The sequence below is a fragment of the Mobula hypostoma genome, chromosome 2 (genome assembly GCF_963921235.1).
Source record: "Mobula hypostoma chromosome 2, sMobHyp1.1, whole genome shotgun sequence".
Taxonomy (NCBI): Eukaryota; Metazoa; Chordata; class Chondrichthyes; order Myliobatiformes; family Myliobatidae; genus Mobula; species Mobula hypostoma.
The window spans coordinates 185,463,018-186,039,733 of NC_086098.1; the positions used below are offsets into that span (position 1 = coordinate 185,463,018).

Here is a 576,716-nt window from a genome sequence, read left to right on the forward strand (position 1 = left end):
CCTTCTTCACCACCGACTCAACCTGTAAGTTAACCTTCAGGGTGTTCTGCACAAGGACTCCCAAATCCCTCTGCATCTCAGATTCCTGGATTTTCTCCCCGTTTAGAAAATAGTCTGCACATTTACTTCTACTACCAAAGTGCATGACCATACATTTGCCAACATTGTATTTCATCTGCCACTTTCTTATACATTCTCCTAAGCTGTCTAAGTCCTTCTGCATCCTACCTATTTCCTCAACACTACCTCCCCCTCCACCATCACCGAAATCATTGACATACAGAATTAAAAAAATGGTCCCAACACCAACCCCTGTGGAACACCACTAGTCACTGGCAGCCAACCAGAAAAGGATCCTCTTATTCCCACTCACTGCTTCCTACCAATCAGCCAATGCTCTAACCATGTTCACAAGATCACAAGACAAAGGAGCAGAAGTAGGCCTTTCAGCCCATCGAGTCTGCTCCGCCACTCCACCACAAGCTAAACTAATCTCCCATCTAGTTCCAATTTCCCACTTTTTCCCCATATCCATTGATACCCTGACTAATTAGATACCTATCAATCTCCTCCTTAAACACCCTCAATGATCAGGCCTCAAAAGCTGTGGTGGCAACGTGGCAACGAATTCCATAAATCCACGACCCTCTGGCTAAAAAAATTTCTCCTCATCTCTGTTTTAAATGGGTACACTCTAATTCTAAGACTGTGGCCTCTTGTCCTGGACTCACCCAGCAAGGGAAACAGCCTTTCCACATCTACTCTGTCCAACCCTTTCAATATTCGAAATGTTTCTATGAGATCCCCTCTCATTCTTCTATACTCTAATGAATACAGTCCAAGATGTTAGTAACTTTCCTATAATTCTACAGGCTCTTAACTTGGTAAGCAGCCTCATGTGTGGCACCTTGTCAAAGGCCTTCTGGAAGTCCTAATATACAACATCCACTACATTCCCTTTATGTATCCTACTTGTAATCTCCTCAAAGAATTCCAACAGGTTCGTCAGGCAGGATTTTCCCTGAAGGAAACCATGCTGACATTGTACTATCTTGTCCAAGTATTCCATCACCTCATCCTTAACAATTAACTCTAACATCTTCCCAACCACTGAGATCAGGCTAACTGGTCTATAATGTCCTTTCTGTTGCTTTCCTCCTTTCTTAAAGCGTGGAGTAATATTCATTACTTATCAATTCAAAAGTTGCATTCCAGTGTCATTGGCTGTAGGTCATGTGTCTGACCTTTAACACCTTTTTATTGGCTCTGCTCCAGGTCAGCATCCACCAATGCCCTCTTTACAACAGTCAAAAACCTGCATGTTATATCCAACCAAAGAACATCTCACAAATAACTTTTTATTCAGAAATTATCTCTGGTCCAGCAGATCACCCGAAGCATCATTGTGTCTACTTTAAAACAGAGAAGACCAAGCAACTTCATCTCACAAAATGGAGGATGTAAAATGGTTGCAAACCAAACCAAGAAATGATCTCAATCCACATACATCAAAGTTGCTGGTGAACGCAGCAGGCCAAGCAGCATCTATAGGAAGAGGTGCAGTCGACGTTTCAGGCCGAGACCCTTCGTCAGGACCTCAATCCCCTCACTTCAGTGGGTAGAGATAGTTTTGCCACTACATCCACACGCTATTTATCAATCTCTCGTCTCCCAGGGGTTATGACCTCTCCCAAGTAACTAACCTGCTGCTTCATGACTTGAGCCTTTTTATAATTAACCTTCAAACTCATCTTCTGTTACAATTGCAGTAGTTCTTAAAGTAACTCATAATGCTCGTCCTGGGTTTCTGTCTGTAACAATAGATTATCTACATATTGAATTAAACACTGGGGAGCTGAAAAAGCTTTCAGCCCATTGATGGAAAATGGTGGATGAATTATGAAACCCGTGTGGCAAAACTGTCCATGTATACGGTTGTCCTTTCCAAGTGAAAGCAAATTTATATTGACACTCTCTTTTCAATACTACAGACCAAAATCCATTAGTTATACCCAATACTGTGAACCACTTTGCCACAATATTCTGCTTAATCATAGTCTCTAGACTTGTAGCAGTGGAGGCAATTAAAGGGGTAACTTTGTTTAATTCCCAGTAATCTATGGTGAGTGTCCAACTTCCATCAGATTTTCGAACTAGCCATATGGGTGGATTATTCGTTGATACTACTTCTCACAGAACTCTCTGTGTTAACAAAGTCTGAATAATTTTCTTAACATCTGCCTCTGCTTATTTTGGAAATCTGTATTGCTTCAGGTGTTTCCGATCAGGGCCTTGTATACACACCCCTCCTTTCATCCTTCCACAGTAGTGTTTATATTTGGCAAATACTGCCTGACAATGTGTCTGTCCCCTGAGTCACCTGTCATATCTTCTGCCTTCACTCACATCTCCCCAACAGTACATATTCCATCCTCATATCGTCTGACTGGAATGTTAATTGGGACCTTCTCCCTATCAACATAAAACTGACAAATCATACAATTAATCAGATAAAAACTCAGACCTGATTTCCTAATACAATCATTTCCCAGAATGTGTTCTTGAGCATTTGGTAAGTCAATGAGCACAACTGAGTGGAACACACTGAATTGTCCCAACTGTATTTTCAGGGGTGTAGTCAAATCCCAGACTTGTGAGCATCCAGTAAATCCAGTTGAAATATCTTGTACTTCCCAAATTGGTGCATTGAATGTGTTTAGAGTGGTTCTAGAGCCTTTTGTATCCCAAAGAAACTTTATAGGGTGGCCTCCTACCCTAGCCTCCACAAGGAGTCTAGCACACCATCCCACCTCACAGTGCACACCCACCAAGGCCTGACACTATCATTGTGCACTTGGACTTCCCGTAGGTAACCCTGGGTACAGTCGTGAATCTCCATCAGCACCTTGGACATTACATTGTGGGTAACGTGGTTGACCTTCCAGGGGCAATGGAGCCTTTGCTACATCCTGACCGTTCCCAATCCATCCAGATCATGGGTAACCTTTGGAAAAATTAACTTCGTGTCTGCAACTGAATCAGCTCCATGGGTATCTGGTATTCATCGTAGAGGGAATGCAAGCATTCTGACCGGGTCGACTGGCCCCCCTACTAGGTGGCAAACCCTGAAAGGCAACCCATCTCCCTTCACCCTAACAGTACATGTTTAGTTCTCTTACAGGGGCCAGTTTAGAACCCTGTTTTCCCTTATCCTCCTTAGTACCTTTCTCCCTTTCTCCCTTACCACCTCTTCCCATACTGGTGTCATCATTCTGCGATCCCATGTTTCAGTATGTGTGGGATCAGTAGGATCAAACATTTCACACACTCTTTTGCTCTCCTCAGTACTGTGTGATACCAAGGTCCTCAGTCACTGAGTCAAATCCCACCTATCCATTGTGGGGCCATGAACACTCGAGAAAAATGACCACAACCTGGTCACAGATGCAGAGGGGTGATCCCCTTTCCACTGTCTGCACTTATGCAAAGCCTCCACCGGGTCACCTCGATTAGTCCTTGCAGCTTAATCACTCAGCGAGGGGTTAATTTCCATTCTTCTCCTTCATCTAAATCACAAATTATCTTCTGCTGCTAAGTGCCCTGGAAAAGTTCCCGAGGATCATCTCCCTGTCCACACTTTGGTACATTCCCAGCTAAAGCACTCAACTGGGCCAAATCGAAAGGGGTAGAATACCGTGTCACATCCGGTGCCCCTGGCTGTAGTGTTTCCTGCACTCTCTCCATTACCATGGGCGCCACTGGGACAGTGGATGCTGAAGGTTCTGCCCCCTCTTGGAAGAATTCATAGGAAGGCTGGCCACTTCCCCAATCATCCTCATTATTGTAGTGTGTCACCTCATATGCAAAATTACTCCAATCTGTATCACCACTGTCATCAGCCCTCGCACCAAATGTACATATCACTCCTCTCTAAGCTGAGAGTTGACCTTACAGCTTTTTGAATTGTTTTGAACATTTGGTGTAGTTGACACTGCCTTTGTTCTCCACTGCCGATTTCTGCTCGATGCCTCCGCAATCTCCACAGCTACTTCCTTCAAAACACGCGGGTGCATTCCATCTGGTCCAGGAGATTTATCTACCTTTAGACTATTCAGCTTTCTGAGTACTTTCTCTGTTGTAATTGTGACTGCGCACACTTCTCTTCCCTGCCACCCTTGAGTGTCCCGTATCCTGCTGATGTCTTCCTCAGTGAAGACTGATGCAAAATACTCGTTCAGTTCCTCTGCCACCTCCTTATCTCCCATTACAATTTCTCCAGCATCGTTTACTATCGGTCCTATATCTACTCTCACCTGTCTTTTACTCTTTATATACTTGAAAAAGCTTTCAGTATCCTCTTTGATATTATTTGCTAGCTTCCTTTCATAGTTAATCTTTTCCCTTTTAATGACCTTCTTGGTTTCCTTTTGTAAGGTTTTAAAAACTTCCCAATCCTCTGTCTTCCCACTAATTTTTGCTTCCTTGTATGCCCTCTCTTTTGCTTTAACTTTGGCTTTGACTTCTCTTGTCAACCACTGTTGCATCCTTTTTTCACTCAAAAATTTCTTCTTTTTTGGAATATACCTGTCTTGCACCTTCCGCACTTCTCGCATAAACTCCAGCCACTGCTGCTCTGCTGTCTTTCCCGCAAGCGTCCCTTTCCAGTTAACTTTGGCCAGTTCCTCTCTCATGCCACTGTAATTTCCTTTACTCCACTAAAATACCAACACATCAGATTTTGGCTTCTCTTTTTCAAATTTCACAGTGAACTCAATCATGTTATGATCACTGTCTCCTACGGGTTCCTTCACCTCAATCTCTCCAATCATCTCCGGTTCATAACTTAATACCCAATCCAGTACAACCGATCCCCTAGTGGGCTCAACAACAAGCTGTTCTAAAAAGCCATCTCGCAGACATTCTACAAATTCTCTCTCTTGAGATCCAGTGCCAACCTGATTTTCCCAATCCACTCGCATGTTAAAATCCCCCACAATTATCATAACACTGCCCTTCTGACAAGCCTTTTCTATTTCCAGTTGTAATTTGTAGTCCACAACCCTGCAGCTGTTTGGAGGCCTATAAATAACTGCCATCAGGGTCCTTTTACCCCTGCTATTTCTTAGCTCAACCCATAAAGATTCTGCACCTTCCGATCCTATATCACCTCTTTCTAATGATTTAATATCATTTCTTACCAATAAAGCCACGCCTCCCCCTCTGTCTACCTTCCTATCCTTCCGATACACCATGTATCCTTGGACATTCAGCTCCCAGAGACATGCGTCCTTTAGCCAGGTCTCAGTGATGGCCACAATATCATACCTGCCAATCTGTAGCTGTACGACAAGATCATCCACCTTATTCCTTATGCTGCGTGCATTTAAGTATAACACCTTAAGACCAGTATTTCACTTTTCACTTTGATTTCACTGCAACTTTATTGCACTTCAACTCATCCCAATGGCTACAAATTTGCCACATCACCTGCCTGTCTTTCCTGACATCTTTACTGCTCACTATCTTAGATTTATTTCTGTTTTCCCCTTCCTCCGCTCTGTCATTCCAGTTCCCATCCCCCTGCCAAATTAGTTTAAACCCTCCCTAACAGCTCTATTAAACTTTCCCGCCAGGATATTTGTCCCCTTCGGGTTCAGGTGTAACCTGTCCTTTTTGAACAGGTCATACTTCCCCCAGAAGAGATCCCAATTATCCAAGAATCTGAAGCCCTGCCCCCTACACCAGTCTCTCAGCCACACATTCATCTGCCTGATCCAACTACTCTTGCCCTCACTAGCACGTGGCACAGGTAGCAATCCCGAGATTACTACCCTGGAGGTCCTGCTTCTTAGCTTCCTTCCTAACTCCTGGAAATCTCTCTTCAGGACCTCCTCTTTTGTCCTATCTATGTCATTGGTACCAACATGTACCAAGACAACTGGCTGCTCACCCTCCCCCTTTAGAATATTCAGGACCCGATCCAAGACATCCCATACCCTGGCACCTGAGAGGCAACACACCATGCGGCTATCTCTGTCAGGCTCACAGAATCTCCTATCTGTTCCCCTGACTATGGAATTCCCTACGACTACCGCATTTCTCTTCTCCCTCCTTCTCTCCTGCACAACAGTGCCAGGCTCAGTGCCAGAGACCCGGTCACCGTGGGCGTCCCCTGTCAGGTCATCCCCCTCAACAGCATCCAGAACAAGATATTTGTTGCTGAAGGGGACAGCCACAGGGGTGCTCTCCACTATCCGGGCATTTCCCTTCCCTCTCTTGACAGTGACCCAGTTTTCTGACTCCTGTAGCCTAGGGATGACTACTGACTCCTGTAGCCTAGGGATGACTACCTCCCTGTAGCTCCTGTCTATCACCTCTTCACTTTCCCTGATAAGCAGTAGGTCATCAAGCTGCAGCTCCAGATCCCTAATACGGTCTCTGAGGAGCTGCATCTCGGTGCACCTTGCACAGATGTGGCCAGCAGGGAGGCTGGAGGTCTTCCAGGATTCCCACATCTGACACCCTGAACAAAGCACTAACCCTGCAGGCATGCTATCTAATTCTACAGGAATGAAACAGGAATAAGTCTGCTCACCCACTTACCTCGCCAAACAGACGAACTTTTTAAACCGTTAGCTCGTACCGTTAGCTGTGAGAGCCCTGCTGTTCCTGTCTATCCGGGCCAATTCGCGAAAGGGGGGGGGAGAAAAAAAAAGAGTTGGCGCTTCGCTCTCGCCTCTTCCCAGTTACCGCCGAAGCCCGTTGAAGCCAAAGCCCTACACTATGCTCCCACTCACTCCACTGCCCGCTCCGACAGCTGCCCGCTGTATAGGGTGGTCTCCTTTTTAAATTCTCTGCGTGGTCCTGTTGACATCACACGCCTGCGCAGTCTCGCCCTTCTTGCACTCGAAGAAGTTTTTTTAAAAACTGCCTTCCTTCAGAATTCAGCTCCCACGACGCTCTGTAGTCCCGATCCAAAAAAAAACAGGCCAACAAGTTAAAACATGAATTCTACTGTTCACTCTGTATCAATGCTCACTCAGACAACTTTTCCAATTTATAACACCGAAATAGGGGATCTCCAAAGGCCGGATAATCAACCCTTTCTTCTCCCAGCCCCTGGCGTGGGGGTTCTTCCTTGCGATGAGTTATCACCAATAGTGCAATTGATAATGTCCACTTTTATATTCATTTCTTATCAGTTCAAAAGTTGAAATCCAGTGTCATTGGCTGGAGGTCATGCATCTGACCTTAAACACCTTTTTATTGACTCTGCTCCAGGCCAACATCCTTTAATGCCCTCTTCGCTGCTGCATGTGACCACTGGTAATTTATGTCTCTTTGTTCTCAATCACCAACATGCTTGATACACACAAATCAAATATTAACTCCAACAGTCAAAAACCTGCATGTTATAGCCAACCAAAGACCATCTCACAAGTAACTTCTTATTCAGAAATTATCTCTATTCCAACAGATTACCTGAAACATCATTGTTTTTACTTTAAAGCACAGAAAACAAAACAATTTCATCTCACAAAATGGAGGATGTAAAACAGCTCCACAAAATAGCAGCTCCCATCTCCAAGCATATGGCAGGAGTATAGACAATTGATATGTCTGCTTCCACTGTCCTTGACCCATTCGAGTTCGACATTTTCTTCCATATTTCAAATCCGCCATGGCCAACAAGGTGTTGTTTCTTCACCCTGAGTTTCATCTCATTGCAGCAGTAGAGGAGGCCATGGACAGACACATCTGTATGGAAATGGGAAGTCAGTGGCCACGGGGAGATCCTAGTTGTTTCAACAGAGTGGACTGGTAAGTAGAGTACAGGTTCACTGACTTTACTGGTAAGTTCAGTTAGAAGAACATAACATCACTTGAATTTTCAAACAAGCAGCAAGACCCTTCTTAGCTGCCGGTGTGAGTGGTCTTCCCTATCAGATACTTCACGCACCTGGATCTCAGTAGCACCACTCACTGGTTGTTGTGCCATCACTTGAAGGTTTGATATGTTGTGCATTCAGAGATGCTCTTCTGCACACAGCTGTTGTGCTTTGTAGTCATTTAAATTACTATCGTCTCCCTATCAGCTTGAACCAGTCGACCATTCTCCTCTGAACACTTTCATTAACAAGGCATCTTCACCCGCAGAACTGCCACTCACTGGATTTTTTTTTGTTCTTCGCGCCATTCTCTGTAAACTTTAAAGACAATTGTGCATGAAAATCTCTAGAGATCAGCAGTTTCTGAGATACTCAAACCACCTCGTCTGGCACCAACAAACATTCTGCTATCAAAGTCAGTTAGATCACATTTTTTCACCATTCTGATGTTTGGTCTAAACAACAACTGAAGTGGGTTGACCATGTCTTCGTGCTTTTATGCATTGAGTTGCTGATTAGATATTTGCTTTAAAGTTTTGGTGTTCCCAATAAAGTGGCTATTGAGTGTAGTTTTTGGGGAAAAACCTGGCTCTGAAATCCTGCCCTATAGTCAAACAACCTATAGCAGACTGTCATGGGAACTCAGGTTTTCTCTCTTCAGTATATGCCTTGTCCTGCTGCTTATTTCCAACAGCCATGCAATATGCAGCTTTTTCATGTTTCTTTGCTTGTTCTCTCTCTCTCTCTAATTGCTTTCATTACACTATCAACCACATAGCTGAGTCAACATTTTAGCACCATTGTAGCCCTGGCCTCGACCGATTGGACAAAGCTGCACCCCTTCTGTTGCGGAATCCTGCATTCAACCTTCACTTTGTGATCTCCTGTACCCTGCAGAAGCCAAACATGGAACGGGGAATCGCTTTGTGGAATACCGGCGTTCGGTCTGCAGAGGTGATCCTGAGTTTCCCATTGCCTTCTCTTTCAATTCTGTAACCCAAACCACTGCTGCCTCTTGTACTTTCAGAACACACGCAGGAAGAACAGCAGCTCATTTTCTATCTGGGCATGTCACAGACCTCTGGACTCAATATTATAGCTACAGCTTCAGATAACTTGATTTCTCAGCCTTATATTGAATTCTGCAACTTCGGGTAACTTGATTCTCTGGATCAGACATCCATCTCTAATATTAGCTCAGCTTTTTTTTTTGTTACCCATTTATGTTTCCCTCTGGGAGTGGAGGATATCTCTAACCTGACATGCTGGGCATGTCTTCCAGCTCAGCATTTTGCAATGTCCACTTTCTTTTTAACATTTATTTTCAGTAGTTTTCAGCATTTGATGTTTTTTTTAATGTTAGATTTCCAACAAATACATTATTATGTAGTCCCTTCGATGATCCATCTCTCCCTAATCTCTGCAATTTAAAACTGTTATTTTATTATTAATTCCTCTAATGAAGGATCTTCATCCTGATAAGTTGTGTTTTTCTCTCTACAGATGCTGCCTGACTTGCTGAGAACTTATATTTTTTTGTTTTTAGTTATAATTTCCAGTTTCTGCAGTCTTTTGATTTTTATTGCAATGTTGCAATAGCTATAAAGCCCACAGCACATGCTTACCATTCACCAGCATTCTCTTCCACTGATCAGTATTCTATTAATGTTCGATGATTTTCCCTCCTTCTAATTGATTTAACTTTCCAGAGTCCACTTTTCCCTCCACTTCCACAGTTCATCTGAATCCGATGTGAAAGGTTCTGCAGAAACACTCAAACTGTCAGTCCCTGACTGAAAACATTTCTGTAGTGTTGATTTAAACAAAAGATTTCAATGTGCAACACTTTCTCAACATGTTTCTGGCTGGAGAACCTTCTGTCACACTCACCATGAACATGCAATTAATGTTCTCATTTACTGTAGCAATTCCTTGTCCACTTTTCAAAAGTTCTAGCAAGTCAAAAGTCAATAGAAGCAGATTCTTTTAAATTATTTCTACCATTTTAAAAAATAGATTTTGTTTTAAAAAAGCAAGGAACAAAATGTTGAAAACATTTATAGCATCTTGAATCACAACAAATTGTATTTATATGCAATGAAAAAACATCACAAGATGCTTAATAGGAGAGTTAACAAAGAAAACAAATATGTTTAGAGTTATAAGTGTCTGTAGAACACATTTCAATGATTCTTAAAAGGGAGGCAGCAAATTTGAGGGTGGAATTTCCAGACTTCTGGGACTTTGGTAACTGAAAACACAGCTGGTAATGGTGAAGAAATTATTTTTGAGGTTTTAGAGTTAGCAAAGATTAGAGAAAGTGGAGACCATGGAGAGAACTGGGAAGTTTTATTTTAATTAACATTGGCTCTGGGCTTGTACTCACAGGAGTTTAGAAGACTGAGGGGAGATCTAACTAAAACCTTTCGAACATTGAAAAGGCAAGAGAGAGTAGGTGTGGAGAAGATGTTTCATGTAGTGGGGGAGGCTAGGACCAGAGGGCACAACTTCAGAATACAAGGGCGTCCCTTTAGAACAGAGATGAGGAGGAATTTCTTTGGACAGAAGGTGGTGAATTTGTGGAATTCATTGCCACAGTTGGCTGTAGAGGCCAAGGCATGGGATACATTTAAAATAGAGATTGATAGGTTCTTGTTTAATAATGGTGTCAAAGGTTATGGGGAAAAGACAAGAGATTGGAGTTGAAAGGGATAATATATTAGCCGGATACAAAGCAGACTCAATGGGATGAATGGCCAAATTCTGCTTCAATATCTTATGTCTTAATTAGACCAGATGCTCAAAAACTTATCTGTAGAGTGCATTTCAATGAATTTTAAAAAGGAGACAAAGAATTTAAAGGAGGAACTGGCAACTGAAAACACTGCTGATAAAGATCTTGCCCACTTGGTGTAGAGTCCCATTGGTTGATTGCCTTCCTATCTATCCAGACACTTCTTATGCCTTTACCTCTGGTGGTCCCCAGAATCCAATTCTAGCTCCCCCTTCTTCTTAGTTGTAACATCATTTAACGCACCATGTAATGGTTTACATTTACATCCTACATCCCCTGCCTGGATCTCCCCCAACTCCCTCCACCTCTGTCCTTACATTTGTCATTTGCCTGACATTTAATATTAGACAAGTGCCCTACCATTAAATCTCCTCAACAACTGTCTGAAGCTTAACCAGACCTTTTGCAATCTAGAACCATATCTGAGGCTGATAGATGGTTCTGGATCTCCCCACAGCTCTAAGACTGTCCAGTTCCAGTTCCACAATGTTATTTGATGCTGTCCGTGGCCGGCTGTTGTTCTGCTGAAACCTTCATGCATGCCATATACTCCAAACTTGATTCTGTATCATCACCTGGTCTCGTGACCTTTGCACTGTCTCTAAATCGGTAGATGACTTATCTGGTGCACTTTTGAACAGATACTTCCAGCTACTTACTAAGAAAATCAAAACCATTATCTGGGCCTTTACGAACAATTCCATCCCCAAATGATCAAATCCACTTTTCTTTCCCCCAGCAACATTCTGAAATCGAGCCTGAGTGTTTCGAGCATTTTCTGTTTCCCAGCCCTTGCAGTTTTAAACTTATTTTCATTTGCTACAGGATATAAGAATATCCTTCAGAAAGAAAGAAAGGTGTTTTTTTTTAACTTTTTCCAGTTTTGCTACACTATTTGTACAATATATTTCTTTTGGCAAATAACCTCTCAGGATTCTGCCTCAGAAGATAAGTCATTAACGAAAGAAAAACCGAGTGGAAGCTGTTTGATTGAAGAAGTTAGCTTCAAGAACCAATTCAATCAAGCATTCACTGTGCAATTGAAATGCAATTATCAGGGCACATACAGTATACTGGATTGATCGTTCTCCTATCTGAAATCTTTGGACTGGAGTTCTGCAGCTTCCTCACACCACTAAATGAAGAGCCTCAACCAACTACAGTCCCAGAGTCTTTAAAGTGCAAGAATTACTACCTGTTCTAAGCCCAGCTGATAATTCTGATTTGAAGTGCAAGAAACCATTTTCCATTTTATGAGTGGTTCCAGTATAAGTGTTGAGAGGCAAGCAAATTGAATATTTCTGTCCAACCTTTCAAATGAGCAATTTTCTAAAGCTTTCAGGCAGCTGAATTGACTTTGATTGCATTAACATAGCAACAGGAAAGATGTTGATTCTGCCAAGTTAAAATTGCAGTTTCGGGCTAGAAAGGGCAGAAGTTCTTCCGTCCGTTTGAAGTGCCACCATACCTGGTGCATATGCGTTTCCAGACAAACTCTTCTTTGATTATCAGCACTTTATTAGCTTCAGCTATATTTCTGCCCTAACCAGGCTTTTCTTGATTGCCTCAAGACCTCTTCTCTGTCTGGGCCCAAAAGAAGAATTATTTATACCCAATGTATATGTATACCTATGTATACCCAATGCTCTCATTATGACTGTTGATTTTATTGCAAATTCTTTGGTATGACTCATGGGCAATCTATTTCTTTGAAAATAAATCCAAAAGTTGTAGCTGAGAAATATTTCACATTTAAAATATTTCTCCTTTGCTCCAGGTTGTTTCAGGGTTAAATCAACGACACTACCCTAGATCCACAAACCTGCCTGCCCAGGTAGACCCTTTGTCTCAGCTTGCTCCTACCCCACCGAACTTATTTCTGCATACCTCGACACTGTTTTATCACCCCCCCCCTTGTTCAATCCCTTCCCACCTATTTTTGTGACACTTCTCACGCTTTGAATCTTTTCAATAATTTTAAGTTCCCTGGCCCCCACCACTTTATTTTCACCATGGATGTCCAGTCCCTATATACCTCCATCCCCCACCAGGAAGGACTCAAAGCTCTCCACTTCTTTTTGGATTCCAGACCTAACCAGTTCCCCTCTAACACCACTCTCCTCCGTCCAGCAGAATTAGTCCTTACTCTTAACAATTTCTCCTTTGGCTCTTCCCACTTCCTCCAAACTAAAGGTGTAGCTATGGGCACCCGTATGGGTCCCAGCTATGCCTGCCTTTTCATTGACTTTGTGGAACAATCTATGTTCCAAGCCTATTCTGATATCTGTCCCCCTCTTTTCCTTCGCTACATCGACAACTGCATTGGTGCTGCTTCCTGCACACATGCTGAGCTTGTTGACTTCTTAACTATGCCTCCAACTTTCACCCTGCCCTCAAGTTTACCTGGTCCATTTCCAACACCTCCCTCCCCTTTCTTGATCTTTCTGTCTCTGTCTCTGGAGACAGCGTATCTACTGATGTCTACTATAAGCCTATGGACTCTCACAGCTACCTGGACTATTCCTCTTCCCACCCTGTCTCTTGCAAAAATGCCATCCCCTTCTCGCAATTCCTCCTTCTCCACTGCATCTGCTCTCAGGATGAGGCTTTTCATTCCAGGACGAAGGAGATGTCTTCCTTTTTTAAAGAAAGAGGCTTCCCTTCCTCCACCATCAACTCTGCTCTCAAACGCATCTCTCCCATTTCACGCACATCTGCTCTCACCCCATCCTCCCGCCATCCCTCTAGGAATAGGGTTCCCCTTGTCCTTACCTACCACCCCACCAGCCTCTGGGCCCAGCATATAATTCTCCGTAACTTCTGCCACCTCCAACGGGATCACACCACGAAGCACATCTTTCCCTCCTCCCCCCCTTCTGCTTTCCGCAGGGATCGCTCCCTACGCGACTCCCTTGTCCATTCGTTCCCCCTCCATCCCTTCCCACCGACCTCCCTCCCAGCACTTATCCTTGTAAGCGGAACAAATGCTACACATGCCCTTACCCTTCCTCTCTCACCACCATTCAGGGCCCCAGACAGTCCTTCCAGGTGAGGCGATACTTCACCTGTGAGTCACCTAGTGTTACGTACACAAAAAAGGGCCTCTGCCCCTTCCCTCTTCAGTCCTGACGAAGGGTTCCGGCCCAAAACATTGACTGATCATTTCCACAGATGCTGCCCGACCTACTGTGTTCCTCCAGTATGTTGTGAGTATGGCTGGTGTCATATACTCTGCCGGTGCTCCCGGTGCGGCCTTCTATATATTGGTGAGACCTGACGCAGGCTGGGAGACTGTTTCGCTGAACACCTACACTCTGTCCGCCAGAGAAAGCAGGATCTCCCAGTGGCCACACATTTTAATTCCACGTGCCATTCCCATTCTGATATGTCTATCCACGGCCTCCTCTACTGTCAAGATGAAGCCACACTCAGGTTGGAGGAACAACACCTTATATTCTGTCTGGGTAGCCTCCAACCTGATGGCATGAATATTGGCTTCTCAAACTTCCATAATGCCCCTCCTCCCCTTCACACCCCATCCTTATTTATTTATTTAATATATATATTTTTCCCCCTTTTTTTCTCTCTCCCTCTCTTTTTTCTCCCTCTGTCCCTCACACTATAACTCCTTGCCTGTTCTCCACCCTCCGGGCTCCCCTCTCCCCTTCTCTCTCTCCCCAGACTTCCTGTCCCATGATCCATAGTCATAGTCATAGTCATACTTTATTGATCCCGGGGGAATTGGTTTTCATTACAGTTGCTCCATAAATAATAAATAGTAATAGAACCATAAATAGTTAAATAGTAATATGTAAATTATGCCAGTAAATTATGAAATAAGTCCAGGACCAGCCTATTGGCTCAGGGTGTCTGACCCTCCAAGGGAGGAGTTGTAAAGTTTGATGGCCACAGGCAGGAATGACTTCCTATGACACTCTGTGTTGCATCTCGGTGGAATGAGTCTCTGGCTGAATGTACTCCTGTGTCCACCCAGTACATTATGTAGTGGATGGGAGACATTGACCAAGATGGCATGCAACTTAGACAGCATCCTCTTTTCAGACACCACCGTGAGAGAGTCCAGTTCCATCCCCACAACATCACTGGCCTTACGAATGAGTTTGTTGATTCTGCTGGTGTCTGCTACCCTCAGCCTGCTGCCCCAGCACACAACAGCAAACATGATAGCACTGGCCACCACAGACTCGCAGATTCTCTCCCTTCTCCAGTCTGCCAATCAACTTTCCAGCTCTTAGATCCATCCCTCCCCCTCCTGTTTTGTCCTATCATTTCAGATCTCCACCTCCCACTCCTACTTTCAAATCTCTTACTGTCTCTTCTTTCAGTTAGTCCTGACGAAGGGTCCCGGCCCGAAATGTGGACTGTACCTCTTCATATAGATGCTGCCTGGCCTGCTGTGTTCCACCAGTATTTTTGTGTGTGTGTTGCTGTAAAACTTAAATATTGAAAATAATAGACTACTCTATTTAAGACCATAATACACAATTAGGCCATTCCACATATATGAGTTTGCTCTGCCATTCCATCATGGCTAAATTATTATCCTTTTTAACCCTGTTTTTCTGCCTTCACCCTGTAACCTTCGATGCCCTTACTAATCCAGAACCTTACAACCTTCGCTTTAAAACACCAATGACTTGGCCTCCATGGTGTTCAATGGCAATGAATTCCACAAATTCACTACCATCTGGCTAAAGAAATTCCTCCTCATCTCTATTCTAAATGGAATCCCTCTATTCTGAGGCCGTGCCCTCTGGTCCTAGATTCGCCCACTATAGGAAACACCCTCTCCACGTCCACTCTATCTAGGGTTTCAATACTTGATGGGTTTCAATGAGATCTCCCCTCATTCATCTAAACTCCCTCCAATGAGTACAGGCCAAGAGCCAACAAACATTCCACAACTCTATTTAAGTGATTTTATTCTGTTTCGGCATGTGCAGTTAAACAGTAATATATAAACAGATGTGGTAACTTTGTGATTAGCTACTTGCTTTCACAGAACTGGGATCATTTCAACCCAGCATTTTATGCACTGCAACATTTTTTAACTTGGGTTTACAGTTCTTTGGCAGGTATTGCAAATGAGAAAAATAAAATTAAATATGCACAAAAATAATGACTGTTAAGATGATGACTTAATATACTCTCAGATGATAAATATGAGCAATAAAATAGAGACAGAGAGACTACAAATGGCTGGGATCTGGAGCAAAAAGATATGGGTAGATGAACAGCAGTCTAAGGAGGCAAAGGGGTAGTCAAAGTTTCAGAATAAGACCCTGCAGCAGGACTGAGAGTGCCAGGGATAGTGAGCTGGTATAATCGAAGTAGAGGGGAAGGGTTGAGGCAGGAGCTGGCAAAAGGCAGATCCATAAAAACGTAGGACCTTAAGATGCAGGAGCAGAATTAGGTTAATTGGCCCACTGAGTCTTCTCCGCCATTTCATCATGGCTGATCCAATTTTCCTCTCAGTCCCAATCTCCTGCCTTCTCCCCTTATCCCTCCATGTTATGACCAATCAAGGATCTATCAACCTCTGCTTTCGGGTAGATGGAGCTCGTCAGCCTGGGAAGGCAGTCCATCTAAGAGAGGGAAAACTCTGATTTCAAACCTCCGCTGCCTTGTGGCCATACCCACTCATGGGAAAGGTTTCAGGAGTAAACCCTGAGGACAAATCCGGAGGTGGAGTCCCTAAGGCAGTCCAACGTTGCTTTCAACCTCGTTCTGGCAACTCCTGCGATGTCACTGGTCCCAAGTTGTATGGCCCTTGCCCTTCCCTTGGTCAACATCGGTGTCGTGGAGAGGGGAGACTTGCTGCATGGGCAACTGCTGGTCTTCCATACAACCTTGCCCAGGCCTGCGCCCTGGAAACCTTCCAGGTGTAGATCCATGGTCACGCGAGACTAACGGATGCCACCAACAACTGCCTTAAATATACATAAAGACTTGGTTTCCACAGCCACCTTTGGCAAAGAATTCCACAGGTTCACGACTCAGAGGCTGAAGAAATTCCTCCTCATCTCCGTTCTAAATGGATGCCCCTCTACTCTGAGTCTGTGTCCTCTGGTCTTAGACTCTCCCACCAAGAGAAACATCCTTTCCACATCCACCCTATCAAGGACTTTCCTTCTCCATGGATTGTCACCTTGTTGTGGTGGAGAAGCTTGTGTGGTCCTGTGATCCCGAGAGCAATGCCGTCTGGAGCTATGCTCCTGGTAGGGTCACCCATGGTGGTAAGGTCAAGGGTGAGGTTCCTGACAAAGAACAATCCAACCAAAACCTCAACGGTGGAACAGGCGGATGAAGTTACTTCGAACTCAACGGCTGTGAAGGCGGATGAAGGCTGCATCAAATCCATCAGTTCCAATCGTCGTCGTTTCCATGCCATTGGAATCAGTTGGTTGATTTGTGAAGTATCGTGTGCTTCTTGGAGTGCAACATCAAGTACACGTTAAACAAATACATGCACAGGCGTCTTCACTCTGTGGGCCACTTCTTCAGAACAAAGACCATCATCCTCGACCTCGAGGGATAGCCATGGCAACGACAATCAAGGACTTTCACCATTCAATAGGTTTCATTGAGGTCTCCACTCATTCTTCTGAATTGTAGTGAATATAGGCCCAGAGACACCAAATGCTCTTCATATGATGGATGGAGGTGAGTAGAGTTTGATAAGCAGATGGAGTCATGTGGAGGAGGGAGCAGTGGAGATTGTGGCCAAGGCTAGGAGATGACAACTGGAAGCAATTAAAGACTGCAGATGATAGAGTCTGATAAGAAACAAAGGTGGTGAGTGGAACCAGGGATAGAGGGTAAATGGGAACAGTACAAGGAAGACCATAAGAAATAGGAGCAGATTTAAGTCATTTCACCCATGGAGTGTGTTCCACCGTTCCATCATGGCTGATTTATTATCCCTCTCAAACCCATTCTCCTTTCTTCTCCCCGTAATCTTGGACTCCCTGTTTAATCAAGAACTTACCAAGCTCCGCTTTAAATATACTCAATATCTTGACCTCCACAGCCATCTATGGCAATGGATTCCACAGATTTACTATGCTCTGGGTAGAGAAATTCCTCCTTATCTCTGTTCTAAATGGACATCTCTCTGTTCTGTGGTTGTGCCCACTGGTCCTAGACTCCCCCACTATAGGAAACGTTCTCCCGACATCCACTCTATCTAGGCCTTTCAATTGTTGATAGATTTCAATGAGGCCCCCCTTCATTCTTCTAACCTTCAGCGAGTACAGGTCCAAAGCCATCAAACAGAAAGAGAAGGGATCGAGTGAATAGTGTGTGTCGGTGATGGGCAGATGAAACTAGGTGGTGGAGGGAAAAGGCACTGGGTTACAGGAGGTCAGAGTGCTGGGGGTTAGAAAGAAGGGGACCTGGATGTATCGGGAACAGAGGGAAAGGATCTGAGAGAGTGTGGGTTATGTGAAATTGGAGAACTCGCCGGACCTTCCGCTTTGCCTGTGAAATCCAATTACAACCACGTGACCAATTAACCTACATTTGCAGAGCAACAGCACTCTATCCATAATAGGCATTGTACTTGGCAAATGGGTCACCCAATCTTATGACACTGGCTCCTCTGATGCAGAGTTAAGAGCACTGACAGCAATAGACAAGGTTAGAGGAAATGCATGTGGACTTCTGCCCCAGCAGGAAGAGCCGTTCAATTCCCTGGATGGTTGTGAGAGAGGAGGTGTAGGGGCAGGTGCTGCACTTCTGACAGTTAAAATGGAAAGAGGCTGACTTTGGGTTGGAATGATCGTGCTAGGGAGCCACAGAGAGTGACCCCTGAGGAAAACAGATGGCTCTGGAGAGGGAAGCATGTGGCTGATGGTTGAATCATGTTGCAGCTAGCAGAAACAATGAATAAAATTATTAGCATAATTAGAAGGTTGTTGCACATCTTAGATCTATATAGAATTCTGCAAGTTCCTGTTGATCATTCCATCATGTTTGCCTTTGCTGCCATCTTGTGGCACTCACAGAATGCAGCAAGTACATTTTTTTAAAAATATGAGGCTTGCTGGCCAAAGCAAGTGGTGTGGTCTTGTACCAGACTTGCCTTGTACATATTGTAGGAACCAACATTGGTTGTGTCCATATCCCTTTCGGTAAGCCCTCCGTGATACTAAGGCCTTGTGCAAGGTAATTTGTTCACAAGTTAAGACACAAAACAACTGAGAACACAAAGTCACAGTGTAGGTTTTTGCAAATAAAAGCAGTGGAGGCATTTTATGTTTAAGAAAAACTGTAACAACTCATTTATTGTTCTCCAAACACTGAATACAAAGCACATTAAAGCTTTACGTAATTACGCCATCACGTTAGTCTAGCCTCTTGAAGTGAAACCCCCAATTTCAGTTGTTGTGAATTATGTACGCTTCGACTAATTACATTCCTTTACACAGGCACCCCCATCCCCACCCCCAGAGATGACTAAAACCAGCATTGTAAGCCTGTAAGGAGCTCAGACAAGCATGGGTTCTATGTTCTATGTGTAGAGGAACAGCAAGAGGTGTGTCTTGTCTTGTCCATACTGCAACAACCGCCGCCGGGCTATAAATGTGCAGGAGCAATGTGTGCTCAAGGACACAACACACTGCCTCAGCTGAGGTTCAAACTCGCGACCTTCAGCTCACTAGTCCAACGTCTTAACCACTTGGCCACATGCCAGCACTCATCGTCATGTCGTGACACCAAAGGCAAGATAGTGGAATTCTCCAAATTTCAGTGGGCTGTTTTAATGAAATGAACTGAAATACATTCAGGTTTACCCCTCTTATCTATGATAAAAGTCTTTTCACCCTTTTCCAAAACACGGAACAAGCCTTTGTAAGGGAGTCTAAGGGGATGTTGGTATGTATCATGGTGGATGTAAACAAACGAGGTGGATTGTACGTCAACAGGAACCCAAGAGTGCTGTTTGCCATGATGGGAGGTAGGAACAGGTGAAAACGTATTGAATTTACTGAGGGGGGTGGAATGCTGTTGAGAGACCGACAAGACGGCCGTGGCGTCAGGAATGAAACCACCTGGCACTCATAATGCTGCCTGTATACCAACTCAGCCATGATGACTGCAAGTCCTCTTTTGGAGCCATTCTGAGGCCCAGCAGGACCCACAGGAGATGATCATGCCAACACTCATCAGACAGGGAAGCCCTCAGAGCAGTCTTTAAGGAGTGGTGAAACCATTCACTCAGGCCATTAGACTGCGGTTAATACGTCATGGTGTGATGTAGCCTAATGCTGAGGTACTGGGCCATCTGATAGGAATTGGGGACTGCGGTCAGATGAAATTGGGGAGGGGAGAAGAAGATGGCGGCACAACACAGCGTGCGCGGCCGCTCCGGGATGATATCTGTATTTGTTAAGCAGGGGACTGTGCACAATCCTGATCTGATGGAGACAGACATGAGAAGCATGGAGGAACATCTGGAGAAATTTCTGAAATGCCTGCTTCGCTGCCACTTCTACCGTGCGATCGAGAATCTCCGGAAGGGAAGGCCCCAAATCCTCGGCTTTGCCTATTGCTTGGCGGCTGGGGCCAGGGTCTAAGCGCTCGGCAGAGATGGTGCTCAGTGCTCGGTGTCAGAGGGCTGGTTGGAGGCTCGAAGTTTTCGGACGGACTCAAGAGTCGGCTGTGGTCGGGTGCTTCCAGGGTGCTGCATCAGCAAGTTTGCGGCGCTGGAGGTTCATGGCAGGGAGAGTTTTCTTCCTTCTACCATCTGCATGAGATGATGGGACTTTCGAGAGACTTTGAGACTTTTTTTTTACCGTGCCCATTGTCTATTATTTATCAAATTATGGTACTGCTTTGCACTGTTGTAACTATATGTTATAATTATGTGGTTTTTGTCAGTTTTTCAGTCTTTGTCTGTCTTGTGTTTCTGTGATATCAGACTGGAGGAACATTGTATCACTTCTTAATGCATGCATTACTAAATGACAATAAAAGAGGACAGCATGTCCTTATAATCTAATCTAATCTGCTATCAGATGGGATGCCAAACTCTGCACTCCTGGGTGCTGATGAAAGCCCGGGCCACATCCGGAGCCATCGTCGATACTAGAGGGATGACTTCTGGCCATCTGGCGGTACAGTCCACCATAGTAAAGAAGTGTGTGAAACCACGTGAGAGGGGAAGAGGACCAACAAGGTCCACATTGACATAGTCAAACTGACACCCTGAGACCTCAAAAGGTGCCAATAGCACCTGAACATGACAGTTAATCTTTGCCTGCAGATACTTCAAACAAGCTGCAGTATAATCACACATGTCCTTTCTAAGGCAGTGCCGCACAAACTTTAGTGCAACCAGTTTCTGTGAGGCCTTCTGGTCCAGCTGCGAGAGGCCATGTATGGAGTTGAAAACTGTCCATCTCCAGTTTGTGGGCACTGTGGGGTGAGGGTGACTGGTTGAGTCATCACACAGGAGAGAAACCCAGCTTCCCTGAACTTAATGTCAGCCAACCGCAGGCCTGTGATTGCTATTTGGTAAGCCTGGACCTCTGGGTAAGTGGCTTGGTTGGCTGCCATGCCGGCATAGTCCACCCCTAGGTGTCTCAACAGCTGGCCGTGAGAGGCAATCAGCCACAGCATTATTTTTCCCATTGACATGTTATATATCAGTTGTGAACTGGGATATGCAGGCCAGGTGGCGTTGCCGCCGTGCAGACCAAGGGTCTGATATTTTGGCCATTGCGTGCATGAGGGGTTTGTGGTCAATGAGTGCTGTGGAATGGAGACCCTCTAGAAAAAATGAAAGTGGCGGACAGCCAGATAGAGACTGAGAAGTTCACAGTCAAACGTGCTGTACTTCCTTTCAGGGGATGGGGCTGCCGGTCAAGCAGCACTACCACATAAAAATATCTGGTATTGTCGGCGGTGATTTCTCACAGCATGAATTGGGCCTCGGCCTGTGCAAATCAAGCAATGGCACATTGCTCCCAAACCTCTGGCAGTTACAAAGCAACTGTGCTGGCTGACATGGTCAATAACTCAGGAATCGTCCTGGAGTATCGGAGTCACCATGCAGGTTTTCGCAAATAAAAATGGCAGAGGCATTTTATGTTCAAGAAAAGCCATAACAACTCATCTATTGTACTCTTAGATTAGAAAACATGTCTTATGAGGAAAGTTGAGCAAGCTGGGCCTTTCTTATGTTCTTATGTACAGGAGCGAGATAGATCAGCTGGTTGACGTGTCATAGCAACAACCTTGCACTCAACATCAGTAAAATAGATGAGATTAGATTATGACACACAGTCCTCTTTTATTGTCATTTAGTAATGCATGCATTAAGAAATGATACAATTTGTTCCTCCAGAATGATATCACAGAAACACAAGACAAACGAAGACTTAAAAAAACTGACAAAAACCACATAATTATATAGTTACAACAGTGCAAGCAATACCGTAATTTGATAGAAGAACAGACCATGGGCACGGTGAAAAAAAGTCTCAAAGTCTCTCAAAAGTCCCATCATCTCACGCAGACGGTAGAAGGAAGAAAACTCTTCCTGCCATGAGCTTCCAGCACCGCAAACTTGCCGATGCAGCATCTTGGAAGCATTCGACCACAATCCGACTCCGAGTCCGTCCAAAAATTTCGAGCCTCCGACCAGCTCTCTGACTCCAAGCACCGAGCACCATCTCTGCCGAGCGCTTTGACCCCAGCCCCGGCAACAGGCAATAGGCAAAGCCGAGGATTTGGGGCCTACCCCTCCGGAGATTCTTGATCGCACGGTAGCAGCAGCAGCGAAGCAGGCATTTCAGAAGTTTCTCCAGATGTTCCTCTCTGCTTCTCATGGCTGTCTCCATCAAATCAGGATTGTGCACGGCATCCTACTTCACAAATACGATATCAATTCGGAGCAGCCGCGCGTGTTGCGTCGCACTGCCATCTTCGCCTCCCCCAGATAAAGAAACTGATTGTGGACTTCAGGAAGGGAAAGTTCAGGGAACACACACCAATACGTATCAAGGGATCAGAAGTGGAAAGGATGAACAGTTTCAAGTTCCTGGGTGTCAACCTCTTCAACAATCTATCCAACATATTGACGTAATTAGAAAGAAGGTGATACAGCAGCTATACTTCATTAGGGTTTGAGGAGAATTGGTATATAACCAAAGGCACTCGCAAATTCCTATAGGTGTACCATGGAGAGCACCACTGTCTGCTATGGAGGGGCCACTGCACAGCATGGAAAAAGCTGCAGAAATTTGTAAACTCAGCCAGCTCCATCATGGGCACTAGCCTTCCCAGCATCCAAGACATTTTCAAAAGGTGATGCCACAAAAAGGCAGCACCCATCAGCCAGGGCACGACCTCCTCCACTGTCAAGATGAAGCCACACTCAGGTTGGAGGAACAACACCTTATATTCTGTCTGGGTAGCCTCCAACCTGATGGCACGAACAATACTTCTCTAACTTCCGTTAATGCTCCACCTCCCCTTCGTACCCCACCCCTTATTTATTTATTTATTTGTTTGTTTGTTTGTTGTTTGTTCTCTCTCTCTTTTTTCTCCCTCTATCCCTCTCACTATAACTCCTTGCAAATCCTCAGGGCTCCCCTCCCTCTTTCTTTCTCCCCAGGCCTCCCATCCCATGATCCTCTCCTTTCTCCAGCCTCGTATCCCTTTTGCCAATCAACTGTTCAGCTCTTAGCCCCATCTGTCCCCCTCCTGTCTTCTCCTATCATTTCAGATATCCCCCTCCCCCTCCCACTTTCAAATCTCCTACTGTCTCTTCTTTCAGTTAGTCCTGACGAAGGGTCTCGGCCCGAAACGTCGACTGTACCTCTTCCTATAGATGCTGCCTGGCCTGCTGCGTTCACCAGCAATTTTTATGTGTGTTGCTTGAATTTCCAACATCTGCAGATTTCCTCGTGTCTAGCCTTGTTCTTATTGCTACCATCAGGAAGGAGGTACAGAAGCCTGAAAACACACTCATTGATTCAGGAATAGCTTCATCCCCTCTGCCATCAAATTTCTGACTGGGCAATGAAGCATGAACAGTACCTCGGTATTTTTCCTCTCTTTTTGCACTACTTATTTAATTTTCTTTTTGTATATATACTTACTGTAACTTATGGGCTTTGTTCTTAAGTTTTGCAATGTACTCCTGCCATAAAACCATCACAACGTACTGTATACCAGTGATATTAAACCCGATTCTGACTCTGACAACACCAACAAGAGGGAACAGTCCTGTACTCAGCACAGGCTCCAGCTCTCTCCCACACCACCTCCGGCGTCTCCTGCGCTGGAAAGCTGTGCCAGGCCACCCTGTGGCATGTGGGCAAGTTCCGCACAACAATCGAGGCCGCACAGCTCCTCCCACTCTCGGTCTCGCCAACAAACCAGAGAACCGGACTCGCAGCATTCTGTGTTCAGTGTTCATTATCAATGTCCAACAGGGTCCTGCATTCACAAGGAACACATCTAGGACAATAATTCTACCATGTGTTGGACCACAACCTCATCTGACACCTTCCTCCTGTAGTAGACTGCAACACGGTGCGCAATAAGTCCGGCTTCACCGCCATCGAGTGACTTGCCCCTGGGACAGACCTGCAGCACTTGATATTCTCAATACCCAGCAGTGTCTTGTGTTGGCACATAAGATACAAACCTTTGTTGGTATCTGGAGAAGCTGCTACAAACAAGTACACTGTCATTTTGCTGGAAGAAGGATGAATCAGCTGAATGAGTGGACCAAATAATGGCAAATTAAGTTTAATTTTCAGATTAATGTGAGGTGTTGCATTTTGAAAAGTCAAATCAAGTTAGGTGAACAGGAGTGTGTTGCAGAACAGAGAGACTTTGGAGTTCAGGTACATGGTTTCCTGAAGGTAGAGTTGGAAATAGACTGGGTGGTGAAGAAGGCTTTTAGCACACCGGTCTTCATTAGTCGCAACATTGACTATAGAAGTTGGACAGTCATGTTGAGCTTGTGCAAGATACTGGTGAGGCTGCACTTGAAGTATATATTCAGTTACCTACATGTCCAGTTCTGGTCATCTCACTGTAGGAAAGATGATACTAAATTGGAAAGAGTGTAGAAAAGATTTACAATGCTGTTGCTAGGACTCAAGGGAGTTATAGGAAGAGGCTAGGACTTTTTTTCCCTGGAAGTCTGAAAGGTGATCTTATAGGTATGTATAAAATTATGAAGGACATGACTTTCTAGTTTCTACTTTAAACTACATCTAGTTTTACTCAGTCCAGTTGTAGTTTAAATTCCATCATTATTACTGAATTATCCACTGCATACATTTCTGATTTTCTCATTTTTACCACCCTAGATCATCCTCTGCAACTTCTGCAATCTCCAAAGGGATCCTACCACCAAGCATATCTTTACCTCCCCCCACCGCCCACCTGCTTTCTGCAGGGATTGCTCCCTCTATAATTTCTTTGCCAATCATCCCTCACAGCACTTACCCCTGCAAGTGGCCATGGTGCTACACCTGCCCATTCACCTCCTCCCTCACCTCCAATTAGGACTCCAAACAGTCTTTCTGAGTGTGGCAACACTTCACCTGTGAATCTCCTAGGGTTGTTTATTGTGTCCAGTGCTCCCAATATGGCATCCTCTACACTGGTGAGACACGTCGTAAACTGGGGGACCGCCTCATCAAGCACCTCAGCTCCATCCACCAAAAGCGGAGTTTCCTGGTGGCCAAACATGTTAATTCTGATTCCCATTCCCATTCTGACATGTGGGTCCATGGCCCCCTCTTGTGGCAAAATGAGGCCACCCTCAAGGTAGAGGAGCAACACCATATATTCCATCTGGATAATCTCCAACCTGACCACATGAAAATCAATTTCTCCTTCCAGTAAAAAATTTACTCTCTGTCTGCCAGAGAAAGCAGGATCTCCCAGTAGCCACACATTTTAATTCCACGTCCCATTCCCATTCTGATATGTCTATCCACGGCCTCCTCTACCGTCAAGATGAAGCCACACTCAGGTTGGAGGAACACCACCTTATATTCTGTCTGGGTAGCCTCTAACCTGATGGCACAAACATTGACTTCTCAAACTTCCGCTAATGCCCACCTCCCCCTCGTACCCTATCCGTTATTTATTTATATACACACATTCTATTTCTCTCTCTCCTTTTTCTCCCTCTGTCCCTCTCACTATACCCCTTGCCCATCCTCTGGGATCCCCCCCCCCCTTTTCTTTCTCCCTAGGCCTTCTGTCCTATATCCCTTTTGCCAATCAACTATCCAACTCTTGGCTCCATCCCTCTCCCTCCTGTCTTCTCCTATCATTTCAGATCTCCCCCTCCCCCTACCCCTCCCACTTTTAAATCTCTTACTAGCTCTTCTTTCAGTTAGCCCTGACAAAGAGTCTCGGCCCGAAACGTCGACTGTACCTCTTCCTAGAGATGCTGCCTGGCCTGCTGCGTTCACCAGCAACTTTTAAGTGTGTTGCTTGAAATTCCAGCATCTGCAGATTTCCTCGCGTTTGCGTTTTTAAAAAATTTCACCCTCCCACTCCTCTCTTCTTCTATTCCTACTCTGGCCTCTTCTTCTCACCTGCTATCACCTCCCCCTGGGTCCCCTCCTCCTTCCCTTTCTCATATGGTTCACTCTCCTCTCCTAACAGATTGCTACCTCTCCAGCCCTTTATCTTTCTTATCCAAGTGGCTTCACCTATCACCTGCTAGCTATCATCCTTCCCCCTCCCCCCACCCCACCTTTTTATTCTGGAATCTTTCCCCTTCCTTCTCAGTCCTGAAGAAGGGTCTCAGCCTGAAACATCAACTGTTTGTTCATTTCCATGGATGCTGCCTGACCTGCTGAGTTCCTCCAGCATTTTGTGTGCGTTGCTCTGGATTTCCAGCAAATGCAAACTTTCTCGAGTTCATGATCTCCTGCCAATATTTTCCACCCCCTGCTGCACCTTAACTCCACCCAAACTGATTCTAGTTCTAGTCAATTTGCTGAGCTGAGATCTTTTCTAATTACTTTCCTCAATTCCTCTTATTAACAGCACTACCTATCTCCTTTGTCTTTTTGTCTGTCCTTCCTGAATGTCAAATATCCTGGAATATTTAGCTCCCAGCTTTGGTCACCCAATGGCCATGTTTCCATTATAATTAGATATCACTATTTGCTATTATATGTGCGGTTATTTCAATTGCTTCAATGTACCTTTAAATTTGACTTTTAAATGATTTTCTTTTAATAATAATAACAATAATCATAAATACTTTATTGATCCCAAGTGGGAAATTCTTTCATTACAGCAGCAACATTTAACAACACACTTAACAACATAACTAATAAAAAAAGCACAGAATAATAACATACACAGTAATAATTTACCAATGTGCAATAATTTGCAATAATATGGAATAATAATGTACAAATTACTAAAGCAGATACTATTGTACTATGATGTGTGTGCTCCTGTCTCACAGAGATGAACTGTTGCATGTGCTTATTACATTTGTTAGGAAAGATTATCTGTAACGATCCTTGTGACAGGTTCTGATGCAGTTGATGGAAGATCCAACTGACTTGTACACAAATGTCACAGATCTAAAGCCTAACCTCCTGCGCCATCTCTCCAGCTACACAATCTTTTGCTCCATCTTTTTTATTTCTCTGTAATATGAAATTTTATTTCAATCATTAGTAAATTTTATCATTTATATTTGTACAGCATCCAAAACCTGGAAAGTCATCTTAAGGTGCCTCACAAAAGAGTATTTCATTAAAAATTGAACCTGAATTCAGATATTTCAGAAACACTCCGCATTCCTGCAAGACAAACAGCCCTTGGCTTACTCATTTGATTGCTCTGTTTCAAGGTCAACAGGATATTGGTTACTTAACTCCCAGTAATGTGATCTGTTTAACTCATATGTAATCCAGCAAAAAGCTTTTGATAAATTACAAAGCAAGAAACTTCCTCAAAGTGTGAAGCCTCAAGAATAATTTCCATTTATAAAGTGTCTTTAACATACTAAAGCTTTCTATTTCATCTGATATTACAGCAAATGACCAAAGTTTTGTCTAAGGTGAAGGTATTAATTGATGTTTTAAAGAGGACTGAAATTTATATGCAGAAATTCAGAACTTTGGAAACCAATTAAATTTTGTGAAAAACAAGGGGCAAAAGTCCGGGGAATCCTGTAGAATTAAAGGCTGGAAAGATGGAGGGGAAGACCATTCTGGCATCTGAAAACAAAGACGAGAGCTTAAAATTGAACCAATGCTTAACCAGAAGTTGATTGCATTTTCATATGCAGAATTACAAACACATATGTAGTATTAGAAGTGAAACATTCAGGAGGAAAATATATTAAACATAAATTAAACAAGAAAGCACACAAATGGAACAAAAATTTTAAAAACTTCATTACGGTGCTGTCATGAGCCCTATGGCCTCTGTGGCTTGCCATAGAGCTTTGAGCTTCTCAGGTTCTTCTTCTTCTTTCGCTAACGGCAGCTCGCACCTATCAGAAAGACAGGTGGGCCGAAGGGCCTGTATTGTGCTGTAGGTATTCTATGAAAGGTGCATTACCATCACCTAGTGGAATGGAATATGACAGGAGCCACGACGGGGATCAGATTCTTCCTCCCAAACCTGTTTAATTAAAATGTTCATCAGGGCCCTACATGACCTAACCATCCCTGCTTCAGGTGCCAGAAATTCTGCTCATAGGCACCGCAGATCTACCCAATAAATGCCCAAACAGCTTCCTAAGATCTAACAAATATCTGTGGCACACCACGATTACATGTTCCACTGTCTCTGTGTTTACCAGTAAGTATCAAAGTGGAGTGCAAACCCATATGTCCAAACGTCAATCTCACCAACTACACATCTTCCCTCCTAACCCTTTCCAAAAGGCACCTCACCTGAACTGATGGAACCAAATTGTAATATCACTTCCCTGCTCCACTCCTATCCCACAAATTCTGCCATTTTCTAATCCCAGCCAACCTAATACCTTCCTATATTACCTATAATATTTACCTCTGACTTAGTAAATGATGCCTGTTTTGCTATAACATATTGATCTTGGTCCCAACATATTGATGCAGCTATAAAGAAAGCAAGACAGCGACTATACTTCATTAAGAGTTTGAAGACATTTGGTACGTCAACAAAAACACGCAAAATCTTCTATAGATGTACAGTGGAGAGCATTCTGATGGGCTGCATCACTGTCTGGTATGGGGATGGCTACTGCACAAGACCGAAAGAAGCTGCAGAGAGTCGTAAATTTAGTCGGCTCCATCTTGTGTACTGGCCTTCAAAGTACCCAAGACATCTTCAAGGAGTGCGGTGTCTCAGAAAGGCGGCGTCCACTATTAAGGACCCCAGCACCCAGGGCATGCCCTTTCCTCATTATTACCATCAGGTAGGAGGTACAGAAGCCTGAAGGCACACACTCTTTGATTCAGGAACAGCTTCTTCTCCTCTGCCATCTGATTCCTGAATGGACATTGAACTCATGAACACCACCTCACTTTTTTAATATTTCCATTTTTGCACGATTTTTAATCTATTCAATACACATACACTGTACTGTAATTGATTGATTGATTTTTCTTCTATATTATGCATTGTATTGAACAGCTGCTGCTAAGTTAACAAATTTCACGACACATGCCGGTGATAATAAACCTGATTCTGATTCTGACATCTTTCATGACCCAGTACATCCACATGTACAGGTACCCAACAAAACTGTACTACTGTTCTCGCACTCTGCAGAACATATAAATTGTAGTGCACTTGCTTCAACAGATCAGGTCTCCTTGAATGCCTTGATTCCAAACTCTGCAATTCCCAGGCAGAACCTGAGCAGATCATGACTCTATATGCCTTTTCTTGTTCAACCCATTGCAAACTAATAATAATGGCTATAAGTTCTGCTGTGCAGACAGCCGACCCATCTGTCAGCCTTCTGAGCTTCTGGGTTCTTGAGCACCTGTATTTACTAATCGTTATCTTAACTAGAGCCGTTAAGCCCTTGTGTTTTTGGTTTAATCTTGTCAAGTTAATTGTGACTGGCACATGTTTCCTGCCCTATATGATTATTTAAAGAGGAGTCTCGCTTAGTGCCTAAGTGCAAGAGAATCAACATCTGATTGAAGAGTCTATCATGAGATAGACTTATACTTGAGACTAGGTTGTATTCGAAAATTTGAGTTCCTTGAAGTTCCGTAATTAATTATACATCCTGCGGAGGGCTGTAATATGCCTAGATGTGTCTAATCAGCCGGAAATAGAAGAAGTGCCTTAGTGGAGTTGTTGTGTTGGAGAGAATGAATTGTTTTGTGTTGTCATTCCCCTGAGGTGCTGGTGGAATGTCTAACCTCTTGTTTCTGTGCCTTCACAGGGAATCTGCCATCCTCTGCTCCTGGGTCAAGCTGTAAGCCTGCCATCTTCTGCTCCTGGGTTGAGTTCGGTGCTGGGGACCCCCATGCCTGCCTTTCCTCTGCACTTGAGTCCAGCCCTGTGAGTGCACACCATGACAAGGGCAATATGATAAGAGTGATCATAGTGTTACTATATTGAGGTAGAGATTGGGGGGGTGAACATGTTGGTTCAATAAATAAAAGAAAGCTGAAAGGAAGTAGCTAATCTTAAACCAGGTGGTATAAGACTTCAGACTTTTGTGTCTCCTGCCCAGCGGTAGCCAAGAGAAGATGGCCTGGCCCAGATGATGGTGGCCTTTGCTTTACACTGTTTTTTTGATGCTGTGTCTCATGTAGATACTTTTGATGGTGAGGAGGGATATGACTCCACAGCTTCTATTCTTCTGCATTCAAATAGACATACCAGACCTTCAACGGTTATCTGTGGAAGCTTGTGAGGGTGCATAGTGATATGCTGAGCCTCCTTAACATTTGAGGAAAATAGAGACACTGGCATGTTGTCATTGTGATTGAATCTATGTAGGCCCAGGATAGGTCATCTGATATTTTTACACCCAGGAAGTTCATGGTGTTGACCCTCTCAACAGCCAATCCAGCAATGTAGATGGGTGTGTTCACCATCCTTTCTCTTCCTGAGTTACTGATAAGTTTTGCCAGCATTAAGTGAGAAGTTATTGTTGCAGGACCACTCTATCAGGTGTCCTATTGTGTCCTGTACACTGACTCATCGCCACCTGTGAAGGCAATGTAGTTCAGTAAGCCTCGAGGGAGGAATAAATAGGGTGAAGACAAAATGGATAGGTGTGAGCTAGAACAGGTCTGAAATGAACAGGTGTGCATGACCACAAGTTTATGCAGAATTAAGTTTAAGACTGGCTTTATATGTCACATGGCCATTGAAACATACAGTGAAGTGCATTGTTCGCAGCAACAACAAACACAGTCCAAGGATGTGCTGGGGGCAGCCACAAGTGTCTGCCTGCTTTTGGCACCAACATAGCATGCCCATAACCCATACATCTTCTGAATGTGGGTGGAAACCAAAGCACCCAGAGGATACTCAATCGGTCATGAGGAGAACGTACAAACTCAATTCAACCCAGGTTGCTGGCACTGCAAAGCATTATGCTAACTACTGTGTTGCCCCACAGGCTGGCCAGCTGAATTGGAAAAGTTCATTCAGAGGTCCTCGAAACCACAATATTATCAGCAGCAGGTAAGCTGAGGCAGAAGGGTCAGGCAATGGCAATTGAAAACTAGTTTATTGCTGTCATGCTGTATGTATGGAGATTCAGTGAATATCTTTGCTTTGCATGCCGTACATGTAGATCATTTCACATTATCAGTACATCAAGGTATTACAAAGGAAAAGTGGAATGTAGTGTTAACATTACAGAGAAAGTACAGTGCAGGCAGACAATAAGGTGCAAGATCATGACAAGGTAAATTGTGGTGCCAGAGTCCACCTTACTATAGTTTTATAACAGGAACCGCCCCTGAGCCTGGTGGTACATACTTCCAGGTTTTTATATCTCCTGCCTGATGGGAAGGGAGAGAAGAGAATGTTCAGGGTGGGAGGGTTCTTTGTTTATGCTGGCTGCTTTTCTGAGGCAGTAAGAAGTGTGAACAGAGTCTTTGGAGGGGAGGTTAGGATCCATGATGTGCTCAACAGTGTTCGTAACTCTGCAATTCTTGCAATCGCAGGCAAGGCAGTTGCCAGACCAAGCTGTGGGGCTTCCAAGTATGATGCTTTCTATGGTGCGTCTATAAAAGTTGGTGAGGATCAACGGGGCCCTGCTAAATTTCCTTAACCTTCTGAGGAAGTAGAGGTGCTGGTGTGTTTTATTTGGCATGGTGTCAACATGGAGGGAACATATGCCATTTTAATCATGGCACATGTGTGGTGCATATTTAAATGTGGAATTACACAAGAGAAGTTTGCAAAGTTTTTAGGGAGAAGGATGGAGTCAGTTGTACCAGAATGGAGTTTGTGACTGGCACTGAAGACAGTGACGTCAGTTTTCTCAATATTAAGCCATACTGTTTGTTGTTTGATGCCTTTATTATTCATGTTACTCAGTTGTATTTCATTAATAATTGATTGATTGCCTGGAGGCAATAAGGAAGTTGTTGATGCAGTTGAATCTATTTAGAGATGCTGTCGCATAGGGATGATTACTGTATACAATTTCTATTAATAATCAAGTTGTAAATACTTACGAATGCTGTTTTTCAGGTGATAGCTGCAAAAGAGTATAAACAATGGTCAACCACAATGACACCAAGACAAGTTTAAATTCAATTGTCATATGAATACAACCAAATGAAACTGCATTCCTCCCAGCCCAAGGTGCAAATCATAGTAACAACAGTCGTACACATCACATATAGCAAGACGAAGGAATTGGTTATTGACTTCAGAAGGAGAAGTGGACCACACAACCCCATTTACATCAGTGGTGCGCAAGTGGAACAGGTCAAAAGCTTTAAGTTCCTTGGGGTCAATATCACAAATGACCTGACTTGGTCCATCCAAGCAGAGTCCACTGCCAAGAAGGCCCACCAGTGCCTTTACTTCCTGAGAAAGCTAAAGAAATTTGGCCTGTCCCCTAAAACCCTCACTAATTTTTATAGATGCACCGTAGAAGGCATTCTTCTAGGGTGCATCACAACCTGGTATGGAAGTTGTCCTGTTCAAGACCGGAAGAAGTTGCAGAAGATCATGAACACGGCGCAGCACATCACACAAACCAATCTTCCGTCCTTGGACTCACATTACACTGCACGCTGTCGAAGCAGTGCTGCCAGGATAATCAAGGACACGACCCACCTAGCCAACACACTCTTCGTCCCTCTTCCCTCTGGAAGAAGGCTCAGGAGCTTGAAGACTCGTACGGCCAGATTTGGGAACAGCTTCTTTCCAACTGTGATAAGACAGCTAAACGGATCCTGACCCAGATCTGGGCTGTACCCTCCAAATATCCAGATCTTCCTCTCGGTTTTTTTGCACTACCTTACTTTCCCTTTTCTATTTATGATTTATAATTTAAATTTTTAATATTTACTATCGATTCATACTCCAGGGAGCGCGAAGCGCAGAATCAAATATCGCTGTGAAGATTTCACGTTCTTGTATCAATTGTTTGGTGACAATAAAGTATAAAGTATAAAAATATATAGTTATGGTAGCAGAAAAATATCATCATCGTTATTATGTGTCCTATTACATGACTAGGTGAACAGGGTCTATTTATGATCATGAGTGTTCTTAGCAGAAGTAGATTGTCATGGCCGCCTTCTGGGTAGTGTCTTTACAAGATGGGTAACCCCAGCCATCATCAATACTCTTCAGAGATTGTCTACTTGATGTCAGTAGATGCATAACCAGGAACTATGATGTACTCCAGCTGCTCATACGACCATCCACCAGCCCCACCCATGGCATCATGTGACCCTGACTGGGGGGGCTAAGCAGGTGCTATGTCTTGCCAAGGGTGAGCTGCAGGCTAGCGGACGGAAGGATTGCCTTACACCTCCTTTGGTAGAAAAGTATCTCCCTCCTCCACCCAAGAAAAACATAGAGTCACAAAAATAGATATAGCCCGAGTCCCTGAGTGTCAGGTCCTGTAGATTGGTGGTGTAGCAGTCCTCACCAGCAGTCCACACTGTTAACTTAGCGGCAGCTGTACAATGCAATGCATAATGTAGAAAACATTTAAATCAATTACAGCAAGTATGTTTATGTCCATTTAAGGTTCAGATAGCAGAGGGGAAGCAGCTGTTCCTGAATTGCTGAGTGTGTGCCTTCAGGCTTCTGTACCACCTCCATCATGGTTAAAAATGAGAATGTCCTGGGTGATGGGGTCCTTCATAATGAACACCACCTTTCTGAGGTACTGCTCCTTGAGGATGCCTTGGATACTATGGAGGCTAGTACCCAGGATGGGGCTGATTCATTTTACAACTTTCAGCAGCTTCTTTTGATCATGTGAAGTAGCCCCCCGCCCCCCATACCACACAGTGATGCAGCCTGTCAAAATGATCTCCACAGTACGTCTGTAGAAATTTTCAAGTATTTTAGCTGAAGAACCAAAAAAGTTTCCGAATATTTTGGTTACAGTTGGTTTTGATTTTCTCACACAGAATTATTTTATGGCATTGGAAAGGCTGGAAAATTATTTTACAACTTATAGCCTCTTTGTTCCCACAAGATGTTGAAGAGCCTTCAGTACTCATTATACTGTAGAGAAAATGAGATATGGATTAATTTGAACCTGTTTCACTGTCTCAACTAGCTGCCTGTAACCTTGGTCTATCAGCATTACCTTTTTTTTAGGTGCAGTAAGCTTAGTAAAAAGTGAGCTATGAGTAGACCTCAGGCACTGTAGCCTGAAACCTTAACTACTCAAGGTTCTGGCAGCATTTCAGCTTTCCAGTGATTTAAGAGTTTTTAGAATAGTTATTCAGAAATACAGCACCTTTTGGGCCATCAAACTACACTGCCCAGCAACCCACTATTTAACCCCAGCAATTTACAATGATCAATTAACAATAAAGGGACAATTTACAATGACCAATTAACCTACTAACCAGTACGTCTTTGAACTGTGGGAGGAATCTGGAGCACTCGGAGGAAACCCATGCGCACACGGGAAGAATGTACAGATTTTCTTACGGAAGCCTCCAGAATTGAACTCCAAGACCCAAACTGTAACTGCACAACTACTTTGCTACTCGGGCACCCTGTCAAAAGATATTTTAAAGCATAGAAAATCCAATGTTCACCATCTGCAACTCAAAACTGAAGTAGAAATATAGAAACTGTGAGTCTGGCTTCTACACAAGCTGATGCCCTGAGCAAATTCTGACTACCCCAGGCATTCCTCTCACCCATCCCCTACCCCAAACACACTCTTCCTATCTTGACGTACACTTGCTCTCGTACACTTCTCCAAATCGCCTGGATTCCTCTCCCCCCATATCTGGGGTCTAATTTTCCCCTTTTTTGGGTGCTGATGCCTTTGTAGTCTTGGCCCTTCTTCAACCCCTGAAGCCCTGGGACTTAATTCTCCCTCTCTGCCTTCCCTGTTATTCTTATCTTTTATGCTCAATCCAGTCTGCTTTACCCAAATCTTTCCAGTTCTTCGTACCCCCACTGTCACTTTAATTTTGTTTCTCACTGCAACAGGCTCTGATCCCCACACCCTCCTCTACCTTAATTCCACCCCTTCCACTGGTGCCCTGATTTCGCCCTCATTCCCATTGCACCTTTGGCTAAATATAAATTTGATATGGCTCTGTTGACCCTGATTGTAAGAATCCTATCTGGCTGTATCGCGGCTTGGTAAGGGAGCTGTTGTGCGCATGACCGCAAGAACTGCAGAGAGGCGAACACAGTTCAGCACACCATGGAAACCAACCAACAGGAATTCTGCAGATGCTGGAAATTCAAGCAACATACATCAAAGTTGCTGGTGAACGCAGCAGGCCAGGCAGCATCTATAGGAAGAGGCGCAGTCGACGTTTCAGGCCGAGACCCTTCGTCAGGACTAACTGAAGGAAGAGTGAGTAAGGGATTTGAAAGCTGGAGGGGGAGGGGGAGATGCAAAATGATAGGAGAAGACAGGAGGGGGAGGGATGGAGCCGAGAGCTGGACAGGTGATAGGCAGAAGGGGATACGAGAGGATCATGGGATAGGAGGTCCGGGAAGAAAGACGGGGGGGGGGGTGACCCAGAGGATGGGCAAGAGGTATATTCAGAGGGACAGAGGGAGAAAAAGGAGAGTGAGAGAAAGAATGTGTGCATTAAAAAGAGTAACAGATGGGGTACGAGGGGGAGGTGGGGCCTAGCGGAAGTTAGAGAAGTCAATGTTCATGCCATCAGGTTGGAGGCTACCCAGACGGAATATAAGGTGTTGTTCCTCCAACCTGAGTGTGGCTTCATCTTTACAGTAGAGGAGGCCGTGGATAGACATGTCAGAATGGGAATGGGATGTGGAATTAAAATGTGTGGCCACTGGGAGATCCTGCTTTCTCTGGCGGACAGAGCGTAGATGTTCAGCAAAGCGGTCTCCCAGTCTGCGTCGGGTCTCACCAATATATAAAAGGCCACATCGGGAGCACCGGACGCAGTATATCACCCCAGTCGACTCACAGGTGAAGTGATGCCTCACCTGGAAGGACTGTTTGGGGCCCTGAATGGTGGTAAGGGAGGAAGTGTAACCATGGAAACCAGTTTACCCTCCATGGACTCTGCCCACACTTCTTGCTGCCTCTGTAAAGCAACCAGCCTTGCCAAAGATCTCAGCCACCCCAAGATATTCCCTCTTCACCACTCTCCCGTTGGGCAGAAGATACAGAGCCTGAAAGCACCATCAGTTGTCATCTTGACTTCACAATGTGACCCTGCACCTTAACTGTTTACCTGCACTACATTTTCTCTGCAACTGCAACACTGTACTCTGTATTCTTTTGCTGTTTTACTTTGTTCCAGTTCAATGTACTGATATCGTGTAATGATCGATATAGATGACATGCATAGTTTTCCACTTTTCCTTGGAGAGTGTGACATAATCAACCATTTCCAATTCCCCCATCCACCCTTCAGGCCCCAAGCAACCCTCTCCGAGCGCCTAATCATCCGCCTGTCACGGAGCGACCCTGCTGCGCATGCGTCTATGTCAACATCGAACACGACGAGGATGGATTACAATCTCTTCCATCCGAACTCGAACACTAAACATGACTGCTGATTCCTGGACTTCGCACAACAAGCGGCCGGGCTTGGCGCTTGGCCGAAAGTGAGACTGGTGACAGGCGCTACGCTGGGCGGCAATGGTTGGTTGGGGGGGAGGGAGGGAGGAGGACAAAGGGTCCTGACGGTATATATGCGGCTGCGCAGTGAGCGGCTCTGTGGCGGCGCTGGAGGAGGGAGCGCCGAGGTCGGCGGGTGAGTGAGAGAGACAGAGCGTGTCCGCTGAAGGAGCAGCTCCGAACGAGTACGGCGGCGAAGAGGGGACGGGCGTCTTGGAGCCCGCTGCACCGCCCCCTCAAACCCGTTCTGGTAGAGGTTGAACTCAGCGAGTGTCAGAGAGGATCGCTGTGCCCGGGTCCACATCTGTCCAGTCAACCATGTACTGCCTACAGTGGCTGTTGCCCGTGCTGCTCATCCCCAAGCCGCTGAACCCGGCGCTCTGGTTCAGCCACTCCATGTTCATGGGCTTCTACCTGCTGAGCTTCCTACTGGAGAGGAAACCGTGCACCATCTGCGCCCTGGTCTTCCTCGCCGCCCTCTTTCTCATCTGCTACAGCTGCTGGGGCAACTGCTTCCTCTTTCAGTGCGGCGGGGCCCCGCTGCCCGACTCGGCTCACGACCCCAGCATTGTCGGCACCTAGTTGTAGCAAGTCCCTCCCCAGCCCGGCATACAAGTCGCCTGTAAATTATTCTCACCTTCCTGCTGGCCGTTTCTTCCTTCTCCATCTCCGTGCAGTTCCTGAGGCGAGTAGACGCGGTGATCTCCGACTCTTCGCCAGAGGAGAAATCTCAAAACTTCCTTTCACCGCATTCTTGCGTCCAAAAAAACAAAAATCGCTGGCCAAGCAGAAGGTTTTTCGTCTGCAGCTTCCTCTGCAAAGGATAACTTGTCGACCTGAAGCAAGACTCTTGCATGGATTTGTATTTAGACCCTGCGCTGTGAATGATTACTGAAACTCAGTATTTTTACTGTTCTCCCAAGCCCCTCCCCGAAGAAGTGGCCTTCTTACAAACTATTTAGTGGAAGCGTTCGGTGGTGGTTTTCAAATTCTGAAATGATGAACCTCAAGTAAAGGCCTAATGTCTACTATCAATCTTCAAGTTCTTGATGATGACTTGGAAGATGCTTTTTTTGGCTATTAACGTGCAGGATTTCATTCAGTGGGAGGTCTTGGTGTTCATGGTTAATTTAGGATATCATACACAAGTTTCTTTGGGTGTTTGTGTGTTTCCTGACCTTTCTATGACAATGGTGCTATTTCTGCACAATTTTGTTAGCTGAAATAGTATCGCTTCTGTATTTCAAGATGCAGGGATTTTAGTGTAGGCTGCAATTAAATGAATTGCTTCACAGTTTACATATCCAGTTTATTTTTGCACAGTGGGTTGAGATCTTTGTGAAAGGTACAAGCCAGATAGTGTTGGCAATATTGATATTTAACTTCCAGTTCATTATCTTTGTGCCACCAGGGAGCTCATTTTATTTATTCTTGCTCTTGTTGTAAATGAAATGAGCTACTTGTTCAGTTATGATATTTCTACTTGATCTTTGATTGTGTTTAAACCCACTAGTGCACTGCCATCTGCGTCTGTGATGTGCGAGCGTGTTGCATGATGCAGTCTACAGCACCAAATGTTTTTAAATGAGCTTCAAAAAAATAAAACGGGTTTACAGCATTATTTGCTTTGTTTTGTGAAATCATGAATTGGTCATTTAAAGTTTGGTGTGCTGGCATCGAATTGTCTATCCCTCCATGCTTGATTAATGATACTGTATTAGTTTTTTATCTGACTAGGTAAGAGGGAACCATATTTTTCAACTAAATTTTATAAATTTCTTTTGGGTGTATTAAATGTTTTTAAAGTACAAATTGAAAACTGTTTGATCTGAGATTTTATCTGCTTTTCCCCCTTCTGTGGACCGAATAAAAATTGGCAGACTCCATGTCTACTCTATTTATGCCTCTCAATCTATAAGATTGAGAGGCATAGATAGGGTATGCAACAGAGTATCTTTTTGCGAGGGTAGAAATGTCTAATACTAGAGCATGCATTGGAGATGAAAAGAGGTAGATTTGAAAGATATGAAGGGCAAGTTTTTTTTTACTCTGGATGCCTGGTGTGATGGTAGAGGAATTACATTAAAGGATTTTAAGAGACATGTAGATAGGCACATGAATGTTGGGAAGATGGAGGCATATACACACTGTAGGTAGGGATTCATTTTGGAGGGGAAGGGGTTAATTTACTTTTCAGCTGGTTCAGCACAACATTGTGCACAGAAGGGCTTGTTCCTATGCTGTATTGTTCTATATTTTTAATAATTAAAAGAAATCCCAGGATAGAGAACCATTAATACCAAGCTGCTTCTCATACAATGTTCTTGTAAATGTACTTTCCTATCAGATATACTAGTAATGGTTACTCCAAGCAGCAAGTATGACAGGATTTCCTTTGTCCACTTGCTGTATCTCACCTTGCCTCAACTTTCCCAGTTGGGAGAAAATAACGCAGAAGAGTAGAGCCAATGTAACTTTACCATCAGTGGTGGAACCTGTGTAAATTTTATATTTAGAGAGAGATATGTCTATAATCTTTGTTTTTTGAGGTTCTTTCAACAAATAGCATGCAACTTGGATTGGTTTTTGGACTTAAAACCATCATTTTTGAATATGTGACACAGCCCAGGTATTCACAGTAAAAAATATGTGATTAACTACATCAAGAATTGACATTTTGTATTTCAGTCAATGTCTTTAATTATGTGGTTGTTCAATTGATAATGCAGAAAAGGCATTTCTCTGCCTTGTATACAGTCCTTGAGTGGAGTGTTAACTGTAAGTAGAACTTGTACAAGTAGGTGGTTTTCCACTGGCACCATGGCCAAGGAGTGATCTGATAAGAGGATAGATTGCCAGATCCTCTTGCCCTGAAGATTAAAATGTCAAAGGCAAGAGGGCAAATGTCTGAGAGGAAATCGTGAAGGTGTTTTGAGGCAAGCTTTTCTGTTTGTACACGGTGGTAGTGCCAGAACCTGCTGCCAGGAAGGTGATGGAATTGGATAGTAGTGTTTCTGGCCTCTAGAGAAGCACATGGAACAGGGGAACAATGACAGACAGACCTTGCACAGTTGGGTGGAATTTGTTGGTTTGGCAATTTCAGCATAACATTAGTGTGCTGACAGGTCTGTTCTGCGCTGTACCAGTTTTGTAACTACTAGAAATTCAGTTTACTTTCTTCCTTGGTAATAAATTCAATTAACAGCGTTGTTTCAAATATCTGATAATAATGGCTGTCACATCAGCAGGGAAGCACAGTAGCTAAGGCTGCTGTAGTGCCATTGTAATATCCTGGGTTCAGACCTGCCCTTGGGTATCGTCTGTGTAGTTTGTATGTTCTCCCTGTCACTTCATCCCCCACCAGTCACCACCCCCAATGTGCTTTAGTTTCATTCATATCCCAAAGATATGCTGGTTGTCCATTGTAATTTTCTCTTGGTATAGTAGGGTAGCTGGGAATTAGGCATGTGAAAAGGAGAGGGTTCCAGTGAAAATATTGAAGGAATAGGACTGATGAATGCTCGAACTGGTATAGATTTAAGTTAAATGCCCTTGAGCCATAAGAAAATGTGAGAAACCTGGTCTGGTCTCAAAACTTGTTTTTAATAGTTAGCATTGATGGGACTTTCAAAAAGCAGCTACCTAAATTTTCAAGCACTAAAAAATACGACTTAATTGCTTACTGGGGGTGAGACAGAAACAAGTGTTATGGGGGTGAAGCTCCTAAGCTCAGGTTGTACATTGATCACAAAAATCCAAACCTTAAATTCTAATGCGAATGAGCAATAACATGTTCTGTCAGTTGTGTTTTTTGTGGCTTAATTAGTGGTTTTGGTGGAGACAGGAATCCAAATTGGATTGTAAATTGTACTTGGATTTTCAGAGGGCCTTTGACAAGGTGCCACACGTGCAGCTACTTAGCAAGCTGTGAGCCCATGGTATTACAGGAAAGATTTGGGCGTGGATAAAGCAGTGACTGATTGGGAGGAGGCAAAGTCTGAGAATAAAGGGAGCCTTTTCTGGCTGCCTGCCTGTGACTAGTGGTGTTCATGGGTCTTTGTTGGGACAGATTTTTTTTTAATGTATGTCAATGATTTAGATGATAGAATTGAAGGCTTTGTTGTAATGTTTGCAGGTGATGTAAAGATAGGTGGAGGGGCAGGTAGTTTTGAGGAAGTAGGCTACAGAAGAACTTTGGCAGATTAGTAGACTGGGCAAAGAAATGGCAGATGGAATGCAGTGTCAGGAGTGTATGGTCATGCACTTTAGTAGAAGAACTGAAAGGGTTGACTTATGGAGTGAAAATGCAAAAAAAAAAACCTGGGATGCAAAGGCACTGGGGAGTCCTTGTGCAGGATTCCCTAAAGGTTAACTTGCAAATTGAATGTGTGGTGAAGGAGGCAAATGTGATGTTGCCGTTCATTTCAAGAGGACCAGAGTATAAAAGCAAGGTTGTAATATTGAGACTATAAAGCACTGGTGAGGCCTCACTTGGAATATTGTGAGTGGGTTTGGGGCCCCTTGTCTTAGAAAAGGTGTGCTTATACAAGTGAGGGTTCAAAGGAGGTTCATGAAAATGATTCCAGGATTGAATGGATTGTCATATGAAGAACATTTGATGGCTCTTGGCCTGTGTTTGCTGGAATTCTGAAGAATGAAGGGTGACCTCATTGAAACCTATCAAATGGTGGAAGGCCTTGATAGTGTATGCGGAGAAGATGTTTCCTGTGGTGGGAGAGACTTAAGACCGGAGGAGAGGTCACAGCCTCAGTAGAGGTGTATCCTTTTAGAATGGAGATGAGGAATTTCTTTAGCGAGAGTGATGAATACTTTGCTTCAGTATTCACTACGGAAAACACCTTGGCAATTGTATGAATGACTTGCAGCGGACTGAAAAGCTTGAGCATATAGACGTTAAGAAAGGATGTGCTGGAGCTTTTGGAAAGCATCAAGATGGCTAACTCTCTGGGACCAGATGAGATGTACCCCAGGCTACTGTGGGAGGCGAGGGAGCAGATTGCTGAGCCTCTGGCAATGATTTTTGCATCATCAGTGGGGGTGGAAGAGGTTCCAGAGGATTGGAAGGCTAGAGATCTTGTTCCATTATTCAAGAAATGGAGAAGAGAAAGCCCAGGAAATTATAGACCAGTGAGTCTTACTTCAGTAGTTGGTAAGTTGATGGAGAAGATCCTGAGAGGTAGGATTTATGAACATTTGGAGAGGCATAATATTAGGAATAGTCAGCATGGCTTTGTCAAAGGCAGGTCATGCCTTACGAACCTGATTGAATTTTTTGAGAATGTGTCTAAACATTGAAGGTAGAGCAGAAGATGTAGTGTATATGGATTTCAGCAAAGCATTTGCTAGGGTACCCCATCAAGATTCATTGAGAAAGTAAGGAGGTATGGGATCCAAGAGGTCCTTGCTTTATGGATCTAGAATTGGCTTGCTCACAGAAGGCAGTGAGTGGTTGTAGACGGGTCATATTCTGCATGGAGGTCGATGACAAATGGTGTGCCTTGGGGATGTGTTCTGGAACCCCTTCTCCATGATTTTTATAAATGATCTGGATGAGGAAGTGGGGGGGTGGGGAGAATGGGTTAGTAAATTTGCTGATGAGGCAAAGGTTGGAGGTGTGGATAGTGTGGAGGGCTGTCAGAGGTTACAGGAAGACACTGATAGGATGCAAAACTGGGCTGAGAAGTGGCAAGTGGAGTGATAACCCAGGTAAGTGTGAGCTGGTTCATTTTGGTAAGTCAAGTATGATTGCTGAATATAGTATTAATAGTAAGACTGTTAGCAGTGTGGAGGATCAGAGGGATCTTGGGGTCTGAGTCCATAGGACGCTCAAAGCTGCTGCGCAGGTTGATACTATGGTTAAGAAGGCATACGGTGCATTGACCTTCATCAATCGTGGGATTGAGTTTAAGCGCCGAGAGGTATATAGGACCCTGGTGAGGCACCACTTGGAGTACTGTGTTCAGTTCTGGTCACCTCACTACAGGAAGGATGTGGAAACTATAGAAAAGGTGCAGAGGAGATATACAAGTCTTTATGAATATTTAAGGCAGAGGTTGGTAGATTTTTGGTTGGGACATTAAGGGGAGAAGGCAAGAGATTGGGACTGAGGAAAATTGGATCAGCCATGATCAAATGGCCTGATTCTGCTCCTATATCTTGTGGTCAAATGTTGAGGACTGAATTTACAGTTTGTTGGTATCTCAACATTGCAAAAGGCAGCAATACCTTTAAGCATCAAACACTTGTAATGCATTTCCTTCTTGGACTTTGTCTAATCTTGATGCCCAAGGCAGATTCTCTTTATAGCAAGCTAATGATTATTCTGTCAACACCATTGTTCAACAAGGTTTTCACAAAGTTTGTTGGACCTTTTTTTATTATGACAGGTTTGTAACGGTGACTGAACTTGAAAGTTATTGGAAAGTGAAGAGTTGTGTAGGATCAGAAATATTCCTGAACCCATTAACAATGTGCACACTAAATGATTTTAGGGTGCTGTCTGTGCCCTCATTGCTCTAAACCTGTCATGCCAGCAAACTTTTAAAAACCTAAGCCCGTCACCTCAACTGGAACATGGGCCACTGACAGCAACTTGCCAGAGTTCTGTCCTGGGCCTGTCTTTCGAGTTGTTCCCAGGTGTAGCCCATCTTCCAAAGATTTTTCTCATTCCAGGATGAGGTCCTAAGAGCTTCTGTTGGTGTTTCTGTAACTCTGGGTTTTCAACTGGATGGAGTTTCTAGTCCCATGCACAACTCTTCTCCTTTCACAACTGGGCTTGGTACTGTCCATGGCACAGTTTTGCAGTAGAAACTAGTTAACTTACTGAACTTCCCAACTAATGAGCTAGAGTATTACTGAACTGAGGTGCAAAGCTGCATACAGTGTGAGCAATCACTTCTGATGTGTGCCTTTTTTTAAGATGGGTCAGATATATTAGTAATACAATCTTATTGGAACACCCAGCTGCGGTTGTCAGTTTTTATTGACAAATACAGATTTGCTTTGATCGTGATTGGACCACAATTCACTTCATTGTGAAGGACTAGTAATTGTGATACAGACATGGAGAGCAATTATGAAAGACGGATGTTTAAGACTCTGGTAATACAGCTAATGGAAATTGCAGTAATATTTTTCAGCTAAGCAGACTTCAGATTTATAAATTTTATTTATGGAATGTTACAAGATTACTGTTGCAGTCAACCATTGTAGGAAAATGTTTCATCTCTAAAATTAAGTTTTTTAATAAATTGATTTTTACTTCTGCAACATCTGCCTTCTACCACAGAGGACCACATCATTTGGCTAGCAACTTCTCTCATAATCCTGACCTCATTTGCAGCTGTTTTTGCGATATTCTCTTCCCTAGCCCAATCCCAGGTGTCAGATTTGTCTGTTTCTCAAGGAACTCCATCACTCAAACCAATTACATCTTTGAACTGAACACCTAGGGGATGAATATTAAGTCATACATCTGAAGTAAGTTTAAGGAAATTCTTTTACAATGTTCTGTATATTATTAAAGTGTTTTTTCAGCAGCCCATCAGGCATATCTCTGATGACTTGCAAATTAAAGGTACTTGTGGAATTGTCTTGTCTTCAGTCCGGTCACAATTTTTTTTTCTTGAATTTTATCTCACAAATTAAGTAAGTTTTTGGTTGGATGTGGTTGCAACAGCAGGAAGACTAGTTGTCACTTGTATGACCTCAAAGCAGGCAGAATGTAGCCACTGGTTGCCATTAACATCTTTCCAAGAGTGTGAACTTACATTGGCAAATTATAATTAATAACATAAATACTAGAAGCACTCAGCAGGTCAGGCAGCATGTGTTGAAAGAGAAATGGAGTTAACATTTATGGGTGAAAGGTGCTTGACCAGAATTGTATTTGACCTGAAACAGTTTTTCTTTCCACAGATGTTGCTGTTACTATCAATTTGGGTTGTTATCTAGGGCAGAGGTTCCCAACCTCAGATTCAAAGAGCCCTTGGTTAATGATAGGGGTCCATGGCATAAATTTCTGATATTTTCCCTTTTTTTTGATAACTTACTCACTTAGCTCATGTGAGTTTAATCTTTTTGAAGTAAACTCACTGCTGATACTATGCTTTAACTGCCATAACCTTTCTTATCTCCATGCAGTGTTTTTCATGGGTGTAATAGAACATTGCATCAGCTCTGTGCACTTTGATCTTTTTCCTGTTGTCTGGATTGCACAAAGTAGTATTGGAAGTACAAACGGATATGTAGTGGCACTTGGCCACTTTGTAAACTCTGTCAAGTGGGTTCAAAGGCAGACTGGAACAATGTGCACTCGAGTGAGCAAGAGCATAACATGAAAAAAATGAATGTGGAAAATATTAAAAGGTGAGAGGGTAAACATTAATGTTACGAAGTGGCATTGGTGTCTAGATTTTTTTTGGTATCTGTTTGACAACAAAACAGACATTCCACAGCACTACCTCTCAAATGTCCTCCTTCCTCAAATGTGGCTTCCCCTCTGCCCTAGTGGATGGAGCTTCCTATTCTGTTCCACTGTTTCTACTCCATTGTCCCTTGGTGTTCCCCTTCCACCTCACCAGCCATTGCATTCATAGCAATATCCTTGGTAATTTTGCATTGGCTCTAACATGATTCTATCATCAGTCACTTCTTTCCTTGTCCCCTTTCTGAAATTTGCAGGGACTGCTCGCTTTGTAACTCCCTGGTCCATTTTTCTGCCCCCCAGCAGCTTCCTGTGCAACCAGAGGAGTTGTACCTTTCATCAAGCAGGCCTTCCAAGGCCAGGAAAAAGAAACTACTTGCACTTGCCTACTGGATTCAGTTTACATAATCTGGTCTTCTCTACAGTGGGGAAACCAAGCACAGTGTGGAGCAACGAACCTCAAACTACAGGGGTAATCCTGAGCTTCCTGTTGTTAATTTCACTCCCATTCCAACCTGCCATTGTGAAGCTCAATGTAATCTAGATTAACAGTATTTTATCTTCTGTCTAGGCAATTTTCAATCCTCTGGAATGAGCAATGAGTTCTTTAACTCCAGCTTTTCTCATAGTTTCACTTAATCACATTTCTGTCCCTTTTCTTTCCCTTTTTTTAATGTAATGTCTTTGTCAATACTTGTGTTATTTATCACGATTTGTTCAAACCTATTACAGTTGATTTGAATTTCTGCCTAACTGGCTGAGTCCGTTGAGCATTTCTTGAAGCTGGTTGATGAAGCTGTCCACAAACAAATGGTATATACTGATAGGTGGCAAGTAATATTTGTAACACAAGTGCCATGCAATGATAGCTAATAAGAGAAAATCCAGCTCTCACCCTGGCTTTTAATGACATCGCCATCACTGAGTTCCCCCATTATCAATATTCTGGCAGGAGAGGGTTGATGGTTACTCTTGGTCAGAAACTGAATTGAATTGGCTCTGTTCACATTAGTTACTAAAGTAGGATGGAGGCCTGGAATCATATGGCACGTAATTCACCAGATAATTCCTCAAGACATCTGCAAGGCTGAAGTCAGAATTACGTGGATTGTGTGTGGAGGTGGGAGGTGTTCAAGGAGGCCTACGGTCCAAGTGCTGGTCGATATGATCAGATGCAATAATAGTTTGGCATGGTCTTGATTGGCCAAAGAGACTGTTTCTGTGCTGTAGTGCTCTGACTCCAATATTAAGATCCTAGAAGTGGAATACTCTCCACTTGCCTGGAAAGGTGCAGTTTCAACAACATTAAGAAAATTGACACCATTCAGGACATGGCAGCCCACTTGAAAGGCACCCCATCCACAGCCATTCAGTCATTCCACCAATGCAGCAGTAGCTGTTTGTACCATCTACAGGATACTAGATGCAGGTGCATGAAGCAGTATGTACAGCTTTGTTCTCATCAGGTAATAGTTATGCTTGTGATAGCTAAGAATGCACTGAAAATTCACTAGCCAGATTCTAGGAATGGTAGGTTTGCAGTGAGGGTGAGTAGTTGAAAGATATTACTTTTGAAGTTTAGAAGATATGTTAATGCTGTCAAACTAGTAGAATTCAACAGTCTGAATGCTTCCAGTGCGGAGAGTCTGGAGCTTGGGGTTCACAGTCTGAGAATAAGTGCCAGGGCATTTGGGACTGAGATGAGAAGACATATCTTCATGCAAACAGTGAAGAATCTTTGGAGTTCTCTCCCCTGATGGGCTGTGGAGACTTTGGCACTGAATTTATTCAATGCTAAAATGGATAGATTTCTGCATATAACCACCCTCCTTACCCACCCACCCCCACCTCAATAGATTGCCTCAGTGCTTGAAAGGTAGAGATATGTCTTGATGATTTGCAGAACAGGCTCCAACGGCCATATAGTCTCTTCCTGTTTCGAGTGTTTTTAAAACTGCCTTAAAACTTGGTACTTTTGTCCTTGCTGAGTTTCCCGTGGAGATACTTGATTTGGAGCTGAGTGCTTTCATGAGGTAGGGGGTAACTTTACCTGGGATGAAGTCTTGAATTTGTCAAGTGGTTCATTGGTTTGGAAGTTCCGGCTTTGATTTTGTTTTTGGCATGAGGCTGGCTCAAGGAAAAATCAATCTTCCTCTTTCAGTTTGTACTTTCAAGCTTTACCACAGGGTATTTGCTGACTTAAATGTACTACTTCCACCCTTTGCAGACTTGTTTTCTTCCTGCACAAAATGATTTTTTACCCTTGATTCTATTTTGATGTAGTTCAAGGATGGTGATTTAAAGGCTTCAATGCAGATGGTGAGGATTTTTTAAGAGATCCAGTATAGTAATGGGCTCTTCTACCTCAATGAGCCCATGCTGCCAATTACATGCATGTGATCATTTAACCTACTAACCTGTACATCTTTAGAACGTGGGAGGAAACTAGAGCACCCAGGGGAAAGCTATGTGGTCACAGGTTGGACAAATTCCATGCAGAAATTATACTGGGTAGCTGCTGCTGTAATAGGCCTCACTTGGAGTATTGTGAGCAGTTTTGGGCCCCTTGTCTAATAAAGGATGTGCTGACATTGGAGAGAGTTCAAAGGAGAGTCCTGAAAATGATTCTGGGATTGAAAGGCTTGTTGTATGAGGAGCATTAGATGGCTCTGGGCCTATACCCACTGGAATTCAGAAGAATGGGGTTTTGATGAGGTCACCCCTATTGAATGTTGAAAGACCTCAATATGGATGTAGAGAGCATGTTTCCTATGATGAGGTGGTATAGACCAGAGGGCATCACCTCAAAATAGAGGGGTGTCCTTTTTAGAATGGAGAGGAGGAATTTCTTTAGCCAGAGAGTGGTGAATCTGGGGAATTCTTTTGGCCATGGGCAGCTGTAGAGGCCAAATCATTGGATATATTTAAGGCAAATGAAGGGATATGGGGAGAAGACAGATTGTGGCTGAGAGGGAAAATAGATAAGCCATGATGAAATGGTGGAGTAGACTTGATGAGCCAAATGGCCTAATTCTGCTCCTATATTTTGTGTTCTGGCAGTTGTGCTAACTGGTACACTCCTATGCCACCTCGTAACAAGGTAGAAACTTACTCAATTGCATACATCACATGCTGCCTGACTTCAATGAAACTAAATTTCAGAAGAATCCAGCACCCACATTTAATGCTTTTTGTGTCACAGTCATACTTTATTAATCCCAGGGGAAATTGGTTTTTGTTACAGTTGCTCCATAAATAATAAATAGTAATAGAACCATAAATAGTTAACTAGTAATATGTAAATTATGCCAGTAAATTATGAAATAGGTCCCGGACCAACCTGGACCTATTTCACCCTCGGTGTCTGACCCTCCAAAGGAGGAGTTGTAAAGTTTGATGGCCACAGGCAGGAATGACTTCCTATGACGCTCCGTGTTGCATCTCGGTGGAATGAGTCTCTGGCTGAATGTACTCCTGTGCCCACCCAGTACATTATGTAGTGGATGGGAGACATTGACCAAGATGGCGTGCAACTTAGACAGCATCCTCTTTTCAGACACCACCGTAAGAGAGTCCAGTTCCATCCCCACAACATCACTGGCCTTACGAATGAGTTTGTTGATTCTGTTGGTGTCTGCCACCCTCAGCCTGCTGCCCCAGCACACAACAGCAAACATGATAGCACTGGCCACCACAGGCTCATAGAACATCCTCAGCATCATCCGGCAGATGTTAAAGGACCTCAGTCTCCTCAGGAAATAGAGACAGCTCTGACCCTTCTTGTAGACAGCCTCAGTGTTCTTCAACCAGTCCAGTTTATTGTCAATTCATATCCCCAGGTATTTGTAATCCTCCACCATGTCCACACTGACCCCCTGGATGGAAACAGGGGTCACTGGTACCTTAGCTCTCAGGTCTACCACCAACTCCTTGGTCTTATGTGACCCAGCTTATGTGATAATGTTCATGTTTAGCTGTGAGATAAGCAGCCAGCTTAAATGAGAAGTTGGAGCATATGTACATGGTGTTCTTAAAGATGGAAATCTTCAAAATGAACATAAACTGAGCTAAAAATAAATTGTTGCCAGAATAGTCAGTATTTTAGACCAGTTGGCTAACAGACATCCTTAGTTTTTGAGCTAGGATGATGCCTTGTGTGTAACATGGCTGTCGTGTTTTGTACACTTAAGTTTCATTTTCCTTTTTTACTTTTAGTTCTGTTGACTTTTTTACAAGTCTGATCAAAATTGATTATTGCATTTTATCTCTAGAAGTTGCAATTAAATTGCAAATCTTAAATGTTAAGATTTGTTTGGGATTTAAACACTTTCATGAATCAGTCACTACATTTGACTGATTTCTATACTTGTATTCTTTACAGTTTTGAAATCTGTTATCCGTCAAACCACTAACCATCAATCTATGAACATTTTAAAATGTGTGTATCATTCTTTTAGGCAAAATGTATAATCTAAATAGTTAACATTTTAATTGCTGAGATGTCCTAACACACGGATATTTTTCTTTTCGGTAGGTCTCAAAGAATTTCCTTTTAAGATTTTAATTGTACTGTTTATATATTTTTTTTTTAAAAATGACATTGGCACTGATTCTACTACAACTCTTCTGTTGCCAGTTGTTTAGACAATCTGATGACATGAAAAAGCAAATGTAGGTATTGTTCTTTCAGTCGGGGTGGATGGTGTTTCTCCAGCTAATATTCCAACTCCACACAAGTAGTTCTCTAACTTTAAAATTGGATCAGTTATAAAGCAGAGAATATTGTCTAAGATAACTGCTGCAGTATCCATCACCCATCCCTTGCCCACTCTTCAGGTGCTAGCTGCTGACTCTCTCCAGAAGTAAGAATACTATTGACTGGTACTTCAGGGCTACTCCCTGATTTTTCTGATTGTCTGCTGTCTTCACCTCCCAGTGCCCCCATGCTCCCTGATCCAAGCAGCCATGTCATCTAAATCCTTCAGCTTTGCCAAGAACCACCACATCCTGGAGAATCTTCAACTATCTTCATTCTCACCACATGTGCACCGGCTGCTGCCTAATGTTAGCAGATATTCCGCTCAATGCAGGTGGATTTGAGTCTTTGCATGTCATTTCTCAAGCAATAGGAGCTGCTTTTTCCTGAGTGATAGTAACACAACATTGTTTGCCTTCATGAAACTGTATAATTTAGATTTTTTTGTTTCATTCAGTTCATATGCCAACTTTATCATCTAAGATGGTATCAATGTAATCAGTGCAACCATCTGAACATTATAGAACAGTACAGGCCCTTTAGCCCAGCACATTAATGCAATGGCAAAAACTGCAGTGGATCTATTTCATTGGGAGTACATCAACACACACTTGCAGATTTCTATAGATATTCTGACAAGTGGCATCATAATCTGGCATGGAGCCTCCAGTGCCCAGGATCACAAGAGGCTGTAGACTCAGCCAGTTCCATCAATGACACAACCCTCCCCAGGACTGAACAACTTCAGAAGGCAGCATCTATTGTTAAGGTTGTCACTATCTGTAGCATGTCCACTTCACATAACCACCCTCAGGGTAGTGGACAGCAGCCTGAACACTACACGCAATACTTAAGAACAGCTTCTTCCCATCTGCCATCTGATTTCTGAACAGCCCATAAACACTACATCATTCCTCTTTCGAACTGTGTGTTTATGTTGTAACTATTCATAGTTTTGTCTTGCACTGTGCTGCTTCCACGAAACAAGTTCCATGGCCATTCTGCTGTCTTTACCATTCATGGCAATCTAACTAATCCCATCTGCCTGCACATGATCCATGTCTCACTTCCCTGCCTGTTCATGTGCCTATACAAATACATCACTGTCATATCTGCCAGTGTCTCCCCTAGCAGTACATTCCAGGCACCTACCATTCGTTGTGTAAAAACAAAAAAAAACCACTTTCTTCCTAGATCTAATTTAATAATTCCCCCTCACTGTAATGCTATGCCCAATAGTATTTGACATTTCTACCCTGGGGGAGAAAGACTAGTTGTTTCCATTGTCAGGGAGCACTTGACTTGTACTCCATAATTCCATTGCGTATCAATGCACTTATGGATCCTGTCATTCACTGTATTTTCCTCTTGCATTTGATTTTCCAAAATGAAACAGTTTGTCCAGTTTAAACTCCACCTGGCACTTTGTCCACATTAACGATTTGTCTCTATCCTACTTCATTCTCTGTGGAGTTCATTGCCACAGATGGATGTGGAGGCTACATCAATGGGTATTTTTAAAGCGGAGATTGATAAATTCTTGATTAATTATGTCAAAAGTTACAGGAAGAAGGCAGGAGAGGGATTGAGGGATAATAAGTTATCCAAAGTCCAAAATATATTTATTATCATAGTATCTATGCGAAGCGCAGAATCAAATATCACTGTGATGATTGTACGCTCTAGTATCAATTGTTTGGCGACAAGAAAGTAAAGTAATAAAGTATGCTGTAAATAACCCTGAGATTCTTTTTCCCCAAAGATGGCCACAAATGACAGAGGATATTTGATGTGGGGCTAAATGGTTTAGTTTTGCTCTTGCATCATATGGTTTTGTCATTTACCAGCTTTCCACACTATCTTCAATTTTGCAGTCATCTGCAGATTTACTAACCCAGCCCACCTACATTTTCATCCAATCTATTTCCCTTTATCATAAGCAAGAGGTTGCAGCACTGGTTGATCCTTGTGAAGCAACTCTTATCGCTGATCTCCAGTCAGAATAACAGCAGTCCACCACTATCCTGTTTTCTATAGTCAAGCCAATTTTGGATTTACTCTATCAAGTCTCTGTGGGTCCCCTGCACATTAAAGAATCCTGAGATTCTTCCAGTCTCCCAGATGGCCACATCTACGCCAGGTGCACCAAGATGTAGGTTCTGGAACGATGCAGCTTGATGACCTGCAGCTTGATAACCTACAACTTATTAGGGAAGGTGAGCAGGAGATAGGAGCTACAAGGAGTTGGTCACCCTGAGGCTGCAGGAGTTAGATAAGTGGGTGACAATCAGGAAAGGGAAGAGCTCAGATAGTAGAGAGCACCCTTGTGGCCATTCCCCTCAGTAATTTTCATCTTGTTTTGGATGCTGTTGAGGGGGTGACCTGACAGAGGACGACCACAGCAATTGGGTCTTTGGTATTGAGCCTGGTTCCGTGGTGCAGAAGGGAGAGGAGAAGATGAGGAATACAGTAGTCATAGGGGGGTTCCATAGTGAGGGGAATAGACAGGAGGTCCTGTCAGCCTGATAGAGATACCCACATGTTGTGTTGCCTCCTAGGTGTCAGGGTACAGGATGTCTTGGATCGGGTGCAGAATATTCTGGAGGGAGAGGGTGGTCAGCCAGAAGTATTGGTATCAATGATATAAGTAGGAAAAAGGGAGGAAGTCCTGAAAAGAGAATTCAGGGAGTTAGGTAGGAAGCTGAAAGGCAAGACCTCTAGGGTGGTAATCTCAGGATTGCTGCCTGTGCCACATGCTAGCGAGTGCAAAAATAGCATGATCAGGCATATTAATGTGTGGCTGAGAGACTGGTGTAGGGGACAGAGCTTCGGGTTCCTGGATCATTAGGGCCTCTTCTGGGGTAGGTATGACCTGTACAAAAAAGACGAGTTACATCTGAACACAAAGGGGTCCAGTATCCTAGCAGGCAGGTTTAATAGAGCTGTTAGGGAGGGTTTAAACTAATTTGGCAGGGGCATTGGAACTGGAGCGATAGGACTGAGGAAGAGGAAAACAGAAATAAATCAAAGATAGCATGCAACAGAGATGATAGAAAGGACAAGTAGGAGATGAGTCATAAACACAGCCAGTAGCATGACTTGTAGGGCAATAGAGGCATGGTGCAGTTAAAACGAAAAGCAACAAATACTGGACTGAAAATGTTATATTTGAATGCACGCAGCACAAGAAATAAAATGGACAATCTTGAAATTCAGCTACATGTAGATTGGCACGTATGATGTTGTGGCCATCTCTGAAACTTGGTTAAAGGATGGCTGCCATTGGGAGCTGAACATCCAAGGATAAACGGTGTATCAGAAAGATAGGTTAGTAGGCAGAAGGGGTGGTGTGACCCTGTGTATAAGAAATAATATTAAATCAGTAGAAAGAGATGACATAGGATCGGAAGGTGTAGAGTCTCTATGGCTTGAGTTAAGAAATTGCAAGGGTAAAAGGCCCTCATGGCAGTTGTATACAGGCCTCCAAACAGCAGCCAGGATGTGGATTACAAATTACAGCAGGAGATAGAAAAGGCATGTCAGAAGGGCAATGTCATGATAACCGTTGGGGATTTTAACATGAAAGTGGATTGGGAAAACCAAGCACATTTTGGACCTTGAGAGAATTTGTAGAATGTCTAAGGGATGGCTTTTTAGAGCAGCTTATTGTTGAGCCCACTAGGGGATCGGCTGTGCTGTACTGGGTGTTGTGGAAGGAAAAGGTGGACTATGAAAAGAAGCTGGCGACTAATATCAAAGAAGATACTGAAAACTCTTTTAAGTATATAAGGGGTAAAAGAGTGGAGGATAGATTACAGGACCAATAGAAAATGACGCTGGAGATATTGTAATGAGAGGTGCAGAGGTGGCAGAGGAATTGAATGTGTGTTTTGCATCAGTCTTCACAGTGGAAGACATCAGCATTATTCCGGACATTCAGGAGTGTCAGGGAAGTGAAGTATGTGCAGTGAAGATTACGACTGAGAAGGTACTCAGGAAGCTTAATGGTCTGAGGGTGGATAGAGCTCCTGGACTTGATGGAATGCACCCATGGGTTAAGAAGGAAGTAGCTGGAGAGATTGCAGAGGAATTAACAATGATCTTTCAAGAATTGATAGATTCTGGCATTGTACTGGTTGACTGGAAAATTGCAAATGTTACTCTGCTATTTAAAAAGAGTGGGAGACAGCAGAAAGGAAACTATAGACCTGTTAGCTTGACATCAGTGGTTGGAAAGTTGTTGGAACCAATAGTTGGGGATGAAGTTACAGAGTACCTGGAGGCACATGACAAGATAGGCCAAAGCTAGTATGGTTTCCTGCAAGGAAAATCCTGCCTGACTAACCTACTGCAATTTTTTTTTTTTTTTTTTTTTTGAGGAAATTATGAGCAGGGTAGACAAAGGAGATTTTGGCTATAGGATTAATGGATTCATGCCTAAATTTGCCAATGATACAAAGATAGGTGGGGTGGGGGGGGGGGTAGTGTTGAGGAAACAGAGCCTGCAGAGAGACTTAGATGGTTTAGGGGAATGGGCAGAGATGTAGCAACTGAAATACAATGTTGGAAAGTATATGGTCATACACTTTGGTGGAAGAAATAAACGGACAGACTATTACTTAAACGAGAGAATTCAAAATGCAGAGATGCAAAGGGACTTGGGAGTCCTTGTGCAGGATACACTAAAGGTTAACCCCCAGGGTGAATTGGTGGTGAAGAAGGCAAATGCAATGTTGGCATTCGTTTCTAGAGGTATAGAATATAAACACAGGGATGTGATGTTGGGGCTGTATAAGGCACTCATGAGACCACACTTAGAGTATTGTGTGGAGTTTTGAGCTCCTTGGTTTAGAAAGGATATACTGACATTGGAGAGGTTTCAGAAGGTTCATGAGAATGATTCCAGGAATGAAAGGGTTACTGTATGAGGATCGGCTGGCAGCTCTTAGGCTGTATTCCCTGGAGTTCAGGAGAATTCGGGGGGGAGGGGGTAGAAATCTCATAAAAACATTCCGAATGATCCGATTAGATATGCAGAGTTATTTCCCATGGCAGGGGAGTCTAGGACAAGAGGGCTAGACTTCAGGATTGAAGGAGGTCCATTTTGAACAGATGTGGAGAAATTACTTTAGTCAGAGGGTGGTAAATCTGTGGAATTTGTTGCCATGAGTGGCTCTGGAGGCCAAGTCACAGGGTGTATTTAAAGCAGAGATGGCTAGGTTCTTGAGCATCAAAGGGTATGGGGAGAAGGAAGGGGAGTTGGGATGACTGGAAGAATTGGATCAGCCATGATTGAATGATGGAGCAGACTTAATGGGTCAAATTACCTACTTCTGCTCCTACACTTGTGGATACAGCCACATGATTATTCTGAACTATTTTAAGATGCGTATAGCTTTTTATTTTGTAGACACAATACCTTGATGTTGCGTAAGCTAAAATAGCACGTGGACAAGTGATCTAATCTACCTCCCGGTTGCTACCTCAAAAGCACATTCATTGGAACAGTACCTGGGTGATTCCATTAGTCTCATGTAGCTTGGATTTACTTTCAGCTTAGTGAAATTAAATTATTTTTTTTTAAAATCACTGGCCTTTCTTGAACAGACCACAAAATACTCAGGTCAGGCTGTAAAGATAGAAAGAGAAACACAATCAAGAGAATCTGCAGATCCAGGAAATCCAGGGCAACATGCAATGCTTGAGAAACTCAACAGGCTAGGCAGCATCTATGGAAAAGAGTAAACCGTATTGCCCCGAAACATCGACTGTTTACTCTTCTCCATAGATGCTGCCTGGCCTGCTGAGTTCCTCCAGCATTTTGTGTGCTGCATGGTAGAAAGAGACTGTTTTCCCCTTTCCCAGATCAGAAATATGAACAATGTTTTAAATTGCAGAAAGCGGTGGGTAGATTGGATAGTGCAAAGAGAACATCTCTAGTAGGTGAGCCAGTGTTGCTTTGGGGTAAATTTTAGAGGACACCTAGCTGACAGGCTCATATGCATATATCGTATGCTCATATGCAAGTTAGGGAGTGAAAACAGAAAGGAATGTAAAGATTGTGAAATACAGGGCTGTGAGGCATGAGCAGCAGGTCAGAATACTGAGGGAGGAAAAAGCAGACAATATCACAGATGAATAGGTTACAGCAGAATTGGCCCTTTCTGATACAAAGAGGAACTGAGTTATTGGACTTTGTAAAATGCAGCTTAAAATCTGGAAGGCTATGAAATGGCCATATGGAAGAGCATGCACTGTTCCTTGTACCAAAGTTGGATCTCATAACACTGTAGCAGAGTGCAAGTCATCATGTTCATCTGGTGGATGATGAAAATGAGGGAGTTCAGTATTGTCCCTGTGCACTGCAGTTCATTGCTTCACAAGGTGTTCACTAAATCTAGATTCAGTTTCTCCAGTGCTCATACTATGAGCACTGAACGTGGTGCATAGTGTTGATGTGTAGGTTGTAGCTGTAGCATGCGGCATTTGGTATTAAAGTGATATTTGATATTAAACTTCTGATAACTTGATTTCTATGTTTGGGATGAATCAGGAGTAATGAAATTATGGATAGAAGATATTAATTAAAAATGAGAACCAGTCTTCAGGGAATAAAATCTGTTCAGCTTTCAACTAGTATTTTAATGCTATTGAAATTGATCATTGGGCATGGGGCATTCTGTTTCTGTACCATTGGAAGAATGCAGGAGAAAATAATTAAAAAAAAAAAAAAAAAAAGTTCACGTTGATTGGAAAGCTTCAGCATGAAGTCTGGGAGGTGTTAACTGGCCATCTCCTGTGTTAACATTGTCAAAGGTTTATTGCTGCCACTTAATGTGCAGTTCAGAACAGTCTGTTCTGTCATTTAATATTCTAGCTAATTGCATATTCAGAAATCTATCCCTCAACACTGCAATAAATGAGTATAGTTTGGGTGTCTCGAGTTTGTGCTGAGGAAGTTTTGGACTAACCACTGAATATTCAAATAGTTTCTGCTTGTTGGGATGTACTACCATTACAAATGTGTAATTCTGAAAAATCTATGCATTCAAACATTAAGGTTTATTAAGTAATTTTAGCCATTGAAGTGGTAATTAATAGTTTGTTATTGTCTTTGTGTTCAAAAAGTGTGCAACATTGTAAGGAGAAGAGAACTTGATCCTCTCCTGAAGATCCGTGTTGAATAAGACTTTAATATCATCAACTTCCGTGCCTCAGTAGTCACAGCACCCAGTCAATAATAGAACAAAATTAGGCATTTTCTGCTGAATGTCTGTGATGTTGGCTCAGTCTTTTCATCTCTAAGTACAGTCCTACCTGCTGGCCATATCCCACAAGCCTGCATTTCACTGCATCTTCTTTAACTACCCTCATTATGTATCTTTCTCCATGTTCCCTTGCTGCCCCCTATAACCTTCAATGACCTGTACACTCTATTCTCAAGGTGAACCATACATTCACCCTATCAGAGGAATTCCCTTTTAATTCAGCAATCATTTTCACAATTCTCAAATGAATTTGTTTTCTCTCTCATTCTGATCAAGGGCCTTTTGAATGTAAAAATTGACTGTTCCTCTTGGTGCACATACTGCCTGAACTAATTCTGCTTTAGTAATGGCATTTTCTGATGTTTCTGATTTCCAGCATCTGCAATTTAATTTTAAAAAGTTATTGATATTTCTCACAAATGAGAAAATCTGCAGATACTGGAAATCCAAGCAACACACACAAAATGCTGGAGGAAAGCAGCAGGCCAGGTAGGATGTAGGAAAAGGTACAGTCGATGTTGCAGGCCAAAATCCTTTAGCAGGACTGGGTTCCTCACCTTTTCTGGGAGATGTTACTTGAATTAAAATCATGATACTGCTGTCTGTAGTTCAGTATATTTTGCAAAGGATTTGACTTGTTAGCAGAGTGCAGCTTAAAGCAAGCATAAAGGGTGGAGCAGGGTGAATCATCTGTTAACTGGTGAGCTGTGTGAAATCGTCACTTGTATGTTGCTACTTTACCTGCCAAATGAGGGCTGTGCAGAATTCTTTCCTTGTAGTTTAGGGACTTGGATTCTCCCTTTGTTTTTACATAGCCTTCAAAATTAATCAAACTATAAATTAAATGCAACTTGGTGGAGAAATATTTGAAACGGGGTATGGAAAACTAGCACAGAAGAGATGAGCCCTGCATAGATAAGCCATGAATGACATGGCATGTTTGAGGGCAGTTGTACTCCAGCTCCAATAACTTTATGTTTACACTGTAGTTATTTTTTTTCATGAAGTTTACAACAGATAATCTTAAATGTCCATTTCTATTGTTTTCCTAATAAAAATAATTATGATAGAAGCAACCAAAAGAGAGTGCTGCAGGCTGGAAGGATTAGAGAGGAATCAACCTCTTGCACTTGAGACATAGACATACCTTCTGCCGTTTGCTGAAGAATAGTGACTGGGGGAGATTGCTTCATTCAAATATGGCTTCTTGGACTACAATCAGAGAGATGGGTGCAATAAAATCATGTTCACCAATCAATTTTTTCCCTTAAAGATTTATTGCAGTTAAATGTTTATCAAACTGAATCAATTCATGATTTCTTTACCTCTACTTTCTTCAAATGGAAAGCATTTGGTCGTGAGTCCTCAGATCTCAGTTTGATTTGTTCATAATTTCATTCATTCCTGCTCTTGGAAAATACCTTATTCTATTGAATGTTAAGAAAATGATAAGGTTTCCAAAAGGACTTTCCAGACCAAGCATTTTAGCTCTTTTGTCACCTAAATTTTAGTCTTTTAGCAAAGGGTTGATAATTAACTAATCATGTGGGCATCATTAGCAAAGCTGGCATTTAAGTCCATCCCTTGTCACCTCTGAATTGAAGGAGTTATTAAGGATCAACTACATTGGTGGATTGATTTTTGCACTGGGCACCGATATCCTTACACATCAGACAGACATCTTTATAGTCGTTTCATGGATGCTTTTTATGAGAAGATTTTTTTTACTAATTTCTAAACCATTCCTGAAGCTTTTTCAAGGTGTTTATTGCATAATATACCTGTTTCAGAATTGATTGTGCATTTTAATTTTGCCCAAGGATACAATGACAAATAAGTTACATTTCTGATTATAGCTATATTCTTGTCTGACTTTCTATTGCGTTGTGTATTATACGTAAATCAAGGTTTTCCTTGGCATGCAGCCACAGACTGTACTGTCAGGGCAAGATTCAATGAGCTATTGAAATTTATCACTGCTCTGGATTTAGTTGTGGTTTTTGCAGTTGGGGAATAGAAAATGAAAAATCTTTACATAATAGTCTAAAAGTCCATGTTAAATTATTATATTCATTAAGATAGTGAAAATATGGACCACATGTCAAGCATTGGCATATAATGTCTTTCCATAATTTGTGTTCTTCGTTAGTCTAATGATTCTCTTGGTTGCTATATTTTTATGTAAATAAAGGCTGATGGAAAGGCCATAAACCAAAGGAACAGAATTAGGCCATTTGGCCTATCGAGTCTGTTCTGCCATTCCAACATGGGTGATTTATTATCCCTCTCAAACCTATTCTCCTGCCTTCTTCCCATAACCTTTGACATCCTGACTAATCAAGAGTCTATCAATTTTTGTTTTAAATATACCTTAGGATTCCACGTCCAACTATGAGAAGTGGAAGGAACATGCATTTTCTGATTCATCTGAGGAAGCAGGCAGTGGCGTCATCAACTGCTCTGAACCCCTCAAGCCAGAGCTGAAGTCAGTCACCCTTGATCCCAAGGGGCTACCAGAAAAGAATATTTAGCTCTCAGATTTCCATTGTCTTGTTAAAAGAACTCGCTTAACAAGGTTATCATTAAGCATTTCTAGAAGGTGAGTCATCATAAACATATGCAGGCCTATTCATCAGCATCAGATGGCGATCTATCCCTACTTTGTGCAAGACTCTTTGAAACTACATTATAACTGTGGGCTTTAATCTTATTCTTTCAGACAAGATTTTATATTTATTGTGTTAAAGCAAGATGTTGTGGACTACAGGTACCGGGTGAATAGAAATGAAAAATAGTTTTCTATTCAAAGGGTAGAAAGATTAGAATATAAAATTTGTAGTTATATTCTTCACTCATTAACGTGTTTCACAAACAATTGGAATGCTTGAGAATTATAAACAGATGCTTCTTAAATCCGAGTGAAGACTTGACATGCTAATCTATTTAAATAACGCTTACAAACATTGCAAAATGCCAATTAAATGAGACTACAAATAAGATTTTTAAAGAATAAACAAAGGAACGTCCTTGACCATGTCAAGCATGCTGATGAACCTGTACCCCAGAGAGCAGCTCCAGCTGAGGGCTTTGTATTTGGCATGTCTGCCAAGTGCAGCAATTGAGCCTGAATTATCATGTATAATTTTAAAACCAGATGATTTATTGCTCATTTTGACACTTTACTACAGCTGCTTTGTCTTTATACAGTGCTAATTTGTGTTTGTTAAAATCCACAACCACAGTATTAAAATGGTGATAGACGAGGTTTACAACTGGAGAATAAAATTGTGTCCGTGCAGTTTTGCTCTGCACCAAAGAATCTTACAAAGGTTTCATTAGATTCAAGATTATTTAATGTCATTTCCAGTACACAAGTATAAGGGAGAATGAAACAATTGTTACTCTGGACCTGATGCAGCACAAAAGGAAACACAATAAGATAAAGAACACAAATAATGTATAGGCTGATTGTATACAAGCTATCTTATGCATGTCCATAGTGATGCTAGGCAGAGGAGTGTCTGTACATAGTGACACTGACAGGAAATGAAGTAGTGGTGGTGGGGAATGTGGAAGAGTGGGTTAGTGGGTGGAGCATTGATCAGCCTGACTGCTCGGGGAAAATAAATGTTTTTGAGTCTAGTCGTCCTCGTGTGCATGCTACATATCCTCCTCCCTGAGCAGGCCCTTTTGTGATCTTTCATGATATTACTGGCCCCTTTCTGTAAATGTTGATGGTGCATAAGCTGGTGCCGGTGATACATTGGGTGGTTTTGACTACCCGTTGTAGAGCCTTCCTGTTCACCGCAGTGCACTGTTCGTACCGTGCAGTGATGCAGCTTGTTAGGATGCTCTCTACTGCACATCTATAGAATTACATCTGTTTAGATGTGCATGGTCCAGCTCTCTTCAGCCTCCTGAGAAAGTAGAAGCATTGGTGAGCTTTTCTGATCGTGTATAATGCGTTCTGGGACCACGAGAGTGTGCAAGATGTGCATTCCCAGGAGTTTGAATCTGCTCGCAGTTTCCACTGCTTGCTTCCGATGTAAAGAAGGTTGTGAGTGGTGCGAGTTCTCCTGAAGTTGATGACCATCACCTTTGTCTTGCTGATATTGAGGAAGAGGTTATTTGCCTGGTACCGGGCCTGGAGCTCTTCCGCCTCTGTAAGCTGTCCCATCATCGTTGGTGATGAGCCCCACCGCTGTTATGTCATCAGCGAACTTGACAATCTGGTTATTTCTGTGTCTGACTGTGCAGTCATGTGTGAGCAAGGTATACAGCAATGGGCTCGGCAGACAGCCCTGGAGGACACCCACAGAAATGGAGGAGCAGTTGTGCATTCTGACTACCTGAGAGCTGTTGATTAGGAAGTCTAACGGGTATTTAGACTGAGCAGAAGAAGCAATAGTATTAAATTCTGAACTGAAATCCCGAAACAGCGTTCTGATATAAGCATCATTGTTTTCTTGGTGTGTTTTGGCCAGGTGTTTGATGGACACTATGGCATCTGTCATAGAGCGGCTCTGTCAGTGTGCATATTGGTGAGTGACCAATGTAGCAGTAAAGAATTTGTGTGTAATTACTAGCTGTTCAAAGAACTTCATAATGATTGGTGTCACTGCCATTCAGGGGTTAGTCATTTAGTTTTGAAGGTATAGAATTCTTTGATGCAGGGATGATGGTGGCCAATTTGAAACATCTAGGGACAGCAGTCTGGTTGAAGATATCTGTGGGGAAAAAGTCAGTGAGCAGGTGTGCACTACCTGGGATATTGCCCAGTAGCCTTACAGCAGCTGACCCTTTGCAGAGTTCTTCTTAGTCTGCTACCACTTCTACTGTTTTGGAATAGTTATATTACAAACAGACAAAATATTGCATTGATACGTTAGAGTAATAGGGGGAAAATCATTAAATAAACACAGTAAAATGAGAGGATATTTAAAGAAGCTAAATGGAAGATGGATGGGGGAGGAATAAAAAGAAAATCCAACAATCATGGTGGAAATACAGCCTCTATAAATGCTGAATTTGGTTTCCTTGAAGCTTGGCTACTCTCTATTTCTCTCAGCAAGAGGCAAAAAGAATCATTCCTCTAACACCAGTCTCCTAGTGTAGGGGTGAACAAGATTGCTCAGTGCTGCCATCTACAGAGCTGTCAATGAAAGCCATGTGGGACTTCCAAGCTGCAGAGGCTGGGGATGCATTTCATAGCAACACTTGAATGAGTAAGTAAGCAAAATAAAGAGGCTCCCAGGATTTCACAGTGGTGATTCAATTACTCTTATTGGATCTTAATGCTCAGCATTGAGCTGTTGATTTTTCTCTTTTGTACTGGACTTGCTAATACTGTTAACTCCCTGTATAACCATATAACAATTACAGCACGGAAACAGGCCATCTTGGCCCTTCTATTCTGTGCCGAACTCTTATTCTCACCTAGTTCCATTGACCCTCACTCAGCCCATAACCCTCCATTCCTTTCCTGTCCATATCATATCGCTGTCCAATTTAACTTTAAATGACAACATCGAACCTGCCTCAACCACTTCTGCTGGAAGCTCATTCCACACAGCTACCACTCTCTGAGTAAAGAAGTTCCCCCTCATGTTACCCCTAAACTTTTGCCCTTTAACTCTCGACTCATGTCCTCTTGTTTGAATCTCCCCCACTCTCAATGGAAAAAGCCTATCCACGTCAACTCTATCTATCCCCCTCATAATTTTAAATACCTTTTTCAATTCCCCCCTCAACCTTCTACATTCCAAAGAATAAAAACCCAACTTGTTCAACCTTTCTCTGTAACTTAGGTGCTGAAACCCAGGTAACATTCTAGTAAATCTTCTCTGTACTCTATTTTGTTGACATCTTTCCTGTAATTCAGTGACCAGAACTGTACACAATAGTCCAAATTTGGCCTTACCAATGCCTTGTAAAATTTCAACATTACATCCCAACTCCTATACTTATTGCTCTGATTTATAAAGGCCAGCATACCAAAAGCTTTCTTTACCACCCTATCCACATGAGATTCCACCTCCAGGGAACTATGCACCATTATTCCTAGATCACTCTGTTCTACTGCATTCTTCAATGCCCTACCATTTACCATGTATGTCCTATTTTGATTAGTCCTACCAAAATGTAGCACCTCAAAGAGAGCAAGTCCCTCTCTTATTCCAGTTTACTCTGGGCATAAAGAAAGGTAGATTTAAAAATTCATGGAGAGAATCTTCGGCCTTGGGGCATTGTATTTGTGGGTCAATTGGTAGATGGAGTCAAATGCCTTCAACTCTGGAGAGCTGGGCACAGCATAGGGCAAAGAATCCTTTTAAAATGGACTAAAATGAGGAACAGCATTAATGTTATTTAAGGAACTGTTTTAAAATTGAGGAATTGTTTCTTCTTAAGCTAATCACCCACACCCTAGGGCTGCAGCCTATGGTGGCATTTCTGTAGCACTGGGATTTTACGGAATGAGGTTGCTAGCTCCATGGCCACCCAACACTCCATCTTTTGTAGTCCCAAGCCCAGTTGTCCATGACAGAGTTGGGGAATTGATGTCGTATTAGAAACATATTCTTATTAGAAACATGTCCTATGAGGTCTTTATTCTTTGGAGCGTAGAAGGTTGAGGGGGGACTTGATAGAGGTATTTAAAATTATGAGGGGGATAGATAGAGTTGATGTGGATAGGCTTTTTCCATTGAGAGTGGGGGAGATTCAAACAAGAGGACACGAGTTGAGAGTTAAAGGGCAAAAGTTTAGGGGTAACATGAGGGGGAACTTCTTTACTCAGAGAGTGGTAGCTGTGTGGAACGAGCCTCCAGCAAAAGTGGTTGAGGCAGGTTCGATGTTGCCATTTAAAGTTAAATTGGATAGCTATATGGACAGGAAAGGAATGGAGGGTTGTGGGCTGAGTGCAGGTCGGTGGGACTAGGTGAGAGTTTAAGAGTTCGGCACGGACTAGAAAGGCCGGGATGGCCTGTTTCTGTGCTGTAATTGTTATATGGTTAAATGGGGACATGTTCTTAAGAAGTGATCTTGCATAAGTGACATCTGCTAATTAGGGTTACTGGGATGTGTGTGGGGGTGGGGGGGAAGATGCTCCTTCTCCTCTTGCTGTACCTGCAGTTCAGATTGATTGTAGGCAGTTTGCAATAAATGTATTGTCCCGAATGGCTCAAGCAGGAGAAACTTCTGGCTGACCGCATTACTCTTGATGCTGAGCTCTTCATGGTCTCTGCCGAAAATCTTGAGCCATGGACATGCATTAGGCCATGAGACCAGTAACAAAAGTGAACTCTGTTTGAAATCAAAACAAGAAAGATGGCTGGTGCTGCATAAATGAACCATGACCATGTCAGGGATCTAGACAGTCTACACGTTATGAGTTGAGACACTGAAATCTTTTTCAATTTACAGATTGCTATCTGATGACAGGAGCTCTGTGGATGCAAGCTATAGTAGTGTGGCCTCTCAAAAAGTCCACAGTGCTGGTGAATGCTCGTGTTTCATTCTGGTTCACACTTCCTTTGTGAAAATAATGAAATTGTTCCTTTTGTTATGATATTTGGCCAACCTCGCTGATTTCGGTAGTAAATGACAAACCAGGAAGTTAAAGTGATATCATCTATTGCAGCCATATGCAAAAGTCAAGCTCTTACAGGGGATGGGGGGCGGCGGCGGGGGGGGGGGGGATAGGAGAAGATTAAATGGAGCAACAGTATTTTTGGTTTGTCATTATTTCTTTAATTTTAAATTTTCTTTAAAGAGGTTTTTCTTCCTTAATGCAAAAACAAGCTGGCAATGTTCTCTCTAATTTGTAATGATCAGTGTGCGCAAAAATCTGGTACTCTGCAATTTTTTTTGCTCAGTGATGACAACATGTACATACTGAATTTTATATATAGAGGTATTCATTTTAACTGCTAGCAAAACAGTTAATTAGAACTTTGATCTCTTCTGGGTTTCATCGCTTTTGCTCTGTTCAGAAGATTAGTAGCAGGCCTTTGCAGGTAATGAAGGATTTTCTTGCCAGAGCTTTTGCACACTGTCTATTTGTGATTTGTTTGCCAAATGATGCTTTAAAAAGTCAAGTTTCCAAATATCACTCCACTTCTTCCCACTTGCAAGTTCTCCAGCAATTTTTGCATCGCAACAATACACACAAGTAACACCAGTTTCTGTATTGTACATAAATATTTCTCGTAGTTGCACATTCCTGACCTCATGAGCTTCCAGTGTAGCAGTTTCTACTGTTTCCATTAAGCCATTCCAGTTTAAATGAATGAGCAGTTCTTTCGTGCTTCATGCCCTTTGCTTCTTTAGCATTTGACATAGTGAATCAATAATTTCTTCAATAAAAACAGTATAAATAAGCCAGTTCTAAAATCTGCAGACAAGTTATTGCAAGCTCCACTTTGTCAACACTGTTTGCATCAGAAACCAGAGGGAAAAAAATATTCTGTAGATTTGTGAAATATACTTAACATGCCAACAAGGTAGAGGGTGACAACCTTTTGTACACAATTTAAATTCCTTTGTGTGCTAGTAGCAAAAGATGAGGGTGTGCGCACACATGCACACCTTGGAGGGAACATTACAGGCTAGTCTAAACATCAGACTGTACTAACTGGATTTTAGAAGAATGAGGGTGGGGAGGGGGGTGGAATGAATGAAACCCATTGAATATTGAAAGGCCTAGATAGAGTGGACCTAGTGAGAATGTTTCCTCACGTGGGGATGTGCAGCACCAAAGGGTACAGCCTCAGAATAGAGTGATGTCCCTGTAGGACAGGGATGAGGAGGAATTTCTTCAGCCTGAGGGTCATAAATGTGTGGAAATCATTGTTGCAAACAGCTGTGGAGGACAAGTCTTTGGGTATATTTAAAGTGGAGGTTAATAGGTTCTTGATTAGTTTGGAAGTCAAGTCAAGTCACTTTTTATTGTCATTTCAGCCATAACTGCTGGTACAGAACATAGTAAAAATGAGACAATGTTTTCCAGGACCATGGTGCTACATGAAACAATACAAAAACTACACTGAACTACGTAAGGAAAAAAAAAACACAAAAACTACACTAGACTACAGACCTATCCAGGACTGCATAAAGTGCACAAAACAGTGCAGGCATTACAATAAATAATAAAGACAGTAATAGATGTCAAGACAGGAAAATGGAGTTGGTTGAGAGGGATAATAAATCAGCCATAATGGAATGGCAGAGCAGCCTCTAGCCTGAATGGATTAATTCTGCTTGTGTGTCTTGTGGCCTTGTGTTCAATGTTCAGACCCTGATTTAATCATTGTACATTGCCCACAGGGGAAGTTAACAGGATGTGTGTAAGGTATTCATTTTAAATTTTTGACTGACTTATTTTGCTGCTGTCACATGAAAGAAGACAAACAGCAGCCATCCTCCAGAAGTCAAATCAGCTACAGCTTTGCTAAAATGGATGACGATCCTGCACGTGGCGTAGCTAGTGGAATACCTATGCCACAGCTTCAGCAACCTGAATTCAATCAACTTCTGATGTTGTCTGTGTGGAGCAGGCACATTCTCCCTGTGATCACATGTTTCCTTCCAGAGCTCCAGGTTCCTTCCACATCCCAAAACACGAGGGTTGCTAGGTTAATTGGCCCCTGGTAAATTGCCCCTTGTGTGCAGGTGATATGTAGAATTTGGGATGGGGAGGGAGGGTGTTGATGGGGAAACTGGGGAAAATAAAATGGGTTAGGGTAGGATTAGTGTAAAAATTGGTGTTTGATGGTCGGTGAAGACTTGGTGAAATAGACCATTTGCCACACCATGTCTCAGTGACTTAATACGGAATGATCCCTTTGCTTATTAGGTCAGTTAACTGAACCCAGTATTTTTGCTTTTGATAACTTACAAGAATGCCAATCTGGTGGAAACTTAAAAGTTCAAAGTAAATTTATTATCAAAGTACATATACAGGATGTCACAATATAAAATCCTAAGATCCATTTTCTTGCAAATGATAGAACTAATGGAAGACTGCACAGACCAGGGTAGGCAAACAACCAATGTGCAAATACAAAAGATAATAAAAATAAATAAGCAATAACTATTAAGAACATGAGATGAAGAGTACTTGAAAATAAGTCCATAGGGTATGGGAACAGTTCAGTGATGGGGCAAGTGAAGTTATCCTCACTGGTTCAAGAGTCTGATGTTTGAGGGATAATAACTGTTCCTGCACCTGGTGATGTGAGATCCAAAGCTCCTGTACCACCCTTCTGATGATAGCGAGAAAAGAACATGATTTGGTGGTGGGAGACCCTGAAGATAGATGCTGCTTTCCTTTGGCAATGCTCCATGTAGATTTTGTACCTTAGCACAGCTTGAGTTAGACATTAAACTTGCTGCCAATTGCACAAATAGCTTTAATAAAGATCTTTAACTGATTTCTGAAGATGGCTTGTAGTAATTGTCAAATATCCCATACCAAAAGAGTGAAAGGGCTGTGAAGAAGATGAGAGATCATGATGAGTGGGAAGATCAGCAGCATCCATCATCAGAGATCCCTACCACCTAGGTCATGCTTTCTTCTTGGGCTGCTGCCATCAGGAAGGTGGTGCAGGAGCCTCAGGACTCTCACCACCTGGTTCAGGAACAGTTATTACCCCCTTAACCATCAGGGTCTTGATCCAGTGGGAATAACTTCACTCAACTTCACTTGGCCCATCATTGAAATGTTCCCACAACCAATGGACTCACTTTCAAGGATTCTTCATTTCATGTTTTCAGTATTCATTGCTTTAATAATTTATTAATTATAACTTAATCTATCTTGTATTTGCACAGTTTGTTGTCTTTGCACACTTGTTGAACAAAAGTCAAATGGGCTTTCATTTTGTACTATTATGGATTTATTGAGTATGCCTGCAAGAAAATGAAACTCGGAGTTGTATACTGTGACATATATGTACTCTGATAATAAATTTGCTTTGAACTTTGAGATCGCTAGGACTAGGAAAAGTAACTATGTAAGTAGAGGCCTCCTTTAACAATCATTCATCTCCAAGTGTTCTGTGCTTTGAAATAGTTACTGGGCCAGAATTGCATTTAGAATGGCGGCTGATCATAGCCTCTCTATGATATAGTTTACTATCTGCCTTGCGAGCAGACTAGTCATCCCATCTTCAGGGTGTAGGGATTATTGTTTTTTTGACTTTAACATACAATTCATGCAAAATGCTGTTTATTTGGCAGGTTGATGTTGGATTAAAAGATTGCCTAATGACATGAATAAGCAACTTCTCCCTATTCTGAGAACAGAATAATGGAATGAAGTTGCTTGTTCCTCTAAACACCGGGTGCTGACTGAAATGGTCATTTTCATTTATCAACATTTTATATTGGTAATAGAGTGTGTAATTTGCAGTACAACCATAGTGGCCATCTTTAGATGAGATTCTTTTTTGCAGGAGCTGGACTTTGCGATTAATAGCAGATTACACAGATTTCAATCAAAGTTGAATGTTCTCTGATTTGGAATCGGGGGTAATGAACGTTTTAGTTGTGTATCTGTCTGTGGGCACAGTCCACTTCCACGTTGCTTTTACAAATATTGGACTCATTCTATATATGTGCTAGTGACCTTCTTTCCTTGCCTATTTTTTCCCTCTACCCAGGACATTGACTCCCTGCTCAAATACACTGCCAGATTCTTCTAGTACTTGGTCATATCGATATGAACAGCAGCCAAAAGATGACTCTCTTTTGATCACTGTGTTAGTACATCAAATTTGTCCTCTTTAAATGTGTATGCACACAGGATTACATCATAGTTTATTTTCAGTCTTCTAGCCCAATATCAACAAAACTAACCATCACATCTATCACAAAACTCTGCTAGAACTTAGCTATTTTACTGAGACTGAGCACCAAGCAGGGGAGCCTCTTGTTTTGTGTGCCTCAGCCAAATAACATCCATACAAAAATTTGTTCATTTGTTGTGAATTGTGCCGTATGATGTGGGTGCTCATGGTCTTCCCATGACTATGATTGTTCTTGGCGAATTTTTCTACAGAACTGGTTTACCATTGCTGCCTTCTGAGCAGTGTCTTTACAGGATGGGTGACCTCCAAACTTTATCAATGCTCTTCAGAGATTGTCTGCCTAGCATCTGTGGTCACATAACCAGGACTTGTGATATAATAACATACGACCAGAAGGAAAAGGAGCAGAATTGGGCCATTTGATCCATTGAGTCCGCTCCGCTATTTCATCATGGCTGATCCATTTTCCCCCTCAGCCCCGATCCCCTGCCATATCCCTTTATGCCCTGATTAATCAAGACTCTATCTTTCTCTGCCTCAAATATACCCAGGCTTGGCCTCCACAGCCACCTATAGCAACAAAATCCACAGATTCACCACTCTCTTGCTAAAGAAATTCCTCCTCATCTCCATTTTAAAAGGATGCCCCCTTATTCTGAGGCTGTGGTCTCTGGTCTTAGACTCTCCCACCATAGGAAACATACTCTCCACATCCACTCTATGGAGACCTTTCAACATTTGATAGGTTTCAATGAAGTCACCCCTCATTCTTTTGAATTCCAGTGAGTACAGGCCTAGAGCCATCAAATGCTCTTCCTGTGACAAGCCTCTCAATACTGGAATCATTTTCGTGAACCTCCTTTGGACCTTCTTCAATGTCACCATCTTGCCTCTAAGATGAGGGGCCCAAAACTGCTCACAATCCTCCAAGTGAGGCCTCACCAGTGCTTTATAAAGCCTCAATATTACATCCTTCCTTTTATGTCCTAGTCCTATCGAGATGAATGCTGACATCACACTTGCCTTCCTCGCCACCAATTCAACCTGCAAATTCACCTTTAGGGAATCCTGCATGAGGACTCCCAAGTCCCTTTGCACCTCAGTTTTTTTTTCTCCATTTAGGAAAATGTGCCCTTTTATTTCTTCTGCCTAGTTGTATAAAAGCATACACTTCCTGATATGGTATTCAATCTGCCACATCTTTGTTCATTCTCCTAATATGTATAAATCCTTCTACAGCCTCTGTACTTCTGAAAATCTACCTGCACCTCCACCTATCTTCATATCATCCAAAAACTTTGCCACAAAGCCATCAATTATGTCATCCAAGTTATTGACACATGATGTAAAAAGAAGCAGTCCAAACATGAACCCGTGTGTGTGGAACACCACTAGTCACTGGCAGCAAACCAGAAAAGTCTCCTTTTATTCTCCTTCTTTGCCTTCTGCCAATCAACCAATGCTTTTTCCATGCTAGTTTTTTTTCTTGTAATACCAATGGGCTTTTAACTTGTTCAGTGGTCTCATATTTCACACCTTGTCAAAGGCCTTCTGAAAATTCAAATACACAACATTCACCAATTCTCCTTTGTCTATGCTTCTTGTTATTTCATCAAAAAAATTCCAACAGATTTGCCAGATAAGATTATCCTTTAAGGAAACCATGTTGACTACGGCGATGCTCCTCCTAGTACCCTGAAACCACATGCTAAACAATCAACTCTACCATGTTCCCAACCACTGAGGTCAGTCTAACTGGCCTACAGTTTCCTTTCTTCTGCCTCTCTCTCTTCTTGAAGAGTGAAGTGACATTTGCAATTTTCTGGTCTTCCAGAGCTGTTCCTAAATCTAGTGACTCTTTTAAATATCATTTCTAATGCCTCAACAATCTCTTCAGCCACCTCTTTCAAAACCCTGAGGTGTATACCATCTGATCCAGGTGACTTATCTACCTTCAAACCTTTCACTTTCCCACGAACCTTCTCCCCGATAATCGTAACTTCACACACTTCTGCCTACCGACACTTGTGAACTTCTGGCATACTGCTAGTGTTTTCCACAGTGAAATGCTGCAAAATACTTATTCAGTTTGTCCACCATTCCCTTGTCCCCCATTACTACCTCTCCAGCATTCCTTTCCAGCAGTCCGATATCCACTCTCCCTTCTTTTACACCTTGTGTATCTGAATAAATTTTTGGTATCCTCTTTAATATCATTGGCTAGCTTACCTTCATATTCGATCTTTTCCTTAATTTTTTCATTGCCTTCTATTGATTTGTAAAAGCTTCCCATTAATTTTTGCTCTATTATATGCCCTCTCTGTCTTTTATGTTGCCTTTGACTTCTCTTGCCAGCCATGGTTGTGTCATCCTGCCCTTTAGAATACTTCTTCCTCTTTAGATATGCCTTCAGAATTGCCCCCAGAAATTCCAGCCATTGCTGCTCTGCTGTCATCCCTGCCAGTGTTCTTTTCCAATCAATCCTGGCCAACTCCTCTCTCATCCCTCTAATTCCCTTTACTCCACTGTAATACTGATACATCTGACTTCAGCTTCTCCTTCTCAAATTGCAAGGTGAATTCAATCATATTGTGATCACTTGCTCCTAATGGCTCCTTTATCTTAAGCTTCCTAATTAATTCCAGTTCGTTGCACAACACTCAATCCAGAATAACTGATCCCCTAGTGGGATCAACCACAGCTGCTCTAGGCATTCAAGAAACTGCTCCACTTGGGATCCAGTACCAACCTGACTTTCCCAATCGACCTGTGTATTGAAATCCCCTGTGACTATTGTAACATTGCCCTTTCGGCATACATTTTCTATCTCCTGTTGTAATTTGTAGACCACATCTTTACTACTGTATGTGGATCTGTATATAACTCCCATCAGGGTCTTTTTACCCTTGCAGCACCTTAGCTGTATGATTCAATACCTTCCATCCCTATGCTACTTCTTTCCAATGACCTGATTTCATTTTTTTTTTACCAACAAAGCCACACCACCCCTTCTACCTACCTGCCTGTCCTTTTGATACAATGTGGATCCTTGGATATAAAGCTCCCAGCTATAATCTTTCAGACGCTATTCAGTAATGCCCACAACATCATACATGCCAATCTGTAACTGTGCTACAAGTTCCTTATTCCTTATGCTGTGCACATTAATATGTAACGCCTTCAGTCCTGTATTCACCCCTTTTGATTTTTCTCCACCTTTTACATAGAACATAGAATAGTACAGCACAGTACAGGCCCTTCAGCCCACAATGTTGTGCCGACCCTCAAACCCTGCCTCCCATATAACCCCCCACTTTAAATTCCTTCATATACCTGTCTAGTAGTCCCTTAAATTTCACTAGTGTATCTGCCTCCACCACTGACTCAGGCACCAACCACTCTCTGAGTAAAAAAAAAAACAACCTTCCTTTAATATCCCCCTTGAACTTCCCACCCCTTACCTTAAAGCCATGTCCTCTTGTATTGAGCAGTAGTGCCCTGGGGAAGAGGCGCTGGCTATCCACTCGATCTATTCCTCTTAATATCCTGTACACCTCTATCATGTCTGCTCTCATCCTCCTTCTCTCCAAAGAGTAAAGCACTAGCTCCCTTAATCTTTGATCATAATGCATACTCTCTAAACCAGGCAGCATCCTGGTAAATCTCCTCTGTACCCTTTCCAATGCTTCCACATCCTTCCTATAGTGAGGCGACCAGAACTGGACATAGTACTCCAAGTGTGGCCTAACCAGAGTTTTATAGAGCTGCATCATTACATCATGACTCTTAAACTCTATCCCTTGACTTATGAAAGCTAACACCCCATAACCTTTCTTAACTACCCTATCCACCTGTGAGGCTACTTTCAGGGGTCTGTGGACATGTACCCCCAGATCCCTCTGCTCCTCCACACTACATTGCAATTCATCCTGCTGACTGTAATTTTGCCCTAATATCAGCCTCTCCTTGCTAGCAGTCCCACCACACATTGCCTCTGTTTGTAAACCAACTACCTCAGCCTCAGCACTATCACTCTGATTCCCATACTGCTACCAAATTAGTTTAAACCCTCCCGAACAACTCTAGTAAACCTGCCCACTAGGATATTGGTCCCCGTGGGTTCAGGTGTAGCCTATCCTATTTGTACAGGACAGAAGTGATCCCAATGATCCATAAATCTGAACCCCTGTCTCCTCCACTAGTTCCTCAGCTATCATTCCCCTGTCATATCTTCCTATTCTTTCCCTCACTGGTGCATGGCACAGGCACCAATACAGAGATTACTACCCTGGAGGTCCTATTTTTCAGCTTACTACCTAGCTCCTAAAAATCTCTTCAGGTCCTCCCCACGTTTCTTACCTATGCACCAATATGTACCAAGGCTCCTGGCTGCTCACCCTCCACCTTTAGACCTGATCTGAGACATCCCTGACCCTGGCAACTGGGAGGAAACATACCATTTGGGTGTCTCTATCGTGCCCACAGAATCTCATCTCTGTTCCTCTGACTACGGAATCTCTTATCACCACTGCAGTCCTCTTCACCTTTCGCCGCTTCTGAGCTACAGCACCAGACTCAGAGCCAGAAACCTGGACACTGCAGCTCCCCCAGTAGGTTGCCCCCCTCAGCAGTATCTAAATTGGTATACAGGTACTTATTATTGAGGGAAACAACCACATGGGTACTCTGCACTGGCTTTGCATTTCCCTTCCTTCTCCCAAAAGTTACCTACCTCCTGCAACCTAGGGGTGACTACCTCCCTGTAGCTCCTATCTATCAGTTTGAAATAAATAATGGAGTACAGTGATGGAATGAAACAAGCTAATTATTGTTCTCTATAAAATATATAAAAGTGGTCTACTTGAGCTGTAAGATTGTAGCTATTATCCATAGGATAAGGTGTGGAGTAGCTTCCCTTGCAAGTGAATGAAATGTGCCTATAGTTTGATCCACTCTGAATTTGTTGTAGTCTATTACTGCATATTAACAGATCTAGCTGAATGGTACATGACAAAACTCCAGTCTTGATATATTTGCCAAACATTTGATGATCTTTTATTTAATTCTCTTACGCTATTGAGCCGATATTTCTTTTTAGAAAAGCTACTCTCTGCCATGCCAATGTTTTGTTTTAATCTTTTAGAAATTAATTCCTCAGTTAAAGGGGAAAAGGAGAGGGTCATAAAAAGCTGAAAACTGCATTAAGGGGGGTAAACACAAAAAATTTTGCTGCTGCTGTAAACCCAGAGCAACACACACCAAATTTTGGAGCTATTCAGGTTAGGCAGTATCTATGAAAAGGAATAAAGAGTCGATGTTTTCTCTTCGTAGATATTGCCTGACCTGCTGAGTTCCTCCAGCATATTGTATTTCTCAAGAACTGGAGGGCATAGGTAAGAGGGAATTAAGTTAATAGGAACTTGAGGGGCCACTTCTTTACATGAAGGGAGGTACCTATGTGGAATAAACTGCTGGAGGAAGTGGTTGAAGCAGTTAAGTGACAGTTGGAAAGGTGCATGGATTGAAAAGATTTTAAAAGTTATGGGCCAAACAGAAAATGCGACTTGCTTAGATGGGGTATCTTTGTTGGCATTGACCATTTGGGCTGAAGGGCCTAGTTCTATGCTGTATAATTCTATAACTATGATAGTTTTAATCCAACAATAATACCAATTATGGGTATCCCTTGTTTAAACAGAATAAGAAACATGGAGTAACACAATGCTGGAGGAACTCAGCAGGCCAGGTATCATGGAAAAGAGTACAGACGATGTTTTGGGCCGAAACCTTTTGGCAGTACTCAGAAACTTGGAGTCCTTGTTTAGTCAATCAAAGGAACTAGGTAGGAATATTGGAAAGTGGAGCTGAAAATTCCCTGTTTGGCATCAGGGGTTAATGAACGTTTCATTTGTGTATATGTCTGTGGGCACAGTCCACTTCCACGTTGTCTTTACAAATATTGGACTATGTTTGTGCTAGCGAACTTGTTTCTAAGCCAATATGTTTTCTCTATTTGGAACATTGACTCCTTGCTTGGATATGCTGCCTGAATATCAGGTGCTTCTAATACTTCGTCATACTGACATGGACAGCAGTCAATAGATAATGCTGCTTTGATAATGCTGGTATTACATCAAAGCTGTGTCCTTTTCAAATTTTCATGCACACATACTTACCTCATCATTAATTCTCTCTTCTCCAGTTCTCCAGTTCAAGATCATTGAAGTTAAATGTCACAGCAACAGAAGACCCCTCAGTAAAAATTAGCAAACTTGCCCAGACTGAGCAACAAGCTCAGGTGCTGCTAGTTTTGTGTGACTGAGCCAAATCATGTCTTTATAGAGTCATATAAAAGTACAACACAGAGTTGGAGCTTTCTTCCCATCTAGGCTATGCTGAGTTGTTTATACTGCTTACTCCATCGACCTGCACTGTGATCATAGCTCCCCAAAATCCTACCACCCCTGTACCCATACAAATTTCTCTTAAATGCTGAAATTGAGATTGCATGCACCGCTTGCACTGGCAGCTCGTTTCACACTACCATGACTTGCTGAGTGAAGATGTTTCCCCTCATGCTCCCCTTAAATAAAAAATCTCTACAAAAGAATCTTGCTGAGAGGATGATCGGGGTCTCTCTCTACCCACCTATCCCACTCATTACATATATCAGAAGCACTGCATTCTCAGAGACCTCAGCGTTGTCAAAGGCCCTCCTATTTGTCCCACAATCTCTTTGAGCGGGGTAAAAGAGAAGCAAGACTGCACAGGTACGTGACGTCAGCCAGTAGAGCACGGAAAGTTTAGAAAGAAGACCACCATATCCAGTGGGTAGCGGAGTGAGAGGCAGCAGAGTCATCGGGCTTTAGCTTAATGGGCTTAGGCGGTAACAGGACGAGGCGGGGTAGGTTTACAGTGTTATTTGCAGAAAGGAGGAGGAGTATGTGTGTGAGACCAGTTTTCTGTGCTCGGTGTCAGATGTAGGAGGTCCTGGAGTCTCCCAGCCTCCCAGACGGCCATGTCAGCACCAGGTGTGTCGAGCTGCAGCTCCTGAGAGACCAAGTTAGGGAACTGAAGATGCAGCACGATGACCTTCGCCTGGTCAGGGAGGGCGAGGAGGTGATAGAAAGGAGTTATAGGCAGGTGGTCACACTGGAGCCACAGGAGACAGACAACTGGGTCACAATCAGGAGAGGGAAGGGGAAGAGTCAGGTACTAGAGAGTACCCCTGTGGCTGTTCACCTTGACAATAAGTACTCCTGTTTGAGTACTGTTGGCGGGGGGGTGGGGGGTGTGGGTGGGTGGAGAGACAGCCTACCTGGGAGAAGCAACAGAGTCTGGCCCTGTGGCTCAGAAGAGTAGGGAAAGGAAGAGGATGGCCACAGTGATAGGGGACTCTATAGTTAGGGGGTCAGACAGGCGATTCTGTAGACGCAGGAAAGAAACTCAGATGGTAGTTTGCCTCCCAGGTGCCAGGGTCCGGAATGTTTCAGATCGCGTCCAAGATATCCTGCGGTGGGAGGGAGTACAACCAGAGGTTGTGGTACATATTGGTACCAATGACGTAGGTAGGAAAAGGGAGGAGGTCCTGAAAAAAGACTACAGGGAGTTGGGAAGGAAGTTGAGAAGTAGGACCGCAAAGGTGGTAATCTCGGGATTACTGCCTGTGCCACGCGACAGTGAGAATAGGAATAGAAATGAGGTGGAGGATAAGTGTGTGGCTGAGGGATTGGAGCAGGGGGCAAGGATTCAGATTTCTGGATCATTGGGACCTCTTTTGGGGCAGGTGGGACCTGTACAAAAAGGATGGGTTGCACTTGAATCCCAGAGGGATGAATATCCTGGCAGTGAGGTTTGCTAAGGCTACTGGGGAGAGTTTAAACTAGAATTGTTGGGGGGTGGGAACCGAACTGAAGAGACTGGGAAAGAGGAGGTTGGTTCACAAATATAGGAAGCTTGTATACCGTGCCAGAAGGAGGATAGGCAGGTGATAGAGAAGGGACGCACTCAGACCGAAAGTTTGAGATGTGTCTCTTTTATCGCAAGGAGTGTTGTGAACAAAGTGGATGAGCTTAGAGCGTGGATCAGTACTTAGAGATATGATGTGATGGCCATTATAGAGACTTGAATAGCTCAGGGACAGGAATGATTACTTCAAGTGCTGGGTTTTAGACGTTTCAGAAAGGACAGGGAGGGAGGCAAAAGAGGTGGGGGTCTGGCACTGTTGATCAGAGATAATGTCACAGCTGCAGAAAAGGTGGATGCCATGGAGGGATTGTCTACTGAGTCTCTGTGGATGGAGGTTAGGAACAGGAAGGGGTCAATAACTACTGGGTGTTTTTTATAGGCCGCCCAATAGTAACAGGGATATCGAGGAGCAGATAGGGAAACAGATCCTGGAAAGGTGTAATAATAACAACAGAGTTGGCGTGATGGGAGATTTTAATTTCCTAAATATCGATTGGCATCTCCCTAGAGAAAGGGGTTTAGATGTGGTGGAGTTTGTTAGGTGTGGTCAGGAAGGTTTCTTGACACAATATGTAGGTAAGCCTACAAGAGGAGAGGCTGTACTTGATTTGATATTGGGAAATGTACCTGGTCAGGTATCAGATCTCTCAGAGAGCATTTTGGAGACGGTGATCATAATTCTATCTCCTTTTCAATAACAGACAAGTTAGAAAAGTGTTTAATTGGAGTAAGGGGAATTATGAGGCTCTCAGGCAGGAAATTGGAGGCTTAAATTGGAAACAGATGTTCGCAGGGAAAAATACGGAAGAAATGTGGCAAATGTTCAGGGGATATTTGTGTGGAGTTCTGTATAGGTACGTTCCAATGAGACGGGGAATTTATGGTAGGGTACAGGAACAGTAGTGTACAAAGGCTGTAATAAATTTAGTCAAGAAGAAAAGAAAAGCTTACAAAAGGTTCAGAGAGCTAGGTAATGTTAGAGATCTGGAAGACTATAAGGCTAATAGGAAGGAGCTTAAGAAGGAAATTAGGAGAGCCAGAATGGGCCTTGGCGGGCAGGATTGAGGAAAACCCCAAGGCTTTCTACAAGTATGTGAAGAGCAAGAGGATAAGATGTGAAGGAATAGGACCTATCAAGTGTAACAGTGGGAAGGTGTGTATGGAACTGGAAGAAATAGCAGGGGTACTTAATGAATACTTCAGTATTCACTATGGAGAAGGATCTTGGTGATTGTAGTGATGCAGACTGAAAAGCTTGAGCATGAAGATATTAAGAAAGAGGATGTGCTGGAGGTTTTGGAAAGCATCAAGTTGGATAAGTCGCCAGGACCGGATGAGATGTACCCCAGGCTGTTGTGGGAGGCAAAGGAGGAGATTGCTGATCCTCTGGCGATGATCCTTGCATCATCAATGGGGACGGGAGAGGTTCCAGAGGATTGGAGGGTTGTGGATGTTGTTCCTTTATTCAAGAAAGGGAGTAGAGATAGTCCAGGAAATTATAGATCTGTGAGTCTTACCTCAGTGGTTGGTAAGTTGATGGAGAAGATCCTGAGAGGCAGGATTTATGAGCATTTGGAGAGGTATAATATGATTAGGAGTAGTCAGCATTGCTTTGTCAAGGGCAGGTCATGCCTTACGAGCCTGATTTAATTTTTTTGAGGATGTGACTAAACATATTGATGAAGGAAGAGCAGTAGATGTAGTGTATATGGATTTCAGCAAGGTATTTAATAAGGTACCCCATGCAAGGCTTATTGAGAAAGTAAGGAGGCATGGGATCCAAAGGGACATTGTTTTGTGGATCGAGAACTGGCCTGCCCACAGAAGGCAAAGAGTGGTTGTAGACAGGTCATATTCTGCATGAAGGCCGGTGACCAGTGGTGTGCCTCGGGGATCTGTTCTGGGACCCCTTCTCTTTGTGATTTTTATAAATGACCTGAATGAGGAAGTGGAGGGATGGGTTAGTCAGTTTGCTGATGACACAAATGTTGGGGGTGTTGTGGATGGTGTGAAGGGCTGACAGAGGTTACACCAGGACATTGATAGGATGCAAAACTGGGCTGAGAAGTGGCAGATGGATTTTAAACCCAGATAAGTGTGAAGTGGTTCATTTTGGTAGGTCAAATATGATGGCAGAATATAGTATTAATGGTAAAACCCTTGGCAGTGTGGAGGATCAGAGGGATCTTGGGGTCCAAGTCTATAGGACACTCAAAGCAGTTGCACAGGTTGATTCTGTGGTTAAGAAGGCATACGGTGTATTGGCCTTCAATTGTGGAATTGAATTTCGGAGCCGAGAGGTAATGTTTCAGCTATATACAACCCTGGTCAGACCACACTTGGAGTACTGTGCTCAGTTCTGGTCGCTTCACTACAGGAAGGATGTGGAAGCCAGAGAAAGGATGCAGAGGAGACTTACAAGGATGTTGCCTGGATTGGGGAGTACACCTTATGAGAACTGGTTGAGTGAACTCGGCCTTTTCTCTTTGGAGGAGGAGAGGTGACCTGATAGAGGTGTATAAGATGATGAGAGGCATTGATCATGTGGATAGTCAGAGGCTTTTTCCCAGGGCTGAAATGGTTACCACAAGAGGACACAGGTTTAAGGTGCTTGGGAGTAGGTACAGGGGAGATGACAGGGGTAAGTTTTTTTTTACTCAGAGTAGTGAATGTGCCAGCAACGGTGGTGGAGGCAGATATGATAGGGTCTTTTAAGAGAGTCCTAGATAGGTACATGGAGCTTAGAAAAATAGAGGGCTATAGGTAAGCCTAGTAGGTGCTTGTTGGTTTTCCTCTCGATGCCCTCTACGACAGTCATGGGGAACTCAAAGTGTGAAGAGCCAGAGAAGCCTGGGCAGAAGGCTGTATTGGTACAGCCAGGTCTTGAACTTAGCAGGAAGTCTGGATTTGTCGATTTTCTTCAGCCATTTGTCTTGTCTGCTTCACAGCATTGGTGACATTAGCCCCATCAGTCAGTGACAAATTAAACCACTTCCCCAAGCATTTTATCTGGTTATCTTCGATGGAAGGGATGACCTCACCCTGAACGTGGAGGCTAAACTTGCTAGTAACTTTGCCCTTTCTGATTACCATACACCTGGACTTCTTGGCCTTGAAGGACATCCTCGCCCAAGTGGCTACATTGTCCAGGGTTTCCAATACCCATCTTGCTTGGACATATGACACAGTTGTTATAGTGATGTCGTCCATGAACCCTCATACAGCTGGCTGAACAATGCCCGACTCCAGCGTTGGGCCGTGGGTTACATCTGCTGATATTAGGAGGTTCATTCCCATAATAAATAGGGTGGGGGAGATGGTGCACCCTGTTGGAATCCCCTTCTGGAGGTCCTGCCAACTAGTTGTGAAATGGGCTGAGTTTAATCCTCCTAGGTAGCTGGTGATTATGTCTCAAATAGCCACTGGGATGTAGTAGTGGTCAAGTCCTTCTAGGATGTGGTCATGTGGAATAGACCCATAGGTGTTCGCGAGGTCTAACCAGACAACTGTTAGGTCGTCTTTTTTCTGCTTGGCCTCACGGATCAAATGGCTAATCATTGAGGTGTGTTCCAGACACCCTGAAAAGCCTGGAATACTGCCATTCTGGATGGATGTGCTGATATAGCGGTTCTGCGTCATGTAAGAAGTCAGCCTTCTTGAGAGCACAGAAAAGAAAATCTTACATTCCACATCCAGGATGGAAATTGTCCTAAACTGGGCAATTGTGGAAGAATCCTCTTCCTTTGGAATAAAGCATCCCTCTGCCAATTTCCAATTTGATGGAATAGTACCTTTGGCCCAGATCTTTTTCATGACCTTCCACAGCCTCCAAAGTAGTTTTGGGCATTTCTTATACACCTTATAAGGTATGCTGCTTGGGCCTGGAGCAGCTGATGCTTTAGCTTTCTGGATGATGTCCTGGATTTCCTGCTGTGTAGGCTCCTTCACATTCAGTTCAATTGATGGATTTTCCAGTCTACGCACAGCCCGATTGGTTCCTCGTCCCTGACCCCTCCGTGGGTCGCTGTGTGCCTCCCGCAGGAACTCCTCTACCTCTGGCTTCAAGCTGGATAGTATACCAGATCTTTGTTGGCCGAGAAGAGTCCTGGTGAAGCTGAATGGATCTCTCACAAACTGCGCTCGCCTTTTCTCTTTCTCCCCTGTTTGCTGTCATAGATGTTCAGCCCTCCGGAGTTTGCACAGCTTTTCCCGCAGTATACTGGTTAAGTCCTTGATTCCTTCTTTTTCAGCCAGTGAGCGGTTTTAAACCTCTTGTTGAATGTCTTTAATTTGCCTCTCATGCGATGAACCTCCCTTTCCCTCCTATTTGGTTGCCACGGTAACTCGGGCTGGCTTCTCTGCTCCATTGGGCCAAATCATTCCTTAGCTAGATTGTGTGCTATGGCTGTGAGTGAGTCGATTTTTCTGTGTACTGGACCTGCTGAGGCAACTTCCAGTATGCTGTCTAGATCATCATCGAACTGCATCCAGGTGCTGTTGTCCAACAATCTAGGCCATTCGATCCTGTCTTTCCTTGACAAATGGACTGGGGTAGCCGATGAACTCACTTGGTCTGTTGTTTGGTGCTGTGGTGACTCAAGTGCGGAGAGATCTTCAGCTCTGTGGGGTGCTTCCTGGCTGGAATTCTCCTTCATCTCACCGGACACCAAGTCCGTGCGCTGCACTTGGGTCACCATCGATCCACATCTGGACCTGCTGTGGTGTATCTTGAGCCCTCTGATGTTTTTGCGGACTTTCCTACAATGATACCTTACCGTGAATTCCTCTCCTGTCAGTGTTGTTTGCTTTAGCTTCCTCGTAGTCGTGTTTCCTGTCCTGGCCGTTGCTGGTATGACCATCCCATTGAGTCTCTCATCCTCTCTTCCCCCCCCCCCCGTGCCCCCACCCCGGGGGAGACTCTGGGGGTATTGCTCTTCGTGTTCAGGCGTAGCTTGAGTGATGCCCTCTTGTAAGTGCTGCCCACAAGGTTGCTAGCCTTGTGAGCCGTGCCAGTCTTTCCTAGTGGTCAGCTGTCTCTCCAGCGTCACCGACCTTCCTCGGTTGCCATCCAGTCTTTCCTAGAAGCCACTGGTACAAACCAGAGATTACTTGTTACATACACCTGTTAGGGTGCATTCTCCAGATACCTTAAAGGTAACCGTAGCCTTCAGCCAGGAGCAGATGTCATCAGGTGGTTCCCAACCTTCACGGAGTGTTTCAACCCTTAACCACAACACTCTGCAGTGGTGGCCAAATCACTGCCTATCTGCTCCTGACTTCCAGCTTCCAGCTTGTGTCAATGCAAGGAGCATTCGTAATAAGGTGGATGAATTGAAAGTGCAGATTGTTATTAATGATTATGATATAGTTGGGATCACAGAGACATGGCTCCAGGGTGACCAGGGATGGGAGCTCAACGTTCAGGGATATTCAATATTCAGGAGGGATAGACACGAAGGAAGGGGAGGTGGGGTGGCGTTGCTGGTTAAAAAAGAGATTAACGCAATAGAAAGGAAGGACATAAGCCGGGAAGATGTGGAATCGATATGGGTAGAGCTGCGTAACACTAAGGGGCAGAAGACGCTGGTGGGAGTTGTGTACAGGCCACCTAACAGTAGTAGTGAGGTCGGAGATGGTATTAAACAGGAAATTAGAAATGTGTGCAATAAAGGAACAGCAGTTATAATGGGTGACTTCAATCTACATGTAGACTGGGTGAACCAAATTGGTAAAGGTGCTGAGGAAGAGGATTTCTTGGAATGTATGCGGGATGGTTTTTTGAACCAACATGTCGAGGAACCGACTAGAGAGCAGGCTATTCTGGACTGGGTTTTGAGCAATGAGGAAGGGTTAATTAGCGATCTTGTCGTGAGAGGCCCCTTGGGTAAGAGTGACCATAATATGGTGGAATTCTTCATTAACATGGAGAGTGACGTAGTTAATTCAGAAACAAAGGTTCTGAACTTAAAGAGGGGTAACTTTGAAGGTATGAGACATGAATTAGCTAAGATAGACTGGCAAATGACACTTCAAGGATTGACGGTGGATATGCAATGGCAGGCATTTAAAGGTTGCATGGATGAACTACAACAATTGTTCATCCCAGTTTGGCAAAAGAATAAATCAAGGAAGGTAGTGCACCCATGGCTGACAAGAGAAATTAGGGATAGTATCAATTCCAAAGAAGTAGCATACAAATTAGCCAGAGAAAGTGGCTCACCTGAGGACTGGGAGAAATTCAGAGTTCAGCAGAGGAGGACAAAGGGCTTAATTAGGAAGGGGAAAAAAGATTATGAGAGAAAACTGGCAGAGAACATAAAAACGGACTGTAAAAGCTTTTATAGATATGTAAAAAGGAAAAGACTGATAAAGACAAATGTAGGTCCCCTGCAAACAGAAACAGGTGAATTGATTATGGGGAGCAAGGACATGGCAGACCAATTGAATAATTACTTTGGTTCTGTCTTCACTAAGGAGGACATAAATAATCTTCCAGAAATAGTAAGGGACAGAGGGTCCAGTGAGATGGAGGAACTGAGCGAAATACATGTTAGTAGGGAAGTGGTGTTAGGTAAATTGAAGGGATTGAAGGCAGATAAATCCCCAGGGCCAGATGGTCTGCATCCCAGAGTGCTTAAGGAAGTGGCCCAAGAAATAGTGGATGCATTAGTGATAATTTTTCAAAACTCGTTAGATTCTGGACTAGTTCCTGAGGATTGGAGGGTGGCTAATGTAACCCCACTTTTTAAAAAAGGAGGGAGAGAGAAACCGGGGAATTATAGGCCGGTTAGCCTAACGTCGGTGGTGGGGAAACTGCTGGAGTCAGTTATCAAGGATGTGATAACAGCACATTTGGAAAGCGGTGAAATGATCGGACAAAGTCAGCATGGATTTGTGAAAGGAAAATCATGTCTGACGAATCTCATAGAATTTTTTGAGGATGTAACTAGTAGAGTGGATAGGGGAGAACCAGTGGATGTGGTATATTTGGATTTTCAAAAGGCTTTTGACAAGGTCCCACATAGGAGATTAGTGTGCAAACTTAAAGCACACGGTATTGGGGGTAAGGTATTGGTGTGGGTGGAGAATTGGTTAGCAGACAGGAAGCAAAGAGTGGGAATAAACGGGACCTTTTCAGAATGGCAGGCGGTGACTAGTGGGGTACCGCAAGGCTCAGTGCTGGGACCCCAGTTGTTTACAATATATATTAATGACTTGGATGAGGGAATTAAATGCAGCATCTCCAAGTTTGCGGATGACACGAAGCTGGGTGGCAGTGTTAGCAGTGAGGAGGATGCTAAGAGGATGCAGGGTGACTTGGATAGGTTGGGTGAGTGGGCAAACTCATGGCAGATGCAATTTAATGTGGATAAATGTGAAGTTATCCACTTTGGTGGCAAAAATAGGAAAACAGATTATTATCTGAATGGTGGCCGATTAGGAAAAGGGGAGGTGCAACGAGACCTGGGTGTCATTATACACCAGTCATTGAAAGTGGGCATGCAGGTACAGCAGGCGGTGAAAAAGGCGAACGGTATGCTGGCATTTATAGTGAGAGGATTCGAGTACAGGAGCAGGGAGGTACTACTGCAGTTGTACAAGGCCTTGGTGAGACCACACCTGGAGTATTGTGTGCAGTTTTGGTCCCCTAATCTGAGGAAAGACATCTTTGCCATAGAGGGAGTACAAAGAAGGTTCACCAGATTGATTCCTGGGATGGCAGGTCTTTCATATGAAGAAAGACTGGATGAACTGGGCTTGTACTCGTTGGAATTTACAAGATTGAGGGGGGATCTGATTGAAACGTATAAGATCCTAAAGGGATTGGACAGGCTAGATGCGGGAAGATTGTTCCCGATGTTGGGGAGGTCTAGAACGAGGGGTCACAGTTTGAGGATAGAGGGGAAGCCTTTTAGGACCGAGGTTAGGAAAAACTTCTTCACACAGAGAGTGGTGAATCTGTGGAATTCTCTGCCACAGCAAACTGTTGAGGCCAGTTCATTAGCTATGTTTAAAAGGAAGTTAGATATGGCCCTTGTGGCTACAGGGGTCAGGGGGTATGGAGGGAAGGCTGGGTTCTGAGTTGGATGATCAGCCATGATCATAATAAATGGCGGTGCAGGCTCGAAGGGCCGAATGGCCTACTCCTGCACCTATTTTCTATGTTTCTATGTTTCCCTTCTCTCGCCTTCTCCAAATCCAACAAGAGGCTCATTCCGCCTCTTCCCCAAACCTACAACCCTAATCTAAGTCATGCCCCTCCACTAATCTTCATATCATCTGCAAACTTGGCCATCATCTAAATAATTGATTTACAGCATAAAAAGCTGTCCCAACACCGACCCCATACATGTGAACATTTGAATGACAATAAACGTGAACTTGAACCTGAAAAACTGTACATGTAGAGTTCAAAATGTGCCTGGAAGATAACTTCTTCCTTATTCTGGAGAGTTATAGAGGCTAAAACATTGGAGAGTTTTAAAGAAGAAGTAGATAGCTCAGGGAATTGAGGGCTGTGAGAACTGGAAAAGAAGATACAAGGCCTGAGGCTGAACAAGCATGTTGAATGAAAATTCTGCTCTTACTATCTTTTGCTCATTAATACTTCCATTATCAGACACAGTAAACATTGTGATATTTCTTCTACAGGCAAAAAGTAGTGGTAACATCAGTGTAGTTTAATTTTTTTTCTTTAATTGCACAAAAATGGAACATGAATTTGCAAAAAAGAACTTACTCCCCACCCTTCCCCAAAATTACAAAAGAGCTTACACCCGAACATAATTATACACAGCAGAAATATGTGGAAATACATATATAAAGGTGAATATTAAGGTTTCAAAATGCAAAGATTGCATTTTTTGTAAAAAAAAATTGATTCATAATTGAAAATCAATATATTCTCTGCACAGGCCATGGGAATGTGTACATCATAAGTCTGAAGTACCATAACAAAATATTGCATACACAATTCATTGTTTTCATAAAGAAACAACATGAAATTTCATAGATAATTAAAAAACAGAGCTTCAAAGAGAATTTATGAAAATCACTTTAGTAGCTGTTTTGCCAATTTTTATTTTTGTTCAGATACAGAGCGGAATAGGCCCTTCGAGTTATTCCGCACAGCACCACCTAATTCAACTTGAGCCTAATCACGGGACAATTTACAAAGACCAATTAACCTATCCACCAGTACATCTTTGGACTGTGGGGGAAACCCACGCGGTCACGGGGAGAACGTACAAACTCCTCACAGACAGCGACGGGAATTGAGCCTGGGTCGCTGGTAGAGTGGTGTACTAACCACTACGATGTCGTGCCGCCCTGCAATAGCTGCAGCTGGAAAGTGAAAACTTGAACAGCATACATTTTGCTCTGAAATTTTGTAATACTTTATATTATATACAAAGGACTGACTGAACCTATTCCACCATTTGACTCCAGTGTCTTTGTTTCTCAATTCACCAAACTAGCTAAAGCATTTCCTCAATTCAGTACAAACTTCCTTTTTCTTTTCCCCTCACACATTGTGTCATTCCAAATGCATCCTTAAGATTCTGTGCAGTCTTTGATCACAGTGAGACAATGACAAGAGATAGGCCTGTGATTTAAGAGGCATTACCAACTACAGTTATTAGCTAATGAATAACAAATTATTCACACTCATTAGGAATTCAGAGAGGATTATTAGCAAGATTTTTCAATTGTACCATTTCTTGCCTATATTTTCCAAAATTTGAACTCTCATGCACTGATTACTGTTAGCTTGATAGTCAGCCTGAAAAGGAAACAGAGCACTTAATGTGCTGTTCAAGCTGAACTCACGTTAGCATGTTAGCTAAAATTCACTTTGCATGAATTAAGAGCCAAGATTATTCAGCTGATGATGAGGAAGTTGGGAGAATTTTCACATGATCATTCACTTGTCGTCTATTCATTTCACCATCTCAATCTCCATCTTTGTGCTCATCTGAAGAACTGAAGGCAGAGCCTGTTCTTCCCAACACACATGAAACCAGTTTGCTTTTTTGAGAAGGCAGCTATGAAGGGAGACAAAATGTGGCCACTAATTCACTAGTTTGACCATATTAACAATTACCAGTGAAGATACGGCTAAAACTCTATTCTGATCAGAAATTATTGCAGTGGAATTCAGGAATTAAGGTAACACAGGTTAAAAAAGAACTAATTAACAGGAGGAACATCGTTTTTTTTGTGGGGAAATGAGGCAGCCTTCTTGGATCATAGATCATTACAGCATTTTATGGTAACAAAACTCTTTGGATCCAACTTTATAAATGTCTTGATACAGCACATAAGTTATAAGTGATTCAATAAAGAGCCATCAATAAAGTTATGATTTCCCCCTATCTTTGCATTACAGCAGATCCTTGCTATTCTAATGCAGTCCAATATATATAGTTTGTACCCATAGCAATAGTGTCCATTGACGCTCAATTCCCATGCCTGACTCCCTCAGCTGACCTTTACTTGGCTATCAACAATAAGTTGATGATCATAGAAGTAACTTGTCATTGCCCATCAGAGAAACAACCTTCAACACCCAGTGAAACATGTTTTCAGACATTCTGCAGGGAGTGAGAAAATCTCTACAATGCAATCCTGCTGAAGTGTGCAAAACAGAATATATATTACAGCCTGTGCAAAAATACTTATATCACCTTAAAATCCAGGGTCTTGAAATCCCACTGTGCAAATATTAGCGCTGAATAGTTTATGGATTTGTATGCAATTCCTTTTTAACAATGTTAACAGGTTTAAAATGAATGGGTTAACATCGCTAGGACAAAGGATTTTCACACAAATGCATATTTTAATATTCACATAACAATGGCCAAATATGTACATGTTTGGCTTCAAACTAAGCGAATATTTATTGAGGCTGATTTATTTGCAATAAAAAGATTTTTATCATAGTATTCTGCAAAATTTCATATATCCAGTGGCATTAAATGTGCATCTGTAATAAGCATTCATGTTTGGCACCTCATTATTTCTGTCTGGAAAACAGAACTGCTTGTCTCATATATTCACGTTGACCACTAGATGGCAGTCCTGAGGACACCTACTACAATGGGCTTGGGTTTGCACACACATATTCAACTGAAACCACAATGCGATTATCATGGTTGCCTAATATGCCTGCTATAACCAATTAGTACTATCTCTGAAAGCCAACCAACTCACTTATTATTCTTAAGAAACAGCAAAATGTTTCATTGTCTTGATCACATTATTGCTATATCAAGTCATAAAAGATGGCAGCTTATGCAATGTTTTTGTTCCTCTCATCAGCAAAAAAAAACATTATATACATAAAGTACTGCAGGGGAGACAAAACACTGAAATACTTAGGCTTTACCATCATATTAATCAGAATTAGTTTTCTACAATTCATACGGATTAAAATATAAATAATAATAAAGGCATGTTATACCAAAAATACTAAAAAGGAAATGTGCAAAATGTCCTAATGTTGTTGCAATTTCCAGTTAAGTAAATTGTATACAAGAACATTTTTCTCTAGATTAACTAGTCTGTCACCAAAAGCATGATAGACCTCTAGTGTGTTTTAATCCTTAGTTGGATTACTATACTTTCCCAATCTTAGAAGGAAATGCTGCTGTAAAGATATCATTCTAGGTTTATTTTTGTAGGTAAACTATAGAAGGGACAGTCAATAGGTTTGAGAGGTTAAAAATTAATTAAGGAGACAGAATTCTTTATTTGGTATTTTGCCTTTGTTTGCACAAGGAAATTCTTCATTACCTCTTTAGTCAGAACCTTACCCATCAATAGGTGTTGAAATTCAAATTAAATATCTATAGTGCCTCATAAACAAAATTAGCTATACACTGTGGAAGAATATGCAAAAATGAATTAGTGCACAGTGCACGGGAATTCCAGTTACTAAGCCGATTTAAGGGCGACGTGCAGCTAGGCTGATTGAATTTTTGCATTTTTCTAGCTGCACACGGTCTCCAATGCTGCCTCCAGTGACTGGGCCTACAAGTTTTCTCCTGGCTGGTACTGAGGTTCTGTAGAAGTAAAGTAATCTTCTAGGAAGGCCTGCAAATACTCAAAGGTCGGTCTCTCTTCTGGCTCCTTCTTCCAACACTGGATCATGAGATCATGGAGGGACTCGGGACATTCGGGCGGGCACGGCATTCGATAACCACGTTCCACCTGATCCAGGACCTCCCGGTTTACCATTCCTGTCAATCAAAACAAGTTGACATGAGTAAGAGGTGAAGTGTTAGCACCTTTCAGCCACTCTGCTGTAGAGTAGATTTTCATTCTCTGTAAAATTATAACAAAACCAACAAAAAATGCTGCAATTTGAAACCTGCAGAATTGAAGAATTCTGTTCCTCTCTGTAATCTAGTAAAGTCACCAGAGAGACGCAACTGGTAAATATGAAGTAGTCTTTCTATTCAACAAAATGAGATACAGCAGACATCATATTGAGACCCTTTTTGGGCAAAGAGGCCAGCTCAACCCAATATTATATGACATTTTTTATACTAAAGATCAAAGGACAATATACTTACAATGTATGTACAATGCTTCCTTTGAAATACAAACAACTTTCACACCATTTCTTCGCACCCACACTAGACACCCAAATGAATATTAAATCAGCATTGTCTGGTTTTCCAATTAACCATAAGATATAGGAGTAGAATTGGGCCTTTTGGCCCAACAACTCTGCTCCACCATTTCATCATGGCTGCTCCAATTTTCCTCTCAGCCCTAATCTCCTACCTTCTCTTCATATCCCTTCATGCCCTTACCAATCAAGAATTTATCAACCTCTGCTTTAAATATATATAAAGACTTGGCCTCCACAGCTGCCAATGGCAAAGAATTCAAGATTCACCACTCACTGGCTAAAGAAATTCCCCCTCATCTCCAATCTAAAAAGACGCCCCTCTATTCTGAGACTGTGGCCTCTTGCCTTATACTCTCTCACCATAGGAAATATCCTCTCGGCTTCCACTCTATCAAACATTTTCACCATTTGATAGGTTTCAATGAGGTCACCTCTTAATCTTCTAAGTTCTAGTTAAAACAGGCTCAGAGTCATCAAACACACTTCATATGATAAGCCATCCTGGAATCATTTTCATGAACCTCCTTTGAACCCTCTCCATTTTCAGAACATCCTTTCTAAGATAAGAGGCACAAAACTGCTCACAACACTGCAAGTGAGGTATCACTAGTGCTTTATAAAGTCTCAACATTACATCCTCTTGAAATTAATGCTAGCATCATAAGTGCCTTCCTCACTACAGACTCAACTTGCAAAGTAACCTTTAGGGAATCCTGTACAAGGACTCCCAGTCCCTTTGCACCTCAGTTTTTTTTGTATTGCTCTCCATTTGGAAAATAGTTGACCTTTTCATTTCTTCTACCAAAGTCCATGACCATTCACTTCCCAAAACTGTATTCCACCTGCCATTTCTATGTCTATTTTCCTAATTCGTCTAAGTCCTCTCTACTTCCTCAAAACTACCTGTCCCTCCACCTGTCTTCATATCATCTGCAAACTTTGCAATAAATCCATCAACTCTATCATCAACGGTCCAAACTCAGCCCCCTGTGGAACACCACTAGCCCTTTATTCCCACACTTTGCCTCCTGCCAATCAGCCAATGCTTCATCCATGCTAGAATCCTTCATGTGATACCATGGGCTCATAGCTTGTAAAGCAGCCTTACGTGTGGTCATTTGGTTGCTAATTTAATTGGTTTGGCACAACATTGTGGGCCATTCCTGTGCAGTACTGTTTGATCTACGTTCTAAGACAAACTGAAAATACAAAAGAAAAACAAATAGTGATATTAATAAATAATACTGAGAACATGAGTTGTAGAGTACTTGAAAATGAACCCATAGATTACATTCAGTGATCAGTTCAGTGTTTTGGTGAGTGAAGTTATCCATCCCGATTCAGGATGGTGTTGGTACCGGATGGAGTGAGGATTAAGTTTGCTGAGAGGACAGGAAAGACTGGCGATAACTGCCTTGAAATGGTCCAGTCTGGAGATGACAAAGACATGGAAGAGAGTTTCAGCAGTGAATGAGCTGGAGAAGAACTGGGGATAGTCAATAAAGCCAGTCTGAGTGGTCTATCACAGGCTATAAAATGAGGGTTAGGTCGTGAACAGCCTAGTTTGGTTTCAAACACTATGGAACGGAACTGAATCAGTGTGGCTGGCAAAGGGAGTTTGTGATGAGGATTCAGTAACTGATGAGAACTTCTGTTTTTAGTCATCTGGATTTTGAAGAAGCAATCTTAGAGACAGAGGAGAGGTAGAGTGGAAATGGTGATCTTGACCCAATGGACATCAGTGTATGGAGCTGCAGAGGGTTGTAAGCCTAGCTCATGTAAACTCATTGGCACTAGCTTCCCCACCATCAAGGGCATCTTCTAAAGGTAATGCCTCAAAAAAAAAGGAGGCATTCATCATGAAGAACCCTCCCCACACAGGACATGCCCTCTTTGCCTTAATACCATCAGGGAGAGGTGCAGGAGCCTAAAGATACACACTCAACATTTTAGGAACAGTTTATTCCACCAGATTTCTGAATGGTCCATGAACCCATGAACAGTACTCCACTACTTTGCTTTCTCTTTGCAGTACCTTTTCTTAATATATATTTCTTATTGTCACTTACAGCTATTATATATTGCACTGTACTGCTGCCACAGAACAAACTTCATGACACATGTCAGTGCTAATAAACCTGCTTTTGATTCTGATGTAGAAATGAATGCTAACTGCAGATATATTCTTAAATTCCAGTTCTCCAAGTGGCTTATTACATCGGATTACATCAGCAAGTCATCTGACCACTGATAGTGCACTTTCATAGATCCAAGATGGCACCAGTGAACCTTGGAGACGTTCTGTGGGCTGCGGACAATAGTTATTGAGTATGAATCTCAGGGTTGTACATGGTACCTCGATAATAAATTTAGTTTGAACAAGCTGGTGTCTATGAACACCTTATTTTTTTGTGTGAGCTAAATCACTGATAATTTACTGGTATCACCTACCTAAATGACATTTAGCAATTCCTCGTTCAATTCCTGTGTGCTGGGTGAAGTGGAAGTGCGCTGGTTGTATTCAAAATTAAAATTAAACATCACGGCCGACTAAAGACTGCAGCAGCAGACTAGAGAGTGAGAGAGAAGCAGCAATGTGTTTGATCTTGGAAGCCAGCCGGTGGATTAAGGTTTTCTACTGGAACATCAGAATCAGATTTATTATCACCGGTATGTGACGTGAAACTTGTTAACTTAGCAGCAGCAGCATAACAGAAGTACCCATGTAAAGAGCAGGGGTATTAAAAAGAGGAATAAAACTGGCCAAGTATAGAAAGGGTTAAATACTTGGATGAGGAACAAGATGCACGCACATGTGGGAGGAGCAGGGATTATCGCAGCAACTCCATTAAAGTAAATGGCCCGGCAGAGAAGGGCAGAAAGGGTCACTCTGTGAAATTGCTTTGATGACTAATAACCAACCAAACCACATCCAGAAAATACTTCTCTGTGGTGGGAAGAACAATAGTTATAAACTTGCAATTAACAATTAATCCTAAAAATATATTAAACGGAGCACTGACAAACACTATGATATCTCCTCAGCCTTACGGCAAATAGCAATCAGCATGAATCAGGACGACTTATAGTCTGTGAATTGATTGCGCTCTCCTAGGGTTTAAAAGTAATGACTGGTCAGATGCAGTTCAGTGCAGACTATTAAGTAGCCAGCCGTCAAAGTGCTTAGTTTGTATTTCACATACTGTATATAATAAACAGACAATGTCCATCCAAAGACTATCCCCTGTTGACGCACATTATTTGCCCCACTGCTCAGGCTGCCTTCAAGGGTAAAAAGTGAAGCTTTTATAGTGAGGTACTGTTCATGGGTTCACGGACCATTCAGAAATCTTGTGGAATGATTGGGGAACTGTACTGGGGCCACTTACAGACACTTAATTATTTAACCAGGTATATGAATTTCGGAAGCAGATTAATTGCCTGCTGTGCTAATTCCAATAATATTCATGCTGTTTCATAAAAGGCTATTAATCGAATGGAACACGATTTGTATGAAAAGGCATTATATAAATGTAAAATCCTTTCTCTCCACAAGGTACAAAACTGCAATAAATTATAAAAAATCCATCAAGTAGTTAACTCTCTGGACCATCACTTAAACTGTTATAATTCTATTAAGTGTATTTGAACAAAAAGGAACAGTGAATCAGGCTGTAATGTTGTACTCTGGTCTTGTAGATGTTGAGCAAAAGTCCATGCATCTCATTAGCCTCCAGGAATGCAAGACTGATGCCTTGGAGCTCAGTCTCTGAGCTTGCGGAAGCACAAACGTTGAGGTGGTCAAAGCTTCTTAGAGGAATTGCAGCATCCACACAAGTTCCAAGAATTAATAACCGATGAGTCTCATGTGGCATCACACAAGACATGCTCTCTTCTCATTGCTACCAACAGGAAGGAGGTACAGAAGCCTGAAGGCACACACTCAATGATTCAGGAACAGCTTCTTCCCCTCTGTCAACTGATTTCTGAATGGACATTGAACCCATGAACACTACCTCACTACTTTGTTATTTCTCTTTTTGCACTATTTTACACACACACACACAAACACACTTACAGTAATTCAGTTTTTTTCTCTCTATTATCTTGTATTGCATTGAACTGCTGCTGCCAAGTTAGCAAAGTTCACGACATATGCCAGTGATATTAAACCTGATTCTGATGATACAGACAAAACTTGACTGGGTAGCTGTAGGTGCTGTCTGAATTGTTTGTGCGTACCATAGCACTGATGAATGGGTAACACACTACAGTCACTATCTGTTGGGACACTCATTCTCAAACCAAAAATGCCACTTTTTCTGATGTAGAACCATGTGGATGTTACAAAACTTGTTGTGAAGCTACCAGTTTAAGAAAAATGAAATAAATTAAACTGAAAACCAACAAACTACAAGATGTCAAAACAAATGTTTTTCAGAATAAGCATGTGTTTCGACTTTGTTGCTCAAGCATCTGCAGAATCTTGTGCCTCCATTTTTCAGAAATAAATTTAAGAAAAATTGCACCTAATTAATGTGTGGTGAACATGCCATGTATATAAGGAGAGTAAAGATCTGTGGCCATACCTATAAATGTCTGAAGTTAAAAAATTACATCTGTTCAGTTTACTCAGCGAGTCAGAGTCTAGGTATGATACGGTCACTGGGTGGCGGCTGTGTTGTGAATCACGCTGTTTAAATCATCATAGTTGTGCAATGCCAGCAGGTTGATGGATTAGTCGTTCTATCCCTGCCCAACCTGTCAACATTAGCTCTATTTTAGGAGATAAACCTACAAAAGCATTTATCAAGTGAACTTTTAATTCCACCCCCAAAGGCATTGCCATATTGCTTGGGTCACAGACTGCCATTGTTCCTCCAGTCTTGGTAAAGAAGCAGGGACAAGGGAGTGGAGTTTGCTCCATTCTAAATCCAAAATTTACACAGCAAGGATCAGGTAACAAGCATGGCTAGAAGCTTGAGCAAATCCTTGCCTTTCTTGAGCTCACCAACTCAAGATCTTTGTTAAAATATAGTAATTTATCAATATAGTGGGTATTGATGAGTCTCTAATTGAAACTATTTGTGCATCATTTGTAGTTCAGATGAGTTTACACGTGTCAAAAATGTTCCTGCAATTGGCCACAGCCAGTCCCATGGCAAGAAAGGTACAGGAACCTGTCTTGGGTACAATTCGTCAAATTTTGATAAATAATTCCAGTTGCTGACACTTTTATGCCATTTAGTTTTGTATGATTTAGTAGACAGAACATTCCACAAAGATAGTATCTACACTCCTTACTTCTTCTGCGTTTTGCTCTAATTCCTTTAAGTGTGGTGACTGCTTTGGCACCTCAATTATTTCTTACCCCGTATTTACAGATTTAAAAGACTTCTATGCAAATTTTGTTTCCAATATCCATGAGCAACTTATTTTTAAAAATTACATAATGGATTCTGGTTATAACTGATTACAATTAGCATGGAATGAAGTAGGAATGATGGGTGACCTAATTGAAACCTATCGAATGGTGAAGCCTTGATAGAGTGGATGTGGAGAGGATGTATCCTATGGTGGGAGGGTCTAGGACCAGAGGCCACACCCTCAGAATACAGAGGTGTCCTTTTAGAACAGAGATGAGGAGGAATTTCTTTAGCTAGAGAATGGCGAATCTGTGGAATTCTTTGCCACAGGCAGCTGTGGAGGCTAAGTCTTTACATATATTTAAGACAGAGGTTGATAGATTTTTGACTGGTCAGGGCATGATGGGATACGGGGAGAAGACAGGAGATTGGGGCTGAGAGGAAAAATGGACCAGTCATGATGAAATGACAGAGCAGACTCAATGGGCCAAATGGCCTAATTCTGCTTCTATATCTTATGGTCTTATTTTCTCGAACATGGAACACAGCAGGCGTCAAGACCATTTGGTCTACCTAGTGCATAAATGCCTTTGTAAGAGCAATGCAACTAACACCACACCCTCATTCTCTCCCTACAATACTGCAAATTATTTACTTTGTTTCATATAATTATCCAGCCTCATGGTCAATATTACACTTGAAACTGTCTCCATTATTACACCTGGCTGTGCATTCTAAACCAAATCACACTTTACTTCAATATATTTTTTTCCTCATGTCACTTTTAAACTGAACCTTCCTAGACTGTTTCAAGGACTCTGCTGTTTGATGTTTAATATTCTGTGCGCTATTCGCTCAATTTTTGCTGTTTGCACAATTTGTCTTTTTTTTTTGCGCATTGGATGTTTTCTTTCATGGTGTTTCTTTGTTTCGTGGCTATCTGCAGGAAGATTAATCTCAGGGTTGATAATAAATGTACTTTGAATCTTTGGTTTTCACTTTCATTCTTCGTTCTCTAGTTCTTGGTCCATCCACCTACAGTAGATCTATAACCTCCTGTATCAGACTCCCTGCAAACTCTTCCAAGGAAAATGATCAGAGTTTCTCCTGTCTACCCACATAGCCAAGGTTCCACTTCCCAAGGCTCATTTATGTAAAATCTCTTCTGCTCTTTTTAAAACCTTCATATCTTTCTGAAAATGGAGTGCCCAGAAGAGACACACTCAGCATTTTAGGAACACCTTCTTCCCCTCTGCCATCAGATTTCTGAATGGACTATGAACCAACCCATCAACGCTATCTCACTATTTTTGCCTACTTATTTAATTTAATAATTTTATATATATAGTTTATTTATGTATTGCAATGTACTGCCACCACATAACACCAAATTTCATGGCATTCTGTATGTCAGTGATATTAAACATGATTCTAATTCTGATTCTAAAAGAGTTTGCTGACTGTGCACATTCCACAAGAATTGTTTAATACTCAGTAACCAGGAGATTTATTCTGTACTTCAGGATTTACCTGGATATGGTACTCTGCCCTTTGTAGCTAATTCAGTCATCAGAATTCCAAACGACCACACGTCAGATTTGATAGTAAACCGTCCATAGAGTGCAGCTTCCGGTGCCGTCCACTTGATAGGGAATTTCGCACCTGTAACACATGAATGCAAGTGAAGAAAAGAAATGAACAGGTAATCTCCTACCACAAACAACAGAAAATCTGCAGATGCTGGAAATCTGAGCAACACACACAAAATAGTGGAGAAACCCAGCAGGCCAGGCAGCATCTATGGAAAAGAGTAAACAGTCGAAGTTTCGGGCCAAGACCCTTTGGCAGGACTCTGCACAACTGTATAATATTATGCCACATAGGATTTACATATTTACTGGGAGCAATTACACCACTTTGTATTGTAAACTATTTAACTCAACAATGCTGCAGCAAATGATATAATTCTCTTCAATTATATTTGCATAAGGGCAAACGATTCCGTAGGGATATGGAAACAGATTTATGAACAGTAGAAGTCAAGTTAACTAAGGGATTGAGATAATATGGAAGACTTATGTATTCTACTTGAGAATATTTCACAGATTAATTTCCATGAGGTTATTACAGAGGCTACTCAATTATATATCTATAAATTCTGCACTACACTCACTGAAAAGCAGGCACAGTATTTCTTCCATTATTAAGGTTACTTAGAATTAAAAATATTACAGCATACAACTTTCATCTGATGTGTGGTCATCATCATGAAGAATTAACATAATTTTCCTCTCTCTATCTGCCTGACCCAATTATTTTCAATATCGTCAATTTTGGGTTCAGATTCAGATTTATTTAATCACATGTACAGTGAAATGAGTCGTTTGCCTTCACAACCAACACACCCAAGATGTGCTGGGGACAGCCGGCAAGTTTCGCCACATATTCCGGGGACAACCACAGCGTCCCCACAATGTTCAGCAGAACAACACAAACAGCCACAAGATCAAAATAAGCTCCTTTGCCACCCTTCCTCTCACTCCCCCCACACACAGAGGCCTCCAAACCCAGAGCAAGCCACCTCTGGGCCTCCAGTCCTTGGCTCTGGGCTCTCAAACTCACAAACACATGGCCTTCAACCTCCAGACCCTGGTCTGGACTTGCAGACTTAACATTCAAGCAGATAGACCTCAGACTAATTTAGGTTTTTAGCAACTACATAATTTTGCCTTTGTACATGCATACATTTTTATTTTCAACAGTGACAGATCATTGGATAAAGACCTGATGGACACTGTTGTAAACTCCAGTCAACAGCCACTCTGCCAGTATTACCCACTCACATTAAGTGTTTTTAAGATTCCTTGCTGGACATGATGGAATTGTTGAGTACATTAACCTGTGAATAGGTGGCATAAAGTAATGCTTGACAAAAATGATAGACATTTATTATCAAACATTCATATATGTTACAACCAGATCTGGGCGCAAGTGGGCAGCCAACGCAGCTGTGGAGCAGGCAGTGTGTTCTCTGAAGCTGCGAGATATCATCGGCAACCCCTGCGTCGGGCGGCAAGGCCTCAGCTCAGTTCACTTCCAGCAGTGGGGAAACGCAAGCATAAGGAACAGGCGAGACATGGTACAGGCAGAAGTACGGATCCGTGAGGAAGAGAAGCGAATGTCAAAGGCAGTGGGACGAGGGTCCCAGGGTGCCTGGACAAAATGGGATCTGCCTAAGCACAAGATCTCATGGGCAGAGTTATGGAGACTGGAGTCCTTCCGTATTTCCTTCCTCTTGCGATCTGTGTATGACACCCTTCCTTTGCCATTACATCTGTACACATGGGGGATGAGAGAGGACCCGAACTGTAAGCTCTATAGTCAAAAGGGGACACTGGCTCATATACTGTCCGGGTGCAAAACAGCTCTAACTCAAGGACGGTATAGGTGGTGCTATGATAAGGCTCTTGCTGACACACTAGAATGGCGAGAGAGATGCAAGAAGAGGATGGCTGGCACATATTTGAGGAAGGCCATCACCTTCGCAAAGGGGGAGCCAGGCCTTTCGTAACCAAGCAACCAAAGCCCAATCTGCTGCTAACAGTCAGGTCTTGGGAGATGAGGGTCGATGTGGGAAGGAGGCTGCAGTTCCTGGATGTGGTGCACACAACCCTACGCTCGGACGTTTTCTGTGGTAAATAATTCTGGTTGAGCTGACTGTGCTGTGGGAGGAGGGATGGGAAGATGCCCACGAGAGAAAGGCCTTGAAGTACCAGCCCTTAGTACAGGAGTGTAAAGACAAGGGATGGCAGGCATGGTTGTTCCCTGTGGAGATCAGCTGCAGAGGTTTCCCAGCCAAATCAGCATGGTGGTTGTTGTCAGCTCTGGGCCTGATTGAAAGCAGCAAAAAAAACAAGCAACTTGTAAGATGGGGGAAGAGGCAGAACGAGCCTCTTGTTGGATTTGGAGTAGGCGCGAGGAGGGAAGCTAGAAGCCAGGAGCAGATGGGCAGTGATTTAGCCACCACTGCCAGGCCACCAACTGGAGAGTGTCATGGTTAAGGGTCAAAACACTCTGTGAAGGTTGGGAAGCACCTGATGATATCTGCTCCTGGTTGAAAGCTACGGCTACCTCATAAGGTATCCGGAGAATGCATCCTAACAAGTGTATGTAACAAGTAATAAATCAGCACTATACTTTTAAAAGCTCACTTAAAGTTGAACGCTTGTGAAATTATTTATCTATGCATACTAGCATTCAGAAAGCACCCCCCACCTCAGCAGTGTGCCGTGATGAATGTTTCCAAGTCCTGGATCACAACTCAACCCTCAGCCTTTTAGCTCAGGATCCCCAAACTGGTATCTGGTAACTGATGCACATCCCAATTTGGACCATATTTATTACTCACTAATTTATGAGCTCTCTCAGAATTTACTGCTGACATGTATGAAAAAACAAGAAAAGCAGCTACTTTTGGAGTCTGTCAGTTTAATTTCATGGTTGAATATGCTGATTTTGTATTAGCTACTGTCAGATGTCAGGGGTAAGGTTTTTTTTAATGCAGAGAGTGGTCAGTGCGTGGAATGGGCTGCCAGCAACGGTGGTGGAGGCAGATACCAAAGAGTCTTTAAAAGACTCCTGGATAGGTGCATGGAGTTCAGAAAAATAGAGGGCTATGGGTAACCCTAAGTAATTTCTATAGTAAGGACATGTTCGGCATAGCTTTGTGGGCCAAAGGGCCTGTATTGTGCTTTAGGCTTTCTATGTTTCTCTAGGTAAGCGGTCAGGTTAAAGGTCAGCATGGCCAAAGGGAAGTACAGTGCCCTAATTGTCAATGTGAATATAGTATCCCTTATGGAACCCAGCAGTTCATTATTTTACACATTACTATTTATCCATAAATAAGTACCATCTGTTATATTTTTTACAGCTCAGTTGACCTAACATCAAACGTAGTTGTAGAATCCACAGGACTTTAATAATCCAGTCCATAACACCCTCCAAGAAGACCACAACCTTGTTGTAGGGTTTGGAGGCTTGTGTGCCTCAATGAGCTCTATGCTGGCTGGAGTCAGGGCTTGGTAGGGTCACCCATGCCAAACAGGTCAAAGGATAGAGGCCAGATGAAGAGTTGTTTGGGGGTTCAGCTCAGGACTAACAACAAAATTGTTACAGAAACAGCAGTGAAGAATCCACCTGCATCTGAGTGTGACGGTATTCCTGGGACTTGCATGACTGCTAATAGTGGAAACTGAGCTACTGACACGATGAAGGAAGCCCTGAACACCACCAGAGATGGAGGACCTTCATTGCTGCCCTAAATGCCAGCAGCGTAACAGGTAGTGGAGAAGAGAGAGAGAGACGGGGGGAGGGGGAGAGAGAGAGGGGTGAGAGAGAGGGGTGAGAGAGGGGGAGAGAGAGGGGGAGAGAGAGGGGGAGAGAGAGGGGGAGAGAGAGGGGGGAGAGAGAGGGGGGAGAGAGAGGGGGGAGAGAGAGAGGGGGAGAGAGAGAGGGGGAGAGAGAGAGGGGGAGAGAGAGAGGGGGAGAGAGAGAGGGGGAGAGAGAGAGGGGGAGAGAGAGAGGGGGAGAGAGAGAGGGGGAGAGAGAGAGGGGGGGAGAGAGAGAGGGGGAGAGAGAGAGGGGGAGAGAGAGAGGGGGAGAGAGAGAGGGGGAGAGAGAGAGGGGGAGAGAGAGAGGGGGAGAGAGAGAGGGGGAGAGAGAGAGGGGGAGAGAGAGAAGGGGAGAGAGAGAAGGGGCGAGAGAGAAGGGGCGAGAGAGACAATAACACACAGTGGAATCTTTATATGATCAACTCATCGCTGCAAAATGAAATTGTGGCTTAAGGCAATGTGCAATGTTATCAGTTTAGGCTTGTCATTGCCTTGGGGTGAATAAAAATTCAGCTTTCTCATTGATGATATGAACCAACGTAACGTAACTGGTGGACCACTCTTAGTCTGTCCTTTACCCTTTGAGCTGTTTGGCAGGAGTGACCCTACCACGAGCCAGAGCATAAAGCCCTGACTCCAGCCACACAGATCTCCGAGTCATTGAGGCACTCAAGCCTCCAAACCCTACGACAAGTTTGTGGTCCTCTTGGAGGCTACTATGGACTGGATTATTAAAACCTTGTGGGTTCTGCAACTCTATTTGATATTAGGTCAAAATAGCAGTATGGGGTCCTAGGAAAGAGGAAAGTAAAATGAATATGGGATAGGTCTGGTTTTATGAGATTTTATTTCATAGTGAATAGGTAGCTCCAGTCCAGAGTGGTGGGAAAAACTAAAATTTCCTGACTCAGACAACCAGGAGAATTAGCCTGAATTTTGTGGTAACAGTCATAGCTAATCTGAAAAAAAAATTGGTAAAGATCTGATGAGCTCTGTGGTGCTGACTTCCTCTTTTCTTATGCTGGTTGCTGCTGAATGTCAATTCAAAAGGGATCTCTGACATCCGGAAACAATACAGTCATGGGGCCAGCTGAACAGTTAATATAATCGAAGAATTCCCAAAGACAGCAAACCAAGAACAACACAGCACAAGTTTTAATTTACTAATACTTTAAACCTTCCACAAAGGGGAAAAATAAAGACTGAAATATTGTAAATCAAGCATTAAAGCATTATTATGATTGCGGCAACTGGAAAGTTGATGAAGTTTTAGCCTTTTCCATCATTACACTATAGTCTCCCTTGCATCATCACTGATCTTAGTGGGAGAATCGAAGGCCAGAGGGCACAGCCTTAGAATAGAAGTTCCCTTCAGAACAGAGAAGAGGAGGTATTTTCTTTGGCCAGAGGATGGGGAATCTGTGAAACTCATTGCCACAGATTTAGTATATTTATAGCAGGGGTTGATAGTTTCATGATTAGTAAGGACATCAAAAGTTACAGGGAAAAGACAGGGGTTGAGAGGGAAAATAGATCAGCCATGATGGAATGCCAAAGCAAACTTGATGGGCTGAATGGCCTAATTTGGTCTTATGCATTGACATACAACCAATGTATATTAACTTACATATATATTTATTGGTGCATTTTTATTATTATTGTGTTCTTTATATTATTTGTTTTTGTACTGTAGCGGGGTACCTTTACACTTATGTACTGGACATGACAGTGAACAATCTTGAATCTTGAAATCTGAAAGTTGGTGTCAGCTTCTAGGATAATAACCATACACTTTTTAAGTTATGCTCCCCATCACTACAACTGCAAAATCAAGTCTTGGATCTACTTCAACAACCACAGTGAAGAAGATGCGTACTACTGGAAAAAATACAGGGATCTGAATCTGAGAGGCAGGTCCGAGCAATGAAAATTTTACATTCTTTTAAATAGGGATGAACTCCAGGGATACAGAGGCAAGAACAATGAAACACAATGCAATCTTAAAAATCAATTCCTGGACCACATTGTGACAAAAATGTACCCAAGATGATTAACAGTGATCTCTCCCTCTAAACTTGGACTTTTAAAAACTCTGCATGGGGAATATGATTGTCCCAAACACATGAATCTCAAGCCATTGCGCAATTCTATTACACGCACCCAAATTCTGCTGAAGCTAGAAAAATAAACGAATTTTAATTAATTCATTCTGACAGGATGCTTCTGAAATGGCATTGATTGGAATCAGTTTAGTCATTATTAATTGCTCAGTGCTAACCTTGCCGAGCTGTGTATTCATTGTCTTCAATCAGTCGAGCCAGGCCAAAATCAGCAACCTTACACACAAGGCTTTCACCCACAAGAATGTTCGCTGCTCGTAAGTCACGGTGAACATAATTCATCCTTTCGACGTACGCCATGCCAGCTGAGATCTGAAAAATGTATATTTAATATACCATTGAATTTGAGATAAGTAGGGAGGTATCATATATTAGTAGCTTCCTGGGATCAGAATTCCCTGTGTTCTAGGACTGCACTGTCAGTTATAAGGTTCTAGACAATGAAATACAAAGAATTCCTCCTACGAAGTCCATAACCCAATGGTATGAACATTGATTTTTTTCAATTTCAAGTAACATCATAAAGGACCCCAGCCACCCTGCTCATGGACTGTTTGTTCTAATCCCATCAGGGAGAAGGTTACATTGCATCCATGCCAGGACCACCACCCTCAAAAACAGTTACTTTTCCCAGAGCAGTAAGGCTGATAACACCACTCACTAACACACCCCTCCATACCCGCCCCACTCATCTCCTATCACTGACCTTCTGTACAGACACTCCTGTGCCTAGTGTCAATTTAGGACATTCGGAATCAGAATCAGGTTTATTGTCACCAGCATGTGATGTGAAATCAATTTATATATATAAGCTGTCTAATTTATTTACATTTATTGTGTCTTCTTTATTCTGTTCTGTAACTTATTGTGTTTTTTTTTGGCTGCATCAGATGCAGAGTACCAATTATTTAATTCTGTTTTACACTTGTGTAATGGAAATGACATTAAACAGTCTTGAATCTTGAATCCATTTTTATCCAACACACAAAATGCTGGAGTTCCTCCTGAATGTTGTGTGTCTTGCTGGAGATTTCCAGCACCTACAGAATCTCTCATGTCTCCCATTGTTATCCCCTTCCCCATATCCCTTCCTCCAGCCCCCCAACAGCTGTTTTTATCCCCTCCCCCTCCTTATTCTATCAATCTGTTACCCTCATATTTTACCCTCCGGATCCCCCCCTCACCCCTAATGCACCCGACCTTTAATCTTGTTTTACCTGCCTACCTCTCCCCTGATGGTTCTGCATTACCATCTTCCTTATTTTAAAGTCAAAGTGTATATATATAAAACCATATACTACCCTGAGATTCATTTTCTTGCAGGCATTTATAGTAGAACAAAGGAATACAATAGAATCAATGAAGAAACAAACATAATAAAGGATTGACAAACAACCAATGTACAAAACAAGCCAAATTGCACAAATGATAAAAAAAAAGTAGATAAGTAATATGGGGAACATGAGTTACAAAGCCCTGGAAAGTGAGTCTATAGGTTGTGGAGTCAGTTCAGCTTTGAGGCGAGAGAAGCTACCCACTCTGGCTCAGAAGTCTGATGGTTATTCTGAAACTGGTGGTGTGGGATTTAAGGGTCCTGTACCTCCTGCCCGATGGCAGTAGTGAGAAGAGAGTATGCCCTGTATCATGGAGGCCCTAATGATAGATATTGCTTTCTGGTGGCAGGGCTCCTTGTCGATGTCCTCAATGATGGGGAGAGCTTTGACTGTGATGGACCCAAATCCCACTTTGCACTTATATCAATTACCACAGACCAGTCTCAGTAGCTTTTGTATTTTCACTTATTACTCTCCAGCAGCTCCACCTTTATTTGCACCTCCCCAAACCCGATTCCATTTGCCTTTTCTTTTTATATAAAGCTCGCTCCATCTCTTATCCACCCACCTGCCTCTGTCTCCTCGCCATACCCCTCGCATTAACCTGCCTAGTTCCATCTGCCCATCCTCCTTTACCAACCCCCGGTCCAACCATCACTTGCTGGGCCTTGTCTCACCACTCCCCTTTCCTCCCTATACTGGCCACCTTCCTTCTCCAGTCTCAGCGCTGATGCATGGTGCCAATGAGAAATGTTGACAATTTCTACCCTCCAACAGGTGCCGGTCGACACACTGACTTCCTCTAAAGTATTTCCCCTTTGAAGCCTAATTTGGGGTATTACATGTAGTTCTGGTCACCTATCTAAGGGAAAGCTATCAATAAGATAGAAAGAGTACAAAGAAAATTTACAACGATATTGTTGGGACAAGGACCTGAGTTAAAGGGAAAGATTGAATAAGTTAAGACTCTGTTAAACCATGAGCACATCTACATGAAACATTGCCGGAGAAAAGTAGCATCCATCAAAGATCCTCACCACCCAGGCCATGCTCTTCTCGCTGCTGCCATCAGGTAGAAGGCACAAGAGCCTCAGGAGTCAGATCACCAGGTTCAAGAACAGTTACTACCCTTCAACCATCAGGCTTTTGAACAAAAGGGGATAACTACACTCTGGGAGTGTAGTTCCCACAACTGATGGTTTCATGTTGAGGACTCCTTATCTTATTATTTCATGGTGTTATTTATTGCAATTTACTTATATTTGCATTTGCACAGTTTGTTGCTCATTGATCTTGTCCAGTTACTGTTGTCACGTACCCCATGATGGGAATAAAGAAACCAGCAGAAATAGAAACCACTTTGGAGTCTAGTATTGCTAATAACTAATAATATTTATTAATAACCACGCAATACAGTAAACTAAGTGAAGATAAATCACACAGGTTAGCACGAATTATATACATAAGTAAATCAGTAAGTGTGGAAAAATATGTATGAAAACCAAGCTTCTTTAAGTCTAGGGGTAAAAAGATACAGTCTTACTATGTTGAGTAAAGTTCAGTTCAGTTCGTGGTATTTAGTCGAATAGTGATGGAGAGAGAGAGAGTGAGAGTGAGTTGAGTGTTCAGGTGAGCTGATGCCGTAGATCTTCTCGTCGTCCTCCGAAATCCTTTACAAGTCACCGACCGTGACTTTAACAACAAAGGGGACCGTACTTCGGTGTGGTTGAGTTGTCTACCCAGGCCAGGGTCGGACACATGGACAACTCCTCACCGGTCTTGCCTTTGAATTTTCACTGGCAGAGCACTTGGATCAATCCACCTGATTGATCCTCCAAAACCCACTTTCTTTGCGGGCACAACAATGCTCACTCAGTGTCCAGATCATGTGTCTGAGGTCTGTATCATCTGACCTCCTATTTATCTCACCAGGCTGAGCTTCACCTGTCATTCAAAGAGTCCCTCCTTCCTTTGTCTGTAAAGGAATGCGAGCAGGCAACAAGTCCTTGGAAGTAACATCAATAATGTCCTGTTGGTCACCATAGCAACCTTGGAGCTGCTCAATTTTTATCTCCAAAGTAAAACTCTAAAGTTAACTCCTGTGTCAGTCCAACTGTCAATCTTGGTCTCTCTCTCTTTTCCAAACAAACCATCAATGATAAACGTCTCTCTCTGTCTCTCTTCAAACAGTTAATAGGGGCACTTCTGGATCCCCTCACACTGTTCTATAGATTTGCTAAGTATGCCCACAGGAAAAAGAACCTCAGGGTTGTATGTCATGACATGTATGTACTCTGATACGAGGAAATCTGCAGATGCTGGAATTTCAAGCAACACACATAAAAATTGCTGGTGAGCGCAGTAGGCCAGGCAGCACCTCTAGGAAGAGGTACAGTCAACGTTTCGGGCCGAGACCCTTCGTCAGGACTAACTGAAAGAAGAGATAGTAAGAGATTTGAAAGTGGGAGGGGGAGGGGGAGATCTGAAATGATAGGAGAAGACAGGAGGGGGGAGGGATGGAGCCAAGAGCTGGACAGTTGATTGGCAAAAGGGATATGAGAGGATCATGGCGCGGGAGGCCTAGGGAGAAAGAATGGGGGAGGGGGGAAGCCCAGAGTACCTGTAGAGGTTGGGTGAGACCAGAACTAGAGGTCATAAATTAACAGTGAAAGATAAATATTTACTGGGAACCTGAGGTGGGAACTTCTTCACTCGGAGGGTGGAGTGAGTGTGGAATGAGCTGCCAGTGGAAGTGGTGGGATATGAATTGAATTGAATTGACTTTATTTCTTACATGAGGTGTAAAAATCGTTACATTACGTCACCATCTAAATGTGCAATGTGGAATCATAATAATTTATAATAAATAGAACAGTCAATGTAACATAGAAGTACACTCAAATCAGCGTGAGTTCATCAGTCTGATGGCCTGGTGGAAGAAGCTGTCCTAGAGCCTGTTGGTCCTGGTTTTTATGTTGCGGTACCATTTCCCGGATGATAGCAGTTGGAACAGTTTGTGGTTGCGGTGACTCCAGTCCCCAATGACCCTACGGGCCCTTTTTCACACCTGTCTCTGTAAATGTCCTGAATCACGGGAAGTTCACAACTACAGATGTGCTGGGCTGTCCGCACCACTCTCTACAGAGACCTGCGATTAAGGGAGGTACAGTTCCCATACCAGGCAGTGATGCAGCCAGTCAGGATGCTCTCAATTGTGCCCCTGTAGAAAGTCTCTCTTATGAATTGGGGGCCCATACCAAACTTCCTCAATCATCTGAGGTGAAAGAGGCGCTGTTGTACCTTTTTGCCAACAATACTACATTGATTGTCCTTATCTCAAACATTAACAAGGTGGCCTACAGGGAAGAAGTCACCTCTCTGACACAGTGGTGTCAAGAAAACAACTTCTCCCTCAATGTCGCAAAAACAAAGGAGCTGGTTGTGGATTACAGGAGGACCATGTGAGGTCCTTGGTGATGTGGATGCCGAGGAACTTAAAGCTGTTTACCCTCTCAACCCCAGATCTACAGATGGCAATAGGGGTTAGTCCGTCTCCATTACTCCTGTAATCCACAACCAGCTCCTTTGTTTTTGCGACATTGAGGTTGTTTTCTTGACACCACTATATCAGAGAGGTGACTTCTTCCCTGTAGGCCACCTTGTTATTGCTTGAGATTAGGCCAATCAATGTAGTATCGTCAGCAAATTTAATTGGCAGATTGAAGCTGTGGGTGGCGACACAGTCATGGGTATAGAGAGAGTAAATGAGGGAACTTAGTACATAGCCCTGAGGGGCTCCTGTGTTGAGAGCCAGAGGGGTAGAGGTGAATTCAATTGATAGTGTTCTAATTTGTTCTGTATTTCATGTAAATACATTATTTCTCACTCAGTTTGTCTTTTTTAACTATTTCTATGAAAACTCCCAGCCACTAAATTGGGCCAAAATGTACTGGTCATGATGTGTCCCAATTAACCGGAATCCACAGTATTTAGTTCCAAAGTCCATTTGCTTCAGAGGTCCGAAGCTTAAATGCTTTGCTCAGCTAAGTATCATTTAAATTCTACAAGTCAACAAAGTCACATTGCTTGCCTCCTGGGAACTTGAACTGTATCTCCTTATCACTCGTTTCAAGCTGGAAACCATAAAATAATTGTAGAAGATTGCACATAAAAATCTTGTGACATACATTCTTCCAATTACTGCAGGGAAACAACTTAGTGTCAGAGGACAAACTCAGTACTTATTTGGAATGTGTTAACCACCTCTCAACATGTATCCTAGATCTCTTGGGAAATACTCTTTCTCCTTAATATTGAATTCAACAATTTTTGTTAACAAGCCTTTTCGGTTTGTGGACTGGCCAGTTCTGATGTAAGGTCATCCACCTTAACTCAGTTATTGCCTCCCCACAAGTGCTATGTGGTCTCCTGGGCATTTCCAATATTATCTTTTGTTTGAGATTTCCAGCAATTCCTGTCTTTAGAGTACGTATCTTACTGTCTAACAGCCTTCATCATTTATTAACCAGCTGGCTCCGAAAGTGCTGTGTCATCCCGGACTACCTGCATTGCATCATGGACAGCTTCTTTGGCTTGTCCACCACTTTCCCTTTCCTCCACGTAAAACTCACTTGTTCTCTCTCCACCCCAGCTCGCCATGAAAGATTATTGCCACGAAGCGCTGTTTTTCTCTCCACAGAGTGCCACCCGACCTACTGAATGTTTCCACCACCTTGATTTTATTTCAGATTTCTAACATCTGCCTGTTTTTGATTTTCAGTATTTTATCCTTCTCTCAATTTGAGATGTCACTCTTCCCCAAGAAAGCTCTTCAATGCTCTGTGCTTCTAGATAACCAGTCACAGTTCTAGGTACATGTCCAACTGATTTTTATGATACACCTGGATTCTGTCCCATTATTAAATATTTTTAATGTTAGAAATAATATAGTTAATTTTGAGCCAATTTATATTTTTTCTCACAAATGGTTCCCACCAACCAGGAGCATGTATGAAGTGAAACAAATGGACATTAATCATTAAGAAAGTAATATTGTTCCTACAAATGGCTCGTAATAAAATACAGAGCATAGAATATGAATATGGTATATAATGGAACCACGATGCTACTCTCAATTCTTTTGAAACAAACTGACTTTTAAAAAGGAAAGTCATTTGCTACTGGAATAATTAGAATCAAATGTTAATTGCAGAAATGAGAATCAGTCTGACTTCAATCTCCTACTTTCTGAAACAATTTATCTTTATACAATATCTTGACATTTGCACCCACTATGTTTAACAACAGAACGTGCACTATGAGCTATTTGCAAATTTTAGATTTAAAAAAATCAAATTCCCAATTGGGAATTGCAATGCAGTTTATTGCAAAGCTATCTCAGCATGGCTGTGAAAAATTCAGGGGAAGATTTAGCTGTATTAATAGTTTTGTTTTAACCTTAGCCCCAGTAACCGAAGCTTCCTGTTACGTTTTATAACTTCAAAACATTAAAATAATTCAATGAATACCACAGGAGTCTAAGAATGTGGGTGTAGCTTCATTACTTTTAAGTGAGGCAGGCACATATCATCTGTTAGTGGGATGACGTTTGCAATTAACATAATTTTACATATAATGCTTAATTAATTTAAATGAACAAGCTTAATTAAACTATATATACATATACATACATAAATACACACACACACAAGATTACTCAAGTATTATTGAAATATCAAATGCACACTTCCTAAGCCAGATAACTTCTAAATTCAGATGAAGAGTCTGTGACCAGAGGTGACAACTCTGCTTCTCTCTGCATAAATGCTGCCTGACTTGCTGAGTATTTCCAGCATCAAGTTCAACTTCAAAGTATCTTCATTATATCTTCCTTTATTGTACAGGGTGTATGTTATTACTGGTAAACACAAAATACTCTGCAGATGCTGGCCCACGGATGCTGCCCGACCTGCTGAGTTCCTCCAGGATGTTATTACTGGTAACCTGTCCCAGTATACTGAGCTCTCCCAAGGAAGATGCTTATGATATGAATCATGCTAACTATGTACAGATTAGTAAAGAATCCATGAAATAAACACTAGGCTTTTTAAAAACCATACTTTTCCTTTGACAATTAATAACATTAGCACTAACCTGAGCAGCCATATCAACCAGCTGTGGAAGTCTCAAGTATTTGCCCATCTCTCCTTTGAGGAAATCCAGCAAACTTCCTGTAATATTAAGATAAAAATATAACAGTATTTCAGGTTCAATGTTAATTCCTTTTCACAACTCTTTCTACTCTCCTTTATCTTCCTGCTTCTCGAAAGAGTGTTACAGACCACAATAAAGTCTTGGTTTTCAATGTTGTTGACATGAGGAGTGCACTCCCGAGTCAGGTGCAGCATATCTACACACAGCAAAAAGTTTCATTCTACTTTACTACCAGAAACAGTGCAGCCTTCATCCGCAGAGGAGACGAGCATTAGAACTGTTTTTTCAATTCTCCACATCACAATTTCCATTCAGAATAACCCTTGAGAAGTTTACTTACCTTGGAATTGTAATAACCAAAAAGAATAGTTCTCCATTTGAAGCAAATTTTATCCCTCCAATTGAAAAGATTAACAAGAAAATAGAATTTTGGAAGACACTCCCAATTTCTTTAGTGGTAGAGTAAATGCAGTCAAGATGATCTTTCTTCCCCAACTGCTCTATCTATTTCAGAACCTGCCCCTCTATCTTACCAAAACCTTTTTTAAAGGATTAGATTCGATAATTCAACCTTTTATATGGTATTAGGAAAGAACATCTCTGCAAGAATAAGACAATTGGGGGGCTGGCACTATCCAACTTTATTTTTTATTCCTGGGCTGCTAACGTTAGCCATATAGCATACTGGATAGATGATACAGTTGTACTTCCCGGATGGTTGGAGATGGAGCGTGAGGATTGCCTACCATATTCCATAGGGGCAATCATTATGTCCCCTATTCGGTTAAATAAAGCCTGTTATAGAGGCAATCCCATTATCCACAGCACCATACAGATGTGGAGACAAATGGGGAAGCATTTGAAACTCAGAACATTATCTTTTCTTTCACTTATATCAGCGAACCCCTCTTTTATCCCCTCGTGTATAGATAGGGCCTTTGATGCATGGCAAGAATTAGGGATATGCAGCATTGAAGACTTATACATACAAGGCATTTTTGTGTCATTTCGGCAGCTCCAGGGCAAATTCAGATTGTAAAAAGTCATATTTTCAGGTATCTCCAGCTAAGACACTATATAAGATGACATCTTTCTGGTTTTGAGACGGCAGAAACTGATAAATTAGATAGTCATTTAAGATCATGTTTAGGGACAGAACACATCATCGCCTATCTGTACGATGCCATACAAAACTAGTGCCATACAACAAAGGGTAATATTAAAAAAGAGTGGGAAGAGGAGTTGGGTACAGAGATAGAGGAGGTTATATGGAATGAGGCTTTGGAGTATGTTAACTCCTGTTCCATCATTGTTCAATACAATTTAAAATCCTACATAGACTACATTACTCAAAGGTAAGGATTCATAAAATATTCCCAGAGGTGTCCCCAATGTGTGAGAAATGCAAGTCCTCAGAGGCAAATTTGTTACATAGTTATGGTTTATGTCCCAGGATACAAGAGTATTGGAAGCAAATATGTGAGGTCCTATCGAAGGTAATAAAGGTTCAGATAATACCAGACCCCATTTTAATAATTTTTGGAACGTCTGCGAGGTCAAGTAAATTCCAGGCTACCCAGCAACAACTCCTGACCTATGGCATACTTAATGGAAAGAAACTCAGACAATGGCTGGCTGCATTAATAGATACTCTGCATTTAGACAGGATAAGATACATTATCAAGGACAGACTCAAGGAATTTGAAAAAATCTGGCAACCATTACTGTTGTATTTAGAAGAGACCCACAGCTGAACTAAGTGTGGGGGGCGGTAGGACCTAAACAGCACATACGGGAGGGGTGAGGGGAGGGTAGGGCTGGGAAGGGGAAAGGAGACGGGGTGGCAGGGTTTCCTTTGCTTTTTGCTTGTTCACTATACATACATTCGTTTGACTTTCATTATGGTGTTATAAGAAAGAAAAAAAGAAGCATTGTACTTTAGGACATTGTCAGTTGTGGTTAAGCTGATGCTGCTTCACAATAAAAACATTTGAAAACAATTCTCCACATTAAGTATCCTTTAGTCCCTCGGACTCTAGCAGTTAGCAGGCACTGATTTTCACATTAGGCTTTTAGTCACCTGTAAGGAGTTTGTACTTCCTCCCTGTAACTGTGTGGATTTCCTCCGGGTGCTCTAGTTTCCTCCCACAGTCCAAAGACACACTGGTTCATAGGTTAATTGGTCATTGTAAATTGCCCTGTGATTAGGCTAGGGTTAAATTGGGGGAATCGCTGGGCAATGCAGCTCGAAGGGCCAGAATGAATAAATTAATTAAATATACTGATCGTTCATTTCAAGTATCTCATCTAGATTTGAGATCAGATACTAAAGGCGATTCCAAAATCACGACGACACCTAGTTTCTGAAAGAACCACACATGTACAACATTATCTCACAGGACATTAAACAAATCTCAGCAATAAACTGAATTTAATAGCTGTGCTTTGTTACGTGGATGCATTGCTGTCATCAAAACTAAAAATAAGATCATTTCCCAAATCTGTCACCATTTTATCTAATTTCATTTTGAAGGGGAACATTTTACCATAAATTAGCTAGAACACAAACCCTGGTGACCACTGTTCCCCCTAAGCTGCGCAGATACGAGGCCACGCAGTAACTGAAATGCTCCTGTGCACATAGCCTTTATTTCAGCACAGAATTTTATTAACATTTAAACACTTAAGGTGCCACACACACTTCAGGCTGCGTAAAAATTTCCTGTTCAGAGCAATAGCTGGTCTGCACAGCTATATAAAAAAAGTACAGCATTGGTGGTTATTGGCAGACCAAAGCACCCTAAAAAAAATGTCTGTCATCAAAAGGAATTAAAGACAACTTTTTGATAATTCTAAGAAAAATGAAGATTGATTTTTGCTTTCTTTCTTATTTAGTAATCTTAGTTTGGTAATCACCACCCACAGAATGGAATCATAATAAATTCATCATAACATGTGATTCTGGCATCAGTGGTGCAAAAGGTTCAGTGTTTTATAATCACTAAGCAGACCAGTCCTTCATCTGATACTCTGTCAGCATCGAAACATACAGTGAAGTGTACCATTTGCACCACGGCCAACACATTCCACAGTTGTACTGGGGGCAGCCTGCAAATTTCGTCCTGCTTCCGGTGCCAACATAGCAAGCACACAACTTACTAACGTGGACCCATACATCATTGGAATGTGGGAGGAAACTGGAGCACCTGGAGAACACCAATGAGTCAATACTTCCATATTAAGGTATACTTGTGCAAAGTTATGACATGCAGTAGTTCTCAGGACTGCTTCAGTACTGGGCGTCATCAAACATTACATCCACCCAACACTAATTTCCAAACCACTTCAGACCACTTCCCAAAGCTTCAACAAAACAGCCATGTCTGTTTTAATTCAAATTACAAGAGGAGATTGCAAAACCTAACACTTGACTAGTTCTAATGCAGAAAAGCGCTCCCAAACCTACATGCTCCTTCCCACCATTTAAAATACTCATCAGTAGTTACACAAACATTTTTCAGATAATATGCAAAGAGAAAGATATGCAAATCTGAACAAATTTATAGGTCTTCCAGTGCTGAAAACATGTTCCCCTGCCCTTTCGTACCACAACAGTTATGTTCCTCACACAGTGGTTTCAGCCTTTGAAACCTGATGGTTGACAGAGAGTTCAGACTCCTGCATAATCATGTTTAATGCATGGGCCATTATTCTGTCAGCCAGCTGCTTCTCAGCAATTCTCCTCTATTTTTTATCTGATGTGCGCCTGTTTTACATATTCATGAGTGTTCAGGGATGAAGAATTTTCACTAGTTGCGCAGAGGCGCACAAGGCAGTAAAGAAGCTCAAATCAGATGAACTCCACAGGGCACTGATCGGAGAGCAAACCTTTAAAGTGAACAGGATCACTACATCTGCCAACTTTGCAGATTTCAAAGATTTTCTGTGGGAGCACATTTCCATTACATTTATTGGAATTATCTCTCATTTTTGTTACACACAAAAAATACTTTTTTCCAGGGATAATGCATACTAATAAAGGGGGATGAACCCAGAGGGATGCTCAACAACCCTTCATATAGTTCCTGCATCATCAATGCTTGGGCTGCTTCAACATAATCAGAAACACACTGAAATTTAAATTGCTTGATTCTATTTATTTATTTATTTATTTAGATACCGTGTGGAATAGGCCTTTCGAGCCACACTGCCCTGCAGTCCCCCAATTTAACCCTAGCCTAATCACAGGACAATTCACAATGAACAAATAACCTAGCAACCAGTATGAATTTAGACTGTGTGAGGAAACCTGACGGGACAGAACGTACAAACTCCTTACAGGCGGTGAGCAGGAATTGAGCCCAGATTGCTGGCACTGTATTATCCACTACAACATCAAGGAAAAATGAAATAAATTATTGTAAAGCCTCTCATCAATGGAAAGCTGACAAACTTAATTGGACAAGTGGCACAAACGTCATCATGAGCAAGGCCAGCGCTTATCACTGAACAAGGTGGTATAAATGCTGCTGCTGGAACTATGCTGAAAGTCAAAGCTCAATCTTTGTCACAGCAGCTTGGTAGATGACTGGGTGGCTTGCCAGGCTATTTCAGAGGGAAGTTCAGAGCCAACCACACTACAGTAAGTCTGGAAAGACATGCAAGCTGAACCAGGTACAGATAGCAAATTTCCTTCCTTAAGGGGTTATCTGAATGGTACAAAGGAGCATAACTTAAACACTGCTAACTCTAAGATGTGTCAGTATTACAACTTATTTGAAATTCATCAAGGAAATCAGCTCTTACACTCAACCGCTAATGAATTTCTATACAAGGAAAACAAAACTTCACACAATATAAAAAGTATAACCTATTGTAAAGTGATTTCATTTCTGAGAGAGAAAAATAATCCTATTTTATGGTCCCAGAATCTATTCATACTTGTATCAATTTCATAACTGATTTTACAGAATGCTAACCTTTATTTTAGTGGGAATAAATGTAAAGTGTTAGTTTGTAACAAAGGCCTTGAATTTATATGTAAATACCTTTGCTCATGTACTCAGTAACAATGTAGATTGGTTCTTCAGAGACAACAGCGTACAACTGGACCAGTTTATCATGACGAAGTTTCTTCATGATCTGTGCTTCCTGCAGGAAAGCTTCTGGAGACATTGTACCAGGTTTTAAAGTTTTAATTGCTACCTTTGTTGTTCCATTCCAAGTTCCTTTAACAGGACAAAAAAAATGTCAAAGGTGAATACACATTAAAAAAACTCAGGTACTGTCTGGTCTTCATTAACCCCTGTCCCCTGCTTCCTCTCTCCGCACACAAATAACAACATTTTGTGCCTTCCCCCCACTTGCAAGGATCTCCCATTCCATTAATACAGCATTCATCCAAACCATTCTTGCCTTAGCAATAAAAAAGCCCTTCACTTTCCAGGGACAGGTCACTATTTGTGATCCCCGAATCATTGGTATACATCATTGAATTTGATATTTCATTTCTAAAAGCACCCTGACCTTTAATCACCTCATTTAAATTCCCCATCCCACATCCACAATTACTCAAATCTCTGCCCTCTGCCTTCTGCAGGTTTTCTCAAAGTTCAACTTCAGCTGCAGAAAGTGTGCCTCATCCTTCAATCCAATACATTCAACCCTTTTGAACTCAAGTTAAGTCAATATTTCCAGACCTTTTATTCCAGTCCTCCAGGATTTTCCATTAAGATTCAAAATTGTTCATTCAACCATAAGTCATGGGAGCAGAATTAGGACATTCGGCCCATCAAGTCTGTTCCACCATTTCATCATGGCTGATTTATAATCTCTCTCGACCACATTCTCCTGCCTTCTCCTCATAACCATTGATGGCCTGACTAATCAAGAACCCACCAACCTCTGCTTTAAATATACCTAAGGACTTGGTTTCCACAGTTATTTGTGGCAATGAATTCCACAGATTCACCATCTTCTGTCTAAAGAAATTCCTCCTCATCTGTTCTAAAGGGGCACCCTTCTATTCTGAGGCTCTGCCCTCTGGTCATAGATTCCTCCACGAAAGGAAACATCCTCGCCACATCCGCTCTATCAAGGTCTTACAACATTCGATAGGTTTCAGTGAGATCCCCCGCATTCTTCTCAACCTCAGCAAGTCAGGCCCAGATCCATTAAACATTCCTCATTCAGTAACCCTTTCATTCCCAGAATCATTGTCATTCTTCAGAACATAATTGCAAATGAGACTGAAATAATTGTTACTCCAGATCCAATGTACCATAAAAAACACAAAAAGCGTTAAGGACAAAATTTAAAAACACAACAAATATAAATACATAAGATGAGCTTATATACATAGACTGACTGTATGTACATAAAGTGACACTTGGTAAAAGAGCATCTGTACATAAGCTGACTGACAGCATATGATAAAGCAGTGGTGGTGGGGTAGGTTAATGATCAGCCTGACAGCTTGGGGGAAGTAACTGTTTTTGAGTCTGGTGGTCCTGGTGTGGATGCTGCGTAGCCTCTTCCCAGATGGGAGTGGGACACAATCCATGCACAGGGTGGGTGGGGTCCTTTGTGATATCGCTGGTTTAGGAAGCCAACTGCTTACAATCTTCCAGGCTGATCTATCATTTCTGTGAAGCAACACCATTTTCTTTCACATTCTAACATATTCCCTTTAGCCCCTTCCCCACATTCACCTTCCTCTGGATCATAAGACCTTTTATCAGATATTCTTCGATTTAGCTATATTCCATATACAAACTTTCATTTTAATGCCAATGATTCATAGGGTACGTCTTCTTTTCATGAATCACTAATACTATGTCACTCTTCAGCCAAGAGACAACTTTCTTCTTAACTATCCACAGAGCACATCAACCTACCCTTCTCTATTAGCAAATTTTAATGAACAGCCTGCTTTCCAGGCACATATTCCTTCTGTAAATGGCCGTATCTCTAAATTTTCCTAGCTCTAATAAAAGTCAAGGGCATGAAACATTAACTCTACTTAATCATGTCTGACCTGTTCAGTATTTCAAACTTTTGCTGTTTTAATTTCAATTCCCCTATCCTCAGTGAAGACTGACAGCAAACTACTTTGATAAGCTCCAGTTAAGACTGCAGTGAAGGCTTTACTAGTCACAAAGAGCTAAACTTTAGGGCAGCATTGGGACTATCAGAAGAAAGTTTGTAACTCTGCTAGTTAATAGTCCATCAGCTCTTTTAAAGCTCCTTTATATGAAGTACAATGCAAAAGTCTCAGGCACATATACAGTTGCAAGTAAAAGTTTCTGAACCTTTTGCAATTACCTGGTCTTCTGCATTAATTATTCATAAAAATGTGATCTGATTTTTATCGAAGTCACAAAATAACAGACAAACACAATCTGCCTAAACTAATAACATACAAACAATTGCACTTTTCATGACTTTATTGAACACATTGTTTAATCATTCACAGTCCAGGCTGCAAAAAGTATGTGAGCCCTTGTATTTAATAGCAGGTAGAATCTCCTTTAGCAGCAATAACCTCCACCAAATGTGTCCAATAGCTGCTGATCAGACTTGCACAACAGCAAGGAGGAATTTTAGACTATTGCTCCATTACAAAACTGTTTCAATTCATCAATATTCCCAGGATACCTTGCAATGACAGCCTTCTTCAGGTCATGCCACAGTATCTCAATTGGGTTAGGTCTGGACTCTGACTTGGCCATTCCAAAACATGAATTTTCTTCTTTTTAAACCATTCTGTTGTTGATTTACTCCTGTGTTTCAGATCATTGTCTTGCTGCATCATTCAACTTCGGTTAAGCCCCAGGTGACAACTGCTATCCTATCATTCTCCTGTAAAATGTCTTAATACAATTTTGAATTTATTGTTCCCTCAATGACTGTAAGCTATCCAGGCCCCAAGGCAGACAAACAGCCCCGAAACCATGATGCCCCTTCCACCATGCTTCACAGTTGGGATGAGGTTTTAGTGTTGGTGTACAGTGCCCATTTTCTTCCAAACATAGAGGTCTGCACAAAAAGTTCAACTTCTGTCTCATCTGTCCTCAGAACATTGTCCCAGAAGCATTGTGGAACATCCAGGTTGTCTTTTGCAAGTAAGCCCCTCAGCAATGTTTTTTTTTGGAGAGCAGTGGTTTCCTCCATGATGTCCCTCCATGAACATAATTCTTTCTGTGTTTTACTTATAGTGGACACAAGGACAGAGACTTAAAGTGGAAAAAGAAAAGTCAAAATCTGTCCCAAGCCTTTGTGGCCTATCAGGCCAGTGCTTATGCCGGTTTCTGTGGCGTGAAACAACTGAGACTTTTGCTGTACCCCTTGGGTTCTTTTTCACCTCCTTCAGCATTCATTGATTGGAACACCTGACTCCAAACAGCTTTTGAAGAAGGCATTACCCAAAGGCTCACATACTTTTTAGAACCTAGACTGCGATTGTTCAAATGGATTACTCAGTTTTGACGAGAAGTACAATTGTTAGTTTGGTTTAGGCAAATTGTCTATTATTGTGACTTTGATGAAGATCAGATCACATTTTAAGAGTAATGCAGAAAATCAGGTAATTGCAAAGGGTTCACAAACTTTTTCCTGCAACTGTATATAGCTAGGGTGCCTAAGACTTCTTCACAGGACTGTATTTGTCAATGTGGAGCGGAGAGAGAGTTTGTAAATCTGGCGGGAGCAGAGAATGCTGGAAAAAATTAGGGTGGAGTGCCACAGGGGGATGTGCGACAGGCGACAGGTGGCAGAGGAGTGCTGGGGCGGTTGCGGGGGGGGGGTGGCATGGGTGCAGACACACCCAGCCCTCATACTCCAGGCAAGGTCATTTGATTCCAAACAATTGGTTTATTGATCATTACAGAATGTCTCTCTGGTGCTTCTCATTCCCTCCCCTCTCCCTCTCTCTTTTCCCAACCATGATTTCCCTTTCCCTGTCCCCTTCCCAGTCTCAGTTCACAATAGAGATCCACATCAAGTTTATCATTCCTCACCTCATAAAATGTGTTTTTTTTTGTGGCAGCAGTACAATGCAGTACATAAAATTACTGTAGTACTATGCATTTAAGGCACATAGTCGCACCGCTGGTAGAGCTGCTTCCTCATAGCTCAAGTAACAAGGAATCTTCCTTATCTTTGCTGTTGTCAGTGTGGAGGTCACATTCTCCCTGTAACATGAGCTTCTTCTGGGCTCTCCATTCCGGAGCTTAGAGTCTATTCTACCATCCGATCGTGGCTGATTTATTTTCCCTCCCAACCCCACTCTCCTGCCGCCTTCTCTCTCATCCCAATAAATTTCAAAAATTCAAAGTACATTTATTATGGAAGTATGTATGCAGTATCGAACCCTGAAATTTGTCTTCCCCACAGACAGTCACAAAACAAAGAAGAACCATGGAACCAACCAGTACAAGGAAAAACATCAAACATACATACATATGCATATTATAATGTATATGTGTTTCTCTAGGCGAATAGCCACTGTAAATTGCTGATAACATGCAGGTAATTGGCAGAATCTGGGAGGGGACAAGTTGACAGGAACACAAGGAAAATAATATGGATTGGAGCTGGATTAATGTGTGAAATGGGATTTGCCCAGCACAAGATTGCTGGGCTGAAGGACTTGTCACCATGTTGTGCCTCTTTATGACACTGTCAAAACCTGCCTTGAACCAACCAGTTGATTAAATCAACTACTAAATGATTTGGGGATCTCAAACAATGACATCCGAGCACCATGTGGTGAAATTTACCTTTAATCTCCATCAGTGGACATGTAGACAAAATTCCATCGAACTTGATATTTAATCTGTAACTGTAACTTTGACCTTTAAGGGGTCAGAGTGAATAACGAAGCAAAACTCCTGCCATTCTCTTCCGTGTCTCCACTTTTCTGGGAATGGAACAATATGTGCAATAACCTGAGGCCTATTTTGCCTCTGGGACATGTACAACAAAGGGACAATCAGGGCCTAAACCATACCACCTCCAACAATTCACTACCTCAAAAAATAAGAAGCTGAGCCCAAGTATACTTTGAAGATAGATCATTGCAGCACAGTACAGGCCCACAGTGTTATGCTAACCTTTTAACCTACTCTAAGATCTAACCGTTCCCTCCTTCATAACCCTCCACTCTACTAACATCCAGGTGCATACCTAAGAGTTTCTTAAATGTCCCTAATGTACCTGAACATGTCTATATTTGAACCATTCCATTTTCTTCCCACAGAGTTGGTGAATCTCTGGAATTCTACATCCCAGACAATGGTGCAGCCTAGATCACAGAGGAATTGAAAGTGAAGATAGGTGACTTATTGAATGATTGGACAACTGAGGACTGTGAAGAGCTGCATGAAAGGAGAACCAAGGCCGAAGGTAGATGAACCATGATTATACTAAATGGTGGAGCAGATGGCCTATTCCTAATCTTGCTCCTATTTAACACATTCAGTGGTGTCATGGATGAAGCAGCAAAGAAACATGCAGTCATTAAAATAAGCTAATTAGACTGAAAATGGCCTTAATCTATTTTAAAAGGCAATATTTAAAGTTGCCAATAGACACTTAACTGCAGTTGTTAAAAGTTATTTTTATTTCTATCATCAAGAGAAATTTTCACATTGCAAGATTAATAGAAAGAACATCAAGTCTCTCACCCATCCACACTTCTCCGAAGCAACCCTGCCCGAGCTTCACTTCCAACCTCAATGATTCCCGTGGGATTTCCCAAGCATCTTTGGCTAATCCCTGGGTTTGCGGTTTCACTGTTGGGCAGACTGTTGTCAGCCGATGACACAAGCCATCAGAGTGTTCTGCAAAAGAAGGCCACAATACAGCATAAGTACACCATTAACCTTCAAAGCTCCAGGCCCAGTGTAAACCTCCTCCAGCTCCCATCACCCAGAATGAACACTTTCTAATCTTTGTAGGCTGCATCAGAAAATACTGTGGTATTCCACAGGCTGTACTTGAGGATTATTAATTAATGCTGCTTTAAATTCCATGTCTGTCAAGCTACTGGCTAGTCTTGCTATTGTTATCCCAGATTTATTCCAGGAGGGAGCAGTCACTTAAACTATAATGACATGAAGTTAAAACAAGCCTATAAATCAGAGATATAGATAATATTTTACAAATTCATCTCTCCTGACAGCCATGTGGAAAGGAGGCACCAATTGCACCGACAGGTCACTGTGTCAGGTTTGAAGATGAGTTGACTTCCATGTTTTATTCTCGTAAACCAGCTCGATAATCTGTTGCAAAGTATCAGGGGCACATTGGCATGGGTTAGGATACTGTACGATGAATTCACTTTAACAGCCTTCTGATTTTGAAGAAGCTCCTGATGGAGGGTCTTAACGTCAACCATCCCTTTGCCTTAATATATGTAGCTTGGCTCGCTGAATTGCTCGAGCAGATTTTTTTTTGCTCCAGATTTCAGCATCTGAACTCTCTTGCGTGTCCTCTTATACTCCACCGCAAACTCCCTTCAAAGCATACTCACCTCGAAGAAGTTCCTAATGGGGACTTTCAACACAAAACATTGACCATTCCCTCACCTCTTTGGATGCCAAATGACCTACCGAGTTCCTTCAGCAGTTTGTATTAGGCCATTATCTGTTTTGTCAATCTCAGCACATGAAATGTCTAGAAGAACCCCAGTCAAATAAGACTCAATGTAAAAAGGAGATTTTTGTATTTGGAAAGAACCTGTTCAGAACTTTCAGAATGATTTATGTCATTTTGTGGGATCTGGCCATCACAAACAAGGCTGGTATTTATTCATCCTTAACTGCCCTTAGAAGGTGGAGGTGAATCACTTTCATGAACAACTGACTCCTTCTGGTGAAGATGCTCCCTCAGTGCTGCTGGGTAAGGAATTTTAAGATATAGACCAAATAGCAATAAAGGACAAACAACATACTTCAAAGTCAGGGTGGTGTGCAACTTGGAGGGAAACCTGAAGGTGGTGGTGTTCCCATTCATCTGCAAGCCTTGTTTTTTTTGAGCATTGAGAGGAATTTTGGGCCTCATATCTAAGAAAGAGTATGCTGGCATTGGAGAAGGTCCAGAGGGGGAATTACAAGAATGAGCCGGGGAATGAACGAGTTAGTGTAGGAGGAGCATTTAATAGCACTGGGCCTGTACTCAATGGAGTTTAGAAGAATGAGGGAGAGTTCTCATTGAAACCTATCAAATATTGGAAGATCTAGATAGAGTGGTCATGAAGAGGATGTTTCCAATAGTGGGAGAGTTTAAGGCCAGAGGGCACAGTCCAAGAATAGAAGGGTGTCCATTTAGAATAGAGATGAGGAGGAATTTCTTTACTCAGAGTATGGTGAATCTGTGGAATTCGTTGCCACAGAAGGCTGTGGAAACCAAGTCATTGGGTATATATAATGCAGATGTTGAGAGGTCCTCATCAGTAACGGTTATGGGGAGAAAGCAGGTGAATGGTGTTGAAAGGGAGAATAAATAAGCTAGGATGGAATGGCGAAGCAGACTTGATGAGCTTAATGGCTTAATTCTGCTCCTATGTCTTATGATCCTTCTTGCTGCTTAAGGTCATAGACTTAGGAGATGCTGTTGAAGTATTCTCCAGATTATTCTGTGGATGGTACAGAGACAACAATTGTGCATTGGCCGGTGAGAGAATGAATGTTAAGATTAGTGGATGATAAATTAATAAAGTGAACTGCTTTGACTCGGAGAATTGTTGGATTTGTACCCATTCAAGTGTGGAGTATTCTAGCGTGCTCTTGACTTGTGTGTAGTAGATGGGGAAAGACTTTGAGGTTGAGACACTTGCTCATCTGCCTCCCTGCTCTTGTCGTTATGTGGCTAGTATAACTGAGTTTCTGGTCAATCGTAATTACCCGTGAAGAGGGCCATTGTGATGACGTAGGAAATAAATGCAGAGTTAACTTACATATTGTACTATAAAACATATTGTTATACAAAAGAACTATTTCTACTCCACAACTGTCAGACCTGGTTTCTATAACTGAGTTAGCAAGTTCAGCAATACAAACTGTTCAATAAAACGTTCCTTTGAAGATAAATTCATCGCCAGAGGAAGCCACAGAATTATAGCAGTCTTTGCTATAGGACGACTCCTTCTGACAAAGCATATGGCATTGACTTCCCCAGCACTGGCAGATTCACCTAGCTGGGAAGCATCATTTGGTATGATAGTAGGACCTAGGACCACATCCAGTGCAGACTCAGCTAAGCTAAAAACAGCTTCAGATCAATGAGCAACATACCGGGATCAACCAAGTACAGCGTAGTGAAGCTGTACCAGAGCTGTGTTCTGTCCACACTCTTGTATGGATCAGAACGTTGGCACATGACAGACAGCAACCTTGCCAAGCTTCTGTCATTCTGCATCATGAGCTTCTGGAAGATCCTCCATATTTTCTGCCCAAGAAGCACCACACCCTACTCCTTCAGTATCATCAAGAGGACATGGCCACAATAATCATGGGGAAACGTTGGAGATGGATTGGGCATGTGATAAGAAGAGGCAAAATCCATCATCAAGGCAGCACTTCATTGGACCCTTGAGGGGCAGAGGAAACGTGGGAGACCAAAGACAATTTGGCATCATACCGTAGAGGCAGAAGTGATGACCCTGAGCCTCAAGTGGGGCACAAAAGAGAAAATGGCCAAGGACAGACAGAGATGGAGGAATTTCTTTGCTGCCCCAAGGGCAGTGACTAACTGACTGACTTGCTATTAAGGTTCCATGTCATGAGACATCTAGATCACAGCATACAAGAAGGATCAGAACCAGCTTTACTATTACTGACATATGACATGATATTTTGTAATTTTGTGGCAGCAGCATAGTGTAAAGACATAAAAAAACTATGAATTACAAAAATAGATAGTGCAAAAAAATGGAATAACAAGGTAGTATTCATCATTCCCTGGGTGGTCTGGAGTGCTGTGACTGCCAGGACTTAAGGTAATAAACAAATATTCTTGGTTGGGGCAACTGTAACGAAAATCAATTTCCCTCGGGATCAATAAAGTATGATTATGACTATGACTACGAAACACACGATCCTGCAGATGCTAGAAATTCAGAGCTACACACATAAAATACTGGAGGAACTCATCAGGTCTGGCAGCATCTATGGAGGGGAATAAGCAGTGGAGATTTTGGGGTGAGACTCTTCATCAGGACCTGATAAAGGGTCTCAGCCTAAAACGTAGACTGTTTATCCCTCTCCATAGACGCTGCCTGACCTGCTGAGTTCCTCCAACACCTTGTGTTGTAGTTCTTAAGATGGCCAGTTCACATAAATGGGAATTTATTTACTGCAGTCTCTGTGGCTGCAGATTTCCTGAAGAAGGGTTCTGGCCCAAAACGTTGACTGATCGTTTCCACGGATGCTGCCCAACCTGCTGAGTTCCTTCAGCGTGTTGTGAGTGTTGATTTCCACTGTAATGGTTGTAAATGGGAATATTTATTGATTCCCTTGGGAGCTGTACGCAAAATTTCACCCTTCTCAGGCAGCTTTTTCCTTCACTGATATACAGGATTGTGCGAAAGTCTTAGGCACATATATATAGCTAGGTTGCCCAAGACCTTTGCACAGTACTGTAGTAATTTTATGTATTGCACTGTACTGCTGTTGCTGTAAAAACAAAATTAATTCATGTCAGTTGTGAGTGATGATAAACCTAATTCTGATATGGGTTGCTATTGTGGACTGGAAGGGGCAGGGAGAAGGGAATCATGGTTCGATAAAGGGGAAGGAGCGGGAAGCAGCAGAGAGACATTTTGTAATGATCAGTAAACCAATTGTTTGCAATCAAGTGACCTTGCCTGGTATCTCAGGGCTGGGTGTGTCTGCACCCATGCCACCACCTACTCCCCCGCCCCCGGAATTCCTTTTCTGCTTCCTGTCCCACACCCCTCCCACGGCACTCCATCCTCACCATTCCTAACATCCATTGTTCCCACCAAATATACAAATTCGCTCTCCACTCCATATTGACAAATACCGCACTGTTGAAAAGTATTAGGCACCCTAGTTATATATATGTGCCCAAGTTTATTTTTTGCGCAGTACTGTATAGTAAAATAATATATTGACATATTCAGAGTAAAATGTGTATGCCATGTTTTCTGAGGGCACATATCAATGGGACAGCAGAGATGGAAGATATGGTCATACAGAAACTCTACAAACAGAAACAACCAGCCTCTCCTGAGCCAGTTAGTCCCTGTGAGAAGATAAAGGGATTCATAGATTTTTTCTGCAATGAACCGAATCCGTGCGGAAATGTGCAAAAAAGGTGACAGGCCTGTTGCCACCAGAGGAAATATGGCTTGGAAAAAAAACAGGCCCAAACAGTCCATGGAGAGATGACTAATAAAAAAAATTGGACCACTCGTCACAGAGCAATGGCAAGAGTCTCCAAAGCACTTGATAATCAAGCAGAGAAAGTGATCAGAAGTGGACAATCAAACCATTTCTGGCTCTGGGTTTTATATGAGGATAAGAAATGAACCTTTATATATTGGTAGAGTTCTTAAACTTCATCTCCAAAGTGTGTATAAAATGCCATGCTGTATACAATCAAGGAAAGTGTGTGTACTGCGTCCTCTCTGCCCTGCGGTGGGTAAAACAGATCCTTCCTTGTTTAACCAAAGTATGGACACATTTGAATGTTTATCTAGACATTAAGACCAGAATGCTCTACATCATTTGGTGCATTGGGCAGGATCTTCCATGAGTGAACATATGGTGAACATGGAGTATCACTTGGGTGAGTATACATAATATAAACTGACCAGTTGTTGCAAACCTAGTGAGAGATCTGTGCTAAATGAAGACTGCAAGGCAAATTAATTCTATATTGACCTGGATAACATTCAAACAACAGAAGAGGGTCATGACCACAAAAGATGGACTCAATGGTGAACAGTTAATACTGGAGCATTCAGTGAAATGCACCAAAAGAGAACAGACCAAATGGTGAAAATAGGGTAGGGTCTGAGTATGATCCTGAAGATCAGCGAAATGGTAGCAAAAACAGCACAGGAATAAAGGGGAGAATGCATGATTCCTGGTATGATAGCATGTGACAGAGCAGAGGGACAGTGATTGAGTGATCAAAGTATTTCATGGCAATTTCACTGGTTAGTGAAGATGAGTCTGAATGTTTTCCTAGTCAACTCCTTGTGTGGAACCATGTCCATTATAAAAAGTGCAATTTGTCTTCAGTGTCAGTCACTTACACTGAGAGATGAAAACTGTTAACCCTGTGCTGTCTCTCTTGCTTTAAGTGTTCATTTCAGTATATGTACAGGGATTTGTTTGGAACTTTTACATCATATTTGTTTTAGAAAGAAATTTAAAATATCTATTGCAAACACTGTTGTCTTATTTTTAATTTTTGATAGCTGTAGAGAATAAAAGGTGTAGCCTTGAAGTTGAAATTCGGTTATGGGAATGTTTCTAAGTCAATGGAACTTTAAAAAACTGATGCTGGTAATTTGGTTACCAGATGAAATTGCTTTTGTTTTATCCAGTTTTAAATTGAAATGAGTGACATAGCTTAGTTTAAATACAAACATACATTTAAATGCAGTTTTACTAAGTCACTGAAAGTGTAAGAACTGGCTTCTCTTAGATTATCCCTTCCCACACAAAGGTTATGTTGGCCAAGAAAGAATTATAAGTTTCATCAGTTAAAGATGTTCGCTATAGTTTTAAATATTCTATTTGATTTTGGATGCTTAAATGAGCTTTATGCCACTTTTTAAGATCCAAAAGCAGCATAAAAGAATTAACTTACCCCATGTAAGAAAGGATGTGTGGGCATTGGAGAAGGTCCAGAGGAGATTCACAAGAATGATCCCAGGAATGAAGGTGTTAACATATGAGAAGGATTTGATGGCTCTGGGCCTGTACTCGTTTGAGATCAGAAGAACGAGGAGGGATCTCATTGAAACCTATCAAATACTGAAAGGCCTAGGTACAGTGCATGTGGCGACAGTATTTCCAAAAGAGGGAGAGCATAGGACCAGAGTAGAATAGAAGGATGTTCCTTTAGAACAGAGATAACATGGAATTTCTTTAGCCAGTCAGTGGTAAATCTGTGGTATTCATTGCTGCAGGCAGATATGTGGATAAGACATTGGGTAGATATAAAATGGAGGGTGACACTTTCTTTATTAGTAAAGTCATCAAACATTATGAGGAGAAGGCAGGAGAATGGGGTTGAGAGGGATAATAAATCAGCCCTGATGGAATGGCAGAGCAGACTCAATGGAGCAAATGGCCTTATTCTTCTCCTATGTCTCATGGTCTTAACTTCAGGCACTCACTGCCAATGTGGATAAGGGCAGTGAAGTTAGCCCATTCCAATGACATCTCTTCAGCCTGATTTTAAATTTAAATTATGAAAGTTTTGGCTAATTAGATAATTATTTATCTTTTCTCAGAGGTTTATGTTTTTCTCTCTATTGAAATCAAAGCATAGATGATATTGCATGGCACATTATAAAGCACTGGGGCATTATAGTTGATGTGCAGTTGTGATTAATTGTAAAGGAGTCAACAAGCTACCGAAGTGTGTGGTGAAATTGTACTGATCAACGAAGATCAGTCATGCAGTTATCTAAATCAACAGCAACACACACAAAATCCTGGAGGAACTCAGCAGCTCAGGCAGCATCTACAGAAATGAATAAAGTCATGTTTTGGGCCGAGATCGTCAGAACAAAAAGGTTGGTGGGGGGGGAGGGGGGAGAGATGACAAGCTAGAAGATGACAGGTGAAGCCAGGTGGGTGAGAAAGGTAAAGGGCCAGAGAAGGAAGGAAGGGAAGAAGGAGGGGAAGCAATGAGATGATAGGCAGCTGTGCAGAAGAGGTTGATATATTTCAGAAAACAAAAAATGCTCAAGTGGGAGTGAGAAAGATCTCTGATAAAATTATCAGCATACTGATGCGCAGACCATGGAGAGGCCAATTTTGAAACAATCAGGTTAAAATACCTAAAAGCACAACCTGACTTGCAACCTGCAAATTGATAACAGGGCAAGCGGAGACTGACAGAAAAAATGACCAGATGGAATTGATGGCTTTGTTGCAAAGTTTGCAGATGATACGAATATAGGTGATGGGGCAGATAGTTTAGAGGAAGTAGGGAGGCTATAGAAGGACCTAGACAGATTAGGAGAATGGGCAAAAAAATGGCAGATGGAATATAGTTTCAGGAAGTGTAAGATCATGCATTTTGGTAGAAGAAATGAAAGGGTTGACCATTTTCTAAATGGAGAGAAAATACAAAAAACAGAGGTGTAAAGGGAATTGGGAGTCCTTGTGCAGGATTCCCTAAAGGTTAATTTGCAGGCTGAGTCTGTGCTGACAAAGGCAAATGCAATGTTAGCATTCATTTCAAGAGGACTAGAATATAAAATCAAGGATATAATGTTGAGACTTTATAAAGCACAGGTGAGGTCTCACTTGGAGTATTATGAGCAGTTTTGGGCCCCTTCTCTTAGTAAAGATGTGCTGAAACTCGAGAGGCTCAAAGGAGGTTTACGAAAATGATTCTGCATTTGAATGGCTTGTCATGTGAAGAGCGTTTGATGGCTCCGGGCATGTATTCACTGGAATTCAGAAGAATAAGGGGTGACCTCATTGAAACCTATTTACTGGTGAAAGGCCTCGATAGAGTGGATGTGGAGAGGATGTTGTGAGAGTGTAAGACCAGAGGATATGACCTCAGAATAGAGATGAGGAAGAATTTGTTTAGCAAGAGAGGGTGTATCTGTGGAATTCCTTGCTACAGCCAGCTGTGGTAGCCAAGTCTTATTTAAGGCAGAGGGTGTTAGATTCTTGATTGGTCAAGGCATGAATGGATACGGGGGGAAGGTAGGAGATTGGGGCTGAGAGGAAAAATGGATCAGCCATGTGAAATGGTGGAGCAAACTCGGTGGGCCAAAAGGTCTACTTCTGCTCCTATATCTTATGGTTCTCCAAATAGTCATGGCGGGGTGGGACTGAGGCATAGGACTCTTGAAAGGCAGGATACTGAAAGAGATTCTGCCCAAAGTAGGAGAGAGGCAATGGCAGCTGGATTTGGTGGGACCTAAGTATCATGTACAGTTTTAATCTCCTCATCTGAGGAGGATGTTCTTGCGAAGGAGGAAGTGCAGTAAAGATTCACTAGGTGATTCCTGAGCGGTATCGCTGACGTAAAGGACAGAATTTAGATAACAGGTTGGGATTGGATCGAAAGGAAAGCTTTGACACCTGCGACGATGAATAATCATCTGGGAAGTGTAGTCTAATATCAGGTGGGGGGGTGGGTTGATGATGTGAATATCTTCACTTGGCGAAGTGTGATTGAAATATAGCCATGTGTGGTTCAACAAGGGGCCCAACTAAACCCAATGGGAATGGATGGATATAGTTCTTAAAATTGGAACTGTGAGGTACTACCTTGAATTATTAGTGCAGAATGGTTTGGAAGATGCAGGTGAATGTGTGAGATTCTACCAGTTATCCCAAAGGTATGTGTTTTGCTGTCCCACTTTCATAGGTAGGAGACACTAACTGATCTCGGGAATACCCCTCACTTCCAGTACAATACCTGCCCAAAGATGGTATAGAGTTATGGGAAGTGGTGATACAACCATATGAGAGACAAAATTATATTTGCACTTCTCTATTTGTGCTGATAAGCTTGATGCAATGGGCCAAAGCCTTTGTACATGTAGTTCTCCATACTTTGTAGTCTCTGAAGAGGTAAATAATTACCAATACTACCGCTAACATATGCACAGTTTGAGAAATGTGGTGACTGGTGCAAGTATTGAGACATCCCTCGTAAAGGTGATAGATTTCCAAAGGGTGAAGATAGGGGTGGATTCCTTATAACAAGAGATTATAGAATGAATGAAAAGAGGAACACACTTAACACAAGAAGGATTGGTGCTCGGAGAACCGGGGCTCCAAACAGTTTGTCACTTGAGTAGGATTAAAAAGGAACCACTTGAGTATCGTGTCCTAACTAACCTGGACCAACTTACTGCCTGTTACACCGCTGGCATTTAGAGCAGCAATGGAGGCCCTCCATCTCTGCCTGTCCATACAGTCCACCACAGATATAAAAGGATTCTTTATTGCTGTTTGTGTGACAATTTTTTTTGGACAAGTCACGGTTGTTGGTCCTGAGCTGTACCCATGAACCTGAAAGACCAAAGGACCACTCTTCATCTGGCCTCTACCCTTTGACCTGTTTGGCATGGGTGACCCTACCAAGAGTCAAAGCACAAGGCCCTGGCTCCAGCCAACATAGCTCATTGAGGCATGCAAGCCTTCAATCCTTACGACAAGATTGCGGTTCTCTTGGAGGAACTGATCTGGAACACAAGGATATATCTTTCAAGACTTGGCCAGCTGAGTCAATGACACTACTACCAAGTCACTACAGAATAAAAACCAAACAGACTACCAGGTATCAGTCAGTTCACTTGCACATACTAGGCATTCCCCAGCTAACAATCTTATTGTCATCTAATCACATGTTTCATTTCTGAAATGCTGTTTACAAGTTAAATGCTGACCAAGTTATCAGGATAACCCTACAGATCTTCTTTGAAGTAGCATCATTGGATCATATGTCCAGCTGAGAGAGCAGTACTTCAGTGGACAATCAGTGTGTGCTTTAGTCTCTGAAGTTGGGGACAGGGTAGAGATCCGTCTCTACCAAAGGAGGCGTGAGGTGCTCCTTCCATCCACTAGCCTGCAGGTCACCCTTGGACAAGGTGAAGCATCTGCGTAGCCCCGCACCCCCCCCACCCTGATCAGGGTCACGTGAAACCATGGGAGCAGGTGATGGATGGTCGTATGAGAAGCTGCTGCACATCACAAGTCCTGATTATGCCACCGCTGATGCTAGACAGTCTCTGAAGAGTATTGATAATGGCTGGGATCACCCATTTTGTAAAGGCACTGCCCATAAGGCGGCAATGGCAAACCACTTATGTAGAAAAAATAGCCAAGAACAATCGTAATCAAGAGACCATGATCACCCATGTCACATGACACAGCACATGATGATGATCAAGCAACACACACAAAAAATGCTGGTGAACGTAGCAGGCCAGGCAGCATCTCTAGGAAGAGGTACAATCAACGTTTCGGGCCGAGACCCTTCGTCAGAACTAACTGAAAGAAGAGATAGTAAGAGATTTGAAAGTGGGAGGGGGAGGGGGAGATCCAAAATGATAGGAGAAGACAGGAGGGGGAGGGATGGAGCTAAGAGCTGGAAAGTTGATTGGTAAAAGGGATACGAGGCTGGAGAAGGGAGAAGATCATGGTACGGAAGGCCTAGGGAGAAAGAAAGGGGGAAGGGGGGAGAAAAACCCAGAAGATGGGCAAGGAGTTATAGTGAGAGGGACAGATGGAGAAAAAGAGAGGGAAAAAAGGGGGAATGAATGAATGAACAAACAAACAAACAAATAAATAAATAAATAAATAAATAAGCGATGGGGTACAAAGGGGAGGTGGGGCATTAACGGAAGTTAGAGAAGTCAATGTTCATGCCATCAGGTTGGAGGCTACTCAGACGGAATATAAGCTGTTGTTCCTCCAACCTGAGTGTGGCTTCATCTTGACAGTAGAGGAGGCCGTGGATAGACATGTCAGAATGGGAATGGGACATGGATTATGCAGATTTCCTCGTGTTTACATAATGATGATGATGAGTGTCTGAAGAGGAACTTGAATCTGGAACCCTTCATCTAACCAACCAAAAGTTGTACATACCCTGAAGTACAGCATCATTTAAGAGTAGAATAGACTTCCTTCATCTATGCCCAAATGTAACTCAAGTGTTCAATTCTCAATGGAAAGTATAAAAGGTATATTAACTAAATACCTACTTCATGAGTAACTTGTGCAACCTGGCTGTATCGGGATTATACACAACATCAATTGCCATTTAGTGCATTAAATGCAGCAAAACCAAGACACATTTCACAGAATCAATATCAAGTAAGAATTGATGCCAGTCTAAATAGCAAAACAAAAGCCAAATCAGAAAAATATGTTTGTAAAGTGTCTTAAAGGCAGAAAGAGTGATAGAGATGTAGAGTGTCTTCCAAAAGGAATTCTATAGCCTGGAGTCTTAGCAGTTGATAGCACAGTCACTAAAGGTGAAGTGATTAAATTTGAGCATGATCAAAAAATCGTTAACAGAAAGTAGAAAATCAGAGATTGCTAGGCTGGAGTTGATTGCTGACAAAGAGGGCAAGATCTTGAAGTGGTTTGAAAATAAGGCTAAATTATTTTAAAACTGAGGAATTATTTCAGAAGGGGAAACATAGGTCAAGCAAACACACTGAACAACATGAATTGCGACACAAAGAAAATTCCAAGTGAAGCATTTTAGAATATCCCAGGGGAGCCCAAGCTCCATCTTTCTTATGTTAACATAAATTATTTTATTTATTTGTGCATACAAAGAACTTCAGCTGAGAATGGCTTTCTATGTTGTTTTGGGTCTGGAGTATTTTTTCCAGAAGGGTTCATTATTTTTCAGCAAGGTTTCACTAATATCCCCATCACAGACTCTCAGAGGATGGTTAGGCAGCCAGGATAATGGCAGCTCATTCTATTTAGATGAATGTGCTTTGTTCTACAGCTCTCAAAGGCATGTGCTCTCCATAAATGTGCAGGTTCATTCAAGGTTATAATGAGACTCTGGGGGAAGGGGTTCATGTGAGTTTCTCTCTGGTATTACCAAATATTCTTATTTCCCACCTTTTAAAACAATAAGAAAACTGAGATATTTACTTTTGAATAATTAAGGCACTGCATGGGTTAGTCTATGCGCCTTGATTCAGACTGAAATTTATTGTGCAGTTTTTTTTAAACTTCAATTGATGTCAAGAGGCATTGATAGAGTGGACAGCCAAAGACTTTACCCAGGGTGGAAATGGCTGATACAAGGTGCTTAATTTTAAGGTGACTGGAGGACAACAGTAGCGTAGTGGTTAGCACAAGACTTTATAGCACCAGAGACCCAGGTTCAATTCCCACCGCTGTCTGTAAGGAGTTTGTGTGTTCTCCCCATGACTGCGTAGGTTTCCTCCCATAGTCCAAAGATGTACAGGTTGGAAGGTTAATTGGTCATTGGAAATTGTTTCATAATTAGGCCAGGATTAAATCCGGGGATTGCTGGGCGGCATGGCGCAAAGGGCCAGCACTGTACCTCATTAAGTAAAATTAAAAATATATAGATGGAAGGTCAGAGCTAGTTTTGTTTTTACACAGAGAGTGGTAGTCACATGGGATGTGCTGCTAGGGGTGGTGGTAGAAGCAGATACATTAGGGACATTCAATAGACTCCTAGATAGGCACATGGATGAAAGAAAAATGGAGGGTTATGTGGGACGGAAGAGGCAGATTGATCCTTGAGTAGGTTAAAGGTTGGCATGACATTGTGGGCTAAAGGGCCTGTACTGTACTGTACTGCTTTCGGTTCTATCTTCTGTGTAACTGAAGGGCAATATTGATGTAGTCTGGTGCATGACACCTTAGGATCTGTTTTCCTGTGGAATCAGCATTATGATGTGTATAAACAGAGCACCAGGAACATGTACAACAGTGGAATGTGTTATTTCTGCCACTCTAGCTGGTTAAGGGATTGTGCTGACAGATGAACAACACTTACGTTAATCCACTTATTCAAAGGCACCATTGTAACAATGAAAGATATCTCCATTACAGGCTGCACAACCTTTGCTTTCTTTATAACTTACTTGAGTAGTGGACGACCAGTTGCTGCAGGTTATCAAACTGTGTTCGTGATGTAATGTAGAAGCCACCCTTGTCCAGCTTACGAATCTTGTAGTGCTTTACATTCAGTCCTTTTGCATTGTCATAGTCGGACACGGATAAGCAATAAGCACCTGAATAAAAGGAAGAAGGTATTTTCATTTACAATCAGCGTATTTTGTACAACTCTGTACAGTGGATTCCAGTTACAATCAGCATATTTTGTACAACTCTGTACAGTGGATTCCGGTTAAATGGGCCACTGGTTAATCAGGCACCTACTTATTTGGGAAAACTCTTAAAGAACAAAAACTAATTGAGAAAGTTGATGAGATTCACTTCATTTATTTGGGACACTGTGCCACCTAACTGAGGCAGGAGACTGTTGACAAACAGTTATTATCGGCACCCAATTGCCCACCGTTGAGAACATCTACCATTAGCGCTGCCTGGGCAGGGCAAAAAGCATTATCAAGGATGCATTTCACCCTAACCATGGACTTTTTACTCTCCTCCCATCCGGTAGGCGCTACAGGAGCCTCTGCTCCCGCACCAGCAGGCATAGGAAGAGCTTCTTCCTTGAGGCTGTGACCCTGCTGAACCTCACATCACAGCGCTAAGCAGTATTGTACCCATATTGTACTGTCTCAGTACTTACATTTGTGTGCTGTAGCACTTTTTATTCGCAGTTATTTTGAAAATAACACTATGCTAACTGCATTTCATTGGCTTTGTATTTGTACTCGGCACAATGACAATAAAGTTGAATCTAATCTAATCTAACCAGCATCAAACACAGGCACTTGTGTGGCCATTAGACACCACACTGTGCTTAGAGCAAACAGATTTTAAACAGTGTCAGTTGTCTGTGTCTGTGTTCAAAAAGCAGTGATTTTTGACAAGAATAAGCAGTAAAACAATTCAGTACTGTTTGCTCACAGCGGTTTCAAGCATTCCAGCTTGGAGATGCCAGAAACAGCCAGGAGTGAAAATGAAATGTCCTTATTACTTCAACAAGTTAGGAACTATGAACAATTTGAAGTTATCAACAATCGTCTTGAATATTACAATGAAAATGAAGATAGGGAAGATGCTATCTGCACTTGGTGCCTGGCTGATTTTGCACATTTACAGTCAATCAAAAGAATATAGCAGCATACACTGTCCGTCGAAAACTTTTAGGAATACAGTTTTAAGTTACTGTAGTACTATAAATACAGAATAACAATGGCGAAAGAAGCTTTCCAAAAAATGAAGACCATATTAACAGACAGAAAGATGAGCACGGACACTAAAAACAGAATACTGCAGTGCTACATTTACTCTATCCTGACTTATGGAAGTGAATGCTGGACCATTTCTCCAGCAATGGAAAAGAGACTAGAAGCAGCTGAATTATGGTTCTATAGGAGAATGTTAAAAATATCATGGATCATACACACACATCAAATGAAGAAGTTCTCAGAAGAGCCCGAGCAGTTCGATCACTCATACCAACAATAAGAGAAAGACAACTCAGATTCCTAGGACACATCATGCAGAAAGATGAACTAGAAAAACTCATACTCTCTGGAAAGATTGAGGGGAGTAAACCTAGAGGAAGACCTCGGCTTATGTACAGCACAGCCAGGTGGCTACACATCGAGGAAATGGAAGTCATCCAAAAAACGAAGGATAGATCTATATGGAAAACCATGGTCACAAAGTCCGCATCGGATATGATACTTAGACAGACAGTAGTACTATAGGTAGTGTTCTAATTTGTTCTGTATTTCATTTAAATACATAATTTGTTTCTCAGTCAAACAGTAGTTTGCCTTTTTTATACCTTTCTGAACTATTTCCATGAACCTTCGCAATTTGGAGCAGCTGCTTAATTGGGCCAAAACGTACTGGTCCTGATGTGTCCCAATAAAACCACAATCCACTGTACTACTACTTTGGTTCTCCTGCTACACAGATATTAATTTACTGAAGTGACTTAGCTGAAGCAAACAAAACAGATTTTTGATTTGTCCAGAAGTTACAACTGTCATTTATTTAAATTTGTTTAGCCTCACTTACACCCCTCCACATTGGTGGCACAGCAGTTTCAAAATCCTGGGAGTCCACATTATACACCACCTGTCATGGTCGCAGAACACATTCTCCACAGTCAAGAATGTTCACCAACACCTCTATTTTCTGACAAGACTGAAGAGAGCTGGATGATGCACATCAATACTCAAGACCTTATACAGAGGTGGAGTAGAGAGCATCCCAACATGCTGCATCACTGCATAGTACAGGAACTGCACCACACTAGACAGGAAGGCTCTACAACGGGTAGTCAAAACTGTTCAAAGCATCACCAGCACAGTCCTACCCATATCAAGGTACTGTATATATAGAAAGGTGGGGTGTATGGGGCCTCAGGGAGGGGTAGCACCTCTGGTGGGGGAACATGTGGCATCCTTTTCAAGGTGGTTTGTCCACCTCTGGTCCCCACCTGGAACTCAGCTCCCAACTGTGGCTCCCCGTAGCTGTTTGCATGCGACAGCGGCCACACCCCAGACAATGGCTTCAACAAGCCGGTTAAATCAGGTGAGGGCAGCCAACGGGTCTCAAACCCTCAGTGAGATAGGGAGTTGTCTATCTCAGCATGTGAAGACAGACTCCAGCTGATTGAGTGGACGAGACCAATGGAAGGTCCAACGGTCAAGAAGGCGGTCTCTGCAAGCATCGTGGAACGCGTAGAGCAGAACAAGACACAGAAGATGTCCTGGTCATCCACTGCGCCTAGTCCCATCTCCAGCCGTCTTGACTCTGTCTTGCCACTGGATCCAGATGGGAACTGGGAAGAGAGAGTGAGGCTGACACTGCGCAACTCTCTCTCACTTAAATCCAAATCAAGCGCTAGTCTTGACACCATCATAAGCCGGCTGGTGGCACAGTGACATCAGCGCCAGACTCCAGAGCGAAGGTTCCCGAGTTCAAATCCAGTCCGGCCACTCCCAGACACGCTTTCCATCCGTGCCAGGTTGAGTGTCGAGCTAGCAACTCGACCTCGTAAAAAGTACTAATGGTGTCGAGGTTTTCATCGGTGACGATGGACGAACCTTACCTTATATAGAAAGGTGCCAGAAAAGGTCCAGTAACATCGTGAAGGATCTCACTCACCCTGCCCATGGATCGTTTGTCCCACTCCCATCACGGAGGAACCTGCACAGCATCCACGCCAGGACCACCAAACTCAAAAACAGTTACTTTTCCCCAAGCTGTCAGGCTGATCAACACCCCCACCCAGGCCACCCCACCACCACTACTTTATCACTTCCTGTCAGTCGCCTTATGTACAAACACTCCTGTACCTAGAATCACTTCATGTACATACAAGAAGTGTATCTATATCAGCTAATCTTTTGTATTTGTATTTATTGTGATTTTTTTGTAGTGCGTTCTTTATGCTTATTGTGCTTTTTAAATGCTGCACTGGATCTGCAGTAGCAATCCTTTGATTCTCAATTACACTGCTGAATTACAGTAAACAATCTTGAATCTTGAGATGAATCTTAAATCTCATTATATTGCAGTTCATGTCCTTAGGTAGTCTGTTAATGACAATATTCTCCTGCATCTAGTTGTGAACAGGATGCCCAGGTGTCACATAAACCTCTAGAGGGGTGTCCACAATCTTCATCAGCCTGGCCCAAGTCAATGGTGGTAACAGGAAAACTGCAGCGTGCACATTAGATGTTTCAAGAACCCTCGAAGCTGTCATCTCACAGACAACCTGATGACTTTCAGCCAACGGGAGCTGCAAAGCAGGGCACCACGGTAGTACAGCGGTTAGCACAAAGCTATTTGCGGCTCGGGGCGTCCCGGATTTCAGAAAGTAGAATCTGTACATCCTCCCCATGGAATGAGTGGGATTCTGCGGGTCCTCTGGTTTCCTCCCACAGTCCAAAGACGTTCCAGATAGGTTAACTGGTGATTGTCGGTTGTCCCGTGATTAGGTCAGGGTTAATCAGGTCTGTTGGAGGTTGTTGGGCCGGAAGGCCCTACTCTGTGCTGTATTACTAAAATAAAGTGACCACAGTGTCTGGACTATCCTAAAGTCCAATGTGCGTAGATCATAGAACACGTACAGCATAAGAACAGGTCCTTTGACCCACAGAATTGCCCTGAACTAATTTAATTAATAACAAATCCCATCAGCCTAGACAGATCCCTCATTTCCTGCATAGTCATATACTTATCCACGAATCTCTTACATGCCTTTGTCAAACTTGTCTCCACTACCATTCCTGGCAGCACATTCTAAGTACTCACCACTGTATCAAACAAAACTAAGAAAAATAAGACACTGCCATACACATTTCATTTGAACTTACACTCTTTCATCTTAAATGCATTCCTGCTAGTGATAGACATTTGATACTAGCTGTTTACCTATGCCTCTCATAATCTTATAAGATTCTATCCGGTCTCCCCTCAGAGAAAACAACCCAGCTTTGTCCGACCCTTCCTATAACACATGCTCTCTAATCCAGATCCCCTGCTTAGTCAGCAGCAGAAATGCGCCAGTTTCCAAATTTCTTTCCTATCCCGACTTCCGAAAGCCAGCTGTCCCACTTGGTTAAGTCTGCAAATTCCACACTGGCCACCTTAGAACCTACAGAACTGCACTGAAGATAAGTCATCGCATAGCCCTTCCTCTGCTCATGATGCGAAAAAGAAACACGGTATCACAAGTGAATGCAGATGCTGGAATTTGGAGCAACATACAGAACACGGGTGAGCAATCCAGATGAAAGGCCTCGACCTGAAACAATGTCCCTCCATAGATGGTGTCTGACCCATGGCGCTCCTCTGGCATTTTGTGTGTTACTGAAGGAACCTGATATATTTGGGTGAGGTGAAACTGATTATTCTGCAAAAAAAAATGCAGGCTCGTTTGTGCATAGCTAAAATACTATCAGCAGGACATCACCACAGAAAGAAACGTCTTCTCTGTAGGTCAAAATATCACAATACTTTAATGAGCTGCCTGGCCCCAAGAAGATGGGTAGCCCTCAAGTAGATCACACTGAAACAAATACTTGCTTTCAAATATATCCCAGCTAATAAGACATGTTATCATCACCAGTTGTACACTACCAGCATGAGTGTCTGGGATTGTTACAATGGCAGCCATGAGCAAATTAGGTTCCCGCTTGGACATGCTAACAATTAGATATTCCTTTGAAAATTCCTTAGAAATGCCTAATGTTTCTATTTCTCCCCCTGTAATTCACTTTTGTTATGTAGAGAACACACTGCATTTCAAATTTTCAAAATCCTTACAATCGTTTCACCTGTTTAAGCAGAAGCCTTTGTTTTTCGTACTGTTTGTTTTTTTTTCCATTGTATTTGCTCCTTTACTCCATCCTAATGATAAATTCCTCAATGCAAAATAGATCTTTGGACCCTCAGGTTCACACATTGTTGTTCAGGAATGGAATATTTACTTACACTAGAAAGCCTATGAACAACACACCACATATCCTTAATCTTAAAGCTAGCTTTGTTTAGATGGTCAAATATACCACCTGTTCAACTTCAGTGAAGTTCCTTTTATTGCAACTTGTAATGAAATTTTAGTACTTCATACTTAGTCACAGGGGCATAGAAACGGACTATTCGGCCCATCTAGTCCATGACAAACTGTTTAAACTGTCTATACCCATCGACCTGCACCAGGACCTCCATACCCTTACCAACATTGTACCTCATCAAACTTCTCTCAAATGCTGAAATCAAGCTCACATGCACCGCTTGCACTGGTAGCTCGTTCCACACTCTCATGACCCTCAGAGTGAAAAGGTTTCCCCTCATATTCCCCTCAAACTTTTCACCCTTAACGCATGACCTCTGGTTGTCATCCCATCCAACCTTAGTAAAAAATGCCTGCTTGTGTTTACCCTGTAAATACTCCTCATAATTTTGTTTACCTCTGTCAAATCTCCTCTCAGTCTTCTACGTTCCAAGGAATAAGGTCCTAACCTATTCAATCTTTCCTTATAACTCAGGTCCTCTAGTCCTGGCAACATCCTTGTAAATTTTGCTGAGAGCAACTGTTAGGGATTGTAACTGCTCCTTTAGAACATTTCCAGTAAGTCCAGATCAACAGCTTACATGAAGACTCATGCAAGTGCAAAGCTGTTCAGTTTCTTTCAGCTTTTCCCAAAGAGTAACAAGAAAGTATATTCCAAGTAGTGCTCCCTCTCTTCTAACTACACAGGCAAAATTTGTCTGACACAGAACTGATCAATGAAGTGTTTGCAATATCTTACTGGGAGAGACAGCAGACAGGGAATAATAACAAAGATGGAGGCTCATTGTTATGTTGAGCAACACAGCTTGAAGATCATTTTGAATGCATTGTGCATTTACAGGGAAACAGCTCCCAACACCGTTAAATTAGATTTAGCACAAAATCCACTGGAGGTTGAACCTGCCCGCTGACACCTTTTATATTATCCTACTGGGTGCTTTCCTGGTATCGCTGCAGAAACCAGTTCTCAAGCCAAAATTCTCAGCAGCATAGGCTGTTAGCATGTTATGTTTGTGATTCCAAACAATCTTTTGCAGCTGTTGTCTTTTACTGTATTTCTGCTTACTAGCAAATCCTTAATGTGCTGTATATTTTTTTCCTGGAGAACTGTCAAAAAAGAAAAGAGCACACCCTAGCAATGATTTTTTAACACATTCCCCATCAATGAGTGGTTTGGCAGATTAAATGTTGGGCAATAACCTTTGAACCCTCAAAGCTAACAGCAGTTGGAACGACCTAAAATAAATGTTATCAAAATATAGTGGCCACTTTATCATGGACACCTGTAATCCTGTTCATTAATGCAAATACCTAAATCAGTCAATCATGTGGCAGCAACTCAATGCATAAAAGCATGTCAACATAGTCAAGAGGTTTGGTTGTGGCTCAAACAAAACATCAGAATGGGGAGAAAGTGTGATCTAAGTGACTTTGACTGTGAAATGATTGTTGGTGCCAAACAGGGTGGTTTGCATATCTCAAAAACTGCTGCTCTCCTGGGATTTTCACATACAACAATCTCTAGAGTTAGTAGACTGGTGCAAAACAACAAATAAAAATCTAGTGAGCAACAGTTCTATGGGCGAGAATGCCTTGTTAATGAGAGAGGTCAGAGGAGAATGGCCAGACTGGTTCAAGCTGACAGTGTAACCACTGGTTACACCAATGGTGTGCAGAAGAGCATCTCTGAATGCACCGCACATCAAACCTTGAAGTGGATGGGCTGGCAGCAGCAGGCCACGAACATACAATAAAGTGGACACCGAGTGTATTTTTTTTGTAGCTGATATCTCAAGAAAAGGGTTCCATTTGTTATTGTTCAATTTAGAGCAGAAGTCCTGCACACTACTACCTCAAAAAAGATCCATGTACATATCAACCTTTTAGTCATGTCAAATCTTTCATGCCACCACACTTGAAAACCTCTGTTGCTTCTCCCAATATGAAAAGGATAATTGCAATTTAAAGATATCTCACCAATAAACTTAAATAACATAGTTTTACCAGTTTTAAATAAAATGTGTCTATTGTGAAAAACTGTAGTATTCATGGTGTTAAACTACATACTGTATTTCCCATTATTATAACTGAATATCCAGAGTTCGCTCACAAGGCACTGAAGAACATAATATAAGCAGAGCAAAGCCAATGCCAACTGGACCAGCTGTTTACTATCCATATACTGATGTGTATACCAGGCCTGCGAGAATTTCAAAATGTAATATCCAATGTCACATGTTCCCGCACTGTCTAGCTGGCACCAAGACAGTTTGAGACATTTCCTGTGAAAACATCTCACTGCTCTCCGGCTGTAAAAAATCATCTGCTTTTTCATTTGACAGGAAAGATAATTATTATGTATCTTTTTAATTAAAGAACTGAGCGGCAGCACTGCATTCTGTGTACCAACAAAACTTTTGTGCATGCAGTCTCAGGCACATGTGCCATAGGTTCACCACCCCTGCCCTAAGTGGTACTTTGCCCCCTTGTACAATACCATTTACTGTAGTTATAGTATCTCTAAGTGTAGCATCCTTGCTATTAACTGGCTCAGATCAGATAACTAAGCACAGATCAGGAGTTAAGATTTGTAGTTACCTCTTCTGTACAGCTAAACATCGCTGTCAATGACTCTTTAAACAACTGCACCAACTATACATTTTGAATTAGGATTTCAAGTCAAAACTCTGAAAATAAACCTCAAGATCATTTCTTAGCATCTCAGTTTTGTCTCTGCAATTAACTCCTTTGGCATAGATTACTATTTAGGGAGAACAATCAGAATGCATAGCCTGAACTTCATTTTAATTTAACAAGGAAAGTCATTAAAATGTATTGACCACAATCATTGATCCAATTTTCACCCATGTGACCAGACAGATGTGAGGCCAGACAATACATGTTAAAGAGTTATTCATTTTCCCATGGAAGGCATTATAAGTACATATTCATCAAAGGCCAATGCACTGTGGTCACCTTCTCCCTAGCCAGAGTGCAGATCAGTTGTCTCTGTATAGTCCAGAGATCAAATCAGGGCACTTTCTGGAACTTGTGGGTTGATGTCATAAGGGCAATACAACTGAATTATTGAGCTTAAGGTGACAGGCATAGACTGATAAAAGAGAAGATGAACACACTAATTGGATATAACAAATACAAAATGCTGCAGGAACTCAGCAATCAGGCAACAGCAATGTAGAGGAATAAACAGCTTACATTTCAGGCCATGATCCTTCATCAGGACTGGAAAGGAAGGGGAAGAAACTAGAATAAGGAGGGCGGAGGGGAAGCAGTACAGAATAGAAGGTGATAGATGAGGAGAATGGTAGGTGGGCGGGGGAGGAGGGGATGAAGTGAGAAACTAGGAGGTGACAGCTGGAAAAGATAAATGAGTGAGGAAGGAGGAATCCGAGAAGAGAGGAGAGTGGACCATGAGAGAAAGGGAAGGAAGAGGAGAACCAGAGGGAGGTGATGGGCAGGTGAGGAGAAGGGAAGGGGTAAGAGTGGAGCCAGAATGGGGAATGGAAAAAGAATAAAAAGGGGGTGAGGTAAGAAGTTAGAGAAATCAATGTTCATGCCATTAGGTAGGAGGCTAGCCAAGCGAAATATGAGGAGTTGCTCCTCCAACCGGGGAGTGGCCTTAGCATGGCAGAAAAGGAAGCTATGGACTGACATGTTGGAATAGGAATAGAGAACAGAATTAAAATGGTTGAACAACAGGAAATCCACCCTTTTGTAGACAGAGTGAAGATGCTTGACATCAGGTCTCACCAAAGTAGAGGAGACCACACCCCAGAACACTGGGTATGGCCGTTGCCCTCGGCATGCTTGCAGGTGAAGTGTTGCCTCACCTGGAAGCACTGAAGTTGATGACTGAAAAGCAACTGCACAAAATATTAATCATAAAAATCTTATGTTAATATTTGTATTAAACAATTTGTAATTCATAACAGGCAACTGCAACCTGGATACTTGAGAGAGTTTTTTTAGATTAGATTAGATTATGAGGACACGCAGTCTGCATTTATTGTCATTTAGAAATGAATGCATGCATTAAGAAATGATACAATGTTCCTCCAGAGTTATACTACACAAAAAGGGTAATGCACTTACATAATAAACATAAATGGTCCTGGCCTCTAAAGAAAAACTGGATATAGTGCAAAGACCAGAAAATCTCAAAGATCTGAGGAGAGATTGGGATCACATGTGGACTGCTCTCACAAATAATTAACGTTAACACAATGGACTTATGTCGAGTAATAGAGGATTTTTGAGAAAGACTGTGATGGGGGTGGGGGGGGGGGAGACAGGAAACTTGCTAGATATTTCCTTTCCTCATAGCCCTGAGAATGCTAAGCACAAGCATCTAACAAATTTTCACCATACAGCACTAACTTTAAGAAATCAAATATAGAAGGACAGAGACAATAGTGAGACAATTTTGAAATTATGACCATGAAAGCAAGAGTGTAACTCAAGAATGTTCAGAGAAGCACACAGTCCAGGTGCAGAAATGTTAGAGCATGTCAGCATTGCCTCAGCCAGACAAGCAAATTTATGAACTGACATGACTTGAATGAAAGAGGAATTTCCATGTAGCACCGTTAAGTGAATGGGGATAAACTTTTCCTTCATACTAGGACAGGACTTGCATACAAATCAACTTTGCAGATGCTTCAAAACCCGAGCATTCTTCAAGACACCAAGACATGAAATGCTAATTTTCAGGTTATTTTGCCTGGTAAGTTGAACTAATTTAGTTGTAAAATCAATATGCTGCATCAATGAGAACATCTTTCAGAAATCCAAGATGTATACAGACTTGCAAATACTTTCTTCAAAAGAAATGTGTTCGAGAGCATAGACCAACTGAAATAACAGCAATTATTGAATTATAATGAAATGCATGCTCACAAGCATTGCAATATTCTGTATAACATACACACAAATATATCAAATAAACTTGGTACCATGATTTTTCTCCATCAGCAAAGCCGAGCCTGATTGAAAAGTGTGCATGTAAACATTTTTAAAAAGGAAAATATAGAAGTAAATTTTGCAATTTGCTATAAAATACATGTCGATATTCATTCACCTAATACTGTTCTGTGAATCAGCTTTTTGACCGTTTTCCAATGTTTTTAGTAATTTTTGTGGCCTCATACCTACCCAGCCTGCTGGCTCTAGGTCTGAATTCGAGTCACATTCAACCTGTTTCATTGTTATTCGTGCATTGGTCTGAGCCAATATCAACCAACAAGACTGTTAATATATGACATTGCCTCACCTTTATAAGAGTTTAGTTTACACCACCTCATTACCTTTTTGTTTTCTCCCCATTCTGGTGGCCCTCTCACATCTTCTCTTCTCCTTTCTCACCATCATAGTCATAGCACAAAAACAGGTCCTTCAGCCCATCTAGTCCATGCCAAACCATTAATCTGCCTAGGTCCATCAATCAACACCTGGACCATAGCCCCCCAGACATCTCCCATCCATGTACCTATCCAGATCTCTGAAATGTCGAAATTGACCCCACATCCAACACTTGCCCTGTCAACTCATTCCACACTCTAACCAGCAGCTGAGTGAAGAGCTCCCCTCATGTTCCCCTTACACATTTCATCTTTCACTCTTAACCCGTGACCTCCAGTTGTAGTCTCACCCAACCTCAGTGGAAAAACCCTGCTACTAGTTTCCTTATCTATACCTCTCATAACTATGTATAGCTCTTATCAAATATTTCCTCCATCTTCTAGATTCCAGGGGATAAATTCCTAACCTATTCAACCTTTCCCTATAACTCAGATCCTCAAGTCCCAGCAACATCCTTGTAATTTTTTTTCTGCACTCTTACAATCTTTCCTGTAGGTATGTGAACAAAACTGGGCACAATACTCCAAATTAAGCTGCACCAATGTCATATACAACTTCAACATAACATCCCATCGCCAGTATTCAATACATTGATTTATGATCCAATATGCCAAAAGCCTTCTTTACGAAACTATCTACCTGTGACACCACTTTCAAGAAATTATTGATCTGTATTCCAAGATCCCTCCGTTCCTCAGTGCCTACTGCTCAACGTACAAGACCTACCTGATTGAACCTCCCAAAGTGCAACACAATGTCTGCACTAAATTCCATCTGCCACTTTTCAGCCCATTTTTCCAGCTGGTCCAGATCCCACTTCAAACTTTGATGGTATTCCTTGCAGCCACAATATCCCCAGTCTTGATGTCATCTTCAAATTTGCTGATCCAGTTTACCACATTATCATCCAAATCACTGATATAGATGACAAACAACAATGGACCCAGCACCTATCTCTTTGACTCGCTACTAGTCACAAGCCTCCAGTCTCAGAGAGACAACTATCTACTATCACTCTCTGGCTTCTCCCACAAAGCCAATGTCTAACCTAATTTACTACCTCGTATTGAATGCCAAGTGACTGAACCTTCTTCAGCAAGCTCTCATGCGGGACCTTCTGAAGTGCCTCGCCAAAGTCTATGTAGACAACATCCACTGCCTTGTTATCATTAACTTTCCTGGCAACTTCCTAAGAACCTTCCAATAACTTTCCCACTACTGATGTCAGGTACACCAGCCTACACTTTCCTGGATTATTCTTAGAGACTTTTTAAAAAACATTAGCTGTCCTCCAGCACCTCACTCATGGATAAGTATGTTTTAAATATCTCTGCTATGGCTTCTGCAATTTCTGCACTAGACTCCCACAGGATCCAACGGAACAGCTTGGTGATTTATCCACTCTAATTTGCCTCAGGACAGCAAACACCTCCTCCTCTGTAATCTGTATAGAGTCCATGACCCTGCTATTGCATTGCTTCGCATTCATAGACTCTGTGTCTGACTTCCTAGTAAATACAGATGCAAAAAAAAAATCCTTTTAACATCTCCCCCATCTCTTTCACCTCCACACATATCTTCTGGAGGGCCAATTTTTCCCTTGCTATACTTTTGCTCTTAATATATCCGTAGAGGCCTTTAGGATTCTTCTTCACTTTCTCTGCTAGAGCAGCCTCATGCCTCCTTTTAGCCCTCCTGATTTCCTTCTTAAGTGTTCTCTTGCATTTTGTATACTCGACAAGTACCTCACTTGTTCCTACCTGCTTATATCTGTTACACACCTCCTTGTTTTTCTTAACCAGGGCCTTTATTATCTCTTGAAAACTGAGCATTTTAACCCGAGGACTAGATCCATCCCTTTCCATAACTACCTTGAAATTAATAGCATTATGATCACTAGAGGCAAGGTGTTCTCCTACACAAACTCTTGTCACCTGCCCCATCTCATTTCCTAATAAGGGATCCAGTATCATGCGCTCTCTTGTTGTGGACATCTGTGCATTGAGGAAGGAAACTTTCCTGAACACATTGGACAAACTCTTTCCTGTCCAGCCCTTTTAGTCACACTTTGTATCTGACCCTTGGATTTTCTGTCCCCTTGACACATTAAACCTTGAAATGGATGGGTTACAGCAGCAGAAAACAAGGAGCATTACAAACAGTATGTTTGTAAGACTTTCAGAAAGAAATGAAGGCACAAGACCAAGACCAATAAAGAATTTGTAAACGAATGTCTGTCAGTGGTACTGGGGTTCCAACAGGTGAGCTGCATCAGTTTTATTTTAATTCACAATACCGTGCAAAAGTCTTAGGTACATATATACAGCTAGGGTGCCTAAGACTCTTGCACACTTTAATCATTTTACGTATTGCACTGTACTGCTGCTGAAAAAAAAATGACATATGTGAGTGATGATAAAATTGATTCTGATATGGGTCTCTATTCTGGACTGAGAGTGGTAAGGGGGCAAGGAGAGGGGAATCATGGTTCAATAAACGGGGAGAGGGAGGGAGTGGGAAGCACCAGAGAGACATTCTGTGATGCTCAATAAACCAACTGTTTGGAATCAAATGACTTTACTTAGTGTCTCGGGGCTGTGTGTGCCTGCACCCACACCACTCCTGGCATGCCTTCTCTGCCGCCTGTCCATACCTCTCCTGCAGCACTCCACCCTCGCTATTTCCAACATCCTTTGCTCCCGCCAGATTTACAAATGTGCTCTCTGTTCCACACTGATAAATGCAGTACTGTGCAAAAGTCATAAACACCCTAGCTATATAGCATAGTGGTTAGCATGACGCTTTACAGTACCTGTGACCCAGTCCAATTCCCACCACTGCCTGTAAGGAGTTCATACGTTCTCCCTCTGACTGTGCGGATTTCCTCCGGATGCTCTGGTTTCCTCCCACAATCTAAGGAAGCACCAGTTGGTAGGTTAATTGATCATTTAAATTGCCCCATGATTAGGTTAAGATTAAATCTGGGAGATTGCTAGGCAGTGTGTTTCGAAGGGTCAGAAGAGCTACTCTGTGCTGTATCTCAAATAAATTAATAAATAAGTGTGTGGCAAAGGCCTTTGCAGAATACTGTTATTTATTTATTTATATTCAGTGTGGTGTAGGCCTTTCCGGTCCTTCAAGCCATGCCACCCAGCAATCCCCAATTTAACCCTAGCCTAATCATGATCAATTAACCCCTAATCATGATCAATTAACTGGTAGATCTTTGGACTGTGGGAGGAAACTGGAGCACCAGGAGAAAACACATGTGGACACGGGGGAGAACAGACAAACTCCTTTACAGGCTGTGGCGGGTATTAAACCCGGGTCGCCGGTACTATAAAGCGTTTTGCTAACCACTATGCCAGCATGCCGCCCTTCTGGCATTAGTGTTCAGTCAGTGCCACTATGGAATAGTAGGACCTGGGCACTTGCAAGAATTTTGGAACCACTGCACTAATGGACAAAAATTGCAGGTGAACGATTCATTTTTCACAGAATTTATGAAGTATTGATGCTTGTCCTTTGACTGTGAATTGCTTTACCTATTGGAAATTCATTCCTCTATAAATGGATCTGTCCTACTGATACAACACATTAATCACAGAGCCATTGCTGATTATAAGTGGCTCCAGACTGGGACTGAAATTTCAGAAAGAAGGGTTGATTTTTTAAAAATGAGACAAAAAAGGAAAATGCTTTTATTTTCTACATATATTACCTTTAACAAAGCATCCCCTGGAGTATTTGGAGTTTAATAAATTAGATATTTAAAATCAATGACTCTAAAATCACTAAGCTAAAGGTAGAAGTGTTAGAAGGTATAGTCTAAAACAACGTGTATTGAATGCTTGGGAAAAGAAGCACCAGGTTTGAGGAAATCCCGATAGTAGGAGCCATTTTAATGAAGGAATTGAGGAGAGAAGGAAGGACAGCAAACATTAGAAGCCCGGTGTTGGACAAATCGTCACAGCACAAGAGAAGGTGGCTTATGGGACCAATCCCCTCGTGATTCCCTTGTCCATTCGTCCCTCCTGGCACTTTTCCCTGCAGGCAGAACTGCTACACCTGCTCTTCCACCTCCATTCAGGGCCCCCAACAGTCCTCCCAGGTGAGGCAACACTTCACCTGCACATCTGTTGCAGCCGTCTACTGTATCTGGTGCTCCCGATGCATTCTCCTCTACAATGTACAGTGGGGGACCACTTTGTCAAACACCTTTGATCTATCCACAGCAAGCAGGATTTCCCAGTGGTCAACCATTTAAAATCCAATGCCCATTCTCTTTCTCACAAGGAGCTGCCATGCTCAAGTTGGAGGAGCAACATCTTATCTTCCGTCCGAGTAGCCTCCAACCTATTGTCATGCACATCAATTTGTCTAACTTCCAGTCCCCTCCCCCACCACTTCATCTCCACTCTGACTCCCTCTTCTCTCCTCCTCCTCACCTACCTATTACTTCCCCCCACCCCCCGGGACCCCTCCTCCTTTCCTTTCTCCCATGGTCTACTCTCCTCTCCCATCAAATTCCTTCTTCTTCAGCCCTTTACCCTTTCTGTCTATCACTTCCCAGCTTATCACTTCATCCACCCTCCCCCCACAACCTGACTTCTCCTATCACCTTCTAGCATGCCACTCCTTTCCCTACCCCACCTTCTTATTCTAGCTTCTTCTCTTTTCCTTTTCAGTCCTGATGAGGGGCCTTGGCCCGAAACATCGACTGTTTATTCATTTCCATAGACGTCTCCTGACCTGCTGAGTTCCTCCAGCATTTTGTATGTGCCACTCTGGGTATCCAACTTCTGCAGAACCTGTTGTGTTTATCGCTTAAAGATGTTGTACACTTAAATAGGGCTGAGGGTATGAGGGGCTTTAAATCAAACCATTTAAACTGGTAGCCAATGCAGGGCAACAGGGAAAGAAGAGTGTGGGACAAGGTACAGGTAACCAATGTTAACACACGCTAAGAGTTTAAAGATTAAAGATCTCAAGGATAAAGACAAACTTTACCTTTATTTGTTACATGTACATCAAAACAATGAAATGCATCATTTGCATCAAATCAAGTCCGTGAAGATTGTGCTAGGGGCAACCCACAAGTGTCGCCACACTTCTAATGCTGATACAGCATGCCCACAACTTACAAACCCTACCCCAACCATATGTCTTTGGAATATGGGAGGAAACCGGAGCAGTCACAGGGAGAATAGACAAACTCCATACACAGAGCAGCAGGAATCAAAACCTAATCAGAAATCGCTGGCGCTGTATACTACCATGTCGTGCCGATTTTACCAAGAACTAGACATTAGAGATGTTCGCAAAGAGCACATGAACCAAATCAAGAACTAGTCAGTCAGGGGAAAGAACTGACTGGAACTGAAATATGACAGAGGAACGCAACCTTCTGGAAATGAAAATGTGGTATGGCGATGAAGCAAGGTATTGAAGTTTGTTAGTAATTTGGCTCAGCTTGAGTGACTGTTGCAGTGTATCAAATCACTGGCAAGACAATAAAATCCTGAATTTAGACTTCCCAGTGGCCAAGTAGAGGAAATTTTAAATGATCAATGGCTTGCCGTTGAGCAGATCGTTATGCATCAAATGATTCACGACTATCAGCAGCATCCTGGAGATGTAAAGGTGGGAATGGAGCCTCCATGAAGTAATGATCCTTTTAAGTAACAAAAACAGAGAAGGGTGGGGGGAAGGCGCTTTGTGACTGTGGATTTTACCATGGGATTGGGCAAGGCCCAAGTAGGCACGACTGTTGCTGAATTACCCATGCAATAGGGTTGACTCTGCATTTTTCCAGAGTATAGAGCGAGGCCTGAGCTACAGTACACAACTTTTTGCTTGATATCACAAGTCAGGCTGTCAATCTGCACACGTCGTTCCTACTGCAATTTGAAGACAGTTTGCTACATGGGAGCACTGACCCAAATGCCCCAGTTCTCAGTCATTATTCTGTGAGTCAGTCAACAGTGTACCAGATTGGATGGAGGGCTCTTGTTGCTTGATTCTGTCTGATGCAAGGATGGTTGCAAAAGTGCCTTTGACAACTAACTGGCTTTCTCCAGATACAAACATAGGAAAACTCCGAAAACTCAACTTACATGAGGAAATCTGTACTTATTCCTAGGATTCTTTGTTTACTCAACAGGCTATCAATTTTTCTCAGGAAGAAAACATATCTCTATGTTTATTTCTGAAATGTAGCATTCAGCACAGGAATAAAAATTTATAATTTATTTAGCAGCAAATAACACTTCAGTATTATATTCAAATAACAATTTTCTGGTATTGTTGATGCCTGACACAATGACGGTAATGATATTGCTGTTTGTGGTATTTAATAGACTTTCAGAATTGAACTTTGTCTGTTTTATTTGGCCTTGAGAGCAAGGCAACAAACCCATTTTTATCCATTCAGTGACCTACTTTTTACACTATTCTGCCTCTAGCCAATAGGGGGTTTCTTTTTTTTATTATAGACTCAGTCTATAGTAAAAATGTCTAAGCTAAGTTGAAAGTTCAAAGTAAATTTATTATCAAAGCACATAAATGTCACCATATACAACACTGAGATTCATTTTCTTGCAGGCATACTCAATAAATCCATAATGGAATACGAGATTAATAGAAACTAAGCTAGTAACAAGAGTATTTTCTTTTTTGAACTTTCAGATTACAGACGTACAGAGGTTCCCAACCTTTATTATGCCATGGACCAATGCTATTAAACAAGGGGTCTGAGGGCACCAGGTGGGGAACCCCTAAATATATAAGACTTTTTAATGAAATGAATCCTTCCAACCATTTCCAAGATTGCAGATTTTTATTTGGTGATGGGTATTTAAAAAGCTATAGTACTGCTGCAAACTAAGTGCCTAGTTCAGTTCTAAATTGCTAAATTTATTTGACTAATCAATCATTGTCCAACCAATAATGTTAACTCAAAACACTATTCAGATTTAACTTAAAATACTTACAGTGCCATAGTGAAATCAATGCAATGAGGTTCCCAGAATGCTTTCACCAACTTGGCAGTGAACTAGACCTTGAATCTATTATATTATCTTGCAGTTATATCACCAACCCAAATATTGTCTAGGACTTGATAACATCAGAAGCCATTCCAATTGGTTACTTGCAAGAAAAAATCTTCAGATGCTGGAAATCCATGCAGCCCACACAAAATGCTGGAGGAACTCAGCAGGCCAGGCAGCATCTATGGAAAAGAGTACAGTTGAGGTTTTGGGCCGAGACCCTTCGGCAGGACTGGAGCTAAAAATAAAAGCTGAGCAGTAGATTTAAACGGTGGGGAGAGAGGAGAGAGAAGCACAAGGTGATAGGTGAAACCTGAAGGGGAGGGATGAAGTAAAGAGCTGGGTCGTTGATTGGTGAAAGAGATACAGGGCCGGAGAATGGAGAAGGGGGAGTCTGACAGAAGAGGAGAGAAGGCCATGGAAGAAAGAAAAGGGGGGAGGTGCAACAGAGGGAAGCACTGGGTGGACAAGGAGATAAGGTGAGGGAGGGAAAAGGGGATGGAGATTGGTTGGGGGGGGGGGGGCGCAGAATTACCGGAAGTTCAAGAAATCAATGCTTATGCCATCAGGTTGGAGGCTACCCCGACAGAATATAAAGTGTGTTTCCTCCAACCGAAGTGTGGCCTCGTCACTACAGTAGAGGAGGCCATGGATGGACATATTGGAATAGGAATAGGAAGTGGAAATAAAATGGGTGGCCACTGGGAGATCCTGCTTTTTCTATAGATGCTGCCTGGCCTTCTGAGTTCCTTGAGCACTTTGTGTTTGCCATTTGGTTACTATGTACTTCCTAGTATGAGAGGTGCGCGAAAACAAGGCGATATAAGGGAAGCTATGAGAGGTGCGTGAAAACATGGTGATGTAGGGGAAGCTATGGGAGGTGCACGAAACCACAGCGATATAGGGGAAGCTATGGGAGGTGCATGAAAGCACGGCAAGATAGGGGAAGGTATGACAGGTGCGCGAAAACACAGCAATATAGATAGATAGATAGATATATTTTATTAATCCCGAGGAAAATTGGGTTTCGTTACAGCCGCACCAACCAAGAATAGAGCTTAAATATAGCAATACAAAAACCACAAACAATCAAGCAACAAAATGCAAACTATGCCAGATGGAAAATAAGTCCAGAACCAGTCTATTGGCTCAGGGTGTCTGACCCTCCACGGGAGGAGCTGCACGTTCGATGGCCACAGGCAGGAACGACCTCCCGTGCCACCCAGTGTTGTATCTCGGTGGAATGTGGCTGAAGTCCAACAGTAAAAAGTTCAATATCCGGTCTACAAACACGTTCCTCGATCGTAATATGACCCGAATTGCACCATCTGTTGTTAACCAGAACAGTAAGCACCCAACTCCTTTACGCTTACCGCTCTCAGTGCACTTCCGGTCAGCTGGAACGGTCTGGAAGCCGTCCATGGAGAAGTTTTGATCAGGAATGTTGTGTGCTGGGGCAGCAGGCTGAGGGTAGCAGACACCAACAGAATCAATAAGCTCATTCGTAAGGCCAGTGATGTTGTGGGGATGGAACTGGACTCTCTCACGGTGGTGTCTGAAAAGAGGATGCTGTCTAAGTGGCATGCCATCTTGGTCAATGTCTCCCATCCACTACATAATGTACTGGGTGGGCACAGGAGTACATTCAGCCAGAGACTGATTCCACCAAGATGCATCACAGAGCGTCATAGGAAGTCATTCCTGCCTGTGGCCATCAAACTTTACAACTCTTCCCTTGGAGGGTCAGACACCCTGAGCCAATAGGCTGGTCCTGGACATTTCATAATTTACTGGCGTAATTTACATATTACTATTTAACTATTTATGGTTCTATTACTATTTATTATTTATGGTGCAACTGTAACGAAAACCAATTTCCCCCAGGATCAATAAAGTATGACTATAACTATGACTATGACTAGTGACAGTATTTTTGCTGAGGGACAACTCCACATTTTGTATGGCCTGTAATTAAGTCTCTACTTCACCGCATGAATTTTATGCTCATCCAGTCACCCAGTGAACTCTTAGTCATTTCGAAAAGCTGTAGCCAAAAGAACGTTTCAAGTTCTGTTGTCTCGCACTTACCTTCTTTTAGTCTGCTGTTTTGTAAATTGTCACGAAAGCTTACAAAATGGGGAGCACTATACATGTCAAAATGGAGAAGATTTGCTTGCTACTGTCGACAGACCTTGTGAAATATTGTTCTTTTCATCACTGTACTAAATGACAGGAACTCACATCTGCCCTCTGCACAGAAACAATGAAGCAGAAGTAATGCAGGAGTGAGAAGCTGTCAAGCCATAGCCCAAGGGCACCACTTTCCACATCCTACATTCTTACACACTAGTAAGAGCTCAAGAATAAAAATCTTTGGTGAAGGCAAGATGCATTTCAGCTTGCTTTAACTGAGAATGCTTACTCAAGTGCTCAAAAGCGATCTGAATCAGGCTCGTCAGACTTTGCGTAAGTGACAGAGAATCACCTCCTCCATCACCAGCAACCTCCCCCCAACCCCACACACAATAAAAGACTAACAAATGAATTTGCTTTCTGACCCTAACTTTCATAGTCCATCATTTCGTTCTGAGTGTTTTTCAGGTTCCAGTGCTTTTAGCCAAAACCATTCTTCTTTAGCAAGACCAAACGGGTTCTTGAGGATACAGTGTTAGAGAAAAAGCCTGTCATTCAGTAACATTTAAGGAAAGAGAACATAGCCATTTCATTCACTTCCTCAAGCTCTGAAATCAACACGTGTATCACCTCAGGGCCGTGCTTGGGCTTTGATTCTTTTGATTATCAGGGTCATCGTTGACTATTTGGCCAAGAGCACAGCAAGAATATTAAAATTATTGCTGGCTTTTAGCCTAGACTGCATAAGCAGCAGCTCAGTTTAACAGGTACATCAAAACATACATGAAATGCGTTCTTTGCGTCAAATCAGATCAGCAATAAGTGTGCTGATGGCAGCCCTCAAGTGTCAGTGCACTTCCAGCGCAAACAGAACATCATGGGACAGTGTACAATGACCAATTAACCTACCAACCGGTGCATCTTTGACCTGTGGGAGGAAACAGTGCACCTATAGGAAACCCACACGGTCACGGGGAGAACATACAACTCCTTACAGACAACAGTGGGAATTGAAACCGGGTTGCTGGTACTATAAAGTGTTGCGCTAACCACTACGCTACTGTGCTACCCCTGAAAAACCCTCCATGGCTGGGAAAATCGGTGCAAAATAATCACGATATTCATATTTCCGTCATGAGCTTCCCCTATCGAAAAGGATCTGTCCTTTCATTTCCTTAATAACTCAATTTCTTCTAAATGCAGAAGAATGCATCGATCTCAGCAGCAGGGTAGATTTCAATTGATTTTGGCTAAGTCCATTGAAGATATTCTTGGATTGTACAACCAGTATGTACAAGATTACAAGAGTAAGTCTGCTACTCCTCAGTACATTAATATGCCATTATGGTGCATAATTGATTGTGAATGTTGTGTATTTAATATTTCAGTAGTATTTGAGTAATATTGTGAATGTGGGAGGGAGGAGAAGATGGTGGCGCGACGGCAGTGCGCGCGGCCACTTCGGTGGTGATGTCTATTATCTGTCAAGTAGGGGCCCGTGCACAATCCTGATTTGATGGAGACATACGTGAGAGTACAGAGGAACATCTGGAAAACTTCTGAAATGCCCGCTTCGCTGCCGCTGCTACTGTGTGGTAAACGGAATCTCTGATGCAGAGGTCCCGAAATCCTCGGCTTTGCATGCTTCAGTGGCCGGGGCGAGGTCGAAGGCGCTCAGCAGAGGATGGGACTCGGGAGGCTGTATCGGAGAGGCTGGTCGGAAGCTTGAAGTTTTCGGACGGATGGACTCCGTGTCGGCTGTGATCGGCTGCTTCCAAGGCATCGGTAAGTTGACGGTGCCTGGAGATTTATGGCAGGAAGTTTCTCCCTTTTCCCACCTGCTATCGGGGACTCAGGAGTCGATCAACTCGGGGACTTTTGAGACTTTATTTACCGTGCCCATGGTTTGTTCTTCATCAAATTATGGTATTGCTTTGCACTGCTGTAACTATATGTTATAATTATGTGGTTCTGTCAGTGTTAGTCTTTGGTTTGTCCTGTTTTCTGTGATATCACTCTGGAGAAACATTGTATCATTTCTTAATGCATGTATGCATTTCTAAATGACAATAAAAAGAGGACTGAGTGTTCTCATAATCTAATATCACATTTGATTTAGAATTTGTTGTTTACATAACGCATTGCAGGTCATCTATAACAGTACGTGAACGGTATACGCCAACACACCACCACATGATATGTACATGCCTCACCTAAAGTACAAAACGAAGTCAGACTTGCATTCTGGACTCTACGCGTTTTTCTTTTAAATTAATTTCTTTGTTTTGGAGTTACAAAACACAACAGTGATGACGAAGTATTTTTAAAGTGAACCCAAGATGACTACCTTCCTGCTGAAGCGTAGCGAGACATTGCAGCTTTTAAAAAGAAGCGCAGTGAGAAACAGTCAAGTTTTAAAAAAGCACAGCTCATTTTCTTTTCTTTGGAGCAGCATGTTTTCCTTGTGAAAGAAAAGACGATCGAGTAAACAAAAATAGGGAGAAAACAGAAGAATTCTCGGTTTCATAAACAGTATCTGGTGATAATCATTTTAAAAAGGGGCAGAAGTGGCTGGCTGCATCCGAAATATTGATATATTTGATTACACAAAAGGTAACTGGAATATATATGGAATAGATTGAACATTATTTTAATGCAAATGAAATAGCAGATGAGAAACAAATACCAGTTTGACATTGGGTGGAGAACCATACAGCTTGCTTAGGAGTTTGACTGATCCAACCAAACCAGCCAAAATGAGCTTTGTGAAAATAAAGACGATCATGAAAGTAATGCAGAAATACTTAGAGCTGAAACCATTGTTGATTGCAGCACACTTTAGGTTTCATAAGTTGAACCAAAAGAAAGAGGAGTCAATTTCAGTGTATGTAGCTGAATTTAAGAGATTGTCTGAACATTGTCAGTTCAGTGATGGGCTTCCTTATGCACGGAGAAATTGTTTAGTTCGTGGAATCTTACAAGAAAGCATTCAAAAATAACTCCTAACTGAAGCCCAATTTACATTTCAAAGAGCAATTGAAGTTCCTATACCAATGGAAACAGCAGACAGAGACGCAATTGCCTTGCAGTCAGAAATTAAAGTGAGCGTGAACAAAATTGCAATGTCTAAACAGAAACTGCCTGGTCAAACAAACTGTTACCGTTATGGCAAGGACTCACATATACCAGACCAATGCAGATTTAAAGGTGAAACTTGGAGAAAATGCAACCAAGTAGGACACATACAAAGCTTATGTCAGGCAGATAAAAATAAATGGGTTGCACAGGGAAGAGAAAAAGATAAAATGTCAAGTGGCAGTTTCGAAAAGAGCATTAATCTGCATGTTATTGATGAAAAATCTGGTCATGGTGTGAGATGCTGAACTGAATAGCCTTGAGAGTTACAGTGTAAAAACTATCAAGAGCCAAGCAATATGGCTTATACCAGAAGTGAACACAAATTAATTAAAATTGAATTGGACACTGGCTCGGCGGTATCAGTCATTACACAAAATGAGTCTGAATGGATTTCAAAGATACTAAACTGAGGCTTGCAGATATCCAACTAAGAACTTATACTGGAGAAAAGCTAACTCCTGTGGGAGTGACATCTGTGATAGTGAACTATAACAAGACCCATTGGGCTTGTATGTGGTAAAAACAGGAGGACCAGCACTGTGGGGACATGACTGGCTGAGACAACTACATCTTGATTGAAGATCTATCCCACATCCCTTGTAACAGCCAACTGAAAGCAAATTAAGAAAAGTACTGGATGATGCCACAACTGTGTCCATGCTGTACACCATGAACCATTGCACATCAGAGGGCACAGGTATTGGTGCCAACCTCTGTACCTCTGGTTAGTGTACCAAGGAAGGACCATGCTGCTCAGAGGAATTATCAAAGTGATGAAAGCAGTGGTCTGACTACAATCGTTTTTGTGGGCGACAAAGCTTCTGATATGGTAATCATGCAGGTACCTGTGAAATGTGGCTCGGTTTTAAGCTGCAAGAGAGTTCAAGGAGCTTCAGGAAAGTTGCAAGCATTCAGCATTTGTGAGTATAATGAACCAGAATCTACTCTGCGTGCATTAAGATTATTGCATGAACTTCATGTAGGAGACAAAAAGCTGCTTGTAAAAGTAGATGCAAAGACCAAAGCCCAGCTGCATGAATGGAAGGCCAAAAATAAAGGAGTCAATGAAGATCCAATCACAGAAGATTTATCAGATGACGTTGTGAATGAGAAAACCAAGAGGAGAGATCAGATTGTAAAGGGAGCAATAGAAAGATTAATAACAGAACACTCCAGTGAACTAAATGCACCTTCCTAAGATGAAGATGTGCATCCTAGAAAAAAGAAAAAGGAAAAGAAAGAGGAGGATAAAGAGAAAGAGAAAGAAACTGGGTCCGGGAGAAAAGCAAGGATTGAAGTAGATCCAGAGAGAAAAGCCAAGAAAAGGAGAAGAAAGGTGTCTGGAGCTATTAGAAATGCTTCCTGCAGTCTCAAAGTCAACTCCTACAACCACCACGGAGGAGACTGTTTTCCCAGCCACAGGTTACCTGCCAAGCAGAGTGACTTTCCCTGACAGGAAAGACACTATGCCTTAAGAGCAAGAAATCCTCCACAGCAATTAAATCTTTAGGGCCTAAACAGGATAACTTAAAATGTACTATGCTGTGGATATCTATATAGTGGTTGTATTACATAGTATACTGTGTATATAGTTGAGATGCATTCTATATTGAATTTATAGCTAAGCAGGGAGAAGTGTTGCATATTTAATATTTCAGTAGCATTTGAATATTGTAAATGCACTGTTTCATTAGGCTTTCTTTGTTGTTTACATAATGCATTGTGGGTTATCTGTAAAAGTACGTAAATGGCATACGTCATCACGCCACCACATAATAAATGTGTGGCTCATTTCAAATAAACAAAGTTAGCTTTGCATTCTGGACTCTCTGCATTTTCCATTTAAATTAGTTTTATGTTTTGGAGTTACAAAACATCCTACATTTTGTCAAAAAAAATCAATTAGCAAAGGAACTCCACAGGGAAAGAAAACAACACAATATCTTTCTAAAAGGAATTTCGTTCATTCATTAGAATTAATAATTACCTTTTGTGGTCTCACTCTCTCTGACCAGAAAGGTACCTCTGGGATTTTCAGGGCTGAGTAACATTCGTTCTGATTCTCTTCGAGTAATCTTCCCAAAATACCACCTGAAAGAATAGGAGTCAAACAATTCCAGTTCAAGGTCACTGTGCACAGTTATGATAATTTTAACAAGCATGACTGAAAGATATTCAGTTATTGCCACTCCATCAAACCTGGCACTTTTTACTCCATTTTGCTGAAAATTCCAACAGAATTACACAGTTCAATAATCAAAAAGTCATTCTAAGGAAACGATGGAGCTTTCACTAATGAGACTGGAAACAATGGTCATTAAACGCCACCACCAACTTCATTGCAATTTTTAGCACTTTTACCCCACCACTGCATTCAATAATTCATTTCACAATTCTTCTTTTAAAGTGTCAAGTCTTTACGTTATGCTCGAAAGCCAACTGGATATCAAAATAAAAAGAGTACGGTGCATTGAATTGTTAGATCACCAATCCTTTAGCTCTCAAATTTAGTCCAGAAAGCCCCTTTTTGGTCAGAATAGCTCAATCAAGCAGCCTTATTAAACATTATAAAGTTAAATGCTACTCCTGTTTGGAATTTCAGCAAACATACATACCTTGTATATATAAATTAACCATCCCATTAGCTTTGGTAACAAGGGATTTTAACCACAACAATTGTTCTCCACAGAGACTTTTTAATAGGTAACCAATTCATTGAATGAATTAATGAAAATAATTAAAAGTGCCATTTGGGCTTCTTTTCTGGCTATTTTTCTTTTTGATTTTCAAAGATTAGATGCCTTTGTGATTTCACACAATGTATCCTTTCAGTTCTCCAGGAGGGGATCTTAAAAACAATTGTTTTTCCATCAATCTTCTTGACTCAACTCTCTATTCTAAGGTCCTTTTTGGATGTGACACATAATCTAAAATACCATTTGAGTTCAGTACAAAAAAAGAGCATGGTATTGTCTTTCAGATCAGACTATTACCCTGTTCGACATTATGAAATTAATCGCAGTATTTCATGAGTAAAAGTAGAATTCTCTTGGGGGCTTTGGCAAAACAAAGCTCTCAAGATTCTCTGGCAATTGGTCACATTGTAATTGTGGACATGGGTGCTAAGTACTTGGTTACCTTGTTTCTATGCAATAAGTGTCTACACTACATTAATAGCTTGTTGAATGTGAAGATTTTGAGGCATCCCTTAACAACTGATAAGAGATAAATCCACATTACTTATTTGAGTCAAAAGCAGCCATTTTAAAATGGTTTTCATAACTATTTTTAGTTTGTTAAACGGAATAGTCATTGCCTAATATCTGTCTCTCTCGCAACAAGCTGCAATGATACAGCCAGCACTGAACACTCTTGATGTTGTAACGCCACACTTTTGGGAATGGGGTGAGGGTATACCAGAGTGAATTCACTGGCAATTTGGAAATATTAGGAGGGAGACTGCAACCTTGGAAGCTACCACTGCTGTACAGTCCCTTGTGCCTTATAATCAGCAGCCTGTACATGTATGTCTAGACAAAATGCACTTTAATTAAACAGGATGACTGACAATAGTTGACAGTGGTTTCTGAGCTGTAACAGTTACTGTGTTGTTCTGGTGAGCATTGTCAACTATTGTCAGTCATCCTGTTTAATTAAAGTGCATTTTGCCTTGTCATACTGTGTTGGTTCCAGAACATGTGGCCATCAGGCTCTTGAAACGGGATAACTTCACTCGCGCCATCACTGAACTGTTCCCACAACTTTCAAGGACTCACTTTCAAGGACTCTTCATCTCCTGTTCTCAATATTTATTGCTTATTTATTTATTTATTCTTTTGTATTTGTGTAATTTGTTGTCTTTTGCACACTGATTGTCTGCCCCTTTGGGTGTGGTCTTTCATTAATACTATTATGGTTATTGGATTTAAAGAGTATGCCTACAAGGAAACAAATGTCAGTGTTATATATGGTGACATATATGTGCTTTGATATTAAATCTACCTTTAACACTAGTGGGCTGCCCTCAGCACATCCTTAGGCTGTGTTGGTTGTTAATGCAAATGATGCATTTCACTGTTTTGCTGCACATGATCAATAATTGAATCTGAATCCCAGAGGGCAAAGGTAGTTACTGCTACAAAAATCTGGCTAGGGTAATCAATATTACCAATGCATATTGTTCAGGTGGATTTAAAATTTGGCCATTAACATTGCAATCAGAGTGAATTATTCCTTACTCCAAGCTAACCCTTTCAAATTCAACCAAATACTAATCTTTCTCTCAAACATGTCTTCAAATAGTCAATCATACACTGTGTTGAGACCACACACTATAGTCCATTAATAATACATATGTCCCCTAGATAGCAGCTTCAATAATTCAGGTGGCTTGCCTCAAAGCGTAGATTTGGAGATATATCGGAGAATAAATTTTCCAGTAGGGTAGTTCTTGGATAATGACATTTTCTGTAGCATCTCAGTAATTTTTCTTTCTGTACCAGCACTTCCCAGCTAAGGACTGATTCCTTCACTGCAGCCCCCACTGTGCTCACAGCCAAGGCACCAATAACCTGCTGAGTTGAAAGAATCGAAGAAATCTTCCTTCCAGAGCTGGAGCCCTCCAAGCAGCATGTTTAACCTCTGAAGTACCAAAGCAATTTCTCAGGATTACCTTTCAGATGTTCTATTTTTTAATCTTGTCCCCATTTTTTTACAAAGGAACAATTCCCCTGCCTTCTCCTTATCTTGCCCCTTCTCGATGGTTCTCCAACATCCACAAATAACATGCTGCTCATTACAGCTTATTACAGCCATATTTAATTTAATTCAAAAATAAATGTTAAAAGTATATATATTTTAAGTTGGTTTAATTTAAGGATATCCAAGGTTTCTGGCTTCAGGAACAACACAAGTTACTTGTATAAAGTCCTTGATAGATCATGGAAAATGGAGTTGAGAGGGATAATCACTCACCAAGATCGAATGGGGGAGCAGCCTCAATAAGTTGAATGGCCTAATTCTGGTCCTATGTCTTGTTATCTTCTCATTGTAGTCTAAATCCACGGTCATCTTGATCTTCATAGCTCTAGGGTTGCCCGACTTAAATTGTCTAGCCTAAAATTTATTCACCAATTAAGTAATATTGCTATTAGGATGCATTTAACAGTTGGAATAATCCCTCCTCATCTCTGTCTTCAATCACTAGTGCTACATATATACAAGAGGGTGTTATTTGGAATGAATTCATCTGTGGGGGTGAGTACAGGCAGAGTGTGTTTAGTGCCACTGACTGCATGGAATCCTACCACCATCTGCACCCATCCCAAATATTACCCTTCCTGTCAATCTCAATTTTATCTTCACCAAATGTTCATAGATATAGAATAGTGATTTAGAGTTGGTGATCGGGAGTAAGAAACTTGCCCAATTTTCCCATAAATCCATGGTGTTGCTGCAATAGGTGACATTAGCTAACTCAAGTCCTGCTTTGTCATTACACACATTCACTGCCAAGTCTGCTACAAAGTCAACTGTGCACCACTTATCAAAAGAAAACATGGCTTCAACACAGTTTCAGTTTTGGAACTGCTTAGGTTTGATATTATACCCTTTCGCAATGGAGGAAATCATACCTTAGCTATAACATATATGAGCAGAATAAGGTCATTCGGCCCATCAAGTATATTCTCCATTCCATCATTGTTGATATATCATCCCTCTCAACCCCATCCTCCTGCCTTCTTCTCGTAACCTTTAATGCCCTTACTAATCAAGAACCTACCAACCTCCACTTTAAATGCACCCAATGACTTGGCCTCCACGGCCGTCTGTACCAATGAATTCCACAGATTCATTATAATCTAGCTACAGACATTTATTTATGATTTATTCATTGAGATACAGCGTGGAATAGGCCCTTCATGCCACCTAGCAATGCTCCAATTGAATCCTAGCCTGATCATGGACAATCTACAGTGACCAATTCACCTACCAACTGGCGTGTCTTTGGACTGTGGGTGGAAACCGAAACACCTGAAGCAATCCTATGTGATCACAGGGAGAACGTACAAACTCCTCACCTCTGTCAAAGGATTTCAGTGAAGTATAGTACATCTTCTATGAAGTCCACTTATATTGGTAGCGCAGTGAGATCAGCGCTGGACTCTGGAGCGAAGGTTCCCGAGTTCGAATCCAGGTCAGGCCACCCCCGAGCACGCTTTCCATCCGTGCCGGGTTGAGTGTCGAGCTAGCCACTCGGCCTCGTGAAAAATACAAGGGTCAAGTCAGGAACGTTCATAACGTGACCCGGTTAATCCTGACACCACGTGCCAGACAAGAATGGCTGAATGTCTGGTACGACACGCTTAAAAAAATTTAAATTGGTCAGTTAATTTGAATCAACTACACTTGGGATTGGCTGTTTTAAGTTTGATGACAAGTTGCATTGCTAATATCATAGGCCTGTTTGTTTTTATCTCAAGGCAGCAAATCTGGCCCTGGAACACAAGTAGTAGCTACAGTAACACAAGTGCTGGAGGGCAGCTGAAGTCAGGCTGTTACATTTTGACTGTAGTGTTATCAGGGAACAGGGTGAGCTGCATCTGCTGCCATGGTCTCTCTTTACCCCCATCCTTCCAATCAGACAGTCAATCGGACTCAAATAAAGAAAGACGACTTGAGCCAACGTCTGGAGAAGGACAAGAATGAAGATCAAAAAGAAGTGTGCTCCTTTTCCGCACTTCAGTAAGTATTGTGATAAAATAAAATCAGCATGAACATCTACAGATATAAAGAAAGATGTCTTGAACTGGAATCTGTGCAAAACTGGTTTAAGTTTTTAAGAGATTGTCATTGGTTTAAAACAGGGGTTCCCAACCTGGGATTCATGTACCCTGGGTTAATGGTAAGGCTCTGTGGCATGAAAAAGGTTGAGAACCCCTGGTGTAAAAGTTCAACATTTTGTGAAAAATACAGATTTCACACTGGAGTTGTCCTGGATATCGGTCTTGTTTCAACCTATAGATAGCCCAATATCTAGACAAGCATGGCACTCCAGTCTTTACCCTTTTCAAAACAGTACCTGGAGAAGTTTAGAGGACTGCTTACACAAGCAAATCATGCTCTATCCATAAAATATCAAAGGGAGATATCACGAGCATCCCTCCTTACAAAATAATGTTGCATCAAAACTTAAATAGATTATCATTTGCAAAACAAATTATTTACTCTTCAGCCTGAATGGAGTCAGAAGGTGCAACATAATTGCTGGGGATGTATCCAGTGTTTCCTGTAGCGAGGGACCGGCCTAACCACCAATCACCTTCCCTGCAAGATACAAGAGAGACAAAAGAAGTATTACATTGCAATTAACCAGTCCTGTTCAAATTTCAAATAAACATTAGTACAAAGATATCCAGTTGTACAGCCCAGATAGATTCAAAAGTCCACTCAAGAGATTGCAGATGCTGGAATCTTTCGCAGCAGACAGCCTGTTAAAGGGGCTCAGTGGGTCGAGCAGTTCCTGTGGGGGCGAAGAAATAGTTGACATCTCAGGTCAAAACCCTGCATCAGAACTGAGGGCGAAGAGGGATGATAACCAGTATAAAGAGGAGCGGAAGAGTGCAGCACGAGAACCTGAGGTGAATGATGGACTGAGGAGTGGAGAAAGATGATGGGCAGGTTGTGCCAGCAAGAGGGTGGGTGGGTGGAATCGGGAGTTCGTGGGCAGGTGGAGGCAAAGAAAAACAGAAATGAGAGGCAGATGTAATGCAGTAGAAAGAGAGGAGGGTAAAGTTTGGACACAGCTGCTGGAGGCTTTTAAACAGGGACAGAAAAGGGTATGTGCTGGAATCTGACATGTAAAGGAGATGATAATGGAAACCAAATAAGGGATGGAATAAACCTGCAAGTAAACTGTGTGTATAGTTGGCAGAGGAGGAGAAAGAAAAGGAAGAGGAGGATGAAGATAGGTGACGGGGGTCTAGGGGGTTGAGGGTTTGATTGGGTAATTGGCTATGGGGACAAAAATGGGAGGAGGATCTGAAGCAGTGGAATGGGGTAACTCTCTCTGGGGGTGTGTTACCTACAATTGGAAAGTTCATACCAAATGGTTGTGGACTATCCAGGTGGAATACAAGGTGTTGTTCCTCTACCTTGCGCTGGGCTTTGCCCCGGTAACGGAGCAGTCTGATGATGCACAGGTCAGTGTGGGAATGGGAAGATGAATTCAAATTGCATGCAAATGTTGCCCAGTCTCACTCTCGGTGGCCACATTGGGATCACTGATTGCAGAAGACAAAGCTGCACAAAGATCCTTGTCTCATCTGGAAGGATTGTTCACGTTCCTGGATGCTGGTGAGAGGAGGTGAGGAGGTGTAGAGGTGTAGGAACAACACTACACTTCCTGCAATTGTAGGGGGAAAGTGCCAGGGGTCAGGGAGGGTTGGGTGTGAAGGCATGAGAGCACCAGGGAGATGTGGAAAGGGGTAAGGAGAAGATGTGGGTGCTGGTGGGATCACATTACATCTGATGAAAATGACAAAGGATGATGTACTAGATGCGGAGGCTCATATGAAGAAGAGTGAGGACTAAGGGAACACAAACTGCAAATCCAGACATCACCCATATCCATCATTGGCCCTTCCTCCTTCTCCTCCAACACCCATTAGAATATAGTTCACTCACCGGCTCCCTTCCACAACCCCATCTATCTGGTTCAATCTCTCCTCCCCTAATGGTTCCTATTATCACCTCTTTTGTTTATCAGTTTCCAGCACTAGTAACACTAATACCCTCCAGCAGTACATCCAATTTTCACCATCCCTCCTCCCACCTCACTCCATCTGCCTCTCACTTCCCCTCTTCCTCCTACCCTTTCTTTTATTTGCCTCTATCTATCACTCACCTGTCACTTTCTTCCAACTTCACACCCCGTCCTTCATCTACCTGGTCCAACCTGCACATTTTTTTAACCCCTCCTCAGTCCACCTGTCTCAGGCTCCTGTCTCACTACTCCACCTCTCTTTGTTCTGGTCGTCTCCCCTCTCAACACTCAGTCTCGATTCAGGGTTTCAGCCCAAAATGTTGACAATTCCTTCCTCACTCCTGCCAACACCTGCCGACTTCATCCAGCAGATCACTGGCTGCTTCACAAGTGCACCATTGACTTCAAATACACCATTATGAAGAAAGTGTTGAAACGGAAAATACAAAGGGATAATTTTCAGTGAAAACATTTGCTTTCCAGTTAGTGTAAGCACTAAAAACATTTCAGAATATCACAACTTGCTGCACAGGCTTACTTAATGTTGCGTTGAATACAACATACACTCAGTGGTCTCTGTATTCGGTACAGTGGGGTCCATCACAGGCAAAGACCTCCCTGCCACTGAGCAATCTACAGAAGCATTGTCACAGGAAAACAGCATCCATCATCAGGGACCCCCACCACCCAGGACATGCTCTTTTCTTGCTGACATCAGAAAGTAGGGACAGGAGCCTCAGGACTCAGACCACCAAGTTCAGGATCAGTTATTACCCCTTGACCATCAAGCTCTTGAACCAAAGGGGATAACTTCACTGGTCCCAGCACTTAACTCTTCCAGCAACCTATGGACTCACTTTCACGACTCTTCATCTCATGTTTTCAATATTTATTGCTTATCTATTTATTATCATCATTCTTTCTTTGTTGGTTGCCAGCCCTGTTAGTGTGGTCTTTCATTGATTCTATTATGGTTATTGGATGCATTGAATATGCTCGCAAGAAAACAGATCTCAGGGTTGTGTATGGTGACATATATGCACTTTAAAAAATTTACTTTGAAATTTGAACCTGTACCTCTGCTCATTAATGCAAACATCTAATCAGCCAATCATGTGGCAGCAACTCAATGCATTAAAAGCATGCAGGCATGACATGTACAGACCAAACATTAGAATGGGGAAGAACGTATCTAATTGACTTTGATTGTGGAATGATGGTTGGTGCCAGAGCAGATAGTTTGAGCATTTGATCTCCCTGGATATTCACACACAACAGTCTCCAGAGTTTACAGAGAATGGGGCAAAAAGAAAGAAAAAATCCAGTGAGCAGCAGTTCTGTGGGCAAAGATGCCTTGTTAATGAGAGAGGTCAGAGGAGAATGGCCAGACTGGTTCAAGCTGACAGGAAAGCAACAGTAACTCTTATAGCCACGCATTACAACAGTGATTTGCCGAGGAGCACCTCTGAACACACAACACATTGAACCTTGAAGTGGAGGGGCTACAGCAGCAGAAGATTGTGAACGTACAGAGGCCACCTTACTAGATACAGAGGTACCTAATAAAGTGGCCAGTGAGTGCATATTGTAGTAGTCTCCGACTGGAGTGTGCGTTGATTAAATACAAGCAACTAACTTGTATATTAATACCCATCACTTGATTTCAGACAGTGGACACAGCAGAGACTCGGGTGGCATCGATTGTACTTTGCAACAAGCAACATGCTGCCTGGCTGCTGAAAACTCACGCTGTCAGTGCTTCATTCTCTTGAACTTTCATTTGGAGCTTTTAAAAGAGGAAAGTAAACGCCTTTACTGCAACATAATAACTGCCAGAACACAAACTGAAAACTGATGTTCAGAGCACTGCCTGTGATGATTGCAATTTTTGACCTGTTCTGTAATCCATGTGTTACTGGATTCTGGTCACTCTTCTTGTTTGCTGATTTTGAGTGGTTTGATTAGCACAATTGGTGGGGACTGGGGCGCTCCAGTAAAGATCGGCTCTGTAGCCTGCAGTCAGCTAGTGGTACGGAACTGAACTGAACTAAACTAAATATTCCTGAACTCCTGGTTGATGTTGATATTCTATCTGTTATTCACTCACTTTTTGCCATTTGTGCAACAATGCCCACAAGACAATGAATTTCAGGGTTGTATACGGTGCACTTTAATAATAAATTTACATTGAACTTTGTTCTTTACTTCGTGCATTGAGTTTGAGGTTTATGTGGAAACTAGATTCGTTCAAAATCTATTTAATAACAGCATGGCGACACTTGTAGGCTGTCCCCAGCTCATTTCTGACTGTGCTGGCTGTTGATGAAAACAACACATTTCAGTGTATATTTCGATGTATATAAAGCTAATCTCTTTAACATTGCTTGACTCCATTTTTGTGGCTTGGCAAAGGACATAAAGACAGTTTTACATAATATGACTAAGCACCAAGTGATTTGCCAAAAGTTATCGTTCCTTCAAGAAAAAAGTTGTCTACTCATTTATAGAAGTGCTTTGACACTCACCTTTTCTAACTTTAAATCCATCTGTACAATTGGTTAATGTTTTATCATCCTCCCCAGCAGAATCAAATCACTATTATATACTGAAGGACAATTCCCCCACTGAATGGAGTTTTCCAATATAGTTGTGCATATTGGATTCTTTTTTTTAAGACCGTCAAAAATTTTTCCTTTGTAATCTAAAGCCATACAATTCAATGTGGCCTTGAATGGATATCACTGTAGGAAGGATGCATCACTTATGCAGGATATTATGTTTTGATAACTTTTTCCTTTGTTTCAGTGAAAACACAGCAAGCTTGTTGAATAAAAGGTACATAACCTAACACCCATAGTAAATGCTATCAGTTTTATTACTAGTAACCTAGACATAACATCGCAATAATTTTTATTACTGAGCCTGAGTTTGCAGAGAGTTGTCAGAATAGTTGCAGAGAGATGTCAGGAATTCCTCACATACATGCATAAACATGTAAGCCCCATACTCGGTGACAATACCTTGCTGGTATTTTCCCAACTATGCAGCTGAACGTTTAACATTTCTTGCAGTAGGAGTTCAAAAGAGTGGAATGACTCCGAGGAATTAAAGTTAAGATTTGTTAATAGACCTCCTGTTTAAGCCTACTCAATTTATTTTGTAATGTTATTAAATGTTTAGGCTTTAAAGTAGTTAGCCATTTATGATTCTGTCAACAGCAAGTTAATTCTTTAGGAGGTTGGAAATTTAATTATATAGAAAGGTGCTTGAATCCATGCTACAGCAAGTCATCCATGCCCCTGGGTTCCTACACTACCTTACTTTCACCACACACTACTTCACCCCATCTCTGTACAATGAATAGAAAAAGGCACTGCACATAACTACACAAGGACACATAAAAGCAGGACATACTATTGTGTACTTAACCTTTCAGTAGTATTTGAGTAATGTCATAAATATATTGTTTGATTAAGAATTCTTGTTCATTTAAATAATTCATTATGGGTGATATGTAAAAATAAGTGAATTGCATTTATCATGACACTTGGTGATAGGTGCATGCCTTGCTTAAAGTAATCACGAAATTAGACTCTCATTTCCCTTTCTCATGTTTTTCTAATTTTTTTTTGTTTTGTAGTTACAAAATATTACACGAGACCAGTCAGTTGTTTATTCTACACCCCAACTCCCAGATTTCCTCTTATGACTTCAGCATAATCATCTCTTACCGTCACTTCTGTGCATGTCCGTCTTTGCAATAAATGGATTCAAACTACGTGCCTCAAATACTCACTGGTAGTGAATAACAATCTCACTATTCTAAATTGTCTTCCAACTTCAAAGTTCAAATTAAATTTATTATCAAAGTACATATATGTCACCATATACTAGCCTAAGATTCATTTTCTTTCAGGCATTCACAGTAGAAACACAACAGAATCAACAAAAAATTAAAACATAGACAAAGACTAACACACAATCAATGTGCAAAAGGCCAACTGTACAAATACAGAAAGATAATACATAAATGATACAGAATATAAATTGTAGAGTCCTTGAAAATGAGTCCATAGATTGTGGAATCAGTTCAGTGTTGAATGAAATTACCTCTGCTGCTTCAGGATGTTACCCTGATTGTTGAGGGGGTAACATCTGTTCTAGAATCTGGTGGTGTGAGACCAAACTCTCCAGTAACTCCTACCCCGATGGCAGCAGCGAGAAGAGAGCATGGCCTGGATGGTGGGGGTCCATGATGATGAATGCTGCTTTCTTGAGGCTTCTTGCTACGTCTTGATTTCTTAATGATCACTATACATTGGTGGCCTCGTCATCAACGATAATAAAATGAAATAACTAAAATAACCGAGCCCAGAGCACACGCACTCTTACGACTCAAGCTTTCTTCTTATTTTACTCGTGCACAAGGAGAACAACATGGCTTCTGTCCCCCACGCTGTACAGAAGGCTGAACAGAAAGCTACTATTTTTTATAAAGAATTGGCTTAACTGTTACAGATATTGGTAACTTTTATTTGCTGGAATTCCTTACTTGCAAGATCAATCACCGTTCACAATAGAGGTGTTAAGAGTCAACTGAAACTTCAAGCTGACAACTGATGATATTTTGAAGTTAGTGAAGCAATTATCCCTTAAGATGTTTGCTGTGTAGTGCACATACTTCCGTTATTTCTTTCTCATCTGTCTCTGACATCTCCTATTGTGCAAAGGGACACTATGTTTAAGGAAGACTTTCCTACAAAGTTCTCACTAGAGGCCTCACTCGTCTGGCTTAAATACACACTGCCACAGTCACCCCAGCCTACTTCATCTGCCATAAACAGAAGCGTCTCTGGCACTCTCACTTGACGACAAGTGACCCAGGTCATCTTTGGCGGGACATTGCCTTTAACCCTTACCTCACTGCAACTTCCCAGCCTTTTACTTCATTCCTTCCCCACTGTTGATTTGTTTTCTTTGTCTGCTTATATCAAATCATTACATAACCTGATGAACCTCTCATCTTTTTCTCTTCAAGAGCAAGGACACCTGTCCTGTTCCTCCTTTCTCTGTAGGTATAATGTCGCTGTTCTGGTATAACAGGTACATTACTTTGAATACAGTAGGGGGTGGGGGGTGTAATGATCTACAGAGGAAAGTCACAGTGGTCGGGTCTCTGGCACTGAGTCTGCCTCTGTAACCCAGAAGGGAAGGTGGCAGAAGAGAAAAGGCACGCTGTGGTGAGAGGCAATTCATTAGTTAGGGGAACGGACAGGAAATACTGTGGGTGAGAACTTGATTTCTGGATGGTATGTTGCCACCTGGGTGCCAAGGTACGGGATATCTTGGATCGAGTCCTCAGCATACTTAAGTGGGAGGGTGAACAGCCAGAAATCATGATCCATGTCGGTACCAATGTCAAGGGTAGGATGAGTGGCAAATTTCTGCATAGGGAATTCAGGGAGATAGGTGCTAAGTTAAAGGGCAGGAACTCCTGGGTTGTGATCTAAGGACTGATACCCATTCCATGTGCCAGTGTGGCCTGAACTAGAAAGATTATATGTTTAATACATGATTAAGAGGTTTATGTAGAAGGGAGGATATAAGATTTTTGAATCATTGGGCTCTCTTCCAGGGAAGTTGGGACCTGTACGGTTTGCACCTGAGCTGGAGGGGGGGGGGCTAATATCCTAGCGGGAAGGTTTGTTAATGCTGCATGGTGGACTTTAAACTAGAGTTATGGGATTGGGAACCAGACTGCCAGAATAGTTGGTGGAGAGGTTGTGGAAGCAGATGCTGGTAAGACCTCAGATAAAGTTAGGAATGAAAAGGTTGAGCATGGTGCGACTAGTGTCCTGAGCTGCCTGTATTGCAATGCAAGAAATATTGTAGGAAAGGCAGATAATACTTCTGAAGATGAGGTGGCTGGTTTACAGACAGAGGCAATGTGTAGTGAGGAGAATCTGTTGAAAGGGCAAAACTGCAGTCTACAGGATGACTTGCAATGTAAAAGGTGGACAAAATCGAAAAGGCGGCTGTTGTGTAAATACAGGACTGTTGTATCTGAATGTGCGCAGTGTACAGAATAAGGTAGATGAATTTGCAGCACAGCTGCAGATATGATGTTGTAGGCATCACCAAATCCTGGCTGAAAGGCTATAGCTGGGAACTTAATGTCTAAGAACAACTTGTGGTTGAGCCCACCAGAGGCTTAGCTATTCTGGATTGGGTGTTATGCATTGAACCAGGATTGTTTAGAGAGCTTAAGATAAAAGAACCCTTAGGGCCAAGTAATCAAAATATGCTCAACTTCACCCTGAAATTTGAGAAGGAGAAGCTAAATCAGGATTACAGTAGAGTAAAGGGAATTGCAGAATGGAGTTGGCCAGAATTGACTGGAAAAGAACACTGGCAGGGCCGATGGCAGAGCAGCAATGGCTAGAACTTCTGGAAGCAATTCGGAAGGGACAGGATATATACATCCCAAAGAAGAGGTATTCCAAAGGAAAGATGACATAACAGTGACTAACAAGAAAAGTCAAAGTAAGGGCATAAATTAGAGCAAAAATTAGTGGGAACAGAGAGGAGTGTGAAGCTTTCAAATACCAACAGAAGGCAACTAAAAAAGTCATTAAGGAAAAAAGATGGAATTCAAAAGTGAGCTAGTCAATAATATTAAAGAGGATACCAAAAGTTTCTTCAGATACATAAAGTGTAAAAGAGAGGCAGAGTGGATAATGGACCAGTGGAAAACGATGCTGGAGAGGTAGTAATGGGGAACAAGGAAATGGTGGACACACTGTATAAGTATGTTGCATCAGTCTTTACTGTGGAGGACACTAACAATATGGTGGAAGTTCCAGGTGTCAGGGTTCATGAAGTGTTGAAGATTCTCGGGAAACTGAAAGGTCTGAAGGTAAATAAGTCATCTAGACCAGTTGGTGTACCCCCCAGAGTTCTGAAAGGGGTGGCTGAAGAGATTGTAGAGGGATTCGTAATGACCTTTCAAGAATCATTAGATTCTAGAATGGCTCCAGGAGACTAGGATTTTGCACTCTTCAAGAAGGGACAGAGGCAAAAGAAGGAAAATTATAGGCCAGTTAGCCTGACCTCAGTGGTTGAGAAGATGTAGGAGTCAATTATAACGATGAGGTCTCAGGGTACATGGAGGCACATGATAAAATAAGTCATAGTCAGCATGGTTTCCTCAAGAGAAAATCTTGCCTGACAAATCTGTTGGAATTCTTTCTAGAAATAACAAGCAGAATAGTCAAAGGAGAATCGGTTGATATGTACTTTTTTTTAAGAAGGCCTTTGACAAGGTGTCACACTTGAGGCTGCTTAACAAGCTATGAGCCCATGGTATTACAGGAAAGATTCTAGCATGGATAAAGTAATGACTGATTAGCAGGAAAAAAAGAGTGAGAATAAAACATGCTTTTCCTGGCTGGCTGCCGGTAATTAGTGATGCTCCACAGGGGTCTCTGTTGGCACTGATTCTTTCTTTTTGTCTTGTATGTCAATGATTTGGATGATGGAATTGACGGCTTTGTTGTAAAGTTTGCAGATGATATGAAGATAGGTGGAGGGGCAGGTATTTTTCTGGAAGTAAAGAGGCTACAGAAAGACTTATACAAATTGGGAGAATGGGCAAAGAAATGGCAGGTGGAATTTGTGTCAGGAAGTGTATGGTCATGCACTTTGGTAGAAAAAATTAAAGGTTTGATTATTTTCTAAATGGTGAGAAAATACAAAAAAAAAATCTGAGGTGCAAAGGTAGTAGGGAGTCCTTGTGCAGGATTCCCTAAAGGTTAATTTGCATGTTGAGTCTTGTGCTCTCTGGTCTTAGACATTCCTACCAGCGGAAACATCCTCTCCATATCCACTCTATCAAGGCATTTCAGCATTCAATAGGTTTCAATTAGTTCACCTCTCATTCTTCTAATTTCCAGTGAATACAGGCCCAGGCCATCAAATACTCTTCTTACGACAAGCTGTTTAATCCTGGAATCATTTTCATGAAACTCCTTTGAACCCTCTCCAGTTTCAGCACATCCTTTCTAAGGTAAAGAGCCCTAAGCTGCTCACAATACTCCAAGTGAGGCCTCGCCAGTGCTTCATAAAGTCGCAACATTACATCCTTGTAATTCTAGCAATAGATTTGCTCGTAAAATACACTCAAGTTTAAATAGCATCAGTCTAGCAGTTATATGTCTCTTTTAAACAACAGCAAATTCTTTTTTTAATAATACCAAAATGGTACAGTTAAGAAATTGGTACTCTCTGACAAGTCAGAAGAAAAACTAAAATTCCACTCTGAAGCTGCTTTCCGATCCCAGACATCCCACCCTGCAAAAACTGATTTCAGGGAGGTAGCATCATCAATTTGTGGGAGACTTCCGGGAGAGGTGGGATGTCTGCAATAGAGTAGCTCCTGAGCAGCTGGCCAGCTAGTTTAAATAACGTTAGCTATGCTAATGAACGAATGACACCTGTTAAACTCACCTCAACATGTCTTTTACAGTCTTAACCCACCATGGGCAATAGAAAAGTCACTGTTGCAAACAGTGCAGTGAGCAACACTGTCATTATTTTGACCCCTATTAGGCAGGGGTACACTTTAGTGTAGTCTGAGGTGACGTACGTTTTATACTTTTTTTTTGGAACACTCTGCCATGGCGCGCTCTTGCTCTCTCTCTCTCGCTCGCGCGCTCTCTCTCGTGGTTGCTCACGTGCTCTCGCTTGCTTGCTCTCGCGCTCTCTCTCGCTTGCTTGCTCTCGCTTGCTTTTTCTCACGCTCTCTCTCTTTCTCACTCTCAAAAAAATTGATTTCCGTGATATTGTATATAATTTGCGGGTATCAGGGAGCTACTATTCACATACGGGAGACTCCCGGAACTTCCGGGAGAGGTGGGATGCCTGCGATCCCATTTGAGTTCAACAATTCTTCAGGAAATTTTGAAAACAAATGTTATATTTTGTGAAAAAGCAACTTACACCGAACACTGAATTTAAGCTTTCACAATCTTTTACGTAGAATATTCCAATTCGTAAGAACACACAAGGTTGAGGAAAGAGTGGGCCATTCAGCTGTTCAGATCTCTTCTGCTATTCAATAAGAACAGGTCTGATCTTTTACTTCAGTGTCACTTCCTTTAAGTAAACCAATGTAGATTGATGGGACTCAACAGAGAGTAGTTCAGCATGGACTAGATGGGCCAAATTGCCTGTTTCTATGCTATAGTGTTCTGTGACTCTAACCACCGCATCTTTTAAATCTCTTAATATTCAAAAATTTATAAATCTCTCTCGTGTCTGATCCTCCACCCCCCCCCCCCAAAAGAACTTCTTGGGAAGACACAACCAAAGATTCACTATCTTTTGGATGAAGTATGTTATTTTGACACCATTATCCTAAATTGGTTTATTAATGTCACATCAGAATCAGGTTATTACTAATATTTGCCATGAAATTTGTTGGTGTGCAGCAGCAATACTGAGGTACAGTGGAAAAACTGGCATACAGTTCATTCAGATCAATTCATCACATTGAGTGCAATGAGATAGTATCAGGTAAAGCAATAAAAGAATGCAGAATAAAGTGCAACAATTACAGAGAAAGTATAGTGTAGGTATACAGAAAGATGCAAGGTCTTTACAGGCTAGACTGAAGTCAAGAGTCCATTCTTATCATACTAGGGAACCATACAATTGGTTTAGAACAGGAAGCTAGGTAGTTAGAAGCTCACTGTCATAAAATAATTATAATAATAATCCTGGTTGTATGTGTTTTTGGCATTTATATCTTTGGCCCAATTGGAGAAGACAGAGGAGGGAGTATCCAGAGTGAGTGTGGTCTTTAATAATGCTGGCTGCCTTACCAAGACAATGAGAGGTGTAGACAGAGACCAGGCACTTGTTCAAAAAGATGTGATGCCTAATGCCACTTTCTAGGACCGTTCATGAAGCTCACAGCACCTCAGGTACATGGCCGACGTTTGAAATTAGAATATTATCATGTACTGAGATATAGTTAAAAACCTGTCTTGCCTATTGTTCATATGGATCAAATCTCTCACTGAATAAGGTAAAACAGCAACAGATGCAAAATACATGCCTCAGCTACAGAGCCAGTGCAGTGCAGGTAGACAATAAGGAGCATGACCATAATGAGGTAGATTATGAGGTCAAGAGTTCATCTTATCACACAGTCCTAAAACAGCAGAAGAGAAGCTGTCCTCGAGCTTGATGGTACATGCTTTCAAGCTTTTGTATCTTCTGCCTGGTGGGAGGTAGGCGGAAGAGAGAATGTCTAGGGTGGGCAGAGGGTCTGATAATGCTGGCTGCTTTACCGAGGCAACAGATCCTGCTGGGGAAACTCAATTCCTTCAGCAACCCAGTCATTTACCTTAAGAATTCTGCATATTTCAATGAGATCTCCACTCATTCTTTTAAACTTCAGACCTCATAGGTCCATTCTGCATCATTTCTTTGCAAAGGGCAATCCACTCAACCCAGAATCAAGCTGATAAGCCTTTACTGCACTCTATATTTTGCAAGTATATGCAGAGACTAGACCTGGGCACATCAAGGCCCTAACTGAAAGAGAATGATCCTACCATGGAAGTAGTGCATTTCCTGAGATGGCAGGAGGGATTGCATCAACTGGGCCAATATTCTGTGGTGTTCAGAAGGATGAGAACCTCACAAACCTACAAAATTTTAACAGGACTAAATAAACCAGATGCAGAAGGGAATGCTCTTGACCACCAGGGAATCCAGACCGGGGGCCATTTGGTACCGAGGTCAGGAGAAATATCTTCAAGTTAGTAGTGGAATTCTCTCCCACTGAAGGAAGTGGAAGCCATCATTTTATCTATTTAGGTGCATTGCTTTAAGCTGAAGGGAAATGTGGAGAGAGCAAGTTCCGGGTACTCCAGTGGCTGATCAGCCATACAGAATGGTGGAGGAGACCTGGAGGACTGAATGGAGTACCGCCACTTCTTTTTCACATTTCCAAATAATTTCAAGAGCATTTATTTTCTTGTATCAAATTCTCTTGTAATAATAGCCAATGTTTCATTTGCTCTCCCTATCCAAATTACTTCCATATTAATATTCAGTGACCCATGTAGAAGGTCCCTTTGAACACCAACATCCTTTGGCCTCTCACCGTTTAAAACAAGTACCTGTCTCAACCCAAGTGAATGACTTTTTCCGCAGTGTGTTCCATCCACCATGTCCTCACCACTGACTTACTGCCTTGGCACCCTTGCCCTTCACCCTGCCACCCAGCTTCTATCAAGACCATTCTTGCATATATTGGACTCAGTCCTCTTACCCAAATCACTATACAAATTGGGAGGAACTTTGACCACAGAACTGACACTTTCAGTCACAGCTTGCCACACAAAAGATGACCAATATAGTTCCATTCTATTTTCTGTCATGAAACCAATCCACAATCCACACTGTATTACCATCAATTCCACAGGCTTTCATATTATTTTAAATTTTGATTTTGTTTTTTGGTCTTGTTGAATATGGTCAAGTTGCTGAAGAAAGGAACCTCTTCCCTCATCAACTTATGGGACTCCTGACCAAAAGCATGAACAAAACAAAATTGCCATTCCCTCATCCTCAATAGTTTCAATCAGTAAGTAGCAATGTTCCTTCAAGCACCTAGAGGTTTTGTCTCAAAGATTACAATTCACTAGCAGTCACTTGTATCAAATGGTTGTGCACTGAATTCCACTTCTGAAATTCAGCTTCACTGAAGTCAACGAGGTAGATTTTTGATATGCAGTAGCCACCATATTCCAGTCAGTGTTTAGCACAGGGTGACTAAGGATGGAAGTCTACTACTTTCTGTCCAAGTCAGCTTTATTTTACACTGCAGAATACTTGTACCAGGGCAGCCAAAAGATTTTCCAACACCCTTTGTAAGAAAAACATTGTAAATTTCCCGTACATTCTTCAGGACCATCTCTGTACTGACAATATTTACTTCAATTATTTCAAGCATGCAGAAATATTTGTGAGCAGAAATGTTTCTCCTTCATCCGATCAAGGAGAAACCACACAACAGGCTCACTCGTCTCCAGCACTTGTAAATCACAGCCACACACTGACTAGAAACCAACTGCACTGACATCATGTGCCTTGGAAAATTATGTCAGATGCCAGCTCCAAATCAATCATCTATGACCTGGCTCAGTGAATCAACTGTGGAGAGGCTTTATGATTTCAAAAGTGCATCACATTGTGCTAGTCCATGTTTTAAAGTCTACATTTCTTTAATGATATTTAAATGCTTTAAGTCAAACTGTCTGCTGCAAAGAACACTAAACTGTTAAGGTTTGATTTTGCCCAGGCAGGTTGTTTGCTTCCAGATGACAGAAATGGTCATGGAAAGCCGGGACAATGAGTACATCTCTCCAGAGCCTGAGAATTCAAAGCAAATTCTAATAGTTCTACAACACAGGCTTTCAAACTGATGCCCTTGTATTCAAAGGACTAGGGTCACCAGATTCTTGCCTGTTATATGTTATCTTATTTATTAAATTACTTGAGCAGGTATTTCTGTTTCTAGGCAAGAACAGGTCCAACTTAACACATTGGTAATACCATTTTCCTTTATACAGCCAAAACCATCATTCCCAACAGTGTGTCAATCACAATCCCAGATAGGAAGGGATTCACTTGAAGGAATCTTTTGAATGCAGGAAGACAGGACAGACTGAATTGATCCGCAAGGAGCTGATTGAGTCAAGAGGTTGAATAGCCTTGTTCTATGGCACTGCATTTCTACAATTTATCATGGTCAAATGACTCTGCCAGTTAAACACACTGTGGATTAAATTGGATGCAACCAACACTCAATATAATATCACCAGATTTTATGGATCCCTTTGAAGTTGGAAATTGGTAGGACAGTGGAAGAGTTAGTTGCAGGAAGTGTTACAATATTTGCAAAGGGTCACTATACAGCAAAAAGCTTGGAAACATCTGAAAAAGGATCTAATGCTTTCCCGGCGTATGTGATGAATAAACTCTTCTCGGCCTTCCAGCAGGGCACCCGGCAGGAAGCCCGAGAAGAGTTTACTCATTGGAAACATCTTGTGCATTTATATAATTAGAAATTCCATTGACAAATAAAAAAAAGCTCTGTTCACATTCAGAATCATGCAAGCAGAAACATACTAAGGAGAAACATGGCTAAAGAATAGAGAGAAAATACAGACCTGCCATCCAATCTCCTAAATTGAATCAATGTTGCATGTGGAAAGAGAAAAGGGGATTAGACTACATCCATGTACTATGTCACTCCTTTAAAGATATATACAGTGGGTACAATTTTTCATCCATTAAAGCAATTCTCTGTTCATAGTACTTTGTTCCCTAACAATTCAATTTTTGCTTATCCAGATTTACCATCCACTAGACAGCCAATAGCAGCGAAGTCAAAATTTTGCTCCGTATTTATATGTGGGAAAAAAATCAGCCCAGGGTTTAATTTTAACTCAATTTACTGGCATGAAAAGGAAGCTGTGCACAACATATCTCTCTGGATTTTCATCTTGTCAGCTGGGCGGTGAAATGGCTGAGCTTGTATCAGTTGTTACACACACCATCCTACAAAGTTTCCTTGAAGATGCAATCTGGTTGCCATTTAAATCTTTCAGAAGTGTCAGGTAAACCCCAAGGAGCAGCAATTAGACTCACATCATGCAGTCATCTGGGAGAAGGTTATTTTTTAATAACAGGTTTAATTTATAGTGGTATATGGCTCATTAAGCATTTTCTGGATAACAACATGTAATCAAATATTTGCACCTTTGTGCAAAGTAACATCAAACGGTAAATTTGCCCTATGTCAGCAGAATTTCTATCGAATTGAGAAGTTAAAATATATTTACAGGCCTGCAAGTTCAACCATTTTTCCTCATTCAAACGCTTAACAGCAGAGCATTACAGGATAAAAACAGGACCTTCGGCCCATCTGGTCTGTGCTCATCTGTTATTTGGTCTAGTCCCATCACCTGCACCAGGAGCACAGTCGACTATATCCCTGCCGTCCATGCACTTATCCGAACCTCTCTTAAATGTTGCAATCAAACACACACCCACCACTTACACCGATTGCTCATTCCACATTCGCAATAACCTCTGAACAAAAAAACTCCCCCTCAGGTTCCCCCTTAAATATTTCACCTTTTGCCCTTAACCTATGACCTCTAGTTCTCATCTCACTCCACGTGAGTGGAGAAAGCCTGCTTGCATTTACCCCATATAATTTTGTATATACGAAATACAAAATGGGAGAAATGGGTGAAAAGTTCATCTCCCACCCCCCCATCCTCACCACATTCTACAGAGGTTGTATTGAGAGCATCCTGAGCAGCTGCATCACTGCCTGGTTCGGAAATTGCACCATCTCGGATAGCAAGACCCTGCAGCGGATAGTGAGGTCAGCTGAGAAGATCATCAGGGTCTCTCTTCCTGCCATTACAAACATTTACACCACACACTGCATCCATAAAGCAATCAGCGTTATGAAGGACCCCACGCACCCCTCATACAAACTCTTCTCCCTCCTGCTATCTGGCAAAAGGCACCGAAATATTCGGGGCCTCACGAGCAGACTATGTAACAGTTTCTTCCCCCAAGCCATCAGACTCCTCAATACCCAGAGCCTGGACTGACACCAACCTACTGCCCTCTACTGTGCCTATTCTCTTGTTTATTATTTATTGTAATGTCTGCACTGTTTTTGTGCACTTTATGCAGTCCTGGGTAGGCCTGTAGTCTAGTGTAGTTTTGTGTTGTTTTACATAGTTCAGTGTAGTTTTTGTATTGTTCATGTAGCACCATGGTCCTGAAAAACATTGTCTCGTTTTTACTGTGTACTGTACCAGCAGTTATGGTCGAAATGACAATAAAAATTGACTTGACTTGAATCTAAGGAGTGGAAAGAAAGAAGGCAGAAGCCAGAACACACGACTGAGCTCCATTGGGAAAGAGGATTTTGGACGGAATACATCCTGAAAGTTAGGCACAATATGCAAAATATTTTCCTCACTGACTGAACGCTACACAGGCTGCCTTAATAAATAAAACACGCTTCCCCCTCAATAAAGCGGGAAAATCTGGAAACACTCGGTAAGTCAAGCAGCATTTAGGCAAAGACTAACAGAGTCAACATTTCAGGTCAAAGTCCCTTCAAAAGTATACCTCAAATACTGCCCAAGCTCTCTCATCTTAAACCCAAGCCTTCCAGTTTTAAACTCACCAGCTGCAAAAGATCGACAATTCAGCTTATCCATGTCCTTGTGATTTCAAATACCTCTATAAGATTACCCCTAAACTTCAGGGGAGGAAAAGAAAGTCCCAGCTTGTTCAGATTCAACTTGAAACTGAAGCTCAATAATCCTGGTAACATTCTCATTGCACTTTTCTGCTCTCTTTTCAGCTTAATAACATCCTCCCTCTAGCTGAGCAGCTAGCCTGTTCAACACTGAGGCACCCTTACACGTAGAAAATATTTCAGCTACCATTAGCAAAACAGGATAAATGATGATTACTTAACTGTTTTTCATGGGATTTTGTTGTTACTGTTTCAAACATTTTTCAATGGAAATTGCAGCAAAAAGTGTAAAATTTGAATTGTATTCAGCTTATAACGTACAAAGCCAGTATAACAGCACAAGCCACTAATAATTTGTTTTTATTGTTAATTTAGCCAATATATCTCAAAAATAAAAAAGAAATACAGTACTGTATTTACACAGATATAGTCAGAGATGTGTGTGTAAATCTGGTGGGAGCAAAGGATGTTGGGAATGACAAGGGTGAAGCACCGTGGGAAGGGTGTAGGACAGGTGGCAGAGAAGAAGTGCCAAGGTCAGGGAGGGTGGGGGTGGCGTGGATGTAGACACACCCAGCCCTGAAACACCAGGCAAGGTCATTTGATTCCAAACAATTGGTTTATTGATAATTACAGAATGTCTCTCTGGTGCTTCCCTCCCCTCTCCCTTCCCCTTTTCCCAACCATGAATCCCCTCTCCCTGCCCCCTTCCCACACTCAGAACACAAAAGAGACCCATATCAGAATCACTCACCTATATCATGAAATTTGTTTTTTTTTGCAGTACAGTGTAATACATAAAATTACTGTAATACTGTGCAAAAGTCTTAGGCACTGTAGCTATATATATATCTAAGACTTTTGCACACTACTGTATAAAAGATGTTACACGTTTGAGAATTTGTCAGATAATTAAACATTAACAGATTGAGTGACACAACTGGAAAAGACACAAAAGGGTTAAAAAAATCAATAGGAGTGATCTCTTGGATTAATTGAATTATTCAAACTTTAATTGTCAAATCTCAAACAGTAATTAGCAGTCACTAGTTGTAATTCCCTAGGTGGTAAGTGAAAAGAATATTTGGAACAAAGTGTTCCACACGGAACGATCCAAGGGGCAAAGCTCCATCAAAGTTATTCAGCAATTTCATGTGTATTTGACAATATTCAATTTGCAAAAAGGACAGTGAATCCTAAGTAGTTAACAACTTCACATCAGATATGTGGAGACTGGGCAGGAGGTGATAAATATCTCACTATGCTGTGCAGATGAAAAGTCGTGAAACTGTTCAAATTTTTTTTCTCTAACTCAGCCATTGATTATTCAGTTTCATATCAGCCCTAAATAAATGTATTAATTTAATCTAATGAAGTGGGGGCCAGCTGGAAGTTGTGAACCAACATGAGCCAATTTAGCTGAATTCCCCCTCAATGAAGTTTAAAACTTATCTGGGACAGGAGAAAGAGGGAAATAATTATAGAGCCAGAAAGAAACTTTCTATGGACTTGTAATATACCGTATGCTGGAGTCTCAATGAACAGCAGTGAGGTACACTAATATCATGCTTACGTGTTGTTAACAATCTGCAGTCGCTCCCCCTTCTTAAAGGAAAGGTCACTCGCTGTCCTGGAATCGTAATCATACAATGCCACAAATGTGGTCACTCCACCTGAGAGAAATAAAACAGACAGAACAATACAATAAAATCACCAATTTGCAGAAATCTGTAATAGAGCAGAGTTCATTTCTGACATCATCTGTAGGGAGTCTGTACATCCTCCCAGTGGAATGTGTGGGTTTTCACTGGGTGCTCTAGTTTCCTCCCACAGTCTAAAAACATACTGGTCAGTAGATTAATTGGTCATTGTAAATTATCCCAAGTTTAGGCTAGGGTTAAGACCAATGTTCCCTCTAATCTGTAATGACCACTGTGTGCAAAAATGTTGTGCTGTGCAATTTTTTGCCCAGCAACAACGTGTGCTCACTGCATAATTTCTTCAATAATCACAGTATAAATAAGCTAGTTCTAAAATCTGCAAATAATCGCCCGATGTCATCAGAAACTGGAAAAGGAAATGTGATTGCATACGATAGTGAGATAATCTTAATATGCCAATGAGGTAGAGGGTGACAACCTTTTGTGCGCAGTCCTTGTGCGCTAGTAGCAAAAAATGTCTACGCGCATACACCTCAGAGGGAACACTGGTTAAGACCATGAGATATATGAACAGAATTAATCCATTCAATCTCAGAATTATTTTTGTGAACCTCCTTTGAACCCTCTCCAATGTCAGTACATCCTTTCTTAGATAAGAGGCCCAAAATTGCTCAAAATACTCCAAGTGAGGCCTCACCTGTCTATTACAAAGCCTCAATATTACATCCTTGCTTTTACATAAAAACGTTAAGAAATAGGAGCAGGAGTAGGCCATCTGGCCCATCAAGCCTGCCCCACCATTCAATAAGATCATGGCTGATCCGTCCATAATCTCAGCTCCATCTACTTGCCTTTTCCCCATAATGCTTAATTCCCCTACTATGTAAAAATCTATCTAACCGTATCTTAAATATATTTAGTGAAGAAGCCTCAACTGCTTCCCTGGGCAGAGAATTCCACAGGTTCACCACTCTCTGGGAAAAATTTTCTCTTCATCTCAGTCCTAAATCTTCTCCCCTGAATCTTGAGCCAATCTCCCTGAATCTGAATCCCCTAGTTCTAGTCTCACCTAACAATGGAAACAACTTTCCTACTTCTATCTTATCTATTCCTTTCAAAATTTTGTACATTTCTATAAGATCCCCTCTCATTCTTCTGAATTCCAGAAAGTATAGTCCCAGGCAACTCAATCTCTCCTCATAGGTTAACCCCTTCATCTCTGGAATCAACCTGGTGAACCTCCTCTGCACTGCCTCCAAAGCCAGTATATCCTTCAAGTATGGAGACCAGAACTGCACACAGTACTCCAGGTGCGGCCTCACCAGTACCCTGTATAGTTGCAGCATGACCTCCCTGCTCTTGAATTCAATCCCTCTAGCAATGAAGGCCAACATTCCGTTTCCCTTCTTAATAACCTGTTGTAACTGCAAGCAAACTTTTTACGATTCATAAATAAGCACTCCCAAGTCCCTCGGCACAACAGCATGCTTCAATCTTTCACCATTTAAATAACAATCTGATCTTCTATTATTCCTTCCAAAGTGGATGATCTCTCACTTACCAACATTGTATTCCATCTGCCAGACCTTGGCCCACTCACTTAACCTATCTATATCCCTCTGCAGACTCTCCACATCCTCTGTACAATTTGCTTTTCCACTAAGTTTAGTGTCATCAGCAAATTTTGCTAAGCTACACTCAGTCCCCTCTTCCAAATCATCAATGTAAATGGTAAACAGTTGCGGGCCCAGCACCGACCCCTACGGCACCCCACTCACCACTGACTGCCAACCGGAGAAACACCCATTTATACCAACTCTCTGCCTTCTATTGGTTAACCAATCCATTATCCATACCAATTCACTTCCTCCAACTCCATGCATCTGTATCTTGTTTATAATTCTCTTGTGCAGCACCTTATCGAATGCCTTCTGGAAATCCAAGTATACGTCATCCACCTGTTCCCCTCTATCCACTGCACTCATTATGTCCTCAAAGATCTCCAGTAAGTCTGTCAATCAGGACCTACCCTTTCTGAATCCATGCTGCGCCTGTCTAATGGAGCCACTCCTTTCTAAATGTCTCACTATTTCTTCCTTAATGACAGCTTCAAGCATTTTACGTCCTTTTTAAAAAAAGTGGCGTGACATTTGCTGTCTTCCAATCCACCAGGACCTGCTCAGAGTCTAGAGAGTTCTGGTAACTGATTACCAACGCGTCTACTATAACCTCCGCCAATTCCCTCAGCACCCTGGAATGCATCCCATCAGGACCAGGGGGCCTATCTACCTTCAGGCCCTCTAGTTTGCTCATCACCAGGTCCTCACCTCCCATTTCATCCATAACATCATTCTTTGGCATATTAGACGTGTCCTCCACCATGAAGACCGACACAAAATAGTCGTTCAATGCCTCAGCCATTTCCTTATCACCCAACATCAATTTCCCCTTCTCATCTTCCAAGGGACCTACGTTGACTTTAGCCACCCTCTTCCGCTTTATATATTTATAAAAACTTTTGCTATCTGTTTTTATACTTTGTGCTAACTTACTTTCATACTCATCTTCCCTATCCTATTTCTTGTTTAGTTTTTCTTTGTTGCTTTTTAACATTTTCCCAATCCTCCAGTCTCCCACTACTCTTTACAACTTTGTACATATGAGCTTTTAATTTGATACTACCTTTTATTTCCTTAGTTATCCAAGGCTGGCTCTCCCCACACTTATTGTCCTTACTTTTATCTTCCAGTCCTCTCGAAATGAATGCTGATATTCATTTCCATCTTTGCACCTCAGATTTTTGAATTTTCTCTCCATTTAGAAAATAGTCTACCTTTATTTCAACCAAAGTGCACAACCATACACTTCCTGACACTATTCTCTCTGCCACTTCTTTGCACATTCTCCATATCTGTCCAAGTCCTTCTGTAGCCTTTCTACCTCCTCAAAACTACCTGCCGTCCACCTATCTTTGTATTGTCTGAAAAACACGGCCACAAAACCATCGGGGTTGCTAAGTAGCATGGCTCGAATAGGCCAGAAGGACCTATTCCATGCTGTATCTCAATAATAAAATAAATAGATAAATTACTTGACTTGAGGACAGTTTTTAACTTTGGTTTAATGAAGCTTCTTGTATTCCACGAACTCCAGAAATTGTCAGAATTTCCTAGCTTAGAAACAGAAAATAATGAGACATGAAAATGATCATGTTTGGTAATGATGCAGAAATCAGCTTGCAATTGCAGAAAGGCAAAGTGGTTTTGAAGCATGCACTCAGTGATCACTTTATTAGGGACATGTAAACCTGCTCACTAATGCAAATATCTAATCAGCCAATTACTTGGCAGCAACTTAATACATGCAAACATGGTCAAGAGGTTCTGTTGTGGTTCAGACTAAACATCAGAATGGGGAAGAAATGTGATCCAACTGACTCTGACTGTGGAATGATTGTGGCAGACAGTGGTTTGAATATCTCAGAAACTGCTGATCTCCTGGAATTTTCATGGACAACAATCTCTAGAATTTACAGAGAATGGTGCGAAAAACAAAAAAAACATCCAGTGAGCAGCAGTTCTGTGGATGAAAATGCCTTCTTATAAAAGCGGTCAGAAGAAAATAGCCAGACTGGTTCAAGCTGACGGGAAGGTGACAGTAACTCAAATAACCACACGTTACAACAGCAGTGTGCAGAACAGCATCTCTGAACGTACAAAACATCAAATCTTGAAGTGGATGGGCTACAGCAGCAGCATACCATGAACATGCACACAGTGGCCCCTTTATTAGGTACAGTGGGTACTTCGTAAAGTGGCCACTGAATGTATTTTGCCTGGCAGTGGGGATAGGATGGGTGAGGAAAAGGCATGGAATGCAAGAGCATTCAAGAACTAAAGTGAGGATCCCTGCTGGAAGTGTACACCCTTGTAGAGATGTGCAGAGTTTCCATTTCCATCTGCCCAGATAAGAAATGCTCCTTGGAGTTGGTACAGAGTAAACTAATGAGACTGATTCATTGAAAATTGTCCTATTATGGAACCATCATCATATTTGTGTTGTATATCTTCTCAGAGTTTAGCTTGAGCTCATTCAGGCAAAGTTCAAGGTACATTTATTATCAAAGTGTGTATACTTTATACAACCTTGAGATTCCGCTCCAGTCATAACTTAGTTATGTAGACAAGCATCTGAATGTCCTATGGACCAAGGGCCATAATGTGAATGGGATTAGAATAGAATGCGTACTTGACAGTTATCACGGGCAGGTTGGATTGAAGGCGCTGTTTCCCCGCTGTACAACTCCATGGCATTTTTTTTTTTTAAAAGAGTTGCTGAGCAAATACTTTGGCGGGAGGAGAAAAAGCAGTGCGCCGCACGTGCGCAGCCCTCTGGTGAAAAATGATATCGTATCCATTAAATAGGGGCCGTGGACAACTCTGATTTGATGGAAACGGACGTAAAAGCACAAAGGAACATCTGGAAAATTTCTGAAACGCACGTTCACTGCTGTCGTTACTGCACGGTCAGGAATCTTTCGGAGGGAAGGCCTCAAAATCCCCAGTTTTGCCTGCTGTGGCGACCGAGATGGAGGTCGAATCGTTCAGATAGAGATGGCACTCAGTACTCGGTGTCGGACAGCTGCTCAGAGCTCGAAGTTTTCGGATGACTCAGAGTCGGACCGTGGTCGGGTATGGCAGGGAGAGTTTTTCTTCCTTCTCCCATCTGTGTGAGATGTGGGACATTTGAGAAACTTTGAACTTTACAGTGTTTATGGACTTCTTCATCAAGTTATGGTGTTGTTGCACTGTTGTAATTATATGTTATATTATGTGGTTTTGTTAATTTTTCAGTCTTGGTCTGACTGTGTTTTGTGATATCACACCGGAGGAAATACTGTATCATTTCTTAATGCATGTATTACTAAATGACAATAAAAGAGGACTGCGTGTCTTCATAATCGAAAATACTACAAATAAAATAACATAGATACGGATACCGACCATAAAACATAGAAATAGGATTAGGCCATCCATTCGACCATGGCCGATTCATTTTCTGCCTCAACCTCAGTCTCTTTCCTTCTCCTCGTAAGATTTGATGCCTTTACTTATCAAGAATACTGTCCAGTTCTGCTATGGACAGTAGTAGTGAGAAGAAAGCATGCCAAGATCATCAAGGACCTCAATTATCCAGGCCATGCTCTCTTCTCGCTACTACCATTGGGCAGTAGGAACAGAAGCCCAAGTTCTCACATAATCAGGTTGAGAAACAGTTATTACCCTACATGTATATCAGACTTCTAAAATAGTCTAGATAACTTCACTCACCTCAACTCTGAACTGACTCTACAACCTATAGACTCACTTTCAAGGGCTCTACAACTCTTGTTTTCAGTATATTTTTTCAATTTGCAAAATTTGTCTCCTTTTGCAAATTGGCTGTTTGTCAGTCTTTGTTTATGTATAGTTTTTCCATGTTGTATTTATTTATTTTCTTGTAAATGCCTACACAAAAATGAATATCAATATAATAGTGATATACACACACTTTGATAATAAATTTACTTTGACTTTGAAATATACACAATGACAGCTTCCACAACCATCTGTGACAATGTATTGCAGAGATTCACCACATTCTTGCAAAAGGAATTCTTCCTCTTTTCTAAAGGGACGTCCTTCTACTCTGTGGCTGTACGCTCTGTCCTAGAATACACGACCATGAGATATAGGAACAGAATTGGCCCAACGAGTCTGCTCTGCATTTTCATCATGGCTAATCCACTTCCATCTTAGCCCCAGTCGCCTGCTTTCTCCCCATAACTCTTCACGCCCTGGCAAATCAAGTATCTATCAACCTCTGCCTTAAATATATCCAATGACTTGGCCTCCACAGCCACCTGAGGCACCTCACTATCTGAAAACAACCTCTCAGCCATCTTTCAATCACAGCCGCCTGTAGACTCTCACTATTGGAAACATCTCCACTCTACCTAGGCCTTTCAAAGCAAATAATATAACATGAGTTACTTGTAACAACTAATGAAGATCCTATAAAATATTATGACCAATGTGAACTCTATTCTAACCATCTTACACAGCTTGAAACCTCAACTATAACTTCAACTGCTACTCATGTGCATTTCTCTTTAACTCTGAATCTGAATGCAATTCACTCCAGTGATCACCCAAAGGGATTTATCTCCATTTGCACCATTGATCACCACTTTCCGTAGTTTTCTTGCAAGCCACCTTTTGAACTTTAAATATTACTCAGTTTCTTATTCCAAATGATTTCCAAACATACTGTATCTCTCTGAGAAACACACACAAAATGTTGGAAGAGCTCAGCAGGCCAGGCAGCATCTATGGAAAATAGGAAACAGTCAGGCCCAAAATGTCAACTGTACTCTTTTCCATTGATGCTGCCTGGCCTGCTGAGTTCCTTTGGGATTTTGTGTGTGTTGCTTGGATTTCCGGCATCTGCAGGTTATCTTCTTTTTGTATAACTCTCAGTGGAAACAGGTTCCAATGACACAGTCCCTTCAGCACACATCCATGCTAACCATTAAGCCAATTGAAACTAATCCCATTTCCTTCAATTTTCTTCATGTTCTTGCGTCAGTTTAAAAGCCTCTTAAACAGCAATCCTGCACTTACTTTCACCACCACCCATGGAAGTGTGTTCAAGCCACCTGCCACTCTCTGTGCAAAGAACCTGGATTATGGTGCAGCAATAAATAGGGTCCAGGTAAGAACAAAAATAGCAATATGACAACATTTTGTCTTAAACACAAGAGATTCTGCCTATGCTTGATCTTGATCGATACATACAATATGCTGGAGGAACTCAGGATTATCTATGAGTGGTATTCTATTTAGAGATACAGTACAGAATAAGTCCTTCCAGCCCTTCGAGCCCCGCCGACAAACACCAATTTAACCTTAGTTTAATCACAGGACAATTTACAATGATCAATTAACCTGCCAGCTGTGGGAGGAAACTGGAATACCTGGAGAAAATCCACACATTCCATGTACAAACTCCTTATAGAGGAGTCCGGGATTGAACTCTGAACCCCAACACCCCAAGCTGTAATAGCATCGCACTAACTGCTACACTACTGAGGCGCCCACCAACTAATATGGAAAGCCTATTTAAGATGTCTGGAAAAGTTACAAATTTTTAAAATGTGTGATAGGAAAAGAAAGTGGACTCACTGAAACCATATAAAGACCTCATTACTGTCCTGCCCTGCTACAGGACAATTAAAGGAGAGATTTTTCTTTAGAATGGGGTATTTTAGTGTTTAGTTTAAAAGGTCCCTTATGTCCATCGCTGGAATGAAATGCAAGCTCTAGAATGGTGGGAGAGAACTTTTCAAGACCTGTCCTTTTTAACATAAATGATGGCAGTTAGACCAGGAAAGGACTATATCCATTTTGCTGCCTTACAAATATTGTGAATTGGGCTCCTGCCATCACTGCAAAAATCATCCTCACAAGTTAAGAGATAAAATTCTTCAGGATGCTACTGGCTTTTCACTCTTAATGCCTTGCCAACAAAATCACAGCCAATTTTTGAAAATATAATCTCACCAACAGATCGTTAATTGTCAATAAAAAAAAACTGGCACTTTCTTCTGTGGAAATTATAGCTGTTTTTTTTGCTAGTTCTACCACAGGCCATTAAGGTGCAAGTCTTACACAGCCTCTTTAGCTGAATGCTGAGTGCCATGAATTTATTTTGTTGAGAATTGCATCTGGAGGATGCATATTCATTTTAACTGTGTCCATCTCCCCTTTGTTCTTTAAGGATGTGTAAATGACTACGGGCACAGTTCCAATAATGGCCTCATAAAACAACTTTGTAAAGACATCACGTTTCCACAAGCTGTGAATTTTCGGTGGCTCTACAGGAGTGTGAAGATAACAGGGACCTCAATGAATGATGGTCGAGTATCTCCTTAATCCATGAGATTTAAGAGGAGAGAGAAATAGGAAGAACAGCGAAGAAAGTAAATAATAAGAACAGACTAAGAGGGAGAGAAAAGTTGTTAAAAAATAATCATTCTCTGTTTTTTATTTCAGACATTTCAGTGAATAAATTAGCACCCGCAGGAATGAGATACCACAGTTTCAACTGCTACAGTTGAGAAATTTTGCAGGGTACCTCATCCTAAATAGTGCTTTTAACCTTTTAAATATCAGTCTTTGATTTCTAGGTGGATTAAATTTACATTTAATTTGAATGCAGTAATAACTTGAAGCAAACTGGGTGAGTAACCGTGAGTTCCCACGTTTGTGAAGCCAAATTAGAGTAAAACACACAAAATTCTGTGTAGGTCAGGCAGCATCTATGGAAAGGAATAAAGAATCGATTTTTCAAACCAAGGTCATTCTCCAGGACATTCAGGGTGCCCTTCCTCCATCTGTTCCAGGGGCAGAGAAGAGTGTTGGGCGAGAGGATTGCACATGTAAAATAAATGACCATTGGAGTAAAGTGATTTCCATATAAACTAAAAGCAATGGAAATAGTGATTGAAACCATCTGACTGAATAGGAGCAGAAAATTCCCAATAACTACAAGCTTTTTCCACATAAAATGAGGAAAAATACAATCTGCAATGTCTGGCACTATTTCCTTACCACTGTGGTACCAATAAGCAAGGAGCAAGTTATGGGAAGATGCACAGATATTGCTAGGAGTGGTGTTTGTGGTAACTTCTGCATAGTAAGCTTCACATAATGGCTTTAGCTGGTGTTACTACCTGAATAATACTAACATTATTTCCTCCAAGAAGACTACCGTCAGTCCAAGTTTCATCTGAGCCAGCAATCACATGCCATTTTATAAAATCGGTGGTTTACCACTTAGCCAAAAGATGCTTGTTAATTTTTTACGGCACCTTTGCTCCAAAAGAAAATTAATATTTCTCATTCCTTTAATCTTTTTCTCAAGCTTTGATAACTTTACCATCTCAACATCAGTCGTCATGGACAACGTCCTACCTCTTCTTCTCTTGGCCAGACTTCCACTTTCAGTTGGTTTAGAATGAGCTGCATTAATAGGAACCCTTGCCGTTCCAAATCACACGGTGCCCATGTCCTTCCTGCTGACCTCGGCTGATTTTTGAGGCAAATTATCAGTTACAAATCTCACAAAGAAATGTAACCACCTGGATGCAGACTGTCCACGACATATCCTTTCACTATCAAGTGTGTCACACACTTGCATTGGGATCACGCATCACTCCCTTTGAAAGTGACACAAGTAAAGTGTGCAGTTTGCTTTCACCTTTGGTTCTGATACAGGACTAGGATCACCAGGTCTTTTTACAAAGGGTTGAATAACAAGTGAAATGACCATAGCACAATTGATGCCCCATTAACCAGCAGCAAGTCTCTCTCCTATTATCTTGAATCTCCCAGGCTGTCAACTCTCCCTTCTCATTTTTGATTAAGTATCCATCTCAAGCATTGGTACAGCTCATTTCACAACCTTACAGCATCCCAGAGTACTTCACAACCAATGAAGTACATTTAAAACATCACCTCTGTGGGAAACTCAGAGACAATACAATTCTCCTTGCTGTGGAGTCAATAAAAGTATTTTATTTGTCAATATCTCCTGCCTTCTTTGGAATTAGATCCATGCTGATAACATTTACTGGTTTCAACTGCTTTTAAATCGGAAAACAAATATGATAGGGAGTAATTATGTACATTTTTCCACTACAATCATTTTCCAGAAATAAAATGTGAGTAATTGGTCTGTACTGAAGAAACAGTCACTCTTATATGCAATCATAGATTAGTGAGGAAATATTAATATGCAATTACTGTACAATGATTACAGCCTGTTACCATGTGTTTAGCTTCTTCCTAAGAACATGGGTGTATGAAAATGGCCAAACTTTTTTGGGCAAACTAAATTCAGCAATGGATCCTTGAGCAATTAAGGCTGGAGTTATGAATCTTTGGGTGCAGCAGAGAATTGTAACAGTCACAGCAGCTCCATCCATTTATCTTTTCATTATGAGTTTAAATTGTTATGCTTTCTAACTTCAAAACATTAAACTAATTCAAAGAAACTCACGGGAGTCCGTAAATATGGATGTAGTTCAAGTTTACTTTAAGCGAGGCACTCACTTAGCATGTGGTAGTGTGATGATATATTCAATTAACATATTTTTGCATATTACACATAATTATTGAAGCAAACAAGAATGCTTATTCAATATATATAGTTCCTTAAGGTTGTTATAGCCGGGGGTGGTTATGGGGACAAGCTCCACTACCTATTAAACGCTTCCAGTGGTGTGCGTCTCAAATAGCCTCTGACAACCAAGCCCAGCTCCTGGCCTTCGCGTGTGGCTTAGCTACTAAACGAGGTGGAACCAATTCTACTGACAAGAGATGGGGCAAAAGTGGGTTACTGGCGAAAGCAGTTGTTTCGAGCAGATGGGGCTCATCAGCTGTGGTTGTCAGCTCATCTAGGAGAAGGAAAACTCTGATCTCAAACCTCCGCTGCCTTGCGGCTATATCCACTCACAGGGAAGGCTTCAGGAGTAAACCCCAAGGGAAAAGTCCAGAGCAGAAGTCTCTAAGACAGTCCTAGGTGTACCAAACTGAATCCGTCTGTGCTGTTCCTTTGGGTTCATCAGATGCATGGAGTGGGGGAGCTTGCTGCATGGACAATGACTTGCTCTCCATATCGTACATGAAAGGTATTCAGAGAGAAACATCAAACTCATCCTACCCATACAAAAAAGTACACCATCCCAATCATCAGCCTCCAAACACCCTCCTCTCGCACAACAAAATGGAAATTCGGATAATGGATAATAAACACAGAATATAAAAAGCATAAGTCTGAAAAAGACCACAGTCCATAAACGCAATACAGGTGTCCCCCACTTTTCGAACGTTCGCTTTACGAAACCTCACTGTTACGAAAGACCTACATTAGTTCCCTGTTTTCACTAACAGAAGGTGTTTCTACTTTATATAGGCTGTGTATTTACCATATCAATCCTGCTTTCATTATATGTTACTGTTATTTTAGGTTTTATGTGTTATTCGGCATGAATTGGTACGTTATTTTTGGGTCTGCGAATGCTCACAAATTTTTCCCATATAAATAAATGGTAATTGCTTCTTCACTTTACGACATTTCGGCTTACGAGCCATTTCATAGGAACGCTCTACCTTCGGATGGCGGGGGAAACCTGTAGTCCAATCCATAAACGCAGAACCACAATACCTTCCTACGATATCACCGACATTCATCGAAAGAGAGGGACACCACACGAGGCAAAGAGGCCTACCTGCCTGCCACAGTGATAGGCTGCTCACAGACTCCTCCAGCAGTGATCAAATGGCAGACATTTGGCACTGAACTCGCGCTCACTTTCCGCATTCGCCTCGACTTCTTAATCTTCCTCGCCTCTTTAATTGGCAATTAATGGACGCTTTAACCGGTGAAATGTAGTCAAACATTGGCTGGCACCTCGTCTTGAAGTTTTCTCACAATGAAGCCGTCCAAGAAGACACTCACTTCCCGGAATCTTCTTGGAGACAGCAAAGTGCTGGATCACTCAAACGATCTCCAAACTGTAAATTGCAGGCTCTTAACAGCCACAGCCACACACTTAAAGTGAAAAATAGATGTAAAAGAAGTAAAATAAAAAGGCATTTTCATGAGCTCTCTGCAAGATGCCAACCAAGGAAGTGGTGTATGTTGGCACCATCTTGACCAGAAGGTTCTACATTACGACCACAAGATTCAACGCCTTAAAGAGTTACGTTTGAGTCTGTCCCTATTATTACAGACAGTCGAGAAAAAATACTTAAAAGCTCAAAGCATTCTTGATATAAATACCTCATAACAATTCAGGTGCATTCCAACTGATTTCTGTCAGGAGTGTCTGTGGTGCACGTACAAATGAGCAGCCAGCTTGGCGAAATTAGAGCAAGAACTGAGGATTCAAAGCAATGCACAAAATGAGCCTCAGAAAACTAACAGCACTGTGAACTGTGAGGTGAAGGTAGCCAGGCCTCCTTTGTTGCCCCGAGGAACTATAGCGGACTGTTCCTGGGCTGAGGTCTCGAACTCCGTCAACCATAATCATCTTGTATTCGTTGTGGTATTGACTCCAGCCAGTGGTTCTCTACTCAACTTCAGTTAAACCTCGGTTTCTTGATGCCATACTCAATTAGACACACACTGACATTCAAGTTCAACCAAATGAAACAGTGTTCCTCTGGACCAAGGTGTACCCGCAATACATATATCACACGCAGTACGCAAAGCAAAATATTACCACAAATAAGTTAATACAATGCAATTCAAAATGCAAGTTTTCAGTGCAGGTAAGCAATAACCAATACAGTAAATAGTTCACTGACCTAGTGAAGGGACCTCAGCGGTAGCAAGATATATCTTTTTCTCACAGCCTAAACAGGCTATTACCCAGTCTGGCAGTCTTAGTCCTGATGCTCTTGTGCCTTTCTTCCTGATGGTAGTGGGTCAAAGAGATTGTGCAATGGGTGGTACGGATCCTCAACAATGCTTTGGGTCCTTTACTGCAACTCTCCTAGTAAATGTCACAAAGGGGGGGGAGCACCCCAATAATCCTCTCAGCGGTTCGCTCAATCACTCATGTCGAGGGTAGTCACTTTCACCTTATCATTTGGTGATCAGATTATTTTGTTGACTGTGTTGTAGTAAGATATGGGGCTAAGTGAAGCAGATAAGATCCTACCGTAGTTTTGGTGAACTGGTTGTTGGAGATTAGTGCTTGAAAGCAATCCGCCTTTACAACAAACACACAATCACAATGAGCACACACACCTACAGACCTTTCTCCACTGCCTTGCAACCTTTTCTTCACAATTATCTTCCCTCGTGAAGTGCACAGTATAATCTGCCTCTGTCAAACTGCTGAGATTTGAGGGTTATATGATAGACAGTAATTGCCTAGATTATTTGCCTCCTGAATTTTTCAGACAGGACAACAAACGTTTTTCCATATTAGTTGGATGACTATGTTTGGTTTACAGCTGCAACAGACAGTGTGAAGCTCAGGCACTCAGTGACAGAGCAAGAATACTGTTTCGTCCCACAGGTTTTCCATTAAGCAGTGCACTTAGCAATTCGCTGATATCGTGTACACTGATTTAGATTGGCTGAAGGCTGGCTTGTGTGATGACTAAGAGCTCAAAAGGTCAATCAGCCACAGGACTTCAGTCGCAAAATATTTGCCAACAATTCAGCTCAATCTTTTCATTGAATCACTGAAAGGTTGCTTAACAGGAAACTATTCTTCTCATTGTGTCTGTGTCAACAGAATAACTCACTAACTCAACACACACTGCCAGATCTTTATCCACGACCTTGCAAACTTTTCTTCCCCGTTCCTTTATCAATTCCCTCTTGGAAATCTACAATGGAACAACCACATCAGCAGGTTGTGCACTTCAGCTTTCAATTCTACATCACACAAGATAGTTTTTTCACGTCATTCTTAATTCTCTTCCCCCCCCCCCCTTTACTTTATACCTGTGACCTCCAGAGCTCAGCCCTTCCAATGGAAATGGTCTCCCACTATACACACCCTCCAGACCCTCGGCATTTTCGACACTTCCATCAAGCATCACCATACCAATATTAGCCTTCGCTTCTCCAGAGATGCTGGGATTATTTTCATTACTCTTTCCTGAACTGTGGTTGATTACTCAAGGAACTTATTTTTATGATTCTTTATCTTGGCCCTCTTGAATATACCCACATCCTTTCTACACTGAAATCACCAGAATTGAACAGAATATTACAGTTGAGGTCAGATAACATGACCAGCTTTTGTATTTTGTGCCATTGTTGATAAAAGCCTAAACGCTGTATGCTTTATTAACCATCTTCTCAACCAGCACACACGTTCAGGTTCCTCGATTCCTGCATCCTTTCTGGAAGAGCTTTACAGTGCGTCTTCATTATTCCTACTCACTTTTTTTCTACATTATGCATTGTCTGCTAGAACAACACTGCCCACTCAAACAGCCAGTCCATATCCTTTTACAGTCTATGAATGTACCCCTATTTGACTTTTATGATGGAGGATTGGATGTGGATATTGAAATTGGTTAACTCTTCTTCAATTTGTGCTAGCCATTCATTGATTCAATTTTAAATTGTACATCGTTATCATTTCACAAAGGCGAGACTTTCTAAAATCTTTCCTAATGTTGATAGTCATTGTGATAGATGTAAAAATGAGATAGCTACACCGACACATATGTTATGGTCTTGTTCTATATTGGAACAGTTCTGGAAGTTGGTTTTCTCAACAATTTCTAAAGCACTTAATATTAATTTACAACCTAATAAATTAACTGTGCTCTTTGGAATAGTTCCTCAAAATATTCATGGTATTTCTGTGTCTAACCAACATGTTATTGCATTTGTTACATTGATAGCTAGCAAGGCCATTTTGCTGAAGTGGAAGGATACATCAGCTCCCACTTTGTCACAATGGTTCTTTCAAGTGATGCTATGTCTTAGTTTGGAGAAAATTAGAAGTTGAACCTTTGAACCTTTATTTGATTTTGAGAAAAGATGGGGCTCATTTGCTCATTATTATCATTTGAGTTAATTGATATAATTTTTCCATGATCTAATTGTAAATTTTTTTTACTATATTTTCTTTTCTTGCTGGCAGTTTGATGTTTATTTTTAGAAGCTTTTCGTATGATGCATGATTCCAGGGTTGTACACCTAATGGGTTTTTTTTTCTCACTTTTCTGCTTAGTAGGTTTTTTTGTTATCACAAAAAAAAATTTTCAATCTTTAAGATGATGTTTTATTTGAGGCATTGTAAGTGTTGTTACTTCGATGTACTCATGTTATTTTTCCTGTATATAACAATAAAAAGGTTTGAAAAGAAAGAGTGTACCCCTGCAGTTTACAATGTCATACTCAGATTTTTTAAAAATTGTGTTCCAGCCACAGCAGCCTGATGCTGAATCTGAGAGATGCAATGCACTTCAGCAGTGCCAGGGGAGAAAGTAAAGTCAATACGGAAGCAAGTTGCCTGACTTGCTGATGATCTCCCAGTGACATAATTCTATTTCTACGGCTTCTGGCTGGCCTGGAATTCTCCAAGCCATTCTTCGTAGCCATTTTAAAACTCAGATTCTGTGATTTATTTCTGTGCACTAGAATCTTTAACCAGACTTCTCAGTGTAAAGAATGCTTCAGTGATATGGGGTCACAAATCTATGGTGTCTGATTTTGTCCCTGTGGAGAGGGTGGGGTGGTCTTTAAAATTGAAGATTTAATCATTATAGTACATTTCTATTAGCCTCTCAACCACTGCTGCCCCTTTGACAGAGACTTTCAATTCCTTCCACCCAGCTTCTCCTCACACTCTCTTCTCAATTTGCCAACCCACCTTGACCCTTGTCCCCCAGTCCCAACACGAAACAGCAACAGTTCTCTCAAACCTCCCTCCCTAAACTTTCTTATCCTACATGAATGCCTCTCACAGCCATGTATATGGAAGCAGCACTTAGAAACGCCTACCACAACTCTGCATGTCTGGACACCTCAGTGAAGAGATGACTTATGCACAGACTCTCAGATGTGAACTTATAAACTTTAGAGAACACAAAGAACAAAGCTACTCGTTGCCCAATTACATTCTAATGTTAAGCACACATCAGCAAAGGACTATTCAGAGTCTTTCACTTCACTGCAAAATGACACACTAACTTCTATCTGAAGAATTGTGCTGTTGTATGCATTGAGGTGAGCAATATTACAAAATAATGGTCAGAGACTTAGACGTAGTCTCACGCATCCTGGGCTCTCCCTCAATGACACGCTTTAACCAATGATCAAAACAAGATTCTTCACTATACCAAAGGACTAGATCCCTATTCTGTACTGAGAACCTTCTCAAAATTAGTAAGTGGTCTATTATTACCACATGTCCCAAGGTATAGTTAAAAAACTTCCTAGCATGTCACCCAACATTAGTATATAAATAAAGAGAAAACAATAATTGAATTCAGAACATAGCATTAGTTACAGAGGAAGTCTAATAAAGCACAAGGCAACGATAAGGTGATGTCAAAAGCCCAGCTGAGCTAAATTAGAACTAAATACTGAAGGGAACACACTCCTGCAACTTTGTAAACAATAGAAGGCCAGTTCTGTATTTAATGATGTTATTGCGATGGAGTGATATTTAATAAGCAGCCTGGTGCAGGGAGTGGCAAAGAAGCTGGGTGATGGGGGTTTGGCTGAAGAGGATTGGAGAAATTTGGAAAAAAAAGCTGAGCTGATGTTTTAGGCTCGAGTTCACAAGAGTCAATTGAGGAAGAGTTATGGGTCGGAACAAAGAACAACTCTCGGCCACACATGGGGCCTTTAACTTTCATTTGAACAAACAGGAACTCTCCTTAAAGTCACATTGTAAAGACAGCTTCTCTGATGTTGTAGAGCTCGCACAACATTCCAGCAAAGCTTGGATGATGTGCATAGCCTACTGGGGATGAAGGTGGAGAAGAAACTTCAATCACATGATTCAGTCAGTCTTAAAAAGATGGCCTAGCTAATTTGACACAAAATTAGGACAGTTTTCCTTCAAATATTATAAAAATATTAAATAACATGCTTTGGAATCCATGTGATAATAAGACCAAAAGAGATGGGAGGAGAATTAGGACATTTGGCCCATTAAGCCATTTTCCCTCTCAACCCCATTCTCCAGACTTCCACCGTAACCTTTCATGCCCTGACAAATCAAGAACCTATCAACCTTTGCCTGTGACCTGGCCTCCACAGCCACCTGTGGCAATTAATTTCACAAACTCATCACCCACTGGCTAAGGAAATTCTTCCTCATCTCCGAAGATGAAGGAATATTTTCATCTAATTACCCAGTCCCAGCCTGTAATATTTGACAATGAATAACTTCTAAAAAGCATACCAAAACCACACACTAGACAGCAACCCCTTTCTTAGAGACACTGAACAAGCATGCCTGTGAAAGAGGTTGTATATTGATCACTCTATATTCGTGCCATCCATCATTCAGGAGTACATTTTCAAAATATAAAATCATCTGATGGCTAGGGGATTCTACCAAGAATCTTCATTTTTAAGAGATAAGTGATACAGAGAGAAATTACTTCTCATCATTCAATGCTCATTAATTTTTGCACCGTGGATCACTTAAATGAAGATAAGGTGTAGTATCTGCTTAACTGGGCTTCATCCTGTGCATTTCAAATTGAATTGATGCCACAGGGGTTTTCAATTGAATTGCAATTGCTAACACACACAGTGATCAGTTAATCCATAGCCGTCGATAAAATTAGTTCACATAATGGGTATTCTGAGGAAGAATAATGAGCACAAATTACTTCATGGGATGGAGAAACACAACAGAAGACAGCATAAGGTAAACATGTATGTCGATGGGTTAATTAGTGTGTTGAATAACCTATGAGAGAGGTTTCTTCAATGTTTAAACAAGGAAAAGGGTTTTAAAAAATAAAAAGGTAAGAAATTACTTCCAATATTGGGAAGTTTACAAACAAGGGAAAGTAGTTATGGGGTGGGGGTCAATCGTTTAAGACCATAAGAGACAGGAGCAGAATTAGGCTATTGAGTCCATTCAGTCTGCTCCACTATTCTATCACGGCCGATTTTTTTCACTCTCAACCTCATTCTCCTGCCTTCTCACCATAACCTTTGATGCCACTGCTTTAAATATCCCCACTGACTTGACCTCCACAGCTGTCTTATGGCAATGAATTCCACAGATTCACCACTCTCTGGGTACGGAGATTCCTCCTCACCTCTGTTCTGAAGGAATGTCTTTCTATTTTGAGGCTGTGCCATCTGGCCCTAGACTCCCCAATTACAGAAAACAATCTCTCCATGCCTCACACATCAAGGTGGCTGGTGAACACAGCAGGCCAGGCAGCATCTCTAGGAAGATGTACACTCGACATTTTGGGCCGAGACCCTTCGTCAGGACTAACTGAAAGAAGAGTTAGTAAGAGTTTTGAAAGTGGGAGGGGGAGGGGGAGATCCAAAATGATTGGAGAAGACAGGAGGGGGAGGGATGGAGCCAAGAACTGGAGAGTTGATTGACAAAAGGGATATGAGAGGATCATGGGACAGGAGGCCCAGGGAGAAGGAAAAGGGGAAGGGGGGAAAAAACCCAGAGGATGGGCAAGGGGTATAGTCAGAGGGATAGAGGGAGAAAAAAAGAGAGACAGAGGAAACGAATGTGTATATATAAATAAATAAATAACAGATGGGGTACGAGGGGGAGGTGGGGCATTAGCGGAAGTTTGAGAAGTCGATGTTCATGCCATCAGGTTGGAGGCTATCCAGACGGAATATAAGGTGTTGTTCCTCCAACCTGAGTGTGGCTTCATCTTGACAGTAGAGGAGGCCATGGATAGACATACCAGAATGGGAATGGGACATGGAATTAAAACGTGTGGCCACTGGGAGATCCTGCTTTCTCTCCACACCTGATAACCTGTAGGAGCCAAGTTTCCTCAATGTTTAAATATGGAAGAAGATTTTAAAAAAATAAAAAGGGAAGAAATTACTTCTAGTGTTGGAAGGTTCACAAACAGGGGGTGTACTTACAAGGGGCTGATCATCTAAGTTGAAGTGTGTAGAAATTTCTTCTCTTCAAGAGTGGTGAGTCTCTGGAATTCTCTGCCCGAGAGTGACAGAGGACATTTGATGTACTGCATTTAAGGTGGAGATAGATAAATATTTGAAAGATTGAGAATTAAGGAAGAATTGAGGAATTGAGGACTGTGGGAAATTGGTACGGAAGAGGCTAGCATAGAACAGCCATAGAACATTCCTATTGAATGGTGGGGCAGGTTTTAAGGGACTGACGGCTTGCTTGTATTCCGGTTTTCTTGTAAATCAGTAAAAGCAAGATCATTTAGCAAAACATAGCTACAGTTATTCCTCAATTGCTTCTGGGTCTAAATCCTGGAACTCCCTACCTAGCCACACTACTTGCCACAAAAGAACAGCATTTTCTCAAGGGCACAGCTTATCATCGGGTTCCCAAGGGTAATGAGGACAGGGGGGCAGCAAGTGCTGACCTTGACAGAAATGAACACAGCGCGTACATTAATTAAAACAGAATTTCATGAGCTCATTACAGACAATGCAATGCAAGCTATTAGAGAATTTATTTTTATGCCGAGCAACACACACAAAATGCTGGAGGAAGTACAGTCGACATTTCAGGCCGAGGCCCTTCATCAGGACTGAAGAAAAAAAGATGAGAAGTCAGAGTTAGAAGGTGGGGGAGGGGAAGAAGAACCACAAGGTGATAGGTGGAATCGGGAGGGGGAGGGGTGAAGTAAAGAGCTGGGAAGTTGATTGGTGAAAGATACAGAGCTAGAAAAGGGGGAATCTGATCGGAGAGGACAGGCGGCCATGGAAGGGGAGGAGCACCAGAGGGAGGTGATGGGCAGGTAAGGAAATAAAGTGAGAGAGGAAAGGGCATGGGGAAAGGTGAAGGGAGGTTGTTACCGGAAGTTCGAGAAATCAATGTTCATGCCATGAGGCCACATTCAGGTTGGAGGAGCTACACCTTATATTCCATCTGAGTAGCCTCCAACTTGATGGCATGAACATCGATTTATCGAACTGCCGGTAGTGACTCCCCCAGCACCCCCCCTCACCTTTCCGCATTCCATTTCTGTCTCTCATCTTATCTCTTTACCTACCCATCCCCACCCTCTGGTGCTCCTCCCCTTCCATGGCCTTCTGTTCTCTCCTATCAGATTCCCCCTTCTCTAGCCCTGTATCTCTTTCAACTTCCTAGCTCTTTACTTCACCCCTCCCAGTTTCATTGATCACCTCGTATTTCTTCCTCCCCTCCCACCACTTTCTAACTCTGACACTTCATCTTTCTTACTCCAGTCATGATGAAGGGTCTCGGCCCAAAACATCAATAGTTTACTCTTTACTACAGATGCTGCCTGGCCTGCTGAGATCCTCCACATTTTGTGTGTGTTGCTTGGATATCCAGCATCTGCAGAGTTTATCTTGTTTGTGATTTTTATGCCGAGGTCTGCTTGGCAACAGATCTTCCTCAGAATAATATTTGTTGGAAAGGTAAACAGTTGAAAAGCAAAATGTAAAATAAAACAAGAAGCGAGAAAGACCATTACAAGAAGCAGCTTCCAGACATTGTTAGGGAAAATGGGCAGTTAGAGTCCCTGCTATGCCACGCTCTCTCTGTAGCCAGTGATCGAGTACATCATGAATTGTGAAACCTGTAGGAATAGTCTGACTTGGTTCAAAAGAGATTCAGGAATGACACAGGTTCAGTCTCCGGCCAGACCCAACTTTAACTCGAGACTTAGTGCAATATCTATGTTCTGCAGTGGGGGGGTTGCTGGGGGTTGATGTTCTTGTGCCTTGCAGCACATATTTTTTTGTGCAAGGGGAGGAGGTTTGACGTTTTTCTTGAATGACTTAATTAGTTTTCTTAGTTTTGTGGCTATCTGGAGAAGACAAATCTCAGAGTTGTATACCACAAACATAGTTTGATAATAAATGAACCTCTGAACCCTTTTTTTTTGGAAGATCTTAAAGTGGGTGTCTCCAAGAATACTCTGAGGAAAAAAAACTCTGCATTCCCGATCAAGCAGGCCCTGCTTGCTTGCTTTCTTTTGCATTACATTAGTGAATTCGTTTCAGCTTCTTTCTTTCAAATCAATGTGTTATGTTTTTTAAATCAAAATAAAAAGTGAGCTCATTTATAGTGCAGTTCTCATGCAGAAATGTTTCGTCAAATATTCTGTGCTTTGCATGGATTATTAATCAATTTTCTAATCAGTCACTTTAGGCATGAACCCACACAGGGACTGTCCTCCAAAGCTCCTCTTCACAGAAGTGGTGCTCATACTCTAGATAATCTAATAAGTATGGCTTGCGATCAGACAATTGTCGCAACACTCAAAACATTATTGACAGTTGAATGAGTCAACAATGTGTTATTTTTACTGGGAGGAGAGCAGCAGATAAAGGCAAACTATGGGAGTAAGAAACATTGATCAGGGAACAGGAAACACAAAGAGGGAAGCAGAGAAAGAGTCAAAAAACTAAACATGAATGATTAAGGGGGTGGGTGACAGATTTGATATATTTGAGGTGGAGATAGATACAGAACTACAGAGGATGGGGAGGAGGTCTGGCCCCTGTACACATAGCATACAGGCCCACCAGTGTGCAGACACGCCCTGGTGCTCATGAACCAGATTCCCAGCTATGGGTAAATAGCCCCACTGCCTTCAGAAGAGACAAAAGCTATGGGAATAACCCCAGACACAAATCTGGAGTAGAGCTCCTAAGGGGGCTGGACATCATTGAACATCCTTCCAGCAGCTCCTGCAGCCATTCTGGTACCAAACATATTGCTTCATAAGCTTTTCTTTGGACTACACTGATGAGGATGAGAGGGGGGAGCTTGACAACTGGATATCTCAGGATCTCCACACCTTCCGCCCAGGCTTGTGATGATGGTCACCATCATCCATTGTCCTTCAAGACAGAGGGATGCCAACCAGGTACAGGACTGTGCAAAAGTCTTAGGCACATATCTGTGCCTAAGACTTGCACAGTACTGCAGTAATTTTATGTACTGAACTGTACTGCTGCAAAAAAAAAATTCTTTACATATGCGAGTGATAATAAGCCTGATTCTGATATGGGTCTCCATCGTGGACTGAGAGTGGGAAGGTGGCAGGGAGAGGGGAATCATGGCAGGGGTAAGGGGGAAGGGAGAGGAGAGGGAGCAGGAAGCTCCAGACAGAAATTCTGTAATGATCAATAAAGAGTTGTTTGGAATCTAATGACCTTGCCTGGTGTCTCAGGGCTGGATATGGCTACAACCACACCCACCCCCCACCCTGGCACTCCTCCTCTGTCCCCTACCTCACAACTCTCCCACAGCGCTCCACCCTTAGAATTCCCAACATCCTTTGCTCCTGCCAGATTTAGAAACTCACTCCGCTATACATTGACAAATACAGTACTGTGCAAAAGTCTCTGGCTACATACATGTGCCTGAAACTTTAGCATGGTACTGTAAATATTTGAAAGAGTGAGGAATTGAGTGCTGTGGGAAGCTAGCCTAGAAGAGCCATGATCACAATGAAAGGTGCAGCAGGTTTCAGCAACTTAATGGCTTACTCTTCCTCCTGTTTTTTGTGGTCCTTTAAATCAGTAAAAGCAAGATCATTTAGCAAGATCCTCTAAAAGCTTGCATTGTTGTTTTGTTTGTGATGGCCTTTTTTAAATGAATGCAAGAGCTGTGAGCTTTACAGTCAAATGAGTAAGGTGGGGTAATGAGGTGAAAAGAGAGAAACTCAAATTGGGAAAGGAGGGAGTGAGAAAGGTTTACCAGAAGTGGTGGGGAAACATGGCTGATAGACAGAAATAGACACAAAGGAAACGCCTACTTGGAATGCAGAAAATGAAGAACAATAGTGACCAACCCATATGGCCACACAGCCTGGGGTGAAAAACTGCAAATCAGGCAGTGATGTGTAATATTAGGAGTTAGACGATCCACATCTGGGATGTGTAAAAAGAGCTACTTTGTAAAATCAGGGCAGTGATTGAAATTTTAAAGGCAGAGATTCTCTAAGTTGTGGAGTGACCATCAGTAAGAGGCAGCACATAAAAGGAGCTACCTTCCAGTCAGGTCCGTGTTCAAGATTTAAAAAGCAGAGCTCCAAGCCAGTTTTCTTTGAGTTGAAAATGTCACTCCATTCTTCATGAAGATGTTGGAGTCAATTGTTTAAGGCTGTGGTTTCAGTGTACTTGGAGGCACATGATAAAAAAAGGCCAGTTACCATGATTTCCTCAAGGGAAAATCTTGTCTGACAAATTTGTTAGAATTCATTGAAGAAACAAGAAGCAGGACAGACAAAGTAGAAGAGGTTGATTCTGTGTACTTGGATTTTCAGAAGGCCTTTGACAAGGTGCCGCACGAGGCTGCTTAACAAGCCCATGGTATTATAGGAAAGATTCTAGCATGGATAAAGCAGTGGCTGATAGGCAAGAAGCCAAAAGTGGAAATAAAGGAAGCCTTTTCTGGTTGGCTGCCAGTAACTAGTGGTGTTCCACAGGGGTCTGTGTTTTGACTGATTCGTTTTATGTTAAATGTCAATGATTTGGATGATGGAATTGATGGCTTTGTTGCAAAGTTTGCAGACAGTACAAAGGTAGGTAGAGGGACAGGTAGTTTTGAGGAAGTAGAGAGGTTACAGAAGGATTTAGATAGATTAGGAGAGTGGGCAAAGATGTGGCAGATGGAATACACTGTCAGGAAATGTATGGTCATGCACTTTGATGGAAGATATCAAAGGGTTGACTAAATGGCCCTGAAGGTTAATTTGCAGGGTGAGTCTGTGGTGAGGAAGGAAAATGCAATGTTAGCATTCATTTCAAGAAGAATAGAATATAAAAGCAAAAATGTAATATTGAGACTTTATAAAGCACTGGTGAGGGCTCACTTGGAGCACTGAGAGCAGTTTTGGGCCCCTTATCTTAGAAGGGATGTGCTGAAACTAGAGATGGCTCAATGGAGGTTCATGAAAATGATTCCAGGATTGAATGGCTTGCCATATGAAGAGCGTTTGATAGCTCTGGGCCTGTATTCACTGGAATTCAGAAGAATGTAAGGGTGACCTCATTGAAACCTTTCGAGTGGTTAAAGACTGATACAGTGGATGCAGAGAGGATGCTTCCTATGGTGGGAGAGTCTAAGACCATAAGATACAGCCTCAGAATAGAGGGGCGTCCTTCTAGAACAGAGATGAGGAGGAATTTCTTTAGCCAGAGAGTGGTTAATCTGTGGAATTCTTCGCCACATATGTTTTATGTATATTTAAGGCAGAGGATGATAAGATTATTGATTGGTCAGAGCAGGAAGGGATATGGTAGGAAGGCAGGAAATTGGGGCCAAGAGAAAAATTCGATGAACCACAATGAAATGGCAGAGCAGACTCGATGAGCCAAATGGGCTAATTCTGCTCCTATATCTTATGGTCTGATATTGTATAATATGTTTTGGTCTGGAAGCTAAGTAGATTGGTGCTTCTTTCCAAAAAATTTGCCTCCACTCACTAGAACTGTGTTTCTTTCCCCAATTACATTTTTGTTGTAATAGTGGCACACACGTGGCATTTCTCATTGTGGTTATTTCATTACGGAAGTCTTTTTGTTCAAACATTCCTCATCGTTTGAAGTCTTTTTTGCTTAATTTAGAAATAAGATTAGTCCAACACAAAATGATGTAAAAGTAAATATTTTCCTTGGAGCCTAATGACATTGAGCCACTCAGCTAAGCAAATCTAGTAACTTTTAATACTGGAAAGTGTTACATAACCCAGTGTTTTGTGATTTGACATCATATGGGTGTTTTCTGGAATTAAATGTCACATGATGAAATCATCTGGTTTATATTAGAGTTGTGATCGTGAGTGCTAATTAATGACCTATGTGGTGCAAGTGCTGCTTGTTTCAACTGCTGACTGAAAGCTGCTTAATATTTTGTTTAAAAGCTCTGACTCGAGATTATTCAGCAAGGGTAGGATGCAGAAGGCTGGGCTTCAGCAAATTGCTGTCTGGTGTCAATTATTTCCAAAATTGCTCACTGAATCTCGAAAGGTTCCACCACAATTCAAATGGGTTGTCCACTTTCAACAACAATGTGGAAGACCAGGCACAGGGCTAATGAGGCAACATTACCCTCCTGAGACTGAAGCTAATTAAGATACAAGAGTGCTGTGGCAAGGTCAGCTCAGCTCAGAAATGAAATTTGGGGTTCCGAGGTTACTTGACTCTAAAACAACAAATAAACATCTCCCAGTTGATGAATTTATGACATTGCACATTTGCTTTTGTCATGTAATCAAATCCAAAAACTGTTGTGAAGAAAGCAAGACGTGACCAAATGTTAAGCAAGTCAACTTATATGTCTAGTGTTGGCCAAGAATGAAGTGGACTTTCATCAGTGCTAAAGAACTAGCAGTATGCACGTGTCAATAAAATAGGGAAATTTAGACTCATTATAGTGTTTTGTCTGAAGGTCAAAAAAAATAGATTAACAATTGACTTTAGCCTGTTTCACTATTCTGTCATTTTCCAGCTCCTGAATACCTCAACTGTATCACTTACATTCGTTCCTGAACTTAAAGAACCTTCCTGACAAAAATACATCAATCTCAGATTCAGAATATTTTCCAATTAATTGAGTCTCTTTAAAGAAGAATTCTATATTTTGACTACATTTTTGAAGAATTCGAATACCACTCCAAAAAGACCCAGATCCAATTTAAAGATTATACCAGTAGAGTGAACAGCTTCACTCAATCTGCTTTATCAAATCCTTTCAGCATTTTAAAACTAAAATACAAACACATCTCCCTCTTCTTCATTCAAGGAAATACAAGCCTGGTGTATGTAATTTTTTCTCAGAATTTAAAACGTTTGGCCCTAGTGCCATGCTGGTTGATCAGCACAAAACCCCTTGCCAAGGATTATATATTGTATCTCTAAATTCAAAGTAAATTCATTTTCAAATTCTCAAATGGTGATATATCACCATATACAGCCCCTAAATTAATTTTCTTCTCTTGTATCTGTGCTACAATCAGTCAAAATCATATACTGGATCATGGTTAACCTAGGTTATTAAAGAATTAGCACCATAACTAGGTAAGCTCTTCAATTTTATAAAGGTAACATTTCAAAATTAATTTATGAATTAATTGTTCAAAAGTACTCCCCTCTCTGTGACCTCTGGCACAATTCCCATTCCCAAACTAACCTGCCAATTGGCCTGTTCGTTGCGACGGTGAAGATGCATTAGATGAGATAACTCCTCCGAATAGTGTTAATTCCGTGGTCCCTCCAAATGGTGTGATAGTGGAGCTGTTTTCATCCACACCTGACGTTTTAGCAGGGGTTGTGTGGGATTCTTGTGATGACTCAAGACCATAACGTAGATTCTGTGTACTGGAAGAAATGCTGTTGTCTCCAGCCTTTGGTTTCTGAGATGGGTCTTTCAGCTTGCTCTTACTACTCCCCATTGTTAAACCTACAGAATGAAAACGATAATTACTAACAGTGGTAACAGTTTTCTTAGAGTTATAGTTTGCAGGTAAATTTCATTTCCTCTGCTTGAATGGACAACTGCCAGTTTTAACATCAACTTTTATGAAAACAATAAGAATGTTATAATAGATGTAACCTTGTAAAATTTTCCACAGTAATGATAAATCTGCAGTTTTACATGCTAGCTGCACCAGTAAATGGAATTGCTCAGCTATTTTTTTTAGTCAATTGATACAAAGTAACAGTAGTTCATGCTGATAGTGCATTTAACATAGTAAAACAAACCAAAAAGCCACTTGGAAAATGGATTGAGAAGTTTGATGGCATGGTAGTCTCGTTACGGGAGTAGCAGTTGGAATTCACATACATTGATCCAGAGACACAAATTTAAAACCCTCCATGGATCTGGGAATTTCAATTCAAGGAATTACAGCCAGGTTGAAGAACACCAATTTTCCTACAATGGTCAAGTTCTCGAACATGTGTGCTCAATTCATGGTCTTCTGTCCTCTCCTGTCAGATTCCCCGTTCTCCAGCCCTTTATCTCTTTCACAAATCAACTTCCCAGATCTTTACTATACCTCCTCTCCTTCTTCCAATGTTCACCTATCACCTGCCACCTTGTACTTCTTCCTCTCCTCCTCCCACCTTCTTATTCTGACCTCTCCCCTTCCTTTCCAGTCCTGAACATGGGTCTCGGCATGAAACATCAACTGTTTACTGTTTTTTCATAGATGCTGCCTGGGGATGAGTTCTTCCAGCATTTTGGGCGTGTTGTTTTGGATTTCCAGCATCTGCTGGTTTTCTCATGTTTGCGCAACTCAATCCTAGCTCAGGTAGAAACAGCCATAAATTTGTCTCTGATTGTGCTCCTTTGCACTAATGCCTTATTTATATACATTTTTTTCACTATTTTGAGTAATTTATATTTAATTTATGTTCCATGTGCCTATGACACTGCTGCAAGCAAGTTTTTCATTCTACCGGTATGTTATTGTACCTGTGCAGATAAAAATAAAGTTGATTTGACTTGGCTTGAAATATACTCTGGTAATAAAACAAAACTTTGGTCTCAGTAATGGCTACCATTAAGCAATTTAATTGTCATTAAGATCTATATGGTTCACTGTTATCTGTTAGGGATCATTCTCACGTGATGTGGCCTACATTTGACGACAGACCTACCAATACAGTTAAATCGTAATTTCAACCTCAGTTCAAGAGGCATGACAGATAGGCTATAATTGTTAGTGTTGCTAGTGATATCCACATCTGTGCACTTGTAAATACAAATTTAACAATATTTCAGATCAGGCCACATTAAGGTTAATCAACTAAAGTTTGGTCAAAGTGCTAGATTTAAAAGTTTGAACATAATCTACTACTGAAAGTAAATTCCTGAGGCATGAAAAGCTAAAATTCCCTTGTAGTATGTCAGATCACTGCATCCTTCGTTCACATCGTGATGTTCTTCGTCAATAAGCCCAGTGACCTTTAGCTTTATAAAAGGTACATACTGTGGAACACAACCTTCACCAAAAAGCATCCGGCCCAGATGTGGTAGATGGCTGAGAACTAATGACCTGTGCTGATCAACTGGCTGGTATGTTCATCGATAGCTTTAACCTTTCACTTCAGAAGTCTGAGGTACCTACCTGCTTCAAAGGTGTTTCAGTTGTACCAGAGCCCAAGAACATGGTAACCTGCCTCAATGATTATCGTCCAGCAACACTCACATCCACTACGATAAAGTGCTTTGTGAGGTTGATGATGAAACTTTTGCCAGAGGTGTGACTTGGATTCATTCCAATGTATCTACCAGCACAACAGGTTCACATCAGATGCCATTTCTTTGGCTCTTCACTCAACCCCAGAACAACTGGACAGCAAAGATGCATACATCAGGATGCTCTTTATCAACTACAGCTTGGCAATCAATGTCATCTTTCCCTCAAAACATATCAACAAGCTCCAAGACCTTGGCCTCAATACCTTCTTGCACAATTGGATCCTCTATTTCCTCACTTGCAGACCCCCAGTCAGTTTGGACTGGCAACAACATCTCCTCCACAATCTCCATCAGCACAGCTGCACTACAAGGCTGTGTGCTCAGCCCCACACTCTACTCATTTTATATTTACGACTATGAGGCTAAGCACTGGTCCAATCCCATATTTAAGTTTGCTGACAACATCACTGTCATTGGCTGAATCAAAGGTGGTGGAGCAATCAACATTTTGGAGGAAGCAAGACCAAAGAGCTGGTTATTGACCTCGGGAAGAGGAAACCAGAGGTCCATGAGCCAGACCTCATTGGAGGATCAGAGATGGAGAGGATCAGCAACTTTATATTCCTTGGGGTTATCATTTCACCTCCTCTCCCTTAGAAGGTTGCAAAGACTTGGCATGACATCTAAAACTTTGATAAACTTTATCGATGTGTGTGGAGAGTATAGTAACTGGTTACGTCATGGCCTGGTATGGAAAATCCCACAAAAAGTAGTGGATATAGCCTATGGGTAACATCCTCCATGGAGCACACCTACATACAGCACTGTTGCAGAAAAGCAGCTTCCATCATCAAGGACCGTCACCACCAAAGTCATGCTCTCTTCTCATTGACACCAGCAGGAAGGTGGTACGGGATCCACACGACCAGGTTCAGGAAAAGTTATTAGCCCACCACTATTAGGCTCTTGAACTAGGTGGCGATAACTTCACTCGCCCTTTACTCTACTGTTCCCACAACCTGTGGACTCACGTTCAAGATGTCCTCATTTCATGTTCTCAATATTTATTGTTTTATTCCCATTTGTATTTGCAAAGTTTGTTGTCCTTTGCATATCGGTTGTTTGTCTAGCCTGTTGGGTGCAGTCTTTCATTGATTCTATTGTGGTTCTTGGATTTATTGAGTATGCCCGCAAGAAAACAAATCTCAGGTTTGTATGGTGACATACATGTACTTTGATGATGAATTTAGCTTGAACTATGAACACACCCATAAAAGTTCTCAGAGCATCACAAAATAAAACAGTAAATTATGTTAAGTCACCAAATGTGTACAATATAAAATGCTGAGAATTGTGGAATAGAGGCCAAATATAATTATGGAAAATGGGAACCAAAAAAAAAAAATTTCAAACCTATTGTAATTTAATTTGCGTTGTAGGAAAGCAGTGGTTTTCCTCCAGCATTTCTGTTCAAAATTAATTAACTTGATTACATCCAAATATTGTCAAAAGTTCAAATTTAAACACCCCCCCCCCATATGGTAGATGACTACTTCTACCACAAGTACTGTTATCAAATTTAAGATCCATTACCTAGGTGCATTGTGATGTTATGACATCACAGACCTCTCTCTATTCCAGGAGTTCCCAACCTTTATGCTATGGGGCCTTATCATTAACCATGGGATGCATAACCCCAGCTCTATTCAGTCTTTAGAATATGGGTGTTGAGTTTCATGGCCTGGTATGGAAATACCAATGCACAATAATGGAAAGGTCTATAAAAGGTAGCGGATACAGCTCAGTCCATCAGAAAAAAAAAGCCCTCTCCATCACTGAGCACATCTGCAAGGAGCAGTGTGGTAGTAGGGAGCCCCACCATCCCTGCCATGCTCTCATCTCAATGCTGTCACCAGGAAGGAGGTACAGGAGCCTTAGGTCCCACACTACCAAGTTCAGGAACAGTTATTACCCTTCAACCATCAGGGTTTTGAACCAGCATAGATATATCTACTGAACACTGAAACTATTCCACAACCTATGGTCTCTGACACAGTACTGAATTGAATGCACAGCCTATGGTCTCACATTCAAGGACTCTATAACTCAGGCTCTAAATATTATTTGTTTATTACTTATTTATTTTGTAATTTGCACAGTTTGGCTTCTATTGCACATTGGTTGTTTGTCAGTCTTTCTTTGTGTGTATTTTTTCTTTGTTTCTGTCATAATTCTTTGTTCTACTGTGACTCCCACAAGACAATGTATCTCAGGGAAGCATGTGGTGACATTTATGTACTTTGATAATAAACTTATTTTGAACATTGAAGCAGGCATCTATTGCCAATTTCTTTCTACCCCTAAAGCATTGCAGTCTTTCTGCTGAAGACAACTTTGGGTAGGGTACTCGGATGCTATTGGGTAAGGAGAACCAGAATTTAGACCCAGCATTGGTGAAGGAGTAATATATTTCCAAGCCAGAAAGGGTGTGAACTGGAATGAAAATGTTGGATGATAAAATATACACGTGGGACCAACGAAAGTGTTGCTGATTGTTTTGGGGACACCATTTTCACCACCCAAGTCTCTTAAAAGGAGAACTGGATGGGAGTTTAGACTTGTGAGTCATCCAGTATTGGCTCCTGGATATTTGACAGGTAGAATAATGTCAAATACTTCCTTTAGCAAAGGATACCCCTTCAATTAATTGAAGAAAAAAAGCCTGATGGTGCTGGAACAATCCTAAATCTAAAAGAACATGAATGCTGTAAGTATGCAGATCAGGCAGAATCGGGGAAAAGAGAAACTAAGTTCATGCTTTCGGCTGATGACCTTTGGCCAACTCTGGAGTCCACATGGTAGAGTAATGCTATTACAGCACAAGTGACCTGGCTTCAATTCCTGCTGCTCTCTTTAAGGAGTTTGTACGTTTTCCTTGTGACCGTGTGGGTTTCCTCTGGGTGCTCCAGTTTCCTCCCACATTCCAAAGACGTTTGGGGTTAGCAGGATAATTTGACACATGGGTGCTAATTAAGTGGCACAGGTCCACTGAGATGGAAGGGCCTGTTACTCTGCTGCATCTCTAAATAAAAAGCATTAAAGATAAAAATTAATTAATTAAAAAACAAGCATATATTAAGTTTCAGAAAAAGGAAAAGGTAGAGACAACAAAGGAATGCTTATGGTTGTAACAAGCAAAACTTAAAGCTACGTGGTAATGGTACTGGGTGAAAAAGAGTTGTGAAGGCTTACTTATTTCAGCTGACCAGTCTGTGAATCCACTGGGGAAGTCAGAGGCCCAATGTCTACAAGTCTGCAAGTCCACTAGAGGCTGGAGGCCTGCAGACAGCCTTTTCTGGGATTTGGAGACTGTTTGTGTGTACAAGTAGGTGGGTAGGAGGGAGTTTGCTTTCCAGTGGTGGTTGTGCTGTTGTTGTTGCATGCGTTGTTCTGCTGAACAATTCTGGTAATGGAACGTGTGGCAACACTTGTGGGCTGCCCCGGCAACAACCTTAGGTTGTGTTGGTTGTTAACACAAATAATGAATTATACTCTGTATTTTGATGTACATGTGATAAATAAATGAATCTGTATTTGGGTACTTCAGCTATTTCAATGTTTACTTGGTTTAATCAATACCTATTGTCTTCCTGAAGCTTCTGTCTGTGATCCTCTCCATCCTCCCCCATTAAAAATTGTGCACAAAAAACAAATGATAGAAATGAAAACACCATTGCCCATTTGATCACTCGGAAATAGTAGTATTGTCCTTTGTCCCTCCGTAGCCTGAGGTGAGCAACCAATTAATTTTGCATTCCTTTATGGACCATTCTGTACACTTAAAAAAACATTTAAGAAAGAACCTGAGGGGATTATAAAAGAGACAAACGTTTATTGTAGAAAAACGACATTTTACTCGAACAAGTGCAGTATCTAGACATTTGTTTGACGTCACAGAGAAATAGATTAGTGACCTCTCAAAGACCTTTCGTTCTTGCCAACATTACCTACGCAGGTTTGTCCAGTTATATTTTAAAAAACCCTCATTCAGTTCCCTGGCTCAGTAGCTTCGATAAGACACCCTAAGGACATAAAAGTATGAACACAGATTACGTCTTTTGATGGACTAACAGTCACCCGAGAGCCACTAACTAGGAGGGGGGAGCATTAACAGATATTCTTTTCCTTCATACAAACTCTCCTTCAACCATCAGGTTCCTGAACCACCATTGATAATTTCCTCACCTCAACTCTGAACTGATTCCACTACCTATGGACTCACTTGCAAGGCCTCTGCAATTCATGTTCTCTGTTTTATTTATTTACTTATGATTTTTTTTAAATTGCACAGCTTATCTTCTTTCTGCACATTCGTTGTTCGTCAGGCTCCCTTTTGTTTTTCATTGATTCTATAGTACACCTCTGCTCTACCCTGAAAGCCTGCAGGAAAATGAATCACAAGGTAGTATATGGTGACATTTACGTACTTTGATAATAAGTTTACTTTGAACTTTCTAGCCTCTAGACTACAATCGCTCCTCTATCATGGTGATGGTCTCTGCATATACTGATCTTCTAAATCACATACTGTCCAATATTTATTTATTGGGTTACAGTGTGGAGTAAGCCCTTCCACCACCGCCGCAGAACAAGCCACCAATTTAACACTAGCCTAATCATGAGACAATTTATAATAACCCATCAACCTCACAACCAGTACATCTTTGGACTGTGGGAGGAAACAAGAGCTGCCAGAGGAAATGGGGAGAACATCCAGGCAGTGTTAGGAATTGAACCTAGGTCACCTGTACTGTAAAGTGCTGTGCCAACTATTATGCTACCGTGCCACCCCAGTATCTTTAATTATACCCCTTATCCAAGTTTCTTCGTGCGGCCACCTGACCAAAACCCAGTAGCTCCTAGCTACACATCGGGTTTGGTCGAGGCAAGTCTCCATTCCGAGAAAACAGCTAGCTTCATGGTGGAGAGTGATCACCATCCTTCATCACCGTCCTGCGTGTCTTCAAACGGACGGCAGTTCAGTGCACAGTTAGAGCTACTGCCTCACTGCTCCCGCTTCCGAGTTCGATCCTGACCACCCATGGTGGTGGTCTCTGTGTAGAGCTGTCACCTTCTCCCCCGCCTGCATAGTTTCCTCTGGGTGCTCAGATTTCCTCCCACCTTGCAAAAGCAAGTGGGTGTATGGATTAATTGGCCATGGCAAGTTGTCCTGAGTATGCAGGGGAGTGGAAGAATCTTGGAGGAGCTGATGGGAATGTGCGGAAAGTGGATTACATCGGAGCAGCGAAATGCGGGTCTCTGCTCCCATTGTTGCGGGAGCGACCTCTCTCTCCTTCAATGCGAAGAGACAGCCTGTCTGAGATACCAAAGTCCTGGGTTATGGGTTGTTCTTTTGATGGACTCTGGATCAAGGTGTCTTTGGGGGGGGGGGGCTTCTGCTGTTGCTTGCATGGTGGGAGGTTGGGGTGGGAGTGGGTCGGTGCTCCTGCTGGCACAAGTAGGGAGGGAGGAGGAGGGTTGACACTTCTGATGCTGCTTGTGTGAAAGGAGGGGGAGAGAGAGCTTTAATGTTGCTATCATTCATTCTATGGGTGTTTGGTTTCTTGGGTATCTGTGAAGAGTAAGAATTCCAGGATGTATACTGTACACGTTCTCTGAAATTAAAATGAACCTTTGAAATTGACGGGGATGTAAGATTATCTTTTGAGCTGGAATAGAATGGATGAGCCAAAATGGTTGTTTTCTATGTTGCAAGGGAATGCCAAGCATAGAAATGGTATGTATTGTACAAAGTGGTGATATTCATGGCAATAACTAGGTCACACTAAGAAAACAGAATGCTAATGGACAGGTTGGGCACAGATTAGCTGTAGTCAGACCATGAATTATACACTGAAGTAGAACCTCAGAATACTCACTATCACTATTTATACTCACCATCTTAGTATATGCCCTATCTTGGGGTATTATGATCAGTTCTGTTTGTTTTATTATAGAAAGGACTTGGAAGTTTTAGAGGGTGCAGAGGAGATTAATTAGGATGCTGCCAAATTAAAGAATATGTCTATGAGAAAAATATGAGCAAGCTTTTCTGTTTAAGGTGAAGGTGGGTGACAGGCTACTTGATAGAAGTGTACAAGATTATAAGAAGCATAGACTGAGTGGACAGCCAGTGCCGTTCTCCCCAGGGCAGCAACGGCCAATATCAGAGGACATCCTTTTAAAGGTGATTGGAGGAAAGTTTAGGGGAGATGTCAGAGGTAGGTTTTTGTTTACACAGATACTGTTAAGTGTCTGGAACACACTGCTGGGGGTGGTCTTACAGGCTGATAAATTAGGGACATCTCAGAGACTATTCGATGGACACATATATGAAAGAGAAGTTGATATCTATTGACTACATAGGAGGGAAGGATTAGATTGACCATGGAGAAAGTTAAAAGTTTGGCACAAAGATCAATATTGTGTTGTACCGCTCTATGTTTACACACTTTATACAAAGGGATATTGATTGGAAAATATTTGGCAGAAAACTGGATTAAGTTCAAATTAATTATCAAACTATGTACATCAGATACAAATTTGAGATTCATCTTCCTGCAGGCATACACAAAAGAAAGAAACACAATAGAATTCACAAAACACACACAAGACCACCAGTGTGCAAAAGGGAACAAATCACGAAAATAGCTTTGAAAAAGTAAACAGATAGCACACGGAACATGAACAGCAGAGTCCCGAAAGGTTAATAAGCAGCTGCAGAGCCAGTTCAGGGCTGAGGCCAGTGAAGACCATCCAAGAGCCCAATGGCTGCAGGGCAACAACCGCTCCCAAATCTGGCAGCATGGGACCCAAGACCCCAGGACCTCTTGCTCGACGATAGAGCAAGAAGAGAAAGAGAGGCTGGTCAAACACAGGCAAATAGTGCTGAACACCTGTTTGTTTTCTGCTCCCAGCCTCTATGATTTTAATCAGTACAGAGTAATGGAGCCGAGCATGGGTTCGTATCATCAGATCCACCTGGAGTAATTTGGGCCATGCACGCCATCACCTGGATAGTTCTGAGCCTTGATGTTATGGCTGACGAAGTTAAATCAAGCTCTGTCAATAAACCTGTCCTCCCCCAGCTCATCCACTGCTGAAACTGTGATCCACACCTTTGTCGTTTCCAGGCTAGTTAATGTAATGTGCAGACCATTCTCCAATCGCCTACAGTACATAGACTTGAGCTCTTTCAATTCTGCCCATAATTTAACTCACAAAATCTTCCTGACCTTTTGATGTACTTTGGCCTCTATCCAACAATTTTTGACAAATGCTAAGTGCTCAACATTGCTTTCAGAGACACGGCTTCCCCAATACATCTCTGCAACCTCTCTACACTGACAAGACTAATACTTTCACACCTCCAATTCTGGCAATTTAAGCTCTCATAACACTTGTGTCTGTGTTTTCTCTTCATTCCGGAATTCCTTCCCCTAACTCACTATCTCCTGAACTGTCTCTTCACCCCGAACAACCTCCAACAAAAATAAACAAAATCCTTGAAGGATTCAGTGGTTTAAGCAGCAATTGTGAAGGCAAAAGCCAATGAATCCTTCCGGAAAGCACTATCTGACTGTTAAAGCAAAAACTTCACTCCTTCTTAAAAGTTTCAGCAGTTAATCTGATCAACCATTCAAATCAACCACCCCACCCCCTCTATTACCTCAGTAAACACTTCAAACCACTTGTTATAATTCTGTTTACATTGTAAATGCCTGCTGGTATTTATGTATTTCATGCATTTTTTCATTTCCATTACTTTGAACTTCATACAATTCTTTAATAATTGTTGAATGTTGTTGTATTTTGTTGCCTGTTGTGCCAACATACCACAGCAAATTCCTAATACATTGAATAAAGTTGATCCTTGATGCACGACCCTAAAACATCTTTTGCCTCCACAGATGCTGCTTGACCTGCTGAGTACTTCCCCAGTGTTCGTTTTCTTTTGTATTCCAGATTTCAGCATTTGCAGTATTTTTTTGCCTTCTTATAATCTCCAGCTCTGGCAAACCCAGTTATACCTACTGGAATACTTTGCAGCGTCAAGTGTTCTTTTTTGAAAAACAACTATTTGGAAGTATTTGTGCTAAATGCCTCGGAATATTTCATTATGTTGGATGCTTAATTTAAGCGCAAGTCTTTGTTGTTGTTGGCCAAGCATGATCTTAACGTAGGTTATCTAACTCAGTTTAAGTTAGGAATCTAGTCTATACTTCCCTGTAAAGCTCTGCTGATCACTGCCTTCACCAGAAGGATCACTGGTAAACCAGAAATAAAACCACAAACTTTATTTTTAACTGTTATTTTACTTAAATCATCAAATTTACCCATTAGACATGTTGCTAGTTAACATACCATTTTCCCCTAAAAGATATGAAACATTATCAAAACACTGAGCTTTTTTTTAACTATATATTTGAAAATAAAATATTACCAGAAGCAGAGTTAGTAACTCTTGTTATTTTATAAGTGTATGGTTAATAACCAGAAGAAATAGGGAGAGAGAGAAGCTGTGAAAAAATGGGACAGAGGGACTCTTCATCAAATTCTCTTCATCAGGCAATACAGCCAGTGGTTGAAAGGTCTTCTGCTGAGACACAACAGTCTATTTATTGTTTTGCAGAACCAAAATTAAAATATATTGTAATGGCTATATCTCTGCTACTTCAAACATTTTAATCTTTCCCCCTCTGCTCCATATGCACTTGAAACAATTTATTTTAAAGCTTGAGATTATTGCACATAACTCCTTGAACAAGGTGAGGAACAAGATTTAACATCACATGAAAAGTCGAGGTCTGATCAGGAATAGTCAGTATGGTATGATGCATGGGAAGTCATGTTCAACAAACCTTTGAGCTTTTCCAAAGAGTTAGCCAAGAGAATGGATAAAGGTAATGCAGTGGATGTTGCCTACGTGGACCTTTGACAAGCTCCTGCATAGCAGGCTGGTCCGGAAATTTAGATCCTATTGGATTCAGGGAAGCTAATGAGGTAGATTCAGAACGGGCTCAATGATAGGGAGTAGAGGGTGACGAATGAAGACTGATTCTCTGACTGGAGGCCTGTGGGAGTGGGGAGCCCCCAGAGTCAGTGTTGGGACTTCTTTCATTCATTATTTATGTAAATGACTTGGATATGAATGGACATGAATTATTAGCGAGTTTGATGATGATACTAAATTAGGGGTTCTTGGTGATAGTGAAGCAGGTTTGAAGGTATTGCAAAGAGATCTTGATCAGTGAAGCAGATGGGCTGAGGAATGGTATACGGATTTCAACTTGGATAAGAATGAGGTGATGCATTCTGGACAAACTAGGGTAGGACTCCTGCAGTCAATGTCAGTGTCAGTGCCAGTTCTGTAAACCCAAAGTAAAGCCGTTTGTGCCAGTTGTAATTTCTTGATAATGAGTGACTATTTCCACATTATTTTTGTTATTACGTTGGATCTGCAAGACAGTTTAGTTACTTGTTGCTTTGCAATGATGACACATTTCAGCACTTTTCCTGGGGAAACTCTTCACATGGACAGGCAAAACCATTAAGATTCAGCCAGACCACTGCAGATGCAAAATCCATTCCTCCAGCACATAATCATGGATTAATACAATGCAGAAACAGGTCATTCATTCCTTCCACTTGTTCTTAGTGAGAAAAGCTACCTGCTTAAGCACATTCCTCGGCCTTTTTCTATTTTACATAAACGCGGCTGACAGCGTAGTACTGAAGTAGTGTTTGTTAAGCTGAAACACAAATGAAACTTTGTCTCAAAATGCACGGAAAATCCCACAAAACAAACCAAGCGATGCCCTGGTCACTGTACTTTCTTCAAGTCGATACAACAAAACAGATATAATTGTGTTGTTCACTGGAATTCTGCTACTAACAAAGTGACCACCAAATTTACCAATGTAACAATTACAGTTTGGAAGCCAAACTGTAATGTACTTTGCAACACGTTGTGGATATGATAAAGTAAAACACACTATTTACTTAGAGATACAGCGAGGAACAGGTCTTTCTGACCCGAGGCCCGTCCCAGAATCCATCTTCTCAACACTACCCTAATCACTAGACAATTTACAATTGCCAATTAACCTACTAACCAGCAAGTCTTTGCACTGTGGGAGGAAACTAGAGCACCCGAAGAAACTCGTGCAGTCAGGTGGAGAATATACAATCTCCTTTCAGATGGCACTGGAAATGAACTCTGAACTCCGAATACCATTACGTTCCTTCTTTCTCAGTTTTCACCCTTTGCATATGAAGTGCCTTTGCCAGCTGCAGGAATCCCTAGATAGAACATAAACACAGAAATCTACATTACAGGCCCTTCGGCCCACAATATTGTGCTGACCATGTAACCTACTCTAGAAACTGCCTCGAATTTCCCACTGCATAGCCCTCTATTTTTCTAAACTCCATGTACTTGTCTAAGAGTCTCTTAAAAGACCCCATCGTGTCCACCGCTACCACCGTTGCTGGCAGTGCATTCCATGCACCACTACTCTCTGTGTGAAAAACTTACCCCTCACATCCCCTCTGTACTTACTTACAAGCAACTTAAAACTATGCCCCCTCACGTTAGTCATTTCAGCCCAGGGGAAAAAGCATTTGGCTATCCACGGGGGGGGAGAGGGGGGGGAGAGGGGAGAAATGGGCCAAGTAACTTTAAGGGCAGGGTGGAAGTTGTAGGCAAAGTTGATGAAATTGACGAACTCAGCATGGGTGCATGAAGCAACACCAATGCAGTCATCCATGTAGCACAGGAAGATTAGGGGAGCATTACCAGTGAAGGCTTGAACCATGGATTGTTCTACATTGCCAACGAAAAGGCAGGCATAGCTGGGGCCCATGGCTACCCCTCAAGTCTGGTGAAAGTGAGAGGAGCTAAAGGAGAAATTATTGAGGGTGAAGACCAGTTCTGCCTGATGGAGGAGACTGGTGGTGGAGGGCAACTGGTTGGGTCTCTTGTTGAGAAAGAAGCAGACAGCTTTAAGGCCTTCTTGATGGGGGATAGAAGTGATTAGGAGCTGGACATCATGGCCAAAATGATGTGGTTAGGGCCAGGTAATCGAAAGTTGTTGAGGAGATCAAGAACATGAGAAGTGTCATGTTTGTAGTTGGGAAGGGACTGAACCAAGGGGGATAGAATAGAGTGGAAGTATGCCGACAAGAGTTCAGTGGGGCAGGTGCAGTCAGAGACAATGGGCCTACCTGGACAGTCAGGTTTGTGGATCTTAGGGAGGAGGCAGAAACAAGCAGTGTGGGGCAAGGGAAATCAGAGTTCGGTGGCAGTGGATGGGAGTTCTTCAGTTGGGGTGATATTGTGTTGAATTGGACATTAGCTTCCAGTATGTGGAACACCTTCACATGAATCAAAAGCCCACAAGTTCAAGCTACATATGTGAAGCTTCAGTGAATGGTTTGAGCTCATGCTTCAGTGGTAAGCTGACAGAGTAATGTCAGTATTTGTCAGCTTTCAAATGAAATATTAAACAGTACCAACATCTGTCTATCAACAGACCATAAAAAATCTCAACCAAGCTAAAGGAAACAGTGCTACCATTAATTGAAAGTAGAAGCCTCATTCCATGCAATATTACTCTTCTTGGACACACAAAATGTCTGAATGATCAATGAACAGATTACTCAGTTTGACTAGTCTTGTAAAGGACATGCTGATAAACGATGACACAAGAAAGACTGCAAATGATGGAATGAAAACTCTTATATACACTCTGAAAATGAATTCTGAAGAAAACCAATGTATTTCCCCTATGAGCTGTAAAAGGACTTAAGGATTTGTACTGCAAACATTCTGATTTCTGAAGGAACCCATGTTCTTGCCCTTATGAGTTATTAGAGGACTTAAAGATTTATACCGCAAAGACCACGTCTCATCAACCATGGGAAACTGGTGTAGATGTAACTGCACAATAATTCCATGTTACTGGACAGTTTGAGTTCAGCCCTCTATCACTGTGGCAACCAGTACATTTGAGGAATATGATCTTGTGTTGAGTCCCTAAACAATCTCTCAGCATCAACAAAAAGAACCAGGTGATTAGGTGGAATTGAAACTTTTTTCTTTAATTTCCATGAACCTGGGTGATCTTAAGTTGTACAAGAGAAAGGATTCTTTGCAGACATTTTGAATTAATTGTGAGGTAAGCGTGAGGTGGTTCATTTTGGTAGGTCAAATATAATGGCAGAATACAGCATTAATGTTAAGACTCTTGGCAGTGTGGAGGATCAGAGGGATCTTGGGGTCCGAGTGCATAGGACACTCAAAGCTACTACGCAGGTTGACTCTGTGGTTAAGAATGCATACGGTGCATTGGCCTTCATCAATCGTGGGATTGAGTTTAAGAGCTGAGAGGTCATGTTGCAGCTATATAGGACCCTGGTCAGACCCCACTTGGAGTACTGTGCTCAGTTCTGGTCACCTCACTACAGGAAGGATGTGGAAACCATAGAAAGGGTGCAGAGGAGATTTACAAGGATGTTGCCTGGATTGGGGAGCATGCCTTATGAGAATAGGTTGAGTGAACTCAGCCTCTTCTCCTTGGAGCGGCGGAGGATGACAGGTGACCTGATAGGAGGTGTAAAAGATAATGAGAGGCATTGACCGTGTGGATAGTCAGAGGCTTTTCCCCAGGGCTGAAATGGCTAGCACGAGAGGGCACAGTTTTAAGGTGCTTGGAAGTAGGTACAAAGGAGATGTCAGGGGCAAATTTTTTTTTTAAAAAACGCAGCAAGTGGTAAGTGTGAGGAATGGGCTGCCAGCGGCGATAGGGTCTTTTAAGAGACTCCTGGATGGCTACATGGAGCTTAGAAAAATAGAGGGCTATGGGTAAAGCCTAGGTAGTTCTAAGGTAGGGACATGTTCGGCACAGCTTTGTGGGCTGAAGGGCCTGTATTGTGCTGTATGGTTTTCTCTGTTTCCATGTTTGTAATTAACACAATGAAAGATCCATTCAAGGTCAAGTCACTAAATGGGTGAAGATGTGCCTGGAAATTCATTCCCAGCCTATAGAGTTAAATGCACTATATATGACCATCTCTTTCAGCTATAAATGATCTCAATATTAAAGTGTTAAGATCATTGTTTTTCATTGAATAGCAAATTATGGTTGAGACCATCACCTAGTATTGTAAATACTATCTGAACCATTTAGCAAGGATTATTAGGTCTTGGTTCAAAGAGCAAACAGTTTGCTACTGGATAATCAATCTTGAAAATTATCTAGTCAATCACGGAGGAAAAGGAAGCTACTTCTTCCTACATTTGTATCAGGATTCATGAAGAATATCATAAAATTTCTGTACAGTACAAGCATGAAAGTAAATTGTCAAATACAAAGTTTTAAATATTGTGCTTCATAATATTAAATATATTAATTAGCAAAGCTTTAACAAATTGTCAAAATTATGCTTTGCAGTAAAAACATTGAAACATATTGCCGAGGGCTGTTCTAACGTTGTCAGAGTCTTACAGAATTTATCATGGGCACTTCCAGCAGTTCACTGCAAACAGACATGAAAACACTTGGAGTCCTGTCAAAGGAATCTGTCAACATCAGCACTAGGAGGATGCAACACCTGACATCTGGCTAGCTTTATGCTTTACTACCCTGTGAACTGACTGCTTCTCACTTCATTTCATACCAAAGCCACGGCTCTCTTCAGGAACCATTCAAAACAAAGACAAGTGTGCTGAGTTTTATTGAAAACTAAATGGCCATTAATGTTGATATTCTAAGTGGCTGCATGCTCTTCTTTCATAAGCTTATAATTATACATTACTACAAGGCCTCCCTATTCAAGCATCTGTACAAATAGTGCAAAATTTCCCTTCCAAACACTTCAGGGGGAAAAAAAATATCAGACAATCTTATTCTTATCTTTCATTTAGTAATAGTTTCATTTGCCCTTTCTTCAGATTTCACACTGATAAAATTAATTAATGTATATTAATTAGGCCATAAGGCATAGGAGCAGAATTAGGCCATTTGGCCCATCATCCTCTGCCATTCCATCACATTATTTATTATCCGTCTCAACCACATTCTCCTGCCTTCTTCCCATAACCTTTGATGCCCTTACTAATCATAAACGTATCAACTTCTGCTTTAAGTATACCCAATGACTTGGCCTCCACAGCCATCTGTGACAATGAATTCCACAGATTCACCACCATCTGGATAATGAAATTCCTTCTCATCTCTGCTTTAAAGGGATGTGCTAGTATCCTGAGGCTGTCCCGTCTGGTTCTAGACTCCCAACTATAGGAAGCATCCTCTCCATATCCACTCTATCTAGGCTTTTCAATATTTGGTAAGTTTCAATGAGATTCCCCCTCATTCTTCTAGACTCTGGTGAGTACAGGCTCAGAGCCATCAAACCTTTCATTCCCGGGTTCTTTCTGATGAATCCCCTCTCCAAAGCCAACACCTCCTTTCCCGAGATAAGGGATCCAAACACTACACCCTAATATCAATAGCCTCTTCAGCAAAATAGCCTTTCCTGTCCTCGTTCAAATTTTTGGAGCCAATTGGTGGCTGTGCTGCAAGCTTATCAGGATAAGGTCATCTTCATTCTGTGACCGCCTAAAAGTGAAGTTTGCAAAGACAGCGCACAACAAATTTTGTTGAACAGAATACATTTCCTGCAAAAATAAATGAAGATTAGAAAAGCAGAGCAATAGGAGAGGGAAAAAAATGACACAATTTTCCATCTGAAGAAGATTGAAAATCCAGTGCTAAATTTAAAGTACCTTAAGAACATTGAAATTCACAGAGTATGCCATGCATCCTCTCACACTCGCCTTGGTTCACTGACTGCAGCTTAGGAAGATTACGGATTCATTCCTTCAGCAGCATTGGAAGGGTGATGCAGTCTTACGGGCGAGCTCTCAAACTAAGACCCTATTTACATTTTCAAGTGCACATGTAGGATCTGATGGCCATAAAACTAAATGTAAAGCAGCTTTCTCGTGAGGTTGGGGACGGTTACACACCAGTCAACACCAGCGAAGAGAAATTAGCACTCTCACTGCTGTGTGTGCCATTTTGCATCGGTACTTTCCTGTATCACATCTACAAATCAAAAAGCAAATCCTGGGAGTTCTGTTGGTATGAAAATTATTTATTCAGTATAAATAAAGTTTTTTTTAAAAAGTGATCAGCTTTATTTTAAAAAGTACATCGAAACATACAGTGAAATGCATTGTTGGCGTCAACGACCAACACTGTTCGAGGATTGTGATGCAAGCCGCCCGCAAGTGCCACCATACTTGTACTTCTGGAACCGACATGGGATGCCCACAATTTACTAACCCGTACAGTTTTGGAATACGAGAGGAAACTGGAGCACCTGGAGAAAGCCCACAGGGGGAATTCCAGTGACAGGAATTGAACCTCGATCACAATTGCTGGTGCTGTGGAGCGTTAAGCTACCATTAATGATTTTCTTTAGGGATATGCTACTTAAATGAAAAATTATGACGTGCAATATCTTTTTCCCTAAAATAAAATCAAGAGCACGATAGCTACAGAAAATTGTGAAGCGCTCACAACATTTGTGAGGCAGTGGATTTCGTGACTCATGGAGTCTCACAAATGCAGAGTCTCCTAAAGTTCGGCTAAATGTCATCCCTCCATTTCTCAGGTTTTATTTTTGACTCTGTCAGTGAGTGTTTTCTCACTTACTGTCATTTTGTCTAGCAATATCTGATGCTTGCAGTTTAGAAAAAATTAGGCAAATAGAATCAGTTTTAGCTTGTGCAATATCGCAATTAACTTGAGAATGAAATGTTCCTCAATTCAAAGTCATCCACTGCTGCCTACATAGTATCAGGCCAGGAGGACCAAAGTTGTAAGGAAAGTTTGAATAGGTTAGGACTTTATTCCTTGGAATGTAGAAGATTGAGAAGAGATTTGATAGAGGTATACCAAACTATGAGGGTACAGACAGGGTAAATGCAAGCAGGCTTTTTCCACTGAGGTTGGGTGGGACTACAACTAGAGGTCATGGGTTAAGGGTGAAAGGTGAAAAGGGGAACATGAGGGAAACTTCCTCACTCAGAGGGTCACGATAGTGTGGAACGAGCTGCCAGTGCAAGTGGTACATACAAGCTCCATTTCAACATATAAGAGAAGTTTGCACAGGTACATAGATGGTAGGGGTATGGAGGGCTATTGTCTTGGTGCAGGTCAATGGGAGCTTCAGTGGATCAACATAGACACTGTTTGTGTGCTGTACTTTTCTATGGTTTTTTGACTCTATTAATCCAGGTTTTATGTTCCTAGGTTATTTTGACTTGTCAAGGGTTAACAATATGTTATAGGTCCACAAAGAATTGCAATTATTCATAAGTTTATGCACTACATCAATATTTCATGGGCTGCATATTTATTGCAAAATGAACGTTTGACATTCTGCAGAGTTTTATCAGCGTGTAAAAAGAAAATCAGTATTTTTTGAAGGGGGTCTTTTGGGAACTTTTTGCCTCTGCTGGGTTACAGCCAGTTAAAAGAAAAATAAATGCCAGCCATTAAAAAAGTAGCAGTTTCTCCAAGTTCGCGGTTTGTGGTAGTAGGTAACCACTGTTGGATTTTCCTCAGCTAATTAAGTGGACCCACAACATGTTGTAGGCTCCACAGTGATTACACTGTTCAAAAGGATTTTCTCAGCAATGCCAGTGTTACAACCAGCATTAGGTACCTCAGGCTTTGATGCCCATTGCCAATGGCTGACTGCATTTGCTGTTCTCACTTGAGCCGCTCTTTGAAAGGATAAGTTCTAATTGTTGTGTGCTGACTAGCCTCTTTGTTAGAGCTTACAGACACTCAGTATGGCTCAAACTGGATTTGTGAATGTAACTACACACCAACAATCTGACAGATTATTCCCTTATTGTTTTAAATTAGCTAACCACACACAACTATGATAAAGAAAATCTGAAGTAGTTACTTTAAGGAATTGTATGATGGTCCTTAAGTCCCACGTTACTAGGTTCAGAAACAGTTATCACCATGCAACATCAGGATCCTGAACCAGCATCAATAACATCAATCACCACTAGTCTGAAATTACATCAGAAACAAGAGAAAATCTGCAGATGCTAGAAATCCAACACATACACACGCGCGGACTCAGCAGGCCAGGCAGCATCTATTAAAAAGAGTATAGTCGACGTTACAGGCCGAGATCAGAGTAAGAAAGTGGGTGGGGGGGTGGGGGGGGAGGAAGAACCACAAGGTGATAGGTGAAACCGGGAGGGGGAAGCGGGAAGTAAAGAACTGGGAAGTTAATTGGTAAAAGAGATACAGGGCTGGAGAAGGGAAATTCTGATGGGAGAGGACAGAAAGCCATGAAAGAAAGAAAAGTGGGTAGAGCACCAGAAGCTGATGGGCGGGTAAGGAGATAAGGTGAGAGAGGGAAGTGGGAATGGGGAAGGGGGGGTCGGGGGGAAGATGTCAATACCAGAAGTTTGAGGAATTGATGTTCATGCCATCAGATTGAGGCTACCCAGATGAAATTTAAGGTGTTGCTCCTCCAACCTGAGTGTGACCTCATCACGACAGTGGAGGAGGTCATCGACCAACATGTCGGAATGGGAATGGGAAGTGGAATTAAAATGGGTGGCCTTTGGGAGATCCTGCTTTTTCTGGTGGATGGAGCATAGGTGCTCATCAAAGCGGTCTTTCAATCTGCATCGGGTCTCACCAGGTAACGTATCCGTACTTCGCTTAGTTTTGAGCTTTAGGCACGACAAAACCCGAATTACTCATGTAGAGTATGGTTATATTTTCAGTGCAAATTCTTGTGTGGTGAGATCACTTGCTTTAGGAAATGGTTAACTTTTCTTACTAGTAAAGGCCCATCAACAAGGGACCTCATTAATTACTGCAGTCTTGCATGCAATAATTGAGACAATAGGACCTTTTGTGTATGTATGTAATTAAAAGATGTCTTCTACCCATAAATTGCAAGCAACTACAACAGGTCAAGCAATTGTGTGACAATCTTCAATTCTATCACTGTAAAATATCTACTGTGAATGTCAAACCACCTCGGTTAACGCAGAACAGCAATTACCATTTATATTGTGCTTTTAATGTAATAAAGCATTTCAGCTTGTGTCACAGAACCAATATCAAACACAAAAGCAAACTTCCTGTGCAGCTGAAAGCAGCGGCCCACTTCTGAATAAAGTTGGAACCAAACTGAAGTGATTGAGTCAAACATAACTTGTGTACAGCCATGTAGATCTAGGGGTGAAATCTTGCATAATTGTCTCCCCCACTTCCTATCACTCTCTCTCCCCCTCTGCACAAATGAGAAGCAACTACAAAAGAAAAATTGAACAGCGAAACTAATTTATTTTCCCTATCTTAGCAAAACTGATGATGCAATAAAGCACGATAAAGCTTCATAAATCATTCAGTATCATTCAAAAACTACTAAAACTTTTTAAAACTTTACAAGTATTTAAGAATCTAAAGCGTTCAATTTAAAAACTCTAATACAGGTGATGTACCCCTTATACAAAATGCTTGGGGTCGGATGTGTTTCGGATTTTGGAATTTGGAATAATTTAATGAGGATAGCTTGGGATTGCCATCATTTCTGACTCTGAACTCAAGTGCTACTGGTAAGCTGTCTTTGGCTTGCATTTGTTTATCATACCTGTATAATAATGCAGCCATTCAGTGTGCTAGATTTTCATCAGCGACAATCTTGGCAAACTCAATGAATTTCCTCACACAAACAGGAGGAAATCTGCAGATGCTGGAAATTCGAGCAACACACACAGAATGCAGGTGGAACGCAGCAGGCCAGACAGCATCCATAGGAAGAAGCACAGTTGACGTTTCGGGCTGATGTTTTATCATCACAAATCTTTAAAAATTTAATGCTACACCTTCTCTTAAATTTCTGCAACCAGCCTCCTGAATATTCACAATTACCTTCAATTTTTAGTTTGTAGTGACAGATCTTTGCTGTTTCGTGATCACCATACCATTAAGCCACACATGTTCACTCCGACGCTGATGAATCCCACTCTTTCAAAACACGAAGGAGATCTTCATTTCTCGCTCTATACAGAGATTTTTTTTTTTATTAACTTCTTTTCTTTACATGTGTGATATCACTTCCCAGAACTGTCACAGAGACCTGCGCATCACCTGTTAAACTTGTGGAATTTTCCATTTGTGACTTCATGTCAACACTCAAAAAAATTCTGGATTTTGGAATTTTGGATAAGGGGTACTCAACCTGTATATACCAAAGTACCTCACAGTTGTTCCCCCTCATTGATATAATCAGCAAGCCCATTTGCGCACTGGGTCCATTCTTACAATGTATTTCATATAGATTTGCCGACATAACTGGGGGAGAACTTTGGGGTTTCTCATTGGACCTGCACATACATACATTCTGAAGCTGCTCAGAATTTCACATGGGAAATGCAACAATTCCTCACAAAATTATTAAAGTAGTCAAATCACGAGATGCTATGCAAAGCAAATTATCACCTAAACTCACGTCACAGCTGCTCATCACCTAAAAATACCCCAGACAATAGAAGATGCCAAAAGCTTAAAACCTCAGGAACAAAGAAATCAAGTAAACCTAACTCCAGTGAGCAGCAACTTGAATGGATTATATAGATCGGTTCAGATGGAGATTAATTTTGTATACAGTGAATTCCAGTTCATTGGGCCATCAGTTAATTTGAGACAACTCTTAAAGAGCGAAAGCTAATCAAGAAATTAGCCAGGATTCTCCTCATTTACTTGGGTCACGATGCCACTTAGTTGGAACGGGAAAATGTTGCCAACAGTTTCTAACTAGCTTCAGACGAGTGCACTTTGGTGGCCGTAGGACAGTATACCATACTTGGAGAGAATAGTTCATAAATCGTGCCAGTTGTATGTAATATATACATTAATTACAGAAACTGCACAACTGCAAACCAAGGTACGTGTTTTGCTGAAAACATTTTGCCTAATATTCAGCTTTTTATAATGAGAATGTGATTTAGTGTCTGGGTCTATGGCACCCCGTTACTGAAATAAAGATATAAAGAGTAATACGAGTGAATAACATTGGCTAATGTGGATGTAATGTGCAGCAAGGATTATTTCACTGCAGATCATTAGTGTAATGGGTGTAATAGTTCATTGGTTCCTCATCGTATAAACAGGTTGTAAGTCAGGGGTTCTTCTCAGCTTGCCTAGTCACTAAGCACTCCCAGTTCAGTTTTCTTTTACACAGCAGCAGTTAAATTGGAAAGGATGATCAATCCATTCTTCATGCAAATCAATCTTGATTAATGTAAACAGCCTTGGAAGGGTCTCATGAGTTATTCATCAAGTATTATGGAAAGCCTAGTGAAAGCCCTCCAGAGGAACACAAAAGGCTATCTATAGCTTAGCCATTTCTTCTTACAACAGAACAAAAGGCATTTAGCATACTGAACAGATCCCAGCAGAGATTTAATCATGAACTATTAGATGGAAGAAAATTTATCCCAAGTTTCCTACCAGACAATTTTAAAACAAATTTATGAGGCAGTGCTCTAACTGTCAGACATGGGCAGTTTGGATTGTCGGTCACCCAGCCTGCAAAATAGTGAATATAAATTGGGGAAATCCTTCAGGCCATTGATAATTGTTAGTTTGAGCTTCCTTTACATAATTCCAGAATATACGCAGACACAATATACACTTCCTTTCTGGTTTTTAACCCCTTAAGTACAATACATTATAAAACTGAGTTGAGAAGTGAAGAGATGTGGGGTGGTGGGGGAGGTCAAGAAAAGGCAAGAGCCCTTTCTTGAATATCTGAAAAGTATGGATGGGCTCAGAGGCAGATCGACACCTCTCCACCTCATCACATTAAAGACGTGTGTACTGCTCCAACACCAAAACATCTGAAGCTCTACATTTTTTCAAACGGCTGACATGCAAGAATTGACAGTTTCCATTAAATCATAATACTGTCCAATTCAAAAATAACTTCCCACAATACTACCGAATGAGATGTATACTGGATTAACAATGACGAACGACTATTAATCTACAGAGATTTGTAAAGGAACTTAATTCAAGATTCAAAAAGTACATTTATTATTAAAGTATTATTCAGTATTGAACCCTGAAATTTGTCTTCTCCACAGTCAGGCACAAAACAAAGAAGAACCATTGAACCAACCTGCTCAAAGAAAAACATCAAACCTCATTCCCCCTACAACTTGCAAAAAGAAATCGTGCAAATGGCAACAAAAAAAGAGCAAAAACACAGAATATAAAATGCAAAAAAAGCATATTTCAGCTCAGTTCAGTGTTCATTTTCTGCAGGCTGCCCTGCCGATACTGCAGAAATTAATAAACTTTAATTTACGCATATGTATACTTGTGCAGATGACAATAAATTTGACTTGGATCAATGCTAGTGGATGGAGTGGGTGCCTGATGGTTGGGTTCAAGGCCTGGAGCTCGGGTCCCCATTGATCACCAACAACATGTCCTGATTCCTCCAGAGGTCAAAGTGGAACATCGATTGCAAGTCCAGCTGAAGCCCTGAGATTGATCGGATGGTCAGAAGTCGAGGCCTAATGGCCAGAGCCCAGAGTCTGCAAATCTCTGTGTGAGTCTGGTGGAGAAGTCGAAGGCCCAATGTCTGCAAATCTCTGAGAGTCTGGTGGAGAAGTGGAAGGCCTGCAAGTCCACAAGTCCACTGGAGGCCTGAGACCAGGGATGGTCTGACCTGAGGTTAGAGGCCTGTGTCTGGCATGGGTGGGTAGGAGTGAGGAAAGAACAAGCCTTGTTTCGTTGTTTTTGTTTGGTTGCTTATTGTGTTCTGCTGAGCATTGCAGATGTGCTATGTTGGCACAGGAATGTGAGGCAACACTTGCCTCACATCCCTTGGGTGCATTGTTAACACGAACGGCGCATTTCACTGTATGTTTCAATATACATGTGATAAATAAATCTGAATCTGAATAATATGAATACTACGAGCTAAAGGGCACATTTCTGTGCTGTACCACTCCTGGACTGCCAGCTTGCTGATGAGTACCTGCTGTTCCAGTCTTTTGGCAGGGGGACGATTCATGGTGCTTTAAAAGGTACAGTTTGCAGATTTATTTTGTTGTGTTCGTTCATACTTGGTAAAACAGACAATGCAACCACTCTCCATAAAAACTCAGCATCAGTCCAGTAAAGAGTGCTCCTTTTAAATCACTGACAGTGCCCTGGGGATCTGACAGGACAGCATTCAACTCCACCACCAGGCCAGCTCATGTGCCAAGTGGACTTTTATGTACCTTTTTGCCTTTTGTAAGGCTTGTAAATGAATTAACCTCAATGTTATTAAAACGCCACAGACTCCCTCCTATAATCGATGTCCCGGGGGGGGGGGTGTCATGCTTCTCAGGCTGGCTTTAGGATACCCAGAGGCTGTGAAAGCTGATCTATGGAGTGCAAAGCTTTCATTTTAGGTTAAGTTCATGGATCACATGGAGCTGCTGAGTGGGAAGAACAGGCCCCAGCACAGCCCTACAGGTTTGTAGCACTACATCTGATCCACACACACTTTGATCACAACTCCCCGCTGGTATTGTTGAATTTGCTCGTCTGCATGCAGACAATTGCTGTGAATTGCATGGAACAGCTTTCTGCCCTTTTGAAGCAGCTGAACCGACTTCGACCGACAAAAATCTCCAAGGACAGGCTCGTCAACCCTACAAAGCCAACTTCATTTACGAGCAAACTTAAATCATCAGTCCCATCAGTGTGTTCCCAAATTAAATCAATATATTACCAAAACATTTAGGGATAGGACGTGCATCAATTATTCATTCAATTTCAAACAAAAATTTGCACATCAAATAGCACTCAGTAAATACGACAGTATGATGCTGAGTTGCAGAGATCAAGAAATCCTCATTTTTAATTATGACAGAGGACCCCACCTATATTACAATGGCAGAGGTAAAGTAAGACTTCAGCAAGCATACTTCCTGGTTTACAGGGAGCAAAAGGAAATGAGTAAAGAAGCAGACTCCTTGGCCTATTAAGTCCATGCCAATTGTTGGATCCTGGTGATTTTGCAACCAGAGGCTCTTCAGAAGTCCAAAATGGGACAACAAACTTACTGCTTATGGCCATTTTATTAAGTATTACACGACTGAAGACTGAACAAAGGAAAAGACAAAAGAAAAGTGATTGTTGTCTCATATTCAGACTAGAAATAACAAAATTCCAGAGATAATTAACCTGTAAAATAGCAAGATTCAAGTAGCAGTACACCTGCTACAGTAAACTCAGCTTCTAGAAATATCGGCAGCAACTGTACCATAATTACTTTTTTTTTAAAAATCACTAAGTAATTACATGTATATAAATGATTATATGAAGATACAAGCAAGCATAGAAAAGTTAAACTAAAGAAAAAGAAAAATTCTACACCCTAATTTTTAAGCTTTTGCATCTTCTGCCCCAAGGGAGAGGGGAGTAGAAAGAAAATCCAGGGTGGGAGGGGTCTTTGATTATGCTGGCTGCTTTCCTTTTCTTTTTCAATATTTTTATTAATTTCCTACATAGGAGAATACAGCGTTCAAGAAAAAAGAAATATATCAAATACATTATACTGAATCGCACAGACTCATTACTCTATATTCATACAAATTGATTAATTCATAATATTGAAATATAGTAGATTATATGGAAAAAATCTAACTCACTACCAAGACTGAAGCTGATTAGTAAAGAAGAAAAAAGAAAAAAAAGTATATTATTAGCCATCATCTGTGCTTTAACAGCAAATCAAAGGTTTTGAAAATAGTTCAAGAAAGGTCCCCACAATGTTTGAAAGTTTTGATTAGATTCAGAATTTGAACACCGAATCTTCTCTAAATTTAAACATGACATCGCATCACGCAGCCATTGAACATGAGTGGGTGGGATCGCATCTTTCCATTTAAGCAACAGCACCCTCCTAGCCATAAGAGAAATAAAAGCCAAAATGTGCAAATCAGATTTCTCCAAAATAATATCCTTTCCTCCAACAATACCAAATAAAGCAGTCAAAGGATTAGGCTTAAAATTTACTTTAAAAAGTATCGAAAATGTTTGAAATACTTCTTTCCAATATTTTTCATGACTCGGGCATGTCCAAAACATATGAGTGAAGCTTCTCCACTATTACATTTATCACAATAAGGAGATACATCCAAATAAAAGCGAGACAATTTATCCCTTGTCATGTGGGCCCTATGGACCACTTTAAATTGTAGGAGAGATTGGTGAGCGCATAACGATGAAGAGTTAACCAATTTTAAAATTTCATTCCAAGTTTCCTCAGAAATTGAAGTCTGTAAGTCTTGTTCCAAAAGTTTTTTAAATTTTATCCAGAGGAACACATCTCATTCCCAGCAACATATTACAAATATTAGATATAGATCCATTATAAATGGTTTCAAATTAAAAATTACATCTAGTAGATTCTTAACAGGACTTTTAGGAAATGTACATATTTGAGACCGCAAAAAAGTCTCTTATTTGTAGGTAGCAAAAAAAGTGAGTTTTGGGTAAGCTATATTTAGCTGATAGTTGCTCAAACGAAAGGAGACTTTCCTCCACAAACAAGTCCTGGAAACATTTAATACCTAACCTATCCCATTCTTCAAAAGCCACATTTATCATAGAAGATTTTAAAAAATAATTAGAAAAAATGGAACTTGAAAGAGAAAATCTCAATAAGCCAAAGTATTTTCTGAATTGTACCCAAATTCTCATAGCATGTTTAACTACCAAATTTTCAGTTAAATTACTCAGCGATAAAGGAAGTGAGGATCCAAGAAGAGAAATAATAGAAAATTTATTAACAGAGTTAGCTTCTAAAGAAACCCACATCGGACCATCCTCACGATTAATGTAATATAACCAAACTGTAAGATTACGTGGCTGCTTTCCAAGGCAATGATACCGTAAGTGTAGACAGAATCCAAGGAGGAGAGGCTGGTTTCCATGATGTACTGAGCTGTGTCTTCCACTCTCTGCAGATTCTTGTAGTCACAGGCAGAGCCGCGTCAGGATGCTCCCTGTCAATAATTGGTGATGGTCAAAAGAGACAAGCCAAAGGGAATTTCATCATTTTGGATCACGGCAACTGAACGCTACAAATCATACAGCATGGAAACAGACCCTTCAGCGATAATGGTCTTTGCAACCAAGACCCACCTAAGCTAGTCACCTTTGCCCACATTTGGCCCATAAATCTTTATACCTTTCTGATTCATGTACCTATCAGAATGTTTTCTGAATATTGTTAATATACCTGCCTCAGCCACTTCGTCTGGCAGACCATTCCATGTACACACCACCCTCTGAGTGAAAGGGTTGCCCCTTAGGTTCTTACTGAATCTTGTTCCACTCACCCTGAACCTATCCCTTCTAAGTCCTTGACTCCTCAATCCTGGGGGGGAAGAAAAGAGTCTGGGTGCATTCACCCCATCAAAACCCCTGATAATTTTGTACACCTTTATAATATCAACCCTAGTTCTCCTATATTCTAATTATCAAAGTCCCAGCCTGTTCAATTTCTCTGCATAACTCAGTGTCAGGTCCCGGCAACGCCATCATCTTTCCTATAGCAACCTAACTAGAACAAAACAAGATATTCCATGTGACCTCAGCAACATCTTTTACAACTGCAACACAGCATCCCAAAGCTTCCTTTCTTAGTGCCCTGAGTGACGAATGCCAGTGTGCCAGCAGTCTTCTTCACCACCTTGTCGATCTGTGATGCCACTTTCAGGGAACCATGTATTTGTCCTCCTCACTCCTCTGCTCAACATGATGTAGATGAGAGGTAGAGCTACTAAATTCCCTGATACACCATCATACCCCAGTACTATTCAAAATCTGGGCCTCTGTACTTCCCTCTGCAACCAGAACCTTGACTTCCTCATTGGGAGATTAGTCAGTATAAATGGAAAATAACATTGTCTCCTCACTAACGGTCAACACTGGTGCACCTCAAGAATGCACGCTAAGCCTACTACTCAACTCCCTCTACACCCATGATGGTGTAGCTAGCCACAGCTCAAATGTCATTGATAAATTTGCCAATGACACAGCTGTTGCTGGCAGAATCTCAGATGGTTATGAGGAGGCATACAGGAGTGGGACAGATCAGCTAGATGAGTGGTATCACAACAACAACCTTGCACTCAATGTCAGAAAGATAAGGAATTGATGGTGGACTTCAGGAAGGAGAAAAATAATCAAAGGAGCATACTGCAATCCTCATCAAGGGGTCAGCAGTGGAAAGAGGGAGCAGTTTCAAGTTCCTGGATGTCAACATCTCTGTGTAAGATACATCCTGGGCCCAATATTTTGATGAAATTACAAAGCAGCTATATTTCATTGGGAGTTTGAGGAGAATTGGTATATCACCAAAGATTTGAGCAAATTTCTATAGATGTACCATGGAGAGCATTCTAACTGGTCGCATCACCAACTGGGGTGGAGGAGCCATTGCACAGGATTGGAAAAAGCTGCCAAAAGTTGCAAACTCAGCCAGTTCCATATGGGAACTAGCCTCCCCACCATTGAGGACATCTTCAATCTACAATACCTCAAAAAGGCACATCCATCATTAAGGACTCCCATTACCCAGAACATGCCTTCTTCTCATTGTTGCCATCGGGGAGGAGGTACAGGAGCCTGAAGCCATACACTCAATGTTTCAGGAACTGCTTCTTCCCCATTGCCATCAGATTTCTGAATAGACAATGAACCCATGAGCGCAACATTATTTTTTTTTGCTCTCTTTTTTCACTATGTACATATATACAGTCTCTCTCTCTCTCTCTTTCTCACACACACACACACTATTCCAGTTAATTGGGTCACATTAGTTGGGACAACTAATAAAGATCAAAAATTCATCTAGAAAGTACCCAGGATTCCCATCATTTATTTGGGACAATATTCCACCTAATTGACGCAGGGGGCTGTTGCCAGTTTCTAACTAGCATCAGTTATGTACACAACAGTACCTTAAATACAACACTACTTCAAGCGAACAGAATTAAATCAGTTGTGTGCGTTTGTGATCAAGCAGCAGCATTTTTTGTAACTGATAGTTGGCGAGAAATGAACAGTAAGGCAATTCAGAACTGTTCTGCTCACTCCTGGCTGTTTCAAGCATTCAGGCTTGGAGATGCCAGAAACAGTCAGGAGAGAAAATAAAACAATTTAACTACTTCAAGTGAGGTACTGACAATCATCTTGAATGTTAGAATGAAAATGGAGATTTGGAGGATGCAATTGTCGATAGCATTGTATGAAGGCTGATACACACACATAAACAGGACCTATAAAAAGTATTCCCCCCCCCAACAAAAAAGAGGCTTTTGCGCTTTATTGTTTTACAACATTGAATCACAGGGGATTTAATTTGGCTTATTTTCACACTGATCAACAGAAAAAGACTTTCGTGTCAAAGTGAAAACAGGTCTCTACAAAGTGAACTAAATTATTTATAATTGATTGCATAAGTGTTCACCATCTTCAAGTCAGCATATAGTAGATGCACCTTTGGTAGCAATTACAGCCTTGAATCTGTATGGATAGGTCTCTATCAGCTTTGCACATCTGGACTCTGCAATTTTTCCCCATTCTTATTACAAAACTGCTCAAGCTCTGTCGGATTGCATGGGGACTGTGAGTGAAGCGTCCTTTTCAAGTCCAGCCACAAACTCTCAATTGGATTGAGGTTTGATTTGGCCACTCCAGGATATTAACTTTGTTGTTTTTAAGCCATTCCTGTTGAGCTTTGGCTTTATGCTGGCCTAGGTAGATGGCAAAGAAAAGCCTTGTGATCATTCTTCTAGGAATATGTCTAACCGGGGTCAGCAGCTTGAAATTTTTTTTGTGGAACAATCTATGTTCCGTGCCTATTCTGGTATCTGTCCCCCACTTTTCCTTTGCTACATCGATGACTGCATTGGCGCTGCTTCCTGCACGCATGCAGAACTCGTTAACTTTATTAACTTTGCCTCCAACTTTCACCCTGCTCTCAAGTTTACCTGGTCCATTTCCGACACCTCCCTCCCCTTTCTAGATCTTTCTGTCTCTGTCTCTGGAGACAGCTTATCCACTGATGTCTACTATAAGCCTACTGACTCTCACAGCTATCTGGACTATTCCTCTTCTCACCCTGTCTCTTGCAAAAACGCCATCCCTTTCTCACAATTCCTCTGTCTCCGCTGCATCTGCTCTCAGGATGAGGCTTTTCATTCTGGGACGAGGGAGATGTCTTCCTTTTTTTTAAAGAAAGGGGCTTCCCTTCCTCCACTATCAACTCTGCTCTTAAACGCATCTCCCCCATTTCACGTACATCTGCTCTCACTCCATCCTCCCGCCACCCAACTAGGAATAGGGTCCCCCTGGTCCTCACCTACCACCCCACCAGCATCCAGGTCCAACATGTTATTCTCCGTAACTTCCGCCACCTCCAACGGGATCCCACCACTAAGCACATCTTTCCCTCCCCCCCTCTCTCTGCATTCCGCAGGGATCGCTCCCTACGCAACTCCCTTGTCCCCATTCGTCCCCCCCATCCCTCCCCACTGATCTCCCTCCTGGCACTTATCCGTGTAGGTGGAACAAGTGCTACACATGCCCTTACACTTCCTCCCTTACCACCATTCAGGGCCCCAAACAGTCCTTCCAGGTGAGGCAACACTTCACCTGAGTCGACTGGGGTGATATACTGCGTACGGTGCTCCCGATGTGGCCTTTTATATATTGGCGAGACCTGACGCAGACTGGGAGACTGCTTTGCTGAACATCTACACTGTCCACCAGAGAAAGCAGGATCTCCCAGTGGCCACACATTTTAATTCCACATTCCATTCCCATTCTGACATGTCTATCCACGGCCTCCTCTACTGTAAAGATGAAGCCACACTCAGGTTGGAGGAACAACACCTTATATTCCATCTGGGTAGCCTCCAACCTGATGGCATGAACATCGACTTCTCTAACTTCCACTAAGGCCCCACCTCCCCCTCGTACCCCATCTGTTACTTACTTTTTTTTTATACACACATTCTCTCACTCTCCTTTTTCTCCCTCTGTCCCTCTGAATATACCTCTTGCCCATCCTCTGGGTGCCCCCCCCCGTCTTTCTCCCCGGACCTCCTGTCCCATGATCCTGTCGTATTCCTTTTGCCTATCACCCGTCCAGCTCTTGGCTCCATCCCTCCCCCTCCTGTCTTCTCCTATCATTTTGGATCTCCCCCTCCCCCTCCAACTTTCAAATCCCTTACTAGCTCTTCCTTCAGTTAGTCCTGATGAAGGGTCTCGGCCTGAAACGTCAACTGCACCTCTTCCTAGAGATGCTGCCTGGCCTGCTGCGTTCACCAGCAACTTTGATGTGTGTTGCTTGAATTTCCAGCATCTGCAGAATTCCTGTTGTTTTCGCTTAGAAATTATTAGGTTTCTTTTGTCTGATATATGTCACCCTGCTGTCAGCACTATCTGAATGCTGAATTTTTGTTATTTTTTTCCCCAAATTATTATCTTCAATGTGACCACATTATGAAGCATTCCCGGGGTACAGTATCATTACTGAAGTAGCATTCCAGAGTTTATATCCTAACGTGACATCAATGCATTTAGTCGTAAGGTCATAGACATAGAAACAGGCCATGCAGCCCACCAAATCCACACAGACCAGAGGTAACCCGTCCACATTAAGCCCATCGTCTGATACTCCACCCCAAGCCTTCTATGCCTAGGCAATTTAAGTCTTCATCTAGTCATTTTGTAAATGCCACCAGAAATACCTCCCTCCTCTCTCTTTGGCAGTGATTTCCAGTACGTCACTTTCTAGGCGAAAAAAGGGTCCCCTCACATCCCTTCCAAATCTCCTTCCCCTTACCATAAATCTACGTCCTCAAGCTTTATGTATTCCTGTTTCCTGAAAACTAACACTTTACAATTCCATTGACCCAGGATCAATTCCTTCTGCTGTCTGTATGGAGTTTGCACTTTCTCCCTGTGACTGTGTAGGTTTCCTCCAGATGCTCCGGTTTCTTCCCACAGTCCAAAAGATGTATGTGTTGGTAGGCTAATTGGTTATATCTGTGTAATTGGGCTTCACAGGTTCAAGGGCTGGAAGGTCCTGTTACCAAGCTGCATCTTTAAATAAATAAAATACTCTATCTGGTACATCTCAATCAAGGGTCCTCTTAACCTTCATCACTTTGGGTAAATCATTCCAACCTTGTTCACACTTCCATCAAGAGAAGCCATTATGAAAGCATCAATGCCTTGAAAAAGCCTAGCTGAATCACAAATGCCCTTTCTGGATCTGGCCTATACGTGACTCCAAACCTTGCTTGTTCACTTCAGGGGGGAAATTGAACGTGAATTGTTAACCAGACCACAACACCCAATAACTTGCATTTTCAAAACTGAGGAAACTGTTGAAGTGTTTAAATAAGGAGGACTGATAAAGAATTTCTCGAGTCCTGACGAAGGGTCTCGGCCTGAAACGTCGACTGTACCTCTTCCTAGAGATTCTGCCTGGCCTGCTGCGTTCACCAGCAATTTTGATGTGTGTTGCATGAATTTCTCTTATCCATTTTGGAACAACTTTACTGCAACTTCAAAAAAAAGCATATAACCTGGAGGCGAACATGGCAATTTGATTATATGCATCAAGCCTAAACAAGCAGCAATGCAATATTGTCAAGGTTGTCTACATTCAAAATGTTAATTGAGAGATAATTAGCACCAAGACACCAAGATTAGACTCCTGTTTTTCTTCAAAGTTGCACACAGGACCTTTTACATCCACTTGAGAGAAGGGGAGCTTTGCTTACATTTAAAATACAAAAGTCAGCAAGAGGGCCAGTGCAGTACTGCCTCACTACTACACCGGAACTTAGTCCTGGAGACGTTTGTGCTGGGTCTCTGCTTAGGGGCGTAAACACACAACCTTCCGACTGAGACAAGGGTGTCATCAAATGAACGGCAGCTAATCATGCAAACAAAAAAAACATATTGCTTCTATTAACAGAATCTGATAAGATCACCACAAAGTATTTCTCTGCCCAAAGCTTTCATATAAAATTTCTGATTACAGTTTCAGCTATCGACTTTTCTCTTCACCCCCATGTCATTATGACAAATACAATGCAGGCATCCCCAAACAGCCTCAAGCTCTCAGGAAAATATCAAAAGTTAAGCAGCTTGACAAAGACTCTGGCAGAATAAGGTAATGTAATAGGGTTTTCACTAATCTTGGTGATTATCCATTGAGCCTCTCTGACAGCTTTTTACACTGCTGAATCAGACACACAGGTCTAAAGTAATCCTCATCTATGTAGTCACACAGGGTGGGATGTCAGATTTTACAATGAAGGTCAGGATGCTCCCTCCTGCTTAATGGTGACTCAATATTCAAAGTAAATATATCATCGGAGTATATATACCACATGCTACCCTCAGATTCATTTTCCTGCAGGCATTCATAGTGGAACAAAGAATCAATGAAAAATTACGCACAAAGGCTGACAAGCAAAATATATACAAAAAGACAAACTTTGCAAGTATAAAAAATGATAACTCAGTAATTAAATAATACCGAGAACATGAGTTGTAGAGTCCTTGAAAGTGAGTCAATAGACAATAGGTGCAGGAGTAGGCCATTCAGCCCTTCGAGCCAGCACCACCATTCACTGTGATCATGGCTGATCATCCACAATCAGTATCCAGTTCCTGCCTTCTCGCCATATCCCTTGACTCCACTATCATTAAGAACTCTCTCTATAGGTTGTGTTCAGTCATCAGTTCAACATTAAGGTGAGTGAAGTTATCCACGCTGATTCAGGGTGGTTTGAAGATTAATAACTAATACTGAACTTGATGGTGTGGAATGCAAGGTTCCCGTACCTTCTTCCCAATGGCAGCAGCAAGAAGGGAGCATGACCTGGATGGAGGAGGTCCTTGAGGATGGATGTTGCTTTCTTGTGGCAGCGCTCCTTGTAGATGTGTTCAATGGTGGGGAGGGCTTGTCCTGTCATGTTAAAACTCATGTGGATGAGGGACAAGAGGAGAATCGACAATTTCTATCAGGACCGAGACGGGTTTGTTCTCCTTGAAGCAGAAGCTGAAGGGGAAGCAGGGCTGATTTTTATGTACAAACTGTTGATGGAATTAGGTAAGGCAAATACAAAGCAATGGCTCCCATTCATGGAGGAGACAGACTTTAACAGTCTCAATAAACATCCAGCGATACACAAGGAAATTAGCATTTTTATAAAATGTGAACAATTCAAGGGTACTTTTCAAAAATTATTTGAATAAATATTTGAAGTGTTGGATTGGGACATAGAATGGTTCTATTTCTTGGAGGCCAACTTTCCTATGCTGGCTTGTAACTATTTTCATGAGATTCTTCAGTGATTTTTTTTTCAATAATTACAGTATAGTTTTTTTCTGTATTTTTCTAGAAGCTTCTTACTTCACTGTAGCAGGTGTCCTAGCATTTAAGTTTGGATAATTTATAGGTTAAATGGAATTATTTTCTTATCTCTAGTCAGAGTACGAGATGACCATAGCTACTTTTTCCTTTTATCGGCTCCTCTTTCTTGTTCGTTTTCTGCTCTTGCAACACTTAACAAAACAATCATATGCAATAAATATTATGCCTGATTCTTGATTTCCGAAGGACTTTTGCATCACAGAAGTACCAGGATTCGACAAATGCTGCCAACGTCACTCTCCCTTGTGTGAATTCTTGGCATATTTCATCCACAGGCATATGAGCACACCCTTTCTCCTGAAGAGTGCTGAATGTTTTCTAAAAATAAAAGCCATGGGCTAAATTTAGAATTTTACAGTGGATGAGATACTTCTGCAGACTCAAAGTCCAAATTAATTCATGGGAACTTCATTGTTATACTAGCTCAAAGGAGCATTTGGTTCTTCATGGGTTAGGGTTCCATTAAGCAACAAGACAGGAATGGGCCCTTTTCTGCCTCCAACCATTTTATTCAGTTAAGCAAAGAAAAACAACACACTTATTGCACTTAACAAGTTCCAAATAGGTGTAAAGGAAATTGTGATTTAAACAATCTGACAAGGCGGCTTTTTTTGAAACATGACAGCTGGAATTACAAACATTTGGCACCAATTAAAAGGGACAAAAATTGCAACCAAGATTTTACTCACAGTTCAGCCTCCCAAATTGACAACACCTTGCCTCTCCACCTCTTCCCATTACTAATGATAAAAATGCAGATATTTCCTTTGTCTGTTCATCTTTTCAAAGTTCAAAGTAAATTTATTATCAAGGTACATATACGGTATGTCACCATACACTACCCTGAGGTTCATTTTTTGCAGGCATTCACAGTAGAATAAATAAATCCTATAGAATCAATGAAAAATTACAAAGACTGACAAGCAACAAATATGCAAAACAAACTGTACAAACACAAAAAATATATATAAATTATACTGAGAGCATGAATTGCAAAGACCTTGAAAGTGAGTCCATAGGTTGTATTCAGCGATTAGTTCAGTGTTGAGGTGAGTGAAGTGATCCAGAAGCCTGATGGCTGAAGGGTAATAACTGTTCCTGAAGCTGGTGGTGTGGGACCCAAGGACCAATGGTAGCAGAGAGGAGTGAGCATGTCCTTAACGGCAGCAGTCCTTGATGATGGATGCTGTCTTTTCATGGCAGCACTCTTTGAAGATGTGCTCAATAGCAAGCACAGTTTCTCCTGTGATGGGCTGGGTTGTATCCACCACTTCTTGTGGGCTTTTCAGTTCTTGGGCATTGCTGTTTCGATACCAGACCATGATGCAACCAGTCAGGATGCTCTCCACTGTGCGTCTATGGAAGTTTCTATATCCGCTCTGCAATTTAAATAATCTGTTTTCTCCCCTTCCCAGTACTGAAGAGGGCTTTTCAACCCAAAACGTGAATTATTTCCATTTCCACAGATGCTGTCTGACTTGCTAAGTTTCCAACACTTTCAGCCTTTCTCTCAAGTACACAGCTTAGATGCATCATCTATGAAACTGTGAGACCACGGTGCATCAGTGACCCAACCACATTTGCTTTTTATCCCTTTGTACCCGTACTGCAAATTAACAAAAGCATTTCCATCTCACATTTTGAAATTAACAACTGACCAGGCACGTGGCTACCACAGGCACCATGGCAGCATAGCAGGTAGGACACTTCCGGAGTTCAATTCTGGCGCCATTCTGCAAGTTTCTGTATGTCCTCCCCAAGGAATGCATGGGTTTTCCCCAGGTGCTCTGGTTTCCTCCCACAGTCCAAAGACATTGTAAACTGCACTGCAATTAGGTTGTGGGGTTGCTGGGGCAGCGTGGCTCAAAGGACTGAAAGGGCCTACTCTGCACTGTATCGCCAAATAAATAAATTACTGTGGGAGGAATGGAAAGTTTCAGATTAGATTATAAGCACACGCAGTCCTCTTTTATTGTCATTTAGAAATGCACTAAGAAATGATACAATGTTCCTCCAGTGTGATATCACAGAAACACAAGACAGACCAAGACTGAAAAACTGACAAAAACCACATAATTATAACATATAGTTACAACAGTGCAAAGCAATACCGTAATTTGATAAAGAACAGACCATGGGCACGCTAAAAAAAAGTCTCAATGTCTCTCAAAAGTCCCAACATCTCACGCAGACAGTAGAAGGAAGAAAACTCTCCTGCCATGAGCTTCCAGCGCCGCTAACTTGCCGATGCAGCATCCCGGAAGCACCCGAACCACAGTCCGACTGAGTCCGTCCGAAGACTTCGAGCCTCCAACCAGCCCTCCGACACCGAGCACCATCTCTGCCGAGCGCTTCGACCCCAGCCCCGGCCGCCAGCAACAGGCAAACACGAGGACTTGGGGCCTTCCCCTCCAGAGATTCTCGATCACACAGTAGCAGCGGCAGCGAACCGGGCATTTCAGAAGTTTCTCCAGGTGTTCCTCCGTGCTTCTCACGTCTGGCTCCATCAAATCAGAATTGTGCATGGCATCCTACTTACAAATACGATATCATTCACTGAAGAGGCTGCGCGCGCTGCGTCATGCCGCCATCTTCTCCTCCCTCCCTTCAGATAGCAGATAGATATATGCTATCCTGTGTTGGTTAACTTCATTCCCAAAGGCTCAACTCTAATTTTTTGGACTAGATCAGCTCATCCAAGATTCTCATTTTTTACTTCTAAATTTTAGAAGCCATGATTCAAAAGACCGAAAGCCAAGGCAATGATTCTGTACATCTTGGTTTTATCCTTCCATTAGGACCAGCATGTAGGCCCAAACCCTGAAGTCTTTGACTTTCTAATGCTCCACCCTCTTTTAATCTGCCCCTAAAATGCATCTCTTTGGTCACCTTCTTAATGTCTCTTTTTGCCTGATGTCCAAATTTGCTTGCTAAAGCGTTCGATGTTAAAAAAAGACACCATCAGAAATCCAAGATTATATAACCATACCTCTTGACTTATTATATCAACCCACGATAGCAAGATACAGAGAGACTGAAAGGAAAAGGGAAGAAGAATGAGAAAGAAGGATGAAAGGATAGGAAGGTAAGGAGACAAAAGGGAAGGGGGAGAAATAACAACAAGATGCAAGTTAATGCCTCATCAAAAAGCTGGCAATGCCAAGCTGACTTATTAAGTCACAGAAGGAGTGTTGGCTAGCTGCCAACTAGGCAATCCCTTCAGCACCACTCCCCCCGTTTATTTGTAGTTTATTCCCACTCTCACATGCCCATCATTTCACCACTAATTATTTTTAACCCCTTACAAGTAGGGTCACTTTCAGTGGCCAATTAACCCATCACATGGGAAGAAACTGCAGAGCCCAGCAGAAACCCGCGAGGTTACGAAATCAACATGCATTCTCTACTCTGACAGCACTTCAGATCTGCATTGTACTCTGCGTTCCTAGAGCTGTTATAACTACTGTGCCACCTTATTAATGTGTTAGCCTGGATTATACATTCTGGCTGCGTCTTGAACCCACATCCACCCAACTCTCTAGAGTTCTACAAAGCAACACAAGCACGAATTCATCTTGCATTAGACAAAAAGGATTGGCGAAATTAAAATGGATCTCCTGGGGTTTATACTCAAGGCAAATGATATTATCCAGAGAGAATGCCGAGAAATAAACTTGACATAATTAAATGGAAATGCATTTCAGTGTGCACTGTTATCCAGATTAATTTTAGGGAGCAAAGTGAAACCAAATCGCAAGATTGAAAGACATAGGCTGGACAGAGTAACACACTCAAAGAAAAGACAGGGAGGGAAGAAAGAAGGGAAAGATACAAATAAATTAGAGAAAAGCAAAACAATAAGTAACAATAGGGGCAGACCATTCAGCCTTCAATGTTCATTCCAACATGCAGTAGACTGTGTCTAGTATTTCACCTCAATACCATTCTTCTATAATAATGCCCAATTCTGTTAATACCCAACATTTCAAACTCAAATGATTCACTGTTCTCCAAATTAAGAAATGTATTCTCATCTCTGACTAAAGAGGCTGACCCTTTTGTTTTTGATTTGTCCTAGGTACCCAAGCAAGGGGAACAATCACTTCCACAGATACATCATCAAACCCCTTAAGGATTTGGTATTTTTTTCATGAAATCAGAATTCATTCTTCTGAACTGGAGTACAGGCCCTGAATGTACGAGGGGTGATTGATAAGTTTGTAGCCTAAGGTAGAAGGAGTCAATTTTAGAAAACCTAGCCCATTTATTTTTCAACATGGTCCCCTCCTACATTTACACACTTAGTCCAGCGGTCATGGAGCACACGGATCTTAGACCTCCAGAAAGTGTCCACAGCATGGGTGATTGATAAGTTTGTGGCGTAATGTAGAAAGAGATGAGTTATATAGCTCCCGTTACATGCACATGCAGTTCAACTCTTTGATTAACTCATCGGGGTGATTGATAAGTTCGTGGCCTAGGGTAGGAGGGGATGAGTTATTAACTTCAAACTTCGTGCATAATCACTCAAAGAGTTGACCTGCATGTGCATGTAACGAGAGCTGTATAACTCATGTCCTTCTGCCTTAGGCCACAAACTTATCAATCACCTATGCTGTGGACACTTTCTGGAGGTCCAAGATCCGTATGCTCCACGACCGCTGGACTAAGTGGGTAAATGTAGGAGGGGACCATGTTGAAAAGTAAATGTGCTAGGTTTTCTAAAATTGACTCCTTCTTCCTTAGGCCACGAACTTATTAATCACCCCTCGTACATTCTCTCCTCATAGGACAGAGCCACTATCCCACATGTCAATCTGGTAAACTGTCACTACATCCCGTGTCTTCCCATCATTTAAAAATATCCTCCTTTCTATTTCTTTTCTACTAAATTGAATTGAATTGACTTTAATTCTTACATCCTTCACATACATCAGTAAAAATCTTTACATTACATCTTTGTCTAAATGTGTAATGTGTAATCATAGTAATTTATAATAATTTATAATAAATAGAACAGTCAATGTAACATAGAAATACACTCAAATCGGCATAAGTTAATCAGAATGATGGCCTGGTGGCAGGACCTGTCCCAAAGAGCCTGTTGGTCCTGACTTTTATGCTGCAGTATCGTTTCCCGGATGATAGCAGCGGGAATAGATTGTGGTTGGGGTGACTCAGGTCTCCAATGATCCTTCAGGCCCTTTTTACACACCTGTCTTTGTAAATGTCCTGAATCATTGGAAGTTCACAACTACAGATGCGCTGGGCTGTCCGCACCATTCTCTGCAGAGTCCTGCGATTGAGGGAGGTACAGTTCCCATACCAGGCAGTGATGCAGCCAGTCAGGATGCTCTCAATTGTGCCCCTGTGGAAAGTTCTTAGGATTTGGGGGCCCATACCAAACTTCCTCAACTGTCTGAGGTGAAAGAAGCACTGTTGTGCCTTTTTCACCACACAGCTGGTGTGTACAGATCACCTGAGATCCCCAGTGATGTGGATGTCAAGGAACTTAAAGCTGTTTACCCTCTCAGCCCTAGATCCACTGATGTCAATAGGGATTAGCCTGTCTCCATTCTTCCTGTAATCCACAACCAGCTCCTTTGTTTTTGCGATTGAGGGCGAGGTCGTTTTCTTGACTTCACTGTGTCAGAGAGATGAACTAAGCAATTTTACATTTTCAGTCACATTATAGTCTCTCTGTCATGTTCTTACCCATTCCCTTACTACTTCTCCACTCCCTGTCCCCAAAAGCCTCTCTGTATTAGCATAGCATTGACTACCACCTAGTTTTGCAGCACTGGCCAACTTGGTAATATTACACTTGATCTCCTCATACAAATCAATGATACTGATAGTGTACAACTGGGCCACAAGACTTTTCCTTGCAGTACTGGACGAGGAGGACGAAGACGAGGAGGAAAGAAAGGAAACAGAAGTGCCTGCTGCTATGGAAAACATTGCACACAAAGTTCATCATACTCTATTACTGAAGGAAAGTACAACAAAATGCAGTTGGTGTTACTGAACAGAGTGACACTACAGGACCTGACACTGGAATTCATTCCTGTTCCAAATCTCTAGGCTCTGGTGACTGATAAAGAAATGCCTTAAAGATGAAGAGAAAGCTGAAGGAAGTACAGCTGTTAGATAAGAAATCCTAGAAGTAGATGACCAGAAATCCACCACCAGCTGATAACACAGAGTTTCATCAGTGTACTGTATTTAGCATCTAAAATTATTCCATTGTGTTAAACTCTACTGCTTAATCCCATATCTTTGTCATTTGTCCCAACCCCTCCTTAAGCAACAGTGCCATTTTTTTTAATCCTCTCTGATGATACTTTTTGAAATACCAGGGCCAGTTTCATTTCATTAAAAATTGCTTTGTAAGTTAAAATAGTTGACAGGAAAAGATTAAACAGGCACAGTGAGCAAAGGACATCACCCTTTTGTCATTTTGAATGAGATAAACAGCCTGCAAGCTAGAAAAGAAATTCATCTATAAATTCAAATGAAAATTGTTGCATTAAAATGAACCTTTGTATTTTTTTTGTAAAAGCCAAAAGAATTTAGTTTTCTCAAGGTCTTTGAATGACTACTCCATAAGTCTTTTTTTGCTTAGATCGATATTAAAAAGTAACTGCATTTATCCTCCTACAGAGTTAATCACTTCAAAGCTATAATGTACCATTAAGCCAATTGCAAGAATCTTCTCTGCAGTGAAGCCAGTCACAATTTACATGCAGCCTGAATTCAATGGCAAAGTGTACAAAAAGACGTTTACCGAGTCTACTTGGATCTGAGTCAAATTATGCATCACATAAATGTGCCTTATATTGGCACCAGTTCAAAGCACAACATATGGACTTACACTTCACAAAAAAATAGCTTTGGTACAATTCAATTACCTGTGACTGGTAAAAATCCATTCCAAACCAGTTCAAGCCATGTCCTGATCATGAACACCCAATTTTTGGAGATCCCTACATAGAAACGAGCTCCCATATTATTAAGTGAACAACTTGCGGACATACACTCCTTCATTCCCACAAATGGAAAAACTATATTTCCTTTTTCCTCTTCAAAGGTTCATTTACTATCAAAGCATGTAGCCATATATAATCCTGAAATCTGTCTTCCCCAGATAGCCATGAAACAAAGAAAAAACATGAAAATCATTCAGAGAGAAACATCAAACCCACTCCCAATGCTCAAAAAAAAAGAATGGCATCTCAATCATCAACCTCAAAATCCACCCTCCCCCACAAAAAACAGAACAGGAACATCAACCCCCAAAAATACAACCCCTCCCCCACACAAAAAAACAGAACATCAATTCTGGTCATCTGTTCCAAAATCTCCTTAAGCAACAGTGTCAATATTTTTCCCCTGATGATACTTCTTGAAATACCAGGGTCTGCTTCATTTCATTAAAAGATGTTATCTAAACTGGTTGATGAGAAAAGATTATTAAACAGGGACACAGTGAGAAGAAATTGTTCTTTATTATTCTTGTCTGTTTTTGATGCCTTCCATACTATGGATCTATTAGGTACCATATCACAATTTCTGATTCAGGTTTATATTTCACATGTACTTGGAAACATACAGTTAAGTGTGTAATTTGTGTTAACAACAAGCACACAAAAAGGTTGTGCTAGGAGCAACCTGTGACCAATGTCACCACGCATTCCAGAGCCAATATCGTATTCCCATAATGCTTGGCAGAACACATCTAGCAACAAAACAACAAGAGTAAAGGAAGCCACTTTCCTCCCTACCACCTACCCACCTAGACACAGACAGTCCTGCAACTCCAGTCATCAGGACTCAGAACTGTGTGCACTTTCTGACTCATAGACAGGATGTCTGTAAAAATAGGACCCTTTCATTACCTTCACTACAAAACTGCGCAAAATATGTTCATTCGTTATAAATATGGAAAACTGCTGCTGGAATGATATAATACCACAGAAAATTGAATTAAGCTTGGAACCCACAGGACTTTAAATGAGAGTTAGTTTTATATTGAAACTTAGAACTAATATGCTGCTGATGCTAAACACGTGAACCAAGGTCTCATGGAGTTTCAACAATACTTCATAGAGTATGGTTATGAAGGAAAGAACCTGTAATTCCCACACAGGCCTCGGGAGCCACCTCAGAAACCACAACATCTGTATGGAAGCAAGTTATCCTCCATTACAAAGGAATTTATTTTCTGTCAGAGGGGAAAAAAATCATGACTGGATTGACAGGAGTCAATATGAAATTCAGGAGTTTTTTTTAAATGACATATGCAAGGCATTTTTGGATTGGATATTCCTCTTTAAGAAACAGTAGTGATACTGCAAGTAGTGCATCTGTATCACAGCTTCAGCAACCTTGGCTTGCAAGTTCATTGTCAGCTGTAAATTACTCCCACACGACTGGTAGAAGAATCAAGCTGATGTCACTTGGCATGTATGAAAGGACAGACTACAGAAAATAAATGGGGAAATACAAACGTAGATTCCTCTGAGAAAAACACACAAAATGCTGGAGAAAGTCCTCCAAAAGCTGGAACAAATCAAGGGGCTGAATGCACTGCAATAAGGAGGGCAGGAGGTATCAATACAAGACAACCAGGATGAGAAATAGGAATCTAAGGGATATGTTAGATACCAGCTGACAGAAACAAAACAAATAGACCAGTAGGCGAGAGTGCTGGAAAGCAACATCCAGGGATGGCAGGAGCTTCTAAAAACAATGGAGTGAAGTGGATGTGTGTGTATGTAATGTAAGGTGCAGAAGTCCGTGCATAGCCCTTGTAATGTTGAGAAAATAGGGCCCAAAGCAGCTTTATGTTCAACAGGACCCAGATGGAAATGAATTGATTCATGCAAGCAGCTTAGTGTCTGGTGCACTCTTGTGCTAGTGGAACACGTCCCCTGCCAAGTCATAGCACAGATGGTGGAAAATAAAAGGAGAGGAATAAATTTCATGAAGACTTTGGAGGGTGGTCATTTACAAAGAGAATCTCTGGCTACAGAAGTGTTTGCATCTATTTCAAAGTTCAAAGCAAATTTTATTATCAAAGTACATCTATGTCACCATATACAACCCTGCAATTCATTTTCCTGCAGGCATACTCAGTAAATTTATAGAACAGTAACTTTAACAGGATCGATGAAAAATCAACCAGAGTGCAGAAGGCAACAAACTGTGCAAATGCAAATATGAATACTGTAAATAGCAATAAGTAACAAGAACATCAGAGAATGAGATAAAGAGTCCTTAAAGTGAGATCACTGATTGTGGGAGCATTTCAATGACGGGGCAAGTGAGTATACTCATCCCCTTTTATTCAAGAGCCTGATGGTTGAGGGGTTGTAACTATTCTCAAACTTGGTGGTGAGAGTCCTGAGGCTCATGAACCTTCAGGATTTCTTATGTTTATATCCCTTACTCTTAGCTTCATGTTCTGGGAATTAACAGACTCTGTCTGACCCACCCACCCCATGTCTGGTTTAGTCAAAATGCACAACTGTACATTGAACATTGTGGCAGTGTTTTAAGCCATGCAACTTAGAGCCATATACTGATCTTACATTTCAATATTCACAATTAGCCTACAAGTAGTACACATTTGATTCAACTCAGCAAGTTATTCCAAAGGACACATACCAAGATGAATACAAACTGCTGCTGGCAGATCATCAACTCGGCCAAAGGCTCACTTTGGTCAGCTGAAAACCCTTCAAGATGTCTGTAAGTGAATGCTCCGGACTGGCACGTTCCAGACTGCAGAAGATGCTAAGGGAGGCACTCAAACACTGTGCAGCTATCGCGAAAGCTTAGTGAGGAAGGAGCCACAGTGAGATCATGCTGCCGTTAGCCACCAAGGAGCTGGGCCCCTCAAACACTTCAAACTCGTATTACCCAAAAAGGAAAAAAAGAGTGACTTTAATGTACCCATCTGTAAAATTTATTGAATTAAACCACAAGACATAGGAGCAGAATTAGGCCATTTGGTTTATAAAGTTTGCTCTGCCATTCGATGATGGTTGATTTCTTCTCCATCTCAAAACCATTCTCCCGCCTGTTAACCTTTTAACCTCTCCCCATAACCTTTTAACTTCTTACTAATCAAGAACATATCAACCTCAACTTTAAAAATACCCGATGACTTGACCTCCACAGCTGTCTATGGCAATGAATTCCATAGATTCACCAGCTAAAGAAATTCTTCCTTATCCCTGTTGTAAAGGAATGCCCTAGTATTCTGAAATTGCACCTTCTTGGTCCTAGACTCTCCCACTACTTGAATCGTCCTGAAGGAAGATAGAGGAAATGACCAATGGAAGAATAAATATATGCATTTGATGATACTAAGAATGTAACCAGTAAAGTACAATGTATACTGATTGCACTGTATTTTCAAAGGTTTCAAAAGGTACATTTAATGCCAGAGAAATGTAATGTATATATGTATATACATTTTACATGTATATATGTATATACATTTTACAATATACATCCTGAAATGCTTTTTCTTCGCAACCATCCACGAAAACAGAAATACTTTAATGATCAAGAAGACTATATTTTGAAATAACTTATACAGATTTTATCACTGTATAAAAGTATACCAACTATCCTTTGTGAGTCACTTACCTACAACTACAAAATACTGGGCAAGTCAGTTGCCGTTTGTTCCAACAAACATGCTCTCCCTTTTAATACACTTTCCAGAAGATGTGTATTTTCAGCTTTCAAATAACTCCCTGAGCAAAATATTCCACCACACTATTTCAGAATCAAGAATAACAGGCTCACCCCTTATTATTTCATTGATGTTTATGGGAGTTTTGCAAATCTACTTTCCTCAACGTTCTCCACTTGGTCAAGAGGCCAGCAGCAGATGATGCATGTTTAGATGGAGGGGGAGGTGGCTGATTATGCAGTTGGATTCTCTGTGCATACACTTTGCACTTCAAATGGCAATCTGCCACTGATTAGCAAATTAGCATTCCTTGTGAAACAAGCACTTTTCCTGCACAAATAATTCCTCATTAAGGGCTGCAAGAATATTTCCAGAACGCCAGCTCTTCTCAAGGCTCCCTGCAATGCAAGAGGCAATTTAAAAATGTCTGGGTGGATCTTTTCTATACACTGCCAACATTCCCAGTAATCAGCCTGCATTCCTCGCAGTCCACAAGATCTATAAAACATGACCCTGGCTGATGGTACATTATCATTATTTCTCATAAATGCACCAAACTCCACCACCCCCCACACTCCTGCCCCACCATAATACTTCCCTCATTAGCAAAATCCAGACAGGCAACACATTTATCCTACTGGATTAAAGGCAGCGTAATCATCAGAGCGATGACACTTTCTGTAACCAATCACATAAATGCATAAAAATATTTTTTCTCTATTTAGAAGACAGCTGACAGCATTCCTATTCTGTATGCTTAAGAACAGTCCACATATGTTATGACATGTTACTCCCATCTAAGTGGAAGCCAAGACTTAACCCTTCACTCTTGGAAGTACGTGATACTGGAAAAGTATAATTTGCAAATACGGTTGGAGAATACATACAAATATTGTGCAAAGGAAAAAAAAGTTACCTTTAATTGTTTACGACATGCATTAAAGATAACTTCTGTCAGAGGTAACAAATCATGAGGAACACAGTCCATACATGCTACCACATTCTTCTGCAGCTCATAGTACTGAACCGTACACTATTAATTATAATTTCCAACTGTATTTCTTGGCTTACTTGCAGAATGTCCAGGTTCTGCTTTTGAATAATAAAAAGAAACCTTTTACCAACATCATTCCTCAAACATTAGGATTAGGATTCCCTTATTCTTTGTCAATGTTTCCAGTGGTTTGCCCACAAAAGAGTTCACAGTTCTCTATTATTGATTTGCTCGAAAGGTTTTAACCACCGAAAGAAAATTTCCATATTGCTTGCAGGAATCAAGAAGCTAGTAATCAGTAGTAAAGGGGCAGCATTTGCTTCAGCCTTGAAGTAAGCCTGTCTGCAAAGATATCCTAGAGCCCACAAAGATATTTCAACTATTCTGATATGACTGTTAATTTGATGGCATTTGGGGCTACCAGTTACTCTGTGCATTGATCAGCCAAATCAATCCAAAGAATTTGGTAGAGAAAGCAAAGAAGAGGTAAAAAGCAGGGATTATAAATATCAGGTAAAATAAAGATTACAAAGAATACTTTTTAGCCAGAGGGTGGTGAATCTGTGCAATTCGTTGCCATAGCCAGCTGCGGAGGCCATCTCAATGGGTATATTTAAAGTATATTTTGATAGGTTCTTGATTAGTAAGGGCATCAAAAGTTATGGGGAGAAGGCAGGAGAATGGGAGTGACAGGGGTAATAAAATCAATTATGGTTGAATGTCAGAGCAGACTCAATGGGCCAAATGATCCAGTTCTGCTTCTGTGTCTTATGGTCTTATTTGAGGCTACTAGTTGGATTGGGCACTGATCAACCAAATCATCCACAGAACTTGTTATTTATTTATTTATTTATTTATTGGGATACAGCATGGAACAGGCTCTCCAGCACTCCGAGTCACACCACCCAGCAATCCCCCAGTTTAATCCTAGCCTAATCACGGGACAATTTACAAAGACCTTTTAACCTATCAACAGTCACGTCTTTGGACTGCGGGAGGAAACCGGAACACCCAGAGGAAACCCACGCAGTCACATGGAGAACACACAAACTCCTTACAGGCAGCAGTGGGATTTGAACCCAGGTCGCTGGTACTGTAAACCGCTGTGCTACCATGCTGCCCGTTTTAGAGGAAGCAGGTAGAAGGTAACAGGCAGGTATTATAAATCTCATGGTCATCGCTGCAGGGAAAGTAAAATAAAGGTTGGAATATAGGCACAGTGTTAGGGGAGGCTCTGAAATATTAAGCAAACTTTAAAAACAAAAACTTATTTCAAAATATTCTCATGTTTTTAATTGCAATAGCCCCCCAAAGGGATAATTAATCATTCAAGGGCAAAGAAGTAGCAGTTAGTACTTGGAAACAAATGAAAGCTCAATCATGGGTGATGTAATATGCTTCAACATTTTGTAAGATTGTTTTGCTTAAACTAAAGAATTGTGCCTAAAAACTTGAATTCACATCAAAAGTCTGCATCAATATTACATCCATTTTCCATTCCTTTGTACCCCTTGTCCTTTTCCAAGGCACTGATTAATTAATTTACTTTCAAAGTACCCACTGCAATCAAATCAACATTTCATGGCCAAATTCATTATTCTTGCCAGTAGGATTTTGATAGATTACAGTTCAATTTTTTTAAAAACTAAACTGCTAAGTTGGACCAAATTTGTATTAAACCCTTGTTTGCCTGAGACAATAGTATTCCATGTGGTAAGAGTGTTTCCAAATTGGGGCTGGAAAATACCGATCAGGACCCATTCCAGAAGCTCTACCTGCTAAATGAATTGTGACCCTTGCATTAGAGTTAGAGTTAATTTCCCACTTCAATAACTGGGTATGCCCGAGAGGAGAATGGTCACCCATCCTCAACAATGTTTGCTACAGTGAAATTATCCTCTCTATTGTTGCATCAATCTGGCAGTGAATATCAAATGTTTCTACATGCCAAATTCAATACCTTTCTAAGTTGCAATGAAATGCGTTACTGAAAATTATTTGCTCAAAAGGGACACCTTCCTTATATCAATGGCTTCTCAACAGAATGAGCTAAGTATACAATGGGCATTCAATTGATGGGCTGAATGGCCAAATTCTGCTTCTAAGCCTTATGTCTTATGGTCTCTGGTCAATTTACTCTACCAGCCTTTTCTGAATGACTCATCAAACCATGTAGCCTTAGTGATATCCAAAGGCTTCCAATCTTCTACTTACAGGGCATTCTTCATTTTACAGTCTGAAGACAAAGGCCTTCAAAATTCCTCAAGACATAATAAGCTGTCAAAATAGTGCCCCAAACTCCAAAAGAGGCCCAGAGCTTGTAGACTCAATGAGAAGAGTAAATGGGCACGGCTGAACTAGAAACTCCACCACTTACTGAGAGGTGGAGGAAAGAAAGGCGGCGCCCTTGCCATCAAATTAAAGGACAATCACCTTGACACTTTGTAAATAAGTCTCAGAATCAGGTTTACGATCACTGACACATATTGTGAAGTTTGTTGTTTTGCACAGTACAAGACACTGTTCAAAAATATAAATAAATAGCCAATCCAATTTAAATAACTTGCTACTCTTTGGTGGCCCAGGCCATCTTCTGGACCACGTTGGATCGTAAACCTCCTGACATACATGAACTCCTGACTCACAAAAAAGGCTTGAGGGAATGATTCCGTGTTTAGGGATAACATCTGTGGTATCAACCAACTATTTACATAAATTCTTGAAAATAAACATCATCTCTGGGAAACGTGGGAGGAAAGAAACTGCTGATGTTTTGGGTCAAGAGGCTGCATCAGGGCCCATTTTGATCCGTTGACAATTTCTTTCATTCTACAGATGCTGCTCTGGTCGTTCGGCTCTTCTAACAGATTGATTATTGCTCCAGATTCCTGTAGTACCCTGTCAGTAGTGTCTTTATCCCTACGAACTACACTAGAGTACCAAAATCCAAGAAGAAATTCTCCCAATACCTTCACACGAGGAAATCCGCAGATACTGGAAATTCAAGCAAAACACACAAAATGCTGGTGGAACGCAGCAGGCCAGGCAGCATCTATAGGAAGAAGTACAGTCGATGTTTCGGGCCAAGACCCTTCATCAGGACGAACTGAAAGAAGAGATAGTAAGAGATTTGAAAGTGGGAGGAGGAGGGGAAGCTCCGAAATGATCGGAGAAGACAGGTGGAGGAGGGATGGAGCTAAGAGCTGGAAAGTTGATTGGGAAAGGGGATACAAGGCTGGAGAAGGGAGAGGATCATGGGACGGGAGGCCTAGGGAGAAAAAGGGGGAGGGGAGCAGCAGAGGAAGGTAGAGAACAGGCAAGGTGTATTTGTGAGAGGGACAGAGAGAGAAAAAAATAATAAATAAATAAGGGATGGGGTAAGAAGGGGAGGAGGGCTAGTAACGGAAGTTAGAGAAGTCAATGTTCATGCCATGAGGTTGGAGGCTACCCAGACGGAATACAAGGTGTTGTTCCTCCAGGATCTCCCAGTGGCCACCACAGAAAGCAGGATCTCCCAGTGGCCACACATTTTAATTCCATATTCCATACATTTTAAAATTTTTTTTATTAATTATTATTGAAAATCAACAAAGAAAGAGAAATACATTAAAGTAATCAATATGTCAATACGCACAATGAGAATTAAATTATCAAATAACTGATTAACAAAGCTAAACAATATATCAATAATATGAGGAAAAAATAAAATGTTAAAACTATTTTTTTTTGAAAAAAGGAGGAAAAAAGAACCCCTAACTAAAACAAAAAAAAAAGCCCCTATTAACAGAAAAAAAAATGGAAAAAAAAACCTTCGGGAGCACAACCCCGGAGCTATACACCATACAAGCTTCCATAAAAGAAAAACATCAATCCGTCAACTCAAATCCATTTAAACAAGAATCAGAAGGAAAACCACGTTCCATTCCCATTCTGATGTGTCTATCCACGGCCTCCTCTACTGTCAAGATTAAGCCACACTCAGGCTGGAGGAACAACAACTTATATTCCATCTGGGTAGCCTCCAACCTGAATGCTGAGCATTTCAACCTCCAAGCAATGGCCACAAAGTGTCTCACTGAGGAACACAATACAATGATTAGTACAGATTACTGATAATCGGTATCATGGCATATCAGGCCAAGGGCCCATATTAGCAGAGCAGACTCAAAACTTTTAAGTTCTTCTGTCAGAGTGATCAACACTTGGAAATGATTTTCAGGTACAACAGCAAAGAATATTTTATGCTTTTATTGTACTCTCTTTGTTTAAGTTTTGGATTCCATGAAACTGATCTCCATGTGCCAAATCTGGATGGCACAGTGATGCAGCTAATAAAGTTGTTGCCTCATGAGCCAGTGACCTAGGTTTCATGCTGACCTCCGGTGCAGACAGACTGCATAAACACCAGTTTTATTCTTTCCACGGTGGATGACAACATGAAAAGCATTAAAACAGAATTTATGCAGTCTTTGTATAAAAGAATTGCCATTGACTTGGTGGATTGGCGTTTATAAAATTATGAGAGGTTAGAATAATTACAAGCGACCTGCATTCAATCCCCACTGCAACTCGTAAGGAGCTTGTACGTTCTCAGTGACTGCATGGGCTTTCTCTGGGTGCTCCAGTTTCCTCTCACAGGCCAAAGATGTACTGATCGGTAGGGCAGTTAATCATTGTAAGTTGTCCAGTGTTCAGGCTCAGATTAACTCGGGGGATTGCTGGGAGGCATGGTTAGGAAGACCTACTCCGTGTTGTATTTCAATAATTAAATACATAAAGTAGGTAGCCAGCATCTTTGCCCTAAGAATATTCTGCCAAGGGTGGGGGTGCAGGCATGAATGTAGGCACATTTATTGAAATACAGCACAGAACAGGCCCTTCAAGCTACGCCGCCCAGCAATCCCCCAATTTAACTCTACCCTAATCACAGAAAATTTTACAATGAACAATTAACCTACCAACCAGTACATCTTCAGACTGGGAGGAAACCGGAGCACCCGGACGAAACCCACAAAGTCACAGGGAGAACGCACAAACTCCTTACAGGCAGCACTGGGAATTGGCACTCTAAAACCTTGCACTAACCACTACACCATTGTGCCGTCCCATTTAAGAGGCCCTCAGATGCATGACTATGCAAAAACAGGAGGGATATGGACTATGTACAGACAGAATTGATCCAGTACCATTAGCTTAACTGGTCTGGCGCTACATCATGGACCAAAAGGCCTGTTTCTATGCTGCACAATTCCACATTCTATGAAGAGCCTATTTTGTGCTGTACATTTCTATAGCTGATAATTAAGCCATTATTTTTCCTCACTCTGCAGGTTTGCACTCAGTCATGGAAGAAGACGTTTAACACATAAATTAGTCAGTGATTTTTTTCCCCCCTGGGATAAAAGACAACCTTGAATATAATAAATCAAAATGTGTTAACTGGTCCCTGTCATATGGATTTATCCATCTGTAGATAAAAGTCACTGGTTCTAACTTAATATTTTGTCGGTGATACTAATGTCAATGAAGGTCAAGGAAACATGAAAATGAAACTGTGTTACTGGTCTGTACACGACGCAAGGATGGAGGAGTGGAGTGGCAGAAGAACATTGTGAACTTAAACAACATCATCCTTTTTATCACCAGAAAACTGGGCTTACGAGTGGACTACCAAATAAAGATATAACACTGGCCAACCCATGCTGGCAAGAGACTGAAAATACAAAATTAATTAAGATTTAAAGTATATAATGAGTTAGCAATAATAATTGTAAAATCATTCTACACTTAATATCTTGTTTCCTCCTATGAAACCCACTACTGTCAGGAAGGACTGCCTGATACATGCATGTTGTGACTGCATTGTGGTTTGGAGGAACATGGTTTCATTTGGTTTTATATTATATACCCAGTGCTGTGCGAAAGTCTTTGGTACATATACATATATATGTACCAAAGACTTTTGCACAACACTGTAGTAATTTTATGTTTTACACTGCACTGCTGCCACAAAATAAAACCAAATTTCATGACAGATATGCGTGATGGTAAAACTGATTTGGATATGGGTCTCTCTTGTGGACTGACAGTGGGAAGAGGGCAGGAAGAGCGAAATCGTGGTTGGGAAAAGGGGAAGCAATGGAGCGGGGGGGGGAAATGGGAAGTGTCAGAGATTCCCTAATGATTAAACAACTCACATAAAAGTTGCTGGTGAATGCAGCAGGCCAGGCAGCAACTCTAGGAAGAGGTACAGTCGACGTTTCAGGCCAAGACCCTTCGTCCCGACATTCACCAGCAACTTTTGTGTGTGTTGCTTGAAATTCCAGCATCTGCAGATTTCCTTGTGTTTGCGTGATTAAACAACTAATTGTTTGGAATCAAATAACCTTACCTGGAGTCTCGCCCATGTCACCCTCTGCTCCTGGCACTCCTTCTCTGCCACCTGTCCCACACCCCTCCTGCAGCGCTCCACCCTTGGCATTCCCAACATCCTTTGCTCCCACCAGATTTGCAATCTTGCACACACACATATTCATTCCGATGACAATAAACTTGAAGTTGATAATAGTGGGGGGGGGGGAAATGTGGCAACTTATTCCAAAGTACTTCCAAAAAGCAATTTTCAAGTATGCCACCTTTCAGATGGCCCTAAACCATAGATCTAGTATGAACTCTCACGTGTATTGTAATACCTCTTCTGGCCTTACCAAAAGCAAGAGAGTTCACCATTGAACAATGATCAAAATAACAATGCTGACTAGTTGGTCATCATAAAATTGCTGCTTACAGAAATATGCAAATTGGCTGCTGATTGTCCTGATCGAAGCCCAAAAGTCGATCAGAAGTTCAGAAGCCCAAGCCTGATGGACAAAGCCTGAAGACTGGAGGCTGGGTCTACTCTGGGTTTAGAGGTGTGTGTGGGTCAGTGTGTGCGGAAAGCAGCTTCTTCTGCAGTCATTGCTTGTTAAGTTCTGTGTTGTTCTGACGATGTTTTTGTGGCCTGACATCTCGGCCCAGAATGTCGACCCTTCATTCCTTTCCTTAGATGCTGCCCAACCTGCTGAGTTTCTCCCACATTTTGTACGTGTTGCTTTAGATTTCCAGCAAAATCTCTTGTGTTAGGTTATGGCTGGTGCTGGAATGCGTGGTGACACCTTTGGACTGACCCAACACATCCTTAAGTGTGTTGGATGTTAACACAATTAGCATCTCAAGATTCTTTTATTATCAAAGAATGTATAAATTATACAACCTTGAGGTTTGCTTGCTCACAGAAAGCCACAAAGCAAGAAACCCAAAAGGACCCAATTTAAAGAAAAAAAGAGAACAGAAATAAAAAATATAAGATCAACACTCAATGCACAAGAGAAAGAAAAAGAAAATCATGTAAACAATTGAAGTGAACAACAACAGCAATCTGAACCAAGTCCTTGGATAGAACCCTGGAGCAGGCCCAAAGCCTCGTTTATCAGTTCATCATATTAGCAGCCATGGAGAACAGCAGCCAGGGCAGTCTTCATGGCCTCAGCACCATGGAGATGACCATCACAGACAGCGAGTGAAGCTGGCTCTCATCCCAACCCACACGTGATAAATAAATGAATCTGAATCTGATACACATCCCTGTGGCCATCGAACTTTGCAGCTCCTCCCGTGGAGGGTCAGACACCCTGAGCCAATAGGCTGGTCCTGGACTTATTTCCATCTGGCATAGTTTGCATATTATTGTTTGATTGTTTGTGGTTTTGTATTGCTATATTTATGCTCTATTCTTGGTTGGTGCAGCTGTAAGGAAACCCCATTTCCCTCGGGATCAATAAAGTATATCTATCTATCTATACATACATGGTGTCAATAGTCTGTGATGCACCTAGTGTGGTAGTGTAGTTGGTAGTGCTTATTGCTCTCAGTCTCAGCTTCCACCGCTGGCTAGCCGTCTCAGGAAAAGGTGAGATGAATGCACAAGTCTCTACATGCCAGTACGTAGCCTCTCCAACAGCAAGCCTCATGTAGTGCCTCCTCACTGGTGAAACACAGAAACTGAACTCGTATATGTTTTTTCCTTACACTGAATAGTCCAAATTCCCGGTTCACAGCTCAAATACCGCTGCCTTAGTTGACTTAGTTGAGTACTAGTCAAAAATATTATACTTGTATACACTGAAACTAGCTGGAAATCCAAGCTTAGGAAGCAATTCCAAGGCTACTACAATTCCGTCAAAAAAGGAAAATCATCTGACAGAGTTTCAAAGTTGGGTACTTCTTAAAAATACATGTAACCTTCTACTGTGTTGTCGAACAATTTGCTGTCAATTACACTCAGATAAGCTTCAAAAAGAAATACAGGATTAAATTGTTTTATTTGTAAACTTAAGTACACAGTGTAAAGTATGAGACCAACCACATAACTCAAGGCTTGAGTTTTAGATTGCTCAATGCTCTTTATCAGGACGTGCCCAGTTTCCTTTCTCTTCTTTGCACATTCTACAAGGGTGGGGAGGAGGAGGAAACATATTTGGAAAACTTGAGACCAGATTATTTATAGTAGCAAAGTGCAAAATGCCTATTGATATTAAAATTGAAGGCTATTTACACTTGGATAAATTAAATATTTATGGCATTTTCAAAACTATCCTTAGACTTATCTGCAATATATATAGCCAATATGCCAGTTTAAAGTAAATGGCAACCATATCCTATTTTAAATTATAATTCTTCCTTTTTCTTGCCCAACCTGTCGAGCTGGTGCAGCAACAGCTTTGTGACTACATATATTTTCCTTTAAACATCTAAATACAAACAAAAAAGGACGTAGTTAAAGATGCCACTTGCAGCATTTCTGGTTATCATTTGGTATTAAAAGGGCTTTGAAATAATTTTCCTCTACTGCCAGCAAACATTAAAATAACATGATAAGACTCCAGACTGTTGCGCAAAAAGCCACAGTGATATCTGTCTACCAAATTAATGCACAACTTCCTGCTTGTTGTGAGATAGATATGTATTACTGTGTTCCTCACATACCTTCCATATATCCACTCAGCCTTTTTCCCATCACCAAGATTCAATCTCTTGTATTCTTCTTTCAATACCATGTCTGGCACATATAATAATCCTTTTTGTATAACTAACTTCTCCAAGCAGTGTTTTCTCCAAATCGTATTTACAGTTCGTGTCTGCAGTCACCTGTAATCGTTGCAGCCAACATCTATCTTGTAAATGGATCAAATTTTTCCAGATCTCTAGCTTAATGTGCAGAGGTACAAAATGTGAAAGAACTGGGAATTGGAGGAGCAAAACCTCCATAGGCATGTAGTTCCTAAAAAAAATACATACTTTTAACTATTCAGCCAAAAGGTACCCAAAAAAGTCACTTTAATTCTCTCTCACACTCTCTCACTCTAATTCACTCTCCCTCACACACACTCCATCATGGCTAATTTATTATCCCTCTCAACCCCATTCTCCTGCCTTCACCCCATAACCTTTGATGTCTTTACTAATCAAGAACCCATCAATCTTCGCTTTAAATATATCCACTACCTTGGACTCCACAGCTGTCAAACACTCCTTATACATTAACCCCTTCATTGCCAGAATTATTGTCGTAAATCTCCTCTGAGCTTTCTCCAATACCAGCTCATCCTTTCTTAATTAAGGGGCCCAAAACTGTTCACAACACTCCTAGTGCAGTCTGACCAATGCCTTATAAAGCTTCAATATTACAACTTTGCTTTTACATTCTACTCCTCTCAAAATGAATGCTAACATTGCACTTGCCTTCATGACAGACTCAACCTGCAAGTTAACCTTTAGAGAATCCTACACAAGGACTCCCAAGCGATTTCTGAATTTGCTCCTTCTTTAGAAAATAGTCCATGCCATTATTCCTTCTACGAAAGTGTATGACCATACATTTCCCTACACTGTATTCCATTTGTCACTTCTTTACCCATTCTCCCAATATGTCCAAGTCGCTGCTTCCTCAACACTACTTCCCCCTCCAACTACTCATTTGCGGCCACAAACTTGGCCGCAAAGCCAAAAATTCTGTCAGTAAAAAATGGTTCCAAAGCTGACCCCCTGTGGAACATCACTAGTCACCAGCACCCAACCTGAAAAGCCCCCTTCATTCTCCCTGTAGCCCCCTGGTAAGTCTCAGGCTCGCTCAGCTTCCTTCCATCTAGGGGGAGCAGCCTTCGGCCCCACCAAACTGGGTAATCAAGTTTGTGTGGATGCTGTGTGATGTACTCCACCCCACCAAATAACAGACAATACACCATATGCAATTAAATGATTACACTTTATAGATCTTACTGGAACTATGTAATTAATAGTGATAAAATATAAAAGGAAAATAAAAGGCGGCAAACTTATCAAAGTTAAACCACTTTGTGCACACAGTTGGAGCCCAATTAATAGAGTCTTCTTTCCACCATTCGATCCCCTCTGACCTCCTTGACCCGCCGCCTGGGACCAACCACAGTGGTCGACCAGACGCTCCACGAGGCTGTCTTTGTCTCCTCTCCTCGCCAAAGACCCTGGGCCTCGGATTCCCGCTCGGGGTCCATTCCGCCGCCCAGCTTACAACATCGCGTCTCCTCTCTATGTCCCCATCGCGCCTTCTGCCCCAAAACCCGCAAAAAACAATAGCTTACGGACACACAAGAAAGAACAACATCTAACCCAATTGGTTCATTCCCTCTCTTATCAATAATAACCCAAACAAGCAGAGAGCAAGAACTCCTTACATCAGTTATTATTACAGAAAAGCCATTTTTATTCTAACATAACAAAGAACCCATTTTGTTAGCCTTCGCAGTAACATAAAAGAAGAAACCCCTCATTGTCTCCTGCCCATGCTTCTGTCTTTCCTGAAATAACATTGGCTCCCATCTTGTTTTGCAGCCACATGTGCAGCATCTTGTCAAAGGCCTGAAAATCCAAGTAAATAATATCCACTGACTCTGCTTTTTCTATCCGGCCTGTTATTTCCTCAAAGAATTCCAATAGATTTGTGAGGCAAGATTTCGCCTTAAGAAAACCACACTAACTTCATCTTATTTTCTCATGTGCCTCGAAGTACCCCAAAACTTCATCCTGAATAATGAACTCCAACATCTTTCCAACCACTGAAGTCAGGCTAACTGCCCTATAATTTCCTCTCTTTTGCCCCCTACCCTTCTTTCGGAGTGGAGTGACATTTGTAATTTTCCAGTCCTCTTGACCTATTCCAGAACACTATGGACACAACTTCACAATTCTTTATTTTCATACTTTTTAAAATATATTTCATGTTGTAGCTTATCATTTTTTTAATGTATTGCACTGCACTACTGCCACAAAACAAATTTCACGGCGTACATCAGTGACAATAAACCCAATTCTGATTCTGAAATATTTAACAGCACTTCTGTCAAAGTTGGATTTTGGATCCCGCAGTGTTCCCAATCAATAGAAAGTGCATTTGACACTATAACAATGGAGACAGAACTTCCTTCTTGTGCAGTGTATCATTTGATCAACATCTGCATTAATCTCCTTCTCCAGTGGATTTGCTACCTCTTGCCAACAGCAGAGGCACCTGCCTTTGCAAAAAAAAACTATTCCACAGAATTTTAGTAGAACTGCCACAAGTTTTGCCTTCTGAAGGTAGTGATTCATACAGGAGCAACGTGGATACAAGTAAACAAAGAAAAAAAAAATACTGAAAATTAATAAGACACACCACAAATTTGACTTCCTTGACATGCAAGTACCTGTATATACCATTCCATCTTAAATGTTCACTAATCACAATGCTGCATTGAAACTACTAACATAATGCTCAGCCCCAAAATATATTAAAAACATTTTACTCACTTACAGAGAGTAAAACTTATGAAAGCTAACTCCACTAGGTTTTGAGAGGCTGGGCTGCAAAACAGAAAGCATTCCCATGCAAGTTAAAATACTTATCTTTTACAGACTCTCTATCAAATTTGCCATATGGCAGAGCCCAAGGGACTGAGGCCATCCTAAAGGAAGCTCTGCGGCATTAACTTTCAAAACAAAATGCAAATAACTTTGACTTGACTTTTGATAGCATAACGTATGGTCAGGGTAAACTGCAGATACCCATAAATATTCCAAACATGCTTTCATCTGAGACTTGGGCTCACAATCAACAGGAGACACGACACACTTCCTATTTCAAAGGTTCAAAGGTTCATTTATTATCAGTGTATACAACTCTGAAATTCTTCTTCTCCAGATAGCCACAAAACCAAAATAGAAAAGAATGGCAGCACGACCATCAGCCCCAAATCCCTCCTCTCCGCACAAAGAACACGAACAAAAAATGGAACAAGCACATCAACCCCCTAATCCCCCTCCCCCGCACACAAAAAAAAACCCAGAGATCAGGCAAAAAACGCAGAATATAAAAAAAACTATTAAGACTGAAAAAAGTCTATAGTCCAAGTCCATAGTCAAAACGCAGAAAGACTGGGCAACATTCTCTTGGCACAGCAGCAGGCTCAGAGTGATCCCAGTGATCAAAAGGCAGGCAGCCAGCACTCACCTGCATTCACCTTGCTGTTTCAATCTCCCTCGTCATTTTAATTGGTGAAATGGAGTCCAACATCAGCTTTCAGCCTTCTCACCACGAGATTCGTGCATGCTGTCCCTACCTCTCAGAACCCTCTCGGAGACTACAGAGCGCTGAAACATCCAAACAATCTCCAAACTGCAAATCACAGGCTCCAACAGTGCCAGAGTCACAGTCAATTTGAAAAACAAATGTAGAAGACACAGGTTCTGTAATTTATTATGAAAATTTGCCTATAAATTAGAAGCCACAACTTCAATTGACCCAGCCTCAACAGCTTATTGGCAGAGAGAATTTCAGATTTCCACATACCTGTGAGAGGAGTTGTTTCCTGACATCAGCCCACCTAGCTTAGATTGAATTTTAAAGATCATTTTGATTCCCCTATAGGGAAATACATCTAACCTATTAAAATCTTGCATCATTTTGAAAACAAGAGTTGGACTTCCTAAACTTTTAAATGAAGGAAATGTAGACTTCATCTGCACAACCTGCTTTCATAATATAATCCTTGTAAACTTCAATATCATTTACTATCCAAGTCCAATAGATCCTTGATTGGAGATGCCCAGAATATTATTCAAAACCCTAACAGTGTTTAAATCCAGTTTTCAAAATCGCCATTACATAACATTGAAATTCTTTCCATTTAAGATGCAACCTATTATTCCATCAAGCATTTTAATTTTGTTTTTGGTTCAAGGTGAGTTTCCTTTAATATGGACCAATTTCCATATTTAAAGAACTACTTCTCAGTGAGCAGATACCGATGATGAAATTTACTACTGCCTTTAATGCATTAGCAAAACCTTGAAGATCAAGACTTAAACAGAACCTAAGATCTACTGAACATACTGCTTTCCTATATGCTTCTGAGACCTGGGCTACCCATGGTGGGCATCTTAAGGCAATGTAAAAATGCCAACATTGTCTCACAAGATCCTGGAAGGGCAGGTAGATCAATGTTAGGACCCTAGTAAGTTTAAGCATAAACATCACCTAAGTCAACAACAAAGTTTGGAGCAACACACACAAAAAATGGTGGTGAACACAGCAGGCCAGGCAGCATCTACAGGAAGAGGTACAGTCGACGTTTCGGGCTGAGACCCTTCGTCAGGACTAACTGAAAGAAGAGATAGTAAGAGATTTGAAAGTGGGAGGGGGAGGGGGAGATCCAAAATGACAGGAGAAGACAGGAGGGGGAGGGATGGAGCTAAGAGCTGGAAAGTTGATTGACAAAAGGGATACAAGGCTGGAGAAGGGAGAGGATCATGGGACGGGAAGCCGAGGGAGAAAGAAAGGGGGAGGGAAGCCCAGAGGACAGGCAAGGAGTATAGTGAGAGAGGTAGAGGGAGAAAAAAAAGGGAAAAAAATTAATAATAAATAAATTAACCGATGGGGTACTAAGGGGAGGTGGGGCATTAACGGAAGTTAGAGAAATCAACGTTCATGCCATCAGGTTGGAGGCTACCCAGATGGAATATAAGGTGTTATTCCTCCAACCTGAGTGTGGCTTCATCTTGACAGTATAGGAGGCCGCGGATAGACATATCAGAATGGGAATGGGACGTGGAATTAAAATGTGTGGCCACTGGGAGATCCTGCTTTCTCTGGCAGACAGAGTGTAGATGTTCAGCGAAATGATCTCCCAGTCTGCGTCAGGTCTCGCCAATATATAGAAGGCCGCATCGGGAGCACCGTTTGCAGTATATCACCCCAGCCAACTCACAGGTGAAGTGTCGCCTCACCTGGAAGGACTGTCTGGGGCCCTGAATGGTGGTGAGGGAGGAAGCGTAGGGCATGTGTAGCACTTGTTCCGCTTACAAGGATAAGTGCCAGGAGGGAGATGGGTGGGGAGGGATGGGGGAGAGGGACACGAATGTACAAGGGAGTCACGTAGGGAGCGATCCCTGCGGAAAGCAGAAAGAGGGGGGCAGGGAAAGATGTGCTTAGTGGTGGGATCCCGTTGGAGGCGGCAGAAGTTACAGAGAATTATATGTTGGACCTGGAGGCTGGTGGGGTGGTAGGTGAGGACAAGGGGAACCCTATTCTTAGTGGGGTGGCGGAAGGATGGGGTGAGAGCAGATGTGCATGAAATGGGAGCGATGCGTTTGAGGGCAGAGTTGATGGTGGAGGAAGGGAACCTCCTTTCTTTAAAAAAGACAGCTCCTTCATCCTGGAATGAAAGAGGAGATGCTGCCTGGCCTGCTGCGTTCACCAGCAGAGTGAGTGAGTGAGTGAGTGAGTGAGTGAGTGAGTGTGTGTGTGGCTTGAATTTCTAGCATCTGCAGATTTCCTCGTGTTTGCATTTTTAAACAAAGTTTTGAGACCTTTTTTGCACTGAGTCAGATACAATGGGCAGACCACATCATTCATAATGGAAGGTTTTTATATACACACGCCCACACAGTGTACGTTCGTGGCCTTCTGCTGTTGCAGCCCATCTACTTCAAGGTTCAAAGTGCCCCGTGTTCAGAGACACTCTTCTGCACACCACTGTTGTAATGTGCGGTTGTCTGAGTCACTGTCACCTTCCTCGCAGCTTAAGCCAGTCTGGCCATTCTCCTCTGATCTCCCTCTTTAACAAAATGTTTCTGTCCACAGAAACACAGCTCACTGGATGTTTTTTGGACCATACTCTGGAAACTCTAGAGACCGTTGTATGTGAAAATCCCAGGAAGCTTGCAGTTTCTGAGATATTCAAACCTCCAACAATCATTCCACAGTCAAAGTCACTTTAGTTTCTTCCCTATTCTGATGTTTGGTCTGAACAACAACTGAAGCATTTGACCATTTTATGAATGGCTGATTACATATCTGCATTAACAAGCCAGTATACAGGTGTATATAATAGAGGCCAGTGAGTGTACAGCACCCTACAAATTTCGGGGTGGAAATCTGGGGTACAACATATATACCCATTGCAGTGATGTTTTCACAGGTGACTGAAGATGATTTTTCATGCCAATTAATTTGATCTTCATGCAAATTATCTTTTACACATACATTACCAATCATTTCATTCTTTGAGTTGCTTTATGCATCTCTACTAGCTACAAGTTTGGCATCTTCTGTAAAATTGCACACGGTTTCTGACAACACACATCAAAGTTGCTGGTGACCGCAGCAGGCCAGGCAGCATCTCTAGGAAGAGGTACAGTCGATGTTTCGGGCCGAGACTCTTCCTTCAGTTAGTCTTGACGAAGGGTCTCGGCCCGAAACATCGACTGTACCTCTTCCTAGAGATGCTGCCTGGCCTGCTGCGGTCACCAGCAACTTTGATGTGTGTTGCTTGAATTTCCAGCATCTGCAGAATTCCTCATGTACACCGTTTCTGATCCCACTTTGGCTGAAGAAAATGGAATCTGACAGGAAATGAAGGTGGACAATGGAACTAAATTAAAGAGATAGGATGGCCAGATGGGAACAGAGGGTGATGGGTTCCCTGTGAGATGACTGTGTGGGTGATGGGCAGATGAGGGAGGGAGGAGCAGGGAATTAAGGAAGGGGGAGATTGAGGTCTGGAAGAGAACCCGAGTAGATCAGAAAATTACAGATCAGTTTAAACCATTTCCCCACTATTCTTTCAATCTAGATGAAGTGTCTTGACCTGAAGTGTCGACTAACCATTCTTCTCCACAGATGTTGCCTGACCCAGTAGGTTCCTCCAGCAACACGATTTCTGCAGATGCTGGAAATTCAAGCAACACACATAAAAGTTGCTGGTGAACGCAGCAGGCCAGGCAGCATCTCTAGGAAGAGGTGCAGTTGACGTTTCCTCCAGCAGCTTGCTTTTTGCTCCAGATTCCAGCATGTGCAGTCCTAGTGTCTCATTAAATAAAGGTGTTTCATCAATTAGGATCTCCCCTTCTCAATCCATATTTCCTATATAATTTCCCTAAACATATGAATTTCAACTTGATCATGTTTTTATATTTACAATGAATTGTGGAGTATCAAATAATCACTAACTGCTTGGTCATGTGTTTGGAATTATTGAACACTAGGTGTTTGAAGTATCAATTGGATAACAATGAAAGTGGTTGATCCTTTACAAGTCTCCTGTCTTCAATCCTTGAGTAATTTATTTGGATTAGTCTTTGCCTTGTTCAAGGTTTCCACTTCACTCATGCTCAAGTCATTAATTCTGCCTATGTCATTCTTGCTTGGGGAAGGTACATTTCTCAAATCCTTCATTACATATTAATAGGAAGTAATCTTGTACTCATTCCATGCTTCAAGCCTAATAGCATTTCCTATGGCTTTCACCTCTTTCCAATTCATTTCCTGTTCTAGAAACAGTAAAAATCTTACTGCTGTGTTCTGCCACTGCACATACAAGTTTATTCCCCCGTTCCCATGTCCCCTGAACACATGTTAATGCATATCTTCACTTACCGAAAATTGCTCCACAAAATTTCTTTTCCATTTTCCCTCGTGGTAATTACAAGATAATTTTTTTAATCTGTACATCAAACTACTTAGAGGCACATTTGTGTACTTGGCTTTTACATGGAGTGAATACTTAACTTTTTTTTAAATATTAATCCCTTAAAAGACATTCTGTTCTTTCATGAATTGCAGCTATTCAACATGTGTAAAATGTTCCTCAACTTGAATTTTGTACATTTAAAGTTACACGACTGACTCCGGATCCTTGACATTCGACCCCAGACTCACGTAGAACGTCATCATTTCTTGGCTATGCTATCCATTTTTTAGTGAATTAACTAAATAGTTTACAATTTAGTAGGAGCTTGAACAGTACAACAGTAAAATGATCTGTTGAATGCAGAGAATAATAGAGTGGAAAAAGAACTGGGGTAACTCTGCTCTGTCCCAGAGCAGAAGTGCAGGAAATGAATGAGACGCAGTGAAGAGCTTTGTTAACAATGACAGAGGGGCAGCCAACATTCAGGAAGAAGGAAGTAATATCAGAGGCACCAACAAGGGTTGGGGATGGTTGGTTTTGTTGCTGTAGCCCATCCACCTCAAAGGTTCAACATGTTGTACATTCAAAGATGCTTTTCTGCACACCATTGTTGTAACACAAGGTAGAGTGAGATACTGTCACCTTCCTATCAGTTTGAACTAGTCTGCCATTCTCCTCTAACTTCTTTAATTAACGAGGCATTTTCACCTATAGATCTGCTGTTCACTGGATTTTTTTTTATTTTTCGCACCGCTGTCTGTAAACACTAGACACTGCTATACATGAAAACCCCAGGAGATAAGCAATATCTGAGATGCTCAAACCACTTTGTCCGGCACCAACAATCAGTCCACGATCAAAGTCAGTTCGACCATATTTCTTCCAAATTCTGACGTTTGATCTAAACCACAACTGAACCTCAACCACACCTGACTGCTTTTGAACATTGAGTTGCTACCTCATGATTAGCTGATTAGATATTTGCATTAATGAGCAGGTGTACCTAATAAAGTGGCAGTGAGTGTATGGTGGAGACGGAGGAATTAGGAGAATGAAATAAATTCCTTACAAGAGGCAGACTGAGACGAAGAGCAACACACAGCTCAGCATCTATGGAAAGGAACCAGCAGTCAATGTTTTGGGCCAAGACTCTTCTCCTGGACTGAAAAGGATGAAGATGGCAGAGCAAAATGGTGAGGGTAAGGGAAGGAGATTAGCTGGAAGGTGACAGATGAAGCCAGGTGGGTGGAAAAGGTAAAAGGCTGGAAAAGAAGGAATTTGATCGGAGAAGGACGTGGACCATAGGAGAAAGGGAAAGAGGAGGGGACCCAGGGGAAAGTGATAGTCAGGTGAGATGAGGTAAAAGCCAGAATGGGGAATAGAAGAGGGAAGGGGGAGGGATAAATATCTTTATCAGAAGAAGAAGAGTAGTCAAGTCAGCAGGCTTGTGATGGGCATTAGTTGTTAACCCATCTCCAGAGAATGAGACAGAAAGATCCAGAAAATAGAGGGAAGAGCCAGAGATTAACCACATGAAGCCAAGTCTGTGGGTATTTTCAAAGCAGAAGTTGATAAAATTCTTGATTGGTCAGGGCATCAAGGGATATGGTGCAAGGGCAGGTGTATGAGGTTGAATCGGATCTGGGATCAGCCATGATGAAATGGTGGTGCAGACTTGATGGGCTGAATGGCCTAATTCTGCTCCTATGTCTTGTGGAAGCTGACAGCAAAGAGGAAATTGCCAATAAAAGTAATAAAACTGTCATGTTCTGAATGAGCAACAACGTAATCATCAATGTAACAGAAAATATTATGTACATCATCCATAGTTATGCTTCAGATATGTTAACAGCATTTAATCAGGAATCTTTGAATCATCCAATGTTCAGGCAACTTGCTGCAGTCCTCTAGGGTCTGGCTGTTTCCTCATGTGCTTATGCTTTTTTTTTTAAAATAACCATTTCTTAATGATACTTCCTATTTCATGTTATTATCTCAATACTACAGCTTCTTGCCTTTCAATTTCAACTTCCCATTCGCACAACTCTGCCTTCAACTTCAATTTATCAGGGGATCTCCCTTCAACTTGGTTTTCACCAACACTGCCCTTTCCACATCAGTGGAGTCACTGACCTCTTTTTTTCCTCCTCTTAAGAAAAAGTTGGTAAACTTCCTCTTTCTTTTAAGATTGCATAATCTCCTTGAAACTTTCATTGCTTTGTAACACGAAGATTTCCCACAGTGAAGTAGCTCACAGAGGTGCTTAACATTTCAGGTATCCGTATACTCCTGATGGAATTTGTCACCCACTTATTTTGTTGGCTAGTAGCCTAATAATATTTTTAGTTATAGATTATTGCCAACTCCTGACAATTGGTTACATTTTCATTCCCTTCTGGGAATGGAGAACTTGCCCAGCCTGTCCTGATGGGCATGTCTATTTTGCATCTTCCATAATTCTTTGTCCATTTTGTTACTCTGTTACCATTCATTGACCAAGTATCTCGTCCACACCATTTCACCAAGGTCAGCCCACTTTTACCCTCAGGGAACCCCTTTCGTCTCTACAACTTGTTTTTTTTGTCCCTTTCCCACTTCAACCTGAAAAATTAGCTCTTTTTCTTCCCAGAGATGCTGCCTGACCAGCTGAGCACTTCTCGAATTTCTGTTTTAATTGAAGAGTTACAGAATCTGCAGAATTTTTTTTTCTTATTTTCATTTGATTGCATGGAAGTCTGGAGTGGCAATGTGAGGGGTCCAGTAGAGTGAGAAGAAAGAAAAAGAGGTAGTGACATAAAGAGAAATCAAAATACAGAGCCTGATCCCCACCCAATGATCAACAACCTAGAGCAGGAGTTCCCAAACTGGTGTCCGTGGACGCCTTGCTTAATGGTATTACTCCATGGCATAAATAAAATGTGGGAATCCCCACCTTAGAGTAAAAATTGTTCTACTTCTTCCCCAGCCTAATATAGATCAAGGCTTGCTGTACCTTCCACCGTTATTCCTCTTAAATGCCTTTAATGTACAAACCAGCAACAAGTACTTCACAAAAATTAGGAATGAGTTACATGGAAAACAAGGTGGGATATTGGAAGGCTTTGTTGACAAGATGCACACTCAGTGTAAAATACCCAGAATAATGAGGTTGGAATTCAGTGGGAAAGTCTGAAAAGAATCAATACAAAGCAGCTCAACACTCTTATCACAACTTGTGGTGAGAAGGAAAGAGGCAATGCAATCAAAACCAGCGTCTGCATCTGGCCAGAATCACTCACGAAAGGGAAGGTGGATGCAAGAAGCTGAAATTTGGAATGACACAACGCATTGCTTTTTTTTTGTAGAATGTTCAGTGTTCAATTAATAGATTTCGGCAATATTTTTATTTTACACACCTTTCTGAGAACCTAGTGAAAATTGCAATTTTTTTATGCATATACAAAATTTGTAAATCTCTCAGAACTGAAAAATGTACATCATCCAACGTCGACTGCGCCTCTTCCTATAGATGCTGCTTGGCCTGCTGCGTTCACCAGCAACTTTGATGTATCATCCATTAAATATTGTTTGCAAGATACAACTATTGTCAAGTATCGAAAGAGTTATTAATAAATTGTATTGGACCATAAAACCAAATATATAGAAGGATTAGGCCATTTGGCCCATCGCATCTGCTCCACCATTTCATCATGGCTGTTACAGTTTTCCTCTGAGCCCCAATCCCCTAGCTTCCCCTTGTATCCCTTCGTGTCCTGACCAATCAAGTATCTATCCACCTCTGCTTAAATATACATGAAGACCTGGCCTCCACAGCTGCCTGTGACAACAAATTCCACAAACTCACCACTCACTGACTAACGAAATTCCTCCTCATCTCCATTCCAAAAGGACACCCTTCTATACTGAAGCTGTATCTTCTGGCACCAGACTCGCCCACCAAAGGAAACATCCTTTTTGCGCCTCAGTTTTCTGTATTTTCTCTCCATTTCATTTCTTCTACCAAAGTACATGACCATACACTTCCCAACACTGTATTTCATCTACCACTTCTTTGTCCATTCTCCTAATCTTTCCAAGTCCTTCTGTAGCCTCTCAATTTCCTCAAAACCATTTGCGCCTCCACCTATCTTTGAATCGTCTGCGAATTTAGCAACAACGCCATCAATTCCATCATCCAAATCACTGACATATTTCATTAAAAGGATTGGTCCCAACACAGTGTTCTTAAAAGATAATTGTTTATAAGGATGGATGATGGATTATAAACTAACAAATTTTCAGCATCCACTTCATTTTGTTTTTGAATGAAATTGTTTTATGCTTAGACATTTAATGTGGAGGCTATAAATGTCAGGAAATCCACGCCTCTGGAATCTATCATTTGATTTGTGCTTGACAATGTATTACGGAACTACAGTAGGTTAATATGCAGTAGGGTCCAGGGAAGATTATGCTATAATCCTCTTCCTAGGGCTTCTCAGAATTAAATGAATAAATATAATCACTGTTTGCTTTGGATTTCCCACAAAATGATTACAGCTACTACAAGCCATGAAACAAATTGCTGTAATATATGAAACAGCAAATGTCTGCTGAAAGCATCAATTGCACTAACACCACTGAGATGAGTGAGCAAAAAATGAATACATCACCAAAAATAGCCCAAATGTAAAGCACAGTGCTAAAGAGTTTGAAAAATTTGCTTCAATGCTGTATATGGACGCTCACTAATCTGAAAAAAAAGTGAACTTTTTTTGTTATTAAAAAACAGAATGGTGCTGGAAATATTCAGCAGGTCAAGCAGCACCTGCGAAGACAGAAACTGAATTAATATATCCGATGACTTTTGACCAGAATTAGGAAAAGGGAGAGAAAACAAACATTAAGATGAAGAGTACACATGGCTAGGTCTGTAAAACCACAGAAAGAGAAGACAATAAAATGATTGAATAAGCGATAATACTTGGCACAAGTACAACAGTCTCATCTTATGTTATCTATTTAGAAATAACACACAATTACAGTCCCTTCTGGCTAACGAGCCCACACCATCCAATTAATCTACTAACTGGTCCATCTTTGGAATGTGGGAGGAAACCAGAGCACCCAGAGGAAACCTGGGGAGAATGTACAAATTCCTTACAGACAGCCGTGGAATTGAACCTGGGTTACTGGAGCAGCAATAGAACTACACTAACCATTAAGCTACCATGCTGCCTTGCATTGAGTAGGGTAATTAAAATGCTACCAAAAAAGTCAAGTAAATCTCTTCATTTGATTTAGTTTAACATGTCCTGTTTTTTTAGGATGGTGTATATTTTTAGTCTTTTACCAGTCACTTATTTGAAATAATACTGACCTCTCACCATTATTTTTGTCAGTATTCTACACAATCCCAGAATGATTCAGAATGCTGGTGAATGTATGTTGAGAGGGGACCCTGCACAACACAGGGCTGCATCATTGTGTAGGACCGCTTTCAGAGCCACAATGGAAGGAAACGTTTTCCTAAAGGCACCGGTGAGTAGTAACCTTGGGACAGAGAACTACCTTGTCACCCCCTTTCTTAAGGAGATAGCAAAAACACTCTGATCATAGTATTACTAAAATCTAATTGCCAAATGGTGCTCCCAAAGGAAGTTTCTCTACACTGGCAGCATTAAATCATTACTTACTCTTTTTGAAGGAGAGCAAATTCAGTAAAACCCACTGGAAACACCTGGTTCAACAACTACTCAGCTTAAAATTCCTACTGTTTTATGGAAAATGACACTTGAAATACCACGAGGGGAAAAACTGTCACTTCAGAAATGTTATGGTCACATTTCGTTTGGATTGACTTTAACAGAGGGGTAATTCACACAGGTAAATCACTACTGTTTCTGCTTGAAAGGTAAAGCTTTCTTCGCAGATAGAAATAGATAGGATAAGTGAATGGGTACAAGAGTCAGAATACAAACCCAAAATATGACTGTAGGAGTCATGCATCTGTTCTCCATCTGCATTGTATTTTACATTGCACATCTATTATGTGTACTATGGTTGCTAGTCACATGAGTGGGGGTGTGGCAAAAGCAAACGTCGACTGCACCTCTTCCTACAGATGCTGCCTGGCCTGCTGTGTTCACCAGCAACTTTGATGTATGTTGCTTGAATTTCCAGCATCTGCAGTATTCCTGTTGTTTGAGGAATAAGTTACGTATTAATGCTTTGTTCTGGGCAGTTTGAAGCTGGGGACTGACAGATGTCATATCTTTTGTTGAGCACATAATTACATTGCTTCCAGATTGTATGTTTTGCTAGTTGCTAATAAAGGATCAAATACAGTCCTTCAACTTTTGGAACATCATTACTGGAGTGATTGGAGGGGATCAGAGGGCGCGCCATACGAGGATAACAATCCGTGGGAGTCACACGTAGCAGCAGTGGTTTGTTAGAATTGGCTGCTACAGTGACATTATGCACTTTGGTAGAGGAAATACAGAAGATGAGAGCATTTTTAATAGAGAGAGATTGAAATATGAAGTTTATTGTCATTTGACCGTACACATGTATACAGTCAAATGAAACAATGTTCCTCTGGGACAAAAGGTACAAAATACAGTACATACAGTGTATCACATATGATAATATTAACACAATATTAACAGATAAAACAAAAACTGTAGGTGTACAAGTTGACATGAAATGCACATTTGGCATATAGTTAAATACACAACAGTATAATGTGACTGGCACTGTCATAAATAGTGTACTGGGTGGTAGCAGGCTGTTCAGAAGTCTTACAGCTGGGATGAGGTACTGGTGCTCACATGAAATTAGAGTCCTTACACACAAATTACTGAATGCAGTGCATTGATTCAGTAAACTGTTAAGGGGCAAACCGTGTGATGGGCTTTATTATAAAAGAATTTGAATACAAGTTTTAAAATGGCATAATGAGGATTTTAGAGGATAGCTGTAGATGCTTCTAGAACCGAGGACCACCGTCTCAAACCAAGAAGTTAACCATTCAGAACTGAGATGAAAAGGAAATTTCATCATCCGATGGGCAGTAAATGGAATCAACAATGCCACGAGGCCCGAGTCACAATATTCAAGCACAGATCAGAAGATTTTTTGGATGTTAAAGTAACTGTGGGATATGGAATTAATGCAGGAAAGCACAAAGGTAATAGATCAGCCATATGCACAATGAATGGTGGAGCAAGACAAAGGACCGCAGGTCCTACTCTTCTCTTGGGTTCACCTTTACCCAAGCACCTGGTCAGGAGATGCCAAGTGATGAGTATCTTTGCATCAATCCTTCTTTTAATTTATTACATCTGACTTGGAGTACTGTGCTTCGTTCTGGTCGCCTCACCCACTTGGAGTACTGTGCTTAGTTCTGGTTGCCGCACTACAGGAAGGATGCGGAAACCAAAGAAAGGGTGCAGAGGAGATCTACAAGGATGTTGCCTGGATTGGGGAGCATGCCTTATGAAAACAGGTTGAGTGAACTCAGCCTTTTCTCCTTGGAGCAACGGAGAGGCTTAAGATGATGAGAGGCATTAATCGTGTGGATGGTCAGAGGCTTTTTCTCAGGGCTGAAATGGCTGCCACAAGAGGGCACAGGTTTAAGGTGCTTGGGAGGAGGTACAGAGGAGATGTCAGGGGTAAGTTTTTTTTATTCAGAGAGTGGTGAGTGCGTGGAATGGGCTGCGGGCAACAGTGGTGGAGGCGGATACGATAGGGTCTTTTAAGAGACTTTTGGATAGGTTCATGGAGCTTAGAAAAATAGAGGGCTATGGGTAGCCCTAGTAATTTCTAAGGTAGGGACATGTTCGGCACAACTTTGTAGGCCGAAAGGCCTGTATTGTGCTGTAGGTTTTCTATGTTTCTATGACTTTCTCATGACAATGACAGATCTGCTCATCCAATTTTCTAAGGGGCTTTGGGTGTACTGCTAAAGAGTGGGAAACATCCAGTCATGCAAATACAAAAAAAATAGAAAACAAACTCCAATTTAATCAAGAACTAGCTTGGAAGGAGCTTATTATCTTGGATGTCAGTGATTAGGAGTCTATCCTGGTAGAATTATGGTACAAATTCCACATAGTTGGCAACAACAAGCAATCCTCGCACTGCAACACAAAATGTACACAGCAAAAAACGGCTTCTGGGGGCTATGTCTCCAAACAGAAAAGTTTGGGCTTAAGACCAAACATATGGAACTTGTGGAACTAAAGCATTGGTTGGTCTGCACTTGGATTATTGGGCCTTATATTGAAGAAAGGACATGATGGCATTGGAGAGGGTCCAGAGGTCATACATGACAATGATGATAGAAATGAAAGGGTTAATGTTTGAGGACCATTTGATGGCTCTGGGCCTGTACTCACTTGAGCTTAGAAGAGTGAGGGAAGATCACATTGAAACCTATCGAACATTGAAAGTCCTAGACAGAGTGGACGTGGAGAGGATGTTGCCTGTAGTGGGGGGGTTTACAACCTGAGGGCACATCCTCAGAACAGAAGGACGTCCCTTTGGGACCACAAAATCGAGCAGGAATTTCTGTAAAACAGTGAAGAATCCATAAAACTTATTGCCACAGATGGCTGTGGAGGGCAAGACATTGGGTTTACTTAAAGTGGAGGTTGATAACTTCTTGATTCGTAAGGGCATCAGAGGTTACAGAGAGAAGGCAGGAAAATGAGGATGAGAAGGTTAATAAATCAGCTGCGATGGAATGACAGAGTTGATTCACTTGGGTCGAATAACCTAATTCTGCCCTTTTGTCTTCTAGTCTTATCTCATTAGCCTTTGCTTAATGCCGCACTGCGGCATAACTTAATGAAGGGTTGTCAACCTAAAAGCTTTGCAGAAGTTTTTGTGGCTTTAGAATAACTTATTATGAATACAAGAAGGGCTAATGGGGCAAACTGATTTGACTCCTGCCACCGTTGTGTGTCATGTGGATTGCTAGGAGGTAACAATCTAAGTCAAGCAAAGCAGCAAGTTGAGTTGCGTGTATTCCTTACTGTTGCCAGCTGCATTCTACATTAGAGCAATCACTTTATACCATTTATAGTTTATTCAACACAGAAGGAATAACAGTTATAAAACATATGCAGTATATAGACCCAAGAAATATGCAAGCCTGCAATCACCGCAACAAGCCATTTTCTAAGCAAAACCTTTGTACTAAATATACCACAGAAATCTGGAAATCCCCAAATGAATTTCGCAAGCTACACTTTCACTAAAGACTTAAACACTATGCTAGAAATCAGAAGATCATTGAAATAAAATATAGAATGAGAAATGTATTTGGCCAACTAGTCCCCATTCAAGCTGATGGATGACATAGCCTGCCTTCTTGATACTTGTCTCAAAATTTCAACAATGACTTCCAAACCTTTAAAGTGAGTGAAATGTTCAAGAAAATATACTTTATACTTTATTGTCGCCAAACACTTGATACTAGAACGTACAATCATCACAGCGATATTTGATTCTGCGCTTCCCGCTCCCTGGATTACAAATCGATAGTAAATATTAAAAATTTAAATTATAAATCATAAATAGACAATAGAAATATGGAAAGTAAGGTAGTGCAAAAAAACCAAGAGGCAGGTCCGGATATTTGGAGGGTACGGCCCAGATCCGGGTCAGGATACATTCAGCAGTCTTATCACATTTGGAAAGAAGCTGTTCCCAAATCTGGCCGTACGAGTCTTCAAGCTCCTGAGCCTTCTCCCGGAGGGAAGAGGGAAAAAAGTGTGTTGCCTGGGTGGGTCTTGTCCTTGATTATCCTGGCAGCACTGCTCTGACAGCGTGTGGTGTAAAGTGAGTCCAAAGATGGAAGACTGGTTTGTATAATGTGCTGTGCCATGTTCACGATCTTCTGCAGCTTCTTCCGGTCTTGGACAGGACAACTTCCATACCAGGTTGTGATGCATCCTAGAAGAATGCTTTCTACAGTGTATCTATAAAAATTAGTGAGGGTTTTAGGGGACAGGCCAAATTTCTTTAGTTCTCTCAGGAAGAAAAGGCGCTGGTGGGCCTTCTTGGCAGTGGACTCTGCTTGGTTGGACCAAGTCAGGTCATTTGTGATATTGACCCCAACGAACTTAAAGCTTTTGACCTGTTCCACTTGCACACCACCGATGTAAATTGGGTCGTGCGGTCCGCTGTTCCTTCATCTTGCTGACTTTGAGGTTATTGTCTTCGCACCATGCCACAAATAAAACTACTAATTTAAGAATAATACTTTTAGGACTACAGAAATAAGTTTATCAAAACTTCAAACCCATTATTACACAACTATTAAACCAATTTCAATTCGTCTAGCAGATCACACTGCACCAGATAATGTCATCATTCTCCAACATGCATGCAAGTACATCTTGGCTATTTTCTTTGAATTGAAACAAATCAATCACTTCTACTCTTTTCTTTTAGAACACAGGTGGTGCAAGGTAAACAGCCGAAAGGCTTCAGAATTCATGTGGCAATGCATGCTGCCATCAAAATTATAGAGATTTAAAGCACTTTAATATTGTTGCGTAGTGAACAGCAGTCAAGAACAGGCTTGTGACAACCAGTCCCACCATCTCTCTTAATCAGCAAACTGGATTTAACAGAGTTCATTAAAAAGGCCATTGAAAGGAGGCTTGCGTCATGCAATTCTTCATCTCTACATGGATAATTCGGCTGATACAGCAAGATAACATCTAAATAAGGCCACATCTTCAGGTGACTTAGCCTAAATGCACCATGTCAATTACTGTCACAATATGTGGTAACAAAATATAATGGGAAAAGATTTAACTGGGCATAAAAATTGTCATTTTTAATCGAAGCAAGTGCAGCAACAATGAAAAGGAATTAACCAACTGAATAATTGTTGACAATCTTTAACAGTATATCAGCGAAGGCTCTCGGAGAACTTAATGTTCAATTAATGCCTTGGGAGTTTTCTGCTGACCAGAATTTCCAGGAGTCCTTGGCTTATTCTCTGGAACAGAATGGCATCTTTCTAAATCACCCTGAACCACATGTTCTGAGCATGATATTATACGAAGTTGTTACATTGCAAAGATGACAACCATCCAGACTTATAGAAATAGCTCGAAAGAACCAAGTTTGCAGTTAAGCAGAAAAATGAAATCGATCTGTTAAGATTTCCTCAAATGACAGACACGGAAGAATATACTGCTCTGGAAATCTCATACGATTGGCTTTCCTTAAAGAGTCAGTAATTCAGTTGTAGTCCTGGAATTTGAAACAGAAATAAGATCCAACAGATACTGAGTTTCACAATCTTTCATGCTTGTTCAAGAAACATCATGCTGGAAGGTCATGCTCACTAAACCAGCCACAACCTCAAATCAAATGATTTACCACAACAAGTCCACTGGGTCCATTGTAAACTTCAGAAAGGTTCTAAAAATTACTCTAGCTCTTTAGATCTCAGTGACACCATCAGAAATATTTCAAAAGCTTTTGAATTACTGACTACATTATCCCATCATAGATAGGACATATATTAAGTTATTAAAATTCATTTTCATTTATTTAAAAATTCAGGTTACAGAAAGGTGATGGAATTGACATTGTGATTAAAAATCCTTATCTCACATAAACCTATTTCCAGCTACTGTGATTAAACACCATCTAGTAGCTATATTAAGAGCAAGGTCTATGCAGAAGTCCATTTTAAAAAGAAAATGTGTTTTATATATACAAGGCTAAACTGATTACTGACAGGTTTTATTTTCAGCGAGGCGCAAGCAAAAACTCATGGGGTACAAAAACAATTCTCAAACCTGTCTTCGTTTAAGTTGCAATCTGCATCAGTTTCACCAGTTCTGATAGAGCAGAAACATATTGTCGTTTACAGCATATGTAAAGCATGCCAAAAGAGTCAAAATGTTACACACAAAATGTTGCAAAATGTCAGGAGAATCTGCACGAGACATCTGTAAAAAGCCACTAAATGACTGCATATCTAACTTATTGTTTCTGAAATTAATTTGATGCATCTAGTTTGTAAATCTGCCACTGTTCAGTCAGAAACAGCTCGACTGCAATATTCTGAATTTAATTCAATTCTGAGTCTAACATTTAATAGTATAAAAATGTGGTCTATTAGTTCTGCCCCATCTAGACACAAATGCCCCCCACCCTTCCCTTTCTTCGATGGCCTTTTATCCTCTCCTGTTAGGTTCCTCCTTTTCCAGCCCTTTATCTTTTTCACCAATCGACTTCCCAGCTCTTTATTTCACCCCTCCCCCTCTCTCAGCTTCACCCATCACCTACTACCTTGTACTTCTTCCTCCACTACCCCCATGTTCTTACTCTGACTTCTCATCTTTTTCCAGTCCTGATGAAGGGTTTCAGCCCAAAACATCGACTGTTTGCTTGTTTCCATTGATGCTACCTGGACTGCTGAGTTCCTCCCACATTGTGTCTGTGTGTAATAAAATCCTCATTCTCAGTGAAGGCAGGACGCTCCATGCAAGTTCTAAAGAAAACGCAATCAAGCTGCATTTCCTAACTAAACTTCATGGTCTTACAACATTTGGATTATCACCAAAACTATTCAGCTTCAGACCTCATCATAGACTTGGACCAAAGCAAAAGCTGATTAGAAAGCCATCTTCCAGAGGAGAGTTGAGAGTGAATGCCCTTGACATCAAGGTAATATTTGATGGTGACTGACAGCAATGTACGCTGCTAAACTCGGGTCAAAAGGAAAACACGCCAATGGTTGCAGCCATAGTTTGTCCAAAGGAAAATGGATACAGCTGGTGAACGTTTGTCTTCACCTCAGGCATTCCCTGGATGCCTATCCAGCATCAACTAGTTTATTGCTGATCTTTCTCCCAACCAAAGACCAGCAGCGAATGTCACAGAATGCCAAACTCTATCTGCCACTACTCCAGAAAATAAAGAAAGCAATGCCCACCTGCAACTTAACAAGACAACACTCACGCACGGACTGGAAGGTTGTCAATGAATGACCAGCACCAACAATAAAGAGTCTAACTAACAACATTGATATACAATGGCATTACCATTGTTGATTCCCCCCCCCCACCTTCAACAATCTGGGTAACTACCAATGACCAGAACTTCCTGTGGACCATGGATAAAAGAGTGGGTCAGATGTTGCCCCTTTCCACCATCTACAAATCACAGGTCAGAATCATCTTTGCTCAACTGAATGAGTGAAGCTCCAATAAGACTAAGGAAGCTTAACATCAACCAATGTAAAGCAGTGTGATTGGCTGGTACTTTATCCACCATCAATACTGCAGGTGTACCATCTACAAAATACACCACAGTTGCTCATCTGAGCTACCCCAATACCATTTACTAGACCTATGACTTCTGCTACCTAGAAGGACAAGGGTCTCAGATGCATAGGAACAAAGGAACATCACCACCTGCACACATCATCCCATATTGTTGTTTCCTCATCATCACTGGGTCCAGGTCTTGGAACTTCCTCTCCAAAACACTGGTGGAATGCCTCTACCCGAAAGATGGAATGGTTTAAGGAAGTGTTTTGCATCACCTACATAAGAGTCAAGTATAAGCAATAAATATGGTCACTACTCAGACACCAGTAAATGAAAAATCACATCAAACCCAAACATTAAGACAATAGCAACACCTTATATTCTGCCTGGATAGCATCCAACCTGGTGGCTTGAATATCAATTTCCCCTCCCAGTAAACAAATTCCCCCTGCCACTCTAACCTTTAACTTCTTCTCACCTGCCTATTACTTCCTTTTGGGTCCCTTTCTCCTATTTGACACTCTCCTCTCCAGTTAGATTCTTTCTTCTCCAGCCCTTGTCCTTTCCCACCCACCTGGCTTCACATATCACCTTCCAGCTGGCCTTCTTCCCTGCCCCCCCCCACCACCTTTTATTCTGGCATCTCCCCCTACCTTCTCAGTCCTGAAGAAGGCTCTCAGCCCAAAACATCGATTGTTTACTCTTTACCAATAGATGCCACCTGACCTACTGAGTTCCTCCAGCATTTTTTGTGTGCGTTGAACAGGAAGACTAGATATTATTGACATTGATCAACAGAAATTAAAAGACCTGCTTTCAGCTGTACTGTAATCCTTTTGTGTCAATGACGAAGCCTATGTTAAATTTAATCCACCGTTAAAACTGACAAAATTCAAGTACAAACTTAGCTTATCACTACCAAAATTTCTTTTTTGCACTAACATACTGGTCACAAGCATTCTGGATATTACAAAAGATACAATCAGGAATGCAGAAGGCAGCAGCTGTCAAATGTGTGACTACATGTGAAACACTCACAACCAAGCTGAAATTCAATAAAGATTGCACAGAGCTGGGTAAAGATTGAAAACAAAAATTGGATCTGAACAGACATCAATCTAAACACAAGACCTCATCACTCCATTTATATCAAAACACCGACTGAAGCAGAACCAGAATCCAAATCCTACAATTTCTTGGCAAAAGGACTTTAAATTGGTCTCGATTCAAGTATCATTTGAAATTCTAGTAAATAACATTCCGTTTCTGTTTCACACTAGCTTTCTCTTGGGTCACAGGGTAACATGTCTGAAAATGCTAAATTTAGCAAAATTCATATAACAGATTGAAGATGGAGTTTGTGATGTTATTTACGTATACTAAATCTTGTATTGACACAGAAACCATCAATAAGATCAATTTTAGCAATAAGAAATAAATCAGTGTCTCTTTAAGAAAGCTTCCTTCAATGCCCGAGAAATGCCCAGTAAATCTAATTGGTTCCTTTAGTCACTTATCCCCTTTAAGAATGTAGGTTACATTCATAATACTTACATTATTAGATCATGAAGTGGAGAAGGGTTAAGTTCTGAGCTGATTATATATCCCAACAATACAATCCAGATCAGTATTAATGAGCATCTTCTCTCATCTCGGTACAGCCTGTGTAAAGCAGATTTTCTCTCCTCGAGCACTTCCGTTAATTATCACAGACCCTCGACACTCTGGCAGAAGTTCAAACAATTTCAGTCAATAACACTACTGTTTCTGAGGCCCTGCGTTGGCCGGGGTTGACCGCGGATGCTGCGTCCCAGCCTTCTATGCAATATGCAAGCCAGGGCAGTACAATATGGACAGCAAGCAGTTTCGCATGTAGCAGGCTCCCCCTTCTGCATGCGGCTGAGGAATCCAAAGGAGCGATAGAGACCGATAACAGTTTGGCACCAGTAGCGTCGCAGGAGTTGCCAGTCAAGAGTTGAACGCAAGCTATGTATTTTTCCTCTGGGTTTACTCCTGGAGCCTACCCCATGAGTGGGTATAGCCACAAGGCAGCGGAGGTTTGAGATCAGAGTTTTTCTTCTCCTAGATGAGCTGGCAACCACGGCTGACGAGCCCCATCTGCCCAAAGCAACTGCTTTGAAGGCCCCTTATCTTGTCAGTAGAAACGGTCCTGCTGGGCTTAGTTGCTAAGCCACACATGAAGGCCAAGAGCTGGGCTTGGTATTCAGAGGTTATTTGAGATGTACGCCAATGGGACCATTTAATAGGTAGTGGAAGCTTATCCCCACTTCCAACCCTAAAGAACTGAGACTACTGTAGTTCTAACAAAAAGCTGCTCGAGCATCAGAACACTTGGTAAATACACAACTCTACCACCTCCATTATCTTCAGATATGATGAAGAGAGCCTCCGTTTCTATAAGTATTCATATTAAGGTCATTGGGCAGATTACTATAGGGATAGTCAAGAAGGTAATTTGCCTCTCTACCAGGCAATAATCGTCAGTCAAAACTGCAAAATGTGACAGATCTGGGAGAAGTTTTAGGTTTAAATCTTAGATTTGGGGCTCATTCACTCAGACTCCCAGAGAAATAATCCCATTCACCCTGAATCACAGACAGCATCCTCATATCAGCCATTAATGTCTGGTTTGGAACAGCCTTCTCTCACAATATACAAAAGCTACAGGGAACTGTCAGGTCAGCAGAAAAGGTCACTGGCTACATTCTACTATCGCTACAGGATTTTAATGTTTCCACGATAAAGAAGTGGGCAGAAAAGATCATTGCAGACACTACTCACCCTGCAAACTGTATTTTCCAAGAGCTTCCTTCTGGAAAACACTTTCAGGCAAAAACTTCACTTCATGCCATCTTGGAACTTCCTTCCTTCCTCCCCCCTCCCCCAGCCAGTTAATCTGATCAACCGCTCTAGTTCTAGCCCATAACTGTACCGCACTTTAAACACTGTTATAGTGCTATTTACATTGTAAATACATGCTGGTATTTCAAAGTATGTATACATTATACAACCTTGAGATGTCTCCCAACAGGCAGCCATGAAACAAAGAAACCCACAGGAATCCATACAAAAAAATACCGTCAAAAACCCAAAGAGCAAAGAGAAAAAAAAACCACCATGCCCATAAAAATGCAGAAATAAAAATTAAAAGAACCTATATAAAAAACCAAACACCCAATATGCTGAGAAAAAAAGTGAGCAAATAGCGTTCCAAACTGAAATCCGTAAGAGAGTCCCATGGTTGAGCATAATTCAGTGCAGAGCCCAGTAAACCTCGGGGATCAGCGACCTGGACCGACCCTTGCGTCAGGCTCCAACAGCCCGACCTTTTTAATCCGGCCCAGTGCCCAAATCTGCTTCCAAACATTGGGTTCAATCGTCTCAACACTCTCTGGGGCCTGGACCCCACTGCCTCGATTCAGCCTGTGTGTATGTATTTATGCGCATTTATTCCATATCCATCCCTTACCTCTAACTTGATTTTTCTATAATTCTTTATAATTGATGAATAGTTTCTTGTTGCATGTCAAGCCCTGACCAACATACCACAGCAAATAAATGTACCGTATATGACAAACAAATGATCCTCATTCTCTCTCACATAAACAAATCCATTTTGGATCTTTTTCTGTATAGCTACACAAAGGGGCAATATACAGTCACCATTTAACCTGCCCACTTGTCTTTGCATTGAAAGAAAATTAAGAGCACCGAGGAAACCCATGCAATCACAGAGAGAACATCCAAACTCTACACTGACAGCACCCAAAGTCAGGAACGAAACAATGTCCCATGGCACGGTGAGACAGCAGCACTAACTGACTTGAACATATGAGGCCGTTCTAGGGAAGTGACCTATTTGGTGCTTTATCTTCTGTCAGTATAGGTGGATGGTACAGCTATATTTCTTTCGTCTAGATGACAGTTCTAGAGCCAACACTGAAGAGCATATTATTCATTAGCACATTGTTGCTTGCAAAACTCTACCCAAAAATGGCTCACACAAGCAGCAGCAGAAGTGTCAACACTGAAAAAGAAAGAAAATTTCTTCTGCAAAGGATGGTGGGGGGGGGGAAAGAGGGGTTTTGATGTTCTATCTTTCATTCTATGGGGTCTCTTGTTTCGTGGATGTCTGTGAAAAGTAAGGATTTCAGGTTGTATATTGTATACATTCTGTTATTAAAGGAGCCTAATGGAACCTAAAAATGGAATCCCTGGTCTTTATGACAGTAATTGAGAGGATATTCCCTCCTAAGGACAGTCACAGAAATCCAATCTGCGCCTTGTAAGGCATGAAAATGCTCGACGCAAGCCTCTCATGGTCTGAGTCGACATTCCCCTTCCCTCCTAAAGCATTTCCAGCAATGATCAGAGACCTTCAACACCCTGGCAAAGAGTTTGAAAATTTTCAGTCAGTGAAGAAACTGAATCTTTAGCAGTAAATTACTTCTATATTACAGGTTTCCCCCGCCATCCGAAGGTAGAGCGTTCCTATGAAACGGTTCATAAGCCGGAATGTCATAAACTGAATAAGCAGTTGCCATTTATTAATATGGGAAAAATTTTTTGAGCGTTCCCAGACCCAAAAAAATAACCTACAAAATCATGCCAAATAACACATAAAACCTAAAATATATATAGTAGAAGCAGGAATATGATATGATAAATACACATCCTATATAAAGTAGAAATAATGTATGTACTGTGTAGTATCACTTACTGGAATCGGGAAGACAGTGAGCACACTGATGATGGTGTTTTAGGCTGAGTTGTCGGAGGTTGGAGTGGTGGACACTGGGGTGTCATCTCATCATCATCTGTTTCCATCAGGGCAGGCAGATCATCTTCTTCTATGTCTGCCTGCCTTGATGTCGAAGGTCAACGTTCGTCGTCTGCTGTGGCTGATGTGGAAGGCTTGAAAAACGACAGTATGCTTGACTGCTTAGCCTCGCGCATTTTTCTATCATACAGTTCTTTGTAGGCACTCAAACCATCCTGCAAATATGCCCTAAACCTACGTACCCTTTCAAAATTAAAGTTGTACTTTTCTGCAATCATTGTTGTCAATTGCAGTGAGAATCTCACACATTTGCTTCGCGTTCAGTTCCTGGATGACTTCACTTTCGGCCCGTTCGCTACTGCATTTTGTTTCGATTGTTAACCTTTCCTCTTCCAATTGTATCAGCTATTCATCTATCATCAGTTCTTGGTCATGTGATGCCAAAACCTCTTCGACATCATCTTCGTCAACTTCCACAAGCCAAGCTCACTTCGTCCTTACTTTGTTCACCACAATCGAAACGCTTAACTATGTCTAGTTTTACACTAAGTGTAACACCCTTACAAGCTCTTTTAGGCTTTTCCGATACCTTAGAACTCATCTTGCTAACGGATGCTCAAAATAAATTGACATAAAGCATAGATGCTCACAGGCACGTGTTTAAGCAATGCCAGCTAGAATGCAGTTCTGGAGGAGGAGCTTGGCTGCTCAGGGCGCGCGCTGCCTTTTTTCGTAACAGTGCAAACACCTTCTGTTAGCGAAAACGGGTAACTAATGTAGGTCTTTCTTAACAGTGAGGTGGTGTAAAGCGAACGTTCGAAAAGCGGGGGATACCTGTATATATTTGAGGAATATATAATCCCACTTCTCCCAACGTCTTTACCCCCTCAAGAGATGAAAGAAATTTTGGCTCGTTTCCACTGACCCTTACCCAATTTTTAATCAATGCACTGTAGAAAACATCCTAATCAGTGTTGTGATCTTTAAACGTACTGTGGGTTACTCATAAAGACACATATTCTGAAAGAACATAACTAGAACTTTTATTTAACAGCAAACAGCAAGAACTTTTAACATACAAGCTTCTCAATCATTGTCTGTTCTGCGCATGCTCCAAACTCTGTCACGTGACACATGATATCACCACACCTTCCTTTCCTCAAAAACAATTAGCAACATTAATCAAAACAAATGCATAATTTAACATGTCTCTATCAGTCTCGCTGGGGGTTTACGAGCATGAGTAGACTTTCTAAGTGGTTCACACAGTTCTTGTGATACATTGTTATTTTCATGTTTTGTCTGGTCTGCATCAGTTAATGGAAACTCTGAAGTTGGCTCTTTCTTGAGGTCTTTGCATTTTCTTCTCAACCCTGCTCCTTCTTCTGTCTGGACCATGTATGATCTGGGTTGTACTTCTTCAATTACTGTAGCTTTCTGTGTCCATGTGTTCATTTTGTCTTGTAGCCTTGCTGCAGTTGCAACAAACGTCTCCTTAGATGTCAATTCACGTTCCACTGCTTCCTATACTGTGCCCATTGTGAGTGTTCTTGCTCGAGACGGTGATGAAACTGAATCTCATACTCTCTCACTGTCTCTTTCATTATCGCTTGCATTGAAGTGAACTCCTACTGCCGTTGCTTTTTCACTTGTTTTATTTTCTTTCTACTTCTGCAACAGCGTGAAAAATGATTACTCTTACCACAGTTACCAATACGCTGGACACATTTTAGGTTGGTGCTGCCACCCACAGCGATCAAAGTTTTTTTTTCTTTCAAACGACGTCTTGCTCTCTATTGATTTCATAGTCGCTTCATTATTTTTTCTAACATGTTCGCTGTTATTCACAGCTGCAGCTCTCAATAAAAAGCTCTTTAGCCTGTGACTTTATGGTTTCCGAAGCTTTGCAGAGAATCAAAGCGTTTTCCAAATTTACGTCTGGTTCTCTTAAGAGTCTTTCTCTCAGAGAATTATCCAGAATGCCGCAAACAATTCTGTCTTTAACGAGAGAGTCCTTCAGCTCTGCAAACTCGCATGTTTTACTGTGGTTTCTCCATTCCGTAACAAATTGATCAATCATTTGACCAGCTTTCTGCCTGCATGTAAAGAATTTATATCTCTCATATGTCACATTGCACTTCGGTATACAAAACGCTTCAAACTTGTCGATTATTACTTTTAGCCTAAATCAACCAAAAAGACGTTCGAATGCTGTTCATAGACTTCAGTTCAGCATTCAACACAATCATTCCTCAGAAACTGATTGGAAAGCTGAGTTTACTGGGCCTGAACACCTCCCTCTGCAACTGGATCCTAGACTTCCTGATGAGGAGACCTCAGTCAGTCCAGATTGGAAGCAGCATCTCTAATACCATCACACTGAGCACGGGTCCCCCCAGGGCTGTGTGCTCAGTCCACTGCTGTTCACTCTGCTGACCACGACTGTGCTGCAACACACAGCTCGAACCACATCATCAAGTTTGCCGATGACACGACCGTGGTGGGTCTCATCAGCAAGAACGATGAGTCAGCATACAGAGAGGAGGTGCAGCAGCGAACGGACTGGTGCAGAGCCAACAACGAGTCTCTGGATGTGAACAAAAGAGATAGTTGTTGACTTCAGGAGGACACGGGGCGACCACTCTCTGCTGAACATCGACGACTCCTCCGTAGAGATCTTTAAGAGCACCAAATTTCTTGGTATTCACCTGGCGGAGAATCTCACCCGGTCCCTCAACACCAGCTCCATAGTCAAGAAAGCCCAGCAGCATCTCTACTTTCTGCAAAGGCTGAGAAAAGTTCTTCTCCCACCCCCCCATCCTCACCACATTCTACAGAGGTTATATTGAGAGCATCCTGAGCAGCTGCATCACTGCCTGGTTTGGAAATTGCACCATCTTGGATCGCAAGACCCTGCAGTGGATAGTGAGGTCAGCTGAGAAGATCATCGAGGTCTCTCTTCCTGCCATTACAGACATTTACACCACACACTGCATCCATAAAGCAATCAGCATTATGAAGGACGCCACGCACCCCTCATACAAACTCTTCTCCCTCCTGCCATCTGGCAAAAGGCACCGAAGCATTCAGGCTCTCATGACCAGACTATGTAACAGTATCTTCCCCCAAGCCATCAGACTCCTCAATACCCAGAACCTGGACTGACAGTAACCTGTGCCCATTGTCTTGTTTATTATTTATTGTAATGTCCGCACTGTTTTGTGCACTTTATGCAGTCCTGGGTAGGTCTGTAGTCTGGTGTAGTTTTTGTGTTGTTTTACGCAGTTCAGTGTAGTATTTGTATTGTTTCATGTCGCACCATGGTCCTGAAAAACATTGCCTTGTTTTTACTGTGTACTGTACCAGCAGTTATGGCCAAAATGACAATAAAAAGTAACTGGACTTAACTAGATTCAAATTATCTCCATTTTCAAAAGTAAAATAGTTATATACCTCAATTGCATCATCCCTTATTACGTGAAGTAGAGTTGCAGCTTTCGTTTTCTCCATTTTATTATCTGCTCCGATCGCCGATAAATAAATTTCAAAACGCTGTTTAAATCTTTTCCAGTTTTCAGCTACGTTTCCAGCCAGCTGAAGCGTTGATGGGGGTTGCAAAATTTCCATTTTTAAAGCTGTTAACAACAAAACAGTTCGCGCTTTTTTTTCGATTATCTTCGCTTCTCCCATGTTAGCGAAACGAATTATTCTTCCAGACCAACTTCTGACACCAAGTTGTGTTCATTATATGTACAGTGGGTTACTCATAAACACACATATTATGGAAGAACATAACTAGAACTTTTATTTAACAGCAAACAGCAACCACGTCTGACATACAGGCTTCTCGATCATTCTGTCAGTTCTGTGCATGCTCCAAACTCTGTCATGTGACACACGATATCACCACAATCAGATGATTCACAGTTTGGTACAGCAGCTGTTCTGCTAATGACCAGGCAAAATGACAAGGAGTCAAGGATACTAATCAACACATCACAGAAACCAGCCTCCCATTCATGGACTCTCTCTGCAATACTCACTGCCTTGGTAAGGCAGCCAGCACAATCAAAGACCCCACCCACGCCAGGCATTCGTTCCTCCCGTTCCCATTGGGCAGAAGATTAGAAGCCAGAATAAAGGTATCACCAACCTCAAGGACAATTTATATCCCACTTTTGTAAGACAATTGAGCAGTTCCAAGCACAATAAGAACAGACTCTTACCCTCACATTCTACCTCGTTATGATCTTGTACCTTATTGTTGACCTGCGCTACACTTTCTCTGTAATCTAAATCTAATTAGTGATCATAGGTTATGATACCACGACTCTGGGAAACATACATAGGCAGAGTGCAGCAAGTGTTGCATGAAAAAGGATCTAGTGCTTTACATTAAACTATTGCAACATAGAGTATAGCAACACCCAGAAACTAGTCAAGCGAGATCTAGTCAAGCTTGAAAGATCTAACCATGTGATACAGAGCAGCAAAAGAAAGACTATTTTAGTCTCGGAGCATATAATTCTAATGTAGAGGATTACTTTCAATGGATGAGTGAATTATTAAAGTGACAAGAGACATATCAGGCATATTGCTCCTTTGGTTCATGGAATATAAAACATAGAACAGTAAGGATAGGAATGGGCCTTTTAGCCCATTTTCTTTGTAACACTTTATTCTGCATTCTTATTATTGTTTTACTGTGTATTAACTCAACGTTCTGTTGAAATGAACTGATTTATATGCATGTTCCCCCCCCCCCCCACTGTATGATGGTACACGTGACAATAATAAGCCAAATTACCATGTTGAGCCTTTACCCTGCGTGGATGGAGAGCCAACCTGGCACAGAGCTCCACTTCAGGGCTCCACAATTCCTCCGTCTTTCGAAGTCCTGAGCCTGTGCAGCAACTTGATGCAGAAAGAACTGGTAAGGATACAAGTTGAGGTTGATTTCTGCCTTTACATGTCCTTAGGCCATCCAATACTTACTGTTGTTATGTAGGTAAACACAGCAGCTATTTTGGCACTGAGCATACTAGCAGACAGATGTTGCAATGCAAGTTTCTGCAGTTTAAGACCTGCACTCAACACAATCATTTTTGAATCACTAGATGCTTTCAAAACAAATGACAAAATCTATGTCAACTATCTTGACTTGCAAAAAAAAAATCATATTAGTGATTCCAGGTTATGAAACCATAGCTCCAGGAAACAAATATAGGCAGAGAGCAGCAAGGTTATTAAACCAATGCATGTTTTGTATAGCAACACCCAGAAACCAGTCAAGCAAGAAAGATCTAACTACGTGATACAGAAGTACAGTGTCTATTTTAGTCTCGGAGCAAAAAACTCTAATATAACTGCTTTCAATGGATGAGTGAATTACTGAAGTGACGAGAAATGATGACAAAAAGACAGACACATTGCTGCTTTGGTTCATAGAACATAAAACATAGAGCAGGTCAGCAGTCCACAATTCTGTGCCAGACTAATTAACCTAGCAAGTAATTGTCTAATTATTCAATGGGGCTTTACTTTAAGATTGCTTACACCTGCAACCTTCTACAGATGTACACCGGAAAGCATTCTGACCGGATGCATCACAGCCTGGTATGTAGTCTCCAGTGCGCAAGATCGCAAGCGGCCTCGGAGAACTGCAGAGTTCGCCTCAGGGAGGTGCCCTCCATCATCAAAGACACTCACCGTCTGGGACATGCCCTCTTCACCTTTCTACCAACTAGGAAGAGACACAGGAGCCAGAAGACCCACACTCAAGTGTTTTAGGAGCAACTTCTTCCCCACCCCATCAGATTTCTGAATGGTCCACACACCCATATAAACTACCTCATGATTCATCTTGTCCATCTTTTACTTTTGTAACTTCAAGTGATTTTATGTTCTGCACCATACTCCTGCCGCAAAACAACAAACTTGACAAAAACATCAGTGATAATAAAGCTGATTCTGATACTTGCGAATTATTCTTAAGCAGTTCAATTAATGACTGCCTAAAACATCTCAGTGAAGTCACCAAGCTCCATCCAGGAACCAGAACTTTTCCAAAACTCCTATTGGTATGAGTTTAACTAATGCTATAGATATGTGAATACATTCAGGGAAGTATCATTTTATCAATTACTTTCTCAACAAAAGCACTCCCTCAGTGCCACACCAAGCAACTAGATTTCAGCTTGAAATCTGATCATTTCCAGAACCCAGTAGTGGATTCAAAAGATGACTAACTGTGGGAGGAAAGTTTTGCCTTTACTTAATGCTGGAGGATTTGTGATCAGTGGTAAAGGAATGGTGTCATAGCGACCTGAAAGTTTTCGTGGCAGCTTTTGTATATCAGCTTTTCCCATTTAAGGTCCTATTCAGAGTGTGATCATCTGCAGGGGTTCTGTTAAAAAGTTAAAAGTCTGTCCTGAGCCTTACAGGCTCATCAGGCTGGTGATTATGCCGGTTTCCATGGAGTGAAGCAACTGAGAGTACGAGATTCCCCCCGGATAGGACGCCAGTCTATCGTGAGGTTAACCCCCAGCATTTGCCAGTACCCATTTTCAGCTGGGTGGACTGCAGCTGGTTAAGTGCCTTGCTCAAAGACACAACATGCTGCCTTGGCTGAGACTTGAACCCACAACCTTCAAACAGTGAGCCCAACACCCTAACCACCTGGCCACACCCCACACTCAATTTGAAGGTACCCCCCCAAAATCATTTAACATTTTAATATGTGAAAAGCAAAATACAGATGGAAAGATGGGATTAAGAGAGAAGTATAAAAAAATTTACAAAATCTTCAAAAATTAAAATCTGAATGATGGAGATACCACAGCTGAAGAAAGGCCAGAGAGGTTGTCAGGCAGCAATTCATAGACAATACTCTCCTTCAGGTACTTCCATGGCCGACTTGATTGTCAAGCGTCTTCCAGGACACCTGCGCATTTAACAGATTGGTCACACTGTCTAAAGAGTTCATCACAACTGAACAGAAGCTGTTCCTGGCACATTTGGAGTGCAAGTACCACAACTATACACAATTTTTCATCTCCCAGCAAGGGACAACATGTGAAGGATGAGTGCAATATACACAGCAACTTCTTGATTTCAAAGTTAATTGGGCATATGCTGTAAACTTACTCCTCAATAAAAGTAATGCTGAAGGACACATGGAGATGGTTAATGTAAAATCCAGATTTAACTTTCTGCCTGTGATTAACAGCCAACATGAACTTTGCTATGGAATTATTCCATGCCTCCTCACAAAATAAATGTAATGATGAGGCAATTGCTGATCAGACTTGTTCGTGAATTCCAGCACTAACATATCTTGACAAGAATCAGAAAATGGAAAACAGAAATTAATATCCAACTACTTAAAACAGGGGTTCCAACCTTTCTCATGCCATGGAGCCTTACCATTAACTAAGGGGTCCGTGAACCCTAGGTTGGGAACACCTGGCTTAAAATATATCTGAGTTATCAGCTCAATGCAACAACATAACTTAAAATTATTTTTAAAATATATTAAGAATTGGCTTTAACTTTAACCAATGCATTTCCTACTAACAAGATATGGGAAGCCATTTAACACTTTCAAATACCATGTTGGTTTATTTAATAATTTGTCATGTCATGACTAAAATACAAATATAGGTTTGTAACTTGAGTTAAAAACATTCAAAGTAATTGTAATTGCTGAGTTTTCTAATAAAGTGGAAACAGCACATCGTGTTTTACCAAGTGTCAACAGCTGACAGATGTTTAGTTATCATTGCTAAATGGAAATTCATGATTAATCATCTTTCGAATCTTTAGTACACCAAAACTTAGGTAAACAGCAACTTGGGATTATATCTCCATCTAAGCAAACATGCTATACTCAAACACAAAGTCACATCATACTATTGCTGGGTATCAAAGTTGAAAATATGAGAACCAACATGGAAGTTTTTGCGGAGTGAAATTAATGTAGCAAGTGAAATATTTCTGGCATTGTTATCTCTCATCAAATAATATGATTGATGGCTGTGCCATCTGGGCTCACTGCACTGGAATGACCTCCACAGACTATCCTCTCTTTTAAAACCACTACTTCCCAAGCCAAGCTTTTGGATACCCTGTCATATAATTTGCTCAGTTTCTGTCAGATTACTCTTCCGTGAAGTGTTTTATATTGTTTTACTGAACGGTACTATCACTTTATAAAGATGATATTTGTAATACTATTAAACACACAGCTGCTATTTTCTCCATAAGATAAAGCTTTATTTATCCTGAAGGAAATTACTGTTGCAAGGTTGTTCAGTCAGAAATATGTACCTTAAGATAAAAATTATAAGCATTGAGGTACGGAAAAATACAAAGTGTACATTAAAAAGTAATAGTGCAAAATACAGATGTGCAATGAAACCATATGCTTAAGGAGGAGGAGTTGTAGCGTCTTATAGCCACAAGGAGAAAGGATCTCCTGTGGAGTTCAGTGGTGCATCTCAGATGAATCAGTCTGTTTCAACTGGTGAATGCTTCAACTGTTGTTCTTCCCCTTCCTAAATGTCACTGAATAAGGTTGCATTTATGCCTTAATCGTTCGGACGCTTCGGTAACACTTGCAATCTTGTTAATTTCATTAATGCCCTTTACCCTTCAAACGTCTTTAATATGCACAAAAATCCAGAAATTTGCATCAAGATGTTAAGTGGACACAGTGCTCTGTGAAGCATCGAAGATATTAATCTGAGTACTGTACTAATACTGTATTGTGTAGCAAAGTGCACTACAACAATGTGATAACTATGATGCAAAGATGTGGATGCTAATGCCAAATCAAGGCTACAATGTTTTTGTCCAGTTTTCTTGATGAAATTATTTTATAAACTCCAAATTCAAATACAACTTCTGAACTTCATTGCTCCAACTTTAAGAAAATATGAAGAAAACTTGGGTAATAACCTGCTTATGGCATTTTTAAACTCTAATATCAAATTCTATTCGAAAAAAATGACAACTTTAACCAAGCTCTTTAAATAAAAGATCCAGCAAGTATTTTGCATTATCTGGTAAAGGTCTAGGGGTCAGAGCAAATTTCCAAGTGCTCCATCACAACTTTATTCTTTAATTTTAAAGTAAATACTTCCCTTTCTGCATTAATCTCAAGTTTTCTATATATTTTTACTGATATTAGAATGAAATTAAAATAAAGCCAATGCTTTGATACGAACATGCAGTACTAAAACACAGATTTCTAAATAATCTTCTGACTGTAGAGAAAGCCGTGTTCTAGCACACAAACTATCTGCCCCATTAGTCATCACCTGACCCATTCATGAAAGAGCATGAAGTTCCCATATTGGCCTCATTAACCACTTCAGGACCCACAAAACCAAAGTGGAAGCAACTTTGATCACTTGGTGCCGCCTAAGTAGAAGGAACTCTGTAAAATAAAGGAATTCACCTTTCAGGATCTAAATACACAGCTTCACCAGCTCTATTTACATAGCAAGAATTTGATGGGCTTCAGAAATAGGTTACTTAAAATATATATAAGCACAAATTATACCAGCAAAACAGATTTATTGGTTAATTCAGAAAATGTCTTCATCATTTAACCATTCAAGAGATCTCAGCTTGGTTCAATTAGCAAATTAAGGAAATTAGTGGAAGGAATCTGGTTACCAAACCTGTATCCTCACATTAAAAGTGAAAAATCATCTCAACACTTCTAAAATTAATAAAATTAGAATAAGCTGTATATCATAATTTTATTAAAATTGTATTTTCTTCCTCAGCCACAACCCCCATGCCCTATTGCAGGTGTTCTGGATAGGAAGAGTCCAGGATGATCAATTCAAAACCACACATTTAAGTTATTTTTTATAATCTATCAAAATGTCATAGAAATCATTCCCTTGATAAACTGCTCCGAATACAAATCAGAACATACATCCTTTCATTAATTTGTGCTACGTGGGATCCATGACACAGATACAAACTATTCAGCTCATCTACAAACGTGAGCAAAGATTTCAATTCATTAGTAAAAGTACGGCTCAAACTTATTTTGTGTAGAAGGGATCTGAATCATAGCATTGGTACAGCACAGAACAGGGCCATTCAGCCCATAAAGCCAATTCTGGCATCCCCAAGTTCCATTCTCCCCAATACCCCACAGTTATTTCTCTCAAATGCCTATTTAATTCCCTTTCGAGAGCATATATTCTATCACACATCCCGGAACTGAAGGCCGCATATAATTAGTCTCCATTTAAAGAAATCCTGTATCCTCCATTGTATCTTTTGCCCAGATGTTGAACCTGGTTCTTGAACTATCCAACAATGGAAACAACCTTCTACTTACTTCACCTGAACTACTTGCGAGCTTGTACACCATCATCAAATCTCCTCTTGAGCACCTTTGCCTGAGTACCAACCCAACTTCTCCAATCTGCCCTGTCTGATGTGTTGGCTGTGGAGATTATAGATGCACAATGTTGATACCAATGTACAAATATACATTTATCAGTACTGATTCCACTGTTAAGCTCTCACTTGCTTTTAATATAATTAATGGCTGGGAATGTTGGAATAAGGTCTGACAACTGAGTTGGGAACAGGCTGTTGGGAGCTTATTCAGTTTACAACAACTATGCTGAGTGGAGGTACTTTTGAAGAGCTCTAAACGTCCATTACAAAGGCAGGCAAGTTTCTATGCCTTTTCGGTTTACTTGAGCCCCTCATGCCCACTCTATTATTCAATAAGCTTGTGGCTAATCTTTTACCCGTCTCTTTCCTGTACCAAACACATATTTATTGATTTCCCTAACACTCAAAAATCTACTGATTGCTGCCTTAAATGTACTGTGACTAAGTTTCTACAGCCTCATGAATAGAGAATTTCAAAGATTAATCATCCACAGGATGAAGCGGCTTTGACTCTCAGCTCTGTATCGCTTGCGCTTTGTTTAGAATATCATAACCTGTACACCAGCGTAAAGGAGAATGAAATAACTGTTACTTCAAATCTGACGCGGCAAAAACAAAACAATGAACACAGTAACCAAAAAGCATAACATAAATATGATGGATTATATACATAAATTGATTGTATGTCCATAAAGTGACACTAGGCACAGTGAGAGAGGCAGAAGGAAGGAAACTATAGGCCAGTTAGTCTGACCTCAGTGGTTGGGAAGATGTTGCAGTCGATTATTAAGGATGAGATCTCAGGGTACTTGAAGGAACATGATAAAATAGGCCATAGTCAGCATGGTTTCCTCAAGGGAAGATCTTGCCTGACAAATCAGTTGGAATTCTTTGAAGAAATAACAAGCAGGATAGACAAAGGAGAATTGGTTGACGTGTGCTTGAATTGTCACAAGGTCTTTTACAAGGGGCCACACATAAGGCTGCGTAATAAGCTACAAGCCCATGGTATTACAGGAAAGATTTTAGCATGGATCAAGCAGTGGCTGATTGGCAGGAGACAGAGTGGGAATAAAGGGAGCCTTCTCTGGCTGGCTGCCGGTGACTAGTGGTGTTCCACTGGGCTCTGTGTTGGAACAGATTCTTTTTAAATTATTTGTCAATGATTTGGATGATAGATTGATGGCTTTGTTGTAAAGTTTGCCGACGATATGAAGATAAGTGGAGGGGCAAAGGGGCTTGGGAGTCCTTGTGCAGTATTCCCTCAAGGTTAATTTTCAGGCCGAGTCTGTGGTGAAGATGGCATATGCAACGTTAGCATTCATTTCAAAAGGACCAAGGATGTAATGTTCAGATTTTATAGAGCACTGGTGAGGCCTTACTTGGGGTATTGTGAGCAGCTTATCATCTTAGAAAGGATGTGCTGAAACTGGACAGGGTTCAAAGGAGATTCACAAAAATGATTCCAGGATTGAATGGCTTGTCATATGAAGAGTGTTTGATGGCTGTGGGCCTGTGCTCACTGGAATTCAGAAGAATAAGGGGTGATCTCATTGAAACCTATCGAATGGTGATAGGCCTTGATAGAGTGGATGTGGAAAGGATGATTCCTATGGTGGGAAAGTCTAAGACCAGAGGACACAGACTCAGAATAGACAATAGGTGCAGGAGTAGGCCATTCAGCCCCTCGAGCCAGCACCACCATTCACTGTGATCATGGCTGATCATCCACAATCAGTACCCTTTTCCTGCCTTCTCCCCATATCCCTTCACTCCACTATCTTTAAGAGCTCTATCTAACTCTTTTTTGAAAGAATCTAGAGACCATTCCACAGAACCACAAGAATAGAGGGGCGTCCTTTTAGAAAGGAGGTGAGGAGGAATTTCTCTAGTCAGAGAGTGGTGAATCTGTGGAATTGATTGTTCAGGGCATGACGGAATATGGGGAGAAGGCAAGAGATTGGGACTGAGAGGAAAATTGGATCAGCCATGATAAAATAGCAGGGCCTACCTAAAGGTCCAAATGGCCTAATTCTGCTCCTATATCTTATGCTCTAACTGTTTTTGAGTTGTGATAGTGATCCCAGTTCAAAACAGTCAGGCCAGGAAAATGATTGACCCTTCATCTAAACTCCTCATAAGAAGTTTGTATGTTTCAGGGTGATAACCTCTCAATTGTGTATCACAGTTTTTCTTAGTTGGGGAGGGGGGAGTCAACGCAATGAAATAAAATTCACCAGAAATGTAAGTCACTGGTACTACATGTTCCTCATTTGGAATGAGTTAAATTCATTAATTTCTCTTCTGCTTCAACCCACACCTCTCATTTTTGAACAAAAATGTATTTAAACAGGTAAAACTACACAAATCAGGAACTGGCAACTCAACAAGAAAGAAGTTTAACTTCCCCATTGTTTCGGCCCACATCTCTCATTTTTTTTTTGCCATGTAAAAGTACCCAGTGATCAGAAACTGACAAGTTAGAGAAATGAGAAGATTCCACTTTTCATTTCAAGAAGTGTGTGGCTTTTGATCATATTTATTCATGGAATTTACCCAACATCTGAGTAAAAACCAGAGATGGTTCAGCTGTACAAATACCAAGAGGTTGCTGATAATCAAAACCCAGTACTTTGGACTTTGTGCACCCAGATATGCAAATAGAACAAATCAGCCAATAAACTCCAAGGTTCTGAAGAAGGTTGTTCCATCTGAAACATTACTTTGAAGTTTAATCACTTCTATTTTCCTAGATGCTGTCTGGCCTGCTGAGTGTTTCCAACATGTTCCGTTGATATGTAAAATTCTGAGAAAACCATTTTGCAGAACCGTGGGTCATCCGATAGAAAAAGCACCCACAGTGCGCACAAGTTTCTTTGTTCCACTAAAAAATCATCTGGAAATGTTGACGATAAAACATATTATTCAATGCTTCGCAGATATTCCCCCAGACTGAAAACACACAAACACGCACGTACACGAACACGCACGAGGGTGTAGACAATCGGCCGGTCATCTTCAACTAATGGGATTCACTTCACTCTGCCGAGGGATTATTTGGGTGTCTGGCATCACGGGATGATGAGCTGTGTTTTAGTGGGCATCCAACACGTATTTACTCATTGCGATTTTTTTGCGGTACTTAAGCAAAATAACTCAAGTGCAAATGAACAAGCTGCGTTTATCCTTCACCCTATGTACACCGGGCACAGCCCGTTGCGCTGGGATACTGGGAGTGCCTGGCGAGATACACATTTGCACCATCCAGGGCGTGACGTATCACCAACATAAATAAAAAGATCATTAAACGCGCTCATACTGAATAATTACATCGATTTGCCCATTTCTCCCGGCTATGGAGCGCGCCTGTACGTGCGAATGTGCGCCTCAGTTATCAACACAATATTATAAGACTACAAGTAGGCAGTGCCGAAGTCCTATTATACCCCACGTTGTAAATCTATTTCCATTATCACCCTGTTAAAAAGATAAATTAGGCAAGACTGCGAAAGTTTGGGGACAGTTCCAGACCAAGATCTGGATATTGTGGCACCTTCCCTCCTCACTCTCATCAATCCAGTGAAATTAACGGTAAAGGCACGGTCATCTGGAGCGGGCTAAATCGGCGGACTTCTTTCTAACAGTCAATGAATAAAGGAGGAAGCCTTTAAAATGGGGAGGGGGGAGTCGGACCGTCCTCCCCCCCCGCCCCCGTGATCAATCGAACCGCATTCCGATGCAGCCAAAATGAAAGAAACGCACCAAACTTTACAGCAACACCACACATCGAGAAAATATTTCGCGCTGCGGGGATCAGAGCAGATTAGGCAGCGAAAGGGTAACTGGAAGCAGGGGTCTACGGCTCAGCTGCGGGGACTGGTGCGTGTCGATCAGACATTCATTCAGTGAGTGGGGTTCTGGGGAAATCCGATCTGTGTCTATGGGTCCGCAGCCGGTGGGTGTGATTGGCTGCCTTTCAAGGGCTGATCAATTTTACCACAATAGGTCACTTACCTTCGCCTCTCTTCCCCCAAAGCTGCTCCTGACACGTGTCTCCTCTGCCAGCCGCTGACTGAAACGGTCATTGAAACGCCAAGTTAATGTAGGTTCACAGCCCAGACGCCATGCCCGCGCTGGAGGGGGCTAGACCTCGTTCCCAAACGGCAGCAGCCGAATAGTACGAACCTCCTTCCAATCCCAACTGATGTCTGAAACGGACCGCCGCCCCGATTCACGCCGCGATCCGCACTTTTAATTATTCATTCTTCCTCAAGCGGATAAACGCCGAATCTGTGCAAAGACATGCCACTCCACCTGGAAACTACTCTTCTTGCAGCTCAGCAGAGTGCTAGTCTGTTAAAGCCGCGGGAGGGGCGGTGCAATAATTGCCGAGTCTTGCTCCGGAAACGCTTCACAGCAGAAACCACCTTTTTGATCCTCGAAATTAAAGCAAACAGCTCCACTCGTGGTTGAGACGGAATCCACTAGAATTTGGGACGTGGTGTAGCGTCATGACTTTAAGCCAAAGCACGGAGACAGTGTATCATCTGTTTTCTTTGTGTTGCTGTCTGATTCATTCCTTCTGCTACCATTCTTCGGTCATCGTGCCTTGGTTACCTCCCGTCCGTTTGCGCCCCTTCTCAGTCGTACGTTCTCCTTTCTAATTTTCCCCAGCTTTCTTTGCCCCATTTCTCCATTATTCATCTTTTTTTTAATTGAACCATTACTTCGTGATCGATTTACTCATTACAGCCCCGGCAGGTTTGCAATCATGAGAATAGTATTTATGAAAAGGTAGGTGGAGTCTTCCACGGCTAATATCACATACCTCAGTTCCTACTTGGAAGAAGTGATTAGTGTGATGGAATGCCGCACGAACCACCTCCCCTCCACTGACTCGGAAAGGCTGTCAACATAATCAAGAACCACTCCCACCCTTCTTTCTTCTCTCCTATCCCATCAAACAAAAGATTCAAAAGCCTGAAGCGTTCCTAATAAACTGTCCATTGAGCGTAAGTCAGTAGTGAGGCTGCACTTGGAGTTAGGTGACAGGGCACTGAGTTTCGGAGTTGGCACATCATGTTCAACGGTTCAGTTTATTATCAGGTAAAGTATACAGTGCACAATCTGAAATCCTTACATCCTTACGCTCCACTGGCATCCACCAAACATCAGAAAAACCCCGAAGAATGAATGACAGGAAACGTTAGAACCCCAAAGCCCCCCCCACATGCACAAGCAGAAGCAAAAGCATCAACTCTCCCACCCTCCACCCACTCGTTTCAGCAAAAGTATCAACCCCCACTGTTGCAGTTGAATAGTTCTGACGAAGGGCTCTGGCCTGAAACGTTGACTGATCGCTTCCACGGATGCTGCCCGACCTGCTGAGTTCCTCCAGCGTGTTGTGACTGTTGCCGTTGAATAAGTAGCTGGCGAGGCTGCACTTGGAGTACCGATTACAGATTTGGTCACCCTGTTATAGAAAAGTTGTGGTTAAACTGGAAAGAATTCAGATATGATTTATGATGGTGTACCAGAACTAGAATTATTAGGACCACGTCATTATTCCTTAGCATTTAGGAGAATGAGTGGCGCCTTATAGCAATGTTTAAGCAAGGTTGATGGTAACAACACCCGCAAAATACTGGAGGAACTCGACAGGTCAGGAAGCATCCATGGAACTGAACAAACAGTACACATAACAATCTACACAATCTACATCCATCCCCCATCAGGAAGGTCTCAAAGCTCTATGCTTCTTTTTGGATTCCAGACCTAATCAGTTCCCCTCTACCACCACTCTGCTCCGTCTAGCAGAATTAGTCCTTACTCTTAATATTCTCCTTTTGCTCCTCCCATTTCCTCCAAACTAAAGGTGTAGCTATGGGCACCCATATGGGTCCTAGCTATGCCTGCCTTTTTGTTGGGTTTGTGGAACAATCTATGTTCCGTGCCTATTCTGGTATCTGTCCCCCACTTTTCCTTCGCTACATCGACGACTGCATTGGCGCTGCTTCCTGCACGCATGCAGAACTTGTTAACTTTATTAACTTTGCCTCCAACTTTCACCCTGCCCTCAAGTTTACCTGGTCCATTTCCGACACCTCCCTCCCCTTTCTAGATCTTTCTGTCTCTGTCTCTGGAGACAGCTTATCCACTGATGTCTACTATAAGCCTACTGACTCTCACAGCTATCTGGACTATTCCTCTTCTCACCCTGTCTCTTGCAAAAACGCCATCCCCTTCTCGCAATTCCTTCGTCTCCGCCGCATCTGCTCTCAGGATGAGGCTTTTCATTCTAGGATGAGGGAGATGTCTTCATTTTTTAAAGAAAGGGGCTTCCCTTCCTCCACTATCAACTCTGCTCTTAAACGCATCTCCCCCATTTCACGTACATCTGCTCTCACTCCATCCTCCCACCACCCCACTAGGAATAGGGTTCCCCTGGTCCTCACCTACCACCCCACCAGCCTCCGGGTCCAACATATTATTCTCCGTAACTTCCGCCACCTCCAACGGGATCCCACCACTAAGCATATCTTTCCCTCCCCCCCTCTCTCTGCATTCCGCAGGGATCGCTCCCTACACAACTCCCTTGTCCATTCGTCCCCCCCATCCCTCCCCACTGATCTCCCTCCTGGCACTTATCCGTGTAAGCGGAACAAGTGCTACACATGCCCTTACACTTCCTCCCTTACCACCATTCAGGGCCCCAAACAGTCCTTCCAGGTGAGGCATCACTTCACCTGTGAGTCGACTGGGGTGATATACTGCGTCCGGTGCTCCCGATGTGGCCTTTTATATATTGGTGAGACCCGACGCAGACTGGGAGACCGCTTTGCTGAACATCTACGCTCTGTCCGCCAGAGAAAGCAGGATCTCCCAGTGGCCACACATTTTAATTCCACATCCCATTCCCATTCTGACATGTCTATCCACGGCCTCCTCTACTGTAAAGATGAAGCCACACTCAGGTTGGAGGAACAACACCTTATCTTCCGTATGGGTAGCCTCCAACCTGATGGCATGAACATTGACTTCTCTAACTTCCGCTAGGCCCCACCTCCCCCTCGTACCCCATCTGTTACTCTTTTTTATGCACACATTCTTTCTCTCACTCTCCCTTTTCTCCCTCTGTCCCTCTGAATATACCTCTTGCCCATCCTCTGGGTCACCCCCCCCCGTCTTTCTTCCCGGACCTCCTGTCCCATGATCCTCTCGTATCCCCTTCTGCCTATCACCTGTCCCGCTCTCGGCTCCATCCCTCCCCCTCCTGTCTTCTCCTATCATTTTGCATCTCCCCCTCCCCCTCCAGCTTTCAAATCCCTTACTCACTCTTCCTTCAGTTAGTCCTGACGAAGGGTTTCGGCCTGAAACGTCGACTGCGCCTCTTCCTATAGATGCTGCCTGGCCTGCTGCGTTCACCAGCAACTTTGATGTGTGTTGCTTGAATTTCCAGCATCTGCAGAATTCCTGTTGTTTACACAATCTACAATCTATATTTCCATGGATGCTGCCTGACCTGCTGAGTTCCTCCTGCATTTTGTGTATGTTGCTTTGGATGTCCAGCATCTGCAGAATTTCTTGTGTTTATGACGGCAACAATCTTTTCCCCAAGTGCAGGAGCCATGCATCTAGTCTCTCTCTGCATTGTATTCTGTGTTGCACCTTTACTATGTTTACTGTGCTAACCAGTCACGAGTGGGGGCATGGTAACAGCAAAGGGAATAAGTTACATATGTGTGCTTTGTTCGAGGCAGTTGCAGCTGAGGGCTGAGGGGTGTCATATCTTTTGTTGCCCACTCAATTTCAATTAGTTACACTTAAGTACGCTTAAGTTTCATCACTTCAAGATTGCATGTTTACTAGTTGCTAATAAAGGATCGAATACATATCTTCGACTTTTGGAACAATCATTGGATAAGGGTGTGTCATACAAGTATTACAAATCTGTGGGGTCGCCAGCAGCGGCTATTGGTTTGATTAGAATTGGCTGCTACACCAAGGTAAGAGAGATCAAAACTAGGGGCATAGATTTAGATTGAGAGTGGTAAGATTTAAAAGGGGTCTCGGGCAACTTTTTCATACAGAGTGTGTGAGTATGTGGAATGAGCTGCCAATGAAAGTGGTTGAGGTGGGTACAGTAGTATAATTTAATAAGCACTTGATTAGAGTATGTGCGTGGCCGGCTTGGAGGGATGTGAACCGAATGAAGGACATTACGGCTAGAGGGTTGCCATTGTGGTTGTTTGGGCTGAAGGGCCTGTGTCCTTTAATTACTGCTACAGATGAATCTGTGAAAGGTGAAACCAGTTGAAGAGGGAGATCATGGATAGATTGAGTCAGGCGAGAGAGGGGGAAGGGTAGAGTTAAGAGCCTGTGGCTGGTGGGTGATAGGTAAAGACAGATATGGGGACAGAAAAAATAAAATAGAAGAGGCAGATGGAACAGCTAAAGGGAGGGAGGAGGAAAATATAGAACTCTGCAAGAGACAGACGAAGCTGCAAATAAATAAGGAAGATGTTAAGTGGTACCAAATAAAGGAAGATAATTGATAATTGGCTTATTATTGTCACATATATTGAGATACCATGAAAAGCTTTTGTTTGCATGCTGTCCAGACAGATCACTCCATACTTAAGTACATTGAGATAACAAAAGAGGAGAACAATAAATAACACAACTCCAACACCTTCTCCAGCTGGCAGATGGAGCCAGCTGAAAAAGGGAAGAGGAGATTCGGTATGTATAGTGTGCGGATGACAAGCAGGTGAGGGAGAGGACCTACCTGAAATTAGAAACAGCCAGTCTATTTAACTGGTACCCCCTTTGCCACTTTCCACATTCAGCACTGCTGCTCCATCAGGCTCAAGGACAGCTTCTAGCTAAACATAATAAAGCTACCAAGTAGATCCCTAGTACAATATGATGGAGTCTTAACCTCACAGTCTACCTTGTTATGACATTTTCCTCTACCTGTTTTTCTCTGTGGCTGTTACATTTTATTCTGTATTGTTATTGTTTATTTCTTACTAACTGTGTAATGATTTGATCTGTAGGAACAGTAAGCAAGACAAGCCTTTCATTCTACCTGTGACCATAACAAACCAAAACCATTACCTATAACTGTGATGCATATCAACTTCTGCCATTCACCGAGAAATTTTCATCAGCACCTCCCGAATTTGCAGGCCTGCAGCACCAGGTACTGAGGCTAGATCTTCGGCTCCCTAGTTAATACCACAAGGGAGTATCTTCCCCACATGAACTGCAGTTGTTAAAGATGGGGCACGTCACCAACACCTATCCAGGGCGATTAGGAATGGGCAAAAGCACTGGCTGTGGCAATGACACTCACAACCGACATTGCTGTAGTGCTGTTCGTGACCTGAGGGCATTCAAAATTACTTTATAATCAACAGCACACTTTTGCTCTGTAATAATTGCTGTGGTTTGAGAGGTGTGCCAGCCTATCAAAAAAAAGCACGGTTCGATATACAACCGTGAACAGATGATTTTTTTAGCAATCTGTGTGAGTGTTAAATGCTGTCCTGGAGAATGGAAAGAACTGCCCCGAATGGGGGTGCTTAGCATTGACCATATTGAAATTAGTGCCTGGGGACATTCAGCATTCATCTGAGAGATCAGACTGAACTCCAGTTTAGTGTTTAAACTGGAAGTCCACACCTTTGACAATTTAATACTTCCTCAACATTGTACTCAACTGCCAGTCAAGATTATGTGCCCGAGTCACTGGAAGGTCAGATGTTCAATCTTTTCTGACAAATTCTGAGAGTTCTATTGAGCCACTGATGACACTTGTTCTATGATTTTTGACCCTGTAGTCTGGCTCCTAATTACGAATGAATGAAGAGTGCAGAAGAAAGATCAATTGTACCATGATAGGAGCCACACATTCCAACCAATGCATTCAATATTTCTTATCAGTTGTTAGAATATTATTGGTATAAGTTTTTCAGAGCGGAAGCCTGGAAAGAAATAATGAAAATATATATTAAACAATACCAACAGAAAAGTATACCAATATTATTAAATTCTGCACAATATTAATTGCACTAATAATCATACTGAGCAAACAGGAAGTATTCCTGTCATTAATTTGGTACAGTCAGAGCAGTTATTTTTTATAATGGTACAGAATTACAATAGAGCAATATAAAACTATTAAAGAAGGCTATTAAATTCAAACTATTCTTTATAGTGCAACTACATTCAAGATTCAAGAATCACGAATGTAAAGAGGAATAAAATGATTGTCACTCTGGATCCAATGCAGCATAAAAAACACAATAGCATAAAGAACAAAATAGAAAAACACAAATATACAAACAATCCTATAAAAAATGTACAAGTACCAGAAAATCTGCAAATGCTGGAAATCTAAAGTAACACACACAAAATACTGGAGGAACTCAGCAGGTCAGGCAGTATTTATGGAAAAGAGTGAAGAGCTGATATTTTGGGCAGACACCCTTCATCAGGACACAGGTTCAAAACATACATACCATCATCAGGTCGATGAAGGGTCTTGGCCTGAAATGTCAACTGTTTACTCTTTCCCATAGATGCTGCCTGGCCTGCTGAGATCCTCCAGCATTTTGTGTTTGTTACAATGTACAAGTAGCTGTTGTATACATAGACATCTACCCTCAACTATAGTCACTCTGTTCCTTCTTGTTCTAGAGAGGCTTCCAATGAAGTTTTCATTTGGCTGTCTGGCTCAATTGCTGTCTGCAACATGGATGAAAAATCCATCTAAGTTCCCATACGCAATAGTACTTGAATTTTAAATTCTGTTACAGTTCAGTGCATGAGTTCTAATCAAACTCATGATTCCTAAGTGCAGGTAGCACAAGACAGTAGATTAAAATATCTTAAAGAAGTTAGACAATGCAGAAAGATTTTTAAAAATCTGAAAATAATGAAATCTAATTAATAATTGAATATACTGAATATGTACAGTAAGTACTGAAAGAGTGACTGATAATAGTAAATTACTTATGTCCTTCACAATTTCCATTCTATCAGAATAATAATTTCAGTGGATTTCATCAGTCTTACAACTGATTCATTATCTGTTTCGATAAGCTTTGGTCATAATAATGAATTCCTTTGTGAAAAGATTTCAATTAACATTGAGTAACTGGTATGCCATGTTAATTGTATCTCAGGTTATAATATATGTATATATTATAACCTGAAATACAATTGCGTGTACTCAATTAGATATTGTTAACTGTATCTGCTTAGTCTCTTAGAATGAATGTTAATAATTGTCACTGATTTATCTTCCAAGCATTTTGTGAGCTCTGATTTGAACCTTAAACCATTTTTCTTCTCATATTCTTGAAGATAAATTTCATCTTAATCTTTAATAGACTGCCAAGGCCTTCACAAGACAAGTGCAATAAGCAAGTAGTTTTCAATATAGATAGGCTTTGAAATAGGATTCAAAATGTTAGCACCTAGCTATTGCTTACGTTCAATTCCATTAACATTTATATCAAATACACAAGAAATTCTGTAGATGCTGGAAATCCAAAGCAGCACACACGGAACACTGAAGCAACTCAGCAGCCCAGGAAGCATCTATGGAAGTGAATAAACAGTCGATGTTTCATACCGAGACCCTTCTTCAGTCCTGAAGAAGAGTCTCGGCCTGAAACATCGACTGTTTACTCCTTTTCAATTTATATCATAAATTCTTTTATAAACTCAAAAATGCTTTATCTTTTTATAGGTATAGCAAGTTATAAATATTGAATGCATTCTTAACAAGATGTCCTGCAAATCCTTTCATGAGTAGGCTAATCAAATGGATAGCAGTTAAAAAGTTTGACTAGAATTATTGGTTCGTGATATAGATCCTAATTACTACTTGCGTACTTAGATGTTAAGTAATAATTATAATAAAAAGTAACAAGTAATTACTATCCCAAAACGTAAGAGATATTCTTAATGGTTGTACAAAATCAATACATTAATGAATCTGATTATTTTTCAAGTATTCAAACAGAATAGAAGCATAATCCAGCAGAAAGTGCATTAATAAAATTGTAAGAGTTTACATAATCCTCATTAACAAGTAAATTCTTCTTTGATCATTGTTGATTACATTATTGTCTGTTTAAATTTGATAAGACAAGGCTCCGATAAAAAAAATCTCTGCTAATTCCCAAAAGTTATTAAAACAATGCAATACTAAGCTTCCATTCATTGAGAAATATTTATTAACGTGTCAGGAAATCAGATACCTTAACAGAAAAGCTATCAAACTGGAAAAAATAATAGATCCAACTTTCTAATTAAATAAATTAATGATGACAAGTAATTGATTAATGGAGGATCAAGCAATGCCCTCTGTATCCAAATGCAAAATGACCTTGTTTAGTCAATGTTATCAATATTCAGCTATTAGAATATGTACATTGGTAAATAATAAATGTACATTATTAATTCACCTTTAACATGGAAAGAATAATAATGTGAATGAAAGGCTATCAAACATTGCATTCATGCTGTTTCCTCTCTCCAGATACTGCTTGACCTGCTGAGTATTGTCAATTGAACATGACAAAATCATACTAATAAGACTTACTACTTGAGATTGAACTGATTTGATGGAGAACAGTTTGAAAAGTTGAATATGCAACTTGTCCCATTTCCAAAAGTACACATTTGTTGACTCATAAAATTCATAATTAAAGTTTGTGTTATGAATGCAAAATGATCAAGCATCATTTGGAATTATTGCATATGATTCACCCTTTGATTTGGTTGATTGTCTGGAAAACTCAGCAGTTAAGAGTTTGTGAATCAGTTATAGTCTGTGCCATAAATAGGGTTGGGCAGCTCCTCTGGATTTTATATATTCTGCATGTTTGGGGAAATAGATAAAATAATGTAAATCTTCATGACTTCGTAGCACACAGATTATTCAGTCTATTGGACAAATGGAATAGTTTAGGAAGAGTTTTCCCTTTTATCTTTCCTCTCTGCTCTTCAAGAGTTTATCAATTTCCCCTCTGAGCAGTTTTTTCCCCCCTGTTTTCCACTAGACAACAAACTGAATCCAAATTGATGCAGAAAATGAAGTGAGTCCTCTGACACCATTTGGGTGAAATTTTTTCTCTACTGTGCCATTTTATTGGCTTGGTATTATTATCCTTCACACAAAATTCAACAAAGATAAAACAATACAACGCAAAAACAGGCCCTTCAGCCCATTATGTCTGTGTTAACCATGCCGATTTAACTAATCCCATTGATCTAACCATAGTCTATGTTCCTCAGTTCACTGTCTGTTCACGTGCCTGTCTGTATGCCTTTTAAATATTACTAGTACATCTATTTCCTCCACTGCCCTTGGCAGCACATTCTAGGCACCTACCGCTCCGTACAAAAGACCTGCTTTATAAATCTCTTTTTAAAAGCAGTTTTACCCCTTTACCACTTTCACTTAAAAACTATGTCCTCTTTTTTTTTAATTTCCACCCTGGGAAAAAGAATCTACCTAAATATATAACGAAGGAAGTATCATCAGGTATGATGTAATATGTGATGCTTGATAACATTTATCCTGTTATACCTTAAGTGCATTCCATTACAAGTTTAGCAGTGGTATAAATCATTGGTTTCAATTGAGTAAAACTCAGTTAGATTCCATACAGATGTGAAATCTACCTTTTGGATTAAGCCCAGATCTACAAAGAGTGCTGCCATAAGAAAGCAGTATGCATCATCAAGGACTCCCAGCATTTAGACTATGTTCTCTTCTCGCTGCTGCCATCGGAAAGGAAATATAGGAGCCTTATGCCACTTACCATGAGGTTCAGGAGCAGTTTTTACCCTTCAACCATCAGGCTCTAGAAAGAGCATGGATAACCATTCGACATAACACAGCACAGAACTGATCATTGAACACAATTTCACTTTGAAGGACTCGTCAACTCATGTTCAAGTATTATTTTATTTATTTATTCATTCATTCATTCTATTTGCATAGTTTGTCTTCTTTTGCACATTGGTTGCTTGTCAGTCTTTGATTGTGTGTAGTTTTTTATTGATTCTACTGTATTTCTTTCTTCTACTGTTAATGCCTGCAAGGAAATGAATCTCAGGGTGTTATATAGTGACATATACACACTCTGATAATAATTACTTTGAACTTTGAGAATGAATATTCGAGATGTGGATCTTAAATTGGAGAGCAGGGAGTGCCTGGAATGAGGAGTTTGAGGGAGCAGGGGAAGCAGAGTTGCCAACAGCATTGAAGAGCTGTCCAGATGAGCACTAGAATTGCCTTCGCCCCGAAGACTCGGGACCATGTGCTGGAAGATCAAATTAATACATAATTCTGCACCTTGGTCAGTGTGGACAAAGTGAGACAAATGGCCTGTCAGGAGTCCACTGAGGTATTGACCTAATTTTGTAGGCTTTCAGTTTCACTCCCACCACAGAAAAATATATCATTTCACTTCACTTGATTTGAGGTAGAATCTTGATTGTCAATTTAAGATCCACACCTGCTCACAGCTGGGTATGGAAACACCAATATCCTTGAATGGAAACTACAACAAAAAGTAGTGGATAAAGCCCAGACCATCGTAGGTAAAGCGCTCTTAACTATTGAGCACATTGACATGAAATGCTGTTGTGAGAAAGCAGCATTCAATTAGGGAACCCCATCACCCAGGACATGCTCTCTCCTTGCTGCTGCCATCAGGAAGATGGTACAGCAGCCTCAAGACTCACACCACCAGGTTTAGGAATAGTTACTGCCCCTCAACCATCAGGCTCTTGAACCAAAGGGGATAATTTCACTCAACATCACTTAACCCATCACCGAAATGTTCTCACCACCAATGGACTCATTTTCAAGGGCCTTCATCTCATGTTCTTGATATTTATTGTTTATTTATTTTTTATTATTATTTCTTCTTTTTGTATTTGCATTGTTAGTTTCTTCTGCACTTTGGTTGAAAGCCCTAGTTGGGCGGTCTTTCATTGATTATGTTATGGTTATAATTCTGTAGATTTGAGTATGCTCACAAGAAAATGAAGCTCAGGGTTGTATATAGTGACATATATACAACTTGAACTTCGAGACCCTTGGCCTGTGTTCACTGGAAAATGGTGGGGTGGGGCGAGGTTAAAGGGGCAGGATTAGATACATAAAATTATATGATAGACTGCAAAATTTTTACCCCTGAGTGGAAGTGGAGGACCTAGATTTAGAGGAAGAGATCAATTATTTCATGGGGATTTTAGAAGTTCTCCACAATTCTCCTCATAATTCAAGTGCTCTAGTCCATGCAACGTGATGGAGAATCTCCTCTGCACCCTGTCCAGCAGACCTACAGTTCTGTGCAAAAGACTTTGGTGCATGCGCACGCACACACACACACACACACACACACACACACACGGGGTGCCTAAGACATTTGCACAGTACTGTATTTGTTAACATGGAGTGGACAGCCAGTTTGTAAATCTGGCAGCAGCAAAGAATGTTGGGAGTGGTGAGGGTGGAGCGCCACAGGAACAACGTGGGACAGGTGATAGTGTGGGTGCAGACACACCCAGTCCTGAGACACCAGGCAAGGTCATTTGATTCCAAATTATTGGTTTATTGATCATTACAGAATGTCTCTCTGGTGCTTCCTGCTCCCTCCCCTCTCTCCTCCCCTTTTCCCAACCATGATTCCCCTCTCCCTGCCCCCTTCTCACTCTCAGTCCACAATGGAGACCCATATCAGAATTAGGTTTATCATCACTCACATATGATGTGAAATTTGGTTTTATATGTGCCTAAGACTTTTGCACAGTTCTGTAGGAGCAGACTTAGGCCATTCAGCCCATTGATTCTGTTCCACCATTCCATTATGACTGATTTATTAGTCTTCTCAATCCCATTCTCCTGCCTTCTGCCTGTAACCTTTAATGCTGTAACTAATCAAGATCCCCTTAACCCCTCCACTTTAAGTATACCCAACGAGTTGGCCTCCACAGCCTTCTGTGACAATTCACCACCCTCATTACCTCTGAGATACGCCCACTGGTCTGAGACTCCCCCCACCATAGGAAACATCCTCTCCATTTCCACTCCATCTAGACCTTACAGCATTTGATAGGCTTCAATGAGATCGCCACTCATTCTTCTAAACTCCAATGAGTACAGGCCCAGAGCCATCAGGTGCTCCTCATACATTAACCCTTTCATTCCTGAGATCATTCTCATGAACATCCTCTGGGCCTGCTCCAAATCCAGCACATCCTTTCTTAGATAAGTGGCCGAATACTCCAAGTGCAGTCTGACCAATGCCTTATAAAGACTCGGTATTACATCCTTGCTTTTATATTCAGAGTATGGTCACAGTCTGGGTGATGGTGCCACTTGGTCCTTGGGACTTTCTATCAGCACCAAACAGGACCACAGCATGTTGTGTGGTGTAATGTCCGGGCACTAATTAAAAAACTAAGAGTTATTGTTGAACAAGCTCTATGAAACTCTTGTCTGACCACACTAGGAATACTGTGTTTGGGCCAATTATTTGTAGGAAAGATGTGGCAATGTTAAGGAGCATGCAGAGGAGATTTACCAGGGTGCTGTCTGGATTAGAGAACATGTCTTATGCGGAAGGGTTAGTGAGCTAGGGCTTTTCTCTTTGGAACGAAGGAGGATGAGAAGTGACTTGATAGAGGTGTATAAGATAATAAGAGACATAGATAGAGTGGACAACCAGTGCCTTTTTTTATAGGATGGAAATGACTAATACGGAAGGAAATCCTGAGTGGAGGAAAGATTAGGGAAGGTGTTGGAGATAGGTTTTTTTTACACGGAGTAGTAAGTGTCTGCAATGCACTGCCTGGGGCGGTGATAGAGGCTGATTCATTTGAGACATTTCAGAAACTCTTAGATAAAAGTTTTAAGTTCAAATTAAATTTTATTATTAAAGTACAGACTTGTCACCATATACAACCCTAAAATTCATTTTCTTGTGGGCACACGCAATAAATCTATAGAATAATAACCATAACAGAATCAATGAAAAACCACCCAACTAGGCTATTCAGCCAGAGAGCAGAAGACAAGAGACTGTGCAAATACTAAAAGTAGAAATAATAATAATAATAATAATAAAAAACATAAATACCGAGAACATGAGATGAAGAGTCTTTGAGAGTGGATGGGCACATAGATGAAAAAAGTAGGGTTATGGGCTGTGTAGGAGGGAAGGGGTTAGGTTGATTGAGGAGGTAAAATGATGGCAGATCATGAACCGAAGGGCCTGTACAGTGCTGTACTGTTGTATGTTTCATGACAGCCAGAGGAATAAAGAGAAAAAAACACCAGTCAGATGCAGAAGCTGTCAGATGCCTGAAGGTCTTCTCATTTTAGTGAGAGTTCACTTGGCCCCATTTATCATCCATTCATGGGACAAGATCCTTATCTGTCAGACCAGCAAATGTTGCCCATCTCCATTTACTACTGAGTTGAAAGCTGCCTTGATGCAGTCCCAGATGCAATGCTTCTGTGCCAATCAGGGATGATTGACATATATATTAACATTTAATTTCACCTTTAATCTTTCAGAATACAGTATGGCAATATTCCATTAGGTTACTGACACCGTTTGGACTGAGGGTATTCTCTGTGAAGCGACAATTTTAAAAATGCACTTCGCAATTGGACAAACCCATCAAATAGTAATTCTTCGATAGATTCTGCAGGGATAATTGCTGCTTGCTCCAGTATTTTTGATTGACTGTAATGATAACCTGTTCAGTTTTCAAATCCACTAGAAGTAGGTGCTGTCACTATAAGTCAACATCCCCAATATAAACACAATCAAGGAAACCTTTGAAGTTCTGACCTTCAATTAAAAATCACTCAAGTAACTGTCATGTTTGTTTCTCACTGAACAGTATGGATTCCCAGAGCTTATTTCAGAATCCTAACAAATTGCCAATCCATTCGAGTAACTATTACTGTTTTAGATTTTAAGATGAGTGACTCTGCAATTGTGACCAGCCCTTTCAAGTTACTAGTACCCAGGAAATACCAAATATACAATTTTTTAACTGAGATCGGCAACTAGTATGGTCCTCAGCAATACATTTTTCCTTCCTTTTGAGAAGAGACAATTGCAAAACTGAACATTTGTAATGATTGTTATGTCTCCATGTCTCTTCTGTTTATTCATTCCAGTGGTCACTTTGAACTGAACACATCAAGTGGGCAACAGTTCAAGGGAATTTTTTTGATTTCTATCTTGAGTTGAATGTTTCATCCATCAGATGGTTCTTCAAGTAGTGCAGCAATGTACTGAAGCACATATTCAAGTATCCTGCCCATAACAATCGTAATCCCTTAACCACACTTACACCATCCTGGAGTAGATGAAAGCTTTCTGGTGCATTTATCAACTAAATTGATCCAAGGTATTCTTTCTGTAATTGTCAGTTGAAAGATGAAACCATTCTCTCAGACGCCCAACAGGGTATGTAGCTCCTATGTATTATAAATTCAAAACACGAGCCATGATTTTGCAGTGAAATATCTAGTGACAAAGGTTCAGCGGCAATTCTGTGAACTACATTGTGCATTGGTGTATGGAAACTGACAAGACAGGAAATGAAAGCCTACTGCTCAATAGGTTGAGGTTCATGAAGATTCTGAAGGCAGAGTGCTTTTTTCACAAATGAACACCAGTGCATTAAACTGTGAGCTTACATAATCCAAACCGATGGCATGAATATCAATTTCTCCTTCTGGTTAAAAAAAATCCCTCCCCCTCTCCTTTTCTTCTATTCCCCACTCTAGCCTCCTATCTCTTCTCACCTCCCTGTCACCTCCCCTTGGGTCCCCTCCTCCTTCCCTTCCTCCTATAATCCACTCTCCTCTGATATCAGATTCCTTCTTCCCCAGCCCTTTACCTTTACCACCCACCTGGCTTCACCTATCATCTTCTAGCTAGTTTTCCTTTTCCTCCCCCCACCGTCTTATTCTGGCATCTTCCCCCTTCCTTTCCAGCCCTGAAGAAGGGTCTGGTTCCGAAACGCCAACAGTTTATTCATTTCCATAGATGCTGTCCGACCTGCTGGGTTCGTCCAGCGTTTTGTGTGTGCAGCTTAATTAGTTATTTAGATATCCGAATCCAACAGATAGAATATTTGGGAGGTAGCTGGTGTCAAAAAGGGTGAAGACTCCAATTATCCTAACCATTACAGGCATTTATTGCCCATTTCATGGAATTGTGGTGCTTGTCTTAATTCCTTAATGATATCAGTCTAATTTTGATGCTGTAATAAAATAGTTTACAAAAAATGGAATGACTATAGATTCATTGTTCAATAGAACCCATGGGAACAATGAAAGTTACTTCAATTAAATTTTAACTGAGTTTAATATGGCAATGAATCACTTATATCTATAGTTTGCTGTCAGCAGAAATTTAGGTACATTAAAAGATGAACTAATGCAAGTGGATTCAGTTCCAAGAAAGCTATTACTGAAAATTTGTTTTGGTGAGAAAAGACCACGTATTAATAAGCAAGTAATAACAGTTTAGCTACAACAAAAAATATACCACAGACCCTCCCTGAGTTACAAACACCCAAGTTATGGACACACTCTACATACAGATGAATATTTGGGATGGGTAGGAAGGGATTTGCAGACATTTGTAGGGTTGCTGGCATCTTCTGCCAGATGAAAACAACCCATTTCTATGTGCATTTTCTCCTCAGCTCCTTTCTGTTGAGCTTCAAATTGAGTGGCTAGGTTGAGTTGAGCCAGAGAGGTCAGCTGGCGGCCACATCTGTTTATTTACTTATTTACTGGGTTACAGCACGCATACGCCACCCAATTTAATCCTACCCCAATCACAGAACAACTTACAATGACCAATTAACCTCCCACCTGTACGTCTTTGGACTATGGGTGGAAACCAGAGCACCCGGAGGAAACCACTGCGGTCACAGGGAGAACGTACAAACTCCTTACAGGTAGCGACAGGAATCCCCACCCCAGCTCAATCTCCCATCATTGCTCTTCCTATATTATCTTCTCGCATGCATTGTGTCTGTTTATTTCCAATTTACGGACAGTGTGGGTCACACACTATTTCCAGGAATGGAACCCTGTCATGGCCAAGGGGGCTGCCTGTAAAATCTGTTCTCCAAAAATGATCAATATCAAGTCAATTCAAGATTAGATTACGAAGACACGCAGTCCTCTTTTATTGTCATTTAGTAATGCATGCATTAAGAAATGATACAATATTTCCTCTGGTGTGATATCACAAAACACAGGACAGACCAAGACTGAAAAAACTGACAAAACCACATAATTATAAAATATAGTTACAACAGTGCAACAATACTATAACTTGATGAAGAAGTCCATGAGCACAGTAAAAGTTCAAAGTCTCTCAAATGTCCCACATCTCACGCAGACGAGAGAAGGAAGAAAAACTCTCCCTGCCATACCTGACCACAATCCGTCTCGGAGTCATCTGAAAACTTTGATCCACCGAATCAGCTCTCCAACACCGAGTACTGAGCGCCATCTCTGTCCGAACAATTCGACCTCAATCTCGGTCGCCAACAGCAGGCAAAGCTGGGGATTTTGAGGCCTACCCTCCGGAAGATTCCCGACCACGTAGTAACGACAGCAGCGAACGAGCGTTTCAGAAATCTCTCCAGATGTTCGTTTGTGCTTTTACGTCCCTCTCCATCAAATCAGAATTGTCCACGGCCCCTATTTAACGGATATGATACCATTTTTCACCAGAGGGCTGCGCATGCGCGGTGCGCTGCTCTCTCTCCTCCCACCTGGTGAGTTTGTTGTCACAAATACTTTGAGGTACATTACAATGAGAAACTGGCAGCAGCATCTCAAACATGTAGGTACAGACAGCACACAGAATATAAATTATACATAAACCTACATAAAAATTTATACCATATAGTGAAAAGGTATGTGAATATGAAAACTCTGTTGAAGGAGCTAAAGGAGTATGCATATTTATTTGCTAAATAGTATATTGGTGGTTACTTAAACATAACAAATAAACAGGCTTCAAAATATTTGCCACATTTATGAATACTGCAGCAGAGCGTCAGTGTCAAACAAAAGCTAGTAACAAAGAAAGAGATGGCTTTAGCTAATGACCACCAGTTAATGGGTGGGATTAATGAACAGTCAAGGCTCAATGAACACAAATCATGTTTTTGATTCAACATGATCTAAACCAGTGTAATGTGATCAAATGAAAAATTGAAAAGCAACATACACACAAAATCCTGCAGAAACTCAGCAGATCAGGCAGCATCTACGGCGGGAAATAAACTGTCGATGTTTTGGGCCGAGCATGTTCGCTGGTCCTGATGCTGCCTGACCTGCTGAGTTGCTACAACAGTTTGTGTGTGTGGCTCTGAATTTCCAGCGTGATCTGCGGAATCACTTGTGTTGATGAGGAGTTGAAAGTACTGGTTAGAGCTGTTTGGTCACAGCAGGGAATCCGACCATTTATTGTAGATAGCCTCAAGAGTAAACTCAAATGAAATATATTGCCTCAGAGACAAACTACAATGCTACTTCTAAGATAGCTCTTCCCTTGTGGATGGAGGGAAATGTATTCGGCCACATGCCGTAATTTCTAGCTCCATACAATTGAAAATGAAATTGCCTGAGCTTTTGGGTTTTCTCAAATTTATTTATTTATTTATTGAGCTACAGCACGGAATAGACCCTTCTGGCCACCCAACAACTCCCTAATTTAACCCTAGCCTAACCACGGGACAATTTACAATGACCAATTAGCCTACCAACTGGTACGTGTTTGGACTGTGGGAGGAACTCCCGTGGTCTCGGAGAGAATGCACAAATACCTTACGGACAGCAGCAGGAATTGAACTGGGGTTGCTGGTACTGTAAAGCGATGTACTGTAAACCACTGCACTACTGTGCTGCCCCATGACAGAATGTGAAATAGTTCCAACCAATATAATCACTCATGGCCTTATTGTCTCTACATAAAGCTATAGAGACATACACCTTGGAAATAGGTCCTTCAAGCCCAGTTTGTCTGTGTTGGCCATCAACCACCCATTTATGGTAATCCTATTTTGTATTCTGCCAGACTCTACTACTCTCCTGCCAAACATACATCTTTGGGTTGTGGAACGAAGCCAATGGAAATCCACATAGTCACCCAGGGAACATGCTGACTCCACTCAGACAGCGCCAGAAGTCAGCGTTGAACCCAATTCAATGGGACTGAGACAGCAGCTGTAGCCACCGCACTGGCAAGCTGCCTGGTTAATTTTGACTATCATCTAGCATCCAACATCAGGCAGAAATTGATTCACATTGCACCCAGTTTGATTTTACATCGAGTGCAGGTGATCATATCTAGATGAAGTCATGTGGAATTGGTCTGGCTATGTCATGTTATGAAACTAACATTTCCCTGGCATCATGTTCACAGCTAATGATGTTACTAGGCAGACATTGCTCATTTCCACATAACCCATATAAACCACAACTCAGATTTCACACTATGGTTGACAAGGGTTCGGTACAGATGCTAATTTTCTTGGCTTTTTCTTGATTTCAAGAGGCACCTGGAGATCCCACTGGGGCGTTTCCCTGTTGTACTTTGTCCAGCATTTACTATCTCAGATACTCATTCCACAGATGCCTCTGCAGTGAACATGCTGGCAGAGTTCCATTACTGGCAGCTTGGTTATAACCATGATTTGACGCACTGAAGAACTCGGGGCCAGAGGAAAAGACATTCCTGTCAGCAATGAACATACTCCCAGAAAGTCTTTACAGACATCACACTTTATATAGTTCTTCCAGAGGAATAAAATATTTGCAGGGGCTTTCTCAGGAGTCATTAGAGTCAGAATCAGGTTTAATATCACTGGCATATGTTCTGAAATTTGTTGATTGGTGACAGTAGTAAAATGCTGTTCATAATAATAAGAACAAGAAATTACAATAATAAGTATATATATATAAAAAAAGACAAAAAGCAAAAGAAACACTGGGTAACATTCATCATGCCTGGACTGTTCTCAACATGGACAGAGATATCATTGGTTCTTAACTTTCTCACTGTAGAATCTCTTAAGTAGCCACAGCAGACCTCTTCAGTTCCTTACAATTGGCTCACTGCAGTTTAAGACACTCTGTTCACAAATAAATGGTTTCTATCTGCTTTGAACTCAAAGACCTGACCCTGACAGACTCATAGAGCTTTGACCAGTGGCCAGTCCAGACACCAGAAGTGTTGAGAGGAGTGGACTTCAATCAGGTCCGCTGCCCGAGGATAAAAGGCAGCAGCGGGTCACTTGAGAGTGAAAAAGTGCTTTGGCCAGCGACCGGTAGGTGTTTGAGATCGGGTAGCAAGAGCAAGTTAAAGAAGGGCGGGGGCAAGCGCAGCGGCCATCGTCTGAGTGGACACAGGGTGGCGATCTTCAGGGTTTAACTCTTTGCGGCTTCAGCGAAGAAAGGCTTCAGTCAGAAAAAGCAAAGGAAAGAAAAGTACAAGTTTTTTCGTTCACAACAGGAATTCTGCAGATGCTGGAAATTCAAGCAACATACATCAAAGTTGCTGGTGAACGCAGCAGGCCAAGCAGCATCTGTAGGAAGAGGTGCAGTCGACGTTTCAGGCCGAGACCCTTCATCAGGACTAACTGAAGGAAGAGTGAGTAAGGGATTTGAAAGTTGGAGTGGGAGGGGGAGATCCAAAATGATAGGAGAAGACAGGAGGGGGAGGGATAGAGCCGAGAGCTGGACAGGTGATAGGCAAAAGGGGATACGAGAGGATCATGGGACAGGAGGTCCGGGAAGGAAGACAAGGGTGGGGGGTGACCCAGAGGATGGGCAAGAGGCATATTCAGAGGGACAGAGGGAGAAAAAGGAGAGTGAGAGAAAGAATGTGTGCATAAAAATGAGTAACAGATGGGGTACGAGGGGGAGGTGGGGCCTTAGCGGAAGTTAGTGAAGTCGATGTTCATGCCATCAGGTTGGAGGCTACCCAGACGGAATATAAGGTGTTGTTCCTCCAACCTGAGTGTGGCTTCATCTTTACAGTAGAGGAGGCCGTGGATAGACATGTCAGAATGGGAATGGGATGTGGAATTAAAATGTGTGGCCACTGGGAGATCCTGCTTTCTCTGGCGGACAGAGCGTAGATGTTCAGCAAAGCGGTCTCCCAGTCTGCGTCGGGTCTCGCCAATATATAAAAGGCCTCATCTGGAACATCGGACGCAGTATATCACCCCAGTCGACTCACAGGTGAAGTGATGCCTCACCTGGAAGGACTGTTTGGGACCCTGAATGGTGGTAAGGGAGGAAGTGTAAGGGCATGTGTAGCACTTGTTCCGCTTACACGGATAAGTGCCAGGAGGGAGATCAGTGGGGAGGGATGGGGGGGACGAATGGACAAGGGAGTTGTGTAGGGAGCGATCCCTGCGGAATGCAGAGAGAGGTGGGGAGGGAAAGATGTGCTTAGTGGTGGGATCCCGTTGGAGGTGGCGGAAGTTACGGAGAATAATATGTTGGACCCGGAGGCTGGTGGGGTGGTAGGTGAGGACCAGGGGAACCCTATTCCTAGTGGGGTGGTGGGAGGATGGAGTGAGAGCAGATGTACGTGAAATGGGGGAGATGCGTTTAAGAGCAGAGTCGATAGCGGAGGAAGGGAAGCCCCTTTCTTTAAAAAAAGGAAGACATCTCCCTCGTCCTAGAATGAAAAGCCTCATCCTGAGAGCAGTTTTTTCATTCTCTTCTTTACATCTGCTCAGCGAGGACAGTAAAGATGCCAGGCAGGATAGTGGAAAGCTCTTCTTTCAGAATGTGGAAAGGCAGGGAGAGCTCCAGTGTCCCTGAGGACTACAATGTGAAAAGTGCAACCAGCTGCAGCTTCTAATAATCCGTGCTAAGGACTTGGAGCTGGAACTGGATGAACTTCGGACTGTTCGGGAGGCTGAGGCGGTGATAGATAGAACCTATAAAGAGGTAGTTACACCCAAAGTGCAGGACACAGGAAACTGGGTGACAGTCAGGAAGGGGAAATGGGTTAAGGAGCCAGTGCAGAGTACCCCTGTCCATCCCCCTCAACAACAGGTATATCACTTTGGATACTGTCAGGCGATGGGGGGGCCAGGGGAGGGATGATCTAACGGAGGAAAGTCACAGTGGTCAGCTCTCTAGCACTGAGTCTGTCTCTGTGACTCAGAAGAGAAATGTTGTGATAGGGGATTCGTCAGATAGGGGAATGGACAGGAGGTTCCGTGGGTGAGAACGAGATTCCCGGATCATACATTGCCTCCTGGATGCCAGGGTCCGGGATATCTCGGATTGAGTCCTCAACCTTCTTAAGTGGGAGGGTGAACAGCCAGAAGCCGTGGTCCATGTAGGTATGGGTAGGACGAGTGACAAGGTTCTGTATAAGGAGTTCAGGGAGTTAGGTGCTAAGCTAAAGGGCAGGAACTTCAAGGTTGTGATCTCAGGATTGCTAGCCGTACCACATGCTAGTGAGGCCAGAATTAGAAAGATTATCCAGTTTAATACATGGCTAAGGTGTTGGTGTAAGAGGGAGAACATGAGATTTTTGGATCATTTGGCTCTCTTCCAGGGAAGGTGGGACCTGTACAGAAAGGACAGTTTGCACCTGAACTGGAGGGAGACTAATATCCTAGTGGGAAGATTTGTTAAAGCTGCATGGTGGGATAAGACTGCTGAACGGATCTGGGCCGTACCCTCCAAATATCCGGACCTGCCTCTCGGTTTTTTTTCACTACATTACTTCCCATTTTTCTATTTTCTATTTATGATTTATAATTTAAATTTTTACTATTTACTAAGTTTAACTATTTTTAATATTTATAATATTTAATATTTGTAATCCAGGGAGTGTGAAGCACAGAATCAAATATCGCTGTGATGATTGTACCTTCTAGTACCAATTGTTGGCGACAATAAAGTATAAACTGGAGTTGCAGGGGGCTGGGAACCAGAATGCCAGAACAGTTAGTGAAGAGGTTGTGGAGGCAAGTGCTGGTAAGACCTCAAAGTCAGGAATCAAAAGGTTGAGCATGGGGCTACTAGTGCCCTGAGGTTCCTGAATTTCAATGCAAGAAGTATTGTAGGAAGGGCGGAGAATAGTGCTGAAGATGGGGTAGCTGGTTTACAAACAGAGGCAGAAAGGACTGTTGGTAGGGCGAAATTGCAGTCAACAGGATGAGTTGCAATATAGAAGGCGGACAAAATCAGGACTGAGGGTATTGTGTCTGAATGCATGCTGTATACAGGTTAGGGTAGATGAACTTGCAGCACAGTTGCAGATTGGCAAGTATGATGTTGTAGGCATCACAAAATCATGGCTGAAGAAGATTACAGCGGGGAGCTTAATGTCCAAGGATACACATTGTATCAAAAAGACAGGTAGGAAGGCAGAGGGAGTAGCATTGCTCTCTTAGTAAAAAATAAAATTAAATTATTAGAAAGAGCTGACATATGGTCAGAAGGTAGTTGTCATTGTGGATAGAGCTGAGGAAATGCAAGGGTAAAAAGACCCCGATGGGAATAAACTCACTTCAGGCTTCCAGCCAGGTACAGGTATTGATTATAACTAACTTTTCGATGATAACTCTTCCATCTTCTTCAGGGATGATACCTGGGCATGTCTAGTCCAGTGGTATTTATACCCCCATAGTCCATCCTTCCTGATTGGCCAGTTCTCATCCAATCAGGTTTCTGTTTTCCCACCTTGTTTACAATTGAATTCCAGTTCTTACTTAGAGTGAGACCTTTGTCTTTGTTAAAATTCTTTTCCTCTAGTTTTATTTCAATGGCTTCCTTTACTGGGCAGTCCCAAAAGCCATTGGCATAGCACGGTAGTTTTGTGCCATCAAAGTCATTGCAGATGCAGGGTTCTGCTACCACTGATTACTCTGGATAACCCAAGTAGATACACCTCCTGTGCTCCTTGGTGCGGGTTTCCACCGTGCGTCCGTCTGGCCAATATATGCTGCTCTGCATTCACAGGGTATCTGACAAACACCAGCCGACCTGAGTCCCATGTCATTTTTGACCCGCAGAAGCTGTGACTTTAGCTTCCTTGTGAATGGTATTAATCTGGTATTTCTTCAGGATCCTGACAATCCTTCCAGAGACCGTGGAAATATAGGGGAGACGGGTGGTGGTGACAGGTTAATCCTCATTGTTAGGTTTCCTGGTTTTTCTGTCAGCCCTTTTAAGGACCCGATTGAGCACAGGAGATGTATCCATTTAGGTTACCTGAAGAAATCGATGGTAGCAGAACAATGCATTTGCAAAGGCCATGGGATTGACCTTGACAACAGAAAACTACAGCGTCGCACCAATAGTTTTAGGACTGCCTGGTAAAGGAAGCCATTGAAATAAAACTCGAGGAAAAGGGTTTTAACAAAGATGAAGGTCTTGCTCCAAGTAAGAACTGGAATTTCATTGTAAACAAGGTGGGAGAACAGAAACCTGACTGGATGAGGACTAACCAATCAGGAGGGACGGACACAACAGGAATTCTGCAGATGCTGAAAATTCAAGCAACACACATCAAAGTTGCTGGTGAATTCAGCAGGCCAGGTAGCATCTCTAGGAAGAGGTACAGTTGACGTTCCAGGCCGAGACCATTCGTCAGGACTATGGGGTTATAAATACCATTGGACGAGAGATGCCCAGGCATCATCCCAGAAGAAAATGGCAGAGCTGGTCATCAAAGCGTCGGTTACAATCAATACCTGTACCTGGCTGGAAGCCCGAGGTGAGTTTATTCGTCATTTATGCTGGGAAAGCACTAGATCCTTTTTCAGACCCTGATGGGAGTTGTATGGGATGTGGCCTACAAATTACAACAGGAGACAGAAAATGTATACCAAAAGGACAATGTTACAATAGTCATGGGGGACTTCAATATGCAGGTAGATTGGGAAAATCAGGTTGGCGCTAGATTCCAGGAAAGATTCAACGAGATAGCTTTTTAGTGTAGTTCATGATTGAGCGCACTGGAAGATCAGCTTTTCTGGATTGGTTCTTATGCAATGAACCAGAATTGATTAGAAGAGACCTTAAGGTTAAAGAACTCTTAGAGGGTAAATGATCATAATATGATTGAATTCATCCTGAAATTTGACAAGGAGAAGCTGAAGTCAGATGCATCAGTATTACAGCAGAGTAAAGGAAATTACAGAGACATCTGAGAGCAGTTGGCCAGAATTGATTGGAAAAGAACATTGGCAGAGATTATGACGGGGCAGCAATGGCTGGAAATTTTGGAGGCACAGGATATATACAAACCAAAGAGGAAGAAGTATTCTAAAGAAAAGATGGCACAACCGTTGGTAACAAGAGAAGTCAAAGCCAACATAAAAGCTAAAGAGGGGGCATATATAGCAGAGGAAAAAATAGTGGAAAGTTAGAAGATTGGGAAGTATTTAAAAACCAATGAAATGCACCCAAAAAAGTAATTAAGGTAATGATGGAATACAAAAAGTAAGCTAGCCAATAATACTAAAGAGGATACCAAAAGCTTCTTCAGATACATAAAAGTGTAAAAGAGAGGTGAGAGTGGATATCAGACAGCTGGGAAACAATGCTGAAGAGATAGTAATGGAGGACAACGAAATGGCGAATGAACTGAACAAGTATTTTGCATCAGTCTTCACTGTGGAAGACATCAGCAGTATGGTGGAAGTTCCAGGTGTCAGGGGTCTTGAAGTGTGTGGAGGTACTATAAACAGAGAACAGGTTCTTGGGAAACTGATAGGTCTGAAGCTAGATAAGTCAGCAGGACCAGATGGTATACACCCCAGAATTCTGAAAGAAGTGGCTGAAGAGATCTTGGAGGCATTAGTAATGATCTTTAAAGAATCACTAGATTCTGGAATTGTTCCACTCTTTAAAAAGGGGGGAGGCAGAAATAGGGAAGCTATAGGAGTCAATAGTTAGGGAAACGGACAGGAGATTCTGTGGACGTGACCAGGACACCTGGATGGTATGTTGTCTCTCAGGTGGCAGGGTCAGTGATGTCTCAGATCGCATCCACATCATTTTGGAGAGGGAGGGACAGCAGCTAGATGTCTTAATTGCCACCAATGATGTGGGAAGGAAAAGCAAAGAGGCCCTGAAAAAAGAATTTAAGAAGCTTGGTAGAAAGCTGAGAAGCAGGATCTCCAGGGTAGTAATTTCTGGATTGTTGTCTGTGCCACGTGCCGATGAGGGTAGAAACAGAAAGATTTGGCAAATTAATGCGTGGTTGAGAAGCTGGTGCAGGGGGCAGGGCTTCAGGTTCTTGAATCATTGGGATCTCTACTGGGGGAGGTACGACCTATTCAAAAGTGATGGGTTGGACCTGAACATAAGGGGAACCAATATTCTTGCAGGCAGGTTTGCTAAACTGTTGGGGAGTGTTTAATCTAATTTGGCAGAGTGGTGGGAACCAGTGTGAAGGGACTCAGAATAGGACAGATGGTAAACAACCAAAGATAGCATGCAGTCAGACTGTTAGGAAGGGCAGGCAGATGATAGGACGTAATTGCAGCCAGCAGGGTGAGTATCAGTGTATTAGGTATGCAGAATCAAAAAGGGTAGCAAATACAGTACTCAAACTGTTATATCTCAATGCATGGAGTATAAGAAATAAGGGGGACGATCTTGTTGCACGATTACAGATTGTCAGGTATGATGTTATGGCCATCATTGAATCATGGTGAAGGATGGTTGTAGTTGGGAATTGAAAGTCCAATGTCACACATTGTATTGGAGGGATAGGAAGGTAGGCAGAGGGGGTGACGTGGCTCTAATGGTAAAGAAAGGCATCAAATCAGTGGACAGATGTGACATAGGATCAGAAGAGATTGAATCCTTGTGGATTGAGTTAAGAAACTGCAAGGGTAAAAGAAACCTTATGGAAGTTATATACCAACAGTAGCTCGATGTGGACCACTGATTACAACAGGAAATAGAAAAGGCGTGTCAATAGGGCAATGTTATGATAGTCATGGGAGATTTCACCATGCAAGTCGATTTGCGAAAAGCAGGTTGGAAATGGATCTCAAGAGAGTGAGTTTGTTTAATGCCTACAAGATTGCTTTTTAGAGCAGTTTGTCATTAAGCCTACTAGAGGATCAGCTATGCTGGATCGGGTGTTATGTAATGAACCAAAGATGATTAGGGAGCTTAAGGTAAAAGAACCTTTAGGAACCAGTGATCATAATATGACTGAGTTCAACTTGAAAATTGATATGGAGAACCTAAAGTCTGATGTAACAGTATTTCAGTGGAGTAAAGGAAATTACAGTGGTATGAGAGATGAGTTGGCTAAAGTAAATTGGAAGGAGATGCTGGCAGGGATGACAGCAGAGCAGCAATGGCATGAGTATCTAAAAAACAATAAGGAAGGTGCAGGACAGATATATTCCAAAAACAAAGAAATACTCAAATGGCAAAATGGTATAACTGTGGCTGACGAGGGAAATCAAAGCTAATGTAAAAACAAAAGAGAGGGCATACAACAGAGCAAACATTAGTTGGAAGACAGAGGGTTGGGAAACTTTTAAAACCCTACAAAGAGCAACTAAAAGAATCATTAGGAGGGAAAAGATAAAATATGAAAGCAAGCTAGCAAACAATATCAAAGAGGATAGTAAAAGCTTTTTCAAGATAGATAGATTGACATACTTCATTGATCCCGAGGGAAACTGGGTTTTGTTACAGTTGCAACAACCAAGAACAGAGTGCAAACATAGCAATACAAAACCACAAACAATCAAATAATATTATGTAAACCATGCTGGATGGAAATAAGTCCAGGACCAGCCCATTGGCCCAGGGTGTCCAACCCTCCACAGGAGGAGCTGCAAAGTTTGATGGCCACAGGCAGGAATAACTTCCCATGACGCTCAGTGCTGTATCCCGGTGGAATGAGTCTCTGGCTGAATGTACTCCTGTGCCCAACTGTGTAAACGATGTTACACGCCGACATCGGGTTGGCAGAGGGAGGGATGTACACAACAACCACAATTGCATGTGAGATTTCCCTTGGCAAATAATATGGCCGGAGTCCAACAGCAAAAAGTTCAATATCTGGGCTACAAACACGTTCCTTGATTGCAATATGACCAGGATTGAACCATCCGTTGCTACCCAGAACAGCAAGCCCCCCTCCTTTACGCTTACCGCTCTCAGTGCACTTCCGGTCAGCCTGAATGGTCTGGAAGCCCTTTATGGAAACGTTTTGGTTGGGTATGTCCTTGCGCAGCCACGTTTCCATAAAACACATAACACTGCACTCCTGAAATGTTCCCTGACTCCTGGCTAGCACCGTCAACTCATCCATTTTATTACCCAGCGATCTCACATTGCCCATAATGAGAGAGGGGCGACCTGGCTTATAACTCCTCTTCTCCACAAGTCTCTGTTGTCTCGACTTGGTCCTCTTCCCTCGCCTTTTTGATCCCCCTCTGTATTTACAGGTATTGTAAAAAATAAAAGAGAGATGAGAGTTGATATATGACCACTAGAAAATGAGGCCAGAGAAATAATAATGGGGGACAAGAAGATGGCAGATGAACCAAATGAGTATTTTGCATCAGTCTTCACTGTGGAAGGCATGAGCAGTGTGCCAGATGTTGAAGTGTGTGAGGGAAGAGAGGTGAGTGCAGTTACTATTACAAGCGAGAGGGTGTTCAAAAAGCTGAAAGACCCAAGGGTAGATAAGTCACTTGGACCAGATGAACTACACCCTAGGATTCTGAAAGAGGTGCGGTAGAGATTGTGGAGGCATTAGGAATGATCTTTCAAAAATCATTGGACTCTAGCATGTTGCCAGAGGTGTAGAAAATTGCAAATGTTACTGCACTCTTTAAGAAAGGAGGAAGACAGCAGAAAGGAAGTTATAGACCCGTTAGCCTGACCTCAGTGGTTGGGAAGATGTTGGGTCAATTGTTATGGAGTATTTAGTGACTCAGGACAAGACAGGACAAAGATGGCATGGTTTCCTGAGGGGAAAAGCCACTCATAAGGCTACTTACCAAGTGAGGAGCCCCTGATATTACAGGAAAGTTACTGGCATGGTTAAAGCATTGCTGATTGGCAGGAGGCAGCAAGTAAGAAAAACAGGGTCCTTTACTGGTTGGCTGCCAGTGTATAGTGGTGTTCTGCGGGATCAGTGTTGGGACCGTTTCCTTTTTTTGTCGTATATCAATGATTTAGATGATGGAATACATAGCTTTGTTGCCAAGTTTGCAGATGATACAAAGATTGGTGGAGGGGCAGGTAGTGCTGAGAAAACAGGTAGTCTGTAGAAGGACTTTGACAGATTAGGAGAATAGGCAAGAGAGTGGCAAATGAAATACAATGTTAGAAAATGCATGGTCATGCACGTTAGTAGTAGAAATAAATGTACAGACTATTTTCTAAATGGGGAGAAAATCCAACAATCTGAGATGCAAAAGGACTAAAGGTTAATTTGCAGGTAGAGTCAGTGACGAGGAAGTTAAATGCAAATGTTAGCCTTTATTTCAAGAGGCCTAGATTACAAGAGCAGGGATGTGATGCTGAGGCTTTATAAGGCACTGATGAGGCCTCATCTTGAGTATTGTGAACAGTTTTGGTCTCCTCATCTAAGAAAAAAAAGTGCTGGCATTGGCAAGGGTTCGGAGGAGGTTCACAAGGATGATTCTGGGAATGAAAGGGTTATCACATGAGAAACGTTTGATAGCTCTGGGTCTGTACTCACTGGAATTTAGAAGGTTGCAGGGGGAATCTCATTGAACCTTTTGAATGCTGAAAGGCCTAGATAGAGTAGATGTGGAAAGGATGTTGCCCATAGTGCGGTAGTCTTGGACAAGAGAGCACTCCCTCAGGATAGATGGGTGTCCATTTAAAACAGATGTGGAGAAATTTCTTTTACCAAAGGGTGGTAAATTTGTGGAATTTATTACCACAGGTAGCTGTGGAGGCCAGGTCATTGGATGTACTTAAGGCAGAGATTGATAGGTTTTTGATTGGGCACAGCATCAAAAGTTATGGGGAGAAGGCTGGGGAGTGGGGCAGAGGAGGGGAAAAAGGATCAGCCATATTTAAATGGCCAAGCAGATTTGACTGGCCAAATGGCCTAATTCTGCTCCTATGCCTTATGTGTACTTTTCTGGAGAAAGCAGACAGGGGTCTTGGACAGGAGGAGCATGTGAGAACACGGAGGATGGGGTGGAAGATGCCATCACAGAATGTTGATGGATGCTGTGGGACAGCTGGAGCGACCGAGTCTGGACCCCAAGATCAGCAGAAAGCGACTCCGCTGTCCTGAACGCAGACTCCAGCTGGTTCTGGAATCTCATCAGCTTCACTCTCTGTTGCTCCAGAATAGCTCTCAGACAACCGGGGTCTGCTGGATCCATTCTAGCCAGATTGTACTGTCAGGACGCTGAAGCAGGGACCCAATTGCAGACCAAGTACTGTGAACACTGTTATATTTACTGAGTAGCAAATCCAGGGGGCAACAAAGTCAGCATCAAAGTTCAGGCAGAGATCAAAACATCCAGATAAATCCAAAAACCAGAATTGGGAAATAGGCAGAGTCAATATTCACGTGGACAGAGTACAATCCTAAGGTGCAAACAATGTTGGTGTCAAAGTTCAGGCAGAGATCAGGAGATCCAGAGAAATCCAAAAACCAGAATCAGGAAACAGGCAGAGTCAATATTCAGATGGACAGAGTACAGATGCAGATGCAGATGCAGATGCAGATGCAGATGCAGATGCAGATGCAGATGCAGATGCAGATGCTGGAAAAGCTCAGGAAAATTCACTGGCACAATCTGCCAACAAACAGGTGAAAACACAGGACTGAAATACACTGAGCAATAAACAGAGAGGCAGATGATAGGTGGAGCACAATGAGACACAGGTGGCAGCAGTACAGGTAATAATAAGAAACAGGTGAGAGAGAGAGTACTCAGTAATACAGGGTCTGGGTAGAGCAGGAGTGGGGACAGGAGCACATGGCAATACAAAATCATAGACTGACAGCTAGGGGGAAACACACAAAAAGACAGAGTTCAACTGGAGGTACTGACACATATGGCCTTATAGTTAGTCTGATCTCAGTGGTTGGGAAGATGTTGGAGTCGATTATTAAAGATGAGGTTTCTGGGTACTTGGAGGAACATGGTAAAATAGGTCGTAGTCAGCAGGGGTTTTGCAAAGGAAAATCACGCCGGAAACATCTGTTGAAATTCTTTGAAGAAATAACAAGCAGGACGGACAAAGGAGAATCGGTTGATGTTGTGTACTTGGATTTTCAGAAGCCCTTTGATAAGGTACCATACATGAAGCTACTTAACAAGCTATACTATTACAGGAAAGTAATATTACAGGATATTACAGGAAAGATTCTAGAATGGATAAAGCAGTGGCTGATCAGCAGGAGGCAATGAGTAGGAATAAAGGGAGCATTTGCTGGCTGGCTGCTGGTGACTAGTGGGCTCTGTGTTGGGCCTGATTCTCGTTACGTTCTATGTCAATGATTTAGATGATAGAATTAATGGCTTTGTTGCAAATTTGCAGACAATATGAAGATAGATGGAGGGGCCGGTAGTTTTGAGGAAGTAAAGAGGCTACAGAAGGATTTAGACAGATTAGGAGAATGGGCAAAGAAATGGCAGATGGTATATAGTGTCAGGAGTTGTGGAGTCATATACTTTGGTAGAAGAAATGAAAGGGTTGATTATTTTCAAAATGGAGAGAAAATACAAAAAAAATTGTGGTGCAAAGGATCTCGAGAGTCCTCCTGTAGGATAAAAGTTAATTTGCAGGATGAGTCTGTGTTGAGGAAGGCAAATGTAATGTTAGCATTCATTTCAAGAGGACCGGAATATAAAAGCAAGGATGTAATGTTAAGACTTTATAAAGGACTTGTGTTGCCCCACTTGGAGTATTGTGAGCAGTTTTGAGTCCCTTATTTTAGAAAGGACATGCTGAAACTGGAGAGGGTTCAAAGGAGGTTCACCAAAATGATTCCAGGATTGACTGGCTTGTCATAGGAAGTGCATTTGATTGTTCTGGGCCTGTATTCACTGGAATTCAGAAGAATGAAGGGTGATCTCATTTAAATGGTGAAAGGTTTTGATAGAGTGGATGTGGGGAGGATGTATCCTATGTTGGGAGAATCTAACAGAGCCTCAGAATAGAGGGGCATCTTTTTAGAATGGAGATGTGGAAGAATTTCTTTATCCAGAGAGAGGTGAATCTGTGGAATTCTTTGCCACAGACTGCTGTGAGGATTGAGTCTTTTTGTATATTTACGACCAGAGATTGATAAATTCTTGGTTGATCAAGGCGTGAAGGGATGCAGGGAAAAACTAGGAGACTGGGGCTGAGAGGAAATTTGGAGCAGCATATTGAAATAGGGGAGCAGACTCGAAAGGCTAAATGGCTTAATTCTGCTCCTATATTATGGACTTCTAGGCCTCACCCGGAAGGACTATTTGGAGCTCAGAATGTTGGTGAAGGAGAAGGTGTAGGGGCAGCTGTAGCAGTTGCAGGGATAAGTGTCAAAAGGGAGATAAGTGGGGAGGGATGAGTGGACAAGGGAATGAAGTAGAGTGATCCCTGTGGAAAGCAGGGGGCAGGGGTGAGTGAAAGATAGGCCTGGTGATGGGATTGGATCCCATTGGAGATGGTGGAAGTTACGGAGAATGATGTGCTGGATATGAAGGTTTATGAGGTGGTAGGTGAGAAGGGAACCTTATCCCTGTTATGTTAGGGGGTGTGGGAAGTGGTAAATATAGACATCTGGGAAATAGAGGAAATGTAGGTGAAGTCTGCACCGATAGTAGTGGAAGGGAAACCACATCTTCAGGAGGAAAAGAGGGCATCTCAGATGTTCTAGAGAAAGCTTCATCCTGAGGACAGACATGGTGGAGGTGGAGGAACTGAGAGAAGAGAATATCAGTTTTACAAGTGACAAGGTAGGAAGAGGCGTATTCAACGTAACTGTGAAAGTCAGCGCATTTGTAAAATAAGTCCATAGATAATCTAGAGATGGAGATAGAGAGATCAAGAAAGCGGAGAGAGGTGTCCGAGATGGACCAAGTGAACCTGGCAGCAGAGTGTAAGTTGGAGGCAAAATTGATGAGCTCAGCATGGGTGCAGGAATTAGCAACATTGCAGTCATCAATGCAGTAGAGAAAGAATTAGGCAGCATTACTAGTGTATAAGTTTGGAACATGGACTGTTCCAACATATCCAATGAAAATGTAGACACAGCTGTGTATAGCTGCTGACACACCACTGTTGAACATCACTGAAATCAGTGCAGTCCATCATGAACCATATTGTCCCTGTTTTGGTACACCCACTAGAGAATATTTGCAGAAAGTCCCACTAATCCAAGAATAACAACCATCTAGCTTTCTTTTTAAAAGGGAGGTTTGCACAAATAATGATAACAATAACATCAGGGGATGCAGAAACACTTCTACCCTTTGCTGAAATGATATTCAATATTTAATCATATATTGCAAAGGTCAGTGCAGGCAAAGATGTACTATGGTACACTATAACAATAATCGAGGGGCTTCCTCTCCCAACGCAGTCTCCCCCTCTCGAGTAGTGTAAAAAGCCTATACCATGCTCTTTCAACACGGAAACACTTTGGTGGCTGCAGCAAGCTTTAGTGGGTCCCTCAGCAGGTACTCCTGCAGCCTGGAACATGCCAGTCGGCAGCATTTCTCTCTGGACATCTCAACGTGTTTGCAGACCATCTGCCAGCAGCACTTGATGTTTGTGTCCATGTGTGTCCCTAGGAACAGCCATAAATCAGAGTCCTCTGCCATACAGGGGCTCGGGATGAACCGTGCCACAGACTCTTTAATCTTTCTCCACACCCTCTTCACAAACCTACAGCCCATGAAGAGGTGAGCTACCATCTCTTCCCATTACAGTTGTCCCACAGGCAGCACTTGCTGAGAGTATGCTCTGGACATGCAGGAAGGATCTGACTGGGAGGGCCCCTTTCACCAACGGCGGACTGCTGATGAGGTCGCGATGCCTGTTGGTGAGGCATTCTGCCTGATGCCCTGGACAGTCTGCTCAGGGAACCACCCCACTGTATCCATCAAGTTCTTCTCCGACACAGACACATGAATCATATCATCCTCTTGATCAATGTCTTGCTCTTCCTTTAGTGGCGAAGATCAATTTGGCCCTTAGCTCAGTGTTATGAGTATTGCCACTATCACCTTCAAAGTACCATCTTCAAAATCCATTCAGGTCATTCTGAAAAATCACAGGGTTCAGCAGCTGGTCAAAACTCTCATCTGACAGATCGATGACGAACACCATCATAATCATGGATGGAGCAGACTTATGCTGTTGTCACAGAAATTCTATAAGACTCTGGTCTCTTCTACAGTCTCTATGCAAGCAAATGCAGCACGCTACATAATACAAGCTTTTTACTGAACCCTCCTGAGTGTACCTCTTAACGGCTTCAATTCTTTTTCTGAGCAAGAAGGCTCTAATTCAGAAGCTCCATTGACCACTGCAATTTATTGATCTGGATTTTATTATTCATTTTATTAACAGCTGCCTCATAAGATTAAACGATAATGTCTTACAGCAGAGCTTCACATCTGCAGAGACAGAGAAGTCAGAGCCAACAATACCAGTATGTGCTACAGCTTTCTTGCAAGATGATAGACTGTAGACAAAAAGTCTAGCTTTGAATCTCATCTGTTGGTAGCCTGCTAATTTATATTAGCTACCCAAATTGAATGTTACAAAAGAATGCTTTGCCATTCAATCTCACTCATTCCAACAGTTTATTTTATTTAAATAAGAGCATAAGTATGTGGAAAGCAAAAATATAGAATGAAATAATTACTCAATTTTCATTCATTCTCTGGTCATATTTAATTTCAGCAAAACCTGCCTTCATCTTTAACTGAATGAGGTAAAACAAATTAAAAATTCCAAAAGGATATTTTAAAATTTAATTTGGTTACTAATGGTGGACTTGATTAGTTTTGATAAATTGGAGTCTCCTAAAAACCCCCAAATTCAATCCTTACTCATCTCTAGCAAGCCTGCTGCAATTCAGAAATGCAATACACATATTTCATGCAGATTCGTGAATCAATTTACTTACAATGAAACCTGAAAAGGAGAAAGCTATTTAATGTAATAATGCTTCAAAATTAAAAAAATCTGCAGTGTATATATTTTCATAAAAATTATGAAAGTCTGAAAGTTTGTCAATGCAAAACTGGAAGCATGATATGAGTGTCAGATTAGGACTTAGCCATAACGTATACTAAAGAATAATGGTTGAGGCCCTTGTAACACTAAGCTTCAATATGTACCACAAGTTTATAAAATGCAGCAAAAATAATTTTAATTCTAGCTTAACTTATACATAGAGACAACTGGTTTTCTGATCTCATCCAATCTGTGCTTGGAGCTTCGAATCCAAGGTGACTCACAGTTTGTATTTTTACACAGGTTAATGTGCATTACAGTCCACAGTTATCAATTTAAGACTGCTGGCTGCAATGTAATTGCTACTTCAAGCACCAGATCCAAATGTTCCAACTAATTGGTTTTAATTTTTATCCATAGCTATATTTGACCATTGTTGGTCATGATAAAGTACCTTTCTAGTTCTGACGAAGGGTCTCGGCCTGAAACGTCGACTGCACCTCTTCCGAGAGATGCTGCCTGGCCTGCTGCGTTCACCAGCAACTTTTATTTGTGTTGCTTTCTAGTTCTCTGTTTGTATTGTGCCATTTTGTGTGCTCTATTCTGATAAGTACAAAGCAAAACATCTGATCTTAACATGAAGGAAATTCCCATAATACTTAATAAAAGCAACTACTGTTGGGAAAAAAGAAGTCTCTACACTTCAAAAACATAAAAAGCATCAAGGAACTCAACCAGGTAGCAACAATATCAATAAAAGTAAAATATGTTTGACTACAATGAACACACCATTTGAGTAGAATAGGAAATAAAGTAAACCAGAAAAGAGAACAAATGTTAATGAAGACAAATTCATCATTTTATTAATTTTATTTTGAAAATGTAGAGGAAAACTTTCATGTCATTTTAAATGCATGACATCTGAAAAGTTCCACGCATTTGGATATAATTTATAATTCTAATATGAACAATTGTGTTAAGAATTTGTGTTGCAAAATTAATGGAAAATCTCAAATTGATTATCAATGAAAATTAAATGCACCAAGAGACAAAATAACTAATGAGTTTATATTTTTAAATCAGCAGACAAGGGGATTTTTAAGGAGTAAAGAGGGTAAGAAATACATTTCAATCTGTTTTACTGTATATATCAAGCCAAGGTGCTCTTTCATCTAAACACATTGCTGGGCTGCTTCAGTTACATTTGGAAATTAATTTTAATATGCTTGATAATATTCATTACTGATGTGCAAGTTATAGCCAGCCAAGCAGAATATCAAGTGAGAATTTTCAATTCTCTAAGTAACAGAATCCCTTTTATTAAAAAAAAACAAACGGATCTTCCAGAGCAGAATCATACATTTATTACAGGAGACCTCGTGAGCTCTCATGTAAATGTAAGGTCTCAATGCTTTAAAGTTTCCTACCGAATAAAAACGTTAAGTCATATCTAGTGTGTCACTCCCCACAGTGACTTGATGGATGATTTAACCCTGATCACTGCAAAAGATGTAGTGTTGCTGCCCAGTGTTAAATTTATGCACTGTTTCTATTCGGCGACTATTTAAAATAAAGAATATTTTCCTTGTAGTATACAAGAATGGGGTTATGTTGAACTGCAATGTAGAAGAACGTGGAGTAGTGATTCATATATTTCTAATGCAGTGACTAGCTTAAGGAGGCTGGTTACAAGCTAGTAGCTCTTTAATTCTCTAGAGGCTGCAAGAGAGACAGCATATGAAAATTACATTTTTAGATTCAAACACTTGTGAAAAACAACTGTGTAAATCAAATGTATAAATAGTAGAGAATTTAAAAAAAAACATTTCCAGGAACAATGAATACAAAATGAGAACGAAGACAGAAACAGTGTTGTTATTCCATTTCTGGTGGACTTCCTGTGATTTATCTCTTTTTCTTGCTTTCTTTCTTTGCTTTCTTTCCTGATGAAGGAGTAGTAAGCTTCTGCTTTTTATTGTTATCTGAAGGCTTCAGCTCAGATTGCTCCCACTCCTGATGAGGATAAGATAAAAAACAAAAATATTTAATTTGGTTTCGACTTCCTCATATTAGGCATGCTCTAATAAAGTATCAGCATGAACACTACTGAACAAATGAAATGACCATTAATGCAAATGAGTAGTTATTGAAAATATGAAAAATCAGATCTAAACTTTAAACTTCTAATTACATTACTAAATGATTGCTTACAACTTTAATGGCAACCACAAGGTTTGAACTGTCATCAGGTCACTAACAGAAATCAAACCTACCATTGGCTCTCCAAGCAGCAAACGTAATGAAATTGAATATGTACTTTATACACTCAGTGGCCACTTTATTAGGTGCCTCCTGTACCTAATAAAGTGGCCACTGAGTTTATTTCGATATGCTCATGGTCTTCTTCTGCTGTAGCCCCTCTACTTCAAGATTTGATGTGTTGTGTGTTGAGGCTTCTTCTACACACCACCATTGTAGCATACAATTATCTGAGTTACAATCGCCTTCCTGTCAGCTTGAACCACTCTGGCCATTCTCCTCTGACCTCTCCCCTTAACAAGGCATTTTCGCCCACAGAACTGTCACTTACTGAATGTTTTTTTTTGTTTTTTCCACCATTCTTTGTAAACTCTAGAGAATGTGGTGTGCGAAAATCCCAGGCGATCAGCAGTTTGAGATACTCAAACCATAGCCTCCGACACCAACAATCATTCCACAATCGAAGACAGTAAAGTCACATTTCTTCCCTACCCTGGTGTTTGTTCTGAACAACAACCAAACCTCTTGATCATGTCTGGATGCTTTTATGCATTGAGTGGCTGTCACATGATTGGCTGATTGGATATTTGCATTAATGAGCAGATGTATCAAATAAAAGTGGCTACTGTTATACTGTATATGCTGCAACTAAGGTCTTACCAAAGTGCTATGAAGGTGCAGTATTTATATATCTGAAATTTATTAAACTAGCTTTAATATTAAGTTAATTTCTATAATCTTCTATGTAGTTGAACGCATCATCTAATATTTCCGAGGATGTCAGTGGCAGCATGAACTGGAACAAGTGCAATACTCATGGTCACTGCATTTTGAACACATTGATTGATTTTGTGCTTACAAAACCTCCTGAGGAATGACTAAAAATGGTAAATATTGATTGAAAAGTTTCTCGATTACAGAAACATACAAGGAACCACTCTGGGGTTCAGTGTTATTAATAGGAAAAGCTAAAAGATAATTTTGAAATCATCACAAAAACATGTTAATTCTAGACTATAAATCATATTAGCTTTGAATCGGAGGGGGGGGGTAAAATATTTCTGGTAAAATGATCAAAGTTCTATGAATGGTAATGTATTGATGCACAATTGAAATATTGACAGCATGACACCAGTACTTGCAAACCCTGATTTAGTGGTTGACCTATGTTAAATTAAGCAGTTCAAAATGAGACACTGACAAATTGCAGCAACTAACTTAAAAATCCCCAGTTACAGAGAAAGAGCTCATGCACAGAACCTGGGCATGAAATTCATGCCTGCAAGAAAATGAAACTCAGGGTTGTACATTGTGACACATAACTGTTATGTGCTTTGATAATTAACTTACTTTGAACTTTGAAAAGGAATAGTCGGAGACAGGGTGCCAGGAGAGGGCTTTTTGTGATGGAAGCCTGTGACTAGTGATATTCCGCAAGAACCAGTACTGGGACCCTTGAAGCTTGCAATACACGTGAGTGATTTGCATGTGATTACGGGAGGCGAGATTAGTAAATCTGTGGGTGACACGAAGATTGGCAGAGTGGTTAAAACCAGTCTCAGAGCAGGAGTTCCCACCCTGAGCTCCATGGACCCCTTGCTTAATGGTATTGGTCCATGGAATCCCTACTGTGGAGAGATATCAATATAATGGTGAAATGAGACAAAATTTAGCAGTTGGAGTTTAATCCAGATAAATGTGCAGTGATGCATTCTAGGAGCACTAATAAGGTTAAGATATATACTACAGCAGGGATGGTCATAAGGATTATTAAAAGAACAGACAGAACTTATCTATAGATCCTTCAAGATGGCGGTACAAGTCGATAACATGGTTAGGAAGGCATATGGGAAATTAGTCTGCATTAGTCAGGGCATCAAATACAGAAGTAGACATCTTATGCTCTAACTTTATAAACCTTCACGACACATGCCAGTGATAATAAAGCTGATTTTGATTCTGAACATTGGTCAGACCTTATGTAGAATGCTGTTCTAGTCAGTAATGTATCGGATGGTGCTGGAGAGGGGGCAGAGGAGATTCACCTGGGATGTAGTAGCTCATTTACAAGGAGAAACACCAGGAGCTATGTCTGCTCCCCCTGGAGTGCAAGAGATTAAGTTTGGACATAACCGAGGAACATAAAGTTATGTGTGTATAGATGGGGAAGATTGCAGGGAACCTTTCCCCGTAGCAGTGATAGATAAAACCAGTGGACATAGATTTAGGGGGAAGAGGTGTAGAGGGGACATGACCGGACTCTTTTCATACAGATAGTGGTAAGCAGCCGGAATGAACTGCTTAAGACTGTGGTTGAAGCTGGGCCACTGATTTCCAGATGAGCACTTGAGTTGCTTAGGCATAGAGACCAACCAAGTGCTGGTGAAGGAATTAATAAAATATAAAGATTAACTTTATTTATCACATAGACATTGAAACATACAGTGAAGTGTGTTGTTGACATCAATGACCAACACAGTCCAAGGAAGATCTGGGGGCAGCCCGCAAATGTCGCCAACATAGCATGGCCATTTACTTACTAATCCTTACGACTTTTGGAGTGTGGGAGGAAACCAGAGCACCCAGAGGAAACCCACACAGTTGCAGGGGGAATGTACAAACTCTTTACTGACAGTGGCAGGAATTGAACCCCTATTGCTGGCGCTAAGGAATTACACTAGCAGCTATGTTGAGTTGGGCCAGATGACATGTTTTCTAGCTGTTTAATCTTATGACACTAGGGGAAAAAAGTCCCCTTTGACTTGGGAACGAAAGAGCCTGCAGACACTGGGATCTGGAGCTACACACAAACTCAGCGGATCAGACAGCACCCATGCAGGGAAATGGACAGTTAACATTTCAGGTCGAAAGCTTCATCTGGACTCATGGGTGAGAGTGTGGTCGAGGAGTAGGAAAGCAGAAGTCACAGGCTCCAGACGAAGGGTCTTGACCTTCAAACTCGACTCTCCGTTTCCCTCCATTGATACTGCCATTGTTTTGCCAGCATCTAACAGAACATCATTCCCCTTCACTATCACATTCTCATTTTGTAACTTGTTAGACAAGAAACAAAGCAATTTAGTTTGTCTACAATTCCAACGTACCAGCAATGGTAAACACAAAATAATCTGCAGATGCTGGGGTCAAAGCAACACTCACAACATGCTGGAGGAACTCAGCAGGTCGGGCAGCATCCGTGGAAAAGATCGGTCGACATTTTGGGCCGGAACCCTTCGTCAGGACTGAAGAGGGAAGGGGCAGAGGCCCCATAAAGAAGGTGGGGGGAGGGTGGGAAGGAGAAGGCTGGTAGATTTCAGATGAAAAACAGTAAGGGGAAAGATAAAGGGATGGGGGAGGGGAGGCAGGAAAGGTGAAGAAAGAATAGGAGAAAACACAACGGGTAGTAGCAGGAGGCGGGGCCATGAGGGAGATGATAGGCAGATGGGGGAGGGGGCAGAGTGACATAGGGATAGGGGAAGGGAGGGGGAGGGAATTACCGGAAGTTGGAGAATTCTATGTTCATACCAAGGGGCTGGAGACTACCTAGACGGTATATGAGGTGTTGCTCCTCCAACCTGAGTTTAGCCTCATCATGGCAGTAGAGGAGGCCATGTATGGAATACCTGAATGGGAGTGGGAAGCAGAGTTGAAGTGGGTGGCTACTGGGAGATCCTGTCTGTTGTGGCGGACGGAGCGGAGGTGCTCGACGAAGCGTCCCCCAATCTGCGTCGGCTTTCACCGATGTAGAGGAGGCCGCACTGGGAGCACCGGATGCAATAGATGACCCAAACAGACTCACAAGTGAAGTGTTGCCTCACTTGGAAGGACTGTTTGGGGCCCTGAATGGTGGCAAGAGAGGAGGTGTAGGGACAGGTGTAGCACTTGCGCTTACAGGGATAAGTGCCAGCAATGGACATGTTCAGTAAGCACTGGTATTAATCCATTAGTCTCCAACAAACCTTGCCAGCAGGTGAGAAAAATGCTCAACGACTTTTTTCCCGCTTCCATTCATGATACATCAACTCTCAGATTATACACATTGCGGAATATTTTCAGGTGTGGATCCAATTTGCAACTGAATGACTCAGTAGCATCTGCTTTCATTGTACCCTCCAGGAGCCTGATCGGTACCCTTATCCCTTAATCACCGAAGATTAATTTGGAATTTCCTGCTCCCATCCCTTTTCAAGCAGAGGACGTGCCCAGTCACTTGACTGTTTTGCAGAGGAGAATTTTTTTTTAATTTAATGATATAGCACGGTAGCAGGCCCTTATGATTAATCTCTCCCTCTCCCAGTGTAAAGTGCCCTCCTGCTTCAAAACATCTGTCATTGTTCCTGTACGTAATAAGACCAAGGTAACATGTCTGAACAACTGCCGTCCTGTGGCACTCACCTCAATACTAAGCAAATGCTTTGAGAGGCTGATCAAGGACCACATCTGTAGCATGCTATCACCCACATTGGACCCCCTACAATTCGCCCACCAACGCAACCAACGGACAGACAACGCAATAGCCACAGGTCTAAATACTGTCCTTAAACGTCTGGAGAAGAGGGATACTTAAGTGAGAATGCAGTTCTAGGACTACAGTTCAGCATTCAACATCATAATTCCCTGAGGCTCGACTAGATGCTCAATGACTTCGGCCTTCACCCTGCCTTGTGCAGCTGGATCCTGGACTTCCTGTCAGATCACCGGCAAATGTTAAGAGTGGGCTCCCTCACCTCTGCCCCTCTGACCTTCAACACAGGTGCCCCTCAGGGCTGTATGTACTAAGCCCCCTCCTTTACTCTCTGTATACCCATAACTGTGTCCCCACCCACAGCTCTAATCTGCTAAATAAATTTGCTGACAACACTACACTGATTGGCTTAATCTCAAATAATAAAGAGGCAACATACAGAGAAAAAATCATCATCCTGACACAGTGGTGCCAAGAGAACTACCTCTCCCTCAATGTCGCAAAAACAAAGGAGCTAGTTGTGGATTACAGGAGGAATGGAGAGAGGCTAACCCCTATAGACATCAATGGATTTTGGTTTGAGAGGGTGAACTGCTTTAAATTCCTTAGCATAAACATCACCGAGGACCTCAAGTAGTCTGTACATACCGGCTGTGTGGTGAAAAAGGCACAGCAGCGCTTCTTTCACCTCAGACTGTTGAAGAAGTTTGGGCCACACACATCAAAGTTGCTGGTGAACACAGCAGGCCAGGCAGCATCCCTAGGAAGAGGTACAGTCGACGTTTCGGGCCGAGACCTTTTGTCAGGACTCAAGAAGTTTGGTGTGGGCCCCCAAGTCCAAAGAACTTTTTACAGGGGCACAATTAAGAACATCCTGACTGGCAGCATCACTGCCTGGTATGGGAACTGTACTTTCCTCAATTGCAGGACTCTGCAGAGAGTGGTGCGGACAGCCCAGTTCATCTGTACACGTGAACTTGCCACAATTCAGGACATTTACAAAGACAGGTGGGTAAAAAGAGCCCGAAGGACCATTAGGGACATGAGTCACTCCAATCACAAACTGTTCCAGCTGCTACCATCCAGGAAACAGTACCGCAGCATAAAAGCCAGGACCAACAAGCTCTGGGTCAGCTTCTTCCACCAGGCCATCAAACTGCTTAACTCATGCTGACACAACTGTATTTCTATATTATATTGACTATCCTGTTTTACATACGATTTATTATAAATTACTATAATTGCACATTTAGACAGAGACGTAAAGATTTTTACTCTTTATGTATATGAAGGATGCAAGTAATAAAGTCAATTCAATTCAATTTATATAGCTCCAATCACAAAAACAAACATGTCTCCTACTACCAACCCACTCATCTGACTATTCCCCTCCAAAGATGCTGCCTGATCCACTTGACATCCACTGGAAGTTTTTTTTGCTCCAGATTCCAGCACCTGTAGTATTTTCCGTCTCCTCTATCAGATCTTAATTGCCAATGTGCCCTGGATCCCAGAGGCTCTAAACTTTTGGACCAATCCCCAATGTTTCATCCTTAAAAAGGCCTTACCAAAATCCACGTCGACTACTTTAATCACTCTCATGAATACATTTTGTTACCTTTTCAGTAAACACAATTTCCTTCTAACAAACCTGTGTTTATTTGATTAATCCCTGCATTTCAAAGTGCAGATTGTAGTGTCAAAGAAAATACAACACAGAAACAGGCCCTTCAGCCCGTCTAATCCTTGCTGAACTATTTAAATTGCCTACTCCCATTGACCCACACCAGGACCAAAGCCCTTCATACTCCAACCATCCATACTGTACCTATCCAAACGTCTCTTAAATGTTGAAATCAAGTTCACATGCACCATTTGTGCTGGCAGCTGATTCTGTGCTCTCACGGCCCTCTGAGTGAAGTTGTTTCCACTCATATTCCCCTTAAACTTTTTACCTTTCACCCGTAAACTATGGCCTCTTGTTGAAATCCCACCCAACCTCAGCGGAAAAAAGCCTGCTTGCATTTACCCTAGCTATGCCCCTCATAATTTTGTATACCTCTATCAAATCTCCCCTCCATTTTCTATGTTCTAAGGAATACAGTCCTAACTTATTCAATCTTTCCTTATAACTCAGGTCCTCCAGAGCCAGCAACATCATTGTAAATTTTCTACATATTCTTTCAACCTGATTTACATCCTTCCTGCGAATAGGTGACCAAAACTGCACCAATTTTGTTGTCAGAAATTTTTCCCTACCACTAAAGTGCATGCAAGTCCTTGTGTAATTTATCTTACTTCATGCTGAACACTACCCACCATCACTTGTTTTGCATTATCTTCATATCTTTACAACTCCCAGCTCAAGAGCACTTACAGGGTTAGAGGACTTATTTATGTGTACATGCGTAGGTGCAAGGAAAGGGGCTTGTTTTGCTGTTTTTCTATTGTTGTTGCTTGCTGTTCTGAATATCGTAAACATGCTACGTTGGTGCCTGAACGTGTAACGACACTTGCGGGCTTCACCCAGCATATCCTCACACTGTGTTGGTTGTTAATGTAAAGACGCAGCTCACTGTATACTTTGATGTACATCTGATAAATAAAGGAATGAATGAATTCATTAATTATGAAGGCATTAAGCATGAAAAGACTCTTAAGAGACTTCACTGTTAACAGTTTCATCAAACATTCCCGCAAATTGCACCACAAAGAATACACCCGCCAATCATAATGCCATTAATTTCAAAGTAATTATGCAAAAGGAGAGGTCTGATCCACGGGATGAGATCTAAACTGGAGAAAGGCCAATTTTGACAGTATCAGAAAGAATCTGGCAGGTGTAGTTTAGAACAGGCTGTTTTCTGGCAAAGGTGTACTTGGTAAAAGGGAGGCCTTCAAAGGTAAAATGTTGAGAGTGCAAAGCATGTATGTGCCTGTCAGAATAAAAGGTACAGTTAACAGTTTTGGGGAACACACATCAAAGTTGCTGGTGAACGCAGCAGGGCAGGCAGCATCTCGAGGAAGAGGTACAGTCGACGTTTCGGGCCGAGACCGAAGAAATTCCAGCATCTGCAGATTTCCTCGTGTTTGCGTTTTGGGGAACCTTGGTTTTCAAGAGATTGAGCCCCTGATTAAGAAAAAAAATGGAGGTGCATAGCAGGTACAGGCCGGTAGCAATAAATGAGGTATTCATGCAGTACAAGAAATGCAAGGGAACACATAAGAAAGAAATCAGCAGGGCTAAAAGGCATGAGGCTGCCTAGCAGCAAAATGAAGGAGAATCCTAAGGGATTCTACAGATATGTTAAGAGCAGACGGATTGCAAAGGACAAAATTGATCGCCTGGAAGATCAGAATGGTAATCCATGGGAGGAGACAAAACAGATGGGAAGACCTTAAATGGATTTTATTTTTGCATCTGTATTTATTCAGGGGGCGAGCCGGTGGTGTAGTGGCATCAGCACTGGAATTTGAGGTGGATAGTTCAGAGTTCGAACCCAGCCAGGTCCCAATCCTGGGCTACAGCAGTATCTGCGTGGAAGAAAGGCCTGGTAATCTACTTCTGTACCTTGCCACAAAAACCCTATGGACAACTACACTATCCATAGGGTCACCATGAATCAATGATGACTCAAAAGCACTCAACAACAATAATTTATTCAGGAGACAGACACAGAGTCTATAGAAGTGAAGGTAAGCAGTGGCAAGATCTTGGACTCTATACAGATTACAGAGGAGGAAGAGTTTGCTGTCTTGAGGTAAATTAGGGTGGATAATTTCCCAGGGCCTGGTAAGAGATTCCCTTGGACCCCGTGGGAGGAAAGTGCAGAAATTGCAGGACCCTAGCAGAGATATTTAAATCATACTTAGCAACAGGTGAGGTTATCGGAGGATTGGAAGATATCTAATGTTGTTCCGCTCTTTAAGAAAGGCTCTAAAAATAAACCTAGAAATTATAGGCCAGTGAGTCTGATATCAGCAGTGGGAAAGTTATTGGAAGGTATTCTAAGGGACTGGATAAATGAGTATTCAGTTAGACATGAACTGATTAGGGAAAGTCAGCATGTCTCTGTGCATGGTAAGTCATATCTAATCAATCTTATGGAATTTTTCAAGGAAGTTACCAGGAAAATTGATGAAGAGAGGGCAGTGGGTGTTGTCTTCATGGACCTTAGCAAGGCATTTGACAAGGTAACACATGGGAGGTTGGTCAAGTAGGTTCAGACATTCGGCATTCAAGATGAAGTAGTAAATTGGATTAGATATTTGCTTTGTGGGAGAAGCCAAAGAGTAGTAGATGGTTGCCTCTCTGAGACTAGTAGAGTGCTGCTTGGTCCATTGTTGCTTGTCATCTATTTCAATGTTCTGGATGATAACGTGGTTAACTGGATCAACAAATTTATAGAGGATACCAAGATTGGGAGTGTAGTGGAGAGTGAGGAAGACTATCAGACCTTGCAGTGGGATCTGGACCATCTGGAAAAATGGGCTGAAAGAAATGCAGATGGAATCCAATGCAGACAAGTGCAAGGTGTTGTACTTTGGTAGGACCAGCCAGGGTACATCTTACACAGGGACGGGCAGAGCAATGAGGAGTGCTGTAGAACAAAGGGATCTGGGAATACAAGTCCATCAGTCATTGCAAGTGGTGTCACAGGTAGATAGGGCTGTAAAGAAAGCTTTGGGCACATAAATCAAAGTATTGAGTACAGGAGATGGGATGTTATGTTGATGTTGTACAATGCATTGGTGAGCCCAATTTGGAGTATTTTGTGTAGTTTTGGTCACCTATATACAGGAAAGATGTAAATAAAATTGAAAGAGTACCTGGATGACCTGAGTTATAAGGAAAGATTGAACAGGTTCCTTGGAACACTGAAGACTGAGCAGAGATTTGATAGAAGTATACAAAATTATGAGGGATATAGATAGGGCAAATGCAAGCAGGCTTTTTCCACTGCGGTTGAGTGGGACCATAACTAGACCTCATGGTTAAGGGTGAAAAGTTTAAGGGGAACAAGGGGAACCTTCTTCACTTAGAGGGGTGTGAGAGTGTGGAACGAGCTGCCAACGCAAGCGATGCACACAAGCTCAGCTTCAACATTTAAGAGAAGTCTGGATAGGTACACAGATGGTAAGGGTATGGAGGGCTATGGTCCTGGTACAGGTCGATGGGAGTAGGCAGTTTAAATAAGTTGGCATGGGATGAAGGGCATGTTTGTATGCTGTACTTTTCTATGACTCTATGATTCTAATCAATTACATATCCTTTGCAAAACTTTTATCTTTCTTCATGGGAATTGTAATCAAGATCTTTCCAAAACCTAAAGCATGCCATGCCCTGTATCTTCAAGTATTCTAAATACATTGAAAAGTCTTTCCTTTGATTTTATTTCCATACACATAGCATATTATCTTTTATAAAAGCATTCATAAGTTGAACCATAACTGATGCCTGTCTCACTGGTCTGAAATTTCCTGCATCTCTTTTGAGTGAAAAATAATTAAGAATCAATTGCCAATTTTTAAAGTTTTTGCACATATCTTTCCAGTAGCTAAGTTAGATGTGCTGGGGTTCCTACTATTTTCTGCATTTGTTCCTTGGAGACCATCAGGTCACCTTGTTTACTGATCATAAAAATGAACAGCTGTTCAACAGGAAGGTTGGCAAACAGATGATCAATGTGATGACTCACTTCCACAACTTCATGTCAGCTCTAGATCAAACAAGTTACCAATGTCTGCTTGTTAAAAAGTGGCTAAATCATCCAACAATCAACTTTCCACTCTCACAAATATTAAGCAATTAGTAGCTAACATAATCAAAGACCACACCCACCTGGATATTCCCTCTCCTATCCCCCCCATCAGGCAGAAGACACAAAACCTGAAAACATGCACCACTGTTTCTGTTGTTTCAAGACTTTTTGTACAATGAAATGGATTCCTGATCCATTATCTACCTTGTTATGTCCTTGCAGTGTAATGTCTGCTGCATTGCACTTTCTCTGTAACTGTAACACTACATTCTCATTCAGTTACTGCTTTTTCCTTTTGCTAACTGAATATACTGCTGTGATGAAATTATCTGTATGGATGGCATGCAAAACAAAGTTTTTTTTAAAACTGTACCTCACTACATGTGACGATAATAAACCAATTACCTCAACTCCAATTTATTTAGCACTTTTTCAATATCTAATCGATAAACGTTACTTGATACTCCTCTTTAATCCCATGTTCAATTATGATTGCTTATATTCTTTCACGACGAAGAAACTTTGAGATGGGACGTGAGCAGATGATCAACTCCATTATTCACCGATTAAGGCAATGAGGAAGAATGAAATTTCAAAGTGAATGCGGAAGGCGAGCGAGGGTTCAGAGCTGACTACATGCAATTTGATAACTCTGCTGCCGGACAAGCAGTCTGTGTGGCCTAGCACTGTGTCCGAAGGGTAGGCCTCTGCACTCGAGCCACGTTTCTCTCTTTCCATAATATTACCGAGGTTCTGTGTTTATGGATTTGGACTATGGCTATGGACTTTTTCTGTCTTATGGTTTTAATATTCTGTGTTGTTACCCTTCTTTCTCGGTTTTCTTGTGTGGGGGAGGAGGGTTTGGGGGTCAATGCTCTTATTGCGCTTTTGCACAGGGAGAGGGGATTTGGAGGCTGATGTTCTTGTGTTTTGTGCAGAGGGGGTGTTGATAATCATGTTGCCATTCTTTTTTTTTGGGGGGGGGTTTCCTGTTTGTTTTTGAACTGACTTCCATGGTTTTCTTTGTTCGTGGCTATCTGGACAAGAAGAATCTCAGAGCTGTATACTGCATGCATACTTTGATAATAAGTGAACCTTTGAAACTTTGAAGTTAAATGCTGCTTATATTATTCACATCTCTTGCAATATTCAAACCTGGATGACAAATCATACTGATTTATTTCTTCTTCAGGCCTGAAACGCTGACCATTTGTTCATTTCCATGGACGCTGTCTGACCAGCTGAGTCACTCCATCATTTTGCATGCATTGCTTTGGATTTCCAGCATCTGCAGAATTTCTCATGTTTTTGACTTATTTCTTGCTGTGTTTTCCTGACATTCACTCTGTATTTTTGTGTCATTTTCCTTCAGGGCTTTCATGCCTTTTTAAAAAAACGAGTTGCTTGATATTTCAGAACCAGCGAGCTTTGAAGCACGGTGTCTTTGTTATTCATTAAACAAATGTCCTTTAAAATCACTTTCTTGTGGGGAGAATACCACAATTTCTGCAACACATTCAAATTGACTAATCTCAATCTGACCAAGAGCTCCATTACTTTATTCGCCTAATGTCCTGACCGCTCTGTGGGTCAAGTTTAAAAAGGCTTCTAGGTTCTATGTTGTGCTTCGAATAAAATGGGCAAAATTGGAGAAAACTAACCTCAGTGCTTTTAATTAGTCATCTGCAAACATCACTCAATTAGCTAGGCTCATGGGGTATATTGCAATAGCATCTTGGTCTGGGGGGTTCTGACAGATCACAAGCCTTGGAAATGGTCGAGAGGGAGGGTCAGAGACCGCAGGGGAGTTGTGCAGAGAACCTTCTGAAATTAGGATTGGATAATCCAACTCATTGTGGAATTGGCCTAATTTTGTAGGATATTCACATTCACCATGTGCACCAGCTACAATCTACATAGAAGTGTTTCAATAAAGTGCACACAAGGTCCCTCATGGTACACAGATTTTGAAGATCAAGGAATATGGGATCTACAGAGAAATTGGCTTTGCCATGGAAGACAGAGGAGAGCGGTGGAGATGGAGAGGTGTTACTCTTGACTGTTTAGACTAGTGGTGTTCCACAGGTATTAGTTCTAAAAGCTCTGCTGTTTGTGATACATGTAAGTTATATGGGTGAAAATGTAGGTGAGCTGATCAAGTTTGAAGATGTGGGTGGTGATGAAGGTTGACAAAGCAGAGACAAATCTGTTGGAAATATGGGCAAAAGATGGCAGATGGAGCTTCAACTGGACAAGTCTGAGTTTTGCACTTCTGGAGTCAAATGCAACAGGAGTGTACAAGGCCCTTCAGTAAGGATCTTGGGATGCAAGTACAAAGCTCCCTGAATATGGCAAAACATATGGATATGGTGGTAAAGGTGACATACAGCATCCTTGCCTTCACTGAACATAAAAATTGGCAAGTTACGTTATAGAATCAGTATACACTAGAGAGGTCTCGACAAACTAAACAGATCGATAGTTCTCAGTTTTCTGCAAATGAGGTCCAGGAAGTCATCAAGCAGAAGCTCTGGATCAATAATGTGTAAAATTCATGGGCACTTTATTAAAGATATATTCGCATGGGATCTACATATTTAAAACCTCCACACAAGGTCTTGGAGACATGGTCATAAAGTCAGGATCATAGAGTACAGAAACAGGCCCTTCAGCCCAATTAGTCCATACCAACTATCTAACCTCGTCCCACTGCCTCTGTTTGGCCTAAATCCTTCTAAGCCTTTATCATCCATGTACCTTTTAAATGGTGTTAATCTATTTGCCTCAGCCACTTCCTCTGGCAGCTCATTATAGAAAATGACCATCCTCTGGGTGTTGTCCCTCAGGTTCCTGTTCATTCTCTCCCTTCTCATCTTAAACCTATGCTCTCCAGTTCTTGATTCCCCATTCCTGAAAAAAGTCTTTGCACACGGTTCAACTTCATTTCCCATAATGCAACCTGCCAGCAATTAGAAACCGTAGCCCTATGGCTGGTACTTTACTAGCAGCTGTATCCTGGGAAGACATCACCAGATGGACAACAGAAGAATCAGACAACACACACAAAATGCTGGCCGATCTCAGCAGGCCAGGCAGCATCTGTGGAAAGGAGCAAGACCCTTCATCAGGACTGGAGAAAAAAAAAGACGAGGGGTCAAAGTTAGAAGGTAGGAGGAAGAAAGAAAGAAACACAAGGTGATAGGTGGAACCGGGCTGGAGAAGGGGGAAATCTGATAAGAGAGGACAGAAGGCTCCAGAGGGAGGTGATGGGTAGGTAAGGAGATAAGGTGAGAGAGGGAAAAGGGAATGAGGAATAGTGAAAGGGGACGGCATTATCAAAAGTTCGAGAAATCGACATTCATTCCAAGGCCTTGACACTCCCTTGGGGCTGTGCAGCAATGGTAGACAACATTTTGCAATGGGTGAACAGACTGACAGTCTAAATCACCTTTCAGTGATACAGATTTGTGGGCTTGCTATGTTGGCGCTGGAATGTGTGGTGACACTTGTTAGGTTGTTAATGCAAATGACAGTTCACCGTATGAGGCTACCCAGACGGAATACAAGGTGTTGCTCCTCCAACCTGAGTGTGGCCTCATCGCGACAGTAGAGGAGGCCATGGACTGACACATTGGAACTGGGATGGGTAGTGGAATTAAAAAGAGTGGCCACTGGGGGATCCCATTTTTTCCTGGCAGATGGAGCGTAGGTGTTTGGCGAAGCGCTCTCACAAACTATGTCCAGTGGTGGTGCCAGAGATTTTTTCTTGCTGGTGCTATGGAGGGACTGAATGATTCAGTGATGGTGCTGAGGGATGCACTGTATGGTAAAATGTATTCGCAAGGCCAGACGCGTGGCGTTAAAAAGTCAGTTTCAAGCATTATGTTCCTACTATAAATGCCTCTGTTGATTCACAAGCAACAGCAATTGACAGATCAAATATAGAAGTGAACTGTGACAGTGTCAACAGAATCGGAGACAACCTGGGCTACACGGAGCATAAACAAAAAAAAACAAACAGAGCATCTGAGCAACAGCAGACAACGTGAATCACACACCAATCCCGCAATCATCGTCAAATGTGTGCTTTTCAACTGAAAAACACAACACGAACCCACTGCTATTGGCATTACATAGACAGCAATGCCAAAAGATACACCGTTATTAAAGTCAAATAAGGCAAACAACAGATGCAAGGCTTTACCAGGAGTTGGACAAATCGTACTCTGACCATGCAATACCTCAATTAATTGAATTTAAAACAAAAATCAACAGAATCACCGCTTGGAAGTCTAAGCAAAACCAGTAGGCTTAATAGCAGTAAATGTAATATTTTAGGATTTGCAGGAAACATAAGGACTATGGGGTATCCACCGCAAAATAATAGTAACAATAATCAGCATTAGTCTTGGCCCAAATTTTTAAAAAATCAACTGCACTCAGCATTAATGTTTTCAGAGCAGCACAATCCCTCTGTTGTTGTGACTGGTGGCGAAAGAATCAATGATATTCTGGATGTCAAGTGCCTTGGTCCTCCGGCTGTTTATGGCCAACAGGGCCAAGATGCTGTTCCAAGCATCGCCGCTGCTATTCCTTAAGTAGTTACTGACGCGTCTGAGGCAAGAGAAACTCCGTTCGCATGAGGACCTATACTTACCTATACACGCGTTCTTACCAATAACACACTGGGCGAGTGTCTGTTCAATGCTTTTTAGAAGGGACTCTGCGTCCAACCCTTCTGCTGGAGTGAAGTGCAAAAATTCTTCAAGCATTGTTTTGTTATTCAAATACCGCACCACCACTGATATTTGCTCCTTTTTACTCAAGTCTTTACTTTCATCCACCATGATGGCAAAATATCCAGCCTCCTTGATTTCTGCACTTATTTGACATCTGACCATATCTGCCATAATACCCATAATTTCATTTTGGATATCGTGATGGGTGTTTTTTTTGCATTTCCAGGATTGTCCTCTTTTTTTTTTAACTACAGTCTTATCAAACTTCCCAATTATACTGAGCAACTCAACAAAGTTTCCCCTATTGCCAGATCCATCATTCTCCCGGTGTCCTCGCTGGGCAATGCCTTGGCACGCAGTACAGCGTACAGAGTCAACTACTGCTCTCATATACTCACGATTTTCTTGGACAATCTTTGCATGTCCTTTGACAAGCATATTTCCCAATCTTGATCCGTCTTGTCTTCTCAATCTGAATTCAGCCCATGCCTCCATCGCAAACTTATGAGCTGCACTTACATGGTGGGTTATGAAAGCTGTTGTAGCTTTCCGCCAGTTGCAGTAACCGGTGACAGTGAAGATAGACTCAGAATGGAACCCATGTCCTCCACACAGGAAATGCCTGCATGCGAAGCAGAATGTAGCATCTTTTGTGACTGACTATTCCAGCCAGGAGTACAGGCCAAACCAGTCATGAATAAAACTCCTTTGCTGATTGCCAAACTGTTGCGAAGGGTACTTTTTCAATGCTGGCTGACGGGGTCCTTCCTCAGGCTGCTGGCTAACATCGCTAACAGTATTCCCACTCGCACTAGGAGTGGCTTCATCCATGTTCTCTTCCGAATCCCGCTCCATTTCTTGTTCCTCTACTTCGCCCTCACACTCCTTCGATGAACTGCTGTCGTCCTCATCCCCACTTACTCCCTTCTGCATGTCACTTTCAATTAAGACAGGCCCAGGCTGAGACACCACCGATTCCCCCGGATGAGGTCGTTTTCTGACTAAAAATTGATCCATTTTTCAAGCCCGCCAAAATAATGCACGTGCCAGGCCCACGCTCGCTTGTAAAAGAACAATGTGCACGTGTGGCATCCGTTAGTCTCGCGAGACCACGGATCTGCACCTGGATGTATACTATCAATCTCTCACATGAGTGAGAGTGAGTGACATTACCACCTTAAGTGATCTTAGATCAGCTGAACAGATCTGAGGACAGCAACGGCAAGACATTGACAACGAACGAATAAGCAGAAGTGTACAGTGGATCTGACAGAGTTTATAACTTTATTGCTGCGTGGGTGCTATGGTAATTGGGGGCGCTGTTTCACTAGATCAACTGGAGAAACAAGCTGTATTCAAAACTATATGGAGAAAGCAAAGCAGCTGCAGTTAATTTCTTGGTGGTGCTATGGTGGGGCTATTGCAATTTCTGCTGGGGCTATAGCCCCAGCTAGCACCACCTTAGCGCCGCCCCTGACTATGTCAGATCTCACTGATATACAGGAGGCCACACTGGGAGCACCAGATACAGCAGATGACCCCAACAGACTCACAGGTGGAGTGTTGCCATGAATGGTAGTGAGGAAAGAGGTGTAGGGGCAGGTGCTGAACTTGTTCCGCTTGCCAGGAGGGAGATCAGTGGGGAGGGACGAATGGACAAGGCATTTGTGTAGAGAGCAATCCCTGCAGAAAGCAGAAAGTGGAGAGGAAGGAAAGATGTGCTTGATGGTATTAACTCATCAGGGGTGATTGATAAGTTCGTGGCCTAAGGTAGAAGATGAGTTATTAACTTCAAACTTTCTGCATAATCACTCACAGAGTTGAACTGCACATGCACGTAACGAGAGCTGTATAACTCATCTCCTTCTACCTTAGGCCACAAACTTATCAATCACCCATCTGTGGACACTTTCTGGAGGTCCAAGATCCGTATGCTCCACAACCGCCGGACTAAGTGTGTAAATGTAGGAGGGGTCTATGTTGAAAAATAAGTGTGCTAGGTTTTCTAAAATTGACTCTTTCTACCTTAGGCCACGAACTTATCAATTACCCCTTGTAGGTTGGCGCCGGAATGCACAGTGACACTTGCTTGGTTGTTAATGCAAATAATGCAGTTCACTGTATGTTTTGATAAACATATGACAAATAAATCTGAATATGGAATCAGGAATATAAATATGCATGTTCTAGGATTTATAGATAACTGATTTTCTATATAGACTGCCACCAAACAAACTAATTTAAAACAGTGTTTCTTGAAATTATTTTTCAAGCACTACTACTGGATATTCAACACCTGCCTATCCTCCTTTTAACGACCCAACATATTTTGTCTTTGAATTTAAGATATTCAGTGTGCTACAAATTAACTCAAATTTTAATTATTAAAACAATTCAAACTTACTAGTGGAAGCTTTCTCAAGACTAATGGTGTATGTTGCAATGGTCCAGGTGAGTCATTTTGGAAATGTTAGGGTTTATTTAAACATTGCCAGGTGCATCAGTAATTATTGCCTGTGAACTATGTGCACTGTTTGGATAAGTTAAAGAGTTGCTAGAAAAGGAAACATCACAGGTCTCTGTTGTAATGTGTTTTCTAAATCAAACTACTACACAGACAAGACAGCAAAACTTGGTGTGCATCCACAGTTGAGCAAGCTGCAACTATCCTTGACTCCTGGTCTAAATTCCTCTTGTCTGTGACCACTGCAGCCAGCTACATCAGACTTTTTGCTATCCTGAGCTGATTTTCAAACACTTCATAACAAACACAAGATATTCTGCAGATGCTGGAAATCTTCAGCAACATACACAAACAGCTAGAGGAACTCAGCAGGTCAGGCAGCATCTACAGAGGGAAATAAGCAGTCGACATTTTGGTCCAAAATGTCAACTGTTTATTCCTTTCCATAGATACTGCCTGATGTACTGAGTTCCTCCAATATTCTGTGTGTGTTACTTCATAACAAAAAGTTCCCCAGTAACAGAAGAAATATGGTATGTCTTCAGTGTCATAGACATGTTCTATCCTACAATTGTACTTTGGTAAGAAGAAAGTGTCAACTAAACACCAGTGACATTAACATTAAAGTGAAAAATGTTTTACTTGCTTCTATATAGAACTTCCTGGAAAATAAGAGCAGAAACCTTTGCAAAGAGAAATATTTTCATACATTTTCCAGCAATAGCTCAGTATGTGCAACAATATAACAAGTACCAATACGGCAAGTCGAGCATCTGTGCTCCATCTGCCATAAGAGCGAGGATCTCCTGGTGGACAGCCGTTTTAATTTCACTTCCCATTCCCACACTAACATGTCCATCCACACCTCCTCCACTGCCAAGTTGGGGCTAGATGTAGGTTGGAGGGGCAGTAGCTCATATTCCTTTTTGGAAATCTCCTGAAAACATCAACATTGATTTTTCCAACTACGATACACAGTACCCTGTCTGCACCCTCCCCTTTGTTTTCCCTTACCTTTCTGGTGGCTTTACCCCATCTCTTTCCCCTACCCCACTCTCACAACCTACCCATAATCTTCCTTGCTGTGGTTTCTCACCTCCTTCCCTACTGTCCTCCTTTTTCAATCCTTTGCCTTTTCCACCTATCGCTCCCCAGCTTCTTGCACCCTTCCCACTTCTCCCCACTCCCACCTTTGCAGCTTGTTTCCCTCACCTGGATTTACTTTTCACCCGCCAGCCTGTGCTCCTTCCAACCACCTACTCTTTTATTCTGGCTTCTGCCCTCTTTCTTTCCAGTCCCGATGAAAGACCACTGCTCAAAATATGAACTTCATTTCCCTCCATAGATGCTGAATTTCTCCAGTATTTTGTGTGTTGCTCCGGATTCCTAGCATCTGCAGAATCCTGTGTGTACGATCAATTATATTCCAGACAACAGGAGACGTGTGTTGAAACTTTATACTAAAATCTGAATTTGGTGTACGAATCGTGAAACAAAAAACTCATTTTGTCATCCGTTCATTAACGGTAATGGAAACAATAACCTCTCTGAAGTACCGGCATTGTAACAGATGAACATACAAGAATTATGCATTCATCCATTAATATTGTCAGAAACTATTTCTGTTATGCACATTTATCATCTGAATGCTTAAAAAGTGATTTAGAATCAATTTGGAAAAGCAAATCTCTGCCAGTAGATAAGACCTCACACAACAGCTTCAATGATACATCAATGCATCAGCCTTCTTGTTGCCTCAGTAAAACTGTCTGCAGACAGGCCCCACCCAATTCCAGACATTCTCACTTCTCCCTCCTGCCATTGGGCAGAAGGTATAAAAGCCTGAAAACTCCTAACAAGTTCAAAGGCAGCTTCTACCCAGCTGTTATCAGACTATTGAATAGTGCCCGAATATGGTAAAATGGACTCTTGACGTCACAATCTACCCTGTATTGCACCTTATCGTCTACCTGCACTGTACTTTCTCTGTGGCTGTTCTGTATTCTGTTATTATTTTACCCTGTACTACCTCAATGTGCTGTGTAATAAATTGATCTGTTCCAGTTCAAATTCAGTGTATTGTCACACACAAAGTAATATTATTTGTTAATTTACTAGTGGTAATAAGGTGCATTTATGACACCACTTAAAAAATAAACAATACAACACTGGGCCAGCCGGTGGTGTAGTGGCACCAGCATTGAACTTCAAGGCAGATGGTCCTGAGTTCAAATTCGGCCGGGTCCCAACCTGGGCAGCAGCAGTATCTGCTCAGAAGAAAAGCCTGGCAATCTACTTCCGTATCTTGCCACGAAACTCCTATGGACAACTACACTATCAATAGGGTTGCCATGAGTTGGCGACGACTTGACGGCACTCAACAACAACATAACAATACTGGCGCTTGATGCGTGATGAGGCCTGGGTGGTGGCAGGGAGCTCAGCAGCCTTCCGGCCAGGGGGAAGAAGCTGTTTCCCATCTTAACAGTTCTTGAGCAAATGCTACAATACCTTCTGCTTGATGATAGGAGGTGTCAAAGAAATTGTTGGACGGACGGGAGGGATCATTGACAATACTAAGGGCCCTGTACAGAGCACTCCTGATGGGTGGAAGAGAGACCCCTATGATCCTCTCAGCAGTCCTTGCAATCCTTTGTAGGGATTTGCAGTCAGGTGCCCTGCCATTCCCATTGCAGACAATGATGTAACTTGTCAGTACACCCTCCATGGTGCTCTTGTAAAAATAGCTTAGAATTGGTGGGGGAGGGATGGGGTTGAGCAGCCTCACTCATCTGAATCTCCTCAGGAAGTGGAGGTGCTGCTGTGCTTTCTTGACCAAAGAAATGGTGTTGCGGGACCAAGAGAGTTCGTTGCTATGTGCGCTCCCAGAAACCTGGTGCTCCTCGCTCTCTCTGCAGAGCCATGTACGTGCAATGAGAAGTGGTCAGACTGCACCTTCCTAAAGTTCATAACCATCACTTTAGTCTTATCCACGTTGAGACCCAAGTGGCTGTGCTCTCACCATTTTACTAGCAGCTCTACTTCCTCTCTGTACACCATCTTGTCATTGTTGTTGGTGAGGCCCGCCACTGTTGAATCATCAGCAAACATGAATATTCTGTTTGAAGTATTGAACCTTCCCATTGATAGATCTAGCAGTGCAATCGTGCGTCAGCAGTGTGAACAGCGTGGGCTAAGCATGCAGCCCTGAGGAGTGCCAGTGTTCAGTACGATGGAGCTACGGACGTTTCTGCCAACGTGGACTGACTGCGGATTTTCTGTCAAAAAGTCCAGCGTCTAGTTACAGAGAGAGGTGTTGAGACCCAGCAAGGAGAGTTTACCCACTAGCTTCAGAGGGATGATCATTTTAAATGCCAAGCTGAAGTCGATAAACAGCATCTTGGATTATGAGGCACAATTTTCCAGGTGGGGCAGGGCGGAGTGGGGAGCAGAGGAGGTGACATCATGAGTGGACCAATTTGAACGATACACTAACTGGAAAGGTCCAGTGTAGCAAGAAGGTGGGACTTAATGGGATCCATAGCCAGCCACTCTAAGCACTTCTTTATCATCGAGTTCATTGCCACTGGATGGTAGTCGTTGAGGCAGGTTATTGTGACCCTCTTGGGCACTGGGATGATGGCGGCTGCCTTGAAGCCTTCCAGAGAGACGTTGAAGATGTCAGCTAGAACCCTTGTCAAGTACAGTCTCTCAGCGCCCAATCAGGTACCTTATCAGGCCCCACAGGGTTGACCCTCGCGTCACCTGTGGCAGACAGAATGTCGGCTCCCCGGGGGAGGGGGGCCTGTCTCACCAGTACATCATTCCGTGCATCAAACAAAGCGTGTCAGACATTCAGCCTATCAGGAAGAGATGCGTCCCTGTTGCCGATACACAGGGTGGACTTGTAGACCGTTATGCCCTGCCACGTACATCTCATGTCTCTGGTGTCATAGAAGTGGCTATCTACTGTCTGTGAATAATGCCCCTTTGCTTTCCTGGTGGCATGGGAATGCGCAGCTCTTGCTGACCAGAGAGCTGTCTTATCACCCAACACAAGGGGAGCATCCCGATCTCTCAGCCAAGCCCGGATGTCTGCTCTTAGGCATGGCTGCTGGTTGCCCTCACCTAGATTTGGTTAATAACGATGACATCCTCAGTGAACTTCTCTCTGTAAACATTCACAGATCTCACATATTCATTGATGTCCATAGCTATCTGTCTTCCTGAGCATGCTCCAGTCCGTGCTTTTAAAACAGTCCTGCAACGCTCCTTGTGGCCAGGTGTGCATCTCCTTTTGAACCAATTCAACTCCTCTAATCAGTGGTCGGTAGGCAGGAACTAACATAACAGATAAGTGGTCAGAGAATCTGGGGAGAGGACGGGAAGCAGCTTTGTATGCACCAGGGAAGTTGGTATAGACTAGGTCTAATATCTTCTCATCTCTGGTAGCAAAGTCAACATGCTGATTAAATTTAGGCCGGACTGTCTGTAAGTTAGCATGGTTGAAGTCACCAGCAACAATAAAGAAACTATTGTGGTGTCTGGTTTGCAAGTCACTGACGAGCCTTCGCAGTGCTTCCCCAGCATTACCAGAGGGGGCATGTATACAGCCACCATCACAATAGCAGTGAACTCCCTCAGTAAACAGAATGGCCTGCACTTCAACATTAAGAACTCTACCATATGCAAACAGTGAGTTATCACTACTACAGCACTTACAGCCCAGTTCTTATTAATGTAATCATACACCTCCACTGCGCCTCTTACCGGAGGAATTCTGTTGTCCCGAAAAGGGATGAAACCCTCTAGCTGGATAGCTGTTTCAGAGGTGGTATCCAGAAACCACGTTTCCGTCAGGATAAGTGCACAGCTGTCCTTCATTTCACATTGATTCAGTCTTAAACGCAGGTAATCTAGTTTATTATTTAGTGATTCAGTTTTGAAAGCAGAGAGGAGCTGACCTGCAGAGTTTCCCCTCTACTCTCGTATGAATACCAGCTCGCTTTCCTCACTTCCGTTTCGGTGCGCACCACCAACGATGTGTCTTCTCTGGGTGGCTGTAGCAGGCGGTGCGCAGTAAGCCCACTGTGCAGAACTCATCTGCTGTTCAACAACTCGCTAGTCAGGTAGACCAGCAGTACTTGGTGATCTTAATATCCAGCAGTGCCTTGTGATCATAAGAAAAGTGTAAAGGATGAACAGTTACAACATTAGTTGGAGCCAGAGTGGGCTGCTGTTACTGGATGCGCCGCCATCTTGTCACCTCATGGAGGGAAAACAAGGCAAGCTTTTCAATGTACCAACTGCAAATCTAATTCCAATTCTGGAAACAAGATCAGTTTGGGTTGGTATTACTGCCTAATAAGCTTTCCTCATTTACTTTGTGCCTTGAGATGATTATTAGTCAACTGGTTTGAAAACAAAAAAAAATTTTAAATCTTCCTACTTCTATTAAATGCACAAGGTCAAGGACATAGGTATGAAGAGAATAGAGAATAAAGCACAGCTTTCCATAAAATTAAAGTGGATGTCAAAAGAGTCTAAGAGCATATTTAATTCTTAAATATACTAAGCATATTTAATATTTAAATTCAGTGGATTCTGATTAATTGGGCCATTGGTTAGTCGGGGCAGCTGATTATTTGGACCAACAATTAGAGAACAAAAACTAAATTGAGAAAATAGCTGGGATTCCCTTTGCTTATTTGGGACACCATGCCGCTTAAGTTGGGCAGTAGACTGTCGATGAATAGTTTTTAACTAGCATCAGGCTGTGCACTTGAGTGAATAGTTTTTAAATAGCATTAGTTGTGTGTGCTTCTGTTCAAAAAGTAGTGTCACTGGTAATTGCCAGGAAAAAAGCAGTAAGACAATTCAGAACTGTTTTGCACTCTGCGGTTTCAAGCAATCAGGCTTGGAGAAGCCAGAAATGGCTGGGAGTGAAAAGAAATGATTTCCCTACCTTAGCAAGTTAGGATCTACGAAGAATCTGAAGGTATGAACAATAATCTTGAATGTTACAATGAAAATGAAGATTTGGAGAATGGAATCGTCAGTAGCATTGTATGAAGGCAGTCCATTGGTGTCTGCACTGATTTTGTTCATTTACAGTCTATCAAAAGAATGCAGCAATGCACGTTGAATTCCGCTGTTGATAACTATTAGGAACCGATGCAGTTTTATAGTACTGTAGTAGTATTGGTAGTGTTCTAATTTGTTCTGTACTTCAATTAAATACACAATTTGTTACTCAGTTAAATAGCAATTTGTCTTTTTTCCCCCCTTTTTAACTATTTCCATGAAACATTGGCTAATTGGGGCAGCTACTTAACTGGGCCAAAACATATCGGTCCCAATGTGTCCCATTTATCCAGAATCCACTGCATATAATATTTTAATACATTATGATTAATATATAAATATACTATATTTAAGTACTATTAGTACTGTTATATTCATAGATACTCAAGCCTATGTTTAATGCTTAAACATCAATAGCTATCAAGAAGGTATAAAATGATTCACAACCCGAAGAAACCTCTGCAGTAAGTATCTCGCCCCCTTATGCTGAGACTAGCTAAAAGAAAACACTCCTTTGGAATAAATTAGATCACCACTTAGCCTTCCAAATTCCAAAGAGCACAGGACCATTATGCCAAATCATTTTGAACAGAACTGCCCTTCATCCCATCAATCAGTCCTGTAAATCTTGGTTGTCCTGCCTCCATTTGGTAGGGTGCCCACATCATCCATAGCACATAACTGCAGGTGTGGTTTCAGTTTAGCTCTGCAGATGGTGGCTTCATTAACCCTTGTACTTTAAACTTCTTGAAATGAAGAGATACAGAACCACCCTGACAAAATATACTGTATTTCATCCAAGAAATGGCAGTGTAACAAATAATGGAGAGAAGCTGATGTGGATACTCTAAATCTGAGGTTCCCAACCTGGGGTTCACAGGCTCCTTGCTTAATGGTATTGGTCCATGGCATGAAAAGGGTTGGGAAACCATGCTCCAAATGAAAAAAAAAGCCACATTTGACACCTTTTCATAAAAGACATTTTTATTTACTAGACACACACAAAATACTGGAGGAACTCAGCAGGTCAGGCAGCATCTATGGAGTGGAATTTCAGGCTGAGACCATTCATCTGTGCCCAGATCAAGAGTCTCAAGCCTAAAATTCAACTATTTGTCCCCCTCCATTGATGCTGCCTGACCTGCTGAGTTCCTGGAGCATTTTTTGTGTGTTGCACTAGATTTCCAGCATCTGCACAATCTCTTGTGTTTTTATTTACCTGATACCAGGATGCGATTTTGACACTGTATGTTTCCTTGAACTGCATAACATTTTTGTGGCTTACCTAATCGGCAGGGAGGATTTTTTTTTTCTTTTAGTTCTTCATGACATTTCTGCAAAGTGAGGTTGAGCTGACAAAACATTAGCTTCATTTCTGGGCTGGCTTCCAGGATACCAATCACTGCAGATGTCAAGTTGTTTGGTTACACTTGGACATATTAGTTTGGAGACAATGAAGTTCATTAATATCTGCACAGAGGGAGGGAAGGGCAGGAGGCATTGCAATTCAAGTTGGCTATTTTCATTGGAATCTCGGCACACATAGTACAGGGAGGGTCAAAGCAACAGCTTTACTTCTCTTTCAACCTTCACCTCCACCAATGCCTTAACATCAATGGCATGCGAAGTCAAACTGTTTCTACTCAGAATGTTTACGCAATATGGGCTGGATAAAACTTGAACTGCCCATCTGAGAAAAAGTTAGTTTCAATTAGCTTAAGGAGCACTAACTAGTAAGGAGACAGAATTTCTGCAATTATTTTTGACGGGTTGATAATGAATTAAAAACTCATCTTCAAAATTGTGCTCTGTTATCTTACTGATATAAATTTATTGACCTTTCTTCCCCCTCGAGCTTCCAGTCAGCCTCACCTCAAAAGACACCACCTTCAGCCGGCTGAGCGGCTTCGTAACAACTAGCTCGTGCTCGACATCAGCAAAGCCAAGGAGCTGATTGTAGACTTTACAAAGGGGAAGTCAGATGAATGAACACCAGTCTGCAGTGGAAAGAGTGAGAAGGCCCAGGTTACAGGGCACCAAAATCTCAGAGGACTTATCTTGGGCCCAGGACATGTTTGTAACCATGAAGAAGGTGCAACCAGTATCTACAGTATACTTTCTTAGACATTTAAGGCTATTTGGCATGTCATCAAAGACTGTAACACACCTCTGCAGATGTATAGTGGAAAGCATTGTATAAATGAGGCAAGACAGGGGCTATATTTCATTAGGAATTTGAGATTTGGTTTGTCACCTAACACACTTGAAAACGTCTACCGCTGTACCGTGGAGAGCACTCTGACTGGCAGCACCACCACCTGGTATGGGGGAGGGGGGGGCCACAACCACACAAGATCGAAGTAAGTTGCAGAAAGTTGTAAAATTAGTCAGCTCCATTATTAGCCTCTGTAGTTTCCAAGACATCTTCAAAGAGTGGTGCCCCAGGAAGGCAGCGTCCATCATTAATGATCCTCATCACCCAGGACATGTCCCCTTTCTATTGTTAACATCAGGAAGGAGGTACAGAAGCCTGAAGGCACACACTCAGCAATTCTGGAACAGCTTCTTCCCCTCTGCCATCTGATTCCTAAATAGACATTGAACCCATCAACACTACCTCATTTTTTTTTCTGTTTTTGCACTACTTACTTAATTTAGTGCATATATATTTACTGTAATTCAGTTTTCCCCCTATATTTATCATGTATTGCATTGTACTTCGGCCGCAAAGTTAACAAGTTTCATGCCATATGCCGGTGATATTAAACCTGATTCTGATTGATTACCTTATGGTCTGGTATGGAAACTCCAATGCATAGGAACACAAGAGGCTGTGACAGAGATGCAAGTTGTAAATAGATACAAACTTCTTCTACCTTGCCCATTATTCATTATTTCACAGGAGGGACTAATAAAGAGTTTATATCAAGTGCATCTGATGACATACTGGAGAGCATTTAATTTGTAACAGCAGATCAAAACAAAAAAGCTAATACCTTCCAGAGATGAGAAGAGGAATGTTACATCAGAAAACTGGCAAAGGTAACAGACCATGCATCCAAATGGCCAAATTTCAAAGTTTTAAGGAAGGTTTGCATCATGATTTATGGAATGAAACAATGTCTCTTTTATACAGAGAGCAAAACATATTAGGCTGATCTCCTCATACTGAAGCCTCAAGCTAATAAATGGCAAATGTGTTTTCAATTGCAACTCTTTCATTAAAAAAAGGACATCAATTACCAGATTCAATATTTAGAGATAAATATAAACAACAGCTGAATAAATTGTTACCTCTGATAAGGAAGTCTGATTGCCTGGTAAGGCACAAGAAGACAGTCAACCATATTATGAGAGTTTGGAACATAGTAGTGGAGGGAAAACAAAGAATTTAAAAAATGTGTAAGTGAATAATACAGACTTCTGAGGGGACCACAACCTTGTTGGGGTTTGGAGGCTTGTGTGTCTCAATGACCCAGAGAGCTATGTTGGCTGGAGTCAGGGCCCTATGCTTTGGCTCGTGGTAGAGTCACCCATGCCAAACAGGTCAAAGGGTAGAGGCCAGACTAAGAGGGGCCCACTGATCCTCCAGGTTCGGGGGTTCAGCTCAGGGCTAACAACTCTGACTGGTCAAAACCAGTTGTTACGGAAACAACAATGCTTTTAGTTATTTCAGTATCTTGGTTAAATTTATTTAGAATTTGCCCCATAACCTTCTAAACCTTTTGAATGCACATTCCTATCCAAGTGTCTTTAAAAAGTTTTAATGTACCTGCCTCAACTCCTTCCTCCAGCAGCCGATTCCACACGGATACTATCCTTTGTGCAAAGAAAATTTGCCCTTTAAATTAAGCTTAAACCTTTCTCCTCTCACCTTAAACCTATGGTCTCTAGTTCTTGATGCCCTCCAATGGAAAAAAAAGATGGAATGCATTCACCCTATGTCCCTCATGAGCTAATCAACGTTCAGCAACACAAGAGGTTCTGCAGATGATGGAAATTTTGAGCCACTCACACAAAATGTTGGAGAAACTCAGCAGGTGAGGCAGCGTCTAAGGGGGGAAATAAACAGTTGCTATTTTGGGTCAAGACCCTTTATTAGGACTAGAAAGGAAGTGGTTAAAATCCAGAATAAGAAGGTGGGGGGGGGGAGTGGCAAGAGTACACATTGGCAGGTGAAAGGCAACACCAGGTGAAGAGGAAAGGTAACTGGGTGGAGGAGGGAGGATGAAGAGCTGGGAGGGGATAGATGAAAGAGATGAGGGGTCGAAGAAGAAGTTTAATAGGAGAGGATAGTGGGAGAAGGAGAAAGAGGAGGGACCTAGAGGGAGATGAAGGGGAGGTGAGGAGAAGAGAAAAGGAGAAAAATAAGTAGAATGGAGAATGGAAAAAGTGGGAAGCAAGGAGGGAGGAGAAATTACTGTAAGTTAGAGACATAAGAAATTTAGGAAGGAATTGGACAGTCACGTCATTCAATTCCAGATCAGCCAAGACCACCAGAAGCACTCAACATTTCACAGGGGTCTAACTTCTCCAGAGCGTCATTAGAAGGAAAAGAACAGCAAATATGCAAAGTCAACAAGCATTCAATTAATGTCAAACTAATATTCTCCGACTACACACAGAAGCTTTCTGTTGGAACATACTTTACTAAAAAGTGCCAGGACATAGAAATAAATCTCTTTTTACTCAAGCACATCAAAGTTGTAACAGCATTGGAATGAGAAGCAGCCGGAGAACTACATGTTGGTTTCCACTCCTCCACCATAGTCATAACTGTAGAGTCTGCCAGCATACTGATTAATTTTTTATTCGCAAGTCAGCTAAAACTGTAAACGGCTTCTCAGCTGGACGCACTGTACTTCAGTTCCTGCAATCACAGGGTGTCACAATGCAGAAAGAAAAATAAACACTTAACGTAACCTAACCTCTATTATTGCAACTGTTTTGATAAAGTAATCACTGCTTTGTATGTAATCATCAGTTGTAACTTGTACTTAATGCAGAAATTAATCCTAAATGTAAATTTTGGTGTTTTTTTTCATTTACAGTCTAAGAGCAAATGAACAGGAATAATTTTGTTTTATTAGGGGACATAATAACAGGTTGCTATTGGAGATAACTGATGAAGGCAAGTATTTCCAGAAATTGACTGCCTTGATTGCACACCACAGGGAATATTGTATAAATGGTCCTTGGGGGACAAAAAGGCAGCAGATTTTGCAGAAAATCCAAATAATGTTCTTTCCTGGAGTGAAGGTTAACTCTTTTTATTCTTGCAGACACAGCTAAGGAATTAAAAGAATTTCTATTAAGGAGACACACTGCTGCATGAATGTTTTGTCAGTTTACCTAATGCCTTGGCTGAAGTGCTAAATTCTGCTTCAAAAGTCTCACTCCTCATCCTCTGCTTTACTAGGAGGGCTGATTTCAGCATGGCTTACGTACATTTCAAGAGGTGTACAGAAATGAGTGAGTGAGTGGTATTGCAACACTAACCCCATTCTTGATGTCAGGAAGACCAAGGAACTGATTATGGACTCCAGGACACTCACCAGTTCTCACTGAGGATCGGTGGTGGAAAGGGTGAGCCGTTCTACAGATACAAGGTGGACAGCATTCTAAATGGTTGTATGCAGGTATGGAACCTCCAATGCACAGGACTGCAGATAGTTGTGGATTCTGTTAGTTCCATCATGGACACAACCCTTCTTGCCTTTGAGGATCTATTCTGTGCCTCAAGAAGGCAGCATCCATATTAAAATCCCCACCATCCAGGACATGCCCTCTTCACGTTACGATCATCAGGGAGGTGGTTGTTACAAGAGCCTGAAGACTAACACACAACATTTTAAGAACAGCTTCCTCCCCTCTACCATCAACTATCTGAACAGTCCATGAACCCATGAACACTACCTTGTTTTTCACCCTTTGCACTATTTATTATCTTTGTAACTCATAGTTAACTTTTGCCTTGGACTATACCTCTGCCGCAAAGGACATAGGAGAGTGATAACAAACCTGATTCTAATTTAATCTGACTTTCTTTAGAATGGATACCCCAGGAGCAACAAATATACTTTTCTCAAATGCACCATGGAAATTTTATATTATGTTAATTTTTTGCTGACATTGAAAGGTAAATCTCAGCTTTAGTAAAGATTTGCACCTCCTAGTGGCTTGTGCGGTTGGCTTTACCTTTCACAGGTCTGGTGCATTCTAGCAAGCTGTGCACAACTGAAGAGAATGTTATACAGTTGCACTGGACTGTTAGATTGCTCTATTAATAGATTTGGTGCAGATTTTGTGGGCTGAATGGTACACTGTACAAGCTGCACACTGGAGTGTATTTTATGTCTTAGACACATATGATTATGATTATGAGGGCACACAGTCCCCTTTTATTGTCATTTAGTAATGCATGCATTAAGAAATGATACAATGTTTTTCCAGAATGATATCACGAAAACACATGACAAACCGACTTAAAAACAAAAACCACATAATTATAACATATAGTTACCACAGTGCAAAGCAATACCGTAATTTGATAAGAACAGACACAGTAAAAGTCTCGAAGTCCCTTGAAAGTCCCATCATCTCACGCAGACGGTAAAGCTCCAGCGTCGCCAACTTGCCGATGCAGCATCCTGGAAGCATCCGACCACAGTCCAACTCTGAGTCCGTCCGAAAACTCCGAGCCACCGACCACCTCTTTGACACCGAGCACCGAGCACCATCTCTGCCCAGCACTTCAACCCCGGCCCCGGCAACAGGCGATAGGCAAGGCCGAGGATTTGAGGCCTTCATCTCCCAAGATTCTCGACCGCACAGTAGCAGCGGCAACGAAGCAGGCATTTCAGAAGTTACTCCAGATGTTCCTCTGCGCTTCTCACGGCTGTCTCCATCAAACCCGGATTGGGCACGGCCCCCTAGTTACACATAATTGATATTCATTCGGAATGGCTGCACACGCTGCGTTGCGCCGCCATCTTCTCCTCCCTTATGTAACATATATGATACATAAGACTTTTGCACTGTACTGCAAGAGGTTATTATATCATTTCCTGCGTGGGTTAATTTTGATTTGATTTGATTTGATTTGAAGCACACAGTGGAAAGGCTTCCATCACCACCTTTCACCTTTATTTGCCCTTGGAATCTCTAGTTTTTGTTAATATTGGTGACCATTTAAGTTGATACAGTACTGTGCAAAAGTCTCAGTCTCTCTTTCTCTCTCACACACATATGTGTGTGTGTCTATATATATATATATATATATATATTACACACACACACACACACACAGTACTGTATTTAGACAAATGGGAACTACCCATTCCAGGGCCCAGATCCCGTTTAGCTCATTTGCCCAATCACACTACGTAGTCTCTGAATATATGCATGAACTCTAAGTCTTTGTCAAGTCAATCCCTGAAATGTACAAAAGGATTGGAATCCCACTAAACATCGGTAATTTAAAGATTCTCAACAAAGCTACTGTTTGCTGCACAACACTGCCCCCTTACTATCAAGGTCGCCTTCCACATCTCGGGAGTAATGCCGCAGCTAAGGCAGACATCAGTGTTAAAATTAATTGTTGCTTCCACTGCCCCAATGCAGTCTTCAGCTAACGGAGGTAATGAGTGCTTGAGCACTACGATTTCAAAAATTCGGAACTCAGGTGTTTTGCACAGTGAGGCACAAGTGATACTAACCGTGCCACTCTGCGCTTCCCATGGTTTGGTCAGCTTGGCAGAAAACTGGGAAATAGCCTTTCATCCTGAGAGGTGAAAGGTAATACACTTTGGAAAGTGCAACATCACTCTGGAAGTATGCAGCACGTGGAGGATATTGAGTGGTGTGAAGTGTTAAGAGGCAGCGAAAAGGCCAGAGACCTATAAAACTTGGACAGATTGACAAGGCAGTTAAAGAAAATTAAGGGCCACTTTTCTTTATTAGCTGAAGTTTAGAATACAGAACCAAGCTGGTTAAACTAAAAATGTATAAAACACCATTTTAGGCCACAGTTCGAGTACCACATGCAGTCTGGTCACCACTGGAAATATAGGACTGCTCTTGGAAGTTACACTAGAGTTTTATGAAGATGTAACCAAGACTGGAAAATTGTGGCTATAAGGAAAGATTGAAAAAGATAGAGTTTGGATCAGGGAGCAGAGAAGAGATTAATTTATTGAAATTATGAGGAGCCTAAGCATCACATGCCTTCGGAAGTTGAGGCAAAAACTGGGGATATGTAATCAGTGGAAGGATTAAAGGGAGGCAATTCCCACCTTCCCCATCCCCACACCCCAGTGTGTGGTAGGAACCTACCTACAAGAGTGACAGATGCACAAGACCATCATCTCTGTTGGGCAGTACTTGAGTTATGAAATAGAGCATTACATATCTAGTGCTGGAAGGTAGATTGGATAGCGCTTTCCTGACCACCACTGACATGATGGGCTGAATGGCCTACTCTTGTACCATGAACTTTCCATGATTGATTATCACTCTGTCCAGCTGGAGCACACGGACATTAGGCACAAACAATGCTCAAACTATCCCGATGAAGCAGAGCCCGGCCTACCTGCGGCACAGTTTGTGGATCCATAGCTGGCCCTTCAGCCACCTCAGAACGAGTCAGCCTCAGTCCAGAGGGTTTGGCAACCAAATATCTAGTCTGTAACTGGATTGCCCTTCCAAAGGGGTCAGCAGAGACCAGCACAGTCACGTCTCATGCTCTACTATGAACTGTGGAGGTGGGTGGATATTTAAATCAGACCAAAGTTATTGCAATATTCTGCCCTGGGGTAATACAAGATTATAAAAAGAGATGGAGCTGGATTGTCCATAATCCATCCAATCTGCTCAGAGTACTCACTGTTCCCATGGCGACACTTACTTGTCTCTCCACTCAGCCTTGGATCACCTGCATAATAGTAATATCTATGTCGTTGGCTACAGCTCGGTGTTCAACAAAATCATACCCTCAATTCTAATCAACAGGCTCCAAATCATGTGCTTCTGTACCTCCCTCTGCAACTAGGTCCTTGACTTCCTCACCAATCTGTGTGGATTGGAAGTAACACCTCTTCCTCGCTGACAAAAAGGCATCCGTCACTGAGGACCCCCATCACATTGGATATGGCCTCATCTCATTGCTACCATCGGGGAGGTGGTACAGGAGCCCAAAGGCACACACTCAGCGATTCAGGAATAGCTTCTTCCCCTCTGCCATCAGATCTCTGAATGCTTCATGAACCCATGAATGTCACCTCACTATTTCTCTCTCTTTGTGAATTATTCACCTTTTTTTATTGTAAGTTACACTTAGTGGCCACTTTATTAGGTATAGGCATGGAACCCGATGTGGTCTTCTGCTGCTGTAGCCCATCCACTTCAAGGTTCAATGTGTTGTGCATTTACAGGTGATCTTCTACACACCACTGTTGTAATGTGTGGTTATTTAATTTACTGACATCTTCCTGTCAGCTTGAACCAGTCTGGCTATTCTCCTCTGAACTCTCTCATTAATAAGGCACTGGATGCTTTTGATTTTAGTTTTCGCACCACTCTCTTTAGACTGGTGTGCTTGGAAATCACAGGAGATCAGCAATTTGAGATACTCAACCCACCCCATCTGGCACCAGCAATCATTCCATGGCCAGTCACTTAGATCACATTTCTTCCCGTTCTGATGTTTAGTCCGAACAATAACTGAACCTCTTGACCATGTCTGCATGCTTTTATGCATTGAGTTGCTGCCACATGATTGGTTGATTAGATATTTGCATTAACGAACAGGTGTACCAAATAAAGTGGCTGCTGACTGTATAGCAATTTTGTATATATTGCACTGTACTGTTGCCAATAAAAAATACAACTTTTATGACATACATCAGTGATGCTGAGCCTGATTCTGAATGGCAGAGCACACCTGGAGCCAAATTCTCCTATGTCTTCTGGAGTTATACTGTGGGCCACAGATCATCTGGAGATATCAGAATAAGGACATTCTTTCTCTGTATAAGTAAGAGACTGGATTAATTTGCAGCATATTAAACTGAGAAAGAAGTGGACTTCTCTCAGCTGACACCAGCAGGAATAGCAACTGATATTAACATGAAGTATTCAAACTTGCCTCTTTTACAATGAGGTTTAGTAGTACTTCTCTGAAGCAAGTATCCAAGAAAGAAGGCAGAGAAAATTAAAAATACGATTTACACCATAGTCATGACCGTACTGGTGCTGGGAAGGCAGTGGGTGATCTTACTGTGAGTCTGTTAACCCAGACTCAGCAGAAGTGTGTTCTGGATCTTAAATTTCTCCTCACCTGCCTATCATCTCCCTCAGGTCTCTCTCCAACTTCCCTTTCTCCCATGGTCCACCCTTCTCTCCCATCAGATTCTTTTTTCTTCAGCCTTTTACCTTTTCCACCCATCACCTCCCAAGTTCTCACCAGTCCCCTCCCTTCCCCACCTGGTCTCACCTATCACCTTCCAGCTTGTACTCCTTCACCTTCTCCTACCTTCTTAGTTTGGCTTCTTCCCTCTTCCTTTCCAGTCCTGGTGAAAGTCCTTGGCATGAAATGTCGACTCTTTATTCCTTTCCACAGATGCTGTCCGACCTGCTGAATTTCTCCAGCATTTTGTCTGCATTGCTCTGGATTCCCAGCACCTACAGAATCTCTATTTTATTCAGCAATACTGCAGAGAATAGGCCCTTTTGGCTCTTAGGCCCATGGCACCCCAGCATGGAACCCGCCCCCCCCCCCGACAACCCTGATTAACCTTAGCCAAATCACAAGACAACTTACAATGACCAATTAACCGACTCGGTATGTCTTTGCACTGTGGGAGGAAACCGGAGCACCTGGACATACAGAGACTCTTTAGCGACGGCGCCGGAATTGAACTCTGAACTCCGGCACCCTGAGCTGTAATAGTGTCGCGCTAACAGCTACGCTGCTGTGGCACCCATGTGTTTAGGAATTGAAATTTGTCAGTTTTTGGAGGGAACCTGATTCTTTACTAACAGATGCTAATCCTTAAAGTTAAGGGTGGAATATGTTCACATGTCCGTTACCTCAGAACCACACAGTTTTTTGTGAAAAGATTATTGTTAGGGGTGAGGAGGGGTGTCCTTTCTTGCACTTCCTTACAAGGCTAAAAGAAGCTACCGAGATTACAATCCTCAACACTGATTGCAACTACACAAATCAAATCATATGAGGTTGAATGTTCAATGTATTAATGAGCCTGACAGGGAACAAGGAATACAATGATGCGATTGATTTCTTTTATTGGAAATGAAATGAAATAAATGAAAAGAAAATCTTTGAATCTGAAAGGCAAAGCACCAATGAATCAGAATCAGGTTTAATATCACCCGCATAGGTCATGAAATTTGTTGTCTTTGCAGCAGCAGTACAATGCAATACATGATAAATATAGAAAAAATACTGAATCACATTAAGTATATATGTATATTAAACAGTTAAATTTTAAAAAGTAGTGCAAAAACAGAAATAAATAAAAAGGTAGTGAGGTAGTGTTCAATGTCCATTTTGAAATTGAATGGCAGAGGGGAAGAAGCTGTTCCTGAATCGCTGAGTGTGCCTCTTCAGGCTTCAGTGTCTCCTTCCTGATGGTAGCAATGAGAAGAGGGCAGGCCCTGGATGGCGGGAGTCCTTAATGATGGACGCCACCTTTCTGAGGATGCCTTAGATACTATGGAGGCTAGGGCCCATGAAGGAGCTGACTAATTTTACAACTACTCCAATGACGATTAATTGCAACAGCACCTCAGCCATGACAAAAAGGAAACACTTGGGGGTTAATCAAGCAATACTCCAGTACTTAATGGACCCATTATCCCTGCAGGAAGACTCCCGTGGTGATACAATACAGATGGAACTGCAATGTTCCTTATGGTTGAATAGCCTAATGATTGCTATATCCATCATTTGGAAAATAGGTGTAGGAAGACAAAGTGTATCCACTGAACAATTTATTTAGAGATACTGTATGGAATAGACCCTTCTGGCCCTTCAAGCCGTGCTATCCCAGCAACCCTCAATTCAACCCTTAGTCTGGTCACGGGGCAATTTACAATGAGCAACATGAGAATGTCTGCAGATGCTGGAAATCCAAAACAACACCCCCAAAATGTTGGAGGAACTCAGCAGGCCAGGCAGCATCTATGGAAATGAATAGACTGTCGGTCGACGTTTGAGCAGAAACCTTTCTTCAGGACTGAGAAGGAAGGAGGAAGATGCCAGAATAAAAAGGTCGACTCATTCATTTCCACTGTCGCTGCCTGACCTGCTGAGTTCCTACAGCATTTTGAATGATCAGCCAAGCTACCCAGTACATGTTTGGACTGTGGGAGGAAGCCGGAGCACCCGGAAGAAACCCATGGATTCAACGGGAAGGACATACAACCGATACAGGAATTAAACTCCAATATCCCAAGCAATTGTAATTAGCACATAATTTTTATAATTTTATAATATAATCTTATGTCCAGGTAGAGAAAAGGAGAAATTAGATGGAACAACATTTCAAAAATTAAATTGGGATTGAGCCAGAAATTAACTAGACAGAGAAATGTAAGGCTGCTGCCACCTAAAGGAAAACTACAAATACAACAACAGTCTTTCCACACACTGATATTTATTTATGCATGACGTTCAGCAAGTTATTTATATAATGGCAATGGTTAGACATGCATCTATCTTCAAAGGTACTCATAAATGATGCCCATTTTCCTTATTACCTTATGGTCTGTTGTTAATTTAACTCTTTCAGAACTCCAGTAGTATCACTGCCAGTTAAGAAAATATTTTTTTAAATCTTACTCCAGTTCAGTGAATGATTATATAAGTTGATACACAATTAGACACATGGCTAAATCATTAAGGCAAGAGGGTGCATGTCAAATAATTCTCCACTGTGGAAATATTCACACACTGACAAAAGTCTATATACTTGAAATGCCCGACAATTTTGTAAACAGTTATGTCCATGACTTCTGGTTTATCCTTCAGCATAATTCCACTGTGATCAAACTGTTGAAAAGTATCATAACTTAACAGGCAGACTCCATTACACCTTAGTGTCCCAGTACAAAAATGCAGATGTAAGACACTGACATTCATGATAGATGTTCAGATGGGCCTGAACTTGCAATCTCTTTCTGAAATGTAATAACGCGAATAAAAGGAAATCAAGTTGAAGTGCAATATGCCAATGGCTATTAACCTACGAAAGCACACTGCTTTCGATTACAGCAGCTCACAAATTAATAATTTCCAATGGCAAGACGAACAGTAGGGTTCATCCAGCACAATGCAGTTTTGTATCATCTGCACTGGTAAGAAGTTCTCAGTAACAACCACACAAATGTTTCCCTCCAATACAAAGTAATAAACTTAACAGCCTGCACTACCCTAACCCCCTCCTCAGCAATGAAACACTAGGGAACACCTCTTGCAATACCATGAACACATTTCTGATGTGTCTTTTTTCTTGCACTGTCTTGCATTTCAGTCTTTTTTCCCTCTCTCTTCACTGTCTTATATGGCTGTGTTTTCTGTACCCACATGTCTGTAACTGGACATTGTGCTGGAATTGGGTTTTCGTTGTGCTTGTCCCTAACTGTACCTGTGTACATGCCAATAAAATCAACTTGACTTGATAAAGGTGGAATGAATTTGGAGGCAAAAAGCAAAAACGGTAGATGCTGGAAACCTATAATGACTATGGAAAAAATGTTCAAAATACTCAGGTCGGGCAGTCTGTGTGACTATCTTTTGCTGATATACTATATGTGTTTGCTATCTTATATGTCCTCCAAGAGGACCACAATCTTGTCGTAGGGTTTGGAGGCTTGAGTGCCTCAATGACCCAGAGAGCTATGTTGGCTGGAGTCAGGGCCTTGTGCTTGGATTCTTGATAGGGTCACCCATGCCAAACAGGTTAAAGGGCAGGAGCCACACTAAGAGTGGTCCACCGATCCTCCAGGTTCAGGGGTTCAGCTCAAGGCTAACAACCCTGACTGGTCAAAACTAATGTGACGGAAACAGCAATGAAGTATCCTAGATCTGTGCACGACAGTATTCCTGAGTCTCAACTCACAATTTGCATGGCCATAGAGAAAACCAAGAGGAAGCTACTGGCACAATGAATGAAGCCCTGAACACCAAACAGAGGCCAACTCCATCATCAAGACAGCACTGCATTGGACCCCTCAGGGGCAGAGAAAACATGGGAGACCAAAGAACTTGGTACCATACTGTAGAAGCAGAAATGAAGATCCTGATCCACACCTGGGTCACAACAGGGAAGATGGCCACGGTCAGAGAGAAATAGAGGACCTTCATTGCTGCTCTAAACACCGGCGGCGTAACAATCAGTAACTATCTGATATGTGCTCTGTGCTGTGTTTTGCATATTGACCCTGGAGTAATGCTCTTCATTTGGCTGTATTCATGTATGGTTGAATAACAATTAAACTTGAACTTTGAAGATAAAAACTAAATTAACTGTTCAGGTTGAGAGACATTCTTCAGCATTTCATTCATTAAGGGTTAAAAAATATGCAATTCTGCTTTGATACAGCTTGATCTTATCTTAGTAAGGTCTGTGTTCTTAAGAGATAGCATTTGCAAACCCACGAATTGCACACATTCTCTTGTATTTAATCTTAAGGGAAAAGAAGACACTTGTCTACATTGCTGAAGGATAAAAATGGGGTTTAAAATACTTTTGCTGGGGAACAACTATAATATGATTTATTAGGAAATGGGAAGACAAAATCCAGGATTAGTTCTGTGGTTTAGTCAATGCATCACACCACTGAATAGAGAACTTTCATGTCTTTAATGAGAATAAGAAACAACTCCCTCGAGAGCCGGTGCAAATTTTGACTGAATTCATTAGAATTCTGAATGTTAAAAGCACACCACAGTGCTAATCAGAAAAGCACAGTGGAACAACTGCAGTATGTAGGGCTCTTCACTACAACTGCTAATATCACACGCGGTCCATGTATAATCATGATGGTGAGAAAGTAAACCCGAGACAATACCTTCAGATCTGCCAAGAGAGCAGAGCAAGTTCAAGGCTATGGAAGGAAAAATTTAGGGCAGCAGTCAGACTAGTTTTCTACATTTAAAATAATTGCCATGGACATAGTAACAGCTTGTTAGTGTAATAAGTAAAACAGAAGGATTGGTATTCTGGGTAAAATACAATGTGCTCAAAGCCTTTCTCAAAATGCCAAGTCGTTATCATTAATGGCTTTTAAACAGATGCTAGCTCAACAAAATGAGGGTTCATCAAGAGTTCTGAACAAAATGGATCAATTTAACACAGTAAATAATGGTAATACTCAGCGGTTATGGTAGCAGCAAGGGAGAAATGGAGTTGGTGTTTCAGGTTGATAACATTACATCAGAATACTTAAACAGCAGGATAAACTAATACAGAGACAAATGTTGGATAATGTCAGTCAATTCCTGTCACTTCAATAATAACATGCGGAGATGCAAACAGGAAGATATGTTCTCTCTCTCTCTCTCCCCACAGATGCTGCATGACCTGTGAATTATCGTTGGCATTTTTTGCTTTCTATTTCAGTTCCCATTTCTTTTCATGTATTTCCCACAACAGGAAGCAGGGGCAGGAGTAGGCTACCTGACTCCCCAACATGGCCATGGGTGAACTTTGTTGGTCTTAATTCTTCCTTCGTTTTTGTTTACTGAAGAAATTGCTTTTTCTACCCGCTTGCTGACAACGTCCTTTCCATGCCATTTTCCTTCTGTTCACTTCAGCGTGCTCTTTTGCTAACATTCAGACCTCTTCAGAGCTTCCCGTTTTGATAAACAATTTGAGTGCCTTCATGCTGGAAAAGAGAAGGCCGAGGAATGCCGGAATGCCACAGGAGTGGAGTGCAGAATAGTGTTCCGGTAAATAGTTGTAGACAGTGTTTCCTGTGTTGTGTATTCAAACCAATTCCAGACACTGCTGGTCATGAGAGGTGAGAGAAACGAATCTGGTTACTGAGTTAATAGAAAACCCGGAGACTGCTCCATCCTTCACACCTACAGTAGCCGTCAAACAGCCAGTTATTTAATCCCACTAATCTGCTCTTTTCCCATGTAGTTTAAAGAAATTACCCAGAAGCAATTATGAATGCTGCTAACTCCAATGACTCCAGGAGACCTGATACTTCTCTGTTTAAAAAAAATCACCTGTCTTAGGTGATGGTAAATTTATGTCCTATAGGAACCAGAGGTTTAACATTCTAACATTATCAAACATCTCCGTCAGCACTTGAATTTTTGTTCTGCAATACTTACATCTTGAAGCTTTTCAATATGGGGAACTTTCCAGGAAACCTTTCCATCCTCCCTTATTGTCATTAACCAGCACCGATCCTAAGGCTCAATGATTGCAGGGGCACAATGTTCCAACTGGGATCCTGTACCTGCCGATATTTTGCACTTAATTTTTGTACTCTAACCTTTTATTATAAAATCCAAGATATTATGTGATGTATTTAATCCTCAAAAGGCCAATGAAATGAATTGCAGGATGATTTTTAAAATAGAACTCAGACAGCGTGCACTTTTATATGGCAAGCAACTAATTTGAATCAAGCTTTAACTTACTGGTAAGATGATTCCTTGCACAATCGTTCCAGTCAGTTACATGCAATATGTCAAAAAAAACTGAAAAGTAATTTGTATCCTATCTTCTAGAATCTTTTCACAGAGACAATTCAGAAAGACATAACAGAAGGTATATTGGGTTAGATTAGATTCAGTTCTATTGTCATTGTGCCGAGTGCAGATACAAAGCCAATGAAATGCAATTAGCATCTGACCAGAAGAGCAAAAGAATAGTATTATTTACAAAGTAACTGCGAATAAAAAGTAAGTGCTACAGCACACAAATATAAAAGTACTGAGACAGTCCAATATGGGTGCAATACTGCTATATATACCAAAACAAAATAAATTTCATCTGTTGTTGACTAACTGGAAACCAATTACATCTTTTGGAAATTACATACCATCATAACCTTTCATAGGTACATAATAAACTGCTCATCACTGTGTGTTCATTAAGAAAGATGGTTCAGTAAGTTTACACAGTACCTCCTCCCTCGCTTTATTACTTCTGACAGTGTGGCTAATCACACTTCCAATGTCATATTTAAGGTTACTGACAACATCACTGTTATTGGCAAATCCAAAGGTGGTGATGAATCAGCAGGTGGGACAGGGATTGAAAATCTGGCTGAGTGGTGCCACAACACCCTAACAACCTCGTACTCAATGTCAGCAAGATCTAGGGCCTGATTATTGACTTGAGAAGGAGGAAACTAAAGGTTCATGAGCAAGTCCTCATAAGGAGATCAAGGATGGAGAGGATCAGCAACTTTAAGCTCCTCAGTCTTGTCTTGGGCTCAGCACACACATGCAGTTGTGAAGAAAGCAGGGCAGCACCTCTACATCTATAGAAGTTTGCGAAGGTTCACCATGACATCTAATACTTTGACAAACTTCTAAAGATCTAGTGTTCCTTTCCTTACGGCACATTGGGTGGCAACCCTGGTGTTCCTTTAGCAATTTTGCCTGTTTTTTTCCGAGGCCAAGATCTAACTCGACACTCAACCCAGCACGGATGGAAAGCGGGCAAGGAGCTGGCCGGATTCGAACCCAGGACCACTCACCTAGAAGTCTGGTGCAGGTGCCGCTACACCACCAGCTGGCTTTATAGATGTGTAGTGAAGAGTATATTGGCTGATTGCACCACAGCCTGGTATGGAAACACCAGTGCCCTTTAACAGAAGATCCCACAAAAAGTAGTGGATATGGCCCAGTCCACCACAGGTAAAGTGTTCCCCAACACTGAGCACATTTACACGGAGTCTTGTCGCAAGAAAGCAGTATCCATCATCAGGGACCACCCCACCCCCACGAAGGTCATGTTCACTTCTTGCTGCTGCCACTGGGTAGAAGGTGATACAGGAGCCTCAGGATTCACACCACCAGGTTCAAGATCATTTCTTACCCCTCAACCATCAGGCTTTTGAACAAATGGGGATAACTTCTTTCAACTTGACTCGCCCCATCACTGAGCTCTTCCTACAGCCTTTGGAGCCACTTTAAAGGACTCTTCATCTCATATTCTCGATATTTATGGCTTTTTTTTTTCTCTTTTGTGTTTGCACAGTAAGTTGTCTTCTGCATTAGTTGTTTGTCCATCCTGTTGGATGCGGTCTTTCATTGATTCTATTATGGTTCTTGGATTTACTGAGTACATTTGCAAGAAAATGAATTTCGGGGTTGTATATGGTGACAAATGTATACTTCGATAAGTCTACTTTAAATGTTTCCTAAATATCCTATCATCACTCCTAGGAAGCATTAAAACTGGATTTTAATTTCCTGATTTTATTTTTAAACTTAACCTCAATTTCTTGATTTTTATCAGTTCACTATTACTTATTACTAAGTGGTTGAAAATAAGTTGCCTCTCAATCTTGACAAAAGTGTTCATTGATAGATACATGTTGTCATAACATTCAGTACAGTCACTTGAAAAAAAGTTATCTTCCCAGATTGCTATGTGCTGTAACTCCCGGTGCCAGCACTTATTTTGTGGCTAAAGTTCCCATTTACTTTGGGTGATCACCCGAGAGGTACCAGCTGAGACAACCTGTTCCATCCCTCAGTAGAGTGTACGATGCAAAGATGCAGCTTTCTCTGATGAATGAAGTTAGGGTACAACTCAATGATACTCACTTCTGCAATGTAATGGCATGGCCCTGGGGGAAGGGAATGGACAGGAAGTGCCCCACTCACAGAAGTAATTTGACAACACCAAGGCAAGTCTCCTTCTAAGCCAGATATTAAGAATATGAACTGTTTAGACCCTTAAGAGCAGTCAAAATATTAAAATAAGAAAAAAAAGCAATAAAGCACATAATTAAGCTAAATAAATCAGAACTAAACAACAGGAATTCTGCAGATGCTGGAAATTCAAGCAACACACATCAAAGTTGCTGGTGAACGCAGCAGGCCAGGCAGCATCTCTAGGAAGAGGTACAGTCGACGTTTCAGGCCGAGACCCTGGGGAAGTGTCTCGGCCTGAAACGTCGACTGTACCTCTTCCTAGAGATGCTGCCTGGCCTGCTGCATTCACCAGCAAATCAGAACTAAAAGCACTAATATTGTTTTAACTACACTCTTCCAATGCAACAGCAGGGCACTGTCTATGCCACCCCGAGCTACCTGCCAGCCTAGTCATCACATGGGAGCCCAAGCATGGGAGGATGAACCCTGGGTGCCCTCCCAAGATTATGGTCAACGCGCTCCTAGAAGACAGCGGCACGGCTAATGTAGATGAACTGAACACACTGATGAGAGAGAGGGTAAAGTGGAGAGTCCGTCATCGTGCCCAACGCCGGCCTCCTAGGCCTGAGTCGATGTAGTAGTAGTAATAGTAGTCCAATGGAATAAATGTTGCTAGTCCAATATTGCAAAGGTTACTTAAACAGATTACACTCCAAGAATTAATGCAACTTTCCTAATGGCTTCCAACGTCACTGGTAAAATTTTATCAACTGATGCTCACAGTTTTTATTTGTGCAGAAATACCAGACAATTATATTCAGGGAATTGTAGCAGATACAAAAAAAATTTTTTGATATTTCTAAGCAAAGTTTGGGACAAGAATTCTCCCCTGACAGGATTCACCCCAGGAGTGGGCCTTACAATCATGCTGCTAACCCTCGTGCTTACTTTGTTGCTGTTGTTCAGTCGTTAAGTGGAGTCCACCTCAGCGTGAGTTCATAGACCATAGGGTCCACAGGATTTTCATAGCACGATACGGAATCAGATTGCCAGGCCTTTCTTCCATGCAGATACCGCTGCTACCCAGACATCCCAACGTCTATCTCTGTGACATTAGCAGTATTATTATTAACATTTGCGTTTTCAGAGGGATTTAAATAAACACTTAAAAAGCGAAGGCATAGAATTTGATTTGAACATGGTGGGATGGAGGGCCCGTTTCTGTACTGTTCAACTTAACGATAATGAGACTTCATTTTGATTTTTTCTAATTGATCAACATTGATCTCTGACATTCATTACTACCAAGCATAAAAATAAAAGTACCCCTTTCTACGATAAATTGAGCTAATTCAAGCATTTAATCCAACAACACAGTAAGATAAAATGGCAGCATTTTGTGCTTTTCCTCTATCTCCTTAGAAAACTCTATGAGCAAACACTGAGAATTATACTGCATGAAAGTAAATTCCCTTTTCTTAAACTTGTAAGAGAAAAATGATAAGGAAACTAAATGCTCCCATTGGTGTCTAACAGAGAACAGGTTTCATGAGAGGAAATTAAGAGAGGGAGATATTTCTTTCAAGAAGCACTCATTTTACTCAGGCTTTCAGATAAACCACCAACCTTCGAACACACATACACTCAGGACCAATTTATTATGTACACCTACACATTAAGGCAAATATCTAACCAATCAACCATAAGGCAACAACTCAATAAATAAAAGCATGCAGGCACGGTCAAGAGATTTCAATAATGGAACAAATGGTTATTGCAAAGGTTTCCTATTTGGTGGAAAATTAGCTGTATACCAATGTGGATTTTGTAAAGGGAGAATGACCATAGACTTGGTGTTAAATTTGGAATCTGATATTCATAAAGGCCCAAGGTGATAAAAACACAAGAATTTCTACAGATGCTGGAAATCTAAAACAACACACACAAAATGCTGGATGAACTCAGCAGGTCTGGCAGCATCGAGGGAAAAGAATAAACAGTCCAAGTTACAGGCTGATAACATTCATCAGGTACTGATAGGAAGAGGGGAAGTGATAAGGTTTCTCTTATCCTCACCAACCACCTCATCCATGAGCCTCCACATCCAACACATCATCCTCTGCAACTTCCACCAAACTCCAAAGGGATCATACCACCAAACACATCTTTTCCTCCTCCCCACCCCACTGTCCCACTTTCTAATGTTATTGCTCCCTATGGGATTCCTTTGTCCATTCGTCTCTCCTCAATAATATCCCACACGGTACTTAACCCTGCAAGCAACGCCAAAGTGCTAACCTGCCCGCACCCCCCCCTTCCCTCAGCTCCACTCAGATCCCCAAAACAGCCCTTCGAAGTGAGGCAACACTTCACCAGCAAATCTGTTGGGGTCATCTACTGTATCCGATGCTCCCGATGCAGCCTCCTCTATATTGATGAGACCCATCATTAATTGGGTGACCACTTTGTCGAGTTCCTCAGCTCCATCCACCAAAAGTGGAAATTCCTAGTGGCCAACCATTTTAATTCCTATTCCTGTTGCCATGTGTTGGATATGTCAGTCCATGGCCTCCTCCCGTGCCATGATGAGCCCACTATCATGGTGGAGGAGCAACATTCTATATTTTGTTGGGGTAGCCTCCAACCTGAAGGCATGACCATCAATTTCTTCCGGTTAAAAAAAAATCCTCCTTCACTTTTCTTCTCTTCCCCACTCTTGCCTCTTACCCCCTTTCACCTGCCGATCACCTTCCCCTGTGTCCCTTCTCCTTTTCTTTCTCCCATAGTCCACGCTCCTCTCCTATCAGATTCCTTCTTCTCCAGCCCTTTACCTTTCCCACCCACCTGGCTTCACCCATCACCTTCCAGCTAGCCTTCTTCCCCTCCCTCCCCCTTTTTATTCTGGCACCTTCCCTACCTTGCTCTCTAGTCCTGAAGGAAGGTCTTGGCCCAGAACATCGACTGTTTGTTCATCTTCATAGATGCTGTCTGACCTGTTGAGTTCCTCCAGCATTTTGAGTGTGTTAACAAGTTAATAAAGAATCAGTGGTAGCATTTTTATTTGATGTAGAGAAAGCTTACGATACGTTATGGATAGGAGGGCTGCTGCTTAACCTTGCAAAAATGGGAATAGGTGGTAGAATGTTCAACTGGATTCAAGATTTACATGACAGGAAGATACAAATTAGGGTGGGAATATCATCCCTAAGAAGTATAAGATAGAAAATGGGACTCCACGGAGGAGTGTGTATAGGCCCACTCCTTTTTCATATTATGATTAATGATAGTTCCTTAAATGTTGGCTCAGACATTTCCAAATCATTATATGCTGATGATAGTGCATTGTGAAAGAGAAACAGGATTATAAATTATAAGGTTAGGAAAATACAGGCAGCTACAGTCTGCAAGGCAGATATTATGGCTTCTTACTTATCTATACAAATGGGTCAAAAGATCGAGTGACAGGTCGTTCAGGTGTTTCTGTTTATGTTCCTAAGTTTCAGGTGACTATCAAAGTTATAAGTATTCATGTCTGAGATGGTTGCTATCTCTTTAGCCTTGGAAATAGTCACTTATGCACTTCTGTGCTCTGATTTAGAAACCATAGAAAAACTACAGCACAGAAACAGGCCTTTTGGCCCTTCTTGGCTGTGCCGAACCACTGTTCTTGGTTTTGAAATCTATTAAAATAAGTATTCCAAATTGTAGGCCAGACATTCTTCTTGAGATTGGACAACATCTGTTGAGGCAACAGACACACGGGTGAAGTGTCACCTCACCTGGAAGGACTGTCTGGGGCCCTGAATGGCATCAGGCCTTGTGTATCCAGTTTTTATGGGTCCCAACCCACACTGGGGTTGAAGGATAAGAGGTGGCAGATATTCTTGCCAAGCAATTACTTAAAATTAAAGATCTAAATGTACTGGTGCCTTTGCATAAAGGAGAGGAGAAAGCCATACTTAAAAAATGTATTCAATCCCTTGGCAACAAAGGTGGCATAAGGAAAAGAGAAGACAGCATTTATATAAAACTCAGAGGATGGTGGGAACTCAATTCGGAGGGAAGAAGTCACACTTGCATGGTTACACATTGGACATAATCCTTTGTTCATAATTAACAGGCATGATATGGGCATTTGTCAAGAAATGGTGCAATACATATTAAGAAACTAAAGAAAATCTGCAGCTGCTGGAAATCCAAGCAACACATACAAAATGCTGGACGAATTCAGCAGACCAGGCAGCATCTATGGAAAAGAGTGGGGGGGCGGGGGGAGGGAAAAACACAAGGTGATAGGTGAAACCGGGAGGGGGAGGGATGAAGTAAAGAGCTGGGAAGTTAATTGGTGAAAGAAATACAGGGCTGGGGAAATGGGAATTTAATAGGAGAGGACAGAAGACCATGGAGGAAAGAAAACGGGGGGAGAAGCACCAGAGGGAGGCGATGGGTGGTCAAGGAGATAGGAGGAGAGAGGGAAAAGGGGATGGGGAATGGTGAAGGGGGGGTGGGGGGCCATTACCAGAAGATCAAGAAATCGATGTTCATGCCAGGTAGGAGGCTACCCAAAAAGAATATAAGGTGTTGCTCCTCCAACCTGAGTGTGGCTCCATTGCAACAGTAGAGGAGCCATGGATAGACATGTAGGAGTAGGAATGGGAATGGGAAGTGGAATTAAAATGGATGACCACCGGGAGATCCCACTTTTCCTGGCGGTCAGAGCGCAGGTGCTCGACAAAGCAGTCTCCCAATCTACGTCAGGTCTCATCAATATACAAGAGGCCACATCAGGAGCATCAGATATAGTAGATGACCCCAACAGACACGCAGGTGAAGTTTCGCCTCACCTAAAAGGACTGTTTGGGGCCCTGAATGGCATCGAGGGAGGAGGTGTAGGGGCAGGTATAGTAACACTTGTTCCACCTGCAAGGATAAGTACCAGGAGTGAGATTAGTGGGGAAGGACAGAGGGATGAATGGACAAGGAGACATATAGGGAGTGATCCCTGCAGAAAGCAGAAAGTGATGGGGGGGCAAGATGTGCTTGGTGGTGGGATTGCCTTGGAAATAGCAGAAGTAATGGAGAATTATGCACTGGATGCAGAGGCTGGTGGGGTGGTAGGTGAGGACAAGAGGAACCCTATCCCTGGTCGGGTGGTGGGAGGATGGGGTGAGTACAGACATGCGTGAAATGGAAGAGATGTAGTTGAGGGCTGCGTTGATGGTGGAAGAAGGGAAGCCCCTTTCTTTGAAGAAGAAGGACATCTTCATTCTGCAATGAAAAGCCTCATTCTGAGAGCAGGTGCGGTAGAGACAGAGGAATTGAGAGAAGGGAGTGTTATTTTTACAAGGGATAGGGTAAGAAGAGGTATAATCCAGCGAGCCGATGGGTTTGTAATAGACATCAGTGGATAAGCTGTCTCTGGAGGTAGAGACAGAGAGATTGAGGAGGAAGGTGTTGGAGATGGACCAATTAAATTTCAGGGCTGGGTGGAAGCTGGAGGCAAAGTTGATAAAGTCACTGAGCTCGGCATAGATGCAGGAAGCAGCTCCAATACAATTGTTGATGTAGCATAGGAAAAGAGGGGGAGTGACACCAGTGTAGGCTTGGAGCATCGACTGTTCCATGTAGCTGACAAAAAGGCAGGCATAGCTGGGACCCATGCAAGTATCCATGGCTACACCTTTGGTTTGAATGAAATGGGAGGAGCCAAAGGAGAAATTATTGAGAGTGAAGACAATTTCCGCTAGACGGAAGAGAGTGGTGGTGAAGGGTAACTGGTTGGGTCTGGTGTCCAAAAAGAAAATGAGAGCTTTGAGGCCTTCCTGATGGGGGACGGAGAAGTACAGGGACTGGACATCCATGGTGAATACAAAATGCTCAGGGCTAAGGAATTTGAAATCATATAGTGTTGAAATACAGTTCCTATGAGGTGCAAAGCGAACATCTATTTATTAAATTGAGACCTTTAGGACAGACACAGTTTAACATGGGAAGTTTGTTAGGATATTTCTGCCATTGTAATGTACATATATAATTGCACATTTGACTTTCTGAAAAGCACATGACATTTTGATATTATTTGAGCTTTTTCTTGTTTGGGGGAGAATTTAATGAATATACTTCCTGTCTCTTTGCTCCACACTCCAACTCAATAGGTGGTGGCAATGCCCTTACATTGGTCGTCAACTGCCATTAAGTTTCACAAGAAGTAACTGTTCAATTGTTTTTCAAAACAAACGTCAGAATGGGGAAGAAATGTGATCTAAGTGACTTTAATTGTTAGTGCCAGACAGGCTGTTTTGAGCATCTTAGAAACTGCTGATCTCCTGGGATTTCACACACAACAGTCCCACGAATTTACAGAGAAACATAAAACATCCAGTGAGCAGCAATTCTGTATGTAAAAAAGCCTTGTTTAGGAGAGAGGTCATTGACAATGGTTCAGGCTGACAGGAAGGAGGACAGTAACTCAAATAACTGCACATTACAAGAGCGTCTCTGAATGCACAACACGTCGATCTTTGAAGTAGATGGGATACAGCAGCAGAAGGCCATGAACATACACCCAGTAGCCATCTTATTAGGAGGTTCCAAATAAAGTGGCCTCTGAGTGTAAATGGAAAGCAAACTGCAGGACCAGCAGTAATCAGACAAGAGGTGATACTGCAAACTGTAAGACTTATTTTACATTTCATACCAGCAGTTCATCCCAATAATTGATCGTACATTTTTCCTAATTTCTCACATTGACTAACCCAAGATAGTACAAAGAGTGAAAGAGAAATGATAGAGAAATGCTATTTATAAAGATTTGGAGATAAGCCCTTGCGATTGACTCCCCAAATGGACACCAGAGGGAAGGAAAGGCGTCGTCTAGTTCAAGAGGAGGTGAGAGCAGTAGTGGAGGAGACGAGAGCCTGCAAGGCGGTGGGAATGAAGCAACAGGGAGCTTGGACAAGATGGGAGAATGCGGTTGACAGGAAAGTGACCTGGGCTGATCTTTGGAAAGCCGAACCACACCGCATCCAGTTTCTCGTCCAGGCAGTGTATGATGTGCTTCCAAGCCCATCAAACCTGCACACATGGGGCAAGGCAGAGTCATCTGCGTGCCCACTGTACTCCAAGCGAGGAACCCTGGAGCACATCCTCAGTGGCTGTGCAAGGGCACTTGGTGAGGGACGGTACAGGTGGAGGCATGATCAGGTCCTGAAGACCATCGCTGAAGCCGTCAGCGCAGGAGTTGAGTGGGCGAAGCGGTCCCGACCCTCCAAGCAGACCATTGCCTTTGTCAGAGCTGGGGAGCAGCCAATACCTGCCAAAACAACATCTGCAGGCATTCTGACCTCCGCAAGGGACTGGCAGCTGTTGGTGGACCTCGAAGGACAGCTGAAGTTCCCCAATCATATCACAGCCACCACCCTGCGACCAGACATTGTCCTGGTGTCTGAGTCTACTAAGCAAGTGGTGCTGCTGGAGCTGACAGTCCCATGGGAAGATAGCTTGGAAGAGGCCTTTGAAAGGAAGCTCTCCAAGTACGCAGGACTGGTCAGCAACTGTCAGCAGGCTGGATGGAGAGCGAGGTGTCTCCCAGTGGAGGTTGGTTGTAGGGGATTCATAGCCCGTTCTTTAGTTAGAGCCTTCAGCAATTTGGGCATCGAGGGAGAGAGGAAGAGGAGAGCCATCCGCAGTACCACCGATGCGGCAGAGAGGGCCTCAAGATGGCTGTGGCTCAAAAGAGGGGAGCCATGGAGTCATAAGTAGCTAGCCATCTGGACACAAGCTGGGGTCTGATCAGCCCGGCTGGGTCACCTGGAGGAGGTTGTATGATGTTGAAAGACCCGAAAAACCCGATGATTCCAGGAATATCACTGAAGATGTGTCCAGAAGCATCAGTAGACGTATGCACACAGCGGATCTATAAGGCACTCGACAAAGACGAATAAAAACAGAAGCAAGGTGTATGCGGAGTGGCCATTGTTGGAGCAGCCATTGTGTGAATGGGCAGTGGTAGAGTTGTTGGGCTTTGGCTCAACAAGCTTAGGAAAGAAGAGTCTGGGGCTCTAAGTTTCTGGTAAGCTTTTTTTTCCTCCTCTTTCTCTGTTAGTAAATGGCTAGTATGATGAAAATGGGTCCAGAGTTAATGGTATGTCCTTTGTATGAGATAGGTGAATTCTCAGGGACCTTCAGTCTCCCTGATAACAATATCTGCACCAAGTGCATCAATCTGCAGTGCGATGGATGACCTTCAGCCCATACAGGAGAATGAGGAAGTGATAGATAGAAGCTACAGGGAAGTAGTCAGCCCCAACTTACAGGAGCTTGGTAGCTGGGTGACTCTCAGAAGAGGGAACAGCAATGGGCAGCAAGTGCAGAGTACCCAATGACCGTTTCATCAATAATAAGTATACCTCTTCGGATAGGGGAAATGACCTACCAGGGCAAGCTGCAGTAATCGTGCCTCTGGTACAGAGTCTGGTTCAGTGGCTCAGAGGGACAGGGGACAGAGTGCAGTAGTGATAGGGGATCCATAGTTAGAGCGGTAGAACTGAGATTCTGGGGTTGTGAGAGATACACACAGATGGTCTGTTACCTCCCAGGTGCTGGGGTCAGGGATGTCTCAGAATGGGTCCACAGCACTCTAAAGGGGGAGAGTGAACAGCGTGAATCTGTGATATATATTGGTACCAATGACATAGGTAGGAAAAGGTCCTGAAGGAACAATATAGGGAGTTAGTTAGAAAGCTGAAAAGCAGGCCCTCTAGGATAGTAATCTCAGGATTGCTGCATGTGCCCTGCATCGATGAGGATATGAATAGGATGATTTGGCAGAGGAATGCGTAGCTGAAGAATTGGTGTAGGGGCAGGGTTTCAGATTTCTGGATCACTGGGATCCCTTCTTGTGAAGGTATGACCTGTACAAAAAGGAATGGTTACACCTGAACCCAAGCAGACCAATATCCTTGCGGGCAGGTTGGCTAGAGCTGTTGGGGAGGGTTTAAACTAATTTGGCAGGGGGATGGGACAAGTAGATGCATTGTGTAGTGAGACTCAGGAAGGACAAGTAGATGACATGGTTAAATTGCAGTCATTGGGTTGAGTTGAAGTGTAACATTGGGGCAAATTCAAAAAGGGTGATGAATGCAGGACTGAAGGTGTTATATTTGAATGCAGACAGTATATGGAATAAGGTAGATGATCTTGTAGTGCAGTTAGAGATAGGCAGGTGTGCGTCACTGAGTTGTGGCTGAAAGAAGATCATAGTTGGGAGCTAACGTTAAGGATACATCTTGTATCAAAGGACAGGTAGCGTAGTTCTGTGGTAAAAATGAAATCAAATGCTTCAAAAGAGGTGACATAGGATCAGAAGATGTGGAGTGCTTGTGAGTAAAGTTAAGAAACCTCAAGGGCAAAAATACCCTGATGAGCATTATATACAGGCCCCCGAACTGTAGCCAAAATGTAGAGTACAAATTACAACAGGAAATGGAAAAGACACATCAAAAGGGCAGTGTTACTATGGTCGTGGGGGATTTAAAGACCAACAGAAAGGAACTAAGAAAAGCCAGAAGGAAAGAAAAGATGAACTATGAAGGTAAACTAACCAATAATATGAAAAAGAGTATCAAACATTTTCTCTGATATATAGAATAAAAGAGAGGTGAGCGTGCATATCGAACCACTGGAAAATGATGCTGGAGATGCAGTGAATCTGCAGAATTCATTGCCAGAGATGGTTGTGGCGGCCAAGTCATTAGGTATATTTAATGCACAGATCGATAAGTTCTTAATCAGACAGGGCCTCAAAGGTTATGGGGAGAAAGCAGGACAATGGGGCTGTGAGGGATCAAAAAAAAAACAACCATGATGGAATGACGGAACAGACTTGATGGGTCAAATGGCCTAACTCTATTCCTATGTCCGATCACTTATGTGAGAAATACAGGGCTTTCTGTCATGTAAAGCAATAGAGGGAAACAAAAGTGAATTAACACTATCCAAAATACAAACTTAAATACTGAACTCATGAAAACTGGAATATCTTTAAACTTCAATCTCTCTGGCACAAATGACAGCATCTTTATGGCAAGTATTTCTTTGGCAAATATTTCAAAACATACATCAATCACAAACAAGCAAATATTAAATTCAGATTACATATTCATAAAACATAATGCAATGTCTTTTTGTCAATATTAAATTTCCTTTTCTTACAATCTCAGGAGCAGAGGAAATGCTTTTATGACAGCACTAAATTGAAAAAAGTTCAAATTGGATTCCCGAAATATACTCACAGTTGCTCAATATTGTCATTCAAATCTTGAGGCTCCTGGATTTGATCATTTTCATTGTGTTGATCTAGTTAATTATAGCCAGTCCTTAGAATAGCTGCTACAATTAACTTCAGCATTCAGGAACATACAAAAAGATAAATAGGAAATGAACTGCTCCTGATCGCCACCTAGTGGTCATTGTTGGAACTGTACCCATGCCACATTAAGAGAGAATTCGAGCAGACTAAATTCTAACAGCTGCAGAGGTTTGACATCTGCAAACCTGTGAGAAAATCCCGACCAGCGACGCCACACTGGGCAGTAGCCATGAGGAAAAATGACACTGAAGTAAAGAGGTAAATATAAAGTGAAGGAAAGATTTCTGAGTATATTAACAATAAAATACAGCATTTTATAAAATCAGAACAGTTCACTAATGCCTTGATTTTATTTTACAATACACTGTATTTGTTTTTAAACATCTTACACGCAACAGTTGCCCTAATCCTGGCTGCCCTTAACTGAGCAAATGGTACAAACTAACCACAAAGCCAATTAGATATTTTTGACTTCACCCCTATTTACAGAAAAGATGTATAAACTTGTTTACTTTTCAGTTTTTAAACTTTTTTTTTGGCTCTGGGTGTCTGTAGAAAGGCCAGCATTTATTCCCCATCCCTAATTTCTCCAGAGAGCACGGGATGAACCACCTACAACTGAGTGATTCTCCAGGCCACTTCAGGTCAATTTTGAAGACGCAACCATGTGGGTGGGTCTGGTGTCACATTAGATCATATAGATCAGCTATGATTGAATGTCAGTGCAGACTCGATGGACTGAATAATCTAATTTTGCTCCAACATCTTATGGTATGGGCCAGCTGTAAGGAAAGAGACTTGCATTTTAATTACCACAGCTCAGTTTTCGTTCCAAAGGTGTTTTATTCCTGAAAACTCAATGCCAACACTTCTCAGTGCATTCAATAATTCAGCCTTTGAAAGAACACTTCATTTTCTTTCATATACCTAATTTCCACAGGCTGATCAATGACTTGGGTCAATTATCCATTGTTTTCCTTTGTGTTCGAATCGCAGCATGAACACATTAAAAATCCAACAGCACTTCTCTGCACCTTTCCTTTGTGCTGATTAAATGGGTTTGAATATCATCGCAGGTAATAAAACTGATGTATTTGACATAGGAATTTATTTTACTCTCATTGCAGAAATACATCCTACCTCAGGCTTCACAGAAAATTGTTTTTTTGTACAGTTATAATTTCAATTTACTAATTGAAAGCTTCAATTACTATGCAGATCCTTTATATTTATGTGCAATGTTTTAAAATCTGAAGTTGGCTGCCTGCAAAATGTAATAATTAACTTCTATCTTCAACTTTTCTTAAGACCGTAAGGTCATAAGATATAGGAGCAGAAGTAGGACATTTGGCCCATCGAGTCTGCTCCGCCATTCAATCATGGGCTGATCCAATTCTTCTAGTCATCCCCACTCCCCTGCTTTCACCCGATACCCTTTGATGCTCTGGCTAATCAAGAACCTATCTATCTCTGCCTTAAATACACCCAGTGACTTGGCCTCCACAGCCGCTCGTGGCAACAAATTCCACAGATTTCCCACCCTCTGACTAAAGTCTTTTCTCCGCATCTCAGTTCTAAAAGGACGTCCTTCAACCCTGAAGTTGTGTCCTTTTGTCCTAGACTCCCCTACCATGGGAAATAACATTGCCATATCTAATCTGTTCAGGCCTTTTAACATTCGGAATGTTTCTATGAGATCCTCCCTCATTCTCCTGAACTTCAGGGAATACAGCCAAGAGCTGCCAGACATTCCTCATATGGTAACTCTTCCATTGCTGGAATAATTCTTGTGAACCTTCTCTGAACCCTCTCCAATGTCAGTATATCCTTTCTAAACTAAGGAGCCCAAAACTGCACACAATACTCCAAGTGTGGTCTCAAAAGTGCCTAACTGACTAGAAACTCAAATTCTTTGCATCCTGCCAAGCATAAGGAACTTAAAATCTTCTTCAATAAGCTGAAAATCAAACTTCTGATTAGTATGAGCCAATTTCCAAGGAAATCGCTGGAATGTTTGAATAGTTCAGATGAGGAAGTCCATGACTCAAGAATCCTTGAATTGCCAGATTCCTACGGAAACACTAATTCAGAAGGTGTCCCCATTGTTTTATTTCTCTGCATTCTGTCTCACTGAAGCAGGAAATGGAATAAAATTTAATCATCCCATTTTGCTTTCAATGAACAATTCAGGCACAACCAGCCATCCTAGGCCACTGACCACTGGTATATGATTGAACACTAAACATAAAAACAGACCACTGAGACTCTCCCTCATCATTAGGTGACACAAAGAGAGCACTTCTCTTTTTATTACTCAATCGCAGGTGATCCTGAAGTTAAAAATCAAAGAAAAAGTGAAATGCCCCTACACCCAAAGATCAACCAAGTTCCCCTGTCCCCATTACTGCCTGAAAAATAAGTCCAGGATTTGAGCAGGAGATTCCCCATTCTCATTGTAATTCCCCAGTTAAGATTTCTACTGCAATGCTGTGAGGTTTTTTTTATTTTAGCATTTTTCTGCAAAAGCAGTGTGTCCTGCTGGTAAGAGTATTTTGGCTTCAGTAAAGATAAGGAGCAATGCTGTCCAAATTAAGAACGTTGTGTCAGCCAGTCAGGATTGTCTGGGCACGTGTTGTAACTCAGATTTCTGGAGGACAGTAGTCTGGTTTGATTTTTTTGGTGGGAGGTGCAGGGAGAAGAGCACCAGGGAAGATAGCTGGAGGATCCCATCTGAAGAGGAGCTCCTTTGTACAAGGAGTGCTTTGCAAGACAAAGGATTTCAAGAAGGGAAGTTCTACTCATGGCTGGTGTCTTTCATGCAGAACGTTTTCCACTGAGGCAAGGGGAGAAAAAAAACCAGAGGACATGGGTCAAGGGTGAAGGGGGAAAAGTTTAAAGAGAACATTGTGGGGGGGCCTCTTCACACAGAGGGTGGTGGGAGTGTGGAATGAGCTGCCAGACGAGGTGGTAAATGTGGGTTCTTTTTTAACATTTAAGAATAAATTGGACAGATACACGGATGAGAGGTGTATGGAGGGATATGGTCCGTGTGCAGGTCAATGGGACTAGGCAGAAAATGGTTCGGCACAGCCAAGAAGGGCCAAAAGGCCTGTTTCTGTGCTGTAGTTTTTCTATGGTTTCTAACTTGGGTTCAACTTGTCAGTACAGCGACACACCTGACTACTCCAGAAATGAGCTCCAACATTTATTTGCACATTGGACTGGCTTAACTGTAAAGAGCCCTTTTATTTTTTTTTTCTTTTTTCTGTAACTGTTTATTAAAGTTGAAAATTTGGTTAACATATTTCCTTTGTAATTTTATGCTGATGTACGATCTGTTATTTTTCTGGCAATTATTAACTTTACACATGGCAGTACTTACACAGCATTCTCTACAATCAATGTTCTTGATTCAGAACATCCCAACTTTCCTGTTTGGTTGAACCCTGAATCATGCTGACCCTAGACGTATATGAAAGGTGGCCTTCTCACCGATGAGTCACGTGGCTGTTAGCAGAGTTAGCTAATGAGCCAAGTTTGTACACGAGCCCAGTGAGAGGGTTAAATCCCCCGTCCATTGCTGCTGAAGGCAGAAAACTCCATCTCCCCAACACCCAGGTTGTCTCAAACACAAGAGATTCTGCAGATGGTGGAAACCCAAAGCAACAAATACAAAATGCTAAAGGAAGTTCCTCTCCATCTTTGGAGAGGAATAAACAGTCAACATTTCGGGCCAAGATCCTTCATCTGGACTGGCAAGGAAGGGGAGAGAAAGTCAGAACATCCACTGATGATGCCTGACTTGCTGAGTTCCTCCATCATTTCGTGTGTGTTACTTGGGTTTCGTGGCTCACTTTGGGCAAGTTATGAACCTCAGCCAATAAAGAATTTCTGCCCTGCTTATTCAGGACAGTAAGTGCAGCTCAACACCGTCCCACAGTAGCAGTGGATTCTCAATGAAAATCTCGTTTGCAGCTGAGAATTCATCTGGTATACCCAGGAAAATAGATCATGATCGTGAATATCTGACATAGCCCTAGTAGTTTCTCATCCTTAAGGAAAACTTGCACCCTCCCCTTGCCTTTGTCATCTGCTTACAATGACAATCTACTTCAAAGAGCAACCTGACTGGAGGTACTCACCGGATCAAGCAGCATCTGTGGGAGGAAAGGTATAATCGACATTTTCGGTCCAAACCTGCAGGGTTTTGGTCCAAAATGTCAAAAATTCCTTTCCTCCCACAGATGCTTCTCAACCCACTAAGTTCTCCAGCAAATTATTTTGGGCTCCATCACACACAGATTTGTGCCTTTGTGACAACCTTCTTGATTGTCAAATGTTAAATCGGTAGGCACAAGGAACAAAAGCAATATGGATATTGGTTTTGAGTTAAACAATATGCTTGAAGCTATGTAACCTTCATGCAAAACCATTGGTTGGAGTTCGATTTACAATCCCAACTAGGAGCAGAAGACGATGGTGCTGCCCCTATCCACATTCAGAGATCAGAAGAAAAATGTAATTAGAGGCAATTCTTACCGGTTCTGGTGATTTAGAAGGCAGCAAGATTGATAATATGCAGATGATTTGGAAAATTGCCCCTAGGAACAGGCCGTATCGCAGAATGTTGTCAAAGAATGTGGGTTCAGGTACTTCTGGAGGTGTCAAATCAAACTCTGTAGCCATTCTGTTTCTTCCTGTCGTCTGGAGGTCCTTTGCAAAGTTTTACAATATCTTGGTCTTTTTCTGTCACTGTTTTTATCTATACAGAGAGAAAAGGCAAGGATGTAATGGCTAAGGCTTTAATCAGGCTTTGGTCAGATCATATTTGAAGTATTGTGAGCTGTTTTTGGCCCCATATATAAGGAAGGGTGTGCTGGCATTGGAGAGGTCCCAGAGGAGGTTTACACGAACTATCTCAGAAATTAAAGGGTTAACATAAGGAGTTAATTTGATAGCTCTGGGCTGGTACTCACTGGAGTTTAGAAGAATGGGGGGGGGGCGGTGGGAGATATCTCATTGAAATCGACAAAATATTGAAAGGCCTGGACAGAGTGTACATGGAGAAGATGTTTCCAATATTGGAGAGGCTCGGACCAGAAAGCACAGCCCCAAAGTAAAATGTCCCTTAGAAGGGAGAGGAGGAGGGGGTATTTTGTTAGACAGAGTATCATGCCTTTGTGGAATTTATTTCCACAGACACCCAGAGGCCAAGTCACTGGGTATATTTAAAGCAGAGGGTGACATGTTCTCGATTAGTAGGGGCGTCAAAGGATACAGGGAGAAGGCAGGAGAATAGGCTTAAGAGGGAAAATAAATGGTCTATGATCTAAAAATGGAGAATAATTGGCTGAAATGTAGTTGCAAGTGATATTGATGGTGTCTAAAGTAAACCATTCATTTTAAAACCCCTGATATTGACAAGTCTAAAGCACCACTCTGAAGTGCCGTACACAACATCTTCTTAAGTTTCCACTACAATATGTCGCTGTGTGAATAGGGTTGTAACTCACTACTGTCAAGTTTTTCAGGAATGCCTGCATGGAGGCATGAGCAAATAAAGTGAAGTATTTATTTGAAAACCGTCACATGTCCCCTCTTCTAAGGGAATACAAATGACACAGAGAGGCTGCAAAATGTTTAGGAGAGTGGCTCCAGGGATATTAGGGGAAAATGTTGAATAACTTGGAATTTGTGACAGAAGTGTTGAAAATAATGAGAGATCCAGAGAGAACTACTGTAACTCATCATCGTGTGCCATGTCGTTTGACTTTGGCAATCATGGTCAACCATGATTGTTACCATGATTGTTCTTAATAAATTTTTCTACAGAACTAGTTTGCATTGCCTTCTTCTGGCCAGTGTCTTTACAAGATGGGTGACCTCAGCCATTATCAATACTATTCAGAGCATGTCTGCCTGGCGTAGGAGGCCACATAACCAGGACTTGCGATATGCACCAACTACTCATATGGCCATCCACCACCACGTGGCCTCATGGGGCCCTGATCGTTGAACCTAAGCGGGTGCTACACCTTACCTAAGGGTGGCCTGCTGGCTAGTGGTGGGAAGGAGCACCTCATGCTTCCTTTATTGTGGTTGTTGTTCCTCTCCGTGCCTTATGACGCATTCAGTGGCAACCTTGCCATTTCATTAACATTTTTGTCTCTTTTTTTTTAAATGAGGCTCAGTTGCTAGCTCAACGCTCACCCAGCACGGGTGGAAAGTGGGCAAGGAGCCGGCCGGATTTGAACCTGGGATCACTCGCCTTGAAGTCCGGTGTGAATGCCACTACATCATCAGCCTGCTCAGTTCCTTTGGTAAAGACATCACCCCCAACCATCACACCCCCCCACCGCCACCCTACTGTCATTATCCATGGAATTGTTGGAGATGTAAAATTTAAAGACACGAGCAAAAAATGAGGAAAAAGTTCTCTTCAGCAAAGTTGTTAGTATCTGGAATGGATGATAGGGCCCTCCCACCCCAGATATTCTTTCCTCTCCTCCATGCAACTGGGCAGAAAATACAAAAGCCTGAAAGCACCCTACTCTCCCCACGATCTTCCATTCACGCTTCCATGGTAAGGGCAGCATGGTAGTGCGGCAGCTAGCGTAACGCTTTGCAGTGACAGCGGCTGTGCTTCAATTTCCACCACCATACCCAGCACATGTTAGACTGCATTGGTCGCTGATCCAAATTACACATCTCCCTTATGTTTCCATAAGACCATAACACATAGGAGCAGAATTAAGCCATTTGGCCCATCAAGTTCGCTCCATCATTTCATCACAGTCGATCCATTTTCCCTCTCAGTCCAATCTCCTGCTTTCTCCTCATATCCCTTCATGACTAATCAAGAATCTATCAACCTCTGCCTTAAATATACCCAATGATTTGACCTCCACAGCTGTCTGGAGCAACAAATTCCACTGATATGTAAGTGACAAACAAAGCAAATCTTCGTTACTCATCAATTACACCCAATGTTCACATCTCCTTCATTCTGATTGCTCGATTGGTAAAGTTACTTCTGAATTCCCCATTTTATATCTTATTGAACATTCTTTATTGATCATTTTTGCCCCCCCAAATCTGAAGAATATTCTCCCTACTCTTATTTCATCATTCACTCTTAACCTTCTCTTTTCAAAAGAAGACAACCTGTTCATTCGTCCTTTGCTGGAAGCAATAACCTGGCAGTTCTGCTAGTATCTTCATGGAGATTAGAATCATGGCAAAGCACTCAAAGGAAGATCTAACCAAAATTCAATGTAATTTTTGCACAACTTATCTTCATTTTTAGACAATTCTCTGGAAATAAACTGTAGAGCAGGAACTCCCAACCCAGAATCCATGGACCCCTCAATTAATGGTACGGCTCCATGGCATAAAAAATACCCCATGCTCTAGAGCTTGGTTTTCTTTTTATGTATGCCCCTTTAGTCCATATTTCTTCCTAGTCCCCCGTTCTCCTGAGGGGAGTATTTGCTAAAATAAATGCAAACTCATTTCTCACTAATCTTTGGAATCCTCTATTCAGAGGCCCGTAGATGTTCTGTCATGAAGGGTATTCAGGGCTGAGATTAAGAATTATCAGCAAGCAGTGTAAAAAAAGTAGTGAGGTAGTGTTGATGGGTTCAATGTCTATTCAGAAATCTGCTGGCAAAGGGGAAGAAGCTGTTCCTGAATCATTGAGTGGGTGGACCTCTGGACCTCCTTCCTGAAGGTAGCAATGAGAAGAGGTCATGACCTGGGTGATGGAAATACTTTATAGGGTTAAGGCCTTAAGATGGTTCTGAGTGGATAATCTTCCATGACCTCATGCAGCTATTTTATTGCTTGCTGTTATGAAATATCTCAGCCACTGAAACTCATACAATGACATGCCAAGTTTTAAACTTCATTATAGTATCTTTATAGTTGTCCTTTGATGCTACCAAACATAGGAGATGACTGCAATTTCACCGAATACTGGGGGAACTCAGCAAGTCAGGTGTCATCTATGGTGGGAAATAAACAGTAGACATTTCGGGCAGGTATAGGTTTATTGGCTCATTTGCCTCCATAAATGCTGTCAAATTTGATGAGCTCTCCCACCATTTTGTGTATGTTGCTCAAGATTTCCAGCATATGCAGAATCTCGTGTCTCTGCAAACCGTCTCGGAAAAAAAGTGACGTAACAGACTTTTAACATCGTAAACCAGCGAGTTGTTTGTTATGTCTCCCCGCTCGCTGGGAATATGGAGACACTCCTGTCTCCCTCATTAGGGAGAGATAGAACACTGGGTGAAATGCAAAGCCTTTGGGGTACATAGATAGATAGATAGATATACTTTATTGATCCCGAGGGAAATTGGGTTTTGTTACAGCCGCACCAACCAAGAATAGAGCGTAAATATAGCAATACAAAAACCACAAACAATCAAACAACAAAATGCAAACTATGCCAGATGGAAATAAGTCCAGGACCAGCCTATTGGCTCAGGGTGTCTGACCCTCCACGGGATTGCAAGTCTGTGTCTTTGCTATTGCTTTGCTCACGCTTGAGTGCTTGGTGGCGGTGCCCATGTTTGCTTTGTTTTTATTGGATTGTTGCTTGCTGCCGCTTACGTGGGGGGGGACAGCTGGGGGTGCTTCGGGGTTCTAACATTTAACTGTCATTCATTCTTTGGGGCACTCCTCTGTTTTCATGGATGCTTGCGAAGAAAAAGCATTTCAGGATGTATATTGTGGACATTTCTCTGACATTAAATGTACCTTTGAAACCTTGAATCTCTGAAATTGTAACACTGTGTTTTTGACTCTAAATTCTAAAATATTAAATTAGAAATATAAAGTGTAGGCAACAGCCTGAGCAGAGATAATTTCTGGGTCCATCTAATACCACTGCAAGTACCTACTCTACCTCTCCCTCTTGCATGCAGATAGCTACCCACTTGATAATTTGTTCCCTGGAATCACTCCAATAACTTTCTGTGCCACTTTATCCACCTTGGTTACCCAAATATCTTTGCTCTTTCTTCTGTTCCCATTGTCAGGGCCAATAAAACGAATTTGCCTCTCCAATCTTCGAGTGCTGCTCATCAAGCTTTATGGGTCCACTACACGAGAAACTCGTGGACCCAGAATAATTAAACACGCATATTCATATTCCTTGACTTTGACATACTCTAGGTCAGACAGCTGTGATGACCTTAAGACCATAAGACATAGCAGCAGAATAAGGCCAGTTGGCCTATCGAGTCTGCTCCACCATTGCATCATGGTCGATTTATTATCCTTCTCAACCCCATTCTCCTCATAACCTTTGACACCCTTATTAATCAAGAAGCTATCAAACTCTACTTTAAATATACTCTATCTAATCCTCCACAGCCATCTAAGACAATGAATTCCACAGATTCACCAGCCTCCAGCTAAAGAAATTCCTCTTCATCTCAGTTCTAAAGGAACATCGTTCTATTGTGAGGCTGAGCCCTCTGGTCCTAGACTCACCCATTATAGGAAGCATCCTCTCCATGTCCACTCTATCTAGGCCTTTCAATATTCGGTAGGTTTCAATAAGATTACCCTTCATTCTTCTAAACTCTAGCAAGTACAGGCTGAGAGGCATCAAACACTCCTCATATGTTAACTCTTTCATGCCCAGGATCATCCTTGATAACCTTCTCTGGACCCTCTCTTTTTTGACTTTGTCACATATTTTATTGAATAGCAATTTACCGTTGGTTCATTATATTAAATGATGAGGGTATACCCACATATAAATCCTGGAGCTTGTATAAATTGTTGAGATAAAAATTTGCTGTCTGACATTCTTTGATTATATACTAAAGTGTAGACAGTCAGATGTGAAATAAGACTGTATCTCTGATGTCTAGGTTTTAAATCGACTTGTTTCACAAACTTACCAAGAGAAAATACTTTCCCAAGTATCAATTTGTACTTCATTTAATGGAATGAGCAAAGATTTAGCAACACCATTAATTTCAGATCTACAAAGCATTAATATCTGATCTAGTAGGAAGCCATGTCTACATAAAATAGTGACCTAAGAAATCATAATCGGGTCACTGACGAAGGTCATGAAATGTGTTGCTTTGAGGCAGCGTCGTACATAATAAACACCTTAAATTACAATAAGAAATATGCAGTAGATTCTGGTTAGATAGAACACATTGAGACCGGTACATTCTGGCCCAATTAAGTGGCTGTCCCAGTTAGCCAAATTTTCATATAGTTTAAAAGTTATATAAAAAAAGACAAATGACTTTTTAACTGAGTAACTATTCATGTATTTAAATGAAATACAGAACGAATAAGAACATTGACAATACCTTGACAGTACAATAAAACTGTGTATCAGTTTCTAATAGTTAACATCGGAGGGATTCATCTGCTGTGTTCTTTTGATTGTAAATGAACAAAAGTCAGCACAGACACCTAGTGCAAAAAGTGGACCGCCTTCATACAACGCTTCAGGCAATTGCATCCTCCAAACCTTCACTTTCATGTAACATCAAGATGATTGTCGATACCTTCAAATACTTTGTACTTCCTAACTTGCCAGAGCAGTGAAGTCATTCATTTTCACTCCTGGCCCATTTCTGGCATCCCCAAGCCTGAATGCTTGAAACCAGAGTGAGCAATACAGCTCTGAATTGTCTTACTGCTTATTTCTCACCTGTGATTACTGACAAAAATCACTGCTTTTTCCAGCACAAACACATGAACTGACATTACTTAAAAACTGATCACTCTAAGTACAGTATCTACTCACCATGAAAGTGCACGAGACTGATGCTAGTTAGAAACTGTTCAGCGTTAATCTCCTACCCAAATTAAGCAGCATAGTATCCCAAATGAAAAAATGGAATCCCGGCTATTTTCTTGATTTCATTTTTGTTCTTTATGAGTTCTAATTAAATGGCTGCACTGATTAACCAACAGCCCAATTAACCGGAATCCACGGAATAAAAAAAAAATTTAAAAGGTCGTGCAAGAAGAGAGCAAAATTAGTGAGGGAGCATTCAGGGGTTGGTTTATTATTCGTTCAGAAATCTGACGGTGGAGGGGGAGAAAGCTGATCCTAAAACATTGAGTGTATGTCTTCAGGTTCCTGTACCTCCTCTCTCCTGTAACAAGGACAGAGAGCACACCTTGGGTGACATGGGACCTCAATGATGAATGCCACCTTTCTGAGGCATTGCCTTCTGCAAAAGTCCTCAATGTATGGGGCGGGGGGTCTCATGTCCCAGAAAAGGCTTGGACGTATTTGAAGCCCTTCATTCCCTAAGAACTCTCCAGTGAGCTTTGCAGCCCCATCAAGTACTTTGGGAGCTGTTACAACATAATGGAAAAATGTGAGTCCAGTTGAACATGCTCATCATCCCATTCAAGCTATTTTTACCTACTTCCATACACTCTCCAGATTTGCACTGGAGTCTTGGCAGGAAGTGGAACAATTCAAGAAGGGGGAAATCTGGCTGATTTTTCCTGGTCTTAGGTGGCAGAATTGAAACATTGTAACAATGCCCCCATTCAATACCCACCAAGGATTTGTATGCAGCAGTCCACAAACTTACATCAGCACTGCTCTCGACAATCACAGCCACACATTTTCTGTGGTTTAATGCAGGGGTCCCCAACCTTTTTTGCACTGCGGACCGGTTTCATGTTGACAATATTTTGCGGACCGGCCAACCCCGGGTTGGGGGGGGGTGGGGGGGTAGGGTTGACAACGGACAAGAGTAGAGCCAAATACGTTGTTTGCACAGAGAGACTACAATGACCATGAAGCCGTGTGCGGGCACCAGTGCGCATGCGTGCTTTGCGCATGTATGTATGTGCCCATTTTTTCTACAAATCGCTTTTGGCGATACTGGTCGCGGGGGGGGGTTGGGGGATGTTAATCACGACCGGAATATAGGTGATAAATGGCTAATACACTCAATTTCGTTTCTAAAAGGGTCTATCTAATGAATTTAATATTAAACATACAGCGCATATTTTCCTCGCATGAATATAGCGATAAGTCAATTATCAGGGAAGGACAGGGGAGCTTGAAGTAAGTGTTGAACGAACTTCCAGTAGAAGTGGTAGAGGCAGGTTCAATATTATTTAAAGAAAAATTGGATAGGTATATGGACAGGAAAGGAATGGAGGGTTATGGGCTGAGTGCAGGTCGGTGGGACGAGGTGAGAGTAGCGTCCGGCACGGACTAGAAGGGCAGAGATGGCCTGTTTCCGTGCCGTAATTGTTATATGGTTATATAAGTAAGTCAACAGCATCATAACATTTTAAGTAACGTTTGGATATTAAAGACACAGCACATATTTTCTCCGTATGAACATATAAAATCATTGCAACCAATATCACTAAATCAGTGGGAGCCCCGGGCTTGTTTTCCCTCAACAAGACGGTCCCATCGAGGGGTGATGGGAGACAGCGATACTCGAAGGAGGTTCCTTATGTCCAGTCTATTCCGCAATTTAGTTTTCGTTGCATTCATTGCAGAGATATGTTGGAAATGGAAGCAACGTTTTCAGTGCTTTCGTGGCTATCTCAGGATATTCAGCCTTGACTTTGATCCGGAATGCCGGCAGAGATGTTATGTCAAACATACTTTTCAGCCCGCCGTCATTTGCAAGCTCGAGGAGTTGATCTTCTTCCCGCACTGACATGGATGGCGCACGGGTAATGACCTTGCATGCTTAATGGCTCAACAGTGGCCGTGACAGGGAATGAGGAAAGATGCAGCTGACTCATATCACCAAATCATGTCGTTTCATCACGGCCCGGTAACGCATGCTCTGCAGCCCGGTGGTTGGGGACCACTGGTTTAATGGACTCTACCTTCCCAAAGTTTACCATGTATCAAGAGTTGGCAACAATGTCAAGACAGCTGTGCCTCATAACCATCCAGAACTTAATTGTCTATTCTAGTGAAACAGTACAGCAGAGTGCTGGTCCTTCAGCTCACAATGTTGTGCTGACTCTTTAACCTATTCAAACATCAATTTACCCTTTCCCTCCCACATAGCCCTCCATTTTTCTTTCATCTGCATGCCTACCCTAAAGTCTCTGAAATGTCCTTAATATATCTGCCTCTATCACCACCACCCCTGGGAGTACGTTCCATGCACCCATCACTCTATGTAAAAAAAACTGCCTCTTACACCTGCCCTCACCCCCCCTTCCATATTTACCTCCAACCACTTTAAAGTTATGCCCCTCGTATTAGCCATTTCTGCCCTGGGAAAATGTCTCTGACTATCCCCTCCATTTATGCCTCTTATCTTGTGCACCTCTATCAACACACCTCTCAACCTCCTCTCCAAGAAGGAAAGACCTGGTACACGCAATCTACCTCATAAGACATCTCTCTAATCCTGGCGGCATCCTGGTACACCTCCTCTGCACCCTCTCTAAAGACTATAGAAAATCAAAACAAAATATATTCTGGAACTCTAAAATAACAACCTGCTGGATATATTCAATAGTATGCAAAATACAGGAAGAAACACAATTCAGAATTTCAGAAATCAGAATGTTTCATATTCTGATTGAGGATCTCCACCATAAACCATCAGCTCCATTTCTGTTCTCACAGATGTGCCTGACCTGCTGAATATTTCCAGCATTTCTTGTTTTTGTAAACATTAGAGTCCAATAACAAAGGCCGCCCAGAATAACTAAGGCGTGCAGTAAAGTAAATTATCAGAGTACATATGTGTCACCATATTACCACCCTGAGTATCCACAGTTTCCAAGATATCTTCAAGGAGCGGTGCCTGAGAAAGGTGTTGTCCACTATTAAGGACCCCCATCACTCAGGACATGCCCTCTTTTCACTGGTACCATCAGGAAGGAAGTACAGAGGCCTGAAGCCACACACTCAATGATTCAGGAACAGCTTCTTCCCATCTGCCATCCAATTTCTAAATGGACATTGAAAACCCATGAATACTACCTCACCTTTTTTAAGAAATTATTTTTGTTTTTGCTCTATTTTTAATTTAACTGTGTATATATATTATATAACAAATGAATAAATTACTATATGTGTGTGAGTATATATATATATATATATACACACACACACAAACCCCATTTCCAGAGAAGTTGGGATATTTTCCAAAATGCAATAAAAACAAAAATCTGTGATATGTTAATTCATGTGAACCTTTATTTAACTGACAAAAGTACAAAGGAAAGGTTTTCAATAGTTTTACTTACCAACTTAATTGTATTTTGTAAATATACACAAATTTAGAATTTGATGGCTGCAACACACTCAACAAAAGTTGGGACAGAGGCATGTTTACCATTGTGTTACATTAATAACACTTTTTAATCATTTTGGATACTCATTGTAGTAGATTTGCAATTGGAAATTTTGTCCATTCTTGCTTGATATAAGACTTCAGCTGCTCAACAGTCCGTGGTCTCCGTTGTCTGATTCTCCTCTTCATGATGCACCATACATTTTCAATAGGAGATAGATCTGGACTGGCAGCAGGCCAGTCAAGCACACGCACTCTGTCTTTACAAAGCCACGCTGTTGTAGCCCGTGCAGAATGTGGTCTGGCATTGTCCTGCTGAAATAAGCATGGACGTCCCGGGAAGAGACATCGCCTTGATGGCAACATATGTCTCTCTAAAATCCTAATATACGCCTCGGAGTCAATAGTACCTTCACATACATGCAACTCCCCCATGCCGTGGGCACTGATGCACCCACATACGATCACAGATGCTGGCTTTTGCACCTTTTGCTGATAATGATCTGGGTGGTCGTTTTCATCTTTGGCACGGAGAACTCGACGCCTTTTTTCCGAAAACTAGCTGAAATGTGGACTCATCTGACCACAGCACACGGTTCCACAGTCTTTCGGTCCATCTGAGATGAGCTCGGGCCCAGAGAACTCGCCGGTGTTTCTGCATAGAGTTGATGTATGGCTTCCTCCTTGCGTAATACAGTTTCAAGTTGCATTTCTGGATGCAGCAACGGACTGTGTTGAGTGACAGTGGTTTTCTGAAGTACTCCTGAGCCCAGGTGGCTATAATTGTCACAGTAGCATGACGGTTTCTTAGGCAGTGCCGTCTGAGGGCTCGAAGATCACGCGCATTCAAGTGGTTTCTGACCTTGCCCTTTACGCACTGAGATGTCTCTGAATTCTCTGAAACTTTTCACAATATTATGTACTGTAGATGTTGAAAGACCTAAATTCTCTGCAATCTTGCATTGAGAAATGTTCCTTCTGAACTGACTAACAATTCTCTCATGAATTTTGGCACAAAGGGGTGAGCCACGACCCATCCTTGCTTGCAAAGACTAAGCCTTTGATGGACGCTACTTTTATACCCAGTCATGATACCTCACCTGCTACCAATTAGCCTGCATAATGTGGAGTCTTCCAAACCGGTGTTACTTGAATATTCTGTGCACTTTTCAATCTTATTTTAACTCTGTCCCAACTTTTGTTGAGAGTGTTGCAGCCATCAAGTTCTAAATTTGTGTATATTTACAAAATACAATTAAGTTGGTCAGTAAAACTATTGAAAATCTTTTCTTTGTACTTTTGTCAGTTAAATAAAGGTTCACGTAAATTAACATATCACAGATTTTTGTTTTTATTGCATTTTGGAAAATATCCCAATTTTTCTGGAAATGGGGTTTGTATGTTTGTGTACACACACACACACACACACATATATATAGTAATTTATTCATTCTTTCTATAATGATCATGTATTGCATTGTACTGCTACTGCTAAGTTAACAAATTTCATGACACATACTGGTGATATTAAATCTGATTCTGATTTTCTTGCAGGCATTCATAGAAAATACAGAGGAAAAACCTTAGAATCGATGAAAAACTGCACACAAATATGGAGAAACAACCAATCTGCAAAAGACAACAAATTGTGCAAGTACAAAAGAGGAACAAAATAATTATAAATAAATAAATATTGAGAACATGATCTGTAGAGTCCTTGAACGTGAGTCCACAGGTTGTAGAATCAGTTCTGTGTTGGAGGTGAGTGAAGTTTTCTGCTCTGGTTTACAAGCAGGGTATTGTGGGGTAATAATGTCCTGAACAGATGGTGTGGGACCCAAGGTTCCTGGAACTTGGAAGATTTGGATTAAAGTCACAAAGCCTATATGTAGCAGAGCATTTCTCCAAAATTAAAATTGCCACACTAAGGGCTTGCATGTTCTGCAGATACATTCTTTATTTAAAGTTCCATCTCAACATCTCCATCCAGCTAAATTCATTAAATTCCCAATTTACCTTTACAATTTCAGGACACTGATTGGACAAGGATTAGTCTTTTTTATCAGTAATTCTGTAAGCAAATCTGAGTAATACTGTGCAAACAACTCATAAGCCTCTCATCTTTTTGCTGCCTTAAGTCAAGCATTTCACCATAGTAGATGAGCTTTTCCCTTAAGCAATGTTTCAGATTTGCAACTTTACAATGAAATTAATATGAAAGTCTTAAAAGGTAATTGCAGTTGCACTTTAATACAGGTTATGATTAAATTGAGCTTTAGGGAATTGTGGCCATCACAGCACAGAGCTAAGTAAATGAACAGATTTGCCTGCCAGGGCGTTGTAAAAGACAATTAATCAAAGAAAAATTAAAAGGAACATCTAAACGATGTGTTCCTTTTAACCGTGATCCACATGTGGCACTACTTTACGTTTCTTAAATGTGATTACCTGCAGGTCTACAGACCCACGAACAGGATGACAAAAACTCAGTAGGAACAGTTCCCATCTAAGTATCACATCATGTCCCCTGAAACATAAATATCTGAAATAATCTGAAGTGACATAGGAACGAGAACATTTTGTATCAAAAGTGGAACTAGTTTTATAATGAACAGGTGGCTTGTTCAAATGGACTTTAACCAAAATCATCCAATAAAGGAAGAGCATTTTGTGTCATTGCGCCAAATTGGTTGATTTGGAGAAAAGAACTTATAACACTGGAAAAAAGTGAAAACTTCTCCAACAGATTTTAAAAAGTGTACGTTATCTTGAATGGGAGTTAAAAGCCAAGATTTTTTTTAAAAATCATTTAATCCTTTACTGCCAGTAACATTATTCTATCTTACATAAGCATACACCTCACAATTCACGTTACCAACCTTCAGGTCATGCCATTCAGGATTTTGTGAATATTACTTTGTGAATGTACGTGCTGAATCACAACCATATGTGCTGTATACGTACGGTATTTCACACTGGGTTCCAGAGGAACAATGTTTCATTAGAGGTATACATATGATTTGTTGATTGACAATGAATTTGAATGATTGTTTTCCTCCCATATGGTCGATTTATACTCTTATTGATTATTTGTGTACTTTTTAAGAGACAAAAAAAGGCAAAATAAACTTCAAAGGAAAAAGGCTAAATGTCAGGAAGGGCCAAGGCTGGAAAAACAAACCAAGAGACAGATTAACAGACCTTTCCTCAAAACAATCTGTGTTGGCCTACAGCTCCTCATTCATTACATTTATTACTAGCCTGGACAAATGGTTAAGGCGTCGGTCTAGTGATCTGAAGGTCACTAGTTCGAGCCTTGGCTGAGGCAGCGTGTTGTGTCCTTGAGCAAGGCACTTAACCACACATTGCTCTGCAATGACACCAGTGCCAAGCTGTATGGGTCCTAATGCCCTTCCCTTGGACAACATTGGTGGCGTGGAGAGGGGAGACTTGCAGCATGGGCAACTGCCAGTCTACCATACAACCTTGCCCAGGCCTGTATTTTGGAAATCTTCCAAGGCGTAAATCCATGGTCTCATGAGACTAACAGATGTGTATATATACACACACATTATATATATACATACACACACATTTTATATATATATATATATAGCCTAATATAGAACTACATATCTAATTTATCAATGATGTAAAGACTGAGGAAGCATTACTTATAGAGACGTACTGCCCCACCCCACCCCCTCACTGTACAGAACTTCATATAGACCATATTTAAAGTACAACTTCCATTTTGGGCACTACATCATCTCAGAGTTCAATGTAGGGTTTCCTAAAATGCTAACCAGTCAGAAATTACATAAACTAGTATTGCCTTCTTTCCAATTTAGAATGTTCAGCAGTGATTTAATCATTTCCTTTTTTTTAGGGGGATAGGGTGAAGAGAGAATGTCTTTCTGCTGAAGAGTTTGAGGGCAAGGGTGGAGATGTGAGCAGGTAAGAACAAGTGGGAAGCAACCTTTGAAATTGAAATCAGGTCCCTGAGGATAGGTGAGAAAACATTATATAGTTAAATGTGCAATCCTCTCTTAAGGACTCAATCATTTTAAAACCTGCCAAAGACAGAATTCAGGACAGCTATTACAATGGTGGTCAAGTGAATGGGGATGGTGGTGGGGGAAATGTTCAAGACAAATTAACCCTAACCACTTAATACACATAGCCACTGTACCCCATCATGTACAGACTGTTCCATCAACACTGAGTAGCCCGCATTCCATTTTGAAATTGCCATACGTGCACATTCATCTCCCATGGGTGATCAGCCTTTCCTTAATAAACCAAATGACTTCTATTACTTCCTCCAACCACATATTCATCTGAAATATCACTGTGCAAAGGAACGTATCCAAACTGTTCCACTTATTCCCAACAACAATCCAATCACAGGGCCCCCATTCCACTAAAGCAAAAGAAATTATTGTCTTTCACAGTGTTGTGTAACTAAAAACTGAAAATGTTTGAAATACTAAGCAGGTTAAGCAGAGTAACAAAATTGGCATTTCAGAGCAGAATTTTCAGTTGAATTCCATTTCATGAAAGATTATGGACAGGAAATATTAACTGTTTCTGTCTCCAAAGACGAAGTCTGGTCTACTGACTATTACTGGATATGCTTCTATTTCAAACTTCCAGATATTTCCAAACTAGAGTTGCCATTCACAATATTATAAGACTTACATTAATCAAAGTTCAAAGCAAATTTATTATCAAAGAACATATATGTCACCATATGTTACCCATGATTAATTTTCTTGCAGGCATTCACAATAAAAACAAAGAAATATGATAGAGTCAATGAAAAACTACACACAAAAACTGACAACCTAAGTGCAAGATAAACTTTGCAAATGCAAACTACTACTAAAAATAATAAGTAAATAAATAATATTGAGAACATGATTTGTAGAGCCCTTGAAAGCGAGTTCATTGGTTGTGGAATTGGTTCAGTGTTCTGGTGACTGATGTTCTCCACGCTAGCTCAGGAGCCTTATGGTTCCTAAACTTGGTGAGGGCCCTAAAGCACCTGTACCTGCTCCCCGATAGTAGCAGCGAGAAAAGAGCATGGCCTGGACGGTGGATGATAATCTCAATTTATGTTAATTTAAATTTAGCGTCATCTGCTAATGTGCTGTGCTGCTGTTATAAAAAAAACTGATTTTCCTGGCATTTTATCACTTGTGCATGTGTGCCTATCTCAGTCATGAACTTGAACTTGTATCACCGCTATGAATGGCAGCATCCTCTGCAATTTACACCCCCCCCCCATGCACCCGGTAAAGCCACCCAGTGCCCTCTCTCTTGTCCCGCATTCACCCCAGGATTCGTACTGTGAGGGAGCCCGGCCACGGCTCCACTCACTCCTGATTAGTGCGAACGGTAACAAAGTAGGAACATTAGCAACAATGTAGCAGCGCAAGGCCCGTTCCGGGACGGGGCTTCGGCCTGCCGGGCAAACACAGCGGCTTTTGCAGTCTAAATGTAGCGGGGAGCAGCAACAAAGCCCGGTGCCGAGTGGCGAACGGCGGAACGCTGCGCTTGCACGGGGACTGTTGCGGTTTTACCTTCACTCGGCTCGCCCACACCGCATCTCCGTTCCACGTTATTCAGGAAGCCGCGGCTCATTCAGCCTGACGGCAGGAAGTACCTCCCACCCTCCTCCCAGAGCTCCCGCACTGTGAAGGTTTATCCTCCTGTATCCCACGGCTGCGAGGAGGAAACGAACCAGCAAATCATTGTGGTCTGGGATACACGACCTTGTCGAATATTGAATGCGCGTTCAGTTACCACGTTCATTAGGGGGTTCAAAACATACTTAGGAGGGGTAGAAGCAGGGATGTGGAGGAGATTGGGGAAATAGGGCTTGAAAAACACACAGAAAGTGGACCGACTGTATAACTCTATACAGTAAGAATCTATACCAAACCGTTCTTGATTATGTGTAAAATTATGCAACAGATTGGCTCCAAGATCAAACACCAATTTAGCCAGAGGGTAGTGAATCTATGGATTTCATTACCACAGGCGGCTGTGGATACCAACTCACTGCGTATATTTAAAGCGGAGGTTGATAGGTTTTTGATCAGTCATGGAGTCAATGATTACGGGGCGAACGCGGGAGAATGGGCCTGAGTGGGACAGCAAATCAGCCATGGTGGACCAGACTCGAATGGCCTAATTCTGCTCCTATGCCACATATAGTCTAATTTGAGAGGTACTGGAAATCGCAAGTTATTTGGAGTTTGAAAGTTACTGACCGTGTCTCACACTTTCCGATCAACTTTAGACTAGTAACATCGCAGGACTGATCTTTCGCTCTGCTTGGAAAGATCCGATTAAGCTTTCTTTTCAAGTCCATGAAACTCATTTATCGTTCAGGCCGGCATTTAGACTTCTTTTGAGAAACCCATTATTCGCCCGTCGTCAAGCGCTGCCCCTACACCTCATGAGTCCTATTAGCATTAATGTTTCTGGCGCAAAAAAAAACATGATGATGCCAAGAAACTGAGAAGAAATGAATGAAGTAGCTCAGAATTATTACGGCAACCACACTGGTCTTTGGTGTTTGGGATACATATAAAGGCTTATTGCAATTTATTCATTCCTTAAGCACGAATAAAAACAATGCTAAAATATTTACCCCGTCCATTGCTTTGATTACTTTTATAAAATTAAGACGCACTTTTGCAATCTGTACAGCCGAGCAAGGTAAATATAATTTTACTATCTACGTCCGAATATTCCACTTAAGCAGTCGCAACGACCTGCTAAACTCAGTATCCCGACATGAGTGGGAGATTGGGCGATTAAACATCGTTAAATCAACAGAGGTAACTCTGAGATAAGTAAGAACAAATGAAATCACACTGGGCTCAGAAATTGCGGATATTGTAGTTGTTTTCTATTAGTGGAAGAACATAATCGTGTTGGAATTTAATGTTTAACATTTACATAGGATTATGGAAACATCCCAGAGAGCAGATTGGATCCAGATACGGCAGCGTTGAACAAAGAATGCGTAACGGAAGGACGACTCAGGCAGTAAAACTGAGAGAATTTGTAAATGTTCTTAACTGAAGGAAGAGTGAGTAAGATCCACAAACCTGCCTGTCCTGGCCGACCTATTGTCTCAGCTTGCTCCTGCCCCACCGAACTCGTTTCTGCATACCTCGACACGGTTTTATCCCCCCTTGTTCAATCCCTTCTGACCTACGTTCGTGACACTTCTCACGCTTTTAAACTTTTCGATGATTTTAAGTTCCCTGGCCCCCACCGCTTTATTTTCACCATGGATGTCCAGTCCTTATATACTTCCATCCCCCATCAGGAAGGTCTCAAAGCTCTACGCTTCTTTTTGGATTCCAGACCTAATCAGTTCCCCTCTACCACCACTCTGCTCCGTCTAGCGGAATTAGTCCTTACTCTTAATAATTTCTCCTTTGGCTTCTCCCACTTCCTCCAAACTAAAGGTGTAGCTATGGGCACCCGTATGGGTCCTAGCTATGCCTGCCTTTTTGTTGGCTTTGTGGAACAATCTATGTTCCGTGCCTATTCTGGTATCTGTCCCCCACTTCTCCTTCGCTACATCGACGACTACATTGGCGCTGCTTCCTGCACGCATGCAGAACTCGTTGACTTTATTAACTTTGCCTCCAACTTTCACCCTGCCCTCAAGTTTACCTGGTCCATTTCTGACACCTCCCTCCCCTTTCTAGATCTTTCTGTCTCTGTCTCTGGAGACAGCTTATCCACTGATGTCTACTATAAGCCTACTGACTCTCACAGCTATCTGGACTATTCCTCTTCTCACCTTGTCTCTTGCAAAAATGCCACCCCCTTCTCGCAATTCCTCCGTCTCCGCCGCATCTGCTCTCAGGATGAGGCTTTTCATTCTAGGACAAGGGAGATGTCTTCCTTTTTTAAAGAAAGGGGCTTCCCTTCCTCCACTATCAACTCTGCTCTTAAACGCATCTCCCCCATTTCACGTACATCTGCTCTCACTCCATCCTCCCGCCACCCAACTAGGAATAGGGTTCCCCTGGTCCTCACCTACCACCCCACCAGCCTCCGGGTCCAACATATTATTCTCTGTAACTTCCGCCACCTCCAACGGGATCCCACCACTAATCACATCTTTCCCTCTCCCACTCTCTCTGCATTCCGCAGGGATCGCTCCCTACACAACTCCCTTGTTCATTCGTCCCCCCCCATCCCTCCTCACTGATCTCCCTCCTGGCACTTATCCGTGTAAGCGGAACAAGTGCTACACATGCCCTTACACTTCCTCCCTTACCACCATTCAGGGCCCCAAACAGTCCTTCCAGGTGAGGCAACACTTCACCTGTGAGTCGGCTGGGGTGATATACTGTGTCCAGTGCTCCCGATGTGGCCTTTTATATATTGGCGAGACCTGACACAGACTGGGAGACAGCTTTGCTAAACATCTACACTCTGTCCGCCAGAGAAAGCAGGATCTCCCAGTGGCCACACATTTTAATTCCACATCCCATTCCCATTCTGACATGTCTATCCACGGCCTCCTCTACTGTAAAGATGAAGCCATATTCAGGTTGGAGGAACAACACCTTATATTCCGTCTGGGTAGTCTCCAACCTGATGGCATGAACATCGACTTCTCTAACTTCCGCTAGGCCCCACCTCCCCCTCGTACCCCATCTGTTACTCATTTTTATGCACACATTCTTTCTCTCACTCTCCTTTTTCTCCCTCTGTCCCTCTGAATATACCTCTTGCCCATCCTCTGGGTCCCCCCCCCCCGTCTTTCTTCCCGGACCTCCTGTCCCATGATCCTCTCGTATCCCCTTCTGCCAATCACCTGTCCAGCTCTCGGCTCCATCCCTCCCCCTCCTGTCTTCTCCTATCATTTTGGATCTCCCCCTCCCCCTCCAACTTTCAAATCCCTTACTCACTCTTCCTTCAGTTAGTCCTGACGAAGGGTCTCGGCCTGAAACGTCGTGTTTGCTTGTAAATGTTCTTCCACGGTGGCGCTTTTCTGCGCCTATTTATCATAAAGGCAAATGTGGCTTTTGCGTTCTCTTACTCTCATGTAAATCCAAAGTCTGGGGCGAATCAATTCTTCAGACAAATCAGGCGAAGCTGCCCAATGAGTGTGTTTCAGTCCATGAAGTGCAAGTTCAAAGCCCGTCCACCGAGTAACAGCGAATCTAAAGGTTTATTTCAGTACACTTCATGTTAACAGTTGAAAGGCTCGATTCCGGCAAGAAATCAGTCCCTTCTCTTCGACTTTGTACTGGTTTAGAACCGAATGATGATGAGCTCTGAAAGTTTCTCAGCAACTCCTTGAATCTGCTCACTGAACCTTGTCTGAAAGTATATTTTAAATTGTGTGAGGGTGGAGGAAAGTCAAAATTCAATGTAAATAAGTACATATATGTCACCATATAGAACCCTGAGATTCATTTTCATGTGGGCACTCAATAAATCTACAGAATAATAACCATAACAGAATCAATGAAAGACCACCTAACTTGGGCGTTTAACCAGAGTGCAGAAGATAACAAACTGTGCAAATGCAAAAACAAGTAATAATAATAAACAACTAAACAATGGATATTGAGACCATGAGATGAAGTGTCCTTGAAAGTGAGTCCACATGTTGTGGGGACATTTCAATGATGGGGCAAGCTGAGTGAAGTTATCCCCTTTGGTTAAGAGCTTGATGGCTGAGGGATAATAATTGTTCCTGAACCTGGTGGTGTGAGTCCTGAGGCTCTTGTACCTTCATTGAGAAAGAGATCATGTGCTGGGTGGTGGGGCGCCCTGATGTTGGAAGCTGCTTTCCTGCAACTGCATTTCATGTAGACATGCTCAATGGTGGGGAGGGCTTTACCCGTGATGGACTGGGCTGTATCCACTTCTTTTTGTAGAATTTTCCATTCAAGGGCTTGGTGTTTCCATACCAGGCTGTGATGCAGCCAGTCGATATACTCTCACTACACATTTATAAAAGTTTCTGCAAAGTTTTAGATGTCATGCCGAATCTCCACAAACTACTAAGAAAGTGGAGGCACTTCCATGCTTTCTTCTCATATGCACTTACGGGCTGGGGCCAGGACAGTTCATCCGAAATAATAACACTGAGTGATTTAAAGCTGCTGATCCTCCTATGAGTCAAACCTCATCACTCTTTGGTGGAGCAGAGGTTTGTAATATCGCAGAGATTATCTTATAGTATCTACAATATAGAAGAAGTCATTCCACCCATCAAGGCTACGAGGCTCTTAGAACAATCTCTGCATCCCCATTCCTCTGGTTATCTCCTAGTAATCTATTCTCTCTATTACCATCAACTCGAACATGGTGCCCCTGCCATACCCCTACACTGGGAGTAATTCACAGCAGCTAATTATCCTAACAAAGTGCATCTGGGGAAAAACCAAAGTACCTGGAGGAAGCACACATGGTCAGAGGAAGAACTTGCAAACTTGCAAACTCCACACAGAAAGCACTAGATGAGAGGACCCGAGTTGTTGGGACCTTTGAGGCAGCCACACTACCTGCAGCTCCATTGTGCTACCCTTTCACTTTTGGGTGAAATTTTTGAAAATTTGCAGTACTGGAGACTACTTGGTCAAGTCCATCCCCCTGGAAACAAACAACTGAACCTGATCCTACCTATACTTGGTGCCAGGGTGGCAAAGCTATAATCAGTGTGCAACATTATGCCTAAGACTGGAAGCTCTTAGTGCAATACTGAAACAATCAGCTCTTGTCATGCTACAGGACAGTCAGACTGACACCTTGGGGTAGAGGCATTAGAACTTCCTATAAACATTTTGATGGAAATTGGTCACATTCCCTTCACTAGTAATCCTTACTGTTAGCAAAGAGGGAAAGAGGGTGGCATGATGGTCTAGTGCTTGGTAAGTAAGTTTGGGGTCTGATTTCCATCACTGTCTGTAAGGAGTTTCTATGTTCTCCCCATAGCTATGTGGGTTTCCTCCCATATTCCAAAAGTGTACAGTTAGGGTTGGTAAGTTATAGGGGCAGCTACATTGTCACTATTGACATTATGCCAGAAGCCTGGTGACTTAGGGTACTGCTCAGTGAAACCCTCACTGATTTGATCTGATGCAAAGGATGCTCTTCACTGTATGTTTTGATGTACATGTGACAAACTAAGCTAATCTTTATCTTACCATAAAAGATGAATGGGAATAGATGTTGCTTTATTTCGATGTTGAATAACCTTGATACTACTGGCAGGTCTTGTAGATTGTCATTTAGAGTAGTGAAAATTAATGCTGTGTGCCGAAATGCCTTTGAGTAACCCCTTAGGAGGCTTCTAGCAGCCTTCGGACATTGATTAATCAAATTCACTGTCTTCATCATTTAAAGATTCCTCTGACCGCTTCACGTTCTTCCTTCCTCTGTTTTATCTTTGGTGGGAGAGTTTTCTTGCTCTTTACTCAGACTGGGACAATTTCTTCTTCTCATTCCCCTATTCCCTGCAAAGCTTTCATTTCTTTCCCAGATATTATCCAAAATGATATATTTAACTGTCATCGCTCCAGATCTCTTTTTCCATGTTTGCTTCTCCTCTGTGAAATACAAAGATGCCTTATTACGCACTTATGGCAATAAATGCATGTTAATTCTTGTGCTGCTCTCACTGTCAGGTGGGAAGCACAGAATCAAAAAACATATATACCATAAATTGTTGACCTATGTGGAGAATTTTGGCAGACTGGTTTGGGTAAACACTTTTACAAGATCGCAAGATCACGAGACAAAGGAGCAGAAGTAGGCCATTTGGCCCATCGAGTCTGCTCCGCCACTCCACCATGAGCTAAACTAATCTCCCATCCAGTTCCAGTTTCCGGCTTTTTCCCCATATCCCTTGATACTCTGACTAATTAGATACCTATCAATCTCCTCCTTAAACACCCTCAATGATCGGGCCTCCACAGCTGTATGTGGCAACGAATTCCATAAATCCACGAGCCTCTGGCTGAAAAAATGTCTCCTCATCTCTGTTTTAAATGGGTATCCTCTAATTCTAAGACTGTGGCCTCTTGTCCTGGACTCACCCACGAAGGGAAACAACCTTTCCACATCTACTCTGTCCAACCCTTTCAACATTCGAAATGTTTCTATGAGATCCCCTCTCATTCTCCTATACTCTAATGAACACAGTCCAAAAGCCGACAAACGTTGCTCATATGTTAGCCGCTGCATTCCAGGAATCATCCTCTCTGAACTCTCTCCAACATCAGAATATCCCTTCTAAGATAGGGGGCCCAAAACTGCACACAGTATTCCAAATGAGGTCTCACCAGTGCCCCATAGAGCCTCATCAACACCTCCTTACTCTTATACACTATTCCTCTTGAAACGAATGCCAACATAGCATTCGCTTTCCTTACTGCCGATCCAACCTGGTGGTTAACCTTTAGGGAATCCTGCACGAGGACCCCCAAGTCCCTTTGCACTTCCGAGTTTTGAATTTTCTCCCCATCTAAATAATAATCTGTCCGATTATTTCTTCTTTCAAAATGTACAACTGTACATTTCTCAACATTGTATCTCATCTGCCATTTCTTTGCCCACTGTCCTAAACTGACCAAGTCTCTCTGCAGCTTTTCCATTTCTTCAACACTTCCTGATCCTCTACCTATGTTGGTGTCATCCGCAAACTTAGTCATAAAACCATTTAATCCATAATCAAAATTATCGATATACATTGTAAAAAGAAGCGGCCCCAACACCGACCCCTGTGGAACACCACTAGTAACTGGCAACCAATCCGAATAGGATCCCTTTATTCTCACCCTTTGCTTTCTGCCTGTCAGTCAATGCTCCACCCATTCCAATATCTTTCCTGTAATTCCATGGGCTCGCATCTTATTAAGCAGCCTCTTATGCGGCACCTTATCGAAGGCCTTTTGAAAATCCAAATGCACAACATCCACAGCCTCTCCCTCATCAATCTTATTTGAGATTACCTCAAAAAAATTCCAATAGGTTGGTGAGGCAGGATCTTCCCTTCATGAAACCATGCTGGCTTGGACCTATCTTGTCATGCACCTCGAGGTATTTCATAACCTTGTCCTTGAGGATCAACTCCAACAACTTTCCAGCTACTGATAGCAGACTAATAGGTCTGTAATTTTCTTCTTGCTGCCTCCCTCCTTTCTTAAACAGCAGAACTACATTTGTGACCCCGGACTGGAAGGCTGTAGAATTGCATGTCTGTATTACTTAATGCCTTTAGTCTACTGCTGTACACAGCGAGGCTACCTCACATGCTGCCCTTTAGCCTACTGCTGTAAACACAAGACTATGTGGCACTGCCATCCTGCCTACGGCTGTACACAGCGAGGCTACCTCACTTGTTGCCCTTTAGCCTACTGCTGTAAACACAAGACTATGTGGCACTGCCATCCTGCCTACGGCTGTACACAGCGAGGCTACCTCACGTGTTGCCCTTTAGCCTACTGCTGTAAACACAAGACTATGTGGCACTGCCATCCTGCCTATGGCTGTACACAGCGAGGCTACCTCATGTGCTGCCCTTTAGCCTACTGCTGTAAACACAAGACTATGTGGCACTGCCATCCTGCCTACAGCTGTACACTACGAGGCTACTTGACTGAAGTGTTTTTCCTCCAGCTTGCTTAGAACACTACCAAATATGGAGAAGTTGAACAAACCATACCTGTTCCAATCAACTATAAAGAGAATGTGTGTACTGATTGTAAGCAGAGTCGTTGCTCTCCAGAGGGACAGCTCTCCGTGTCATGCAAATAAAGAGTGTCCTAAAGAATACCTGGGTCTGAGTCTTGTGTGGAAAAGGAAATTTCCTAACATCCTAAAATATCAACTCTTTTTCTTTTCCCCAGATGCTGTCACACCTGATGAAAGTCTCCAGCGTTTTCCTTTTATTACAGAAACAAAAGGAACCCATTTATCTCTTGCTCCTGTCCTACCATTCAGTGATATAATGGCTAATATGTATCCAAGCTTCATGTCCCCATATCCTTTTATTACATATGATCTCATGAAAATATTAATTAATTTATTACAATTATTTCAAATTAAAAATCTGTTAATTTCAGATATTAAAATCTACAAGTGTCATTAGCATTGGAGTATCATTGTCACAAGTTCTGAGATACAGTGGAAAACTACTAGTCTGTGTGCCACCCAGGCAGATCATGCTTTTATATAATTATATCAAAACAGTAAAAAGTAAACAGAATGTAGAATATACTGTAGTGTTATAATTACAGAGAAAGTGCTGCATAGATAGACAAACCAAGTGACAAATTAAACATAGACAAGTCAAGGGCTAAATGGGCTGAAGGGCCTATGGTGTATAAGTTCAAGGATCATGATGAAATTCGTTGGGAAATTATGTTCAAAGGTTCATCCTTGCATTCAATTGACCTTGCACTCATTGAATTGGTGTAATAGAGCTGCAAATAATGTTCAAAGTAAACTTATTATCACATCTTTTTCACACAGATATGGTGCTTATATGGTAAACACAAAATAATCTGCGGATGCTGTAAAAGATCAAAGCAACACTATGGTGCTTATATGGAACAAGCTGCCCATTTAAAAGATGCTTGGACAGATACTGTGCATGGAAAGCAAAGTCATAAACATGTTCAATGGCATCAGCTCAGATGAGCATCTTGGTCAGTACGATAAGTCGGGCTGAATGCCCTGTTTTGTGCTGTATTACCGTATCAATCTATAATATTTAGGTGGAGCGGAATCAGGACTTCGAATGTTTGTAGTGGAGCAATTATCCCCTTTTATTTTAATCTTCAAATATCCATGGCTAAATAAAATCCATCCAAAATAACATTACCAAATGAACCAACATCTACTGCATCTTGTGAGGGGGGTTTCCCTTAAAACCTTAACATAGTACAGCATGGTATGGGTCTGTTGGTCCATGTTGCTGTGCTGACCTTTTAAACTACTCCAAGATCAATCAAACTCTTCCCTCCTACGCAACCCATAACCCTGCATTTTTCTTTCATCCATATACCTATCTTTCTTAAATGTCCCCAATATATCAATCTCTACCAATACTACCACAGTGTATTCCAGGCACCCAGCATCTCTATATAAAAGATCTATCTTTGACATATTCCCTAAACCTCCCTCCATTCACTTTGAAAGGATGTTCTCTGGTATTAGCCATTGTCAACCTGGGAAAAAGTCTCTGGCTGTTCATTCTACCTATGCCTCTTATCATCTTGTACACCTCTGTCTAGTCTCTTCTCATCCACCTTCAGTCCAAAGAGAAAAGCTCTAGCTTGTTCAGCCTTTTCTCATACGACATGTTCTCTGATTGAGGCAGTGTCCAAGAAAATGTCCTCTGTACTGTCTCTAATGTTTCCAAATCCTTTCTATAATGAAGTGACCAGAACTGAACACAATACTCCAAATGCGGTCTAACCAGAGTTTTATAGAGTTGCAACATTACCTCAGAGCTCTTGAACTCAGTCCTATGACTAATGAAGGCCAAAGAACTACAATCCATCTTAACCACCCTACCAACTTGCATGGCAACCTTAAGGGACCTATGGACTACATTTTTGTTTGTGAAGAAGTGATTTTTTTAACTTGAGAAAAACTTGAACTTGAACTTTTCTAACTTCTCTACTAACTAGCCACATTTCAGTTTTGTTAAGATTTCTTAATCCTGAACTTCCCAATTAAAAGACAAAGTCAGTTTTCCAAGATCAATGTATCCCTCATAAGATGTAATGTAAAGTATAAAGTATAAAGTAATTTTTCTGGGCAAGACTGATGGATTTTTGAATGCACAAATTACATCAAAATGAACTGGGTGAATTAACATTGTAACCAACTCACATTTTTTGATGGTCAGTCAATGTATATGGATTCCCATATCACATATAAAACTAAATATTTCATTTCAATGGGAACTTAAATTTGGCCTTTCTGAAAGATATGTGAGAGAGCTGCATAGATGGGGGAGCAATCAGACCCACTGAGAATGGAGAACACAAAAAGACAAGCGAGACTGAGAATAGCTGAGCTCTAAAGGGAGGAAACCAAGTTAACATTTCTGTACAGAAAGTAGGATCATATGGATGAAAAATGGAAACAATTACACTTATATTTTATATGTCCTTTCAAGTCCTGATGAAGAGTCTCGGCCCAAAATGTCAACTCTTTATTCCTCTCCATAGATGCTGCCTGATCTGTTGAGTTCTTCCAGTATTTGTTGTTTGTTGCTCTGGATTTCCAGCATCTGCAGAATCTCTGGTGTTTACATTTTGCTTTATTGAACTGTACTGGACTATTTCTAATGGCAGACCCCTAACTTCAGGACACATACAAGAGGTTTCAAAGATTCTTTTCACTCATAATGTCTTTAGGGTTTTTCCAAACATTTTGTTTTGTGAGTCTTAGGAGAATTTGCTGGAGTTTACGTAATTAATACCTACAGTTAATTCAAGTACAGCAGATCTGTTTTCACTGCACAAGTTGGGACACTTATACAGTACTGTGCAAGAGTCTTATGCACATGTAAAAATTCTGTAAAGTGAAGATGCTTTCAAAAATAATGAAATGAAATGTTTCTACATATCAAAATGCTGTAAAGAGCAGTGAAATGTGAAAAAAAAATCAAATCAATATTTGGTGTGACCACTTTAAAACTATATCACATCTCTTAGGCGCACTGTTGTGCAGTTTTATAAGAACATAAGCTAGTAGGCTGTTCTGAGCATCTTGGAGACCTTGCCATAGTTCTTTTGCAGACTTTGGCTGCATCTGTCTCTCCAGGTAATCCCAGACAGCCTCAAAGGTGTTGAGTTTAGGGCCATACCATCTGAAGCCATTTAAAAAATCTAGGATGCCTACAACTTTTACACAATATATGCTATAATCTGGCTTTGAACAACCAGATTTAATCTTAAATGCAAAAGAAGTTAAAAATACTTTTGTTAAGTCTGAATGGAAGATCATTTGCTTGAAGTGTTGACTAGTTTCTTGCTTCACAGATTCGGCCAGATGTTCTATTCGGCATTTTCTGCTTTATTGGAAACACTTCCACTCAAAATATTTTGAGGTGCAAACACTGTGAGTGCAAGGAATACCACTAGTTTCAACACCCTAATAGTTATACAATGGACAGACATAATGAGTTAAAACAGAAAATGATGAAGATATTTAGCAGATCCAGCAATATTTTAAAGAGAGAGAACTAGAATAATGTTACATTCATGGACAGCTGCTATCCTTATCAAAACTATCAAATGATGGAAGGTGTCAATAGCGTGGATTTGGGGAGGATGTCTCCAATGGTGGGGGAGCCTAAAACCAGATGATACTGCCTCAAAATAGAGGGATGTCTTTTAGAACGGAGATGAGGAGGAATTTCTTTAGCCAGAAAGTGGTGAATCCGTTGCCACAGGCAGATGTGAAAGCCAAGTTATTGGGTATAGTTAAGGAAGAGGTTGATTAGTCAGGATGCGTGTTAGGATACGGGGAGAAGGGAGGAGATGGGAGCTGAGAGGTAAAAAGGATCAGCCATGATGAAATGGCAGAGCAGACTCCATGGGCCAAATAGACTGATTCTTCTCCTATATTTTATGGTCTTATGTTTTTTTTCAGTTCATAGAATTATTGACAATGTCATCAGCACTACTGAAAGAAGGATGCTTTGCAATTACAGAAAAAAAATGCAAATAGTAAAAAATAAAACATTTCAATTTTGTACATTCTGGTTGCGTGATTTTCTTCCGGAAGATTCTACATTCATATTTAAAAGTCAAAGCAATATTCCACTCATATTCAAGTCGTAGCTGTTTTCCTGCATACAGTCAATCTGTTGATAAAATGTTAGTTTTAGTCTCATTTTCATAATGATGCCGAATATGTTAAAAAAAACTTTTTTGACGTGGGACACGTTGGAAGTTTTTAATATTGAGTTCAGATTTCCAGCGTTCATCGTTTCTCTGTAAGTCTACTTATCAGCTTTAATGTTCTAACTGTAGATTTTTACTATAAAGGAGCTAGTCTCCAACTTTCAGAAAATTGCTGAGGCGCTAAGATAACGAAAACGAGCCACACTATCGGCAACAAATGATAAATGATGTTTTGAAATTATATCAAGAGACAAATAATTTGTGGAATTCTTCCATGTTTTAATGAAACACATTAAAAGACAGGTATACATCAGTGTTCTCGACCGTTTGCCACAGAGGGAGAGAAAAACATTCATAAAACTCTCGAGAAGTTTTCTGAATTCGAAATTCTAGCTATCTCTTGTGGAAATTCTGCGTGTCGCTGGTAGGATGTCTCATCTCACACCTGATGTAACCGATGGGCGCAGCCTCCTCCCTCACGATTCGACAAGAACATCTCATTGCAGAAAATTGCGAGGCTTACAGATCACTATAAATACCGCCGAGAACCCGCTTTAAAGCATCGAGCTCTTCAACGTGACGAACTCGCCGCGACCAACAGTCTCCCTGACAGCGTAAGTTACATCGGACCAGCGTTCTCTACCTTAGACTTAAAATCAAACGTTTAAGAAAGGTTTTGATAACTGAATGTTGCTTCAAACATTTTCCTATCTCTAAACTATATTTCTTCTATTGTACAGAAAATGCTGGACAAAGCATCTCTCCTGCTGTTCTACTGCCTTGCCGTGCACACGCTGTGTTCGCCTTTGTATCCAGCTTTACGGTGAGTTTAGTTAGAGAGTTATTGTACTATAGATTGTATTCATTAATATAATATGTATGACGTTTACTATTATGTAGTGTAATGCAGAACCGATTACAAAACACTGAGGTGTTTTTACCTTTACGAAGTATTAGATTGGTGTTGACATCCTAAAACTAGCAAAAGCCTAAATGTTGAAAAGACAAACGGCGTGTGTGTGTGTGTGTGTGTGTGTGTGTGTGTGTGGGGTGGGGAGAGTTATCATTTTAGGTCGAACACCCTGCATCAGAATCTTTGCACCCTCCGTTCTGTTGAAGGGTTTTTGACGTCAAAAGCGGACTGATTTCTCTTTCCACAGGTGCAGCCTATCTGAGTTTCTCCCGCATTTCGGTTACCGTTACAGGTTCCAGCCTCAGCGGTTTTATTTGTTTTCCCCGTCCTCGGATAACCCTGACTACATTTATTTGGATTTAATTTATCCGAAAAGTTTGATAACTTAAACCTGTTCGCTGTTCGCATTTAAAACACCGCCCCTTCATTCAAAATCCAGTCACGATACAGAATAAAGAATTACCGCTCCGCATGCTCCAGTGTTCTCTGCCCTGGAAAAGGCCGGCTTTTAGTTGTTGGATCTGAATCGGTAAAAGCGTCTGCCCTTAACAAAGGTCTTTAGACGACCTCGGAGTTGTAAGCAAGACACAAGGTATAAGCATGTCTGGATAGAGAAGTTCTAAATACAACATAGCGAAACTTCTGTCTTTTGCTCAGAAGCAACTTACAATTCTTATTGATATGAATAGATGGGTCTTTACTGTATAAACCAACAAGTTGAATCGATTAAGCTGTAGACAGGTGTTCTCCAGCTTGGATGGGTTGAAGTTGTGCTCAGAAGTTTTCCAACTTAAACCCTTTTGCTAGTGGACTTTAAATTATTATCTTTCATTTTAAACCATGCTATGACACAGAATATCATGTCCCCCACCCCCGCGTGATCTGTCATTGTCAGGTTCCTGGACAAAGCGAATTTAAATGTATATTTTTAGCTGATTAGTTACAGCTTTCTACTCGTAGACTTCTTGTAGTCAATCGATACAATGTTGTGTCTGGTTATAGATCTGAAGATGGGTCGGCCCTGCGGAGATTGCTCAATATTTCACCGGAGGAGACCGACGGGGTCCAGAACGGAGAGCACTATGAAGACGCCGAGTCCCTTATGGACTCCACTGGGAAACGGTGAGTCCGAACAACGGCAGTGTAAGGTGCAGTGCATTTTGATTCTGACTCACACCTTTTTAACAGCTACATTAACTAGTGTCCCATTCATCCTTTCATTATCCATTCGGTTCTTGCACTGTTCCAGCCCTATTTCCCGTTTTTTGGATAACCAGATCCGAAAAAAAACATTTATAAAGGGGTTCATCAATTCACTATTCAAAAGATATATCTTCTGTCCCAGCACTTTGTTATATATACTCTGACTTTTATCAGTTAGCAGATAAACCAACACTGAGACTGAAAAGGTTTCCCTAATTTCTGCAGCATAATTTGTATGCCAGTTTGATTAAATAGCTAGTTTCAATGAGGAGAGGCAAAGTACCAGTTAAGTAATTTGGATGTAAAGATGGCAGATATTGAGATTTGTGAAATATCAACTTTGGTAGATGTCAGATGTCCTCATGGACAAAGAGAAAGTTGATGTAGGTACAGCAAGCTGTAAAGAAAACAAATAATGTATCAACATTTACTATATGGGAAATGTGTAAGACAGTCTTGGTGCAATTATGTAAAGTTTTGGTGGACTGGGTGACACTTTGGTGGATGGGGTGGTGATGGGAACAGGGGAAGGTAGTGTAGTCTGATAAAGATCATTTACTCCTGGTAAAGGTTGTTCCATCTGAATGAATTGAGTAGATTGGATCTCTCGTTGGGAATTAAAGGATAGAATACATTGAAGCAAATAAGCTTCCATGGAGGCCTTGACAGGATGGATACTGAGAGGCTGATCTTCATGACTAAGAGCTTCTAGTTCCTTGGTGTAAATCACCAACGATTTTACTTGTATCTGCCTGGATGGCATGGATACAAGCTTTACACTATATCTCAGTACATCTGACAATAATAAACCAGTTCGCATCTTCTCATCTTTCATTCCACGACGGGACTCCCATTAACCAAGGTTGCTCTCTGTTAAAGGCTTTTCACCTTTTTTGAAACATATTCAATATTTATAAATATGTAGAATACATTTACATATTATTGTTCTTGGTACAGCAAATCCATTTCAGCAGGACATCAGATTCCTTTACATTCAAAGCAGCACATACAAAATGTTGGAGAAACTCAGCAGGTCAGGCAGCATCTATGGAGGGGACCCTTCATTTTGGCCTGAAGCATTGACTGTTTAATCCCTTCTATAAATACTGCCTGATTTACTGAGTTCCATTAGCATTTTGTGTGTGTTGCTCTGGATTTCAGCAGCTGTAGAAACTCCTGTGTTTATACATTCATTTCTTGAACAAACAGTGCAAGGTTTTCTTTTGACCTGGGTACCAGCACCTCAATATGCAATGATGGGTGGACTGCAGACTGTGGCTTCTCCACAGAGAAACATAGCATATAGCTGCACTGACCTTCCGTGCATCTGTCAGCTTGCATTCCTGGACAACAAAGGGTGGTGGTCTGCAGCATTCAGCTGTGGATAACTCCTTTCACTGGAAGCCCAGCATGTTTTGAGCAGACCAGGAGGTACCTTTCACCAAGCTAGTGATCTTTCAGCAGCAACTGGTGTTCATCTCAGTGTAAGGTGGTGAGAACGTCTGCTGAGCAGAATCCTGTGTTACAATGTTGGTCAGAATGAAGTTCACAAAGACTACTTGTACCTCTTTCCAGACATTCTTGTCAGATGAGGCAGATAAATTACAGTCTCGACCTGAACCCAATTGTTTCAAATACAGCCTGCAATGATGCTGTGATTCTAGCCATGGGAGAGATCTGCTATGGAGTGCCTTAGCAACCTTGACTGTCCATTCAGGATTCCACTATCTCCTTTTCTTACAAGAACTTGCAGGCCACATTGTACCATCCGGGCAGCCAACCTGAAAGTTGGGTTCTCTAACTTCTGCCAATTTCTCACTCCTCCTTTCTCTTTTTCCATTCCCCATTCTGGCTCCCCTCTTAGCCGTTCACTTCTCTTCACCTGCCCATTCCATCCCTCTGGTGCCTGTCCTCCGTCCCTTTCTCCCATGATTCATTTGCTTCTCCTATTAGATTCCTTCTTCTTCAGCCCTTTAGTTTTTCCACCAATCACCTCAGCTTCTCACTAATCTCCCCTCACCTGGTTTCACTTACCACCTTCAAGCTTATACTCTGTCCCTTCCCCCCACCTTCTTATTCTGGCTATTTCCCCCTCCTTTCCAGTCTGGATGAAGAGGTCTCAGTGTGAAATGTGACTGCTCATTTCTTTCCATAGGTTCTACCTGATCTCTTGAGTTCCTCCAGCACTTTGACTGACTTCTGGTCAAAGGTGTTTTCTGCAGCAACTTTTTCAGTTTTTCCTGACTGTATCTGCATGAGCATAACCACATTTAGTGCTAGATGATTTAGAATTTAGTTACAGTGCTGACATATGAGTTCCATGTTGAAATTTTATATAAAAAAAGAGCTTCTCAGATTGTGATTCCTTTATTGTGAGGAGTTTAGTGTTGAAAGAAAAATGAAACCATTTTATGAATACTTTTATGCAATGTAAATGAAGCCATTTATGTTATTTTGTTGGAAATAACAGAAAATATTAAAGTCTGTGTTATTTGTTAATTTATTCAGGATTGAAAGGCATGCAGATGCAGTGTTCACCAACAGCTACAGGAAGTTGCTAGGAAAAATTTCTGCAAGAAAGCTTTTGCAGAGCATGGTGGACAAAAGACTGGGGTGAGTTAACACTTCTTTTCATTCAATTTATATTGTAGCCAATCACATCAGACCATTTATTCAGTTTAATTATTTGCCTCAAACAATAGCCTAAGGAAAAAAAATCAATTTTAAGTTAATTATGTCTACTACTTTCACTTTGAATATGTATTACTACATTCACATATATATTGAGTTATCAAAAGAAGGAAATGTAAGACAGTCAGATCATCACAGTTAGCTAAGGTGCCTTGGAATCCTTAGTATCTCACTACGACTGTTGATGAGAAAATAAAGAAACTTTAGGAAAGAAAACAAATCTCAAGGTTGTATAATTTATACATTATTTGATAATACGAGGGGTGATTGATAAGTTCGTAGCCTAAGGTAGAAGGAGTCAATTTTAGAAAACCTAGCACATTTATTTTTTAACATAGTCCCCTCCTACATTTACATACTTAGTCCAGTGGTCGTGGAGCATACGGATCTTGGACCTCCAGAAAGTGTCCACAGCAAGGGTGATTGATAAGTTCGTGACCTAAAGTAGAAGGAGATGAGTTATACGGCTCGTTACATGCATGAGTTACATTCATAACTCATCAGGGATTGACAAGTTTGTGGCCTAAGGTAGAAGGAGATGAGTTATTAACCTCAAACTTTCTGCATAATCACTCAAAGAGTTGGACTACATGTGCAGGTAACGAGAGCCATATAACTCATCTCCTTCTACCTTAGACCACGAACTTATCAATCACCCATCTGTGGACAATTTCTGGAGGTCCAAGATTCGTATGCTCCACAACCGCTGGACTAAGTGTGTAAATGTAGGAGGAAACAATGTTGAAAAATAAATGTGCTATGTTTTCTAAAATTGACTCTTTCTACCTTAGGCCACAAATTATCAATCACCCCTTGTAGATGTACTTTGAAATTTGAACCAAAGCAAATGGGAAGACAAAGGTAAATCTTAAATCAAAAGTATCAAATAGAAAAAGAAATACTCATATATTCAAAGCAAAACTTAACTTTGATCTTTACTAGGAATAAAGTGGATGTGGTGATAAAAGATCTTCAAGAATGTTAACACATTTAACATAATTGGTATATTGGAGCAATTTATAGACAATAAAATCACACTGTGGGGTGAATTTCATGTTTTATCCCCCAAGAAGCCAGGAGTAGATAAAAGAAGGGCAGTACTGGCACGTACTTAAGTTATTCGTGTTGCAAAATAGATCTATAGGACTATGAAGATAGATTTGGAACATTTACTTGGATGTAACATTTTGCATCTAAAACCTGAAAAATACAAAAAGGACATTGTGGATGTAATCTAAATGGACTTTTGGAAACCCTTTCATAATGTATTATATAAAACCTTGATTGCAATGTAAAACAGAGAGGGTGTAGCACAATGTATTGCAAGCTGGCTACAAAACAAAAATAAACAGTAGTCAAAGGTAATTGCAGACTGCTGGATGCTGGAACATGGTCTCTTGCAGGGACCAGTGCTGAGTTTATCAATATTTACATAAATAATGGACTCAGGAAACAAAAGTAAAATATCAGTATGTGCAGATAATTTTTCAAAAGTCTGCAAAATACTTGGACAGTGGTTGTGCAATGGCAAATCAGTGTCACTGCACATAACTGTGTGGTAGTACCTTTTGGGAGGACTAACATGCATTTCTTGAAAATGATAAATATTTGTCCTAACTCCTCATATGCCGTCATTAAAATAGTCTACAAGTCTGTGATTCTAGGCCAGGACTGGAGGTTGGAGGCCCACTATCTGAGGGTTTGACAGTTTAGGGCCAAGGACTGAAGCCTGGAGGCGGCCTGTCCTGGGATTGGAGGCTTGTGTGTGTGTGATTGTGTTGGAGGTGAGTGGGTGGGTGGGAGTGTGGAAAGGGGTTTGTTTTGTTCTATTGTTATTACTGTTGCTGTTTGTGTTGTTCTGATGAACATTGTGCGCATGCTATGTTGGCGTTGGAATGTGTGACGACACTTGTGGGCTGCCCCCCAGCACATCCTTGGGTGTGTTGGTTGTTAATGCAAATGATATATGTTTTGTGGGCACGTGGCCAAGTGATTAAGGCATTCGACTAGCGACCTGAAGGTCGTGAGTTCGAGTCCCAGCCGAGGCAGCGTGTTGTGTCCTTGAGCAAGGCACTTAACCACACAGTGCTCTGCGATGACACTGGTGCCAAGCTGTATGGGTCCTAATGCCCTTCCCTTGGACAACACTGGTGTCGTGGAGAGGGGAGACTTGCAGCATGGGCAACTGCCGGTCTTCTATACAACCTTGCCCAGGCCTGCAGCCTGGAGAGTGAAGACTTTCCAGGAGCAGATCCATGGTCTCACAAGACTAACAGATGCTTTAAATATGTTTCAATGTACATGTGATAAATAAATCTGAATCTGATCTAAATCTGCTCCATTGAGGAAAAAAGGTCTAAGTGCCATCACCCATGTAATGCTAAATTATCTAAGTACGTAGCTATATATAATTATATTTTCAGTTGAGATTTTGAACAAAGGTTACAATGTTTGTTATATAATGTAGCTTAGGCAGCATGATTTATGTACTTCAATGCAGACTGATTAGGTTATTCACCATCATCAATTTATTTCAGTGCAGGAGATGGTATGGTGTGTTAATTTCAGTCTGTGGATGCAGACATTTTATAGGAAGGCATAGCAGTTACCTGCTGCTTTACAGTTCCAGGAACCCAGATGTAATCCTGAACTAATGTGCTGTCTGAGTGGAGTTTTACTGAGTGTGCTTTCTCCAGGTTCTTTGACACACCCAATCCCAAAGCCCGTACCTCAAATATGTGCTGGTAGTTTAACAACCTTCTATAAATTGCCCTGAATGTATATTAATGGGGAAAAAGAATGGGAGTTATGGGAGATAGATTTATAGAGATGAAAAGGAGCAGTGAATACTGGGAAGATTCCCCTGGTGACTGATATGGGCCCAGTGTGCTGAGTAGCTTCTTTCAACGTAGTATAACCATGAAATGAGATCGAAAGCGATATTTGTCCAGGTCTCTTCTGTTAGGTTGGTGAAGAATATTAAACGTAAGACGTGCCTTGAACAACATGGCATGAAATCACTAAGCCAGACCACATGTAATTTTGGTGTTGCTTTATTTTTTAATAGTGACAGCGGCCTCGAGGGAGATCTTGAACCCATAGCCAAGAGACATTCTGACAACATCTTTACAGACAGCTATGCTCGATATCAGAGGCAGATGGCAATTAGAAAATACTTGGCTGCAATTCTGGGCAATCTAAGGTATAATTCAAACTCAAGCCAGTTAGCATTGTAAGTTTTAAGTTTCATATGGAATGCATTAACTTATTTGAAGATCATTGATTTTGATTTCCCCAAAAGCCACAAAGAAATAAATTATTACTAATGTAAGACAAAGGAAATTATACTTCATGCTCAAGTAGCAAAGGAACTAAACAATGCAGAACTAAGCTGCAACCGAATAGGGAAGTACAGGTTAATTTTGATGATTAAGGTGAATTTTCAGCCATTCAATGCTTAGTTTTAGAAGAGATGAGCTGGCTCCTGCTCTGGAGTGACACTCATAACAACATAAGATCATAAGACATAGGAGCAGAATTAGGCTTTTGGCCTGTGTAGCCTGCTCTGCCACTTGATCATGGCTGATTTATCATCCCTCTCAACCCCCTTCTCTTGCCTTCTCCCTGTAATTATTTACTTATAAAAAACCTATCAACCTTTGCTTTAAGTATGCCCTGTATCTTGGCCTCCACAGGTGCCTGTGCTAATGACTTCCACAGATTCAACATGCTCTGGCTAAAGAAATTCATTGAATCTTTCTGCAAAACTGTACTTGTATGGTCATCCAGTGAGAACAGAATTAGAATCAGGAGGGAGGGAGACCTCAGGTGGCATAAGAGTAGAAAATGTGGGGAACACTCAGCACTCCAGACAATATCTGTGGAAAGAGGCAATTTGAGTTTTAGATCAGGACTGCTCATCAGAAATGGGAAAGTGAGAAAGTGCTATCTATTAGGAAAATCTCTGAAGAAAGCAATATCGTATAGGTCAATTGGAGAAGTATCATCCAATATTAAATTGGATATTTTATAATGAAAACAAGGAACTCCTTTCTATAGAATAATTTCAAATGTGCTAAAATGATAAATTATTTTGTTGCAAATAGGTGCTATTCTCTGCAATATGGCTGCAGACTTAGCCAAAATGGGAGACCAGTTTTTACTAACCAAGGCAGAAGTGTAAACAGTCATTCAAAAACATAAACACAAGAGATCCTACAGATGCTGGAAATTCAAGCAACTCACACAAAATACTGAAGGAAGTTAGCAGGTCAGGTAGCATCTATGATGAGGAATAAACAATCGATGAAGCCAAGACCCTTCATCAGGTCTGGAATGTAAGTGTGAAGAAGCTAGAACAAGAAGGCGGGGAGAGGGAGAAGCGTACCAGCTGGCAGGTGATAGGTGAAATGGCTGTGTGGGGTGGGGGGGAGGAAAATGAATGAAGTAAGAAGCTGGGAGGTGCTAGAAGAAGTAATCTGATAGGGGAGGCCAGTGGACCTTAGGAGAAAGGGAAGGAGGAGGGAAAGCAGAGGGAAGTGATGGGCAGGTGAGAAGAAGAGAAGAGATAAGAGGGGAGCCAGAATGGGGAATGGAAAAGAGAGAAGGGGAAAGAGGGAGAAATTACTGGAAGTTAGAGAAATCAACATACATGCCATCAGATTTGAGGCTGCCTTGGTGGAATGTGAGGTGTTGCTTCTCCAACCTGAGTGTGGTCTCATCTTGGCAGTTGAGGAGGCCATAGACTGACATGTTGGAATGGGAATGGGAGGTTGAATTGAAGTAAGTATCACAGGGTAGTTCTGCCATGGTGTCCCCCAATTTGCTTTGCATCTCACCAACTTAGAGGAGGTCACACCAGGAGCACTAGATACAATAGATAACCCTGACAGATTCATGGGTGAAGTGTCTCCTTACCTGGCAGAGCTGACTGATGAAGGACAGTCATTCAAAAGATTTTAATGACAATAATCCATTGCCACACACACACACCCTCTGCATTATGAGATAAGACGCCAATGATTATTTGATAGAGAACTGATATATTAACAATCGACGATTGGGCAGATTTTACCAAAAGCAGTGTGTTAGAAGTCATAGGGTCATAGCAAAATAGAGCACAGAATCAGGCCCTTTGGCCCATCTAGTCCCATTGACCTACAAAGGGACCATAGCCCTCCATACCCCTACCATCTATGTACCTATCCAAACTTCGCTTGAAAGTTGAAATCAAGCTCACGTGCACCAGTTGTGCTGGCAGCTCGTTCCACACTCTCATGACCCTCTAAGTGAAGAAGTTTCTCCTCATGTACCCCTTATTTGAGTTGTGCTCAAATATTGAATTAAACCAAACATACAGTACAAATAGGGAGCTGGAACAATTGTCTTCAGTGTTCCTGGAACTGGAAGGAGGAACGTGAATCCTATTGGAAGAGAATGTTTGTGCGTATGCCTCAGGCAAGGAAAGTACATGTCCCAGCTGTACTAGTCTGCTACCCTGCATGGTAACTAGTGTTACCACCAGGAAAAGAAATGCCAAGTGATAATGGAGGGAGAGGACAAGGGGGTGGCTTTAGATTGGGCAGTCACATTCAGGAGAGGAGATGAGAAAGGAAGAGTGAAAAAGGGGGATAAAAATAAGGAAGTACATGATAAATGGAAAAGCCCAGCAGGTCAGGAAGCACCGTTCTGTAAAGAGTGTCTGTACGTCCTCCCCGTGGAATGCTTGGGGATTCCCCAGTGCTTCGGTTTCCTCCCACAGTCCAAGGGCGTACCTGGCAGGTTAATTGGTCATTGTAAATTGTCCCGTGGTTAAGCTAGGGTTAATTTGGGTTGTAGGGTTGCTGGGGCAGTGTGGATTGAAGGGCCTGAAGGCCCTACTCTGCACTGGATCGCTAAACAAATAAAATAGTCTGTGGAAAGAGAAATAGACAACATGATGGGTCTTCAATCCTTTCTCAGACCAGCTGTATTAACTGTTTCTGTTTCCACAGATACTGTCTGATCTGTTGTGTTTTCCCAACATTACTTGCTTTTATTTCAGATTTTGAGCACCTGGTTTTTTTCAGCTACCTGCTGTGCACAGTTAACTGTTCTTAGAAATCATTACAGAAGCATGTCATATTAAAAAAAAACAAATTTAGGATGAGGGAATTTAAATTTTGGACTGGAATTTATGGTTTTTTTGTGATTTACCACAGACTTGGAAATGTAAATACTCGGCAGCTACCTGACAGCTTCTCTACATTGCTGGAAGCAGATTACAGCACCAATCCCATTTATGGTAAATTTTCTATTACTGAACTTCACTTCAGTTTCCTTTTCTGAAGAAACAATTCCTTTCTTCAAATTTTTCCACTTGTGGTAGGTGACTTTAGACAGTTTAGTGAATGGTGGATAGTTTAAAAATGAAGCTGACTGCATTATGATCTGTGATCAGAAACAAAGAGTCATTCTCACAATGGATCCAGTTCTTTGAATTTTTTAGATAACAACATCAACACCGACTGAGCATACAGTGAGAAAGACTGTGGTGATAGACAGCATCATTTGTGATGAGCTAATGTCCTTTAACTTTGATGAATGCCTGTCCACTTAGCAGTGCTGAGAAATGGAAAGCCATGTGTTCTGGAACATGAGCGATACTGCAGATGCTGGAATTCTAGAGCAACACACATAACGGGGGCCCTCCGCAGATCGGGGTCGACCATGGATGTTGCGTTCTAGCTGTCTACGTATACGCAAGCCAGGGCAGCATCTATTGAGTCAATGTTCTGGACAGAGACCCTTCAACAGGACTGGAAAGGAAAGGGGCAGAAGTCAGAATAAGGAGGAGAGGGGAGGGAAAGGAGTACATGGTAGCAGGAGATAGGTGAGACCAGGTGAGGGGTAAGTTGGATGGGTGGGGGATGGCGGGATGAAATAAGAAGCTGGGAGGGGATAGGAGGGAGCTAAAGGGCCAAAGAAGAATGAATCTAATAGGAAAGGTCAGTGAGCCATGAAAGGACGGGAGGTTGGAGGGAAACCAGAGGGAGGTGATGGACAGGTAATCAGAAGGGAAGGGGTGAGAGGGTAACCAGAATGGGAGATGGGCAAAGAGAGAAGGAGGGAGGGCAGAAGTTATCAGAAGCTGGAGAAATCGATGTTCATGCCACCAGGTTGGATTTCTGCATTGTAACAGCCTCAATTATCCAGGACACAATGTCTTCTAGGTTGACTTGTAGAGAGTCAAGCTCCTGCACCAGGGTTTCCAACTGGAGGCAAAATTCTTTGATGGAGTATTATATGCTTCAATGCTATGGATATTAGTAATTTATTCACATATATTAAAGCAGTTAATGCTGGTGTAACACATGATCCTACTCACTGCCTACTGCCCATCCAGTGAGGGATCATTAGATGTTTGACTATCAGTTGTCAAACATCTAATATCTCATGGGTAATATTACCAGAAGACCCTACCTAGCTTAAAGTTGGCTCCGGCAACATTGGAAGATAGACCCAAAGCCTTTCTTCTGCAGTAGGTACATTAGCTATCGGTGATCCCTTTGATTTTAGATTAATCAACTTGCTTAATTGATTGAGTCTGTAATGAAAAAAATCCACTAATTTCTCCCAATTAGCTCCAAATGACTCTGAAAGTCTAGCAGTGCGTATCATCAAAGTTCAAAGTAAATTTATCATCAATATGTGTATACTGTATGTCACCATATAGTACCTTGAGATTCATAATGGTCTTAGTTGAACAAAATACAGAAACTTTGCCATAATCTTGAATGGTTAGGTGTTCAGTCTTAGTTACATCACCCACATTAGTACTTTTGGGTAATCTTGTGGGATCTGAGAGTTTTGGTTTCGCAAACTTGGACATAAGTATTTGGAAATAGGCAGTGAGTTGTTTTCCTTTAGTGAAAAGATATAACATTCTCTCAAATCCACACAGCACCTCTCCCTGCCCATCCCCAAATTAGCTTAAATCTCGTCATAATTTTGTCTTTAGTACAAATACTGAATGCAAATTAATATATTTCTCTTTTCCTCACAGATAACTGATGAGCTGATAGAAGAAGTGACAATCTCTGCCCTGATAATTCATGTATTTTACTTCGGAGAGAAATCTTTCATTAAATTATTTTTGATGTACCTTATTATGCACTAAATTTATTGTTAGAATTGGCAGGAAATGTTAATTTGGTGTAGACAATTGTCCTCTGCTATCATGTTAAAGTTGTACGTGCATGATTGTTAAGGCCAAATTCCTTTTCACTCACACTTGTAATTAGTAAAATCTTGGCACTTACATTCATACATAACTTACTACCATCATTTCAACATTATTCTTCATGGCTTTCATCAAAACTTTCTAATTTTGTGGTAAATGTTGACAGTCTAATTTGTGATTGAAATGGGGTGTTCTCAAACTTAGAAATACTGCACAATAATACTGATTCTGATTTAATAATTTTGAACACCAAATATTGAGGGAGACTAACTCCCTCAGAGTGATGTTTTTAAGATAATATCACTATTGAGAACTTAAAGTCCATAACATTGCGGAAGATTCTACCACATTTAAAATGGTGATGACTTCTTTGCTAACTGAACTTGAGAAACTTAATATAGTGAGCAAGTCCGACAAAAATCTGATGAAATCCAAGTATCCTAATACTTGAATAATAGCGCATGAGTTATCATCAGCTTCCTACTCCAGTGGGCAGTTTTCCTGTACAACAAATTGGATGTTATGTTTACCCGGTGGTTAACTCATTTTAATAATAGTGCAAATATGTTCACACTTAAAAGTAATTCTCACAATGCTACTTACAATTCTATTCAGAAATAGAACTTATTTGCTGCAGTTTTATTTGTAATTAATCACATCCTGTCTGAAGGAAAATCTATATGATTGTGTAATGAAATATGTGTTTGAAATTATATAGTCACTAGCATTGACTAGCATGAATCTTAATTTGTGAATACAAAGCATCTATTTGTTATTTGATATGTTCTGGTCTGCTTATTTTTCAATGGTTCAATTTAATATCAGAGAATGCGTATAATCTGAAATTCTTACTCTTCATAGACATCCACGAAACAGAAAAAAAAACAAAGAATGAATGATAGAAAACTTTAGAACCTCAAAGCACCCCTCCCTTTTTGCACAAACAGCAGCAAAAACATCAACTCTTCCCACTCCCCTTCCCCCACTTGCTCCAGCAAAAGCATCGTGCAAACCATGCAAACAATAACAAGGCCCCCAGGGACCATGATATGGAGTCCATCAAAAACTACTATTCATCCCAACACTTCAACATCACAGACAGGCTCTCTCTCACTAGCGAGGGAGAGAGAGATATCGCTACTGCAACAGCGAGAGGGAAGTCCCACAGCCTGCTGCTTCAATGTTACAATCAGTTGCGCCATTTGACTGAGAGTAGAGAGGGGGGTGGGGGAGAGAGAGAGAGAGAGAGAGACATCGCTTGAGCGCAGCTGTCTCTCTCTCTCTCTTTCTCTCTCTCTCTCTCTGTCTCTTTAAACACATCTTCCAAACAAAATACTGCTCTGCCTCTTATACAATTGAACATCATGCACAACAAGTTATGACAGAATTTTAAACTAAGAATGTAGAACAATCTACAATGACTTAAAAATTAATAACTTCCAATGAAGCAGATATACTCACTTTATTAGGTACACCAGTACACCTGCTTGTTAATGTAAATACCTAATCAGCCAATCATGTGGCAATAACTCTGCATAAAAGCATGCAGACATGGTCTAGAGGTTCAGCTGTTCATCAGAATGGGGAAGAAATGTGATCTAAGTGACTCTGACCGTGGAATGATTGCTGGTGACAGATGGGGTGGTTTGAGTATCTCAGAAACTGCTGATCTCCCGGGACTTTCACACACAACAGTCTCTAGAGTTTACAGAAAACGATGCGAGAAGCAACAGGTATCCAGTGAGCAGCAATTTTATGTGTGAAAATGCCTTGTTAATGGGAGAGGTCAGAGGACAATGTCCAGATTAGTTCAAGCTGACAGGAAGGCGACATTAACTCAAATAACCACACGTTACAACAGTGGTGTGTAGAAGAGCATCTCTGAATGCACAACACATCAAACCTTGAAGTGAATGGCCTACAGCAGCAGAAGACCACACTGGGTTCCACTCCTGTACCTAATACAATGGCCACTGAGTGTACGTTTATATATGAAAAATACTGAAAGGATATTTTGAATCCATTTGATGATTAGCACTGTTATCTAAGCAGTGGATTTCTCCAAGTTTGCTAAATAATTAGATAATGAAATGATGATACATCTCAAGTCACCAGTGATAAATTCTAACGTGTCCCATTGGTCAGAAGAATGAACACTAATAATACACGGTCTAGAAGAGCATGTGCCACTTCTGAAATCAATATAAGCCTCTATAGGTGAAAATCTATTTGCATTTTACATATGTAGCTAACAAAAGCTTTTGAACTCAGCCCAACCAAGCTCATGTGGGTCATTAAAATATTTATTCCTGATACACTATCAAATCTACCCATGTTGGTAGTATAACATAGAGCTCAGTCTGATTAGGTTCTTTAAGGCTGTTTTAGCCAGGGAAGTAGTGGGAATAAGCTCCCCCTACCTAGTAAGGGCCCCTAATGGCATGCATCAGAAATAGCCTCTGACAACTAAAATCCAGCTCCTGGCCTTCACGTTTCCACTGACAGGAGAAGGGGCAAGGTCAGGTTACTGGCACCTTGAAACTAGTCGTTTTGGGCAGATGGGGCTTGTCAGCTGTGGTTGGCAACTCTTCTAGGAGAAGGTAAACTCTGATCTCAAACTCTTGCTGACTTGCAGTTATACCCACTTATATGGAAGGCTTCTGGAGTAAACCTCGAGGAAAAATCCAGAGTTAGAGATCCTAAGGTAGTTGAGTTCAACGCTGACTGAAAACTCCTGTGACCCTGTTGGTGCCAAATTGTGCTGGCCTCTGATATTGCTTTGGATTCATCAGCTGTGTGGAGAGAGGAAATCTGCTGCATGGGCTATAGCTTACTCTCCATATCATACTGCCCTGGCTTGCGAATCATGTAGACAGCTAGGACACAATATCCATGATTGATCCTGACCAACAGAGGGTCATTATCTGATTATCCCATAGTAGTACTTTGAAGCAAATTGTAGATCAAATAGAAACTTTGATTAACCAGCTAAGAAGAGGTCTGTAGTGGTTACTTGAAAGCAAACCAAAACCGCTCAGAGACTAAGCATGAAGGTTCACACTGTATGACGCGGTCCAAGATAATGAAGTTCCAAAGTTTAATGGAGTACATTCAAACCTTTATTAAAAAACCAGCAAAGATGAACAATCTTGTAACGATAAAAAACTAATGAAACAAAAACTAGCAATATAATGAAATAAGCAGCTTAAACAGCAGAGTTAACAATCTTAGCACATTTAAGTGGTCAACAAAAAATATCGACCCCTGCCTTCTCCCTGGCTCTAACCAAACTAAAATGAACTTAGACAAAGTGCCAAAAAGATAACTATGCTCATTCGCTTCTATCACCCCCAACCCACATGACTAATTACCCATAGTAAACATGCAACACAAAATACAATACAGACAGACACACAGAAAATAGATATATGGGTCTACAGAGGTCTTTTGCAAAAATATACATAAAAGCAGTACATCACATTTGTTTAGACAGTATGTGAGCTCCGTAAGGTTCTGAAGAGTTTCTGAACCAACACTGTTAAGAGAACAAATAGTCAATAATAATTTATAATTACCTAATGGAAAGATAAGTGCAGCCATTAATTCAAGTTGTTGAAAGTAGATCTGTAAAATCTTGGATGGGAATTCTAATGAATAGATCTAATAACATTATAATTGGACAGGAGCTGCTTTAGTCACTCTCTCTCTCCATCATGCCACATAAAATGATGTTTAATATAATGTTAGTGGTCCCTGTGCATCTGACCTACAGCCTCCAATTACAATAAAAGACAAAGACCCGTGTTCAATGAGTTGCAGTCCTGTGGGAATGGATGGAATATAATAGAGTAAAACAGCATAGAAACAGACCCCTCGTCTCAGCTCATCCATGCCGAATATATTGCCCGATGAGAGTGTCCCATCTGTTCACATTTGGCCCATGCCCAAGTAATTGGTCCTTTGATGGAGAACCAGTTTGTATTGTTGCTAGGCACATAGTTATTATTGATGGAACTGTCAGTCCATGCAAGCTTTCCTCCAGGACATACATCATCTTGCATATAAGATCATAAGATATAGGAGCAAAATCAGGCCATTTGGCCCATCGTGTCCGCTCCACCATCTCAACATGGCTGATCCATTTTTCCCCTCGGCCCCAGTTTCCTGCCTTCTCACCTTCATGCCCTGACTAATCAAGAATTCTTCAGCCTCTGCTATAAATATACCGAATGACTTGGCCTCCACAGCCCCCATGCTAATGAATTCCACAGATTCACTACTCTCTTGGTCGGCTGGTGGCGCAGTGACATCAGCGCTGGACTTCGGAACGGAGGTTCCCGGGTTTGAATCCAGTCAGGCCGCTCCCGAGTACCGTGCTGGGTTGGGTGTTGAGCTCGCAACTCGACCCCATAAAATAAAGAAAAACACAGTGAAATGTCTGTGTGAGGAGTGGTGCCCCACACAGCCTTCCGATCTGTGCCTTGTAAGGCATGAAAATGCCTTAGGCCTGAGTTGATGTCATCATCATCACTACTCTCTGCCTAAAGAAATTCATCCTCACTTCCGTTCTAAAAGGATGTCCCTCTATTTTGAGGCTGTGTCCTCTAATCTTAGCCTGTCCCACCAGAGGAAACATCCTCTCCACATCCACTCTACTGAGGACTTCCGACATTCGAAGAGTTTCAATGAGGTCACCATTCATTCTTCTGAATTTCAGCGAGTAGAGGCCCAGATCCATCAAATGTTCTTCATATGATAAGACTTTAAATCTCAGAATCATTTTTGTGAACCATTTTGAACCCACTCCAATGTCAGCACATCCTTTCTTAGATAAGAGACCCAAAATTTCTCAAAATACTCCAAATGAAACCTCACCAGTGCTCACCTCAACATTACATCCTTGTTCTTATATTCTAGTCCTCTCAAAATTAATGCTAACATCACAATTGCTTTCCTCACTACTGACTCAGCCTGCAAATTGAACTTCAGAGAATCCTCCATGAAGACTCACTTTTTGCATCTGTCTAAGTTCTTCTGTAACCTCTTTACTTTCTCAAAACTACCTGCCCCTCCACCTATTTTTATATCATCTGTAAATTTTGCAATAAAGCCATCAATTCCATCATCAAAGTCACTGACATATAATGTAAAAGAAGCAGTTCCCACATAGCCCCCTGTGGAAGACCACCCTAGTCACTGACAGCCAACCAGAAAATGCTCCCTTTGTTCCTTCTCTTTGCCTACAGCCAATCAGCTCTGTCCATGCTAGCATCTTTCCTGCATTACACCTTGTCAAAGGCCTTCTGAAACAACATCCACCAATTATCCTTGGTCTATCCTACTCGTTATTTTTTCAAAGAATTCCAACAGATTTGTCAAGCAAGATTTTCCCTGAAGGATACCATGCTGACGACAGTCTATATAATTATGTGTCTCCAAGTACCCCAAAACCACATTCTTAACAATTGACTCCATCATCTTCCCAACCACGGAGGTCAATTTAACTGGGCTTTAGATTCCTTTCTTCGGTCTCCCTCCCTTCTTAAAGAGTGGAGTGGCATTTGCAATTTTCCAGTTCTCTAGTTTCCTTTGATTCCTGAAAGATCATTACCAATACCTTCACAATCTCTTCAGGCACCTCTTTTAGAATGCTGGGTGTAGACTATCTCATCCAGGTGACTTATCTACCTTTCAGTTTCCCAAGAACCTTCTCTCCAGTTTGTCCACTATTTCCTCGTCCCCATTACTACCTCTCCAGCATCATTTTCCAGCAGTTCAATATCTACTCTTGCCTCTCTTTTACACTTTAAATATCTGAAGAAACTTTTGGTATCCTCTTTAACATTATTGGCTAACTTCCTTCATAACCCATCTTATCCTTCTTTATGACTTTTTTTAGTTGCGTTCTGTTGGTTTTTAAAAGGTTTTGAATCCTCTAACTTCCCACTAAGTTTTGCTCTATTATATATCTCTATTGCTCTATTATATATGTCTCTCTTTCTTCCTTGCTGTGGGAACTACCTTTTCAACACAGTGGGAACATCTTCAGCAGGGGTTCAAGAAAATGGCTCGCTATTTCATTACTAGGGAAACCAGAAATGGACAATATATTCTGTCCATGCCAACAATGTTATTGATAGGCCGATAATAAAGACAGATCCAGTTAAGAAAGGCTATAGAAAAAGCAAACTATTTTGTTCACAATACACAATTATGTCCTTGTGAGTAAGCCACCATAAAAGCAAAAGAGAGGGCATACAATAGAGCAAATATTAGTGGGAAGCTAGGGGACTGGAAAGCTTTTAAAAACCAACAGAAGGCAACTAAAAAGCAATAAGAAATGATGAAGTATGAAGGTAAGCTTGCCAATAACATAAAAGAGGATACTCAAAGTTTTTTCAGATATATAAACAGTAAAAAGCAAGAGTGGACATCAGATCACCGGACAGTGAAGCGGGAGAGGTAGAAATGGGGAACAAAGAAATGGCGGATGAACTGAATAAGTATTTTGTTTAAGACCTTCCTTGTGAAGACACCAGCGGCATGCCAGAAATTTGAGGAAGTCACGGACAGGAGAGAGTGGAATTGCTATTAATTAGGAGAAGGTGCTTGGGAAACTGAAATGTCTGAAGATAGGTAAGTCACCTGGATCAGATGGACTACACACCAAGGTTCTGAAATAGGTAGCTGAAGAGATTATGGAGGCGTTAGTAGTAATCTTTCAGGAATCAGTAGATTCTGGAATAGTTCCGAAGGACTGGAAAATTGCAATTGTCACTCCATTTTTTAAGAGAGGAGAGAGGGAAAAGACAGGAAATTATCGGCCGGTTAAATTGACTTTAGCGGTTGGCAAGATGTTACAGTCTATTATTAGGGATAAGTTTTGGAGTACTTGGAGGCACATGATAAAATAGTCCAAAGTCAGAATAGTTTCCTTGAGGGAGAATCTTGTTTGACAAGTCTATTGGAATTATTTGAGGAAATAACAGGCAGGATAGACAAAGGAACGTCAGTGGATGTTGTTTACTTGGATTTTCAGAAAGCATTGACAACGTGCCAAACATGACACTGTTAAATAAGATGCGAGCCCATGGTATTGCGGGGAAAATACTCACATGGACAGAAGATTGGCTGACTGGCAGAAGACAAAGAGCAGAAATAAAGGGGACCATTTCTGGTTGTCTGCCGTTGACCTGCAGTGTTCTGCAGAGGTTGATGTTGGGTCTGTTATTTTCCATGTCATCTGTTAATGATCTGGATGACGGCATTGATGGCTTTGTGCTTAAGTTTGTAGATGATGCAAAGGTAGGTGAAGAGGCGGGTAGTTTTGAGGAAGCAGGGAGTCTGCAGAAGGATTTAGACAGATTAAGAGAATGGGCAAACAAGTGACAGATGGAATACAGTGTAGGGATATATATGGTCATGCACTTTGGTAAAAGGAATAAAGGTGTAGATTATTTTCTAAACAAGGAGCAAATTCAGAAATTGGTTTTGCAATTGGACTTGGAAGTCCTTATGTAGGATTCCCTAAAGGTTCGCTTGCAAGTTGGCTCTGTGGTAAGGAAGGCAAATGCAATGTTAGCATTCATTTCAAGAGGACTAGAATCTAATATCAAGGACGTAATGCTGAGCCTTTATATGGTGTTGGTCAGACCACATTTAAAGTATTCTAAGCAGTTTTGGCCTCCATATCTATGAAAGGATGCTCTGGCAATGGAGGGGATCCAGAAGAGCTTTACCAGAATGATCCCTGGAATGAAAGAGTTAACATATGAGGAGTGTTTCATAGCTGTCAGTCTAGAGTGAGGGAGAATCTCACTGAAACCTATTGAATATTGAAAGGCCTTGATGGAATGGACATGGATAGGATATTTTCAATAGCGGGAGAGTCTAGGAGCAAAAAGCACAGCCTCTGAATAGAAGAACATCCATTTAGAACAGAGATGAATTGGAATTTCTTTAGACAGAGGGGGTGAATCTCAGCTGCTGGCTGTGGAGGCCAAGTCATTGGGTATATTTAAGGCAGAGGTTGAAAGGTTGTTGGTTAGTAGGGCATCAAATGTTACGGGAAGAAGGCAGAAGAACGGGATTGAAAGGGAAAAACATATAAATCCGCCATAATTGAATAGTGAGGACTGGATGGGCTAAATGGCCGAATTCTTCTTCTAGGTCTTATGGTAACATGTTATTAGTGCTCCTTTGAATTTCTATCCAGTAGCAGGAAAGGTTCTAAGAAGGTCTACTTGATAAATACCTACAGTGTCAAAAGTAGGGATAAGGAACTAAATGAACACAGGCATGGGAGATTTAATAGGAAGTTTGAAAGTTAGGAGATAGCATTAAATGATCTTTGAATTTGAGTGAAAACAAATGGATGTGCATTCAAACCATGCAATCATAAAACAAAATAATATTTGAAATATCTCCCTGTGGACCACAGAGTTTTAGATTAACTGACATCTCTGAATGCAAAATGTTGGTGGGAAGATGAATAAAGTTACCCCTGCGATTTTTTTTCTTGACCAACCCCCCTCCCCCCCATCTGTTAGAACTGGGCTAGGGTTTGTAACAACCTGTTTATTAACTGGCCTTTTACTGTTCCATCTTTTTTGTATATCTTTGCAGAAGTTGAATGGTGCAAGTGAGCAGAGAGCACTAACCTCCTTTCACATGGGGATGAAAATCCAAATTTACATCAGACTGTTATGATGAAAATTTGAATTTCAATGTATGATGGCTGTTAATAAAATGAATATTGCCCATCTCAGTTTCAGTTCCCAGGGAACGTGGGACCACAATGTAACCCTCAGCTGGATATCTCATTCAAGGAGTCAATCGTGCAAAAAAATGGGGGAAAACAGTACACTCCTGGGAATGACCCAAAATGAACGGATATAATATTTTGCCAAATGTTGTACATGTGATCTTTGAACTTTATATGCTGGCACTGGGTGCTGTAAGTCAGAGTTTCATATCCTAATGCTAAAACCTTAATTTCTTGAATATAAAATTAACAATTAGAACTACAGGTGTTGACAATTCAGAGAAAAACATTTGACTGATTGTTTCTGTGCTGGCTTTCTATTAGAATAATTTGTTAATCCACTGCAGAGCTGTTCTTTTTTGTTTCTCAGAGCTGTTTAATGCTCTGCTTCAAATGCTCATCCATTTTTTTCCCTGAAGCATGGAATAATTTGCACTTCAATTAATCCTTAAGGCTGAGCATTCCATGTTCTAACAGCTGTCTACATGGAAATAATCTCCATATCCCAAAGACAATTTAAAATGAATGAACTCTCTGTAAGAGAAAGTAACATTTTTGTATACATACCAAGCAATTCTCTATAGCTTTAAACAAGCTCCCCAATCCTGCCCTAGAAAATGCAATATCATTATTCTCCTCACCCAGGTGCGGCTGCCAACAGCAGTGATAATTTTTTTTAAAGTTTGATGAAGTTCCTAAGGTCTATTGAGCATTTTTGGAGTTCAGTTCTAAAAATTACATTTATAATTCAAGACTTATAGACTTTCACAAACTGTTTCCTTCCACAGTCCAAAGACATGCCGGTTAGTAGGTTGATTTATCATTGTCCTGTGATAGGATGTTGGCTGGGGCTGGAAGGACCACTTCTGTGCTGTATTGCCAAACAGACAAACAAACAAACAAATAAATAAGGAACTAGATGTTAATGTCACTATTATGTCTGCATCCGCCAGCACCCTGACAGCAGGTTTTGGGCATCTTCCACCTTCTATGGAAAAAATCTACCTCACTCATCTCCCTTAAACCACACTCCCCCCCCCCCCACCCAATTCTCCTTGAAACTCTGTTATCTCATGTTTGACATTTCTACCCATGGAGAAGGGTGGCAGGGTGGAGAATTGTCTCTATCAAAGGATGTGTAGGGCACTCCTTCCCTCTGCTAGTCTGCAGATCAGCTTTGGGCAAGGTGTAGCACCTGCTAGCCCATTTGATCAGGGTCGTGAGAAGCCATGAGTGCAGGTGGTGGATGGTCGTGTGAGCAGCTGGTGCATGTCACCAGTCCTGGTTATGCAACCCCTGCCGCCAGGCAGATGATCTCTGAAGGGTATTGATAATGGCTGGGGTCACCCGTCCTGTAAAGACACTGTCCAGAAGGCAATGGCAAACCACTTCTGTGGAAAAATTTACCAAGGACAATGAAGGTCATGGAAGGACCAAAATCACCAGATCATATGACACAGCACATCACAAATGACCACACCCTGGGAAAGACACTCTATCTACCTTTTCGATACCTGCCATTTTAAAATAAATTTCTATCAGGTCTCCCTTCAACTTCTGATACTCCAGATAAAATAATCCTTAATAGTGGAAACAACAGGAATTCTGCAGATGCTGGAAATTCAAGCAACATACATCAAAGTTGCTGGTGAACGCAGCAGGCCAAGCAGCATCTGTAGGAAGAGGTGCAGTCGACGTTTCAGGCCGAGACCCTTCGTCAGGACTAACTGAAGGAAGAGTGAGTAAGGGATTTGAAAGTTGGAGGGGGAGGGGGAGATGCAAAATGATAGGAGAAGACAGGAGGGGGAGGGATAGAGCCGGGAGCTGGACAGGTGATAGGCAAAAGGGGATATGAGAGGATCATGGGACAGGAGGTCCGGGAAGAAAGACGGGGGGGGGGGTGACCCAGAGGATGGGCAAGAGGTATATTCAGAGGGACAGAGGGAGAAAAAGGAGAGTGAGAGAAAGAATGTGTGCATAAAAATGAGTAACAGATGGGGTACGAGGGGGAGGTGGGGCCTTAGCGGAAGTTAGAGAAGTCGATGTTCATGCCATCAGGTTGGAGGCTATCCAGACGGAATATAAGGTGTTGTTCCTCCAACCTGAGTGTGGCTTCATCTTTACAGTAGAGGAGGCTGTGGATAGACATGTCAGAATGGGAATGGGATGTGGAATTAAAATGTGTGGCCACTGGGAGATCCTGCTTTCTCTGGCGGACAGAGCGTAGATGTTCAGCAAAGTGGTCTCCCAGTCTGCGTCGGGTCTCGCCAATATATAAAAGGCCACATCGGGAGCACCGGACGGCCAATATATAAAAGGCCACATCAGGAGCACCGGACGGCCAATATATAAAAGGCCACATCGGGAGCACCGGACGGCCAATATATAAAAGGCCACATTGGGAGCACCGGACGAATAGTAGAACCTCTCTTTATAGTTTGCCCTCTAATCTAGGCAGCAATCTGGTGAGCCTCTTCTTCCAAAGCCTCCACATCCTTCCTATAAAGGGCTGACCAGAACTGTACACAGTATTTGAGATTTCAGGCTAACCAGAGGTCTATACAGCTGCATCATTACTTCCTGATTCTTATACTCAATGAATGCATGCATCCTACACATTTCATTTGGAATCTATCTACTTCTCTTAACTCTTTCAAGGGCTTGGACCCCAAGATCCCACTTTACATCAGTGCTCTTAAGGGTCCTACTATTTACTGGGTACGTTTCCTTACATTTTACCTCTCAAACTGCAACACCTCACACTTGCCCATTTTAAGCTCCATTTGTCATTTCTCCACCCATATTTGCAACTGATCTCTATCATTCTGTATATTTTGACAACCTGCTTCACCATCCACAACTCCACCAATTTTTACATCACCTGCAAACACACTAATCAGCCCACTGACATTTTTTATCCAAGTTATTTTCATATATCACAGACAACAGTGGCCCCAGCACTGATCCGTGCAAAAACACCACTAGTCACAGACCCCCAGTCAGAGTAACAACCCTTCACCACTACCCTCAGTCTTCTCTGAGCAGGCCAATTTTTGATCTGGTTTACCAATAAATAAAGGCATCCGTTACTCTTGCGAGACCATGGATCTGCGCCTGGAAAGTCTTCACTCTCCAGGGCGCAGGCCTGGGCAAGGTTGTATGGAAGACCAGCAGTTGCCCATGCTGCAAGTCTCCCCTCTCCACGACACCAATGTTATCCAAGGGAAGGGCATTAGGACCCATACAGCTTGGCACCAGTGTCATCGCAGAGCAATGTGTGATTAAGTGCCTTGCTCAAGGACACAACATATTCCCTTGGCTGGGGCTTGAACTCACGACCTTCAGGTAGCTAGTCCAATGCCTTAAATACTTGGCCACGTTCCAACAGGATATCATGCATCTTAATCTTCTGGTTCTGCCTACCATGAGGGGCCTTGCCAAATGCCTTATCTTCTACGAGCAAGCCCATTTTGAATCCGGCCTACCAAGGATATCATGAGATATCATGAGATTCAGTACATTTATTATCAAAGAATGTATACAGCCTTGAGATTGGCTTGCTCAAAGGAAGCCACAAAGCAAGAAACCGGAAAGAGCCCAATTAAAAAAAAGAATAAAAATAAAAATACAAAGCCAGCACTTGATGAACAAAAGAAAAAAAAATACAAGTCATGGCAACAATTGAAGCAAACTACAGCATTCCAAACCAAAATGGAGTCCTCAGATCTGAATCCCAGAGCAGCCGGGAATAGGCCCAAAGCCTCGATTATCAGTTCATCATATTAATGGGCATGGTGTACAGCAGCCAGTGCAGTCTTCATAGCCTCAGCACCATGCTGATGACCATCATCGAGAACGAGTGAAATTAGTTCTTGGATGTTGGATATCATGCATCTTAATCTTCTGCTTCTGTCTACCATGAGCGGCTTGTCAAATGCTTTACCAAAATCATATAGACAAGAGAACTGTTCTACTCTCATCAATCATCTTCATCACCTCATCAAGAAACAGAGCCTGCCCCTCACAAAGCCAGTGGACTCGGTGATAATTTCTAAGAATATGTCTTGAGACACTTGAACACCAATTCCCCTGTGCTTGGAGTTCCACACATGGCTGTCTGACTGTGGGATGTTAAGCATTACTCCCCTTTCACAGCTTTCTCTTTGACAACTGAAGGGATTGCAGAAATTTGTGATTTATGCCCCTTGTGTAAAACATACTGTATGTTGAATATGGATAAAAATACAAATTGAAGATAAGTCTCTAATTCCTACTTATTCAGAATCTTAATTTCTCAAGCTTTTGTTGTCCTTGTCTTTCTAGAGGTTGAGGAAAAAGGCTTGTTTTTTTTTTCCGTTGATGTATGTTGCTTGTTATTTTCTATTTTGTTGTGTTTCTTGTTGTTCTACCGAGCATTCTGGGGCACGCTACGCTGGCATCTGAATGTGTGGTGGCATTTGCGGGCTGCCTCCAGCATATCCTTCAGTTGTGTTGGTTGTTATTGCAAACAACACATTTGAAAGGATTCAATTCGAAGTACATCTATGCAAAGTATGCATGCAGTACACCTGAGATTTATCTTCCTCACAGACAGCCACAAAACAAAGAAGAACTGTAGATCCCATTCAAAGAAAAAAAGTCAACCCCACCCCCACATGTACAAAAAAATCAAATTGTGTAAACAGAAACAAAAAAAACCTTTGTGTGTTTTAATGTTTGGTACATGTGACAAATAATTGATCCTGAATCTGAATCCCTGATTTGAGCCTTTGTGGATAGTATACGTCTTTTATGGAGTGAGGATGTGAGTTTTTTGCCCAGGATTCCTAGCCTCTGACTTGCGCTTGACACAACATGCAGAATTGCAAAGTTACAGAATATAAAAGAGTGAATATTACTATATGTTCAGAGTGAGCTAAGGTTGCACAATTAATCTGTAGCATTGTACTTAGTGTTAAGTTTTGGAAAGATAATGGGGGCCTTGTAAAAACTCAGTTATAATATCAGGAATAGCAGGTCTGATTAGAAACTGGCTTGATTGAATTATTTCCTGTGGGGTTGAGGATGTAAATAGGTGATTTAGAGGTTTAGAATAACGAACAGGCTGGATAAGAAATAATTGTTTCCTTCGCTAAAGGGAAAACTGAAATGTAGCTAAAATGTTAAAAGTAAATCTAGGAACATATTCTTCACATAAAGACTTGTTTGGGCAGGGAATATTTATTTATTTATTGATTTTATTTAGTGATACAGCACTGAGTAGGCACTTTGATAATAAATGTACTTTGAACTTTGAAGTTCCGGCCTTTCGAGCCACACCACCCCAGCAATCCCGACAAACCTAAATAAGCTGCATCAGAAAGTTATGAATATTTGGGGTCGACTTAAAGCTTGAAAAGGAAGTATACTTGTAATTGCCAAGCATAAGATATGAGGGAAAAGGTAGGACTGAAGTGACAAGCTTACCGCAAAGTATTATTTTAGATATATGAATTATCTAGGTCCTAATTTCACATGCTGCCTGTCCTGCTGAGTCCCTCCAGCATTTTGTGCTTGCTCCTCTGGATTTCCAGCATCTGTAGAATCTCTTGTGTTTAATACTGGATTAGCTTAACCACAGGAGCCCACTACAGATTCAGCACATGGAAACATATTATCCTTTGACCATGGATCCTGCTCATCAAGAGAATTTGTATAAAAAGACAAAAATGCAGAATATTCATTTCTCTTGTTAATAGGAAGTCAACTAAACCAGTTAATGATCTGAAGTTTCCACTGAGGTTGATATCAAAAACATTTTTTAAGATACTTCTGTCAATATTATGTGTACATCTTAGAAGCATTTTAGATTTGCAGATCCCAGTGTTATGACATTGTCCCAAGGGTTCTGTCTGCACATTGAAGTCCTATCTATATTCAGACTATTGGTCTTTTGATTTACTGATACTGAAGGCTTCTAATTATTTTCTACCAAGCCCTCGTTGCTTTTCTATGCTCTGTATTGATCTTGCCTCACTCACTATGCACTCAATTGGTCAGCATCCTGCAATGTATACTTAGATAAATAGTTCTAAAGATCGACAACATGTTTGATGTACTGAAAATCTTTCTCTGCTCTCAGTGCAGAGTGGGTTCTCTTTGTTGTCTGCTAAAGTGTTGCTGCCTTCATGAACCACGCGTTTTAAGGAAAGAATTAGGGCAGCGCAGTAGCCTGGTTAAGTGGTTAGCACAATGCTTTACAGAATATTGAGCAGGTTCAATTCCGCCGCTGCCTGTAAGTTTATTTGTTGTCCCCATGACTGCGTGAGTTTCCTTTGGTGCTCCAGTTTTCTCCCACTGTCCAAAGACATCCCAGTAGGTAGGTTAATTGGTTATTGTAAATTTTCCCATGACTAGGCTAGGATTAAATCGGGGATTGCTGGCCATGTGGCTTGAAGGGCTGGAAGGGCCAATTCCACGCTCCATTTCACTGATTAAAGCTTCCATTGTTTGCCAATAGAAGCGATGACGGAGATTGAAACATTGAGGCAAAAAAAGAAGCTTGGAGATTGTTTGGTGCTCTGCAGTCTCTGAGAGGATTCTGGGAGACAGGGGCAAAGTATGCGAACTTCATGGTGAGAAGGCTGTGGGAAGGGGGTGCAAGCCATTGTTGGACACCATTTCACCGATTAAAGCTTCCATTGTTCGCCGATAAAAGCGACAAGGGAGGTTGAAGCATCAAGGCAAGTGTTGAGGGTGAGCACTGGCTGCCTGTCTTTTGAACAATCTGCTATAACGCGGGAAAGTTCTGTCGCTGAGCCTGGGGAATGGTCCCTATGTTTTTCTGCATTTTGTATGTGGACTTCGACTATAGACTTTTCTTCAGTCTTAGTTTTTTATATTGTGTTTCTCGCCCAATCTTTCATGTTTTTTTTGTGCGGAGAAGGGGATTTGGGGGCTGATGTGCCTGTTCCATTTTTGTTCATTTTTTAATGTGGGAGGAGGGATTTGGAGGCCAATGTGCCTGTTGCATTTTGTTCATTTTTTTTGTTGTGTGAGGGGGGATTTGGGGATTAAGATGCCTGTTCCATTTTTGTTTTTCTTCGTGCGGGGAAGGGGGATCTGGGGATTGATGATCATGCTGCCATTCTTTTCTTTCTTGGTTTCATGGCTACCCGGAGAAGAATTTCAAGTTAAACCTTTGATTATAAATTTGAACTTTGCACTATGCAGTAGTTACCCCAGAAAGCTGGTATTTGGACCACTGTCCTTTTTGATATATGTTAATGACCTGGATACAGTGTACTGGAAACAGATCATTTCAAAAGGTAGCAATTGACAGAAATGCCAGAAATATGATGGACAGCAAAGAGGATTGAAAGACATTATGCCATGCCTTTCATGATTCCATTAAATAACTAAACATTTACAAACTTCAGGCGACACATACAAAATGCTGGGGGAACTCAGCAGGCCAGGCAGCATCTATGGAAGAGTGTAAACAGTTGATGTTTTGGGCCGAGACCCTTCATCAGGGCTGGAAAAAGAAGATTTAAAAACTTCATTTGGACTGCTTAAATATATAAAAACACTAAATGATGGAGGTAGTTAAATGGCCAGGTAGCATCTCCAGGGATGAGTTGCAAAAAAAAATGCTTGTGTTGTCAATCAAAGCAGAGACAGGGAACTGTATATGGATGAGTGCCTTTTGGTGGGTGGAAGTGTAAAGTAGCGGACAATTGAAAATATCAGATGAATTTAATCCATAAATAGAAAATATAGACAGAAGTATGGTTAAACTGTATTGTATTGGTTCTGAAGGAAGTAGCTGGAGAGATTGCCGAGGCATTAACGATGAACTTTCAAGAATCAATAGATTCTGGCTTGTACTGGATGATTGGAAAATTGCAAATGTTACTCTGCTTTTTAAGAAGGGTGGGAGGCAGCAGAAAGGAAACTATAAACCTGTTACCCTGACATCAATGTTTGGGAAGTTGTTGGAATCGATTGTTAAGTGATGAGATTACAGAGTACCTGCAGGCACATGGCAAGTAGGCCAAAGCCAGCATGGTTTCCTGAAAAGAAAACCCTGCCTGACTAAGCTACTGCAATTCTTTGAGGAAATCACAAGCCGGGTAGACAAAGGAGATGCAGTAGATGTGGTGTACTTCAGAAGGCCTTTAACAAGGTGCTGCACATGAGGCTGCTTAGCAAGATAAGACCCCATGGAATTACAGGGAAGTTACTAGCATGGGTGAAGCATTGGCTGGTTGGCAGAAAACAGAGTGGGTATAAAGGGATCCTATTCTGGCTGGCTGCCGGTTACCAGTGAAGTTCCACAGGGGTCGGTGTTGGAACCGCTGCTTTTTACGATGTATGTCAATGATTTGGACTACAGTATTAATAGATTTGTGGCAAAATTTGCGGATGATACAAAGATAGGTGGAGGAACGGGTAGTGTTGAGGAAACAGAGAGCCTGCAGAGAGACTTAGATAGTTTAGGGGAATGGGCAAAGAAGTGGCAAATGAAATACAATGTGGAAAGTGTATGGTCATGTACTTTGGTGGAAGAAATAAATGGGAAGACTGTTATTTAGATGGGGAGAGAACTCAAAATGCAGAGATGCAAAGGGACTTGGGAGTCCTTGTGCAAGGTACCCTAAAGGTTAACCTCCAGGTTGAGTCAAATGTGAAGGCGGCAAATGCAATGTGGGCATTCATTTCTAGAGGTATAGAATATAAGAGCAGGGATGTGATGTTGAGGCTCTATAAGGCACTCGTGAGACCACACAGTGAGTTTTGTATGTGGTTTTGGGTTCCTTATTTTAGAAAGGATATACTAACATTGGAGAGGGTTCAGATTAGATTCACAAGAATGATTCCAGGAATGAAAGGGAACTTAGAAGAATAGAGGGCTACGGGTAACCCTAGGTAATTTCTAAGGTAAGGACATGTTTGGCACAATTTTGTGGGCTGAAGGGCCTGTATTGTGCTGTAGGTTTTTCTGTTTCTAATATTAACTACTGTCAAGTGGAAACAAATGGTAAGTCTGTTCACCACTTACACTCAGTGGCCACTTTATTAGGAACCTGGTGTGGCTCATCTACTTCAAGGTTCAACGTGTTGTGTGTTCAGAGATGCTCTCCTTCACACCACTGTTGTAATGCATGGCTATTTGAGTTACCGTTGCCTTTCTGTCAGCTTGAACCATTCTGTCTAATCTCCACGGACCTCTCTCATTAAATAGGTGTTTTCGTTCACAGAATTGTCACTTACTGGATTTTAGTTTTGTTTTTTTGCATCATTTTCTGCAAACTCCAGAGACTGCAAGATGGCAGCACGCTTGATTGGAACAGCTCCTACAGGGCCAACCAAATATATATTTTTTTACAATCACAAGAGCCTGCTGGACATTAAGAACTTAAAGTACTCCACGCCCATCCCAACAGTGAGTTACTCATTGGCAGAGAAACTGAAGGAGCTGGACTTGGTGAGGATCCTGATACCGCCTGCGTCAGAGGGGTTGCTCCGCAAAGGTGTGCAGCCATAATAGGAGGTGATCATCTTACTCGCTTTTCTTGTGATTGCAAGACCCAGTTACATTGTTAATATGGAATGCTCTGTCCAATCCACTGATTTATCAGCTGATGGTGCAGGACCTGCGTGGCCTTAGTCGTAGTGATGCATACGCGTCAAGCTGTGCTGACGTCTGTTTACATCTGTCCAGGAGAGAGGTGTCAGTGTGCTCCACTGGATGTGGCATCCAAGCTGGAGGCAGTGCTGTCCCCTAGTGTTCACTTAGCAGACGACAAGCTGTATTGAGGTCAACTGATGTTAGGTCTGAACAACTGAACCACTTGACCATGTCTGCATGCTTTTATGCACTGAGTTCCTGCTACAGGATTGGCTAATCAGATATTTGCATCAACAGGCAGGTGTACAGGTGTACTTAATAAAGTGGTTATTGAGTGTATGATCACCATGCTGATTTGGAGGGAAACCTGCTGGTGGTGGTGTCCCTATGCACTAGTTAACTTTGTCCTTCTTGGAGCTAGAACTGAAGGGTGTCGAGAAGCCCAAGTGAAAACTGCAATGCATTTTGTAGAAGGGACAAATTACCAGTCAACATGTGCTGGCAATGCAATTACATAAAACAGCAACTTTTAAGCAGATAGTATTTTAATGTACAGTACTGTGAAAAAGTCTTAGGCTTTGAACGTTGGGGTCTTAGTCTGCTTTTTTTAAAAACAGTTTCTGATGTTAAGGCCTCCACAGAGCCCTCATCTCAACATCATCGAGGCTGTCTGGGATCACCTGGAGAGACAGAAGCAAGCGAGACAGCCAAAGTCTGCAGAAAAACTGTGGCCGATTATCTTATAAAACTGCATGACAGTGTACCTAAGAAAATTGAAGCAGTTTTAAATCAAAGGATGGTCACACCAAAAATAGATTTGATTTAGTTTTCTGTAGTTTATTGCTTTCCATAGTCTTTTTTACTATTTCGAAACTTTGCATTTCATTATTTTTGAAAACATCTTCGCTTTATAGAATTTTTCTATACAGATGCCAAGAGTTTTGAACAGTACTGTACATTCAAGTTATCCCACTTGCTGCAGGGTATCAAAACCGTCCTTTAACAAACTTTAACCAGGCAGATCGAAAGGACATGTGCATTTTGTTTTATAAAAGTGACTTGCATATATCCCAACCTTCAAAGGCAACTTGTGATGCAGCAATAAACAGTGGCTGTTCTAGTGATAGGCTTGGTCCAAGAATTAACAAATTCAGGTTAGCAGTCATTTAATCATGCAGGATTTCAGCACGACATAGCTGAGAAACTTTAACATTATTGAAGAGATCAATAAAGAATATGAGAAAATTTCATTTTCTGCTACGATTTATTGCAGAAAACAAATTAATATTACAAAACATGCACCATCAGAGACAGCCAATAGGAAAGCCAACACTCTGAAGTGCAGTCAATTACTTGCAAATCTCAGGTGTCTCACATGGACCAAAAAGTCAGTGCACTTAAAATAAAAACCACCTTCACCACTTCAAGAAAGGAAATTACAATCAAATATTTAAAAAAATCTGGTGGCACATCTTCCGGCTTTAGAAATAGCTTTCATCTTCAGATTTTCCTCAAGGGCTGCTATTGTTTCCCCGATCTAAAATGAAAAAAATCAAATTTATTTAGCAAATTAACTTGGTGGATCTTAACATACAATTGTCAGTTGCACAAGATTATTTTTCTCATCAGTGACTGAACTACTATTCCTGTCCTGTTAAAGGGTAGCAAATTATTTTGAGACCTCCTCTTATTTTTTTCCAGGCACCTGATTCCAACCCTCAACTATCTTTTTCTGATCTGAATGATTGTTTATTGCATGACGTCATACATCAACTATGCATGGTGTACACCACACCTTGCTAAACACCCCTCCTTTGAACAGAACTTCCTCATTAAAACATAGATTTTTAATAATTAACACAATTTTAGGAATTTAGGCATGGCACAAACTAATACAAATAATTAGACAGCCACTTCCAATGAAGCATTGAAATACCCTGATTGTTTCACAGTTAACAAGCCAGAAACCATAACGTTTTTTTATAAAAGTCTTGAAGTTCTTTCAATATGCCAGTAGTCCAAAAGTGATTGTCTTCACAAGTCTTTGAGAGGAATTACTTTATAGTGCACACCTTTAAACACTCATTTGTTATGTCATGTCACATGATGTGGATGATCTTGATCTTTTCATGACCATGATAGTTCTTGACAAACTCTTCTAGTCTGCCCTCCCTTTAAAAAAAGATTTCAACTAAATTGCTCATTCAGCGAGAGAAGCAACTTTACAGTATGATTACTGCAGAACGTGAAGGTGAGCTGAATTTGAAGTTGAGAACATAAGGAAAGCAAGCGGTGGGAGTGGGGCAAAGTGTCTGGTCAAATCCGGCATACCTGCAAGTAAAGGTACTGCATTTGTCAGTAATTTCGCAACACAACCATTGTATTGATGCTTTTTCAGACGTTTCAACCAGTTTCCTTGGCGCACGATGAGTAGGGCAAGCTTTAATTTCAATCCAGAGTTCTGAAGATTTTTTTTAAAAAAGGGCTTGGAAGTTAATTTGAAAGGAAGATTGTCAAACATTGTCTCTCAGTGACATTTCCCTGGATTTGACATCAGATGTTGCAAGTGCATGCAAAAGAATAATGCTCACCACCAAAGGATGAAACCACCTGCCCAAAAAACAGGGCAGCATCAAGGTTGCATGGGATTCAATAACAGAAGTGTTTCCAAGATACATGCAGAGGAGGAAAAGGGTGCTCATAGACATTCTCCATGAAGCAAGACAGTGCCAGAGTGTGGTGACTTGAGGCAAACTGTTCTCTGCCAATCCACTTTCTATTTCTATTAGGATGTAAATGATGCGCAGGTTCTTGTCAATGCTTGGTCTTACTTCTCAAGCTCACAGCAGATCATTCTTTACACCAATGTGCACTGCAAGGACAACTATTCAGTTGCTTTCTAGGCAATTCTTCACATCCCTCTCCGTCCAGACACAACCAGCATTCAGCCTCATTCTATGCAATGTCAGGTCATCTTAAACAAATACTCTCCACCCATCCTTTCAACACGTCAGCATCCTTGGTTACTATGATAGGGCAGCAAAGATATGGAGAGTAGCTCTGGAGAAAAATAGAATCTCTTTGATCACTAGACTGAGTAGCACATCTAATGACAGCTTGCCTTGCACACAAGCTTTCATGTGTCCTAAGGTGGTGCAGTAGAATACAGAAACTCCCTAGAAGGTCCAGTCACAGATCAAGATCCAACTCACTTTCACTTCAGACCTGAAACATTGACGTTTTCTTCTTTCCACAGATGCTACCTGATCTGTTGAGTTTTAAGGATGGTTGAGTTTCAACTTAAGACTCACAAAGTCACAGAAAAATACAGCACAGAAACAGGTCCTTCAGTCCATCTAGTCCATGCCGCAACTATTTAAGCTGCCTACTCTCATCGACCTGCTCAGGGACCATAGCTCTCCATACCCCTGTCATCCATGTAAACTTCTCTTAAGACGTTGAAAATGAGCTTGCATGCACCACTTCACTGGCAGCTTGTTCCACACTTTCACGACTCTCTGAGTGAAGACTCCCCTCACACTTTTCACCTTTCACCCTTAATCCACGACATCCAATTGTAGTCCCACCCAACCTCAGTGTAAAAAGCCTGTTTGTATTTACCCTATCTATACCCCTCATAATTTTGTATACCTTGATCAAATCTCCCCTCAATCTTCCACCCTCCAAAGAATAAAGGCCTAAACTATTCAATCTTTCCTTACAACTCAGGTCCTCCAGTCCCAGCAGCAGCCTTGTAAGTTTTCTCCGTACTCTTTCAACCTGATTTAGATCTTTCTGGTAGGTAAGAAACCAAAACTGTACACAATACTCCAAATAAAGCCTCACCAACATCTTAAACAACTTCAACAAAACATCCCATCTCCTGTACTCACTGACTTACTGACTGTACTTGCTGACTTACAAATCACATGAGAAAAGGCAGCCAATGAGAGCAGTGGAGAGCTGCCGAGGAAGCAGGAAACATCCCTATTCTGTTAATCTGCATTTAAGGCAACAGAGGAGGAGCTGCACAATACAACAGGCCCTAACACTGATAGATTCACCTAGAATATACAAGTACTGTACCTGCATGAAATACCATATGCAGCAATCTAATAAGGTCATGCAGACCTTCACTAGTAATTTACATACCAGTGAGTGCCAGCAAAGCAGACAGCATAATCAAAGACTCCACTCACTCCTGACATTCATTCTCTCTTCTCCTCCTCCTTCCCATCAGGCAGAACATGCAAAAGCCTGAAAGCACATATTAGCAGGCAGGCTCTAGAACATCTACCATCCCACTATTATCAGACTCTTGATTAGAAACATAGAAAACCTACAGCACAATACAGGTCCTGATGCAGTCCATTTCCCTCTATTTTTCTAAGCTCCATGTACCTATCCAGGAGTCTCCTAAAAGATCCTATTGTATCTGCCTCCACCACCGTCGCCTGCAGTCCATTCCATGCACTCACCACCCTCTGCGTAAGAAAAAACTTGCCCCTGACATCTCCTCTGTATCTTCTTCCAGGCATCTTAAAACTGTGCCCTTTTGTGTTAGCATTTCAGTCCTGAGAAAAAGCCTCTGACTATCCACACAATCAATGCCTCTCATCATCTTATACACCTCTATCAGGTCCCCTCTCATCCTCTGTCACTCCAAGGAGAAAAGGCCAAGTTCACTCAACCTATTCTCATGGTGCATGCTCCCCAATCCAGGTAACATCCTTGTAAATCTCCTCTACACCCTTTCTATAGTTTCCATATCCTTCCTGTATTGAGGTGACCAGAACTGAGCACAGTACTCCAAATGGGGACTGACCAGGGTCCTATAAATCTGTAACATTACCTCTCCGCTCCTAAACTCAATCCCACAATTGATGAAGGCCAATGCACTGTATGCCTTCTTAACCACAGTGTCAACCTGTGCAGCAGCTTTGAGTGTCCTACGGACTCAAACCCTAAGATCCCTCTGATCCTTCACACTGCCAGGAGTCTTAACATTAATACTATATTCTGCTATCGTATTTGACCTACCAAATGAACCGCCTCACACTTATCTGGGTTGAACTCCATCTGCTACTCAGCCCAGTTTTGCATCCTATCGATGTCCCGCTGCAACCTCTGACAGCCCTCCACACTATCCACAACACCCCCAACTTTGTGTCATCAGCAAATTTACTAACCCATCCCTCTACTTCCTCATCCAGGTCATTTATAAAAATCACGTAGAACATATCCCTGAGGCACACCACTGGTCATTGGCCTCCATGCAGAATATGACCCGTCTACAACCGCTCTTTGCCTTCTGTGGGCAAGCCAGTTCTGGATCCACAAAGCAATATCCCCATGGATCCCATGCCTCCTTACTTTCTCAATAAGCCTCAGATGGGGTATCCTTATCAAATGCCCTGCTGAAATCCATATACACTACATCTACTGCTCTACCTTCAACAATGTGTTTAGTCACATCCTCAAAAAATTCAATCAGGGTCATAAGGCACGACCTGCCTTTGACAAAGCGACGCTGACTATCCTAATAATATTATGCATTTCCAAATGTTCGTAAATCCTGCCTCTCAGGATCTTCTTCATCAACTGAAGTAAGACTCACTGGTCTATAATTTCCTGGGCTATCTCTACTCCCTTTCTTGAATAAGGGAAAAACATCTGTAACCCTCCAATCCTCCGGAATCTCTCCCATCCCCATTGATGATGCAAAGATCATTGCCAGAGGATCAGCAATCTCCTCCCTCTCCTCCCACAGTTGCCTGGGGTATATCTTGTCTGGTCCCGGTGACTTATCCAACTTGATGCTTTCCAAAAACTCCAGCACATCCTCTTTCTTAATATCTATATGCTCAAGCTTTTCGGTCTGCTGTAAGTCATCCCTACAATCGCCAAGGTCCTTTTCCGTAGTGAATACCGAAACAAAGTATTCATTAAGTACCTCCGCTATCTGCTCCGGTTCCATACACACTTTTCCACTGTCAGAGATGATTGGTCCTATTCTCTCACTTCTTATCCTCCTGCTCTTCACATACTTGTAAAGTGCCTTGGGATTTTCCTTAATCCTGCTTCCTTAAGGCCTTCTCATGGCCCCTTCTGGCTATCCTAATTTCTTTAAGTTTCTTCCTTCTGGCTTTATGATTTTTTAGATCTTTATCATTACCTAGTTTTTTGAAGCTTACGTAAGCTTTTCTTGACTCAATTTTCAACAGCCTTTGTACACCACTGTTCCTGTACCCTACCATCTTTTCCGTCTCATTGGAATGTACCTATGAAGACCGTCACGCAAATATCTCCTGAACATTTGCCACATTTCTGCCGTACATTTCCTTGAGAACATCTGTTCCCAATTTATACTTCCAAGTTCCTGCCCGATAGCCTCATATTTCCCTTCACCCCAATTAAACGCTTTCCTAACTTGTGTGTTCCTATCCCTCTCCAATACTATGGTAAAGGAGATGAAATTATGATCACCACCTCCAAAATGCTCTCCCACGAGAGACCTGACACCTGACCAGGTTTATCTCCTAATAGAAGATCAAGTACAGCCTCTCCTCTTGTAGGCTTATTATTGTGTCAGGAAATCTTCCTGAACACACCTACCAAACTCCACCCCATCTAAACCCCTGGCTCTAGGAAGATGCCAATCAATATTTGGGAAATTAAAATCTCCCACCACGATAACCCTGTTATTATTACACCTTTCCAGAATCTGTCTCCCTATCCGCTCCTCGATGTCCCCAATACTATTGGGAGGTCGATAAAAAAACACCCAGAGTTACTGACTCCTTCCTGTTCCTAACTTCCACCCACAGAGACTCAGTAGACAATTCCTCTATGACTTATAAAAGTTGCTGGTGAACGCAGCAGGCCAGGCAGCATCCTGACCTGCTGCGTTCACCAGCAACTGTTACGTGTGTTGCTTGAAATTCCAGCATCTGCAGATCTCTTCGTGTTTGTGTCCTCCATGACTTCCTCCTTTTCTGCAGCCGAGACACTATCTCTGATCAACAGTGCCACTTCTGAATCTTGTATGACAAGATGGCCTCTTGGCCTCAGAGTTGACTTCATTATGATCTTGCACTTTCTCATTTACCTGCACTGCACATTTTCGGTTGCTTTTACACTTAATCTGCATTGGTACTGTTTTACCTTATTTTAGCTCAATGCAATGTGTTTATTCTTGTTTTTATAAACAGAATGCAAGACAAGCTTTTCACTGTATCTTAGAACATGTGACTGTAATAAACCAATACTATTACAAGCCAAAATAAGGCCTAATCTTGGCCTTTCAACTCTCCTCCATTCGTAGCGTCTTCTGAAACTCTTCACTAGCACGGATGATGGGTGGACCTTGAGAGGAATTTTGGTGAGGAATATGAAAGCCAGGATTCAGTATGAAGCAGTTCCACATCGGTTGCCCCTACTCAGTTCAGTACCTGCAAGCTGTGTCATGCCTTGTTGGCCAAAGTTGCAGTGGAGTAGAATATTGAGATCCACAAAGCTATGAAGTTGGGTCCATTTGTCCTCAACCATCAGATGCTTTTGCAAATAAATGTAACAGTACATTCTTTTTAAAAAACAAATACACCCCCATCCACTCCGTCTACCACCAACATACAGTAGCAGTTTGTACCACTGCAGCATTTCACCGAGACTCCTTAAATGGCACTTTCCGAACCCACAACCACAGCCTTGAGGCTTTCCTGATGAGGGATAAAAATGTACAGGGATTGGACATCAATGGTGAAATGCTTGTGGTTAGGGTCAGGGAACTGAAAGTTTTTGAAATGGTGGACAGCATGCAAAGTGTCAAAATTTAGGTGTGAAGAGATTGAACCAAGGAGGACAAAATGGAGTTGAGATAAGAGGACAAGTTCAGTGGGGTAAGAGCAGGCAGAAACAATAGGCCTACCAGGGCACTTAGGTTCAGGTTTCTTGGGTAGGAAATAGAAACAAGCATTGTGGGATTGGGGAACAAGGCAGGGGGCTAGAGAGTGGCGATCTCCAAGGTAATGGGGTCAGTGATGGTGCAGAAGAAAGTGGCCTGCTGCTTTGCAGCAAGGTTGTGTTTCGGGGGTAAGTACGAGGTGCCTGAGAGCTGGCGTCCAGCCTCAGCAAGGTAGAGGTCAGTACACCAAAACTACAACAGCATCACACTTGCCCGTAGATCTGATGGTGAGGTTGAGATTAGTGCGGAAAGTTGAGAGCAATGTGTTCAGAGGTGGGGTGAGGTTGGAATAAGGTGAGTGGAGTAGTGAAATCGAGACAGCTTATGTCTCATTGCCAGTTAAAGATAAAAAGATCCAGAGAAGGCAGAAGGCCAGAGTGAAGTGTCCTAGAGGAGGAAGAGGGCTTAAGATAGGAGAAAATGTCATCTACTGGGGGTGAGGAATCCTTTCCAATGAAGTAGGCCCAGAGGTGGAGGCAATGAAAGAAGAGCTCAATGTCATGGTGGGCGCAGAACTTGTTGAGGCGCATGAAGGCAAGGGTGCTGCTGGGGACACAGTATTCCAACTCAGAGAGAGGGAAGTTGCATGGGATAGTGTGGTGACATGCGAGGTCTCGACCTGGAGGCAGGCTGTGGCCATGACCAGGAGCTAAGCTGGATGAGTTTGAGATTTAAGATTAAGATTTGAGAAAAATGAAAATATGTAGGTTGAAGGGAAGCATGCCAGTAAATATTTTACTTATGTTAGTACAATTTGAATTTAAATTGAACTGGTATTTTTATTTAAAAACTGAAGCCAAGATTAGTTAACATAGAAACAGAAAAACTACAGCACAATACAGGCCCTTCGGTCCACAATGCTGTGCCTAACATGTACTTACTTTAGAAAATACCTAGGGCTACTCATAGCCTTCTATTTCTCCAAGCTCCATGTACCTAACCAGGAGTCTCTTAAAAGACACTATTGTATCCGCCTCCACCACCTTCGCTGGCAGCCCATTCCACGTACTCACCACTCTGCATAAAAATTTAACCCTGACATCTCCTCTATACCTACTTAAAAGCTCCTTAAAACTGTGCCCTCTCATGTTAGCCATTTCAGCCCTGGGAAAAAGCCTCTGACTATCCACACGATCAATGCCTCTCATACACCTCTATCAGGTCACCTCTCATCCTCTTATACACCTCTTATCAGGTCACCTCTCATCCTCTGTCACTCCAAGGAGAAAAGGCCAAGTTCACTCAACCTATTCTCACCCAATCCAGGCAACATCCCTGTAAATCTCCTCTGCACCCTTTCTAGTTTCCACATCCTTCCTGTAGTGAGGTGACCAGAACTGAGCACAGTACTCCAAGTGGGGTAACTAAACACTTACAGAGACTTAAAACCTTTTAATGGGATCACAGTTACAAGGTAGTACATATAAGCTATTTTGTTTCAAATTAGTGGAATTACACTCAAATTAGACAAAATGCAACTTGATACAGCTTCAAAGAAAACGAAAGACTAAATATTAAGCGTTTAAGTCACTTTGATTTGTAGAATGAAATCTTTGCTTTAAGTTTCCTATTTAAGGAAGTCACCTTTTTTAAAAAAAAGATGCAGAACCCATCTTTGCAATATTTTTGCACTAGAAATGGAATACAGATAAGGTAGAAAAATGAAACATGAAATTATTTATTCAACCAATTCGACCCGAATGCCAAAATGATTATAATAGCCACTTTTCCTGTATAATAATGTCCCATTGTAATATCAGAAAGTACAGAAAACACCATCAAATAATCAAAAACATTTAACTATAAATGTAGCATGCAACACAACACACAATTTTTAAATCAACTCTCAAGAGACATGCCCATTCAATGAAATCTGGATTAAGGGTAGAATAGTCATTCAAACAGATCTACTCTATGATCTACTTTGCTATCAAGGTACTTGATAGGCACTTGCAAGCTCTGGGATGCATATTAGATTCAGCTAAACTGCTTTCATTGTTTCCGGTTATCATTATGTCCCTTTCTCACCTTGTTTCTTTAAGATGTTTTGGTGATGCTTAGTAGTTGTGCTTCTTGTCACGACTGTTAATACAGATGGTGCTGTATTAACCATCTGCATATAATCTTTTGTCTTATACCTCACTCGACAAACCCCAAATCAGTACACCATAAAGCTCTACTTTGAAAACTGAACCCTACACTCCCCCACCAGTTCTAAGTGTCAATGACTCGAACTATCAACTGGTTTCTCTTTCCACAGATGCTACATGATTGAAATGCTGGAGAACTCAACCAGTTTTCATTTCAGATTTCAGCACCTACAGTTTCTATTCGTTATCTGTAATCATCACCCATCTTCATAATCACCATTGTGAAACACCAATCCTTGTAGCATCACATACAAAATGGTGGACAAACTGAGCAGGTTAGGCAATGTAAATACAGTTAATGTTGCGGACTGAGACCTTTCTTCAGGACTGGAAAGAAAGGAAGTCATCAGAATAAAAAGGTGGGGTGAAGGGAATCAGGATAACTGGACGGTGATAGGCGAAATCAGGTGGATGAGAAAGGTAAAGGGCTGGAGAAGAAGGAAGGGCAACTGGGGAAGGCGACAGGCAGGTGATGAGAAGAGGTAAGAGGCCAGAGTGGGGAAGGGGGGGGGGGGCGAAATTTCAGAAAGAGAAATTTATTTTCATGCCATCAGGTTGGAGGATACCTGGATGGTATATGTGTAGCTATTCCACCCTGTGATTGGCTTCATTGTGGCAAAAGAAGAGGCCATGAACCGATGTATCGGAATGGGTAGGAGGATAGGAATTAAAATCGTTGGTCAGTTATCTTCCTTGCTTTCCAGTTCTTGATCAAATTTGTACATTTTACAGCGTGCATTTTCTATATATAATGTTGATTGAAATAAATATATAATGCCACATGCCACACAACATTATATACTTCAATCTGGCTCTGGTTTACTCTCTCTCTCTTATTTAATTCATCAGTCCACATGCACCTTGGACATTAACTTTTAAGAAAACAACTTTTTCAAACTCTGCAGAAAGTGCAGGGAATGGTAAAGCTCTTGAGCTAGCAGGAGTACAATGGACTCTTATGTGTTCAAAGCTTCTAATTTTCAACAATACACATTCATCTTTTGTGACGAAGGACCCTGAGGTACTTAAATATGATTATACAATTGGGAAGCATTATGTTGAAATATACACCCAGTGGCCACTTTATTAGGTACCGGAGTGGAAGTCAATGTGGTCTTCTGCTGCCTATCCACTTCATGGTTCGACACGTTGTGCATTTAGTGATGCTCTTCTGCACCCCACTGTTGTATTGTGTGGTTATTTCAGTTACTGCTGCCTTCCTGTCAACTTGAACCAGTCTGGCCATTCTCCTCGGACCTTTCTCATTCACAAGGTATTTTTGCCCACAGAACTGCCGCTCACTGGATGCTTTTTTGTTTTTTTGCACCATTCTCTGTAAACTCTAGAGACTGTTGTCCGTGAAAATCCCAGGTGATCAGCAGTCTCTGAAATACTCAAACCATCCTGTCTGGCACCAACAAGCATTCCACAGTCAAAGTCACTAAGATCACATTTCTCCCCATTCTGATGTTTGGTCTGAGCAACAACTGAACCGTTTGACCATGTCTGCATGCTTTTATGCATTGAGTTGTTGCCACATGATTGGCTGATTAGATATCTGCATTAACAATCAGATGTACCTAATAAAGTGGCCACTGAGCACATGTTGAAATAGTCTTGTTAAGTTGTTGGTTGATATTAAGAGTCCAGATCAATAAAATAAATTCTATTTTTAATAAGTACTGAATATCAAAATAAGAGTTAAATGGCAGAAAATGTACATTTGATCCAGATCACATTAAATGAAAGTCTGGGTGCACCCAACAGCCACAACTTTCAATTTGACAATGAAAAAGTAATACAACTTTACCATTTCAAATACACATCTTTTGCCATGCATAGCAGAAATGAAAAACACTCAGCAAGTCACATGCTCATCAGAAAATTTAATTTTCTACATACACAGCTGATGCACTTAAAACCCTTACTTGGGTTAAGTTGATTAGAAACCCTTCTACCGAAGAGTCCTATATTTTGCCAATCTACTGCTTTGTTCTGCTGCAATCCTGGCAAAGGAGAGAGGAATATAGATTTAGAAAAGGCAAAAGATCTTTAGAGCAGAGGAATACGATGTTAAAGTTCAGAACTAAACTCCTCGCTGATGTGGCATTGATGATATATTGAGAGTTTGTAACTCTACATAGAAAGAGACAAACCACTGAAATTTGCATGAACTAGATAATTGGAAATTTGCTTTCGACTCCTGTTAGTCCTTAACACAAAATTCCCAATGTATTTTCTGCTGTGAAGACTTTCTCAGCTTCCCCCACTCTCCCGCACATTACTTACAATACATGAAAAAAATCTAAAGGTACTGCTTTAATTAAATTCAAATGTTACAAATATTTTATTAAATCATATTTAAAAGCAAAATGTGAATTCCAGACCCAAATGTTTTCTTTTGAAGGTACTGACTCAGTCTGGAGTCATTAATGATCTTCGAATACAGTTGTAGTTTGGACTTCATATTTCTCCAAAATGTTGGCTATTGACGCTCAAGATGCTCATCAGTCTACAGTTCCCTTGGCTTTCCAGCTATCTCACCCAAGGAACTTTTAAAGAGTGGTTGTTGTAAGACATTCTACCATTTTGGGGAGAAGGTATGGTTCACAGCAAGCCCCATTTTGCTCTCTTCATATATACCTACTTCCAGTAGGATAGCATTTAAAACTAGAGCAAAAAAAAAACCTTACTTCTTTCCCCCCCCCAATTCAGTGACACTGCAGTAAACTGCAACAAATAACTAGAGCACTGACTCTATTATTAGGCAATGATTTCTTTTCTAATACAGTGTTCTACAACAACATTCTTTTATTGAATAAACTAACCATTGAAGCTTATTGGAATTTTTTGGGACCTAAAGCAGTCTAACATGATAAATATTTCTGCCCTATTTTGAAAGGCCACACACTTTAAAATAGATTTTCCCCCATGGCTCAAAAGGTCCTCAGCGAGTACACAGGTAGTCTATTTCTAAATGCACCATCTTCAAATGCATTACCAAAATTACATATCCAACAGGAATTCATCAACATGAAATAATCAGTCATCTGTAAAGCACCCTGCAGCATAAACAAACATTTACTTCAGTTACACTGCTTGGTTCTGAAGGAAAATGAAATGCAGGATAAATGCAGAAGACAAAGTTACACCAGCAAACATTGCAAAAAAAAAGTTATAAGATATACCAAGCCTTCACAAATCACTCATGATTGACAGCATTAATTTTATGAGGAGGATTAAGATACTGTAGAAAGAACTGAGATTTACCAGATTGATATTGGTAACAAGAGACTTCTGCCCTGTGAATCAACCATAAAAGGTGTGACTATTATCCTTAAGTAATATTTTAAATGTGTTTGAAATTAATAGGGGCTTTGACAGAATGATCAGAGTATCTGTTTACCACAAGTAGTAAACCCTATAATTGGAAGACCAGTAAGCATAACTGGAAGGGGAAATATATTAAAGATACATTTGGATAGGTACATGGATGGGAGAGATTTGGTAGATTAATAGGTCATCATGGACTTGATGGGCCTAAGGGCCTGTTTCTGTGCCGTACTCTTTTATGACTCTACATCATGTTTTAGATATGTGCTTATTCAGTGAGCAGTGATGAGTTTCAAAACTGCCACATAAAGATCGAAGTCCTGAACTTAATCACTGGTAGAGCTCAACCAGTTCTCAGTCCTGGTTCACTTTGCCAGTGAAGCAGGAACATGTTGCAATTCCTCAGCATTCAGACTGAACAGTCTTGTTTGCAGACAGTTTGGGGATTGTCAGGCTGTTTTGAAGAGGGGGAAATTGACAGCAAATTTTAAAATAGAAGAGTTGCCTACAAGGTTATACTTTAATAGTTTTTAAAAATGTTTCTGTATGTCAGACATTGAAACATTTAGATGGCAAAGCCTGTTTAGGCCATTGCCTGCTTAAATTCTCCACAGGTGGATTTGTGCAGAATTATTCTGACTCAACTTCACCTCATTATGCTGTTGGAGATCTGCTGTCACTAAGGGCTAGACTGCTCCAATTCCAGACCTTATCATCATCATGTGCCGTGTCATATGATGTGGGTGATCACGGTCTTGACCATGATTGTTCTTGGCAAACTTTTCTACAGAAGTTGTTTACCATTGCTTTCTTCTGGGCAGTGTCTTTACAAGATGGGTGACTCCAGCCATTATCAATACTCTTCAGAGATTGTCTACGTGGACCCAATGGCTACATAACCAGGACTTGTGATATCCACCAATTGCTCATACCACCCAGCACATGCTCCCATGGCTTCATGGGACCCTGATTGGGGAGAGGTTGGGCTAAGCAGGTGTTACACCTTGCTCAAGGATGACCTGTAAGGTAGCAGAGGGAAGAAGTGCCTTACACCTCCTTTGGTAGAGACACATCTCCACCTTGTAGGTCAGTGAATCAAGATTTCTGAATCAAGGTTAAGTGAGGGAATGATGAACCAGTAGCAGTGAAATTGCATCCTGCAGAACTTCTGCCTTCCAGCGATGAGGGTGTGTGTAAGATCATAGAATCTAGAACATAGAATAGTACAGCACAGTACAGGCCCTTCGGCCCACAATGTTGTGCCAACCCTTAAACCCTGCCTCCCATATAAGCCCCCACCCTAAATTCCTCCATATACCTGTCTAGTAGTCTCTTAAATTTCACTAGTGTATCTGCCTCCACCACTGACTCAGGCAGTGCATTCCATGCACCAACCACTCTCTGAGTAAAAAACTTTCCTCTAATATCTCCCTTGAATTTCCCACCCCTTACCTTAAAGCCATGTCCTCTTGTACTGAACAGTGGTGCCCTGGGGAAGAGGTGCTGGCTGTCCATTCTATCTGTTCCTCTTAATATCTTGTATACCTCTATCATGTCTCCTCTCATCCACCTTCTCTCCAAAGAGTAAAGCCCTAGCTCCCTTAATCTCTGATCATAATGCATACTTTCTAAACCAGGCAGCATCCTGGTAAATCTCCTCTGTACCCTTTCCAATGCTTCCACACCCTTCCTATAGTGAGGCAACCAGAACTGGACACAGTACTCCAAGTGTGGCCTCACTAGAGTTTTATAGAGCTGCATCATTACCTCGCGACTCTTAACTCTATCCCTCGACTTATGAAAGCTAACACCCCATAAGCTTTCTTAACTACCCTATCTACCTGTGAGGCAACTTTCAGGGACCTTGGACATGTACCCTCAGATCCCTCTGCTCCTTCACACTACCAAGTATCTGCCATTTACTTTGTACTCTGCCTTGGAGTTTGTCCTTCCAAAGTGTACCACCTCACGCTTCTCCAGGTTGAACACGATCTGTCACTTCTCAGCCCAATTCTGCATCCCATCAATGTCTCTCTGCAATCTTTGGCAATCCTCTACACTGTCCACAACACCACCAACCTTTGTGTCATCTGCAAACTTGCCAACCCACCCTTCTACCCCCACATCCAGGCCATCAATAAAAATCACAAAAAGTAGAGGTCCCAGAACTGATCCTTGTGGGACACCAACATACATCAAAGTTGCTGGTGAACGCAGCAGGCCAAGCAGCATCTGTAGGAAGAGGTGCAGTCGACGTTTCAGGCCGAGACCCTTCGTCAGGACTTGTGGGACACCAGTCACTAGTCACAACCCTCCAATCTGAATGTACTCCCTCCACCACAACCCTCTGCTTTCTGCAGGCAAGCCAATTCTGAATCCACTTGGCCAAACTTCCCTGGATCCTATGTCTTCTGACTTTCTGAATAAGCCTACCGTGTGGAACCTTGTCAAATGCCTTACTAAGATGTCCCTCCTCTCATTTGACTGTACACATAGATTCCCATTATGATTGTACAGAAGACATATTTTAGCCCTTTTGCTCTTAACATATCTATAGAATACCTTAGTACTCTCTTAACCTTGTCTGCAAGGGCAATCTCATGCCTTCTTTTAGCCATCTTGATTTCTTTCTTGTGCGTTCTCGTGCATTTCTCACACTATATATGTTACTCATTTACTCTGACCTGCTATACATTTTTTTTTCTTAACCAGGGCCTCAATACCTTTTGAAAACTAAGGTTCCCTCAACCTGTTATCTTTACCTTTTATTCAGATGGGCATATACTTTGTACTCTCAAAATTTCTTGTTCAAAGGCCTTCCACTTACCAAGTACACCCTTTCCAGAAATCGGCCTCTCTCAATCTACATTTGGCAGATCCTTTCTGATACCATTGAATTTGGCCTTTCACCAATTTAGAATCTCAACCCGTGGACCAGACCTATCCTTTTCCATATTTACTTTGAAACTAATGGCTTTATGATGACTAGATGCAAAGTGTTTCCCTACATAATCTTCTGTTACCTGCTCTGTCTCATTCCCTAATAGGAGATCACCCTCTTTATTGCACCCTCTCTTGTTGGGACTTTGATGTACTGTTCAAGAAAACTTTCCAAAACACATTTGACAAACTCTGTCCCATCTAGTCCTTTTAAAGTGTGGTAAGTAAGCAATAAATTTAGGTGTATGATTAGTGTTAATTTTTAGGAGTTGATGCAGACTCAATGGGTAGAAAAGGTACTGTTTCTGTGACAACGAAGCACTTACAATCAGCAGGCCCCACATAGAAAAGTTACAATCTGGAAAACAGGCAGAAGGAAATTCAATAGCAACTTCCAAAGTGACAGGAGAGGAACAGATGAGAGATTGTAGATGGATAGGGCATTGAACCTGCCATTACGGATGTGCACATGAAAATAGCCTCCTCTTGTTATTTGGTTGGTCAAACACACAAACTCCAATTAGTTAGACTATATAAGGGGTGATTAATAAGTTCGTGTCCTAAGGTAGGAGTCAATTTTAGAAAACCTAGCACATTTACTTTTCCTACATTTACACACTTAGTCCAGCGGTCGTGAAACATGGGGATCCCTTCTTTGTAAAAGTTGACGTCTTGGACCTGCAGAAGTGGTCCACAGCAGGGGTGATTGATAAGTTTGTGGCCTAAGTTAGAAGGAGATGAGTTATTAACTTCAAACTTTCTGCATAATCACTCAAAGAGTTGAACTGCATGTGCATGTAACGAGAGCTGTATAACTCATCTCCGTCTACCTTAGGCCACGAACCTATCAATCACCACTGCTGTGGACCACCTGGAGGTCCAAGCAGTTCTTGTTACATGCATGTGCAGTTCAACTCTGAGTGATAATGCAGAAAGTTTGAAGTTAATAACTTATCTCTTTCTACCTTAGGCCATTAACTTATCAATCACCCTTGCTCTGGACCACTTCTACAAAGAAGGGATCCGTACGCTCCACGACTGCTGGACTAAGTGTGTACATGCAGGAGGGGACTAAGTTGAAAAATAACTGTGCTAAGTTTTCTAAAATTGACTCCTTTTACTGTAGGACACGAATTTATCAATCACCCCTTGTACATTGTCACCTTGACTCATATGGAACAAGGTGGATGGTAGTGTGATCCTTTGAGCTAATTTTAGGATTACGTTGATATCACAGCTTGCAATAGTGAGTTGTCTATTGACTACTCATCTTTCGATAACAGGTAGTTAACTGTGGTCGGCTATGATTGAGAGCATGGCAACACTGTCAAGGGTTGCAAGTGGACAACATATCTCTCACACATCATAATCTTCAAGACGGTAAGTAAAATTTCAGGATTGTATACTTTGATAATAAATGAACCTTTTAGTTTGTTAAAAGGGAGGCAGAGAAACAGACAAAGCAAATTTGAAAAGTTAAATAAATACTAAAGGATGAACAATGTTCTGTGCATCATAAATAAATGCCCAAGTTAATTACTAATCCACGTATTAAGATTTTGAGATATACTTTCCCTCTGTCAGAATCTTCAGAGGGTTGTAAAACCATTATTGAAGATTCAAAGCAACACACTGGAAATATTTTTGAAACTACTAAAGCATAGCAATCTCATTATTCCTAGGTGCTTTTCCAAGTACAGATGTGATTATTGAAGAGAAATTCAAATACAGTGTTCATTACTTATGAGCAATGAACACTGTATCTGAGTTTCTATTTAAGTCATATTCGTGGATTAGGTAGACAAAGTACAAGCTAAGACATTATTGTACAGAGTTTCCAACACATGCTTAAGCTTAATAACAAAAGACAAGCCTTTCAAACTGAAGTACCTTGTCATCAACAAGACCCAAAAAATGAATTACTTTTTGACGGAGCCAAGCTTCCAGTGTCATAACACTGGTTTCCCACGTGAATGCTGCTTCTATGACACAAATTCCTTTCTATTTATCTCTTGCTTCTGATCGTCAAAATATCAACTGTGTTGATGAGTAAAAGAAATACATCAACTGTGTTGAAAATACCTTCATTGCCATACCATTCCCACCTGTCCCGTCCCTTACAACTTGTACTGTCAACTACTGGGCCCTCCTCTCTGTAGCCCATTGGAAAACCCTCTTCAACTCACACCCCCATAAAGGAAACAATGTTTTCCTGGCACCATGTTTACAATTCTATTTCTTCCTTGAGAGACCTTCTGCAAATTTCACCATGGCTCCAATGACACTCCCTGAACTTGTTAGTGTGGTGGCTACCCATTTCAATTTGACTTCTCATTCTGCCCATGGTCTCTTTTACTGCCACAATGAGGCCAAGCTCAGGTTGGGGGAGCAACACCTCGTGTTCCATCTGGGTAGCCTTCAACCTGATGACACGAACATCGATTTCTTTACCTTCCAGTAATTTCTCCCCACTCCCTCCTTTTCTATTCCCCATTTTGGTTTCCCTCTCACCTCTTCTGATTCCCATCCTCCTTCTCTTTCTTCCATGGTCCACCGTTCTCTCCTTCTACAGCATCTTGCCCTTGCACCCACACACCCCACCCCCAAATCTGGTCTCACCTGTTATCTGCCCGATTGAATTCCTTTCCTTCCCATCCTATTCTGGGTCCTGCCCCTTTTCTTTCCTATCTTGGCCAAAAACATCAACTATTTATTCCCCTCCACAAATGCTGCCTGAGTGGGTTCCTCCAGCATTTTATGTATGTTGCTCAAGATTTCCAGCATCTATAGAATTTCTTAAGTCATTGTTGATTTTAGACTTATTGTACTTCTGAAGAGCAATGGTTTAATTAAGTTAAAATTTATAAAAAAGATGAGATGCTTTCAAATTCAAGTAGTATGGATTAACCTAACTGAAGCATTTTACTCGAACTATACTCAGTAAAGTTCTAAATAATGAGTTAACCATAGCATAATACCATTATCCAGGGCTTTGAATTGTACCTTTAAGGGAACACTTGGCTAGTAGTTTTGTAAACAGAAACCAAGCTGCACTTGCATGATCACTGCTGAAATGTCACTTGAAATACCATAAATGGCACAAAAACCCACTTCATTCGGTTGTGTGAGCACAGAGCACAGGGATGATTGACCAAAGGTAAAACATTATGTGAACAACTTTTAAAAATGCGTCATTTTGGGGGAAGAAGGCTGGTATCAAGGAAACCTACCATAAGACCATAATTGCTGAAACCAATGACTGCATACGTGACCAATATGACAAGCAGAAAGAAAACTTTAAAGTTAATACAGAGAATAGTTGAAACCATATACTAATGTATCCGATTTCCAAAGCTGATTACATTAAAGTGATATGTCAAATATTTAAGTGCCATTTATTTGAATGTACTATGTGGGGTGTACTATGTACTGAACCCCTGAGCTCTAAGTCTATCTATTGAATTGTGCAGGGAAACATGTTCTTCACTTTGTCTCAGTTCTATAATGATTAAAAAATCTTACCAAATATCAATACCTGAAAATAAACTCAGCATGCACCATCTTCAAGTGCATTTTTAAATATACTGTGGATTCTGGTTAACTGGGACACATCAGGAACAGTACACTTTGGCCCGATTCAGCAACTGACCCAATAAGCCAAAGTTTCATGGAAATAGTTAAAAGTAGTGAAGCAACACACATCAAAGTTGCTGGTGAACGCAGCAGGCCAGGCAGCATCAGTAGGAAGAGGTGCAGTCGACGTTTCAGGCAGAGACTCTTCGTCAGGTAGTGAACTTGTCTCTTTCTCACTCCTGGCCATTTCTGCATCACCATGCCTGGATGCTTGAAACCGTAGTGTGCAAAACAATTCTGAATCATCTCACTGCTCATTTCTTGCCAACATTTACTGACAAAAAAAACCACTGAATTTTGAAAACTCACAACAAACACTATTTAAAAACTGTTCATTCGAAGCAGAGTGTAGTGTCTAATGGCCACGCAAGTGCATGCGACTAATGCTAGTTAGAAACTGCTCAGCAACAGTCTCCTGCCCCAATTAAGTGGCATCATGTCCAAAATAAATGAAGGGAATCCCATCAATTCTCAATTCGTTTTTGTTAAGAATTGTACCAAATAACTGGATGCCCCAATTAAGTGATGGCCTAATTAACCAGAATCCACTGTATTTCCAACTTCTCAATAATCATCATACAAATTAAGGGTATGTTGAGCAGCCGCAAAATTCTAATTCCATGTATAGAAATGTCCATCCCAACAGACAAAAAGAAAGGTTTCTCCAACAATTTACCAAGTGTGATTCTATGCAGCATTTGAAAGTTACATTCAGTAGATGTTGGGTGAGTTAAAAAGCGTTTATTTTGGTTAGGAATGCCACTACCACACAATATAATATTTCTTCCTTTCTTTGTAATAATAGTCAACATAATTAATAAGTCAAAACAAAAACTAGTGATATATCTTGTCATTAGAATTTCTTCCCTCTTAATTTGCACAGTGGCCATAATAATTGTTAACATTTTACATTAGACTCCCAGCAAAAGAAATGACACTTTCATCTCAAAGGTAAGAGTTGCTGAACAAAAGAAAGTAAATGAACAATGAATTTAATCCTATAAAATTTTCACCACTGGATACCTACTCTATATAAGAGATAGAAACACATGTAAATATATTCAGAGCCTCAAACAATAATGGCAAATAGCTTTAAGGCAAATATGTTTCTTTACAATTTCTATTTTAAAATTAATGCATCAGCATTACAAAATTAGACATTGGGTGTGTTTAAATACTGCAACCAAACTATAATCCAGACAGCACGAAAGTATCCAGATTTAAATGACAAATTTTAAAGTCAATTTCAAATATGCCCGTTTTTCTGCCTTTAGAGCTCTATTTCAGACAGACAAATTTTTGTTTTTGCAAAGTGAACCCTGGTTTTGTGACAGCACTGCTGTTTATGGTGCCTCAAACCTTCTGTGACAAGCCAATCTCTTCCAGTATATGGATAATATGGTTGTTCAAGCTAAAATGGCTGTAGATATTTCTTGCAACCCAGGATGACTTGGATCCCAATCCATAAATGCTGCCTGACCTCCTGCACATTGTCGGTTCTGCTGGGTCACCTTATTTTTGCTTGCCTCACATGTTGGGTCAATTATTTGCAAGCTTCGATAAAACTTAGAATTGCCTTTATATAGATGTAGTTGATCCAATTTTTATCATGGAGATAGTGCTGTATTTTAAAAACAGTATTTTAGGAAGAAGGACCAGAAGCACTCAACTTTAACCTTTTGATCAGGGGTCCCCAACCTTTTTCGCACTGCGGACCGGCCGATGGTCGGGGGGGGGGGTGGTGGTGGTAGGGTTGCCAACGGACAAGACTAGCAGTCAAATGCGCTGGGTTTACCCTGAGAAAGACTACAATGACCATGAAGCCTTGCGCGGGCACTAGTGTGCATGCGTAACTTGCGCATGCGTGTATGTTTTTTTCTACAAATTGTTTTTGGCGATTCTGTTCGGTGGGTGGGGAGGTGTTAATCACGACCAGAATATAGGTGATAATTAGCTAATACACTCAATTTCATTTCTAAAAGGGTTTATCTAACGAATTTAATATTAAACGCACAGCACATATTTTCCTCGCATAAATATAGTGATAAGTCAATTATCAGGGGAGGACAGGGGAGCTTGAAGTAAGTGTTGAACAAACTTCCAGTAGAAGTGGTAGAGGCAGGTTCGATATTATCATTTAAAGAAAAATTGGATAGGTATATGGACAGGAAAGGAATGGAGGGTTATGGGTTGAGTGCAGGTCGGTGGGAGGAGGTGAGAGTAGCGTTCGACACGGACTAGAAGGGCCGAGATGGCCTGTTTCTGTGCTGTAATTGTTATATGGTTATATAAGTAAGTCAATATCATAACATTTTAAGTAATGTTTGGATATTAAACATGCAGCACACATCTTCCCCGTATGAACATATAAAATCATTGAAACACACCAATATCACTGAATCAGTGGGAGCCCTGGGCTTGTTTTCCTGCAACAAGACGGTCCTATCGAAGGGTGACGGGAGACAGCGATACTTGAAGGGGGTTCCTTATGTCCAGTCTATTCTGCAATTTAGTTTTCGTTGCATTCATTGCAGAGATATGTTGGAAATGGAAGCAACGTTTTCAGTGCTTTTGTCGCTATCTCAGGATTTTTAGCCTTGACTTTGATCCAGAATGCCGGCAGAGATGTTATGTCAGACATACTTTTCAGCCCGCTGTCATTTGCAAGCTCGAGGATTTGATCTCCTTCCCGTGCTGAAAAGCATGATGAGTGCGTAATGACCTCGCGTGCGTAATGGCTCAACAGTGGGCGTGACAGGGAACGAGGAAAGGTGCAGCTGACTCCCATCGCCAAATCATATTGTTTCCTCGCGGCCCAGTGGTTGGGGACCGCTGCTTTTGATGATGGGTAGGAATGCTCTGCACATCAAAAACCTGATGTGCTTTAAACACATTGAAGCTGTTTAATAATTGGAACTTTCTCTTGGCAATACCAAGAAAAACACTAAATCCTTGTTTTCAGATTACAAATGGTCTACTTTTGGTGACTATAACATTCTTAAGATAAATTCATTTTGACGTACAAAATTACAACTGTGCAGTTATCCAAATTCTATGTTTTTAATTACTGTTAAATAATTAGGAGGCAACTCCAAGCACAATGGAATCCCTGCCGTCTGGTTTTATCAGTCATAACGTTTAAGTCAGGAGCATTATCTCGATTCTATTATGATGGAAGCTCCATAAATTTAGGTTAAAAGGAGAACCAGATATTCAAAGAACTGGATTGGCTGCAGTGACAAAATAAACAAACATTTGGAATAATCAAAGATACAGTTACAAAGATTCATAGCACAGTTGAGCAGAATGAGAATTTCTTACCGCTTCACAGCCTTTTGAGCTAACATTCTGTTCCCAGCAAAGAATGTGATGCTGCCAAGCACAGCAAGATACTGCAGAGTCTGGAACATATTCAGCTGAGTCCAGTATACATACATCAGTCCCAACATACCTGGAATTAAGCAGGACACGGAGCAACATTAGATTGGCTAAAAATGGTAGCCCTACATTGATAGACTACTAGACCACAAGACGATAAAGACATAGGAGAACTGGGCCACTGGGTCTGCTCTGCCATGGCTGATTTACTATCCCTCTTAACCCCATTCTCCTGCCTTTTTCCCCATAGTTTGATGCACTGACTAATCAAAAACCTATCAACCTCCACTTTAAGTATACTCAATGACTTGGTCACCACAGGCATTTATGGCAATGAATTCCACATATTCACCATCCTCTGGTTAAAGAAATTCCTCCTCATCTCTGTTATAAATGGACATCGCTCTATTCTGAGGCCCTGTCCTCTGGTCCTAGCCTCCCCCACTATAGGATATATCCTCTCCACATCCACTCTACCTAGGCCTTTCCATATTTGATAGGTTTCAAAGAGATCCACCCCCCATTCTTCTAAACTCCAGTGAGTACAGGCCCAGAACAATCAACTGCTCGTCTTACGTTAGCCCTTTCATTCCTGGAATCATTACCGTGAACCTCCATGGGACCCTCTTCAATGCCACAAACATCTATAAACTGCTTATAATACTCTAAGTGTAATCTGACCAATGCCTTATAAAGCCTCAGCATTACATCCTTGCTTTGAAATTCTAGTCACTAGAACACAAGAACACCACAGCACAGTACAGGCCCTTCGGCCCTTGATGTTGTGCCGACCCATATATTCCTTAAAAAAAGTACTAAACCCACACTACCCCGTAACCCTCTATTTTTCTTTCATCCATATGCCTGCCCAAGAGGCTCTTAAATACCCCTAATGTTTTAGCCTCCACCACCATCCCTGGCAAGTCATTCCAGGCACCCACAACCCTCTGTGAAAAAAACTTACCCCTGATGTCTCCCCTAAACTTCCCTCCCTTAACTTTGTACATATGCCCTCTGGTGTTTGCTATTCGTGCCCTGGGAAACAGGTACTGGCTATCCACCCTATCTATGACTCTTAATCTTGTAGACCTCTATCAAGTCCCCTCTCATCCTTTTACGCTCCAAAGAGAAAAGTCTCAGCTCTGCTAACCTTGCCTCATAAGACTTGTTTTCCAATCCAAGCAGCATCCTGGTAAATCTCCTCTGCACCCTCTCCATAGCTTCCATATCCTTCCTATAATGAAGTGACCAGAACTGAACACAATACTCTAAGTGTGGTCTCACCAGAGATTTGTAGAGTTGCAACATGACTTCTCTACTCTTGAACTCAACCCCCCTATTAATGAAGCCTGGCATCCCACAGGCCTTCATAACTATCCTTAACTATCCTGTGCAGCGACCTTGAGGGATGTATGGATTTGAACCCCAAGGTCCCTCTGTTCCTCCACCCTCTTACGTAACTGACCATTAACCCTGTACTCAGCCTTCTGGTTTGCCCTTCCACGACGTATCACCTCACACTTATCCGGATTGAACTCCATCTGCCACTTTTCTGCTCAACTCTGCATCCTGTCTATATCCTCTTGTAACCTTCGACAACCTACAGCTCCATCCACAACTCCTCCAATCTTTGTGTCATCCGCAAACATACTCACCTATCATTCTGCCTCTTCTATCCAGGTCACTGATAAAAATCACAAAGAGCAGGGGTCCCAGGACAGATCCTTGCAGCACTCCACTAGTCACTGACCTCCAGGCAGAATACTTCCCTTCCACTACCACCCTCCGCTTTCTTCCTGCAAACTAAATTTTTTATCCAAACAGCCGAAGTTCCACTGATCCCATGCCTCATGACTTTCTGGATGAGTTTCACGTGGGGGACCTTGTTAAATGCCTTGCTAAAATCCATGTAGACCACATCTACCACCCTACCCTCATCAATTTCTTTTGTTACCTCCTCAAAAAACTCAATTAGGTTCGTGAGGCACGACCTTCCCTTCACAAAGCCATGTTGACTATCCTTGAGTAGACAGTACTTCTCCAAATGCTTGTAGATCCCATCTTTAAGAATTCTTTCCAATAGTTTGCATACTATTGACCGACATAAGACTCACCGGTCTATAATTCCCAGGATTCTCCCTGTTACCTTTTTTTAAACAAGGGAACTACATTTGCTATTCTCCAATCCTCTGGCACCTCCCCTGCAGCTAGAGGTTTCAAAAATCATAGCCACTGCTCCTGCCATCTCTTCTCTCACTTCCCACAGCAACCTGGGGTACATATCGTCTGGCCCTGGGGACTTATCAGTCTTAATGTTTTTAAGAAGATCCAACACTTCTTCCTTAATCTTCACATTGTCCAGCACACAGGCCTGTTCTATTTCAACCGTACCCTGATCAAGGTCCTTTTCTCTTGTGAATACTGAAGCAAAGTATTCATTTAGGACCTCCCCAACCTCCTCCGTCTCCAGGCACATGTTGTCTTCTTTATCCTTCAGTGGCCACACCTTTATTCTTTTCATCTTTTCTTTCTTTATGGTTCTTTTAGTTTTCTTGTACTTTTTTTTTTAAAGTTTCACAATTTTGAAACTTCCCACTAACTTTTGCTATATTATATGCCCTCTCTTTTGCTTTTATGTGATCTTCGACTTCCTTTGTTAGCTACAGTTGCCTATCCTCCCTTTAGAATACTTCTTCATCTTTGGGATGTATCTATCCTGCGCCTTCAGAACTGCTCCCAGAAACTCTAGCCATTGTTGTCCTGCTGCCATCCCTGCTAATGCCCCCTTCCAATCAACTTTGACCAGCTCCTCTTTCATGCCTCTGTTATTCCCTTTACTCCACTATAATACAGATACATCTGACTTTATCTTCTCTCTCTCACTGCAAAGTGAATTCAAAATACGATCACTGCCTCTTAAGGGCTTCTTTACCTTAAGCTCCCTAATCAAATCTAGTTCATTACATAACACCCAATCCAGAATTTTCCCTAAGTAACTCAACCACAAGCTGCTTTAAAAAGCCTCTCATAGCTATTGTGCAATTCCCTTTCCTGCGATCCAGCACCAACCTGATTTTCCCCAATCTACCTGCATAATGAAATCCCCCATGAGTTTCCTTAGTTAACCAAACGTAGATCTGCCAGTATCAAATATAGAGTTCCATAATTTTGATTCACTCCTTTGGTTGCTGGATATAACTATGTACAATCTAGGCTGGGTCATGCAATCAAAATGAATAACACCAATAAGTAAAACCAAATAAAGTTGTGAAAATGGTAGAGCAGAAACCTATTCAAAACTAAGTGACTGATGCATCGGAACACTATATTGTATTTAATAATTGGGTTTTAGGATAAGTTTCTTTGCATACTGTACAAAAAAGTTGTGCTTTGCAAAAATTGTCATGACTGATGCAATTTTTATCTGAATTACTGTCATAGTGGAAATGAACTTTTTTTTAGAAAACAAATCGCAATTAAAATGCTTTCTAGAAAGCACTTTGACTAAATTTACAGGAACACAATGGGTAATTTTCAGAAGTAAACTAAAATTGCAAGCCATGGGTGTGACACAGGGTGTAAAGGGAAAGATGATATTTTCAACACTGCAAATAAGGATGACAAGACCAAATAACTAGTTTAATAATATTTATGATTTTTAAGTAAATGCACAATCGTACTGAATTTAAACACACTGTATAATATTTAAAAATTATTAGTTTCTCAAGAAGTGAAAACTTACCAGCATGACCCAAATGGAAGATAATAGTACTTGGTGAAAAGGTAAAATTAGAGATGTTGACACCCAATTTGATCCACTGGAAGAGAAAAGAATTTTAATGAAACAAAGCTAAAATCACTATTTCTATAAAACACAAGGTCAACATTTAAAGATTTACATTACATCTTTTTGTAATCATAATATTTCTCTAACAGGATCATTCTAACTTAAGAAATGAATAAAAGGGCAAGAAAAGTCTATTAAGTTCATCTGTTCACCTCGATCAATGCCAACTTCAAAGTGAGATTTAAAAATAACTAAGGGAGATTTCTTCATGACTCCCAGTGTTGCAAGACAATTAAACTGAAGCTCACTCTTAATGTGGACAATTTATTTAGAAATACAGCACTAGAAAGAAGTGCTATCAATAGCATCAAAATGACAACCTGATCATTAAGACAGTTGGACCTCTTGGACTCTTTCACTAAACAGTAATTGACATTTTTGTAGAACTCAGTAAATAATTCAATACTGCTCTCTTGTAGCGTTAATGATGTCATTTGAGCATTTCGAAGATCCATTAGGACAACATTTTAAAGATTTATCAGCGCAGATTAATGGCTGGCAGTCATTTCATTGCTACTTTAATTTAATTCTGGCGTCAATCTTTGTTCATGACCTTTGTCTGCATCATCTCAGAAAAATACTTTGTAGTGCATGATTTGTTTAAAAATTATACTCACATTACATTACCAAGTCCTACCTGATCTCAATACATTAGTCTACAACTGTAGCATGAAACACAAAAATAACCTAAGATCTAAACACTTGTCCTTTCACTGATTTATCCACAGCACTTCGGATTTAGAGTGTCCCTTTTCTATCAACTGTATATGGAATCATTTTAACCTCTTTTTTATATGCCTCAGAAGAGCAGTTCACAAACCCCATTATTAACCAGCTTTCATGCTGTTCAATTTGAAGTTATTAATTGGCCCTGAAGTGCTCTCCCTATTCTCTGCATTGAGAAATTTGAAATTATGACAATTAGTCGAATTTGCAAAATTTCCAACTATGCCAGCCATTTAATATGCATATTAGTTTCCCAATTGAGAATCTATATATAAAGTAAGCAGTAAAAAAAGGTACAAACAGAACAGCCAGTAAGTTATTGTACAGCATTCATGGTCCAATAAGAAAACCTTTGACAGTCACCAGTCATTCTTTTGCCATTTTGATAGAGTATATATATCAAGATATTGAAAACTGCATTTACCCTACTCTACCACATATCACACTGAAAAGAATAATTCACAATACATCATGGTTGTTCAATAAATGGCTTTTGGAAGACAACTTTAATGGTCATGAAGTTTAGATAATAAAAAAACCAATTTTTACAGAGGACATTGTGGACCCCATTTACTGGGCCCTTATTTGCAGAATACAATGACATTTCAAGAAGTTATTTGAAACTAATTTCAAAGTATTTGAATGCTTCACTTTAGAAAGCCAGCCTTACTTTTGTTGTGACTTGACATTTCTCCTTTTTTCCCCCTCTGAGAGAGATGAAGAAGAGGAAGCAGCTGATTTGTAAGGTCTGGCATCACTGTTCCTGCCCCTCATCATAATTGCTATTGTTGCTGAATGCTGTCAAGTCATCATCGACTCATGGTGACCCTATGAACTTGTCCATAGGGTTTTCGTGGCAAGATACAGAAGTAGATTGCCAAGCCTTTCTTCCACGCAGATACTGCTATTACCAGGTTCGGACTTGACCAGATTCTAACCCAGGACCATCCGCCTCGAGGTGCATTGCTGATGCCACTACACCATGAGCCGGCCCAATTAGTGCTACATAATTACTTTTATTTTTGTGGTTTTGTTTTACAAACATCAAGGTTCCAAAGTAAAGTAGAAGATCAATCAATAATATTTGATCATTAATCTGGTAGGTACAAGGCAATAAGTGCACATCTAGATGTTTGGTAAAAATATGAAAAGGCTTTAGATGTGATACCCGTGTGAATCCATGCCTTACTTAGAATTCTAGTTGCCAACATTAATGTCATCTCTACTTCTTAGTGTTTCCTTGGACCAGCCAGATAAAATATGGAAACAATGAAAATATAAAAAGGAAGCTATGCTTCAATTTGCCAAATGTATTTTCCTTAGTACTAGAACTTCACATAGTATACAAATATTGTTCACAATATAATCAGAGCTGTAATTAACCTTTAGCAATATAACAAGAAAAGATTACATTGAATAGCACTGTTGTAATCAAAATTCCAGTCATTCACAGCATCATAAAAAAACTAATAAAATGTCTGCTTACCAGAATGATAAGTAACAGAAGGGGTGCTAAAACAAGGGCAGTGAAAGTATTGGAGACGGCAATCGGTGGTTTCTTTTCAGGTTCTCTAAAGAGATGCTGAAAAACAATGGTGTTAAAAGATCATTTACCATGTTGCAGCTAAATTATGTAAGAGTATAAATCAAAATTAAATTAAGTATGATTACTGATCCTAATTCAAGTCTTGAACTGTACTACTATATCAAAAAAATGTAAATGTCAACTAAATACCTCGAAAGTCTCTCCTTCCCTAACATTCATAGTTATGATTAATAAGGAAGGAGCCAGAAACACAGTTATGCTGTTAAAAGATTAAGGGGAGAAAAGGGCACTAATTTTAAGGTGATGGAGGTAGTATAGGGGGAATGATAAGTGTAGGATTTTCCTCCCAAAGAGTGGTGGATGCATGGAATTTGCTACCTGGATTGGTGGTAGAGACAATACATTAGAGACATTTAAGAGACTCCTTAGATAGGCACATGAATGAAAGAAAAATGGAGGTCTCTCTGAGAAAGAAAAATTAGATTGATCTTGGAGTAGGTTAGAAGGTCAGCATACATCAAGGGTCAAAGGACCTATACTGTCTCATGTTAAAAAGAAATACAAGTCCCTTATAAACATGAGCATCATATTACAAGCAATGAGCTGGCCAGCCGGACAATATGTGGTCAGTGAAGGGGCATAACTGAGAAGGAGTGGAAGCAGACAGAGGAATTATATAGACAGTTGTAAGAAAGAGTTTGTGAATCCTTTGCAATGACCTGGTTTTCTGCATTAATTTCTCATAAAATGTGGCCTGATCTTCATCTAACTCACAATAATAGACAAACAGAATCTGCCCAGACTAATAGCACACAAACAATTGTACTTTTCATGTCTTTATTGAACACATTGTTTAATCATTCACAGTCCAGGTGGAAAAAAGTATGTGAACCCTTTTATCTAATAACTGGTAGAACCTCCTTTAGCAGCAATAACCACTACCAAATATTTCCTGTAGCTGCTGATCAGACTTGCACAACAGCAAGGAGGAACTTTAGACCATTGCTCCATACAAAACTGTTTCAGTTGATCAATATTTCTGGGATACTTTGCATGAACAGCCTTCTTCAGGTCATGCCACAGCACCTCAATTGAGTTAAGCTCTGGACTCTGACTTGGGCATCCCAAGACACAATGTTCTTTTTAAATCATTCTTTTATTAATTTACACTTGTGTTTTGGATCATTGTCCTGTTGAATCATCCAATTTCTATTAAACTTCAGAACTTAGAACACTACCCTAACATTCTCCTTAATACAATTTTGAATTCATTGTTCCTCAATGATTGCAAGCTGTCTGGGCCATGAGGCAGCAAAGCAGTTCCAAACCATGATGTTCCTTCCACCATGCTTCACAGTTGGGATGAGGTTTTGGTGTTGGCGTGCAGTGCCCTTTTTCTTCCAAACATAGTGATGTGCATGTCTGCCAAAAAGTTCAACTTCTGCCTCATCTGTCCACAGGACATTGTCCCAGAAGCATGGTGGAACATCCAGATGGTCTTTTACAGACGCGTAGCAGCGTTTTTTGGAGAGCAGTGGTTTCCTCCATGCTGTGCTTCCATGAACACCATTCTTGTTCAGTATTTTTTCTTAAAGTGGACACATGAACAGAGACTTTAGCGAGTTCTAGAGATTTCTACAGGTCTTTTGCTGTTACCCTTGGGTTCTTTTTCACCTCCTTCAACATTCATTGATTGGAACACCTGACTCCAAACAGATTTTGTAGAAGGCATCACCCCAGAGGTTCACAGACTCTCGAACCTTGACTGTGATTGTTTAAATGGTGTATTCGGTATTGATGAGAAGTAGTACAATTAATTGTGTGTTATTAGTGTTAGATTTTGTCTGTCTATTATTGTGACTTAGATGAAGATCACACCACTTTTTGAGTAATTAATGCTCTTGGAGTGATCTTTGCAGGTCAACCATTCCTAGGGAGAGTAGCAAAAATACTGACTTTCTTTCATTTGTAGACAATTTCTCTTACAGTGGACTGATGAACACTCAGGTCTTTAGAAACGCTTTTGCAGCCTTTTCTAGCTTCATGCTTCTTTAAAATCCTTCTTCTAAGGTCCTCTGAAAGTTGTTTTGATCGTGGCATGATGCACATAAGCAGATCTTTCCTAAGAAGAGCTGGCTCTGTCAGTAACCTGCCTTTGTGTGTCTTCTTTATATCTCATCTCATTGATTGAAACAGGGTGGGTGTGGGTGTGGGTGTGGGTGTGTGTGTGTGTGTGTGTGTGTGTGTGTGTGTGTGTGTGTGTGTGTATATATATATATATATATATATATATGTAAAATAAATAAATATATACACACTATAGATGAGAGAATTTAAAAGTTTGTTGAACATAGAAAGGGCTTAAGGTAGGGATAGGTTCAGAAACAAACATTATGGAAATGTGCTATTATATAGAGGAAAGGAAAATTAAATAGCAGCAAGTAGAGCCAAAGGACTCAGAACACGAGGTGAAGAAATAACACATAAATGGCTCAGAATGCATGAGTAGCACAAGGAGAACTGGCTTCAGTAGCCCTTGAATTCAGTGGAAGAGAAAAGTCGGTCAACGATAAGGTTGCCAATCACCATACCAAGTGTTTTCCAGAAGAGGGCATAATCCAAGTACCAGTCTGTTGCCTTGTATGAAGTGCTCAACAACAAACAAACTACTGGAGTAACTCAGGGTTTGAGCAGCATACATGGTATGGGGTGGGAAACTGTCAACACTCTAGGCTGAAATCACGCATCAGGAGTGAGTGCAGTAAAGAAAGTTGTTAAATATAAAGTCGGGAACTGGAGAAATGTGCCCAAGGTGATTTTTGGACTGAAGAGGTGTCTCCAAACAAGTCAAGAGTTGTAGTTAAGGTGCAATTCCTGACTTGTTTGGAAAGTGCAGAATTAAACTTTTATGGGCAGAAAGCTCTAAATTTCCCAGTCGAAATATGGCAAGCTACCTGAAAGTGTAGACAGATCGAAGATACATTTCAGTCTTAGAAGGCATATTTAGTTTTACATGTTTTTAAATACATAGATGTGAGATAGCTATAAACTATAATGCAAGTAAATTAAAGGGAATGAATTAACAGCAAGTTTCTGTTTTGAATTCACTATTACTGAGTATTGAGAAAGCATGTTAAAATACAGCATTAAAAAGGCTAAAAGCAATTTAGTTTTATATATCAGGGCATTTTATAGAAAATTTCCAAAACAAGAATAAAAAGGTATAAAAGCCACAGAACAATTAGTATAGATTGACTAGAACAGGGGTTTCCAACATTTTTTATTCCATGAACCAATAGCATTAAACAAGATGTCTGCAGAGCCCAGTTTGGGAACCCCTGGGCTAGAGTAATGGCAGGGATAAGCAGCTACAGACAGTTATGTAGTAAAATTTGAGGTTGATAGATTCTTGATTACTCAGGGCATGAAAGATTATGGGGAGACAGCAGGAGAATAAGGCTAAGAGAGAAATGTATTGGCCATGATGAAATGGCAGAGTGTACTTGATGGGTCAAATGGCCTAATTCTGCTTCTATATCTTATGGTCTTAACTGGAATAATATTCACTGCTCTTCTTGAAATATATAAGAAATTTGTAAAGTGAATTTTGTTAATACAAAAAGGAAGAAAGACAAGTTGTTTGGAGAATTTGGAGGGATCATTAATTTGCAGTGGCAAGAAAAGTGAAGAAAATAGGTAACAGATTCCATTAAGCAATTATATATCATGGATTGCTTTGGCACAGAAAGCAATGATAACAAGAAAATTTGAGGAAAAAATGGATATACATTTCATGTGGAACTATAAATCAAAGATCACCATAATTGATATAAAAAATTATATGCAATATACATTTATTAGGAGTTCGAAGAGATTTGGCATGTCAACAAACACACTCAAAAACTTCTATTGTTGTACCATGGAGAGCATTCTGACAGGCTGCATCACCGTCTGGTACGGAGGGGCTACTGCACAAGACCGAAAGAAGCTGCAGAAGGTTGTAAATCTAAACAGCTCCATCTTGGGTACTAGCCTACAAAGTACTCAGGATATCTAGAGGGAGCAGTGTCTCAGAAAGACGGCGTCCATTATTAAGGACCTCCAGCACCTGGGGCATGCCCTTTTCTCACTGTTACCATCAAGTAGGAAGTACAAAAGCCTGAAGGCACACACTCAGTGATTCAGGAACAACTTCTCCTCTGCCATCCAATTCCTAAATGGACGTTGAATCTTTGGACACGACCTCACTTTTTAAATATACAGTATTTCTGTTTTTGCACGTTTTAAAAAATCTATTCAATATATGTAATTGATTTACTTGTTTATTATTTAAAATTTTTTATTAATTATTATTTTTTCTCTCTGCTAGATTATGTATTGCATTGAACTGTTGCTGCTAAGTTAACAAACTTCATGTCACATGTCGGTGATAATAATCCCCATTTTGATTCAAAGTTCATATAAATTCATTACCTTTACCTTCTTAAATCTAGTTCATTGAATTGCATTCAGAGATTATTATTTGTAATCTTGCAATTTGCATAAATTAGAACTGACAGTATGCGATACACAACATTTGCAAAAAAACCTTGTGGAAAGATGGCAATTTAACAGATTGAAAATGGCAAATGTAACTTAATACTGAAAACTCTGAGGCAGCACATTTTCATTTTATTTCTTTGTTTAAAGACACAACATGGTCACAGGCCCTTCTGGCCCAATGAGCCTGTGTGACATAATTACACTCATGTGACCAATTTTACACTCATGTGACCAACTTTGAAATGTGGGAGGAAACCGAAGCACCAGGAGGAAACTCACACAGTCAAGGAGAAAATTTGTTTTTAAGAGTTGGGGTCTTTCCCAATTTACATTTATTTTACGTTACTTCTATTGGTCATTGGATGGATTCAAAACTACAAGTTCATTGTAAAATCGAAGTTAAATTGACAGATTGCCGAGGTTTGGCGCCATCATTATATACTTGTATGTCTTTACCAAACATGACAAACTTAAATGAATGCAAAATAATCTAAAGAATGTCACTACATGTAGTATGAGTCATGCTGCTAATGCAATTCATGAATGTTAACAGCCTGGCATGAAGTATTCCCTGTAGTGCAAACTGTTACTCCAGCATTTATAATACCTGGACTAAAATGATGCAAAAATTCAGCAAGTCTTACATCTGCAGAAAGGTCATCATTAAAGTTAACCTACAGTTAACTTAATTTTCTCTGTGTATGCCATTTAACCCAAAGGCTCTCAGTATTTTGTTATTATTTTAGATTTCTAGTATTACAAATGTAATATTGTTCTTAATTGGACCAAATTATATCAGAACAATGCCTGTTATTTGCAGTTTAGTCTTACACAAGCACCTACCTGAATTTCAGGCTTGGGGGCAAAGAGATTCCGAGACTGTACTGGGGTTGGAGCCTCCTCGTCAGGAAACTTAATCACAATATCAGCCTACAAAATTCATAAAAATAAAATGTTAAAACATGCAATTTATGCTAAAATGCATCTTATTAAAACCTTTGGTTGTCTCATAATCCAGCTATTATTTTTGCATGAAGCTTCAAATATCGAAAGAAATCCAAAGGTCCAAAGGGAACTACCAACATTTAACTACTGCAATGCAACTAATTCTTGTATGTACATAGACACATATAGAACCCAGGAGAGCCTACTCTTGCTGAGAATCCCCAACATTACTCTGCGAAAATCATCACTCTGAACCTAGGTTAAGTCAGATCTGGTGTGTGACTGGAGTTTGCATTTAATTTTCATGTAGATTCTTGTCCTCACATAAATAGTTATTTATGCAATTCCTTTTTTTTTCCTTATTAACTTTACATCAACTTCAGTTTTTGGACATCTAGTCAATCCTTATTCTTGAGATGGAGATGCTGGTGAGATCAAACCTCCAAGAGTGTCTGGGGGCAGGGACCATGGATGGTGCACCAGATCTAGGAAGATTTGGTTCATTCATGTTGATAAACAACACACACTTTCTCTTTTACTTGGACCTAAACAATTATAATGGTCCCTTTGCAGTACAGATAAGCAGCACAGTAGATTCTTAACATAATTCCTTTCTACTTTATATTGAATATGTTAGAATATATGTAGCTAAATTACAAACATATTGAATTGAAGGTTATGATACACAAATATGTTAACAGTAGGATTCTCCTGGATGCCTCAGCTCATTAGGAGAATTGTAAGTATTAAGCAAAACTGATCCTGTTACGAATTCTCATGGAGATTACTGTAATAAGTATTAGAATTTAAAAAAAATCTTTTACTAGTGCTGCAACCTCAACAATAAGAACAATTATGACATCAACTTGAAAATAAATTCTAGAACTGCTGCTTTCCTGAAATTTCTTATCCATAAATGGATGCACCAGGTCACTCACCCAACACTAAATACAATTAGATACCACTTTGACTACCTGAAATTATTGAACATTTCCATTTTATCAATTAAACTCTTTTCTGGGCCCTTGTAGCAGAATGTTCAAATTATGAATCATCCTTAATGACAAATCAATACTTAGGAGCTCAATACCATGCAGGCTTCAAAGAATGATACTACTAAAACACGAAGCACCAATCAAAGGAACTAGGAATGTTATGGGTCATATTCAATCTCAACTACTTGTTAAATAGAAAATTAAAATCGTGCACCTACACAAGGGTTGATATTGTGGCATACTTTAGGAAGTAGATACAGTGGGGTTTTCTTGCCATGTGTAGCTAGTGCAATTTTTTTGTAACTCAAACATTTTTTGTAACACCGTCAGTACATGCAAATTATCTATATGAAATAAATATACTTAACATATTACAATGAAGCTATTACTTTGAAACACCAGTTAAAAACTCAGCAGTAAAAAAGCATAGGGAACATAATTTTATTTTTGGGGAAAAGAAACAAGACAAAGGAGTGCAATGATACAGTACATTGTACAAATTCCAAATCATTTAAAAACATGCGAGTCACCTCCAGTATTGAAAATATTACACATTTTGAAAAAGTAAAAAAAACTGTTCAATGAAAGAACAAACTCACCAAATGCCATAAAATTGGGTTTTCAAGTGTTGCATCTCCAATTATCAAAAAGAGTGAATAGGTTCCAGAAACCGAATTAAATTCAGACTTTCTTTCTGTCACATCCAGGTCAAACTTGTATACATTTTTACTGTCTGGTTCAGCCACAAACACCACTTCCTGTTCAGTTTTCTGATTGTACAACCGCACAAAAGTCTAAAACATACAACATTCACAATATAGTCCAATATTTAATAATGTAAAGCTTGAAAATGAATGGATATTTTAAACAATAGCTCACAATAATGGCATGAGAGCCTTTTTTGGCTGTTAAAGCTTAGTAGCAGGGTTTCCCCTATGTTGGTGGAGGCCATGTCATTGCTGAAATCCCACCATGGGAACCTTCAATTGTGAAAATTCCCCTTAGAATCAATGTATGGACAGTTTTAGGGCCGAAGTTGGCAATTCTGGGTAAGGGTGGTTTTCAAGTTGGGCATAGTAAATCTGGGTAAACAAGATCCAGCCCAAAGACTGCGTAACAAGGTACCTTTGTAAAACACATGTAAAGAGGAAGGTGGCAGTAAGTATACAGTACATACTTGATGTGGAGTAAGCTCATCTCCAGTGTTTACATCAACCAGCTGGAATGATAAGGCGAAGTTCTGGTGACTATCAGCAGTAATAACACCCTTGGCTTGTGCTGGATAAATCACCCTAATGGGATAAACATTGAAGATGATACTAAAAATATTTTAGAGTACTTTTTTTTGTATAAAATATATACTCTTATTAAAAAGCTACAATTTTAGAAATATTTCCATAAACAATTATATTTCTTTACCTAGTGGTCTTTGGTGCAATGCTCTGATCTTTGTCAACAATGGAAACATCAACATTTGTAATCCCAACTTCAGTAGCAACTTTGATTTTCAGCTAGATTCAAACAAAATGTTCATGTTTATTACATAGAATTAAGAACAAGAAAGAGAAAGCTATTAAATTGATAAATGGAACGCAATTCATTGTTGTTGCATAGTACGGTATTTGTCAATATGGAATGGAGAATGAGCTTGTAAATCTGGCGGAAGCAAGAGATGATGGGAATGGCGAGGGTGGAGTGCACAGGAGAAGCGTGGCACAGATGGCAGAGGGGTGGCACAGGAGCAGATACACCCATTCCTGAGCCAGCAGGCAAGGTGATTTGATTCCAAACATTCGGCTTATTGATCATTACAGAACGTCTCTCTGGTGCCTCCATCTCCCTCCCCACTCCCCTTTTCCCAACCTAGATTCCCCTCACCCTGTCCCCTTCCCTCTCTCAGTTCACAATAGAGACCCACATTTATCATCACTCACATCAGTCATGAAATTTGTTTTTTTTTGTAGCAGCAGTACAGTGCAATACATTAAATGACTACAGTACTGTGCAAAAGTCATAGGCATCCTAGCTCTAAGGTGTGCCTAAGACTTTTGCACAGTACCGTCTCTCTTCAAACTGTTCCATTATGGTCTGCAAGTTAACTTGCTGATGTTCTGAACTGCCAGCCTTGACATTATTTATAGCATGAGATGCTGAGTAGGAGGGAAGACAACACAGGTTGGCACAGAAAAGGTTGCCTAATCAGGCAAAGAATTTTTACACAGTATAGGCTACACCACACCTGACATCAAAGGTAACTGACTCTGGTTGGAGGAATAGAAATAGGAGTGAGAATTATCAGAAAGAAGCCTGGGAGATAACTGGTGTATGGAGCACAAGAAGGCAAAGCCAAGGATCTGAAATTACTTTCAAATAAATTCTACAAGTGCACCATTAGTCAGGATTATGTGGTGGGGAATACTCTGAACAATGTTGGAAACATATAACGAGATACAAGGATAACATCTTGGAAAAAGAGTTGGGCTTGTAAGCAATCTTCGAAAATGTATATGAACTTGTACAAATCATACAATATTTACGGAGATAAATGGCATAAGTCTATTTCATACTTTCCTTTTAAAGAAATTCTTGTATTAAACCATTTAAAATGATGCACCTACCTCCACATGATTTCCCCTAAATCGGTTATCACCATCCACAACAATAGAGAAATCGTAATATCCACTTGGTGGCTTTGCCTCCATAAAATTCAATTCAAAAACATCACTAATGAAAAATATAATATTAGGTGTCAATAAATATTTAATGCTATCTGATAAAATATTAACTTACAGAATCAAGAATCACTAACGTGCATTATTCACAGGAAATTTTGCCTTTCCCAATTTCAAAACAAAGCAGTTTCAATAAAATAGTGAAATTATGTACACGCAATATGAAAAAGGCAATTCTTTTGAAAAAGTGTTTTCTTCATATTATACAACTACTTTATCCCACGCACCATTCGAAGACTAGAACTGCTGGGTGACCTTGTAACTTCAATTGAAGTGCTAACTGACTGTTAAACCAAATAGGAGATCTAACAGATGCCAGATATGACCTTACTTTGATGCCTACCATCTTGGAGCTGTAGATATTGAATTCATAGCCCATTATAACTCAAAGTGGCATAGAAACAATTTGATTCAATGATTTGCTATTTAACATATTCCATGAGAAGTATTTCACCAAAGGGAATAACTAAAGCTCTGATTAAACCAAGCAATGTATCAATATTAAAACCAAATATCATAATATCATATGGTCAGGATTTTGTAAGTTCATAAAACCTAACACTTCATCAAGAAATTACAACAATTTCTAGAGCGAAGACTTGCATTGTAAATCAAAAATGCAAGTCATTAGGTGACTCAATGCTCCTCCACAAGTTGTGCTGATTTACCACCAACCACAGCACAAATCTTAAAATTCCTTATTATCAGACCATCTTTAGCATTAATACTTCAAACCATTTTTTAACACAAGGCAAGTAACATCTTTTAATAGTATATCATGCTTTAACTGCAGCTTTGCAATCTAGGCAATCCTACAATAATTTGTATGAAGTGTAGAACCGTCAAATATTTCAAAACATTAAGAAAATGCTGCAGTTTCTAGTGTATACTTGGCTCTTCATTTTGTAAAACTTGAAAAAAGATGTAAAACTGAGAGTTCTTCAATGAGATTGACTGCTTAATTTTGCTGAAAATTTAAGAATTTCCATGATCTGAGCTTAAGTTAGATACCCGATCTAGATGGAAAGGTTTATAGTCAGCAGGTAATACTACATTCTTTTCAAAGAAAAACACGAATCGTAACAACATCAATATGCTGCCAAAGACTTTTTAATACCAATACTGAACACATGAACTGAAAATCAAAAACTACAGGTAATGGAAAACTGAAATAAAGAGAGAAAATGCTAGAAGCACACATCAGTCCATGTAGCAGCTGTGAAAATAGAAAATGAGTTATTAAGTCAAAGACCCTTCATCTGGACTGGAAAAAGTAAGGAAGCAAGTAGCAGAGAGGGTAGGGGAAAGATGGGTAGGATAAGATGAATCTCTCTGATAATAAGGTGAGCACAGGGCTACTGAGGCAACTGTACTTTTTGTAGAGCCTTCTAGTTGTTGAGATTTATGAGGACAGTTAAGCAGAAAGAAAAACAAAGGGTCATAGAAAAGCTGTGAAATGATGATCAGAAGATGCTGAGACCTCAAAAAACAGATTGCTGGGAATATCAGAGATCAGGAATATCCATGGAGAAAGCAAAACTGGAACTGAAACAGTTCAAGACTCTATAGATAGATATGTCATTGTGGAAGTGTGTCAGGCAATTAGATGCCCAGCTTGCCACATGGAACCCCAACATGGAAGTTGAATATATACAAAGCAACACACACAAAATGCTGGAGGAACTCAGCAGGCCAGGCAGCCTCCATGGATGAGTAAACAGCTGATGTTTTGGGTCGAGACCCTTCATCAGGACTGGAAAGGAAGGGCGAAAGAGTCAGGCTAAGAAGGTGTGGGGGTGTAGGGGAGGAAGAAGTACAAGGAGGTAGGTGATAGGTGAAACTGGGAGATGGGGTGGAATAAAGAGCTGGGAACTTGATTGGTGAAGGAGATATAAGATTGGAGAAAGGGGAATCTGATAGAGGAAGGACAGAAGTCCATGGAAGAAAGGGAAGGGGGTGGAGCACCAGGAGGTGATGGGTAGGCAAGGAGTTAAGAGAGGAAAACGGGAATGGGAATGAAATGGGGGTGGGGGGAGAATTACCAGAAGTTTGAGAAATCAACGTTCATGCCATTAGGTTGGAAGCTATGCAAACGGAATACAAGGCGTTGCTCCTCCAACCTGAGTGTGGCCTTCATCATAGCAGTAGAAGAGGCCACGGACTGACATGTTGGAATGGGAATGGGAAGTAGAACTGAAATGGGAGGCCACTGGAAATCCCACTTTTTTTTTGTGGACGTCACGTAGATGCTTGGCAAAGCAGTCTCCCAATCTACATTGGGTCTCACCGATATACAGGAGGCCACACCAGGAGTACCAGATACAGTAGATTTCCAATAGACTCACAGGTGAATTGTTGGTCACCTGGAAGGACTATTTAGGGCTCTGAATGATAGTGAGGGAGATGTAGGGGTAGGTGTGGCACTTGTTCTGATTGCAAGGATAAGTAGCAGGAGGAAGATTAGTTGGGAGGGGCAAATGGACAAGGGATCATGTAGGGAGTGACCCCTGTGAAAAGTGCGGAAGGTGGGGTGGGAGGGTGAGGGAGGGAAAGATGAGGGTTGGATCCTGGTGGAGATGGCAGAAGTTCCAGAGAATTATGTACTGGACACAGGGGCAAATGGGGTGATAGATGAGAACCCTATCCCTGGTGTGGTGGCTTGAAGATGGGGCAAGAGCGGGTGTGTGCGTAATGGAAGAGATGTGGGTGAAGGCAGCATTGACGTGGAGGAAGGGAAGCACCTTTCTTTGAAGGAGGATGACATCTTATTAATTCTGGAATGAAAAGCCTCATCCTGAGAGCAGATACGGCAGAGAAGGAGGAACTGAGAAAAAGGATGGCATTTTTGCAGGCGACAGGGTCGGAAGAGGTATAGGTTTCGTCTAGATAGCAGCGAGAGTCAGTGGGTTTATAAAAGACATCAGTAGATAAGAGTGTGAATTGAGAAAGGGGAGAGAGGCCAGAAATGGACCAAGTAAATTTGAGGGCAGGGTGGATGTTGAAGGCAAAGTTGATGAAATCGACGAGCTCAGGATTGGTGTAGGAAACAGCGTCTATGCAGTAGTTGATTTAGCATAGGAAGAGTTGGGGAACGATGATGGTGTAGGTTTGAAACACAGACTCTTCCATGTAACCGCCAAAAAGGCAGGCATAGCTGGGACCCATGCAAGTGCCCATGTCTACATCTTTGGTTTGTAGGAAGTGGGAGGAGCTGAAGGAGAAATTACTGAGGGTGAGGACCAGTTCCGCCAGATGGAGGAGAGTGGTTGTGGAGGGGAACTGGTTGGGTCTGTTGTCCAAAAAGAAATGGAGAGCTTTAAGGCCCTCCTGATGGGAGGTGGAGGTGTATAGAGACTGGACATCCAGACTGCAAATGAGATGACTGGGGTCAGGCAACTTAAAGACACTGAAAAGCTCAAGAGCATGTGAAGTGTCACAGATGTAGGTCGGAAGGGACTAAACCAGGGCGAGAAAATACAATCAAGGTATGCAGAACACAAGTTCAGTGGGGCAGGAGCAGGCAGAAAGAATGGTTTCTACCTGGACAGTCAGGTATATGGATTTTGGGAAAGAGGTAGAAATGGAAGGTGCAGAGTGAGAGAACCATGAGGTTGGTGGCAGTGGATGGGAGATCCCCAGGGTCGATAAGGTTGGTGATGGTGAAGGAGACAATGGCCAGATGCTCCTCAGTGGGGTCCTGATCAAGGAATAAGTAGGAGGAATTTTCTGAGAGGAACGCTATCCCTGGTGTGGTGGCGGAAGGATGGGGTGAGGGCAGATGTGCGCAAAATGGAAGAGACGTGGGTGAGAGCAGTGTTGATGGTAGAGGAAGGGAAGCTCCTTTCTTTGAAGGAGGACATTTCCTTCTACACTCCACGTCTGCTCTCACCCATTCTCCCGTCACCACACCTGGGATAGGGTTCCTTTTGTACTCACCACTCACTAGTACATAATTCTCCTTAACTTCTGCCATTTCCAATGGGATCCCACCACCAAGCAAGTCTGCTGCGGTCATCGACCGTATCAGTTCTCCCGGCATAGCCTCCTGTATATCAGTGACACCCGACATAGATTGGGTGACTAGCCCAGCACCTTTGCTCCATTTGCCACAAAAAACGGGATTTCCTGGTGCCACCCATTTCAAACCAATTTCCTATTCCCATTTCAACATTCAGTCCATGGCCTTCGCTAGTGCCACAATGAGGCCATACTCAGCTTGGAGTAACAATACCTTGTATTCCGCCTAAGTAGCCTCCAACCGATGACATGAGCTTCGATTTCTTGAACTTCTGGTAATTGCACCCCTTTCTCCTTCACCTTTCCTGTTTCCCCTCTCTCATCATATCTCCTTATCAGCCCATTACCTCCCTCTGGTGCTCCTTCCCCCTTCCCTTTCCTCTATGGTCTTCTGTCCTCTCCTTTCAGATTCCCCTTCACTGGCCCTTTCTTTCTTTCTTTCACAAATCAACTTCTTCGCTCTTTACTTCACCCCCTCCCCTTTTCCGGGTTTCACCTGTCACCTTGTACTACCTCCTCTCCAGCCCCACATTCTTACTCAGACTTCCCCCCCTTCCTTTCCAGTCCCGATGAAAGGTCTCAGCCTGAAACGTTGACTGTTTACTCTTTTCCATAGATGCTGCCTGGCCTTCTGAGTTCCTCCAGCAATCTTGTGCATGCTGCTTTGGATGTCCAGCATCTGCAGATTTTCTCTCGACCGAATATATATAAACTTTTCAGCTATAATACAAGATTTCTTAAATGTTATACTGCAGCTGTTTACCACATTTGCTGCCAGCATATTTTACACCTTTTCTTTTGGAATTCAGTGTTACGGGATTTGGTTGGTGCAGAATGGGAAAATTATCATCTCTCTCAACTTAAGAGATAACTAGTATCAGTCATTTCAGGTCATCCACAGAGACCTAGGTGAATAGGTCACAAAGTCTCTTTCTTACCCATTCAAGGTAAAAGATGTTTGCTGAAGAACTGTGTTCTTTGTCAAAACAGATTTGGCATATTCAAGTTGAACATCAGCTGAAGTCAGACTCTGGGACATGACATTCATCACACGCAACTAGCAAAAAAAAAAAAGTGGATATCAAATGGAGTAAAAGCTAACAACATTTTCAGAGTTATCAACACAACTGCAATCAAAGATTCCTTCCAGCTGCCAACAATAATTTGCTGCTTCTTAAAATATATCATAAAGTATATCCTGGAATGGCAGAATTTGAAGCGTTTGCCCAAATTTGTGATAATCTTCTACAAAATTTTCTCATGTTAAATTTGAGCAGAAATTATTACTGATTCATGATTTAAGTACAATAATCAGGTACTAGAAGGCAAAAGGACGAGTCCTGTTGCCTATTGTGTATTCACTATTTTACCATCTATGGAAGCGTAACAGAGACAGATTGAAATAAATGAAGCATTTCAGCAAAACTATTAAATATTAATGGAGGTGCAAAACTCCATACAATATTTACCATATTATCACTGAAGATCCAGCGCACACTCACAAATGACAGAAGAAAATATAAAAGCAAAGTGAAGCCAATGCCAACTGGCCCAAGCGATTCCTATCCAATAGTGAGACATGCAGCAGATCTGCAAGGATTTCCAAACATTATCACCCAATCTCACGGCTCTTGGGTTGTAAAAAAAAAATCAGTATTTACTGCATCATTTGGCAGTAAAGATAATAATTATGTATCTTTTTCTCCTGGGTGTGGTTTATAGAATTGAAGGGTGGCACTGCATGCTACATGCCAACAAAATTTCTTCACCTGCCATCTTGGGTACACATGCCATTAGTTCGTAATCCATGCCCTAGGACAATATAAATGCCACTTGTTAAGGGCATAGAAGTTATATTTCCCCTTCATTTTTCAGATGTTATACCACGATTACTTTTGCTTCTATGAAAAATGGTTTGTGTTAATACCTAGAGTAAAAAGCCCTGGAAGTGAATCTGCTCCTGTTGGCTACTATTGGTTTAAGCTAAAGCCAGGTGAATTTTTATGAAACAGGTTATTAGTTCTTACTGTTAAATTTACTATTTTTCCAACTGCCAGAACAGAAGAATTGCAGTTTAAAATATTCTCTTTAAACATAACTTCTTTAGTAACTTGAACAAGTCTAATTCCTTCTCTACATTTATGACATAGAGCTTTGGGGAAAAAAAAGCATCTAAATGATGTCATTTAGCAAAATGAATCTACACACCTTAAAAATCAATGGAAAAAAAATAGTACAACTTCACAAATTTACTATCTTTTCCATTTCACATGTATTCGTTCTGAAGCACAAAGGGCAATGTTGGTCCTTCAAGTGCCCATAATTCTTTGACCCAAAAAGTGGTTCAAATCCTGAAACACTTTGCCCAAAACATAAACTGTGTATTCTTCTCCCTAGGTGCTACTCGACTTGGAGTTCCTCCAGAATTTTGGGTGTGGTCCAAATTTATTACTATTTCCTTTCCAATCACCCTCGATGTTGTTTCAAAATTAGATGAGATGTCAAGGTTCTCACTCAAGATTGGCTCTCACATTTTGCATTATATTGCATGATGCAATAAGATGGGGTAACCTCGTTGCTAAGACGTCAAAAGTATAAATTCCACTGTAATTTTACATTGTTTCTACTGGAGCTGTAATCTTCCTGCCCTAAGTGGAGTTGAAAAGAAATTGATCACATTGTCTTAGAGATGAGCGATTTTAGCATCGAGGTTAGAGTGGAGTAAACTGCAGATAACGCTCTTTGAAACAAGACTATGAATAGAAAATACAAGATCATGATGAGCTTATTGTTACAACACAGTACACCATTTAGTCCAAGCTGAGTAATCCAAAGCCCATTCCTTATCTGTTCATTTCCCTGAATACTAGCTCTCACATACCCATCAACTACTTTTGATTCTTTTGGCCCCTACCCTCAGTAAGGGGTAATGTACAGAGCCAATTATTATACCAGCAGTCCCCCGGGACATGGAGAAAATCTCAACACATACCAGAGACCCAGGTGGACATGGGGAGAACTTGCAATCTTCACAGACATGAGGTCAGGATCAAACCTAAACCCCTAGAGCTGCTAGACAGCTGAACTAAAATCTGCTTCACTGTGCCACCCTATCAAGAAAATAAAAAAAGCTGTTTCCATCAAGGTTCAAGAAAATGCTAAGGGAGTTTGAAAAGGATGTGACATATTAAAGAGTATAGATTGGTGATGATCTGGAACTTTTTACCAATGAGATGACCAAGTCAAACATACCTTTCAAATTGAATTTGAATATTCAGAGTGGGGCTGATTGAATTGCTCTTCAGAGAACATGCAAAGACTGATGTGCCATATGATTTTTGTCTCTGACATTGTGATTCAATAATCAGTCTATTTCTTAAAGAATAAATACATATGCATACACACATATATTACTTATGACTTGCTGAGAGCCTCCAGAATTCTGGGTGTGGTTCAAATTTATTATCACTTCCTTTCCAATCACCCTTGATGTTGTTCCAAAATTAGATGAGATGTCAAAGTTCTCATTCAGGATTAAACTTATGACTGTTTTTAATTTTTTCATACATCAGAAAGATTTAAGGATGTCTCACAACTTTAAAGCTGACAAGCCCAAGAAGCAGGGCTTTCCACTTGCCATTGCTATCAGGGTGCTTAGGTGGGACTACATCAGCGCAGACTTGAGTGCAAAGCTAGGTCAGTAAGATTCCGCCCCGAAGTGAAATTAAATTGTTTAGACCAAATTAGAACATTCATTTGTATCATCTGACAAAGTATCTTATTTTTTCCTCATTCAGACCCATCTTATCAAATACTTGTTTGATTACTGTATGATGAAACTGCAATAGTTAATGGCTATCTGGCTCAGGTCATAAACGCAAATTGCTGTTACAGTATTTCACTCTTGGCACAGTTATATACAAAATGTTGATGGCCAGGTTGCTCCGATCATTAAGGCAACAAAGGTAGTCATTAAATCAGGAAATATAGAAAAAGGAGATTCAAATTTTTTTAACAACTCAGGAAGAAAAATTTTGCTGTTTGGAAAATAAAACTTTTGATATTCATGATGAACTGAGTTAATGCAAAGTAAGCAGATGTAATAGAAATTACCTTCAGATTGGTCTTCTTATGAGAAACAGAGGCTAATCCTTCAGGTACTACAATAACTGGAACGTGATAATGATTCTGGGATAAAGCTGCAGCCGCACAGGCAATGCTGAAAGCCTCCGACAATGTGGCATAATATTTCTTACTGAAAATAGCATTAACCAGTTGAATGACCTGATCCTGAAATTAAAAAAAAAAGTAAAGCAGAATGTTACAAATATACAGTTGTATATAATACATAAAAGCTGACTGGAGATATTTTAGCTTTGCAGTGATACTAGAGGATCAGAAGCAATGAATTCATTTTGTCAATCCATGTCCTCCTCTACTGTTGAGATGAAGCCACACTCAGGTTGGAGGAACAACACCTCATATTCCGTCTGGGTAGCCTCCAACCTGATGGCATGAATATTGATTTCTCTAATTTCCGTTAATGCCCCTCCTCCCTTTCTTATCCATCCCTAATTTTTATTCTCTCCCTTTCCCTCTCACAATAACTCCTTGCCTGGTCTCCATCTTCCTCTGGTGCTCCCCTCTCCCTTTCTTTCTTCCAAGGCCATCCGTCCTATGATACCCCCCCACCCCCTTCTCCAGCCTTGTATCCCTTTTGCCAATCAACTTCCCAGCTCTTGGCTTCATCCTTCCCCCTCCTGTCTTCTCCTATCATTTCGGGTCTTCCCCTCCCCCTCCCAAATCTCTTACTATATCTTTTTTCCGTTAGTCCTGATGAAACGTCTCGACCCGAAATGTTGACTGTATTTCTTCCTATAGATGCTACCTGGCCTGCTGCATTCCACCAGCATTTTGTGTGTGTTGCTTGAATTTCCAGCATCTTCAGATTTTCTCGTGTTTGCATTTTTAAATTCATTTTCTGCATTTCTTTATGTACATCCACATATTTGAACATGATCAGCTAAAACATTCGTGATCATTTAGAATCACAAAGCTTGTGTACAATTTTTAATCTCAAATCAAATACTTAACCCCATAACTCTAAAAATTCTTGAGTTGATCTGTCCATGACACTACTGTAGACATACAAGATGAGGCTGGTTTTCCCCCTATGATTTTGCCTGGGGGCAAAATGGAGGTGAGAGGAGACTGCTAGAGGTCAAAGATAATAAGTGATGAAAAACCACTAGCGATGATGCTTAGATTACAAATGGAAAGATAAAAATGGAATCAAGCAAGCACCATTTCATCAAACTGGATCACATTACAGGCAATCAAAGACAGAGAGGGAAAAGACATTTGAAGTCTGGGAAAGGACATGGCTTTTATAACAAAAGAACGTCAACAGTAAATGTGATCTATTTCTTGGACTACATAAAGCCTTCTGTAATGACTGGAGCTACTGATGACACGTTACTCCTCCTTACACAAAACAAAATGGAGTGGCATGGCAAGGATGCATAATTAAGTTTTTTTTATATAACCATATAACAATTACAGCACGGAAACAGGCCATCTCCGCTCTTCTAGTCCGTGCCGAACTCTTACCCTCACCGACCTCACTTAGTCCCACCGACCTGCACTCAGCCCATAACCCTCTATTCCTTTCCAGTCCATATAGCTGTCCAATTTAACTTCAAATGACAACATTGAACCTGCCTCAACTACTTCTGCTGGAAGCTCGGTCCACACAGCTGCCACTCTCTGAGTAAAGAAGTTCCCCCTCATGTTACCCCTAAACTTTTGCCCTTTAACTCTCAACTCATGTCCTCTTGTTTGAATCTCCCCCACTCTCAATGGAAAAAGCCTATCCACGTCAACTCTATCTATCCCCTCATAATTTTAAATACCTCTATCAAGTCCCCCCTCAACCTTTTACGCTCCAAAGAATAAAGACCCCAACGTTCTTTTAATTGTTAAAGTTAATTTAATACATTATTTGAAAACATACATTTTCCATGTAGGAGTACTTTAAAATAAAATATTTCATAAATCCAGATGTAGGAATCTATTTCTTCTGATTGCCCGTAAAATAAAAATAAAAAGTCTTGCTAAAGCGTCTTGGCCCGAAATGTTGACTATACTCTTTTCCATAGATGCTGCCTGGCCTGCTGAGTTCCTCCAGCATTTTGTGTGTGTTGTTTGGATTTCCAGCATCTGCAGATTTTCTCTTGTTTGAAATAAAAATGGGCAGGGTCTCCACAAAACACTAGTAGAGTACTATTAATTGATTTTTCTATTCAAATGAACTAAGCATTGTTATTCAATATCCCTGTTTCTTATTCACCATGCTTACCTCTTTGATAGCTGGTTCCATTCCAGCATGGTCAGAGAGCTTATAGGCAGCAGCGACAAACATTGCTGTGGTTTCTAACCCTTCCTCAAACTGAAGATAAATACCCCCCAAGTCATCAAGGCGGGCAATCAGATCCTGAAAAGGAAAGAAAAGCAAATTCATGAATCTATTGTAAAGTACCAAATTTAGTTTGGCTTTAAAGAGCCATCTAATATTTAAAAACTTAGAACAGTTGACTCCCAAGTCTACTCGGGTACGTTCACCCTTATGCAATTAAATATTAAAGGCAAATACAGATAAATTTGACCTTGAGTAATCTGAAAAAAATTTAACCGAACTTCTTTGTTAAAGTTATGAAATCATCAAACTCTGCTTCAAAATTGTTTGTCTTTCACTAACCTTGAGGAATAAAGATTGTAATTGGTACTCGGGCTTTTCCTGGTAGCAGCTACGCTCTTAACAAATAACGATAGCAATGTTGATTATTCTGACTTAGCAGGGCCTGGATTTCAGAATGTATTTGATCAATGGTTACATTTGAATTTAGCAGTTTAATTAACAAGACCAAGAAAGTGCTTCAAGGTCTGAACATTTTTCAACCCAGGTTAGAACGCCAGGAATTAGCTCATAAGAAGATTGTTTAAGTCATGACTTTCAAAGCCAATGAAAAAAAAGTTACACGCCACAAAAAAAGGTTACAAGTAGCTAACTAATTTGAATAACCACTGTAAAATGTATTACTTCCTGGTCTATTACTACTTAATTGACATGCCAGTTAAAACCAAAAACAATGCCCTGCTCTATCTTCTGAAAACAAGGAAGATTCACTTAGACATTGAATATGATTTGTGAAAGGTTTAAAAGATAGAGTAAATTTTAGTTAAATATCAAGAAATGTGAAAACACTGAGGGAATGGTTGACCTAGGCTTCATCTACAAGAACAAAAGAAAACTGCTTGAAAAGGTATACAAATTATAAAATACAATAGACACATGTTAACAACAAAATGCACCACAAAAATGATTGACCTTTAACGGAATCATATTAAACTTAGGGGAATAAAAATGCTTGAACTTAATTTTACTACAAAATTTAGTGATATAGTTTTGAAACCGTGGCTTCTCCTTGCATATAGAAAGCAGGAAAAGAATCAGAATTTCATAATTAAATAACCTGCCATTTTAACAGAAAGTCGAAGCTTGACCTTTAAGCATCCAGGATGGGTATAGGGTTCAAGAGTTTAAGTGACATAAGGTATAATTCTGCTGCAGGTGATTTATTTGCATGTACACTACTGATTTAATTTACAATTTCAAATACATTTAAAAGGGAAAAATAAAGGTTGGCATTTATAGCCTTAAGTACAAAATGGTCAACAAAATACACAAGGTCATATACAAAATAACAGAGCTATTGCTGAACAATTAGTATTCTTTAGAACAAATATGAGGCCTGGTTTTCAAGTGAACTTCAGGTATAAAAGTTAACATTATCTCAAAGGGTCATGTAATACAATAAAAGTCCATTCACATTACAAATCAAGAACTACCGTTTAAAATTGTATTTTCATTACTTTTCCTACAGGTAAAATGTTTCCTACTAAAATAACTAACTTGCCAAAATCCAAACCACCCAAGTCACTTCATTGTACCCAAAAGTTGTATCAACATTTTCCTTATAGAATATCAGTTTAGAACTTTAAAAATTTCCCTTGTTTATTTTGACTGTTTAGTTTTTTATTTTTTTACCTCAATCTCCTCCATAATGCTCTTCAGATTAGCCTGCTGAGAAAGGTAAGAAGCTGCCAAGAGCGCATGGATAATTCTGTCAAGAGTAAGAACATAGAGCTGTTTAATACTAGGGATGCATATATATACACACAGTATATATACACAAATAAAAAAGGCTAATGATGAATTAAAACTGGGTTACATTATAATCAATTTGAACCACCACACAAATGCAACACTATTTCACCTTATTGTCTATCTACAATGCACTTTCTCTGTAACCGTAATAAATTATGTTGCATTGTTATTGTTTTCCCTTGTACTACCTCAATGATCAAGGGATGAAATGATCTATACAGACGGGATGCAAAATGAAGTTTTATACAGTATCTCAGTTCACTGTACAATAATAAACAAATTTTCTGTACTTTAGGAAAACTTAAAAAAGGGGCCGGCTGGTGGCGTAATGACATTGGTGCCGGACCAGGGAGTGGAGGTTCCTGGGTTCAAAACCAGTCGGGTCCGCTCCCAAGTACGCTTTCCATCCGCGCCTGGTTGAGTATCGAGATCACAACTCGAACTCGTAAAATAAAGGGAAAATACTGTGAAAATGTCTGCGTGAGGAGTGGCACGCCACACAGTCTCTCTCGTTCCACACCTTGTAAAAAAAAGCCATGAAAAAGACATCATCACAGACGCATGCAGGCACAGACTCGCATGCACGCAGGCACATGGCAAAAAAAAACTAAAAAAAAGATCAGAGAAAACTTCATTTTCCACCATCATCCTAGTAGTGGTGTACATTCCACAGGTAAAGATCAGGCAGTCTCTGGAGGAGCTCAGCAATGTACAGTTGCAAGAGAAAAGTTGGTGAACCTTTTGCAATTACCTAGTTTTCTGCATTAATTACTCATAAAATCTTCATCTAAGTTGCAATAATTGACAAACAATATCTGCCTAAACTAATAACACACAACCAATTGTACTTCTTCTCGTCAATACTGGTAAAACCACTTAAACATTCACAGTCTAGGTCCACAAAAGTATGTAAACCTCTGAGGTAATGCCTTCTACAAAAGCTATTTGGAGTCAGGTGTTCCAATTAATGAGATGAGATTGGAGGTGTGTGTTGTAGAGGTGCCAGGCCCTATAAAGCAGACACACAAAGTCAGGTTACTGACAGAGCCAGCTCTTCTCAGGAAAGATCTGCTTATGTGCACCATGCCTAAATCAAAACAACTTTCAGAGGATCTTAGAAGTATTGTAGAGATGCATGAAGCTGGAAAAGGCTACAACAGCATTTCTAAAGAGCTGAGTGCTCATCAGTCCACAATAAGATAAAATTTTCTACAAGTGGAGGAAATTCAGTAGAAATGCTACTCTCCCTAGGAATGGGTGTCCTGCAAAGATCACCCCAACAGCACAACCTGCAGTGCTGAAGGAGGTGAAAAAGAACCCAAGGGTAACACCAACTGACCTGCATTAATCTCTAAAACTTACTAAAGCCTCTGTTCATGTGTCAACTAAGATAAACACTGAACAAAAATGGTGTTCATGGAAGGACACCACAGAGGGAACCACTGCCTCAAAACAAAATATTGCTGCACATCTCAAGTTTGCAAAAGACCATCTGGTTGTTCCACAATTCTTCTGGGACAATGCTCTGTGCACAGGTGAGATAAAAGTTGAACTTTTTGGCAGAAATGCACACTGCTATGTTTGGAGGAAAAAGGGCACTGCATACCAACACCAAAACCTCATTCCAACTGTGAAGCATGGTGGAAGGAACATCATGGTTTGGGGCTGGTTTGTTGCCTCCTGGCCTGGACAGCTTGCAATCATCAAGAGAATAACGAATTCAAAAGTGTATCAAGGAACATGTCAGAGTCGCGGTCTGTCACCTGAAGCTTAATAGAAATTAGATGGTGCAACAAGACAATGATCTGAAAACACAAGAGTAAATCAACAACAGAATGTTTTACAAAACATGAATTTTCTTTTTAATGACCAAGCCAGCATCCAGACTTTAACCCAAATGAGATGCTGTGGCAAGATATGAAGAGGGCTGTTCATGCAAGGCATCCCTGAAATACTGATGAACTGAAACAGTTTTATATAGAGGAATGGCCTAAAGTTCCTCTATGCCTTTGTGCAAGTCTGATCAGCAGGTACAGGAAGTGTTTGGTGGAATTACTGCTGCGAAAGGAGGTTCTACCAGTTATTAAATACAAGGGTTCACATGCATTTTCCAACCTGAACTCTGAATGATTAAACAATGTGGTCTATAAAGACATGAAAAGTACAACTGTTTGTATGTTATTAGTTTAGGCAGATTGTGTCTATTATTGTGAAGATGAAGAACAGATGACATTTTATGAGTAATTAATCCAGAAAACCAGATAACTGCAAAGTGTTCACATACTTTTTCTTGCAACTCTAAACAGCAGGCATGAAACGGTGCACCCTGATGCCTTCCCTATCACTACAGGAGGTTTCAACCAGGCCAGCTTGAAGAAGTCTCTGTACAACTATCACCAGTTTATCATGTATTGAACCAGGTGAATCAACACACTTGACCACTGCTATACCACCATCAAGAGTGCTTACCTTGCCATCCCTTGCCCACACTTTGGAAAGCCTGATCACCTGGCAGACTTCTACTTCAGCAGAGAATAATGACTGCAGCACCAGTGGTGAGGACTAAGAAGTATGGTCAAGGGAGGCAGAAGAGCACTTACAGGACCGCTTTGAGTCGCTGGTCTGGGAAATATTCAGGGATTCATCTTCCGAGTGTGTATGAATACGCCACAGTTGTCACTGACTTCAACAAACCTGTGAGGATAAACGTGTGCCTTTGAAAAAATACTGGACACACCCAAATCAAAACCCATGAGTGAACCAGGAGATTTGTAATCTGCTGAGGGATAATTCTGTGGCATTCAAGACCTGTGATCCAGAACGATACAAGGAGTCCAGGTACGATATATTGAAGACTATCTTAAGAGCAAAGACACAACTCGATTGAGTCTACAGATGGGATTGGATGCACGTCAGCTCTGGCAAGCTTTGCAGGCCATTACTTCCTACAAAGCAAAACCTAACATCATGAATGGCAGTGATGCTTCACTCTCAGATGATCTCATTGCCTTTTATGCACAATTTGAAAGGGAGATTAAAATTACATCTCTGTGAATCCTTGCAGCATCTGGTGACCCTGTGATCTCTGCCTTGGAGGCCTAAGTCAGAACATTTTTTAAGAGGGTGAACCCTCGCAAGGTGTGAGGCTCTGATGGTATATCAGGTAGGGCTCTGTAAACACCTGCCAACCATTTGGTGGGAGTGTTCATGGACATCTTCAATCTCTCACTGCTGCAGTCAGAGACTTGCACCTGCTTCATAAGGGTAATAATCATACTATCGCCTAAGAGAAGGGTGAGCTGCCTCAACAACTATCATCCAGTGGCACTCACATCTTCTATGATAATGTGCTTTTGAGAGGTTGATCATGGCTAGAATCAACTCCTGCCCAAGCAAGCACCTGGACCCACTGCAATTTGCCCATCGCTATAATAAGTTGACAGTGGATGTAACCTCACTGGCTCTTCACTCGGCCTTCAATCACCTGGACAACAGTAATACTTACATCATGCAGCTGCTTATTGACTGCAACTCAGCCTTCAACACAATCATACTGTCAGTTCTAATCAAGAAGCTCCAACACCTGGGCCTCTGTAACTGGATCTTTGACTTCCTCACAGGGTGACCACACTCTGGGTGGATCGGAAATCGTATCTCCTCCTCACTGACAATCAACACTGGTGTGCCTCAAGGATGTGTGCTTAGCCACTGCTCTACTCTCTCTATAGCAACGACTGTGTGGCTAGGCACAGCTCAAACACCATCTACAAACTTGCCGACGACACAACTACTGCTGATAGAATTTCAGATTGTGACAAGGAGGCATACAGGAGTAAGATAGATCAACCGGTTGAGTGGTGCCACAGCAACAACTCAAAGTCAGTAAACCCAAGGAATTGATTGTGGATTTCAGGAAGGGCAAGTCAAGGGAACACACACCAATCCTCATCGAGGGATCAGAAGTGTAAGGTGTGCGTAGTTTCAAGTTCCTGGATGTTAACACCTCTGAGGATCTATCCTGGGCCCTACATATTGATGCAACTACAAATAATGCATGACAGCGGCTATATTTCATTAGAAGTTTGAGCAGAATCAGTAGATCACCAAAGACACTCGCAAATTTCTACAGATGTACTGTAGAGAGCATTCTAACTGGTTGGATCACTGTCTGGTATGGAGGGGCTACTGCACAGGATCGAAAAAAGCTGCAGGAAGTTGTAAACTCAGCAAGTTCCATCATTTGCAATAGCCTCCCCAGCATCCAGGACACCTTCAAAGGCGATGCCTTAAAAAGGCACCATCCATCAGCTCGGAAATGGCTCTTCTCATTGCTACCATCAAGGAAGTGGTACAGGAGCCTGAAGACACACACTCAACACTTCAGGAACAACAATTTCTTCTCCGCCACAATCAGAATCTGAATAGCCAATAGAACATAGAAATCTACAGCACATTACAGGCACAAAGTTGTGCCGACGATGTAACCTACTCTGGAAACTGCCTAGAATTTCCCTACCACATTGCCCTCTAGTTTTCTAAGCTCCATGTACCTATCTTAAATATAGTCTCTTAAAAGACCCTATTGTACCTGCCTCCACCACCGTCGCTGGCAATGCATTCCATGCATGCACCACTCTCTGTGTGAAAAACTTTCCTTTGACATCACCCTCGTACCTACTTCCAAACACCTTAAAACAATGCCCCTCGTGCCAGTCATTTCAGCCCTGGGAAAAAGCCTCTGCCTATCCACACGATCAATGCCTCTCATCATCTTACACACCTCTATCAGGTTACCTCTCATCCACCATTGCTCCAAGGAGAAAAGGCCAAGTTCACTCAACCTATTCTCATAAAACACACTTCGAATCCAGGCAATCCCCTCTGCACTCTCTATAGTATCCTGCTTGTAGAGAGGTGACCAGAAATGAGCACAGAACTCTAAGTGGGGTTAACTAAGGTCTTATATAGCTGTAACATTACCTCGCGACTCTTGGAACTCAATCCCACTGTTGATGAAAGCCAACCCACCATACACCTTCTGAACAGCACTGTCAACCTGCGCAGCAGCTTTGAGTGTCCTATGGACACAAACCCCAAGATCCCGCTGATCCTCCACACTGCCAACAGTCTTACCATTAATATTATATTCGGTCTTCAAACCAGTTCATTCAGTATTTTTTACCCTCACTTTCTGCACTAGTTATTTATTATTTTATATATACTTATTATTGTAATTTATAGTTTTTAATTACCATGTATTGCAATGTACTGCTGCCACAAAACACCAAATTTCATGTAAGCTGGTAATATTGAATCTGATTCTGATTTAGTGATCCTGTAATTTTGATGTACTAGTAAAGTAAAACTGAAGTAATCACCAGCTGAACAAATCTGCACTGTTACTGTATATCAAAAGGCTGGAAGGCTCCAGAGTTTGTATAGTTTATTATGCTGCTCAATGAGATCACAAAATAACCCCCTCTCATATTTTGTTATTCATTTTTAAATAAACCTCCTTCTCTACTTAAAACCAGATTGCCTGTCTACATTTACCAATATTCTCAGTGTTTGGATAATACAGAAGCAGAATAAACAGTATCTGTTGCTTTTATGCTTCAACAATAAACAGATTCATAACTGTACTGACAGCTCCAGGGGTGCCCAAATGTCTGTCTGCATACACTAAATAAAGTCGGATTATAGGTGATTTAGAAAGCAACAATTGTACTTAATTATACACATCACTCACAGAGCACGAGATAAATGATCATTTCAGTCTGGTTTCAGCTTGTAATCATGAAGCCAACTATTTTTGTTGTTTGACTTGTTGCAATATATAAAAAACTGATTTTGAATAATAATGAAATACCTGTATCAAATTATTAGAATGACAAGTTAGTGTCCTTATACGGTAAGCTGGCAAATGGAGCAAGAGATACTCCCCACTGAATCAAATTTGGGGGAAAAAGGTATTAGAGGTATTTTTTGAATTATTGGGCTTAAAATTCACTGCATTAAACATAGGGACAGCTAGTAATTAAACTTCTCAGGAAAACTAAATGGTAACTAGAAATCAGGGAAATACCATAGGATCAAGCAGCTTTGATTTTCTTTCCAGATCTGCTGGGATATGTAAGTAGCAATTACGTACAAAGCCTGTTTCAAAAACAGTTCCAGATTCTGTACAGTTACACACAGGGCCGTAGTGGAGGACTTTGTCAAATGATGCAAGCTGAATCATCTGCAGCTAAACATCAGGAAGACAAAGGAGATGGTAATGATCTTTAGGAAGACTAAACCTGCACTCCCTGATGGTAAGGACATACAAGTACTGGGGGTGCACCTGGATGACAGACCTGGGTGCAGCACCAACACAGAGGCAGTGTACAAGAAGGGTCAGAGTTGCTTCTACTTTCTGAGCAGACCGAGATCCTTTGGAGTATGCAGGCCTCTCCTTCACATGTTCTACCAGTCTGTAGTCACCAGTACAATCTTCTATGTGGTGGTGTGGCTGGGGCAATGACATCAACACGGGTGATGTCAACAGGCTGGCTCCGTTAGAGGAGTCAGACTGGACACACTGGAGACTGTGGAAGAACAAAGGACCCTATGGAAAATCCTGGCAATTCTGGACAATGTTCCTCACCCTCTGCATACCACCTTGGCTGAACAGAGGAGCACTTTTAGTAATAGACTAAGACAACTGTGCCGCTCCAAACAGCACTATACGAGGTCATTCTTACCCTCGCCCATTAGGCTCTATAATGAGTCAACCTATAGCTGGGGAAGTGATAACATCCTCCTGTTAGACTGTTTGAGGTAACTTATTTTTTTTATTCTTTCTTACCTCTCTTCCAATATTTGTATATGTGTGCACTTGCAATGCTACTGTGACACTGTAATTTCCTTTGGGATCAATATCTATCTTTCTATCTCTAGAACACGGAAAGCACAAGGATACAGGCAGTAGGAGAAAAACTTTTGAGCACAATAACACGCAGGGCCTGTGATACTGAACACAACACCTTGGTCTCTGTGTACAACAAAATTTTGCAGCATTGAACCATCCAAAATTTAAAAAATCCTCAATGGCCTACTGTGCATGAAATGTTTAACGTACTTTTCCAAGCACAAAAGAATTTGCTAAGTGATAGGTCTTTGGCACATAACGTAACTATGGAGGAGGAAGATTAGTAACTGGAGGACACAAATTTAATTGAGAAAAGAACTGGGTGAAATTTGAACAGATACATTGTCACACAGTCAATTGTCATGGACTGATCATCCAAAACAAACGCAAAAGCAGATTCTGCAGCAAACTTCAAAATGAAAAGTGGATATTGTGCTTTTCAATTGGATAAATATCTGAAAAGTAATGAGCAAAGGTGGGAGTAATTACAGTTTACTCTTGAAGATCCTGCACTAATATACTGGGCCAAATAGCCTCCTTCAGCGCCATGTTATCTGCTAAAATAATTAAAGCAATTTTTGAAAATACACAAATGTAGCATTTGTGCATGGTAGGTCGTATCTAACCGATCTTACAGAGCTTTGAGGAGTTTACCAGTAAAGTTGATGGAGGAAAAGCAGTGGACGTTGTCTATATGGACTTCAGCAAGGCCTTTGATAAAAGTCCCACATGAGACACTGGTCCAGGAGGTTCAGTCGCTTGGCACGTAGGATTAAGTAGTAAATAAGATTCAACATTGGCTTAGTGGGAGAAGCTAGAGAGTGGTAATTGTTGACTGCAGGCCTTGGACTACTGGTGTGCCACAAGGATTGGTGCTGGGCCTATTGCTGTTTATCATCTATATTACTGATTTAGGTAATGGGTAAACTAGATCAGCAAATCTGTGGATGACACCAAGATTGGGGGCATAGTGGACAGCGAGGAAGGCCATCAAAGATTGTAATGGTATCTGCAACAGCTGGAGAAATGACAGATGGAATTTAATGCAGACAAAAGTGAGGTGGACAAACCAGGCAGGACTTACATAGTGAATGGTAGGGCACTGAGGAGAGGTAGAACAGAGGGATCTTGGAATACAGGACCATAATTCCTTTGAAAATGGTTCATAAGGAGAGCTTTTGGCACATTGGCCTTCATAAATCAGAGTATTGCGTACAGCAGTTGGGAAGTTATTTAAAAGTTGTACAAGACATTGGTGAGGCCAAATTTAGAATATTACATGTAGTATTGCATCAGGTCACGTACCTACAGGAAAGATTGAAAGAATATGGAGAAAATTAACAAGGATGTTATCAGAACCTGAGGGCATAAATTATAGAGAAAAGTTGAATAGGTTATGACTTCATTCCTTAGAGTGTAGGAGAATGATAGGAGATTTGATAGTGGTATACAAAATTATCAAGGACATAGATTGGAAAAAGCCTGCTTACATTTACCCTTCGAGGTTCAGTGAGACCAGAACTAGCTGTTATGTTAACGGTGAAAGGTGAAATATTCAAGGGGAACCTGAGGGTAAACAACTTCTTTCAGAGGGTAGCGTGAGTATGGAATAAGCTGCCAGTGGAAATGCTCGATGCGGTTTTGATTGGAGAGTGAGTCAGTGGACTGGGCAGAATAAGAGTTTAGCATGGACTAGACAGGCTGAAGGGCCTGGCTCGGTGCTGTAGTGCTCTACCACTAAGTAATTTCTTTGCAGGATAGCTGGGCACATACACATTTTTGAACACACAAGAGTTGAAGTAATTATCTGCAAATATAAATGACTGGTTTTGAATAACAGCAATACAAAAGTTTACATACCCCAAGGAGGCATCATCTTTGGAGATGTGAGCTGCAAGGGCTTTGAGAACCTCCTGAGACGCCAGAGGAAGGCCAAGGTTACTCAAAGCTCCCACTGCATGATAAATCTGTGTAATTGAAGAATCATCACTCACGGTTGCTAACAAAAAATCTCTGGTTTCATTGCTGACTGTAATCTGTGAATGAATTTTGAGGAAGAGTTTAGTACGCAGCAGTCCTCCCACTTCAGTCAGATATTCAAGGTATCTACTTCCACATTTCAAGCTAGTTCGGACTATATCTTCTCTAGCTTTCAACAGAATGAAAGAAAACATGGAATGAAGAGATTTTATTCTGAAGTTGACTAGTTATCCTTCAACATAAAATTAATGTTAAATAACAGCCCTGACAAAAATACATCACAAATTCATGGATATGCTTTTTACATCACCAGATGGACAGCGATTTGCTGATGGTAATCCCTGCTTTAATAATTTTTCATGATGAGAAAATCAATAGAGGACTCACAACTTTGGCAGCAGCATATTATTCCTTTCATTTGAAATACTAGCATGACACTCAATTCCATTCCTTTTCTTGATACAACTTTCAAAACCAACTTTAAGGACCCCATCACCCAGTACATGCCTGATCTCTTTGTTACCATCAGTGAGGAGATACTGGAGCCCAAAGGCACACATTCAATGTCTCAGGAACAGCTTCTTCCTCTCTGCCATCAGATTTCTGAATAGACACTGAACCCATGAACACGATCTCACTTCTTTTTTCCTCTCTTTTTGTACTACTTATTTAATTTAACCTATATATCTTTGTGGGGAACTTACTGGGGGAGCAGAGTAATAACCCAAAGACCTTGACGTCCACAAGCCAGCAGTCCTTAGGATTAACTATCTGTCCTTGGGCACTCAAGATATAGGGAGCTAGGGCTTTACTTTTTGGAGAGGAGGAGGATGAGAGGAGACATGATAGAGGTGTACAAGATATTAAGAGGAATAGATAAGAGTGGACAGCCAGCGCCTCTTCCCCAGGGCACCACTGCTCAATACAAGAGGACATGGCTTTAAGGTAAGGGGTGGGAAGTTCAAGGGGGATATTAGAGGAAGGTTTTTTTACTCAGACAGTGGTTGGTGTGTAGAATGCACTGCCTGAGTCAGTGGTGGAGGCAGATACACTAATGAAGTTTAAGAGACTACTAGACAGATATATGGAGGAATTTAAGGTGGGGGGTTATATGGTAGGCAGGGTTTGAGGGTCAAAGGGCCTGTAATGTGCTGTACTATTCCAAGTTCTATCTTACTGTAATTTACAATAATAATAATGCTCTTATTATGTATTGCAATGTAATGTTCGCATGTAACAACAAATTTCATGACATATGCCAGACATATTAAACCTAATTCTGATCACTCTTACTATTTGCTGACAACCCTATTACAAAGGTACAGTGAAATTGTATATATAATTAAAAGACATTAGGTTCCCTGTACTACTACTACTACTACAAACTTCCTTACAATATTAGAATCATCCTTGCTTTGTTACAGGAAAATACATAGTGGTCAAATCTCTCTAGCCTTTTAAGTAAATGTCTAAAGAAGCTTAAAAAAATCTCCTATATGCTTTTTATATAAACGCAGGAGACAAATTACACATTACTTACCTCACAATTGCGTAGAGCTTGACTTGCTTCAGCGGCATAAAAAAGGGAATCAACACTTCCAATGTCCACTTGTGATTTCAAAAAGTTACAGGCTGCCTGAATGAAAAGATTCAGAAAAATAAACTCATTACCAAACATAATATTCCCCTTTCTCACCACATCATGTCCACTAGCAAGCACAAATCCAATTTTTTGTGCTTTTGCAATTCAATTGCTAATTTAAATGTTGTGGGAGTCTCTGCCTCTAACATTCTTTCAGGAGTGGTTGTAGGCAAAAACTCCAATCATTTCTGGCTGAAAAAAATTCTCTCTCAGATCCCCTCTACATCCCTTCCTCCTGACCATATCTAGTTGTACGCACCTATTCTGAGAGTAAAAACACTTCTTATCATCTATACCACCAATACATAGAAACTATAGAAGGTTTTTATACCTTAATCAGGTTCCCCATCCTGGAAAAACCGAGACTGTCCAGTTTTTTTCTTTTTAAATGAAAATGGTTCATCCAAGGCAACAACTGTCCTCTGTCACCTTTCCAGCGTAATCACATCTTTCTATTGTGTGGGACCAGTACTCCAGCTGTGGCCCAACTAACAATTTTTTAAAAACACATTATTATAATGTAACTTCACAATTCTTATATTCTATGTCCATCTAATGGTACTATGTTCAGGGATCTTTAGACTGTTTCTCACTACTGCCTAGGATCTGATCAGTAACTGTAGAGGTCCGAGCCTTATTTGCTGTCCCAAAGTGCATCAATTATCAGGATTAAATTCCACCTGGCATTTCTCGAATCATATTTCCAATTGATTAACATGAACCTACAGCCTGAGACTAGCTCTTCATTATTAATAGTAATAGCTATTGAGCATCAATACAAATACAGAAGTAGTACAAATGCATTATGATAATAAGGGACTTGAAAATATTTGATTAAGTAGGCTGATCCACAGAGTAATTTGCAGTCTGACTATCTGAGATGAGGATTAATTCATATGTATCCTTGGAAACAAAAAAAAAAGTCACCTTTACACTTCTCTTTTAAGAAATAATTGGGGAGGCGTCGTGGATCTTTTTGACCCGGGGAGAAGTATGCTAAATATGAGAACTTGTACGAGATGAAAAACATGATACGTATTCATGAAATTTTATTGCATTGACATAATCTTTGCGCTACAACTTACCTGCTCATCTGCTACCTCTTTTCCTAGCTTTTGCAAGCCTACTACAGTGTAATAGGCATTCTCCAAATTTATAAAAGGCTGTTCTAAAGTTTGTGCTAATCTTTCAATATCAGAATCGGACAAATAATGCTTCAGAGTGACAGCTTGAGTACCAGTCAGCAAAGCCAAGGTGAACAGAATGAACAGAATCCCTGAACCTGAAAGATAAGACAAAAAAATGCAAAGGGATCAACATACAGGCACTAAATTCACAAAATAATTTTTTCTGTAATTTTTTTTGGGAAACACTTAACTCTGCTATGTACAATTATCTGTTTCTTATAGATAAAGCAACAATTTTAATGACATGGCTGGGGATTGCTACACTGCTTTTCCCATAAATGAGTGCAGAAATAGTCAGAGAAGAGTGTAGTGGTGCAGGGGTATCCGTGATCAGTGCTGGGATCTCTCAGTTGTTTGAAAATGTAGTAGGTTTGATCCAAGTTTGCAAATGACACAAAATATGGAATTCTGGAATCACAAAGAAGATTATCAAAGGACACAGCACGACATGGATTAGTGGAAAAGTTGAAATGGCAAATATAGCTTAATTTGCACAAGTGCAAGGTGATATGTTTTGGAAGGTCAAATGTAAGGTGAAGTAAATGGCAGGGCCATTAACAGTATTGATATACAGAGAGAATTTGGGATGAAGGCCCATAGCTACCTGAAAGTGTCAGCACAGCTGGATAGGGTGTTAAAGAAGGCAAACAGCTTACTTGCCTTCATTAACAAGAACAGTGACTGTAAAAGTTGGGAAGTCATGTTGCAGTAGTATACAACTTTGATTACTCCACATTAACTAATTTGTGCAGTTTGGCTGCACATTACATAAAAGGTGTGGAAGATTTGGACAGGGTACAAAAGCAGCTCACCAGGATATTGAAATGTATTAGCTATAAGGCTCATGCATTAGCTATATATCTCAGAGGATCTAACTGATCCCAACATAACGACGCAGCTATAGAGAAGGCAATATAGTGGCTGTATTTCATTAGGAGTTTGAAAAGATTTGGTTTGACAAGTAGAATACTTAAAAAATTCTATAGATGTACCATGGAGAGCATTCTGACAAGCTGCATCACGGGCAGAGGCAGGGTGAGGGTAGTGCTACTGCACAGATCCGAAAGAAGCTACAGAAAGTCATAAAATTAGTCAGTTCCATCTTAGATACCAGTGTCTGTAGTACCCAAGACATCTTCAAGAAGCGGTGCCTCAGAAGGGCGAAGTCCATTACTAAGGACCCTCATCACCCAGGGCATGCCCTCTTCTCATTGTAATCGTCAGGAAGGAGGTACAGAAGCATGAAAGCACACTCAGTGATTCAGGAACAGCCTTCTTCCCCTCTGCCATCCGATTCCTAAATGGACACTGAACCCATGAACACTACCTCACTTTAAAAAAAACATTATTTCTGTTTTTGCACTATGTAGATACACACACTTACTGTAATTTATTTATTCTCTTTCTATATTATCATGTATTGCATTGAACTGCTACTGAGAAGCTAACAAATTTCACAACTCATGCTGGTGATAATAAACCTGATTCTGATACACAAAAGTTGGACAAATTTGGATAGTTTTCTCTGGAGCGTTGGAGGATGAGAGGTGACTTGATAGGAGGTTATAAAATTAGAGTTAGGGGAGATTGCCAGTTATCCCCACCCCCACCAAGGTGGAAGTGTTAAACATAGAGGGCACAAGTTTGTGAGAGAAGAAGAAAGAAGAATAGCTCTTAACTCGGCAGTGGAGTTATCGGGGCACCGTCATGACGGTGTTTCCGTAACAAGCTATTTTTGTTTTTACGAGGCAGAGTTGCTAGCTCAACGCTCAACCCGACTTGGAAACTTTCGTTCCGGAGTCTGGCGCTGATCTTATTGTGCCACCAAGCAGGACTAAAGTTTGTGAGAGGAAGACTTTTAAAGAATATGTTCAAGGCAAGTTCTTTTTGTTATGCAGAAAGTGGTTGGCACCTCCACCAGAGATATGATAGAAATGTTTAAAGAACATTTAGAAAGGCACATAAACAGGCAGGGATTAGAGAGATTTTAAAATATGTACGAGCAGGTGGGATTAGTTAGATTGGGATCATTGCTGGTACATACATGATGAGCTGACCCTATGCTGTTCTATAATTGATGGAAGTACAATAAAGATAAATATATACTTACTACAATATTATTAAAGACTTCATTACCAGTTTACAATAGGCAAAACTGAACAGAACAAATGCTTACTAACATGGCTATCAAATCTGCAATTTTGTTATTAAAAGCCTGATTATATTTTTTGTACTATGAACTACTGGAACATTGCAAACATTTCAAGAAAAAAAAAGTATATGGATCTGACAGCACAGATAATATGGAGATAAAATGGGTGCATTAAGAGATTTTATGCTTTTTCATCCAAGCCTGTGAACGCTGAATGATGGAAATGACGATTATATGAATTGAAAACCATACCAGGGACAGTCAGCATGGCTTTGTGAAGGGCAGATTGTGTCTGGATGTGGGGGTAGAAGGGTGGGTTGGCAAGTCTGCTGACAACACAAAGGTTGGTGGTGTTGTGGATGGTGTAGAGGATTGTTGAAGATTACAGAGAGACATTGATAGGATGCGGAAGTAGGCTGAGAAGTGGCAGATGGAGTTCAACCCGGAGAAGTGTGAGGTGGTACACTTTGGAAGGACAAACTCCAAAGCAGAGTACAAAGTAAATGGCAGGATACTTGGTAGTGTGGAGGAGCAGAGGGATCTGGGGGTACGTGTCCACAGATCCCTGAAAGTTGCCTCACAGGTAGACAGGGTAGTTAAGAAAGCTTATGGGGTGTTAGCTTTCATAAGTCAAAGGATAGAGTTTAAGAGTTGCGAGGTAATGATGCAGCTCTATAAAACTCTGGTTAGGCTGCATTTGGAGTACTGTGTCCAGTTCTGGTCGCCTCACTATAGGAAGGATGTGGAAGCATTGGAAAGGGTACAGAGGAGATTTACTACGATGTTGCCTGGTTTAGAGAGTATGCATTATGATCAAAGGGAGCTAGGGCTTTACTCTTTGGAGAGAAGGAGGATGAGAGGAGACATGTTAGAGGTATACAAGATACTAAGAGGAATAGTGGACAGCCAGCGCCTCTTTCCCAGGGCACCACTGCTCAATACAAGAGGACATGGCTTGAAGGTAAGGGGTGGGAAGTTCAAGGGGGATATTAGAGGAAAGTTTTTTTTAAACTTAGAGGAATGGTTGGTGCGTGGAATGCACTGCCTGAGTCAGTGGTGGAGGCAGATACACTAGTGAAATTTAAGAGACTACTAGACAGGTATATGGAGAAATTTAAGGTGGGGGGGGTATATGGGAGGCAGGGTTTAAGGATCGGCACAACATTGTGGGCCGAAGGGCCTGTACCATGCTGTACTATTCTATGTTCTATATAAAAGCACTGGACTTACACTGAAGTTGTGAAGAATTATTACAACAAATTATTCAAATCATGAATGAATGTATTTATTGTCCACTAATGATGGGACTACACCTACAGCTGTTAATGGAGTATTTAAAATATTCTAGCGATTGACAGGATTGAGAAATGTGAATGTTCAAAGTCATTTAATATTTAATCAGCTTTATGTAATAAAAGAATGTGTCTGATTATCAAGTTTTTATCCTTTAGCAAGGTCATTTTAAACAAGCAGTTATTGTTGAACCCAGTCAATATGCCATAATCGGCAATTGAGCTGATGCTCAAATCAACCGTTTTTGCACAGAGTAAACAGAAAATGCAGCTAAAACCATTTTAATAGCTGATGGAAAGAAAGCTGACTGAAATACTGCATAGATTTTAAAAGATGTCTTGGGAATTTTTAGACCAAGGTAGATAGGGCTTCAGTTACACATTCCGTTCAAGCGAAAATTTCAAAAGATTTTCCAAAATTCCACGGTGCAGCACCGGCAAGTTTGCGGCACTGGAAGCTCATGGCAGGGAGAGTTTTTCTTCCTTCTACCGTCTGCGTGAGATGATGGGGACTTTCGAGAGACTTTGAGACTTCTTTTTTTACCGTGCCCATAGTCTGTTCTTTATCAAATTACAGTATTGCTTTGCCCTGTTGTAACTATATATTATAATTATGTGGTTTTTGTCAGTTTTTCAGTCTTGGTTTGTCTTGTGTTTCTGTGATATCAATCTGGAGGAACATTGTATCACTTCTTAATGCATGCGTTACTAAATGACAATAAAAGAGGACTGTGTGTCCTCATGATCTAATTAATCTAAAGTGCAGCAGTTCCCCAGTTCTTTACTGAGTTAGTCATAAAATACTGCAGGACAGAAGCAGGCCATTCAGCCATCTAATCTAATCTACACTACACTATTAATCTACCTAGTCCCTTCAGCCTGTGCCCGGACCAATGTCCTCCATACCCCTCCCATCCATGTACCTATCCAAATTTCTCTTATGTATTGAAATCAACCCCACATCCTCCACTTGTGCTGGCAACTTGTTCCACACTCTCACCACCCTCTGAGCCAGTACGTCCAAAAGTTTTCTTTCAGAACCGATCTACCTGTGACACCACCTTCAAGGAATTATGGATCAGTATTCCCAGATCCCCATGTTCTGCCGCACTTTTCAGTGCCCTACCACTCACCATGTAAGATGTACCCTGGTTTTTCCTCCCAAAGTGCAATGCCTTACATTTGTCTGTATTAAATTCCATCAGCCATTTTCAGCCCAGCTAGTCCAAATCCTGCTGCAAGCTTCAACAGTCTTCCTCACTATCTACTACATTCCCAATCTTGGTTGCATCTGCAAATTTGCTACATTATCATCCAGCTCGTTGACATAGATGACCAACAACAATAATGGAGCCAGCACTGATACCTGTGGCACTCTACTAATCAGAGGCCACCAGTTAGAGAGGCAACCACCTACAATCACACTCGCAAAGCCAATGACTAATACGATTTACTACCTCATCTTGAATGCCAAGCGATTGAACCTTCTTCAACAACCTCCCATGTCGGACCTTGTCAAAGTCCATGCAGAAAACATCCACTGCCTTGCCTTCATCAACTTTCCTAGTAACTTCCTTGAAAAACTCTCCCAAGATTGGTGAGGCACGACTTACTCCCCCACAAAACCATGTTGACTGTCCCTAATCGGTCCCTGTCTATCCAAATACTTCTATACCAGGTCCCTTAGAATACTTTCCAATAACTTTCCCACTGCTGATGTCAGATTCACCGGCCTATTATTTTCTGGCTTATTCCTAGAGCCTTTCTTAAACAACAGAATAACATTAGCTATCCTCCAATCCTCCAGCACCTCGCCTGTGGCTTTAAATATTTCTGATACTGAATATTTCAAATATCTCTGCTAGGGCCCCTGCAATTTCAACACTAGCCTCTCACAAGGTTCAAGGGAATACAATGTCAGGCCTGGAGATTTATCCACAAACACCTCCTCCTCTGTAAAGGATCCAAGACCATCCCTTTCAGCTCCTCACACAGATTACCACTCTGATCTTCCAGAGGACCAATTTTGTCCCTTGCCATTATTTTGCGCTTAATGTATCTGTAAAAGCGCCTAGGACTCTCCTTCACCTTGTCTGCTAGAGCAAAATGATGCCTTCTTTTAGCCATCTTGATATTTTTCTTAAGTGTTCTCTTGCATTTCTTATACTCAAGTACTCATTTGTTTCTGCCTGCCTATACCTGCTATGCACCTCCTTTTATTTCTTAACCAGGGCCTTAATATCTCTCAAAATCCGAGGTTCCTGTTAACCTGTTATCCTTTCCCTTTATTTTGACAGGTACATAGAAGCTTTGTACCCTCAAAATTTCACTTTGAAGCCCTCCCACTTACCAGGTACAATTTTGTCAGGAAACAGCCTGTCCCAATCCACACTTGCCAGATCTATACCATAAAAATTGGCCTTTCTCCAATTTCATATCTCAATCTGAATACCAGACCTATCCTTTTCCATAATTACCTTGAAATTAACAGCATAATGATCACTTGATGCAAAGTGGTCTCCTACATAACTCTGTCACCTGCCTTGTCGCATTCCCCAATGAGAGATCTAGTATCGTGCTCTCTCTAGTTGAGACTTCTATGTTCTGATTAAGGAAATTTTCCTGAATAAATTTGACGAACGCTTTTCCAACAAGCCCTTTTACAATATACAGAAACAATCTTGTTTCCTGCAATAATCTGCGATCTCTCTACAAATTGGTTCTTCCAAATCCTGCAACCAGTCATGTGGTTTCAGTATGGTCATACCTTTCTCATTCCTCAGTTCTACCAATAAAACATCAGTAGACGAGCTCTCCATGACTGAGCACTGCCATGACATTTTCCCTGACTAGTAATGCCACACCTCCCCCTTAATCCCTTCTGCTCTATCACCTCTAAAACATCGGAATCCTGGAACACTGAGCTGCCAGTGTTGCCCCTCCTGCAACCAAGTTTCACAAATGGATACAACATCCTGTCTTTTAACTTAACACCTAACTCCCTGAACTCACTTTGTAAGACCTCGTCACCCACCCTACCCATGTCATTAGTACTAACTCCTCTGACTGTTCACCCTCCCACTTAAGAATGCTGTGGACTCAATCCGAGATCCCTGACCCTGGCACCAGGAGGCAGCAAACCATCCAGGAATCTCGTTCTCGTCTACAGAATCTTCCTTCTGTTCCCTAACCAACGAATCCCCATCTCTACAGCTCAACTCGCCTCCTCCCTCCCTTCTGAGCCAAAGAGCCAGACTCAGCGCCAGAGACCTAACCACTTTTGCTTTCCTCTGCGAGGCCATGCTCCTCAACAGTATCCATATTAGTATACTTGCTGGTTGATACTTTGTACTGGATGCCTATCCTCTTTTCCCCTCCTGACGGTCACCCAGTTAGCTGTGTACTGCATCTTGAGTGTAACTACCTCCTTGCTTGTCCTGTCTATCAATCCCTCAGCCTCCTGAATGATCCGAAGTTCATCCAGTTCCAGTTCCAACTCCTTAACATGGTCTGTTAGAAGCTACAGGAGGATGCACTTCTTGCAGATGTAATCATTAGGGGCACTGGAGACCTCCCTGCCTTCCCACATACTAAAAAGAGCTGCATTCCAATGTCCCGTCTGGCATGCCCACTGCTCTTAGTGTGCAATGAACTAGAAAGAAAGAAAATTTGACCAAAAAAATCTACCTACAGCCTTCACTTCTCCTTTCCTAAGCCTCGATGAGCCAAACCCCAACTCCCCACTCTTACACTTGCCAGGTGCCTAATCATGTGCAAACCAACATCTCGTCAGGAGCTGTGGCTCACAAAAAGGTACTGACCGCCCCTCTCACTTCTTTTAAATTCTCTTCCCGCTTATCCATTCAGTGTCTCCTTGGGACTGTGGCACGTAAAATGTGCTGACTATCCCTACTCGCTTCTTTTAAACTTTCTCTCCCTCTATGTAATCCGTGTCTCCTCGGGATTGTGGCTCACAATCTCACAATATTTGTTATCAAACTCGACAACATGCTTGGAGATCAAGGTCCTTACAAATCACTAAAGCCAATACTTCTGCAATTCAAACAAAAAGAGGCAAACATTTAGAGTTGGCAAATAATGGCTAGAATTCATGACTGAGATAGCAGCTTCATTGAAAAATAAACAAAAACTGTACATGCTGGAAATACTTAACAGACCAGGACCAATTCTCCACTATTCAAAGTGTCTATCTAGGGATAAAGGTCTAATGAAGGATTCTGAACCCAAAATGTTTACTGTTTCTCTTTTCAGAAATGCCACATGACTTAACTGTATTGAGCTACTTTCATCTGGTCCTCCACTATTTTTTAATCATAGAAGACTATATAAATAGTAGGACATAGAACATGGTTTTACAACCACTGCCTATGTGGTGCATGAATACCATCTTGTTGGCTAGTTTGAATGGTCTATTTTGCATTGTAATTTACGAAGAAACCCTTCATTTATGGAAATTAGAAAACCAACTAATATGGTTGTTAAAAGCTCAAATAGGGCTTTATGTCAATTATCCAAAGATTATCCAAAAATAATCCATTAACATATTTAAAAATGCAACAAGGGGAAATCTACAGATGCTGGAAATTCAAGCAACACACACAAAATGCTGGAGGAACTAAGCAGATCAGGCAGCATCCATGGAGAGAAATAAAGTCAATGTTTTGGGCAGGACAGGTTTATTTCCCTCCATATATGTTGCCTGACCTGCTGAATACTTTGTGTGTTACCCAGTACAAAAGAAACTATTTTACATAAATATACTTGTACGTCCAGCATGGTTTATATTGTAAGCTATCAGCAGTCAAGGGTGTATATAACTGCAATTCAAAGTGTTGAAATGAATTTTTCAATACAACTTTGCATGCAATGGGAGAAAATACCTTTGATATTGAGGTAATGCTTGACTGTCGCATCAAGAAATCTTGACAAAACTGAAATCTACAGGTGAGAAAACTAGGATAATGCCTTGTAACATTGAAAAATAGTTGCCATTGTTAGTGATCAATAATTGCAACCATTGTTCACTGCTACAGGTTCTCTCAGAGCAGTGCCCTAAACCCAACCATTTCTGCTTCTGTCATCTGGGCAAAACTAATGAGATTTCCTCACAATTGCACAATTGTATTCACACCTCCTCAAATGTAGTCCATACCCCCACGCAGAAACATTAAGACTGATAATGGACAAGGCCAACTGTAGCAGGTAATTTTCATGCAAGGGTCTAACCACCTGCCTGATATTTACTGCGATAAGATCCACCAAGTCTCCCACATTAAAGGATAGGCAATAAATGCTGGTCTAACCAATGAATCCAACATTGTTTGAGTTTGAAAACACTGAAGTAGGTTGACACTCCAATACAGGTCATTTTTTAAAAAATTATTTATCCCTGCAGATGGAATTGAAATAATTTCTCCACACTTTTAAGAAAGAGTTCTTGTATTTAAGTGATATTCCTCCATCAAATTAGCACCTCGTTCAAACTAATTTGTCTTTTACCTTATAACAAATTAAAAGGCATTAATAGCATTTTAACAGGCGCAAAATCATTATGCATCATGTACTTGGAAAAGTTTTATCTTCTGTAAGGCATTGATGCAAGATAACCATAACATTTATTTAGTTAGAGGTACAGCACAGAACGGGCACTTTCAGTCCAACTAGCTGCACTGCCAGCACTCCTCCAAACCCTTGACATTTCTCCCTCACCTGACTTCACCTATCACCTTCCATTCCCCTCCCCCACCTTTTTATTCTGGCATCTTCCCCCTTCCTTCTCAGTCTTGAAGAAGGGTCCTGGCCCAAAATCTTGGCTATTTATTTCCACAGATGCTGCTGAGCTCCTCCAGCATTCTGCCCTCGACTTCCAGTATCCGCAGACGTTCTTGTGTTTACGCCCAGCAACCCACCTACTTAACCCTAGCCTATCACTGATCAATTGACCTATAACCCATACATCTTTGGACTGTGGGAGGAAACCCACAGGAAGAAAGGACAAAGTTTCTGAGAGAATGCCGGAATTGAACTCTGACACCCTGAGCTGTAATAGCAGTGCGCTAACCATTGTGCTAGAAAATTCACTGGCAATAATCAAATTTACATCTGCCAAAACAAAATCATTTGCATTGTTGCCGCTACTTTTACATCATTAACAAAACATTGTAACTTCCTACAAAGTGCTAGAAGCTCGCAATCAAAGATCAATAACAAAGGGAGCAATCCTACAACATTCTGAAAGGAACACGCTATGTATCCACTAGTGAAATCATACAGAGTGGGCAGAAATTGCAAAGGATGATCCGCTGAATACAGAGGTTAGTGGGAAGCATGCTAAGCAAAGTCTCTGCTTGCTCTGATAGTGAAAAGTGGGAGGGGGTGGGGGAAGGAGAAAGATTCAATAAGTAAATGAGATGTGGTTAAGCACTAATGCTGCCCAGCATGTCAAATGTTACAAGCATTTTTCGTCCTGGAAGTAAGTTAGGTTTTTTTTGCACTACAACAAATGACAATCAAATTTAGGGAAAATTAGGGCAAATGACAAAACACAACTGAACATGCATGTCATTGAATAAAATTTGAAAGTAATCTGGGGAAGTAGAAGGTCTTAGGGTGGTAGTTCCATAGTACCAGAACAGTTAAAGGTGTCTTAATGACTTTGACGTGTGGAATGGGAGAAACGCACACATTAGATGAGAATTTGAAAAGCAGAAAGTGTGCAAGGTTTAAAAAAAAATTGCAGGAGTCTCAGAAACATAGCCAGTACTTGCATGACTTGGACTTCCATAACAGAAAATTTCAGGGGTGAGACAGGACTGACGTGTAAGTGGATGAATACTTGTGCGAAGAGCAGCTTTACAGGTTGTAAACTTGAGCTTTTATGCTGTATTAGGGAGACTCAGAGGAGTAGCACCTCTGATGAAGGTGCTTGTGTCTAATCTGGGGCAGTTCACTCACCTTTTGTGTCCCACCAGAAACTCAGCTCTCACCTGTGGCTCCAAGTAGCTGTTTGCATGTGACAGCAGTCACACCCCAGTGTGCAGCTTCAACAGGCAGGCCTCATACTGAGACAAGGACATGCCTGTCCTAGCATGCAAAGTCAGCTTTGGCATAACGGGCAGATGAGATCAACAGTGAGATCCCAACAGCTAGGAAGGCAGTTCTGCAAGACTTTGTGGAGAGCCAAGGGAATTGACAAGGTACAGAAGTAGTCACGGTCATCTGCTGCAACCAAGGAAGATCCCAGTTTGTGATGACTATTCATACCACCGGAGCCAGACATCCGAAGCTGAGAGAGTGGAACTGCCCCACTGCCATGTTTTTTCCACCTTATAAATTCTCCTGCACAGATCTCCTGTCGTTGTGGATATGATGAACAAACAACAAGGAGATTACAGACTCAATTCAGAACCCAACTAGAGCCATAAATCACCAGGAAGTAGAAATGCTTACTGAAAACACGACCAAGAAATCATTGGGTGCATCTGAGAGCAAAAGAGCCTTTGCAGATGAGTTGGGACAAACAGAGAGGAAAAAAACAATACTACAGCATGTGACTTTATGCACCTAAATCTCAGATGAATGACTGAAGTATCATCCCTATTAACACACACAAAAATTGCTGGTGAATGCAGCAGGCCAGGCAGCATCTATAGGAAGAGGTACAGACGACGTTTCTGGCCGGGACCCTTCGTCAGGACAAACTGAAAGAAGAGAAAGTAAGCTTTTATACCTCTTCCTATAGATGCTGCCTGGCCTGCTCTGTTCACCAGCATTTTTTGTGTGTGTTGCTTGAATTTCCAGCATCTGCATATTTCCTCGTGTCTGCGTGCCATCCCTATTAGTTGTCTATGCCTTATTTATTAATTGCCTCATTGTGATCTGGAACTGGAGTTGATAGGGTGAAGATTCACTCTCTGACTGCAATTTTTTAAAATCCAACAGATACACAGTCGGAAAGCAAAATACTAGAAATGTGCACTAAGTAATGATGGACCAGATAACATTTAAAATACTAAACTCAAACAGATCAAAGAGCATAGCTGAACACCACCAGCCTGATTCCATGCTTTAACACTCCCCAGATCCAATCCATCCTTCCCCACGGCCCTCATTCCCGACACACCCCTCTCCTTCCCCATGACCCCGGCTCCCCAGATCCACCCCTCGCCTTCCCCACGACATTCACACCTCAGATCCACCCCTCTCCTTCCCCACGGCCCTCACACCCCAGATCCACCCCTCTCCTTCCCCACGACCTTCACACCCCAGACCCACCCCTCTCCTTCCCCACGACCTTCACACCCCAGACCCACCCCTCTCTTTCCCCATGATCCCCATTCCCCAGACCCGTCCTTCTCCACTTTCCCTTCCTACTCCGGACAAATGAAGCAGTAGAAAGCCAATGAATGGAAGGGGCGTGGGACGCCACGTCCGCACAGAATCCCCACGCTTCGGCTCTCTCGGTCGGTCGATGAGGTATAAGGAGCCGCTGGTGTGTCAGGTGGGGACCAGAGACTGGCAAGGTCGGCGTGTCTCCCAAACGCGCTCGACTCCCGCTTCTATTACCTGCAGCTTCTGCCATTGTCACCGCGTCGCCCAGCCAGAGAGAGGGTCAAACCAGAACCGTTTCCCCTTCCGGGTTAGCCGGCTCAGCCTAATTCCGTAATTAGGGAAAATTAAATAAAATATTCGGCAAACCCGCGACACTGTAGCTGTATGACAGCGAATTGCTTATTTTTATTGAACTACATGCTCTTAATTTGTAAAGTTGAGGCGCAGATCACTCTTAATGAAGAGTCGACAATCCCGTGCATCCCGCCCCTTTCGTCCCAAATGGCTGTTTAGTGGCATAACTTCGATTAATATCAGTAAATTTAATAGTTCTAAATATAAATCAAGATTTCAATAATGTGATGAACACGAATGTTAATTTTGAAAATCCCTTGAAGGGAATTGTGATATTGGGCGGGACGTGTAGATGTGTTTTAAGGACATTGGCTGTTTCGACACGTCAATCATAGTCCAAGGCGGTTGCGCTTTTTCTCGTTAGATTACCTGGCCAAGGTGCTTTGTGTGTATTCGGGTCGTTCAGAAGAAAATCTTTGAAAAGTCCTCCCTTTTTACGTTGTCTAAAAGGGGCAGGATTAAACTATTAATGCAAAGCAAAAAAAAAATGCAAGCGTTACATTTCTGAAATAGAGCTGGAAATGCTCATCAGGTCAGGCAATGCCAGTGAATGATACCCAGGCTTAAAGTTAATGTCGAACACCACACTGTATATTCTTGTGGCTAGTGTTCCTGCCGACCTTAATTGTTCAGCAAATTGTATTCCTATGTTTAAAACAATATTGTTACAAGTTTATAAACTTTTTAAAAACTGCTTGCTTTCCGCTAGATGGTATGTTTGTGTCGTTGTACAACTTACTCATGGACTTCAGATGCAAGCACCATTAACTCTTCAACCCATCTGAAAAAAATTCCAGCATAAAGACAAGGACCCTTATGATAGGCTAGTCCAGAAGATTAAGATGCACAAGATCCACAGTGATTTGACCTTCATGGAGTTCTATGTGCATCATTTCTGGGATGTTTGTTGTTTGTGATGGCATGGATGAAAATAGTAGTCATAGTTATACTTTATGGATCCCAGGGGAAATTGGTTTTCGTTACAGTTGCACCATAAATAATAAATAGTAATAGAACCATAAATAGTTAAATAGTAATATGTAAATTATGCCAGTAAATTTTGAAATAAGTCCAGGACCAGCCTATTGGCTCAGGGTGTCTGACCCTCCAAGGGAGGAGTTGTAAAGTTTGATGGCCACAGGCAGGAATGACTTCCTATGACGCTCTGTGCTGCATCTTGGTGGAATGAGTCTCTGGCTGAATGTACTCCTGTGCCCACTGAGTACATTATGTAGTGGATGGGAGACATTGACCAAGATGGCGTGCAACTTAGACAGCATCGTCTTTTCAGACACCACCGTCAGAGAGTCCAGTTCCATCCCCACAACATCACTGGCCTTACGAATGAGTTTGTTGATTCTGTTGGTGTCTGCTACCCTCAGCCTGCTGCCCCAGCACACAACAGCAAACATGATAGCACTGGCCCCCACAGACTCGTAGAACATCCTCAGCATCGTCCGGCAGATGTTAAAGGACCTTAGTCTCCTCAGGAAATAGAGACAGCTCTGACCCTTCTTGTAGACAGCCTCAGTGTTCTTTGACCAGTCCAGTTTATTGTCAATTCGTATCCCCAGGTATTTGTAATCCTCCACCATGTCCACACTGACCCCCTGGATGGAAACAGGGGTCACCGGTACCTTAGCTCTCCTCAGGTCTACCTCCAGCTCCTTAGTCTTTTTCACATTAAGCTGCAGATAAGTACTCAGCCTCATCTCCCTTGCTGATGCATCCAACTATGGCAGAGTCATCCGAAAAATGTATATAAGCTGATTAGTAAATATGCAGATAACAAATATTGGTGGAGTTTAGTGAAGCAAGTTATCAAAGGATACAGAAGGATATAGATCAGTTGGAAAGCGATGCAGAAAAATGGTAAATGCAGTTTAATCTGGACAAGAGTGAGGTGATGCACTTTGGGAGATCTAATGCAAAAGGAGAGTACAGTATATCGTAAGTTTCGGGCCCAGACCCTTCGTCAGGACCCGGACTCCAGCACCATCAATGCGGGCTCCAACGACCATGGACACCTTCAAAGCGATTGCGCAGCCACCAATTGTGACTCCAGCCTTGAACTGCAGGCCAGGTCTTTACATGTTGCTATTGTGACTCCCGTCTCCCCTTCCCCCACCACCACTCTGCAACCCCGTCTCCCTCAGATCCTACTGTCAGATCCTGGGCCCTCAGAGGCTCCATCTTCCTCTCACCCCAACCCTCCCCTCTCCACTGACACCACCAGCCTCCCTCTCCGCTGACACCACCAGCCTCCCTCCCCCTCCCCCTTCTGATCCCACTTCTCATCCGTGCCAGGTCTTTACCATCCCCTCCGACCTTCAATTCTCTGAAGCAGAATGCTCTGTCCTCAGTAAGGCCCTCACCTTTGTCCCCCTTCGCCCACACCTCTGAGTTCCGCGTTTACCATGATGCGAACTCTTCTTCCGCCGGCTCCGTCTTCGAGCCTACTTCTTCGGCAAGGACTCTCCCAACCCCACCAATGACCCCTTCTCCCGTCTTCAACCCTCCTCCTCTTCATGGACACCTCGCTCTGGTCATCTGCCTGCTCTGGATCTCTTTATCGCTAATTGCCGACGGGACATCAACCGTCTTGACTTCACCGCACCTTGTTCCAATTCCAACCTCACTCCTTCCGAACGCTCTGCTCTGCACTCCCTCGGTACTAATCCTGACCTTACTATAAAACCTGCCGATAAGAGGGGTGCTGTTGTAGTCTGGTGTACTGACCTCCACCTTGCCGAGGCACAGCGACAACTCACGGATACCTCCTCTTATTTACCCCTCGATCATGACCCCACTAAGGAGCACCAGGCCATTGTCTCCTACACCATCACCAACTTTAACAGCTCAGGGAATCTCCCATTGACTGCTACTAACCTCATAGTTCCCACACCCCTCACTTCCCGTTTTTACCTCCTACCCAAGATCCACAAACCTGCCTGTCCAGGTAGACCCATTGTCTCAGCTCGCTCCTGCCCCACTGAACTCATTTCTGCATACCTTGACACTGTTTTATCCCCCTTGCTCAATCCCTTCCCACCTATGTTCGTGACACTTCTCACGCTTTGAATTTTTTCAATGATTTTAAGTTCCCTGGCCCCCACCGCTTTATTTTCACCATGGATGTCCAGTCCCTATATACCTCCATCCCCCACCAGGAAGGTCTCGAAGCTCTCTGCTTCTTTTTGGATTCCAGACCTAACCAGTTCCTCTCTAACACCACTCTCCTCCATCTAGCAGAATTAGTCCTTACTCTTAATAATTTCTCCTTTGGCTCCTCCCACTTCCTCCAAACTAAAGGTGTATCCGTGGGCACCTGTATGGGTCCCAGCTATGCCTGCCTTATCGTTGGCTTTGTGGAACAATCCATGTTCCAAGCCTATACTGGTATCTGTACCCCACTTTTCCTTTGCTACATCGACGACTGCACTGACGCTGCTTCCTGCATGCATGCTGAGCTTGTTGACTTCATTAACTTTGCCTCCAACTTTCACCCTGCTCTCAAGTTTACCTGGTCCATTTCCGACATCTCCCTCCCCTTTCTTGATCTTTCTGTCTCTATCTCTGGAGACAGCTTGTCTACTATAAGCCTACGGACTCTCACAGCTACCTGAACTATTCCTCTTCCCACTCTGTCTCTTGCAAAAACGCCATCCCCTTCTCGCAATTTCTCCATTGCTGTCGCATCTGCTCTCAGGATGAAGCTTTTTATTCCAGGGCGAAAGAGGTGTCCTCCTTTTTTAAAGAAAGGGGCTTCCCTTCCTCCACCATCAACTCTGCTCTCAAACACATCTCTCCCATTTCACGCACATCTGCTCTCACCCCATCCTCCTGCCACCCCACGAGGAATAGGATTCCCCTTGTCCTCACCTACCATCCCACCAGCCTCCGGGTCCAACATATAATGCTCCGTAACTTCTGCCACCTCCAACGGGATCCCACCACTAAACACATCTTTCCCTCCCCCACCTTCTGCTTTCCGCAGGAACTGCTCCCTATGCGACTCCCTTGTCCATTCATCTCCCCCCCCAATACCTTCCCACCGATCTCCCTCCCGGCACTTATCCTTGTAAGCAGAACAAGTGCTATACGTGCCCTTACACTTCCTCCCTCACCACCATTCAGGGCCCCAGACAGTCCTTCCAGGTGAGACGACACTTCAACTGTGAGTCGGCTGGGGTGATGTACTTAGTCCAATGCTCTCAATATGGCCTTCTATATATTGGTGAGACTCGACCTAGGCTAGGAGACTGTTTCGCTGAACACCTATGCTCTGTCCGCCAGAGAAAGCAAGATCTCCCAGTAGCCACACATTTTAATTCCACGTCCCATTCCCATTCTTATATGTCTATCACGGCCTCCTCTACTGTCAAGACGAAGCCACACTCAGGTTGGAGGAACAACATTTTATATTCCGTCTGGGTAGCCTCCAACCTGATGGCATGAACATCGACTTCTCTAACTTCCGTTAATGCCCCACCTCCCTTTCGTACCCCATCCGTTATTTATTTATTTTTCTTTTCCCCCTTTTTTTCCCTCTTTTTTTCTCCCTCTGTCCCTCTCACTATAGCTCCTTGCCCATCCTCTGGGTTCCCCCTCCCCTTTCTTTCTCCCTAGGCCTCCTGTCCCATGATCCTCTCCTTCTCCAGCCTCGTATCCCTTTTGCCAATCAACTTTCCAGCTCTTGGCTCCATCCCCCCTCCCCCACCGTCTTCTCCTATCATTTCGGATCTCCCCCTCCCCCTCCCACTTTCAAATCTCTTACTATCTCTTCTTTCAGTTAGTCCAGACGAAGGGTCTTGGCCCGAAACGTCGACTGTACCTTTTCCTATAGATTCTGCCTGGCCTGCTGCGTTCACCAGCATTTTTTGTGTGTATTGTTTGAATTTCCAGCACCTGCAGATTTCCTCGTGTTTGCGTATATTGTAAGTGGCAGGATCCTCAGGAATGTTCAAGTACAGAGGGATCTTGGGGGTTCAAGTTCATAGGTCTCTGAAAGTGGCAATGCATGTAGATCGGTTGGGAAAGAACACATTTGGCATACTTGCCTGCATTAATCAGGGCCTTGAGCATATGTGTCAGAAAGTCACATGGCAGCCATATGAAACTTTAGTTAAACTGTAATTGGAATATCGTATGCAGTTCTGGTCCCCCCTCCTCCACCACCCCCCCCCCCATTACAGGACGGATGTGGAGGACTTGGAAAGGGTACAGAGGAAGGAGGATCATCAGAATGTTGCCTGGGTTAGAGAGTATTAACTAAAAGCAGAGTTTGGATGAACTTGGATTGTTTTCTCTGGAGCACTTGATGGGAGTGGGGGGGGCGGTCATTGATAGAAGTTTTTAAAAGTGGATAGGATAGATAATCAAAACCTATTTTCCCAGACTGGTATTTGGCACGTACTGGAGGGCATACATTTAAGCTGAGAAGGGAAACGTTTAAGGCAGATGTCTGGGGGAATTTTTTTTACATGATGAGTGACGTGGGTCTGCAGTGCACTTTCAGGGGTGGTGATGCAATCAGACATGGTAGTGTTGTTTAGCAGGCATTTACACAAGCATACAAACATGTCAGGAATAGAGACGGATCACACATGGATGGGTTTAGTTTAATTTGCATCATGGTCAGTGTGAGTAGAAGCGCTTGTTCTATATACTACATTCTATACAAAGACTGAGATAAAGTAAGCAACAAGGTATTAAAACCCACAAAGGGAAACATATGTTCTTCATCACTTCATCAAGATTAATTTTGAAGTTAAATGTTTCAGTCTCCTCCCATCACCTAACTCCAGGTTAATCCAACGTAACCCATTCAACTTTCCATCATAAGACAATATGCCCATTCAAGGTATTAGTCTAATAAATTGACTTCTTCATCATTTCCCATTCCCATTTTCCTCTCACCTTATCTCCTTACCTGCCCATCACCTCCCCCTAGTGCTCCTCCCCCTTTTCTTTCTTCCGTGGCCTTCTGTCCTCTCCTACCAGATTCCCTCTTCTCCAGCCCTGTGTCTCTTTCTCCAATCAACTTCCCCGCTCTTTACTTCACCTCTCCCTTCCCAGTTTCACCTATCACCTTGTGTTTCTTCCTGGTCTGACTCCTCGTCTTTTTTCTCCAGTCTTGATGAAGGGTCTCGCTCAAAATGTCAACTGTACTCTTTTCTGTAGATGCTGCCTGGTTTGCTAAGTTCCTCCAGCATTTTTTTGTGTGTTGCCTGAAATGTTTCCAATCCTTTATCATCCATGGTAAGGAGTTCACTGTACTCCAGATGTGCCCTCACCACTGTCCTATCTCACTGAAGTTTAACTTCTTTACTTGTGTATTCTATTCCCTGTTAGCTTAGCTAATTCCTCGCTATATCTGCATGCCCATTTTTGTGAGTTATATTTTGCCCTCTCACTTAAACTATCTGAATCCTTTTGTAGCCTTCTGATGTGCTATTCATTTAGAAAAATTGTGAAATATTTATGCCCCAACTCTGATCCAATGGCACATACTCATTATAACTTACCAACAAGTGGAAGATCTATTTATGCTTACTCTCTGTTTTCTGTTATTTCCTACATCAAAAGTGATGATCTTCCACCATATCCTTTGATGTAGCACTTATCAAATGAAAACAAAATACCTGAAGAGGCTGGAAATCTGAAATAAAATGCCTTCTGAAAATCTAAACACAGGATATCTAGCAATCATACTTTACCCACATCACTTAATTTCTTCAGAGAATTCCAAAAAAATTGGTCAAGCATGATTTCCCATTTGCAAAACCATGTTGAATTTGGCTGATCACCATGAATTTGTGTCAGTGTCCTGCTATGAAGACTTTCTAATTAGCTTGGTTTTTTCACTATCAGCTGTAAAACTAACTGACCCTTTGTTTCTTGCTTTCTTGTTCTCAACCTATGCAGCATCAGTTGCGCACACTGAAGGCAGGTGATGTGCAAACCACATGGCAGATGTATACAGGAATAGAAAGACATGGGTTTGGACAGATAGGCTGACTTAAGAGCCAAGACAGATAAAAGTGTCTCAGAATCACGAGGAGAAAGAAATGGGATGATGGAAACATAATTCAATAAAAATGTGAGGAATTTAGAGCAAATAATTAAACAGTGAAAGTAAACAGATTTGTGTTACATTTTTTGCCATCTAAATCTGATGATAGTTGATGCAATATTGCAAGCTACTTTCAACCAATAGCAAAATCCAAATCAGTTTATTTGGCTGTCACTGTAATTTTGCCAGTCACCCCATTCATCAGATTGCCATTGCACTCCTGGTACAGATGATGCTACAGAGCATATGAAATCAGGAAATTCCTGACTTATTCCTGCTGATGACTAGAAAGTGCAATGATGCACTAATTAAATTTGTCGATGGCTACAAAGTTCTTTCAATAAGATTTATGGAATCAAACTTGATGGGGGAAATCTGAGCTGGGCAATTATAAATGACAAACAAGAGTTTGGGGATTCAATCTGAAAAACAAGAGTATGTATAACTCTTTTGGATGAAATGCTAAAAATAAAACCAAATATTTTTGACTCCATCCTACTGTTATTGTCTTTATTTCTGTAGTCTTGGTTAATTAAGTAATATTTTACTTAGAACTAATTTAGACAGTGCAGACAACTCATAGAAAGCATCTAAAAAGGATTTAAAATAAAATGGAATGTGAAATAAGTTAAGCAAAATTGTTTAAGATAATGCTGCTAAAGTCCAGTGACTACCTACTGGTGGTTAACAAAGCAAGGAATATAACTAAACACTTTATTAATAACATTTTTTCTGTAAAAAATTATAGTGAACTATCATCACAAACAAAGAAGAGACTGGCGAAGGTAAGGCTGAGTTGAATGTTGAAGTGTGTGGATGTGAGGCAAGTTGGGCCGAGGTTGAGGCATATTTGAGGTGAAGTTGAGGTGAGCAGAGCAGAGCAAAGTCAGAGAAGAGGAGAGGCAGATTCGACGGCCATCTGCCTAAACTTAGAGTGAGCTTTGATTGATCTAATTGCCAGGCAAATTTGGAAAGGTTTGGTGCCTTTCCAAATCATGCCCCCGGGTTCCAGGCCCAGAGTCTATTGAAGCAACAGGGGCTGGGTCTTAGAGCGAGCAACACCCCAGTGTTTGGACAATTTAAACACCAGGCCAGATGGAGTGAAAAGGCAAGGTGCTGGGACAAGAGGCAAGGGTTGGGCCAGTTCCGCTCATTGCTCCATGATGTTTACTCTGCTCTGCACTGAACTAAGGCTTAGAGTGTGGCCTGCGCCGGTTGCTCCAGGCTGCGTGTCTGTGGACTCACTTTAGTTCAAAATGCTATTTGATTATTTTTATTGTTTGCATGAATTGATTTTTCTTTCTCTCTGTACATTGGGTGTTTGATTCTGCACAAAAGAATGATAATATTAATGTGAATGTACTCAATAATTGAGCATTCAGTGGCCTAGTTGGAAAATAATTTGAAAGATCTTTATTCTTTAATTCCTTCCTAAATCTCTGACTCCTTATCCTTATGCTATGTCTGTATATTCTATATTCTGTAGCCTATGAAGCCAACCTTTCACATTTTAGAGGAAGGCTTTCTGAATCCTGAATGCCTTAATGAGATGAGCACCCTTTCTCTTAAACTCCAGTGAATATAGATCGGTCTTATTCACCCTCCCCTCATGAGACTCCTCCATATCCATCAGAGATAGGAAGCATAGATAACTGACCATGGAAGAAATGTACAATGGAGAGCTGGTACCATCATGTCCTTATGATGATCTAACAGGAAATACTAAGGAAAAATCAGCTGTTTGAAAACTGACTAATTTACGACCATCCCACCCAGATATACTGAGGCAATTGTAACACTCATAGGCTTGTCCCAGTTGAAATGAGGAACTTTGGCCAGAATAGAGATTTAACCGAGAGTATTCCTGGGAAACTAATAAGCGAATAACCTGTTTAGGTTTTCATGTCAACAATCACTTTCTTTCAAGTTTGTTTAAACTTTTTAAGGAATTCTGCCACTTGGACTGACTGTTTTTATTTAAAAAAAAACTATTATATTGATTTCCATGTTTCTCAAAGCACATACATGAGGCTGAAAACGTAAGTATATTTTGTTCAATCTAGATTACTTTTGTTCAATATTATTAGTGTAACCTCCAGGCTCGGCCAACACGTGCTTGTCTAGGGGAAGACAACTTCTGGCCCCGCCAAACTGAGAAATCCCATTTGTGCGGATGCTGCGTGATGTGTTGCCTGGTTACAAATCTGCACCCCAAAATATCAAACAGTACACAATATGCGATTAAACGATTGATCTTTATAATCTTTAATTTGACTATATGGTTAGTAAAGAAACAAAAAAAAAGAAAAGGGCCCATTCTCATGAAACAGTCTTTACGCATCGTTGGAGCTCACTGTTCATTCATTTGTTCCCGTCGACCTCCAAGCGTAGCTGGCCCTCGGAACCTTGCTCCTCAGTCCACTCCATCTGATGATCTTCTGACTCTCTTCCTTCGCGTTCTTTCTCTCCATTGCTCCCCAATGAAAGACCATGAAAAACCTGGCTCCCAGACACACAAGAAAGAACAATATTTCTCCCATTGGATAGCCTCTGCTTTCTAAAGCCCCGTTATCTCTAGTCATAACCCAAACATTGCTGCTTCAGAGAAACCACTACCTTAGCAGTGGAACATTACGTAGAAGTCATTACATTAGCCTTAGCAGTGAAATCTTACAGCGTGGTACATTAGTAAGTCAGCTATGTGGAAAGTATTACTGAAATATAAATTGCTACTGATATTTTTTTTCAAAATACTTCTTTTCATAAGAGGAAACTCCCGTCAATCGTTTGTCAAAGGATCCACAATCACCTCTTGCTCAGATCATTATTTCACTGTTGCTGTCTGTAGGAGCCACATATCTATTTTATGTCAGTTTGTGCTGTATATTGTGTTGCACGTTTATTATGGGTAATTTGGCACATGGGCTGGGGCATGGTAGAAGTGAAGAGTATAGTTACGTATTTGTGCTTTGTCTTTATTTCAGTTTTAGTCTGGTTAGAGCAGAGAGCAGGTCGGATAAATGATTTTCTTTTGTTGATCGCTAACGTTTAAAGACATTTAACACTGACGCTTAAGTAAGTTTGAATACGCTTAGGCTGCTTATTTTGTTATATCGTTAGTTTTAGTTTCATTAGTTTTTTTAACATTACAAGATTGTTCATCTTTGCTCGTTTTGATTGAATGTTCTTTCTTCAACTTAGAATTTCATTTTGTGGAGTGTGTCATACAGTGTTAACCCCCCTCTCCGTCCTTAGTCGCTGAGTGGTTGTGGTTTGTTTTAAAGTAACTGCTACCCTGTCATGTGTTGGTATTTGGAAGTTACAGCATAAGCTTGAATTATTGTGTCATCAAAATCTTAAACAAAAAAATATTTTGAGGTGAACTAAAGCTTTATCCCAGTGTCTTACCGAAAATATACTCTTCAGTGAATTGATTCTCCAGTTACTTTTTAATTCTGGTAGTAGCAAAATACAGGACTCTGTTGCATTTTGTATAACTGTAACATCTGTTATAGTTTATCTTCCTGGGCCAATTCATACAGTAGGACTGTTTTAAAGGAAACGTACCTCCACAAAAGCATTCATCAATTCAGTTTTGTAGGGAACTAATAAGAAAGTTTGCAATTTCATCTTTTTACCAAGCAATGTGATAACATATTTTGAAATTACAATTGCGACATAATTAGTAAAATAAAATAAACATGTCCATTTAATGGAGACAGAAGTCCTTTAGGATCAACATACGCTATGTCTAAGGAGGAAAGCAACAGTGTCCCTTTAATAGTAGCATTTATGCTGAAAGACAGATTTTAATTCAAGTCCTTCTCTGCCCCATTCTCCAGATGCACAAAGAAGGATTGTTTCTGCTTATGGAAACTACTTTTTGTTGGAAAATGTAATCCTTGGTGTCTGATCAGATAGTTACACGTCTAAACGGAGAAGTTGACTATCCCCTCAGTTTAAGAAATACGAATAATTCTGCAGATTTTCTCAGATGCTCTGTTCCTGGAGTGGTACTCCCCTGTACCCTCATAGAGAAAAATGTTTTGGGGGGACAAAACATCTGCACTAACAACAGAAATAAACACAATTTTGGGATTCTGACAATATCTGACTGGTGGTGGTCAGAGTGAGTGGAGAAGTGGGTGAAGGTTGAGTGCGGAACATTGTGAGATCGGAAATGTTTGATGCTGCATTTGGGGCTACATGTTCACAGATCGAGGGGGAGGTTTCTGGGGTGCAGGTGAGATAGAGTTGTGTGTATTAGAGCTTGATTGGAACCAAGTTTATCTATAAATTTCTCCATCATTAGGCCCTGAAATCACTCTGGCAAATCTTCACTATACTTCCCCTAGGCGAATTATCCCTTACTAAGATTTGGTGCCAAAACCTGAGTGCAGCACTCCATTTGGGGTCTGAACAAATGTCTGTACATTACTTCTTCACTTTTATATTCGATCCTTGAAATACAAACTCACTTTTAATATTTTGTATGTGCTTTTATAGTTCTCTAGATCTTTGCTCAAAATAGTGACCTTCAAGTAGTCCAGAATATTTGGCACGTATCAGTCTTTTTAAGGCTGCTATGCTTCACTGCATAGTGTTGAGATTTTATTTCTATAGAGTGCAGATGCCGGAAATGATTCTATGCATTTACAAAGTGCAGTGCCAAAATAAGAGGGCTGGATTTGTAATCTGGTCGAGAAAAGCCTTTTTACAATAATGGTGTGCATTCTTGTTTATAGAAGTTCCCTCATCTTGCCCATGAGCACGGAAAATCTTCATCTTAAATCAGAAGGTCCTGCCATAAAGGCCAGTAGCCCTCTTTTATATTCCAGCCGGCATTGAGCTTGAGTTTTATGGTGTTAGCTTCATGAAAGATGTATTCTATAATGAAAATTTTATAATACATCCACAAACTTTCAGCTGACACTTCAATATTTAGTGATATGTAGCAAATGTGCATCTTTGCTTTACATATTGGGTCACAGGGAGCTGTCTGATTCAGATGTTTGTTATTTTATCTATCGGAGCTCACTCTGTCCTGAGTTGATGAGGTTGGGAAGGTACATTGTTGATTCCATTTAAAAGTTTTTGTAATATCTATACTACTTGCTGGAAAGTGCATGAGAGGGGAAATACTTGCTCTTCAATCATATACTAAGGTATTTGTCATCTCATCCAAAGCTCTGCTTTCTGCACTCGAAGTGCCCCTAACATACCATTAGGTCAATGCAGTGAATCAACTGTTAATTTACAGAAACATGGGAATGACTTCCAACCTGTAGCAATTACTACATTAGAAGGGATTCCCAACCTTTTATAATATCATGGACCCCTACCATTAGCCAGCTGGTGGTGTAGTGGCATCAGCACTGGACTTTGAGGCAAATGGTCCCGAGTTCGAATCTGGCCGTGCTCCTTGTACACTTTCCATGCATGCTGGGTTGAGCATTGAGCTAGCAACTTGGCCTCATAAGAAATGTCAAATGCTACAGAAACGGAAAAAATGCTAATCCAGTGCGCCACATGCCATGAAAAGGAACAACAATGACAACTCCGTGGACCCCAGGTTAGGAGCTCTTCAAGTACAATATTTTGTTGAACCAATCCTGGAGTGCTTGAAAAATACTCAAAATTTAAAACTTATCATGATTAAACCCTTTGAGGTGACTGTCAAAGCAATAAGTTCAAAATACTTAAAAAGCGATTTTGCTTACTTTTTAAAATGTACTTGTTCATAGGATATGCATCATCATAAAGTGGGCCAGCAATTTCCAATCTTACGTAATTCTGAGCAGAGTAACTTGCTAGAGCCAAACATCTTATGACTTTATGGTGTTTGGAGGAAACTGTAGGGAGGATATCAGGGATAGATTTTTTATACAGAGAGTGGTAGGTGTGTAGAATACTCTGCCCAGGGTGATGGTAGAGGCAAACACATTAGGGGTATTTATGATGCTGTTAGATAGGTATGTGGATGACAGAAAAATGGAGGGCTATGTGGGAGGGAAGCGTTTGACAGATCTTGGAATAGGTTAAAGGGTCAGAACAATATTGTGGGCTGAAGGGCCTGAACGGTGCTGCAATATGTTCTATGTTCTATTTCGATCAGTTCAGTGTCTATGGGTCAAAGATGATTTTTCTCTGCTCCATAGAGAACATCCTCAGTTTTCTTCAGCTTATCCATCGAATGAAGTCCCTCATACCAGATTCCTTTCAATTAAATCCTGACTGCAAACTCTCTGAGTCCCAAGTGTTTCTTATAATGCAATGGCTGGAAATAAATGCAATACGCTTTGTGCAGCCAAACCAGTTCAATGGAACTTCCTTACTCTTGTGATGTGTGCCACTATGTTTAAAATCCAGGGCCCTTTATACTTCTGTTAAAATCTCTTTCAATTGCTTGGTCAATACTTGTACATTAAAAGAACACCAATTCCCTCAATAATAAGCAGACATAAGCACGCACTTGAAATCAGTGAATGCCAACAAAGCCACTTGCTAATCCTTCCCCAAATTACAAAGCCATGGATAATTGTAAAAACTGCATTGCCAGCTCAGCTGAGATCAGTTAACTTTGCCCAGGTTACAAATGGAACTCTCAAAGTCTACGCAGATTAGTACCTTTGTTCATTTATCCTTTGTGAATCTCTGTCAAAAACTTTACCCAGGAAAAACGATAACCAAAGGTCTGAGGAAATGATCATGCATTTGATAGAAAGAAGTCAGCTGCAGTAATTTAAAAACAAATAAGCCACATCTCTGATAGTAAGTACACAAAATGCTCGCATATTAGAATAAACACAAGAGGTTCTGAAAATGTGGAAATATTGAGCAAAACAAAAAGGTCTCAGCCCAGATTTATTCTCCTCCATGAATGCTGCCTGACTTGCTGAGTTCCTCCAATAATTTGTATGTGTTGCTCACTGTTAGAAGGCTCTTTTCTAGTTAGATCCAGATCAAGCTATAAAAGTGAACCTTTGTTTTATCCTCCAGACGTTGAACTCCCTTCTGTTTAAATGTCATGATTTTGTGCAAAGTATGAAAGGCAATTGGTATTTTAAATCTGGAGCGCCTTGAATTGTTTTACCATCAGCATCCAGCAGGGTTAGTAGTTGAGCTAATTTTCATAAATCTTTGCCAGAGTGTTTCAATATCTGTGGTTGGACTTTGTGCTTTTGTATAATGTTTTGAATAATTACAAAGAATGTTCTGTAACATTGGAAGTGAGGGGAGTGTATTAAAGTTTAATATCCTTTCATTGCAATCATCCGGAAAGCATCAGTAATATAAACATTCAGGCATCTGAACGAGTAGAAGCTCAAACTTCCTTTAATATTTGTTTTAATTCTGGATGGGAGTTTTCAAAAGACGATACAAGTTATGTGGAAAATGAAGGAAAATTGCCCAAATGTACACAATTGTTCTTGTCTGGAATGTCCTCCAATAGATAAGCTAAGAAAAAAGATTGACAGACACAAAAACTAGAGGAGGATGAATATTTCCTGCTTATAGACACACTTTCTACTCCCACAAAGCTCAATGTAAGCACGAAGAACAGTAAATCAACTTTTAATCAGGCACATTGAAGACTGGCTTCAACAATTTCAGATTATGAGCACTTCCAACATTTCCAATTCACTTTTCTGGAATTCCTTCCTTCCTTTGGTAATTCAGATAATCAGTCTTTTTCTTCACCCTCCACACTTCTGCTGCTCTGCATAATTGCCTGCTTTGTCATTTAATCTCCCTTCCATTGCAATCCTTTACCTTTCAACCCCATCCCTTTCTTTGCATCTTAAAAGCTGTGCAGCTCAAAGTATATTGGTTCTAATGAAAGATCTATTGACTTTAAATGTTACTCTCTCAGATGCCACTGATTTTCTATAAAAAAGTTGAAAAAAAACTGGAAATATTCAACATTTTCATAGATGAACCCCCGAACCTGGAGGACTAGTGGACCACTCTTAGTCTGGCTTCTACCTGTTGACATATTTGACATGGGTGACCAACATTGCTCTCTGATCGTCTGCCTGGAAGGGATGAGTGGAGGTCTCTTTATGTGGGAGTTCCCCCCACCTTTATGTTGGGGGCCTGGGATGGAAGGTGTTGCACAGAGCAGTACCGTGGAGCAGATTCTTAGGTTGGTTCACAGAATCCAGCTGCCTCTCATTTCTGCAGACAGGAAGAGCTGGTGTATCACATGTATTTGGAGTGTGAGAGATTGCAGTCTCTATTTGAATATCTGAAGGGGTTGCTCCTCAAGTTCTGGCTGAACATCAGCCCCACACTCCTGATTTTCTGCCACCCATTACAGCAGGGGGGCTGATCAGCGAATTTTCTGGTCGGTTTGTGCTGGGGCCTGGTCAAACTGGCCTTTCACAAGTTCAGGCAGTGGGAAGTCAAAGGTTCTTCCCGAGCCTACTGGCTGCCTCTCTTTTCATAGCTACGTCTGTGCCCTGGTGTCCCTGCAGAAGGAGCACACGGTATCCATCATTACAATGGGGATTTCCAGGACTGGTGGGCACCTTGGGTGCTTCAGTGTGTCTAGGACAGTGATAACTGTATTGTGACTTGAAACTATAAATAGTGCATTGTATTATTGTATAGTATTGTTTTACTGTGATATTGGAATCATTTGAATCAACTTCAGTAAAAGAAAGAAAAACACAGAATTCATGTTTTGCGTTGATAGCTCTCCTCTGTTCTCACTTGTCTGCAGTTTGCATCTTCTCCAGACCAATCAGTTGCAATCAACAAGCCTTCACCCCCTCTCTCAGCCAGTCACACCAACAGCTGTATCATTCACTTTCTCTTGTTCTCCCATCTATCAGAGATTTGTCCATTTTCACACAGCCTTCTATGTAACTTAACAACTTGTGTGATTTCTAAGTTTTCTTAGTCCTGATGAAAGGTTCTTGACTTGAAATATTGTCCCTTTTTCTATCTCCACGGATATTATCTAATCTGCTGAGTATTTCAGAACTTTCTATTTTATTGCAAGTTTCCTGAATCATCAATTTTTACATTTCCATCTGATTTGCTGTGCATTTCCAGCACGTTTTTCATATTTTCTCATACTTCCTATTGTAACTTATAATATATTTTATGTAATGCACAGTACTGCTTCCACAAAGCAACAAATCTCACGGTGTACTGTATGTTAGTGATAATAAACTGGATTCTGATTCTGACTCACATTTAGGTTTTATTCCACAGCTACAGACAAGAAGCATTACTGTATTTCAAATCTACTTCATCCATTCAATTATCCAAAAGAAAATTGCACATCTATTCTCCCCAGTCTCAAAGCTAATCAAGTTAAAATCCACAATATTCATCCAGCTGCCCCTAATGTGCCTGTAACTGTCATGCAGGAAAGACGGTGATGCCATCACTCTGGGATGAATACAAGCCAATATCTCATTGAAAGAAAGATGTTTAAATTTATTGTGTTCCACTGTCTCCTTTTACAAGTTGATTTGTAAAACACAAGGTCAAACATTCCTCCAAGAGAACCGCAGCCTTGTGATTTGGAGACTTCTGTGCCTCAATGACCCAGAGAGCTATGCTGGCTGGAGTCAGAGCTTTATGCTTTGGGTCACTCATGCCAAACAAGCCAATGGGTAGAAGCCAGACTAAGTGTGGTCCACTGGTCCTCCAGGTTTTGGTGGTTCAGCTCAGGGGTAACAACCATGACTGGTAAAACAAAATTGCTACAGGAATAGCAATGAAGAATCCTTCTACATCTGAGTGCAATGGCATTCCTGAGTCTTCACCTGGGACTTGGGTGACGGACAGTTATGAAAACTGAGCTACTGACATGATGAAGGAACACTGCCAGAAATGGAGGACCTTCATTGCTGTCGTAAATGCCAGCGGCGTAACGGGCAGTAGAGAGGTAAAACATTGGCATGTATCTCCAGTGATGCAGTTAAAATCTGTGATAAACTCACCAAGCAAGCAAGTGAGCATTTTGCCACCAAGGTTGTCCTCATGTTAACAGCAGTCACTCCTGTAACTTGTTAGGTATCTACAGGATAGACATGCAGGTAGATATTATTGATTTCTCAACACAATGACTGTGGTTAAAAAAAGCTGAAAGAGTATAATTATGTCGCAAGTAAAAGCTTTCAGAAGGTGCTTAAATAGTTAAGATAATGGAAAATGTTTGAAGGGATTCCAGCTGGAGGTTTTCCAGTGATTCAATAGATACTCTAAGCAGAGGCAAGAACTGCCTCCCCTGACACTTGGGGAAGTCTGGAACACCTGGTATTGACATTTTAAAGCCTCTTGAAAAGTAATGACATAACAAGTGCCTTGACCGGATCTGACTAGACTGTGCATTTGATTAGAATGCATTATGAGTGATTCAAATTTGTAACTTACATTTGAATGACAGATTTTGCTTGCAAATGCCAGCAAGTCCAGATCTTCCAGGCATCAAGAGTCAAATATGGAGATCCGGTCTATTGGACTACAGTTGGCACCGTGCACTTCCATGGCGCCATCTATTTTGAGATTGCTGATCAAATTCAGCAGTGGAACATCATGTTGCTGAGATTCCCGAGGATTTGCACTGGGGAATAAGTTCTCAGATCCTAGATCAGTTGTGCCCTGGCACAGTTTCTGCAGCTTCAATGATTTATTGGGAATTATCGAGCTTCTGAGAAAAGCATGGAAAGGAGAATGTAAATTTATTCATTTGTTTTGTGCTTTTCTGCAATATTGTTAATTGTTCAAAAGTATAATTAAATGGTTTTAGTTGACTTTATGATTTTGATCTTAGACATTTTAATTCTCTTTGCATTTTAGTATTTGTTTATTCAATTTCATTTTTAATATTTTTAAATCTGTTACTTCATTTTTGAGTTCCTAAGTCCCTCTAAATGTTGCAGTACTGATAGCTAGTAAACTGGAATGGGCTTTGCCATTTGTAAAAGGATATCGAAGGAGTTTTATGGGTGGGTCTACACTAGTGGTTCAGTGGAGGGTCTAGTACTGTTCAAACCTGTGACTAGAGTCTAGGGCATCTTGGGTCAATAAAACACTGGGTTTCAACATTTGCATTGGGTAAGTTTGAGTGTGGGGCGACTACAGACAGTGATTGCCTGCAACAGACCCTTGAAAACAGGATCACAACAGTTTCTGAAGATGCTGGAAATCCAAAGTAACACACACAAAATGCTGGACAAACTCAGCAAGTCAGGCCACGTCCATGGAAAGGAACAAACAATTGATGTTTTGGGCCTCCTCTTCGGACCCTGAAGAAAACAGGATCTGCCCCAATACTTACTTAACTATACCCATACGTTTAAAAATAAATATTCCTAACATTATCCCCAGTCTAGTTATTTTACAGTATGTAGGAGCCACACATCTGTTTTCTACCTGCATTGTATTCTGTGTTGTATGTTTATGATGTGTATTATGGTAACTAGTCGTGTGAGTGGGGCGTGGTAAAAGTGAAGGGAATAAGTTATGTATTCGTGCTTTGTTCTGTGCAGTTTGGGGCTGGGGACTCACAGATGTCAAATCTTTTTTTGACTGTTTAATTCTACTTAGTTACGCTTAATTACACTTAAGTTTCTTCACTTCTAGTTGCAAATAAAGGATTGAATACGTTCTTTGACTTTTAGAACATCATTACTGGAATGATTGGAGGATGCGTCATACGAGGATAACAACCCATGCTAGGTCGCCAGAAAAGGCAACTGATTTGTTAGAATTGGCCGCTACACAATATATTTACTGTAAGTATGGTAATTTGTAAATTATCTCCATTGCAAGAAATTAATATTAATCCCATGTGACAAAATTTCTTGGCAACAAGTATCTTTAAGTCCTTCCCTTTAGTCTCTTCTTGCGGGATTCCCTTTTCCCTCCTCGTTTTACTTTTTTTAATCAGTGTGTTTCAGTGATTTCTTCTTTCTACTTTATCGATTTGTTTGAATCTTACAGCTTAGTGGGTTTTGATTCTTACACTGTTCGCTCTGTTCCCAATCCTTTTTCCAATTTTGTTTTGTCCCTTTGTTATTCTATTAGTTTCACTTCTTCAGTCTATTCTCCAGTTGGATCTCTACCTCTCTTCAAACAGCTACTTCTCATCCTCTTACAATGTGTTCTCAACTCTCTAGAATTCAATTAATTCCATTACAGCGTAACGATTTTGCAAATGCTTGGCTTTGAATTAATCGTTTTTTTGAGTTACAGCTGTTTGGATACAATTTTCACAGACTGAGACAATTCCATATGTCAAATGACTTTTCTCATGTAAAATGTTGTATTGAAAATCTATACATCAATAATATAGAAACTACCTTACACACATTCACAATTGGCACAAATTCTACATCTAGAAAGACCTTTTAAAAAATTCAGAACACCTCTCCCCTTCACCCATTCCATCACCCTTTAATTTTTTCTATTAACCTTTGCATATCAACACAACATAAACTCATACTGAGCTCACAGATTCCTGAGGGTCATTGAATTATTTGTCTTCGGTATCGTACAAGCTGATCACTAGTTCTTTTGTGTAATGCCTCTATGTCTAACTCTGATACACTTTAATCTTGCAAGTGACTAATTAAAAGGTATGCGTGGCTCTCTGTTTCTACTCTTGATCTATGTTGACTTGTTAAGAAAAGGAAACATTCAATGCAATTAATGAGAATGATTCAAGATTCAAGAGTGGCAATTTTGAAAGAGAACTGCCAAGCCTGCACATGCAGAATCCTCCCAGTCTCCACCTAGGTAACAGGAGTCACCTGCCGCTTGTTTCCAACTCATAACCTGCAGCCTATTTAAACCCAGCTCTCAACCACAATCCTTGTTCACTCATACGAACCAGCCAGCCTCAACCAGTTGCTCCTAACCCTCAGTGACCTTGTTGTGTTTAGTATCTGCTCTCTCTTGTTCTGTAGCCCCATTTGGTTGGTTATTTTGCAGTCTATTATTAAAGTCTCGCTGGCAGCTAAATCATCTCCACTGCTCTATTTTTGGGTCAAACCTCCTCTACATTTTGTGATAGGATAAGTGAACCATCAATTGACCCAGCAGAGTATTCTCAACTGAAGAAAGTTGTTTGCTGACATGAATAATGATCCAGAAGTAGCAGGAAACTATTGGCCATCTGCTTACCACTCGCTTCTCTGTCTCGATACAGCAACCTCTCCACTGAGCCCCGAGTCTTCAGCCAGTACATTGCCAAAGCACTACTGCATAGCCTTGACCATAAGATCATAAGACATAGGAGCAGAATTAGGCCATTTGGCCCATCGAGTCTGCTCTGCCATCCCATCATGGCCGATTTATTATCCCTCTCAACACCATTCTCCTGCTGTCTTCCTATAACCTTTGATGCCCTGACTAACTAAGAACCTATCAACCTCTGATGAAGGGTTTTGGCACGAAACGTCGACTGTTTACTCTTTTCCATAGATGCTGCCTGGTTCTTTCAGCATTTTGTGTGTGTTGCTCGGATTTCCAGCGTTTGCAGATTTTCTCTTGTTTGTGATCGGACCGATCAACCTCTGTTTCAAACTACTCAGTGACTTGGCCTCTGCAGCCACAGATTCACCATCCTCTGACTAAATAAATCCCTTTTCATCTCTGTTCTAAATGGATGTCCCTCTATTCTGAGGCTGTGCCCTCTGGTTCTCTACCCACCCACTACTTCTCCACATTCACTCTGTCTAGGCCTTTCAGAACTCAATAGGTTTCAATGAGATACCACCCCCCCCCCCATCCCATTCTTCTAAACTCTATTGAGCACAGGTCCAGAGCCATCAAATGCTCATTCGTGGTGTTATTCTAGTGCTCCTCTGGACCCTCTCCAATGTCAGCACATCTTTTCTTAGATAAGGGGCCCAGAACTGCTCTCAATACTCCAAGGGCAGTCTGACCAATGCCTCATAAAGTCTCAGCATTATATCCTTGCTCTTGTATTCTCGAGCTCTTGAAATGAATGCTAACATTGCACTGGCCTTCCTTACCATTGACCCAACCTGCAAGTTAACCTTGAGGCAATCATGCATGAGGACTCCCAAGACCATTTGCACCTCAGAGTTTTGAATTTTCTCCACATTTAGAAAATAGTCTGCTCTTTTATTCCTGCTGCCAAAGTGTATGACCATACACTCCCTACACTATATTCCATCTGTCACTTTTTTGCTCATTCTCCAAATCTGTCCAAGTCCTTCTGCAGACTCCCTGTTTCTTCAACACTTCCTGCCTCTCCACCTACTTTTGTATCACCTGCAAACTTGGCCACAATTCCATCATCCAAATTGTTGACATGTAACATGAAAAGAAGCAGTCCCAACACTGATCCCTGTGGAACACCATTTGTCACCGGCAGCCAACCAGAATAGGTCCTCTTTATTCCCATTCTTTACCTCCTGTCAATCAGCCACTCTTCTATCCTTGCTAGGACTTTTGAAAATCCAAATAAACAACATTCACTGACTCTCCTTTGTCTGCCCTATCTGTTATTTCCTCAAAGAATTCTAATGAATTCATAAGGAGAGATTTCCCCTAAAGGAAACCATGCTGACTTTGGCCTCCAAGAAGTCTGAAACCTCATCCTTAATAATGGACTCCAACATCTTCTCACTCACTGAAGACATTTTTCATTTGATCATCCCAATTCCCAGCTAGTGGAGGATTCTGCTTTGTCAAGAAGAAAGATTGGGGTCTTTGTCCCTGTATTGACTACAATACACTTAACAAAATCACTATTAAAAACCGCTACCCTCTCCCTTGATGGATAGCACATTCAAAATACTTTGCGGGGTCCAGATCTCCGCCAAACATGATCTAAGGAGCTCGTACAATCTGATCCATATCTGCCAGGTGATGAATGGATAGTGTCCATAACACCTACTGACCACTACAAATACTTGGTGATGTCTTTCCGACTTTCCAATAGTCCAGCCATTTTTCAAGCCTTCATCAATGGTTCAAAGGTTCCATTATGACTAGAAAATGTATACAGTATACCACCTGGAATTCTTGCTCTTCACAGACATCCACGATAAACAGAAGCACCCCAAAGGAATGAATGACAGAAAAATGTGAGAAGCCCAAAGCCCCCTCTCCCCCTCCCCCATACAAGCAGCTTCAAAGCATCAACCTTCCACCTCACCCCACCCATTTCAGCAAAACTCACAGTCACTGTTTCGGTGTTACAGTCTGCTGCGTCGCGAGAGAGAGAGAGAGAGAGAGAGAGAGAGAGAGAGAGAGAGAGAGTGAGTCCCACTACCTATTAAATGCTCCCAATGGTGTGTGACTCAGACAGCTTCTGACAACCAAATCCGGCTCCTGGCCTTCACATGTGACTTAGTGACTAAGCCCGGCGGAACCGTTTCTACTGACAGAAAACGGGGCAAAGGTAGGCTACTGGTGCTTAAAACCATCTTGGCTCCATCCCTCCCCCTCCTGTCTTCTCCTATCACTTCAGATCTCCCCCTCCCACTTTCAAATCTCTTACTAGCTCTTCTTTCAGTTAGTTCTGACAAAGGGTCTCGGCCCGAAACGTCGACTGTACCTCTTGCTAGAGATGCTGCCTGGCCTGCTGTGTTCACCAGCAACTTTGATGTGTGTTGCTTAAAACCAGTGGCTTTGGGCAGATGGGGCTCATTAGCCGTGGTTGGCAGCACATCTGGGAGAAGGAAAACTCTAATCTCAAATCTTTGCTGCCTTGCCACTATACCCACTCATGGAGAAGGCCTTGGGAATAAAACCCAAGGGAGAAATTCAGAGCTGGAGTTCCCAGGGCAGTCCTATGTTGAGATCAATGCTGTCTGGCAACTCCTGTGACGCTGCTGATGCCAAACTGTATCGGTCTCTGCCATTCCTTTGGGTTCATTAGATGCATGAGGGTGAGCTTGCTACATGGGCAAGGGCTTGCTCTCTATATTGTACTGCATTTGGACAGCTAGGACGTAACATCTATGGTCAAACTTGACCAAAGGAGGCTCCATCATCATGGTCACCAGTTTGGTGGACCCATATCAGTTCATCACTGCCTGCCCTCAATGCGCCAGTCTAATTCATTCAACTGGCAGTCGTCCGGGCTCCTGTGGCGCTTGCCCATGGTCCCACATTAGCATGGATTACGCCACGGGTTTACCACCTTCTGCTGAGGCCACTATGATCATGACAGTGCTGGAATTGTTCTCTAAGGTGGCCCACCTCATTGCCCTCCCCAAACCTCTGGCAGCTGCCGAGACAGCGGACCTGGTTCTCCAATATGTAGTTCACCTCCACAGTTTCCCCCACGACGTTGTGTCTGATCTGGAGCCCACAATTTGTCTCTCACTTCTGGTAAGCCTTCTGCTCCCTCATCCACACCTCAGTGAGTTTGTCCTCTGGCCATCATCCGCAGACCGGTGGACAGTCAGAAAGAGTTGGCCAGCAAGCGAAGAAGTTCCTGTGATGCTTTGCAGCTCTTAACCCTTCCACATGGAGAACTGTCAGCTCGGGGCCGAGCTGTCCCACAATCTACACACTTCCTTTGCCACAGGGATGTCACTCTTTGAAGTACTTTGTGGCTACCAATCCCTGTTGTTTCCTGTGGAGGGGCCAATGATGGAGATCCCACCTGCCAAAACACTGTTTTGCTGATGTTGGAATGCTTGGAAGAGGGCATGGAGGGCTACCCTACTGCCTCATACTGCCAGGCTAACTCCCATTGGCACCCAGCCAGACTAATTGGGCCTGGGGACTGTGTCTGGCTGTCCACCCAAGATCTGCCTCTGCACACCAACTCCTGCAAGCTCTCGCCCCAGTTCATTGGTCCTTTTGAGTTTACCCATTGCATCAAACCAATCACTCACCGTGTCCAGCTGTTACCCTCCCTCAGAATCACATCTACCTTCCACACGTTCTTTCTGAGCCTGCGTCTCTGGAACCAAGGATGACAGAAGGTGGCCTAGTGTACACAGTTCCCAGGTCAATGGACAGGGTGTCCAGTACCTGCTCAACTGGCAAGGGTTGGCCTGAAGAAGAGGTCTTGGGTGTCATCCCGTTTCTTCCTGGATCCATCACTTATTGAAGAGGTCCATCCAGGGCCATCAGGAGCCAGCTGTAGGTGGGGAGGTCCCGTCAGGCTTGCACATGCAGGCTTCTCCCAGTCTCCACTCAGCTAATAGGAGCCACCTGCCATTTGTTTCCCACTCGTCACCTGCAGCCTATTTAAACCCAATCCTTGTTCGCTCATTTAACCAGTTTCTCCTAGCCTTGTTGCCTTGTTGTGTTTAGTATCAGTTTTTTTTGTTTTGTGGCCCCTCGTGGCTAGTTATTTTGCAGTCTATTATTAAAGTTATCGCTCACCACTAAATCATCTCTGCTGCTCTGCTTTTGGATCAACCCTCTTCTACATTTCATGACAAGATGAAATAATTATTGCTCTAGATCCAACGCAGTTCAAAGTTCAAAGTAATTTTTATTATGAGTACATATATGTCACCACATCCAATCCTGAGATTCATTTTCTTGCGGGCATACTCAGCAAACCTATAGGATGATAACTGGAACAGGATCAATGAAAGATCAAGTAGAGTGCAGGAAGCAACAAACTGTGCAAAAGCAAATATAAATAAATAGCTAAAAATAACAAAAACATGAAATAACAAGATAAAGAGTCCTTAAAGTGTGATCATTGGTTGTCGGAATTTCTCAATGGATGGCAAGTGAGTGTCATTATCTCCCTTTGTTCAGCAGCCTGATGGTTGAGGGGTAGTAACTGTTCTTGAACTTGGTGTTGCGAGTCCTGAGGCTCTTGTACCTTCTACCTGATGGCAGCAGTGAGAAAAGAGCATGGCCTGGATGGTGAGAATCTCTGATGATAGACATTGCTTTCCAACGAAAGAGCTTCATGTAGATATGCTTAATGGTGGGAAGGGCCTTACCCATGATATTCTGGGCCGAATCCACTATTTTTTGTAGGATTTTCCGTTCAAAGGCATTGGTGTTTCGATACCAGAGTCTGATGCAGCCAGTCAATACACTCTCCACTGCACATCTATAGAAGTTCATCAATGTTTTTGATGACTTGCTCAATCTTTGCAGACTCCTAAGGAAGTAAAGGCACTGTTGTGCTTTCCTTGCAATTGCATTTACTTGCTGGATCTAGGATAGGCCCTCTGAAAAAGTAACACCCAGGAATTTAAATTCACTGACCCTCACCAGTTCTGATCCTCCAATGAGGACTGGCTCATAGACTTCTGATTTCCCTCTCCTGAAGTCTACAATCAGTTCCTTGTTGTAAAAAACACAATAAGGTAAAGAACACAATAATAAAATAACACAATAAATACAAATACAGAAGATAGCTTATATAGATACAGTGATTGTATGTACATAAGGTGATGCTAGGTATAGGAGTGTCAGTACATAAGACGACTGACAGGAAATGATTAAGTAGTGGTGGTGGGTGACATTTTCAAAGATTCATTGCAAGTCTCTTAGGCATGGAAATATATTCAGTACAGTAAAATGATTCAATGATATAAACTTTTGATATTTTTAATGAATTTTATTTTTTAAATGTGCAGAATTTTTTAATAGAAATAATTGTATAGAATTCATAAACTACGGAATTATTAAATGATCAGTTGGATTAAAGGCTGTGGCAGGGAGTTGCAGTTTCACGGTCAGAACGTTAGAGGGAGCTCTTGGACAGATGTGAGCAATTATTTCACTGAAAAGAAAGGGGAAACCAAGGATTTTATGACTTTTATGAAGATGGACATTAATATGGTTCTGGGAACAGACTATATTTCTTTATGGTCAAGATTTAAAATCTTTTTGCTTGTTCTTTTGTTCTATTATTAAATAAAGTTCATCAGTTTATAGAATCACATTTTCATCTCTTTCCAAAGTTCCAAGAAACTTTGTAACCAGGGAGTATAGTACTCCTCTTGAAGTGCGGTCAGTGAGGCTATGTAGAAAATGCCATTTTGTGCATAACTATGTTCCAGGAATGATGGCCAGATTACCTGTTTAAGCAAATCAAATTTGGGGATAAATATTGGCTAGGGTACCAGAGATTATTCTTCAAAGTAATATCATACGATCTTTCACCTCCACCAGAGAGAACACAATTTACTGTTCCATCTGAAAGACATCAGTTCTGTTAGTGTAGTACTTATTCATTAATGCACTAGAATACAAGACTGAATTTATAATCTGTGAGTCATGGGGTTAGAACTTGGAACCAGTATCTTCTGCCTGATCGCTGAATCTATTTGTCTTTAATTTTAACTTTCTGTTCATCAACATAGTACCAAAGGAACTCAACTTTTCAGAATACAGTGAGGATTGAGTTGGGGGCAGCCCGCAAGGCTGGCTACATTTTCAGCACCACAACTCACTACAGCTTTGGAATGCGGGCGGAAACCGGAGCACCCGGAGGAAGCACATGCAGACACGGGGAGAACGTACAAACTCCTCGCAGATGGCGCAGTCTTGAACCCAGGTTGCTAGCGTGTAAGAGCGTTATGAGATTTAAATGCCTTGATTTCAGAACCACGAGGTATCAAAGCAGAGCTAGGATGGAGCTCACCTGGATTATGATTAAAACAGAAGTAGAATTAATTTTGTTCCACGGGCTTCTCCATTCAGTTATGATTTTGTTGGAATGGCAGCCTGGTTAGGCAGCTTACAAGTCCAGGCTCTGACATCTTATTGACAAGCTATGCACAAAAATTGGTGGATAGCTATGGGAAGAATCAAAATTTTGACACCATCACTGCCAAAAGGATAATCCTGTAATCCTGGAAACCACAGAATTATTAAAGCAAGTTGAATTTGAATATCCAATTTTTAATTGAATACATTACATCTTTACATCTTTTCCATCCCCATGCATATGGAACAGATCGTTTTGGCTCTGATCCAGATACCACATTTGGAACACTTTCATTCCCAAAATAATTATTAAGCCTTCTCTACTGAAGATCAATAGTATGAACTATGGAACTGAATTACACCTGCCATAAACCACTATTGACCCAATATACCCTAGTGCCTCGAGAAATAGTGCAATTATATTGCACAGCTGATTCTTTGTAAGAAAGGAATCAAGCCGCAATCTGCCTAATGCTGTAACATACCTCTCTTTCTCTTATTAGTCTCATATTTTGTATTCTTCCAGTCTCAAACCCAGTTTGGCTCTCATGTTTCTAACCTTAAATCCCCCAATTTACTGGAACCCTATCAAATGCCATATAATCACCTTTCCCACCAAGCATTTGGGCAACATGAGGTACTGTATATTGCAGTTACACCTTCTGAATTTCAGATTTCTGTCTTCCGTGATCTGAACTCAGCTCTGACTTTGATCAGCTCTGAACTCAGAAGGCTATGAATGCTCAGTTGTTGAGAATTCTGAAGGCTGAGATTGATAAAATTTTGGACACTGGTGGGAGATGTGATGTGGGACAGAACACAGCCATTATCCGACTGAATGCTGGAGCAGGCTTAAGAAGCTGAGTAACCTACTCCTGCTCCTATTTCTTTGTTCTTGTGCTAATTCCAAGTACAATGTAATCCCTGAACTCTGCCGTCTCTCATATTCTTTATGGTGCTGTATTCTATTGTTCGAACAAATTATTTAGTAACATTCTCATAAGTGTCATTTTTTGCACATAAGATGATTATTCCAAATTCAGCAAAGCATTAGTTTTCTGAGCATCCTTTCAAAGTAGAAAAGCAATCATTTGATTGTTTTGTAAAATTTACACATCTTTGTTTTTTCCAGTTACATCCAGCTTTTCATATTAAATTAGCTTTCATTGGAATTCAATCTACACCACGAACGGGTCCATTTCTTGAGTCAGGAATGTAAAGTGAAGTTTGCTGCGTGTTCTTTTCTAAGTGTCATAATCTAATTGCTTTATGAAGCCCCAATCAGATGCTATAGTTTAGTCTTTAGCTATGGGCACCGACCAAAATTAGTTATGTAACCTTGTGCAATATTATACACTTATGATTTATTCTCCAATACAATATGCAGAGATACATTAGATTATGAGAACACTCAGTCCTCTTTTATTGTCATTTAGAAATGCATACATGCATTAAGAAATGATACAATGTTTCTCCAGAGTGATATCACAGAAAACAGGACAAACCAAAGATTAACACTGACAGAACCACATAATTATAACATATAGTTACAGCAGTGCAAAGCAATACCATAATCTGATGAAGAACAAACCATGGGCACGGTAAATAAAGTCTCAAAAGTCCCCGAGTCGATCGACTCCCGAGTCCCCGATAGCAGGCGGGAAAAGGGAGAAACTCCTGCCATAAACCTCCAGGCACCATCAACATGCCGATACCTTGGAAGCAGCTGACACTGAGTCCGTCTGTCCGAAAACTTCGAGCCTCCAACCCGCCTCTCTGATACAGCCTCCCAAGCGCCATTCTCTGCGGAGCGCGTTCAACCTCACCCCGGCCACTGAAACAAGCAAAGTCGAGGATTCGGGGCCTTCTACTCCAGAGATTCCAGTTACCACACAGTAGCAGCAGCAGCAAAGCGGGCATTTCAGGAGTTTTCCAGATGTTCCTCCGCACTCTCACGTCCGTCTCCATCAAATCAGAATTGTGCATGGTCCCCTACTTGACAGATTACAGATATCACTCACCGGAGAGGCTGCGCACGCTGCCGCCATCTTCTCCTCCTTCAATTAATTTTCTTTTGTACCTGAGTTTCTGTAGTTTTCTTGCTGTTTTCCTCCTACAGTACGTTAGTGCATTTGGGTTAAGGTAGTCCTGATGAAGGGTCTCAGCCTAAAACGTCGACAGTAAGTTAGTGCTACTAGGTAATTAAAAAGTTACACATTTTATTCATTCAAATTCTCTAGTAATATTAACCCCCAATCCAACCACTTTAAAAAGCAATTAAAAAGTCCTATCCAATATCCATCAGCATTGCCAGAATGGATGTAAACTGATAGATTCTCTCAGGCATAAATTCTATCAGTTAAAGAGATATTGTTGCAGGGAATAATTACTTCACATGATGATATACATGCAAACTGCCTCTCAGGTGTGGGGTATTATTATCTGTGAAAATTTCAGCAAATGAATAAAAATATGTTTATCTTCTTCCTGCAAAGCAGGAATTATCAGTATTTCAAATGAAGTGCTGCCAGGCATTTGGGACATACACCCCTTATACTTCCTTAGGCAACATGTTCACACAGCATGAAGCATAAAGCAGCTCCACAATGTCACTTAGAAAATAACAAAATTGATAAGAATCTGCACAAGGAATTCTGCTTCAGTCTACTTGGTCTATTCAGCTGAATGAACATCTAAGTGACTTGTAAGTAAAAAGGATTTAGTGACTGGACCTGGAGACAAAAGTGACATCAATCAGACATATCTGCAAATTGATAATTCACCAAATGATTGTAAGACTATAATACAAAAGACATAAGAGCAGAATTAGACTATTTGGCCCATTGAGTCTGCTCCACCATTCAATCATGGCTGATCCTTTTTTCCCTTCCTCAATCCTATTCTCTGGCCTTCTCCCCATAACCTTTGATGCCATGTCCAATCAAGAACCTATCAATCTCTGCCTTAAATATGCCCAGTGACCTGGCCTCCACAGCTGCTGGTGGTAACAAATTCCACAAATTCACCATCCTCTGGCCAAAGAAATATTTTAAAAGGATGTCTCTCAGTCCTGAGGCTCTGCCCTCTTGAGCTAGACTCCCCCACCATGGGAAACATCCTTTCCACATCTACTGTGTCTAGGCCTTTCAATATTCGAAAGGTTTCAATGAGATCCCCCTTCATCCTGCTAAAGTCCAGTGAGTACAGACCCAGAGCTATCAAACGTTCCTCGTATGATAACCTTTCATTCCCAAAATCATCCTTGTGAACTGCCTCTGGGCCCTCTCCAATGCCAGCACATCTTTTCTCAGATGAGGAGCCTAAAACTGTTTCACAATACTCAAGGTGAGGCCTCACCTTTGCCTTATAAAGCCTCAGCATCACATCTCTGCTCTTGTATTCTAAACCTCTTGAAATAAATGCTAACATTACATTTGCCTTCCTCACCCTCGACTCAACCTGCAAGTTAACCTTTAGGGTGTTCTGCACAAGGATTTCCAAGTCTCTTTGCATCTCAGATTTTTGGATCTTCTCCCCATTTAGAAAATAGTATGCACATTTATTTCTACTACCATAGTACATGACCATACAGTTTCAAACATTATATTTCATTTGCCACTTTCTGCAGCCTACCTGTTTCCTCATCACTATCTGCCTCTCCACCAATCTTGGTATCATCTGCAAACTTGGCAACAAAGCCATCTTTTCCACCATCTATATCATTGATATACAGCATAAAAGGAAGTGGTCCCAATACCGACTCTTGTGGAACACCACTAGTCACTGGCAGCCAACCAGACAAGAATCCTTTTATTCCCATTCGCTGCCTCCTACCAGTCAGCCAACGCTCTAACCATGTTATTAACTTTCCTGTAATACCATCGGCTCTTAACTTGGTAAGCAGCCTTATGGATGGCACCTTGTCAGAGTCCTTCTGAAAGTCCAAATATACAACATCCACTACATCACCTTTATCTAGCTTACTTGTAATCTCCTCAAAGAATTCCAACAGGTTCCTCAGGCAGGATTTTCCCTTAAGGAAACCATGCTGACTTTGTCTTATCTTGTCCTGTGTCACCAACTCCATTACCTCATCCGTGACAGTTGACTCTAATATCCTCCCAACCACTGAGGTCTGACTAACCAGACTATAATTTCCTTTCGGCTGCCTTCTTCCTTTCTTAAAGAGTGGAATGACATTTTCAATTTTCCGGTCCTCTGGCACCATGCCAGAGTCCAGTGATTTTTGAAAGATCATTACTAATTCCTCCAAAATCTCTACCACTACCTCTTTCAAAACCCTAGGTTGCAGTTCATCTGGTCTGGGTGACTTTGGTACCCTTAGGTCTTTCAGATTTTTCAGCACCTTCTCCCTTGTAATATTAACTGCACACACTTCTCTTCCTTCACACACTACAACATTTGGCATACTACTAGTGTCTTCCACAGTGAAGTCTGATGCAAAATACAAATTTAGTTCATCTGCCAGCTCCTTGTTCCCTTGAGGTCCTATATCCACTCTCATCTCTTTTATTTTTTACATACTTGAGAAAGCTTTTACTATCCACTTTGATATTGTTTGCTAGCTTGCTTTCATATTCTATCTTTTCCCTTCTAATGATTATTTTAGTTGCTTTCTGTAGCTTTTTAAAAGCTTCCCACTAAGTTTTGCTTTGTTGTATGCCCTCTCTTTTGCTTTTACATTGAGTTTGTTTTTCCTTGTCAGCCACGGTTGTAATATTTTGCCATTTGAGTATTTCTTCATTTTTGGAATACATCTATTCTGCACCTTCCTCATTTTTCCCAGAAACTCATGCCATTGCTGCTCTGCCGTCATCCCCGCCAGCATCTCCTTCCGATTTACTTTGGCCAATTCCTCTCTCATACCACTGTAATTTCCTTTATTCTGCTGAAGGAGCAGTGTCTCAGAAAGGCAGCGTCCATTATTAAGGACCTCCAGCCCCCAGGACATGCTCTTTTCTCACTGTTACCAACAGGTAGGAGGTACCTGAAGGCACACACTCAGTGATTCAGGAACAGCTTTTTCCCCTCTGCCATCCAATTCCTAAATGAACATTGAACCTGTGAACACTACCTCACTTTTTAAATAAATATTATTTCTGTTTTTGCATGAGTTTTAATCTGTTCAATATACGTATACTGTAATTTATTTATTTATTTTCATTATTTTATTATTTTTTTCTTCTTCTTCTTCTATATTATGTATTGCATTGAACTGCTGCTGCTATAAGTTAACAAATATCACAACACATGCCGGTGATAATAAACCTGATTCTGATTCTGTTTCTGAAATACTGTTACATCAGGCTTTACTTTCTCCCTATCAAATTCATTTTGAACTCAGTCATATTGTAATCACTGGCTTGTAAAGGCTCTTTTACCTTAAGCTTCCTAATCGCCTCTGCTAATTACATAACACCCAATCCAGTATAGCTGATCCATTAGTGGACTCAATGACAAACTGCTCTAAAAAGCCATCTCTTAAGCATTCAACAGACTCACTCTCTTGAGATCCATTACCAACCTGATATTCCCAATCAACCTGCATGTTAAAATCTCCCATGACTATCATAACATTGCCCTTTTGACACGCCTTTTTTATTTCCTGTTGTAATCTGTGGTCCACATCCCAGCCACTGTTGGGAGGCCTGTATCTAACTGCCCTCAGGGTTCTTTTACCCTTGCAGTTTCTTAAGTCAACCCACAAGGATTCAACATCTTCCGATTCTATGTCACATCTTTCCACTGATTTGATGCCATTCGTTACCAGTAGAGCTATGCCTCCCCCTCTGCCTATCTTCCTATCCCTCTGATACAACGTGCAACCTTGGACGTTCAACTCCCAACTACAACCATCCCTCAGCCATGATTCAGTGATGGCCACAACATCATACCTGACAATCTGTAAGAGTGCAACAAGATCACCCACCTTATTTCTTATACTCACTGCATTGAGATGTAATACTTTGAATACTGCATTTTATATTCTTTTTGATTTTGCATCCCAGTGCACTGATACTCACCTTGATGGCTGCAATTATGTCCCACTACAATGTAAACATTTTCTGTCAGCAATTTGAAAGTAAAACTTAACTGAAGTTTCATATCTGTTGTTAAAAATGTGTAGCTACTTCATTCAAATACATATGTTATGAGTTTATTTCCTAAGAGTATATCATGACTTGATATTACATAATTAACTATATGGACATTCAGCATTTAAGATTAAATGCATTTTAGGACTGATTTGGGTGTATTTTCTTTGGTAGCTGTGTATAAACAGTAAGACATATTTGTAAAGGCCTTTTTCTTATCTCAGGATGTCAAAAAATTCTTTACATGTCAGGTGTTCTATTTTTGATATACTGTCACTGATGGAAAATTGAAAATGCTACAGTTGATTTTCATGCTGTAAATGTCCTAGAAATGTCAATGCGTTAATGACTAGATGTTTATCAATAGATCAGTATTGGATTGATAATTCCCGTGCTGTTGCTCAGAATAGTACAGAGGGAATTATGATGTCCATGTGAGGGCAGACATGAATTTAGATTTAAGTTTCATCCCAACAACAGTGGTTGCAGAAGAGTTATATATGTTCTCCCTGAACTCATAGCCAAGATTTTGACCTGAAGTGTCCGAAGTGAAATGTTATATTTTCCTTTCAAACTTACAGCCAAATACACAGTGTTCAAGTTCACATGAATAAAGCCAAAGGAAACATCATTTCTCTGGGGCCAAGGTGCAAAACACGTTACCAACAGCACACAGCACATAGCACAAATAGCACATATGGTTATCATTTAAAAAAAACATACAGTCACAAAAGTAATATAGCCCAGGTCCCTGCGTGTCATGACTGTAGATTTCCTGGTCCAGCTTGTTCTTCCACTGAGTGACCACCAGAGGGCAGCCACCCAGCAACCACCTGGAGGGGCCATCCCTCAGACCAGTATGGGTTCTAGCATACCCAACTGAGGTCCCTGTTATCTTCCATACCACCTCAGCTCTCCTCCCCTGAGGCAATGCAGCCCCCCATTGTTGCCCTTGCCAATGAACCAGCGAACTAGACTTGCAGTACTCTACATTACCAATGTCCAACAGGGTCTTGTGATCACAATAGGAGATCTGTGTACTGAGAGAGTCAGCTTCAGGGCATGAATTGTGGGTGTCTAGGAATCTCTGTCCCCAGAAGCTTTTAGATCATCTCTGTGAAAAGGGATCTGAAAAAATATCATGTGTGTGGTCACCCAAGTGGTAGAGAAAGAGTATAAATGTAAGAGGGCAGTCAGGCTTTTTATGAATGGTCCAGAAACATCAAGAAGAACGACAAAAATGGGGATCTAGAATCCATTTCTCTGCCTTTGATTTCTGTGATGGACGATTCATTCGTCTGCAACTTGTTGGCATGCCTTTTTAGCTTATAGGAATTCTACTTGTGTTTTGAAAATTCTTTGTGTTTGAGAAATTAATTGTAATTTGGAAATATTTTATACGATAGAAATCCTCTGTGAGTTTTAACTGTGTTTTAGGAATTTTGTTTATGTTTAAATTACTTTGTTAGCTGGAAGTATCTCCTTCTAGGTGGTGGGGGGGGGGAAGAACCACTCGAATAGTGGGTTTTGGCAGCTAATCGCACTGCGGAGGATAAACAGGGAAGTGAATTAGATTTTGAGGAGAAAGTGACCACAGTATAACCTCCCTTAGTGTGGGTACCTGAAGCTATCTATATCAGATAGGACTTTAGATCTTTGTCTGAGTTTAAGCTTCGCAGCCAGCAAACTGAATATCATCACATAGTCTGGACAGTTAAACATATGAAATTTGAATTTCTTTTGAATATTCATTAATAGCAATTGGTGATTGGAGCTCGGACAATCAGGAGTCCACAGAGAGTTGAACGTGAGGCCAGAGCCATTTCAGCTTTCAGTCATTACTTACCTATGTCTGCTTTGTCTTCTATGGAAATGATGTCAGTAGTAGGTACATGGACCAGTGACTCCCACCTACCTCACTACCTCCACCTTGATCTCTACTGTCAAGGATCTAGGGTAACAATCCTAAACACAATGTCCATGCTGGGAGGGTTGCCTCTAATGAACTGTCAGTAAAAGGAATTCTTGCTGCTATGGTAACATAATTGTTGTAATAATATAAGAGGCCTAGGTTATTAGTGTAGACACACCAGACTGAATCTTGCCATGGCAACTGGGAAATTTAAATTCAAATAATTGAACATATTTTGAATTTAAAAGATAGAACAAGTAATAACAATCATGAAACTGCCAGACTGTTGTTTCAAAAAATGATCTTTTTTTTCCCACGTCCTTGAGGACGAAGTCTGCCACCCTCATCTAGTCTGACGTATACATGATTCCAAACTCTCACCAACGTGGTGGACTCTTAACTGGCTTTTGAAATTAGAAATGGACAATAAATGGTAGTCCGGATATTAGTGCTGTGAATGATTACATCTAAAAATAACTCAGTTTGGTAGTTCCCTATAGGTGTTCATGAAATCCTCCATTGGTTAGAATTTTTGTCGTTTAGATTAGTTTCTCAAAGCCTATCAGAATCATTATAAATTGAGTTTAGGATTAGAAGATTAACTAATGGATATGCTTGTTTGTTAAAAGGAGTGTCAGAACTTACTCTCCAGACAGCAAAAGTCTAAAAATTTTTCTTTTAATGTATGACTGAAAGCAATTTTTCCTCACCAAAATCAGCCCATGTTACTTCAGTGAATAAACTCTGGAATTATCTTACTGACTATGAAACATTTTGGGACATCCTTAAGATGTGAAAAAAGAGTTATTCCTTTGTCTTACACCCCTTAGCATCGTTTCTCAGCTCTGTTTAGTTTGCTTAGTATTTGTATGTTTGCTTGTATCCTAAAATAAACTGAAATCTTGGATTTAAGACTGCTCATTATTCCTGACTCCTGGAAGAACCCTGAGAATTAGAAATGAAATAGAGATCCACAGTGCCCTGTAGTGAGGAACGATGAGAGTCTGGGAGGGTTAAAGGGTAAAAAAGTGTTCAGATGTCGGGAGACAGAGCATCAATGGAGCTGTAGTTGGTGATACTGAAGTGCAGGTTAGATTCTGAGTGGAGGTTTGGGAGATACTGTGGATATAAGATTATAGAGGTGATCACACCATCAGTTAAGTTATAATATTTAAAAGATTAGCCCAAACTTGAGAAGTATTAGCTATCTGTCTTTTATATTATAGGTGCCTCAACTGATTGAAAGGCTGGCATTGGGATTTTAGTTAATGAATTTTAATTCCTTGCCCTTTCTAGATGGTGAAAACACCCCATGCTAACTCGCATAAAGTGAAAAATACAAACTCGGGTAAATTGATCATATGGGTGAAAATTGCTGTGAGTTGATACGATATCTTGCCTTTAGATGCCTCCATGGTTTATTCAAGGTCCAGAACCTATTCCAAATACTTGAGGTGAATTGCTGGCTCTGCTTGTATCCCACATGGGAAGCACATGACCAATAACCCTCAGGTATAATTCTGGGTTCTGGAATAAGGAAGAGGTCGTTCTCCTCTTGGTTTCACTAGTGCCTTATTTAAAACATGATGATATCAGTACTTTGTTGGTGGCCATGGAGGAGCTACTGAAAGATCTTACCCAGGTCAGAATTTGTCAGAGGTCATTTAAGACACAAAGAACAAACTGCTGGAGAAACTCAGTTGGTCAGGCAGAATCCATAGAGGGAAATGGGCGGATACCATTTTAAGTCAAGTCTTTTGACGCCAGAAGCATGGTGACACTTTCAGAAAGCTAATCTGGACTGAAATAGTAGAGGGGTGACAGCCAGGATAAAGTGGTGAGGGGAATGGCTTGGACAAAAGCTGGCGAGTGATCGATTCTGGTGAGGAGCTGTTCCAGATTCCAGAATCTGCAATCACTTGTGTAATCAATTGTCCTCTAATTATTACATGCTTTGCCTAGGACTTTCTTTCATTACATGCTTTGCCTAGGACTTTTTTTCATGTCCTTCAAGAGGAAGTCTGCCACCCTCATCTAGTCTGGTGTATACATGACTCCAGACTCCCAGTAAAAAGTGGGTCTAGCGTAGTACATATAAGCAGGCTGTGGGATGGCTGTGGGGCATAATCTGATCTTTGTCTCCATTTTGCCAATTAAAGCTTCCATTGTTCGCCTATTAAAGCAACAAGGGAGATTGAAACATCAAGATGAATGCAGAAGATGAACACCAGCTGCCTGCCTTTTTATCGTTGGTGAGGTAGCTCTGCTAAGGAGAGTAGGGACTGCCTTTTTATCGCTGATGAGATTGCTCTGCTATGGAGAGTGGAGACTGCCTTTTTATTGCTGGTAAGATCGTTCTGCTATGGAGAGTGGAGATTGCCTATGTATCACTGGTGAGATTGTTCTGCTATGGAGAGTGGAGATTGCCTATTTATCACTGGTGAGATTGCCTTTTTATCACTGGTGAGATTGTTCTGCTATGGAGAGTGGAGATTGCCTATGTATCACTGGTGAGATTGTTCTGCTATGGAGAGTGGAGATTGCCTATGTATCACTGGTGAGATTGTTCTGCTATGGAGAGTGGAGATTGCCTATTTATCACTGGTGAGATTGTTCTGCTATGGAGAGTGGAGATTGCCTATTTATCACTGGTGAGATTGTTCTGCTATGGAGAGTGGAGATTGCCTATTTATCACTGGTGAGATTGTTCTGCTATGGAGAGTGGAGATTGCCTATGTATCACTGGTGAGATTGTTCTGCTATGGAGAGTGGAGATTGCCTATTTATCACTGGTGAGATTGCCTTTTTATCACTGGTGAGATTGTTCTGCTATGGAGAGTGGAGATTGCCTATGTATCACTGGTGAGATTGTTCTGCTATGGAGAGTGGAGATTGCCTATTTATCACTGGTGAGATTGTTCTGCTATGGAGAGTGGAGATTGCCTATTTATCACTGGTGAGATTGCCTTTTTATCACTGGTGAGATTGTTCTGCTATGGAGAGTGGAGATTGCCTATTTATCACTGGTGAGATTGTTCTGCTATGGAGAGTGGAGATTGCCTATGTATCACTGGTGAGATTGTTCTGCTATGGAGAGTGGAGATTGCCTATTTATCACTGGTGAGATTGTTCTGCTATGGAGAGTGGAGATTGCCTATGTATCACTGGTGAGATTGTTCTGCTACGGAGAGTGGAGATTGCCTATTTATCACTGGTGAGATTGCCTTTTTATCACTGGTGAGATTGTTCTGCTATGGAGAGTGGAGATTGCCTATTTATCACTGGTGAGATTGTTCTGCTATGGAGAGTGGAGATTGCCTATGTATCACTGGTGAGATTGTTCTGCTATGGAGAGTGGAGATTGCCTATTTATCACTGGTGAGATTGTTCTGCTATGGAGAGTGGAGATTGCCTATTTATCACTGGTGAGATTGTTCTGCTATGGAGAGTGGAGATTGCCTATGTATCACTGGTGAGATTGTTCTGCTATGGAGAGTGGAGATTGCCTATTTATCACTGGTGAGATTGTTCTGCTATGGAGAGTGGAGATTGCCTTTTTATTGCTGGTAACTTCACTCTGCTAGGGAGAGGAAAAGACCTGCTGCTGTGCCTGGAGAATGTTACCCGTTTTCTATGTTTTGATATGGGTTGGACTATAGATGTTTTTTTCCCATTCTTACGGATTCTTTTATATTCTGTGTTTTTCACCTGATCTTTCTCATCTTTTTATGTGCAGGGGAAGGGGAATTAGAGGTTGATCAGCCTGTTCCATTTTTTTTTCATTTTTTTCTGAGGGGAGGAGGGATTTGGGGGTTGATGATCATGTTGCGATTGTTTTCTTTCCTGATTTCGTGGCTATCTGGAGAAGAAGAATCTCAGAGTTGTGTAATTTGATAATAAATGAACCTTTAAACCTTTTAACCTTGAATTAAAATCAGTGAATTGAATTAAATTGAATTCAACATATATCAGGTAGAGACTGTATTCCATTCTAAATTGCTGTGCTTTTTAAACAAACAACATTTAAAGAAAACCTAAAAGTTTCTAGTTTCTATCCTATTATGTATTAATCTCGATTAAATAATACCACTGTTCTCGTTTCTAGTCTTCTTTCTCCTATGGCTGACCTTTTGAAAACACTGCTAATATCACCCCAAACCCCAAATAAATTGTAACACACAGACCTATTTAATTCTAAAATAGTCTGATTTTAACGGCTTCTCATCTTTGAAAATTAACTTATTACTTTGAAGACTGTCAAAGTTGATTACCTTAACCATTGAAATGACCTTCTTGTATTCCAGCAACACCAAGCTTAAACCATCATATACAAGACAGCTTTATTTGCTCTGCTAATTTACATACCCTTCACACAAACATTGTCAAGAAACAATCCAGAAATGCATGCACTCACCTAGCTTAAATGACAAGGTTATAACTCATGAAATTCAATTGAGAATGGAGATGAATATTTAACACAAAATTTATTTTACTTATGCTTTAAAGTAACTTGCCAGAAACTAAGCCAATTCAGATTAACTCTCCACAGACTAACTTTGCCAGAGAGCCATTGTAGTTTTATGAAGTTACTTTGGAAATAAAGCTGATTGATCTGACTTTTATTACTGCTATTTTACTTCAGACACTTTAAAACAAAGATGTAAAACCCTGATTTTGACATAGTTAGGTCATTCAGCTGAACAATTTGATTTGCTTGTTCTATTTCCTCATAATCTTCCCTTCACAGTTAATTTGTAGGTGATGCACCACAGTTTGGTTGCCTGTATAGCAATTTATTTCAATCTATGTTATAGACAAGGCTGATTTACCTTCTCAGTTATCTCTGATGTAGACTTGTTTTTGCAATTATTATTTTGTCATTAATATTCTGCAGATTGTTCATCATTATTTGAGTTGGAGACCCTCTTTATTTCCAACATCTGGACATGCTGTTAATTCTAATTGAGATTTATTATTCTGTGTGAGGATTCTTAATCATTGTCTTAACATGTCAGAAACTTAATATATTTTCCAGGATGTCCAGACACTCCAAAATTAATTGGAGTTGTAGAAAAAGCATGAGGTTCATTTGGAAGTTAAATGACGCATCATAGCCTTTTTCCTGGGTTCAAGGACGACTTGCACTCAAGATTTGCGGGTTGTGAAGTGCCTACTGGGGTTAATATGGCACCCTCAGACTCTTCCACAGATGTTGCAGGAGAAGTCTGAATCTTTGTTTCAGAGTTTCTAAAATAAAATAACAGTTATAAAAGTGATATCAATACGCTTTATTTCCAGGGTTACTTTATTGTCTTTCTGGTAGGGTTAAATAATGGAGAGTTAATCTCAATAGTTTTCGTTTCTGGCAGGTTAGGTTAAAGCATAAATTACATACATTTTCTGTTAAAGATTTATCTCAATTCTCAGTTAAATTCAATGAGTTATCATTTGTTTGCTATGTGCTGTGTCATATGAGATGGGCAATTATGGTCTTTCCATGGCAATTTCTTCTACGCAGATGGTTTATAATTTCTTCTTCTGGGCAATGTCTTTACAAGACAGGTGACCCCAGCCATTATCAATACTCTTTAGAGATTGTCTGCGTGGCGTCAGAGGTTGCATAACCAGGGCTTGTGATATGTAGCAACTGCTCATACGATCATCCACCACCTGCTCCCATAGCTTCATATGACCCTGATCAGGGGGGGCTAAGCAGGTGCTACAACTTGCCCAAGGGTGACCTGCCGGCTAGCGGATGGAAGGAGCGCCTTACACCTCCTTTGGTAGAGACATATCTCTGCTCTGCCACCCAAAGTTATAATCTTGTTATTTAAGCTAGGTGAGTGCATGCAATTTCTGGATTGTTATTGGCAATGTTTGTGTGATGGGTATGCAAGTTAGCTGAGCAAATAAAGCTACATTGTACATGATAGCTAAAGTTTGGTTTTCTTGCTGTACAATGAGATCATTTCCATGTTCAAAGTAATCCATTTGAACATTGAAATGACCCTTTCAATCACGAAGTAATCAAGTTTGTGAGGTGACCTATTTCTATCACAAATCTCTCAATAAATGTAAGCAACACACATCAAAGTTGCTGGTGAACGCAGTAGGCCAGGCAACATCTCTAGGAAGAGGTGCAGTCGACGTTTCAGGCCGAGACCCTTCGTAAGGACTAACTGAAGGGTCTCGGCCCGAAACGTCGACTGCACCTCTTCCTAGAGATGCTGCCTGGCCTGCTGTGTTCACCAGCAACTTTGATGTGTGTTGCTTGAATTTCCAGCATCTGCAGAATTCCTGTTGTTTGCCCTCTCAATAAATGTGTCAAGTTTCTCAGTGTCATCTCCAAAGCCTCTTCCATTTTGAGGCATCATAGGCCAGAGACACAAATCACAGAACAATTGACAATAGTGATCTGTTGTCCAATAAAAACTGGAGTTTAATGAGATGCAGGCATTTCTGAGCATTGTGCTAGCTGCTAGGGTCTCCAGCTTTACCTCATCAGTTACGATGTCATGCTGGTCCTGTAGTCTGAGTCGCCCAGAGGTGCTTGATCTGTCTACTTTGGAAGTAGATGACTTGGAAGAAAATCTATTAAGGAAAAAAATGCTCTTATATTGTCCAAAATATGGGAAAATCTGAAATTCAGCACCTTCTTAACCTCAAGGGTGTTTTTTTTGGATTTTCAGCATTTGCTTAATTATCATAAGTATTCACAATTTTATGTTTTTTCTAAATCAATCTACTTTTGCTAAATAAAGTGCAAGTTACATTTTAACTCTTTTTGCCGTTTCTAACTATTCTTGGAGAGCTGTTCAACCTACGGCCACTACAACTCTCTGGCACCAACTATCATTCTACAGTCCAAGTCACTTGGATCACATTTCTTTCCTCCATTCTGAAGTCTGTTCTGAACAACAACTGAACCTCTTTACCATGTCTGCAGGCCTTTATGCATTGAGTGGTTGCAGCATGATTAGTTGATTAGATATTTGCATTAACAAGCAAGTGTACAGGTGTACCTAATAAATGGCCAATCAGTGTATAATCAATTCATTGCCACAGCTATTACTTTGATTGCAAGAAGGCCATAGAAATGCTGCTTACTTAATTATTTAAAATTAAACATATTTATTAATACAAAACATGTAAAATTAATGCATTATTTTCTTTGGTTTAAAACAGAAGCTCCCAACCATTTCTATGCCATGGACCCTTACCATTAACTGAATGGTCTGTGGACCCCAGATGTGGGAAAACCTGGTTTGAAGAATTAATGAAAGAACCAAAGGCAGGAAGATACAAACCAAAGTACTGCCAAGTTATTCATACTTTATTGCAGGTCCCCATTTTCAGCTTTTGCTTTTATTGCATTGCAATAAAGTTGATATAGTTTTAAAGGTGCACCTGGATGGCCATGCATGGTTTAAAATGAAGGTTAGGTCTAACTTAACAGTAGGGATCTCTGCAACAAGAGACGGCAAATGTTGGAGCATAAAACAGATTGCTGGAGGAACCTAGCAGGCCAAGCAGCATCTCCGAGGGAAAGGGTACAGCTTGATGGCCTTGTCCTGAAATATTGAATGTCCATTTCCCTCCAGACATGCTGACTGACCTGCTGAGTTCCTCCAGCAGATTTTATTTTGCAGTAGGAATCAGTAACCGGTTGAGCTGCTGCTGTTTTGTATGTTGGATAAAATATCTATGTTAAAAGTTCACGACTTATATTCCCCATATCCTCTATCACATTCACATGTGTGAGGAGCACATGGACTTCTTTGAAATTAGACCATAAAACCATAAGACAAAGGAGGAGAAGCCGGCCATTTGGCCCATCGAGTCTGCTCCGCCATTTTATCATGAGCTGATCCATTCTCCCATTTAGTCCCACTCCCCCACCTTCTCACCATAACCTTTGATGCCCTGGCTACTCAGATACCTATCAATCTCTGCCTTAAATACACCCAATGACTTGGCCTCCACTGCCACCCATGGCAACAAATTCCATAGATTCATCACCCTCTGGCTAAAAACAATTCTTCGCATCTCTGTTCTGAATGGGCGCCCTTCAATACTTAAGTCATACCCTCATTAGATTAGATTAAATTAGATTGAGATGATCAGGGCAACCTCTATTACTTCCCTCTCTTTAAAGGGCAACTTTTCTAAGGTTTCTCAAGTTCTCTTGTGTTTCTAGTTTCTCTTCTCTTCCTATGCTCTTCATGTGTTCATCGAGTCCATGGACCTCATGTTGCTCCTTCAACTCATTCCCCACAAAAACCATTGTCCGCTCAACTTCCTTTGCTGGCACTGCTCTAGCTAAGTAGTCTTCTTCTAAGCTACTTGTCGGATTCTTCAAATTTGTCCTTGTCACTGCCCTCTTGAGCTCACATTATTCTCGTATTTCACTGCCCCATCTCCCACTCTCCTTTCCTCTCCAGCATGTTATAGGCTACCAAATGTGAATGTATCTTTTTGGGATTTATTTGAATGAATCCCTCATATCAGGTTTTTTTTCTATCTTCCATGTTCTCAAACTGAGAAGCTACCTTATATGGCTGTCCACAACATTCCGCTTTGGCACCACTCTCTTCCTGCTTAGTAGGGCTACACTCACTTGGTTCTTTTCTTGTCTATCTGATCATTGACAAATAGTCTCCTGTCTTGACTCCCTGTTGCAGACTTGCACTTTTACCATGGCTTTTCTTCTTTTTCTTCTTTACTTGTTGGTCCTTGGTAACACCATCCAAAAGAACAGGGTCGGTTTCCATAGCTGTACCTCCCCCACCCCCACTGATGACTCTGCTACCTCTAAATTGCTGGGTTGCTTGTCCAACATCTAGCATAGGATGAGTGGAAATTTCCTTGCATTAAATATCGGGAAGACCTCGTCACAACTCCATTTCCCTAGTTGCCAACTACATCCATGTCTTGAGCTACAGTTTAAAATTGAACTAAATGGTTTAGATTTTGTTATCATAATAGACCTTGAGATAGCTTTGGACCATCTACCTTCATCATCACGACTGTAACATCGAGCAATTCCGTACCGCCTCGTCATTTCAGAGTTAGAATCCTCATCCATGTTTTCCTTCCCCTATGGTAGCCGCTCTCATTCTGCCCTCCATGAAACTGAGGTCACCTAAAAATCTGCTCCACAGATCCTGACCCATTTTAAGTTTAATTTCTTCATTATCCCTACACTTGTAAGCCTACCTGGCTCCCGTTATCCTT

At 41.5% G+C, this 576,716-nt stretch overlaps 5 protein-coding genes and 2 long non-coding RNA genes across 9 annotated transcripts; 3 read left to right on the forward strand and 4 right to left on the reverse strand.

Annotated features, from left to right (window-relative positions):
* Positions 1–29,536: 29,536 nt before the first annotated feature.
* Positions 29,537–36,643, reverse strand: LOC134360314 (uncharacterized). The gene is made up of 3 exons (XR_010021315.1): positions 36,570–36,643; positions 32,367–32,389; positions 29,537–30,223 (listed from the first exon to the last, which is right to left on the reverse strand). It is a non-coding gene; the product is annotated as an uncharacterized LOC134360314 (long non-coding RNA).
* A 387-nt stretch (positions 36,644–37,030) lies between these two features.
* Positions 37,031–42,543, forward strand: blcap (bladder cancer associated protein). Its single transcript, XM_063041252.1, has one exon. It carries the CDS (start codon positions 37,277–37,279, stop codon positions 37,538–37,540), a length of 264 nt encoding a protein of 87 aa, XP_062897322.1. The 5' UTR covers positions 37,031–37,276; the 3' UTR covers positions 37,541–42,543.
* A 50-nt stretch (positions 42,544–42,593) lies between these two features.
* Positions 42,594–92,299, forward strand: LOC134342746 (uncharacterized). Its single transcript, XR_010017088.1, has 4 exons — positions 42,594–42,685; positions 59,804–60,027; positions 74,934–75,077; positions 92,041–92,299. It is a non-coding gene; the product is annotated as an uncharacterized LOC134342746 (long non-coding RNA).
* On the reverse strand, positions 85,856–305,625 carry LOC134342744 (proto-oncogene tyrosine-protein kinase Src-like). 2 transcript variants are annotated; one of them, XM_063041250.1, is made up of 12 exons: positions 305,005–305,625; positions 209,082–209,351; positions 183,088–183,187; positions 164,611–164,709; positions 159,371–159,474; positions 134,094–134,243; positions 120,952–121,107; positions 115,315–115,494; positions 110,207–110,283; positions 102,878–103,031; positions 96,740–96,871; positions 85,856–89,445 (listed from the first exon to the last, which is right to left on the reverse strand). In XM_063041250.1, exons 2-12 carry the CDS (start codon positions 209,341–209,343, stop codon positions 89,237–89,239), a joined length of 1,623 nt encoding a protein of 540 aa, XP_062897320.1. In that variant the 5' UTR covers positions 209,344–209,351; positions 305,005–305,625; the 3' UTR covers positions 85,856–89,236. The 2 variants fall into 2 exon arrangements, with proteins under 2 accessions (XP_062897320.1, XP_062897321.1); XM_063041251.1 differs by lacking the exon at positions 305,005–305,625 and adding an exon at positions 254,409–254,567.
* Positions 305,626–340,026: 34,401 nt separating this feature from the next.
* On the reverse strand, positions 340,027–414,276 carry manbal (mannosidase beta like). The gene is made up of 3 exons (XM_063074542.1): positions 414,158–414,276; positions 398,824–399,046; positions 340,027–341,284 (listed from the first exon to the last, which is right to left on the reverse strand). Exons 2-3 carry the CDS (start codon positions 398,968–398,970, stop codon positions 341,177–341,179), a joined length of 255 nt encoding a protein of 84 aa, XP_062930612.1. The 5' UTR covers positions 398,971–399,046; positions 414,158–414,276; the 3' UTR covers positions 340,027–341,176.
* Positions 414,277–427,002: 12,726 nt separating this feature from the next.
* Positions 427,003–440,285, forward strand: LOC134360321 (glucagon family neuropeptides-like). The gene is made up of 7 exons (XM_063074552.1): positions 427,003–427,107; positions 427,234–427,316; positions 428,409–428,528; positions 431,118–431,222; positions 434,368–434,502; positions 437,501–437,583; positions 439,345–440,285. The coding sequence occupies exons 2-7, from the start codon at positions 427,237–427,239 to the stop codon at positions 439,350–439,352; spliced, it is 531 nt and encodes a 176-aa protein (XP_062930622.1). The 5' UTR covers positions 427,003–427,107; positions 427,234–427,236; the 3' UTR covers positions 439,353–440,285.
* An 18,424-nt stretch (positions 440,286–458,709) lies between these two features.
* rpn2 (ribophorin II) lies at positions 458,710–532,776 on the reverse strand. Of its 2 annotated transcripts, XM_063041253.1 has the most exons (18): positions 532,622–532,776; positions 520,490–520,686; positions 519,303–519,398; positions 517,643–517,818; positions 508,753–508,828; positions 507,004–507,138; positions 504,759–504,935; positions 501,584–501,702; positions 496,515–496,620; positions 495,316–495,407; positions 495,074–495,188; positions 494,496–494,690; positions 492,800–492,886; positions 487,355–487,450; positions 485,038–485,113; positions 481,239–481,368; positions 469,940–470,017; positions 458,710–459,435 (listed from the first exon to the last, which is right to left on the reverse strand). In XM_063041253.1, exons 1-17 carry the CDS (start codon positions 532,635–532,637, stop codon positions 469,966–469,968), a joined length of 1,941 nt encoding a protein of 646 aa, XP_062897323.1. In that variant the 5' UTR covers positions 532,638–532,776; the 3' UTR covers positions 458,710–459,435; positions 469,940–469,965. The 2 variants fall into 2 exon arrangements, with proteins under 2 accessions (XP_062897323.1, XP_062897324.1); XM_063041254.1 differs by lacking the exon at positions 469,940–470,017 and having other exon boundaries at positions 458,711–459,435.
* Between the last annotated feature and the right edge of the window lie 43,940 nt (positions 532,777–576,716).

Bases quoted from the DNA above. Each gene is read 5' to 3' on its own strand.
- LOC134360321 (XM_063074552.1), top strand. From the start codon at position 427,237: ATGCTGGACAAAGCATCTCTCCTGCTGTTCTACTGCCTTGCCGTGCAC. The intron at 427,317-428,408 runs GTGAGTTTAGTT...GTCTGGTTATAG, and splicing joins CCTTTGTATCCAGCTTTACG to ATCTGAAGATGGGTCGGCCC. The intron at 428,529-431,117 runs GTGAGTCCGAAC...TAATTTATTCAG, and splicing joins ATGGACTCCACTGGGAAACG to GATTGAAAGGCATGCAGATG.
- rpn2 (XM_063041253.1), bottom strand. The intron at 507,139-508,752 runs GTAAAAAAATAA...TTTCCTTTTCAG, and splicing joins GCATTATGGAGGAGATTGAG to GATCTGATTGCCCGCCTTGA. The intron at 501,703-504,758 runs GTAATTTCTATT...TTTTTTTGCTAG, and splicing joins ATAAGAAGACCAATCTGAAG to TTGCGTGTGATGAATGTCAT.
- manbal (XM_063074542.1), bottom strand. From the start codon at position 398,970: ATGGCTACAGAGTTTGATTTGACACCTCCAGAAGTACCTGAACCCACA. The intron at 341,285-398,823 runs GTAAGAATTGCC...TATCCTCATCAG, and splicing joins CTTCTAAATCACCAGAACCG to GAGTGGGAGCAATCTGAGCT.
- LOC134342744 (XM_063041250.1), bottom strand. From the start codon at position 209,343: ATGGGGAGTAGTAAGAGCAAGCTGAAAGACCCATCTCAGAAACCAAAG. The intron at 134,244-159,370 runs GTAATTATTAAT...CCTTTTATTCAG, and splicing joins AGAGAGTGAGACCACAAAAG to GTGCTTATTGCTTATCCGTG. The intron at 110,284-115,314 runs GTATTTACATAT...TTAATATTACAG, and splicing joins TACTGAGTACATGAGCAAAG to GAAGTTTGCTGGATTTCCTC.
- blcap (XM_063041252.1), top strand. From the start codon at position 37,277: ATGTACTGCCTACAGTGGCTGTTGCCCGTGCTGCTCATCCCCAAGCCG.